Below are 576,716 nucleotides of genomic sequence, written 5' to 3'. Positions count from 1 at the left end.
ATTTATTGTGTTCGAAATCGTATGTAACCTAATTTCACCTTTTTCCCCTTGTTTTATGAAAGAAAAAAAATCAAAATTTTATGAATTTGTATTTAATATATTTGAAAAATTACATAACATTAAATATTTGTGGTGTGATATATTTCGACCAATATGTTTCCTACGCCACAAATGTGTTCGATATATGAACACTACCCAAAAGGTACTATTGTTTTTGTTTTATTTGTTTTATTACATACCTTTTTTAATCAGTCCAAACGTTTTATATATATATAAAGACCCTTCCATAACAACACAATGTACTGATTAATTTTTTATTTATTTTTTAATTATTTAAAACACCATTTACCAGTTAATTATTTTTCTACTGTAAAATTGAAAATGAAAAAAAAAATCTTTTTAGAGAAAAAGAAATTGAAACCCATCTAATTGCTAAGTTTACTTGCAATCATATCTTAATTCCTTAGAAATCACCAAAGAAGTAGGGTATTCCTGTGATGTCCTTTTGACTTTCTTTTGAAATATATTTTAGTTTTGATATTTCCTAAATCATAGCCATATTATTCCCTTTTAAAGCCAAAAAAGAAAAAACTTCTTGCTGTGATAATTTGACTTTACTAAGCTTGATGTTATTCCTGTGCCCCAGCAATAAATCTTGACTACTAAAAAAACGTAGCACAGTAAATACTTGAGTCGGAACTTTATATATTGAAAGCAAATATAATTAGCCAAGACAAAATTTGAAAATGGTTTTTGCTATGTCGATCTGTGATGTCCAAAAATAGGCCTAAAATTTGTTTGGTTCTGGCTGTATTCCAGGTTGCAATCCGTAGTAACTTTACTTTATCAGACTGTTCGTGGTAACGAACTGTAGTAAGAAGCGACCCGGCTCAATAGTAACCGAAACTCTAAAAAATCGAATTTTGATGCCAATAGTTACATCAAAAGAATTGCTTTCTTATGCTGATTTTAAACATTTACGTTTCATCAAGTTTAGTCTTACCCATCAAAGGTTCCGAGCCAGAGAAAATTTGACTTATCTTAGAAAATAAGGGAAATACCCCCTAAGTGTCATAGAATCTTCACCATCAGATTTAGTGTATTACACCGTCAGATTCAGCATATCAGAAAACCCAACTGTAGAAGCTTCAAGCTCTATTCCCTGACAGGTCTGATGCACGAAATGAAAAGTGGCTGAATAGACTCATCAGGAAGAAGACTTTTGCATCTTAGGATAACTCCTCTTCGAGCAAGAGGATGTAATTTTACTGAGATGCTCAGTCCATGAGAGATCCGAAGAGAAACTAACTCCAAACAGGCGCAGCGTATCAACTCGTCTTATTGCCTCTCCTTTGAAGACGACATCAGGATGAGCCCTCATATTGCGCACAATAGAGATTAGGAGCTTTTTTGCTTTCGATACGTTAAAATTTACAAGCCATGAATCTGCCCACGCTTCAACTCTCTCCAGGTCAGCCTGAAGCTTCTTGTTAGGTTCGCTGAGATCTTTGTCTTTTGCGATTGATGTTTTTGTTGCCGTGTCATCAGCAAAGCGGTGAGTTATCTTCACAAGGTTGTCCGCTAGGTCGTTTATGAACACCAAAAAAAGAGTTGGCCCAAAAATGCTTCCTTGGGGTACTCCTGATAAGACTGGTAATACTGGCAACTTGCAATAATTGTTGACAAAGAAGGTCAGCATACACCTCAAATAGTTGACCATCAATTCCATAAACTTTTAGTTTACAAAGAAGTCCCTTGTGCCATACTCGATCAAAGGCTTTTGCGATGTAAAAGGAGAGAAGGTGAATATCGTGCCCCTGAGAAAGGAGTTCAACCCACCCTTGATACTGTGCAAACAAACAGTTTAACGTAGACTGGTTTCTGTGAAAACCGTATCACATGTCTGCCAACAACAGATGTGACTCAAGGTATTGGTAAAGGGTAATACTAATGACGCTTTTATAAGCTTTACTTACTCAGGAAAACAGACTTATTGAAAGATACGATCCTACTTTAGTAGGGCCAGATTCTGCCTTTGGAACAGTGACCACATAAGCAGTTTTTCAGGCTTCCGGAAATGATCCCGCTGCAAAGCATTTTCTATATAGAGAGGCGAGAGGACCAGCAAGTTCAGGGGCACATCTTATAAGGATGAGATTGGGAATCGTGTCTGGTCCTGAAGCTTTGGTGACATCCAGCTGGCTTACCGTTCTGAGCACCTTACTAATAGTTATGTAAAGGCTGGTGATTCTTGCACCGGTTTGGGGCGGAAAGGAGGAAGGGAAAACTCCATCTTCATCAAGTTTGGAGACCCTTGAAAAGGCTTGAGCAAAAGCATCTGCGTTTTCCTGGCCTGACTGGATCATTATCCCTTCAACATGAAACGAAGGAAATGATTTTGATTTAGATGACGGTAGCTTCTTTGAAGACCCTTCAACATCGCTTTTCAGGGGCACTTTTCAGTTTGTCTACAAAACTGTGTTTGTAATCAGCTCTACCTTGACATGTAGCTTTAACAGACTTGTTTCGAGTGCTAATAGAAGCAGCCCGGTCCTCGTCGGATTCACTCGAACGCCATTTCTTGTGATCCTTTTTTCAGGCCTTGGTTGCCTTTCTAAAAGCAGCATTGAACCAAGGCTTATCTCGAGATGAGACTTTTACTGCTTTTGATGGGATGAGTTGCTCAATGGCCTCTGCAATCTCTGTAAAAGAAAATTAATCGGATAAATGACGATTCTTAATGCCCTGCTGTGTGTTGCTTCAGCTGGTTTCAATATCTGGGTCTCGTCTTACCCAGTTAAGGTCAGTCCCACTGCGCACCGTAAGACAAAAAGTACACCTTTGGAATCGCCACAACATTGTTACTACAGTACAAAGAGTCTTAAACTTCGATCCTCGTTCCTATCATAGAGGACCTATCTTTTTAGAAGTTGCATTTCTGGGGTATGATATCATATTTGAGTGATTTCGCCGCCTGACTCCCTGTAGTTTCTTCTTTACTAGATTAATCTTTTTTAAAGTTTTCCACAAAGCAAGTTTTTCAAAGTAAAGTAAGGAGCCTCATTAAGCCAAGAATGAACAGAAATAAAAGCAAATAATCTTCTAAGCGTAAAACTACTACAAATCATTCTCAATAAATAAATAAAACTCAAAACGAACAGAAATTAGAATAAATAGCGTAGTCAAACTCAAAACGAGCAAAAAATAACATGAGTAGGGCTGATAAACTAAATTCCTTCTCAAGACCAACATAATTTGTGCTTTACTGAAAACAAAAGACATTTTAAGTGGTTTCACTTTTCTTACTTTCATAAATAAAAAATTATCAAAACTTTAAGGAATAAGTATCAGTATGTCTCAATTAAACTCACAATCCACAGTCATTTGCTTTTTTTTTTGCTTTTTTTTAGTAAAGCGCAAATTATGTTGCTCTTGTGAAGGCATTGGGGTTATTAGCCCTACCCATGTTAATTTTGATCATTATTAGCCCTCGAAGTATAACTTACAACCCCTGCGCCTAGGGCTTTGGGGGGGGGGGATGGGCAATCCTCAAAGACATAATTTACAGACCTTCCAACAGCGCTGAATAAGATTGCTATCTCAAAGTTTGTATTAGATGTGTTTTAGGAATTGATGTGCGTGGGAGGCCTGTTGTCCTCCAATTACTTTTGACTTTTAAAAAAGGTCCTTTCAGCTTCCAATCGAATGAGCTTTTTTTGGAATTTCTACGACAACAAATGGTCATTCCAAAATTTCTATCAGATACATCTCCGTAAAATAAGAGTTGTGGGGGTATCTGCCCTCTGATTACTCAAAATCTTGAAAAGGGTACTAAAACTTCTGATTGTGCTGCCTATGAATCCAACTAAGAAAAAATTTTCTATCATCACATATACTCGTGGATTTATGTTATTACTAGTGGATAATGTTGCTGCTACAGCTAAGCATGAAATACAAGGGCTAAAATCAGAAATCAGGTGACCTAGTTCTCTAACTTATTTAATTGCTGGTTCATTTGTTTGAGTGAATTAATTTGTTCTTTTATTCCTCAGTTGTTCGTTAGTATCCGCCAATGGCAGTTCAGAATTTTTTGGATTTTGTGCAAATGCAGGTAATGGCGAATGACTCACTTTATGGGTTTTAGGTATTTGATTTTAGTTCTTATAATTTTTGGGTTTTTTATTGGAGTTTTTGCTGAGCTTTTTCATTGGTTTTGTTGACTTTCCGCGTTTTGTTTTGTTTTTTTTTCTTCGGCATTTTTCTTTATTATAATATTTTGTTCTCGTTGAAAAACACAGGCGGTTGTTATCTCGAAACATTCGCTTTGTGTGTTTCTTCAATATTTTCGTTCGGCCTTTGTAAGCCCAATTTTTTATCTTTTCCTTTTTTATGTTTATTAAGACAATTTTTGAAGGAGTAAAAAACGTCTTGAGGAGGAAAATTAAGAACACAGGGAGAGAGGGGGGGGGTGTATAAGAAGTTTCTGAGGCATATACTCTACGGGAATAAAAGTTAAGTAAGGAGTCGAGACAAATTTAAGTTGTGATTTATCTCTAAATAAATGAATCTCAAAACCACCTTGAAAAGTGTGTTATATCAGTTAAATCAATTTACCATCAATCAATGGCTAATTGGAGAAAAACCAAGACGCATATTCTGAGTGAGAGGCACAGCTGGCATAGGTTTTTTTTAAGAATGTATAAAAATGAAGTCATTTTCACTTGTTGATAGATAGATCAACAACCATTTGATTATCCTTTGATATCATGCCCTAATCAATTGATTACGGCGTGTTGAGTCAGCCTCCTAATGCACAATTGATGTATTTCAAGTTTTCTGTCATTTCACTGGATATTTAGTTAGATGTCTTAGGCCTATTAGATATTTAATTTCTTCAAAGTTTCTTTTGAATCCTTTAATCGGATCTTGTCTCTGTTTCATTGTTTCATTATTTTAATCGCTTTTTGAATCTTATTCAGGGCACGAGAGCATTCAAAGCTGCACGAGAGCTCTCCAATTGATCATGTAGTCATAGGCAGCACAATAGCACAACCTAAGTAAAGAGCTATATGGCCACAATGTATTATCTTTTTTTATTTTTTAGATCAGGGGACGTCGTACGGAAAGAGTTGTCGTAAAAATTTCGAAAAGGTTTCATTCGATTGGAAATTGAAGGGATAATGCCCTTTTTAATAGTTGGAGGTGATTGGAGGGCAACCGATCCCCACGCTCATCATTTCTCCAAACACATCCAATGAAATTTTGAGAAAGCCATTTCGTTCAACGTAGTCAAAAGGTCCAGAAGTTATGTCTTGAAGATGACACCCCCCCCCCCGCCACAGCTTTCAGGATAAGGGCTGTAAATTATGCCCCGAAGGTATATAAGATCCTTATAGAAAGGGTGGTCGTATAAACTTTGAGACTGGAAATTGAAAGTTCTTGCTCCCCTTCTAACAGTTGAGTGATTGGAGGGCAGCCAGCCTCCCCCCCCCGTCATACCCATCATTTCTCCAAACACGTCCAAACAAAATTTTGAAGTAGCCATTTTGCTCTGCGTAGCTGAAAGGTCCACTATTATGTCTTCGAGGATGAAACCCCCCCCCTCCGAGACAACCCTCAGGGTAAGGGTTGTAAATTATGTCCCAGGTGCATATAAGGTTTCTATGGAAAAAGGCGGTCGTATAACTTCAAAAGGGCTTATTCAATTGTGAAGTGTAATTTCTAATGTCCTTTTTTACATTTGAAAGTGACTGGAGGGCAACTACCCCCCCCCCAGCGTGCCCATCATTTCACCAAACACATCCAATCAAAATTTTGATATAGCCAAATTGGTTAGTGTAGTTGAAAGGTCCAGTAATTATGTCTTTGAGAATGACAAACCTCCCCTTCCCCCACACATCCGTCAGGGTAAGGGTTGTAAGATATACCCTGTGGAATATAAGGTGTTGTTTTTGGAAAGGGTAGTAGTATAAGCTTCGTAAGGGGTCTCAATGAATCGGAAATCAAAAGCTCTAGTGGTGTTTTTAAGAGTCGAAAGTGATTTTCCAAACTCATCTCATAAAAACTGGGAGATGATCATCTTGTTCGAAATAGTCCAAAGGACATATAAAAATGCCTCGAGAGTTAAGGCAACTCGCCAGATACCTGGGGCAAAAGTTGTAAGTTATGCCCAGTGGGGAAATAAGGTCATTATAGAATGGGTGGTTATATAGACTTTGGGTGGGGCTTTTGAATGGAAATTGGAAGTTACGGTCCCCTTTTTAAGAGTCAAAAGTGATTTGATGGCAACAAGCCCCCCGCCCCCTGCCTGCGTTTCTAATTTTCTAAAAAATATATAATCATAATTTTGAGACATATGTTTTCTTCAGCATTGTTAAATGGTCCAGAAATTATGCATTTGTGGATGTCAAACCGCCACGACCCTCAGGATAAGGGCTCTAAGTTAGGCAAATCATTCGTTGCTTACATATAGCATAAGTTATTGGCTGCCCATAAAGATTGTTATTACTTTCAAAAAGACAAAGGGGATTCAGGTGAGCCTTTCAGATATACTCAGGAATGACTGAGTATATTAATTTGAAACTTTCAGGAAATGATAGTAGAGATGACCAATTGACCAAAAAGGTAATATTTGCATGCTGCTACCACTACTTCAGCTACCACAACTACTATTGCCACCACTACTACAACAACTACCACACTGCTACCATACTGCTATGTGCACGCACATTGTCAAAAAAGTGTATCTCAAGAATGTTTCGGGTATTGAGTCGGAACTGTCAGAGAATACTTAAAGGGGAAGATAATTTGACGAGAAGGCAGTATGTGCACGCAACTACTAATATTGCTACCACTACCACTGCCACATTTATTACCGTTAATACTTCAACTACTACTTCTATAACAACTACTTATAAGGCTAAAAGCATTAAGATAAAGATTTCAAGAATTATATGAATATGCAGGTTATCAAAGGGACGCATCAGCAATGTCATATAAACAGCTAATTGTATTAAGTTAAAACTTCCAGGACTTAACGAGAGGGATGTTCAACTGACCGAAAGGCAAAATATTAATACTACTGCTGCTAGTAGTAATAATATTGTTACTGATACTGATACTAGCACTGTGACTACTATTACAACTATGCCTAAGGATATGAAGGTGAAATTTTGAGAGAATTTTGAGGAGGAGGGTGAACTGAATCATCACACACTGTCTGTATGCAGGGTGCCAAAAGGATTTATCAGTAATATCTTAGGATCAGTTTGGTGGGTGAAGTTGAAACTTACAGGGCTTGCTGTGGGGATGTTGAACTAACCAAAAGAAACAATATTTGTGTCCAATTGCAACTGCTTTTACTCATACTGGTACTGCCACTACTGCCACTAAAGCTAAGGCTACTACTTGTAATTTTATTGCAACTACTACTACTGCTACTAATATTACTGCGACTGCTAAAACTGCTACTAAAACTAATGGTGTTAATGTGAAAATTCTGGGGAGTATTGAAATAGTACTGAACTAAATCGGAATGCACTATGCCCACACAGGTTGTCAAGAGGAGGTATCGACAATGCTTCGGAACTGATTGATGGTATTAAATTGAAACTTTCAGAATGTCTTGAAGGGGATGTAGAAGGAACCAAAGGTGCTATGTGCATACTGCTACTAATGCTACTACTGGTAGTACATCTGTTGCTACTACACAAGCTAAGGGTACTAAGGTGAAGCTTTGAAGGAATTCTTAGCCGAATGTTAAACTAAATCAAAACGACCAATGAGTACGTAGATTTTCAAAAGTTGACAAATAAATATCTCAAGAACGGCTTACATTATTAAGTCAAACCTTTAAGGGTAAGTGGTCATAAATTTTGCCACTAGCCACCAGCCACTAGCCAGAACTAGCCAAAAGGTGATGTGTCTATTCTAGTAATACTTCCAATAAAGTTACTGAAACCGATAACGCTAAGGGCATTAGGTTGACTTCTAAGGAACGCTTAGTTGAGTGTTTCACTTAAACAAAAACACTCTGTGTAGGCAGGTATTCAAAAGGGCATATAGCCAATATCATAGGCAGGGTTATTCTATAGTAGCTAGTAATATCGTTGAAACTTTTAAAGAAGCCAATTTAACTAGAAATTAAAACTTGTAGTGTCCTTTTTACGAGTCAAAAGTGATTGAAGGGCAAGCAGCCTTCGTCCCAAGCGTATTCACTTCCCAAATACATCCAATAAAAATTTTGAGACCTTCATGTTGCTCAGCATAGTAGAACGGTCCGGTAACTATGTCTCTGGCGATATTGATTATATCAACCCCCATAGTTAGGCAATTTGACCATTAGCTTTAAAACTAAATCTCGCTTTAAAACTAAATCAAAAGCGACTGAGTGTTTGGCTGCCAATAAGACACCTCTGCAATATCTCGAGAACGAAAAAGAGGATTAAGTTGAAACTTTTAGGGCTAGTACAATTACTACTTCTGCTCTTACAATTTAAATAAATGAAAAGAGTGTAAGTGTATCCAGGACGTCAAAGAACATGGATATAATTTTTCGGGAGTCGTTCTAAGTTATATTTTTCAGGTCAACCTGAGGAGGTATAAAGCTAAATTAAACAATGCTATTCGTGTCAGGATTATAAATTGGTGAAAGATTTTCTCCAATATACAAATAGCAGTCCAAACTGTGGATTCTTATAAAAAAACAGAAAAGATATAAAATAATTTTGTCCTTGAAAAAGACTATGTCAGTAAAGACGAACAGAAGTTAATTCAAAAAAACTTTTTCCACAAAAAAAGTATTTCAAAGAAAAGTAAAGAGCCCCGTACCAAAAATAAGCAGAAATAGATTTAAATAATTTCCAGGCATAAAAATAACACAAATCACTACTCATAAGTAAATGAAACCTAAAACGAACAGAAATTACAATAAATAACCGAGTCAGACTCAAACGAGCCAAAATTAACATGAGTAGAGCTGAAGACCCCACGCTTTCTTATGACCGGAACATAATTTGCGCTTAAGTAAAAAAAAAAAAAATAATTGTAAGTTTTCGTATATACATAATAAACAAATTGACACATACTTTTTTAATACACATACTGATATTATTTATATTTATTCCTGAAAGTCTTAATATTTTTTTATTTATTAAACTCATAAAAGTGAAAATATTTTTATTTATTTTGTTTTCACTAAAGTGCAAATAATGTTCTGGTCTTGAGAAGGCATGGCGGTTTTCAACCCTAATCGTTTTAACTTTTGCTCGTTTTAGTTTGTCTCAGTTATTTATTGCAATATCTGTTCGTTTTGGGTTTTATTTATATATTGATAGTGATCTGTAGTGGTTTATTTGACTTTTTTATGCTCATTTTTGATATGGAGCTCTTTACTTTTTTGAGAATCTTGTTTAGTGGTAAAAGTTTTTTAATTAGTAAATTTCCTTTTTTTATTGTCATAGTCTTTTTCCTGAAAAAATATTTTATATCTTTTCGGTTTTTTCTATAATCATTTTTTAATTTTGTTTTAGTTTAGTTTTATAATCTTCATCAAGTAGATATTTTGCGTCTATTTCCCCGTTTCTTAGAATAATAGAAAATATCTAGTAAAATTAAGCCTAAAATTGATTTTACATGTTTAGAATTAGGTTAGAAAATAAATTCTTCTTATGTATAAGGAATGGATCACTATTTTAATGGGAGTTTTGCATGATATTGTGACACCATAAAGATAGCAATACGTAAGAGAAATTAAGAAATTATTTTTTTGAAAAATCGTATCTTAGTCCAACCCAATCACTCTTGGTCATTTAAAAAGGCACTAGAATTTGGTTCCATTCAATGGTTCAAAGAACCATCGATTTGATACAATCTCACCTGCGAAAAAAAATTGACAAATAGATACACAGTCAGGATCTTTCTTCTAGAAACAAAAGTAAAATTCCACATTTTCAAACAGTTCGTGGTAACGAACTGTAATAAGGAGCGACCCGGCTCAATAGTAACCAAAACTCTAAAAAATGGAATTTTGATACCAATAGCTACATCACAAAAATTTCATTTTAATGCTGATTTCAAATATATAACTTTCATCAAGATTAGTCTGACCTACCAAAAGTTACGAGCCTGCGAAAATCACACCTGAGAAAATTTGCCTCATTTTAGAAAATAGGGGAAAACACTCCCTAAAAGTCATACAATCTTAACGAAAATCACACCAAGTGGAATTTCGCATTTTTTGCCGGAAGACAAATCACGGATGTTTTTTTGTTTTGTTTTTTTTCCCAGGGGCGATCATATCGACCCAGTCGTCCTAGAATGTCACAGTAGGGCTCATTCTAACGGAAATTAAAAGTTCTAGTGTCCTTTTTAAGTGACCAAAAAATTGGAGGTTACCTAGGCCCCCTCCCACGCTCATTTTTTCCCAAAAGTCCCCGGATCAAAATTCTGAGATAGTCATTTTATTCACCATTGACAAAAAACCTAATAACTAGGTCTTTGGGGACGACTTACTACCCCGCAGTCTCCCTGGGAGGGGTTGCAAGTTGCAAACTTTGACCTGTGTTTACATACAGTAATGGTTACTGGGAAGTGTACGGACGTTTTCAGGGGGATTTTTTTTGTTTGGGAGGGAGAGTTGAGGTGGAGGGGGGGTTACGCGGGAGGATCTTTCCATGGAAAGCTTCTCATAGGGGAAGAGACTTTCAATGAAGGGGGCGCAGGATTTTTTTGCATTATTTAAAAAAACAAGGAAAAAATAAATATGAGAAGTTTTTTCTACTGAAAGTGAGGAGCTGCATTAAAACTTAAGACGAGGAGAAAATATTGCGCATATGAGGGGTTTACCTTTTCGTAATACCTGGCTCTTTACGCGAAAGTATTTTTAGTAATTTCAACTATTTATTCTACGGCCTTTATGATTCAAGGGTCATTCTTAAGGAATTGGGACATAATTTAAGCTTTAGTGTAAAGAGCGAGGTATCGACGAGGGGTGAACTCCCTCGTATACGCAATAAAAATATATGAATATAGAAGTTCATTACGTAAGTTAATTCATAAATTACGTATATTTTTTACTAATGAAAATGTTCGTAAAACAATTAAAAGTTCTAGTTGCCTTTTTAATTAATTAAAAAATTAGAAGGCTGCTAGGTTTCCTCCCTCTCTCCTTTTTTCTAAAAATCTTCCAATTAAAACTATGAGAAAGCCATTTAGCCAAAAAGAAAATTAATATGCAAATTTCGTTTTAATTATTTATGTGCGGAGAGCCAAGATCAAAACATAGTTTTGATCTTGACAAACATAGTTTTGTTTTTGATAAAAAACAAGTTTTTTTAAATGAAAGTAAGGAGCGACATTAAAACTTAAAACGAACAGAAATTACTCCGTATATGAAAGGGGCTTTTCTGCCTCAACGCCCCGCTCTTTACGCTAAAGTTTTTTCCTTTTTTAAAAAGTAGAGCTAAAAGAAAGAGTCAGACTTTAGCGTACAGAGGAAGGCGTTGAGGAAGAAAAGATCAAAACATGCATGAATTAAAACACGTCCAGAAATTAAATAAAAAAAGCAAGTTTTTTTTAAATGAAAGTAAGGAGCGACATTAAACTTAAAACGAACAGAAATTACTCCGTATATGAAAGGGGCTTTTCGTCCTCAACACCTCGCTCTTTACGCTAAACTTTGACTCTTTCTCTTAACTCGACTTCTTAAAAATTTAAAAAACTTTAGCGTAAAGAGTGAGGCGTTGAGGACGAAAAGCCCCTTTCATATACGGAGTAATTCCTGTTCGTTTTAAGTTTTAATGTCGCTCCTTACTTTCATTTTAAAAAAACTTGTTTTTTTTATTTAATTGTAGACAGGAACATGAAACCTGTACATTAAGATTCTCGGATGTTGCATTAAATGCTGCAGTTGTTCAGGTTACCTGAGTTTAAAAAGGTATTCTTTTCATTTTTCGAAATATAGGCAAATTTTCTCAGTCCCGTTGCTTTTGATGGGTAACATTGAACTTAAGGGATTTTATATATTTGGAATCAGCATAAAAAACCCAATTCTTTTGGTATTAAAATTGTTATTTATTTTCTTTTTGAGCTTTAGGTATTATTGGCTTGAGTTGCTCTACATAAGCTCCTTTAATCAATATTAAAACAATTCAAAACACCTGCCAATTATCTGCGGCCCCTGTCCCAAGCCCTTGACCGTGTCATTCCCAATTGCATATTTACTAAACTTTCTGGCCATTTTGACAAACTCGAAATCTCTTAACTTTGATTGAATGGCTAAGGTTGGTACAGGGCCATATAATATAAAGGTATTAGAAAGGTGTTAGCTCCCCTCAGATCACTTAGGCTCTTAAAAGGGTACTAGAATTCTACATTTTAATTCAATGAGCCTCTTCCAAAGTTTCTATGAGTATCTATCCCAAACGAAGTGTCTCTAGGGAAAAAATAATACATTAAAGGCATGTGGCTCTCTAGTATAAGCAAAGCTAGAGCGTTTCCTCTCATATTGTTAAACTAGCTACAGGTTCTAATAAAACTACGATAATAGTAAAAAAGAGGACACAAATCGCCTTTTTTCCATTAATTCGTAAATGTGTAGACGTGGGGTGAGGCGCAAAGGATCGAAAGGGCACTTTCAAAATATATGGTGTATTCCACCAACAGAGGATATTCTGACTGAATTCACTTAAAACTAGAATTATTTTATACCTATAACATTTTGCAAGTATTTTGAGAAATCTGCTTCGACGCATAATAGTTTTTATGGTAGCGCACCCTAAAGCATCTCATATCTTGCGTAATGCAGACACATGTTGACACAACCGACATGTCCTCAAGAAGAACCTGCTGTAATTGCTGTGAAGCAAAGTTTGAAATGGATTGATATCAGCTCTATATTAGTTGGATTATCGAGATGTGGACTTGTCAAGCATGTGGCAAAGCAGTTTATTTTGGTATGAAATCAAAATTTTGAGGTGAAATAGTACATTAGGGGCTTTTGTTGGTCTTGAATAGCCTAGTTGAGTTAGGTGAATGGATCCAGAACCATTTATTCACCTCAAGGGAAGACCTATGGTAAAATTCTACTTAATTGACTTCTCGCTATCTCCGAAAGGGTTTAGGTTAGGAAAATGAAACTTTCAGGGATGGGTCTACAGGCTAAAGTATGTCCCGGGAAGGTATTCTAAAGTACCCACCTCTATTCCTTCTCCCTCTAGAGGATTCTGAAATTTGCCTACATTACAGGTCTATACCTATTGAAATTTTGACAAAACAACATTTTACCTTAATTTTCAGTTACTAGTTTCTTTTTCTCTGCCTTTAGTTCTGAAAATGCAGTTCCTGTTATTTGAGTAGAATTTTGAGCCATATAAATGTTGTTTTTATTCAAAATTAAGGAAATATATTTGTATATCTTTAAAACCTTATAAAATGGAATTGAGCAAAATTATGAAGCTGAAAACAATTTTGTTGTACTTCAATTAAGCAGAAGATCTATTTTGCAAGGTTTCACTTTTATAACACACATATTTTTAAAGTTCATCAAAGGTCAGGGCCCTCAAGAGGGAGAAGGTGTGGAGGTAGTTGCTTCAAAATACCTTCCCAGGACATACTTCAGTCTGTAGATTCATTCCTGAAAGTTTCATTTTCCTAACCTAAACCCTTTCTGAGATAGCAAGAAGTCAATTAAATAGAATTTTACCAAAGATATTTTAAAGGTAAAGGTCTTGATTAGGGACTGTTGAGAAGGAAAAATGTTAAAAAAACAGGGCAAAATTCTAGTTTAGTGACTTCTTGCTATCTCATAAAAGGGTTAGGCTAGGAAATAGAACTTTTAGGGATGAGTCTACAGGCTAAAATTTGTCATGGGAAGGTATTCTGAAGTACCTACCTCCACCTCCTCTTCCTCTAGAGGGTCCTGGCCTTTAAAAATATGTAAGTTATAAAAGTAAAACCTTGCAAAATAGATCTTCTGCTTGAATGAAGTAGGCCTAGCCTACAACAAAATTATTTTCAGCTTCACAACTTTGCTCAATCCCAATTTATAAGGTTTTAAAAATATGCAAATATATGAGTAAAATTCTTGTTGAGTGACTTATTGCTATTTCAGAAAGGGGTTAGATTAGAAAAATAAAACTTTCAGGAATGAGTCTACAGGCTAAAGTATATCCCACGAAGATATTTTAAAGTACCCACCTCCACTCTTTCTCCCTCTAGAGAGCCCTGAAATTTGCCTACATGACAGGTCCCTATACCTGTTGAAATTTTGACAAAACAATGTTTTACCTTAATTTTCAGTTACCAGTTGCCTTTTCTCTGCCTTTAGTTTAAAAATGCAATTCCTGTTATTTGACTAGAATTCTGAACCATATCAATGTTTTTTTCTTTTTTTTCAAAATTTAGGAAATATATTTGCATATCTTTAAAACCTTATAAATTGGGATTCAGTAAAATTGTGAAGCTGAAAACAATTTTGTTGTACTTCATTCAAGCAGATGATCTATTTTGTAAGGTTTCACTTTTACAACACACATATTTTTAAAGGTCATCAAAGGTCAGGGCCCTCTAGAGAGAGAAGGAGTAGAGGTAGTTTTACTTTTACAACACACATATTTTAAAGGTCAGGACCCTCTAGAGAGAGAAGGATTAGAGGTAGGTACTTCAAAATACCTTCCTGGGACATACTTTAGCCCATAGACCCATTCCTGAAAGTTTCATTTTTTGTAACCTAACCCATTTCTGAGATAGCAAGAATAGGCAAATTTCAGGGCCCTCTAGAGGGAGAAGGAGTAGAGGTGGGTACTTTAAAATACTTTCCCAGGATATACTTTAACCTGTAGACCCATCCCTGAAAGATTCATTTTCCTAACCTAACTCCTTTCTGAGATAGCAACAAGTCACTAAACTAGAATTTTACCAAAAACAGTTCTCATTGTGTCATTTGGAGAATAATTATGGCTTACACATTTTGGCTGCAGCACCACTAGGCCTGAAGCTTGAATTTTATTTTCCTCAAGCATTCTGCCACCTGTCACTCTTGTTCTTCTGGTTCTTGTTTTGTCACAGTTTTTTTGTGACAAGGATTTTTTTTTCAGGGGGTGTGTTACATAAAGATTTTTTTTTAGGGGATTTGTACAAAAAAAACACCTTAAATACAAAGAAAATTCTTTATATCAATTTCTGTAATATTTTCATAAGTCAGAAAAACATATTTTTTTTAGAGGAGAGGAGGGGTTCTATCTAAGGTTTTAAAGATCTGTAGGCTAGCATCTCCTCATATTAGAAAAATGAAACTTGATGGCATGTGGCTTATAATTTCTAAGCCACTGAAATAACAGGAAATTGTTTTTTTTTCAAAATTAAAGCCAATGAAAAGGGGATGATAAATATACACACATTCATATAGCCTGACTTAGCTAAGAATATATTGAATACATCATTTGATGCCTTTTTGTACAGTCTGTCCAAATTCAATAATTGATTATAGGGTGAATTCCAGTCAATATATGACTGTTCAAAGCATTGACTTACCAATTAAGTGAACATACTGCATGATGCCTTTTTTTATGCTCTTTACAAATGTAATAATCCCTTCTATCACAAATTCAAATTTTAACACTTTTTGACCTAATCTAACCCAACCTAACTTAAACTAACCTTATTATAAATAATTTTGGCACTGAGAAAATGTAGTATTATTTTCTCAAAAACAGTGCTGAGAAAATGTAGCATTAATTTGTTGGAAAATGACCATTAACTCATTCTTTAATTGAAAACTGTCATCTTTAAGAGCTCAAAAAATTCTTAAATATGAATTTTGCAATAGAAGCAATTATTTTGTTCATAAAGAGCATAAAAAAGGGTATTGAATGGTATGTTCACTGTATTGGTAAGTCAATAATATGAACAGTCATATATTTACCCAAATTCATTTTTGATCTCTTACAGGGGCTAAAAGGGCTCAGAACTGTCTATAGTAACCAAAAGTTTAAAATTATGTTTTGATAAAAGTAGTCTAGTAAAAAAAAATGCTATTTGCTGCTGATCTAGGAATTGTAATTTCTGTTTTCATTAATCTTAACAGTAAAATGTTTTTTTTTTAAAACAAATTTTTAAAAGAGACAGAACCCTCTTGCAAATGACATCATAGCAAAACAGATGTCATTTTCAAGGGGATTCAGCAAATTTGTTCATGAAGGTCCTCTTCAGAAGGAGACATGCTAGAATAAAAGGATACTTCTTTAGATTGCTAATTTTATACTTAATTTTGTTCTTTGTTTTCCATTTTTGACAAATTATCCCTAATCCAGTTGTATAGTTTTATCAAATTCCTGGGAAGGGGGAGAGGGCAAAGTTGGGGCCAATATTCCCAAACCAATTGAAAATAACAGTAAAAAATGAACCATATATCAACATAAAGGTAAAGATATGGCATACTAAAGAAAACTGACCTATTTGTGGATGTTTGAATTGTGCAGGCTGATCTTAGTTTTGACAAGCTCCTTGAAGAAACTAAATTTCAGCTGGGGGGGCAGTTGTCTCCTGCCTTACCCCCTCTAATTGTCTCATTTAGCCTTAGGGTATACAGAAAAAAGTAATGTATTATTTGATTGTAACTGATTCAAAAACAGATAAAATTGAAAAAGAAGAAGAAACATAATTCATTAATGCTTTCTGCATATTTTAAAGTGAGAGTTCCACCAATGTGTTTGCTACTTTCTTTATTTAGGGCTGTAAGAGACTCTTAGGTAGGGGGCTTGGGGTAAAATGTTAAAAACGCAAATCAAACCATGAAAATTAACATAAGATTAGCAATCTAAAAAAGTGTCTCTTTTTGTTCTAGCATGTCTTCTTCCAAACAGACCCAATTTTAAACCTATACCAATTAGTTTTCAGAATAACATTTCACTATTAACCTAATGAAAATAATAATTAACATCCTTGAATCAGCTACAAATGGCAATTTTTTTCACTTGTCAGTTTTTTTGGACACATTTGAAACTTCTGGTTTTCTTGGGGTTTTTTAAGCTGTTTAAGGCCTCAAAATAGAATCATCCCCAGAAGTAATTATTGAATTTTGAAAGAGCATAAAAAGGCATCAGTTGATGTATTCACTTTCTTCCTAGCTAAATTATGTGAATATGTTAGTTGCTCCATCTGCTAGCCTTGTATATAGTGTAAATAGTGACAAAGAGAATAGTAATAAACTTCATGTAGGTCTGTGACTTTGCTGATGTTGGGTTTCCATATTGATGCAGGTTATCTGTTATGGTGTCTTCGTGGGTGTGCGGTGGTTGTACCCGCTCAGCTGGATATTACGTCTTCTCAAGTCATCGTTCAGTCGGAAAGATGAAAATGATTGCAGGACAATGGGTGGCGCTATTTGAGGTGTTACTTGGGTGATAACTGTCTGGTTGAATCAGATGTGTGATTCGGGCATTTTTTCGGCGGTTGATAAATCATGATAGGTGTTTTTCAGTTTTTGACCATGACGTATCGTCGGCCAATGTCAGAGTATACCAAATTCTGTAATAAAAATTTCCAAGCAGAATCATGTAGTTAACACATAAAATAATACTAACAATATGTAACTAAGAAACATTATTATAACATAAAAATTGCATAGCAGCAATATTATTTAAAAATTCATAGGGTAATCGAAGGTATGATAATTCTGTAGGTATATTAGAAGTAACGTGAGGTATATAAGGTTATATAGCAAATAAAAATATTCTTATATGCACTACTCAAACACTATATTGTTATGGTGACATGTAAATATAAAAGCACTGAACAAAGGGGGTGGTTAAATATAAGATTACATAGAGGTCTTTATTTACTCTGGATCATAATTTTCTCCAATTTTCTAAACTTCCAATGCATGATTTGTTGAAAAGTAATACAATTTTGCATCATAGCCTTTCAACCGCCATGCCTTGGAATATTTTTATTTTGGAAATAGAGTATTAAAATTACAAGAGACGGACTCTTAATTCTCTTGTATATCTATAAAAAGGAACGAATTTTCCATACTTGTTGGAGGTCTAAATTTAAATAAGATTTTCTGCCAAAAGTTTAATATTTTTGATGTGTAGGCCAAAAAGAAATACAGGATATTGCATCATAGCCTTTTAGCTGTTATACATCAACAATAGTTCTTACATTAGGGAAAGGATATGTGAACGTACAGGAAAAGACCTCTTAATTTTCCTGTATTCTTATATCCTCCCTGTTAATGGCTTAAATATAGTGATTATAATATTGTACCATGAATTTAGTGAGAACAGTCCGTATTGACTCTCCACGTCTTTTAACCTTTGGTCCTCGTCAGTGAATAAGGGTATTTGCAAATCTAATGCTTCTTTTATTTTTGTTAAATGCATTGTACCTTTACTCTTTTCTATTTTTGGCCATATGGATGTTTTAGATTCCTTGTTGTTTATGTTCGGGATTGTGAAAGACAAATTTATTCCTTGAAAGTTTATTATTTTTGGGCTCATGACATTAGTGCTGGTTGTGATTAGAGGTGTTTGCACTGTTGTTTCTTTAGTTACAAGTCGGCAACCTTGTTTGTTTGTAATAGTTCCAACGTCCTGTAACAATATTTCGGTTCGATAACTGGGGTCGATTTTTTCCGTATTGTTTTAGCAGGATAGAGTTCCTATCGTCTTTCTAGGTACTAAAAATAACCATAAATCGTTCCGTAAATTAATGAACGTTTCTCTTTTGGTGCTTCCTATTAGGGCCTCACATGAGTCAGAAATATTTTGTTGCTGTGTTTCCTTCAGGAACAGATCTAGCATGCATGATCCTATTTTTACATTATATATGGGTAATGTTAGTTGGCAGACCAAATTTTTAAATGACACGCATTCCTTTAAATCCTGGGCATTTGCAAAGTAACATATATTCTGCTTCTGGGATGATGCTCATGAAGGAGTTTGTCTCTTTTATGTTAATGGGAAAGTTAGATATTTTGTATAGGTCATGTATGGATTGTTGATTAATTAATGGAATTGTGACTACTGCAAAAAGCTGTTCATTAATTTTGGTGATATGCACTTTTAGTTTGAAATAATATAAGAATAAATTAGCTACTTCCGGTTCAACTGGTAAGTGGAGACCAAAAGTTAAGTGGGTTTTTATCTCGTTTAGGATGTTCTTTAGGTCTGAGGGATCTACTAAGTCGTAAGAAAGGGATCCTCCTGTTAATTCAAATGATGCGAATTCAAATTTACTGACATCATTAGCTAAGTTCAAATATGACATAATAACAATGTCGAGTGACACCATTGTTAGACTGGAATCAGAGATTACTCTATCTACTTCATTTTTTAAATAATTCATTGTGTTGACCGTTCTTGAGATTTTTTGGATATGGCCTCAATTTTATCTTTTTGATAGTTGGCGATACTTGCTTGTATTTTTTGTACATGTAGTGTTGTATTCATGGCTGTGTTTAGTCTTTTAACATTATCCGTTAATATATTCAAATCTTCTTCGGTGGACAAACCAAACAGGCGAAAAGCAAGTTCCCCAACTATTGGGATTAAACTTGTCGATCTTTTATATTTACTCCTTCGGAAAAATACTTCAAATATACGTGCCGTGCGTTGTTTAAGTTTTTGTATTTCTGTATTGAATAGTTCAAATAACGCTTCCAACCTTTTTCTATATAATATAAGGAATGCCTGATGAGTTGCCTGATCTTATGAGCATTTTCCATGGTTAATTCCAGGAGGAGTTCTTACTTATTCTTTGCTGGCTCGTCAGCCATGGCTAGCCGTGCGCAAGTTTTTTTTACTGTCTATAGTCCAACATTCTCTCCTGTGATAATCATCTTGGCATTTTTTGTCTCCATCCATACATTGCGTTCTACCATAGTCGGTGTCAACAAAAGTTTTTTGCCATCTAACTTTTATTCTTCCTTTTTTTGTAGAAGTCCATATCCAACTAGTGGATCTGAATGGTTGTCTCACTCTTATTAAGATTTTATCGTTGTTATTTGGTATCAATACACTAGGGATAGTTTCTGTAGTAATTTCTGATATCGAGGTGTCTAATTCTATTGGTTGTGTGTCAGTAGTTGTGGAGGTTGATGTGGGGAATATTTCTTCTTCTTCGATTGTTGGGGTATATTCAGTTTCGGATGTAGTTTCCTCGTTTTGAGTATTGTACTCCCAGGAGGTAGTTGTTTCATATTTCTTTGAGGTACTTTTTGAGGTTTCCGTCAATTTGTTGGTAATTATTTTGGTATTAGTAGTAAGATGTGGAATACGGGAGGTCGTGTTGATTTTGGTTGCTTCCGTTGTAACGTTTATTATTCTACAGGAGTATTGACATTTGAATTTATATTTTGGTTTGGTTGTACCGTTGGTAGAATTTGATGTTACTTCTATATTTTCTATACCCTTTATTATTTCTGGGATTTTTTTTGTTCGTGTAGCAAGGCCAGATTCAAATTTGTTTTTTTGGGTTTCAGTCGGAGGGGTTTCTTATGTGTTTAGAGGGATATCTGTTACATTTCTTGTTTGGACTTCTGTTGGTTTTATTTTAGAGAAATTTATTTTTTCTTTCATTGTTTTCTTCTCAGCTGTGTTAGCTGATTTTGATCTACTCCATAATTTTTTGAAGAAATTCCATACTGTAGGCAATTCATTTAATAATGCATATTGTCCATCATAGAATTTCCTCTGCCTAAGCTGGGTTTCTTTATTAGTATCTGGGTTTTGGTTTTCATTCATTGATCTTTGTTTTCTCTTATCTATGGCTTTTCCGTGTCCTATAGCTTTATCAATTTCGGCCATTTTTGCATTTTGAGTTTGTTTTGAGTTTGGGGTAAGTAGGGGATGGTGTATTTTTTTCCTTGTGGTTGCTTTTGCTTGCTTGTAACCCCTTGTCCGATCTTAGAATTGAAAAATTGATTCTTTCAGGTCATATGTATTATCCGGTCTTATTAATTGTTGGAATAGCGTTTCAAATGGTTTAGGGTCTGGCTTCTTAAATATTTTCCAATCGTTGTTACTAGTTAGAAGTGAATTCTCGTGTCGAATATTATTCCATGTTTTATGACGTCTTGTGTATAGGTATGTATACACATGGTCATCAAAAATGTTAAGATCATCATTGTTTATCTGTAGTTAATGTTTATTAAATAACATCTTTTGAACAATTAATTATTAACATCTTTTTTTTTTCTTTTTTTTTAGTTTAAAATTTCCATACCAGTTCTTTGATTGTTGGTTTAATCTTTCACTATGTAATATATCAGATGTTTTATATAGATCAAAATAAAAATTTTGGAGCTAATCGAAAATATGTTATATTCCAAGGTTAATTGAACGTTCATTAAGTCAACATTAATAAATTTTTTATAAAGAAAGCAACGGGAAATTTATTATGTCTTAATTGCGAATCTAAAGAGTTCAAAGATCTGAATACAAGTACATGTTCAGGCAAATAATATCTGAAGGGTATACGTTGTATAACTCATCTTTATGATCAACATGAAACATGAGCCCTTGTAATAGGCCTGCCCTTCATAGGGCAACTCTAGGACTAGTAACCCTATATTTGGTTGTGGGTCAGTAGTTGTGGAGGTTGATGTGGGGAATATTTGCGGTGGTTGTACCTTTAATCTATGGTGGTTGTCATTTAATCTTTAAGTATTGACGGATACTAACACTATAAATACAGGTGATTCCTAAGAACATCGATTAAAGCTAAAAGGAGGTGACAGTCGTTTCAGCAATTTCAAGTAAAAAAAATTAAATTTTGTCAAACAAAGTTAATTTCGAAAAATCAAAAAGAAAACGAACATACTTTAATGTTGTAGCACTCATTATCTATCTTAATAGGTATATTATCAACAAATTAAAGGATCAACTTAAGATTTAATAATAATTTATTAGTGACTTTCTTGAAATTTTGTTTTAGGTCTGGTATAAAATTACTTCAAGACCTATTATTTCTTCATTACTCGCTAATACAGGAGGGCTTAGTGCGAGATGAATAGACATTAGCAATTTTTACGGGAAAATTATTTTATTGTTTAATAAAATAATTAACAGAAAAAAATATGGGGTAGGGCAGTGGTAATTGCCATTAGTGGCATACTATTCAAAAAAAAATTATTTTAGTTTAAAATAGTATTTTTTTTTACATTACTCTTCTTAAAGGTGCTTGATTAAAATTATGAAACATAATTATTTAGTATAGCCTAGAACTCAAAATGAAATCGTTTTTGTGGATGAGTAAGAGAAAGGTTTGCCACTAATCTTCATTAGTGCTTGGTTAAGTTAAGTTTGGTTAAGTTAGGTTAAGTAGTTTATTAGGCTTCCTTGAATATGTTCAAAATTCAATTATAGGTTACGTGCATACACATACATACACGTATGTATACATGCACATACATACATATGTATATATAAATTTTTTTCCTAGCACTTAAGTCAACACTTAAATATCTGGATTACTGACCCCTTGTCTTTTGGTTATATTGAAAATAGGTCCTTCCCCGGTAATTTTATCAAGTTCTGATTTTAACAAATTGCGAGTTTTAAACTTTAGTTCTAATATATGGTCGTTTTCCTCGATGTTGTCTTTAGTATACATTATATAGTTCACCAGACATTTTGGTAGCTGAGTCTCTAGGGTGTAGTTAATGTTTAATCTTTGCATAACCGTACGTATTGTTTTCATGCATATACTTTTTAAGCTCGTTTGATTAGTTTTATTACGAATTATATTATATTTCAGTATCTTATAATAATATGAAGTATTGACCAATTCTACTATGGCTTCGGATACGATAATGTCTTTTTCTGGAAAGACCTCTGACCAAAAGTTTTGTTTATTTTTGTATAAGTTGACTGTCATTTTTTTTAGCGCATCGTAATCTTCTTTATGTAGAACGGGACACCCTTCTAACATATCGTTTTCTAAATTATTACTAATATATTTTTCGTAAAGTGGAAGGAGTAAGTTTGATTTTATTGACAATTTGAAGTCTTTTTCTGCTAGTATTAATAGAAGATGTAGAGGCCAGATAATTGTAAAGCCATCTATATCACACATAAAATTAAGACTTTCGCTAATGAGGTCTGCTATCAGGGGGTAAAACCTCTTGGTGACCTTATTAAGTAATATTTCAAAAATGATTGATGAAAATTTTCGTATGTACTCAAAACCCTCCCTGATAACTTTTTGTGAAAATCGACAGTATATTAGTATATTTATTAACTCTCCTTTTAAATTACTTTTAATAATGACGGGGATCGACAAGTATTTGTAGTCCAGATCTCTCACTGCGTTTCTGACCAAGTTTTCCAAAATTAGTTTATTAAATTCATAATTGAATATCCACAAATTGGGCAAGCTCAGGTATTCTTCAGCAGACCCAGGTTTTAAGCGATCTAGGAGGTTGAATTCTGGTTCATCATCTTTAAAATTTGGATTACTGACCGTTTTCCTTAAATGCATTTTGTTAGTTTTTTTATTCAAAGTGTGGAATTTGCTCGAGTGTTATCTAGAAACATTATGGTATTAATTCCTTTAGGTAAAAAAAAAAAATTAGATTATTCTATTCTTATATGCACAGGTTTATTCAGCGCAAGGTGAAGTGTGGTAAGTAAAAAAAAAATTATTTTTTATTATGTGGTGCAATTTTTTTTTTAACAGCGGATTGAGTATTTTCATGCAGCGCATTGAGTTTCATTGTGCAGCGCATAGAACGGCTCAACGCGGCGCACGGGATAGCACATTGAATGTTTTCCCATGCAGCACACGAGGCAGTATGTTAAGTACTTCTTGCACAGCACCGTAACCAATTTTTTTGTTACTTTAATAGCGCGGTCAGGAGATTGTTTATGAATTGCAAGATTAATTTGAAATTTTAAGTGTTATTTTCGATTCTATGGACTAACGAAAAGAAATCATTTGTCTTTAGGTAAAAATGCATTTTTAATGCAATTACCTAGCTGGTTGAGGCCGTTCTTTATAAGGACGGTTGCTCCGATAGATGTCTTTCTTGAAGTGCCTTTCTTTAGGTATAATCTGAACATTATTTATGTTTATTTTGCGTAAACTTAACGACACTGTCATTTTAACTCTTAATTAACGTTGCATTGACTTGCCAGATTCTTATAACTGGAAGGTTTATTTGAATATATTACAGGGAGCGTACGAAAAAGTCACCCTTATGGTTTTTTGCTCTGATTATTATGCTGATTTTATACAATGTATTACATTGTAAGCTAATATATTCATTTTTCTTTCGAAATGTACGGCTATTTGTGAATTAACTTTTAGGGTTCAACTTTTTTGAATTTATACGTATTTTTGCAAGTTTTTTTATCAATCATTGTTTGGTTGTTAAGCTGGAAGCACCATATTTTTTTTACGAGTTAAGCGTGATATATAAAAAAAATTTTGTGACTAAGATGCTTACCAATTGTAGCCTTTGTTTTTGGAGGGTGTTTAAAGTAAGGACTTTTGTTGTGAATCGAGGTGGAGTTTGGACAAGGTAAGAAATTGTATTTTGTTAAATATATTTGGTACTTTCAAAATTAATGATTAAATTTTTTTTACTTTTATAATGCGCAATAGTTATACCGCCAGAGCTCCGCCTTCCTTTTTACTAAGCCAATCAAATCTTATCGATAATTAGGTGTACTGTTGACAAATTTTTTTTTTGATCCGATTGGAGGGAATCTAAGAATTGAATTACTATTTATTTTTTTATATGCATTCGGAACATAACTAAATATCCCAAAATTTTTTAGCCAAGTGTTTTCTTATTTTGGCTAGAATTTCAATCAAATGTCCCAAAAAATAAATAGTTTAGTGGGCTAAAAAAAAATTTTGTTACAAATTTTTTTTATCTGTTCTACTGTATATGAGCAGGCATAGATTTGTTGAGAGTAGGCCTAGCCCGACCCTTTATTTGTTGGTTTTTTATCCTAAGGGTTCACTAGGCTAAGTTTCGAGTTGTCTATTTTTCTATAAGGGGAACACTTGAGACAAAACATTATCATCACAGATTATTGCATTTCTGTTGGGGTATACACATATTTCATTTATTTATAATGGCCATCACAATTCTGACAAGTTCAGCGGTTTTAGCAATTTTAGACATACTAAAACGATTGTAGGCATATACATAAAGACTTCTTCCTGGTTGCTTTGAATTTCTTTTTGAAAGCTAACACATTTTGTAACAGTTAGCGCTATGTCGTCTACTTTTAAGAAGCGATTAATTTTAGTAGTGTTAGTATCGGCAAGCGTATTTCTTTTCAAAATTATTACCTTAAAAATATTTTTTTTTCTGTCTTATTCTCTTTTCCTTTTCCTGAAATGTTCATTTGTTTTCCAAATTTAGATTCTTTTAGGGTTTTTTTTTGTTCGAATCTAACCTCTGATATTATTTCATAATAATTCTCTCTGCTTTTTGGTCTATTCATAGAACATAGCTGTACCCCTTGTACTAACTCACCTCCAAATCTCATATTTTTAAAATCAGATGTTAAGGAGGGGTGAACTTTTCTCGCCTCTTTCCTTAGCTTGGGGACTTTTCTTAGGTTTACTAACGTTAAATGTGGCTTCCAACTTTCCTGATTTGCGAACTGTATGCCGCTTTTGCTGATTTCCTTAGTAATTTCTTCTAAAACTGGGCCTAAGCGAGCTTTAACTATATTCTCATTATTCAAATTCGCGTATAGAATTTGTTCATAAAATTTTCCGATGCCTTGAAAATCAAGATGTAGTTGGTTACTTGTAAATTCTTGTTGAAAATTTTCCATGGCCCTCAAAAAAGCATTCTTTGTGAGTTCAACTTCGCCATTATTTTTTAGGTGTAAGACTTCTAATGTAATATGGAAGGAACTCTGTTTGATTATGGCCTTTGTCAGGCTGAGATCTTTTTCAATTATATTATTTTGTCATTCTGAAGCTTTAGTCCTTATTTGAGCGTTCTTTATTTGGGTGGCGAGAAAATAATTTGGTGGAGGTTCTTTCGTTATCCCAGATTTTTTTAATAAGTCCAATGAAAAAAAAATTAAGTTGGATTATTTTAATGATAATTAGGTGGAATTAAGCATTTTTTGATAACGTTTTCACAGGGTTAGCGGTGTGATTAATAATTGATTTAAATCAAGTATATCAAGTATTCTGGGGCCTAAAAGTTTGTATTACAGTCGATTTTATAATTATTTGGAATAGTAAGAATTGGTCCATTTGGTGGTGTTGAGAATTCTTTTGACTTAGGTATGCGAGTGGTCCAAAAGTTTAATTGGAATATTTGATTATTTTCATCGAGGTTATCCTCAACGAACATTAAATATCGTTGTAGATATTTAGGGAGCCGAAGGTTATTCAAGGTATGATTTATATTTGCCTTCCGCATAAGAAGTTTATTAATAAACTTTACAGTTTATTAATTTTTCATATATGACAAAATCTATTCCTGATGCTATCTTCGACGCAACATTTTCGTCGCATTTACTACAATTAATAATTATTTTCTTTAATTCGTCATAGTCCTCTTCATATAGATAGAATTCTTGACCGTTTTTTATCAGATTACTTGCTAAATGATAGGTTTTATAATCCTTGTAAATGTCGTGTAGTATGTTTGGTCTTTCTAGTATGATCTTATTAAATTTTTTTTATGAGTATTGATAAAAATCTTAAGGGCCAAATGATTGTGAAGCCTCCGTCGTTATATATTCTCCAAAAGTTTTCGCGAATCAAGGTTGCTATTAGAGGGCTTTTTTTGGGGGGGGGTATTGTTGAGAAGAGTGGTAAAAGTCAAAGATGCCAGTCGTTGTTTATATTGGAAGTCTTCTCTCCTTATCTTAGGTGAAAAGGAACAATACAGCAAGATGAATAAAATTTTTGTTATTAAGTTATTACTAAGGACAATAGGAACTTGTAGTAGGAGGTACAGGGTTTTGTAACGTAGATTCCTTGTTGCTTCCTTAACGGTAATTTCTAGATCTTTGTCAATTAAATTGTGGTTAATATTGGACCAGTTTGGCAAACTTTGGGGTTTATCCGGAATCCAGGAGGTTTGGTTTTTGGGGTATCTTTTGGGAGTTTTCGCTGTCCTGTATGTTACGTCAAAACTTCCAAAACTCTCCAAGCTGGTAAGGCTCGGATTACTCAGGGCTCTTTTTAATGACATTGTTTTTATCAATATTTGTTATTTATAAAAGCAGGTTAACTAGTTCATGAGCGATTACCTGGTTGACACCGGGTTCTTCTAGGAGTGGGGTATGATGTTGTTTATTTTAGGGTATTGACTCTCCTGTCTCGCGGCCAGCCAAATTTTCTTTTAATTTATTCAGTTCTTCTTTGTCTATAAATTAGAGAAATTACATAAAAGGGGTGGAAATAGCTTACCAAAATGCTGTTTCAGGATCGTCAATGTCATAATCTTCCGTGATTCTTAATATTGGTCGGTAGATTACTTTCCAATTTTAATAGGTAGGGGGTTGTGAATGTTAATTGGAAATCTTGGTTGCCTATTTCGGGACCATTTTCTATGTACATTAAATATTTCTTTAGAATAGTAGGGATTTGAAGGCTATGTATGGAGCTATTAATGTCCCCTTTTCTCAAGATTTGACGTATTTATTTCCTGCATTGTTCTTTTAGAGTTGATTTGGGGCTGTGTGAATTATTTTGTAAATCAATTGCTTACGAAAACATAATGGGCTGGCACAGTCCAGTAATTTTTCATATACGACAATGTCCTTATCCGGTAAAATTTTTAATCCAAAATTCTCATCATTCATGTAGAATTTAATTGTTATATTTTTTAATTATACATATTGGTTCAGCATCTCTTTTCTTTGGTTTTGCTAGCGATATTAAATCGAATTTTCTATATTGTTTCTTTAGGAACTTTTGACCTTTTAGTTGTGCCTTTTTGGCTTGGGCAGTAGCACTATGTGGCTTTACTCCTTGTGAGCTCTTGAGTTTGCCCGTGTCTGATTCCTATCTGTTTCTGAGGAACTGGTACTCGTAGATTTAGTACTCATTTCTTTGGCAGATGTATGAGATTTTGGAGTTGACCCTGCTTAACCTTCAAATATTTCTTCTCCTCGTGAAGTAGAGGGTTCACTAATTGATTCCATATTGTTGTATTCTTTACTCGGGGGAGTTGAAGGATTCTTGGGAACTTCGGGAGGATTCAAACATTTTCTTAGGATGCCTCCATTGTTTAAAAGCCATATATTCAGGAGGATGGTGAATTGATTGCATCATGGTTTCCTTCCAAAACACCCTTTGGTTTTGCTTTTGACACTGTTATATTGTGATACTGGTGTTCGCTGGTAATGGGGTTTGCTTCAAATGTACTTAGTCTGGTTTTTATCGGACAATTAATAAAATCCATTGCTTCACGCAACGTTTGTCTTTGGGGCTGGTTAACCTGTTCTTGCTCTACGTCCCCGGGAGTCTGTATAGCCATATTTAATTCATTGTATAACGTAAAAGGTCTGTCTATTGGTATAACGGGGTTTACCACATCATCGGGGAAACACTGCGGGGGGGGGGTAAGGAGTTGAGATTCTATCTGGGAAGAATTGTGTTTAAGGAGAAATTGTATATTCCAATTCTTCCGAATCTTCGCTTGAGGATGAATCGCCTTCATCGTGTTTTCGCATATTGGGTGTGCTACCCTTGGGAGTAACCATATTGGTCATTTTTAGATATTCATGAAACTCTTCCTCGTCGCTAATATTTTCAAAATATCCCTGTTTAAAATTGAAAGGTTTAAGCTCGCTTAGTCTAGATTGAGGTGGCTCATTTTCGCCTTCCGAGGTATTCAATTTTGACGGTTGCGGGGTCCATGTTTCTGTGAATTTTGACCTTTTTATACGACTAATATGCGTTTATAGATTTTTCCCGTTTTTGGTTTTAATAGTTTAAATGTAACGTTATTATCACATTTTTTAATTACTCTGTAGGGTCCTGAATATCGATCAGAGAGCTTTTTACCGTCCGCTTTGTTTTCAATTTTTAAGTAAACGCAATCTCCTACCCGAAAATCGAGTTCACCTTTGACATTTTGCATATTTTTGGCCTCTTGTTTTCTTTTTGATTTTTCTATTTCTTGTTTCACAAGTTTAGAAGTTTTTCTCATTCTATTGATAAATTCTTGTTTATAATCTTCAGAATCATTATAGTATTGTCTTGACTCTATAATTTCATTATACGGGATTCTAAAGTCTCGTCCAAATAATATATAAAATGGGTAATCACGTATAACTGGGGAGTAAGATGTATTAATTACATTTGTTAAATATGGTAAAGTTTCGTGCCAATCTCTCGATTGTCTTTTGTGTAAATGCTTAAAATATTAGAGAATAGCTTATGCCTGCTTTCAATTTTGCCGTTCGCTTGGGGGTGATATGGGGTTGTCACCAATTTATTTATTTGAAGGAAAGACATTAAATCTTTGGTTACTTTTGTTACGAAATTAGGACCATTGTCGCTTAATACTGAATTAGGGATACCGAAATTAAGGAATATTTTAGCAAGGGCTTTGCTTGTGGCATAAGCGCCCTGGTTTTTCAAAGGTTTAGCAAACGTAAAACCAGAAAAATGATTGATTACTGAAAATACGCAGTTGTGTCCTTTGTTAGACGTGGGTAATCCTCCGTTAGTACCATATAAATCAAAAGAAACTATATCAAATGGAAACCTGGCCGTAGGCGTTCTTCCTATTGTTGGATTAGGGTAGATTTGAGGATTTTTTCTTAAATTACATGTTTCACAAGTATTAACATAATTCTTCAACTTTGTTAAGGCTGAAATGACGAAAAAGTATTGTTTTAATCTATGTAAGGTTTTATCTACACCAAATGTCCATTTACTTCAGAATGAAAAAATTCAAAAGCGGATTTTTCTAGAATTTGGGGTAAAACTGGTACGATGGAAGTTTGATTTCTATTATTGTTATCGGTCATTATTCTACATAATATTTTTTTCATCTAAATCATAATAGAAATTATCAATTTCTTTTTTGAAAGATTTCATGGCATCAGGTAGTTCTTTATTGCACAAAAAATAGTCTATTAGAGCAGCGCAAGTATTGTCTTTCTTTTGGCGTATCTTTATATTATTTAAGGATATAAAGGTTCTTTCTTAACCGGGTTATTGGTTTTTATTTTTAAATTTTGTGTTTTTTGGATCATGTTTTGCTTTTATTGTGTCAACTTCTTCGTTTTCATTTTCTTCGGGAGTATTATCTGGAAATCTACTCAAATAATCGCATGGGGCGTTTTGTTTCCCTTAAGATATTCAAATTCATAGTCCAAATCTTGGATTTTTAGTTTCCACCCCGCGAGTATACCCGTCGGCTTTTTGAAAGTTTCTAAGTATTGCAGGCTTTTATGGTCCGAACGTAGTTTAAATTTTCTTCCTACCAAATAATGTCTAAATTTGTCCAAATGGTGTATAATTGATAATAATTCAAGCTGTGTAGCAGAGTAATTACTTTCTCCGCGTGTGAGAGTTCGAGAAGCGTATGCTATGACTTTTTCTTCCCCTTTTATTATTTGGGAGAGAATCGCCCCAATTCCCTTGGTTGAGGCATCCGTTGTAACAACGAATTGTCCTGTTTGGAAATCTGGTAATGATAATATAGGCTCTGAAATGAGAGCCTTTTTTAAGTGATCTAACGAATCCTGAGCTATTCTAGACCAAGTAATTTTTTGTGGATTTCCTCTAGTAAGGTCAGTTAGTGGTTTCGCTACCTGTGGGTAATTTTTTATAAATTTTCTAAAATAACTCATTAACCCTAAGATTCCTCGTAATTGTTCGATAGTTTGGGGGGTTTTATATTTTTAACAGATTTTACTTTCTCTGGGTCTGGAGAAGATTTACTTTTTCTGGTCTACATTTTAAGTTACCTTCTCTTAATTTCTCAAATACTTTGGCTAGGGTTACTAAATGGTCTTCAGGATCTTTGTCCATTGCTATGACGTCATCTACAAAGTGAATTATATTATTTAGACCTTTTAATAAGTGGAGTAAGGGTCTACACAGTGCACTTGAACTAGTTTTTAGTCCAAAAGGTACTCTTAAATATTCATAAGAGCCACATTCTGATGTAGAAAAAGCCATTTTGTAAACATCCCCCTCTGCTATTTTTACTTGATGATAGCCTTGTGTCAAATCTAGGGAAGTAAATATTTTATTTTTATTTGATATGGAATCTAGAATTTCATGTATTCTAGGTAGGGGAAAATTGTCACTGACTACCTGTTTATTTAGGGCCCTATAATCTACTACTAACCTAAGATCATTATTTTTCTTTGGCACAAGTATAACGGGCGCAGAGTATGGACTTATGCTTGGTTTTTTGATTTCGTTTCTTTCGAGTTCCTGGATTTTATTTATTAGCCATTCTTTATGCTTATATGGGATACGGTAGGGCTGTTTCGCCACTGGTTGTCCCGTAGTTTGGATTGCGTGTTCATAAAATGGGACAAGTCCTATGTCGTCTTCAGATGTCGAGAAAACATCTTTATATTCCCATAATAAGTTGCATAATTTTTGTTTCAATGGAATGTCAGTTATGTGACTTAGTTCGATTTTTTCAAGAAACTGAATTCTTGTCAGGGGATATTCTTTGTCAACTTCAATGTTTATATTATTCACCAAGTTTTTTTCCGAATTTTTCCAATTATTTATATCCGTTACAGATACTACTTGTATCTCTACTAAGCATGTTCCTTTGCTTAGGGTAATCAGGTCATTTGCGTGAGTGTTCGTTACCCAAATGTAACCTTCACCCTTTTCGTAATTTATAATTTGTTCTTCACAGGCTATATTTTTTGGGATATCTTCCAACGGTGAGGCTACCCAGATTTTATCTTTATCATTAATGGGTTCTAACATTTGCGATATTTGGACTCTTTCAATTGATTTTGGGGGAATTTTAGTCTTCCGTACTACAAATCTATAATATTTTTCGTTATGATTTTCTTCTATTAAATTTAGAATATTATCTGCTGGTTTTTTCCTGGGAGTCTATATTTGCCAGTTTTTTCCATAAATAAGAAATTTCTTGAATTTGTTTCTTCCTATACTCTTTCATATTGCCTATGTTCTCCTTTACCTTATTTGATCGTATGTTATTTACTGTCGATTTGGTACCCGTCGGGTAAATAAATTTTGAGTTTGCTACATCTAATAATATTTTATTGGTTTTTAAAAAATTAGCGCCTATTACGGCTTCGTATGGAAAATTTTCACAAATTATAAATCGAGTATGGAAATTTCTGTTGTCCTTGTGCAAGGCCAGGTACACTGTTCCCTTTACGTCCAGATCATGTTCGGTCACGCTTGATAAATTGGGGCATATATTGCTCATTCATCGTTTAATATAATTGGACAATTTGTTAAATACACATGTATTTATCACATTTACTGTCGCTCCTGAATCTATGAGGGCTGAAAAATTGATATTCCCTACATAAAAATTTTTAAATATTGGTAACATGATATTATTATTTGCATTCAAAAATGGTATAATCACTGGTGGGGACCTATAAATTATTCTGCCACCAAATTTTGGTCCTACGAATTTTGGAGGCTTGTATCGTTACCCTGGGGTTCCCAGATGTCAGGTGTTGAACTTTTATTTGTTCTACTTTGGTTGTTTTGATTATTATCTGACGTGGAGTTGTTATATTGGTGCTGTCGGCTGATATAACTACCTCTTGTATTTCTATTCCAACCGTTACTAGGTTGACTTGTCCTTCCACGATACCCTCCGCGATACTGATACGTATTGCGTTCGAAATTCTCATTTTGTGTTTGGTAATTACCTCTTGTCAAAAAGGTATTCCCTCGATTACCTCTGGGGGCGTACCCACTGTAGTTTGTCCCCTTGGACAAACGGTTGCTCGTTCCCCTAAAATTAAGGCGATAATTGTTGGTTATAAAAAAAATTCTTGCTATATGGCCTAATTGGTTACAGTCGTAGCACCTTAGTGGTTTATTATTGGTTTGTGCTCTCAATTTATTATTGGGGGCAAAACGTGCTTGTCTTGGAGGTGTGGTAGTTCGAATTTGATTTCGAACTGGTTTAGGTGATGATTCTTGGGAGAAAAATCGTGGAGAAGAATCTCTTGATTTTATAGCGGTTTTGTTTTCCACTGCATTTATTGATAATTTTTGATGCTGCAGGACAATTGAATCTATTTCTACTGCTCTTTCTACTTCCTGAACTGATAGTTTCAAGTTATCAATATTTTTGGCTATTGATAGGCGATATAATTTTGGGTTGAGTCCTTGTTTAAACGCATTCAGTATTATTTTTTCATATAAATCTCCTTCACCCGGACCGTATCGCACTTCTGTTGCGATTCTAATCTTGTGCAAATATTCTCTTACGTTTTGAGTCTGTTAAAATGTTACTAGACCATGTTTCAGTTTATTCAGTGAACTAGTGTCAATGAATCTTTTCTGGAAGGCCTGTTGCAATAACTCTTTTGAGTTGATTGTTGAGGTGGCTTCTTTGCCTATTGTGTTTTCAATTTGTTTTAAAAATGTTAGCGCCTGCCCTTTTAGCCTTAAGAGTAGCATGTATTTTAATACTTTTAAGTCAATTTTTGTCATTACCGCAAATTGTCATAAATGGATGTTGAATTGATCCACATCCGTATCCCCTTCATATTCTGGTAAGGATTTTGCAATTTCTACCGAAGTTGCAATAATTTGTTGCGCTTTTGATAGTTCCTCTTGTTCCTGGGCCATATTTACTTTAGTTTGGTTCCTTTTTTAAGAACTGTTGAAGGTATGCTGTATAGAATAATTTTTTAATAGTTTTTAAATTTTATTGATATTTCATTTTAATTGTTAATGATTTTGATTATTTTTAAATGGAGTTTACGTATATAAAAAAACACAAAAATAGAAATAAAACTAGCTGTTGGGGTGGCGCTTCGCGCCACCCCAACACCTAGTTGGTGGGGGAGCTTCGCGCCCCCCAAGCCCCCCGCGCGCGCAAGTCGGTACGCGCCATATTAGTTACGCGCCAATATATTTGCGTCAGCGCATGTTTCACTAATAGGAAGAAATACCTTTACCCATCCAGATTTGCTATAGCGCCAATTCTTAGAATTTAAAATCATTGTCCACTTTGTGGCATACGCTACTATTAAACAATATGTGACGTGATGGACTTGACAGCCATAGCCACAGCTCTTATTTAGATTACAAATTAGCTTTTTAGTTTTATTACAATCCTTAGGGTTCTGCAGGTAGTGAATTCGTCTTCTTACTAAATCTCTCAACTTCCGGCTCTCTTCTTCCCGTCATTTTTCATAGCCGTCACGGATTTTGAATTCTTGAAGATCATGTTTTAAGTATTTATATTGTTCTTTCGCTCTTTGTAACAGCTTTTCTACAAGATTATGAGCAGCTCTAGGGTTCTTTTCTATTGGTTCACTCAGTTTCTTCAGCTGACCTATCATAAAGAAGTTCATTTCCTGGATGTCTACCAAAAGTTTCCGTAATCGAAGTTCGTACGAATCATCAGGTACATCTTTTCCAAGAAGTTTCTGTTCATCATATTCTGGTAAACCTTCATTTCCTTCATTTCTGATATTCTTGATAAGCAGCTGCAGATGCTCATTCTGTTTTCTCATATCATCTATTTCTTTTATTGCATTTTCAAGTCTTTCCATTGTCTTCAGGTGATCATATTTATCTTCTGATCTCAGCGAGTGAGAATCATCTGAACTGCTCAACAGAGGTTTCATAAAACAAAAAGACGAAGGCCAAACCAAGCAGCAGTACAACAACAAGTCGAAAAAATAAAGGGCCGTGAAAGCCTAAAAATTTGGCCATTCTCTTATCACATAAGAATTTGCTAACGATTCAGAATTTATTACTTATAAATGAGCTGGGTTAAATTTCTGGGTTAAGATGAACTAGTCCAAAATACATTCCACTACCAAAAAGAAGTATCCAACACAAAAAAAGAAGGAAGTAAATCAAGATTTTTCTGCTCTAATCTCAAATTTAGACCAACTTCCAAACAAAATTCTACGAGCTAAAATCTATTATTTATGTAAATAACTGATGTTATAATCAATACTGAGGTCTGCCCTAAGAACCCCAAGAAACCAGCTCCTAGACTCACATGTTAATCTGCAAGGCTACCAAACTATATCCAATTTGTCATCCAATAATTGCTGCCCTAGAACACTTGCATTAGCCAAATCCTTGTATATTATCACTCCTATTGATCATTCTAGTGGATGATTCTTCAAAACTATATTCTTCGATATTTCAGTTCCAGAGAGTAAAAACCATCCCACTGTCAGAATTTGCTGTGTGTACAGAAGCCCATTGTCACCTTCACCCAAGCAAACAGATGCAAAGCTATCTGAGCTTATTTGAGAGATTGGAGACATCCATAAGGGTGACCTATTGATGGCAGCCAACTTTAACCTACCAAGCATCACCTGGAAAGACCAATTCCCCTATGTCACCTCTGGTACTGTGAATCCAATCATAGATATGATTCATGATGCTTGCCTGCACCATTGTCGACCAACCAACCCATTTCATGAGTGGGTAGCTTCCAAGCCTCCTAGACCTAATATTTCTTAGGAGACCATAATCCCTTCTTCATACTAAATACATGCCCCCAATAAGGAAAAGTGACCATGTTGCAATAGAAATAAAAACAACATTCCTCAAAGTAACTAACAGCTACATAAAAAAGACCTTCATAGACTATGAGAAGGTTTGAATAGATCTCAGCAACATATCCTGGGATGATGTCCTAATTAGTTCCTCAGAACAGCAATGGGAATGCTTCAAAGGAATACTGCTAAGCCATGCTGAATAGTACACTTTGAGCAAGCTCATTCCAAAACCATGAACATTACCAATTAAGAAGGAAATCAACAGAAAACACAGAAAATGGAAGAAGTACAAGAAGCATCCATCCCCATAAAACAAAGAAAAATTCTCAAAGAGCAGGAACAAACTTAAAGGCTTGACACTTGATTTGTATATGAGCTTTGAATCTAAGCTTGCAGATGAAGCTAAGACAAACCCAAAGAAATTCTGGCAATATGTCTCTAGCCAAGACCATAATAGATGAGGCATCAGGAAACTGGTAACAGAGGAAGGTGAAGAGATAACTGACATCAACAAGCTTGCAAAATCACTAAATCAGCAATTTGTTTCTGTTTTTACTACTGAACCCAATGGTCCTTTACCTCCTTCACCAGAATACATTGTAAAAACACGAATGGATAGCATCACTCTATTGCTCAAAGAGCTTCTCAGACGTTTACATATGTTAGTTAGTAATAAGTTGCCAGGACCTGATAACCTACATCCCAGGCTATTAAAAGAAACTACAGCGATCCTAGCAGAACCACTTATGAAAATTTTCCAGCAATCACTTACTTCTAGAGAGCTGCCAGCAGACTGGAAAATAGCCAACATTACACCGGTTTCCAAGAAAGGTAACCATTCAAAGCCTGAAAACTGTTGGCCTATTAGACTGACTTCAGTTGTCAAAATACTTGAGCACATAGTCAATGATTCAGTCCTTTGGCATTTGACCACCAACAAGATCTTAGTCACCCAAGCAGCATGGCTTCCAGTCAGGGAAATCAATTGAAACAAACCTTTTGGAACCATACAAGGAAATCACAGATCTAATTGACCACAGACATCCAGTTAACCTGCTGTTGCTAGACTTTGCCAAGGTGTTTCACAAGGTTCCTCAGAGTTGACTTTGGACCTAATAACCCAAGAGATAACTACATTATCTATAACCCCACCACAAAAGTAAGAGAGCAATTAAAGAGTAAAGCAGAAGAAAGGGATCTTGGTGTCATCATTGATGTTTGATGATAAGTTTAAATTTCATAGTCATGTTCAGCATGTTGTTTCCTGTGCAAGCTCCAGTCTTGAATTGCTAATACAGACTATTAATAGCAGACAGGGATCTATATTTATAAAACTATATAGAGCTCTTGTCAGATCCCATCTCAATTTTGGCATATGTCTTGCTGATCCTTCTTATTAATAAGATGTGAGGCTCATCAAAAATGTACAGAGACGAGCAACAAAATGTGCAAGAAGTCTTGCATCAACTTCATATGAGGACTGCCTCAGGTGCCTCAAACTACCTGCTTTAGTTTACAGACGCTTTCACGGCAATATGATGCTTACTTACAAGCTGCAGAATGAAAAGTCAGCAATTTTTGGCAGCAATCTCAGTTCCAGCCAGACTAACACGAGAGGACACTCCAAGAAGCTACCAAAGTCAAGCTCTTGATCAAGAACTCGCCAATCATTCTTTTCAAGAAGAATCATAAACCACTGGAATCAACTGAAAGATTTAGCTGCCAGTGCTCCCTCCCTCCAGTCCTTCAAAAACCAACTTGACAAGGGATGGGAGAAGAAACAGTGGAGATTCGACGGGCAGTCATCAACCCAAGAGTACTACAGGTTAGGAAGACCTTAAAGCTCTCAGATGGATTAAGAGGATGTATATCATGGTTGCAGCAGTAGCTGCAATCTAGTAAAGGATGAACCTCAGCCAATAGGAATCCAAAACTAATTATTTTGAAGGTACTTATGTCTTATAACCAGTACACCTAAGAAGTGAAGTTTGGTTTATTCTAATAAAACAAATCTTACTTCATAATATGCAGAATAACTGTAGCTAACACATTTTGCATGCAGATCCACTACACTCTCCCCCTAATGTGCAGATATGTAGCCCAAAATGTATATTTTTCAAATGTGTTTTCCACATATAACTGGTTTTTCTAAAAAAAAAAAAAAAAGTTGTCACAGTTGATTCAATTCAGGTACACAAGTTGAAACACATTGCAAGAATAGCTATAAAATATATAATTTGGGCTGCATATTTGCACTTTAGGGGTGGGGTGGGGGGTAAAGTATAGAATGTCTACATACAAAATGTGTTAGCTACAACTATTCTGCATATTATGAAGTTAGAAGTGTTTCATTAGGATTGACCTAACTTTACTTCTTGGGTGTGGTGGCTATAAGAGACAAGTACCATTTTGAAAACAAAAGAGTATACAATTGGAATCAAAACTTTATAAATTGAACTTAAGGTCTCCTGGCCTGAACAACATCAAAAACGACTTTTTATTTGCATGAGTAGCCTTGATGTTTCTGATTTTTTTTTTTGTTCTTTTTTTCTCACTGTTGCTAGCAGGGTAATAGAACATCATACAGAGCTGTTTAAGGCCTCGTTTTAAAGGAAATCACTCATCTACTTGCTTTTGTAATTAACAAAACACAATATTTAAAATAATTTTTTTTTTTGACAAAATATATACCCAAGAGGTCTCTAGTGTAGTTGCTTGCCCCTGCAAAAGGAGATAAAATATGGTATCAGCACATAGTTGGGGCAGTTGAGAAGGAACCATGAAATTCTGAAAACAACTTTAAGAAATCCTAAAATACTTACTAATATTATTCCTAAAAGCACTTTGCTTCTTTTTACTCTAATTTTCTTCCCCCTAATATTCAAATATACATCCTTAATTATATATCCCCCTTGCATTTTTTTATTTCTTGGTTTTGTCAATGTTGCTTTTCTTTTCTGTTAGCTCAATTTGAACAAAAGAATAACACAATCAAGTAACAAAAATGTATTGGAAATATAAAATTTGGGTCATATGTGTATATTAGGAGGGGCAGTAAAGTAAAGTTATGTGCTTCTAGAAATGATATTAGTCAGTATTTTATGATTTTTAAAGTTGTTCTTAGAATTTTAATGTGTTTGCTTCTCAATAGCCCCAACTATACACTGATACCTAAAATTTTGAAAACTACTTTAACAAATTCTGAAATACTTCTATTTTGGCTGTATTATTCCTAAAGGCAGATGATATTCATAAGTCCCCTTCTAGACTACTGTGCAAATATATAACCTGAATCATATATACTCTATGCATTTCCTGCTCCCCATTACCATTGATGCTGCTTGTTTGCTGTTAAATCAATTGGAAAGAAAGAGTCTGTCTATGAAAGTTCATGGAGTGGACTATATTTGCACATTAGCGGTATGACAATGAAGTAATGTGCTTTTATGAAGTATCTACAAAAATTTAAAGTAGTGTTTCACAGTCTCATAATGTTCTGCTCTGAGGGGGCTAAATACTAAATTAGTACCAAAAAAGATCAAAACTAAAAATTAAGATGAAATATTTTTGTCAGAATTTAGATATGTTTAGACTATAATAGTGCTGTCATATATATGTAGTCTTCTAAACTTTGGAAATAAGAAACGGGTAAAGATTTGCTTCCTAGTTTCCAGGGTATTTTTTAGGCCTTTGATTCATTCCAGAAAGTATCATTCACCTAGTTCAACTACTTTCCACTAGGTTTGTGAGAAGTAGAAAAGGTGGAAGATGTATTTTTTGTGTGAACTAGAAAAGTGGTAAAATTATGGATTAGAAGCTTTTTTTTCAAGAGAAATTTTTGAAGATTGTTGAGATAGGAGAACAAAACTTTGAACAATGAATTTAGATCCTTGATTATGAGTAACAGTGCTTACAAATTCTCCCTGTACCCTAAAGGAAACACCAATAGCCTAGGCTAACAAAAGAAAAGCCTAGTTGGACTAACAAGTTTAATTTCCCATCTCAGCACTCTTTCTGGTAACATTGCAGAGTTTCGTCTTTTGTCAAGGAAACATAGAACAAAAAGAGTTGGAGGATAAGGTACGCAGTAGGCTTGCTTAATAGCTTATCATTGCTTCAATAGTTAAATCACTATAAAATTTCTATTACACCACCTAGAATTTTTATTTTTATTTTTTTTTTTGTAGTAGAACAATTTTATTAGAAATAAACATTTCTTAAGTAACAGCACAACATAAGCGAAGCTTGCGAGGCTGTGCTAAATTCAAGGAAAATAAAGAAAGAAAATGGAGAACGAGAAAAATGGAGAATGAGACCATATACTGAAATCAACAACAATAAAAAAACATAAACAATACAATACCTTGCATGACCCTAAGACAACAAAAATAACAAAAAAAAATGCATAAATATTACCAATGAAAAACCTATGGAAAATTTATTTTAGTTAATCTGTTTCAAAAGTATACCTACCAAGCAACTCCACACGTAAATCAGACTTAAACTGGCCAAAGCTACCTATTTCCTTGATATCTATACTCAGTTTATTCCAAAGTTTTGAAGCTCTGTAAATAAGTGAAAAAGAAGACCTACTTGAACTAATCAAGGAACCTCAGTATTACCTCGTATCCGAGTAATGTGGTGGTGAACATCAGACCTCTCACAAAATATTCCCGTAAAACAATCAGGAAGGCTCTCACTGTAATACTTGTATATAAAAATCAACGTATAAAAATCACGTAACCCAGCTGTAGGCATTATATTTCAATCTCTATACACAGACCTCAAAGACTCCTGGTTCCAAACACCACAAAAAGCTCGGATAGCATTATTCTGGATCACACGGATTGGACGAACTATCGAAGGGAAAATACCAAGCCAAATCGACGAACAAAACAAAATGTAAGGGTGAATCAGGGAGAAATATAACAATCATAGAACATTTGGGGAATAATATGTTTTAATTTGCGCATGATACCTAAGTTACGTGATAATATTTTCGAAACTGACTTCACATAATCTTTAAATGATAGGGTTTCATCAACATTGATTCCGAGGTATTTGGTGAACTTTGTTCGTTTAATAATTCCCCGCTCCGAAATCATTTCCGTAAGCCAAGGGTAAAAATTCGGAGATCAAGGGAAAATAACAAAATTTTACTTATCTATATTCAGGTCTAGGAGGTTTATTTTAAGCCATGTAAATATCCTGCTCATTGCTGCATTTATTGTTGACATGAGCAGTTGTTCTGTAGGGCCAACACACACCAAGGTTGTATCATCAGCAAATAAGGGCATAGTAACCTGGGTCTTACTCGGACCGTTGTCCACAAAGTCGTCAATTCTGGGCAAAGCTTTCACAACATGCAGCAGATCATTAATAAAAATTAAACAAATCCTTATAAATTTACATACTGGCGTCTATTTTGAAGATAACTGCAAAGCAAACCCAATGTAGCACCCCTTAATCCATTCACATTTTTTAATGATATTCGATGGTCCACAGTGTCAAACGCCTTAATTAAGTCCAAAAATATACCAGCTACCCTAAGCTTTTTATCAAGAGTATATTAATTATAATAGTAATAAATGAAATCGTCATTTCTGTTGTTCTACCCTTCCTGAAACCAAACTGATTTGGATGTAGAAGTTTATGACGCTCCAAATGCTCATAAATTCTAACATTAATACATTTTTCTAAAACTCGTAAAACAACAGGTAATAATGAAATTGGCTTATAATTCCCCAAGTCATTCTTGTTACCACCCTTAAACACAGGAGTTATCCTTGCGATTTTAAGACAATTGGGGAACTTCCCTTGCTTAAAACAAGCATTAATAAGGGACGTAAATACATGTGAAATGCTTGGAAACGCGGTTTTTAAAACAAGAAGGTTAATGGAATCACTCCCAGCCGAAGAACTTTTCATCTCAAAGATAATCTTACGAATTTCATCATGAGTGACAGGTCTTAGATACATCGATACATCGACAGAAGTACCCATACAAATCTCAAGCGGAGGATCATTATCAGAAGCTACTATAGTACGAGAAAATCGAGCCCCAACAGTTGCGAAATGTTCCGAAAGGGCATTACATATTACATCAGGCTCATTCGATTTTAACCCATCACTTGTAGTAACTTCATCAGGCAAAACCGGATGTGTTGAATATATAACACTTTTAATAATTTTCCATGTTTTAGCTGGGTTACCACAAGCATCTTTAAATTTACACTCAAAATATTTTTTCTTTGCGTTTCTCAAAAGTTTATTAAGAGCATTTCTATAATTTTTATAAATTCTAGTGCAAACTTTCCTTCAAATTTTCATTCCTTATTGAATCCCTATATAACTGGTCTTTCTTATTTATGCACCGCAGAAGACTAGGTGACAACCATGGCTTTTTGGGTATCTTCTTCCTTGACCTTGTCCAATTCATTATATAAGTTTTTCTCAAAATAGAGATCAGTGTATCATAAAATCTCTGAAAATTTATATTTATATCATTTTTGATATCCAACTACATTATTCCAATCACCATTAGAAATGTCTTGTTTAAACTTTTCTAGGTTACCCTGGTTGAGCACAAGTAACATACTCATTTTCAGTCTAGGGCCTTGCTGCCTGGGGAAACATATTTGAAAACTTGCCGAAATCCCAAAATGGTCAGAAATATCAGTAACAATAACCCCTAATTCTTTTTCTAAGAATTAGACAAAATATTATCAAGTAGCTTTGCCGTTTAAGTGGTAACACGCGTACAAATATTAATGGTGGGAAAGAAACTATATGACATGCAAAGCTGTAGGAAGTCAATAGGAGCATTCAAATTCAAATCGTTAAGGTCAATATTAAAGTCCCAAAGCACGAAGAATTGGTGCGAACCAGTAGGTAGTTTATCCAGCTGTTCCCCCAAAATATCCATAAAGGCCGGTATAGACCCAGATGGTGGCTATATAGTACAACAGCATAAACATCTTTTGGCTTAAGCCTGAGCTGAAGGATATGTGGCTCAAATAGCCTCTCGTGATACAGCACTAGATCACTTTTTATCAAAACCTTGATATCGCTCCGTATATAAGCTCCAATTCCTCCATGTTGTCGAAATTGATGATTCCTATGATAAAATGTATACCCTGGAATATCCAAGAGGAGTTATGCTCATTTAGCCATATTTCTGTGAGACCAATAACCTGAAAAATGGAAAGGTTACATATCTCGCTTAAAAAAATTAAAAGATGAATTCAAACCATGGCAGTTAAGACGGAAAGTTCTGAAATCTTCAGAATCACCACCGCTATACCCGGACCTCAAACATCTTTAAATAGGTACTTTGAATTACAAGAAACATATTGACCAGCAATCCCAATATCATAATTCCGGTGGAGCTGCTCCATAAACATACTACCAAAATCCACAAATGAAACTACCAAATTTTTAAGACGGCTGTTGCCCGGGGTGCCACGATCATCATCAACCATATTCATACAGTTTTACAACAAAGTAATATGGCCTCATCTCCACAACAATACAAAAAAAAAGAACAAAAAAACGACTAAACAAGAATAAAATAGAATATAACAAACAACAAAAGAATAACACTTTCCATCTCGGAAATAAAAACAAACAAAAAAATATGAATCCATATACAAGTCACCAAATACAACGGCTACTAATTCCCATAATCACACAACCATAATTATCGCGACAAAATAGCAAGTTTTATTTTTTATTTATTTTATTATTATTATTTTTTTAACTGATTTTTCAATAACAAATAAACACTCACTAGTTTTAACAGCAGCAAACGAAATTTAAGAATCCAACAAACTCTTAGCATTGTACCAAGGCACTTTAATAACACGGTTTGTCCTTTTTAACAGAGATGCTGGGTGGTTGGGTAGGAGGTACCCAGCATTCCTCACATTTATTCACCAAACACTTACGTAACCCAAGTAATTCTCTACGCAAAACCCGTACACGCGGTGAGACATCATCACTAATAAAAACAGACTTATAAACACCGAACTCTTTCCCTTTGAATTTTATCGCATTGCTTCGAATCAAGAAATGCACCTGGACACTGTCCACCCTAATTTTAACAAAATTCTTGGAATAGTGAACCACAGTGAATGGTGGCAACTTGTCAGTCGGGAGTGACAAACCAGCTACAATCACCTCGGAAACCCGAGATGCAGCCTCGTTCAAGGAGACATCATAAGGCCCCAAAACAGCAAATTTTGCAACTTGTCCCGATTTTCAAACAGTTCGTGGTAACGAACTGTGAGCGACTCGGCTCAATAGTAACCAAAACTCTAAAAAAATGGAAATTTGATGCCAATAGTTGCATCAAAAGAATCGCATTTTAATGCTGATTTTAAATATATAAGTTTCATCAAGATTAGTCTTACCCGTCAAAATTAAGAGCCTGAGAAAATTTGCCTCATTTTAGAAAATAGGGGGAAATACCCCTAAAAGTCATACGATCTTAACGAGAATCACACCATCAGATTCAGCGTATCAGAGAACCTTATTGTAGAAGTTTCAAGCCCCTATCTACAAAAATGTGGAATTTTCCATTTTTTGCCAGAAGACAAATCACGGATGCGTGTTTGTTTGTTTTTTTTTCCCAGGGGTGATCGTATCGACTCAGTGGTCCTATAATGTCGCAAAAGGGCTCATTCTAACGGAAATTAAAAGTTCTAGTGCCCTCTTTAAGCGACCAAAAAAATTCCACGCTGGGTGGGAAAAATTCCCCTGATCGTGGGAAAAATTCCCCTTCCCACGCTCATTGTTTCCCCAAAGTCACCGGATCAAAATTCTGAGATAACCATTTTATTCACCATAGTCGTAAAACCTAATAACTATGTCTTTGAGGACGACTTACTCCCCCGCAGTCCCCGTGGGAGGGGCTGCAAGATACAAACTTTGACCTGTGTTTACATATAGTAATGGTTACTGGGAAGTGTACAGACGTTTTCAGGGGTATTTTTTTGGTTTGGGGGAGAATTGAGGGGGTGTTGGAGGATCTTTCCATGGGGGAAGAGACTTTCAATGGAGGGGGCGCAGGATTTTCTAGCATTATTTAAAAAAACAATAAAAAAATAAAACAATGAAATGTTTTGATTGAAAAACAATGAATAGTTTTTTTTTACTGAAAGTGAGGAGCAGCATTAAAACTTAAAACGAACAAAAATTATTACGCATATGAGGGGTTTACCTCCTCGTAGTACCTCGCTCTTTACGCTAAAGTATTTTTAGTAATTTGAACTATTTATTTTACGGCCTTTGTGATTCAGGGGTCATTCTTAAGGAATTGGGACAAAATTTAAGCTTTAGTGTAAAGAGCGAGGTATGGACGAGGGGTGAGCCCCCTCATATACGCCATAAAAACATACGAATATAGAAGTTCGCTACGTAAGTTAATTCATAAGTTCAGTATATTTTTTACTTATGAAAACGTTCGTAAAAAATTGAAATTTTATAGTTGCCTTTTTAAGTTATCAAAAAATTGGAGGGCAACTAGGCCTCCTCTCTCGCCCCTTTTTTTCAAAATCTTCCGATTAAAACTATGAAAAAGCCATTTAGCCCCAAAAAATTAATATGCAAATTTCGTCTTAATTATTTATGCGCGGAGAGCCAAGATAAAAAAAAATGCATTAATTCAAAAACGTCCAGAAATTAAAAAAAATAGTTTTTTTAAATGGAAGTAAGGAGCGACATTAAAACGAACAGAAATTACTCCGTATATGAAAGGGGCTTTTCCTCCTCAACGCCCCGCTCTGTACACCAAAGCTTTTTACTGTTTTAAAATGTAGAGTTAAGAGGAGTCAAACTTTAGCGTAAAAAGCAGGGCGTTGAGGAGGAAAAGCCCCTTTCATATACGGAGTAATTTCTGTTCGTTTTAAGTTTTAATGTCGCTCCTTACTTTCATTTAAAAAAACTTGTTTTTTTTGTTGTTTAATCATCAACAAGAGACTGGGACACAACCACATTCGTTTCCTCATTGCATTTCTTAATCAGCTGTGACTGGGCTTTTAAAAAACTTTGCAGAGCTAGAAGTTCCGATTCCACTGTTGCAATTTCATTGTCCGTTGCATTACTTTTATTTTCTAGCACCATAACACGACTGTTAATTGTACCCAAATCATTCTGAATTTCAAGTACACTCTGCTTTAGGGCTTTCACGTCCACAATAATAGATTCGACCATTTCCAAAATTTTAATGATATTCTCTGCATTCGTTTTCTGACAGTCCGCATTGACACTCGGATCCGAATTACTAGTAGAATTCATAACCGGATCTGATAACTCAGCTTCTGTCCGGTTGCGTTTGGGTCTGGCTTTCTTTCCCATTCTGACTTTATCAAAATAATATAAGTCACCTACCTGTGCAAGAACTTATTTTTTATCCACGCTAGTTTACAGCGTGCAATTTGCATAAACCGTTAAAAGGGCACGGCTAACACCCACATCCGGATTTCTCAGGAACTAGCTCGAACGTAGAACTCACTCCTTTGTACCCAATATTATATTGTAACAATTAATTCAAGTAGTTATCACGATATTCTTCACATAAGTCTACAACATAGCATAGGAACCGTTGTATTAGGGCAAAATTAGTCAGACAAGTTTATCCATTGACTGCTAAATGTGAACTGAACTGTTTTACTATCCAACTGTATTTTAGTCCTTGATTCTGGTCTCATTCCTGATCCTATACTTTTGAGTGTCCTTAAAGCTTCTAATTCCTTGACCCACTAAATTCTGCTTTTTAAATTATCTCATTAGCCTATAACAGTATAATACCTTATAACAGTATAAGAAGGAATGTTAGTGCTTGGTTAGATTCTTATTTATCTGGAAGGTTTGTTTCCGTGGATCCTCTTTTATATTACTCTCCATTTCAGGCTGAGTTTGGGATCCTCCCAAGGTTTAGTTCTAGGGCCAGTCCTGTTTTAACCTAAGTTAATGTTTTTATTCTTGTAGTTATGTACTAAAAACAAACTTTATGTTGTCTATATCACCAAGAACCTTTCTGTGCCCACAAATTTAGATCTCCATTAACTGGTGATGAAATTCTAGTTGGCTTCACTGATGGCAGTGCTCTTGGTATGACTGTAACAATAGAGCCTCAGATCCATAATAAGTTGACTTTTTTTTATTTTTTTTTTTTTTTTTTTTTTTTTTTTTTTTTTTTTTTTTTTTTTTTTTTTTTTAGAGAGAGAGAGAGAGAGTAATTCTTCAAGTTTGGTGTTAATTGCCTGACATTGTCGTTAAGTCAAGCTTCCTGATTTTCTCATAAAATTCTCAGACTTGCCTCCAACTTATGGAAATTTATTCCACAAGGAATTCCCTGTAGACCTAGCAGTCATTATATTTGGTTCCTGGGTATTCTTTTTGATAGGGATCTCTTTTCCAGGCATTATTAGTGAAATTAAATTGAAGATATAGAGAGATCTCAAAATCTAAAAAAAACTCGATTATATTTTTCTTGTGCCACTGGTCGCCCCACTCTATAGATAATATGAAAAAAACTTCGTTTTCTTAAAGAGTTAAAGAGGCTGCGTCCCAAAGTCGAACCTTAAAACGTACAGGAATTAGAAGAGGCAGTTGGGGGGCTGCCTCCCCCCAAATCCCCAGCTTTTAAAGACTTTTGTACAGGTTTTTTTTGTGGGGGGACTTCATTGTTACTAATTACTAGTTTCGGCGCAATGGTTCTCCTGTCCTCTTGTGTTTAACATTTTTCGAAATTATTCCATTATTCATTCATTTCAATTTTTTGTTAATTAAAAGAGGGCCTTTCCGAAGCCAAGAGCGGGGGGTTAGCAAAAAAACAAAAAACCTGTACAAAAGAGTCTTTAAAAGCTGGGGGTTTGGGTGGCGGCAGCCCCCCAACTGCCTCTTCTAATTCCTGTACGTTTTAAGGTTCGACTTTGGGACGCAGCCTCTTTAACTCTTTAAGAAAACGAAGTTTTTTTCATATTATTTCTGTACGTTTTTCTACAATCCATGGTGGATGTAATTTAATAATTCCTGTACTCCTCGTACAGGAATTAGGAGAGGAACTTGGGGGGCTGCCGCCCCCCTCCCGCTTTTAAATCATTGTATAAAATAGAAAAAAAATAGATAGAATGACCGAAATGTTTCTTTCGCTCATAAGAAGCTAATATTCTGTTATCTCTCAATTGATAAGCTGCCCAGGTGTTATCAAAATTATACACTTTTATTTTGATGTTGTCAGGGACTTGAACCCTTGACCAGAGGATTAAAAGTCCCACGCTCTACCGACTGAGCTAATCACTTGCATGTGTGTAAATATAATTTCTCAATATTTTTTAAAAATTTCAAATTAAGATGGGCTCTTATGGAGAGAAATGCGTTGATTAAATAGCTAATGCGTGGTTTCTGGAAAACAGGGAAGGAGTTATCGGATCGACCTGAAATTTCGCGGATAAGCTCCTGGGCCGTAGGGGACCTTAACTTGTGAATTTCAGCCCGATCAGACAACGTTAAAAGGGGGGGTGGGGCTGGGGGGTCGAAACTTTCGGGGGGTTAAGATTTTCCTACGAAACTTTCCAGGAAAATTACTCGGAGAATTCCGCATCGAATGAGTCCTCGTACACCCAGATCCGATGTCGGCTGTGATCTGTAGGCGTCGAGAAAAAAAAAAGAAAATGAAATTTAAGTGCCTATGCGTAGTTTCTGGAAAACAGGGAAGGAGTTATCGGATCGAGCTGAAATTTCGCGGATAAGCTCCTGGGCCCTAGGGGACCTTAACTTGTGAATTTCAGCCTGATCGGACAACGTTAAAGGGGGGCTGGGGTTGACGGGTCGAAACTTTCGGCCAGATTTTCCCCATGAAGGAAAAGTTGGAGGGGGATGAAATTTGGCAGGTTTCTTAGTTGGAGCTCGGGCTACGAAATGCATCCCTCCCCATCCCTCTGCAACCACTGGAACCGAAGATCGCTTAACATTGTCGTCTGTCGCCTCTTTATAGAGGCACGAGTGTGCCTCCTTGATGTCAATGTTTTCTTTCCTTCTGATACCACTTTTTGGGGTATATGACAAAGCTAGGAACATTATCCTTGAAACAAATAGTTATGTGAATATGCCATTGTCTGATTTAGATTCACTTTAAATTCTTTCGTGTATGTCTTATGTTTTCCTTCAACCAAACAGCTGCAACCCTTAAAACTACACCATTTCTTGTGTCGGATTGCTCTACTTATTATCTTTGTAATTATAATAATATTTGGATTCCATTCAGTCTATTAGTCAAATCAGACTTCAACCCCCCTAAACTGCTTGTCATTCCAACTGGAAAACTTCTTCTGAGTTTGGCTAGAAACTATCACTCTTTTGGTGTCTTTAAAAGAAATTTAAAATATTTTTAATCTTTTTGGTTTTATTTTTATTTATTTATTTAATGTCCACATGTTGTTGATGTCTCTGGCCCAAGTTGGATTTGCTTGCTGTTTTGTTTACTAGGGCAAGACATTTTGCTCCTGCTTGATTTTCAGTGAGAAGTCAGTTAGTGGCTGATTTATATTTTCCTTCTAAGTGAGTGTGTGTTTTTTTTCAGTTTTCTGCTTTTGTTTCCTTTTTCTTTCTGCCTGCATTCCTTGTTTTAGATCCTTCATATTTGATGTTTTATTTTTTTTGTGGGATTAATAATTCTTATTAAATTTGTCTAAATTTTCTTAATAAGAATGTGATGACCTTGAATAATTTTGCTGTAAACAATACTGACTATTTGATAGTCAGTATTATCACCAAAATGATAAAAAATCCACAAAATTAGCAATTTTGTATATGACTTAGGGCTATTTCAGGTCCCATTAGGGGAGGGGTGTAATTGTGGTGAAAGAATTGCTGTATTTTGAAATTAAATTCAGGGGAGATTTTAATGGTACACTTTATTTTTCTTCCTAATTTCAATTCAACTATAGTCCTTAACCCAAAGCTATGCCCTGGAAACTTGTTTTCAAGGTATTTTCTTTATACTTTTTTTTTGTCTTGGGCAAGCAAGGTTGCAGATAGGTTATTTTTAGGACTAATAAGGTCGCATAGATGATGTGTCTACAGTACCCGTCTGTTCTTTGGTTAAAAAAAAAAACATCTTAGTTTGGTGTTTTATTCATTTTCTGGTGTTTTATTTCCCTGTGAATTTGAAATGTTACAAAATATGGTTGTAGCTTTGATTGTTATTGAGTATGTAATTTCAGCTGAAAGAAAGCAGTCCATTGGTTTTGACTGGCATCCAAAATGTCTGCAGTGTGCAGAATGTAGAAAGATTTTGACTCCTGGACAGCATGCAGAGGTGAGAAAACTTTTTTCAAGATTTTTTTCATTATGTTTATCAATAGTTCTACCACATCATTATCTCCAAACTGAGGAGTGAATATGTCATTTACATAACGTTGTACCTAAGTAAAAGAAGGATTTCGGTGTTTTGTGGAAATCATCTTTTTCGGTAAAATCACCTTGTCTGACAAATCTTTCCATACAAACCAGGCCTAGGGGAAAAAAGATAACAAAAAGTAGCCTAAATAATACATGAATGCTTTATTGGTCTTTATTTAGAAAATTCTATTACACTCCCTGTGATAGGTGTTAAGAACTCAAATCCAAATGTAAATAGACCCAGTTAGGTGTTTGTGTCTCTTATTATTATTTTTATGGATAAACTCACAAAATTGAGTTGCGACTCAGGCATTTTGGGCCAATGATGTCCAGACCAAAATAGCTGCTTGGCTATTGTTGCCCCATTGGTGTAGTATTTTGAGACAGGGCTTGCCTCTTGTAAAAGAAATTTCCTTTGTAGTGTCAATGCATCCAATATTGTTCTCTTTGATCCTAAGAATACCACCTGTCAGCTTCAAACCAGCTTGGGTCAGGGGTAAATCTTGTCTCTCAAAAGAGAGGAGGGAGTCACCCACCAATCAATGATAAACAACACCAAGCAATGCTTGATCCCTCAGAACCTTCTTTCTCGCCACCGTGGATTGTTTCTTAAGGGATTGTTTTTTGCATGAAGGTCAATGCTTCAGCTGTCCAGCAGGATTTACCCTCAACGCATGTTTTTGGATACCATTCATTGCTTCAATCCATCTAACCGTGGCTTTCTTTTCAACAAAATACCCTGCCTAATGGTCAGATACTGACCAGGATGGTCAGTGACTGGAATTAGAAGTAGCAGGCCTCTATCTGTGCTTACTAGTCTTGAGGGTACTGCGTGTAGATTGACACCGCAAGCCCCAGGTTTTTCTCTTGGCAAAACATCTTTGGGATTCCTCTTTTTGTTCTCCTTTAAAACAACACTACACGAAGCAATAATTTTCTGAAAAACTTACCAGACCAGTAAAATGGTATTCACCTTTTTCAGAACAAGTATTGATGTCTTTGATGACCACACTACAATTCTTAATATTCAGTTGAAATCCTTGATTACTTTTTTTTATTTATATTACAGGTTGCAGCAGGCCAGTGCCTAAGTATTCCATGGTCCCTTACTGACCTTTCATCTCCAGCATTACATAATTGCAATTGAAAAATTTTAACTTTTTTGGAAAAATTTAGCTGCCTAAGTAATTAGTATGTTTCTTTTGTTTTCTAAATTTTGAAGACTTATATGCTGATTACTAGAGACAGAGAGAGAGTGGGCGCTAGTTTTAATTTTCTGTTCCGTAATTCTTTTAAACGGAGTACTATTCAGTAAGCACTTGCCAGTGTCCAAGTTTAATTTACCTACCTATTTTATGCTGAAGAGGTAAAAATATTGAAGAAATAGGGCAAGTTCTCAGAACCAGCAACAGACAAATATTAATATTGGACTAAAGCGTGAATATTTTAATAGTGCAATCAATGATTTTGTGAGCTTTTTCTGGAAGGCTTTTAGCCAATGATGGAGATTTGTGATTTTTTCTCAATATATATGTTGTGTCTAACAGTCATCTGTGAGTATGATTTAGGATTGGAATAGCACAGAAAGTAATAAGACAGATTAACGGCAATGTGAGTTTGCAGCATCATATATAGTAGCTCTATATTGGCAGAGCATAGAAGAAAAGTATAATGGTAGATTAGCTCAAACCCTACCAGGATTTTGTTAAATAAATGTGTATTCGATTAGCGGATGTTCCTGTCTACGTATTCGTTTTAGTCTGGAATATCTAAATTTTATAAGCAGGGTATACTACTGTAGTAGCGTACAAACACGACCACTAAAACTCCATAGTATGGCATAGTATTGAGTTTTTTTTCGTTATCGAGTAAAAGCATGTAGTGATAGATTACCTAAAGATGAAGGGTAAGAACTCAATTGCTAAGCACGTCAAGCTTTTATCAAGTAGCTACGGAAGATTGGGGCATTGCCAACCCAATGAAAGGAAGAGGTGCAAATGTTTTGGGGATAGATTGAACTCAGATTAACCGTTCAAACTCAGATTAACTAATAGAGTAAGATGCTATGTATATTATACATATCCTAGAAACTAAATATGGTACATATCTGTCATTAATACCTACTATATCAGTTTATAGGTGCATACAGATGCAATCTCTGGGAGGGGGTCTGAGGAATCCTGTCCAAGAAACGGGTCAAAGTTAGAAAAAGGGCATTCTAGGTTATCATTTTCAATATTTCAAGGGTCCTATAGATAAAACGTTGGAGGGACTCTCCTGCATGTGAACTGCTGCAGTTATATGGCCTAACAGTGATAAGTAGAAAGACCAGGTCTCTCTTTAAGTATTACTCTTTCCTTTCCAAAACTATTTTTCTATCAGTTGAAAAAAAAGAAGATGCAAATAATCTCAAACGAAATGTTATGAAAGAAAAACAAATAAAAGTATGTATTTTATGTATATTTCTTGTGTAAGGTTGTAAAAAGTTGCTTGTTTCTTCTTAGAGAAATACCATCAGTATTTGTGAAGAAAAGAGAAAGGGGTCTGGCACCCTTTCAAAGATCCTCTATTTGCTAGAATACTGTTATTTGAGCACATTAAAATATTGGATCATAAAAAGTATTTTAGTGTTGAAATGACCTTGTAGCCACTCCGTCCTCCACCTCCTGAAAAACTACCTGGTGTTTCTAATATTTTGAGTATGTGCCAGAAGCTTTAGATAGTGCAACTAAAATACTTTTAGTATCTGTTCGCTAACAATATCTATTTTCTTTTCAGCATAAGGGGCTACCATTCTGTCATATTCCCTGTTATGCTGCTCTTTTTGGTCCACAGTTATTTGGACATGGAACCCGTGTTGAGTCACACTCATCCTTTGGGAAAGGGGAAGGAAAAACTTATGGAGGTGTTTCAAGGTAAGTGAAACCAAAAACTTGAATTCAGATGAGTGACAGGAATAGCTCCCAATAGGTTAATTGCTCATTTATCAGTGTTTTACTGCTACTACACTTTTTCAATGCTCTGCTGCCTGAACTAATTGATGAACTCTCCTTCTCCATCACACTATAAACTCAAAGGTTTTGCCTCAGTCATACATCCAATAGGTTAGTTAAGAAACAAATTGCAATCGGTTAAGTATTTATCTATGTTCTACTGCTATGACAATGTAATCAGAGGGTTAGGCCGTTTTAGGTTGACATACTGGTGAATTCTCTTCCAACATTCTACTTGAAATTCAAAGCGGCTATTTAAACGTTGTACCAAAAGCACTTTTTTTATCGCATTGCAGTTACATGCTCACTTCATGTCTCAGTTTCTGGACTTTTGTTTATTGCAATTGTATTTTATTCAATCTTCCACTAAAATTCGCCAAAGACCCTGTAGATGGAAATGTCAGTCCCCTATTGTAATATGAGCACTTCTATAAGAAAAGTGTATGCATCTTGCTTGTATGGCTCAATTGCAGTACTGCTAAATGGGGATATTCACCTCATTTGGGCACTTTTTTAGTTTCTGTTCATCAATTTTTTTAATTCAGCACATTTGTTGATGTGAATTTCTTTGATAAATCGCTCACTTGCCGCATTTTCGCACGAGAAATGGTACTTTGGCATATTCTCGTTTTTTTATGGTAGGCCTATTCAAAAGTGTATTTCTGATTACCCTGTACCCATGTATAACTGTGCAAAAAAAAAAATTCCGCATTGTTCAATCAAAAAATTTTCTTCCTTTGCACCGAGTAAAATTTGAAGGATGGAAGAATAAAAGATGTACAGAAATAAAAAGAATGTACAGAAATAAATAAGGAAGGATGTACAGAAATAAAAGATGTAGAAATACTTGCAAAATGTAATGAAAACCTGAAACTAAGTATTCGGTCAATGGATAGGGAGTTATCTCTGTGATATCAGTAAAAAGAAAAATCAAACTTGAAAATCAACTTTTTTTGCATTTTAATTCCTCTTTTTTCCAAATAAAAAAAGTGGTTGCAGTGCACATGGAGACCTATGGAGAATAACTGTTTTTATTTCTTTTTCATACCAGAAGATTTTTCAGGCAATAGTTTCTGCGTAGCTTAAAATTGATTTTTGTTGGTAAAAAAAAAATGATAAAATTCAAATCAGTTTTTTTTCTTTTGGTTAACATTTTAAATAATATTTTTTTTCACTTTCTCGTATTTTATAAGTATTACACCTTGTTGCATATAAAGTTCAGTTCAGTTTATTAACATCAAAATAAATGGACAACAACAACTTTCTACCTTTCCAAGGCTCCAAGTCAAGATTTCATTTGGTTTATTTTTCTTAAAAATCGTAAATTGTTCCTTATGAGGGGATTTTTGTTTAGTTTTATTTATTTTTAATGATAAAAAGCACATATAAAGGTCAAAAGTACAACAAATTTTCAAACTAGACAATGAAAAAAAGATCAAATAATATCACAGAAAAAAAAATGACTGGGCAGAAAAAATTACCAAAACTAATGGTAAACCACTAGAAACGTAGCACCGCATATTTTTTTCATCTTCTACGTTTTTGTATTGTCTTTAAGGGAAATTTCCAGGATATATAGTGTTTTCTCTTTTTAGGAGTGAGCTGGAATCAAAGCTGAAGATCTACAATAAGTTTTTTGAAAAGAAAAATGGTGGCCTCAAATCCAGAGAGGTAACCAAACTTAATATTACGTAAATAGGGATAACATAGCTGTACACAGATTATTATGTCTCTAAATAATGGGAGGGGTGATTAATTTTCTTAAGAAAAAGAGTTGGGGTCTGGTACCTTCTTAAGTTTTTTTTAATGGAATTAGACCTGTTGAACTAGAGTATAAGGGGCTGGCTAGACTTAAAAAATGTCTATGTTATATTTGTTTCTAAAACATGCATGTATGGTATATCCCCTTATTGATAATTCAATCTTTCTTGTAACTCATTTAATTCTCAATATCTATAGAAGGTTCTGTTCATGTTGATTTTTTCCCAAAATGTATATGTTCCCTTTTTACTAACAAAAATTGTTGGAATATTGAGCTTTTTATATCAGAATCTTTGCCGTTTCTTGTATTCCCAAGAAAAGTCCTTTTCGTATAAACAAATGGTCTTTAAGACTTACGTCCCCTGTGCAAGCTTGAGATGTTATTTTTCTGCATTTTCAAGAAGTCTTTTTTTCAAGAAGGGAAAGGGATATGTCAGTCCTTTTTAGAGGCGAAGTGGAATAGGTTCAAACAGGCTCTCGCAGCTCAGGATAGATATATTATGACAGGAAGCTTGCTTGAGTCTTTAAATCATCAAGGCGTTTCGATATTGATTTGAAACAGAGCAATGTATGGATTCTATGATTGGCGGTCCTAGGATGAGGATTAGCACTAGGACGGGATTCTAGGATTACCATCCTATTCCTGATACAGATGGTGGAAAGCACAGTTGAAATAGTTTAAATTTAATCTTGATTGTGAGTGGTACCGTCTTTCGTTAATGAGGATAGTCGATGGAACACCAGGTTTTACAATCGAAATTATGAATTTCAAATCCCAGTTGCTATTGCATAGCCTACACCTTAAGTCTTGTCCTTGGAAGAGTTGATAAAATATGCCTATAAAAGTAAGAACCAAAACTAATCTAACTAAATATTTGTCATAGGGTAAACAGTCACTTTCTGGATAAGGCCCATTTCGATATTTCGAAGAATGAAGCCGAGGTGAATAAAACTCTGAGGAATGTACTCGTGATATCGATTTTTGAAAACCTTTGAAAGTTTCCCTCGCCTTGCTCTATTGTTTTCTTTAAAATTAAAGCAAGAGTTTCTGCGAAAAGCAATTGTTGCTCCTATTCGGAATTGACATTCCAAAGTACAGGTTCAGAAGACGGTATCTCAATACAGTCCTATTCTGACTTTTTGGAATAAGAATTAGAGATGATTGAAGCTTTCATGAATTTGCTCAAATATCAGTTTTTGAAAGTTTTGAAAGTGAAATTTTGAAACCTTGCTCAACAATTTTCTTTAAAATTAAAACAAAAAGTTTTTATGGAAAGTAATTGTGAACCCTGTGTGAAGTGCGGTGGCTGAACTATTTTCCTTTATAAAACTTGTCCGGATAGCCATGGTTAGCCATGATGGTCAAGTTTTGTTATTCTTTAAAATAAACGGACAAATGTGTTCAGATTGTATACCCTATAATGATCAGTGATGTTCATGGTCGTTACAATTTTTGTAGGTGAATGGACGTATGGTGCTAGAAGGTGTTCTAAAAGTTTATTGGGGTGTACAGCATACAATATATCTGAAAGAGCAAGATGATCAAAGGCTGCCAAAAGCAGTTCAAAGGAAAACTTACAGGAGAGCTGTTTCTGCTGCTTTAGACGTAGATGTAAGATTTTTATTGATTTTTTTTTATATATTTTCTTTTTAATTTGGCAGAAAATAAATCAATTTTAGATCAATTATTGCTGGTAAAGGTATAAAATTATGAAATAAAGACTACAAAAACATTCTGAGGGATGAGGGGCCAAATTGCTGCGTCTTCTCTCACTTACGTGTTCAATTTAAACAATAATTTTGGTCATTTTTGAAGGACAATACGGGGAGGAAAATATATATTTTTTTTTCAATTTATCTCATGACCTTTAAAACAGTAGCAGAAGAATGACGCATACAAGTTGTAGAAGATTTCACTTTTTAAGTATTTGGAAGCCAAATCTAAAGCCCTACATTTTAAATTGTACCGTTTTCGATCATGCAGGTCTGGATTTTAGTATCTGGAATCAAATCCAAAGCCGTGCAAATGAAACTGTACCTTTTTTTAGTTTTGCCGGTCCTCTTTTTAAGCATTTAAAGCCAATTCTAAAGTACTAAAGCTAAAAAAGCGCCCTTTGAAATTCTAACGTCTTTGGAGCCAAATAAACAAACCTGTAATTTGAACTATGCCTTTTTCAATTCTGTAAATTCCCATTTTAAATGTTAAAAGACAACCCAAAGCCATACAAACTAAATTATGCGCCTTTTAATCCCGCAAGTCCAATCTTTTAGTGCTCAGAGCTAAATCTCGATGCCCTGCGGTTTAACAGTACCCTTTTCAATTATTCGGTTCACCTTGCAATTTGGAGTCTTTTTTGTTTGTTTTCCTTTCACTCACTTAATGCATGAACATCTTCTTTGCTAATTTGAACTAAAACTAAGTCATCTATGTTTGAAATATGAAGAATATTCTTTAAGAATATAAAGAATATATTTATTACTCTTTTGACTGATAATACTATCGCAGATTAGTTAAAGTAAGAACAGTGCTGACTTTCACTGGCTGACGAAATGATTAGATATTTAAATTTCTTTAGCTCATTCTCAACTCAACGGGTGAATGTGCAATTAATGGCTCATTTTAAGTTCTTTTCATTTATGTTAAAGCTGGTTGAGATAAATGTTTTCCTGGATGATGCTCGCTCATGTTAAATTTGTGAAAATGTGTAGTAATACTAAATGTCAATCCGAAGTTTTCCTTGTCAAAAGATTTCTGTGGTTGCTAGTCTTGTTACTAACAATGATCTATCCCAAAAAAAAAACCTTAAACGTAGCTTTTGAGGAATTTGTCGGTGCAATCTTACTGATATACACAGTTTTTTTTGGCCCGAACGTTTCTAATTGTGAAGTACTTAGTTTTTACAAGGCATCCTAACAAACTTTTATGGGGGAGAGGTGGCCAACCATTAAGGTTTTTTTCCGTAAATTGTCATATTTTTGGGATATGTAACCTTTATATTTTTTGTTGAAGCGAAAATTATCTTTTCAGAGCTTGATGTGAGACCTAATTTTTGAGAATGTGGGAGAAAATTTTTAGTGTGTAGGTTTTTCTTTTATTGATTGTAATTTGTATGCTAAATTTAAATCACAATTAAAATTCTCCATCACATAGCTTAGATAAATTAACTAATACCAAAAAGTAATCAGTTTACCGTACCGGTTACTAATTGGTTGCGAAAAATTCAGCGAGAAAAAACCGGTTTTAGTTTCGACAAAGCAGTGAACAAAAAATGAAAACAAAACAAGACTTTGATTAAAAAAAAGACTCTGATTAAAAACAATTCCGAATATTTCGGCCCCATGCCCGGGAGCCTTTCTCAGCGGAAAAAAAGTTTAAGTAAGGGGGAAAAACAGTTTTTTTTAAATAACAAAAAACATCTAAACACACGAAAATAAAAAAATAAGTAAGAGCAACTCGCATTATAAACAATCTTCCACAGCACCGGTGTTAGCCTACTGCATAAGAATAAAACCGAAGCGAATGTCTATAGTGAAAACAATGGGTCACTCTCCTTTCAACATTCAGTGGATGAATGAGAATATATTAAAAGTGAATACCATATTTAATTGAACAAACAAAAAAGGTCGCAAAACCCCAGGTCCATCACCCCTGACTAAATCTCCCAAGTCAATAAACAAACGCATAAATTATAATTTAATGGATTTTGTTGTTTGCTAGTTTAGCTGCTGTCTTTTGACTTTTTTCAGCTTTGACCTCATTGTGACTTTTGTTTGCAAGGTTATCACTTGTTCCAGGACAATTATGTAAATCATTACCGGCTGACGATTTTACCTGTTCCTTGATTAAACCATTATAAATTGTGTTTATACTAAACTTAAAAATACTAATACTCCCATAGATAATATTTTTATTTCTACAATTTTCTTTAAACTTTGTAATAGCCCTATAGAAGTATCTCAATTTTTGTTTGATCAAATAAAATATTGTGATGAGGAAAGTCAAATACGTGTTCTCATACAGCTGATTCAAACATTTCTGGTTTTTGATTGTGTTTTAGCGGACAATCTTATGACATTTTTGTGTTGCTGTAACCTGTTTTCTAAATTCTTTTGTGTTCTTCCTACATAAAATTTACCACAAGAGCATGGAATTTTCTATACTCCCCTTTCTATGTTTCTTGGAACCTCGTCTTTTCTATCATTTAGCAAAGACCTTATAGATTGTCCTGGTTTAAATACTGTTTTTATATTATGTTTGCTTAAATCTCTTCTTAATTTCTATGACAACATTGGGATATGAGGCAAAGCTATGTAATTCGTTTTTTCATTTGACCTATCTTCTTCTAATATTACAGGTCCCGTTAACTTTTTTTTTCTTTTTTCGATTATTTGAGAAATTATTTTTTTGGGATATCCGTTACCTATTAGACTATCCTTAATAAAAATTAGATCACTGCTCACGTGTTCTGATGATGCTAATTTTAATACCATATGAACTAAAGAAATAACTACCACCCCCCTCCCCTTTTTACTTGGATCGGGTGATTTGATGCGAAAGGTGAATAACGGTTGTTGTGAGTCGGCCTACGGTAAATTGAAAAAGCTAGTTCATTATTATTTCTATGGGTCCAAATATCCAGAAACTGCAACTTATTATCTGTTTTTTTTTTCTTTCAATTGTAAAAACTGATTCCCCTCCCAAATTATTTAAATTTTCCAAAATTATTTGGTATTATGGGAAATCACAAATTAAAGGTTTTCTGGAACATTTAAATAATAAAATATGAATCCCAAATTATTTTGGACCATTCAGAGATATTAAATTTTGAAAGTGAAGCCGTAAAAATGCGTTTGGAAATAGAAAGGGAACCGTAACTTAATGAAATTGGGAAATTTTTGAGTTCTCTAATGGTTGGAAAAAGGGCTTAGTTTTGTCTGAATCTGTTATTATTATTATTATTATTTATAATGATAACGATATTTTTGCACTCTACTAACCATTTCCTGTCTTTTGGTTCTTAAATCTAGTTGGTTGAGACACTTTTATTCATGGTTGATTACTTGGCCCACTCAAGTAATGCTTTTTTGTTCTTTTCTAGCCAGCCGACTATTGGTATTTTCAAAATTCAGACAGTGACAATGAACCTGACCAATCATCCACGCCATCTACAAAGAGCTTTGAAGACAGTAATAATTCCAATTCAATATCCACTGAGTCTAGTCTATTTTCGCCCAAGTCTCGGAAGTCATTAAGTTCTTCTAGTGATATACCTAGTGAGCCATCTTCACCATTAACGCCATCTTCTTCTACCCCTTTAACAGAACGGAGACTAAGTAATGGTCAGTCTCGAGGTAGTACTGCCATTCGCCGTCAGCATGGACGACGATTTGATAAATCCAAACTGAAACGAAGATGTTCTATAAATGGACATTATTATAATAGAGACACTTCTGTTTTTACACCTCCTCATGGCAGTGTGATGAGTGTCTGGATAACGTCGCTAGTCTCAAGTCAAGAAGTGATGAATATGGTGCTTGAAAAGTATAAGATTGAAAGTCAGTCGTCGTCCTTTGCGTTGTACCTAATTCGCGAAAATGGAGGTAAAATAAACGAAATTTATTCATAATAACAATTTGAAAAGTATAAAACGACATATTTACAAAAGAGACCAAAATCTATCCGAAACTGCAGGTGGCAGTTTGCATATGGGTATTAAAAGGTAGTAAATTATATTTTCTCTACTGAATACGTCTTAAAGGAAAGGATGATAATGCCATAAGTAATAAGACATTTTAGTGACTAGTTTGAAGCTTGGCAAGATACGTGATGGAAAAAATTGAAAATATGATGGGCCCTCCCATGTTAACCCCCACCCTATTGCCTCATTGCAATTGCATACAATCCACTTGTCTTTTCTTTGGTGAATTTACCTCCCCCCCATTCCTTGAATAAGCTCGTGGGAACCATGGGAATAGCTCCTTCAACCATGGGAGTAATTGTAATCCTAGTTGGAAACCTCAAAATATAAAAATGCCTGCCTTTGCGATCCCAATTTAAAATTGTCCAGTTCGTCTTCCGCGGTCCCAGATAGCAGGCAAGTAAGCTATGCTTCTGTTATATTCTTCCTAGTATTTCTTTTACGTACCAGTCGCCCAAGTGTAAAATAAAAATTTGTTATAAGCAGGGCGTAAATTGCTATGGAGCAGGGGGGGGGCGACTGTTCCTCCCAGAACTCGGTTTGCCCCCCCCCCCCCCGGCTGAAACCTAGTTTTCTCAAATATTTTGCAAAAAGTAAGATAAGCCTGTATAATTCAAGCATCCACAGAAACAGTTGAGTTGTCTTCAGTATATGTCGGCTTCTTGGCCTCTTTGATTTGGGAAAATTTGTTCTAGCTTTGCCCCCCTCCCCCCGGGATTTAGAGGAAATTACGCCACTGGCTATAAGCAATGACTTTGTCACTTCATTCCTTTTGGACTTCTTATTTTAAATCCCTATTACGAAATAAATACTCTAAAGTGAATTGGCCAACCTTGATAAAACTCTGAAAATGAGAAGGAATGAAACAAAGAAATTATCCTTCATTAAAGTAAACAAAAATACTTGAAAAAATTCGAAATTTTTGGTGATTTCAGTTTAAAGTGTGTTATGTGCTATTGATTAGCTTTGGGGGTTTATTTATAACTTGCACGGAGGCATGTAACGTCCAGTCGGTGCCTGAATAAATAGCTGTAACTACTGGAAAATTTAGTCTTTGCTCTTACGTCCTAAGTTGCTGAAACCTTAAAAGAACTTCCTTTAATATTTTTTGGTCTTACTTAAACCAGTGATAAATCAGATATTAAAAAAAAAAATTTATTTGGGTGTTTTATTAGTTGGAATTGGCTTGGCCTATTCAATTCACATCACGCTTTCTCTGCATTTCTAATGGTTTTGAGTTATAATACAATTTATGGATTTTAAAATGACTGGGGATGACCGTGAAATGATTAGATATGCCTTTATTGACTTAGCCCTAAGCTCTAACACGTTTTATGTTGGCCATTTTTACTCTAATCTTTTGAATTCAAGATGATTTCCAAAAGCTTTACTTATAAATGCCAGACAATGAAAAGGCTCGTAGAAGATTATATAATTTGGATTAAAGCATAGTGGTTCATTTTATGCATAAATCATTTAGAGATAAAAATTTGTTAAGCTCAAAGCTGTCACTGCAGGGAATGGCCTTGACTTTTGCTGTTATTAATCTGTTACAAATTTTGCCTTTTCCAACTTCCTGTACATTCCAGATCCCCATTGTAAATTTGCTCCTCTATAAGGAAAAGGTAGAGTCTGTTGCAATAAGACAATATCAAATTGTGCTGTAATTTTTGGGTGCTAAATATTTCTTTCTTAGAGGCGCGTAAGCTACGAGACGACGAGAATCCCTTAATTTTGCGAGTGTTGTTGGGTCCTAACGAAGACGTTGCAAAACTCTACCTCATGGACAGTACAGCAACAACAGAGATTAGCTCAGCCGTAGCACAATATTTGAATCTCAGCCAAGTTGAATGCAGATCAATTCTGGCAAAATTTGCTGAAGAAGAAGAAAAAGAAATTGAACAAACTAGACTAAGGTAATATTAGGTTCTTTGTGGTCAGAATCATATCGGAGAGCCTATGTCTATGCAAATCAGCGTTGCCAACGTGGTAAAATGCAAATTTTTCTGTAAATTTTGATTTTGCTGTCTATGTCTTGCTCCTTTCTGATTTATAAATCTACTGAAGTTTTAGTTTATCAGAAATTTTCTTATCGTTCCGGCAATTTTTTGACCTGCTGTACAGATGGTACAGATTAACCTCTTGTGGTACAATTTTAGCCGGAAAACTGGTACAGTTTATTTCAAAGTGTTGGCAACGCTGTGATAATATGAAATATGTATTTTTAGCTGTCGATTTTGCTTTTTTCATAAAGAATAAAACGTGTTTTGATCAATCATACGAGGTCCTCCCCTATTTCTGCCCATACCTACAGCCATTAGATAGATTTACTTTTGTTTCAACTTCCAGTTGATCGAAAGTGAGGTGGAGTAAATTTCTCTGGCGTTGTAACAGCTGGAAGCACTTCCAGCTAAATTAGTACTTCCTTAGCTAAGTACTTCCTTAGCTTAGTACTTCCCTAGTCCTCCAGCAAACTTAGTACTTAGTTAACTTAGTATAATATATATATATATATATATATATATATATATATATATATATATATATATATATATATATATATATATATATATATATATATATATATATATATATATATATATATATATATATATATATATATATATATATATATATATATATATATATATATATAGCAAGTTAATTCCGAAGTAAAATTTTTATTAAATTTGTTGATTTTAAAAATTGTCTACCTTATTTGTTGAAGTAATATTTTTAATTAACGAATCAGAAATAATAGTTTCTCATGAGCTAAGTAGTTTTTTTCAATCTGGCTTACATAGGTGTACGAATTTTTTCGTGACTAGGGGATTATTTCTGGCTAGCCTGCCATTGACCATTTTTCATGCTTAAGCTCCCAAAATAAGTTCTTAGCACTGTTGAAGGTCTGTAAGCCTTTATATTGGTGGAACTGAATTCGGTGTCCATTACATCCGTAGCCTGTTTAATCGAACGTATAGTAGGCCTTAGAAACAAATCGGATTAAATTCTTTTTTAATCTTTCACTGCTTGCGAGGATGGTCTAAATCACTATCTGATTTAATGGCTATACATGGGGACTTTGCTCTTCGGAATACTCAGAGTGGGATGTGACCGAAAATTGGTTTGGAACCACTTCACCAGGCTGTCCGATAATGCTAAAAGCAAGTAATTTTTGAAGTTATCTGTTCAGAAAATCTAGAAAGTACCAAATGGTTTTTGTTCAGACATTTAATTTATAATAAACAAAACTACAAAGCTCCTATTCCTCTCCCCCCCCCCCCCCCAAAAAAAAGAACTATGGAAAATTCTTGTTTTTTTTTCTCAATAATGAAGTTTTGTTATGATACTGCCATCTTTTATTCATTACGGTTTTTTGTTATGTTAAAGAAAAACAATGATATCTACTTCAGTCCTACTACTGAAGGTTCTGCTTCTGTTCTTTAGAATTGACTTAATGGCTTAGTTTATGCTGAATCAAATATGCACTCCATTGTTGTTGTTTCGTTTTTTTTTTTCTTCTTAGGATTGTGCTGAGTTATAAGAGTAGGTTCTGGTTCTCTTTTATTGAACAAGTATAAAGATTGGGTAGAATTTCCAAACTCAAACAATTCTGTACATTTTTTACGATTTCGGGGCAAATGCAAACAACAAGCTTGTATCATATACTCCGGTACTCCTTGGCTAGGAGCGCAATTTCACTTACTTATTCTCATTTGAGGAAAGAATTGTTGAAGGCGACTCGTACCCAAGAGCTCTTAATACTGTTGAAATTTGTGAAGCCAATAGGTGGCTCTTTTTTGGTTTGAGCTGATTCTGAAGTCAACATGTGCGATGAAATTCCATACGACTTTGTAATTTATAATTACAATTTATCACAGCTTGTTTTGTTTTACCATTGTGTCTAGATTTTAGACAGCGAAAGATATCTCTCATCGAGATCCTAACTATAATTACGATTTGAGTCTCAATCACAAAAAATCAGTTCCAACCTCAGTTTGCTGGTTCAGGTTTCACAGTTTAAACAATATACAGCGTGATGTGTCACTGCATATTTATGAGCACAAATGTTTGCGCATGCTTCAAAGGATTGTTGTAACAAAATGAGCTGAAGAAAAATGTCTTCTCCATGCACAGCCAAGGCAGTCTCTCCCTGCCTGAAACATGGATATATATTTATATATATATATATATATATATATATATATATATATATATATATATATATATATATATATATATATGTTTAGAGTTTTAAATTTTTCAAGTTGCTTCTTACTGATTAGATCTCATATTTGGTAGGGCTTTTTGCTTCTAGAAATATTTTTTTTCAAGTGTTTTTTATGTTTCCAAGTGTTTGAAATATTTTTTTAAACCAGTTATTTGTTTAAACCAGAAAAAAAATGCGTATTTCAGTTTTCAGTTGTAAAATTGATTAACCAATAATAGCAGAGGACCTTAACATGTGTCTTTGTAGAGGGGAAGAAGTTTGTGTAGAAGAACCTGGCTTTTAAAACACTGTATATTTCATTTTATTTTATTGTCACCTTTAAAAATTATTTTTACATCGTGTTTAATCTGTTTCAGATATGCTGAACTTCGTAGGCGTATGGAACTGCGATTGCAGCAACTTAAAGTGAAATTGTAATTCCTCATGACTCAAGCTAATTCAAGTGCCATTATTCATAGGCGACATTTTTTGGTAGCCAATTTGAACTTTGTCTCTCTTTTTTACTTGATTTATACTCTTAAACAACCAGAGCTATGGCAGCTCTGTTCTCTCTTTTTGTGTTATTTTACCATTATTACTACTCGATTTTTTGAATAAAGACGTGAAGGACCTTGATCATATATTTGATTATAGGTACAAAAATATATTGTACATGTGGCTTATCCCACAAACAAGAGCTTATCTTCGTCCCTATAAAAAAGGTTGAACCTTTTTTTATCTGTACTCTTTGAAGGTGATCCCAGTATCAATAGCAATTTCGTATTTTGAAGGACTTGAGTTTACATCGTTGGACGGCAATGATATCGCAAACGAAGCATAGGACCAATCATAAGTAGCGCAATAGCGCTGACTAAGTAAAGAGCGATGTGGGCACAATTTTTTTTTTTTTTTGGTTTTAGACCAGGGTACTTCGAGCAGTTGTCGTAGAAGCTTGGAAAAGGGCTTATTCGATTGGAAATTGAAAGGGCGAGTGCCTTTTTATTGGTCGAAATGATTGGAGGGCAACTAACCCCCCTTCCATGCCCACCATTTCCCAGACACATCCAATCAAACTTTTAAGATAGCCATTTTGTTCAACGTAATGAAGGTCCGGAAATTATGTCTGAGGATGACACCCCCCCCCCCCCACAGTCCTCAGTGCAAGGGCTGTAAGTTATGCCCTGGGGGGCATATAAGGTATATATAGAAACGGTTATTTATGAAATTTGGAGGGGGCTTATTGGATTAGCGATCAAAAGTTCTAGTGCCCTTTTTAAGATTCAGAGTAATCGCAGGGTGGATAACCCCCTCACATCTCATATTTTCCCGAAATGCAGCAGATAGGAATTTTGAGATGGCCATTTGTTGTCTTAGAAACTTCGATTACAAATTTAAAGGGCTAGTGCCAACTTTAATAGTTCGAAGTGATTGGAGGGCAACTAACATCCTCCCACGCCCACCATTACCTCAGACACGTCCAATCAATATTTTGAGGTAGCCATTTTGTTCAAGACAATTTCCAGAAATTATGTCTTTGAGGATGACACCCCCCTACCCCATAACCCTCAGGACAAGGGTTGAAAGTTGTGCCCAGGGGCATATAAGGTTTATATTGAAATAGTGATGGTATAAACTTCGGAAGGGGCTTATTGGATTGGTAATCAGAAAGTCCACCCCCCCCACCTCGTATTTTTTTGAAATGCACCTGATAGAAATTTTGAGATGGCCGTTTGTTGTCGTAGAAACTTCAAAAAAGCTCATTCGATTGTAAATTTAAAGGGCTAGTGGCAATTTTAATAGTTCGAAGTGATTGGAGGGCAACTAACACCCTCCCACGCCCACCATTACCTCAAACACATCTAATCATAGTTTTGAGGTAGAGATTTTGTTCAACATAATCGAAAGATCCTAAAATTATGTCTTGGAGGATGGTACCCGTCCACGACCCTCAGGGCGAGGGTTGTAAATTGTGTATTGGGGGTATATAAGGTTTATATAGAAACAGTGATCGTATAAACTTTGGAAGTGGCTCATTGGATTGGTAATTAGAAGTTCTAGTGTCTTTTAAGATTCAGAGTGATCTGAGGGTACATACCCCTCCCCCCCACACACACACACACACTTCGTATTTTCCCGAAATGCATCTGACAGAAATTTTGAGATGGTCATTTGTTGTCGTAGAAACTTCGAAAAAGGCTCAATCGACTGGAAATTGAGAGGGCTAGTGGCCTTTCCATGATTCGAAAGTGATTGGAGGGCAACAGCCCCCCTCCATGTCCATCAATTCCCAAAACACATCTAATCCAAATTTTGAGATAGCCATTTTGTTCAGCGTAGTTGAAAGGTCTGAAAATACCTTCTCAAGACCAGAACATAACTTGTACTTTACTGAGAAAAAGGCTGTGCATTTTCATTTTACTATACATATACTTTTATATATATAACTTAAAGTTTTAATTTTTTTTATTCATCAAAGTAAAAAGTTTAAAACATTTTAAACGTTTTTTATTGTATTTAATCATACAATAAATAATCAAGTCAAACTCGAAATGATCAAAATTTAACATGAGTAAGGCTGACTACCCCCATGCCTTCTCAGGACCAGAACATAATTTGCACTTTACTGAGAATAAAATACGTTTAAAATGTTTTCACATTGTTTTTTTAGATATATGAAAGTGGAAGTCCTCCCCCTTGCACTCCAATTACAGCGCGAGTGTCTGGTGCCCTTTTTATGAGTAACGAGAGATTGGAGGGTAGGCAGCCCTTCTCTCAATCCCTTTAATTTTCCAAACGCATCCAGTCAAAATTTTGACACATCCATTAGTAGAACTAAAAATGCTTTAAAACTAAATGTTCCTTCAAACTAAATCAAATGGCATTGTGTTCATGGTTGCCAAAAAGACACCTCAGTAATATGTCGAGAATGACTGGGGGTATTAAGTTGAAACTTTTGGGGATACTACTATTGCTACTTCTGCTCTTACAATTTAAATAAATAAAAAGAGTGTAATTGTATCCAGGTTGTCAAAGAGCATAGATAGAATCTATTGGGAACGATGTTAAGTTTTATTTTTCAGGTCAACTTCAGAAACTATAAAATTAAATAAAAAACGTTGTTTGTCTCAGGATTAAAAATTTTTGAAAAAGTTTCTCCAGCATACAAATAGCAACCCACTCTGTGGATTCTTATAGAAATCATTTGCAGGGTCGCAAACAGTTCGTTACCACGAACTGTTTGAAAAAAAAACTGAAAAGATGTCCAATATTATTTTTTCCACGAAAAAAAACTTTGTCCGTAAAAAACAACCAGAAATTAATTTAAAAACATTTTTCACAAAACAAGTTGTTCAAAGAAAAGTAAAGAGCTCCGTTAAGCCAAGAATGAGCAAAAATAAAGTCAAGTAATCTTCAAACCGTAAAAATTCCCCAAATCGCTATCAATAAATAAACGAAACTCAAAATGAACAGAAATTGGAATAAATAGCCGAGTCAAACTCAAAACGAACAAAAATTAACATGAGTAGGGCTGATACCCCATGCCTTTTTAAGACCAGAACACAATTTTGGCTTTATTGAAAAAAAAAGACCGTGTATTTTCAGTTGAATTGACATATACTGATATTTCTTCCTTTTCGATAAGTTTTTATTTATGTATAAACATTTTTTAATTAGGTAAAAATATTTCAAACATATTTTTTTTTACAGGAGAAATTCTCCATGGGGGACTTTCGGGGGAAAGGGAAATTCCAGGAAAAATTTAACAAAGAAAAAACATTCCAGAGAATTTTTCTGGAATGTTTGGAGAAATGATTAGAAATTAAAGTTTATTTCAAATGAAATAACGCTAAGGAAGATTTTCCACGTGAAATTGTCTGCAAGGGATTTCAAGGGGGATTTTCAGCGAGAATGGAATAATCCAGAGGGAATTCTACAGGGGGAGGTATTTTACGTAAGAAAAACATTCTACCGGAGGAGTTTCCCGTAAGAGGAGGGAATTTTTTCATCGAGATGGAGCAAGATTTACCAGCATTTTTCTCGAAAAACGATCAGAATTTAAATAAAAAAAAACTACTAACTGAAAGTAAGCAGCAACATTAAAACTTAAAACATACAGAAATTATTACTAATATGAGGGGAGGGGGGTATCCCCCTTCTTAATACCTTGCTCTTTACGCCAAAGTTTTTTAGAACTCTAAAAAAGCTTTTTATTCTAATTGAACGGCCTTAGTATTTAAGGATTGGAACAAAAAGTTAAACTTTAGCGTAAAGAGCGAGATATTAAGAAGGGGGCAGCCCCCTAATATAGGTAATAATTTCTGTTCGTTTTAAGTTTTAATGCTGTTGCTTACTTTGAGTTGAAAAAGCTTTTTTTTTATTTAATTTTTTAACAGGGCAACAATCGAAATAGAGCAACACAAAAAAACGCTTGAACGGACATACCCGCTGAGGTAATAGGTTTCGGTTCATTTCAAGTTTTAATGCTCATTTGAACTTATTTTTTATCATCTTAGGTAAAATACACCTCTATACGCCCCTTTGAAAAACTCATTTTTAGTGGTCATTTTTTAATTGATAAAATAAACATCTACAACATAAAAAATATGAAGCTTGCATTGTGGTAAGTAGGAGCTTTGGGAGGATTCTTGTCTGGAAGAACGCTTAAAGAGCTATTCTTGGGTGCCCCAAAAATGATTGTACAAATTTCATCTAGATCAGATCGCTTTTTGATTGTGCCCCATCCCCTTCTTACTAAAATGATGAAATTTTCGTATGCTAATAGCTTTTGATAGGCACCTTTAAACTTAGTAAGCTCTATATATTGGAATCAATATAAAGTGGACATTCTTTTGATACACACATTGTTCCCAAATTAGATTATTTTTTAGATATCCGGTTACTATTGACATGGGTTACTTTTTACTTACAGCATCTTTTCCGTGAACTCATTGGTGACAAAAGTAAATCCAAGCGTTGCACAAGGGGCATTCTTCTATCGAACCAGAAAAGATACTTTTGGTTTGGGTTGGGGGCTGCAGATTTTTTTGCACAATACAAAAGAAAAAATTTGCAGAATTTAGTGTAAAATTTTCACTTGTTAATGATTTTTTAGCCTTCGGGGTTGGCATTCCACTGAATGAAAGAATGATCTCTGATTTAAATGATGTCTAGACAAACATAATATAATTATTTAACGAACCGCAGAAAAAAAAAAAATAAAAGAGAAAACTAATAAATCTGTGCTGCTTAATCCAGACTAATTTATATCTCCACACAAATTAAATCTGACAAAATTTTATTACTGTCAAAACTATTTCTTAAATAGCAGTTTTGGCACAGTTAACAAGCGTTCAGCGAAACAATGATTCTCTGTACAATATATACATAAAATAAATGGCATTAATAATCGTAATCTTCATCTTCTTCCTCATTGCGAATATGTTGCACTGAATCTTTTTTCACTTGAGTATGTGATGGCGCAGAGAACATCTAGAAAGAATTCTGTTTTATTTTCTTAATGTTGTTAAAAATACCTCAGAAACAATTATGAAGAACACAAAGCTTTTAAGATTTTCTAACTTTCTCCAAAATGCAATATTGGTTAATTTTTTTTAATGTATTATTGTTTAGCATCGCCCAAGGAGCAAGCAAAAAAGAAAAGAATAAGAAAAAGGACCTAATTTACAAAAACATCCCTGTAAAACAAAAGAATTTTCATTATCTATAGATAATGAAAGATATCTAGATAATGAAATATATATAATATAATAATAATATTATTATTAATAATATAATATAAAATATTAATTATATTAATATTATATTAATATCAATTAATATATTAATTATATATATATATTAATATTAATAATATAATATAATAATATAAAATATTATTTTATTATTATTAATATATTAATAATATTATATTATAATATAAATATAGATAATGAAATGGTCATTTCCAATTAAACAAATATTATGTTTTATCTTGATTCGATTTTTACTATTTCTTAGTTTTCCCAGGATTATTTTTAACAACATGACATTTTTTTTTTAAGAATTCGGGCTGTCAATTAATTTCCATCTTAATATCCAAATCGTTTTTTTCTCTTGTCGTTTCCTCTAAAACATTCTTTTCTGTTGTAATTCCTAAGTCCCTAGGTTCATCATAAAAGAACCTGAGCGTCTTTGTCCCACATAGTGCGGTGATGGCAAGCGAAAAAAAAAACGATTAAGCAATATTGAACTCCTAAGCAAGGGAAAATAGTAGGAAAGATTTACAAAACTATTTCTTATGGAAAACAAGTAACTAGGAAGTACGGATTACGGAAATAATATCGACTTTCCTTAGTTTTTCCACGCGCCTTTCTGTAAATAATCTAAAAAAGAGATACCATGATTTATCTCTAAGTTAAAGGACTCACAATATGTATATTCAAAGTGGAATAATGTCCCTCGAAAAGGGTTTCCCTTGGGTTTTGGGTGAATTTCGTGCATATTAATTGATTTCAATCAGTAATTGAAATGATAGCTGATTGAATTACAATTTGACTCAAATTGTAAATAAAGCTAAAAGAAAAAAGAGCTAGTTGGTTAAAATACAAAGGAAAACATACATTAGTTGTTGGAAAAAATTGGAAAAAATCCTACGTTAGGATTTTTTAATCGTTACGTTAAGAAAAAGGAAAAAAAATGAAGACTAGAATTGACTAAATCAAGTTGTAGTAGTAGAAAAAAACTTTAATAGTAAAAAAAAAGAGGGTTATTAATAATGAAAAAAATCTATTATATCTTATAAAAGACTGATAGGTCCTCATTATTTAGTGCTTCGTAGTATTATAGTTTCTCTTTGAACTTGTACTAAACTGTTTTTTTAAGACTTTTATTCAAATCCAACTGTTTAGGGCATTAAATCTTCAAAGAATAATTCTAAACAATACTTACACACCTGTTTCCAGATATGGTATTTTTCATACGCAAGTAATTCTGGACTATCTGTTCTTCGAAATAGTAGTAGGCGTGATCTCAATATGAGGTTAGTTTTACAAATGAGAATTTGTTGGTACTAAGCATGAATCCATTACTTTAGGGTAGTGGCTCCTAAAAAAATTGGGGTCAAGTCCCACCTAAGCATTTCTAAAATCCTGATAACCCCCCTCCCCCTCATGATAATTAATTTTTTTATTCAATTTTTTTTTCAATTATAGCGTTTCTAAAATCACTAGGTACTTCCCCTTGTTCAAAAATCGTACTCATATTCTCCTTAGACTTAAAGGTAAATACTGCCCCACTCCTCCCTCACGATCAAAATTAAAACTGATGACCTAAAAAATTTTCTTTTTATATTTTGAACACTTCCCGGAATATCCCCTAAACAACCACAGCCCTAATCACACCCTTTAAAGATTTTAATTATATATGTTTATGTAAGACCAAATTAATACTGACTTATCGTGAGTAAAAGCCAGTGATATTAGACATTATCCTTTTCTCTGAAATTTTCGACCTTCTATCGCTTCGAAAAGTGCCTCTGTGCTACTCCTAGTGATCAGGGACCTTAAGTCAACATACTTATGGACTCTTGACTCCCTTGTACATTAAGAACATTCTCGAAACTGAAGCTGCTTTACTTTAGCCGTATTAAGCGTTACTATAATGCGAATCAGCAAATTTTATACAAAGTTAAGAACTTTTTGGGTGCCATACACTTCAGTTATATTAGTAACAATGTGATGTTTTTTCACTTTGACTTCAGTTACATCAGTAACGGTGTTTCTTAATTTTGTACAAAATTAGGGACATTTTGGGTGTCATACACTTCAATTACATGGGTAATAGTAACGGTATTTTTCAATTTTGATTTTAATTTTGTATAAGGCTAAGGACTTTTTGGGTGCCGAATACTTCAGTTACATCAGTAACGGTGTTTTTTAATTTTGATTTTAATTTTGTACAAAGTTAAGGACTTTTTAGGCGCCATCTACTTCAGTTAAATTAGTAACAATGTGATGCTTTAACAACTTTTTAACTTGTAACAACGGTGATAAGGTTTTTTTTACCAGTTTGCGAAAGGTTTTATGCAAAAAAGTTAGAACTATGGATTGGGCATTTCTAAAGTCGAGAGAAGACTGAGCTACTCATCCTTATGATAGTCCAAGCAAATATTGATAATGACTAATCCAGACTAATTAGGTACCCTCCACTAATAGCTAATATAAATCTGATACCCTCTAGATATGGTAATTTCTCCTTAAACACTAGGGAACATGCACGATATTGTTTTATTTTTCGTTTAGATGAATGAAATTAAATAGTCAATGTATTGCTTATGCACACAGACTAACCACCAGCCCTTGCCAGAAAGAAACATTGGTAAGACCCTCTTGTAGATTACCAAAATTTTTGAAAATACATCTTATTGAAACTTTAGATTGATATTCATTAAATTTTATCAAAAGCAATCTCCTATTCATCCAGCAAAACTTTCTGAATTTTCATTCACGTTAAAAATTCTATTTTTTACTTTACTAGGTATACTTTACTACATTATATACTATGCTATACTATATACTATACTATAAAATACTTTCTAGGGTATACTCTGGGGCATTCTTCTATTTCTTTATTTCTGATTATTTATTTCAGACATCTCAATTTTGGTGATAGCTTATTTGAGAGTAAAAGACCCGAGGTGATTTAAGTAATTTTCTCTTTAAAAGTTCCGTAAAAGATCAACGCAAATGATCATTGATATCAACGTGACAACAGTAACTTCAAAATTATGAAAAACTATTAGAATTTGAGTATCCCCCTCCTATGTAATACTGGATCATATAGAAGGGAAACACATAAAAATATGTTTGTTTATTTTATTGTTTGTAAAGTGGTCACGGCATTTTCTGAATTTGAAAAGCTCCTAAATCAGCAACTCTACCAAACGATACTAAATCACATTAGAGGCCTTAAAAAGAATTATTTTACATGTATATTTCCCTGTTACAACCAGAACTGTGACCAATAAGTTTTCCTGGGAACAATTAGCCTACCATCAGAATTTTTGTTTTTAGAGAGGGAGTATTTAAGGAGTTATTAGAGAGGGAGTATTTATCATTTCCCTCCTTTCGTATATTTTCCAAATATCTCCTTTTTTCTTTGGGTGGGTTATCACTCTTGGTGGCACTCATGACCAAAGCTATCCTAAGTCCATAGTAGCTGTATACAGAATTAGTTGGCTAATGGTATATGTGAGTATAAATTGTGATAAGTATAAATGGTATATGTGAGTAAAATATTTATTATGTAGGTTGTTTCACGTTTATACCTATTTATATTTATATCCTTTTAGTTTTAGATTTTAGGTGCTTTTGTTTTGTTTTAATCTCCCTTTTTTTATCCAACGCTGAAGATACCTTGTTGTATATAGGAGAAACATTCGTATGATTATTTCTCTTCTTTTCCTTCACACTGGTTATAGACCCGTTTGGCGTTTCCGGATTTATTTATTTATTTTGTGATGGCTGGCCAACTTGGCTTTATATCTTCTAAAGATTTAATATTAAGGTTTATAAATAATATACTTCGTCATCTTGTTTTTCGCTATTAAAACAGATAAAAATAAATTTTTCACTTTATTAATATCTCAATTTGAGCATACCTGTGTCTGAGGTCTCCATCCACAACCAGGCACAGGTAAACCATCTGGCCCTATCGGACATGGCGCATCTAAGCCAGGTTGTCCTTGTTCTCCTTTAATCCCACGATCACCTTTCCGTCCCCTTTTACCTTGTGGGCCCTACAAAAAGAGAAAGTCCTAAAAATAATGAAACAGTAGACATCAAAGAGAATTGAAAACTTGTAACATTTGTATCTTCGGCGATTTAACATCGGAAGAACAAATTAATAAGAACTAGCGCCAATCACTATGAGAAGTTTGGTGATTTCATCAAAAGAGCATATAATTTCCGAGAAAGTGGATATTTGATATGATTAATCTGAAATGCATTAGTATTAAAAGTGACTTTTCTTGGTAAGTTATCAGCAACTTTTTATTTTCAAAATTTATTTAAAGTCCAGTCTGCCCAAAAGTAAGTCTAGGCTAGTAGATTGGTTGACTTAAAAGATTTTAGACCTCTGAGGACAAAATTTCCTTTTTTCATCTTCTCTCCTGCATTTAAAATGCCTGAAAAGACAGGTATTCAGCAGTTTTGGATCGAACAAAGTCACCAAAGTCTATATAGCCTTTTTAAGTTTTTTTTTTTATATTGATGCCAGTATATTCTCTTAGAATTTTGCCTTAATCTTTGGTAGGCATATAAAAACCAGAGTGGAAAAAAAAAATGTAAATTACACTTTTTTGCTGCTTCATCTTTCCTATACCATCACCGCTTTTTATAATAAACTCATTCATGTTTGTGCTGTGTTGATCCTTATTCTTCTTTTCTTCTCAGAGCAGCATCTTGTACTGTCGTGTTCGATAAGCTATCTTTATAAATGTTACTCAAGTTATTTTTATGTTGCAATCTATTATTGCGAAGATTTCTGGATAGAAAATTGTTATCCTCTATGTACTTTAACAAAATTTATTTTCATTCATTTTTCGGGTCATTGAGTGTCCACATTTAAACAAACCTTGAAAAGGGCAAATGAAACAAATGTGTGTGTTTAACTCTTAATATAATGATATGAACATATTAAGAAGAACATGAAACATATTTAATATGTTAGCATAAACATATTTAGAGATTTCTTTTCTGTTACAATCCAATTTTCTTATGAATTTGGTCACAAGTTTTTTGCTATTCTTAATTTTGACCGTTTTAGCCATTCCTCCTAATCAGTTACCTGCTTCCACATCATTTTTACTGCTTTTCTTCCTCTGATTAAACTGTAGTTATGCCCTCAGAAGGACTGTGAATTTTTTGTGTTGACCAGTTTCACAATTTAGATTAATTGATATGTAAGAATGGAGATGCTCAGCATAGTCAATAGTCGACAATAGTATACCTTAGCGGTAAGGAAATATCACATGAGAGCATGCATACATACATAATTTCATAAATGTATTGAATACTTTTCTACGTTTTGCTGTCTAGTCACAGATTTTGTTCTGTACTTTCTTCTTATGTTTGTTGTCGCAATGTCATACTATCCAAAAAAATTTCGAATTTTGAAAAGTTTTTTTTTTCAATAAACTTTTTTGAATTTTTGGTTAATGTGGGTTTAACCTTGCTCTGTATTTGATTGTAGCGAATATTACAAACGTGATTCCAAGCTGATTTACGCTGGTCGAGTGTATAACACGGTGAGCAAATGTAAAATCTATTCTCGTTATGCGAGCAATAATTGTGCATTTATTTATGCATTTTTTCTCAAAAACGGCTCCGTATTGTCATTTTTTTCAATTGAGACACTGAGATTTTGTGGCCTAAGGAAACGATCTAGATAGGTCACGAGTTTTGGAAATTTGTTTAGAGCCTCATTTTGGAAAAAAAACTTCAGGTGATTGGTGTCACATTACAATGCAATTACAGAGCAAATTACATCATCTGCGGTTGGATAACAAGTCAAAATTTCATTAAAATGAAGGAACATTTTAATTTAGCATCTGCGGAGGATAAACAGGAAGGAGGAATTGAGTTCATGTTAGAATTTCTTAATTCAAGTGGAATTGCGGATTCGCCACCTAATGACTTAAAATAAAAGAGTAACATGATAATTATGCTAATACACCTTGTGAAAGCGCAGTGGATGGCGCACCGCCTTGATATATTCGGGCTGACGTTTGATCCCGACTGTCGCAAGGATATGATGCATTATGCTAATGCGTAATTTAGATTTTTCACAGAGTATTTGCAATGAAACTTTGAGATAATGATGAACGAAGAGGAAGCACAACCAAATCAGTGGTTAGAAGACATGCAACAGCAAGCATGACAGGGAATCACAAACGAAAATTATGGACAACGAAATCGGCCATTAGAAAACAAGTAACCGCGAGGATGACATCAAATCGTAAACAAAATCTGCGGTTAAAAATGAAGCAATAGCAAGAATCTCAACGAATCCCAGGAGGATAGAAATCCTAAGAAATATTTAACAATATCAAGGATAAATAAGTAGAAGAAACTGAAAATGCGCCAGAATTTCTTAATTCAATTATAATTGCTGATTTGCCACCTCATGACTTAAAACTAAAGAATAACACGATAATGTTCTAATGTTTAATTTGAGAATCACATACGTACAAGCCTGGCGCATGCAGAGTGGCAGGGCCCGAGTGAAGGTTGGGTTCATGGTGTTTCTTTTTATCCATAATAAGAACCTTTGCAATAAAATTACTCGATCAAACCATTCGTAACAACGAATTGTAAAGAGCGACGTGGCTCAATAGGAAACAAAACTTTAAAAAACAGAATTATGATACCAATAGATAGATCAAAAGAATCGGCTCATTATTCTGATTTCAAATGTATAAATTTGTTAAGTTTAGTAGTACCCATCAAAGGCTATGAGCCTCAGAAAATTTACCTGACTTTCGAACAATGGGGGAAACACCCCTAAAATTCAATGAATCTTAATGAAAATCGTACCATCAGATTCAGCGTATCAGAGAACCCTAATATAGAGGATTCCAGTTCTAATCTGCAAAATTGAGTGTTTTTTTCCAGGGGTGATCGTATCCACCCTGTGATCCTAGAATATCAGGAGATGGCTCGTTCGAACGTAAATTTAAGGTTCTAGTTCCCTTTTTAAGTAACCAAAAAGATTGGAGGCCCACTAAGCCCTCCCACGCCCCTTTTTTCCGAAATCGTCCAACCAGTTGTTGAAAGGCCCAACAAGCATACCTATTGAGATAACATGACGCCCCACTGCCCCTGGGGAAAGGTCTTCAGAATTTTTCATGGGGAGGGAAGTTTCCTGGTGGTGAACTTTTCAAGAAAATTTTACACCTGGGAAATCCGTCACAGCTCCTACACGAATTGATTGTTACATATCTTGTTTTCTCTTTACCCACTTGATTTTACGCGTGGAGATGTTAAGCCTAATGGTTCGGAGTAGGTTTCCAACGGGACTGAATTGTCTAGAAGATATTTCCATGGGGAAGGGAAGTTTTCCATAGAGACGGAACCAGATTTCCTGGCATTACTTAAAAAAACATCAGAAATAAAATTAAAAACGAAAATAAGTTCTTTCAACTGAAACTTTCAACTTTCAACGTTATAATTTAAGTTTTTTTAAGTTTTAATGTTACTCCTTATTTTCAGTTGAAAAAAAACTTGTTTCTTTTTTAGCTCTTTTTTATTACAGCGTCGGCTAAAGAGACTAAGGATCTTACAAGAGTTAGATCTTCGGCGATTTAACATATGAAGATAAGAATTAAAAACTACTAGAGCCACTTATATATTAGCATCTGGTTAGGCTTCATCGAAAAGATTGAAAATTTCAAAGAAAATTGAATATTTTGTTTGGTTAACATAGAATGCAAAAGAAAAAGGCGAAATATTCCGGTACGTGATGATTAAGGCAGGACGGACTCGCAAAGAATCTTCCTATACCTCCCATGTTAAACATTTGGAGCTTGCCTGATGTTCCTGATTTAGTGATTTCGGCGGTTTTTATGTCAATAGAAGTAAAAAAAAATCTGGTGAATATTTTGATCTAATCAAATCTTAAAGCCGACAATTATTTTTTTATAATTCCAAAATAATTATAAATCCTGTTTCGGGTTTGCATTCTAGATTACTATGCTTGATATTGTTGCAGTTTTGCAGTTTTTATTTTCAAAGCGTAATGTAATCCTAGGTTAGCTTAGAAAAAATACCATCCTCTAAATTTAAAAGCTACCTGGAAAGACAGATTTTTCAACATTTTCAGATTCAATAAATTCCCTTGCTAGATGGCTTTTAGTTTTCGTTTTAACACTATCACCAGTTTCCACTTATAAATTTTTGATGCTCTTCGAATACAGTGTAAAAATTAAATTAAAGACTCGGTGAAGGCATTTTGGGTCTCTGTATATTGGGATACTACGTATAATTAGTTAATGATTTTTTCCGATGCATAGTAGAAATTTTGCTAAATGATTCCTTAGACATCCCAACTAGAACATTTTCTGTGGAGTCTCTAGCAGCTCATTAACATGTATTGTATTATCGTATACCTTATAGCATACTAAACGTGTGTCTAAACGCACTAGAATGACTGGAATGGATTATTGGGATTAATAGCACATGTAGAAATAAGAATAGCACTTTAGGTTTGTTGAGAAAGTTTTACTGTTCTATTTTATTACTTGAAACTTTTTATAGTCCGAAAAACATGCATTTTCACTGTTTTGATTTCAGCCGATTATATTTTTAAATGTGGTTACTTTATAAAGGGTTACTGCCCTTTTAGAGAAAAGTTTTGCCAAAAGCTTAACAACTTCGTCATTTCCGAAGTATCAAAATATATATATATATATATATATATATATATATATATATATATATATATATATGTACATTTATCTATAAACTTTTCGTGAAAATGGCTCCACATTTTTGTTTTAATTGACACCCTAGGATTTTCTGGCCTGAAAAACGATAAATATTTTTGAAAGTTTCATCTTTGCCAATACTTATAGTTTCACATTCGCTCTTTTTGAATTGGATCATAATTATTTTTTAGATAATAGCTCATTCTTTTTCAATTCAAAAAGATCTTTTTTCGCTGCAATAAAAGCCTTAGTTCATACTACTGAGAAAACAAGGCAATAAACATGCCAAGCACCTCAATAAGAACGTAAAAGAAAAGTTCCACTTCGTTTCATTCTTTGTTAACTGTTATTTTGAAAAGGTTCAAGGTTTCTCTTCATCGAATGCTTTGATTCCGATTTTGACTTTTAATCAGGACCATATTCAAATAATTTTTTGTAGAAGGATAACTTTTTTCTTTTTATTTGAATTTTACCTTTTGAAGGTGGCATGAGCTAAACATGGATTAGCATATATTGGATGGAGCTTTTTTTTTAAACGAATTTATATCTAAATCTTAAAAAGTGGTCAAACTCTTTTCAGATTCAATAAACAGGAAAACTTTTATTGTAAATCTTCAATATTGCTCAAGATCCACAAGAAGCTTTATTTGCAATAAACTATAAATCATAAGCCAATTTATTAGCTTATTGACAACCTTGTTGAAAAAAGCTTTACTCAGTTGCTCTTTTACTTTGCTCATTTTACTTATTTACTAAACAGTTCTATTTAGTTTCTTAGAACAATATGAAACAAATTATATTCAAAATTATACTACGCTATATTATAAATTATATTAGGAATTATATTATATAAAATTATATGCACAAATTATAAAACAGACAAGAATTATTCGTATAAATTATACGATATTATAAATTATATTAGAAAATTGTATTCGTGTAATGTTTCAGTGGTGGATTATAATCCCACGAGCTCAATTCCAGTAGCAAATCAAGGTTCTTGTAAATTGGGCAATTGGCCGGGGTACCCTGAGCTAAAGCTTGACTGGGCGCTGAGGTTCCCGGCTTGTGTGCTACCTAATAAGTTTAGTATTATTAGATATTATTGGTAGGAGATATTCTGAAAGGTTGCTTAAGACTTTATTTGGTCAGAATAGAGACAAGCGGAGTTTAATCATTCCCTCAAATGTAAAATTTTCAGCTAGATAGAAAATCATTGAAAAAATTTTGATTCTCTTTCAATCATTTTCACGTCGTGATAAAAATCAAAATACACTGTTCCTCCTGCAATATCCGTCGGGAATTAATCCTATTAGGTTATTACCCTGAATTAGAATGTAAAAAAAGTAGAATAGCTTCTCTAATTAGTCCATCTTCCTCTTTTCTCATCACAGTTGCAGCGACAGCTGCAACCATGCAATTAACGGCCCATACTAACCGGAAGTTTAAAAACGTGAAAAAAACACTGTCTAGAGAGAAAGAATTTTAATTTAAAGTTGATTCAGGAAAGATAACTATTATTTCGGTTAATTTTAATAGTAAAAATGTATTGCTTTTATTATTTATTAAAGTTGGTAAGGAGAAAGCTGCTAAGGGGTAGACAGAGGGCTCACTAAGACGATTACAAAGGAGGAGTCAAACATTCAAACGATGTCATTGGCTGGGCGAGAACACTGGTGGTAAGTCGTTAAGTGGAAAAACAAAGAAGTGTCCTTGGGTTGAATTTAAAGACTGCAATAGAGAGATGACAACTCCTTTCAATTTACCCCAAAAAATTGTTATTAGGCAAAAATCAGATAGAATCAAATTTAAAACAACAAGTTTAAATCAAAATATGTTAAACTTTAATAGTGTAGAATAGGAGCTGCCGGCCCTATAAAAAACAATCTTTTCCTCAATCTTTTCATAAACAGAGGCAGTCAGCGAGGCACAATTTTCAAATGTGTTGGTACCAGAATTTTAATACAAGGACATGATGCGAACTGAGGAAAAGTAAAGGAAAATAGCTTCAGCATCGGGCAAAACCCCTACTAACCCTGTGAAAGCTTGAATCATTCTAGCACTTGGCGGCAGGGACCAGGTTGACAATTTCTGGTGTAGAGACTCCCAATTTATCTTTTTAATTCTCGAAACGAGCTGAAATATTTAGTGGAGAGGTGGCAACTCCTTAAAACTTTTTGCAGATATTTAGGATGTGCTTTAGTAGAAACATTGAGCGACAGCAGGGCCTTTTTTTTTAGTAAATTGATTTCTTCTTATGTCAAACCACTCATGACACTTAACGGTAACCCCCCACAACCGTTCAGGTTGTCAGTACTTTCATCCAGGATTACTCTAGGCAACCCCTGTGAGCCGTAAACATATTATTATCTTATCAGACACAAATTCATCTCACCTGAAGGTCAAAATAAATTTCAATAATAAAGTACCTGGATATGATATAGCTGTTAATGTGCAAAAAGAGTATTTAAATGTATATTTAATATTGCAAAAATATTTTAAAATTTATTTTAACGTATTTAGTGTTTTAGTACACAACTTATTCTAGTGTTCAAAATTATAGTTAAATACTCACATGTTTCATCATTAAACATGTGCTTGCTTAGAAACGAAATTGTGCTTACCGAATCACCTTTTGATCCTTTTTCTCCTTTTTCACCCTGAAAAGAAATATAATAATAACTTAAACTGTTTTATTAGTCAGGAATAAATTAATAAAAGTGAAATGGTAGCAAAAATTGGCCCTGAACTCAGCTGCCTATAGAACCTACATTCAACAAGTAATAAAAAAAAAACAACAAAAAACACTAGTGTTCGATTCCTTTGTTTTTGGTCTCAATACTTTTAATATGATTTTGATAGTAATCACAAAAACAATAATCACTCTCTCTCTCTCTCTCTTTTCTCCAAACTGTTCGATATGTATCCTCCTTCAGTGACTACATACGCACTCAATTTAACTTTTATTATTTATTATTCTTCTTTTTTTTCTTTGCTTCAACCCGTTTTCATTCTGCAAGGGGATTTGTGAATGATAAGTTTGGAAACAGAAGCCATCCATGGGAAAGAAACATTTTTCGTTTGATTTTGGTTTCATAATTCCACGGACTGAAAATTATTGAGGGGAGTGTAGAGCTAAAAAAAAAGAGAGAGGACAAAGCTTTGAAAAAAAAATTCAGGAGTGTAGTATTTTTCTTAACATTATACAGTTTTCACATTTGATATATTTGTGACTTTTCAGATTGAATACTCCACGACCCTCTCCTGTAGGATTCTAAACTATGATTTTGGGATCCGAGTCACTCCATCTCTTAACACACCGCTCAAAGGCACACGCAGATGGGGGAAGGGGGTCGGAGCCCACCCCAGCCAATTCTATTTTTTATACGCCCTTCTTATTAAGATTCTCAAGTAATAGTGATTTTTATTATTCCTCCCCCCCCCTCGAAAATGAATTCCTGTCTACGTGACACATCACCACTGTGTAATTAAATAAAAAAAAAAACAAATCGCTTAGCAAAGATATTTCATGGCTGATGTAAGAGTCTAATTCAAAGTTATATCCTTCAGCCGGATTCACCATGTTCGAAAACAGACGACAAGAGTCTTTACTGAGCAGCCGTAATTTTCCCATGTATTGATACTGGTATCAATAAACTTAAGGGTACTTTGACAAACCGACAAATGCTATAAATGTTCAGAAGTCGCATGGAATTAGATAGCTCTAAAAACAAATTGACCATTTAAAACCTTTTTGACGAGATCAAGTTGCACTCTACACGTAATGCAAATTTTTTCTACTCATTTGGTTGAGTTGGCATAGACAGTTTTTATTTTAAGGAAAGACCTGCAGGAATACCTGCACATGGAGGGGATACACCTGACATTGGCCTTAGGACCCGCAGGAGAAATTAAAACAATAGGGCATAAAAGTGTACTCTCTCATATCACAGCCTTTTGAAAACATCTTCCAATTAAAAACCCTCCCGCCCCTAATATTTTAATGTGCAAGTACAGTAAACCAAAAAGCAGCTGTGAGGTACACGTGAAGTTTAAAGTTACGTATTTTCTCGACTAAATTAGATCCGAAACATGTTAATTTGGTCCAAATAGGCTAACAAAATGAAATAAGTTTTTAGAGGTTTAGACATCTATCTGTTAATGCTTCTTGTCTATTTGAGACAAACTTTGCGACTATTAGTAGAGTTGGTATTCCATGTGTTTTAGAAAACAAAATTTGTCTGAATGGAGTATTTTTAAACTAAATTTTAAGGGTTAAATATTTAAGATTTTAGCTTGATTTTGATTTGAGTCAGAAACTACATTGTAATTCTGCATCAGTAAATATGGTGAGAGGTTTGGGTCTTCTAAGAAGGCAAAGGAATGGGCTTCTACCAAAGATTCCAGTGGTTGTGTATCATTCTTTTATTGGCGCGTATTTTTCTTATGGATGTTGGCTATGGACTAGTTCTTTTGTGTCAAGTTTTCAGATTTTGACAAAATAAAGTTGCTCTTTGTAAAATGGGGATTTTACACCTTTGTAAAATGCTGAAAAATGGTTGCTCTTTGTAAACTGGTGATTTTACGAATCTTTGTAAAAAATGGTGACTTTTACAAAATACAATAAAACAAAAAATACTCACTGACGGACCAGGATCTCCCCTTTCACCTTTCCGACCAGGATCTCCTCTTACTCCCTATAAAATAATTGAAGAATGAACACAACGAAATGAATCAGCTATCACACTACGTACGTAATTTTCTATACAAGGTGGTTGAGGTGTATTACATTAAGTATAGCCTTTCACACTTAAATAAGTCACTGTCCACTAAGCTAACGCAAAAATTCGCAAAACCTTTATCATCATTGTCTAAACTCATGACAATCATTGTCAGCTGATCAAGTGTGAAAGGCTTTCTAAGAAAAGTCTATTAACTTATTTTTAACATTTATTAATTGCTGATCAAGAAATTCAATTTTATTGCTACTTTGTTAACTTTTTCAAAACGTAACATAAACTTCCGCAATGTAAATATTTAGTCCTCGAGTCTGCTTGGCACTACCTAGATTACGGGAAAAAAAGTTTGATCAGTAAGATTACATAGCGTAACGTAAACTAGCTTGAAAGGTCCTACAGCGTAGTGTGAAAGCATGATAAGGATCGCTTTTCTTTTTAATTGCCATATTTATTATTCATGAAATGATATAGCCTACTGCTGTCATAGGTATCTTAGGAGATTTTTCAAGGGAGGAGGCGGAAGTGAAAACAAAAAATAGTGTATTAGTTCCCTGCTTTTCAATTATTCTAGTGGGTCTTCGGAACACATCCTAACAGAGCATTTTCAAGATAAATTTTTATTTATATATATTTTATAAATTTATTTATTTTTATAATATCAACTGTTGAGAATCATCAAGATGAAAAAAAAAATACAGTTTCGAATGGTTTTGAAGAAAATAAATAAAAAAGTTCCAACACAGAATGGAGTATACTATGGGTGGTGCGTCCACGCCTCATTTGGGATGATTTGATTTGGGATTTGGATGATTTGAACACCGCTGATTTTTTTTTGTGGTAACGATTACATACAAGTGTTTCTGGAAATTCACTTAGAATTCTGACGTAATAATCATATTCATAACCAGCAAGAAAATTACTCTCGTACTTTTTTACGAGAATTCTTATCTTTAAACGATCAAAGTGTGCAGGCAACGAATACAACAAATACATTCTTTCCAATAAGAAAGTGAAATTAAAAGTGAAAAAAAGGGAGAAAAAGAAAAAAGATCACAAGAAAAAGAAAAACGAACACTGCCTTCAAACTTATTTAGAAAAAAAGGTTAGGAATTACAAAAGCCAGCGCCAAATACCTTCTGTTTACTTTTATTCCTACGTTATAAATTCCACCTGTATTCCGTATTGCTCCGCCGTTTTATGGAAACTACTGCAGACTATGTCCAGAATTTGTTCCGTCTTTTTTCAATTAGAATTTTTCCATTTTTTTTCTTTCGAGAATAAAATAAGCCTTCATAGGATTAAGCAATTCATAAAAAAAATCAAGTCAAGGAAATCTCGTCATCCCCACATGCAAGGAGATTAAGATTCAAATTATACTATCAGTCAGAGAGCTCCATTAAATTTTGTGCAGACATCCGCGGGAAAGCAAATATTCACTTCAATTTTGAGTGGCAAAGGAAAATTCAGTGCTAAAACTTACGACAGCAAGAATAAAAATCTTTTGGATATGAACTCGGAAATTTAAAAAAACTATTATGATATCATTGAATAATAATTCAATAATAATTGATAATTGAATAATGTCAATTATCACCAGAAGTATTTCTCTTACCCTATTCATTGGCTTTGGCCTTAAACTCTGAAATTTTATTTTTGCGAATTGGTATTATGGAAAATAATTTAAAAAAATGACTGTTGAGAAGAAGTTTTGGATTCAGAATTGCTTGTAGCAAAGATTGAATTCGGTTCACTGACCTATAAAAACAGGCGCATACATCGATAGTATACATCCGTGTCCTTCTACCAAAATACCCTGTTTTTTACGATCTTATGTTTTCTTAGTACCTAATTCTTTTGAATCCACAAATTTACCCCTTCCCCCAAATAATAAACTTTTTCGCTCGTGGAATTCTCAAATCTACAAAAATTCATGGATTTTAAATAGATCCCTTCTTTCAAAACTATGCATAATAAACTGTTCATTATTCACATCAAGCTTCTTCCCCAAAAAGAATCAAGTTCTTCCAACATTTCAAAAGATCGAATGCGGAGCTTCAAAGACGAGCTGGCGAAGTAATCACGTACTAAAGGGGGCTTAAAATAATTCTCTAAAAGCCAAGTTGGGACTTAGAAAACAAGGGATTATAGTCTAGGAAATCACCTTAAACCGCGGAAAATTGGGGAGAACGAGTAACTGTATTCTCAAATAAACTGGGATTACTCTGTAATCCTTTGTCATGCTTAAATAACATCGTTATCATCTTCTGAGTGTGTCTCAAATGAGGGGAAAGTAGAATGAGAAGTTTATTCTTCTGTAGCATCAGGTCTGAACCAAGCCAAATTTGGAAGAAGGTGGCTTAAATAGTTTTGTCACAAATAATTGGAAGAAGCTCAATTGTAACACATTTTACTATGACCTTATTCGCATAACTTGTTTTGGAAGGTGTTTATATGGTTTTAAAATAAAATTGCAGAACGTCTTATAGAAAGTGTTCAGTGGAAGCGGAGCGCTTTTATGGATCATTTACTGGAGATTGGCCAAAGCGAGCAGAAATTTATTTGAAAGGCTGCGGGTCTCGTCACTTCTGATTTTTTTTTTTTTTTTTTTTTTTTAATCGGATTTAGGCTTTAAGAAATAAAGTTAAAAGTGCATTTGAAGGGAGGGGCCGGCTCGATGGCTATAGTTTTAGCAGAGAAATTCCGTAATTGTTGTTGGAGAGTCTTCTTGTATTTTTCCCTGGATTTCTTTGGGTTCATGTTGAAAAGCTGTTCTAATACAGCTTTTTTCTTTATTCCTCAACACATTTCACAAGAAAAAAAGAAAAAAAAAAGAATGAATTTCATATTGACAAGCGTTTCGTCTCCTGGAATATGGTAGTCTTAGTACCAAAATTACCGTGCTTGAATAGCTCTGCCTCACTGAAGAAACTATTTGTCTCCAAGAACACTTTCTGTCTAACGACAGTAGAAATATATTCGATGGCTTACCCTCACACATGGTCCATTTTGTATCAGAGAAAAAACCTAAGAAATGAGGGCGCCCTTCAGGTGGACTTGCTACGCTAATAAGTGGGCATATCAGCTCCGAATTGTTAGCTAGTTCCGACCATTTCTTAGGATTTAGAGTTGGTGAGACTGTTATAATAAATGTGTACCTGCCCACCGACTGCAGAGACGATTGCTCCGAAATGAAGTTTGCTCTAGCCTGCAAAGAACCGGGGAAATGCATGAATAAAATTAGTGTTTCTCGTCTCCATTGAATTTTATTGGGTGACTTTAATCGTGATATATCCAAAAATGAAGGCTCGCGCTCAGCTCTTCTGCTTAGTCTGATTCCAAATGAAAGTGCTCTTGTACCAAAATCGGGAGACTTCACGTACATTCACCCTACCAGATCAGTGTCTAACCTTGACCATGTCCTTGTATGTAGTAGTATTTTTAGTATCACATTGGCAGTAGATGTGCTCGGTGAATTTTTTGTTTCTGACCATTTACCGCTATCGGTCCGAATCAGTGCACCATTTTATCGAATGCGCGCAAATCGACCTTTAAAATGGAGAACTATCATTGAATGGAGTAAGGCCGATTTGGCTTAGTATCAGTATTGTCTTGATAATCTAATTTCAAAGATAAAAATACCTTTTGACTTGCTCCAAACATCAGTACTTATTCCCACGTCTGAAATTTGTCTAAAACTAAATATGTACTCGTCACTTATTTCGCATGCGCTACAACAAGCGGAATCACAATTTGTCCCTCGATCCAGAGTCCGTGTTGGGTCACGAGTTAAGGGCTGGTCCGGGAACCGAAACCCTTGTTGAAGCCTGCCAGAAGGCCAAACTTTGGCTAGACATGTGGATAGAATGCGGGAGACCCAAGAACGGCATAGTAAACCGAATATGGATTTCCACAAAGCAGCATTTTCCCAAAGAACAGCAAAAGCTTAGAGCCGCTGTTCGTTCTGATTTTTCAGAAGAGATCATGAGTAATCCGACACTTCTGTGGAAAAGCCTGACCCGCAACCAGAGTGAAACAAACGCTCCGTCAGCTCATATCTCTGCTTAGGCTTGGCAACAGTAATTTTTTAAGGAGTTTTCAGAACCTGGTTTTAAAGCAGAATATCCCCTTAAATGTGATCTTAATCGGATACTGTCAAAAAAGGCTGCACCCACGTTTATTGTTTCAGTATCTGATATTAGGAATTCCGCGCAAAAAATTAAGAAACCTTTTTCGGGGGGTACAGATAATATTTGTGCTAAACACGTTCTTCTTGGAAGTCCCCCTACTATTTTGTCACATTGAGCTCATGTTCCAAATGGTGTTCACAACTGGAATAGTTCCGACCTCGTTCTCTTCTGGTCGTCTTACTCCTGTTCCAAAAAAGAATAAAAACTGAATGAGTGTTCTTCATATCGGCCTATTGCAGTTGCTACTACTTTCTGCAAGATTTTTGAAACACTTGTAATGCCAGAACTTACAGATAAATGCTACTTGCTGTCATATCAGTTTGGCTTCCAGAAAGGCCTGGGGTGTGCCCACGCGCTTACTGCACTATCGTCAATACTTATAGATGTTGATAAGTCTGGTGATTCGCTCGTCCTAGGGAGTCATGATGTAAACCGTTCTTTCAACTCTCTAATTCACACGCAAATTCTCCTTGAGCTATGTAAACGTGGAGTTGACACGTCTGCTATTCGTGCCTACACGAATAGAACATATCATACATATGTATGATATGTATCACCATCTTGCTGTTGTAATCAGGCTACCCGATGGGACCATAACACGTTTCGTTATTCCAGTCCGTTGAGGCGTGAGACACGGTGCCCTTACTTCTCCAGCTGCCTTCAATAACTGTATCCTGAACGCCCAGCGCAGTTCAGCCCAGCAACGCCCAGCAACGCCCAGCAACTGCAGATGGAAGCTTGGTAGCAAACAAACTTCGACTCAATCAGAAACTGCTAGCTAAACTTTAAAATGCTTCTGCACTCCGGAATTTCCTATACCTTACACCTTTTTGGCGTACGTTTACGATAACTGAGACGAAGGAGCTTCGGCGAATCTATTTCCCGTATGCCAAATACCTGCTTGCCCTTCCACTATGGTCAAGCAGCTCCTGGGTCATTAAAAGATACGGCATCATAGACCCGAATGCTTCTATCAGAAAAAGCACAGAAGCTTATAATAGTAGAATTGATCGGCACCCATGGAGCGCTATTTTGATACAATGAATGTTTTGCTTTTGCTTTTGTATGTTTTAATTGTTTTTAAGTAAGATAAAGTGTTGTCTAGTTTTTTTAGGTCATTTTCTTTTTCCTCTTTTCTTTTATTCACATTATACTCCGTTTTTCATGTGTATTATAACGGGTTTAAAATAAATTCAATTCAACTCAATTTCCTTTCAATCCAAACATTTTTCCTTTCATTCCTGAAGATAATAAATTACTGGAAAAGTGAAAAGAAAGCCAAAGAAGAAAACTAACTAATGAAATATGTAAAAAGCAAAAAAGCCCCGTACCTTAGCTCCATCATTTCCAGCTGGCCCCTGAAAGCAAATAAAAATAAACAATCAGAACTCAAGAACAGACAAATACAAAATACAGTACACATGTTAATACACGACTAAAACAACAAAGCAGGTTAGGAGCCACCACCTACATAGCTTGTCTGTCTTACCACAGGTCCCGGTCTCCCTGTATCTCCTGTCCTTCCAGACTCTCCACGAAGCCCCATTGGACCCTGAAACGAAAAAAGAAGTCGTTAAGATAAGCCACATCATTACACACTGTCTCCCTCAAATTCTTTAGTATTATCCTGGGACGATAAGCGGACTTTTTCTTTTGGAATTTATTACTGTCATTTTTCATCACTACAAGGAGATCTCCAAGGAGAACTCCATTTGGAAATAATATTTATAAAGTTGTTAGAGAAAAGATTTTACTCACCGGCAAGCCTATTGGTCCAGATTCTCCTTTGTCACCTTTCAGGCCCTAAAAAGGAAAAGTAACAAGATAAGATTACTAAGACGTTTTGAGGAAGCCAAAAAAGCTTTCAAAAGTTTAATCAGATTTTCATAGAGATGGAAAGTCTGAAGTAAAGTTTATTAAGCTGTATATTACCATACAAAGTGGAACTTGACTTTTAAAATTTGCATTCGAGTTAGAACAAATAAAATTACCACGAAGCTGGAGCAGCAAGTCTCAAACTATTTTCTTTAAAGCAAATTTTTTCTCTTTGATTTCGAGACAGCACTTCTTCCGAGTAGTTTATTTTAAATTCAATGAAAACTCATTGAAATCAATGAAAAGTTTATTTTTTTTAAAGTCATTTAGAGTCATTTAAAAGTCATTAAATGTCACTAAAAGTCATTAAAGTCATTTAAAATCAATGAAAAGTTTTTTACTGTTTAATAAAGTAGAATTGAGAGAAAGAGTCAAATTTTAGCGTAAAGAGCGGTGTGTTGAGAAGGGAACAGCCCCTTTCTTACACGTAGTAATTTCTGTTCGTTTTAAGTTTGAACTTTCAGTTAAAAAAACTAGTTTTTTTTATTGAATTTACAAAACGGGAATCACTGATTGCCAAAGAATATACTTTGTGGCCATCTATTTATAGCTAAACAAAACACTGATCATGCCAGATTGGGTTGGAAAAGATCATAAGGAAGTATCTAAAAGAAATTAGAACTTCAAGGGAGGTGTGAAGAGGGAAGCTTTGATTAGATTGGGGTGGAGAGTGAGTGTGCGTAGCTATGGTGTCCTCAGGCGAATTAGTTCTGCAGCAAAGTGCTAGTTGGTACTACTACAATGTTATGAATATATTATAAATGTAGATGTTCTGAATAAGTATAAACATTATTAATAACATCAAGAATTAACATATATAATTCGTGTTAATTTCATTATCATAAATTTGTTTTCATAAAATCAAGTAATTATTAAATATTAATTAAGTTAAAGGCTAATATAAAAATTAATTTAACGTGTTAATTAGAACTTGAGATTATTTTAGTTATAATATTAACACTAATATTACTGTACTAACGAATAATATATTACGTGAATATGAGGTTACTAATATAAATGAATATATTATTAGAACTGCGTAAAAAAATACTCTCAACTTCAAATTAAAATCACTGAAATGTAACAGTAACTGATTTAATATTTTGGTTTTGTCAATTTAGCGATTCCTTTGAATTTCAAGATCACTATTGATTCAAGTCAGAGTGGTTTTCATTCCAGAAACTGTCGATGAAGTGTTCTCACACGAAGTTTTAAGTAGGACTTACTGGCTCTCCTTTAGTTCCATCGGATCCCCTATCTCCTTTGATGCCAGGAGGTCCTTGTGGTCCAGGTAAGCCAGGGGGGCCTGGAGGCCCAGGAGGGCCCATCACCTAAGAAGAAAAAATAGTTAACCGTACAATTGAAAAAGAATGCACGACATAAAGAAATAAATTTTTATGTTTCACTGAGAAAAGAAAACTTTCAATATAACGTTAATGTAAATCCAATTTTTTGGTCTATAATTATCCAACATAGTTAAGTTAACATGAAAATGTAAGTAAGGAGATTACGAAATGAAATGAGAATAAAATTAAGGCAAAACTTTTTTTTAAGAAGAACACTAGTTGCAAACACTCCTCCCCTACTCCACTTCGCTCAGAGCCCTATCCTTCACCCCTCCCATGAAACTCATGCTTTTGTCAATACTTTTTATGAACTTTTTTCATCTCTGGATTGTACTTTTTATTTTTCTGTTCGGTCAATCTAGAATAGCTTTGAATACTTTAATCCAAAAATGGGCTATATATATATATATATATATATATATATATATATATATATATATATATATATATATATATATATATATATATATATATATATATGCATATAATATCAGATTGTTAAGTGCGCTAATTGTCGAGGGAATCATCGTAACAATATCTTCGTGTGTCTGGAGCTTAAGAAGCACCCCCCCATTCAAAGGGCCTCAGGAAGATTTAATTAGTCTGCCCGTGTTTAATCTTTGAGTGATGAGAATTTCTAACTCAACCGTGTCATTATTTTATTAAAATGTTTATGGTGCTATTGACAAACTTCTAACTCTCGAAAGGCTTTTCAGTAGTTACGAAATTGTGCGCTTCACTGAACACCTTCTAAGTGCTTATAAATCTCACAGCTAGAGCTCTCGCGTGACCACATGTTCTTTCTTTGGCCCGCCAAACTGACATCTGGTCGTCCTTCCGGCGGCCTAACAATTGCAGTAAATAAGAAGTTTTCTTGTCCTCTTTTTGAATCCTCCGATGTATAAATCTCAGTTGATTTTGGTTCTTTTGTTTTGACGTGTATATACATGCCAACGAACTACCGAAGTGAGTCCTTCTATCGTAAATTTGCCACAGCTTGTGCTTCGCATTCAAAATCCATTCATAGGGTTCGGTCAGCAAATAAGTCAATGTTTATTTGCGGTGATTTTAACAGGGATCTAAACAATGAGAATGCGCCGCTGACTCAAATATTAGTTTCTTCCCTTCCTAGTCGCGTTTTTCTGCAACCAAAATCGAAGCTGTTTTCTTATGTGCACAACCCGGGGTTCACTTCTAATTTGGATTTATTCTAACAGACGCCAAACAGATGCAGGATACCATGGTTGACGTTTCAAGCGACATCCTAGCAAGCGGTCACTTAAGTTTGCAGTTTAAAATTACCTATTCTCTACCTCTTCATGGGCAAAAGCCTAAGTATTTTTTTAAACCTTGCTGAGTCGTCTTGATCCCTCTCTATATCAGAGAACATTAAATTGTATGTTGTCGAAATTCCAGATTCCATTTCAACTTTTATGTTCGTCCATAAACGAGAACATTCGCGATTTGGATTTTTATTTGGTGGAATTAGTTTATTCAATCAAGGTCTTCCTTTATCCAAAGTTCGAGTTGGGACACCAAAAAAAGGGTGAAGTGAAGACGTTGAACTTCAGAGTGCTAAAGATCGAAACAAGTTCCGGTTTCATATTTGGGCCGACTGTTGTTATCCAAGGTCAGGTAGTTTATTTCAAATCGTCAAATATACGAAGCGTGCATATAGAAATGCTGTGCGGCAATGGAAACAGCGTCAAATCTACAATCTTTCACGGGATATTAAATATAACCCCAAGCTATTGTGGCGTCATGTGTTAAAACTTACCTTAACTTCTTCATCTGAGGACAATCCGATTGACTTGGGCTCTTGGGACAATCATTTTCCTCATTATTTTTTGACGATCCACCTCCTCTTGGCACAACATTTAGATTTATATTTTTGGGTCATTTTGTAAAGTTAGACCATTCTAAAAACTATATCACTATCACGTCAGCATCTATTCAGGCGCATATTCGTCGTCTTAAACCAGGTAAAGCATCGGGTTGAGACAGCCTGCAACACGAACATCTGATATACGGGGCAGTAAAATTGTTTAAATATCTTGCTATTTTATTTTAGGCTTGTATCGTCCAGCAGCATATTCCTGATGCGCTATGTGAAGGTCTAGTAACGTACATTTTAAGAAAAATAAAGACCAGAAATCCTGTGACACATATAGACCGATTACAATATGTTCGATGATTGGAAAGCTTCTTGAGAAGCTTATCTTTAATGAAATTAGCATGAAATGCGATCATGGTGACAACCAACTTGGTTTTCGAGAAGGTATTGGCGTGCAGAACGCCCATGCAACTCTTCTAGCGATTCTTGAAAGGCATAAAAAGGCAAAAAGTAGCCTCTGCGTTTGTGCCATTGATGTTTTAAAGGCTTTTGACTCCATTCTTCACTCCCAAGATATTCTGTCTCTCTTTAGATGTGGAGTTAATCCATTTGTTTGCACCTGCTTATGGCAGTAGTATCAGAACTCCTCAATACGTTTGCAAGGTACTGTTAGTAATCGTATTCGTGTGCGCCGTGGTGTTAAGCAAGGTTCTGTTCTTAGTCTGGCAATATTTAATAACTCTGTTAGAGTAGTCACTCGACAGATTCCACCATACTTAATTTGGCCATATATCGACACAAGTCAACATTCTTCTCTTGGCTGACAACCTTGGGGCACGCCAGAACCATGTTGATGTTGTTTGCTCCGAACTGAAAGAAATCGGTGTATTTTTGGCTACTTCCAAAATAGAGTTTCCCGTCTTTGGACTGGAGATCGCCTCCAATGATACAATCCAAGTTGGTCCGCCACAATCTCATCTTCCAGTTCACTTAGGTATTTAGGCCTTCCATTTGGAATTCAATTAGATCCACTAGTCAGCTTATAATTGTTTCTTTGAAATAAAAACTAGGAAAATCTTACGGTCTTCTCGCTAGGGTAAAGGGCTAGTTTGATAAGAGAACCCTTGGTTGGCTATATAACACATTTTTTGTGCCGCATGTGTTGTTTTTGACACCTATTTGGAGATTTTTCTCTGCATCTGATAAAAGGCAAATCTAATCGCTGCTCTTTCGGTTCTGCAAGTATTTTCTTAGTATCCCCATTTGGACTCGTAATAGTTACATTTCACAACGGTACGGTGTTTTTCAGATTTGTCAAAAATAGACGAACTGTCACGTAGACTTGCTGACCACTGCAACAGAATTATCGATTTTCCACTGACTTGTCTTCTATCAAATGCCTATCGTCGCTAGTTGTGAAATCTCATAATCTTTGACCCATTTAATAGACCATGAAGAAGACAATGGAAAAAGTGTTGACTCAGTAATATTTATGAAATGTGCAGAAGAGAGCAGGAGCGAGCGGGAAGAGCCGTACAGGTACCAACCGGCCTATAGGCCTTAAACTGCTGGGGACAGGCAGCTCAAGTACCCGCACTTTTCCCACGACAAATCATTGGATTTGAGTAAATTTCACAAGGAGAACCCATTGTTAGCTGATTGGAGGATATTTTATTTTTATCTGAAGGTATTTTTGTGGAGTCAACGAGATGAATGGACTAATTTGATAGTCATATACCCTTGCACAAAATTTTGGAACTGGAACTGGATGCTGAAAAGTGTTTGAAAGTTAAAGTTGTCAAGAATAGTGCATTTTTTTTTTTTTGTCTGTGCCTTTTTGTTTTTCATTTCATTTATTCTTTCCTGAAATGCTTAGTACATTCCCAGTGGAAATTTCTACTTTTTTCAATATTTTTTATGAATTTCTTGAGATTTGAAAAAAAGTATTTTTTGCGATAACTAATTTTTAGACATTGTTTTTAAGTCATAACTTAGGTGATTTAGACAGTTAACTATAATCTCAAATATTTCTAATGATTAAAACACTTTTAAAAACAGCTTAAAAAGCGAATTTTAAAATTAGAAAAGGATTTTTAAAAGAGCAATAAAAAAGCACTGACTAGTAGTAAATCGTAATGGTTGAGGAGTAAAATGAAAACAAGAAAAAAAATTAATTACATATAACCTACACACATTTTTAAATAAAAAAAGAACTCAAAAATGGAATGAATTGCTTCATTAATCGATGACGGTGATTACGATTTTTATCAAAGAAGCGCATGCTCGTTGAGTTTTACCAAGGACCAGTTTACTAAAAGCAAATTCTGGTGGTACTTGTAAAGCCTTTGGAGCATTTTATGAGGACAAATCCCTCAAAAAGCACCTCTGGTGAGTTTATGACTTCGAATCTACCCCTCTCTCCACGAAGTTCGTGCTTATCTAAGTATCAAAAGCATGTAAAAAGGATGGTTTGGGTTTTTACTCTCAAAAAACGAAATTTTCAAAATAATAATAATGACAGAGGTGTGTGTTTATGTAAGAATCAATAATATTTGAAAAGTCGAAAATAATTTTATGTTTATTTATTTTTATTATTATCTATTCATTTTTATTTAATTTTATTACAAGTTTCCGCTTAAAATTTACTATGTAGCAAATTTGTTTTATTTAATTTGCATGGCAAGTTGTCCTGTCCTGACTGTCCTGAGGTAAATTCAATTCCCCCCCCCCCTCCAAAATATACGTTTGTGTCACAGGACTATTTCATTAGATACTTTAAATTATAACTATTATATAATTATGAATTTAAATATTTTTAGAATTAATTGATAATTGTATAAATATTATAAATAAAAAATAATATATATAATTATCTACAAATATTGCTATTGTATTTACTGTTCCACTTGTTACCACAAGATGTTTAATTTTTATACATTTCTCTAAATCAATTTAAACTTTATATAATGTTCAATTGATTCCAACTAAACTGTAAAAAAATAACTTACCACGAAATCTATTCACTTGTCAACAGATTCTCCGTTGGTAATTGAAACTATCATTAAACCGAAAAAAGAAAGAAAAGGGATTTAACTCTTAAAACCATCATCTCGAATAAATTTAATAAACTTACTACTTCTCCAAATGCGTCAGCTGTTCCAACGCCGTCACCCTGGAAAGTAAATTGATTAATTTCCTCCTCAGATAGCTTTTCATTGGAGTCCAATTACTGAAAAGTGATGTTCTCCAAGGATACAAGCGACAATTCATACAACAATAACTGCTCATTATATAGGTAAAGACATTTAGACAGTGTTGCCAAATATTAGGCACTAATTTTGGTTAGCCATAATAAAAAAAGGGGGAGCAATTTTTTGTTAAATTTAATTGTAAAACGTAAAAGAAATATCTTCAGTGACATTTAGAGACAAACAAAAGGTGAAACAAAAGAGGTGATTAAATTCCAAACAGGATATAGCAAAAAACTGAACAAAATGGATATTTGAATTTCATATGCAGGACCTTGTTCAATGGAAACAATAGAATTACAAACAAAACTATCATTTGGAAAGAAATTAAACCATAAAAACAAAGCTAAATTTAAAAATCTGCTATTAAAACAAAACAAAATAAGCCATTTACAACAACGATGTATTCTCAGTGGCATGGCCATATTCTGGAGGGAAGGTTACCAGGTTTACCCCCCCCCCCCCCCAAATTAAAAATGTATACAAACAAATTTGTGATCTGTTTTATGAAATTTTTCTTGTAAACCCCCCTCTTCGAACAAAATGCTCGATGCGCCCTTACTCAGCGGTGAATTACGAGAATATTCCCAGAGGTTATTTCATAAATCTTTCTAATTAATTTTTGGCAAAAAAGTAAATAACAAAAGAAAATAGTCCTAGGCCAGCTTAAACGATTTTCATGATTTGGAGGTGATTTAAACTACAAAATTTTACCCAATTGTTTTCCCTTTGAATCCTTCTAATTGTAAGTCTAAATTCATATTTCTTCATTTTCTTCATTTTTTGGTTGCTTAGTTTGTGAAGTTATCATTGGTATTATTATAAGAAACGTATTCGTTTTCCAGTGGGGAAATAACTATTCAAGGGGGCGGAGCAGAAAATATTTTTGGCAGGCAATACTCTAAAAATTTTGAAATTTTGGTGGGAGGGGCACCGGCCTCAATAGGGCTTTCTGCGTACATGCTTAGATATGATATAATTAAAGAACTTCGCAAACGAAATTGTTTTAGCTAGTTTACCAAAAGAGGTCAGCCAAAAACTGACCGGAAATATGGTTCTATATCTCAGCGAACTTGAAAAATCTTTCTAAAAAGTATATTTTTATGTCGGTTTACCCGATAAATGCCGTAGACCAACTTTTGTCAAATGGTGAGAAACACTGACCCAGCAAGATTCGAATTTTACTGTCAGCAAAAATGTCTCGAAGATTCTGCTCTTCAATTGAAAAGTCAAAAATCAAAATATAAAACACATTTTGTAAAGATGTAGAAGCAAATGAAAAAATTCGACACAACGGAGATCGTTGACCAATTCTTAATTTAGCTAGGATGTACACTAAACAAACAATGTATCTGTTTAAATTAAACTCTTCGTAGAAGTTATAAAACATGTAAATTTACAGAAAAGCAAAACCCTGTTGAATTATTTCAACATCAAAAGAAATTGTAGAAGAATATGTGAAAAACCTTAAAAATGTTTTCTAGCGATGGATGTGAAGCCCCACTGCACATACGGCAGTTCCAGACACCAAATGAACGTCTGCTGGATGCTATAAAATCCTCATTTTCTTTCCTCAATTAAAACAACGAATTTATTATAGTTTTTGGTGGAGTATTCTTTCGATCTTCATTTTTCGTTTTTAAGTAAAATACAAAATAATTTTATAATCTTCTGCTTTTCTTTGAGGGACAATATCGATTTCAACAAGAAACTTGAATTTCTAGAAAAATCTTTCGTCGGGAAAGTTATGCTTAAGGCTCATTCAGAACGAGATTTTGCTAATACAATACTGAGATTTAGCAAGCGCCAATTTGAGCCACTCAGAAGGCTTCTAAAAATTTTCAACCAATCAAAAAGTTCTTTGTAAAATGTGCTTGGCACAAACTAACACCAGCTAGATTTCAGCATTACAAAAATCTCTTTGCGAATAAGTCTTTACTCGCCCAAAGTTGCAATTTTGCTAGAACTGCTTCCTAACCCTCTCTTTGGGTAATTTATCACTAGTTTGTTGGGTCATGACTTATTTTCCGGATCATCTATTCCTGATATGACTACCAGTGATCTCTGTACAAAATAAAATGCTTTTCTATTCCCCGTCTTGAATTAAAAGTTTTAAAAATTGACTTGCGTTGCTTGAACTTTAAAAGATTATACTATTTCCTTCACTAAAAAAAGAAAAAAGGAAAAAAAAGAAATCCTCTATCCTAAACTTTTTAAAAAACTAAAAATTAGTTTGATCGTTTTCACGGAATAAAAGAAATGATTAATTAGTAGTTAGCGTTTTTAGGCATTTTTTTCGCTCGCCAAATGATTTTGAGGATTGACTAGCACGTTTCTTGTCTTCAACAAATACCAACCTTGTTCATTAGTACCGGTACTATAAGATGTATTTACTATCTCAGACTACATTTTCTTTCTAAAAAGTGAAAATACACAAATGCTTAAATAACGAGTTTAATTTTTAATTCATGCCGTCAAAAAAAAAAAAAAAAAAAAAAAAAAAAAAGTCTCGGCTACACATCCAGAACATTCATCAACAGAATCAAAAAATGTAAAGAGAAACTAGACTAGACAGGTTGTTTTCGCCTGACAAATGTGTTTGGATGTGAAACCGAAGCAATCGGCCTTCTTCTTGGCTTGTATTTATTGTTTTACCACAAAACAAGCAAAATTATGTTTTTAATATTATAAAAACCGTGTAAATAAGTTGCAAAAATATATAACTAGGTTGCAGGAAGTAGAAATATAGAAATATATTGGTAATGAGCCAAACTTTTAATCAAGATTTTAATCAAGTATTCCGTATTTTAATCAAGGTGAAAAATTACCTAAAAATATATATTCCAGCTTCATATCCAGAAACATTTATCAACAGAAACAAAAGAAAAAGGGAAGTAGGACTAGATAAAACAACTTGTTTATTAAAGGTTTCTATATGTGAAACCGAAATCATTGGGCTCATCCTTGGCTTTTTTTCTTTTCAATTAAATAAAAAACGAGTTTTTTTTTTAACTGCAAGCAAGGAGCGACATTAAAACTTAAATCGAGCAGAAATTATTCCGTATATGAAAGGAGTTGTCCCCTCCCCAACGCCTCGCTCTTTACGCTAAATTTTGACTCTTTGTCAAAACTCTACTTTTTAAAACAATAAAAAAAACTTTAGCATAAAGAGCGAGGCGTTGAGGAGGGGACAATGCCTTTCATATACGGAATAATTTCTGTTCGTTTTAAGGTTTAATGTCGCTCCTTACTTGCAGTTCAAAAAACTTGTTTTTTTAATTTAATTTCTGAAAGTTTTTAAATTAATGCATGTTTTGATTTTGGCTCACTGCACATGAATAATTAAAACAAAATTCGCATATTATTTTTTTTTTGCTAAATGGCTTTCTCATATTTCTGATCGGACGATTTTGATATGAAGAAGGGGTGGGGGAGGAGGCCTAGTTGCCCTCCAATTTTTGGTTGCTTAAAAATGCAACTCGATTCTTTACTTTTTTTACGAACAATTTTGTTAGTAATAATCATACGTACCTTACGAATTAACTTCCGTAGCGAACTTCTATATTTGTGTATTTTTATTACGTATACGAGGGGATTCGCACCCCTCGTTAATACCTGGTTCTTTACACTAAAGCTTGAATTTTGTTCCAAATCTTTAAGAATGACCCCTGAATCACAAAGGCCATAGAATAAATGGTTGAACTTACTAAAAATACTTTAGCGCAAAGAGCAAGGTATTGTGGGGAGACAAATCCCCTTATATACGTAAATATTTTATGTTTGTTTTAAGTTTTAATGCTGCTCATTACTTCCAGCTGAAAAATTTATTTATTTATTTTCTCATTGTTTTTTTTTTTTTAATAATGCTAGAAAACCCTGCGCCACCTTCGTGGAAATTCTATTCCCTCATGATAAATTCCTCCATGGAAAGATCCTCCCACGTAACCCCCCCCCCCCGACCCACCCCCACCCAAAAGCGAAAAAGTCCCCCTGAAAACGTCTGTACATTTCATAATAACCATTACTATATGTAAGCAATGGTCAAAGTTTGTAACTTGCAACCCCTCCCCCGGGTAATTTGGGGGATAAAGTCGTCCCCAAAGACATATTTATTAGTTTTCAGACTAAGTTGGACAGAATGGCTATCTCAAAATTTTGATCCAGTGACTTTGGGGAAAGAACGTGCGTGGGAGGGGGATGATGCCCTCCAATTTTTTTGGTCACTCAAAAAGGACACTAGAACTTTTAATTTTCGTTACAATAAGCCCTCTCACGACATTCTAGGACCAATAGGTCTATACGATTACCCCTGAAAAAAAAAACAAACAAACAAATAAACATGCATCCGTGATCTGTCTTCTGCCAAAAAAAAACAAAAAATACAAAATCCCACATTTTTGTAGACAGGAGCTTGAAACTTCTAAAGTAGAGTTGTCTCATACGCTGAATCTGATGGTGTGATTTTCGCTAATATTATATGGCTTTTAGGGGGTATTTCCCCCTATTTTCTAAAATGAGACAAATTTTCTCAGGCTTGTAACTTTTGATCGGTAAGATTAAACTTGATGAAACTTGTATATTTAAAGTCAGCATAAAAATGCAATTCTTTTGATGAACTATTGGTATCAAAATTCTGTTTTTTTAGAGTTTCGGTTACTATTGAGTCGAGTCGCTCCTTACAACGAACTGTTTGATAAATAAAATAAGGGTGATGTTTTTAACATAATAAAAAATACAATGCATCTTTCGGGCGTTTAGACACAGTAAATTATAGTTAGTTGAAAATGCAGAATTTACATTACAGTTATTACATAAAAATACAGATATACAGATATTAGAAATACAGATATTAGAAATACAGATATTAGGAAATACATCTTTTGTGCGTATTTTCTTCTTTTTTCGCTCTTTTTATAATTATACGCACGTCTATCTATCACCTTACAGGGTTTCAACGACCAATAAGTCACAAGTAGATGGTTTAATATAGGCAATGAAAATTCAATAAACAGCATGCTACCCAGCTCTAAGCATCAAAGCTTTAAAGCGTTATAAACAAAAGCCAAAACCATTTGAGAAGCGGAAAATTCGATTATACGCATGCCTTTAAAAAAGAAATAGAAAATAAGGCGGAAGAGATCAAAGGTGTTTTACAAGCATATTTGCTATGTATATGGGTGGTAGGAAATTGAACACTGGGAAGGTACCCACGTTTTTCAAAAGTAGAAGAAATAAAAAAATTACAGGAAAGCAGGAAAACAATTTTAGACATAAAACTGTTTATTCATCAACATGAATAATTATCGAGGCATTCGTATGGTCCCTGTAGATAGCAAATTACTTAGTAATATGATACTTTTTAGACTGAGAGATGCTGTAGATAAAGTTTTAAGAGAAGAACAGTGCGGTTTTACGTAGCAAGTTTTGTCCATAGCATAGGTAGTGCCAATAGAATTCGAGCTCTACATAGAATTTTCCGTTACGTAAGAACATGTTATGTTATGGAAAAATCAACATAGTTCAAACATCACGGACTTTCTGGATGAGCAATTAATAGATTTTTAGAATAAATCAATGAACTTTCCCCAGCAAATCTTTTTGCTTGTTCAGAGCTTCAATCTACATTTCACAGTTTTGGTTTTTAAATAATTTACGTATGATGATTGTGATGATTTTGGATAATGATTATGGTTTTCTGGATTTTTGAGTAACTCTTATGTGAAAGATCTCCTTTTAAAGTGTGACACTATAATTAACTTCATAGAACTTATCCACTTAGCATAGAAAATTACGTAAATAGAAGATGGAAAATTGTTTTCCTAAAATTTTTCAGTTATTTTATCTAATCATGACTCTATTGAAAAACGTATATTGAATTGAATTTATTTATAACCCGTTATAATACACATGAAAAACGGAGTATAATGTGAATAAAAGAAAAGAGGAAAAAGAAATTAAATATAAAATTAAGAAAGCTGAACATCCCATTACATGCTTGTGTGAATAAATTAAGCCAAAGTAAAATTACCTGTCTTCTTCGAAGCTTTTTGTACTTCTGCGCACGGCCCAAAGCGAACGCCGGCAAAAAAGGAAAAAAGAATATAAATCTCAAGGCATGCAAAAGTGAATAAAACAAGCAACTACCTTTAAATGGAAGTAGAACACATTATAAATGTTACAGAACTTTATAGATATCTCAAAAAAGGAAAGCTTTATGTGTCAGTGTTAATGTTTTGGCCATTTTTTATAAACGATAGGCCATGTGGCTTTTGTATTTGAAATGTACTTTATGATGCTATAAAGTTTTATGGCCTTACAAATATATCAAACGGACTTGGGCTGGTATTACTTAAAGAAGGAGCCATTTGGGATGGAACAAAGAGGGAGGAGAGGCTGGATGACAAAAGTTCTGACGGGTTATTTCCCCAATATATTTGAACTATTGGCATGCATATATCAAGAAAAGTTAAGAAGTTAAGAAGTTAAGATTCGATGCTCGGTCAAATGATGAAATTTAAAACACACTTTAGCAGGATAAAAAAGGAACTTGACAGATGTAAAACAAAACGAAATTATAAAGTTGAGAAGCCAAGCTTCACTAACATCACAGATTACTCAAGTGACCCTTACACTAGCAATGCTCTGGCTCATTATAAACTTCCTTAAACTATAAATACTGAAATTTGCTTTCAGGCACATTGTTTAAGTTTTGGGCAAAGATCCCTTTTAAAATCCTGGCAGAAAATTTTCTATGGAATCACTACTGGCTTATTAACGTGCACCATGGTTTTTTATACTATAAGGCATTGACGCCTACTAAAGTTATGGGAATGAATTATTTAGGGAGAAAATCCTTTTCAGAACCTGGAACTGCGCTTTTTTCTTTTCTTTTTTTTTATCAAGCTTTCATTGTTATATCTTTTTCCCTAAAATTGTTTGTATTCTCATCATTTTTATATCATTAAATGTGGTTGCTTAAATATGGCACTTCCCATGTAGAGAAGTTTTCGCCCAAATGCGTATTGGTGTGTTTATTCTTGATATGCGAAAAGGTTTAAGAGATATGTACATAAACATAGCATCGCATAGAATCTTACTGCAATAAGACCAAAAATGCCTTTAATATTCTTGTAATATTTTTGGCAGTTTACCATAGGCAGTAATATTGCTAGCGTATGATAAGTAGCCTAACAACTTGAATGTCTTCAACTTTAAGTAGCGAAGAAAAAGACACTAGCTACTTTATATGGCCCCATCTATTTAGAGCTGCGGTTATTGCTTATGGCACTAATTTTTAAAAGAGCCAACGCGCTTCTATAATTCACAAATATATCCCTTTAATCTGCCCTTTTGTCCAACATTTTTTGGTAATAGGCCTTCATCTTACTTCCAAGATCTGTTTCCTGAGGAAGTAAAAGAATATTATACGGTATTAGAGCCCGGACCCCATAGGTTTATAGGAAAATTTATTAATATAAGGATTTTAAAAATTCAGAGTTTGCCGAAAGATTAGAGCAGTGAAAGCCTGAGGCGCACACGGAAGTATTTTTTTTTACATTCTACATATATGTATACCATATATAAATAATGAGCTATATAAACTTCTAAAGAAATTCCTAAAAAAAAGTATAAAGATGGGCTGAGCACCAAGGACCTATCTTTAGCCCCTCCACTTATTGCAGTAACAATAAAAACAACTTATTATGTTCAATTAATCACAAGGTATGTTCCATTAGAGACTAAAAAATTCTCTACCTCTATGTCTTCCCCCCTATAAATTTTGCTTCTTAACTTTTTTTAATTTTGCTTTCTATTTGTATCCCTCCATCTCACGCTTCTCACACTCTATTCACATTTGTCTAAAAGGTTGTATATTTACGTGGTAATATCTTAAAAAGCAGCATTTTTTTTCTTTTATTCAACTGTCATATACTCTACCTGGTTTTTGTGGCTTTGGCATATTTACACTAGCACCTCCCCTTAATTTTTTTTTTGTAGGCATGGGAGAGGGGTTGAACTATTCTTCACCTACTAAATTCACCTACTAAAATCAAAAGCCACCTTCATTAGTATGACTAGATTTTGCTCTGAGAAACAAGAACCTCAAATAATCGAAGATACATACGCTAACGATTGACAACATTTTACAGACATTAGTGCGGGGGGGGGGATTGATCTTTATTGCTATTTCTTTCCTCTTTCATTAACTATAATTAAAAAAGGTTATTCGTTGCCCTTCAACATGTCCTTTATGCAGTCACTTGTGTGCAGGTTAGTAATAATGGTGAATTGAGTTGAAGGACTTTTGTAACGAAATGAAACATGTTACATCTGTTGATAAATAAAAGATACAATTTTACTGCAAAAGGAATGATAGACTTTCTACTTGTGCGTTATGATTGCGTGTGAAATCTATAATGAACACCTAGAAACACCTCTATATTTTCACAGACAAACGAAAGGAGGTTCTACTTCCAAATATAGGTGGATATCTTGAATTTTGCATCATCAATAAACACTTACTCGCTTGATTATAATGGGGCGAAGGCCATTCCCAATCTAGAAATATAGCTATATCAGTCTGTGCATTAACGCGCTGATCTAATATGGTGATGATGGTTTGGTTTGTAACTATAAAATATGAATGATCAGCCGAGTGTAAAATCCTCTCACGTTTTCTGTTTTACAGTCCAGTGGGCTTTTGAATAGCAAATGTTGGAAATGTCATAATATGCGGGGCGGAATTCTATACTGTTAACTGTAAACACGCCCTGAATTCAAAGCGTAAATGGAAGATATCATCTAAAAGAACAACCATTACAAATTGTGATTCAAACTTATTTGTTCTTATTTTATACAAACAATGGCAAAGCGAGGGAAAATATTGATGTTTTTACTTTCCCATCAAAGATTTAATGTAATCTCCCTTTTTTAAGTCCATACTTTACATAATAAGAAACTAAACACCACAGTTCAGATGGCTTTTGGTATTCAATATTTGCATTATTAATCCTTTTCAAATGGGATGTTGAAGATGATGGTTTTTGATGGTCAGGCACTAAGATACAGGTTTTGAAGTTTGTCTTCCAAATAGCTTGTATTTGTCAGCTATTTTTATATTAGTGCCCGAGCATTAAACGAGCCAAATTGACAAATTGGTTAATTCAAATAAACGGTGGAGAACAAGACAAAGAAGTTACCTCGCCTGTTTGATAATATCGCATTGTCTGACTAAAAACAATCTGGAATTTGGATAGATGTTTCTTCTATATGTCTCTTGAGTAGTATCTAGCATACTATGGGGTCAGGCTATTATAAAATTAGTCAGGGTGCATATGAGTTGATCAAGGCCTTATCCAGAGGCGTTGGTTTGACCCATCTCCCCTCAAAATGTTTGCCCAACTCGTAGAAACGTACCAAGAATGCATAACAGAAAACTGTTGATGCGTTTTTCAAAGTTTTTTTGTATCCTCCCCCCCGAAAAAAATCTCCAAAAAAAAATCCATGATACGGCCTTGGAGTTGGCCCTTGATTTCAGAACATTAACTCCATCTAAATTGAAATATAATTATACAACATTAAGAGTCAATAAACTTTTTTTTACTAAAACTTCTTCAGAAAAAAAGTTTACAGCTTCAATTTATAAGCCGAACACGATTTCAATAAATCCTGGACATTCCTAGGGAAATGCCAAAGGACCTTGGGACTCCAGGACACATTGGATCTTGAAAAGAATAAAAAAAAATCGAAACGTTTTGTTCACCTTTTTTTTTAAGTTGAGCTGTGACACTGTATTTACTTTTGAGAGAGGGTCAGTGGAACAGTGGACATATATCGACTGGAGACGACAAAAATCATGAAGGGACATACGGCTCCAAGCCACCGAGAAGATGACATGGGAGATAAATTTATTAAAATAAAAATACGTCGCTACTAGACAGAAGCAATCAGAAGGGGAATACGACTCCAAACCACTAATAATGGTATTTCACACAAGGCATTTTATGCCGATCAGCACAAACTGGTCGGCATTATTAAACCAATCGGCCGTCTTAGAATTTCCGATTGAGATTTTGGCTATGTTTTGGCAAATTATTGTCTTGTTCGACAAGATGATCGAAAATGTTTGTGGATTCAGTTTGAATGAACAAATTCCCAGTCCTTACGATCTTATAAAATAGAACTTTTTCATAAAGCTGGACTCGTCAAAAAGCCAATTAAAGTATCTTTTTATATCGATTAATAGATAGATTCTAATCAATCAGATATAAATAAGATGATTTGATAAAATCTCCTTTTTAAACTCTTTTATTATAAATTATGTGTTTGCTCTACATGTAATTTTAGTTCCGATAAAAATCCTCAGCTTATTTTATCATAAAGGGTACCGGGCATGAAATCCCTACCCAGTAACCTTAAAATTTAATCTTTTCAAAATAGTATCAAAATTAAGTTTCGACGAAGCCTTCGTAAGATTTAGTTAGTTTAAATCGTCTTATAACAAAAAGGAAACACAAAATTATTCAAAATTTTCCCGGCGTATTCTTTAAGGTCCCCAAAATGGTTGAAATGCCCAATTCTAAGGGCTTGGAAACATTAAACTACAGACTGGATGCGGAGCAGTAGCAGTTCTAGTCTCTCTTGCACCTGGGAAAAAACATGGTTTAGCCCCCCCTCCGACTCTCAAAAAACTTCATTTAAAACACGATTCTTATTTGTTGAAAAAATGTCGTTTATTTAAATCTGACTTTTCTTATTTTATACGGAAAAGGATAGGGAATAAATGAACGTTTCAGATTCAATTTGCTTATACTTACTGTCAACTGTGCCCTCTACTTTATTTTAATAAAACAAAATTTTAAGAATCACCAAATGATTATAACTGTTAAATTATTTATATGAAATTTTGCGCCCCTAAAATTGCTGCGCTCGGGAAGGCTTCCCCCTGAAACCGCCTTTGATACGGAGTCAAAAACTATCAAGGTATAGTGTTCGAAAGATAAAAATAAAATTGACGTAGATTACAGATAAAATCATTTTTTTTTAATACGGAACGAACAGAAGAGTCAGGGTTTAACCTGTTTTATCCCCTTCCATATGTTCTAGTTGTTATTCCTTTGAAGTCTGAGAACTAAAAAGTTGCTCTGAAGTTTGAGAGTTGGCGTACCTTCAGAATTACTCGTTGAAGTAGAGACTTTGATAATTCGAGATCGATAATCCTGTGCGTTGAGGATCTAATGCTAGAGGGAGAGAGAGGGAGGGGGGTAATTAAGCCACACAAAGTACATTTATTGGCCAACATTTTACTATTTAGACCAAGGAGAAGGTACTAATAGACCAAGGAGGATCGGTGATATGTTCGACTACCCATGGGAAAGATAAGAATTACTTTACATATTGTTTTTGCATGAGCTAATCCACATAATATGAGCCAGGCTGATTAACTTGTTAGATGCATGACCTTATCTATCCTTTTTATTATGGATAAACTTTTCAAAAACATAAAAGTCAGTGATAGTCCCCTGAATTCTAAGATTACCTGGAATGCACTGTGTAATGTTTGTTGCTTTTATAGTGTGTACCAACTAAATAAAAATAGATTTCTTTCAAATGAAATTATGGGGTGACATCAAAACTTGAAACGAACATGAATTGTCTTGTATATGAAAGGCTGTAATTCTCTGAAACACCATTCTTTATATTGAAGTGTGACTTTTTTCACAATTAGTGCCCTAGAGATGTTGTACCTTTCAAAAATGAATGGACATAATATAAGAGCAATCTGATAAAAAGTATCTAAAAATATTTAACACTAGTTCTAGAATGAAATAGTATGTTTACTAGCATTCGCTTAGAATAATACAATTTTCAGTTCACTGATCTGAAAGTCAATCGGTTAGTACAACAATTCCGGTTACCAATTGACTGTATTTGTTGCCCTCATAAATGCTTTCAGAGAAGCCCGAGTCAAACTTTGCCGGGAAGAGTGGGGCGTCAAGAAATATTGAGCAGGCAGCCACATCATTCACAGATAATTTATATTAGTTTCTAAGCTTCAATATCGCCCTTTAATTTTATTTGATTTTTTTTTTTATCTTCAATCTCCTTTAAAAAAGGCAAATATTAGTATACGAAGAGGAAGGCGTGCCCCAAAATCAGGAGAACCTCTCAAATGCCGGTGAATCAGTTACCTTGGGGCATAGGCTTTCTGAAATAGTAAAGAAAAGTACTAGGTTCATTTTAATACTTAACCTTCAAATACAACTGAAGTTTAATTTTTTCGGAAACAAGTTTTGAGCCAAATCTGTCACATCCTTTGTAGATTTACTTTTTTTCTATTAAGTGTTAATTCTCTTGTTCTAGGCATGAACGCATTGTTTATAATGAATTTCTGAATTTAGCGAAGAGTAGGTAAAGCTTTCAATTTTTTGTACGTGGAGCAACTCAATTCATAGCATCCTTGTATCTCTTTTGTGACATGTTACTTGAAGAAACATATCTAAGAGGGAAGGTGATTGTTGAAATTACATTATCTCCTTATACAGTAAATCAATTTATCGTCACCAAAGTTCCAAATGCCAAAACTGGGGATCATTTACAAAATGAATTAAAAATCATGACATACCACTTAATCAGAGACAATATTAAGTACAAGGAGAAAAATAAAAAATCACGGCATCTCAATTGTTTTTTTTATTACTTCAGACTCCTAACTCAGCAAATTTTATAATTAGATTGATCAAAAAATCGTTGACAGACTACCACAGAATTTAAGGTTGTATAAAAAAAGACCTCACAACAAGAACATTCAACAATATGATTGAACATGTAAATGTTGACTATTCACAGCAGTTCAGGACTTGAAGTTATACAAAAAAAAGTTAACAAGACAAAAAGAAGAGATTCGTTCCACTGTATCTTGTTCGAATTTATAGCCTCATTTCAAGTATCCTAAGATTACTTCTTATAGCTACTACGTAACTTGGTTTGTGTGTAAATTTGCCGAATTAAGTGTATCGTAAAACTAGCAAAAAAGCACTGCCTAAGTATAAATAGGGGAAATAGTATGCAAATTACAATGTAAAAGTAACGTACAATCCTGCTACAGAGAAACAACAGCAATAAAAAGTTAAGTAATGATAGCGATGTAACAAACAACACGAAATTCAAGTTATATTTCTAACGAATAGTAACTCCCCCTCCCATTGTAATTTTCAATCTTTCTTTGTTATAGTATCTCCAATAACAGAAATGTGGCCAATAATAGACCTGCTTGGCACAAACACATGGTAGAGGCCTAAGTTTCCCAGTAACCTGAAATGAATTAAACCCACTCTTGAAATGAAATGGTGGTTACATCCAGTTCGTTACGGTTTGTAGTAAATATTTTAATGATGCGCATATCAAATTTCGAATTCAAAGTATATTAGTTTTAATCAATCCAATTAAGGGGGAAATTAGCTCCCCTCATAGTTAGAAGTTAGCCTAGAGATTATCATAAAGCCATTGGATTAAGACTGGAAGTGTTGTAAATATGTTCATATGTAACTAGTTGAAATTAATCTAAGATGCATTTATGTTTAGCTATGATAGTGTCATTCTGTATACCAAAGAAGAATACAGTAAAGCTTAAGTAGCTGCAGACAACAAATATTCATCAAACTGATTGTATCGTACAGGTTTACCGCTAAGAAAACATAAAGAAACCGCATCAATTTTGATTTATTATATATGCCACATCAATTAATCTTGGTGACAGCTATGGTTCTTAAAATAAAATTTTTTTTTTTTTCTGAAACTCGTATTTCTTTAGCAAAAGAATGAACCAAGATTAATATATTTGCACGACTAATTTTCTGAAAGACAATTAAGTTAGCAAAAGAAAAGAATGCGACAGTTTACTTAAGCAGGGCGTAGGCGGGGTTTGGAAACTCAAAAAAAAGATAAAACAGTTGTTGTTTCCCCTTATTTCCTCATGCTGTTTCTTAGGATTGTTGAGTGTATTAGACTTGTTTTGCAATCAAACTGTTCATGGCATTAAACAATAATTATATAGCTTTCTAATTCGAAAGATTTCTTATTAGAAACCTTGTTAATAGTAGCTAAAATTATAAAATCAGAAATCCCAAAATAAAATGTCGAAAGAATCCACTTTTTGCAGTGATTCTAAAAAGTAAGAAAATCTTTATATTCAAAGTCATTTAACAAAAAATACAAACCTAAGAAAATTCACATAAGAAATTTTGGAAATATTGAAAAACGTACCAACTAGCGATACAATCTTTATGAGAATCAAGCCCAATATGTCTAAGATTCCCAAAGCGGATATTTCAGCCTTGTATTTAAAAATATGAAACATGTGTTTTAACTTAGAAGCATAGTCAAGGATGGGTCCTTTTTCGGCGGGGTAAACATATCGAGTTATAGATTGTAAAGGTTGAAAAAGTTCCCATTCAAACTTGAACCCGCAAAAAAATTACCATTTCTAGCCATTTTGTTGAACGAGCAATAATTTTGGTCGACACAAAGCCAAAATCCCATACAGCGAAAATTCTGAGATGATCGATCAGTTTAAATGCTATGAAGATTGCATTGGGTATATAAATACCCAACTCCTGAGAACGCAATGTCTTCGGATGGTACAAAAAAAAAACTCCAGTTCAGATTAGTTTATGGGAACATATAAAAATAAAATAAAAGTAAAAAATCGACCTTATTAGTTAAAACGAACAGAACCTATCCTACATAATGATGGGGGAGGGATGTTGGCTCCTCAATCCCCCTCCCTTTAAGCTAAAGCTGCACAGCTACTTTAATGAGACTATTCAATATTTCAACAAACATGGCAAACTGGTTCCTATAAGTGTTTAATTACCAATTATCTGTCAAAGAATTTGAGTTAAAAATTCAGTCATTCAGAGCAAACGAGAATAAATAAGCTCAAAAGCTCGAAATAAATAAAAAGCTCGAAATAAAAAAGCTCGTAATATAACTCTCGAAGCTGTGTGAATATATATTGAATATAAGGATTTTCTTACTTTTTAAAATCACCGCAAAAAGTGGATTCTTTCGACATTTTATTTTGGGTTTTCTGATTTTATGGTTTTAGCTACTATTAACAAGGTTTCTAATAAGAAAGCTTTCTATATTTCTCTTGTATAAGAGCATTCATAGTTGAATTACTGTGAAAAAAGCCACTTTATCGTAAAAGTATCAGTCCCTCTATTATACAGGACATTTTCTGTTAGTTTTAATTTTTTTTTGCTTTCATTTGAAAACTAGTTTTGTTTTCAATTTATCTTTTTTACTTTCATTTGAAAACTAGTTTTGTTTTATGTAATTTCTGTTCGGCTTTAATATCATGTTCAATATAATGTAGGTATGAGGAGTGCACCTGCCCAAACTACTCCAGGACTTTACGTTAAAGTTTACATTTTGTATAAAAATGTGTCCAAAATACAAATAGTCCATGAAAAATGGTCAAAAGGGAACTTAAATCCCGAATCGGGACTCGCAACCGAATCCTCGGTTGCGATGTGTATATATTTTAGTGGAGGATTCATTAGAAAAACATTTCTCCTTGCAAGCATACGGTATGGTATTTATAACAAAGATTCAAGTACAATCTGTTACAATGGTATATGTGTAACCCACTATGTTACAGGATATGAAGCCGTTTATGGCTTCATATCCATAAACATATGTTATAACCATTTATTCATATCGATAAATCATATATACATATCCATAAACATATGGCTTCATATCCATAAATTCTTTGGGAAATCAAAGAGTTTTTTCTGTTGAAATGAAGAACATTGAATCTCGATTATTTCAGTTAAGAATCTGAAATCTTCATCTGAAAGTTGATTCAACTTGAAGTTCCTTAATTCATGTACAGAAGTAGATAGCTTTATTGAATCTTTCTGCTAAAGTGAGAGGGAAGCGGTACCCAAACTTAAAAGGGGCTTTTCCAGGACCAAATTTTTTAAATCATGGCAAGAGATCCTTTAGATGAATTTGCAGCAGACGGGCAGGGTTTACCCCTTAACCTCCCTTTCTTTGAAGTGAATTAAAATTCCTTCAAACAAAAGGAGAAGGAAGGAGCAAATATCCGGGTATTGCAGAAAAATTTTGACCCGAAGAAGGAAGATTAAACCCATTTGCTTACCTTCACAAGGAGACAAGGCAGTGGGCATCTCACTAACTTTCAGAATTGTCCAAAGAGCCTCCTTAATAATTGCAACCTAGAGCTCTATTTTTGAATTTCATCCCCCCTTCCTCCCCAAAAAAAAGTTTATGAACTTTCCAGGGGCAATCATATTTAGCCAATAGGCACGATAAACAGTGAGAAGGCCCATTTGAATTATTTTTTTAGTTTGTATGGTCTTTTAAGTAGGAGACTATTAGTACTCCATGATTACTAAGTAGTAGTCAATGAACTGTTATTTTCATATATTTATGTGGAAAAGCGACGATTTTGGCTCAAACCGGGCCAGAATTACAAAATACCAAAATTTACTAGACAGACCTTTGATTTTAGGTATCAGACATAATTTGAAAATTTACCATTTCTCCAGGGGACACATCCATTCAGCGTTGTATTTTGTTCTTTAGCAAATCCGCGTGCATACACACTATAGTCTACAAAATACAGTCTATAATTTTCCCTTTATGAGCAAATTATAGACGAGCCTAAAACACATTTCGCACTTTTAGAATGAAATTAAAACTAAAAAAATTAGATGTTCAAAAATAAAGGAGATGTCTACCCCCTTAGTCCAAGATTTTTATTTGAAATTTTAGTTTACACTATACTGAAGGCTTGCTAGAAGGCAATAAATATAACACGTTAATAAATACCAGTGTTTTATTTACTTACTGTCTTGCCCAACCTTTGGAGTGAAAGCTTTACAGCTTTCCGTATTTTTGCAACCGGAAGATACCTTAAAGCAAACAGGCCTACACCTAAATAAGCAAATTCATTATTGAACCACCGTAAAAAAAATTTAACTTTCTGGATTGGCTATTACTTTCATCAAAGCAAAGTTATAATTTAGCTAAAACTTCGGGATGGTAGTTTCCTCGCATTTAGAATAAAACTTACTAGTATTAATTAATTGCTCTTTATGTTAAAGTTAGTGTAATTTATGTTCGTAATAAATTTTCACGCATCTTTTTACTTTTAAATGTATCAATAATCAGGAATCCAAATAGCTGCAAATTCAAATCTGGAATGTAGGAGCATTTGTCAAAATTAGTACTATGTGACAAATATACTTCAAAATATAGTTTTTGGGACATGTACCTACACAGAGGATAGAAATTTTTATATCTACCCCTACTCTTTATTCTTTTTGTTATGATTTCCTTTATTTTTCATAAATTTCAACATTTTTTTTTTTACATACTTTCAAATTTAATCCCCTGTCCCTTCTCCTGATACCGGACTCTTTTTTTTTCGTCCTTTCACAACACCGATTCTTTTTATTTCACCACCAATTTCAATTTTTTCATGAAATGATATTCCGACCACCAACACACGCAGTGATTTATCTCAAGTGCGACATCTAAGGAGGAGGAGGTAGCTCACAGTAGAAACATAAGCAAAAAGCAGTTGTAATATATGAAAAATATGAGATATTAGAGGAAAAATCTAAAAATTTCGAGGCATCAATACTTCTCCATCTTCCTTTTAAGTTTTTCGGCAATTTTGTAAACTATTTTATGAAGTTTAGTCGTTGTATAAATATTTCTCATCATTTCTCACAGCTCATTTTTAATCTTATAATTTTTATTTTCTTTTCTTTTACTTTTTATTTAATATCCTTATACCTAAGAACGTTGGAAATTCACTTACCGACTCTCCTTTATCCCCTTTGTCACCTTTGACTCCAGGGTATCCCTGAAAAAAAAAAGGTTATTTTAGGAAAAGAAATCCCAAAAATCACTACGATGCAATAAATACATTCCATTTCTTGGAACAATGCGTTAAGACTCAAATTCTCCTTTTCTTCTTATTCTCGCATTTCGACAACATTCTTTTGAAGGAATTCTTTCAACGGAAACAGCACGTAAAGATCATCATATCTCTTAAAGCCAAAGCAAAAAATGAAAAAAGGTTAAATACTTTTGAAAAACGGACTATAGTTTAGGAAGAAATTACAAAAGGCGCGTAGGCAGGAGTCAATTTTAGGATCGGGGGGATGAAATTAAGAAAAGAAACAGACCAAATTATAGCGGACACATAACAAATATTTATTATGTAGTATTCTTGTTATGGTTGCAGTGTTATGTGATTATTTGTTTATAATAATTGTTTCAATAAAAAATTTGAAATCTTGACATTTTGGAGGAACACCAATGGGGAAAAGACCCCTACCTAATTTGGATGATTTAACAGTCTTTTTTGGATCAATAAACCATCTGTATATCAATATATCTATCGAACCGTGCATTGTCATTAACATTTGTAAATAGAAATCAAAACTATAAAACGAGAATTTGTGAACAGTGTGTGCGTGATATCAGAATAATTCAGCTTTCATGTTTATTCCATATATGCATTAAATAAAAAAAAAAAAACAAGTGTTTTTTAACTGAAAGCAAGAAGCGACATTAAAACTTAAAACGAGCAAAAATTACTCCGTATATGAAAGGACTGTTCCCTCCTCAACGCCCCGCTCTTTGCGCTAAAGACTCTTTCTCTCAACTCTACTTTTTAAAACAGTAAAGAACGGGGCGTTGAGGAGGGAACAGCCCCTTTCATATATGGAGTAATTTCTGTTCGTTTTAAGTTTTAATGCCACTTCTTATTTTCAGTTAAAAAACTTTTTTTTATTTAATTTCTGGACGTTTTTGAATTAATGCATGTTTTGATTTTTTTCTCTCCGCAGATAGATAATTAAAACAAAATTTGCATATTTATTTTTTTGGCTAAATAACTTTCTCATAGTTTTGATCGAATGATTTTGAGAAAAAAGGAGCGGGGGAGGAGCTCTAGCTGACCTCCAATTTTTGGTTACTTAAAAAGGCAACTAGAACTTTTAATTTTTTACGAACGTTTTTATTAGTAAAAGATATACGTAACTTACGAAATAGCTTACGTAACGAACATCTATATTCGTATCTTTTTATTACGTATATGAGGGGGTTCGCCCCCTCGTCAGTGCTTCGCTCTTTACACTAAAGCTTAAATTTTATCCCAATTGCTTAAGAATGACCCCTGAATCACAAAGGCCGTAGAATAAATAGTTGAAATTACTAAAAATACTTAAGCGTAAAGAGCGAGGTATTGGGAGGAGGTGAACCCGTCATACGCGTAATAATTTCTTTTGGTTTTAAATTTAATGATGTTCCTTACTTTCAGTTGAAAAAAACTTTTTCATATTCATTTCTTCATTTTTTTTTTAAATGCTAGAAAATCCTGCGCCCCCTTCATGGAAATTTTCTTCTCCCATGACAAATACCTCCATGGAAAGTTCCTCTCACATAACCCCCTTCCCTCAATCCCTCCCCCACCAACCAAAAAAATCCCCCTGAAAACGTCTGTACACTTCCCAATAACCATAACTATATGTGAGCACTGGTCAAAATTTGTAACTTGTAGCCCCTCCCACGGGGACTGTGGGGGAGCAAGTCGTCCCCAAAGACATAATTTTAAAGTTTTTCCACTACGCTGAATAGAATGGCTATCTCAGAATTTTCATCCGTGACTTTGGGAAAAGAATTAGCGTAGGAGGGGGCCTAGGTGCCCTCCAATTCTTTTGGTCACTTAAAAGGGGCACTAGAACTTTCATTCCCGTTAGAATGAGCCCTGTCGCAATATTCTAGGACCACTGGGTCGATACGATCATCCGTGATCTGTCTTCTGGCAAAAAATACAAATTAAAAAATACAAAATACAATTTTTGTAGATAGGAGCTTGAAACTTCTACAGTAGGGTTCTCCAATACGGTGAATCTAGTGATGTGATTTTCGTTAAGATTCTATACATTTTAGGGGGTGTTTTCCCCTATTTTCTAGAATAAGGCAAATTTTCTCAGTTCCGTAACTTTTGATGGGTAAGACCAAACTTGATGAAACTTGTATATTTAAAATCAGCCTTAAAATACGATTCTTTTGATGTAACTATTGGTATCGAAATTCCGTTTTTTAGAGTTTTGGTTACTATTGAGCCGGGTAGCTCCTTACTACATACAGTTCGTTACCACGAATTGTTTGATAAATCATTAGATTTAGAATTATCTATAAATCTACTGTTTGAAGATTTGCGAAATTTTATAAAAGAGTGAAAACACCCCTGAATATGAGATGATGCTATTAATAAAAATTGCACCATCAAATTAAAACTGTCCAACAGATTTAAACCGACAGCATGACATTCCTATGTGAAAAAATACAAAATTTATGTGTTTTCCGAGAAGGATGGTTAAGAATTCAGTTTAGTTGCTTTTTTTAACCAGATGGCATTGTAGTAAACCAGTGGCTGCGAAATTTTGTAGTCTACCAAAAATTGTGGATCGTTCACCATTTTGTACCACAAAATGACAAGTTTGACTCAACTAAGACCAAAATGCCATCGAACGGAAATCTGAAATGACTAATCGGTTAAAAGCCATCAAAAAATTTACATGGTATCAAATTTTCAGAGGTCATATTGCCATTCAGTGGCGTACTTGTCAGTAAGTATAAATGAAGTCCGTAGAAATGACCGGTTATTGTTGACCGTTCATACAGTGACACTAACAATCACACAGTATTACATAGTTGTACACGAGCTATTAGACGGATGTCAATTCATCTTTTATCTTTTGGGGGGAGGGGGAGGGGGCTGTCTGAAGCCACCAGAAGTATATTTTAGGTAAAAGGTTCCAAAATTTTTTGAAAGGTCCTCTAGACAGGTACTTAGAGGGATTTACCTCCAACTTCGCCTAAGTTAGATGAGTGTATTTGGAATAAGCGTGCAATATGGACGTTGAGACCCTGAACTTACTCTCACTAAGGTCTAAGTTAAACTTTGAGGCTTATGGGAGAGGGCGGAAGTCCCCATTATACAGGATCATTTTTGTTAATTTTAAGTTCTAACTTTCAATCTTTACTTTCATTTTATTACTTTGCCAGAAAAAAAACTTATGGAAAGGTGAACAGAGAGAGCAATCAAAAGACTTGATATCTTTCTATTTAGAGTGATTGATGTGATATTTGTTTTCATTTATTTTTATCGGTAATAAATCAAACCCTCTTCCATTTAGTTGCCGTGAAAACATCGAAGAAGTAGTTGTTTTCATTAGAAGAAATAATTATTCAGTCAATTAAAAAAGTCAAAACAAAACCAAATCCTTCGGCAAGCTTCTTCACCTAGCCGTATTCACACAAAATTAACACTTCCCCTTAACTTATATCCCCTTGAAATGCGACCAATGGACACAGTCGCAAAAAGCATTACCTAAAAATGTAATTTTTGTTTTGCTCCCCCCCCCCGGCAAATTTCGGACCCCAAACGCTAAGGGTTATACCTGTGCACACATATGTCCAAAATATATAGACACGTAATAATAACTAATATAAGACCATAATTTTAAAAGCAAAAAACCTTCTTTGTTGATTACCTTTGAAAGGCAAATCTAATTTACTTTTTATAATTTAATTCATAATTTGATCAGCTAATTTATTATGATCACGAGAAACGGGGAATGCAGAAGATTTATTGCTTGTCTGGAAAACAATTAATAGAAAATAAAATGTGAGAAACCGGAACGCTTGAACTTCATTTCTATTTAGTGATTGATATTTTTATATCCCTACGTATTTATTCTTCTCGTAACGAAAGCAAAAAACAGGAAAAGATCTTTACCCAGGTATCTTCAGTGCAGAAAAACAGAAAAAAAAACAACAAAAACAGCAAACAATATTGAAAAAAGAGACAACTTGAAAAAAAAATCACATTACAAAGAAAAATGTTAAATTAAATAACAAATGAAAAAAAAATAAATAGCTCGGTGTCGTTTTTGTTTAGAGTGATAGATGCGTGTATTATATTTTCTAATACACTGTGATAGTTTTGTAATGTTTCTTATAATAAGCTTGATTTTTTGAATAGTGGTACAATTTTATGGAAATAAAGTATTATTTCTGTCTTGTCTTAACTTAAAAACAAAATTTTTTCAGGATAGCTCAACAACATATTAACATAAATATTCACTTTGAAATGAATAAGGGTGCTTACTGGTGGTCCTGGAAGGCCAGGGGGGCCCATGAGTCCTGGGGGGCCAATATCACCGTATTCACCTTTTTCTCCTTTAGTACCTGGTTGACCCTAGAATTAAAAAAGGAAAATAAATTATTGAAATAAGAGCTCATTAAAATGTATTTTAAAATTGTGTATTAACAAATAGACAATTACAATTATCTGTAACTAGTTGTAAATCTGTGCGGTTGTAAGCACAAAGTAGGTCCTTGGATTTGTCCTCACAAATGGCTAATTAGATAAAATATTGCATAGATAAAATTTGTTCAAAAAAATTGTTAAAAATTCTTTGGCTTCTTAGAAGTTATTTTATCTGTTTATTTATTTTTATTTATATATGTATATATATTTATTATTTCTTCATTGGAGTCTATTTAATCTACTTATCTACTTAATTAATTTAGTCTATTCAGTCTATTTACTTATTTTCTATAGTCTTTATTTTATTTATATTTTCGTTTCTTCTCTGAGTAAGTGACTCGTTTGTCTTCCTCCTTCTTTACAGGCCAAAGAGCCTTTGGGGAAATAGTTAAAATGTAATATTGTATGCGTATTTCATGATGAATAAATCTTATCTTATCTTCAGGGTTTTGTTTAACGTATTAACAACAATCTAGGATGCATTAAATAATCATTAAAGGGTTCAATATTTGAACTCTCTAATGATTATAGTTGCATAAAATCATGACTGTGAGGCACGTACACATGAACGTTTTTTCGAGCCCTTTTGTTTAAATATTAAAAATAATCGATGGTTCGAGTAAGAAGTGCCCCGAAGTTTGGAAATACTTAGGATTTCTGGTGGGAGAGACAGTCAGGCCTTGGGTCCCCCTCCCTGTGCATACACTCCCGAGGACCTTGTCTACGAATGCACTCGAGGGAAACTAGTTGAACGATGGACAAATAAGAAAAATATGAGCTCATTAAGATACATTTAAAAGCTTGTAATTAAGCTTGTAATTAAGGTACATAGAAGGTTTATGTTATCATGCAAGTACATCTCGCCTACGAGGATACACAAAATGTAGCACATGTATTTTACATATCCGAAATTGCTACAAATGATTGTCTTAACTTTAAGTTGATCTGTGAACTTCTGAGACGGGTAACCAAAATCTTTGACGGATCCAAGCTTTGCGTGTACCATGAACGCCATATATGAATCACGTAATATAAGACCCATCCCATCTAATACGATGCTCACAAATTTCTTACAGGTCTAATAACAAAACTAATTATTCAAGCGCATATCAGATCACTTTGATTTAGTAAAAAATATCTGCGGGAGTTTGGTTGCAAACTTCACTAGCTTATTAAGATCACACCTTGCAAGTAATAACGTTGATGAATGGCTCCATCTACGGCTAAATCTTAGTGATAAATGAAGGTAATTAAGAAAGACGCTTTGATTAAGGTTTAAATAACTTACCGGTAAGCCTGGTGGCCCTTGTGGACCCGGTTCCCCATTCAGTCCATCTGCTCCTGGTGCCCCACGAAGACCAAAATCACCCTGAATGCCTATATCAGTAAAAGAAAAGAATAGTTAATACCTAACTATATTATTACAGTTCGGAAAGCGCCCTCAAATAAAAATAAAGCCAGGCTGGGTTTTAAACCTGAACAATAAACAGAAACACACGAATATACTAATTGTTATCTTTTAGTAAAAGAAGTTCCTCTATCATCGGCCGGAACATACCAACAAAATGAAGAAAAAAGACAAAATTACAACTAATATTTCTATTTACATTTTTACAATTAACTTTATAGTTTGCGGCATAATTCTAGATGACATTGGGATTAAGTCAGAGGGAACTATGGAACTAAGGAGGAATTTTGGTATGGAAACTGCAAAATTTAGCTTTCATATATTTAAAAATTGATAAAGCAGGTTATTATTTTGATCTATATTTATCAAATATACGAATTTGAATGGTTTGAAAAAAAAGGTGTTTTCTTCACTAATTAGACTATTTTTACGTATTAGAAATGAGGTCATAAATGAGGTCACCCAATCTTATTCTTGGAAACGTATTATCTTGGACTGCATGAAGTATTTCAGTGACATTTTTGATTTTGTGGGTTCTTCACCAGAAATACATTTTAAAAGAAGTAGCCTAATACCTTCTTTTCGTGCCTAGTTTTAAAGGGCTATCTTTCGTTTCCCCCTTTTTGATAAGACATAACCCCCCACCTTATACTTTTGTATATTTGAGCATATTTGCTTGATAAATCTGCCTTTCCTCCAATTTATATTTATACTTTTATCTGATATAAATTATATAGTTAATAATTTTTACTTTTAAAGGCAAAAAACTATATTAACTGGCAATCTCCTTGATCAAATTCATTTATACAAGGACGTCGTACCACTTTTGAAAAAGTAAATTTCTGTTCCTGAATTTCATAGAATATGTCTCATCAAAATAAATCGTGATAAAAAATTGCAACAGATACTTTTATTTTCAGCTGTAGTTTGTCTAAGGATACGACTTGCATCTTTTTTTTTTAATAAACTAAGGAAAATTTGATTTACTAGCTCCCCATCTGGTCTCCCTGCACCGTCCAAAAAGAGGATTTCTTTAAAGAAATTGTTAAAAATTGTGGAACTGGCAACACCTTTTGGTAGTTCTTTGGGCATTAAAGTAATTCGGGCAGCTAAAGCACGGTACATTTCCCTCGTTGCTGACTCCCCTCTAGGCTCAACCGAGTTCATTACTTTTTGGGCAAATGTTAGCGTGTGCAAGACAGGATTGCCAACCCTAGTGATTCATCACTATTTATAGTGATTTTTTTTTATATTGCGTAAACAAAAAACCACTAAATTTGCACATAAATTACTAGATTATCGAAGAAAATCACTAAATCAACCAGAAAAATCACTAAAATGCAGTGGTTTTTTGTCACTGGATGGCAGCTCTGGTGCAAGATTATGATGCCGGTTGAGCCTGCTTTGCCTGTTCGGATCTTGTTATAATAGTTTGATCTCGACTATCATCAATGGGCACCTACGAGGAACGGAGGGCGGAAATTCGACAGTTAAAAAGGTCTTCGTTAAAATGCCTTTTTTTAAAATGCCTTTGTGAATATTTTCTGGGCAATTGCATAAGCGCCCCCTTCTTCCCCTGAGAAGAATCATCCGGTAGACTGGATCAATTCTGATTTGTTGCAAGTCATAGAAAGATTCAACAACACTGGAAAGGTGGGCAAAAAATGAACCGTCTTATGGACTTTCCCCCGTCATTTCTTATTCTATCCCCAAATTGTCGATTCTAGATTTTTTTTTTTTTTTTTTTTTTTTTTTTTTTTTTTTTTTTTTTTTTTTTTTTTTTTTTTTTTTTTTTTTTTTTAATTTATGGCACCGACATATTTTTCCATAAAACTTGAAATTCAGTCTTTCATTATTTGCCACATAGTTTAAAATTGAATTGAAAAACTCATAATTATTGACGCCAGTAGAGAAATAGGGGAGGGAATTATCATTGATGCCAATAGAGAAATAGGGCAGGGGATTATCAGGTTAAAGTTGTTAGGTTGAAAGGCAGAGATCAGGATCACATTGTCAAACTAAACAATTCTGGGCGATTGCATTCTCACAATATTTTACAAAAGTATAAAATTACCATAAATAAACCGGACAAAACTGATTTTAATTTGCCAATACTAAATCAAACAGTTCGTGCTAACGAACTGTGGTAAGGAGCGACCCGGCTCAATAGTAACCAAAACTATAAAAAATGGAATTTTACCAATAGCTGCATCAAAAGAATCGTATTTTAATGCTGATTTTAGATACATAAGTTTCATCAAGTTTAGTCGTACCCATCAAAAGTTACAAGCCTGAGAAAATTTACTTTATTTTAGAAAATAGGGGGAAATACCCCCTAAAATTCATAGAATCTTAACGAATCACACCATCAGATTCAGCGTATCAGAGAACCCTACTGTAGAAGTTTCAAGCTCCTATCTACAAAAATGTGGAATTTTGTTTTTTTTTTTTTTTTTTCCCAGAAGGCAGAACACGGATGCGTGTTTATTTGTTTGTTTGTTTGTTTTTTTCCCCAGGGGTGATCGTATCGACCAAGTAGAATGTTGCGAAAGGGCTCATTCTAACGGAAATGAAAAGTTCTAGTGCCCTTTTTAAGTTACCAAAAATTTAGAGGGCACCTAGGCCCCCTCCCACGCTATTTATATTCCCAAAGTCAACGAATAAAAATTCTGAGATAGCCATTTTATTCAGCGTAGTCGAAAAACCTTATAACTATGTCTTTGGAGATTACTTACTCCCCCACAGTCCCCGTGGGAGGAGCTACAAGTTACAAACTTTGACCAGTGCTTACATATAGTAATGGTTATTGGGAAGTGTACATACGTTTTCAGGAGGATTTTTTGGTTGGGGGAGGGGTTGAGAAGAGAGGGATATGTTGGGGGAACTTTCCATAGAGGAATTTGTCATGGAGGAAGAAAATTTCCATGAAGGGAGCGCAGGATTTTCTAGCATTATTAAAAAAAAACAATGAAAAAATAAATATGAAAAAGTTTTTTATACTGGAAGTAAGGAGCAGCATTAAAACATATAACGAACAGAAATTATTACGCATATGAGGGGCTCACCTTCTCCTAATACCTCGCTCTTTACGCTAAAGTATTTTTAGTAATTTCAACTATTTATTCTACGGTTTTGTGATTCAGGGGTTATTCTTAATGAATTGGGACAAAATTAAAGCTTTAGTGTAAAGAGCGAGGTACTGACGAGGGGGTGAACTCCCTCATATATGTATTGAAAACATGAGAACACAAAATTTCGTTACGTAAGCTAATGTATAAGTTATGTATATCTTTTACTATTAAAAACATTCGTAAAAAATTAAAAGTTCCAGTTGCCTTTTTAAGTAGCCAAAAAATCGAAGGGCAATTAGGTTTCCTCCCCCGCTCCTTTTTTCTCAAAATCATTCGATCAAAACTATGAGAAAGCCATTTAACCAAAAAAAAAAAAAAATACAAATTTCGTTTTAATTATTCCTCTGCGGAGAGCCAAATTCAAAACATGCATTAATTCAAAAACGTTCAAAAATTAAATATAAAAAACAAGTTTTTTAACTGAAAGTAAGGGGCTGCTTCCTCACCAATGCCCCGCTCTTTACGCTAAAATGTTTTACTTTTTTAGAATTAGGAGTTGAGAGAAAGAGTCAAACTTTAGTGTAAAGAGCGGAGCGTTGATGAGGAAGCAGCCCCCTTCATATACGAAGTAATTTCTGTTCGTTTTAAGTTTTAATGTCGCTCCTTACTATCAGTTAAAAAAACTTGTTTTTTTCATTTAATAGTTTTAAAGGACGGAGAGAACCGCCGAAATTTTTGTCCAGTCATCCAAACATACACTTTTCTACCTTTTTAAAAGAATTGGAACTACCTCTGTTATGGGGTACGGGTCCCATGTTTCACTTATGAAAATACAATTTTCAGTAGCTAGAATGTCTTTGTACTGCCTTGAAAAATTTTGTTTCATTTCATTTACTTTACTTTCATTTCATTGACTTCTTGTAAAATAATCCCTTTCTCAATTAAATTATGTCCAGCCGATTGACCACTTTTATCACATATATAGAATAATAGTAAGAGATTGATTGCCATTGGGTGATGTAGATATTGACTGTTTTAGGGAAGAAGTTTCCAGAAATTCGAAAACGTTATTTAAATCGTTAGTACATTTTTGGATTATTGAAACTTAATGAAGGTTTTTTTCCTGATTCAAGCAGCTTAATGTCAATAATGATTTTGCCATTCGTGTAACCACAAGATGGTGCTTTTAATTATATAATGACACAATTTCATCAATTAGTAAAAGCACTAATATACCAAAATGTCCTTTTATTTGTCAAATTTTATAAAATAACTAAATCTTATTATTTTGCTTTCGCAAAATAAGATATTGGCTGTTGTAGGGAGGAGAATTTCATAAATTAGAAAACGAGTTCTTTAATCATTAGTAAATGTTTTTCTTCCTAAAACTTAATGAGTGGTTTTTCAGATTAATGTAGCCTAGTGTCAATAACATTGCTATTAGTCTAATCATGAGAGAGTGCTCTTAATTAAATAATAGCACAATTTCTCCAAGTAGTGTAAGCATTAATTTATCAAAAGTTCTCCTATTTATGAACTGTGAAGCAATTTTAGACGATTCATCAAGTTTATGTAGCAAATAAGGTCATCAGAAGCAGTCAATTCCTAGTTAACGGCCTTTCTTCTATTAATCTTCGGGATAGTTGTTTGAGCTGTCATCATAATGATAAATGGGTTTAATGTTGACTATCTGAGAGGCAAATCCGTAATTGCAGGTCAAAGGTATAGACTGCATAGCCAAGACGTTTCAATTCTAGCTATAGACTGGGAAATTATGTGGGAAACAAATGAAACTGATGAAAAAATAAGCGGCGAAAGTAATACCCAAATATGAATTAATGATTATATCGGTTAATGATTATAACAATATGGATTAATGATTATAAAGATCTACTTGTATGGAATCAGCTGATGGAATTTAGCATCTACAATTGATGCAGAAGAAGTATTCTTGTTCGTGTCCCCTCAAATCTCGATAAATTAAACCCCCTTTTAATCCAAAATCTTACACCTATGCCTGACATTGACGTCGGTTAGGTTTTTTTTTATGCTGTTGGAAATTGAAATTGTGAATTCATACCCGGAAAATTTTTTTGATATATTACATACCTAACACGTTTAAATTGTAGTTGTATATTCAAGGAATGCTATGTTGCAAATTGATGAAACAGAAAATAATAAGACCAAAACTGTGCCTAAATCTCTGACAATATTTAAGTGTAGATTAAGGATTATAGAAACGGCAAACAGCGGTTGCCTAGTTTCGTGGTCTCTCATTGGCAACGAGTAGTTTCATTCATTTTCAAAATAATCAAGACATGCCAAACCAGGTATATCTATTTTCGGGTACATCTATTTTCTACCAAACGTAGTAAATCTAGGACATAATACGATACTTCCTGAGCAAGAGAAATCAGATGCTACTAAACACAGCTGCACTGTTTTTTGAACAGATTATTTTTTTTTTTAGCTGCCAAAGTCGTGCAAGTCGTGTAAAAATAATACTCGACAGCATCATCCTTCTGCTCTAGGAAGCCTCACTTGCGCCAAGCAAAATAAAGGTAGAATATGTTTTCCTGAACAGAGGTAACACACAAAAGCCTTCAAGAAGTGTTGAGTTTTTTTTTGTGAAATGAAAAAAATAGGACACAATACGACGTTTCCTGAGCCAAAGGGACGGCAGCACTTTTTTTCAACATATTTTTTTTTTCGGCTAATAGATCTACGCTTAATCGTTCAAAAATATTACTTGGTAGCATCTGATTAATTTCAGTCAAATGTTTTATCTGACCAGGGTAACTCATGGATGATATAAACTAGGCATTATGAACACCACGTAAAGAGGAAGTTGCTCTTTAAAAATGTAGTAATCATTGATTTAATCTTTTCTTTTTTTGGGTACATCTATTTTCTACCAAACGTAGTAAATCTATGACACAATACTCTGCTTCCTGAGCAAGAGAAATGACCGCACTGTTTTTTGAACACATTTTTCTTTTAATTTTTTATATTTTATTTTAGCTGCCGAAGTCGTGCAAAAATAATACTCGACATCATCACCCTTCTGCTCTAGGAAGCCTCACTTGCGCTAAGCAAAAAAAAAAGTAGAATATGTTGTCCTGAAAAAGGCTAACGCACAAAAGCCTTCAAGAAGTGCTGAGTTTTTTTGTGATATGAAAAAATTGGATTGAAAAATAGTCACTGAAAGAGTATCTCATTTCACTGAAATTGAAAGCAAATGTTGTTAATAGTAGGCTATACCTTCTCATTTCGATTACATGATATTTTTTATGTTAATTATATAGTGATATATAAAAGCCAAGCGTTCGTGGTCTTTGACAAAGGTTGGACGTAGAATAGCTACCCCTTCTGAATGAAAAGTAAAATTATACATCCATAGAAAAACTACTCACTAAGATTTGATATTAGACTTGAAATGTTGCATAATTTTCGTGCAAAAAACACTATTTGAAACACGGAAAATAAATCTGCATAGCTTATCAAATCTAGATGATTGCACCAATCGCAAATGCTTTGTGTGTTGTGGACAAAAGCCAAAAATCAGTATTTAAAAACAGAATCAAATTGAAATTCCACATTCCAAAACAAACAAAAAACAACGCCTTCAAGACAGGTCTATAAAACATATAATGTATGTGTTCAAACCTCTACCCTTTTTATAAGGTTTTTTGATCGACCGTATATACCACAATTCGATAGAAATACATGAACAATCGTCTCAAACACTATTAAATAAAAAAACATGTTTTTTTAATGAAAGTAAGGAGCAACATTAAAACTCAAAACGAACAGAAATTATTTCATATATAAAGGGTTGTCCCCTTCTCAATACCTAACTCTCTACACTAAAGCTGTTAGCACTTTTAAAAGGCAATTATTATAATTGAACGAAACCTGTGTATCAGTAGCCGTTCTTAATAATTGGGACAAATAGTCAAACTTTAAAGCAAAGAGCAAGGTATTGAGGAGGGGGAAACCCTTCATATACGGAATAAACTCCGTTCGTTTTGAGTTTGAATGTTGCTCCTTACTATCAGTTCAAAAAAGATTTTTTTTTAAATTTAATTTCTGTTCGTTTTTCAAATAATTCAGGTAAATCTCGCTCAGCCTCTATGAAATATACCCCACCCCCTCACAGGAATCTGATTAATGAAAATTTCATCCAAAGTAAAGTACACCCCCCGTCAAGTTCCCTCTAGACAGTTTCATCCACGCCAAAAATCTCCCCTCCCCGTAAAATTTCTTGCGGGCGATTCAGCCTCAGAAATTATTCTTAGCTTTCTTTCATTTGAAAAAGAGTTTAATCTCTAATCGATTTCTCGGTCACTTTGGAAATTCCCCTTCCGTAAAAACTTTTTCTGGAAATCAACACACACGGAACACAGCCCCCGGATAATTCCCCCAGAAAATCTCCACATGCAAAATTGAGTTGGCAAAGATAATGTAAGACAATTGACAAGAATTTTGTATGGAAATTCTGTCAAATCCCCCCAATGTAAAACTTTCTCTTGAATTTTCACACCCCTCTCCCCCGGAAATTTCCCTCCCCAAGAAAAATTATACCAGTGGAAATTCAACCCAATCACAAATCCCCCTCCAAAAAAATGTCTGTATAATTCCCAATAATAAATACTATAATCAACGGTCATATTTCATACCTTACAGGCCTCTCCCGACGGACAGTGTTGGTAATTTTACCCTAAAGACATAGTTATTTGATCTTTCAACTCTACTGGACAAAATGGCAATCTCAAAATTTTGATCAGATAAATTTGGGAAATAAATGGACGTGGGAAAGGGGCCAGTTGCCCTCCAATCTCTTTTGTCACTTAGAAAAGATACTAGAACGTTTGATATGTGATCGAATGCGCCCTCTCCCAATCTTCTAGGACCATTATTTCAACACGATCACCCAGGGAACAGGAAAAAAAAGAAACAAATAAACACACATCCGTGATCTATTTTCTGGCAAAAATAGCAAAATTCCGCATTTTTGTATATAGGAGCTTAAAACGTATACAGTAGCGTTCTCGGGTATGCTGAATCCGATGGAGTGATTTTCATCAAGATTCCTTGAATTTTGGGGAGGGGGGGAGTTTTGCCGCTATTTAAAAAATCAGGAAAACTTTCTTAGGCTTGTAACTTTTGATGGGTAACACTGAAGTTGATGAGTGTTATATACTTAAAATAAGCATAATTCCGTTTTTAGAGTTTCGGTGACTATTGAGCCGAGTCGCTCCATACTTACAGTTCGTTACCGCGAACTGTTTGAAAAGTTTATCATTCATAATCTGCACTAAGAAAGTGTATTTATTTAAGCTTTTACAGTTATTAAATAAACAAAACAAGTTTGTTCAACTGAAAGTAATGAGCAATATAAAAACTTAAAACAAACAGAAATTGTTTTATATATTGGGGACGTTGCTCCTCCTCAACGCCACGCTTTTAACGCTAAAGTATTTTAGTACTTTTGAAAAAATCTTCTTAAGGTTCTAATTAAACGAACCTTGTGTTTTAGGAGTCGTTCTTAAAGAATGGGGACAAAATTCAAACCTTAGCGTAAGGAGTGAGGTGCTGAAGAGGAGCAACCCTCCTCTCATATACGCAATAATTTTTGCTCGTTTCAAGTTTTAATATTGCTCCTTGCTTTCAGTCGAAAAAAACTTTTTTTTTATCTAATTTCTGATAATTTTTTTAAATAATGCCAGGAAATCTTGCTCCACCTCCACGCAAAATTCCTTCTCCCCAGGGATATATTCTCTAGACAGTTGAATTCTGGTGAAAATTTACCCTGGGCAATTACCTTTAACATCTCCACGTGTAAAATTGAGTCGGCAAAGAGAAAGCAAGACATAAGACGAATCTCGTATAAGATTTCTGGCAAACTCCCCCAGTTTAAAATTTCCCAGTTAAAAAAAAATTCAACAGAAGGTAAGAAGTTACATTAAAACTTACAATGAACAAAAATCATTATGTATATTAGGGGGTCGCCCTCATATAATATATTCCTTAAGGCCACAGACCTAGAAATGCCTTACTGGTTCAATAAAATTGCCGGTAAAAATATTTAACTGTTAGCTTCTGGTAGTAAAATAATGAGCAAAACATATGATTTCTCATAGGTAGCGTCAGCGCGCAAAGTTCAAAAAAACTATATGTTACACAACCCGACCATGAGAGCAGAAAAACTATAAATGTGTCTTGAGTTAATAAAAAATAATAATAATAATAGATCCGAAAAATCGAATTTCCAACTATTTGTGTGAGTTATACAAGATGACAAAACGACATAGCACATTTGGAAAGATTTTTAACTTTTTGATGTCCTGTAAACCAAATAAGATAGGAAAACGGATTAGACTTGTAAACAGGTTAGACTAAACAATGAAACTTATTTAGTTGGAGGGGGTGATTTCAACTTCAAGTTTCCAATTAAAGGCACACAACGTCCTTTGAATTACCAAACTGGAAGTTCCTACCTCATTCCTGTCGACAGGATCTTTACAAAACAGTGGGTGACTAATTATCGTTCTGTAGTAGCTTCAAACTAAATTGCTGAATTTAACTATCCTTAATGAACTGTTATTGTGGCAAAAGTCGGATGTGAATTGCGCTTTAATTGTGTTTTGTGTTTCAGAGTCCACTTTTAAATAGTGTATATCACTTCTATGTGTTGATTTGTTTGAACTTCGAAGGACGGCAAGCAATATTATGACAGAGATCATGCAGTGTGTGTATCAATGGATAGGTATTGTGCAACAGTGTAACATTTATTCCAGTCCCAATAACAATTTATTCCTAATTTATTCCTAACAATTTATTTAATTAATTTAAACCTAACAATTTAACAGTTTATTCCTAACAATTTGGCTCTTATATAGTAAAGTTGTCGCAAAAAATTCAGCAGAACCTATGAGTACGAAAAATAATTATTTTTTTCTTACAAATTACTTTAAAATAAAAGAGTCATCAAAAGAGCAAAATAAAGTGAATTACCTGAACTTTATGGGGAAAAAAACAAAACATTATTATTAGGCACGTCTCATAAGAGCACTTCCATACGCGCTTGATAGTGTACTCAATATAAATGCCTACACTAAAAAACCTGTTAAAGAATTTGTCCAAACAAAACTTACCCGGCAGCCCCATGTCACCTTTCTCGCCCTTTTCTCCACGGTACCCTCTTTCTCCAATTTCACCTTTTGGCCCTTGTGGTCCTGGAAGCCCACGTTCAGCAACTTCACCATTTATACCCTACATAAATATTTCACAAGAGTTAAGTTAATTATAAAGACTGAATTAAGATGAAAAAATATACAAAAAAATAATGTAGAAACCATTGTTAAGCTCAAAATAAAATGAAGGCTTAATTAATTAGCGGGAAACAAAAAGATACTTAATTTTTGGATATTAATTTTTTCCAAATAATTTCAGCTGCAAGTGTATATGCAATCTGCAGCCTTTCATAGCAAATTTGTAACTAACAAACTAAAATCAAATAAAAAAAAGGTAGCTGATGCCCATGTACACACAAAAAAAAGGCGAAAAATCGTATAATATGTTTTTTTTCTGCTACGCATTAGAGGTTCACCACAAATATCGCGTCCCCGTCATCACATTCCTATTCAAATTTTGACTACATTTCCTCTCGTTGAAGAAGAGGACATAATTGTTTCTTGCATATTATATTTGTAAAGCTAGTGAAGCTAAAATAAATATATAATCGATTTTAACTTTTCCCACAATTATGTGTTCTTGCATAGTACTCCAAGCACCGTGATTTGACTGCCACTTGGCCGAATCTGGCCTGCCAGCTATTTTCTTTTGGGTCAGCTCTATAAGAAATTTTTCCGAATTAGATTGTAATATTACATCCACTAACGAACAGGAATACGAAATATTTGTTAATTTATATTCTTCAATTTTTCATTTTATAAAATAAAATTTAACATTTTAAGAGTCCTTTAAAAAAAACTTGAATGCTGAGACGATTTTTCAGTTAAGAAAACTGCAAACTCACAAGTTATAAGCAAGCAAACAGAAAAAGGAATCAGCTTAAACCACTGTCATGCCATGCAAAAAAATAAAAGAAAATAACTAAAAAATTGAGTTGCATTAAGGGAATAGCGAATTAATAGAAGACCGAATATCTAAATACCCGACTGTTAGAATTTGCATAATGGCAACTATTTAAAAGTATCTAATTAAAAAGTGTTCTTTATATGTAATCTAGCTTGTAAGCGAACATTTTCTTCGCTTGATCAAAATCTCTAGAGCAAGATATTGAAATTATTACATCTAAAAAAAATAATAAAAAAATAATTTCGTTAAAAAGGAATAGCTGAGAGTTGGGGATAGAACTTGTTGGAGAGGTGGAAATTTGGAGAGTTGAAATTCTAAGAAATGTCATAGAGGTATAATGTAACAGTTTAAACAACACTGCTCTTCAAAAGTTCAGTTTTCTAGTGGCACCGGTAAGGGTGCTGACAGAATATTTTTCGGGGGAGGGTTAGACTACCAAAATTTTGTCGGCGAGGGTGTAATCAATTTTTTTGAGATAATTGTCAACCTATACCTACCTCCCCCCACTTTTTTAAAAAAAATTCAACCTTTCCATATATTTTGTCAACCAGGGTTGAAGAGGACGCCCAGTCCATCCTATTCCACTCTCCGTCCTCACCCACGGACACCTATTAATAATTGTTTGCTTCATCATTCATGAGAATTTCACAGAACAAAAGAAGAGGACAACTACAAATAAAATAGCATTTTGTGGTTATGTGTTAAGATTTAAATAGAATTGGATACTGTTTTTACTGCGTGTCACCTGACGATGATGAAGGGCCTTATTAGAACCCTCAGAGAATCTGTCAGATTATTGTCCTGGTACTTGTTATTTGAAATGGATGTCTCAACCACCTCTGTCAATCATCCAACTAATTTATTTCAACAGCGCAAGAATTAATCAGTGATTTGTCAACAGAACGAAAAGAAAATTTCCACGCCCATAAGCAACTGAGGAAACATCCAGAATTTATCGGTTCCAAGCTTCAAGAAAGAAAAAATTGTTGTAAGACACTGTAAGTCCTATCTTTGTTATCAAGGGCACATCAAGGGGGGAGCTTAGGGATTTGAACCCTCGTTCCAAAATGTTTATGCAACTCGTAAAAAATTACTAAAAAAGCATATAAACACATTTTTGAGGCTTTTTTTAAAGTTTTTCATACCCCTCCCCTCGCCCCGAAAGATATTAACCCCCCCCCCTCCAAAAAAATCCTGTATATGGTCCTCTGTGTTATGCTTTGGTTTTTGAGGGAAAGTATAACTGGCATTCCAAAGATTAATAGTTTTTCCATTCTACTAAAAAGTTGACACTTTTGCAATGTGAGATGTAGCCTAGGCGATGGCTACGAAACACATTTTTATGCATGCGGTAATATTCTATAAGTAAACTGATCTCTACTTGACAGTATGGAACCTGGGGTTCGATCCCAGTAACCGCAACGAGGATAAGGCCCGTCGGCTAAATAAATTCCTACGAAACATCTATAGATGCCCTGTGCGCCAAAAATGGTCCAGAAGGAACCATCTAGTTAAACTATCCTACTTCCATTTGGCAGCACTAGCACAGTTTTCGACACTTCGACGAAAGTGCATTTTCGTGCATCGTAATAAATCCGTAGCTTTTGCTAATAGGGTTGCTTTTCAAAAAATTAAGGTACTTATCGGTTATATAATAGACACTCGGGAAGTGAAGTTCGATTAATGCTAATGAAATGAAACAAAATATGATGAATATAAAATAGTTTAGAGACAAATTTGGGCTATATATTTGCACATTAGGGGTGGGGGTTTGGGGTAAAGCATAGCATATATTAAATACGTAAACTAAACCATTGCTGTATTTAATATATGCTATGCTCTACCCCCCCCCTAATGTGCAAATATATAGCCCAAATTCGTTTGCATAAACCAAACCAATCCAAAATACAAACTAAATACTTAAATAAAATATAGCTACAATTTATTTTGCAACCAAACCAAAGCTAATTGTGTTGGTATAAAGAACTTGCTTGATTAGTTTCTTGTGTCATGCTCGCATCATTCGCGATCGAAATTATACAATGTCTATTATATAACCGATAGGTACAAAATTTACTGCTGAAGGATGAAAAGCTGACATCATCAAAGATCTTTAATAGTTGAACAATATTTTTACTACCAGTCAGTTTTTCTCTCACTAACATAGAAAACTGCTGAACAGTTGTATTCACTTCCATTAACTTCAGCTTTCGTTGTATTAGCAAAATAAGAAATAAAAAAAAAAAAACATTGTTGCAGTTTATAAGGAACAACAAAAACATTCAGAATAATGAAAAAAACATCTATCTTATAGAATCAGACTGACGGATCAGTTGTAGTCACCATTGAATTCAACAAAAACAAAAATACAATGTTAAAGTTTACAAGGAACAACAAAAAATTAAGTCAGTAGAATGAAAAAATACCAGAAGAATGAAAAAGATATATCTGCTATATATCAAAAACATATGATAAATATTATGAGGAAGGAAAAATCTTAGAAGCTAGATTGGTCTCGGCTACTTTTTTACTCGTAAATTAATTTCAAAAATGTTTAATACTTTTTACTATTTAATATAGCAAAAAATAAACAAGACATTCTTTTTATTGTCAACATGAAGAATTTACTTCTACTATAATAAAATATAGTCTACTAAGGCGTAAAGAACCTATTTCAATAGTTCGATGTAATTTATTACCAATTGGTTTGTGCGATCAGAATCAGACCGATGGATCAGTTAAAATCACCATTGAATTCAACAAAAACAAAAATACAATGTTAAAGTTTACAAGGAACACCAAAAAAAAAAATAAGAAGAAAAAAAATTTATTTGTTTTATATCAAAAACATATGACAATATGGAGAAGGAAAAATAATAGAAGCTAGATTGGTCTCGGCTACCTTTTACTTTTTTCCTCATAAATTACTTTCAAAAATGCTTACTACTTTTTACTATTTAGCATGGCAAAATATAACCAAGACATTCTTTTTTACTGTCACCATTAACAATTTACTGCTACTCTAGTAAAAAAGGATTAACTAAGGCGTGAAGAACCTACTTTAATAGTTCGATGTAATTTTACTGCCAATTCGTTTGTGTGCTCACTATTACCGGTAACTGATGAATCAGCTGAAGTCACTATTTAATTAACTCCAACTTACGATTTATTAGCAAAAACAAAAATAGAATGTTGAAGTTTGCAAGAAACAACAAAAAACAAACAGAAGAATGGAATAAATATCAGAAGAACGACAAATATTGCGAATAAGAAAAAATCATAAAAGTTAGATTGGTCTCGGCTACTTTTTTCTTTTTGCTCGTAAATTACTTGCGAAAATGCTTAATACTTTTTACTATTTAGTATGGCAAAAAATAGCCACGACATTCTTTTTTACTATCACCATTAAAAGTTTACTTCTACTCTAGTAAAAAAAAATAATTCACTAGGGCGTGAAGAACTTATCTTAATAGTTGGATGTAATTTTTACTGCCAATTGTTTTGTGTGCTCACCATTATCGGTAACTACTGAATCGGCTGAAGTTACTATTGAATTAGCCTCAGCTTACGCTATATTAGCAAAAACAAAATAGAATGTTGGAGTTTGCAAGAAACAACAAAAACAAACAGAAGAATGGAATAAATATAAGAAGAACGACAAATATTGCCAGGAAGAAAAAAACATAAAAGATAGATTAGTCTCGGCTACTTTTTTTTATTGTAAATTACTTGCAAAATGTTTAATACTTTTTACTATTTAGTATGGCAAAAATAGCCAATCCATTTTTTTTTTTCACTATCACCATTGAAAAATTTACTTCCACTCTAGTAAAAAAAGGATTCACTAAGGCGTGAAGGACCTATTTTAATAGTTCAATGTAATTTTTACTACCAATGGGTTTTTTTGCCATCGGCACCATCGGTAACTGGCAATCTTTTACAGTCATCATCAAGTTTCATATTATTGCCCGCATATTTTATATCAGCAAAAACAATGCAAAGTTGAAGACTATTAAAAAATAGATAACTGCATTCAGGGCAATAAAAACTATATCTCAAATTATGGGGCCTCCAAAATTATCACGATAAAAAATCAAAAAACCTAGATTTATCTCAGTAGCTACTGTTTAACGACCAGGGTCTTAAATCACTAAGTGGCCAAGTCCAGATCTACTTGAGATAATAGCACTTGACTAAGAGGAGTTTGCCACATATGGTAAATTAAATGTTGACAAAGAGTACCGATAAGGTAGTCAGAAAAACGCTCGGATGAGGTTGACCTCTTTAAGCTTAGTATTTAGAAGGAATTATGGACAAAACTGACAATTAGTGTCTTCTTTCAGGATAATAAAATAGATAGAAATGAGACCAATTTGTTCCTAATTTCAAAGCAAGCTTACAGTGAAGAGGTTGCAGGTATGCATCATTACCCTAATGACTTCTTATGTACAGCATACCCATTGAGGGTCGCATAAATTGTCCAAAAAGAAGAGTGGGGGTGAAATTAACAAAAAAATATCACAGACTATTTCGGTATATTTTTGGTGTCGCAGGGGGGGGGGGGGTTGGCCCTTCTCCTCCTTCTTGTAGCTGCCTATGAGGACGTCAAAGATCAGAAGAGAAAATCCTTTTGGGCTTTTTAACAATTAATAGAATCAGTACTATTATTACAGTCCATTAATATATATTTACTCGTCAGTTTCGTCAATTGGGGGAGGGGGGATTTGGACAAACTAGTTTTAAAAATACCTTTTTTTGGGAGCTTTTCCATTGGAAAATGCCTATTTTGTATTTTCATTAATAGATTGAAACCACGACAAATTCACCTCCACCCTACACTTCTGAAAATGGACTTTTCCCTCTTCCCTAGATTTTTGCTAATTCAGACCACTGGTACTGGAAACCATTTTTCCAGACCATCCTCTTAAGTAGTGCTACTTTCTTAATGCTGAAAAATTTCAAGAGCTTTCAGGGTCAAATCCCACGTTTTCTACAGTACTCAGCCTTTCTCTCACTTCCTTGTATGAAGGCCAGTAACTGACACTTTGCTTTCATTCTTGATAGATATTTACAGGGAAAACGGGTCACTTTGGTCCTCCAATCATACAGATTATAAATTCTTGCATGATCTCTAGTGTTCAGGGGTCATAGATTCATCTCGTCCCCATAATAATACCTCTAGGTTGAAAATACTTACATGATTCTTCTTCAAACAATGTGCCATCTACCTATATTTCTCCCAAAAACCTTATGACGGGGAAGGACTAAGCACAGGTTTGAGTTCGCTCATTTTTGCACCAATTTAAGACTTAAACCATTGATGCATCGATTCAGGACATGGCTCGTTTTACATACCGACATTATAAGTTTTTTTCCAATATGCGCCTTGAAGATGAAGTTGCCAACCTCCTTAAGACTTTCAAAATGGTTATTCTCATGAACTGGTTTTAGTAGGAAAAAATGCAGTCACATACTCTGATTAAGCTTATTAAAAATTATTGAACATAGTTGAAACAAAAAAAAGCTGTCCGAAAGTCGGTTTAAAAGTCGAACTACCAAAGTAGTTCTTGATGGTAGCCCTTTCTGAACCGTGGAAAGCTTGCTCCGTTCGAGCTTGACTACTTGAGACAAGTTTTCAATTGGAAGCAAAAGCATGGCTCGAAGAAATGAAAGCTTAGCGAAACACTTCAGGTAATCCTCTTCGACACATACTATCAAAATTCAAATCAAGTTACATACTGAAGGCTTTAGACAAGGAGAAGCGAAACTATCCTTTTTGACCCTGGGTATAAATTTTGTGCAGCTTCCAAAACGCAATGTCATACTGATACCTCCGGTTTGAGGTTTACACTTACTTTGCGGCATCGGAAAAAAAAGAAACGGGGAATGGAAATGGTGTCCGTGCAACGCAATTCAAGCAAGTTACATTATATCCATGAAACCTCGAAATATTTTTTTTTTTCAAGCAAAATATGATCAGTCGACCCTGGAGGCACACTTAAGAGACCTTTCATCTTGAACCAAATGGTTATTTCAAAATTTTGATTCGACACCAATGAGGGCTATAGGGCTACCCAGAGGCAACATAGGACACAGAAGAATGACTGGTTGCCCACCAATCACTTTTAGCCATGATAAAGAGTACTAGAAAATTAATTTCCGATTAGATTTACTTCCCCTCTGCAAGGGTCTATGATCACGGCTTCTTTAAGAAATAGTTGGGGAGGATGCGTGTGAGGTGCATGGCTCTTTGCTAAGTCAACGCTAATGCCTTACCTTCGATTATACTATTTTTGTAAGCGAAAGAAATAAAAGCAGGCATTCACAATCAACGTTCAAAATGGCAGACATAACTTCTGACCGATATTATATTACTTTTTCCTGATTTGTTCTAATCTGCAGGTATTTCCAAAACCATACAAAACCGCGGAGATTTGATTCTGTACTCACTACTTGAATCAAACAGTGCTATGAAAGACAAAATAAATAGAACAAGATTAGAGAATTCTTCATTGCATTAGCCCCCCCACAATCTCTTCAGATTTGTTCTACAAGGTTAGCACAGAATTTTGAATCCACATGTCCAGTCACTAGAGCAGTAGAATCTGAGAGATGAGGAAAACAAACCTAAGAAAATATAAAAGAAAAACCAAATTGTGATACAAGGGACATGTCTGTCTTAAGATTTTTCCAGATACCATCCCCCCCAGAAAATTTAAAAGTGTTCTAAAAATGTTTTTTTCCGGTGTGTGCCCCCTTTTCCTTGGGAAAGTCCTCTGAAACAACAACATGCGTGTCAATAGCCGTGCAGGAATTAAAGAAGATACTTACAGGTTATAGTTACTAAAATGATGAAGCAAACTAAAAATGTTATGCTACATTGCAACTGTCAACAGAACTGAAACCAATATAGTTAATTAGTATAAACATGGGAAATTTTTCATGCTTAAAATACATATGAGAAAAAAATATCTAATATAGCGCCATCAGGTTCTTTGGCAGGACAAATTATACCCACCTTTATAACGATAACACGGCAGGTGTGTTATAACAATGACATATCCGAAGCCACACACTAACTATACTGTCAAAACAGAGAAGGTAACATTTCCTAACCATAAATTAAAGATTCGGTCCAACTTTTACTATCTGACTAATGATAGTATCATAAAACAGGAAAGTTTGACATATAACTCATTCCATGCGACAGAAAAGAATACACCCAATTGGCTTTACATGGCCACCAGTAGTGGCATCTTATTTATAGTGGGAATTCATAGTTTTGCTGGTTTGAAACCGCATAATAAATATATTAAAAAAGATAAAATTCAGATCGAATTGGCAGCATCAGTTTCTAGATTCTACTCGATATTCTGAAGATTAGCGAGCACCTTAGTTGTGCTGTTACTAATGTCATCATAGTCATTGTCTACAAGATGAGCGTTTTATAATAAGCATTTTATCTGACAATAATTGATAATTTTAATAAAATGTTATTTACTTGAAGATATTGATATTAGCATAACATGATTACCACCTTAAAACTTAAGTATAGCTACCCACGCCCGATCAATATACCAAACTAAATCCTCGGTTAAACACATGATGGAAACTGGAAAAGAAAATGGCTAAGAGCAGCTTTGAGCACTTCATAAAATTTTCCAAAGATAGCCTTTTCCATATTTTTATTTTACCTGAACTTCCGAGAAGGTATCACCACATCCACCAAAAGAAAATATTGAAATCGTAATCCCTATTAAAAATGGTGAGTTCAAAAACAGTTGTTAAAATCTACCCAAATGTATTGATGGCGAACAGAAAATGGTGACTCAAATCCTGCTTTGTTGTTAAAAAAAAACTACTATCAACCTATTCAATATTATCGTTAAAACAAGAGTTTTAATAAAATACTTGCCCGTTTTCCCCTTTTTCCTTTCATTCCTCTATCACCTTTTTCTCCGTCTATTCCCTTGTCTCCTTTGTCTCCCTTCTGACCTTGAAGACCTAAAATGAAACATATGACTAAAATACCTTTAAAGGGTGTTGAAAAACAACAAATGAAGCAAAACAATATAAAAAATTCTAATCATAATTCTTAAACAAATAGAGTGGGATTTTTAAGAAATATATTTCGCTCTGTTAGATACGTCGATTAAAGTGCGCAATGTTAGTGCTTAACTCACTTTCATCACTTGGCTTTATAAATTTGAAGACCTTCACATGGATAAATAACAGATGGTGTTAAAGGAATAACCCCTCATAGTGGCACTTGAGAGAGATGAGACGCACCGAATAAAGGTGTTTTTCAACTGATAATTCCTAAAAATTTCCTCCTAATCAGATCAATCTACGCATATACGTCCGAATTCATTATGCTTTCAGTAAAGTTTAAACTGCAGAGTAGAGTTAAGACTATAATTCAAAAGGGAGCGGTGGAGGCAGCAATACAATCTTATGTCGTATTTTTTGTTCCCATTGCTATTGTACAAACAGTTCTTATTTTATTCTTGTTGGTTCTTTACGGATTTATATTCAATAATAGAAGGTGTTGTCGTCCGGCGACAAATCTTATGGGACCAAAAACTAGCGCATAACATAGCCTTTGCATGCATGCCTCGTATAAGACATTTTTGGTAAACTTTATGCAATGTTTCTTGCAAAGACAATTTTTAAGCTGGATCAAATGGAATATCCCCTCCCCCAAAAAATAAATTGAAAGAGAATGAAAAAGAATGAATTTAAAAGATATGGTCACATGGAAATTTTTGTTTCTATTAGCCTTTAAATAGAAGAACAAATCTGAAATATCCCCACCTCTCGTCTGTTTAAAACTTTGGCGCTTGAAAACCTTATTTGCCCATTATATTTGATTTTAAATTAGCTTCTTATGATTTTTGACCCCAAAAACATCTTTAAGATCTAGCTACACAGTAAATAAAGATTTTTCAGTCACAATTACCTAGAAGAAGGCCCCTCCCTCCCAAATTCAAGACCTTTTATTTTCAAAGAAAAAAAAAATAAAAGCACTGGCACTAACGATAAGATTCTACAGGTAACAACTGTGAAGGAGTACTGCGGCACTAGGAGTGTATGCAGGCGAGAACCCCAACATCGGAAGATAGATGACCAAAAGGCCATGGATATTTCTTTCTATGCATTATTCACAGCCAATTGAAAAATCTTCAATTTTTTTCCTTTTCCTGAAAGATTGACATGTTTCTGCACACGAGGTATGCGCACAAGAACCGCGATAAAAAAAAAATTGTTTGTCAATCGTATTTCAATAAACTACACAACTGTTAGAATTATTGCCTAATGTCATCTTAGGGTGTTTTTTTTTTTCATATACTTCAAGGAGTTAATTTTAGATTTAATAGGCTCTTTACACGACTTGCTGTAAATGAGTTGCTTAAATCTTGGAAAATCTACATATTTGTGATAAGTACGAAATAAAGATAATTTTTACAATGTTTAAATTTTATTTATAATCAAATCATTCTTTACAAGCTGTAATTCTTTACTACCTTAAATGCCCATGCTTTTTGGTCTCCCCCCGCTCCTAGGGACAAAATAATTTCATCACTAAGAAGAGAAATAGGCAGAAACATATTCTTTTGAGGGACTAGTTTAATTAATAGAGCATCAATATTGGTAAATTATTACAAAGAAATACTTTTAAATTTCAACTTTCTGGCTTAAAGCCCCCCTTGCTCAATAGGTACCTGCTAGAAAAGGCTTACCAGGAGGGCCAGGTGGGCCAGGCGGACCTTCAAGAAATCCTGTTGGAATTTGCTTGCCATCGACTGTAGTTGCAACACCTCTTTCTCCTTTCTCTCCCTAAAAAAAATATAGAAGACTAAAATTAGATCTGCAACTTCAGATTATTGCTTTTTATGGAAACAATAGTAACTTCTGTTCGAATATAAATTTGATTAGTTGCCGCCGTGTAAAAACACTTGAACACGGATTTCGGCTTTAGGTCAGAAGAAGCAAGGAGGTAAGATTCCCAAATATAGAGGTTTTTAAATTAACAGTGTATTTCTAATTAATAGCTAGAATGAAGTAAATGCAGTTGATTTATCTAAACAAGAATCTAAAGCAATTTTGGCAATACGCTTGTGCAGATTTCACATATGCGTTTTGTTGTAAAATCGAAAAAATCTGAGTAGCTTAGAATTCAGGTATTTACGCAGGATTTTATTCTAAACAGGCCTGACATTTCAGTCAGTGTTGCAGGAACGCAACTTTGATAAAAATGCCAAAATAAGTGGACAAGATAGAAAATATAAAAAAAATAGCTGGAAAAATCGTTAAAGCCTCTAAATTTCAAGGGATGAATGGGCTTGAAGACCCAAACCCTCGATGCAGGCAAGCCTGCTTGAATTAGATAGTTATCTTATTATCTCTTTTTGAAAGGATTGCACTGCTCTCATAAAGATAGCCAGGGATAAGGCCAGTCACCAAGAACAAGGGCGTATCTCTATTTCTACGTTTCATCGATGGTTCGATTTAGCAATAATATCTTCTTTTAAAAATTATTATTTATTCGGGAATTTATAGATCAGCCAATTTAATGTTTACACTTAATGTGGTTGTTTTATCTGGCTAAAATATGTCAAATTTCTAGATGCCGTTATCCAAAACTTAGCGAAACGAAATCATGAATAGAAGCAATTATTTAAGCCGTAAAGTAATTTCAGTTACAAGGAGCCTGAACAAGACACTGGTAACATTTTAGATACGAATAGCACTATGGTTTAAAGGTGCTCTCACACTACATCGTAGAACCTTTCCCACTAGTATAACTTTAGACTTTATCTCAAAGCTATATAATCTTAGGAGGAAATTTTTCCGTAACGTAAACAGGACCATGTAGACTTGAGCTTTACATAGAATCTTTACATCACGTAAGCTTATGTTACGTTATAGGAGAGTCAACAGCAGCAAAATGGAATTCCTGGATGAGAAATTAATAAACTTGAAAAAGAAATTTCATAAAAAATTTCTTAAAAAGCCTTTCAGAATTGATCAGAATCTTCGTCTTCACTCCACATTTTAATTTTTGAATATTTTGCTTATGATGATTGTGATAATTTAAGACGATGATCCTGGTGGTCTTATGGAGTTTTACGTTCGCCTAGTTAAAAAGGACTTCTTTGAGATTAAAAGGTTATAATGTAACGTAATTTAATCACCTACAGAGTGAAAACCCCTTAAGATTGCAAGCATTATCCATACTGATCCAAGGCATTGCATTCAGACAACCTTTATCATGGGTAACATGTACAGTGCTATCTGAAAATAAACTGCAGCACTCTCAAAGACTTTAACCATGTGTCATGGCCTTTGCAAGTCATATCATGGGTTGTTTGGAGACCAGAGCATGAAAGAACGACCAAAACGTTATACTGCCTTGTGCTTTACAGTGTCCTGGGATTTTATTTTTATTCATCTGAAGACAGAGGCACAAACAGGAGGGTGCGGAACACCCTCGGGCAGCACTTTCTAGGAGGTACCACGGAGAAAAGAGAAAAAAAGAACGGAGGGTGACTTCTAAGGTATGTTAAAACCAAGTAAGATCAAGCTCCTAGTCGTGGATACATTAAAACGGCCGTATGAAACATTGTGATAGAGCGTGGTCTGGATATTGTGGAAAAATCCCCACTAAGAAATCAAAACTGCCCGTTAATCCCAAGACAATGCCATAGTCTGAAGTTGAAGGGAGCGAACGACTGTCACATTTTGAGGACCTGGAGGATGTTGGACAATGGCCCATTAAATTCTCAGCAGTGATAGCTGCAACCTAGTAAAGAGTGAGTCACGAGCCATAGTAACAAAAAATTTAAACAGGCATAAGAAACTGTCTAGTGAGAAAAATTTCAAACTGAAGCTAATTCAGAAAGGGTAGCTTTTATTTCAGTCAATGTTAATAGTGAAAGCTTTTTTGTGAAAATAGATTTATGAGAGTTTTGAAAAGGAGCCTGAAACCTGTCGAAAATAGAGTAAGTTCGAAAGAAAATTTCACAATTGGGATTCATATGGTCAAAATCCTGCATGAGAAAATTACAGCACACACCTTGAATAACAAGGAATATCCCTTTTTGCATGCGAGGCATTAGATTCGTCTCCTTTTTAACTCGTTTGTTTTCCTGAGGGGGTGGTACCGACTGAACAGCCTCTTGTTTTCGTTTAAATTCAAATCAGGGATCAGCTTTCCAGATATGGGGTATTGACCAGATATTGGTCATTTCAGCAACTGAGATTGGTTCTTAACTGAAATTGCAATATGATTCTTAATATAATTGCAGTTGAATCGTAGTTTGATTGCATCGCTTTGCAGGGTAATTTGTTTAATTTAGTTTGTTTATACCGACTGATCTAGAACATCTAAGGGAGGGAGTCATCTTTCTCTTTTCCCTTTATCAATAACAGCTCTGCTGTGCAAACTAATTTTGGCTTTTTAAGATTCGTTGGCAAAAAATAACATTCATGACTTAAAAGGCCACAGTGGTTCCAATTAGGGTAGGGGGCATGCCCACTAGATTTGGAAAAGCCCTTGTTACTTCAATTTAATAGCTGTTTTGCAGTTTATCAGCAATTTTTGCTATATAGAAAAAATCCTCTCCCCCCTCTCCTACGTCTTCTTGATTTGGTGCCGCTAAAAGACCATCAGCTTGGTGTCTTTTTGGGTGGAGGAGGGATCTTCCTCTAGGTATATTTTATTCTAATGAAAAACCTTGCCTAAATACAACACCTTTCACACAATGCATAACGTCATTACAGTACGGTCATGTATCTTTTCGCTCTTTAAATGTATTTGAGTCCGACGTCATTCACGTGAAAAAGTTTTTTTTAATTAAGGCTCTTTTTTGAGGATAATGCTCATAAATACATTCTCTTCAAGATCCCTAGTTCAGAACTGAGAACTTACGATCTCAGGAAAATCGCATGGAGCGGAAGCCCTGTTCCGGAACAATTTTTATTTTTTCCCACTGGGAACTACTTTAACAGATATTCTTGCTTTTTAATTGATGCTCTGATCAGGACCGCTTTAAACAGTCATTTTCTTGATAATTCCAATTCTGACAGTTTTTTGGGAGGTTCCCGTACTTTGAAAAATCAATCAGTTTCTTGTAGAAAAAATTTGATTTTCGAGTTATTTCAGTCCCACTCTTGTTCCTAGGTTAAACTATATTTCTCCGTTTTGACTGGTCTAGAACCCAAAACGTCTAGAGCCAATGCTCCCTTTATTCCATACGCTTTTAGTCAGTCGATGCACACCAGAACGCTTCCAGAACAGAGAATCGAAAGTTTCGGGTATGTGAGGACCAACTCTTACCCAACAAAGCTCGGTCTGGCGAAGAAAGAAACTGTAGCGATGAGTAGACAAAATCTATATTAATAATTGTGATAATAATAATAGAACTTCAATTCTGATACACCTTAGTCTGTTGATTTGTGAATTATCAACTTGGTGGAAGTGATGAAAGACTTGAGAGCCATGGCTAATTATAGTAAAGCCAAGACAGATTGTCTCTGTGAAAGGCAAAGCTTGCATTACTTGTTATGATTCTTTTCAATTCTTGATGATCACGTCTATCATCTATTCTAGGGCAGAAATGAGGTACATATGCACGCAGCAGGACAATTCAAATACTCTGTCAGTTCTTTGAGCCATTTGAAAGCAATTGGAGACCCAAAAATGATTCAAAGATGTCCACAACCATGCCCACAGGAATTGCAGGCAGGTGGGTGACTGAAATTGTTCATGTTATAAGAGCTTTGGCTACTTTGATCCCATTTTGTTTCATTCTCACGCTCAGTCTGTCATAGTAACTCAAAATAGAACTTTGATTCTAGAAATATCTCATTTCTCTTTTGCAGGAAGTTTTTGGTCGGCCTAATATGTGCAACTTTGGTACGTCGCTTATCTTTTTCTTTTCTTTTTTTCTACAAGATTGTGCAGAAAATATTTTACATTGCTATTTGCCTGATCACTTTTGTGCAGTTTTGTGCACTCTTTTGTGCAGTTTTAATGCACAGCTATCATTCTCAGTCAAAACACATAGCTACTAAGCAAGCAAAATAGGTTCATATTTTAGTAGGTTTCACTCTTTCCCTACAAATAAAGGAGAAATGTTTTGCGCATTTTGAGCAGCATCGGATTACTTTCCTCGCACCTTAAAATTTTCAATATTTGCAAAATCCTTAGACCAGTGGTTCCCAACCAATTTTGGGCCATGCCCCACCTAGGTATTTCTATAATCCTCGTGCCCCCTCGTGATTTTAAATCTTATTATTCATAACAACGTGTATTCATCCGAAATAACCTTAAAAGGCCACAGTGGTTCCCATTAGGGTAGGGGGCATGCCAACTAGATTTGGAAAAGCCCTTGTTACTTCAATTTAATAGCTGTTTTGCAGTTTATCACCAATTTTTGCTATATAGAAAAAATCCTCTCCCCCCTCTCCTACGTCTTCTTGATTTGGTGCCTCTAAAAGACCATCAGCTTGGTGTCTTTTTGGGTGGAGGAGGGATCTTCCTCTAGGTATATTTTATTCTAATGAAAAACCTTGCCTAAATACAACACCTTTCACACAATGCATAACGTCATTACAGTACGGTCATGTATCTTTTCGCTCTTTAAATGTATTTGAGTCCGACGTCATTCACGTGAAAAAGTTTTTTTTTAATTAAGGCTCTAATGTATAGTCAGGTGAGGGGTGCACGTCCTGCCCATGACCCACCACCATACCCCACCGGTGGGGTGTGAACCCCATTTTTGGAATCATGGCCTCAGACTAAAGAAATACTTCATTGTATTTGTGCAACGTTTGTATTGAAATTTTTTCAGTCTCTCTTTTCTCTTTCTAAGAAATAATTTCTAATAAATAATTCATAAATAAAAAATAATTTCTAATAAATAATTTCTAATATATAATTTCTTTTCTCTTTCTAATTGTGCAACATGTGTGTTGAAAATTTTTCAGTATAAATAAATATGTACTGATTTTCAGTTTGAGTTTCAGTTTAAAATAAATAAAGAAACTCCTATTACACAAAATAATAAACCGCGAGTAATCACAGTAAAACAAAGACTTTCAAATTTTGATTAAATTGTGGCTACTATTATCAAATTGTGGTTATGATTAGTGCTTATAAGCTTATGTATGACTTATGTATTATCAAAATAACAACATGTATGTGAGAGCAACTCAAGACGTTAGACTCAAAAAAAAATTCAGTTTTAAAGCACTATAGTCTTGCTTGAACGCTAAATTCTCTGTTTCAAATTAGTGTTTAAAAAGTGAAGTCCTACTTTAGTGCTATAGCTAAGTATTTTACTTGATTTAGTACTTAATTATTTTGGGCATGGAAGTTTGAATTGAGAGCAAGCGTGCTCTTATAAATAAGTTTTTTGAGACTGGAAGAAAATTACTCTAAAGACTAAGAACATTGGTTAGCAAAAAAAAAAAAATTAAAAAACTGCATGGATAAAATGAAAAAGTAATTTGCTTGGTAAAAGAGACTCTTTTAGTGTCGGGGCAAAAAAAAAACTGTCACATTCCCTGTTTAGTTACTGATCTCGGGATCCCTCTTTTGTTATTATTTCCTATTTGCTCTTTCTTTTCTCCTTCTTTATATTAAATGCAAAGATGTTGGATACTAGACATATTAAAAATTTTTTCGAGAAATTGTAAAAATTGGCAAGGGGCTCAAATTTCACCTCCTTTGCAAACCTGGCAGCTTGTAGTATACTCTGAAGAGTGCTTTTATGAGCAGTATTTACGTAGGAGCAGTTTGTAACAACAAAATTCAATGGCATATCGTCTCAGCCACAACCTGTGATATGTCAAAAGCACTGCGCGCTGTTTTTGTATAATTTTATTAATTTGCTTTTATGTAACATACTTTTAAGTCAGGTCATCAATAAAGGTAGATAAAGAGTGGATCTTGTCAATAGAAACCAAAACCCCAAGAAACAGACTTTTAACCAAAATATAGATATTTCCAGCCGATACCAAGATATATAACATTAATTGACTTTAGATCCATAAAAATAATTAGCATATAAGAATATGCCGCATTTGTAGACATTTGTAAAACAACCCTGAATGTGGAACAATCTTGGTGAAAAGTCTACCAGAAAATGGATGTATCCGAGAACCACAAAGTGGAGATTTAAAGCTGATATGCGTAACAATATAGAATTTTTAATTTTTACAAAGAAAGCTGGATAAGGATTTGCGTTTATTTATTTATTCATTTTTTGTTTTAGTAGCGTTCGTACCGAAATAGTGGTTATGGAATATGTGGGGAGTATTCAGCAAACGGACATTTAAATTTCTAATGCCCTTTTCCAGTCACAAAAAATACCACTGTTACAGAAAATTACAAATTTCTTACAGTTTGTGACGCAAATCAACGATTTTGGCCTGAATGGGAAAAAACACAATCGAGTTAAAGTTCCCAAACCAGGCAATACTCAAAAAGCCTCCTAGTTCCAGACATTCTACCAAGTTGTGGCGCATTCGTCCCCAAACATACCATTCGGGGGAGTCATCACATCTTCTTGGAATGAAGACGGGTGTCTAAAGCCTTACAAAGCGCATTAGCTCCCTAATTTCAAACTGTCTGTAAGGCATTCTTCAGAAAAATGTGAAGGAGAGATTTCACCCCTCTCTTCATTTGGAGGAACATATTTGAACTAAGCACTCCCATTTCAAACAGTTCGTGGTAACGAACTGTAGTAAGGAGCGACCCGGCTCAATAGTAACCAAAACTCTAAAAAATGGAATTTTGATACCAATCGCTACATCAAAAAATAGCATTTTAATGGTGATTTCAAATATATAACTTTCAGCAAGATTAGTCTGACCTATCAAAAGTTACGAGCCTGAGAAAATTTGCCTTATTTTAGAAAATAGGGAAAAACACCCCCTGAAAGTCTTACAATCTTAACGAAAATCACACCATCAGATTCAGCATATCAGAGAACCTTATTGTAGAAGTTTCAAGCTCCTATCTACAAAAATGTGGAATATCGCATTTTTTGCCAGAAGACAAATCACGGATGCGATTTTATTTATTTTTTTATTATTTTTTTTTTTCCCAGGGGTGATCGTATCGACCCAGAATGTCCTAGAATGTCGCGGGAGGGCTCATTCTAACGGAAATTATAAAAGTTCTAGTGCCCTTTTTAAGTGACCAAAAAAATTGGAGGGCACCTAGGCCCCCTCCCACGCTCATTGTTTCCCAAAAGTTACCGGATCAAAATTCTGAGATAGCCATTTTATTCACCATTGTCAAAACACCTAATAACTATGTCTTTGGGGACGTCTTACTACCCTGCAGTATCCCTGGGAGGGGTTGCAAGTTACAAACTTTGACCTGTGCTTACATATAGTAATGGTTACTGGGAAGTGTACGGACGTTTTCAGGGGGATTTTTTTTTGTTTGGGAGGGAGATTTGAGGTGGGGGGGGGTTACGCGGGAGGATCTTTCCATGGAAAAACAAGGAAAAAATAAATATGAGAAGTTTTTTCTACTGAAAGTGAGGAGCAGCATTAAAACTTAAAACGAGGAGAAATTATTACGCATGAGGGGTTCACCTACTCCTAATACCTCGCTCTTTACGCGAAAATATTTTTAGTAATTTCAACTATTTATTCTACGGCCTTTGTGATTCAAGGGTCATTCTTAAGGAATTGGGACAGAATTTAAGCTTTAGTGTAAAGAGCGAGGTATCGACGAGGGGTGAACTCCCTCATATACGCAATAAAAATATACGAATATAGAAGTTTGTTACGTAAGTTAATTCGTAAATTACGTAAATTTTTTACTAATGAAAATGTTATTAAAACAATTAAAAGTTCTAGTTGCCTTTTTAAGTAATCAAAAAATTAGAGGGCAGCTAGGCTTCCTCCCTCTCTCCTTTTTTCTCAAAATCTTCCGATTAAAACTATGAGAAAGCCATTTAGCCAAAAAGAAAATTAATATGCAAATTTCGTTTTAATTATTTATGTGCGGAGAGCCAAGATCAAAACATGCATGAATTAAAAAACGTCCAGAAATTAAATAAAAAAAAACAAGTTTTTTTAAATGAAAGTAAGGAGCGGCATTAAAACTTAAAACGAACAGATATTACTCCGTATATGAAATGGGCTTTTCTTCCTCAACACCCCGCTCTTTACGCTAAAGTTTTTTCCTTTTTTAAAAAGTAGAGCTAAGTGAAAGAGTCAAACTTTAGCGTACAGAGCGGGGCGTTGAAGAAGAAAAGCCCCTTTCATATACGGAGTAATTTCTGTTCGTTTTATGTTTTAATGTCGCTCCTTACTTTCATTTAAAAAAACTTGTTTTTTTTTATTTAATTATTTCATAGGCGGCAGTTTTCCTTTGTTAATTGTCAGTTTTTATACAGATGCATTGGGGTAGTTGAAATTAGAAGTTGAAAGTAAGGAGCGACATTAAAACTTAAAACGAGCAGAAATTACCCCGTATATGAAAGGGGCTGTTCCCTCTTCAACGCCCAGCTTTTTACGCTAAAGTTTGACTCTTTCTCTCAACTCTCCTTTTTAAAACAGTAAAAACTTTGCACTATATTAGCTAGTGGTTTCACAATTTTTTGCACCATATTAGTTTAAAAATTATACTACTTTTTTATTTAAATTTGCTGTAAGTAATAAAATTTTCGTTGAAATGCCTTTAAAGGCAATCTCTACAAAGAAAAATGTGCAACCACCAGCTGATTACAGTTGTTTTTCTCTAAAATGCTTTTAGAAAAGTATTTATTAGACCATATCACCAAAACCGGGGGATTTTGGGGTGCAGAATGTTCACTTATATATAAAGTTATTCCTGCTTTTTTTTAAGTTTTACTATTTTTTACTTTTATTTTGAAGACATTTTTTTACATTTACTCTTGGAATTACACCCGTAAGGGTACAAAGGGTCTCATAAATTTATAGAATAAAAAAAATAAGACAATGCGTGCCGAAACCTAATTATATTTTTCGTGAAAATTAATGGCTAGAGGAAAATCCACAGGGGGAGTTCATACAAATTTGACGGTATCTGAGAAATGTGTTTTGTGTTGATATATTTTCTGCACATTAAAAAAAAAATTCCTTTTTGTCATATTTTTACTTTTGATCTTATTGTACGTACAGGGGTCTTAACTGTCTAAGCAGAGTTTTGTCTCAACACATGAGGTTTGTTTATTATTGTGAGTATTTAATAAAGTCAGCTTTATCTAAACCTTTAAAAAAAACTCACCTTTGAGCCAGGAATTCCTGGCATTCCAGCATCTCCTTTAGGTCCAACCTTAAAAAAATACAAGCCATTAGATATCGAATACGGCAGCGATCAAGTTTTATTATTAAAAAAATAGTAAAAAACAAAAGAAGATCAAACACGCACACAAAAAGGGTTAAAAACGACCTTGCCCTGATCTACTGAAGAAGGTCATAGGATAGTCGGGAACATTGCTCTACGCAGTGCATATGATAGATACGGTTATTTAGGCTGAACTAAAATTCGAGACCGGGTAAAGCTGAGGGAGGAAACAAATTCAAGAAAACTAAAAACCAGGCAAATTAAGTGAAGAATATAGGAAATCAAGGGATATCTTTATATATCCCTCATTATCTTTTTTATTTGTATTTTTGTACATATCCAATTTAAATCAAAATAAAAAATATCAAAAACTGATTTAAAACTTATAACTGAACCCGCGTTTACACGCGTTAACCTCCTCTAGAACAACATGCTTGTCCTTCAGCCGAAAGTTTTTAGTCATTTAATTTGAGTGAAAGTTTGCGACAAAATTTCGCATTGAAATTTGATTTAGCTTTATTATTTCATAGACACAATCTATATTTTCTTAGTATGAGATAGCCGAAAGACGATTTAAGTCATACGCTCAAACTAATTTATGCATTTTCATAAAAATGTTAAAAACTAGATGAGACAGCAAGCTTTTTTCTGTCAAGTCAAATTGTCAAATAAATGGATTTTCCCACAAATATAAACATTATTACCAGGAAGAAGAACACAGTTATCGTCCATTGCCAAATAATTTTTAGAGCTCACTTCGGTTACATGAACTCGCATTAACCCAATGGAAATTGTTGGTATGTTGTTTCCCTTTTTCTTCTTAGTCCTCCTTAATGCGGTCAGGTAACAGCAGTACTTATAACCCTTTATAGTTTGTCTACCTTCTTTTTCCAAAACGCCGTTGTTTAAAATTTAAAGTAAGTGTCCATTCCTGGTAAACCGAAGGTCCATTCTCACAAAGGCCGAGTAAAATTTGAACCGAATACCATAGATACGAACTTTGCTTTATTCACAAATTATTCAAAACAAAGTCCACACGTGACTTTTTGAGCAAACTTGGTCCAAGCCTTCAGTCGATTCAAACCGAACTTGCTATGTCAATTTACGAATGCGAATTAATTTTGGGTTTGGCATTACAACTGACTTCGTACAAACCGATCCATGCAGTAGTCCAACCTTTTCCTTTGACACTGATGCACAAAGTACATATCAGAATATGCTCAAGCAAAATCCTAAAAGTAAAAATTTCAATTTTGCTTCGCTAATAATTTACTATCTATGATCTAATTCGACTCCAGGATAGAATTGAAGCTCTTGTTAAAAACAGTTACGTTTAAATTGTTTCTTTGTGTTCTTCTAAGAAGTAACAGATGAAGCCAGAGACAAAACTCATATCAGTTTCCAAAATGAGAAAGTTAGGAAAATGTGAGCTTACACCAAAGTACTGCCTAGAAATTAGAGCCCCACAAAGAAATGCGAATATATTTTACTTTTGTGTGTTGTCAACTGTTCTTTGGCTACCCAGCTATGGGGTAATTTGATATTTTGCCACCTCTGGTTAAGTGTGACTAATTAGATATAATCTATTGTAGCGTGCAGACTATCAAACAAAATAATGACTAGAAAGCTAAGAAACTTACTTCTCCAGGGGCACCAGTTCTTCCATCAAAACCTGGCAGACCACTAGGTCCTGTCGGTCCTGACGGGCCAGGGGGACCTGGCTCACCTTTTTCGCCCTGTAAAAAATATTATAATGTTTTGATGGCTGCTCAAAGTGGTTACGATGCCTATATTAAATAATGCAATGCAATAAACAGAGACAGAGACGAGGCATAAATATAGGATTTTATTTCTCAGTGCAGGGGGGGGGGGGAAGCGAAAAAACGGGTAAATTCTATGAAAAATGCAGGAGGAACCATAGAAATTTTGAAATCAGAGGGGGCGTTAGATAATTCTACCATTTAATATATACATGGCAAAAATATGGACAAGCAACAATCGCCACTGACGGCCATTGCTGTGTTCAGCGTATGAGGTAGTGGTAGTTACTTTCAGTAATTAGGTAAAGGGACACAACATATTGAATATTGGTGGGGGGGGGATAAAACCACTCTCTGAAAAACTCTTACGATGACCTCTTAATCAGTAGGCTATAATAGCAATGAACAATATTTTCCATGTAAGGTCTTCCATCGCTATGTTTAATTCAGGTTACACTTTTCTTCAAGGTGCTCTGTTTTTAAGAATGTTAAAAAAAAACGTAAACGATGTTAGTTTGTTTTTTGTTTTTTTTTAGTAGTAGGCAGACAGTTCCATAACAATGTCAAGCAAAAGGACTCTTAGGATTCGGCAACTTGGAGGGAAAAGTAGCATAATAAAGAAAGAAAAACTACCAAAATGTTCAAGATGTGTCCTTGAATCTTTATAGAGACGTTACGACACAGAAATTCCTGTGTAAATTAAACTACTTATTACGTTTTCTACTACTTCCTGTACAATTAAAATACTTATTTATATTTTATTTGATTCTAACACACATGGAGTATATAAAATAAAGCGTTTTTTACATTATGAACGACTTCTATAACCACCTTAATTTAAGGCTGAACAAGGTATGTAGATGCTTAGATTGTTTCGTCAAGATGATTGTGTTCACTTATTATTAGCTTACCCTTATTTTAAAATATGTTTCACTTTCTGAATAAACCGACTAAATTTCGATTTTCAGTAATCAAGAGTTTTAAGTCTGAGAAAAAGCAATTTTAGACGTCTATCAGATTCCTTTTTTCATAATCGAGCTCTATCCTTAATTGTTTATGACGTCTGAAAAATTCAATTACTCCTTCTGAATGCCCTCTGATTTATCTCAAGTTTACTTGACGAAAATCGTAAATCAACTTGATTTCCCATTGGAATAACGTTCCAGAGACTTTGGTGATATTGAAATTTTTTTAAAGATGCTTCTCTAGAACAGTAGCAGCGAAGATGGAAACCTTTTCGGACTTTTTTTCAAATGATATAGATCTTTTTCCAATTATTTTCCTCATAATCCTAAAAAACTTTTTAAGACATGTCTCGTATGTAGATATGAGCTTTTTCTATTGGTTAGTCAAGAACAGCGTTGCTAGAATAAGACATTTTTAATTTATACAGTTTATTCACGCGTATCAATTCTGTAAAAAAAGATAGATTTTTCCACAGTAGCTACTTCACTAAGAAAATGTCCAATTAAATGTCTTTTTAACATTCTTTAAAATGGAATCACAAAGAATACAGAAGATCCTAGCTTGGTGAATGTATTATCACATGAACATTAGGGCAGAACACTGACCTCAGTTTAAAGGTAAATTGAGAAATTAAATGATAAGCTTTTTTTTTTTTTTTGCAGATGTAAATATTGTTAGTGAAAGATCTAAACAGATTCATATTTTTTTCTATTTTTGAATTGGTTTTCATTTATGTTTTTTTATTTTAGCTCTTGTCTTCAATTTGTAGATTTTTAAGTTTATGTCTTAATCTCGAGCATCATTCCCCTTTTCTCTTTTTTTTTTGTTTCATGTAATTATCTAGTGTAAAGTAAAGCTTAGAATGTCAGTTGCTTCGCGCCAGGAGGCTCAAGTAGGTTTCCCTAGTGCAATAATTTATATTAAGAGATGGTGGACAGGTTATGAGTTTTCGTTATAAATCAGTTAAACTAAAAAAAACGTAATGAAAAGTTTATTGAGCTAAAAATATGAAAATGAAAAGTTTAAAATATGTAAGAAAATCCCTTATACTTAACACCCTTCAAAATATATATTGTTTTATTAGAACAAAACTATTGTAAGGTCATGGCTTGTGGCATATCAAAAATAAAACGACCTGAAATTACTATGAATGAGCAGATGAAACTTAATACTAGCGGAAATTACAATTAATATGAGTAGTAAAGTTTTCAGGAAAGCTCGAACGACACTCTATCTTTTGAGAAATTTATTTTATTTAATCATTTTTCCAGAGGCGCCATTTGGGCCAAATCTTGGGGTGGGTCTGAACTCCATCTGCCCCCCCCCCGCCCCGATTCACTTTGTGTCGCGCAAGAAAAATCCGGGTTTTGGCAGCACATTGACCGAATGTTCTAAGTAAAAATGCATTTTCAGCACCCGTGTGTTGCTTGGAAATGTACTGTAACCAAATGTGGAACTCAGCCACACTAACCTCTAAGATTAATTATGAAAAACGAAGAATACAATCAACGAGGTTAAGTGATTAAACTGAAAGTGGAAAATTCAACCAGACTACAGGCTGGCATTCCTCAGGGAGAAACTTTCTTATTTAAGTAAACAATACGTCGGTGAAAGTAACCTTCATTGTTATGCTGAGGGTTGTAACCAAAATCTCAGTGTCCCTTCAGCGGAAATCTTCCAGATCAAATATATTTACAAAAAGGAAAAACATAACAAGAAAAAAAATATAACAACATTCAAGGTAACAAGGGGAACCGCCGAGCTTTCATCTTTGCAAAATCGTCAACAAGCTGGTTGTAGTCCAAAGCTTTTACTAAATCCTTCTCTGCAAATATCAAAAGGAGGTGACTGAGACGATCATCTCCTGTTGTAGACCGCAGGTAGTTTTTCACTATTTCTAGGCTAGAAAACAAACGCTCATTGCTCGCTGTTGTCTCAGGAAGTGTGGCAGCAATACGAAGTACTTTAATTACTTCTGAGTAGGCCACTGGTAATGCCTGAAGATGGTCGACAATGTCTAGGAAGTTTTCCGGCTTTTTCTTCTCATTGAGCAAGAAACGCTGGGCAATACCAGCTTGAGATTCGAGAAGAATGCTGTCGATATCCAGCTCGCCGTAAAGAGAAGAGAAAAGCTTGAGCAGCTCTGTGTCCATAAACTTGGTTGAGCTTGGATCCAAGGCTTCGAGCGTACTCAGCACTGGCAAGTTATCTGTGAACCTTCTGCCCAATTCGGCTAGTAGACGGTCAAAAGTTTTGAAGTATTCTTGCTTCATTTCATCCGCCAAAGTAGTAGTCCAATTTCCAGATTCGATGAAATTCTTTCCTAGCGTCAAAGTTGTCACAAATTGTTTCCAATGCTTGGTGATCTTTTGAATTCTTCAAGGTCGTCCTTTCTGACCAACAGAGGAGGGTCTAGTCGCGGGTCCATTCACAGCAGGTACTTCAATTTCGAGTTCTGTTGCAAACTCTTTAGCCTTCTTGAAAAGCGATACAAATGAAGCATCTGAACGCAGGTCGGTGAGTTTGCTTCTTCTGGCCTGAATCAGGGTGCGCGATCGAGAAATAACCAAGTCGATGGCGACGGCATGGAGTTGCTGAGACAGCGATTTCGTCGCTCGCGTAATTGCTTCTATGTAGTGCAATTGGAAGATGACAAGGAACGATTCCATCAAGAAATGATAGGCCAGGAACTGACCTATTTTTATCTATCAACTTAGAGGAATTACTGCAAATATTCAGAATTTATAATATTAATATAATCATCGAGGAAACGGGCATTTGACAGAACTTGAGAATTAGATTATGTATCTAACCTGCTTTCAAAGTTTACAATGGTTAACAGCAAATAGTGTTATTATTATGGCCGGCAAAGGACCCTTTTTGGTGGAAGCTTGGGCCCCCTGGAAAATCTGGGGTGGGCATTTGCCCACCCCTGCCCCCCCCCCCCCAAATGGCGCCTCTGCCTTTTTCTATGTGTTTTTAGAGTTTGGCTTCATTTTTATGGTACACTCTGTTTGTTCCAGATTTCATTCTTCATTCATGGTTATGGTCTGCTCCTTTTAGGTTTGACATCTTATATAAGCTAGCTTTGACCTTTGAAAATCAAAACAGATCCCTTCCAAGATACTAGGTACGTACGATGGCCATTTTGAATATTGTTGGCTTATTGTTGGAGATTTTGTTGAAAGTAAAACCCTGCTTTGATTTACGAATATAAAGTGTTTCAAATAAATATGTTATTTAATATGTTGTTTGATGTTATTAAATATGAGAATTATGAATGACTAACGTTTGATCATTTAGTATCATTTAGAGTAATTTTCTCTATGCTTAGATTTGTAATCAGTAGACTTAAGAGTGATTACATAAATCAATTTGGCCGAAATCGAACACTACGGGCGAAACATGTACTCTGTTAGTTGCGATTCATAACAGACATGCTATAATCTTAAAGAGCTTAAGGGATTTAATTCTTAAAAAAGGACACTATAATTCGAGCAGTAAGATCGAATGAGCCTTTCCTTGATTCTCTGCAACCATCTCTTCTAAGATTTACGCTTATTGCGGGGATATATTGCAGGGGTAACACAATCGTATTGCCCTCGGTAAGCTTGTCTCAACTTTGGCCTTAGCCCTAAATTCGAGAAGAAAACCAAAATCACAGATATTCAATAGTCCTTTTCCGTTGCCCTAAATTCCTCCTCTATCTTCCTCTTAGACAAAGGAATAGAAAAATAGCGAAATAATTTCGTTTGCCAAGAATTATTGAGAAGCTGACCGATCTATACAACTGGCTGTCAGAAGGACACATCGGCACTTGTCACCTGATCACGGTTTGATCTGTTAGTTTTATTATTATTTTTGTTGATTTTTTCTTGTTTACGATGCCTTTTGCGATGTTTATGGGTAGTAAGTAAACATTTTCTCCGCTTTTTCGTCAAAATATTAATCGATGTAACAGTATCAATTTCTAACTGTTGGAACATATAGCACTGAAAACTATTTCCTCGTTAAATATTTTAACACTGAAAAGATGAAAATAAACGTAAAAAATGTACTTGAGCAATGAATCTTTGGAAATACTTTTCTGAAAAAAAGTTGGTTCTACATAGTTTTTCAACACAGTTAATAAAAAGATATAAACAGCGTTGAAAAGTTTTTGACGTTGTTCGCTTGCAAAAAAAAACTAAATTTAAGGCATTAATGCACAACTGGACATTACTGCACAACTGGAACAGCCTTAGGGAGGGGGTGGAGCACTTGCCCCGGGCGCAGAAATTTTTTGAGGCGCAAACATTTATAGTCATTTCGTAATTTTCGAAATTTTATTTTTATAAGAGTAAAGTAGAGGAAAATTTTTGGTAGACGGGGGGGGGGGCAAATCAAGATATTACACTGGGTGCAAGAGAGGTCAGAGCCGCCACTAGGGCCCAAGTGTGCATTGATACCAAAAAGGTTGATCTGTTTGCTTTATTTTTGTTTTTGTTGATAGTTTCTTCTATAAATCCTTTTCTACTTTTCATTTTTTTTCGTGTTTCACCTTACTACTCAACCCTTGATATATGTGGTTAATAAATAAATGTTATTAAAGTTATATTATGACCCTTGGAGTCAAAGGGGGAGGGGAGACGTGGGAGAACCGCGACTTTTTACTAAGTTGGCACTATTTTGTTAGCTGTGATAAATTATTTCACCTAAGGAACGTTTTCAATTTTAATAAAAAAATTTTACATGCTAATTACAAAAGAAAGAAAGAATATCTAAATTACCTTAAGCATAATTATTGATTCTGGATCCAAGTTAAATCCCATACTTTTGAGACCCTGGAAGAAATTATTTAACTTTACTTTTACAGTCCTTTGGTTGACCATTGTCTACATGTTAAATCGTCTCAATTGTCTTTAAAAAAAATTGTGTGAAATTGCATAGAATTTCACTTATACTACAATTAAATGATTATTCAACTGTGCAGTCGTGTAGTTATCATCCAATTATGGTGTACCTCACCTAGTTGTTTTTTTTCATAAAATACGAAAATCTTAAATTTAAAATTTTTGCATTTCCACATCAAAGCTTGTAAATTGTTCTAGTAATTCAATACATTGAAATCACGAAGAATGTTGAACAGGTATACATAGTTATATTTTGTAACGCAATGGAGTACATAGGGCCGTATCCAGGACTTTGCCCAAGGGGTGTTTTTTTTTGGGGGGGGGGGGTACAAATAATTAAACATGTATCAAAAATTCTTTATATGTATTTTTGTTACGTTTTTACTAGTCGGGCAAACATGTCAGGAGGGGAAGGGGGTTCAAATCCCCCCCCCAAACCTCCTCGGACGTGGCCCTTGGCGTACAGCCAGCATGCGACTGTGAACCAGTAATTGTACCTAAGAAATACAGCAAATACGTAACAAAAAGAGTATTGCAAACAGCATACAACTTAGCTTATTTACCAATCATTTACTGTGCAGTTAACTCCATGATTCTTTGAAGTTATATCATGAAAAGAGAAATCACCAATGCAACAGCACAAACACACACACACAAAAAAAAAAAAAAAAAAAAAAAAAAAAAAAAAAAAAAAAAAAAAAAAAAAAAAAAAAAAAAAAAAGAGACAGAAGGAGAAAAGGAAGACTGTTTTCCTAAATTAGTGATTAATATAGACCAGCGCTTGAATGAGGCCTTAACCCTACTCATCCATACAATCACATAGGTCAAACAGCATAGCCATACACAATCAACCATAAAGAATAATCCATGGACAGGCAGTCATGTCGTCAATAAGTATAAGTCGTCATTTACCAAACAATAGAAAAAATAATAAAGACAAATAATTCAGAGGCAACAACCCAACACAAGGGCTCATCAGGAGAATACACTGGCCTATAGGGTTTCGCCACTTTAAATTCTCTACCCAGCCAATTGTTGTGAAAAAAATATATTTACAATAATATAATTTTATTATTTAATATTATAGATATTTTATTAATAAATTATAAAAAATTTAGAATCTAGCTGAAGATTTCAAGCTGTAGGACAATTTTGATGTCAGGTCACGTACTATAAGACTGCTTTCAAACTATAGGTATGAAATTTATCCAAGAACCTCTCAGAAAATCCTAAGAAAGGCTGAACTAGGCCGTGAGACAGGCCAATTTATCACCGCAATTCTACTATGAGTAAACCACTTTATAGTAAGCTAATGCACCTATTTTTACTTTATTTTATTGTGTCACAATGTATAGTATATTGAGACTTCCCCATTCAACCTGGGTCACAAATGCATACATATCTCATAAGACCATCAATAGAAAGGCCGAATTAGGCCGTAAGACAGGCCATTTATCACCTTAATTTCACTATCAGTAAACTACTGCACATTAAGCTACTGTATCCATTTGTATCATATTTGAATGTGTCACAATGTAAAGTATATTTTAGAGACTTTACACTAAAGTATATGATTATCATGCGCTGAATGTGTTATATTTTTTTGCATTTGAATTAAATTCATTACATTTTTATTTCCGACAAAAATAACATTCAAATAGAAGAGATGAAACGTAATTTAAAATATATCTATATATTTCCTGAGAAGCTTCTTGGAAAAGTTTCAAAAAGCTTTTCAAGATCGTAATAAAACTTTTGATGTCAATGCATGTAAGCAGGCCTACTTATTGAGATTTTCACTCACGGTAGTGCCGGCAAAAAAATCGCATACTTGGAGTCCTATATATTATATTTCATAAAGCATAAGCACTGTAAATATTTAATCTTCCAAAAAGCAGTGGAAAAAGACATGGGTATCCAAACTCAAAGGACTTCAATTGAAATAGAACTAAACTCAGTTTCGCCGTTTTAACTATCTCTTACCTTCCCCTGGCGGTAAGAGATAGATATTATCTTTCAAAAGGAGCATTATTTCCGCTCTTGAAAGTAAAAAACTTTAATTACAGGATATTTGCTCCAGAAAAAAGGACCCCTTCCCAGAATCATACGATCTATAATGTTTCTGCTTTGGTTGGACTTTATGTCTTTTCATTTAGGAAAGGGATGCTCAGCTTCGAAAATTGTGTACATCAGGTGGCGAGTGCTATGCACTATAGAGGTCTGGCATGTGAGGTGCGAAATATGCTGCGTATGATGCAAAAAGGCAAAGTGTGACTGAAGCACATCATTTTTACCATGAAGTGTGCTATGCGCAATTCGAAGGAGGGGGCAGCGCAGTGTCCCACGTCAGGCAAAACAAGTGGCACTTGAAGGTTTCCATCTGGTGAAGAGGGACTAGCCCCTTAGATTTTGGTCTTTGCTAGACAATATAAATCTCATATGTCATAATTCATCGGCTGCTTAATAAACAAGCTTGATAGCGGTCAAAACGACATTGAATCCAGCGTGACCTCTTTTGGCCTATTTCATGTGCTAGGCCACTAGTTAAGAAAAAATTGGGTCTTTATATTCCTGACAGTTGATTTGATAAATATTACTCCCTTTTTGGAGTTTCCAATCGTAGCTAGACCAAGAATTACCCCAAAACAAAAGTCTTTACATTCTTAGCTCTATCTATTCTAGGGAGTAATTAAACGGATAATATCACTAGAATCCTTCTGGCAAAAAGCACCAATATTGGTGGAGGTATAGATTAAAGCACGGAAAGTACAATGGTGATGGGAAGCATGTCGAGCGGACACTCGAAAACGCCTTTACGATTACCCGAAGCGCAAGAAAGAGCAAGTTTACCAGTCTCTATAGACGCATCAAAACTTCTGACAATACGTTTTAAGATATTGAGATTCCAACGGTGGCTAAATAAAAAGCAAAGGATTGCTCTGAAGCGCGCAATAGAGCTCTAATGAACACGCGTAAAGCGCAAAATGGAAGCACAAATTCTAGGGAATACAAAAACTGGCGAAAACACAGTTTAGAGTAACAGAAGTCCGGCAATGACAAATAGCAGCTCGAGTATGCGTGTCAAAGCGCGTCAATGATGATGGGTAGGAAGTCGGGCAATTGCTCTATAGCGCCCTATAAAGCAACCGAAGCACAAAAAAAGCGCAAGTGAGGTATGACTGTTACAGTGACGACTTCACTCAGATTTAGCGGATAACAATGCCAAAAATCTCCCCGTAAATTAATTACCTCACCGTAGTAGTCAGAACTAAGATTCGTGTCATTCTTCGTATTGTTTCCTAGACTTAGCAGCCCATAAGGTGAAAAGTGCCACCTGGGGAAAATTCCCACTCCCGTGCTATCAGTAGTTACCACAGTCTGGAAATTATTGGCAAATCCCAGTATGATACTTTTGCGGAAGAGCGTTTTGTAAAACGTACAAAACCTATTGATTCACCGATAACACAAAACAAGATGCCATTATCTTTAAATCCCATTCCATCATCGATACCGAAGTCGTATTCGATCCTTCAGATGGCCAGTCAGATTCGGCCCTATTTTTCAAACTCTATATTGGCTGCACCACAGGAGGCGCTGACTTGGCAGAGATTTTCAAACACAAGAACTAGCCTTTCCCTCTTTCAATCTCTCATAAGTGTAATCTGAGACACGGTACGAAGTCTGATATTGTAACTCTGCTAATAGCTTATTCTTCTGAAGTTGCGACCGAGAAACCTCATGCCGATTCCATGGTTTTTGATGCTGCTGTCTTAGTCCACCTTATAAAGCGAAAAAGCAAAACGTTTGGCAAACATGTTACAGAAGAAACCTGCCAATACTTTCGTAAGCAGTTCACAAGTGAAACATAGCGAGTTGACGTCATCTTTGACGTTTATAAGTCTGACAGCTTGAAAACGTCTACACGAGAAAAGCAGGGCAAGGCTATGTATTGGACAAAGGTTGAAGATAGAACGCCAATTCCAAAAAACTGTACAAGTGTCCTTCAGTGTTCAGACAACAAGCAGAGCCTATTCGAGTTCATGGCAAAAAAAATATATGCGAAACTGTTACCAATCATTTGGTTGTCGTGACTTCTGGTGACAGTGCAAGAAGTACTATTCCAGTTGACTTGGCTGAAATTTATACTATCAGCCACGAGGGGAGATAGCAGGATAGTCCTGCACTGCCTTCATCAAGCGGGATACAACATGAAATTCATCACTGTCAGAACGATTGACTCATGCGTAGTTGTACTGCTCATCGCAAAGTACTTTATTATTGGGGTTGATCAACTGTACGTACCCTACGGCAAAGGGAAGAGTTTCCACTACATTCCTTTCACGACATCACAACTGCACTTGGCGAAGAGAAGGCGCAGTCACTTTTTTTCGTGCTCTAAGTGGTTGAGACATTGTGTCCACATTCCTATGGTATGGCAAAGGAGGGTTTTAGAAAGCATGGGAAGTGCATAGTGCCAAAACACCAGTCTTCAACTGCCTGCCTTCTCCTCTTCAAGAGCTCACTGAAAATAGCTTCGCATAGACTGAGAAGTCCATTGTGCCTGTATATGACCGATCCAGTGAGAAGAATCGGTAAACAAGTTGAGGAAGTACCTGTTCCAAGAAAAGAGATTATCCATGGACAGACTTCTGTCAACCCAGGATGTGCAAACGGAAATGGCTTTTTTAGGTGCGTATCTCTGAAAAAGTGCCATGTAGGTCTCTATGTGTGTTCGAGATCCTTCATTCTCTTCGTGTCATGCCGTGGGCTCTGCTGGATTTAGAGGCTCTGCTCTAAATCGCGCTTCGTATTGCCTCTTCGATGTCATTTCAATTATCGCTTGTCCTAAGAAACTAATGTTTTGTAAATTTTTCTATTTTCGTGCTTGAAGCGGGCATTAAGACATGTCAGGACCAGATTCTGGCTTACAGATTCACTTTCTTTTCAACGCCACTCGACTCTCGGTATTTCAAACCGTGTTTCTACCAAATCTTGAAGTGCTTTAGAGCGCCCGCTAGACGTGCTTCACGTCACCATTAGATTCCCCGTGCTTTAGTCTATATTTCCACTAATTTTGGTTCTTTTTGCTAGAAATGCAAGATTCTATGTTTAACGGGCCCCACTATTCTACTGTAATTTTTTTTCTTAAGTACTAGCTATTTTTGAAATTTTTAACTTTGATTTCATGTCTTCGAGTTTGGGCAACCGTCTTTCGTTTATTATTCAAACTGGGTCAAAGGACATTTAACCCAGCCAGATTTTTTTTTTTATTTCTCATGCTGTCAGACAAAGAAAAGAAAAAAAGTCAATGTTTTCCTTTCACATAGTTTCGCCTATGCCTTTTTTTCCCCTTTTTACGTACTAGGAATTTCCGGGTCTTAAACTTTAGGCACCATTTCTATAAAATAATAGTTATGGATTTAGTGTCCTCTGATTTTGGACAGCTGCATCATAATTTTGACACTCGGTGTTAAACGTTGCTTGGCCTTATAAGACTTAGGTCTCGCATGACTGGATATTCAGTGCTGTACACAAGGTCGCATCACAAAGACCAAAAGGGTCTACTTGTAAAAACATCGTGCGACTATTTTTTTTGCTCTTGGTGGCTTAACTTATCAAGGTAAACAAATAAGGTTGAATTTAAGTTTTAGTGCTTCTGATTGATTTAAAATATTCAATAAGATGTTAAGCATATAGTACCATAAAGGTAAAGATATACTAAAGGAAACTGAGCCGTTTCTGCGGATGCTTGAATTGTGCGGGCTTATCTTAGTTTCGACAAGCTTTTAGAAGAAAGTAAACTCCAGCGGGGGGGAGGGTAAACTGGAGTTTGGCCTTCAGTACGTAACGATGTAAATTGTAAAACGCTTGACATAGCATGTAGATCTAGTTAATACCCAATCAGAATGGAAATACGAAACTAGTATGATAACATCATATACGTAGACCACCTTCTGAGTAAGGCTCCTCTCTCGGACATGTAGGCGTAGTCCTACATCTCCAAGAGGGGCCTATTGAGAAGTCAGGGCTACGTATGCCTATAATATATTATTTATATATACCGTTCTGTATAGAATTTCATCGCTTTTTTATTAATATAATAAAATAGCGGTGAATGTACGTTACTGATATAGTCTGACAGGGGCAGTTGTCCCCCCTTACCCCATAGCAAATTACACCTCTGATTATCTGTCGGTCTTAAAAAAAATATGATTGACGCTACGGAAATACGTCATAGATGTAAACTGGTGCAGCTAAGGACACTTTTTGCCACGAAATAAAAAAAAAAATCAGTCTTTTTCTCTTTGGTCTTATCCTAGCACAGACAATCATTTTTCATATTTTTCATGCGTTGTGAGCAATATGCACATTAATCACTTGGCCAACAACAAATGCAATAAAACAAAATGATTAATGCAGTATAAGAGAATAACTCAGAGTTGAGAAATCACCAAAGGAAGAGAAACCATACCTTAGAAGCATGATGGAAGAAATCATACCCAGCTGTTGCTGATTCTCCTTTTTGTCCTTTCTCACCAGGTCTACCCTAAAACGAAAAACAAAGTCCACAAATTTTTAAACAATAGTGACGTAATCCAATGACAGATGGATGGTTTCCTAATACTTCAACAACGTTTTTGTGCTTATGATGACAAGCGAACAGAAATCGAAGATTGATCTGTAAAAAACGAGGCCGAAATAAACAGCCAGTGTCAAAAAACTTAAAGCAATTTGTCGCTCCTATATATTAAGCTGGGGACTTTCGCGGTGAAGATATGGGTGACATATTTATGGCCTAATGGAAAGGCATAAATGTATCACAGCTGATAAAAACAGGAAAGAAAAATATGGGAGTGGATTATAGAAAGAAAATTTATAATAACCAATAAATGAGCCATTCAGAGGCCAAGTTGATCGATTTAACTTATTTATTTAGTTATTTTATTTTAGTGTCATGACGACTGATTGAGTATTATTTTTGCGTAGTCCTACTCTTCCCAAAAGGGGATTTTGACAAAAAACGAGAAATTAATGTCCTAAGGGGAAAAAAACATTTTGTCATTGAGCAGGCCTACTAATTTAGTTTCTAGTAGGTCAATTAAAGCAACTCTTCTGAAGGGCACTTGAATGCGTTCGAAATTATCCAAACACATAAATCTCGAAAACTCCTTCTACCAGATAATCGATACACTATAATCCGAGTCATAGCTTCTCTTTGTCAATTTTATTTTACGGTGTTACGGTGTTATTTTACGGCCTCTGAGGCACTCGGTTTCCAAATTTTTGATTATGTACCTATACACAAAGATTGTTGTATGGTCCTGGCCAGGGTAACGGTGACCAGGACATACAAGGCAACTGTGATGAATGTCATTATGTACGACCCATAACAATGGGCGGTAAAGAAAGAAAATGAAGATATAACAATAATTTTATGTCTATATGTTAATGCAGAGTTGTCAAACACAACTCCCTGAGCGAAGGGGTTATCATCCGACTCATTGATATATTTTGGAAGTTCAGGGATGCAAGAAAGAGAATAGGTAGGACATATTTATCGTAACTTGAAAGGAAAATTTACTTAAAAATTTGCGATTTTGAATTTATTTTAATAGCTGATTGACCTTATTTAATAGCTCCCAGACAAGCTTCATCTTGGTGTACGTATGGATTAGTTAAATTGTTTTATTTCATTTTATAAGCCTTAAACAGTACATTTTACACATATCGCTCTTTACTTAGGAAAAGCTAAAAGTTGATCAAACCCTTTGACACTAAAACCTAGAAAAAAAAAGTTATTTGATCAGATTATTTTCTGAAATGGCTCATTTAATCCGCAACATATACGCAAAATTCTGATAACAATTGTACAGTTGCTGATTGAGTCAATAGTTGTTGCTAAAGCTATCAGGCAGTTAAAAGCTTTTAAAGCCATCATTAAGCAAAATTTTATGTGAGACTTCAGTCAAAACATTCCTCGAAATGTATATTGAGCCTGGGTTGCGTGTTTCATTTTCAGGTATCTTTTGGTGGGAGGAACATAATTTTGATCCGTCTAGAGATGTGAACAAAACTATCATTTGAAGGGTTGAAACATCAGGGGATTCAGGTTGTAGCTGGCTTTTTAATTAAACTACTATTATTCTATTGTTAAGATGTTTCGTAGACTTGTTAAATTAAAAAGAGCTGCATATTAGGCGGCATAATCCAACAAAACGTTTTACTTTCAAAGCTAACGCCTAATGTACGGCTATTAAATGTTCTGCTCACAATTTTAAGTTTTTTTTTAGGATTAGTAAGTCTACTCCCGCCAAAAATTTATAAAAAAAAGGGAATGTAAATACATATTGGATCATTAAATAAATTAAGAAGGTAAAAGGCATATTCTTTTATGTGGTATGAAGGCCATATTCTTATATGTCCTTTTTACTATTTTGCAAAATTGTAAAAAAAAGAAGAATATTAAACATCTTCTGACACATCTAAAGTATATAGAAAGAGAGGCACAGCAGAAAATCATGCAGATCTATGTCAGAGATTACATAAAAAAAAACTAGTTTTTTTAACTGAAAGTAAGGAGCGACATTAAAACTTAAAACGAACAGAAATTACTCCGTATATGAAATGGGTTGTCCCCTCCGCAATCCCTCGCTCTTTACGCTAAAGCTTTTAATTGTATTAAAAAGCAGAATTGTGGCAAAGAGTCAAACTTTAGCGTAAAGAGCGAGGGATTGCGGAGGGGACAACCCATTTCATATACGGAGTAATTTCTGTTCGTTTTAAGTTTTAATGTCGCTCCTTACTTTCAGTTAAAAAAACTAGTTTTTTTTATGTAATTTCTGAACGTTTTTGAATTAATGCATGTTTGATTTTGGCTCTCCACACATAAATTATTAAAATGAAATTTGCATATTAATTCCTTTTTTGGCTAAATGGCTTTCTCTTAGTTTTGATCAGACGATTTTGAGAAATAAGGGATGGGAAAGGAGGCCTAGTTGCCATGCAATTTTTCGGTTACATAAAAAGGCAACTATAAATTTTTATTTTTAACGAATTTTTCTATTAGTAAAAAATATACGTAACTTAAGAATTATCTTACGTAACAAACTTTTATATTCTTTAATTTTTATTATGTATATGAGAGGGTTTGTACCCTCGTTAATACCTCGTTCTTTACACTAAATCGCAAGTTTTGTCCCAATTCTTTAAGAATGACCCCTGAATCAGAAAGGCCGTAGAATGAATAGTTGAAATTACTAAAAATACTATAGCATAAAGAGCGAGGTATTTATCTCCTCCTAAATACCTCGCTCTTTATTCATAAGTATTCTGGGGACGGTTAATTATTTAAAAGTCAAAAAAGGAATATTAATATTAAGGTCTTTTATTTCAATTCTTTTATTTTACAAATTAATAGGATATGAACAAGAAACAATTCATACTGGTTAAGTACTGACTCTCCTCAAAGACCTATTAAGTGCAGAGGAAGGGGAACACAACAGAAGAATATTAGATCTATATCGAGAGGTTCAGAAGCAGGCTTATTCTAACAAATTTACTTCGGCTTTTCTTAAATTTCAGGGTCAGGGACAAATAATTCCAAAGAAGAAAAAGAACCGCTATGCATGAGAATTAAGAGAACATGTAGAATAATTATGATATAACTAAAGTAGGACTTCCCTACCTGCAGGTATGCCTACTCAGGATCCTGAGTCACGTAAACCCGCAAAAGACAGCGATTACTGTCTTGTTAACGCCTTGTTAACTTACCAAGAAGTTAACTATTTGAAATGTTTTTTTTTTTTCGAAAGAGTAACTGATTTTTAACAACACCTCAACAACATCTGTCATATTGAATATCCAATTATACTTTCAAGCCCGGAACGACTTTTTAAAGTGAACTTGACAAGCGAGTTGAATGCTTTAATATTATTCACAGATTGATAGTTAAAAGTTAAGAGGATGCCAAATAAAAGTGGCTTTAACAGACTATTTGAATATTTAAGGGCTATAGACAACTCTATGTCTAAGTGCAGCGAAAATAGATAATACAATTTTGACAAGGAACAGTTACTTGTTGAGATATATTTCAATAACCGACATTTTTGTACATGAATATAAACGAAGTTAAAAGATTTGTGGTTCGGTATGAAGTATATTTTCATTGTATAATTTAGCAAGAGTCGACAAGCTAAGACTTTTTCAATTATTCGTCTGGTGTATCTGACATGCTTATTGGGGATATGGCAAAAATAGTTACTAATATTAATGGCAGCTCCTCACTTCACCAAGGCAGCTGTTGGCAGCAATTTTGATAAACAGCCGTTTGAATGAATTGCTAAAACTAGCCTTGAAATTTCCCACTAGAAACCATCAAGCATATCTTCCTCAACTTTTCAAAGACCACGTGGTTCAGGGCATTGCTTGATCACTATTGTTTCCATGGCATGTAATGCCCCAATCTTAGCTGTAACACTTACCGTCCTATTCTTCCCAACCCTAATTTCAGCTACTGAAAAACAGACTAAACCCTGGCTATTTCACTTTTCACACCTGTACTGCTTGCATTGTCATTATTAATAAACCTAGGTAGGTAAAGTAACCTACTCAGTCAATCTTTGGGCTATCTAACAATGCCTCTTTATTCTCATTAATTGCAATTTAAGTGGCTGCATCCAAGCAGAACAAATCTAAATGATTCACTAATTACCAGATTCATTCAAATGTCCTTTCTTACTAAGGGGCTTAGTAAATTTTTTCCAAAAACTCCTAGGTACTTTCCTTTTCTCAAAAATCATAATCCCAATTTTTGAATGTTCTTATCTCTAATTTAGATCAAAATCTGTTTATTATACGATTAAAATTTTAAGCCTAATCATACTTTCATCCTTTTAATATATTCTCTAGAACCCCTTCATTAAATAAATATTCTCTCATTAGTAAATTAAATAAAATTTTCTCATTATTTTCAATTTTAACACTGTTGCAATTTTAACAAATTTAACACAGGCTATGAAAACTATCTGACCGTCCCTCCCTAACACTTTCCTTGTCTCTAATTCAAGCCCCGTTTCCATAACTAGTTTGAAAATAAAATTCTGATAAGAGTAAAGAGCGAAGTTGAAGCTTAAAATGTAGAAGACCTATTGCCTCGTGCTTATACAACAAATCTGTGTAAAAATTCTGTAGATGAACTGACGGATGATATTTTCCTTTGTTTGTATGATTATGCAAAACTAACGTTTTACTGAAAACACGAAACCCTTTCAAAAGAAACAAGAATAGTGTTATTTTTTAATGCCGTAAGAATATCCTAAAGCGCTATAGGTTTCTAGTCTAGAAAACCATTACTATTTTTATTTCCCCACATGGCCTAAACTAAGATACTACCTACTCTTACTAGTACCAGCCTGGACTTTAAACTACTCTGATAAAAATGCCGTATTTCTATCTGTAATCTTGCCATTACAGTCTGAGTCAGTTGGCTGGTTAGCCAACTGACAGGTTGGCATATACCACTACGAGTCATAGTCTATGACATATACCTTGCACTTTTTGAGTCATAAACTGTGCAACTAGATTTTTATTATTAACATGCTCTCAACCAAAACTAGCCTTAGAAGCTTTCTTATTCATCGTGAGCTCTACTCCCTGCCTTTGTACCTGATCTAAACTACCTTAAGAAATAAATTCTGCATTATCTAATTTCATGTCCCCCTAACGATAAGTTTTGAAACTCCTAACAAAGCCAGTTCAAACTTCTAAATCAAACAGTATGTGGTAACGAACTATAAGGAGCGATGCGGCTCAATAATAATTGAAAATCTAAGAAAGAGTCTTGATAACAATGGATACATCAAAAGAAATGAGTTTTTATTCTTATTTAAAATTATAAAATTCATCAAGTTTAATGTTATCCAACAAAAGTTACGAGCCTAAGAAAATTTGCCTAATTTTACAAAAATGGGGGAAACACCTCAAAACATCAAGTAATCTTAATGAAAATTACTCTATCGAATTCAGCACATAAGAGAACCCTACTATATAGGTTTCAAGCTGTATGTACAAAAATGTGGAAATTTGCATTTTTTACAAAAAGAAAAATTACCAAAATAAACCAAATAAACGGCTTATTACCGGGTTTTACCTTATTACCTTATAAACGGGTTTATTACCAAATAAACGGCTGCGTGTTTATTTGTATTTTTTTTTTCAGGGGTAATTGTATCGAACCATTGATCCTAAAGGATCGAGAGGTGGTTCGCTTGATCAGAAATAAGAAATTCTAGTGCGCTTTTTAAGAGACCAAAATATTGGAGGGCAGCTATCCCCCCTCCCACCATCCTTTTCCGATTGTCATCCGAAAAAAAACTTTGAGATAGCCATTTTGTTCAACACATTCTAAGAATCACATAATTATGTCTTTGAGGATGACTTGACCCCCACAGCCCCTTGGGGAAGGGCTGCAAGCTATGAACTCGACCCATTATTTATATATAGTACTAGCTATTGGGAAACAAAGAGATATTTTTTTCAGAATTGGGGGATTTTCATGGAGGAGGGCTACGTGGAAGGATCTTTCCATGGAGGAATTTTTCGTGGAGGAGGGGAATTTCCCATGGAGCGGAGCTAGATTTCCTGATATTACATAAAAAAGATGAGAAATTAAACAAAAAAAAAAAGTTTTTTCAACTGAATGTGAGGAGCAATATTAAATTTCAAAACTAACAGAAATTATTACGTATATTAAGAGGTTGCCCCCTCCTTAATACCTCTTTACGTTAATTTTTTGCGAGAACTTTTAAAAAGGCTTATGATCCTAATTAAACCGCGCTTGTATTTCAAGATTTTTAAATAATTGGAACAAAAAGTCAAACTTTAGCGTAAAGAGCGAAGTATTGAGGATGAGGAAATCCCCCTAATATATGAAATAATTTCTGTTCGTTTTGAATTTAAATTTGCTCCTGAATTTTAGTTGAAAAAACTTGTTTTTGATTTAATTCATTAGTCAAAATGCCCAATCCAATAAGTTAGTTATCTTCCAGCGTCAAATGATCCAAGTTGTAATTTTTATTTTACTTAATTCGTTGAAGCCATCATTGCTTCATGAAGGCTCCAAGGCCCACTTAATTCGTTGAAGCCATCATGCTTCATGAAGGCTCCATGCTTCATGAAGGCTCCATGAAGGTCGTCATGAAAAGCAAACGGCTCCACTATTTCAAATCAGGGACTTAGTCAGAATGTATGAACTCCTCAGGACCTTCAGTCCAATGGATAATTTGTGAAAGTCTTGGCCCATCTTGGTCACTACATGGGAAGACAGTCCATAATAAACAGTAGCAAGAATGAAAGTGCATAAAACCCACCAAAACAAACAAAGCCCAAAAGAACTATCCATTTCGAAGAGTCCAGTGCAACACTATGACGTTCACTATGTTACAATTGCCTCGAAGAGCACCAGTCCTCAAGGTCACTCTACAATGCTATTCACAGTCAGGGTTCTGATTAGGCATAGATGAGAGAGGTCCATTCCGACGGCGCCATGACGGGATATCTCATCTGCAGGTAGTAACGTGAGAAGGAGCTTGGTAGAGTAAAGTTCTACCATCAACAGATGATACCGGAGTAGGTCCAGCCTTTTATGCTCCAGGCCTATCGTTCGTTGAAGAATTTTGGCGGGGACTTTAGCCAGCCTGCTTGAACCTATCAGACTAGATCGATTTTTTTATGCTTTTAATTGGTTTTCTTAGAATCTAAAAATTCTAAGTTTTCTGGAATTGTTCACATCCTCCTAGAATTGAAGAATTGTGGCGGGGACTTTAGCCAGCCTGCTTGAACAATAGCTGAAAAATTGAACTTTCGATCGAGCTTCTCCAAACAGTTTACTGTAGGCCATATGATAAAAAAGTTAATTCACTCTCTTGCCTGAATTCTTTTTGTCATTTGAGGTGTTTTGAATCGCAATAAGGTTGTAGCTGTTCCGGTGTTGTGAAACAGTTTGGGTCTCCACTCTGTCCTAAGCTCTTCCCTCCTTATCCTCAAAAAAGGAACCCTGCTTGCATGACCTCGTAGTGGCCTCAGGGTCCACCATTCATGGGTTTGTCTAGCCAGAACCGTGACTGCAAACGGCACTGCAGGATTACTCTGAGGTGTGGTAACCCTCAAGGAAGTTGAAGCCTATTAAACGACAGATATATTGGAATGGAGAAGGAACACGCATGGCTGTGTTGACCTCAGGCGGCTTGGTGCTGCGGTGAGTTGTTAGTGTTGCGCAGAGTCGACTTGCTTCAGCAAAGATCCACGAAAAGAAATATAATTATGTCACTTGTAGGTCTATCCTCCTCTCTCTCTCCTCCTCTAACCTAATCTCATCTCTCTGTGCTCATCTCATCTTTTCTAACATAGTCATAGCCCAGTTGAATTAAAAATATTATTGTCAAATATTAAAATAATTGGTGTTGAAACAAAAACTAAACAAACAAATAATAAAAGGATTACCCTTAACGGGAAGTGAAATTATCTCTCATTCTCTTGTTACCAATCTCTCTCTCTCTCTCTCTCTCTCTCACTCTCTCTCTCTCTCTCTCTCTCTCTCTTTCTGTCTCTCTCTCTCTCTCTCTCTCTCTCTCTCTCTCTCTCTCTCTCTCTCTCTCTCTCTCTCTCTCTCTCTCTCTCTCTCTCGCAGACAGTTCAAAACAACAGTTATTATTAAAAAAGAACGCATTTAAATCGAGTTGAAATAAACTTAAGGACATATTAGATTCAGTTTCAAATTCTATTAACGTCGGTTTAAGTTTTCAATATCCATGTGTGATGCTGACTTGAATATTTTATCTTCTTGATTCTGCCACCTTTTGTTATTTCTTTATTATTGGTATTATAAGTATCCTGAGAAGTTTTCACTCAAAAATATTACTTTTATAGCTAGTAAGTATAGCTCAGGCAATTATCACTTAAATAATAAACTCTATTAGGAAATTAAGAAGAAAGTCTATAAAATAAAACTAAAAATTATAATAAATATTAACTTACCGCATCCCCTTTGGGCCCATCCAGACCTATAGGTCCCTGAAAACACAAAGGACACTGTCAAGCATTGTTAATACAGTAAATAATATAATAAATGTAAAGGGTGTTATTTACAAAAAGCCATCACCTTCTGCTAGCATAGGCGTAACTAGGATTGAACTACATGAGCTAGGGACTACCCTCAATTGGAAGTATATATGCTAGTCGATTCAATTGGCAATATTACGCAGTATTTGCCTACAGAAATCTAAGATATGTGAAAAAGTTCGGTATCCGTCGTGACGTTTGGGGAGTTTATGGTTAAACTAACTCCCACTTAACATCTGAATTTTCAGATGCCAGGTGAGGAGGAAATGCCTAGTCCCTGTAAGTTCAGGAAGATCATTCTTCTTAGAACATTCGGCATTAAATTAGTTTTCAACCATTGCCCCGTCACTAGTTACGCCCATGTGGGTCAGCGCTGCTACAGTTTCGGTGGATTTTAAGAAAGCAGACATTAGGCTAGTGCAAAACAAAAGGCAATAAATTGACAATCTACGCCGTAAAGAAATAACAGGAAAATGTGGCGACAATCTCATACAGAAAAATGGATTTACAGTTGGTTTGTTCAACTTGTTCACAAAAAATAAGTTTTTCTCAAGCGACAGTAAAAAGCAGCCTTGAAAAGTGACAAGCCGGAAATCTTTAACAGTATAAATAGGGGTACATTGTTAGAGTCTACGAGGCCTAGTGATTTTTTTGTTATTATTATTACTCTCTTTCTTGCGCCAAACTGTAATTTTCAGCTGGAATTTTTTTTTTAATTTTTCAATGTATCTATATAATTAGAAAAACGAAAAGAAAATTGGCGTCAGAGTCACCCAGAAAAAAGAATTTACAGTTCGTTTTTATATTGCTCGTTCTCAAAATAAACTCTTTTCGTAGCCAAGATAAAAACAGACCTTGAAAAGTGATACGCTAGAAATCCTTGGCAATAAGGGCAAGGGTTGTATTCACAGACACTAAGGGGTCCAGTTATTTTTGTCATTTTTTTTCAGTTCATTCTCTGATGCCGGAAATTGTTAACCATGGTTAGAAATGTTTATTGGTTTAATGTAAACATATAAATATAGAACCCCAAAGACCCAATATCAAATAGTCATAATGTGTTGCGCGTTCCATATCAAACAGTCTCTTGGGTCAGACATGTATTCAAGGGCCTATTGGTTTGTTCCCCCTCCCTCCAAATCTTACTACATTTTTCTTATTTTCAGTGTTTTTATTCATGCTTCTATCTTTTTCTTAATTTTGGACATTGGCCCTCTCTTTCGAAATAAATTCCATCGTACTTGTCTGTCTTAAATACCTCTGTATCCAATAACTTTTTATGTGGGATCTGTTACTTCGGGAGATTTTTTTGCATATTTATACATGTTTTGCTAATTTATTATTACAAGCATGAAAAACTGAAGCAAATATGCATACTTTTTTTCTGTTTCTAAGCCACTATAGTTTTAGTTTTAACAGTTTTGAGAAAAAGAAAAGTGGTTGAACAAAGCCAATTTATGATAGTTCACAGTCAGATACTTGTTTGATAAATGATCGAGGAAGGTTGACAGAAAAGATTCTTCTAGAGCCATTTTCCGTTCTGAAAACAGCGAAATTAAAAAAAAAAATACCTTGAAGATGTAACTTAATTTTAAAAATATTTATTATAATAGACACAAGAAAATTGTAAAAATGCTTTTAGATTTTGCTATTTTAGTCGGTTCTAGGCGTTTACCCTCGCGGAAAATACCCCCCGTGGAAAATAGCCCCGCGCAGAAAATACCCCTCGTGAAAAATACCCTCCCGTGGTAAATCCCCCCCCGTGGAAAATAATGCTTTCCAAATTTGAGAATTGTATTTTAGCTTTTTTTTCCATAGGGGAAGGAATTTTGGTACTTGTGTATTATACGCCAGTCACTCAAGTTAACGCTGTGTAAAACTCGAGAAATAACCGGTTTCTTCGTTAATTTCTCTCAGCTTAGCGTGAGACAAGACAAATATGAGTGACAGAATAGATGAGAAATATTTAATTTGGGCTTACAAATTTGCACATAAGGGGGGTGGGGTTAAATTATTTGGACAGTTTGAAGTCGGAAAACAATTCTTAGTTCATAATATGCAGAATAATTTTTCCTAACACATTTTACATGCAGACCCGCCATACTTCACTCCCCCCTAATGTGCAAATATATAGCCCAAATTTATTTGAGTGTGTGGTGTATAAAACACAAGTGGCGGAATTTTTCATTGAGAGAGAGCCGGATTTTCTGATATTATTTAAAAACAATCAGAAATTAGATTAAAAAAAAAACAAGTTCTTTTCAACTGAAAGTAAAGAGCAACATCAAAACTTAAAACAAAAAGAAATTATTAAGTATATAAAAGAGGTTGCTCCCTCCTCAAGACCTCGCTCTTTACGTTAAAGTTTTTTTTAGATTTTTAAAACAGAGCTTATTGTTCTAATTAAACTGACCTTGTGTTTCAGGATTCGTCGTTAAAGAATTAGTACTAAAAGTCAAAACTTTAGCATAAGAACAAGGTCTTGTGGAAGGGGAAAATCCTTTCATATACAGGTAGTTAATAATTTCTGTTCGTTTTAAGTTTTTATGTTTCTCCTTACCTTAAGTTGAAAAACTTGTTTTTTTCAATTTAATTTCTGATCGTTTTTAAATATTACCGACAAATCCAGCTATCTCCATAAAAAATTCTGGTACTTGCGTATTATACGCCCCTCACTCAAGTTTACGAGGTGTAAAACTAGAGGACAAACCAGTTTCTTTGTTAGTTTCTTCGTTACTTTAGAAATAAATTCGGGCTATAGGCTATATTTGCACATTAGGGGGGGGGGAGTGAAGTGTAGTGGGTCTGCACACAAAATATGTTAGGTACAATTATTCTGCACATTATTAACTAAGACTTGTTTTCTTACTTCAAACTGTCAAAATATTTTGCCCCCTCCCCTTATGTGCAAATATGTAGCCCAAACTGTATATTTTTCATCTATTCTGTCACTTCTCTTTGTCTTATCTCAAGTTAAGCCGAAAGAAACAAACGAAGAAACCGATTTGCTGTCGAGTTTTACACAGTGTGAACTTGAGTGAGTGGCGTATAACACACAAGTACTAAAATTCTTTCCCCCTACGGAAAAAAACTCAAATAAAATTTTCAAATTTGGAAAGCCATATTTTCCGCGGGGGGGATATTTTCCGCAGGGGTGAGTTTCCACGGGGTTCCGGGAGGGAGGAGGGTATTTTCTGGAGAAGGGGGCTTTATCCTTCAGGAGTATTTTCCAGGGGCGCCAGGGGGAACGCCAGCCACCGTTTTAGTCTTTCAATGAATGGATTTACTTATTTATTACACTTCTAAATATTTAACAATGAATTTAACATTATCTACTTCCCTAAATTAAAAATTTAATTACATCAATGTTTCATTTATTATATTTTAATCATTATTTAACGTTTTATTTAGTCATTTAATTGCTATCTAATTGAAGTATATTATATATCTTGGTTCATAATATTTGTTATATTAAATACTTGTTATATCATGTCTTATATTATATCTCATGCTAAATTATATTTACAATTTGATGTTTTACTGTGAATTTCCCAATTAGCTATTCTGCCCCCCTACTTTTCGTGTAATATAGAGGGCAATCAGCGATGCCAGCGGCGTAAAGTCAAAGGGAGTCACGTTACAAAACAGGCCATTTTACAGAAAATTAGAATGGCAGAAAAAATAGTTTCAGCATGTTGACTATATTTAAGGAGCAGCTGTTTGTGAAATGAAATTTAACCTTAGGCATAGTCTCTCTTGTCCTTCAGTGGCACATATGGTTATGGTCCCCTTTTCGTTACTGATGATGAGTATCAGGTCGTTGGCTGTTTCTTATAAAGCAATGGTGTCTTGAAAGAAATGTATGTTGTTTTGGCTAACCAATTACCGATTAATTTGGATGATTACATTCATTTCCTCACCATTATCATTTTTATAATTTACTTTACAGTAAACAAAATACGTCAAACAAGATTGTAATGTCAAAAGCATCATGTCCCAGTTATTTTTTTTAAAGAGGGGGGGGTGAGAATCCTATGCTTTTGTAAAAAATAGAACCGTCTATATGTCTATGTGTGATTCAAATACGGTAGGAGCAAGTGATTGCATCAATTGAAAGAACTTGCTGATTTTGAGGGGTTGGTTACAAATTTAAGTTTAATAATAATACAAAAGAAGTCAAATACCGCCTTTTGAAATAATTCTACATTCCTTCCCCATCGATAATAGTGCTGAAATTGACTACTTGAACTCATTTCATCATCAGACAGCCCCCCCTCCTCCAAGCACAAACACAGAAATATGTGGAGCTCACCCTATATTTTTGACTGAATTGATGCTATGTACAACCGCGCTGCTAAGAAAATGTTAAAGGCCGATTCCGTCAATTAAAAAGAAAAAAGAAATACACAAGACAAATCTAAGGTTATGAAATCACAAGAAAAGGGAACGGACCCTGAATAACGACAGCTTAAGGTTTTTATATCGGCATATATGGGAGACGTATATCAGCGTATACCAGGTTAACACGTTTCATGGTTATTCAAAAGTATAAACCCTCAGTATAGCTATATTAGACCAGTGCGCTTGTGCACTGTCAATGCGCATGCGCATGTATGACGGATGTTAAAGACAGAACCAGTAGTCCCAAATTCAAACCAGAAGGATCGTGAACCGGTCTTTTTATTGGATGACAGTAATCAGATGACAAATCTTACAAATAATCTGGACCGTATTCCAATGACGGAAAATTTTTAATAGGAGAAGTGGTATTTTACGTCTTTAGTCAAGGCATCATTGAAAGCCAATGAAAATCACTCTTTCTTAAATAAAATCACAGTTGCACGCTACTGTCGGTTTAAATTTGAGAAAGATGGTCTGGATTTTGGGACAGATGGTTTATAATTGACACAGATCACCAAAATAGCAATACTTGAGGCTATTTAAAATATGACTGGTGAATCACGGTCACGTTCACCACCCAGCATATTTTGAACAAAAGCTAAAATTCCGGCTTCAATGCCAACAAAAGATTTGGGCTATTTGCAAATAAGTAAGATTATTTAGTTCCTTTTCCTTTTGGCTGTCTAGAAGTTACTTGTTTGTAAATTTATTCCATTAGGGAGATACTGAACTAAACATTTTCCTTATCTTTTGTTTTCGTTAGCTAATTTTTTAGGTTTTGTCTTCATTTTTTTTTAAGTCGCTAGTTATTTACCTTGTTTTTCTTGTAGTTTTATATCGGTACTTTAAAACTGCTGGCCATTTTTCTTTTTTCCAATCGAATGTATCTGCACTTCACCGCTCTATTATCGGCCTTATCCTTCTTTCTTAGACACGTCTTATTTGGCATAATATTACCAGTCCTTCATTTACTACAGCTATTTTTAGGCTAGAGAAACACCATAGCCAACTTGGCGTTAATTAAATATGCATCTGATAATTGGTATTCTAGCAAGCTGTTAGTCACTAATTACTTTCTGTCATTCAACTAAACCAGCAACAGTTTTCTGAGTAAATTTATATCTGAATTCTGATAAAGGCTATCTTAATGGTTGTGAGCAAGTGACACCAACTGAACATTTTGAAACAAATAACACAGACATTCTCAACTGGGAATTTCTACATTTGATTAAGTGTTTATTAGGGGTTAGTTCCAAACATTACAACATCAACTACTACTTAGAATAAAAAGCCCATTACCGGAAAGCCTGGGTAGCCTCGGGTGCCATGTAATCCCTGGAATTAAATCATTAGTACAGCATTTTAAAAATGATATGTCATTTTTATAACACAGTTTAACAATAAATAGGCAACTTAACTAGGTTTCATTTTACCTCAACACCGAACCAGACCCACTTAACTCAGCACACTGTCAATAAAACTTACGTTTTGATTATAATCAATATTAAGACGGGATAAATAATAAGTATAATTAAATGCAGTAGCCATAGCAAGCATTCCGAATCAAGTGGGTTTCAATTTTTTTTTAGATGGGGTGTCCATCGGTGGGAAAGGTTATTTTAACAACACTACAACTTACTTTATTTTTCAAATTTCATTGTGGTCCCTAAGCCCCCCCACTGACCATCCAAACAGACTCACATTCCAGATGGCATTCAGGTTCGTGCCCCTTTCCCTGCCTGGGGCGGATTCAGGGGTCAGGGGACCCTAGGCCCTCCAATATTTTTTCTGGCACCCTCATTCCTTTTCTTCTTTTTTAAATAAACTTGTCAAGTTGGTCAATTATGGCACCCTTTTTACATTGCCCCCTCCCAATATTTTGCTCTAGATCCGCCTTTGTTCCCTGGAATATCACGATTTTCCAAATGATTTACGTCTTTTGAGATCCCTACCGCCTGAAATATATTCCTACGTAGAACTCTGCCCCAAAAACTACCCAATGCCATAGCCAACCTACTGGCTAGGCCAATGATTTAGTCCTAATAAGAGTAGGGGTGTAGCTGAAATGTTCAGATTGATCCTAGAATATATGACATATTAGACAGGAAAATAATTTTTCAATAGTTCGAGTTACTCCTCCTAAATAAGTTGGACCCCACTCAATGAAATCCTGGCTGTGTTATTTCAATCAGCATAATGTAAGACTCACCACTGGTAACTTATACTGAGAAATAGCCGTTGTGTAGGCAATGTTCTTATAACACCATTTTGGGGGAAAAATGGGAAAAAATAGATTACATTGAGTGTATCCCAATTATGTTTACACAGTGAATTCTAACGAAAACTTTTCAGATTTCTTTTTCCTCTTTTTTAGAATTGACCTGGTAATAAACAGAGAAGAGAGAGTTCCCTTGTCAACACTGACCGTACTCTTAAGGCCGTTCAATACCATAAAGGATCACCCTGCCTCGTCCATTATAAACTTTTTTTTTAGTTTGTGTGGCCAAGCTATTTAGAATTATCTGGGCGGTCTTGCCATGACTTGTATAGCTTTGATAAGAGATCCAAATAAACTAATAAACGACAGAAAACTGGAAGATGATTCCTGCTTTCCTGGGAATGTTAGAAGAAAATCCAATAACCTTTCCCGTTTTGTACCGGATATAAAGATATTCAGGTTTAATTAAAATTACATCAGTAGGAGGCGTGAATTTTGTTTTTTGATTGATGTTGACTTTTCTTTCTAAAGTTAAGGAAAGGACAGTCCCTAAGAATATCCTAGTATACCTGTTGGTTTTCTTTCTTAAGGTTTTTGAATTGTTGGAATATCTTGTTAAAATACCTACAAATATGGGGGGGTTCGGCCCCTCGTCAATACCTCCCTTTTTCCACTAAAGCTTAAATTTTGACCCAATTCCTTAAGAATGACCCTGAATCACAAAGGCAGTAGTATAAGTAGTTGAAGTTAATAAAATTACTTTAGTTTAAAGAGCGAGGTATTAGGAGGAGGTGAACCCCTCATATGCATAAAAATTTCTGTTCGTTTTAAGTTTTAATGCTGCTCCTTACTTTCAGTTGAAGAATTTTTTCATATTTATTTTTTCATTGCTCTTTAAAAAAATGCTTAAAAATCCTAGGCCACCTTCATGGAAATTCTCTTCCCCCATGAAAAATTCCTCCATGGAAAGTGCTCCCCCGCACAACCCCTTCCCCTCAATCCCTCCCCCCAACCAAAAAAATCCTCCTGAAAGTGTCTGTTCACTTCCTAATAACCATTACTATGTGTAAACACTGGTCAAACTTTGTGACTTGCAGCCCCCCCCCACGGGGACTGTGGGGGAGTAAGTCGTCTCCAAAGACATAGCTTTTAGATTTTTTGACTATGCTGAATAAAATGACTATCTCAGAATTTTGATCCGGTGACTTTGGGAAAAAAAGGAGCGTGAGAGGGAGCCTAGGTGCCCTCCAATTTTTTGGTCACTTAAAAAGGACACTATAACTTTTAATTTCCTTTAGAATGAGCACTCTCACGGCATTCTAGGACCACTGGGTCGATCGATCACCCCTGGGAAAAAAAACAAAAAAACCAAAAATAAATAAACACGCATCCGTGATCTGTCTTGTGGCAAAAAATACCAAATCCCATATTTTTGTAGATAGGAGCTTGAGATTTCTACTGTAGGGTTCTCTAATACGCTGAACCTGATGGCGTGATTTTTGTTAAGATTCTATGACTTTTAAGGGGTGTTTCCCCCTATTTTCTAAAACAATGCAAATTTTCTCAGGCTCGTAACTTTTGATGAGTAAGACTAAACTTGATGAAACTTAAATATTTAAAATCAGTATTAAAATTCGATTCTTTTGATGTAACTATTGGTATCAAAATTCCGATGTTTAGAGTTTCGATTACCACTGAGCCGGGTCGCTCCTTACTACAGTTCGTTACAACGAACTGTTTGATTCGTTACAACGAACTATTTGATATTTGATTATTGAAGCTAGTCTGATTTCTAACAGTAATATGTACTAAGCTTGAAACTTTTGGTTTTCTTTTGTAAGGTTTTTGAATTGTTGTAATTCCTTGTCAAAATAGAGAACCATCATTTGTAGTAACTGCAAAATTTCGTTTTTTGGGCCTTCCTACTGACATAATATAACTGGTTGCGTTCAAAAATGTTTTCTTTTTTAAGGTTTTTGAATTGTTGGAATATCTTGTTAAAATATACGAATATTTTTGCAACTACCAGTTTTTTTGCTCTTTAAGCAATTTAATATCTTTTCATACTGTATCTTTTCAAAGATATTTGATTATTGAAGCTAGTTTGATCTTTAACAGCAACATTTACTAAGCTTGCAACTTTTTGTTTTCTTTTGTAAGGTTTTTGAATTGTTGTATTTCCTTGTCTAAGTAGAGAATCACCATTTGTAATAATTGAAATTTTTTTTTTGCCTTCCTACTGACATTATATAACTGATTGCGTTCAAACCTGTAAGCTTAATTACGAGGCGAGTTGATTTTATCAAACAAAAAACAAACTAATTTAAAAATCTTTTGGTATTTTTCTAGTTTGAATTCAAACATTAAAATTATTGCTCAAGCACCGTAAATATTTTTGTGGTTTATTTAATATCTTTAGCGATTTTGAAAATAACTTCAAAATTTTTGCAACTTTTTTTCATGTCTTAAAAAGACATTACTTTGACTTATAAGAAAAGAAAATCGGTAATGAAGTTTTTTTCCAAAATTTTGGTTTTCTTTTATAAGGCTTTTGAATTGTTGTAATCCCTTGTTAAAATATTTACAAATATTTTTGCAATTACCCTTTTTTGCTCTTTACGCAATTTAATGTCTTTCTATACTGTGTCTATTCAAAGGTATTTGATTAGTACAGCAAGTCCAATTGCAGCATTTACCAGTTTTTGCTGTTTAAGCAATTTATGTTTTTTTTTTGCCTGTGCATTTTTTTTTCAAAGATAATCATAAAAATTGACCTTTTTCAACCGTCATAAGAAAACAGTGTCATTTTATTCAAATGAAAACATTAATCCTAGTAACCAGAGTGCTACTTTCTACCATTTTGTACTGCAGAGTAATAAACATAGCTCAAACTGGGCCAAAACGTGACCAAAACAAAAACTAATAGCTAGTCATCCGTCATAAGGTATCAAAAAGTCTCCAAAATCTACCAGCTTCCAAGAGCACAATTTTCACATGCTGTTTCATGCAGCTCTTAAGTACATGACTGTATAATCTTTACTTTACTCATTATTCGGCCGTCCTGGCCGAGTGGGTTGGTGCGCTGGATTCGGGATCCTTTGTCTGAGAGAACGCGGGTTCGAATCCCAGTGTACCCAATTCTTCAGTTTGGGACGGGGGTCAGTGAAGTGACTCTGTAAGCTTAGCCAGAGTCGACCCAGCTCTAAATGGGTACCTGGAGAAATCTGGGGAAGGTAAACAGGAAGGGTGTGCGAAAGCACAGGATGGCTGGCCCCCAACCCCCTATTGCACTTCCTGGCTGAAGGGCCAAGAAACGGAGATCAGCACCGCCGGTACGGACTGTAAAGTCTAATTCCGTATCCTTTACCTTTTTACCATTACTTTACTCATTATAAAATACAAATAAATAAATAAAACGGAAAGAAACTTCAACTAATTTTGTTCCTTGAATGTAAAAACAAATATAAAAGCTAGGAACAAGCAATATTAACTCTAATACTGTATAATACTGTATAATACTCTAAATACTGTATAAGGATACTGCATCTGCCTATCAACTGCCTAAAAGTCCCCATGTTGCTTTTTGTAAAAATATTTATCTTGCGCAATGTAACAAAATCATGTTAGAGTGATTAAATATAGTCGACTGGTAATTACCAGTCCACATATCAGTCTTAGAGCATTGTCATGGAAAAATCAAAGTTCAAAATAAAGAGCAGAGGCAATATATGTTTTGCTCTAGTTTCTATATTTAACTTTACTGACTGTCTTCTGTATGTTAGAACACAAATTTTCAGATGAAAATATATTTATTTAATGTTTAAGGTAAAAACTGTGGTTTTGCGCTCTGAATTTTATACAAGATTTTGCTATAATCACGTTCCCATGGCCGTTAGCGAAGGAGCGTTTAATGCGATAGTATTCTTTTAGGTAGTTTCATATAGGATGTGGAAACAAGCCCATAAGAATTCTGTAAGTCTTAAAACTTTTCTTTCTTTTTAGTGGCTATATAATTTCACACAGAAGAACCACTTAGATGGAATCTGGCTAAAACTTATTTTTATTCGCTTAAATTTTACATAGGAAGTTCTAAGCTAATCAAGGTTTAAAAATACAGTGTCATCTGTTTTTACAGAAATAAAGAACAATTTGATTGGCTTTCAACGATACATCAGTGATGTAAACCAACAAAATTTAAGAATTTTCTATATTCTTATTGGAAATTAATCTTTCTTTTTCTCTTCCAAGATTATTTTGGTTGACTATAAATGTTTTTCTACAAACATTATGTGCAGACCTCTGGTTTCTGGCTTCTGGCTTCAATAACAACTCTGGCTTCTGGAACATGAGTTGTTATTTCATCCTTATATCAACATTTACTAGCGACTAGCTTAAAACACCGAGCTAAAGACTAAGTGAAGTGCGCTGTTGTTTTAAACAGTTTTTGGCAACAAATTGTGAGTAAGAAGCGATTTGCCACAATAGTAACCGAAACTGTACAAGTCGGAATTATAATAACAATAGATACATCAAAAGAATCGCTCCTAACGCTAAGTGATCCTACCTCACTGTTTACGCTAGAGTTTGATTTGTTGTTCCGATTCCTTAAAAACCACTCCTGAAACACAAGGGCTATTTAACTAGAATAAGAAGTTCTTTTAAAGTGTTAAAAAACTTCAGCTTGAAGAGGGAGAGAATGATGAAGGGGCAGCCTCCCTCATAGGCGGAATAATTTGTGTTCGTTTCAAGAGATTTAATGTTGCTCCTTACTTTCAGTTTAAAAAAACATGTGGATACCTTAAACACCATTTTAGGAGCTTCAATGCCGTCTGACTGCATTAAAGGCAAAGGGCCCATTAGCAAATTTTCCGAGGGGAGTACTTTTCATTGAAACATATCGAGAATTTGTGATTTGATTATGAAACTTGATTGAAAAGACAATGGAATTGCGTCGGCGAAGTTTTCATTCAAAGCGGGTTGCATTACATAAAATTCGAAGAGCTTTTAAATTGATCAAATGACAATTTTTGTTAGGTGATTTTTGGCCTTTTCCTAGGTATACTAGAACGTGTTTAGGGACATCCCTTTCCTGATTTTTAAAATGAAAATTCTGCTCTGTTTAATCGAACAAAAATTACTCTTCCTAAAAGTTACAATATTTTTCTAAGATTTCAGGGAAGTTAGATCCTGGCTTTTAGTTACCTACCGTAAATATGGATCACTTATCCAACCTCTACAAGTTACCGTAAGACCGTCAAATCAATTCTAAATAGTTTGGCCACACAAAGTAAAAAAAAAGTTTAGAATGGCAGAGATAAGCTGATCCTTTGTGGTATCGAATCTCTTACTTTTCTAGAAGAAAAGGTTAAGTGGCTTTTCACCATTGATTTGTCAGCGTAGTCAACGAAATGGCTTCAAATGATCTTTATGCTATGATCGACGTTTTAATGATTACACAATGACGCATGAGAACAAAGTTTAATTCTGGGCTAAAGGGCACAAAGTAACTTTGTATCCAAATCAAACTGATTTTGTATCTAAATTAAACTGAAAATCAGTACATGTATGATATCGCGCTGACCACTGAAGTTGTTCATCCATTGACGCACTGTAAACCGGTTTCTTTCGCCAGTTTCTTTCAGCTTAGCGACAAAGCAAGACAAAAACAAAGCGACAAAATAGATGGGAAAAATATAATTTGGGATATACATTTGCATATAAGGAGGATGGGGTAACGTAATTGGACAGTATGAAGTCAGAAAAAGATTCTTACTTCATAATATGTATAATAACGGCAGCTAGCACACTGTGCATGCAGACTCGCTATACTTTAACCCCCCCCCCCCTAATGTGCAAATATATAACCCAAATTTGTTACTAAAGTAATAAATTTTTATCATATTTTGGTAGTTTTCATTAGGATTAACCTAACTTCACTTATTGAGTGGTAGGCGCTATATCACACAAGTATCAAAGAATCTGTAAACTAAAATTATAACCCATCCAACACAATAGTGCGTCATCAAAATCAACTTTGTAATGAAAAGCATCTCGATACCGTCATGATTACTACCACATACTGCGTAAAACGATATTGAAAAAGATGGACTCCTAGATAGAAATCAACTTGCATACTATGTCACTTTTAGATAAAAAGAAATATATCATTGTCATATCTAATAGGGCTATCATTTTCTCGCTTGATTGGAGCCAAACATCCTCAAACTGATAATAATAAGATTCGCCACAGGGTTTTGGGACAATCTCGCCATAACGCTCATTCACTTTCAATATTATAAAATGACCCTAAGCGTTAGCAGAAACTACGACAAACAATAAACTTAAACATAAACTCATAAAACTTTTTGTAAATTTACCTGACAGACGGGACAAAAATTTTTTTTGATGCATACTCCCCTAATCAATTCTATTACTTGTCTTCCTGCTTTTGGTTTTCGATGTACCTTTTGTGTACTAAACTCTTTTCCAAGTTTTTTTCTTCATTGTTGCGAGGGGTTCGACCAGTTTTATGGAAATTCAGAAAAATTGCTGAATATGATATATTCTGCAGTTTTCTACCACAGGAATCATTACGCGCTAGAACCCGTGTATTATAATACTGGTACCCAGCCTTCTTGAAGCCATCCCTTTATTTGTGCCCTTAGTTAACCCAGCTTTATGGGGCTTAAAAATTCTTAAATATTTGGGCGTTAACAAATCTATCGATGAACCTATACAGTGTTTGCCGAAATTCCCATTCAAATTTTGGATACAATTTAGCTATAGTCCATTTTATTTTGTTTGATTGGTGACTCTGGTGGGTGGATACAGTCCAAAGGAAGCCCAAAGGTTAAAGAAAATATACATTAACATCTAGTTCCGATAGAATCAATAAGTGGAAAGGACCAAATATAAAGTAAGTAGTTCATACATATTGTCAAGGCTATATCCAGGGGAGTTAGAGGGTTTGGACCCCCCCCCCCATTTTTGTCCGACTCTTGAAAACGTAACAAAAATGATTATAAAGAAATTTTTTATGCGTTTTGTATTTTTACCCCCTCCCCCAAAAAATCTTTTGGTAACCCCTACACCCTTCGAAACAATTTCTGGATAAGGCTCTGAAACAAATTTATGCGTACGTGCCTGACCCTGTATATTGTAATAGTTGAAAAAAACCTTTGGTCTATTAACGTGTATTTTCTTTCTTATCAAACAGTTCGTGGTAACGAACTGTAGTAAGGAGCCGGCGAGCCTGAGAAAATTTGCATTATTTAACAAAATAGGGGGAAACACCCCCTAAAAGTCGTAGAACCTTAACGAAAATGACACCATCAGATTCAGCGTATCAGAGAACCCTATTGTAGAATAGGGTTCTATTCAAGCTCCTATCTACAAAAATGTGGAATTTCGTATTTTTTGCCAGAAGACAAATCACGGGTGCGTGTTTATTTGTTTGTTTTTTTTTCCCAGGGGTCATCGTATCGACCAAGTGGTCCTAGAATGTTCCAAGAGGGCTAATTCTAACGGAAATGAAAAGTTCTAGTGCCCTTTTTAAGTGACCAAAAATATTGGAGGGCATCTAGGCCCCCTCCCACGCTCATTTTTTTCCCAAAGTCAACGGATCAAAATTTTGAAATAGCCATTTTGTTCAGCATAGTCGAAAACCATAATAACTATGTCTTTGGGGATGACTTACTCCCACAATCCCTGAGGGAGGGGCTGCAAATTACAAACTTTGACCAGTGTTTACATATAGTAATGGTTATTGGGAAGTGTACAGACGTTTTCAGGGGATTTTATTTTGTTTGGGGTGGGGCTGAGGGGAGGGGGCTATGTTGGAGGATCTTTCCTTGGAGGAATCTGTCATGGGGGAAGAAAAATTCAATGAAAAGGGCGCAGGATTTTCTAGCATTACTTTAAGAAAACAATAAAAAATAAACATGAAAACGTTTTTTCAAATGAAAGGAAGGAGAAGCATTGAAACTTAAAACGAACAGAGATTATTACGCATATGAGGGGTTCTAAAAATACTTTAGCATAAAGAGCGAGGTATTTAGGAGGAGATAAATACCTCGCTCTTTATGCTAAAGTATTTTTAGTAATTTCAACTATTTATTCTATGGCCTTTCTGATTCAGGGGTCATTCTTAAAGAATTGGGACAAAACTTACGATTTAGTGTAAAGAGCGAGGTATTAACGAGGGTACAAACCCCCTCGTATACATAATAAAAATATAAGATTATGAAAGTTTGTTACGTAAGTTAATTCTTAAGTTACGTATATTTTTTACTAATAAATCGTTAAAAATTAAGAGTTCTAGTTGCCTTTTTAAGTAACGGAAAAATTGGAGGGCAACTAGACCTCCTTCTCCACCCCTTATTTCTCAAAATCATCTGATCAAAACTAAGAGAAAGCCATTTAGCCAAAAAAAGAATTAATAATACAAATTTCATTTTAATAATTTATGTGCGGAGAGCCAAAACCAAACATGCATAAATTCAAAAACGTTCAGAAATTAAATAAAAAAAACTAATTTCTTTAGCTGAAAGTAAGGAGCGACATTAAACCTTAAAACGAACAGAAATTACTCCGTATATGAAATGTGTTGTCCCTCCGCAATCCCTCGCTCTTTACGCTAAAGTTTGACCATTTGCCACAATTCTACTTTTTAAAACAATTAAAAACTTTAGCGCAAAGAGCGAGGGATTGTGGAGGGGACAACCCATTTCATATACGGAGTATCTGTTCGTTTTAAGTTTTAATGTCGCTCCTTACTTTCAGCTAAAAAAATTAGTTTTTTTTTTTTATTTAATAATGTATAGGTTCTGCCCATCAAATCAAAAAAATGTAGAAGGGGAAGGATTTTCTTACATTCTTTTTATGAAGATCTAAAACATGGTATTTTTTAAAATCCAAAGTGTGGTTATGCCCTTGTCTGCCCAAGATGAAGCTAATAGATTTGACCCTGTATCATAGTAATATAATCATTCTGTTATGGCCAGGATCTATAAAGCATCTCAGGATAAAAATAAGCTATAAATCACGTACGTACACACGGATTTAAAAAAATAAAATAAAAAATTAGACGGATCAGTTGGAAAATTTAGGAAAAATCGTAAAAAAAATACACACACACAAAAAAGAAATGTGAGATTTGTGTGACTTCTGCTTAAATATTTCTTAGGGTCGATCTAACTGGCCATTTATGTCCGTATTTTTGATCCTCCCTCTGAAAAAAACCTGTATGAGTGTTTGATGACGGATTCCTCTAGGGCAATGAGGATATCAAGTATTAGGTGGAGAAAGATGTACAAAAAGTGATAATTTTTCAAATAGAGGAAAGAAATATTCGCTATATACTCTTTCGAATCTATAGGCCCAGGATAGATTTCCGTAGCATCGACTTTAGAGAACAATTTCCACTTATTTTCGTCGTGGTTACTTGACAAAAAATAAATAAAAAAAACAAATTTATTTTAACTGAAAGTAAGGAGCAACATTAAAACTTAAAACGAACAGAAATTACTCCGGATCTAAAAGGGGCTTTTCCTCCTCAATGCCCTGCTCTTTACGCTAAAGTTTGGCTCTTTCTCTTAACTCTACTTTTTAAAACAGTAAAAAACTTTAGCGTAAAGAGCGGGGCATTGAGGAGGAAAAGCCCTTTCATATACGGAGTAATTTCTGTTCGTTTTAAGTTTTAATATCGCTCCTTACTTTCAGTTAATTTTTTTTTTATTTTATTTCTGAACATTTTAGAATTAATGCATGTTTTGATTTTGGCTCTCCGCACAGAAATAATAAAAAAAAATTACATTAATTTTTTTTGGTTAAATGGCTTTCTCATAGTTTTAATCGGAAGATTTTGAGAAAAAAAGGAGCGGGAGAGGAGGCCTAGTTGCCCTCCAATTTTTTGATTACTTAAAAAAACAAATAGAACTTTTAATTTTTTACAAACGTTTTCATTAGTAAAAAATACACGTAACTTACGAATTAACTTACGTAACGAACTTCTATATTCGTATGTTTTTATTACGTATATGAGGGGGTTCACCCCCTCGTCAATACCTCACTCTTTACACTAAAACTTAGATTTTGTCCCAATTCCTTAAGAATGACCCCTGAATCACAAAGGCCGTAGAATAAATAGTAGAAATTACTAAAAATACTTTAGCGTAAAGAGCGAGGTATTAGGAAGAGGTGGACCCCTCATATGCGTAATAATTCCTGTTCGTTTTAAGTTTTAATGCTGCTCCTTAATTTCAGTTGAAAAAACTTTTCATATTTATTTTTTCATTTTTTTAAACAATGCTAGTAAATCCTGCGCTCCCTTCATTGTTATTCTCTTCCCCCATGACAAATTCCTCCATGAAAAAATCTTCCCACGTGACCCCCCCCTCCCCCTCAACTTTTCTCCTCCCCCCCAAACCAGAAAAATCCCCCTGAAGTCGTCTGTACAGTTCCCAATAGCCATTAGTATATGTAAACAACGGCCAAAGTTTCTAACTTGTAGCCCCTCCCACGGGGACTGTGGGGAAGCAAGTCGTCCCCAAAGACATAGTTATTAGGTTTTTAGACTATGGTGAATAAAATGGCTATCTCAGAATTTTGGTCCGGTGACTTTGGGGAAACAATGAACATGGGAGGAGGCCTAGGTGCCCTCCAATTTTTTTGTTACTTAAAAAAGGCACTAGGACTCTTAATTTCCGTTAGAATGAGCCCTCTCGGGACATTCTAGGACCACTGAGTCGATACGATCACCCCTGGGAAAAAAAAAATTAAATAAACACGCATCCGTGATCTGTCTTGTGGCAAAAAATGCGAAATTCCACATTTTTATAGATATGAGCTTGAAATTTCTACAATAGGATTCTCTGATACGCTGAATTTGATGGAGTGATTTTCGTTAATATTGTATTACTTTTAGGGGGTGTTCCCCCTATTTTCTAAAATCAGCTAATTTTTTTTTAGGCTCGTAACTTTTTATGGGTAAGACCAAACTTGATGAAACTTATATATGTAAAATCAGCATTAAAATGCAATTTTTTTTATGTAACTATTGGCATAAAAAATTCCGTTTTTTAGAGTTTCGATTACTATTGAGCCGGGTTGCTCCTTACTACTACTGTTCGTTACCACGAACTGTTTGATTAAATCAATTATGGTATCAGTAAATTTTTACTAATCTTGAGTGTATCTCGCCAAGACAAAAAGGTATACATTTGGAAATAGTTTTTTTTTTATATCCCCTCTTTCCTGGGAGACGTATTGGCAAAAACCAAACAACAACAAAGGAATAAAAAGTATAAATTGAGGTACTCTTACCGGAAAACCAGCTCTTCCGTGAGGTCCAGGAGGGCCCTACAAGAATAAAAAAAACTCATATGATAAAAGAAGTGTAATTCTCTGGAATGTGTTACAATATCCTACTGATTTCCTTTGTTTTCGCTTGAGTAAACAGAATCTTTCTTTTTATTTGTTTATCGTACTCCAACATAAGGCCGCTCCGCAGGAAACGGAAAACATGCCATTAGCTGAGTTGTTGAAATGAACAAAGAAAGTTGCTGAAGCAACTGAATGAATTTAATCGTACGGAAGGAAAAGATCAACAAGATATAATAGATTGTTTGAAAGTGGAAATGAAATCTAAGTGCTCTAAAATACTTGAGCTTCAAATTCCGACTATATGCATTGGGGCGATCTCTCTTAAAGATTAAATGAAGGAATGAATAAAACATGTTACCAAACACAAACAATTCGTGGCAGTGGCGTCATTGAGGAATGGGGAGGGCAAGGGGATAGTTTCCCCCCAATAATTTGAGAAAAACTATAATTTATTGAGCAGTTTTAAAACTGTTACTCGTTTTAAGTGTAAAGTTCGTTCTTTACTTTGAGCATATAATTTTTTTTATTTAATCCGTGCTCGTTTTACAACATAAGGGAAAAAAAAAAGAAAAACAGTGGTCCGTTACACTTCACAATATGTTCCACATTAATATTTTTCTAAATATTAAAATTTTTAATATTGAAACCTTATGAAACCTTATCATCAAGTAAAAATGTGAGCCTCGTTAATTGGAAAATGTTTTATGTTTCTTGTTTCACCACATTTGCTCAAATCAATTATTTTCCCTCATATTTAAGGTGTGTTTACTTCCTAAAATCCATAAGATAAAATTAGATTCTCTTGTTTTAAAAATGTTCAAAAGTGGAAATGAATGCACCCTCTACATCTGGAAACCGGACAGAAACAGAATCATTAAAAAAAAATCAATGCTTTTTATAATGATATTCGTGCCATAACTTGATAGGTCAAATCAGTTGTAGTTTGGACATGGAATTTAGTAGTTTTTTTAGGGGATCTAGTCCAGGACTCATTTAATTGTTTTAATTTTTATTTCCGGTACTGATATAAAACTACGATTCTCTTAATTGTCATTTAAATGCCTAATAAGCGCTGGTAAAGTCCTACTCCTTACGTTTCGGATTCACATGCTAACCCAAAAATGTAGGACTGCTTCTATGTACAATACTATTATATGCTGACTTCTCGCTATTTTCGCTTGTCAAAATATTTCTTTTAACCAGCTCCAAAAAAAAATAATTGGGATAAATGTGGTAAGAATTATGACTAATAATTATGACTAATGTGCTAAGATTATAATTATGACTAATGTGTCCACACACTTTATAAACTAATAAACTAAACTTTATAACTATATTATACTTAATATTATATTTATAACTATATAAACTTTATAAACTAAGAATAAGGATTAGTCGCATTTTACACAACGCCAGCGCTACTTGTGGGATAATTTTTTTTATTAATTTTCGACCTGTTTTTCATTTTCGACCAGATTCTCAAATTCGACCTGTTTTTCATTTTTGACCTGTTTCTGCATCAGCATACTCTACAAAATGTCCGTTGAGAATAGAATAAACTGAACTTAAACAAAATATGTATATTTTTCTCACAATTTAGAAATTTTGTGTGCACATATAAACGGTGCCAATCCATTCTCTGTTTCATTATTATTAATTGCAGCACTACGAGACCGAGCTTTGCTCATGAAGAGAATTAAAGACATAAAAACGATGCTCAGTGTAACCCCTTCCACCAAAAATGTACATCCCCACACCCTTATTTAAACAAGAAAACTTTTCCGTAACTTTTATAAAGTTCGTTTTCTTTTTTACAAAAATACAAAGGGGAAGGTAATTTTTAAACTCTATGAGTCAATTTTCCCTTCCAATTGGCATCTCTGGCACTTTTTGGTTAATTTAAGGTTTCTGCGGAAATGATTCCAAGCATTATTTAGATTTTCTGGATATGTTTTGTCAAACAATTCCCAACGGATAAGTTATTAATTCTAACCTTAACATTTTCGTATATTTTCAAGTTTGAAATACGGTCGCTATTTAAATGTGGGAAATATGTCACTAAATAATGTTACACAATCAGTGGTAATACTCTGACTTATCCTATATCTTTACTTAGACAGCGCTATTGCGCTGCCTATGATTTTTGTTTTGGCTTCATTTGGCCCGTTGACATCAATACTATTTATTAATATACATCGGTGAACCCACAAACAAATCAATTTAATAAATATCATAAATAATATCTCAATATGTCGTGTATATTAAAAGTTTAGTACAACAAATTAAATCTTATAGAGTCATAATTCATTCAAAATTACGAGCAAATGAATAGCGTGATACTCAGGGCTTTCAGAATAGAGCTCGGTTCAGTTATGAGATTGACTATCCTGTGCTGAGCCTGGGAGTTGGGGAAAAGGGATGGGGGGTATTTACTGCAGCATTAGTTGTGACTCTGGCTGAAAAGAGTCGAGCGTGCACGACATTCACCTTCGCCCACCCGAAAGCTTGTTTACACTATACTAATGTCATCTGTAGCAGCTCATTGCTGACAGTTTAGTAAAAGCAGAGCACCAGCACTTATATTTGTGACTGTTTAGTGAGTTTTTATTGTTTATAATGTATTATGTAATGTTTTTAAATTCACGAAGTAGCGTGATTGTTAAAAAAATGCTTTCTTTCACTAACGCTTGGATAAAACCTACTTCAACAGTACCCACTCTCGCCCCCCTGAAATACTGTAGCTACGCCCATGGTTCGTAATAAAGAGCTGCCAGCTCGAGCGACAAGGCTCAATAGTGACCAAAACTCTAAGAAACAGAGTCTCGATAACAATGAATACATCAAAAGAATCCGATTTTGATGTTTATTCAAAATGTATCAAATTTATCAAGTTTAATATTACCCATCAAAAGTTACGAGCCTGAGAAAATTGGTCCAATTTTTGAATCAAAGGACAACACCCGCAAAACATCAAGTGATCTTAATGAAAATCATATCTTTTAACATATTAGAAAACTCTACTGTAGAGATTCTAAGCTAATATATACAAAAATGAAAAATTTTTCTTTTTTTTGTTAGAAGCAAGATTACGGATTTATGTTTTTTTGTTTGCTTGTTTTTTTTTTCCAGTGGTGATCGTAACGAACCAGTCATCCTAGAAGAGCAGGAGAGGGCTTATTTTATTACAAAATCAAAAGTTTTAGTGTCCCTTTAAAGTGATTAAAAACATTGGAGGGTAACAGGCCCCCTCCCGTGCCCCTTTTCCATGAATTCGTGCAATCGAAATTTCGACATAGCCATGTTCAACATAGTCGAAGGATCTAATAACTATATCTTTGAGGATGACTTGATGTACTGCAGCCCTGGGGGAATGACTGCAAGCTATGAACTTTGCCCATTGCTTACATATAGTATTGGTTATTAGGAAGTGTACAGATATTTTTGGGTGGGGGCGAGTTCTGGTGGTAGGGGGGATTACGTTGTAGTGTATTTCACTGGAGGAATTTTTCGTTGGGTAAGGGAATTTTCCATGGAGGGAGAGCTGGATTTCCCGGCATTATTTAAAAACCGATCAGAAATTCAATTAAAAACAAGTTTTTTTCAACTGAAACTAAGGGGCAATATTAAAAATTAAACGAATATAGATTTTTACGTGTATGAGGGGGGTTACCCCTTCTAATCACCTCATTCCTTACGCTAAAGTTCTTTAGAACTTAAAAAAGCCTATTATTCTAACTAAACGGCCCTTGTATTTCAGGAGTCATTCTTAAATAATTAGAACAAAAGTCAAACGTTAGCGTAAATACTGAGGAGGGGGCTATCCCCCTCTTATGCGTACTAATTTCTGTTCGTTTCAAATTTTAATGTTACTTTTTACTTTCAGTTGAAAAAGCTTTTTTTTTTCATTTAATCTTTCAAAGCTGAGTGTGATCAGTCCCAATTTATAATGTTTTTTTCAGGTTTTAGTGTAAAATAAAAACGTGTTACAACAAAAAAATGGTTTATTTTAGCTATTTGGTGATTTTTTTTTTTACCAAACGCCGGAAATCATAACTTCTGGACGCATTAAGGTCAGGCGATAGGTTTGTTAATAACAAGAGCAGTAATAAATCTTTTTGTTGACTTATCTTTGTTTTATAAATTTAGTGAAGTGTGTATCTGAACGATACATGCAATGAAAAAAAAGAAAAAAAAGGGGAAAAACTACACACCAGTAAAAAACAAAGAAGCAACATTTAGCACTGGAATGACAGTAGTGACGAGCCTAAAGTTGTTACTGACAAAGAAAAATAGAATCATTGAAACAATCTGTCCAAAAATTACTAAATTAGGACAAAAATCACAGACACTGGTAATATAATGAAGGGTTTTCTTTGCTTTTCTAAGGAGGGGAGGGGGATAGTGAGTTCTGGGCCCCCTTCTGTGGGGACCCATGTTTGCTAGTGATTTCCCCTCTTTACATTTGGAACTATTACTTTTGTATATTTTTTCTTTTATAAAGACGAAAGACTTGTACTTCGTTGAAGTGTTGTTTTTTAATGGAGGTGTAGCCCAAGTTGATTAATTATGCCATTTTGGCGTGTGCCAAGTTTGCTCTTTGGCATTTAAAAGTTACTACTGCTACTATCACTAAAGGATGGGAAACTGTCCGGTGATCGTTGGCAGATACCCAATTTCGATTAGCTTTAGAAATTATTATAGACGTTTTTGGGTTTGAGGAACCAGTAATATTGACATAATATTAACGAATGGCAGCATAACATTAAACTTTCAAAATTTTGGAGCAAGTTCAACAGGACAAGGACTAAAACAAACACAAAAATTATTGTAATTAGATTTGTGTTACCTTAAGCCAAAGAGAAAATACTTTCCAATAATTTTTTGGAATTATGATAATATTAATACAGTTGTTAAGATTTCCCAAAAGGGCCTAATTCAGTGGCCTATGGTAGAGATTGGCGATGCGAAGAAATCAGTGAGTTTAATATCATTTTGTGAAGTTTGTGGAAGCAGAGAGGTAACAGTAGAAGCGATTCATGAAGATATAAGAGGGGGCATAAATTTGAAAATGTTTTATTGAAAAACTGATAAAACACATTTTTAAAATTAAGAAAAACCCCAAAATGTTTTTTTTGGAATAGTTGGGGACGGAGGTAGAGCCCCCTGCCCCCCAATTGACACCACTGTCTTCTAGTTTCTTAGCAAAGATTTCTCAGGTAGTTGGATTCCAACATCCTAGAGCATTGTCAGAGTCAATCATTTGAAGGGCCAAGGAAAAACGTTTACTTGAAAGTAGTGACGCTATAATGACGTTTGACGATGCCTATAGGGAGTATACTATAGGAGTTCCTAATTCCTCAAGATATTATTACGCACACCTGATTGTTACGCAATAGGAGATGCTTCTTTACCCATACAAATGTTTTCTTTAAGCCACTAGTATTGATTATGTACACCTTTTATGCAAAATTCTATACTTTTAGCGAAACATTTGACCTATTTCAATATCTTTTCTTTTTTAATTTTATATTTCCTTATTGTTTAAAAAGGAAATTGAACTTCAAACATTTTCTTGTATGAGCCTCCTCTTATTTCCAGTGATTTTGTAACCGTCCTCATCATTTAAACTTTTTCTGACATTGGAATATCCCGATCGATAATTTCTTATTAGAACAGTGGGAACATACCATTTCGTTATTATATCGTGAAGCTTCATAGCATGTCACGCCAGCTTGCTACTCTGTGACCGGCCCGTGGTACCCTCTGATACCCCTAATCATTCTTAAAGCATTTTCAAACATTTTCTTGATAAAAACAATGTTTCAACTCTATTGGTTTGTGGAATCGTTGATTTGCATATTTTCTTAAATTTCAAGCATCAACAAATTTCACACCAAAACTTCTGGCTGGCTCGTGCCCGATTCCACCGGATCCACTTCCAGTTGTGACCGCTCCGGTCCTGGTTCCGATTCCAGCTCAGGTTTTGTTAGTTCAGGATCCCAACTTCTTTCCGATTCCACATTTGCGATTCCAACAATTCCGCTCTGAGTTCCACTGGATACAAGATTTTTATGCGGTAGCCCCCGAGGTAGTCTATGGCTGGTCGTCGACACTAGCTAGTTTATGGTACATTTTCGAACAGAATTATTTGTACACTGGGAAGATAAAAACTTACAGTGAAGATTATACATTTCAAGAAAATGTGTGAACATGATGAAGTTATCGTAGCATTGAGTTTTACAAAGACAAATATTTGAACTATGAAACAAGCATTAGTGAGGATCTTATTGGAATTGTTTGCGTCCGTTGTCATGACATAAAGGTGTTAAATCCCTGTGGAATACCTAGAAAATTCATCATAGGTGATGGCGGATATTTGAAAGTGACATCTCCAGATAATGGCACGCAAAGAGAATGTGAACCTAAGACTCTTAGTTGATGACGAAGGCCATCTTCTTGCTAGTACTTGTGGTAACACGTTATTCATTGATAAATCCTATCACCGTCTGTCTGGTATAAGCATACAAAAGAAAGATCAAGAAGACAAGCCTACTCCAGCACCACTGTCATACACCATATATTATCTATTTGACGGAACTAAAATCTATATAAAATAATGTCGTAATAGACAATGAAACCGCAAGTAAAACAAAAAGGGCTTTGACAAACAATATCACCAAGGAATGTAAGGATGGATTGATGAAAAACGATGCACCGACAAACGTTACTTGTACTATCAAAACTTCGCCAACAAATACAGTCAATGAACCCAATAATACCGGTGACGAAATGTATGGCAAGGTTGTTAAGAGTTATGTATGACCTAAAACTTGGATTAAGTACCATGCCAAGAGAGAATATAATCAAGTATCTTACGGATTGGATTCAAAGCATTCATTTTTTTTATGATGATATTCTGCATGTCAATATCTCAATAAAAATATTTCATTACATTGCTTTGTTATGTTTCCATTATTATTAGGGTACGCTAACAGCTCCAACATTTAGAATGTTTATCCGAAAGTTGGAGATGTAAGATAAGGAGGCACTACTACCGGGCTCAGAGGGAATCTGCTAGAGTCTGAGATGAGTTAACAGAGTTTTCACCGAAGTCTGAGAGAGATTGGCAGGATTTTTTCAAAAGTCCACACGCAGAGACAGGCAAATAGACGCCTAAACCAACGCACAGAGAGAGAGAGAGAGAGAGAGAGAGAGAGAGAGAGAGAGAGAGAGAGAGAGAGAGAGAGAGAGAGAGAGAGAGAGAGGGAGAGGGGAGGGAGAGAGTGTAGAATGCGCTAAGCGTACCAGTTGCGACAAGATGGCAGCAGAATGCTGGGGGAAGCTCAAAGTAGGTGGTACCTGGAGGACTGGAAGCTTGGCTGCAAGTACCCGGAGTGTGGCAGTTTGAGTGCATGTATCCGGAAATAGTCACAGATTGGCTGCAGGTGGTATTTTTACTGGAAAGTTGATTTAGGTAGTCATATCAATGTCTTTGATGATGGCACTTTATTGGTCATATTGATTCGTCTAATTTCATTTTCTGCTTCTGTGCGTTTGGCCGTGGGTTTGCCCGTCACTGTGTCTGTATTTTTCTATTTGTGTGTCTGACTCTGTGTATTTGCGTGTTTTTGCGTGTGTCTCCCTCTCTTTGCTTGTCTGTCTGACTGTGTGTTTGCCTGTCTCTTTTTTCTGTCTTAGTGTGTTTTGTGTGTATTTGCATCTCCCTCTGTGCCTGTGTCTCTGAATTTGTGTGTTTGCATCTGTGTATTTTGTCTCTGTGTTATTCTTTGTGTGTTCACGTTTCTGACTCTGTATGTTTGTGTTTTTTTGTGTCTCTCTATGCCTTTTTGTCTATGTGTGTTTGTGTATTTTTGTCTCTGTATGTGTGTTCGTGGTCTTACTCTGTGTTTTCTCTCTGTGTGCGTGTCTGTGTGTGTGTGTGTGTATTTTTTCTCATCTCTTTGTGTCTGTATGTCTCAATCTGTGTTTTTGTACGTGTTTTTGTCTTTGTGTGTGTCTTTATGTGTTCCTGTGTCTGAGTCTGTGTGTTTGTAAGTGTATTTCTCTCTCTCTCTCCCTCTCTCTCTCTCTTTATGTATCTGTGTCTGTCTCCGTGTGTTTGTTTGTGTTTTTGTTTCTGTTTCTGTCTATTTGTGTCTGATTCTGTGTGTTTGTGTAAGTTTTTGTCTCTCTCTTTCTCTCTCTGTGCCTGTGTGTCTTGCTCTGTGTTTGAGTGTATGTTTTTCTCCGTGATTGTGGGTTCTTTTGTTTTTGTATCTCTCTCTGTGCCTTTTTGTCTGCCTCTGTGTCTGTTGGCAGGCCTGTATGTTTGACTCTGTGTGCTTGTGAGTGTGTTTTCTCTCTCTCTCTCTCTCCTCTCTCTCTCTCTCTCTCTCTCTCTCTCTCTTCTTCTCTCTTTCTGCCTGTGTGTCTGAGCGTCTTTTAGCCTGTCTCTGTGTCTTCTTGCATGCCTTTGCGTTTAACTTTGTATGTTTGTGTGTTTTTTTGTCTCTCTGTGCCTGTGTGTCTGTATGGTTGCCTGTCTCTGTGTGCCTGTGCGTCTAACATTGTGACCTTGTGTGTGTGTGTGTTTTTGTCTCTCCGTGCATGTGTGTCTGAGCGTCTGTTTGCCTGTATCTGTTTGCCTGTATGTCTGACTTCGGGTGTTTATCTCTATCTTTAGGACTGTGTGTCTTAGTGTCTGTTCACTTGTCTCTGTGTTCCTGTATGTCTGACTTTGTATGCTTCTGTGTGTTTTCGTCTCTCCCTTTACATGTGTAACTCGGCCTCTTTTTGCAAGTCTACGCGTCTGTTTCCACGCCTGTATGTCTTGGTTTGTGCGCTTAAGTGTGTTTTTTTTCTCGCTCTCTCTGCCTGTATGTTTAAGCGTCTGTTAGCCTATCTCTGTGTTTTTTTGCATGTTTCTCTGTTTGGATTTGTATGTTTTTGTGTGTGTGTGTGTGTTTTTTTGTCTCACTGTGCCTGTGTGTCTGTCTATTTGTCTGTGTGCCTGTGTGTGTAACATTGTGTCCTTGTGATTGTGGTTTTGTCTTTCTGTGTATGTGTGTCTGAGCGTCTGTTTCCCTGTCTGTAAGACTTCGTGTGTTTGTCTCTCTCTTTATGACTGTGTGTCTTAGTGTCTGTTTGCTTGTCTCTGTGTGCCTGTGTGTCTGTTTTTGTGTGTGTTTTTGTCTCTCCGTGCATGTGAGTCTGAGCGTCTGTTTGCCTGTCTGTCTGACCTCGTGTGTTTGTCTCTCTCTTTATGACTGTGTGTCTTAGCGTATGTTTGCTTGTCTTTGTGTGCCTGTGTCTCTGTCTTTGTGTTTTTTTGTCTCTCAGTGTGCATGTGTAACTCAACCTCGTTTTGCATGTCTCTGCGTCTGTTTGCACGCCGTGTGTCTGGGTTCGACCATCTGTCTCTGTGCCTTTGTGTTCGACCATCTGTCTGCCTGTATCTGTGTGCCTGTGTGTCTAGCTTTGTGTGGTTGGATGTGTTTTTATCTCTCTCTGTTCTGGTATGTCTCAGTGACTGTTTGCCTTTCTCCGTTTCTAGACTTTGTGTACTTATGTGTGTGTTTGTGTTTACGTCTTTCTCTGTGATTTGTGTCTCAGTGTCTGTTTGCCTGTCTCTGTGTGCCTGTGTGTCTAACTTTGTGTGTTTTATCTCTTTCTCTCTCTGCCCGTGGTTGTAACCATCTGTAGGCCTGTCTCTGTGTACTTGTGTACCTTACATTGCGTGGGTTGGTGCGCTGGATTCGAGATCCCTTGTCTGAGAGGACGCGGGTTCGAATCCCGGTGTACCCAATTCTTCAGTTTGGGACGGGGGTCAGTGGCGTGACTCTGTAAGCTTAGCCAGAGTCAACCCAGCTCTAAATGGGTACCTGGAGAAATCTGGGGAAGGTAAACAGGAAGGGTGTGCGAAAGCACAGGATGGCTGGCCCCCAGCCCCCCATTGCACTTCCTGGCTGAAGGGCCAAGAAACGGAGATCAGCACCGCTGGTAAGGACTGCAAAGTCTTATGCCGTATCCTTTATCTTTACCTTTTTTACATTGCGTGCCTGAGTGTATGTTTACTCTCTCTCTCTTTCTTTGGATGTGTTTTTATCTCTCTCTGTGCCAGTATGTCTCAGCGACCGTTTGCCTTTCTCTGTTTCTAGACTTTGTGTACTTGTGTGTGTGTTTGTGTTTATGTCTTTCTCTGTGCCTTTGTTTCTCAGTGTCTGTTTGCCTGTCTCTGTGTGCCTGTGTGTCTAATTTTGTGTGCCTGAGTGTATGTTTACTCTCTATCTTTCTATCTCTTTCTCTCTCTCTCTGCGCCTTTGTGTTCGACCGTCTTTCTGCCTGTATCTGTGTGCCTGTGTGTCTGGCTTTGTGTGTTTGGATGTGTTTTTATCTCTCTCTGTGCCAGTATGTCTCAGTAACTGTTTGCCTTTCTCTGTTTCTAGACTTTGTGTGTGTGTTTTTGTCTCTCTCTGTGCCTGTGTGTCTATGCGTTTGTTTTTCAGTCCCTGTGCTCCTGTGTGTCTAACTTTGTGCGTTTGTGTGTGTTTATGTCTCTCTTTATGCGTCTGTTTGCATGCCTGTGTGTCTGACTTCGTGTGCCTGTGGGTGCTTTTATCTCTCTGTGCCTGTGCGTCCGTTTACATGCCTGTGCGTCTGACTTTCTGTGTTTGTGTGTTTTTTCCTTTCTTTCTCTCTCTGTGTCGTTTTGTCTGACCGTCTGTTGGCATGTCTCTATGTGCCTATGTGTCTGACCGCCTGTTTGCCTGTCTCTGCGTCGGTTTGCACGTATATGTGTCTGACTTCATGTGTCTTTGTGTGTTTTTTTCTCTCTCTCTCTCTCTCTTTGCCTGTGTGTTTGACCGTCTATCTGCGTGACTCTGTGTCCCTGTGTTTCTGCCTTTCTGTGTTTGTGCGTGTTTTACCTCTCTCTATGACAGTTTATCTCTGTGTGCCTATGTGTCTGACTTTGTGTACTTGTGTGTGTGTGTTTGTGTCTTTCTCTGTGCCTTTGTGTCTCAATGTCTATTTTTCTGCGTGTCAAATTTTGTGTGTTTGTGTGTTTTATTTTTCACCTTCTCTCTCTCTGCCGTGGTTGTGACCGTCTATTGGCCTGTTTTTGTGTGCTTGTGTGTCTTACTTTGCGCGCCTGAGTGTATGTATTTCTCTCTCTCTCTCTCTCTCTCTCTCTCTCTCTCTCTCTCTCTCTCTCTCTCTCTCTCTCTCTCTCTCTCTCTCTCTCTCTCTCCTCTCTCTCTCTCTCTCTCTCTCTCTCTCTCTCTCTCTCTCTCTCTCTCTCTCTCTGCCCCTGTGTGTTCGACCACCTGTTTACCTGTCTATGTGTGCTTGTGTGTCTGACCTTGTGTGTTTGGGTGTGTTTTCATCTCTTTCTTTGCCAGTGTGTCTCAGCGTCTGTTTGCCTTTCTCTGTTTCTAGACTTTGTGTTTGTGTGTTTGTCTCTCTCTGTGCCTGTGTGTCTAAGCGTGTGTTTTTCAGTCTCTGTGTGCCTATGTGTCTGACTTTGTGTGTTTGTGTTTGTCTATGTCTCTCTTTGTGCGTCTGTTTGCATGCCTATGTGTCTGACGTCGTGTCCATGTGTGTTTTTATCTCTCTCTCTTTCTCTGTCTGTGCGTCTGTGCGTCCGTTTGCATGCCTGTGTGTCTGACTTTGTGTGTTTGTGTGTTTTTTATCTTTCTCTCTCTCTCTCTCTCTGTGCTCTTTTGTCAGGCCGTCAGTTGCCATGTATCTATGTACCTATGCGTCTGACCTTCTGTTTGCCTGTCTTTGCGTCTATTTGTACGTCTATGTGTCTGACTTCATGTGTTTGTGTTTGTTTTTCCTCTCTCTCTCTCTCTCTCTCTCCCTCTCTCTCTGTACCCACGGGTCTGATTGTATGTTTGCCTGTCTCTGTGTGTGGACTCTGGGAAAAAATCCTGACTATCTCTCTTAGACTTTGGTAATAACCTTGATCACCTATCTCAGACTATAGTAGATCCCTTATGAGCCCGGTAGTAGTGCTTTTGTCTCTGAAAATTCCTTTCTTACATATCCACCTTTTGGATAAACATTTAAATGTTGGAGTTGTTAGTGTACCCTGGAAATAATGGAAACAAATGGCAAAGTCATGGAATGAAACACTTTAATTGAAATAAAGGCAAGTAGAATATCATCATAAAAAATGAATGCTTTGAATCCAATAAAATATTTCAATATATTCTCTCTTGACATGGCACATATTTCCATTTTGGGGTGATACACTACTTTTAACAACCTCGCCACACACTTTATCGATAATAGTATTGGGTTCATTGACTGTATCTGTTGGTAAACTATCAATTATGCAGTAACGTTTGCTGGTGCTTTGTTTTTCATTTTTATATCCCTTGAGGATATTGTCTGTCAAAGCCCTTTTTATTTTACTTAGATATACATTGTCTATTACGACATTTTTTACATAAACTTGCAGTTTCAGCACACAGCTAAGATGTGGCATATGGCACTGGTAGTGGAATAGGCTTGTCTTCTTTTTTCTTTTTTTGAACACTAATACTAGTGCTAATGACATCTTAGTACAAGCACCAGTAAGAAGTTGGCCTTAATCATCAACTAAAAGTTTTAGGTTTGCATTCTCTTTGCTTGCTGTCATCTCTTGATATCTCACTCTCGCATATCCACCCTAACCTATGATTTTTTCGGTATTCCAAAGGAATATAATATCACCCTGTCACGACAACGCACACACACATTTCAGATAAGATCCCCATTAGTTCCTGTTTCATAGTTCAAATATTCCTCTTTGTCGGCATTCAATGCTGCGATAACTTTATCATGTGCGCACACTTTCTTGAAACATTTCATCTGTACTTTACAAAACAAGATGTAAGTGTTTATCCTTCCAATGTACAAATGAAAGTGCTCGAAAACGTGTAATAAACTAGGTAGTGTCGATGACCAGCCATAAAGAACGACGGGGGCAGCCGAATAATAAATCCTGGAATCGGCAGAACTTGGAGTGGTATTGGAGGAATCTGAACTGTGGAATCGGGGAAGGGGGGGAGAAGCGGGGGATACAGAGCTAACGAGACCAGAGTCGGAATCGGAACCAGGACTGGAGTAGGCATAGCCGAAACTGAAACCGATTGAACCGGGCACGAGCCTATCAGAGTACCACAGTGAGACATGAAGTGTGTTGATGCATGAAAATCAAATACAATATGCAAATCAACACTTCCACAAACTAATAGAGTTAAAACATTATATTTATCCAGAAAATGTCTGAAAATGCTTTATAAATGACGAGGAGGGTCAGAGGGTGACACGGGCCAATTACAGAGAGACTCACTGGCTTTCATCGCGATCTAATAATGAAATGGTATGTTCCCACTCTACAAATAAAAATATCTATCAGGATATTCAAACTCAGAAAACATTTAAGTGATGATGACGGGTGTGGTAGGGCACCGCCACACAACCAATTTTTTTTACAAAATCACTGAAAATAAGAAAAAGGCTCGTCTAAGAAAATGTTGTAAATTCTATGTCTCAATATTAAAAATATAAATTAAAGACGAAAATATATTGAAATAGGTGAAATATTTTGGTAAAAGTAAGGAGCGATTTTAAAACTTAAGAGCCATATCTAAAATGGAACAAGGGAATTACTCTGTTTTTAGAAGGTAATTTCTGTATGTTTTAGAAGACTATAATTTTACAGGATAAAATTTATAAAACCACTGGTCACAGGGAATAAGGAAAAGGTTTATTCAAGAAAATGTTGAATACATTATATGGTTTATACTCGTTCTCATCGGATTAGAAAGGTTATCAGACCAAATTGGCAAGTGAGTACTCGATTTATCGATTAAAAGCTATGGTTTACGTGCGTTATTATTTTTTCATGTTGTGGGTATACTTACGGCGAATTTCTGAGCATTTATGGACACCGAAGACAAAACCAGCATTTTGATAGATGTTATTGCTTGAAGTTGCTTTCTTTAAGGGTTTTATTTTACTGCAATAAAGAAATAAAATTACGAGGGTTTGCGTTATATAGGCCTTTTGGTTTGAGAACAATGTAATGTTCACCACGAATGAGTATGATTTGAAATTTAAATAACTTTATGGTATAAGAAAGGAAACTATATTTTCCCCCATTTTTTGCAATATTTTATCCGCATGTATATTCAAATGTTACCGGTGGTTAAAATCAAAAATACTTCGAGAAAATATTATATGAAATTTAAAATCAATGATATAATTAACCAAGGGTGTCTTAAATATGAGGGAGTGAGAAGTCCCTCTGTAATTTTCCTGGCCAGTTGGTAAAATAGTAGCGCGAATCACCACTATTGTTCTGGCTCAATTTTTTTGTTAGGTGAATTAGCTAATGGGAATAATTGACGTAAAATCAATCGAAGAAGATGAGTTTATGTCGGTAATTAAGAAGAGTAATTTAGTAGCGAGATAATTTGCCAATAAAAATAAAACTCTACAAAATCCCTTGCCCCCCTTCCACCTAAAAAAATTGGTAGTGACGCTTCTGGCTATAAGCAATGTAAACAAAAGGGCGGAAATTTTCTTAAGCTACTATTCAATATCTTATTTAACTAGTTATCACTTAGTTAAAGTGAAGCAAAAGACTTACATTGGCTCCAGGTTCTCCGGGTTCTCCTTTTAACCCCCTTCGCCCCCGTCTGCCAGGTGGGCCCATTGGACCTGAAATAATAAAATCTGCTATAAAACAAAAAAACAAAACAAAAATGTCCTGGTCGAATTACACCTGTTCCTAAGACAGATAAGCAAGGTTGTGAAATCCGGAATTATTTATTAATACTTATTTGTAGGCCTCTAGTAACTTTTTAAAAGTAGGGAAGTGCCTTCCTGCACTTCTCGTATAGCAACCTCCCTGTTTTGTCGCATTTCCAATTTCAGTCTCTTTTAAAACTTGAGTCAGCAGGAGAATATTTCTCAGGGAAGATGGCTGATGAAACAAAATTTGCTGGTTTTATCGAACCCAAACTAAAACTGGTTGGTCCTTTTTTTCTGTTTTTTGTTTTTATTTTCATTGTCAAACAGAGGAGGGGAAGTTCCCATGTCTTTAAGGATGGCTTTGATAACCTGGATTAGCGAAGAGCACTATACCCTTGATCACAGTCGCAGCAGTAGCTGCTACCTTATAAAGAGCGAACCACAGCCCGTAATACTCGATGGTTCAAATACGCGTTTTCTAAGAAACTGCCGTGTGGGAAATATGTCCAATGGATGTTTATCCAGGAATATTAACCATTGTTAAAATTTAGGAGAACGACGATTTGTAATTTTTAAACAAATTCTTGAGAATTTTGAATAAGAGCAGGAAATCCCTAAACATGACGTCAAATCAAAATAACAATTAGACAGCTGAAATTACCAGAATCGAACAAAAAAGATCATACCACAGCAAAGCGCATAATTTACATATTACCATCCATAAAATGGATGGTAATATGGTAAATTATTAGATGGTAAATTATTTTCCATAATTTATTATCCTATAAAAGATCCAGAAAACATTTTCAAATCCACTCGCTTTCGGGAATATATCTTTTCGTCGTGGAGTTGGCCAGGAAGGGGTGCTAAACCCATGTGTTTTCAGTGCGCGTTTATCGAGTGTACTTTCTTGAAAATGTTTTACTTGTTTTTCTCAGTGTCTGGATTTGTCTTCTCTTTGATACACCGATTACCTGCTGCTTATTAGCCAGTTAAAGTTTGGTCTAGCAGAGAGTATTAATAAGGTCCTTCCAATCTTGGAAAGATTGGTTTGTCGCTAAATGTTACTAAGTGTGAGTATTTGTCGGACGCTATAATGATAAGTTAGGTACATATGATCGTACATATGACATATGATTGTACTTTTTATTATTTCTAGTGTTCCTAGTGTCAGGTGGCTAGGAATCTATGCGATTCAGTTACAGGCTTTGCTACACGAAACTGTCTCTGACACTCAACACAAATTGAAAACCGATTATGCTAAGATTGTCACAATCGTGGTTTGTTATATCGGGTGTGGTTTCGCAATATTTAATTCGACATTTTATTATTGTGCTATTTTTGCGTATGTTTTATACCCTTTTATTGGGAAAAACCGTCGTAAATTAATTTATATTTCTTATAACTTATTTTAATATTCTTAAAAACGTAATTGATCAAGGCGAAAAAAGTTTCAAAGAGATTCAGGAATTGATATTTGGGCTAATTCCTGAAATTTTTCTTCACCTGGCTCAACTACTTTCTTTGAAATACAGAAGAAAAATTTACACGGAAATCAATTGTTTAAATATAGGACAGATTCTCTACGTTCGAGACAGGAATATTTTTTCTCTTTTGCTGTTTTTACAAACAGGCTGTTCAGGCTGTTTTTCGCTAGTTTGCCACTTCGATAGATCCCCCCTTATGTCTATGTCTCTAAAAAAGGAATTATGTCGCACAGTCCTAAAGAGCAACATTCGACATTTTTTTTTTGGAAGAAATGGGAAACATGGTTTAAATGAAAGTGTAACCCACATAAGGAATTTTAGAGTGCATATTTAGGAAAACTAAATACAAACGAGATTGATTTTAAAAACGAAGTTTTTAGTCTGATGGAAAAAAAGAGCAAAGTAGCCATTTAAAACAAAACAATATTGTTTCACATATTATGCAATATATATACACGGTCTGAGTCATATTTCTGTATTTGTAAAAATCTGAAAAACTGGTGCTTTACTCAAAACTGAGCTTTTACAGAGAATATAGATTACATACTAAAAGTTATTGATACCATTACCGGTTAAAGACTATTGAGAGCCTCGTAAATTAGTTTATTTGCTTTCTGCAGACTACTTACGGATTTTACTTCTCCTAAGAGAATATCCTATTTTGCTTCAGTTTCGTACTTTCAGCGAACCACTATCTCTCAAAAATTCTACAAATTTTTTGGAGAAACATCACGAGGCAGTGTATGTGAGCCAGTAATATACTACAAAGCAATGATTTTTGTTTGTTCTAAGTTTCAATTTTGCTATTTACTCCCATCAGCTGAGCTTTGTCTCTTTTAACCTTATTTTCCTCTTATCCGAAAGAGTTAATAAAAGGGTGAAACTACATACCCATTTTCAATAATTTTTCAAAATGAAGATAAATCCTCTTGATTATTATCTAGAAGGGCTTGACCAGGATTTGTGAATAATTGTCGGTTACGAATTCGTTTGGTAAGGAGGTGTGTACAATTCAGTGACTTATCGAGACATCATTCGAAAAGAGAGCCATCGCCCATTCATTGAATATGCCAAGAATTTGTCAATTTGACAGAATCGAATTTAAGCATATTAGAATACACAGACCCCATAATTAATCGCCACATTATAGAGAAATTTCACATGGTAGTCTGTGGCAGTTACTATTATTAAATTTGATCTTGAGATCTATTCAAAGTAAGCAATTTCACATGACTTTAAAACCTTAAAATATTGTAAGCCTTACAAACACCCTTACAAATGTACGAGCATGCATGTTTAAAAGGGGCAGAGGTGCAATTAAACAAGATGTAATACAGTTCAAATCCTTGAGCATTAAATTATTTTTATTTATTTTGATTTACCGTCAATAACATGTAATGCTGACTACAGGCCAATTCGTTAAATGTGAAATTAAACTCTGACAGTGACAGCAGGTTTGCACATCAAAAAATCGTTTCTGCGATAGAGATGTTTGCATATAGGAGGAGGAGTGAGAGTTTATCAGTCATCCCTCCAAAAAAAACAACAGGTTAATTATCGTAGAAAAGTAAAAAATCTGGACGTTTCAGGGGAAAATGCTGGCTCCAAGCCTGACTTTCAGTTACTGTCGACTTTATTAGAAGTACTCTTCATGCTTCGTAATTTGTAAATACTGCTGCATGTGTTAAGTCTTTCTTTTGTATTTATAAGCTTGGCATCGAATTTGGTAAAAATCACAACTTTTAATCCATTGTCAACTACGCCAGACTGTATTTTCCTTAAAGAGAGCAAAGTTAATTTGTAAAATCTGCAAAAATTAGGTTGAATTTATAGAAATTATAGGAAAAGTCCATGACTGCCATGATAATTCTGGATGCTGGACTCGAAACCGCCCCGGTATGCGTGATTGACATATGTGTACAAACATTCTGATAGGGTAGACTCAGCTTCACTTTCTCTTGGCTTTCACTTTGTTTTTTTGTTTTTTTCGCTTTCTGAAAAATTTATGGTTTTTATGAATCCAGCCGACATAGAACCAAGAAAATTTACAGAAGAAAAAGAATAAGATATATAAATTAGAGATCATCATTTGGGATACTTATACTAAAACTTCAAGCAACACGCAGTTCATTTTCAATATACTTTAAAAGCGTGGAAATAGGGAGTAGCCGCAAATATTCCCACCCCTCGAAAAGGTATTAAATTTATAGGGATGACCATATCGACGAAAATTAATGGACCTTGACTTCGTCTATCCTGACACAAAAGAATTGTGACAACTAATAAGGATGAGGTCCATACTATTTTTTTTTTCTTTTCAAGACTTCAGAGTCCCGAGTTCCACTAATGAGCAATAGCGAGATATAGTAAATACAAATTTAATGTATCTGAGGTTTTTTATACGTTGATGTTGTGTTGTGCAAAATTTAATACATTTTCACACAAGTTGTGCAATAGAGCTTTGCTTTGCACTGACTAAAGAAAAAAAAATAATAATAATCAAACCTATGCCCAAAAAACCTTGAATAGCCAGATATCAATGATAGAGAGGAGTGAGCAAAAGTAAGAAAACATATTTCAGTCAAGAGTAACTCCAAATTCCGACGATTTTTCAGTCCTATTTTTCTTATACCTAAAAATTTATTCTGAGATTAAGATAACACACCTAACCGGTGGTGTCAATTCACGAAATTTAGGAGGGGGGCAAATATATTTTTCAATATATAGGGGGGGAAGTTGTTACTTTTTCAATTTTGTCAATAAAATACCATCTAAAAAAGGTATTTTTCAAAACCTGGGGGAATCTATGGAGACATACCCCCCCACCCCTCAGTCGACACCGTTGTACCTAACTCATATATTTCATTTATGGGTTTAGACACACCTTTAATGATTGCGTGAGCTTAAGAAAGATATCAAATCTTTTCATTGCCTCCTTAAAGAATTCAGTTTACAAACATTCAGACGAAGAAAAAACGAGTGGTACCACATTATCATGTAAGATGATAGTTTTGTAAAACCTTGTTATTTGAGTGTGATTTCCATCAGTAAATAAACCTTTTCCATATTCAACGATCATCCGATACAAAAAATGAAGTGATTAAAATCCCCAGCCAATCGCTTGAGCAATTAGAGAGAGGTTCATTTTCACCCCCATTCATTGAAATGGAATTTAAGGCTTGGATTGATTGGTGACTGACGTTAATGAAGGTCTAAAGTGAGCGGGAGCGGAAGATCAAGGGATTGAAAAGGGGATTCTTGGCATTCATTTGGCTTTAACATAACTCTCATGACAAGTGGATTAATAGCTGGTTCTTATTTGAATTGAAAATATGTCTGTCTGGACTTGGAAGTTCTATTTTGATGACATGGTTTAAGCACTAGATTCATGTCAGAGCAGGTTGATCCAAGCGAATCTTTGCTTCGCATAAAAAACTCTATGTTTACCCAGCTACTGCTCTATTTGTACCCAGCAGTACATAATTATTAAATAAGAACTGCTTCAGAATTCTTTTCAATTTAAAGCACCCGCGCCCATCTCCTCTGACTCAATCCCTATTTTTCTCCCCAAATTGTTTTGCACTACAGGGTAGGTATATACCACTTTTTTCGTCATACGATGAATCTACCATTAATTAAAGACCTAAGTAACTTAGAGTAAAGGTTAAAAACAAGATCAAACAGTTCGTGGTAACGAACTGTAGTAAGGAGCGACCCGGCTCAATAGTAACCGAAACTCTAAAAAAGGAAATTTTGATACCAATAGTTACATCAAAAGAATCGCATTTTAATGCTCATTTTAGATATATAGGTTTCATCCAGATCAGTTATACCCATCAAAAGTCATGAGCCTGAGAAAATTTGCCTCATTTCAGAAAATAGGGGGAAACACCCCCTAAAAGTCATACAATCTTAACGAAAATCACACCATCAGATTCAGCGTATCTTTTTGTAGACGTTTCAAGCTCATATCTACAAAAATGTGGAATTTCGCATTTTTTGCCAGAAGACAGATCACGGATGCGTGTTTATTTGTTTTTTTTGTTTTGTTTTTTTCTCCCAGGGATGATCGTATCGACTGAGTGGTCCCAGAATGTCGCGATAGGGCTCATATTAACGGAAATTAAAAGTTCTAGTGCCCTTTTTAAGTGACCAAAAAAATTGGAGGGCACCTAAGCCCCCTCCCACACTCATTTTTTCCCAAAAGTCACCAGATCAAAATTCTGAGATGGCCATTTTATTCACCATAGACGAAAAACCTAATAACTATGTCTTTAGGGACGACTTACTCCCCTGCAGTCCCCGTGGGAGGGGCTGCAAGTTACAAACTTTGACCTGTGTTTACATATAGTAATGGTTAATGGGAAGTGTACAGACGTTTTCAGGGGGATTTTTTTTGTTTAGGGGGGAGATTTGAAGGGGAGTTACGTGGGAGGATATTTCCATGGAGAAACTTGTAATGGGGGAAGAGAATGTTAATGAAGGGGGCGCAGGATTTTCTAGCATTATTTGAAAAAACAATGAAAAAATAAATATGAAAAGTTTTTTTCTACTGAAAGTAAGGAGCACCATTAAAACTTAAAACGAACAAAAATTATTACGCATAAGAGGGGTTTACCTCCTCGTTATACCTCACTCTTTACGCTAAAGTATTTTTAGTCATTTCAACTTTTTATTCTACGGCCTTTGTGATTCAGAGCTCATTCTTAAGGAATTGGGAAAAAATTTAAGCTTTAGGGTAAAGAGCGAGGTATCGACGAGGGCTGAAGCCCCTCATACACGCAATAAAAACATACGAATATAGAAGTTCGTTATGTAAATTAATTCGTTAGTTACGTATATATTTTTACCAATGAAAACGTTTGTAAAAAATTAGAAGTTCTAGTTGCTTTTTTAAGTAATCAAAAAATTGGAGGGCAACTAGGCCTCCTCCCTCGCTCCTTTTTTCTCAAAATCTTCCGATTAATTGCAATTAATTGATATGCAAATTTCGTTTTAATTATTTATGTGCGGAGAGCCAAGATCAAAACATGCATCAATTCAAAAACGTCCAGAAACTAAAAAAAAAACAAGTTTTTTTTTTAAATGAAAGTAAGGAGCAACATTAAAAATGAAAATGAACAGAAGTTACTCCGTATATGAAAGGGGCTTTTCCTCCTCAACGCCCCGCTCTTTACGCTACTGTTTTTTAAAACAGTAAGTTTCTTACTGTTTTAAAAATAGAGTTAAGAGAAAGAGTCAAACTTTAGCGTAAAGAGCGAGGCGTTGAGGAGGAAGCAGTCCCTTTCATATATGGAGTAATTTCTGTTCGCTTTAAGTTTTAATGTTGCTCCTTACTTTCATTTAAAAAACTTGTTTTTTTTTATTTAATAAAGTAAAAGATCCGGCTATAGATTTTATAGTTCAAACCGGTAGTGTCGATCTCCGCTTCATTGGCCTTTGGCCAGGAAGTACAAATGAGCATTTTGGGACTATCCATCTTATGCTTTCACATACCCTTCCAGTTTACCTTCCCCAGACTTCTCAAGGTACCCATTTAGAGCTGGGTCAGCTCTGGCTGAGCTTACAAAGTGGCTCTACTAACCCCATTTCAAACCAAATAATAATTAACACTAGGACGAGCTTACAATGGCACAAATTAACCATATCTAGGGGGGGGCAAGGAAAATGTTTAAATCTTTGTATGAAGATACAAAAAAGAGTATATATAAAAATCAAGAAGATGGATTTTTGCTTTTGTTCGATTTTTTAAAGAAAGTACAAAAGCAATATACTCTTGAAATCAAGGGGGGGAGAATTGAGAAAACTACCCTTAATCCCGATTGGCACCTCTGGTAGCTTACCTGGTTAGCTATTTTTATTTTTATCGATGTTGCATGGCACTAGAGCCTTGACTGACCTTAAGAAATATGCTAGTTGAGTTATTCGATGCATCAAATATTCATTTGGAGATAGTCTAATGAGAATAGCTAGGATCATATGAACCCTAGACATGGCTATCCCATTACACAATACCTCCATAATGGGAGGTACTATCCGTTTAGGTGACTAAGGTCCAAAGTAGGCCTACATAAAACGCGATCTGCACGGTGATTAATTTGAGATACCATCTCTTCTATTTACTAATAGAACCAATTTTTTGATGAGATCTAATTTATAGTTCATTATTTGTAAGAGCAATCTTTCACTATTTTCTCCCAACACTAGGCCTAAGTAAATTAGTGTGTTCCATGCCCAAATGTTTTTCTTTTTTTAATTTTGCACACAACAAACTAATCAACTTTGCACCGGGGCTAATCAACCTTTTTGAAATACCAGTGAGGATAAGATGCATCCCAATTTCTTTCATTTAATCAAATGAAAAAACAGGTTTTTTCAACTGAAAGTAAGGAGGAACATTAAAAATTCAAACAAACAGAAATTATCACGTATATGAGGGGGGGTCACCCCCTCGTCAATACCACGCCCTTTACGTTCAAGTTCGAATTTTGTCCCAATTCCTTAAGACTGACTCCTGAATCACAAAGGTCGTTAATGAAATAGCCCTTTTAAAAGTACCAAAAAACACTTCAGCGTAAAGAGCGAGGTATTGAAGAGGGGACAAACGCCCTCATATACGTAATAATTTCTGTTCGCTTATAAATATTTTAAATATTTGTGATCAGTTTTTAAATATTGCTGGGAAATCCGGCTCCCCCTTCATCGAAAATTTCCTTCCCCTATGAAAAATTCCTCCATGGAAAGATCCTCCTATATACCCCCCTAACACCACCGCCACCACAAGAATCCCTCCTGATAACGTCTGTATACTTCCCAACAACCAACACTGTATTTGAACAATGGACAAAGTTTATAGCTTGCAGCCCTTCTCCCAGGGTCTGTGGGGGTTACGTCATCCTCGAAGACATAGTTATTAGATTTTTCGACTATGGTGAACACATTGGTTATCTCAAAATTTTGATCTTGTGACTGTTGAGGAGGGGAAAGAGCGTGGAAGGGGGATATCTGCTCTCCAATATTTTTGGTCACTTAAAAAGGGCACTAAACTTTTGATTTCTAGTCAAATGAGCCATCTCACGGTCTTCTACGATTGCTGGTTCGATATGATCACCCCTGGATTTTTTTTTTAAGCATAAAATAAACACGCATCCGTGATCTTTCTTCTGGCAAAAAAAACAAAATTGTATAAGCATCAAAGTTCAATTCTTTTGATTTATCTATTATTATCAAAACTCTGGTTCTTAGAGTTTAGTTTACTATTGAGCCGCATCGCTCCTTACTTACAGTTTGTTATCACGAACTGTTTAATTTTCTTAGTGGACCGATGCTTAACAATCCATCTGTTTTTGTTACATGAAAATGAAGCTCACAGGCTTTCTGAGGTCCCGAAGTAAATAACAAACAAAACAAAAAGGGAGGAATCTTTAGAGCATTTGGCGGCAAAATGATATGCCTGCAGTCTTACTGCTCTGAGGTTTAGTCAAAATCATCTTCCCTAAATGCGTCAGCAATACTCATCACTTAATTTGAGGTGCCTTCAACTTCAGAACTGCTCCATCTAGATCTTCCTTAATAATAAATAAAAAAAAACAAGTTTTAAGTTTTTTTTAGCTGAAAGTAAGGAGCGACATTAAAACTTAAAACGAACAGAAATTACCCCGCATATGAAAGGGGCTGTTCCCTCCTCAACGCCTCGCTCTTTGCGCTAAAGTTTGACTCTTTCTCTCAACTCTACTTTTTAAAACAGTAAAAACTTTAGCGTAAAGAGCAGGGCGTTGAAGAGGGAACAGCCCCTTTCATATACGGGGTAATTTCTGTTCGTTTTAAGTTTAAATATCGCTCCTTACTTTCGGTTAAAAAGAACTTGTTTTTCTTATTTAATTTCTGAATTTTTTTTTTAGTTAATCCATGTTTTGATTTCGGCTCTCCGCAGATGAATAATTAAAACGCAATTTGCATATTTATTTATTTGGCCAAATGGCTTTCCCATAGTTTTGATCGAACGATTTGGAAAAAAGAGGGAGGAAGAGGCCCAGTTGCCCTCCAATTTTTTGGGTGCTTAAAAAGGCAACTAGAACTTTTATTTTTTTACGAACGTTTTCATTAGCAAAGATATACGTAACTTACGAATTAGCTTAAGTAACAAACTTCAATATTCGTATGGTTTTATTATGTATATGAGAGGGTTCGCCCACTCGTCAATATCTCGTTTTTTACACTAAAGCTTAAGTTTTGTTCTAATTCCTTAAGAATGACCCCTGAATTACAAAGGCCATAGAATAATAATACTAAAAATACTTTAGCGTAAAGAGTGAGGTATTAGGAGGAGGTGAACCCCTTATATGCGTAATATTTTCTGTTCGTTTTAAGTTTTAATGATGCTCCTTACTTTCAGTTGAAAAACTTTTTCATATTTATTTTTTCATGGTTTTTTGAATAAGGCTAGAAAATGTTGCGCCCCCTCCATTGAAATTCTCTTCCCCCATGACAAGTTTCTCCATGGAAATATCCTCCCGCGTAACCCCCCCTCAAATCTCCCCCCTAAACAAAACAAAATCCCCCTGAAAACGTCCGTATACTTCCCAGTAACCATTACTATATGTAAACACAGGTCAAAGTTTGTAACTTGCAGCCCCTCCCACGGGGACTGCGGGGGAGTAAGTCGTCCCCAAAGACATAGTTATAAGGTTTTTCGACTATGCTGAATAAAATGGCTATCTCAGAATTTGGATCCGATGACTTTGGGAAAAAATGAGCGTGGGAGGGGGCCTAGATGCCCTCCAGTTTTCTTATTCACTTAAAAAGTGCATTAGAACTTTTCATTTTCGTTCAAATGAGCCCTCTCCCATTTCCATCTCCTACCTTTCATCAGCTACAAAGTTCTGATCACGACAAAAAAAAAAAAAAAAAAAAAAAAAAAAAAAAAAAAAAAAAAACGAAAGCAGTGTTCCTCCACGTCACAATTTTAAAGACAAGTAATTCAATACTTTAGAGGGGCTACATGCTTCTCTACATCTATATCCTTTTCCGCTAGTTCTGTCAGACCCTTAAATGGTTTTGCCCTCACTTCTCTTTGACTGGATTTTGGATTTTATTAAAATAAATGTCTTAACTAAAATGAGTATAGAATAACACATTTTGCATATCACGGTATTCAAACACAATTTCTCTTTGAATAAGCAATTGAGAATTGTTTATTGATCTTACTAGTCTACCTTAAGGGAAATCTAAGCTCCTGCTTATCCTAAATCCCTAATTCAATCCTACGCTTTTTTCTAATCAGTGCCCTGGGAACATTCTGTTGTAATTTCTTATCTGATGTTTCTAACTGTCAAGCCAAAACAGGTAACATTTTTGTAACCATCGAATTATAAACAAAGAAAAATTAAAAGAGGATAGCAGCTCTTTTCTGTCTGGTAATCTGAATTATCTAAGTCTAATATCTATTTTTCCCGAGATAACGTGGTTGGAAGACTAAGACAAAAAGAAAAAACGTGTACCACTAAGAATCGACCGCCAAACACCCGACGGCTATAAGAAAGTGTCGACACATTGGCGGTTCTTGCCTCTCTTGCACCCGGATCAGAATCCTGATTAGCACCCCACCCCTATCTCCCAAAAATTTTCAGGCCAAATTTCAACGTATTTTGCATTTATTAACACAATTTTTCATTTATTTAAATCCGACTTCTCTTACTTTAGCCTCAGCTAAATTGTTAAATATCTCACTCCAACTGATAAAAATTTCAGATTCAATTTGCTTAAAGAATAATTACTGCCAAATTCACCCTCTTGTTTATTTTAATAAAAATAAAATGTCAAAAATTACGAAGTGATTATAACCGTTAGATTATTTATTTAAAATTCTCACCTAAAATTTCCACGCCAGGGGCGCCTCTGTCACCCTAAAACCACCTCTGGTTGACCACCAGACGTCAAGTTCCTAACACATTGAGGCTTACAGTTAAAAATGTACAGGAAAATTAAGCTTACTGACTCATCAAGTCAGCAGATAATGTCTAATTTGTACTCGCTGAATCAAATAGGACCAAAAAATCTTTACGACTAATTTTGAAACATAAATGTCATTATAAAGTGTTTTACGGAAGCTTAGCTATTTTTACAAGGGAAAACCATGGTTCAGACTGATATTAATTTTAATGCAGATTTCTGAAATCCTATTCTGAATATGTATATAAGTGACTACGTCTCACTGTAAATGATGCATGTAGTCATTGGGTTGTATTCCTTGTTTTGTCTCACGGCTCAGAGACTATTTTTTTTCTTAGAGGGAAGGAGAGAAAGAAAACTTCGAATTTTAAGGGGAGGGACAAACTTTTTTTTGTTCCAGTCCTCAAAAAATATTATACCGTACGCTACAGTTTATTTTAATTTTGATGCCTTTCGTCCGACAAGCCCTTGGGTTAGTGTGAACATACTGATTATTATTTATTGAATAACTATTATGGGCTGGGGTTAGTAGCGGTTCTGGTCTCCCTTGCGCCCAGGGCAAAATCTTGATTAGCATCCCCCCTGTCTCCTAAAACATTTTCAGGCCCAATTTTAACAAAATTTTAATTTATTAACAAAGTTTTACCGACTGTGCCCTCTACTTTATTTTCATAAAAATAAAATTTCAAAAATTAGATTATTCATTTAGAACTTCGCGCCCGGGTAAAGTGGCTCCTCTGCTCCCTAAAACCCCCTGACTAGAGTTAGCTCTTTACTAGGTTGCGTGTGATGCCGCATCCAGGATATACTCGTATATACCTTTTTTGAGTAACTATAGTACAAGAAATATTGTTCAAAGCAAAAGAACTATTGTTTTCAGCTATCTCACTGGTCTTAATGTCAAACAAAATTTCTTTACCAAACAAAGTTGATTTTCGTTGGCTTTATTTTTACGAAGCACTTTAAGTGGCAAGCTTTGCTTTCACAATAACAATTCCCAAACAATATTTACATGAGCAAAATAGCAAAGGAAGTTTAACGCTAGAGAAGCCAGATAAGAAAATAACTGAGCAGAATTTTCAAGAACTTTTCTATGTTCGATCTTTATGTATATAGTAAATATAATCCTAGGTGGCCGTGAATGGGACAAAAGGTTGACTAATAGTATCACTTAGAAAATATTTATAATTATCTTATAATTAGATCATTCTATTATCAGTTGCATATATGTCACATTACATGGAGAATATAAAAACTTTTTGTCAAACCCTCCTGCAACCAGTGAGTGTTGTAGATAAAAGATTAGCGTGCAATACCGAATTTTCGTTTACCGACTCAACCTCCTAAAAGTCCACCTCTTCTAGGCAAGCGCCTCTGCCAAACTCAAATTTGTCGAACTTCCCCCCCCCCAAATGTAGGCTTCTTTAAATCTTCCAGAAAACTGGTGCAAGCAGCAATTGAAGATTGTGCTTCATGCTGGTGTTTATGTATTTACTAACGTTGATTTTGGGGGATATTGGAAAGTCCGATTATGTTTCGGGGAAAACTGGGGAAAATCAACAGCTTCAGAGATGTTGGAAGTACTGTTCTGAACACAAGCTGAGAATTTCAACTGTGTGCATCTATACCCTGGATGACACTTTCGATTTGAGACGAATCTTATCCATGGATGTACATATGTATAGTTTCGTTACCCTTAATTGGCACACAGCCAAATAACTGATGAGAAAGAAAAAAGGAAAGAAAGCAGTAGTCACAAGTCAGCACTTAGGCTAAACAACATGACTAGTCTACCGAACGGCATTTCGAAAAATACTTTCAAAATTTAGTCGGTTCTGAAACACTTCTAAAACAATAATCACTTCGTAACTTTAAGTAACTTCGTAATTGGTTGATAAGGTGGCGTTACTTCAGGAGGGGGCAAAATTTTGGGAGATAATTTTGAAATTGCTAATTTTATTCCTTCAACGTGAACGAACAAGAGTTCACTTTTTGAGAGATATAGGTTATGTACTATATGGGAGGGGGGTGATCATTAGGTTTTAGAAATTGTTGGGACCTAGTGAAAATTGGTATATAATCACTGTTACAGCAAAAGAAATACCTCTGTTTCGATAGAAGCTAATTACCAGTTTAACGAGTACTGCATTGAACATTTATGCGATAGTTCATATCGATATCGATAATAATAATATCGATATCTATAATAATAATATCGATAATATCGAATTTATGCGATAGTTAATTACCATCAAGGGATGCAATCTTCTCATCCATGTAATCTGACCTGTCGATATTACCTGTAGGAATTGACCTTTAGGATTTGTTGCCACATCTAAATGTTCCAGAATTCGTTTTATATTCAGCAAGGAATGCAACCTTTACCAATTAAGGTAGTAAATTCCGTAATTAATTGGCTATCAACTGTATTAGGAGAAAATATTAAAGGCTGCCCTTGCTTGTGAATGAAAGCTTTCTATTCAATCTAATGTTCTAGCAGTGCTGTCATTTCCAGGGGAAGTTATGAGAGGTCATTTTCTATACCCTCACTAGGGGGGCAAAGCAATTTGCCAGGAAATAGGCTCTGTCCAAAGTTTATAATGAGTTGGCTACTTCTCTGATAAAGCTACATTGTCAAATGCAGATGGTTGATTAAATTGTCATTCTAGTCAAAAGAGCGTTTTCCATATCGGAGACACAAATCAATGAAAACGTCTTCATGTACTGTATTACGTCCCAGCAAGGGGGCCAACAAGGGTTGTGATTTCATGTAGTGACTACTATTGATAACAGTACGTATTTGGCACGAAAGGTTAAAAGTATTGTAATTTATTTTAAAAGGGTGTTACAGTCGCAAGTCAACTGCTTTCGGAATTCGTTTAACAATTCTAATAGAAATACCAACAGCTACTTTGTAAGTATAATGTCTTTTTTTAGTCTGGGTGGTAATCCACCAGGTGAAAAAATTGGCGAAATCCTAATAGTACTGCATCAAAGAGGATCTTAGCAGAAAGAAGTGATGATGTAGGGAGGAGTCTAGACATGCACGTACGCATGGGAGGGGCTTGGTGGCCTGTGTCTGGGCTTCCCATAAATGTAAAAAAAATTCAAATTTCTTGGCACTTATTTTTCAAATTATCAGTTTTCTATTGTTGGCACCCCCTCCCTAAGAAATACATGTACACGTGCCTAGGTCCAAGACCCGGGCTTCATGAAATCTCAATATTGTAGAATTTCTACTAAAATTTTAGGTGGTTTACATGTCGTTTTGGTTGCTTTATTCAAATTTTCACGGCTTCCCTTCCTAAATATTCAATTCTGGCGTATTTGTCTGTAAATGTTTTAATCCAGTTGCGTTAACTCAAGAATTTAAGCGATAATTATTTTTTAACATCTAAGGGGCAATTTTTGGTTTTTTTAATTTTTTTTTCTATGAAAATACCAAATAAACTTCTTTTTCGATTGAAATTCCAAGAGATGTATTTTTCAGAATCTAGGGGAGGGGGGGTTTGTAGGCGTAACTTTCCCATCCCTAATTGACACCACTTGCTTAATCTACGGCTTATGCCATTTTGAAACATTTACAAAGTTATCTTGATATAAATTTGATATTTTTTTGTGCTAATTTATCAGATTAGCAATGAGGAAAAACTAATGATACAAACATTGCTATAGATATTAGATTTTGAAAGATATGCTGTTGCAAGGCGGTTGCACAAAGATAGCTAAGATACTTATTTTTCGTAGCGGTGCCTACTCCTCTTGTGTTGATAAGATATAAAAAAAAGATGACTCAGGAAATAGAGCTGATTACATGACTAAGCTAAGAGATACACGGTAGATATACGGTTTCAAATTTACATATTTTAACAGTTATAGACGATAATTATATCCTACAGAAAATTTACTTGAAATCTTATTTACAAAGGATCAAAAATACTCTTGCATGTGAAACGACTCCAATTATTATTGTATTTTAATTGTCCGAAAAACCACAATTCTAGTTTTTTTCAGTTAAACTATATTTAAATATTCATTCTTCTTTGCACATGGGCTGAAGGCTGGATATCATTCCTACTGATGAAATATGGTCATTTTTAGGTGCAATTTTCGGACTGATGGCGTAAAGTAATGCCGTACTGTCAAAGTATGGCCATATTTCAGCCAGAAAATTGTTACATCTATCCAGACCAAAGAGTCTAGGAGACTTAAAAGAGGGAAAACTGATGATTGTATTTACGAAAAAAGTCACGAGCGCCATAGTGCTTTAAGACATTTTTTTTACCCCAAACTACTGCATCATTGTCTTCTCGGAAAAATTTTAAATCCAAGGGAGGGTAAAGAAAGCAGATATCTGTCCCCAGTAGGCCCTACAGCTTAACCTCAACTAGCTTAATTAACCTTCCAAAATTTCCGCAGTCTAACCTAGCCTTACTTTGAGCAAACACGATTTTAGCTTAAAATAATTCTTAAAAAATGAAAAATACTGATTAACTATAGCCTATAGAGAAATTCTACCTTTAGTCCAATTGCATTGTAGACTATATATAATTTTATTATTATTTTTTTTTTTAATATCCTACTTTCTTTTAATGAAGTCTTCTATTACTACACTATAAGTGACGCTGTAATATTTTTTAATGTCTATCTTCACACGTTAATTCACCGGTGATCTAACCCTTAAAAGCAAGGCCGTATCCAGGATTTTTTCAGTTAAGGTGGGGGGGTCTATAAAAAAAACTTTGTAAAACGCGTCAAAAACAATTTTTGAATTCTTGATCATTTTTTTGTATGAAAACGACCAAAACTTGGGAGGCAGGTAAAACATGGTAGCCCCCTGCACTTACTTATAAGTGTCCCACTTTCTGTGGTCCAGTCGTTGAAGTATTTGTAATAGTTAAATGAAAAGCGTAAAATTCGGCACGTCAAGTACCTGTTCGGCAAATCAAACAGTTTTTGTAACGAACTGTAAGTATGGAGCGATGCGGCTCAATAGTAACCGAAACTCTAGAAAACGGAATTTTGATATCAATAAATTTATCAAAAGACTTTGCTTATTATGCTGATTCCAAATATATAAGATTCATTAAGTTTAGCGTTATTCATCAAAAGCTACGAGCCCGAGAGAATGTGGCTGATTTTCGAAAAAAGGTAGAAGAAAACCCCCTAAAAGTCAAGGAATATTAATAAAAATCCCACCATCAGATTCAGCGTACCCGAGGACCCATTTGTAGAAGTTTCCAGCTACCATCTGCAAAAATGTGGAATTTTGTATTTTTTGCCAGAGGAAAGATCAGGAATACGTGCTTATTTGTTTGTGTGTTCTTTTTTGTTTGTTTTCCCCAGGGGTGACGGCATCGAAGCAACAGTCTTAGAATATAGGGAAAGGGCCCATTTGAGCAAAAATTAAAAGTTCTAGTACCCTTTTTAAGCGACCCAAAAAATTGGAGGGCAACTAGCCCCTCTCCGACCACCTTTTTCTTCAAAATCGTACAATTAAAATTTTGAGATAGCCATTTTGTTTCACATTGTTGAAATGCCTAGTAACTATGCCTTACAGGATAACATGACCCTCCCCACAGCCCCTGGGATAAGATCTGCGAGTCATGGGATTTCCCCTTTGTTTATGTATTGTACTTGCTATTGGTAAGTATACAGACAGTTTTCGGGAGGGGGTGAATTTTCTGCAGGGGAGATTTTCCACTGGGATAATTTTCCATAGGGAGGGAAATTTCCGGGGGTAGGCTTTCCAGGGGAAATTTTACATTGGGGGATTTCACAGAATTTCTTTACGAAATTCCTTTTATTCGTCTTACTTTCACTTTGCCGACTCAATTTTGTATTTAGAAACGTCCTGGGGAATTATCGGGGGGGGGGGTATTTTCAGCGTGTTCGGATTTCCAGGAAAAAATTTTCACGGAAGAAGCTGTTTCCAGAGTGATCGAGACAACGATAAGGAATCAAAGTCTTTTTCAAATGAAAGTATGCCAAGGATATTTTTTGAGGCTGAATAGTCAGTAAGAGATTTTAGGCGGAGGGAGATTTTCAGCGAGGATGGAATTATTTAAAGAGAATTTTGAGGGGAGAGGCGTATTTTACGTGGGAGAAAATTCCACAAAGAAGCTTCTCGTAAGTGGAGGATATTTTTCATACAGGGTGAGCCAGATTTACTGGCATTATTTGCAAAACGATCAGAAACTAAATGAAAAAATAAGGTTTTTTTTAACTGAAAGAAAAGGAGCAACATTAAAACTCAAAATGAAAAGAAATTATTCCGTTTTCGAAGGGATTACCCCCTCCTCAATACCTTGCTATTTTCGCTAAATTTGACTGTTTGTCCCATTTTTTTAAGAACGGCTCCTGAAACACAAGGGCTGTTTAGGAAGCTTTTTTTTAAAGTGCTAAAGGCTTTAGCGTTAAGAGAGGGCGATCTCCTCATACAAGGAATAATTTCTGTTCGTTTTGAGTTTTAATGTTGCTCCTTACTTTCAGTTAAGCAAAACTTCTCTTTTTTATTCATTCAAAGACACCCAATGAGTGTTTTGTGACAGGATTTCCAGTTCTCTTGATAAGTAGCGTCTTAACATTTCTTTTTAAATTACCAAATCCGGATATGTTACTAAATAAGCAGGCAATTTTTTACGGTTCAACTTCTCCAGTGATGATATTCCGGAAGACACCACTTAGTGTTGAAAGGAGGAAACTAGCAATGATGGAACTAGTGATCAATCTATTAACATAGGCGAACATGGCTTCGTGTTTCCTTAATTTTCCAAGCAACCGCATGGACAGATAAATGAACTTGTTAATTATCTTTGCTGACAGTACAATACTGAAAGAAGAGTTGCATTCTGCCATTTAGACGTGACACCTTGTGGAACTACTTTACCTATTTAGACCTTTACAGATGTAAGGATCGTATCCGAGAACTGTATTTCCTTGGGACTTACTTAGACTTAGGTCCTCCCACGCCTGAGGGCGCATAAGGCAGCAACAGTGGTTCGCCACGGTGACCTTCCTGAGCCCTCAACCAAAGCTCCTCCATCGAAGACCTCGCCAGCTTCGCCTCCTTCTCTAACATCCTGCCAATGGTCATTTTGGGTCTCCCTGACTTGCTGAGGCCATGGGGTGTAAAAAGCAGCCAGAAACAGCAGCAGATTTCCTTGGGGTTGTCGTTTTTCCAAACAAATTGCCTTTTATTATTATTCTTTAGGATAAATAGAAATTTTTTAGATAGAGAATTTTTTCAGATACAAATTCTAGAGACAGCGGTTAACACTCCCATCTATACAAACTGCTTGAGGCAATGGCCCATTGTGGCCTAAGTTTCGACTTGAGTTTTAAGTCTGTCCTCTGTATAAATAATGCGCAAATTACTGATTGAACAGAACCTTAATGCGAGAATTATTGCACATTTAAACTAATTCTAACGATCAGCCATTTATTGACCAAGCTGAACATTGCACTCTGGAATATTAAACCCATACATAATAAAATAAGATTCCAGCCCGTGAAAAATGTGCCCGAAAAAAATTGCCGCTTTCCCCACTGGAGGCATGCAAATCACACTAATGGAACAATACTCCCACTATTTTTCTTAGAACAAATATTATGTAGTCTATAGCATAAGGGTCTAAAAAAAGAGGTTTTAACATTTGATTTACTCCCAGTTTCCCCATGATGATCAAGGCTTCATTAACTAACGAGACGTTCTTGATGCAACGTCATTAAATGATCCCTATATAGTATATTTCTCAGTGGTTAGAACCAACATTTCCTTACAAAACATTACGTATATTCTAAATATTTTACCAACAGAGATAATTTTGACCTAAAATTAATTTGATGCAAGAGGGGTTGTAACATGGTATATCTAAAAAATTATCTATACTTCAAGCCAGGGCCATGTCCAGAATTTTTTTTTTGGTTAGAAAGGTCTTACCAAAGAATTTTGTTGGGGGGGGGGAATATTACCAAAAGAATTCTTGCTTTGGGGCTGTTTTTCTTTTGCTTGCAAATGTAAGACTAATTTCCGAGTCGGAAAATTTCGTTATTTAAGATAAATTGTTTGTTCTTTTTAGCTTCATTTTAACGGTAAATTTACGAGCCAAAGAGTTTTTTCTGGTGGTTGGGTCAAGCCCGGTAACTTTCAGGTAGGTAGTTCACTTCACTAAGGCCTTAGATGTAGGGGCTATGAAAACAGAGACACATAAGGTAGAATAAAATATGCATGAAGTGTAGTGTGAAACAGAGAGTCGTGAGTCGAAAACAGAAACTCGAAGTAGAGAGTCGTGGACAGGTAGATAAACAGTGTGCAGCCTCATGGTTTAAACTATACTATAGCAGATTCCTCGATCTGTACAAGAATTTGCTTTATTTGACAGTCGCATTTCTCCTGCTTCCCCTTGAAGCATCTGCCGTTTTTCTTTAAAATCCTTACCACGACACGTCAGCCAATATTCTAAAGTTTATACTTTTATCCCTTAGGCAAAAGTCCCATCAAATTCCCGAAAGCTCAAGAAATTTTATTTCAGCACATAGGTTTACTTTTTTCAGGGGAGGGGATAAATGCAAAAACATGCTAAGTGTAAAATAATAGAGAGTCTTGTAAAAAAATTTGACATTTTTGCCACGGATTCAGCCTCTAACGCCCTCCTTAGCGAAATTGTATATCTATATGTATTTGCCATATCTATTTTATCGACTTTTTATCTATTTTATCTAATTTTTTATGTATTTAGGCACATACGAAGAATTTTAGGGAAAACGGACCTCGAAAGAAAAACAACAAGTAGGCAAATTAATTTATACATGAACATATAGAAGACATAATAAAATTTTGAAAGAAATAGAATTTAAGTTTCAATTGCAAAATGGACTTGACTTGGCTGTCCCCCTCTCCACATTCAAGTTTCCTTTTGGGTTTTCTTTCCTTGAATCTTTTAACGAGATTCCTGACATGCTTTAGACAAAAACAGCTTAATGATTTTTTTCGTAAGCTCATTTAGTTTTCATATTAGTTTTTTGTTATTACAGAAGAAAGAAAATGGAAAAAGATCAACGGTACCGTGCTAGAGATTTAATTTCTGAATTAAGACTTTTATGGAAGTCATTTTAATCACAAAAACTTTTTGTCTCTTTTTAAGAATTCCAAAATACGCCGTCTTGTGAATAAGCCTTAACAATAATGCATAGTAAATTTTTTCGTGTCTCATGACCGAAGAAACAAAAACGAAACGAAACTTAATTCATTTTGGACGAATATCTCTACGGGCGATCCATAATATGATGACTTAATTTGAATTCCGTCTTAAGATCCTATTCATCCTGCAGCAGGTGATACAATGAACGAAGATGTCCGTTTAAGATCTCTAAATGAGATATCTATAGTGACATCAATTGGGATAGGGCATGTCCTCCCGCTAGATTTTGATAAATGCTTTGTCTGGTATTTTTATTGAAAAACATCTTTGTTTGGTATTTCCATTGAAAAAAATGACCCCCTTTAGATCCCGAAAATACACATTTTGATTCCCCCTTCTAATTTCTATGGATTGACCCTACTAGATATCTAAACTCATTGAGTTCGAAATATCATACATTTTATATAGATCCAGGTACAAAATCAAAATTTCTATATTTATAGATAATTTTATTGGAAATAGACCACACTTTTGGGGTGAGGCCTCTAAAGAAGAAAAATGCCTTACCATACTGGGTACCATTTTACCATACTGGGGTACAGGCACGTATACAAAGGGGGGTGCAAAACATGTACTCTTTTAAATGTCTGTGAGCAACACAAACTATTTCATGGCTAATTAACAGAAAGAGAACCCAAATGATTTTGAAGGAATATCACTACAGGTGATCCATGTTATGATGATTTAATTTGAATTCCATCTTAAGGCCCTATTCATCCTTCAGCATGTAATATAATGAACGAAGCTGTAGTTTCAAGACTCTGAGTGAGATACCTATACTTATTAGGCTTAAGATACCATTTATTTTTAATAGATCCGGATACATTTCAAAATTGTTATATTGTACATATCATTTTGATTAGGCAAAGACACTACCATTGGATTCTGAAGCCTCAAACGAAGATAAAAAGTGTCTTACATAATTCATAATTTCTTCTTCAACAACATTGGGATACAGGCACGTATGTGAGAGGACACTCAGGGTCGTGCCAGAGGTGAACTGTAGATTTATAGGCTCTAAAGAAAAGTTATCAAACAGTTCGTGGTAACGAACTAGGCTCAATAGGAGCGACCCGGCTCAATAGTAACCAAAACTCTAAAAAATGGAATTTTGGTACCAATAGCTACATCAAAAGAATCGCATTTTAATGCTGATTTTGAATATATAAGTTTCATCATGTTTAGTCTTACCCATCAAAAGTTACGAGCCTGAGAAAATTTGCGTTATTTTAGAAAATAGGGGGAAACACCCCCTAAAAGTCACAGAATCTTACACCATCAGATTCAGCGTATCAGAGAACCCTACTGTAGCAGTTTCAAGCTCCTATCTATAAAAATGTGGAATTTTATATTTTTTGCCAGAAGGCAGATCACGGATGTGTGTTTATTTGTTTTTTTGTTTTTTGTTTATTTTTCCCAGGAGTGATCGTGTCGACCCAGTTGTCCTAGAATGTTGCGAGAGGGCTCATTCTAACGGAAATGAGAAGTTCTAGCGCCCTTTTTAAGTGACCAAAAAAAATTGGAGGGTACCTAGGCCCCCTCCCACGCTAATTGTTTTCAAAAAGTCAACGGATCACAATTCTGAGATAGCCATTTTATTCAGCGTAGTCGAAAAACCTTATATAACTATGTCTTTGGGGACGACTTACTCCCCCACAGTCCCCGTGGGAAGGGTTACAAGTTCAAAACTTTGACCAGTGCTTACATATAGTAAATGGTTATTGGGAAGTGTACAGGCATTTTCAGGAGGATTTTTTGGTTGGAGGCAGGGGTTGAGAAGAAGGGGATATGCTGGGGGAATGTTCCATCGAGGAATTTGTCATAGTGGAAGAAAATTTCCATGAAGGGAGCGCAAGATTTACTAGCATTACTTAAAAAAAAACAATGAAAAAATAAATATGAAAAAGCTTTTTTTTCAGCTGGAAGTAAGCAGCAGCATTAAAACTTAAAACGAACAGAATTAATTACCCATATGAGGGGCTCACCTCCTCCTAATACCTCGCTCTTTACGCGAAAGTATTTTTAGTAATTTCAACTATTTATTCTGCGGCTTTTGTGATTCAGGGGTCATTCTTAATGAATTGGGACAAAATTTAAGCTTTAGTGTAAAGAGCGAGATACTGACAAGGGGGCGAACCCCCTCATATATGTAATAAAAACATGAGAATACAAAAGTTCGTTACGTAAGCTAATTTATAAGTTACGTATATCTTTTACTTATAAAAAGATTCGTAAAAAATTAAAAGTTCTAGTTGCCTTTTTAATTAACCGAAAATCGGAGGGCAACTAGGCTTCCTCCCCCGCTCTTTTTTTCTCAAAATCATTCGATCAAAATTATGAGAAAGCCATTTAGCCAAAACAAATAAATATACAAATTTCGTTTTAATTATTCCTCTGCGGAGAGCCAAAATCAAAACATGCATTGATTCAAAAATGTTCAGAAATTAAATTAAAAAAAAAACAAGTTTTTTAAATGAAAGTAGGGAGCGACATTAAAACTTTAAACGAACAGAAATTACTCCGTATATGAAAGGGGCTTTTCCTTCTCAACGCCCCGCTCTTTACGCTAAATTTTTTTGCTGTTTTAAAATGTAGAGTTAAGAGAAAGAGTCAAACTTTAGCGTAAAGAGCAGGGCGTTGAGAAGGAAAAGCCCCTTTCATATACGGAGTAATTTCTGTTCGTTTTAAGTTTTAATGTCGCTCCTTATTTTCATTTAAAAAACTTGTTTTTTTTAGTTTCTTATGCAGGGGCGAATCTAGAGCAAAATCTTCGGTGAGGCCCAATGTGACAACGGCACCAATGAGTAAAATCTTAGGGAGGGAATGTGACAAAGTTGCCAATAATTGACCAAACTGAGAAGTTTATTCTAAAAGACAGAATAAAAAAAAACGAAAGAAAAGCAGGATAAGAGGGAACCACGGGGCTCGGGTAATCCAGCGTCCCCTGGATCCACCAGTGATCTTATATTAATTCTTTAGTCAGACAAGCAGTGTCTCAGAGTAAGCACCACAGCATAAATATTATGCTGCAAATATAACAGCATCCCAAAATATATAACATCTATGCTGTGGTGGGTACTACCTCTCCCTAAAGTCAGTGTATATGTATGGTCACGAGTCTCGTTATTTCCCATTGTGACAAACGAACCTGTAAGAATATCGATAGGAACCATTGTTCTAATGCACAATATTTTAAATATTGTAAGTTTAGAGTCTCGGGGACTTGTGATCTGAAGCCAGAAGCTTAGGGTCTGTTGGACGACCTGCCTTAGGGTCCAATCTGCCCTGTAATTTTGTCGTTTAAATAACAACATGAATTTACGCCATTTTGGGCAATTCACTGCCTGAAGCCTGGCTTCTCTGCAAATTATTTGGATGAAAATTTTTTATTTACTTAACTTCTTTATTTCTTGCCACCTAGACTAGGATGCCCAAGGAGGGTGTTCACGCTCCCAGATTAAAAGTACTTATATGATACCTGTTCAAACTAATCAGCATGCCGTCCTTGCATACCAAAACCTATCTGTGAAAAACGGGCAGTTTGAATAATTAAGAACCCTTCCCCTTGGGGCTGTGTGGGTCACGCCTATTCAAAGGTCCATTATACTATTCTAAGCAAAATGACTATCTCAAAATTTTGATCCAGTACCTTCATAGGTAAACAGGGACGGCTCAGGTCTGCCATAGGTGGTTTGGTTAATCACAGGAGTAGTGTAGGAGATCCAGCTACGGAGAATACACCCTTATTTGGGCACTAAGGCTTGCCTATACTAAACTAGAGCATTTACCTACTTACATAGCCAGCAGTTCAGACAGGTATCCGATACTTTTGGGTAAATAACTTACATATTCCTCTCAGGACATGATTAGCAATTATTCGATCTTCACTGAATAAAAGCAAATTCCAGTTATTATAATACTTAATATTCAAGTCATGACAATTATATGAATAATTTTTTGCTTTTTTGAAAATATTGCTTAGCTTTGGGGTATGCATAAAGTTGAAATTAATAAAGCCGTGTATATTTTAAGCGATGATACGACAGCCCTTGGTCATCCACGACCCAAACTCTAAGGAGCCAAATGTCCCCTCCCCCAATCTCTGTCCCTCTTTTTTCGCACTTATTTTTTTAACTAATATTTTTTTTTTCGAGCTTTAAATTTTGTTAGTTATTTTTTACTTAGAAATTTTTGTAACTATTTTCCATGCCTTAAAATGACATAAAATGTACTCAAAACAAAAAAATTGCTTGTGATATATTCCAAAAATGAAATGAAGATGATATAGGTATGTTAGTCTTGATTTTTACTATATTTTTTATTTAGAATTTTTAGGACTTCAAATTTGGCTCGTTATTGGCAGTACCTAGTTTAATGTATGTTTTCAAACAGTATTGTTTATAAATTGGAAGGATAAACACTTACATCATATTAAAAATTGAAGATGTAGCATTTCAAGAAAGTGTGTGCACATGATAAATTGATCGTTTCGTTGAATGCTGACAAATAAAAATATTTAAAAAATGAAACAACTACTAGTGGTAACACTATTGAAAGCGTATGCGTATGTTGTCATGAAAGTGAGAGATTAGAATCCTTTGGAGTACCGAAAAGATACAACTTTTATGATTGTGGGTATGTGAGAGTAACTTTTCCAGAGATGTTAGTACTCAAAGAGAAAGCAAGCACTAGACTATTAGTTGACGACGAAGGACAGTTCCTTGCTATTGCTGGTGGTAACACATTACCTGTAGATAGATAATTTCGCCATCTTTCTGTTATTAGCTTTCAAGTGAAAGCAAGTGGATAAAGAAATGCCTACTACTGCACTAATGTCGAAATGCATATGTTTTCTGTGTGGCAAAACTGCAAACTATTTAAAAAAATATGATAATAGACAGTGAAATCGAAAGCAAAATAAAAATGGCATTTGCAGACGACATAACAACGGGGTACAAAAATAAATTGATGAAAAAAAGCTCATATGATCATTATTACTACCAATGCTTGTATACCAAAAGATATAGTCAATGAACCCGATAATACCAATGATGAAATTTTTAATACAATTGTCACTAAAACCATGTTAGAACTAATGAATGACACAAAATGGAATAAGCGTCATGTCTAGAGGAAAGACAATGAAGTATTTTATAGAGTGGATTCAAAACAATATTTTTAATTTTTATGATGATATTCTGCATGTCGTTTTTTCAACAGAAATATTTTCTGCATTATTTTGTTATGTTTCCATTATTTTCCAGTGTATCTTACAAAGTCAAACGTTTAGAATGTTTATTAAAAAGTCAGAGATGTAAGAAAGGCAATTTTCAGCAACACTACTGCTAGCGGATATTACTGGATACTACTACTACTAGCAGAAAGAGACACTACTACTATAGGATAATACTAGATACTATTAGCAGGCTCATAGGGTGTATATTAGAATCTGAGATAGCTTGACAAGGCTTTTACAAAAGCCTGAGAGAGATGACCTTTTTTTCAAAATCCACAAAGAGAAGCAAAACACCGCTCATACACACAAGCACAGAGAGAGAAACAGACAAAACACCTACAAACAAAGACAGTCAGAAACACAAACACATAAAGAAAGACACGGGGACAAGCAAATATCCAATCAGACACACAGGCAAAGAAAAAGAGACACGCAAAAAGGTAGTAATAACCCACAAACACACTTAGACATATAGAGAGACAAGCAAACGGCCACTCAGACACATAGGCATAGAGAGATAGAGAGACAAAACACATACAATTACACAGATTCAGAAACACATACACACAAAAACAAACAGTGGGAACAAGCAAACACCCGATCAGACACATAGGCAGAGAGAGAGAGAGAGAGAGAGAGAGAGAGAGAGAGAGAGAGAGAGAGAGAGAGAGAGAGAGAGAGAGAGAGAGAGAGAGAGAGAGAGAGGGAGCGACAAAGAAGCAGAGAGAGAGAGAGAGAGAGAAAAAACACCTAGAAACAAACAGATTCATACACAAAGACAGACAGAGAAACGAGCAAACACCTTCTCAAACACACAGGCACAGTAAGAGAGACAGGCAAACATCTGCTCAGTCACAGAGGCAGAGAGAGAGAGAGAGAGAAAGAGAGAAAGAGAGAAAGAGAGAGAGAGAGAAACACAAACAAACACACACAGTCAGACGCACTAACATATAGACAGAAATGGGGACAAGCAAAAAAACTCAGACACACATGCAAAGAGACAGAGAGACAAGTAAACACGTGAAAACACACAGAGTTAGTCAAAACAGACAGACAGAGAAAAAAGCACACACCCGCTCGAACACACAGACACAGCGAGAGAGAAACAAGAAAACACGTGCTCAGACATAAAGGGACAGATAAAGAAACAAAAAACATACAAAGACACAGCCAGACACACCAACACACACAAAGACAGACACGCCATGACAACTTTATCATGTGCACACACTTTCTTGGAGTGTTTCATCTTCACTTTTTTTTAATATGATGCAGGTGTTTATCCTTTCAATGTATAAACCATACTCTTTGAAAACACACAATGAACTCGGTACTGCCAATAACCAGCCAAATAAGTCCCAAAAAAATATAAGTAAAAAAAAGTGTCACTAAAAACATTAATTTTCTAATAGGAAAAACCACGACAAACAAATCTGTATCATCTTCATTTTGTATTTCAAAAATATCACAAGTTATTTTTTTTCTTTCCATGTATATTTCTGTCATTTTAAGATATGATAAAAAGTCGAAAAATTTCTAAATACCAAAAAATTCCAAGTAAAAAAGAAAAGTGCTACTGCAAATATATTTTTTAATAGTAAAAATCACGACTAACATATCAATAGCATGTTCATTTCGTATTTCGAAAACATCACAAGTGAATCTTTTTTGTTTAAAATATATTTCATGTCATTTTGAGACATGAAAAAAATTGAAAAATCTCTAAATAAAAAAAATTGAAAAGCTCAAAATAAAAAAATTGAAAATCTCTTGATAAAAAACTAAAAGTTCAAAAATATAAGCACACAAAAAAGGGGGGGGACAAAAGTTAGATGCGGGAACACTGGGCTCCTTCAAGGTTGGGTCATTGATGACCAGGGGCTGTGGTATCATTACTCAAAATATATACGTGTTTATTCAACTTTATGCATACCTCAATGCTGAACAATATTTTCAAAAGACAAAAAAAAATTATTCATATAATTGTCATGACTTGAATATTAAGTGTTATAATACTGAACATTGCTTTTATTGAGTGAGGATCGAATATTTGCTAATCATATCCTGACAGGAATATATAGGTCATTTACCCAAAAGTGTTGGTAACCTGTCTGGGCGGCTGGTTGAGTAGGTAGGTCAATACTCTAGTTTATTATAGGCAAGCTTTAGTGCCCAAATAAGGGTGCATCCTCCTTAGCTGGATCCCCTACTCTACTCGCCGGGAGAATTTGTACCTTCAATATACGTGTTTAAATTCCTTGCAAGATTTTGGCTCTGATTTGGTCAATCAATTTGATTCGGCATAATTCCTTTATTCTGAGTGAAATGGCCCTCAAAACAGTGATCGAATGCCAGAGGGGATTACAAAGGGGCTGTTGGGCAGGATGAGCATGAAACTTGGGCTGGCTGCTTTAAAACACTCCCGTAACTTTGACCCCCCTACCAATGTTTTACTCTGATATTTATCTACACCGCGTCTGTTCTATATGGTACATCCGTATAGTTTGGGACCCTTACCTTTACACTACATTAATAATCTTCCCTTCAGTCACATTTGCTTTTCTTTCAGCTGTTCTGGTAAACATTTGTTATTTATTTCTGTATCAAAACAAATGGGTATCTTAAAATTTTATTAGAGGTCTTTCTGAGCTATTCGGTACATAGGCTATTGAAGGTGTGGCGGGTTTCCCCCAGAATTTACGTTTGTGTGAACTCTTCCAAAGAGCTCTTTGCTAAGAAGACACTATGGCGGTAATGATGAAAAACATTATGCTGTGAATTCTGATCCCTTGTATTGATTAAATAATATATTCTTTGAGTTGGGTCAATATCGTCACCTAACAACTGTGTTTTCCAAGGCTTTTAGGACTGGCAACTAGCAGAGGTAATTTTTTACACTAAAATTTAACTAAAGCAAGCAATATTATTAAGAGGCATGAAGAGAAAGTTAGAGAAGTTACGAGTAAAGAGAACTTTACTCATAATTTTATGAAAAGGATTTCCTACTTCCCATCCCTGAGAATTTCACAGTTCAAAAGACATCCCCTCCCCACATAAGAAAAACATATAAGATGACATCCCTGTTCCTTTTTGAGTTTCTTTCTTTCAAGCATCTCTTAAAACCAAATTTGGCAACAATCTTGCACGTTGGGAAAGAAGATGCAGCATTCAAACACAATATTTATAAACTTCAGTTACCTTCTTAAGATTAATTCTAGCTAAAATTGATAGCTCAGATAGCACCAAGACACACAGACACGCAAATAAACACATATGCACAGAAGATGAATAAACAGGGGGTGAGGGTAATATTGAAGAGAGATAAAACTTAAAATGGCACTTCAGATGAAACAAGTAATCTTGGATAATTTACATTTTCAAGTGAAATTTTATTTAGGATTGCAAGTGTACAGACAAAAATGTTTGAAGAAAAGCTAAAACCCATGGCAACTTTTGAGCCTAACGTCTCTGCCAAATGATAATAGTTTCGAGCTGAAAAACGATTAATGGCTTGCCTATTGTTAACTAACGGACGAAATAGAGATGAAACTGACAGCTGAGCCAATTCCGTTTGCTTGAGCTCAGCCACGGACTCTCATCTAACCACTCAATCATCATTAAGAATTTAGAGGCTGACAGACTTTATCACTTCGATGAAATTTTTGATACCGTCGCTCATTTTAACAATAAATCCATCAAGCAAATTGTTATCTAATACACATATGCTTAGAAGTTCAATCTTTCTGTCGCTTTTAAATTTGAACCTATTCAGTTAAAGAAAATAGACGAAACTTGGGCACGATCTAGCGAAATCGAACCGAACCAAAAAGAAATTCGAATTAAAATAACACATGCTAAGGATGTTTGTTAGGTTTTTGGGTACAAATACGCTTAACTAGATAAGTCTAATTCACTTTTAAATTTGAACCTATTCAGTTAAAGAAAATAGACGAAACTTGGGCACGATCTAGCGAAATCGAACCGAACCAAAAAGAAATTCGAATTAAAATAACACATGCTAAGGATGTTTGTTAGGTTTTTGGGTACAAATACGCTTAACTATGGGGTTTCAATTCGGTTAACATCAATACTGTAATCCCTGAAGTAGCCATATTGTGTTGATTGCTCGAACATACAAACATACTGCAGTCCAGTATGTTGCTTAGCTTAGTTCTCTCTGCCAAAGCTAGTAGAATCTCCATTGTTCAAATTTTCAACAAATTCGCAAAACAGTAACTTTTTTTAAGTTTAAAACGGGATAAATAGATGAAGATGCAGAAATTCAAAAAAAGGTTCCCCAAAGTCCGCTCTCCTCCCAACTTTCCAACTCAGTTTTCTGCTGGACGTAGATACTAGGTTTGGTAATTCCAGCATTTCCACACTAAAGTTTGGCTATGGAAAAAAATAATTTTTTTCCAAGTGTAGATACTAGATGGTATCGCAAAAAGTATAGGATATAGAAAAATTCTAACAAGATTAGAAGAGGTCCATTATTAGCTCAATTTATCTTTTGGAGATACTGGATTTCAGCAAAAGGCAGTCAAGCCCTTAATGCTTCCAATGTTTCGAAAATAAGTAGTTATAATTATCTTTTCTTAAAATACTCATAGTATAGCAAACGAAATAAACTTCAGGTATCAAGGACAGTGAAAATGAAATCTTATTATTAGAGTTGGTCAAATGAAACTTACATAACCTTAGATGTCTTTAAGAAATTGGGAAAAATCACGAGATAAAAATCTCCATTGCAGTTATACTGTTTTTGTTAGTAGTAGGCACCAAATAACAATAATAATAATAAAAGAATCCTGGGTAGAAAACCAGCAAAAAATCAGGTACAACATATTGCACCACACACATGGAGAAGTTGTAAATTTTATTAGAAGGTATTGTTGTCTTTGGAGTCAACAGATGTTTAATGTTTTAATTCATAAAAGTTATTTCACGGTTCGACGTGGCAACCCTGGCAAAATGTGTTACTCCCCTAGAAGCCCATAATATTGAAACAACAAAAAAAGTGAAGGAAAATCGTTGTTTCAGGTATGAATAGATTCTCTTATTGTGATGTCTTTGTTGCCAAAACAAAAAAAAATCCTACTTCAATCCTGTTTTGGTTTAGAATTTGCCTTATAACGAAAGTTTATTTTTAGTCTGCGACCCAGTGTTTAGTGATCTCTTGATATCCAAGGCAAACGCTTTTAATAGTACCATGGAATGCACGGAGGAATTTTACCCATCTTAATATCGAAAGAGCTCATACTAATATCTGTCAGCGGATAAGTACATCCACCGGTTGAAAGTTATTAACTTGTTATTATTCAGAAAGAATCCCCCAGTTGTCACCATTCCTTTAGTATCGATCATAGAGACAATACTTACCACTCAAGTGTGCTAGAAGACTATTATTCACCTGTAAACACCGAGAAATCTTCGTGACACCCCACTAGAGGGCTAAGAGCTGATAAAAGATGATGTCAACTTTCGCGCATTGTAGGGAATCAAAAAGTTGATAAATAAATTGGGGAAAAGGACATGTGAAACGTCAACAGAATATATGATGGATGTTAAAAATATTTTGCGGTGAAATGATCAAATAGTAATTAGAAAACTATTAGAAAAACTAATAGTAATTAGAAAAAGGTAATAGTAATTAGAAATTAGAAATAGTAATAGTAATAGAAAACTGTGGGTGATCAGGTGATTATGACCGGGCTTGTTTCTTTTTTAAGTGCATATTTAGTTCCTGAATGTTCCTCAAGTAGAGATTTACAAGAGATTTACAATTCCATCTCTGACACAGAAATCATTGCGTATATGAAAGGGGTTGCATCATCCTCAAGACTTCGCTCTTTACAGGTAAAGTGTTTTTTAAGAAGTTTAATTTTAATTAAACTTAATTAAAAGTTTAATTCTTTTAATTCTTTTTGTTCTAATTGAACAACCATTGTGTTTCAGGAATTGTTCTTAAAGAAATAGAACAAAAAGTCAAAAATCTAGCGAAAAGAGCAAGGTCTTGTGGAAGAGACAGCTCCTTTCATATACGTAATAATTTCGGTTCGTTTTAAGTTTTGATGTTGCTCCTTACTTTCAGTTGAAAAAAAACCTTTTTTTTTTAATTTAACTTCTGATTTTTAAATAATAACTCCGTTTTTAAATAATACCGAGAAATCCGGCTATCTCCAAGGAAAATTCTGGTACTTGTGTTTTATATTCCAATCAATCAAGTCACTGTGTAAAACTCGAGAACAGACCGGTTTTTTTGTTAGTTTCTTCGTTACTTTAGAAAAAAATTTGGCCTATCTATTTACACATAGGGGGGGGGGGGGTAGAGTACAGCGGGTCTGCATGCAAAATGTGTTAGGTACAATTATTCTGCATATTATAAAGTAAGACTTGTTTTCTGACTTCGAACTGTCCAAATCTTACGCCCCTTGCCCCCTTATGTGCAAATATACACCCCAAATTGCATATTTCCCATCTATTATGTCACTTGTCTTTGTGTTGTCTCACGCTATGCTGAAAGAAACTAGCGAAGAATCCGATTTGTTCTCGAGTTTTACACAGCGTAAACTGAGTGAGTGGCGTATAATACACAAGTACCCAGATTCCTTCCCCCAACAAAAAATGAAAAGACAAAACTCTAATAAAATTCTCAAATTTGGCAAGCCTTATTTTCCAGGGAGTATTTACCGGGGGGGGGGGGGGTCCACGGATGGGTATTTTCCAGGGGGGTATTTTCCGCGGGTAAGGATATATTTTAGGGGGTATTTTCCGTGGGGGGGTGTTTTCCAGGGGTATTAGTCGGGGGTAAACGCCGGCCACCATTACCAAGAATTACATAACTGCCCACCGAGTTCTTTTTAGTTGAATTGAAACATTAAGACATCTATGGTTGTTCCTAAGTTTCCACTTAGCTAGTTAAAACATTCAGATTCATTTTCATTGTCCTTACTACATTAATATACTCCCTGGTAGCAAGTATGATTGTAATTGTAACATTTTTGTTCGACGTTTTTACATGAAATTTAATTATTATTTTGAACGGCTGAAGCGTCGCTTTTCGAACTGTCAAAATCAAAAGGATATTAGTATATTTCCCAAAATTGTGCCAATATGGGCTCAATACCTGTTTCATTCTGGGGCAACCAATAGTGCTTTCGTAGATAATACCGGTTCTAAGTAGCGAGGAAACAGATAGAAATATGAAACTTTTTTTCAGTATTGCGATCGCGAAAAGAAAGGATAGACGTCAAATATCCGTAATTTTCAAGTAAAAGTAAAAGGCCATGTTTTTCTAGCCTGCTAAGAAGTATAAAAAAAAGAAACGAAACTGTTTTAGCTCCAAGTTAGACACACTATGGAGCAAGCAATGTGTAGAGCATGGAATTATCTATTCGAGAAGGTAAAATTTAAATCCTGTATATCTCGTTCATATAACAGAAACAATTATAGACAAATCGATATTGAATTGTCAATCAATCAATCTATCAATCATTTTATTAATTAAAAAAAAAACTATTACAAACATAAAGCGGTTACAGACTGTAGTCAAACTGTATTCTGTTGTTGCTTTTTTATTAAATTTTCTATCCAGATCAAATTTTCTGAAATTATGAATGCTCACATATACCACGTTATCTCAGAATAATATGAGAAGAGTTCATCTACAATTCAACTCGTCAATGGAGGGATGTTTTCTGAAATCTTAAAATCAGCCGATATAACTGAAGAAGTTTTCCCCTCGTAGCTCTGTTGTGGTGCCCGTAGCTCCTAATGTTCTTGGTGTAGACATAAAAACTGGTGAGCTAAACTCTTGGTTAAATCTCAACCATAGTTCTATTTACAAACACTTCTTCTTACCAAGAAATTCTGAACAAATATTTTTCAAAATATTCTTCAGACTCCTTTGCAAATACATCATATAAGAGTTGTTTAAGGTACAGTAAGTACTTCTCATTTCCCCCACAGGGCATTTCTTGAGTATTTGACAAATCACTTTATATTCTGAGCTGGATGTTAATCAGTATATTTGAATAAAAGTTTTCTAGTAGCCAATATTTCTGAAACTCCAACGAAGAAACGAAGCAAAACCAGAAACTAGTAGATAAATCATATTGAGACGGCTTCAGAAACTACTAAAATTTACAACCAGATTTCTATTGATTGTTTTAACCGCTTTAGACAAAAACAAGTCCAATCATCTGATATTTCAAGATATTGTTATTTCCGTGAGATTGTACCATAAATTCTTTTGTTAATAAAACTAACATATATCAGCGATAAGATGTTATATCTTCAAAATAGTAAAAGATGATTCAACCTATTCACATAGGTGGTCTACAAAATGACAAAGCTTTTTCATCCACATGAGCCTATAGTCATGATCTGAATATTAAGCACTATAAAAAATCAAATAAGTGTTAAATAGTATGATGAGTTTCAAATTCCTCTGTATCTACATACTCTTGCATGGCAGCAGAGAAATTTATCATTCACAGAATTCCCTACTGTCTGTTTATATGCATTCTAGCAGAAAGTCAGACTTAAAAAAAAGTGCTACTTTGGATTCAAACCTTGAAGCTTGGATGAGCGGCCATAAAAATTCCAGGGTTGTTAAACAATATTTCTTAAAGAACCTATACTGTGGACCTATTTTTTGGCTATTTCTTCCGATAAGATATTACATATTTAAAAAAAATGAGATGTTGTAGGAAATCCGAGGACTCTGATTTTCCTGTTCAGACGGGTTTAGAAAACCTTAGTTTTTACTGTTATAACCAATGATCTTAAGAATTGGATGAGAATATCATCAAAGTTCTTCATTCAATGTTCTTTTGGGCAGAATAAAAAATATTAAAGCATTTTTGACTGGTATCAGCGAGCTCTAGGTCTTAGCACTTTGATTAAGCAAGAAACGAAAATCCGTTCAGAATGATGCAGAATCAGAAAAGCATAATGCAAAATCATCAGAATCAGCAGATTGATTAGCGAAAAAACATGGCATACAATGTATGCCACTGCACCTGATACAATGCATCAGGTGCCTTGATACAATGTATCTCTCTGCCAAAGCTGCATAATGTGTGTATTTCTTCTTGGCGACAAATTCGATGAGTAAGATGAGCTCCTAGTATATATTCTATTGCCAAGAGCACCCAATCATGGCTTTCTACAAGGGAACGAGATCGATCAGACCCTTGTCCTGTATAATAATGCTACACTAATTATTATTAAGATGACTCTGCCACCTTTTACAACATTTCAGGAGTCGCTCTAGTCCTATTCTCTCGCGCAAAGGCAGAAAACTGTGAATGAAATTTAGTGTTTTACTTTGAAATTTCAATATTGTCAGGATATCTCTTAATTTTGTTTAAACCTAAAATAAACAACCATTTTGTTTCCAGTTTTATTCTTCCGATATAAAATCATAAAACGAGCAGGTGATTTTTTTTTATTTCTCAAAGCAACTACTAATAGTGTTATAGTTTGAAAAATTGTCCAAAGTTCGGCGAATGGAATAAAACAATGGGGCTTATTAAACAAGGACTTGTTAGTCACGTGTCAGTCCTATGACACGATATTCCACCTTTAGACTACAAGCGGTCAAGCTTATTAGGCTTATATTTCACTTGTTCGCCTGTGAGTCCAAGCAAATTCAGTCCAAGATTTTGCATACAAGTCCAGTAAACATTGTCCCTCACGCATACACCCAAAATCAATCCAATTCTTTAATTTCTTAGTTCTATGACTACCTACCTTAGTTTTGCCCTAGGAATGACGAATGGAAGGATGATAGACTTCTCCATCAACAAACGAACTGACACCATTTTATACAATCCTAACAAGGGCTTATGGCAGATTCGCCTATCACTCAATCGGACTAGCTGTCTTGGCTTTTTCTACATTTGACCATGACTTAATGCCCACAACTACTTGATTTTAATTCATGTTTAATCGATTATGTCTTGAACTGATATCATTTTTACACAATACTAACAAGGGCTTATGCCAGCTTTGCCTCTCACTCACTCGGACTATCTGTCTCGGCTTTTTCTACAATTAGCTATGGCTTGATGCCCACAACTACTTGATTTTAATCCAAAATCAACCGAGTCCGTCACGAATTAACCAAAATCAATTCAATCAGGACATCTTTTCTGGTCTGGTGCAAAATTTGGGTCCGTTGATTTTGAATTAAAATCAAGCCGTTGTGGGCATCAAGCCATGGCTATTTGTAGAAAAAGCCAAGACAGATAGTCCAAATGAGTGAGAGGCAAATCTGGCATAAGCCCTTATTAGGATTGTATAAAATGATGTCAGTTCATTTATTCATAGGTAATATATCTTCATCCGTCCATGCGTCATTCCTAGGGCAGAACTAAGGTAGATAGTCATAGAACTAAGGGATGAAAGAATTGGATTGATTTTGGGTTGATGCGTGACGGACAATGTCCACTGGACTTGTATGCAAAATCTGGGACTGAATTTGCTTGGACTCACAGGCGAACAAGTGAAACATAAGCCTAATAATCTTGACCGCTTGTAGTCTAAAGGTGGAATATCGTGTCATAGGATTGATACATGACCAACAAGTCCTCTAGACCTTCAGGCGAACGGTGAAACCTATAGTTTTCCAGGTGTTGGTTAAATGGCACGGGTGAACTGCGGAAGTAAGTATGAATTGAACTGAACTAAAAAGTTCAGACTCAAAGACATAATCTGAACGTAAGAGTCAAGTTTAACAAGAGGTAAAACAATAAAGAATTATTTTAAAACAGTGATTTTTTTATAAATGAATATTTCGGCTCTATATCTATAGCCGACATCAGCAACAAAATACGACTTACAATATAAAGCATGACCATTAAAACTAAAAAACTAAATTAAAACAGTTGTAACATCACCAATTCATGGAAGTTCAACCAGAACTGAAAAACAACACGAAACAAGGCAACTCATTCAGGTAAAAACAAAACAAAAATCAGGAGCATATCTTTCATGTAATCCTTGCTTTTTTGGCAATTAGCTTTAAAGGTTTTTTGACACAAGTTCCTTGGTATTAACTGGTTTTGCAATATCTTTTTAATCCTGGTTGAACTTCCATGAACAATACAGCGAGGACTGTCTTAATTTCGTTTCTTAGTTTTAGTGGCCACGCATTTTATTGCAGATCTTGTTTCGTATTTATCTGTGATTACATAAAAAAAACTAATTTTTTTAACTGAAAGTAAGGAGCGACATTAAAACTTAAAACGAACAGAAATCACTCCGTATATGAAATGGGTTGTCCCCTCCGCAATCCCTCGCTCTTTACGATAAAGCTTTTAATTGTTTTAAAAAGCAGAATTGTGGCAAAGAGTCAAACTTTAGCTGCTGTTACTGTATATAGGCTACAAGCGATTTACTGGTTATGCTCAGAGTACGAAGAACAGACTTGATCATTATTTTGTAGGCACCTAGAACAAACATAAAGACATTTTCACCTGTTTTAAACTAGCATTTAATAATCAAGACAAAAATGTGGTCACCACGGTCATTTATTTGATCTGGAACAGATTTCGTTACTTTTTTATATCAATTTGGCACAGTTTATGTCTTTTTTTTCTTTTTCTTTTTTACAAATATTCACAATAAATGTCAGCACTCTAACAGCCAACGAATTTATGGACTCACTTTGTTTATTGAATGGTGTCGTTTAAATCCTGGTACTCTGGAGCTGAGTCCAGAAACTATAAGTGTTTTTAATTTTGCCCAAGAATCATATCTGGAAATCATAAGGCCCTGGTTCACTTTGGCATGTTTCCTTTGCTTATTGCTCCCTTCATAAGTTGTCACTACTAAGGATTTGAAGTAAGTTGTGACGGCTTCTTTGAGCTCCTTGTCAATTAGCAACCCCTGCCTAATCAATCCACCTTCTTCAACTAAAGGAAACTGACAGGAGATGAGACCTGGCTTCGATACGACAATCAAAATAATAGATTCATAAAAAGTCCCCGATTAAGCAAAAAGAATTCTAATAACATTCAACAACTGCAAGGTTGTGGCAATTGTTTTTGGACCAGAAGGTGTATTGCTTGTAGAATTAGCGCAAACTAGAAGAACAATTACTGTGTATTCTTCTTGTAAAACTTTGTGACACCTACTCAAAATAGAAGAAGAGGTAATACATGACAATTTTCATCCTCACGTGCTCGTGAAACCTGACAACTCTTTGCGCAATCTAAATGGGACATTTTCGAACACCCCCCCCATGTAGTCCCTAATTAGCATCGAGTGATTTCCATCTTTCCCTGAATTTGAAAAGTGACGTGAAGGCAGCCTTTCTAACTGGTGAGGAACTCATGAAAACCGTAACAACCCATCGTATGAGAGAAATAGGATTTATTTGAAAAGGTAACTACCACAAGCCCGACTGGGCCAAATTTTTATTTTGGAGTCAAACAAAAAAAAAAGAATAACATCAAAAAGGTTTAAAAACCATCATACACATAAATTTGACAAAAGAACGCACTGTCATTTTATCAAATAAAAAAAAATATTTAATTAAATATTAAAAAAATTAATATAAATATTAAATGTTAAAATTAAATATTAAAAAACAACAAACGTTTATAAAAAAAAAAAATGAAAAAACATGTACAAACATATACGGAAAATATTCTGTCAAAAAATTAAAGCAAACAAAACCGTTTTTAAAAAGTAATTAAAACTAGTAACTAAGGATTTTAGTAATTTAAAATCCTTAAATCATTGGTAGCAACAATTTAAGAAGAGGATATTACAAAGCTTATTCACAGGTATGACAAATGCGAGGTATGACAATCGAGGTCATAATATAGAGATATAACCTTCATTGTCCACTACTTTCGGTATTAAGGTCATTTTTTCTATTAACTCGTCTTTTTCCTATAGCCAGGTGGAAAAAAAATCTGTAATTAAAATCATGCTTAGTTTAGAATTAATTTAGGTAAGCTCCAGTTCCAATCCATCTCCACTGACATTTAGAAAACCTCTAATAATTTTCTAGACAAAGGAGCATGATTTTTTAATTTTTTTTTGGCACTCCCGTACAATCCAGAACACACTCGAGAAAAGACGTTGGGTTAATCATAATGAAATATACCTAAACACGGCAAAAATATAGTAATTTACTTGTATAATAATATAATTTGGGCTATATACTTGCATATTAGGGTGGGGGTGTGGAGTAAAATAACCAAACCTGACGTAAACTTACCCCCATCCCCCTAATATGCAAATATATAGCCCAAATTATACAAATTCAATGAATTCTGTCACCCGTTACTTATCTTTGCCGCTATGAAACCGATTATCTTAGATTTTACAAACCTTTCGAGTGTTTTCTGGATTGTACGGGAGTGGCCTTTTTCCCTGCTAAATGCAACACATACAAAAAGCAAAACGAAACTGTCATAGCTACCACACTAAACTTCTTAGATTATCATATGGTGGATTCTTTTCCTAGTTTTGCCTCTGGTATATGAGGGCAGTCTCATTTCCTTGGTGGGGAGGGGAACTTAAAATTCTTGTCAACAGGCCATCACTTAGAATATGCAGCCAGAGATTAATTTTGTATTCTGGGGAGTCCGTACCTGACCCAACCTTTGCACGGAGAAGGGGTCGCTCCATTCGTTTCATAATAACATATACCAGAACTGACTCAGAAATATAGCCAGGTTACTGAGTTTCAGCACAATTTGGTGGAAACTGATGGTTGATTTCCACCTTACGCCTTTTTGGGTTTCTAATGAGACCTACTAAAACAGATTTTGAAATTTCAATGAAAGAGGAAGAAGGGAAGAAGAATGGGATGCCATACTCCAAACAAACGCGATGGGGAGTGTGGGTTACAGGCGAACAGTAGTGCTAGTAACGGTGGGGGGGGGGGAGAATTATGATATATCAATCTATAAAATTTCAAAAAGTATAAGACTATACAGGTTAAAAAAGAGCAAATCGACAATATCACATCAATGGCTAATTGTATAAAGTTGAGTAGTTATACTACTGCTGTGACTACTATTACAACTACGCATAAGGGTATGGAGGTGAAATTTTCAGAGAATATTTCTGAAAATTCCTGTTGCACGGATGAGGAACTGACATCCGTAAGCAGGTTGTCAAAAGGGCATATCAGCAATATATTCGGGACAGTTTCGTAAGTGAAATTAAAACTTACAACGCTTGTTGTGGGGAATGTTGAATCAACCAAAAGACAATATTTGCATCATAATACTACTGCTTCTACTCCTACAACTACTCCTATTGTTATTATTATTATTATTATTACTACTACTACAAAAGCTAAGACTAATACTAATAACTTTACTCCTATTGCTACTACTATAACTACTGGTGCTACTAATATACTAATAATTCCAAGGGTATTAGGGCTAAAGTTTTGGCAATATTGTAACTGTATTGAGATAAATCGAAACACACTTGGCTCACATAGGTGTCAAGGGGACGTATCAACAATACTTCAAGACCGGTTGATGGTGTTAAGTTAAAAATTCTATCGTGCATTGAAAGGTAATAATTGCTAATTGTCCTAATTGCTCATTTTGTGACTACAAAATTCAAGGTATCAGTTATAGTAGTATATGCCTGTTGAACCGACTGAGGGAGATACTAGTGACTCAGACGAATTATACTTACAGTTACAGGAGCAAATGGGTCCCAGGTAGAAAAATGGTGTTTTTACTAGTCAGTCCGGACTTGTCCCAGTTAAAGATTGGAACGGGCCACAATTAGTGATAAGGAAAGAGTTAAAGAGAGATGGGCGGAACACTTTGAGAATGTGCTAAGCCGAGATACAGTTGCAGGAAAAGATATAGAGGAAAATAAAAAAGTGTGGATACCTTGGATGTGAAGCAAGATGTGTTTTGTGGGGAAGAATTAGCGACAGTACTAAAAGGATTAAAAAAAATAAGGCACCAGGTGCTGATAGTGTGGTAAATGAGTTTCTTAAATATGGTTGCTCCGAGGTAAGAAATAAGTTACTGAAGATTATGAATATGATTTTCGAAAAAGGACAACTACCTAACGATTTTAGGAAAACCTTAATTAAACCACTGTATAAGAAAGGTGATAAGAGTGAGTGTCGTAATTATCGAGGCATTAGTCTGGTGCCTGTAGGTAGCAAATTACCTAATAATATAATACTTCTTAGACTGAGAGATGCTGTAAACAAAGGTTTAAGAGAAAAACAGAGCGGTTTTAGAAAAGGTAGAGGATGTGTCGATCAAATATTTACTTTTAGGATAATAATTTAGAAGTGCCTTAGTTGTCAAACACCTTTGGTACTTAGTTTTATAGATTATGAGCAAGCATTCGATTCTGTTGATAGAAGAGTTTTAGCAAAGGTCTTATCCTTATATGGTAAAGAGAAAAAATCTCCTGGACTTGGATTATACTGATAATTTAAGCATCCTAGATGAAAGTGGGAGCAAAATGAATGAACTGTTAGAGGTTTTGCGGTTCAGGATGCTAGAACATGTTTGAAAATATATGTTAAGAAGACTAAGTCACTAAGGCAAGGAATAAGGGAAGATGAAAAGGTGACGTTGGGTAACGAAAAGATTGATCAGGTGGGCATGTTCATTTACCTTGGCAGTATCATTAGTAAAGACGATGAGAGCAGTGAAGATGTTAAAAGTAGAATAGTCAAGGCTCAGGGCGTTTTTTCACAATTAAAAGAATTTTGGAAGAATAGGATGATAAGTCTGCAAACCAAGATTAGAATATTGGAAGTTAAAGTGATGACAGTGGTAAAATATGGCTCTAAAGCATAGGCGCTCCGAAAAGCGGAAATTAATTGAAAAAACTTTTTCAAGAAAAAAAGTTTTTCAAAGAAAATTAAAGAACTCCATTAAACCAAAAATGAGCAAAAATCAAATCAGTAATCTACCAAGCGTAAAACTACCACAAGTCAGCATCGATGAATAAATGAAATCCAAAACAAACAGAAATTACAATAAATAACCGAGTGAAACTCAAAACGAACAAAAATTAACATGTGTAGGGCTCAAGACCCCCTATGTCTTCCCGAGGCCAGAACATAATCTGCACTTTACTGAAAAAATTTAAATGGTTTTACTTGATTGAAACTGACAATGCACATTCATTTGTATTTTTTAGATTCACTATTCGTTTGGAATCATTATTAAAAGCTCCTTAGATTATTCCAAAAAGAAAAAAAGGGTGAAACACAGGCTACACCTTTTAACCTTTAAGTGACGTTAAATTGTTGGGGCAGGGGTGGGCATTAGCCCCTAAGATTTTAAAATATACATTTTCTCGGTATTTCCATTTTAAAAAAGGACATTTTTTGGCCCTTTTATTGAAAAACCAAAAAAAAAAAACAATAAAACAGCCGACATAGCAGATACACCGTTGGGAGGAGGGGGAAAGGAGGGCAGCTGCCCCCAATAATGTGGAGGAAAAAATTATTGTATATCCCATGCCCCTTGACTATCCAAATATGAACTCATCTTGCTGCCTCCAAATAAAATGCTGTAGATTCGCCCCTGCCACAAAGATTTCAAAAAATATATTTTTGCCTCTCCTCCTGATTTCCAAGATTTGATGCCGCTGCAAACTACATCATTACTCGGCCGCGTATTTGACACATTGAATTAGTTTAGGTTACCACAAAATCGTACATTCTAGTCACGAAAAAACGCAAAATCATTGAAGCTGATGTTGCATAAAGTAAGTTTTTCGTCCTAAATCAGCTGATGAGAAGCTATAAATTATCTACTCTCTAAACGTTATTTAGGTTTGAGCATGCGATCTGGCAATATATATTTTTCATATCCGTTGATGGCTCGACTTTTCACTAAGCTGGGATGAAGTCTTGTATCCTAATGAAAAGCAATTACTGGAATGGATGTTGTTAATCACCTCGTCTTTGATTATACGCTTTTGTGCGCGCCAAACCGAGAGAACCCGCCTTGATGAAAATCTGTCGTGCAACACAAGACTGTGCACTTAAATGCTTTTTGGAATTAGGAAGAACTACTTTAAATTGATCGACAAGAAAACCGCATTTAACATTTAAACGTAATGCAATGAAAATAATCTTAGACTTGGGTTTTATAGCAAAAGGTCGGTATTTTACAGCTCAATTTTCGATCTGTGAGTAATTTCCTGGTCGTCCCTCCAAAATCAAAACTAATTGGCACAGTTTCTGCGTCAAAAGTACGGGATATGGCAATTGTCCCTGTAGAATTGATTGTTAGTATTTGTAAAATATATATAAGTCCCCTAGATATTGACCCTGGTTTGAAACAGAACATTTTTGCTATTATCTAACTACTGAGTACCATAGACTGGTTTCACAATCTCTACCAGGGGATTTCCCAAGGGAGGGGACAAATGCAACCAGGGGCTTTGTTTTACCAAGATTAAAAAGGAAATTATGAATTTCCAATGTCTTTGTTTATCCCAGAAGGAACATTACACCCTGCCCCCATCCCCCACCTACCGGCTTTCATGACCAAAATACTATAAACAGTATTGTAATTATTGTCAAACAGAATAAATAAGTTCGGACAAAAACTATGTAATATTCCTGGAATGAGGGAGTAATGAAACTCTCACCAAAGAAAATAAGAATGCATAATAAACAAGACAAGTAAAAAATATATTGTGACATTCGGGAAGTCGAAACGATTCTGAATCACAAAATCAACCTTTTACATTTCCCCTTAAAATGACATAAAACAACAGAATTTTTTTTTAAGGATAAAAAAAACAGAGAATTTTCCGTTAAATGACAATAATGAAATTATTGTCATTTAACAATAACTTCATTACTGTTAAATGAAATAAAACAATAGAAACAACAAATTTATTTGAAATAAATTTCAACTGACTGAAGAAAAAATAAAAGAAAATTGTATTTATTAATACTTTTTGTAATTTTTTTTGTGTATTGGCTTGCTTCTCTCCTTAGGTATACTAAGTCTAGAAGGATCTTCAATATTTGGCTTTTGGCTTCCTGATTTCAGAATTAAGCTTCTGTTTTAAATCAAATTAAATAGAAAAACAAGTTTCTTTAACTGAAAGGAAGGAGCGACATTAAGACTTAAAACAAACATAAATTATAGCGGATACGAAAGGGGCTGTCCCCTCCTCAAAGGTCTGCTCTTTACGCTAAAGGTTGACTCTTTGTCACAACACTACTTTTTAAAACAATAAAAACTTTAGTAAATAGAGCGGGGCGTTGACGGAGAGAATAAAATAAAAAACTAGTATTCTCTTTCATATACGGAATAATTTCTGTTTGTTTTAAGTTTTAATGTCGCTCCTTACTTTCAGTTAAAAAAACTGTTTTTTAATTTAATTTCTGAACGTTATGAATTAATGCAGGTTTCGAATTTGGTTCACCGTACATGAATAATTAAAACGAAATTTGCATATTAATTTACTTTTTTTAAACTAATTATGACCTTATAATAACCTGAGTTTGATTTTTGTTTCAGTTGTTTAAGAATGACTCCTGAATCACAAAGGCTATTTAATTAGAATAATAGCCTCTTTTATAGGTTAAAAAAGAAACTTTAGCGCAAGAATGAGCTACTGAGGAGAGGCAACCCATCTCATATACCTAATATTTTCTGTTCGTTTTAAGTTTTAATGATGCTTCTTAGTTTCAGTTGAAAAATCTTGTTTTTTATCTAATTGCTGATTGTTTTTTAAATAAGGCCAGGAAATCCAGCTCTCCCTCCATGGAAAATTCCCTTCCGCCACGAGAAATTTCTCAATGGAAAGATTCTCCCATGTAACTTAAATTAGCGATATGTGCGGAACTAAATTTGTAAGGAATAGTAACAAAACGGCCAAGGAGATCGAAAATATTTTTATGAAAATGAGAGTCAAAAGATGAGCAATCCTCAAATGAATGAAAGAAAAGATCTTTAAAGATATGCGTAATAATTTATGTTCGTATTAAGTTTTAACGTTATTCCTTACTTTCAGCTGAAAAAAACTTGTTTTTTTATTTAATAACAGCCACAAACCGAACATATACAATATCTTTGGTTTATTATCACATAAAAATCATAGTTATGGAGCTGCTTAAGGTAAAATTAAATGCGAAGATTGGCCGGAAATGCTTATATCGGCTATTATTTTAGAAAATTCGAGTTTTAGCGTAAAGAGCGAGGTATTTACGAGGGGGTGTGAACTCCCTCATATACGTACTATGAGTGAATTTGCCCCTTCGTCAATACCTCACTCTTTACGTTAAATTTCGAATTGTGTTCCAATTCTTTAAGAATGACCCCTAGATCACAAAGCCCGTTTAATTAGAATAAATAGCTCTTTTGAAGTTATTAAAAATATTAGGCATTTCCCCTCCCCCCCCGCCAACGTCCATGAAGAAATTCATTATAAAAAGATTTGTTCAGAGAACTCACCATGAAAATCGTGGAAATGATGACACTATAATTCATTTTTGATATTTCAGGCCCTAGAGAAATACTTGGAGGCACACTTTCGATGATTACCATTCTCAAAGCATCATTATTCGAATATTAAACTTGAATTTAAAAATGTATTTTCGTATTTAAGTGATAGCCTTTCTCCTATTTAAAAGAGCATTGGTTGAAAGAATTCGTAGGAACAAAGTATAAGAAAAGAGTGGTTCTTGTCAATGGAAAATGAACTTTAAAAGACAAAGTTTTTGTTACAACTATAATGCAGCAACAAAATATATTGTTGATGCTGATTCCAACTACGCGAAATTCATCATCATTGAAGTTACTCATCAACAGCTGCTATTAGCAAAGGAATATTTGCGTAATTTTATAAAAAGGGCTTAAACTCTCCCAAAAAGGGTGGGATCTTGCTGAAATTATAGGACAAATTTAACATGTATGAACCCTAAAGCCCATATCTACAAAGTGTGAAAAGTCTTAATTTTTCAGAGGAGGGAACACTTAGTTGTTTTTATTTTCCCCCAGGGATGACCATATCGCACCATTAGTCGTAGGTTATTGAAAAAAGAGTTCATTCAGCGGACATTAAAGGATCTAGTGTCCTTTTCAAGTAACAAAAGAGGTTACGCCCCGGGAAAACGTCAAATTCTAGCATTTTCACCTGAATTAGGTCAAAATGTTATCGAACAAAATTTAGGAAATTCACGCAGGTCACAAAAGAGATAAAGAAGTAAATACATTAGACGAGTTCTTTTTTTTTCATTCTGTTTTTGTTTCTTCGAATCGTGTCGTGAAAACCCTATCAAAAATAAATATTTTTTGAAAATGAGCAGTTCGTCATCCATTTTATGGCCATAAATGGATGAATATATTTTAATTTTATGGCCATAAATGAATGGCCATAATTTTATGGCCATATTGTATACTAAACTATACATGCTAATGGTTTTGATACCGTAGTTTTTTTTTCAATTTTCTAAAGAAAATTGCAGAGCTATGAAGCTAGAATTCTGGATAATGTTCGACTGCTATAACCAATTGTAAATTTCAAGTGCATACTGGTTATACAGCAGCTTGAAACATGTATCATCTTTAAGTATGCATTAGAGACGCGTAAATATATGCATATAATCTACATGTTCATGAACATGCACAGATACAAAACGACTAGAAATGGAATTGAGGCAGTAAAAGAGAAGTTCGCATGTTCGAAAATCTTACATATCAGGAGCATACAAATTATTGTTCATACAAGGAAGCATATTATCTTTTGTTAGAAAACGCAAGTACGATTGGATATAGTTGTGAAAAAGGTATTAAACCCACCAATTAAAAAGTATTGGACTGGCATGATCTTCATTAAACAAGCAGGGACGTACGTGGGAATTTATTCTGTGAGGGGGCACAAGCTAGAGAGGTGTGAAAATGGACGAAACAAATCGAAACTATAAGCAAATAAAGGGAACATTATGAACACATCTATTTTCAATAGAGACACGGGCTGAACCCCTGCTTTTTGACCTCTTCAGGCTTAATATTTAAGCTTATGGTAAACACCCAGGTCTAATCAGTTTCATCAAGACATTCGGTAGATCACATTTTATTGAATTTCCTAGTCTTCATATCTTTTTAATATTTAGCTGTTGCAAGACAAACCGAAATATACTCATTGATATAGATATCTGTGCATTCATTAGTCTCGGTTCTTTCCATTCACCGAGCCAGAATTATTAAATTATTTAGACTTTTTCTTAGAGAAGGATCTAAATTAGGTTAGAAGGGAAGAGGAGGTTAAAAAATAGAAAATTTTTCCTTTTCCAAGGAATTTCAGCAAATTTTCAACATATTTTCAGTCCAAAAAACTCTGTATATTGAAGTTCAAAGGATCCAGCCCCCCCCTCAACGAAAAATTGCCCCAAGCGCAAAATTGAGCAGTCAGAGAGATAGTACCGTACCTCGAAAGGTTGATCAGGCGTACTAAGAGGTAACAAAAGGGCCATATATCAAAAACAGTTTTAGGACAGGGGCTGGTTGCTTTCCAATCACTTATGACTTATAAAAAACGGCTAGAACTCTTAATTTTGATCGAATGAGAATCCTCCGCAGTTTATATGACCACGAGGGGGAGGTTCGGGATGAAAAAGAGGCAGCCTCCCTTCTATATGGAATAAATTCTGTTAATTTTGGGGTTTAATGTTACTCTTTACTTTTGTAATAACAGCGTAGACAAGAAACATTCCCAGAAAGCAAGAGGCACTGAATATCAATTTCTATCCCTAGGGGCTAGAAGGAGGGTTGTCAAATCCAAAGAGTGACTTGTTCCCTCCAATCATTTACGACTCTTGAGACGGGCACTGGAACTTTTAATTTGCAATTGAATGAGCCCCTTCCAAAGTTCATACAACCACTCTTTCCATATGAAGTGCCTCTGGGAAAAAAAAATATAATACATTGAACCCTTATCGTTCTACTATAGGCGACGCTATAGCATTGCCTCTGACTTAAACATGTGATTTAAAAATTTAATTTTCCTTCTAATGAAAATCCAATATTATCCAGGGGGACCTGGGGGATACTTTCCACTGGGGGGGTTGTCTCACGGGGAGAATACTCCGGGGGTACGCCTACACCTGAATTTCAAAAATGTAATTCGGTGGCTGGATTAGAACTGAATCTCAGCTATGGAGCAATAATTTTTTTTTTCTTTTCCGCTGATTTGTTGCAACCGCAGGAAAGCAGAAAAATAACGTACTGAAATTATTACCGGGATTATAAACATTAAAGTACCTCTAATACGCATAGCCAACAAAATAAAAAAGTGACAAGATTGCCACCAATCCAATAAAGGGTTTCTGTTTATAAGTCAGTTCAGATATATTTTTCAAAATTGTTTGTACACGTATACCTTAAAAAAGTCGGTTAAATGAAGTTTTTTTTTCGTGTGCCTGACTGAACCCAACAACAGTCTACACTAACTAAATTAGGGGGATAAGCCTTGTGAAAAATATACAATCAAAAGTAAAAATCTAGCACCGTCAAAGATAGTTGCGGCATCCTTTTAGACCTGTCCAAAGATAAGAGGACAGATACCGCATATTAGTGCCGACACTCGTGTGGCCGCAACAGTGTTTTGATTGTATCGAAAAGTTGGACGAAAGGCAATATTAAATTTAATTTCTTCTTTCTGTTTTACTAAGTAGACTACTCATATAAGACTACCAAGGCTACCTATAAGCTAAGCTATGCGAACTAGGCTACCTATGTGAAGGTACGAAATACTCAGATTCTTTCTATACGACAAACTGAATAAAGGAATATATCAGGCACTTACACAGTGAGGGGGGGGGGAATCCTTGACCAAGCCTTCCAAAATTTCACAGCTCCCACGTTTTGTTCCCCGATGATCAATAACTTTCGCCTTTTTTCAGTATTTTAGGAAAATTGACCCCCCTGAGAATCGAAAGTAGGTCCCCATAAAACAAATCCCCTGCGTGTGCCTAGTACATCCTGCATAATACAATCCAACGGCGTGTGAAAGTTTGCGAAACAAAACAAAGCTATACTTCGGTGTGTCAAAACGTAAATTAAAATCTTTGAAACGTCACAAGATTATGCATTCCATCTTTAGCAGATTTGAATATCACTCAAAAGCAGTCAAATAACATCTCACACATATTTGTTTTGTTAATTTGTTTTTTGAGTACAAATAAATGCCAGGTATAGTGTCTGCAAGTTTCTGCTGCGATGAAGAACTATTATTAGTTGTTACATATTTGCTTTGGACAGTAGTGTTTACCTTCAGCAGCAATTCTGGCAGTGTCTTTGCAATGAGATTTCACTTGTCATTGTCTTCAAAATAATGCTTTTCGAAAAGAGACAAATATGTGAACCACAGTTCCGCGACTGCAGGGGGGGGGGGAATCAATTTAATAATACGGCTCAGTACTATGTTGATGCTACAAATCAAATGGTAATTGGAAGCCAGTAGGCCTAACCAAAATGTTCTAGCAGGAGAATGTGTATTAGATCGCAGCTCGACATTCAAGGAATTGCTACATACACTGTAAAATTGGGCAAAAAAATACATAAATTCTGACTATTGTTAAAGAATATGTCAAATCGGGTGCGTGTTTGGTTTCATTAATCTTAAAATACGATACCAAAAAATAGTACTTTCCCGACAGTTATTAAAGTTTTATTCCATAGATATTATGGCTGGAACCAAGGCCATATAGGGAGGAAGTAACCGGGTTAGAACCATCCCCCCTTAAATTTTTTCCTCGACTCACAAAAATGTAACAAATGCATATAAACATATTTTTGATGGGCTTTTAAAGTTTCTTTGTAAACCCTCCCCCCCCCCAAAAAATAAAATCCTGGATAAACCATTGGACAAAGGAATGCACGGTTTAGGGACGGTTCGTCAGCTTTCAGAGATCAGGTACACTCGGTGGCCTGTACCAAGCGTGGCTAAAGTGTACAAAGCGTTACGCGACCCTTCGTAGCAAAGAACAATAAAATGAAACCTTTGAAAGGAGTAAGAGCAAAAAATGTACTTGCTACTCGCTGATCCTCTTGCTATGACGCAAAAAAGTAGGCTTAGTTATTGAATTACAATTTTGGTTTTCATGTGGATCCAGAGAAATACCTAAGGGGAATTTTCCCCGGCCCAAGGACCTCTCTCAAATTATTTTGAATATCGAGGCATATCTTATTCAAACAACCAAATATTGTTTCTTTTTATTATTTCCCCTCCCCAAAAAAAAGAAAAATTGTTTAGCATTGTTGCCCTATCCAGAAAAATCTGCTGGGTAGGTGCCTGTATGGATCTACTGTGTCTTGTGTAATTGTGTTGCGAGAGCAACACTTTGGTTTTGTCCCGTTTTTTTTTTTTTTTCCTATGCCGCCGATCTCAGCTTATTCCTGGAAATTGGTAAGGGTCTAACCTGTGCGGTTTTTACGGAAAGTGTGGACCTCAGGCCGGATTGATGAATATGACATTACATTTTGGAAAGCTCCGTAGAACTCTTGCCTGGGGCCAAAAAGGATGGTTTTTGCTTGTCCTCGAGCCAGAGCCTATGGTGTGCGAAGTGAAGTGGAGTTATATAGCCTATGTCAGAGATGAGTATCTGAAGTTGTGCAGCCAAGCTTTCGTTTCATCAAACCATGTTTCTGCTTTCGAGTGGAAAGCTCCGTTCTAGCAGGCAAGCAGGCAGGCACCAGTTTCAAATTGAAGATGGACTAAAATCTATAAGTGTTAAATATATGCGGTAGTTCCCCGGCCCCACAGCCAATATATCTTCTTTGAGTGATAAATAGAAAAATTTACAGAAACAAAAAAGTGCGATTTTCCCACGGGTCCGAAAGTGCTGCCATCTATTGTTTCTAGCCATTTCTGTTCGTGATTTCAGCTGACTTTACCATTCTTTTTTTTTCTACTTGGGATTGCAATAGAGAAATGGTATCAGATTTACCTCTTAAACTTTAAAAGTTCTCTCATTGCTAAAGAAATTAGAGCTTATCCTTTGCTCCTTTCTAAGTGGTGGTGTTAGAAAGTTGGCCTCCGGCAAAAAAGTCAACTTTTGAACTAAGACAGATAGAATTTTTTTTCAATGACAATCGATAGACCTTGATGAGCTGATCAAAGTATATGTCATCCATTTTTTGTTACAAAAATTCCTTCATGACATACACCCGTTTGAAAGTTTCAAGGGGTTGACAACTTCAGTGGTAAGGTACACACTTGAACCAAAAATAGGCCGATACCAATTGTGAGATATGTAGAAGACTTCCAAGCAACAGTCGATTATTAGCTTATAATCATCTTTGGCAATGAGGGGTTTGCAACTTTTGCTGATTGGTGTACCTATTATCTGTTTCTGGTGTAATTGATGGTAAGAACAACTTGGTTCCCGATTGTAAGACATGTAGGGGAGTTGTAAGTAATAATCGGCTGTTAGGCTACAATGACTTCAGCGACAAGGGGTTTGCAACTTTTGCTAGTTGGTGTACCCATTATTTGTTTCCGGTGAACTTGGATGTATATCACGGGAGAGGGACTTGTAAGTAAGAATCGGTTGCTAGAGGAGGTTCATCAGAGGCTAAAAATTTGTGCAAATTGGTGCACATCTATGGTATTTGATCCTGAAAAGTCACGAATAGCTTTATAATACCAACTAGATTATATAAGATAATGTTCCAAGTTTCCATCGGTCACGATGTCTACGATTGAAAAGGATAAAGTTCAACTGGCTGCAAACTCAATTTAGTCCCTTCTTCCGATATTCTTTTGCTGTTGTTTTTTCAACGCTGAAGAACTTGATCATGTGATTACTGATTGTGTTCTGCTTTGAATATGCCGTTTTGAATGCTTTGATAGTTTTGACAACTTCAGAATTTAACCGATAGCGAAGAAACAAAACCAAAGTGTTGCTCTCGCAACACTTTTATCGGCGAAGCCGGACAAAGGTTGCCGCAACACTTCACGTTGCCCAGGCAACGTAGGCCTAGTTCAAATTGTCATTGAATAATGAATTTAGCAATAGCTACTTATATTTTGAGTATTAATTACCCTAATGAATCCACATTTTTGAAAAAGGCGCGGAAAGTTTTTCAGCAACGGCGACTTTTTATATTGAGGAGCAGAATAAGAGTAAGAATAACGTTGAGGTAAATATCCTATTTAAAAATACGAGTAACCAGAAGCTTCTGACTACCCCACAGAGGGAACACTAATTGGAGGAGGGTAATTGCCCTCCCTTGGATTTTGACAAAGCTTTTTTTCGGTACTTCATTTAAAAATCTAAAACGAAAAAAAAAAATCCCCGGCCCTTCCTTTTAAAAATACTTATTGTGTATCTTTGTTAAAAAGAAATCCAAAAAATGCTTGCCATCCTCCTAAAACATTTGGTGAATTGGATCCACAGCCCTGACAAATGATGCAATGTGACATACTACTTGTATATGGTGATTGCAAATTGACCTTCATCTACTGGGCCATTATAATGGCGATAGTATTTAAATAATGAAGTATGTACTTATACCAAATGAGGCAGCATAGAAAACAGAATGTCGTAAATTGTTATCATTTAAGCATAACCTTGCGATTACAATTACGTTTTGATGACCATTGCAGAGCCCATGCTGTGCAAAAGATCACTTAGAAAAAAAAGACAAGGCTCAATTAACCTTCGTTCCTCCCTTGGGGTTCAATACACATTTATCTTGCAGACGTCACAATTTTGGTCAGTTCATTAACTAACAGAACTATCTTTAGTAGAGCTATAGATTGCCGATACCCAGCTGGATGCCTTTGTCAATCAAACAGCTAAGGAGACTTCATCCAGGCTGGACTGTCAGACCACCAGACAAGGGTCTACTCCCGCAATATCCAATTGAATCCTATTCTTTACTTTGAATAATTTGTCTTTTAATTGCAATAGTTTGGTAAAGAAACTGGGTTCAGAGCCAATATATTGAAAAAAGTGACCAGTTATTTTATTGCAAATCGGATTCCCCCTCCCTCCAGCAATTAAAAGAAACATCTTTAATGGAGCTATATACTGCCGATACTCAGCAGGATATCTTTGTCAATCAAGCATCTATATAGACTTCATCCAGGCTGCACTGTCAGACCACCAAACAAGAGTCTACTACCCCAATATCCAATTGAGTCCTATTCTTTACTTCGAGTGCGTCGTAAATCGAAGAGTTATTGAGCAGCTTACTTGAATGAGATCACGCAGCGGAACAGAAAGGGAATACCTATTCCAATCCTTTTAAGCTAAAAACTGAGCCATATGTATTAATAAATGTGGTCAATGCGTTTTTGTTTGGCATAACTAGATGAAACTAGAAAGTTGTAGCCCTCCTACAGCAAAAAGTATTGTTTGTCCCTGCTTAAAGAGTTGTTCATAATGATAATTTTCTAGAGCCAGGATTAAGTGAATTCCTCAAAATTACCTAATCCTACTGACAAAATTCAAAGTTCGATAACAATTCAAAGTTGACAATGTCAGACAAGGCCACATCAAGGAGGGAGGGGGCTGTTACGGGAATTGACCCCCCTCCTCCCGGAATTTTTGTTGGACTCGTAAAACCGTAACAAAAATGCATATAAACAAACTTTTTGTGCGTTTTTTATTTGCCCCCCCCCCCAGAACAAAAATTCCAGTATACGCCCTTGATGTCAGGGTTACCTTCTGTGCATTGTCTGCTCAGCACTTCTTTTCTTGCCCAGTCTTTCCTTCTCTAAGTTTTTTTTTTGTTTTTATGAATTTAGTTACTTTTTTTGTTCGTGTTGAAGAATTAATTTTTTACGTTCGTTCCACCCAACAATTTCAAACTCAGCTCTTTGCTGGGGGCGTGTCGTTTCATTGCAATGTTTATTGAGTTGAGTAAAAAAATACTTTTATTTATTCATTCTTTAAATGTTGACGCCAGTGGCATGATTTCTAATCTAAATTCGAAAATGGGAGCTAAGTTAGATTTTTCATATAAGGCTTGGACTGCCCGGCCTTAGCTTAGATCTACTACTGCTACTGACAACTTACCGCGGCACCAAGCCGCTTAACGCCAGCATAGCTACGCACTCTCCATATCCATCCCAATATATCATAGCCTCCCTTTTTACACCCTCCACGGAAGTTCCCATTTCCTTTAAATCTCCCACCCAAGGCGAAGACGACCTGCTTTCTGTTTAGCCCTAGACGGTTGGCCGAAAAGGACAATTCTAGCACCCTGAACTTGCAAAACCTCTAAAAGTTCATTCATTTTGCTCACACTTTCATCAAGGATGCAGTATTCAATCCGGACGTGTCCCAGTCAAAGATAGGAACGGGGTCACAATTAGGAATAAGGAAAGATTTAAAGAGGGATGGGCAGAACATTGTGAGGATGTGCTAAACAGAGATAGATTTGCAGGAAAAGATATAGAGGAAAATGAAAAAGTTTGATGATACCTTGGATGTGAAGGAAGATTTGTTTTGTGAGGAAGAATTAGCGACAGTACTAAAAAGATTAAAAAAAAATTAATAAGACTCCAGGTGCTGATAGTGTGGTAAATGAGTTTTTCGAATATGGTGGCTCTGAGGTTAGAGATAAGTTACTGAAGATCATGAATATGATTTTTGAAAAAGGGGAAGTACCTAATGATTTTAGGAAAACTTTAATTAAACCAGTGTTTAAGAAAGGTGATAAAAGTGAGTGTGGTAATTATCGAGGTGTTAGTCTGGTCTCTGTAGGTAGCAAATATTTAGTGATATAATACCTTTAGACTGAGATGTTGTTGTAGACAAAGTTTTAAGAGAAGAACAGTGCGGTTTTTGAAAAGGTAGAGGATATGTTGACCAAGTTTTCACTCTTAGTTTAATAATTAAATAAAAAAAAAACAAGTTTCTTTGAATGAAAGTAAGGAGCAACATTAAAACTTAAAACGAACAGAAATTACTCCGTATATGAAAGGGGCTGTTCCCTTCTCAACACCCCGATCTTTATGCTAAAGTTTTTTACTGCTTTACAAAGTAGAGTTAAGACAAAGAGTCAAACTTTAGTGTAAAGAGCGAGGCCTTGAGGAGGCCTCGCTCCTTTACATCATGTCTATGTAAGATATCATTTATGTCACCGACAAATGCTTCTGTGGTTAATGTCATTAATAGTCTAAAGGGGGCAAATTGCTCACCTGCCCCATGGCAAATTACGCCCCTTTAGGAAAGTAATCTCTCTTTTTTCTCTTTGCATCAGCTTGATATTATGTTTACTTACGATCTTAAATGAAAGCTTAGAAGGCACTTTACTCTCCTTAAGAAATAGATATATTATCCAAAGCCTTTTGAAATCTAATCAGCCTTGCTCAATAGACGAAACTTGGGGAAGGAGCCCCACCCCTATCTTAAAGATTTCTGGAAATTCCTATTTTACTGTACATCGTATTCTAAACATTTTTACTCGTTTAAAAAAAAAAAAATCCCCAAGAGTCCAAAAACATTCCCAGAATTCAAAAAAGATTATATTTGTGGTATTTTACAAAAACAGAAGTAATACAGATTTTCCGTATACAAAAAAAGCCTGCATAATCTTTAATTTAACCTGTGAAGAAACATGTCTGCCTGATTGAGTACTAGTTTACGAACGAAGCTTATCTGGCTCTACGAAACTAGAATAAGGGTAACAAAATAGATAATCAAACATTAAATTTGTTTTTATTCACGATTTGTGATTCAATTTTTTTTAAATACTCAAAGAACGTGCCTCAAAGAACAAAATACTCAAAGAACGTGCCGAATAGTAAAAAAAATATATATATTCATACTAAACACCAGTTTATATAAACAACGCAGTGAAAGTTTGAAAAAAAGTTATTATAATAATAGACAAGGATCCGTAAGCATGCAGGTTGAATGTACCTTGAAATTGTACTAACAGGAAATTATTTTGTTTTTCAATCAAGTGACGGAAAATGGTAATTGGCACATGTGTGTACTGAATCTACCATCTGATCATAATTAAAGACTAACTGCTCTTGAATTCTAAACAGTAATCATATCAATGTGGCTCCTGCACGCAAGCCAAATCGTATTCAATGGAGGGGTTATGGAGTTTGAACCCCTCACCCCTGAATTTTGTTTGACTCGTCAGAAGTAATATGAATGCATGAAAACTGGTTTTTGATGCACTTTCAAAGTTATTTTTTTGTAAACCCACCCCTTTCAAAAAAATAACACCCAAGAAAAAAACCTGGATACAGCCCTTACGCAAGCAAACATAATTTTATGGGAGTGATACAAATAAAAAGAGGTGATTGTAACACGCAATACAAAATTACAAAATACCAAATTATGAGAGGAACCGTAAAAATTATGCGACTTCAAAGTTAATTAGCAGGGGGAGAGGATAATTCCCACCTAGAGTTTTAAAAATGCCTTTTCTTTAACATTATTCTTTAAAAATTAACCCCTTCCTTTTATGAATCTTAACAAATACCTAGTTTAATAAAAAAAAAAGGAACAAGAACATCCCTGCCTCCTCCTATATATTTTTGGGAATTTGCGCAAACGAGTTTGGGGGAAACGGCATCAAAGCTCTCCCTGCATATAAGACGTGACTGCCTTATCTCAAGATTATATCTCGGGCATAAGTAATGAACACTAAATTTTATGACGAAAAGAGAAATCACCAAAGCAACAGCACAAACACATTAAAAAAAAAAGACAGAAGGAGAAAAGGAAGACTGTTTTCCTAAATTAGTGATTAATATAGACCAGCACTTGAATGAGGCCTTAACCCTACTCATCCATACAATCACATAGGTCAAACAGCACGAGTTATGTAACTCATGTTTTGTAGTAGTCTTTTTTTTTTCCCTGATTGTTCGAAATGATCCCAAAGTCTATGGCGATATTTTAAAGCAGTCACTATGATTATGTGCGTACTCAGAAACTTTGGGAGGGAGGAAGAGGAATGAAGACCCCTGGGGAATCTATTTACTGTCGGTTAGTTTCAGCTACTTGTTTTTACAAAGTAAGGGCACAAAAGTCACAGTAATTGCACATAAGTGAAATTAAGCCATGAAAACATTTTCTGTACTATTTAGCATATTTTTCTGTAAAATTAGAATTCACTGAGGAAGCATGTCACGTACACAGGAGTACGTGGTTGAACTTTGACAAGGTGACAACTGGAGATCGTTATGATTTTCCTTGCAACTTCTCACAATTCCCATATAATCAAATAATTTTGAGCAATTTTTACGAATTTTCCCTTTCCTCCAAATGAAGACATACTTGACTGCTTCTGAGGATATTTAGCCTCATGGGCCTGACCTCAATGCAAGTCGTAGCGGCAATTATTCACCTTTACTTCAAGCAGAAGGTCTAATATGAGCGGGAGTGGAAGATCAAGGGATTGGAAAAGGGGAAGCTCGGCATTCATTTGGCTTCAATATAGTTTTTTATAGGAACGGAGTTTGTTTTTCTGTTTTGGTGGTTTATTTATTACCTTGCAAAAGTTGATATATGTTTAGGCCTAGCGGGGTGATTATTTACCTTAACAAGCTTAGGTTCAGGTTTTTGTTATATTTAGTGTTCATGAATAAGCCCCTTTCATTATAAAAATAAATAAAAAGATGATGTAATTTAAGCACTAGATTCATGTCAGAGTATGATAGCTGGTAGTTTTATGCCTCTACGGCTACCAGTGCACCGCTAGTGGTAGAAGTAATTATAAACCTTTTTACTTGAAGCAGTCCTCTTAGTAAGGAATATTTTTCAGGCTTCGATATACTGAACGATAAAGTAAGCAATAACGATAAGTCGACATTTTGGTGTCTCAGAAACATCGCAATTCTATACTTAACTATGATTATCATGTGTGGAAGAAATTGTATTTTCTAGGCAACAGCAGTCATATTTCTATAGAAACATTTTACTGAAAAATATATGCTTTCTGTAAAATTTTGCATTACAGTTACTAAGCTTCATGCTGTCACAACAGTATCAATTTCATATAGACACCAATATATATCAGACCATAAAAAATGAAATTACATTATTTAACAATGGTAAAACTTATCACTACTAAACTATTAAGGCTGATACCGTGATATGTCGAGTCTCTGTGTTATTGTCTTTCTAAATTCAGTAACTGTTTCTGCCTTGTTAGCTAATCAACTTTGACAACCAGCATAATTTCTTAAACCATTTAGAACATGGAAATACAAGCTTCGTGGGTTGATTAATCAACATGGCATTACTCAAAATTATGGACACATTCGAAAATGTGGTTCGGGATGAAATCTAGAATCCAGATTATTTTATTGACCTTGAATCATTGCTACATTTCAGGGTCCATGAATATGTAAAGCAGGAAACAGGCAATAAAGCTAAAAATACTCTGGGCAGTCTAAAGTACCAATTCACAAACTTGGAACATTTCTTATGTCAGAATGCAAAATAAAATATTAAAGCTAGTAAATTATTTGTGTAATACTTCAGGAATTTTATAAATTGTAAGTTCTTTCGGAAGAGTACGTTCAGCTCACAATCTCCTTCCCTTATGTGTACGTTTCTGTTCCTTTGACTAACCAATGTAGAAAAGGCCCAAACGATAATTTGATATTTAATTTTTTCTATATTTTGGTTTTTTTTAAAGGAAAATAGGGATGTCTTGACTTTCGTCAAAAATAAAATCTATAAGATTCGAAAGAAGAGCAATAAAAAAAAGTACAGAAGGTTTACCCCGTTTCATTCACTCGGCTATTTTCCCAATGGCTTAAAATTTATAAGAATATTTACAATGATACATTTGTGTTTCGTTAAAAGAGGTGTTATCAAGAACATATCCAGGGGGTAGGCAGTTTGAACCTCTCCCACCCGAACTATTTACCTAATTGGTAAAAACGTGAAAAAAAAGCATATAAACAAATCTTTTATGATTGTTTTTTTTGTAAACCCTCAAACGATAATCCTGGATACGGTCCTGGATATAATCTTCAAATAAACACGTGTAAGTTTAAGACTAAGCGTTGGAAATGACAGAGTACATAAGGTCCATCGCGTTTCACTGTTTTCGCAAGTTTTCACTGTTTTCAGCTGTTTTCACAAGTCCTAAGAATGTGTAAGAATATTTGCAATGCTACATCAAACAGTTCGAGGTAACGAATTGTAGTAAGGAGCGACCCGGCTCAATAGTAACCGAAACTCTAAAAAATGGAATTTTGATACCAAGAGTTATATCAAAAGAATTGCATTGTAATGATGATTTTAAATATATAAGTTTCATCAAGATCAGTTATACCCATTGCAAATTACGAGCCTGAGTTGCCTCATTTTAGAAAATAGGCGGAAACACCCCCTAAAAGTCATACAATCTTAACAAAATCACACCATCAGATTCAGCGTATCAGAGAACCTTACTGTAGAGGTTTCAAGCTCCTATTTACAAAAATGTGGTATTTCGCATTTTTTGCCAGAAGACAGATCACGGATGCGTGTTTATTTGTTTGTTGTTTTTTTTTCCCAGGGGTGATCGTATCGACTGAGCGGTCCTAGAATTTCGCGAGAGGGCTCATTCTAACGGAAATGAAAAGTTATAGTGCCCTTTTTAAGTGACAAAAAATTGAAGGACACCTAGGCCCTCTCCCACGCTCATTTTTTCCTAAAATTCACCGGAACAAAATTCTGAGATAGCCGTTTTATTCACCATAGTCGAAAAACCTAATAACTATTTCTTTAGGGACGACTTACTCCCCTGCAGTCCCCATGGGAGGGGCTGCAAGTTACGAACTTTGACCTATGTTTACATATAGTAATGATTACTGGGAAGTGTACAGACTTTTTCAGGGGGATTTTTTTGGTTCAGGGGGGGAGAGTTGAGGGGGGGGGGTGCGTGGGAGGATATCTCCATGGAGAAACTACTCATGGGGGAAGGGAATTTCAATGAAGGGGGCGCACGATTTTCTAGCATTATTTGAAAAAACAATGAAAAAATAAATATGAAAAGATTTTTCTACTGAAAGTAAGGAGCAGCATTAAAACTTAAAACGAATAAAAATTATTACCCATATGAGGAGTTTACCTCCTCATTATATCTCATCCTTTACGCTAAAGTATTTTTAGTAATTTCAACTATTTATTCTACGGCCTTTGTGATTCAGATGTCATTCTTAAGGAACTGGGACAAAATTTAAGCTTTAGTGTAAAGAGCGAGGTATCGACGAGGGTTGAACCCCCTCATATATGCAATAAAAACATACGAATATAGAAGTTCGTTACGTAAGTTAATTCGTAAGTTATGTATATTTTTTACCAATGAAAACGTTTGCAAAAAATTAAAAGTTCTAGTTGCTCTTTTAAGTAATAAAAAAATTGGAGGGCAACTTGGCCTCCTCCCTTGCTACTTTTTCTCGAAATCTTCCTCAAATTTTCAAAATTGCAATTAATTAATATGCCAATTTCGTTTCAATTTTTTATGTGCGGAGAGCCAAGATCAAAACATGCATTAATTCAAAAACGCCCAGAACTGAACTAGAGTCAACCCTCTCATGCTAATTCACGGTGGGTTGGGTTCAACCTGTTGGAGATTCTCTCTCAGGTTAATTCACGGTCGGTTTCTTACTGTTTTAAAAATAGAGTTAAGACAAAGAGTCAAACTTTAGTGTAAAGAGCGAGGGCTTGAGGAGGAAAAGCCCCTTTCATATGTGGAGTAATTTCTGTTCGTTTTAAGTTTTAATGTTGCTCCTTACTTTCATTTAAAAAAACTTTTTTTTATATTTAATTTGTTCTCTATTGAACGAAGTACAACTTACAAATAAAAACGTTTATGTGTAGGCCTAAGTCTTTTTCGGTTGAAATTAAGCAGTAATCGTTTCAGTAACCCGTCTGTTGGGCAACTAATCTTTAGGTTCAACAGAAAAATAAGTTTTTTACTAAAATTAATAATATCTCTCGCAATAACATACGTCTTGATCATTATGACTCTGTAAGATATCATTTATGACACCGACATAACTTCTGTGGTTAATGTCATTAATAGTCTAAATATTTTGTAGGTTATCGGATCGACTAATCCCAGAAAATTAGCTATATTTCTCTTTTTTCCAAAGAATCTTTGGAAAAAGATCCAAGGGAAAGACGAGCAATATTGTAGCCAGAACTTTATTATGGTAAAATTACCGTCTGACAGCCTTTTTTAAATTGAAAAGCTGTTGAATTAGGAGAAATCAAACTTCCAGAGATGGATCTAGCCTAAAGTACAAATCAGTGGCAGCAATGCATTTCGGATCTCCTGTCTCCAACCCTTCCCAACTTATGAAGATCCAATGAAAACATGTCCTAAACCAGTCTTAAATAAAAAAAATAATGATAATGTGCTATTTTCAAGATTGTTTCGAGTCGGCTTCTAATCACATAAAGGCTAAGCCAAAGCGGTTCCCGTGATTTTAGCTGTGCTCTGAGCCACATTTAAATGATTTGTTCATAGTCGGGTCAATTTTCTTATGCTTTCAAACCTTACGGGCAGAAAAGGACTAGCATGCGGTTTAAAAGACCTGTCCATATCCTTATTTGGGCTTTAGATCCATTTCTGAAAGTTTCATTCACCTTTTACAACATTTTCCTCAGCTCATTAAAGTTCAGTGTCCTCAACGGGGGATAGGTAGAGATGGATATTTGAAAACAGGTTCGGGACCTTGATTTGGTCTATGGATCCGTTTCATTCACCTAGCTCAACAGATTCCAAGTTGGCGGAAGGCCTTTGAGCTGCAATTTTATCCTCATTTTTCATAAGATTCCGACTAATTTTTAGATGGAGGGGGAGGGTCCAACATATAACTAATAAGTAAAAATTATGGTAACATTGGTGCAAGCAGTATTACTGGCTTCCTCCTGCTGTTGCACTGGTAATTTCTCTTCTAATTAAAATTCGATGTGCACAAACACATAAAAAAAAATAATACAGCAATGGTTAGTTTACGTATTTAATATATGCTATGCTTTACCCCCACCCCCTGATGTGCAAATATATAGCCCAAATTTGTTTCTAAACTATTACAGATTTTTTATACCCCATATTTAGGTCATTTTTAAGAGGTCAAAAAGTGCTTAAATCTGAATTTGCGGTAGAAGCGGTAGAATAGTTTGCGGTAGATTATTATATTTGTAAACAGCATTAAAAAAGGCATCGAGTGGTATATTCACTTTATAAGAAAGCCAGTAATACTGTTTGCACCAATTTTACCGAAATTATCCCTAAACAAATGATACGAGCGCGAAGTACATTGTTTTACCTTTTTTTTATTTCAGATATGTGACTTTGGACCTCACCCACCATCTAGCTATACCAGTCTGTGGAGTATTTTAGCCCTAAGTTGATATAATGACAGTAGCCTATTGAATACTTTATGATTAAACCCTTTAACATCCATTAGTTTACTTATGCCAAAATGATTCAACTAACCTGGAGGACACAGGCAATGATCTTCCAAGTCTCTTTTCACTCTTACAATTTGATTTAACTGGACTAGTTTATCATTGAATAAGCTTTCTAATGCTAATATTCTTTGAGTCAAATTTTGTACAAGGTCCTCTCCTTCTAAAACATCAGGGATGAGGGCAGACTGCAATTGCAGCGATAACACTTTCGACTCCAATAAAACTATCCTATTATCCAATGAAAATCCTCGATAAAATGCAACACAACTTATTCCAGTACTTATAATTGTAACTGCTGCAAGCAGTAACACGACACAGGTCTGCCACCGGAAAGTTTCCATAGGTTCCTCATTGATATTATTATATACAATGTTCGATGACACCTCATCTTCCTTCTTCTTTTTTGCCATTCCTTTTTCTTCTTTCTTTCAATCTTTGTTTTATCCTACATCCATTTCAGCTGTTTCTACACGGCTGCTTTAGAAGCTACTGAAACATCTCTTCGTGAGAGACGAGCCATCAACAAACGAGACAGAGGAATCGCTCAGTGGTAAAAAGGAATCAAATGCCGCGGCGATCCTCAGGTAATACACATGGTAATGAATTGAGTACGTACATACAAAGGCTCCCATAGAAGGGTGCTTAAGGAACCATGACAAGACTGAAATTGTTAGGGGGTTTAAAGAGTATTGTTGTCATACTCCAGAATAGAGAATTTACGATTGACTGACAAAAGTCAAGAGAATTTGAAACTGCTTGCTTACTACCAGATGGAAATAGATTTGACACTTTATAGCCCTTCCAAAACACACAGTTCAAGGTAGAAAAAGGAGAAAAAAAATGAAAGAACCCAGGGGATATATTGAACAAAGTAGGTCGTTCCAATCACTTCAGTTTTAGCTAAAGCAGATACTCGGTCAATCACAATTTACTTTTCCATAATTCTAACCGGGGATTGAATTGAAAGAAATTCATTATAATATCAAAACAAAAACTCAGGGCATACCTATTCAAAAATTTATTCCACGTGTTTAGGAATTACGGCTTAATCAGATATATTTAAGGCATAAAAGGCTTTGTAAAGAAAAAGAAAAAAGTAGAATTTTTGTGTGGGAATCACCTGATGATAAAGTTTTGAATTTCCTGCTAGAATACGAATATAATTATTGATTTTACTTTTCGATGTGGTGCAAAAGATATGACAGCTGAACTTCAAGTAGAATGAATTTCAACAATAGTGTTTCATCAACAGAAAATAATTTTACATAAGCTTAGGAATAATGTAAATATTAATAATGGTATTGGGTATGAAGGAGGCGCGTTCGCTAAAGTTTATTCTAGGGATTAAGGCCAATTTCTTCAAACAACAAAACTGTGAGCTATATGAATTTCTCTAAAGTTTTTAGGAAACACTGTCTAAATCAGGAGATAGTTTAATGTACACTTTAAAACCTGTTTTTTTTTAGCAAGGGCGTATCTACAGGATTTTTATTGGGGGGGGGGGGGGGTAAGAGACAGTGCAATTGAAGTAGGTGATATTCAAGCGGCAGGGAAGAAAAATAACTATTTGACAAACACTGTACTTAATGAATTTAAAAACATTACGCAATATATTATAAATAATAAACGCACATTAAATTATCGTAAATAATAGTACTCGTGCTTGGCTTTTACTGAAATTAAATAAAAAAACAAGTTTTTTAAATGAAAGTAAAGAGCAACATTAAAAATTAAAACGAACAGAAATTACTCCGTATACGAAAGGGGCTTTTCCTCCTCAACACCTCGCTCTTTACGCTAAAGTTTGACTGTTTCTCTTAACTCTATTTTTAAAACAGTAAGAAACTTTAGCACAAAGAGCGGGGCGTTGAGGAGGAAAAGCCCCTTTCATATACAGAATACGGGCACATACGCAGTTGGGAGGGGCTTTCGGCCCCCCCCCCGAAATTTTGGATTTCTGGCAAAAGTAGGACATTTATTCAGAATCTAGATACATGTGTGAAACCTTTTTTGGGGGATTTTACAGCATGCAATTATCCGGTCAAGTCGCTGCCCAATTATTAAACCATTTTCAGTCAAACTTTTTACCCTCTTAGAAGTAATTAGCAATTGTACTGTTAAGTTTTTTTTGTAAAGAGAGTTTGCTTTCCACAGCAAAATAGAATTATCCATGATATAGGGCGTTTATCTCTCCTTTTCAGGATAAACTACAGCTTTTAATGGATCAATTTTGGAAACTATCATTTTCATTAAAATCTACGTTTTTGCAATAGAAGAACTACCCCCCACAGCACTGTTAACCCTAAAATTTCCCTTTCAGTGGGATATAATAGATTAATCACTGGTTCTAAATCGCTATGAACATAACCTGAGCCTAAAATGTACTTTTGAGGCTTCAGTCTTCGTCCACCCCCCCATCCGCTACAATACTACAGATTAAAGTTAATGTGTATTTTCCGATATATGTGCTTTTTGTATTACTAAATAAAAAAAGTGCTACTTTATATCTGCTGTTTCGAAGGTTTTGCCCCCCCCCCGAAAAAAATTCCTGCGTACGTGCCTGACGGAGTAATTTCTGTTCGTTTTAAGTTTTAATGTTGCTCCTTACTTTCATTTAAAAAAAACTTGTTTTTTTATTTAATTTCTGGACATTTTTGAATTAATGCATGTTTTGATCTTGGCTCTCCGCACATAAATAATTAAAACGAAATTTGCATATTAAATAATTGCAATTAATCGGAAGATTTTAAGAAAAGGAGCGAGGGAGGAGGCCTAGTTGCCCTCCAAGTTTTTGATTACTTAAAAAAGCAACTAGAACTTTTAATTTTTTACAAACGTTTTCATTGGTAAAAAATATACGCAACTTACGAAATAACTTGAGTGACGAACTTCTATATTCGTATGTTTTTATTGCGTATATGAGGGGGTTCCACCTTCGTCGATACCTCGCTCTCTACACTAAAGCTTAAATTTTGTCGCAATTCCTTAAGAATGACCTCTGGATCACAAAGGCCGTAGAATAAATAGTTGAAATTACTAAAAATATATTAGGGTAAAGAGTGAGGTATAACGAGGAGGTAAGCCCCTCATATGCCTAATAATTTTTGTTCGGTTTAAGTTTTAATGCTGCTCCTTACTTTCAGTATAAAAAACTTTTTATATTTATTTTTTCATTGTTTTTTCAAATAATGCTAGAAAATCCTGCGCCCCACTTCATTGAAGCTCTCTTCCCCTATGAGAATCTTCTCCATGGAAATATCCTCCCACGTAACCCCCCTTCAACTCTCCCCCTAAACCAAAAAATCCCCCTGAAAACGCCTGTACACTTCCCAGTAACCATTACTATATGTAAACACGGGTCAAAGTTGGTAATTTGCAGCCCTTCCCACGGGGACTGCGGGGGAGTAAATCGTCCCTAAAGACATAGTTATTAGTTTTTTCGACTATGGTGAACAAAATGGCTATCTCAGATTTTGATCCGGTGACTTTTGGGAAAAATGAGCGTGGGAGGGGGCCTAGGTGCCCTCTAATTTTTTTGGTCACTTAAAAAGGGCACTATAACTTTTAATTTTCGTTAGAATGAGCCCTCTCGCGACATTCTAAGACCACTCAGTCGATACGATCACCCTTGGGAAAAAAACCAACAAAAAAACAAACAAATGAACACGCATCCGTGATCTGTCTTCTGGCAAAAAATTCGAAAATTCCAAATTTTTGTAGATAGGAGCTTGAAACTTCTACAATTAGGTTCTCTGATACGCTGAATCTGATGGTGTGATTTTCGTTAAGATTCCATGACTTTTAGGGGGTGTTTCCCCCTATTTTCTTAAATGAGGCAAATTCTCTCAGGCTCGTAACTTTTGATGGGTATGACTGATCTTGATGAAACTTATATATTAAAAATCAGCGTTAAAATGCGATTCTTTTGAGGTAACTATTGGTATCAAAATTCCATTTTTTAAGTTTTGGTTACTATTGAGCCGGGTCGCTCCTTACTACAGTTCCTTACCACGAACTTATTGTCAAAAATGAATTGCTGCAGACGACGGTAATATAGCGTAATTAAGCTTTCATGGGGGCGAAGGGGAATGTCGTAAACATTCATTTTTTTTCAGCCAAATTCACCACTAATGCTGCAGTACATGTCCACCCTCCATTTCCCCCAACCCCGACACCCACAATTGAACCAAGCTCTACTCTAATAGCCCTAGGTGTCGCGCTATTCATTTTCTCGTATTTTTGAATGGATTTTGACTCTGTAAGATTTTAATTTGTTATACTAAACTTATGCGTGACTTATTGAAATATTGACTTATTGAGAAATTTCACGCTGAGAAAAAGAATTTTCCATGTAGGGGGAGCTGGATTTCCCAACACTATTCAAAAACATCAGCAATTAAATAAAACACAAGTTTTTTCAACTGAAAGTAAGAAGCAACATTAAAACTTTAAACGAACAGAAAATATTACGCATATGAGATGGGTTGCCTCTCCTCAGTAGCTCACTCTTACGCTAAAGTTTCTTTTTTAACTTTTAAAAGAGGCTATTATTCTAATTAAATTAATTTTGTGATTCAGGAATCATTGCTAAACAACTGAAACAAAAATCAAACTTAGGTTATTATAAGGTTATTATTGGAAATATATGCGTATAAGGTTATTATTAGTTTCAAAAAAGTAAAATTAATATGCAAATTTCGTTTCAATTATTCATGTACGGTGAGCCAAATTCAAAACCTGTATTAATTCAAAAACGTTCAGAAATTCAATAAAAAAAAACAATTTTTTTAACTGAAAGTAAGGTGCGACATTATTACTTGAAACGAACAGAAATTTTCTGTCCCCTCCACAACACACCGCTCTTTACGCTAAAGTTTTTATTGTTTTAAAAAGTAGTGCTGTGACAGAGAGTCAAACTTTAACGTAAAGAGCGGGGCATTGAGGAGGGGACAGCCCCTTTTATATACGGAATAATTTCTGTCCGTTTTAAGTTTTAACGTCGCTTCTTACTTTCAGTTAAAAAAAAACTTGTTTTTTTTTTATTTAATAAGGTTTCAAAGGCAGTATATTTAGAAAAATATTAATGTGAATCGTATTATGAAGTGTCGCTACTTTTCTCGTTTACCTTATAGTAAAAATGAGCATGGATTCATTTAAAAAAATCATATTATTAAAAAACAAAATATTTTGGGGCAAATGCCCCCCCCCCCTCAATGATGCCACGCCACTGTTCTTTAGTGAGAAAGGTAAAGGCAAATGCAAAAATGTAAAAGCCAAGCCATGCACAAACAGCAAGCATAATTGAATCAAGATTGTGTAGAAAACACATAATTTGCCCAGCATCTCATTTCAAATTTCGCTGTTCGTACAGCGTTTTATTTCTATTTTTTTAATCTAGCACACTCGCATTTCACAAATTTGCGCAACTTCAATTTGGCAAGAGCTAGTTAGGCAATTGACAGCCATACAGTCATTCCACAAAGTGGTATTCAAAGGATTCTGAAACTACCACTCAATGGATCTGAGCTGATAAATTGCGGCTCCGTTTAAAAACACCTTTTGTGTTTGATAAGGCAATGGTGTTACGGTTTAACGACAATCAAATTTTTGAAAGATTCTTTGGCAGATTGACCTGCAATTACACGGCCTGTTAGCGGCAGTTTAGGGGTTGATGGAATCGAATGTGTGCAATATTTGCTTCTAACGGTGCAGGTTAGGATTCACCTAAGAGTGCATGGCTAGCAACTCTTTAAGGCCGTTGATGGTCTTAATGATAACTTACTTGACTTACTTTGACTTATGTCTCCGGCCGGGCGTGGCTCAGCGTAGAGAGTATCATCATCGACATGCACGACATTCAAATTCATGTAGCGGTGCCAAAGACGAAAAGGGAGTAGGGGCGTATATTCATGATAATTTAATTTAGAAGGGAGCAAAGCGTATTTTTCAAATCTGTTTTTCAAATTTTGATTTTTTAACAAAAATGTAAAAAAAACTATTTTTCAAAATCTCCGGGACAATTGGCACTCATCCGTAATATTACACCCATACTACAGTATAACGATCCCGATGACGGAAAGGGAACGGCAAGTATGTCAAAATATAACTCTGAATCGACGTCGAGTCAGAGTAATAATAACTATAATAAAATAGCCTGAAATTACACGACTCATCGATGGTGTAAAATACTGTAATGGCGTAAGTGATGGATAGAGAGATTGGAAAAATCATCAAAATAAATGTAAGGTTGAACTAGTGCAGTGGACTGAAAAAATAGATTTGACCCGAAGCTATATAAACTACTTCAGATGTCAATGAACTCCATGTTCTACAGTATTGAAATATAGGGCTATCTGTGACTAAAAAAATGAAATAAACGTATTTCTGAACAAAATCTGTAGAAGGCTTAATGTGAAGTTAGATTCACATTTAAGGTCATTGTCTGAAAAATTTGTTCTGATTTCGTAAGAGATGAGTGCTTCCAATCTCATAACCTCGACTAGTTACTCCGTAGAGGACCAAATCTATTGGAATATCACTACCATGCACGTTGGACTGCCGGAAGAAAAGATGCCCCAATACAAACCATAAAGATCGGACGGGACTTAAGTCCTGAGAGACACAGCAATATATACCATCAAGTCAAAAGATGTAATTGAAGACTTGAACTAGTTTTTAGAAGGTTGATTACAAAGGGACCAGGGGTCCACAAAAAAATTAAGGGGGGAGATATTTACGTATATTCAGATCCATCTTTCAACTTGATAAGGCTTCACATAGCATAATCTTGGGACGAGAACAGGGTCGTTCCTATGGTTGGTGGTACCCAGCGCATGATTAGCCCCCCCCCCCCCCCGCAGAAAGTTTATGTGAACTAGCAAATGATCAATACGATTGTATTTCTTTCTTATGAATCTTAGTCAAAGTGCCTGGAGTAGCTGGATCACTCCCCCCCCCCTGTAGGTGAGAAAAAGGACAGATCTGAAAGCTCAACTCTTAATGTTCTTTCTCTATCGAATCTATAAATACTGAATCTTCATGCAAACATCTATTTAGCCTTGATGTTAGAAAATTGTCACAGAGTTCTCTCCCGAGTACTAGATTTCCCATTTTACCCACTGCGGTTTTATACCGGGATTAAATAAAAAAAAAACTAATTTTTTTAGCTGAAAGTAAGGAGCGACATTAAAACTTAAAACGAACAGAAATTACTCCGTATATGAAATGGGTTGTCCCCTCCGCAATCCCTCGCTCTTTACGTTAAAGCGTTTAATTGTTTTAAAAAGTAGAATTGTGGCAAAGAGTCAAACTTTAGCGTAAAGAGCGAGGGATTGTGGAGGGGACAACCCATTTCATATACGGAGTAATTTCTGTTTGTTTCAAGTTTTAATGTCGCTCCTTACTTTCAGCTAAAAAAATTAGTTTTTTTTTTATTTAATTTCTGAACGTTTTTGAATTAATGCATGTTTGGTTTTGGCTCTCCTCACATAAATTATTAAAATGAAATTTGTATATTAATTCTTTTTTTGGCTAAATGGCTTTCTCTTAGTTTCGATGAGACGATTTTGAGAAATAAAGGGTGGAGAAGGAGGTCTAGTTGCCCTCCAATTTTTCGGTTACTTAAGAATGAAACTAGAACTTTTAATTTTTAACGAATGTTTTTATTAGTAAAAAATATACGTAACTTAAGAATTAACTTACGTAACAAACTTTCATAATCTTATATTTTTATTATGTATACGAGGGGGTTCGTACCCTTGTTAATACCTCGCTCTTTACACTAAATCGTAAGTTTTGTCCCAATTCTTTAAGAATGACCCCTGAATCAGAAAGGCCGTAGAATAAATAGTTTAAATTACTAAAAATACTTTAGCATAAAGAGCGAGGTATTTATCTCCTCCTAAATACCTCGCTCTTTATGCTAAAGTATTTTTAGAACCCCTCATTTGCGTAATAATCTCTGTTCGCTGGAAGTTTCAATGCTACCCCTTCCTTTCATTTGAAAAAACGTTTTCATATTTATTTTTCATTGTTTTCTTATAGGAATGCTAGAAAATCCTGCGCCCTTTTCATTGAATTTTTCTTCCCCCATGACAGATTCCTCCAAGGGAAGATCCTCCAACATAGCCCCCTCCCCTCAGCCCCGCCCCCAAACAAAATAAAATCCCCCTGAAAACGTCTGTACACTTCCCAATAACCATTACTATATGTAAACACTGGTCAAAGTTTGTAACTTGTAGCCCCTCCCCCAGGGATTGTGGGGGAGTAAGTCATCTCCAAAGACATAGTTATTATGGTTTTCGACTATGCTGAACAAAATGGCTATCTCAAAATTTTGATTTGTTGACTTTGGAAAAAAATGAGCGTGGGAGGGGGCCTAGATGCCCTCAAATTTTTTGGTCACTTAAAAAGGGCACTAGAACTTTTCATTTCCGTTAGAATGAGCCCTATTGCGAAATTCTAGGACCACTTGGTCGATACGATGACCCCTGGGAAAAAGAAAAAAAAAAAAAAAAAAAAAAAAAAAACAAATAAACACGCACCCGTGATTTGTCTTCTGGCAAAAAATACGAAATTCCACATTTTTGTAGATAGGAGCTTCAAACTTCTACTGTAGGGTTTTCTGATACGCTGAATCTGATGGTGTGATTTTCTTTAAGATTCTACGACTTTTTGGGGGTGTTTCCCCCTATTTTCTTAAATAAGGCAAATTTTCTCAGGCTCGTAACCTTTGATAGGTAAAACTAAACTTGATTAAACTTATATATTTAAAATCAGCATTAAAATGCGATTCTTTTGATGTAGCTATTGTTATCAAAATTCAATTTTTTAGAGGTTTGGTTACTATTGAGCCTTGGTCGCTCCTTACTACAGTTTGTTACCACGAACTGTTTGAAAAGGGGATAGAGGAGGGTCCTTAGACCACCTTAAGTATGGCAAGCTTTACTAAAAATTCACTCTATGTAGTTATAGAGGCTGGATCTCCCTTTCCAAATGAACAATTTCCCTTCATACATCTGGATCCCCCTTTGCAAATGAGCTATTTCCCTTCACACGCCTGTGAAGCTGAAGCTGAAGTTCTTTTATTGATCAGTAAACATAGGCAGCACAATAGCGCTGCCTAAGTAAAAAGCGATGTGGCCACAATGTACATTTTTTTTTTTTTTTGGTCTTAGACCAGGGCACTTCGTATCGAAGGAGTTGTCGTAGAAACTTTAGAAAAAGGCTCATTCAATTGGAAATTGAAAGGGCTTCTGCCCTTTCTAATAGTCGAAAGTGATTGGAAGGCAACTAATCCCCCTCCCACGCCCACCATTTCCGCAAACACATCCAATCAAAATTTTGAGACTGCTATTTTGTTCAACGTAGTTGAAAGGTCTGGAAATTATGTCTTTGAGGATGACAACCCCCCATAGCCCTCAGGGCAAGGTCTTTAAGATATGCCCTGGGGGCATATAAGGTTTACACAGAAAATAAAAAAACTTCAGAGGGGACTAATTGGATTGGTAATAAGAAATTCTAGTTCCTTTTTTAAGATTCAGAGTGATCGAAGGGTGGATGTCCCCCCTCACACCTCGTATTTTCCCAAAATGCACCTTATAGAAATTTTGAGATGGCCATTTGTTGTCGTAGAAACTTTGAAAAAGGCTTATTTGATTGGAAATTGAAAGGGCTAGTGCCCTTTTTAATAGTCAAAACTGAATGGAGGGCAACAAGCCCCCTCCTCCACGAAAATCGATTTCCAAAACACATCTAATCAAAATTCTGAGATAGCTGTTTTGTTCAGCTTAGTTGAAAGGTCTGGAAATTATGTCTTTGGGTATGACACCCTCCCCCCCCACAGCCCTCAGCGTAAGGGTTGTAAGTTGTGCCTTGAGGGCATATAACATTTATATGAAAAGCGTGGTCTCCAGAGGGGGTTCACTTGATTTTAAATCAGATGTTTCAGTGCCCTTTTTATGAGTCAAAGGGATCGGGGCTAGCTCCCCCTAGTCGTATTTTCCACAAATGCATCAGAAAGAAATCTGGAGATAGCCATTTGTTCTGATCTTCCTATCAATTAAAACAAGTAAATGTATAGAAGGAAGAAGATGGTCTGATAACTGAATTGATTTTTTGCCATGTTTTCCAAATGAATAGCAGGCATATCAAGGTACATAAAGCTTTGGGTTTTGTCATCCCCCAGAGTCTAGGGGTAAGGGTTGTAAGTTATGATCCAGGGGCACATAAGGTTTTTATGAAAGTGGTGGTCGGGTGAACTTTAGAAGAGGCTCATTTGAAAGAAAATGTATAGTTCTAGTTAACTTTTAAGATTCACATATGATGGAGAGCAGCTAGCCCCCCCCATCCTCCCTGACATCCTGTTTTCCTGAAGCGCATTCAATTGAAATGGTGAGATAGCCATTTTGTTACCATAGTCTAAAAATCATATAACAATATCTTTGGGGCGGACACAATCCCTCAGAGCCCATGGGCAAGGGTTGTAAGTTATGCCCGGGGCATTCAAGGTTTTTATGGAACGGGTAGTCGCATAAACTTTGAACAGGATGTAGCTAATTTGATTGGAAGTTGGAAGTTTTAGTGCCCTTTTAAGAGTTCAAAATGAATGGAGGGTAATGACCCTCCCTCCAAGCCTATCCTTCCCCAAAACAAATCCGATCGAAACTTTTAGAGATTTGTTCAGCCTTTTTGAAAGGTCCAATAATTATGTCTATGGGAATGTCAACCTCCACAAAGTCCTCGGGATAAGGGCTGTAAGTTAGGGAATTCGTTTATTGTTTACACATAGTATATTGTATAGAGAAAGGCATGAATGTTTGAACTTTACTTTCCAAAAAGACGAAGGGCATTCAGGTGAGCCATTCAGAGAATGTCGAGGAAAGTGTTGTACTAAATCAAAACATCTTATGTGTATACGGATAGTCAAAAGGGTGTAACACAAGAATGAATGAGTATATTAATTTGGAAAATTCAGGAAACGATGCGGGATATGATCAAAAAGGTAATATTTGCACGCTACATATAATACTACAACTTCCGCCAATGCTACTACCAAACTGGTCCAATTACAATATTGAGGGAAAATTCGAACTAAATCAAAATATGTTATGTGCATGCACACTGTCAAAATGGCGTATCTCGAGAACTGATTTGGGTATTAAATTGGAACTTTCAGAGATTGCTTAAAGGGGAAGATCATCTGACCAACATGTAATATGTACTCACTACTGCTAATGCTGGTGTTAATGCTAAATTTAGGCTACTTTTACTACTACTATTTCCGTTGCAACTGCTTGTAAGGTTAAGAGCATTGAGGTGAAAATTTCAAGAAGTATATGAAGGTACAGGTTATCAAAAGGACATATCAGGAATTTAATAGCAACGGCTAATTGTATTAAGTTGAAACTTCCAGGACTTGATGAAAGAGATGTTCTACTGAACAAAAGGCAATACGTTAATACTATTAATGCTAGTAGTACTACCGATATTCAATACTATTTCTAGTAACACCAATACTACTATTGTGACTACTATTACATCTATGCATAAGGCTACGAAGGTGAAATTTTCAAGGACTTTTTAGGGGGGAAAGCAAACTGAATCACAATATGCCGTCTGTATGCAGATTGTCAAAAGGGTATAACAGCAATATCTTTGAACAGCTTGGTGTGTAAAGTTGAAAATAACAGGGCTTTTTGTGAGGGATGTTGAACTAATCAAAAGAAAATATTTGCATCCTACTGCTATTGCTTCTACTTATATTACGACTACTGTTACTATTATTACTACTTCTATTACCACTACTGCCACTAGAGCTTAGGCTACAACAAATAATTTTACCGCTACTACTACTACTGCTATTAACAACATTAAGGCAAAAAATGTGGAATATATAAAAGCTGTATGGAAATAACTTCGAAACACACAAGGCCCACACAGGTTGTCAAGTAGACGCATTAAAAATGCTTCATATATGGTTGACGGTATGAAGGTGAAATTTTCAACGTATGTTGAAGGGGATGTTGAAGAAACCAAAGGTGCAATGCCCATGCTGGTACTAATGCTGCTACAACTATTGCAACTGCGCAAGTTAAGGGCATTAAGGTGAAGCTTTTAAGGAATATTTAGGCGGATGTTGAAATAAATCAAAACGAGCTATGAGCTTGTGGGCTTTCAAAAAGGTGACAAAGTAATATCCGAATAACAAATTATATTATTAGGTTTGACCTTTAACGGTATGTTTCGGGGATCTTGAACTAGCCAAAATGCACTATGTGTATACTTTTAATATTACCACTACAGTTACCGTAACTAATGACACTAAGGGTATTGAGGCGAAACTTTTAGGAAACGTTTAGGAGGAGTTTCAATTAAATGAAAAAATTGCATTATGCAGGTTTTCAAAAGAGCATATAAGCAATATCGTAGGCTGCACCACTCTATAATTACTAGAAATATAATTGAAAATTATAAAGGAGACAATTCAATCGAATTCAAAAGTTCTAGCGTCCATTTTAAGAATAAAAAAGAGATAGGGGGACAAGAAGCCTTTCTCTCAAGCCCATTCATTTTCCAAACGCATCTAGTCAAACTTTTGAGAGAACTATTTTGTTCAGCATAGTAGAACGGTCCAGCAGCTATGTATTTAGGGATATTCGGCTTGTTAACCCCACCCCCACAATTATGCAATTTGCCCATTATATTTTAGAGCTAATTTTTGCTTTAAACTAAATCAAAAGGCATTGTATTTATGGTTGCCAATAAGACACCTCAGCAAAATATCGAGAACGACAGGGTGCATTAAGTTGAAACTTTCGGGGCTACTACTATTACTATATCTGCTCTTACAATTTAAATCAATCAAAAGAGTGGAAATGTATTCAGGTTGTCACAGAGCATAGATAAAATCATTTGGGAATGATATTAAGGTTTATTTTTCGGGTAAACCTCAGAAGCTATAAAATTAAATTAAAAAATTATGTTTGTGTCAGGATTCAAAATTGTAGAAAAAGTCTCTCCAACATTTAAATAGTAACCCAAACTATGGATTCTTGTAGAAAAAAGCTAAAAAGACATAAAATATCATTTTATTCCGAGACACAGACTATGTCAATAGTAAATGAACAGGAATCAATTTAAAAAACTTTTTCCACAAAACAAGTTTTTCAAAGAAAAGTAAAGAGCTCCATTTAGCTAAAAATTAGCAAAAATAAAGTCAAATAATCTTCCAAGCGTAAAACTACCAAAGCCGCCATCAATAATTAAACGAAACCGCAAAACGAGCAGAAATTAACATCATTAACGCTGATAAACCCAATGCCTTCTCAAGACCATAAAATAATTTGCGTTTTAATGAAAACAAAATAAATTTTGAATGTTTTCACTTTTTTTACTTTCATAAATAGAAAATTATCAAAACTTTAAGGAATAAGTATCAGTATATGGCAATTAAACTGACAATCCACAGTTGCCTACCATGGGGTTATCAGTCCTACTCATGTTGATTTCTGCTTGTTTCGAATTTGACTCGGCTATTTATTGTAATTTCTGTTCTTTTTTAGTTTCATCTATTCATTGATAGTGGACTATGGTAGTTTTACGCTTAGAAGATTATTTGACTTTTTATTTCTGCTCATTTTTGGCTAAGTGGAGCTCTTTACTTTTCTTTGATAAAACTTGTTTGCGGAGAAAGTTTTTTAATTAATTAAGGTTTAGAAGCAAAAGGAAAGCCCCCCCCCCCCCAAAAAAAAGGATCAAAGACCAAATCAACGGGAGATAACACATGCAATTAAACTCTAATTACAGATATAAAAAATTAATAGAAATGATCTACACAGTAACTGTATATCCAAGAGGCTTCTTCGGGTCAATACCTTTCCCTTAAATCTCAACACTTCTACGATTTCCCACATAATTTCCTATATTTTTTCGTATTTTTTGCCTGTTTTTCTTTTTTTTTTGAAAAATAGGATGTTCATTCCCCTATTCTGAAATGAATACCCGTGTGTGCCCAGAAAAACAACAACAAACAAACCAAAAAAAAAAACTATTTAAAAGCCAATTTAACGGCGAGACAAAGTACACAGACAAAAAAAAATACAATAACAACAGAACAAAAGAGAATAAAAATATTTTAGAGAGATAAAAATATTGAGGCGTAATCGGATGGTGACAGCTTTTGCTGATGCCCTGAGAAATGAGTTAGCTCATCATTTAGAAGAATGACAACAAACTTGCTGATTTATACTTAATGCCTAAGGGTGTAATTTGCTCAAGGGGAAAGGGGGAAAAATTTCCCGCAACCAAAATTCCCCCTGAGCTGAAATTTAGCGTTTTCAGAAATCTTGTCAAAACTAATATAAACCTCCATAATTCAACCATCCACAAAAATGGGTCAGTTTACTTAGTATATATTTGCCCTTATGGTACTATGTGGCTCATTTTTAAGTATTCACTGTAGTTTTTACTTGACTTGGGAAAATTGGATCAAATCCCCCCAGTATTTTTACAAAATTGTGCCTTTTTTAATGGCTTCTACTATTACGGCAACAAGCCTGTTTTACCCCCCTCCCCCAACCCTTATTTTCTCTCTCAACTCTACTCACGTGTTGTTTTAGCCATTTGCTTTTGATTGAAGGGAATAGCTGTTTTTCTCCGAAGCCCGTAAAAGATTGGTAATACACTTTATAACAACTGTTAAGCATGATGCATGTATGATGCAGCAGCTGGTAACGCAAAATTGCAATCACTTGAGTGATATCGGAAGTACAAATGTGCAAATAGAAATGCCTTCGCGGGGTTTTAAGTGCTTTAGGTTTCAAACCAATCAATTAAAAAAAAGAAAAAAAGAAAAATCTGCCAATCTTTCTAGTGAAAGTTTGATGAAGGAAAACGGTGTGGCAGAGGTTGCAGTTTCACTTCCCGCCAGAATCCTTGCGGAAAATTCCACTTAAAACATGGCGCAAAACCCTACCTTTCTGCTACAGGGGGCGGGTGTTGGAGGGGCCATGGATCCACTTTCACCACTAATCGTAATGATTGAAAATCTTATATGATTCAGACTCAAACACATTGCAAATGTCGATTGATCGATTTGTCGATAATGTAGATTTATCTACTAAGAAGTTGATGGTGATGGAGTTAATGAAGTTGATGAACTTAGTCACACGAAGGTCCTGGAATCATACAGATTAAAAATCCTTGCATGATTCTGGTTGAAAAAAAGCAACATGCCCACCTTCCAGCTAAAAAGGTAATATTGGGGGGGACATTAGAGAGGCTTCTTTCAGGAAAGCTTTTTATAATTTAGCAAAAAGAGCAAGGACGATCATTTCTGATCATTTTATATTTCGATGTCAGTTTTTCTTTTAACTTGAAAAAAACTTCTTTTTTTCAACAGCCTATAAAAGCTACAAATAAACAAACATATTTTTTTATGTTAATTTTTTTTAACATAATGGTGTGTAGTTTGCTATATGACTTTAAAAAATATAAACTGAGGGTTTCCTCGTTCAGGCAAACGCAACGTGGCCATGCTAGAAACAAGATAAAGGAAAAAGATAATACTTGAATTATATTTATTTTCGATTGTTCATGGTAGTATGGTTTATTGTAAATTACAAGAAATTGTTGTATAATTAGCCTTGCTGAACCAAAGTACTGCAAGCTTTGAATCTGGAATTAACTAAAGCTTTATTTTGTTATTTCAAGTGCTACATTTAACTAAGCTCTGCACTATGTAATAGCAATAGAAGTGAGAAAAAACTTAACCACTTACTTTGATCTAATGCTTTATTTAAACTCAGTCACTAAGAAAAAAAGCTATTTCGGAACATCATACTGCGGTATTTTCACTGTACCAGAATAAAATCTGCATGAAAAGTAAATTTACACACATAGGGAACAGGAGGTGTTTAGAAAATTGTCCGTGGGCCGTTTCTTTAGGGTTCATGGGCTAAATATGGCAAATTGACCGATATTATAAATTGAGTATAGATATCAAGGAAATAGGTAGCCTTGGCCAATTTAAGTCTGATTTACGTGTGGGGTTGCTCGGTAGGTATGCTTTAGAAACAGAATAAATAAAATAAATTTTACATAGGTTATTCATTTGTAATATTATGTATTTTTTGTTGTTGTCTTGGGGTCACACAAGGTAGTGTATTGTTTACGTTTTGTTTTTTTCTTGTTGATTTCGGAATATGGTCTCATTCTCCAAATTTTCTTATTCTCCATATTGTCTCTTTATTTTCTTTGAATTTAGCACAGCCTCGCAAGCTTCGCTTATGTTGTGCTTTTAATTAAGAAAGGTTTATTTCTAATAAAATTGTTCTACTACTACTACTACTACTACTACTACTACTACTACTACTACTACTACTACTACTACTACTACTACTATTTAGCCCTCACATAAGTAAATCTAAAACACTATTATGCCACAGAAGAGAGCCGTTAGTGGATACTTTCACATTTTTAACCGCGCATCATTTCTAACTTTCTTTTTTACTAAGAGCAATCCTATTGCATAATAGCAAATGCCGGATTCATGGTGAGACATATGGATCGGGGGGGGGGGACTTTCATTCTCTCGCTTCCCTGATGTTTCAGGATTTTTACGAGTACCTCTAGAATTTCTTGTATTTTTTATGTAATCTGCTTATTTTGAGATTTTCTTAAAGTTTTGTGAAGCCCCCCCCCCCCCAAAAAAAATGTATGTGTCGGTTTGCAACCATTGTTAATATAGAGATGACATTATTTTCTGCGTGTACGGTCACCACGGTAAATTTTCTAGACAGAATCTCACGCTTGAGAGGTTTTCTTGAAGTTGTGTGAAGCCTCCCCCCCCCCAAAAAAAAATTGTATGTGTCGGTTTGCAACCATTGTTAATATAGAGATTTAGCACGCTTCCCTGATGTTTCAGGATTTTTACGAGTACCTCTAGAATTTCTCGTATTTTCTATGTAATCTGCTTATTTTGAGATTTTCTTAAAGTTGTGTGAAGCCCCCCCCCCCCAAAAAAAAAATTGTATGTGTCGGTTTGCAACCATTGTTAATATAGAGATGACATTATTTTCTGCGTGTACGGTCACCACGGTAAATTTTCTAGACAGAATCTCACGCTTGAAATCAAAATTAGATTTTTTTTCTATTGATGTGCAAGTAAGCAAAAACTTTACCAAAATGACTTTACAGACGAATGGAGCGAATAAAACTTATTTCATGGAGCAAATAAAAACAAGTTGCTAAATCTGAGTAAATAAATTTTGGAGACATTTGTCTATTTCAGAATTTTTCCTTGAATGACCAAACTGACTTAGTACAATTGTTGGAAGGGGGAAATTTCAAAAAGAGATTGGAAGAATTATCCACATAAAAATCTAGGCTCTTTAGAATGCTGACTGTGACTCATTGAACTCAGCAGTGTAAATTCACTTTCCTTTTTTTGTTCTTTATCAAATAAAGCATTATTTTCACAAGATCTTGTTCATTGGAGGTATCCGCAATTCTTTTTGTTGACCCAAACATGTCTCTGATTTCCTGTTGCCATATACAAAAAAATGGCTCAAGTTCTACGCTACCTGAAGTGTAGGGTTTCAAACTCAGGAAGAAAATACGTGAGAAATTAAAAAGGAATGTACTAATTAAGATATCAAATTGCCATGGCCATATATCACAGAATCGCAAAGAAATAGAAACAGCCAGTACGGATAGTCCAGCCTTATTGGGGGAAATTTACTCATGAATAAAAAAAAGACAGCTAAGGACATCTGAAACAATGTTCTCAATGATTTTATACTAGCCAAAGAGTCTTTCCGACAATGGGTATTAAAAAAAGCACAACACATATTCTTTTTCGAAGGTCAGAGAAAAATGTTTTTCCTCCTTCTCCCAAGCGCAAAATCTTAAATTCCCTTCAGCCCTCCCCTAAAAAACTTCTTGAAAGTTATAGCTCGATACCCCAGTTGTAAGACACAACAGGCATACTTACCAATCCACGCACAAAAATTACTAACTTTTTAATAAAACCTAGCGACTGTATGCAATCTATTTAATGAGGTTACATAAAAAAAACAAGTTTTTTTTAACTGAAAGTAAGGAGCGACATTAAAACTTAAAACGAACAGAAATTACTCCGTATCTAAAATGGGTTGTCCCCTCCGCAATCCCTCGCTCTTTACGCTAAAGCTTTTAATTGTTTTAAAAAGCAGAATTGTGGCAAAGAGTCAAACTTTAGCGTAAAGAGCAACGGATTGCGGAGGGGCCAACCCATTTCATATACGGAGTAATTTCTGTTCGTTTTAAGTTTTAATGTCGCTCCTTACTTTCAGTTAAAAAAACTTGTTTTTTTATGTAATTTCTGAACGTTTTTGAATTAATGCATGTTTGATTTTGGCTCTCCACACATAAAGTATTAAAATGAAATTTGCATATTAATTCCTTTTTTGGCTAAATGGCTTTCTCTTAGTTTTGATCAGACGATTTTGAGAAATAAGGGATGGGGAAGGAGGCTTAGTTGCCATGCAATTTTTCGGTTATATAAAAAGGCAACTATAAATTTTAATTTTTAACGAATTTTTTTATCAGTAAAAAATATACGTAACTTAAGAATTAACTTACGTAACAAACTTTTATATTCTTTAATTTTTATTATATATATGAGGGGGTTTGTATCCTCGTTAATACCTCGTTCTTTACACTAAATCGTAAGTTTTGTCCCAACTCTTTAAGAATGACCCCTGAATCAGAAAGGCCGTAGAATAAATAGTTGAAATTACTAAAAATACTATAGCATAAAGAGCGAGGTATTTATCTCCTCCTAAATACCTCGCTCTTTATGCGAAAGTATTTTTAGGACCGCTCATGTGCGTAATATTCTCTGTTCGTTTTAAGTTTCAATGCTGCTCTTTACTTTCAATTGAAAAAGCTTTTCCATGTTTATTTTTTCATTGTTTTTTTTTATAGTAATTTTAGAAAATCCTGCGCCCTTTTCATTGAATTTTTGTTCCCCCATGACATATATCTCCAAGGAAAGATCCACCCACATAGCCCCCTCCCCTCAACCCCACCCCCAAAACCAAAAAAAACCTAAAAACGACTGTACACTTCCCAAAAACCTTTATTATATGTAAACACTGGTCGAAGTTTGTAACTTGCAGCCCCTCCCCCAGGGAATGTGGGGGAGTAAGTCATTCTCAAAGACATAGTTATTATGATTTTTGACTATGCGGAAGAAAATGGCTATCTCAAAATTTCGATCTGTTGACTTTGGAGAAAAAATGAGCGTGGGAGGGGGCCTAGGTGCCCTCCAATTTTTTTGGTCACTTAAAAAGGACACTAGAACTTTTCATTTCCGTTAGAATGAGCCCTCTTGCGACATATTGGGACCACTTGGTCGATACGATGACCCCTGGGGAAAAAAAGAAACAAAACAAATAAACACGCACCCGTGATTTGTCTTCTGGCAAAAAATACCAAGTTCCACATTTTTGTAGATAGGAGCTTGAAAATTTCGCTATGGGGTTCTCTGATACGCCGAATGCGATGGTGTAATTTACGTTAAGATTCTATGACTTTTAGGGGGTGTTTTCCCCTATTTTCTAAAATAAGGCAAATTTTTTCAGGCTCCTAACTTTTGATGACAAAGACTAAATTTGATGAAACTTATATATTTAAAATCAGTATGAAACTCTGATTCTTTTGATGTATATTTTAGCATCAAAACTCCATTTTTTAGAGTTTCGTTTACTATTGAGCCGGGTCGCTCCTTACTACAGTTCGTTACCACGAACTGTTTGATAAACTCACTTGTCCTTAAGATTTGGGCATAGAAAACGCACACTCTCCTGTGATCATCTAAAAGCCAGCCAACTCTAATTGTAAAAGTATCTTGGGTAAACCATTACCCGTTGCATAGCATCAAGTGATTGATTTCAGAATAGTGATTGACTGGGTGTTTACAGGCACTTGTAAAGCATACAAAGCGTAATAAAAGAGGTTTACAAAATATCCTTAACTTCTGCAACTCAATTACATTATTAAATCACTATAAACATTTTAGCTACGTTCAATGATAATCACGGCCAATAACATTGTAGACTTTTTTACTGTCCCTTTCTGGTGATAACTGGGTTTACATTGATGAACATCTAATATTGGTATTCGTGTACTGGTAAGCGTGTAGCCCAATCTTTCAGAGCTAAGGGTGTACGTGGAAGAAGATAGAAGAAGAGTCTCTTTACTATAGACTATTCATTTATTCTACAATGTCTATATACATGGTTTGAAAACAAACACAAGAGAAGAACTTTCAAGAGGTACCGTACGAGAGGAACTACTTTAAACACTTCGGAAATCCGTAATATGAAAAGACTTCCAATGTTCTTAGAAACACGTTCTACAATATTACAATTGTCCGAGTTACACTTTCTGGTATTTTAAACCTAGTTTTAGTGATTCCCATTTCCGAAGGACAAAGCATCATAAATTCCACAAACCCATGTCCTACTTAGGGTTCTAGAATCTAATATACATTGCAAGATAACATTGGATCAAAATTAGGTGGCATGTTTCTTGTTCCAAGACTTACATTCAAAAGTTTACAGATCCTTCCCCCATTTTTCCAAAATTATTTTTACAAAGAGTAATTTTCTAAATTCAACAAAATTTTCTATTTAAGGTACTTTATACCGACATGAAACCAGTTTTGCGGGATTGATCCAAATTGTAGATTTCTTCAGATAGTTTCTTAAAGTTATTTTATGGTTCCAAATGGAAGTTTGGGTTCACTCATCTACAGTGCTTGATTATGTATTTTCCCATGTTTTCCCATGTTTTAAATTTCTCTCCGTTTTTTTCTCTTTTTTTTCTTTTCTTTTTATTTTTTTTTCATTGTACTCCGTTTTCTTCCATGTGAAAAATACGGGTAATAAATATTTTACTTACTTACTTACTTAATGCTTTCATAAAAATTTTAATAGAATACTCAAATTGAAATTTCACTGCCTGTATTCTTGTTCGAAGAGAATTCGCAGTCCCTAAGCCTAAGTAACAAATACACTCTTTTAAAAGAAATTATGGAAAGATAGCCCAGTGGAACGCTTTTTGTGCTGTTTTTTTTCGAGTTTTCTGTAGTGGTGCTGTAAGTGACGAAAACTTAGTGTTCCTGACCTCGCTTAGTAATATTTTTCTACAAATTAAATACGAGAAGATCCCTTTATTTGAGCTTTATTCACCTGCTAGGTGGTGGCGCCATCTATATACAACATGCATATATTAACCTAGATGGGGCTTGCACCGTTGAGGCTCTATACCATCTATCGATTATATGGTTATTTGATCTCCCTATGGACTTTTACTGAAAATATTTCTATAATCAGAACTTGAATTATTTGACAACTAATTATCAATTGGATAAGAACATTGTGAAAACATCTAAGTGATTTTCACTGCTTCAATGTTGCCACTGCTCGACTTTCCCCGTCCAGTGTTGCTACTGCTTGACTCGAGTCCCAAAGCAACTATTGTGATATGTCGAAACCAAAAATCTATTGTCCCAAGTGCCGACTGCTTATAACCACAAATTCTGTCCAATGTGTGTCAGGATGCGGCCGCTGGTACCACGCAGGCGTTAATAAATGCACCCAAATCGGGCTAAAGGACCATTCTGGCAAATGGTTATGCATGGACTGTCTTGCAAAAACAATCTTCGAGACTCCGAAGTCGCAAGTATCTCAACCCCCACAAAAGCCTAGTGCGAAGAGACCTGTAAGAGGAAGCGGAATCGGCACCTCGTTACCACGAATTACTACGGGACCTAAAACCAACTCTGAACTACTGAAAGGGACTAAGCCGTCTGCGGTAAGTGTAGACATTCCCAACTATGAATCCGAAATAATAAGTCTAAGTGAGAAAATTAAGACCCTGGAAGCAAGTTTATCGGCATGTCAAGCAGAAAATCTAGAAATCCGGACAAGTCACTCAACATTTCTGTCAGAAATGGAGGAAAAGAACAATCAAATTAAAGTATTGACAGGTCATTTGGAGGTTAAAGACTTTCTTATAGCACAGCTGAAACAAGAACTCTCGGTGGCTATCGAAACCCGCCCTTGTAACTCTTCGCTAACCTTCCGTGACCAAGTTACCCAGTCAACGCAAACGGACAAAGATATCGCTGTTGCTAACCGAAATGTACCCCTTGATAATGAAGTGCAAAACATAACATCTAGCCCAAGCGTAGCCCACGGCTGTGCAATCTTATCAGACAAAATGAATCCTGGTGATACGTCATCAGCTAGTGCAAATGCACCCCGTCCGACGCTCGTAGAGGAAAGTGACGTAAGAACACACGACGGTAAAACAGACAGTACACCTCGTAAATACAACACACTTTGCCGGTTCTTTGAACGAGGGTTTTGCAGACTGAAGAAAAAGTGTCGGTTTTTGCACATATGCTTAAATTTTGGATCAAAATGTTGCAACAAAAATGATTGCAGTTTTGACCACGTAGATTTGTGCAGTGTTTTAACTTGTACCAACTGAGAATGCGTTTTTGCTCATGTCAATCCTGACTTTCGGACAACAAGTGGGCGTGTGCCAACGAGCCCGCCATTATCGCTCCCTGGTGGACACGCTTACCGGTGCCAGCGACAACTTTGCGAATATCAGGCAAAAAATAGTTTCCAATCCCTGCCAAGCTTTCAATCACCAGAATTCAATCCCCAAAGCCCCCTCCCTGAATACCCCAACTTCAGTATCTCCTTTTTGTTTCCCTCCCCCTCCCATACGCACTTTTCCCCCACCTTTTCCCACCATGCCGTGGTATAAACGTTTTCGAAATTTCTAGATAGCAAGAAGAATGATCCATGCGTATTAGCTCCATGCAGAGTTTCCAAAACTTCAAATAGTGAGACGAACGTTAATATATTTTCTGTTCCTCTATCACCGTTTCCGTCTCATAACCGCTTTGAAGCTCTTCATGATGAATCAGATAGCCTAGTTATTGCAACAAATGAGCCTGAGTTGGGAAAGTCCCAACTTTCCGCATTTTGATCACTCATCATAAAATGGGTGAACTTGAGGGTTATTTTCAAGTAACCGGAGCTGATATTATTACAGTTACGGAAGTACACAAACAAAGTCCTGAACATCTTACAATACAAGGTTACAAACAATTTATTAAACTAAGACATCAGAATCATCTGTTAGGTAAGAAAGGTGGCGGCGTAGCGTGCTACTACAGATTCCCCATATTGATGATGATGATGAAATGATTTGGATTATGATTCGACCAAAAAAGCTTCCGAGATCTGTAACTGGTATTGTTATTGGAGTGTTTTATTGCTCACCCAGTATGGAACCTTTCCAAAAAAAGGTCTTTGCTGAAAAGTTAGATTTGTGTGTTGATTTTATTACTTTTAAGTACCCGAATGTTGGAATTTGCGTTACTGGTGATAAGAACGATCTAAGAATTGAAAGCTTCCTCAGAGGTCAAGGACTCAAGCAGATAGTAAAGTTTCCGACTACTAAAGGTAATACTAAACTCGACGTAATTTGCACAAATTTGTCAGAATATTATAATGAACCTCAAGACCTACCTCCCCTTGGTGGTAGCTACCACTACATGATAAACTGGGCCCCATTACCTTCGTATATAGTAAAATATGTAGTTGAGGAAGTTTCCTACCAATCACTTTCGGACAGGGGTCTCTTGGAATTTGGAAATTGGATTACATCCGAGTCCTGGGATGAGGTAGCAATTTTAAAGTCTTCCGATGAAAAAGCTAAATTTCTGCAAGATAAATTAAGAAACAAATATGAAGAATGCTTTCCAGAGAAAACTTCCTAGCGGTGCAACACAGATCGTCCTTACATAACCCAATAAATTAAAGATTTGATTAGATATAAAATTCAACTAAGAAAAGAAGGGAAAATAGGAAATGCTAATATGCTCCGTAACAAAATACGTAAAATGACAAGAAAAACTGCAGCTGGGTATTACCACAAAAAAATTGGTAATCTTTTTGAATCAAAGCCTAGCATGTGGTATAATGAAATAAAATGAATTTGTGGAAAATCCCCTAGTGGTGTTGCTTTTTGTTCAGATTCTAATGATGAAAAAGTTGCTAACCAGTTAAATGGTCAATTGGCCAGAATAATCCAATCTTTGCCACTCTTGATGTAAATAAAACGACCCAAGAGTATCAGAAAATACCACATGATGACATACCTTAACCTACTATTTCTGAGGGTCAAGTTTTTAGTAAAATAAAGAAACTTAAACGAACAAGTATAATTCCCATTGATATTCCGACTGAACTTATAAAAGCATTTCCTGACAAATTGACTAAGCCACTAACGCAAATTTTTAATTGCATTTCAACTTCTTCAGTTTACCCACTGATATGGACAACGGGGTATGTTGCTCCAATCCCTAAAAAAGATACTGAACTTAATTTCGACGGCGTGAGACCAATCACTTTGACCCCCTTGTTCAGCAAAATGTACGGAAGCTTTGTAGCAAATTGGCTACAAGCTGAACCCCTCCTTGATCTTCATCAGTACGGTAACAGAAAGAATACATCAACATCCCATTATCTAGTCAGTCTTTTACATTTTATTTAGCATGTTGATGAGCCTGGTAAATGGCTAAACTTAATAACAATTGATTTTAAAAAGGGTTTCGATCTGATTGATCATAACATTTTAATTTCTAAGCTTTTAATTGATTTTAGAGTGAACCCTGTTGTTGTGAAAATCATTCAGAGTTTTTTAATAAATAAGTTCCAAATTTTAAAATATAAGTAGTCTTTCTCTGAACCTGAGCCTGTTTTTTGTGATGTACCTCAAGGTACCATTCTGGGTCCTATTCTGTTTCTAGTTATATTAATAATATTGCTAATGATTGTGAAGTCCGTTGGAAATATGTTGATGACCTTACCCTTGGAGAAATTTGTGAAGCAAATGAATGTAGCAAAGCCCAAATTTTAATTGATAATGTGAAGACTAAAGCTTCCGATTCAAATATGACAGTAAATCTTCTATTGTAACTATTTCATTTTTAAATTCTTCTGAACCTAATTTCCGACCAACTATCTCTGATTCTCTTAAAGTCAGTAAGATTAAACTCTTGGGAGTTATTATAACCAGTGATCTAAAATAGGAAGCAAACACAACTAGTCTAGTAAAAAGGGGTAATGCTGGGCTGCAGATGCTCAAGCTTATATCGAAACATAGCGCCCCTCCAGATCACCTCCTCCAAATATTTACATCTTTTATTCGACCAATTCTGGAATATGCAGCTCCTATATGGTATTTTGGACTGACGGCTGAGCAAAGCGCCAGGCTCGAAAGAGTTCAGAAAATAGCTCTAATGATAGTTTCTAAGCAGACAGAAATGTTGTATGAAGAGCTGCTGACAAAGTTTAAAATACAAACTCTGGAAAAAAGAAGAGAGAAACTCTGCATGAATTTCGGACAAAAATCTTTGATCCCCCCAATCCACAAAACCCTTTCCCCCCCTCAATCCACAACAAAACGACTCCCACGCAGGGTGGCAGTGTCTGTTGACAAACTTCAGCCAGTACGCTGTGTCCACCAGCGGTTAGCGAAGAGTTTAATACCTAGCTTTGTAAAAATGTATAACGAAAGTCAGGAGGATTGATGTGTTTTGTTTTCTTTGTTTTTATTTTGCGTCGCTTTTTAATGTGACTATACCATAAGAAATTTGGCATTGCCATGAAAATTCTGGTGAAAATAAAATCTTATCTATCTAAAAAAATTGCAGGACAAGGTACACCTTTATAATTATATTCCAATGCCACTGAATTAAAGCGAAAGTTTGTTCAAATAACTCGTAAAAAATTGACGATTTTCACAAATGGAAATAAATATTGTGTGGTCCAGAGGCACCATTTGGACCAAATCTTGGGATGGGCATAAACTCCATCTTGCCCCCCCCCCCGACTCACTTCGTGTCGCGTAATCACCTAGGAAATGGGCATTTGGCAGAACTCAAGAATTTTATTATGTATCTTACCTACTTTCAAAGTTTACAATAATTAATAGCAAATAGCGTAATTACCCCAAGGGTCGTCAAGTAATTACGCTCTTTGGTTTATAGGCGTACAGTAATTTCAAATCAATTGGACAGAATGGATTATTATGGCCGGCAAAGGGCCCTATGTGGTGGAAGCTTGGGCCCCCTGGAAAATCTGGGGTGGGCATTTGCCCACCCCTGACCCCCCCAAATGGCACCTCTGGTGTGGTCACCAGTGTTGACGCTTGCGACGGGAGAACTGCCCCTCTCCTGCTTGCAAATTAGGTTTACATTAATGTCCGCTTTACGCCTACACTCTTTGAATGCTCAAAGATAATAATATTTCTTAATCTCTTACTGTACTCAATGTCACTAGTTGCGCAATCCAATTTCGCAGTTCGAAGACCAAATCAATACTGTCAAATATCTTTGGACAGAAAACAGTATGAAAAGACATGAAATTGCGTAAACAGCAAAAAACTGGTAACTGCAAAAACATTTTTATAAATTTTAACAAGGGATTACAACAATTCAAAAACCTTGAAAAAGAAAACCAAAAGTTTGAAGCTTAGTAGAAATCGTTGTTAGGAAAACATCATTACCGAATTTCTTTTCTTCTAAGTATAAGCAATGTCATTTTAAGACATGAAAAAAAGTTGAAAAATATTTTTAACAAGGGATTCCAACGATTCAAAAACCATAAAAAAGAAAGCGAAAAGTTTGTAGCTTAGTTGAAATTGTTGTTAGAAATTGGACTGGCTTTAATAATCAATTATCTTTGAAAATACTCAGCATGAAGACATTAAATTGAATAAAGAGTAAAAAGCTGGTAGTTGCAAAAATATTTATATATATATTTTAACAAGGGATTACAGCAATTCAAAAACCTTAAAAACGAAAACTAAAAGCTTGAAGATTAGTAGATATCGTTCTTAGAAATCGGAATACTTTTAAAATCAGATATCTTTGAAAAGAGCTTAATATAAAAAGACAGCAAATTGTCCGCGGGTAGAAGACAAGCGATAATGAGAATCCATATATAGAAACCTGCCACGTGCCAAGTCCTTGGGCCCGGCGGCTAGTAATTGTAAAAATATTTGTATATATTTCAACAAGGGATTGCAACAATTCCAAAACAATAAAAAAGAAAACCAGAATTTTGAAGCTTAGTAGAAATCGCTGTTAGAAATCGGACTTGCAGTAATAATTAATTATATTTGAATAGACTACAGTATAAAAAGACATTAAGTTAGTGACAGAGCAAAAAACGGGTAATTGTGAAAATATTTGTATATATTTTAAAAAGAGAATACAACAATTTTAAAACATACAAAAGAAAACTTAAAAATTGAAGAATTGTATCTTTCTAGACCCCTCCCCCAAACAATAAGAGCGAATGTACCGTTTTTATTTCTATGACACATATATGGAAATTGTTATACATAAATGGAAATGTTATGAGAAATTTCTCTATACTGGTTAAGTCTCAAGTGGGTGTGAAACAAAGACGTACTTCGTCTCCCAAACTTTTTTCCTTGTTTGTCAATGATTTAGATAGTTTTATGAAAAATAATGGTGCCTCTTATGTATCATTGGATTGGTTTAGCCTATCATGTATGTTATTCGCGGATGACATAGCTCTAGTGGTGGATAGTAGAAATAATCTCCAGAAGCAATTAGATATAATAAAAAATTATTTTGAAATGATGAATTTAGAGTTGAACGTCAAGAAGTCAGTAGTATTAGTATTTAGGAGCAAAGGAACTGTTGATTATGAGGTTCATTTTAATTTTGGAGGAATGAGGTTAGCGATTAAACAAGAATTTGTTGATTTGGGTGTTAAGTTTAGTGCATTAAGGGGGGTATCTAGGTATATAGATGATTGTAAGAGGTAATAGGCTAATAAATATGAGTTTGAGAAGTAATTTCGGTCAGCTTTCTGACACGAGGATCCAGAAAAGTTTTCCAGCCAAAAGTAGCTTCTAGTCTACATTGGGGTTCTGAGTTTTAAAGTTCTGCAAAAAGAGCTAAGCTAGAAGTAGTTCAGCTTAGATATTTTAAGAGAATCGTTGGTTTGAAAATCGTGACATTCAATTGGAGCAAACGTTTTATACCATCCGTTGTGATCAGATTTATAGATCCTTTGATCTCCTACGATTTATGGTGTCAGTATTTATATTTTGAAGTCAAGCAGATCGTGGTAACAAAGTGTCAGTAAGGAGAGACTCAGCTTAACAGTAACCGGAACTCTAAAAACCAGAATTTCGATATCAATAGATACACCAAAAGAATTGATAGAATCCATATTCCAAATATATAAGACTCATCGAGTTTAGTATTACTCGCCAAAAGCTACAAGACTGAGAAAATTTGCCTGATTTTCACATCTTAACGAAAATCACACCATCAGATTTTGCATATTAGAGAACCCTGATGTAGAAGTTTCAAGATCCTATATAAAAACATGTGGAATTTAGAATTTTTTGTCAGAAGAAAGATCATAGATCAGTATGGATTCAGAGTTCAAAGTGAACACACCTGACTTAAATTGGACATTTTATGAACTTATTAATTCATTAAGCCCTATTTAGCTCAAGAATTGTGAATTATTTCAACACTCGGCTATAAGCCTTATCCAATGAAAACTAGTTCATTATTATTTAAGATTTCGCAATAATTGGTTAAGGTGACGCGTAATCCTGACTTCCATGAGAGAATTATCAAAAGAACGATTTGTACATTAAGAACTTTTAAAAGGAATTATTGAGTTATTATTACTGAATCATTTGAATCGTTTATTTTACCAAAAAGCGAGCAGAAGAGGGGAATTTTCTGCCGCAAGGGCTGTAGTACCTGCTGAGAGTGGTGTCTCCCTTAAACTGCAGGGAATAGGTGGCAGAGAGATATAATTCTAACGTAACTGATATATAAAACCGGCGTATTTCAGGCGTGATGCCTGTTACCAGTAGTGACAATAATCCTGTCTTTGTTTATTTGCCGGCACTGAATTTTGTACAGAGCAATTTGCTAATTGGCGCAGAGGATGACATGTTTAAAAGCCAGAGAGTGGAATTTTCGACATTAATTCGGTCAAGGTGGCAAAGACGTTATTGTGGCAGCTATATGCGGCCCATGAAGATTGCATTATCCGGAAGGGGAATAATGCACTAGTTAGCCATTTCAGCGACATAATTACTCAATTGAAATCTCTTGACGAGACTGACACTGATGTTCCGACTTTCGTCATAAAGCGTCCTACGGAAGCACCCTGCCTCCCTGCCACTGCCTATACATCGCTAGTCTCAAAATTTAACGAGCTCCATCCAGTTGTTTTGAGAATGTCTTCAAAACTTGACAATTATAAAGTGAGCTTAAGCTAGCAATTAAAAACCAACTGCTTGCAAAAAATCGAAGCGGTTTGAAAAAAAATTTGCATGTGGAGATGTTCCGGGTATAATTTTCAGCGGGGTTGGATTTCTGTGAAAAAATTTCCATGGAAAGGGATGTTTCCGGAGTGATCGGAAAAACAATTAGAAATTAAAGGGTTTTCCAAATGAAGGTATAGCAAGGAAAATTTTTCAGGCCGTATTGTCCAAAAGAAATTTTACTGAGGGGAGGGGGAATTTTCATCGAGGACGGAATTGTTTGGAGGGAAGTTCGCGGTGTGTGTGTGTACTGTACGCGGTGAGGGGGAACTTTCAACGGAAGTGTTTCCCGTGAGGGAAGAGAATTTTTCATGAAGAGTGAGCAAGATTTACCGACAGTACTTGAAAAACGATCAGAAATTAAATACAAAAAGAAGAAAAATTTTCTCAGCTAAAGGTAAGGAGCAACATTAAAACACAAAACAAACAGAAATTATTCTGTACATAAAATGATTGCCAATCCCCTCTTCAATATCTTGATTTTTACTCCTGCAACACAAGGACCATTTAATTAGAATAGGAAGATTTTTCAAAAGTGCTAAAAAATTTAGAATGAAGAGCAAGACACCTTCATCTACGTAATAAATCTGTTCCTTTTAAGTTTTAATGTTGCTCCTTATTTTATGTTGAGAAAACTTATTTATTTTTATTTAATTAGATTCAAACAAAATTGTAGGCACTGAAATTCTTGAATAAGCCCCTGTAGGCACAAAGTCCCATTGGCTCAAGACACACACAAATAAAAAAAAAACTAGAAGAGACATTGGGACCATAGCTATTTCTTTGTTCTCCTCTTGAAGAAGAACTTCCCTTGGTAGAATCAAATAGCCCATCACTTTTTCCCACCATCCTGAATGCCCCTCTCCCAGCTTGGACCCTCAACACTCGTCTTCAAAAGAGGGGGGAGAGTCACTCACCATCCACCACTTGATCCTGAGAACTAGTGCAAGCAAGGGAGCTTCCTTCTCTGTCCTTATTATTGTTTGTAAGAGGATCTTTTCTTGCTCCATATTCAGTACTATACTTCATGAGTCCAGGGAGATTAACCCCCCCCCCCCTCAGGCATGATTTTGCAGCCATTACTTGCTTCAGTCTATCAAATCTTAGAAGCATATTCTTCAAAATACCCTAATGCATGGTCAGCCACTGTTTAGAATGGCTGGAGAGTGGATGGTACATTAACTTAGCATTAGTAGGGCTAAATAGGGGTCTAGTGTCATGGGCACCATGAGAAGGTGCCCAGCCTATATGAGAAAGTACCCACATTACCCATTCACTTATTGTGTATTCAATCACGAAAAATGTTGCTAAAAATTCGACAGTCGGCTTTCTCACCATTATTTGAACAGATTTCTTAATATTTATGCCCTTGTGTTAAATATGTCACAACTCTCTATTTTGGCCAATAATTATGTGTCTTTCAAAGGGTAAAAAAAAGAACAAAACAAAAAGAAACAAATATTGTCAGTAAAATTTAATGAGCCAGAATAAGATGCAGCATTTTTTATACATATGCTATTGAACTTTTAAAATTTTTATCTTTAGCTAATTTAACATCTGCTTTAAAACTCAAACTAAATATCACAAATACATACACAAATTCACTTCTGCCTTATTTCATAGCCATAATTGGACAGGGTAAAATCTTAAATTACAATTTCGTAAATAGTCAACTAGTTTACCCCCGATTGTGCTGAAAAATTGGTAGATTTTGAAACTTCTCCGTGTCTTTGGCCTCAAAAAACGTATATGACAATACAATGGAGTCAACATTTTCCAATTTTGGATCATCAACAAATTCAGGATCTATATAAAAGAATACTGGCAAATCAACTTGTTCATGAGGATTCAACCTCTGTTCTTCAAAACAAAAACACTGTATTTTATTAAAATATAATCCTGCTTCAAAGGGAATCACATTGTAAGTACTGATGCCATCAATGGGATGCTCTGTTGGATTCTTAGCAGTATAGAAGGCCAGTGCAGTCTCTCCAACAGGCACTACCAACTCTGTCTGCTGAGGTCTAAAATTCCAAGTTAAACTTGAAGCAGTGTCAGCATTGAACTTTACAGTAATTAACCGATCTTTCTTGGCTTCTTTTGGATTTTCTAAAATTTTAGAAACATCATGACCAGTTGAAATTGTGCCACCATAAGATGTAGCTTGACAGTATAGTCTGTACAAAGGTACGGCAGCATAGCTTAGCCCAGTGACAAACACTAGCACAGCAATTACATAGTACACTGTTGACCTTTTCTGTTTTTCTTGTTGTGTATGTGCACACCGCTGGATAATGTGGCAATTGTTAAATTTTTGAATTGAAGCAGAAGGAAAACTGGACTTTGGCAGTATAATGTATGCTTTTACCCATTGAGATTTTAAATGATTACTTATAGGATGCTGTAAAATCTTAGCTTGATGTGCAAACAGTCGACACTGTTTTTGAAGAAATGATGATAATCGATTCATCTTTCAACTGTCCCAGGATGCCTGAAATATTAAGATACATGTAAATATTGTTGGCTACTTCGGCTAATACATTTGCAATAGTTGTAAACTATTTAACTATAAACGTTTTCTTTTATTATTATGGAATATTTTGGAAAATGAAATGAAGAAGCTAGAAATTTTTAGTCATTTTAAAGGAAAACTGAAAAAGGAATTATCAAGTAAGTATGAATTTTAGTTTTGTTTATTTTGGAGATTTGATCTAAGTTACATTGTAAATGTCTGTTGGTTGGTGAGTGTGACTCCACAGTAAGGACATGGTATGTAGTTGCTACCCCCATGGTATTATTATTATTACTACATATATATATATATATATATATATATATATATATATATATATATATATATATATATATATATGTGTGTGTAATATATATACATGTAATATATATATGTGATGTTATATAAATGATGTTATATGTATGTGTTTTTTATATAGCTCCCACCACGTCAACGGTTTGGTTTTAGGGTGAATCATGTTGATTTTTGTATGTAAATCAGTGTTAAGATTAAAGAAAATATCATATCATATCATATCACTAAAAAAAGTCATGTCTAAAGAGGGCAGGAGGTTTCTGAGACAGTCTCTTCTCCTAGTCTAATGATCTTTCTGAATTCTCCCCTATTCTTTAAGTCTAATGGTTTTTCTGAATTCTCCCCTATTTTTTTAATAATTTGTCTTGCTTTTGTTTATTTACTAATCCTCACTCTCATGCAGATACAAGGAAGTGAACTTCAAATTTCTTTTTTAATCATACAAAATGATTTTTTTAAACATTTTCATACAATTTACCTTTTTTAAAACTTCACCACCTCACAAACAAATTTATGAGTTTGCCAATTTTTAAATAGAATCTGTTATAAAATTTGATGAGTAATTTTATAAATTTTGCAGGTAATATTTAAAGCTAAAAGACCTTGGCACATTCTATACTTGATTTCATAAAAGCAATTTGCCAAGGTAAATCTATTTTTTCATCTATAACATACTTTTTCTTTAGTCTATGTCATGGCTCACCAAACAATTCATTCTAGTGACAAAAAGCCAACCCCAAAATTATCAACCAAGCCAATTGGCTATTTCTTAAGTGTTTTGATTGGAGACAAATTATACTAGAAGGTATCATTACATTGGTCTATTCTTTGTTTTTTTTTTAAATGAAGGTCTTTTTGTCAAGGTCTTTCAAATTTCCTCCCCTGAAGCTCTGTAAAACATCATTTACAAAAGATTAAAGTGACAAATCTTGCCATGTGTAATGGAGCAGAAACTTTAACCAGTGTTTTGGCCTGTAATGGCTTAACCGCAGGAATAAAGTGGTTGTAGCAGTAATAGCCTTATAATAATAATGTTTTCTTCCTTTGCTTAGGTATCAACTATAATGATATGACCTTCAAGACTATTCATTAGGCTTTATTAATCAATAATGGGGTAAACAATTTTCAAAGGAAAAATCACGAACTGTTAGGAATAACTTTCATTTTAAAAACCTATACTTTAGAAATTATATTGTCTGGCATACTCCTACATTTCTGAGTCAGTCGTGACATCAGGCCCCTTAAGAGTAGGCTATCTATGGTTATGTAGAATAACAAGAAGCATACAAAACATTTATAAAAAAAAAAAAAAAAAAAAAAAAAAATACATGCATACTGATGCACAGCCACATACCTGTATACAAGAGGGGGAGGGGGAATTACTACTCAAGATATTTAAAATAGTAGCTGAAACAAATCACTTTTCTAATTTAATCCCCCCCCCAAACAAAATAATTAAGATATCCCAACCTGGATATCATAAAAGCAAATTTTTTGGAACAAAATCATTTCAGCAAGGATTTATTTTCCAGGAGATATTTTCCACATGGGGGGGGGGGGGGTAAAAGCCTCGATACAGTCGGAATATCTAATTATTTTGTTGAAAGGGGGAGGAGTCAAACGGGAAAAGCGATTTTTTTCAATCACTATTTCAAATGTCTTAAGGTTCAAGGCATTTATCCCCCCCTCCCCCATGGAAAACATCCCCTGGAAAATATATCCTTGCTGAAACGAAATTATTCCCAAAAACTTACTTCCCACTGAAAATTCCCCCAGATAATCCCCCCCCCCTGCAGAAAAATCCCCAGCTAAAAAGGTCTGTATGCTTCCCAATAAGAAATATTATCTGTAAGCAATGAACAAATTATAAGACATAAAAGGGAACTTAGATTTCTACAATGGAGTTCTCTGATTGTTTTGTAGTTTGGAGGGAGGAATATACCTCAAAGGGTGCATTTTAATGCCAAAGCATCCCAGCTGTCATTGAGCAATCAGATAAATACAGAATTGGTTATAAGGGAGAGACATGGGTGGAGGTAGAAATTGACATATGATACCCAAGGCTGTAAACACAATTTTTGTTGGGGGGGGGGTAAATGTTGGCCACCGTCCCAACCAACCAGTCAGAATGTACCTAATTTACATGATTTCACAAAAATCAAAGAGTCTCTGAAAGAAGAAATCAGAATTCAATTGCAATTATACCACAAAATTTGCAGTTTATAGAACCACATGGTTGACTGTTCAATACTTTTTTACAAATTTCCCTGATACAGAATTTTTCAACAAACTTCAAGACTTAAAAGGTAAAAAAAGCTACCAAATTTTGTCTTGTCACATGATAAGGCCAAAACCTTGCTTTTGGAGATACAATCTCTTCCTTGATATAAACAGATACTATAATTACACATCAAAACACGGTTCCTTCAACTTAGTATCACCACAAAACCTGTCCAATCACTCCACTAGAACAGAAAAACAAATTAAAACTATTAAAATAAAAACAAATCATGGTCAAAATTTTAGAACAGTTCTCACTTGCATGAAAAGCTATTGGAGCATTCTGTGTCAGTTCAACACAGTGACCCTGCATCATTGTCTTCGATTTTGATGAAAATTTGGCACAGTGATAGACCCCTATGAGAAACTCACAAAACCAAAATTTTTGGTTTTTTGCTTGACCAGTGTCCGAGATATGAATCATTGAACATCAACCCAAACTGCCCAATTTATGCCAACCAGCCAATGGTTAAACTGTTGTATCTCAGCTCCTATTGCACCTAGAAACAAAAGTAAAATACCAAATAAAAGCTATGGAATCTAGTAACCATCACCTGGGTCAGTTTGTCCCAACAAAATCTTATGGGCTTTTATCCATACACAGATCTCATTGTTCTAAACAACTGGTGGAAATTTCAAAGTGGGATCTCCAAGGGTTTTCTGTTATGATTTTTTTGAATGACCATCCATGGTACTGGGATATGTCCCACTACATACCACTTGTGGTATATAGTCGGGCATTTCCCAGTACCATGGGTGGGCATTCAAAAAAATCTTAACAAAAAAAAACTTGGAGATCCCACTCTGAAATTTTCACCAGTTGTTTAGAACAGTGAGAGCTTTGTATGGAAAAAAAAAGCACATAAAATTCTGTTTGGACAAACTAACCAAGGTGAGGGTTACTAGATTACATTTGCTCATATTTTGCTGGTTAATAAAAATAACTATTTCTAGATGCTTTACTCAGAAAGAACTTTCAAATAGCTTTTATTTGGTATTTTACCTTTGTCTCTAGATGCAATAGGAGCTGAGACACAGCAGTTTAATCATTGGCTGGTCAGAGTAAATTGGGCAGTTTGGGTTGATGTTCAATGACCCATATCTCAGACACCAGTCAAGTGAAAAACCTAAAATTTAGGTTTTGGGAGTTTCTCATAGGGGTCTATCACTGTGCCAAATTTCATCAAAATCGAAGACGATGATGCACTATTTTATTCTAAAGTGTTTTGATTTGATACAGAATACCCCTATTGTATTTGTTTAATGTATGCAAAACTTACCATGACTATTAGTCTTTACCTGCAAAGTACTAAAATAAATATAAAATTCAAATTGAAAGATCAATTACATAGGGAAAACACAGAAATAATTCCAAGCAGGCTATCTTTTACCTCCTTTAATTTCAACCATTTTACATTGGAAAAAATATAATTGCTCAGACTAGCAGCATATTTCTTTTAGTGGCAGTGTTGTAGGTGTATGTTAGCATCAATATTGATTTGCATGGTCCAACTAAATATAATATTTATAATCAGTGAGAGTGAGGCAGAATTTTCATTTGTATTTATTTCTATACTGCATTATATAATACAAAAGACCCATATGATTTTTATAACCTTATTAACCTAGTAGGATACAGCTAGAAACATGGGCATCATTACAGTTAGGCCTGGGGTAATGTCTCCATATAGTTCAATACTGCATAAAATATGTACAAGACTTAATAATAGTTTCTGAAATGGCTTTTAAAAGCCTCCTTCCTGTTTAAAGATTATCTTTTATGAAAATGTTTCTTTACAAAAACTCTCCCAAGGTTAGCAAAAAGATTGCTTGCCACTTTTCCCCAATAGAGCAGTTTCCAAAGAGTTTAGTTTTTAGAACAATTTCTCTGTTTTAAGAGGTATCTGAAGACAATTTTATGGATTATGGTATTGGTGGCCCTGGACCTAAATTAAAAAGGGGAAACATCAATGCTGGACATTATACATTATAGATTCCTGGAGTGTCAACAATCATGCCATTTTTGATAACAGGATTGTGAAAGAAATTTTGGTGCTACCATATTTTGCCCCCCTTACCTATATGAACTTATATACCCCTTGTACATTAATTACATTTGTGTTACTAGTGGTACTGCTAGGATTTCTTTTAGCTTTTACAAAAAAAAATATTCATAATAATTATTTTTTAGTAACAGATTACAGACAGCTCATTGGTCATGCTATGGGAGCAAGCTCTTTGACATTTCATATAAATTAATATAAGCATTGCAAGGATAAAAGGGGAATCAGAAACCATGAAAAAAGGGATTCCTTTTTACTCATAGCACAATAACACTATATTATCAAAATTACTTTTTGAACTTTATTCATCTATAACATTTCTCTTAATAGCTACTCATCAGCTTTACAAAATCTTAATTTTTTTTAGCCTAAGCCAATAGCTGTGAGGAGTCTCAAGAAACAATAGAAAAATATTAACCATTTTACTTTGTTTTGAGTGACAACAAGCCTTTTGTTCAAGGTCTCTGATTCCTACTGTCCTGATTCCACTGGAGAGGGCAGGGTATTCTAAGATTCTAAGAAGAGTAACTATAATATTTTTAAAATAACATTAAATAAGGAACCTAATGGTAGTACTTCTATTTCATTAGCATTTTTCTTTTAAAAGAAACCAGTTTCAGGAAATCCAGAAGAATTCAGTTTGGCCTTAGTGAATAGGCTATAATGGAATTGTGCATAAAAAAAAAAATTTGAAATGATTTAATAATGTGGGTAATAGTCAAAGGAAATATGATAATCCAATCTATAGAAACATGCTGCATTTTATAAAGTAGGAATCTCACTTTTTTCCCTTTAGCTTAGTATATTATGTATAGTAGGGCTGTATGTCAGAAATGTAAATATAATATTTGAAAAGATTGTAACTTTAAAAACCCTAAAAATACAAAATTATATAATTCCTAAAAGCCTTCCACTTTACTCCCCCTCCCTAATGTGTAAATACATAACCCAAATTCTATAGGCTTAGCCTATTTCTCATTAATTTTCTGTTTCTTGGTGGCTCTTAAACCTATTTGACAAAGTAACATAATTAAGATACAGAAAATGCATGGGAAATATATAATTTGTGCAGTAAATTTTTCATAGTTCATATAATTGACTTACCAATAAAGTGAAAATACCACTTGATGCCTTTTCTTATGTTCTTTATGAATATTATAATCACTTCTACTGCAAATTTTTGAGCTCTTAAAAATGACAAATTTTCAATTAAAGTATGAGTTATTGGTCTTTTCTGACAAAATAATCCTACATTTTCTCAGTGCTGTTTTCTTGGTTGTTTTCAACAAAATAATATTACATTTTTTCAGTGCAAAAATTATTTATAATAAGGTTAGTTTAGGTCTAGTCAAAAAGTGCTTAAATTGGAAATTGTGGTAGAAGTGATGATTATATTTATAAAGAACATAAAAAAGGCATCAAACAGTATGTTCACTTTATTGGTAAGTCAATTATATGAACAGTAAAAAATTTACCATTTGTGCTATATAATTATGCATTAGGTGTGGGGGGGGGGGGGGGGGGTTAAAAAAGCTAAAGGCTTTAGGGAATGAAAAAAGCCTAAGTAACCTAGGCCTATGTATTTTAAGATTTTTAAAGGTTTTCAAAAATTTTTAGGATTTCCTTTTGGTAAAATTCTAGTTAATTGACTTCTTGCTATCTTTGAAAGGGTTAAGGTTAGGAAAATGAAACTTTCAGGGATGGACCTACAGGCTAAAGTATGTCCCAGGAAGATATTATAAAACACCCACCTCCACTCCTTCTCCCTCTAGAGGGCCCTGAAATTTGCCTACATGACAGGTCTATAGGCTACCTATTGAAATTTTGACAAAACAACATTTTACCTTAATTTTCAGTTACTAGTTGCTTTTTCTCTGCCTTTAGTTCTGAAAATGCAATTCCTGTTATTTGAGTAGAATTTTGAGCCATACCAATGTTGTTGTTTTTTTTTTAATTAAGGAAATGTATTTGTATATCTTTAAAACCTTATAAAATGGAATTGAGCAAAGTTATGAAGCTGAAAACAATTTTGTTGTACTTCAATTAAGCAGAAGATCTATTTTGCAAGGTTTCACTTTTATAACACACATATTTTTAAAGGCCAGGGCCCTCTAGATGGAGAAGGAGAGGAGGTAGTTGCTTCAAAATACCTTCCCTGAACATACTTTAGTCTGTAGATTCATTCCTGAAAGTTTCATTTTCCTAACCTAAACCCTTACTGAGATAAAAAGAAGTCAATTAACTAGAATTTTACCTTTCCTTTCAACTGGGCATAACAGTAGCCTACACTAAATTCCACACTTTCTACAGGCCTTATTTCTGCTGGATCTCTTTCTGAATGGTTCATTTTTAACAAATGGCAAAGACCAGATGTTAAAAAGATGCTCATCTAGAACATTATAAGAAGATCAATTAGGGATAGGACAACTGCACAGAACAAGCAAAGTCCTAGTGTCAAAGTCTAGGACTCCAAGAAGAGCCAGCTTGTAGCCTAGGAACATTTTGTCTTTAGACTAAATTACAGACTATCTGCATCAAAAATAGGAAGGTAACAAAACGTTTTATTGGACATTATCCTTTTTTTGTATTTACTTATGAATCAGTCATGTAACATTTGAATTTTTAAGAAAATAGTGAAGAAAACGGATGAATTTCTAGCCTAAGGGGTTATTCAGACTAATATTTAAAGGCTTGCATCAGGGTTTTCGATGTTATTATGTGTTAGTCTACCTTATTACTAATGAAGCAAGGTTTAAAGTTGACACTAGCCCTTTTGAAGCCTGATATTTGCTGTATGCCACTGAAAAGCGCTGTAAGCTGACATTTTTGGTTTTCTCATAATATATTTTGGGTATTCCGTTTTAGATTAATTTTGACTAATTCAAAGCTCAAAGCATTTTCAAGTAGATGGCGAACATGTGCTTTCCACATTCAACCTGGTTTTCAAGGTTTTAGGGAGTATGCTTGAATTTATAATATTACGTCAATACGTATTAATAATAATATTCCTCAAGTGTGCTTGAGCCTTGGACTTTTGTTTGACTTTACTTGACCTATAGTACACTTTGATCGTATAACTTACCATCTAGTCATGACAACTCTGACTGTTTTACCCCCGAACTCCAGTTGACTTCTACAACTCCTGTCACTGAGTAGGGCCTGTGCGCAGTCACTGTAGGAAATTGGGAATTTCACAATTGGATTTTGCAATTTTTTAAAAAGTGTCCCTAAGTATTTGATTAAATTAAAAAACGAGTTTTTTGAACTGAAAGTGAGAAGCAACATTAAAACTTAAAAAGAACAGAAATTATTAATTAAATGAGGGGGGTTGCCCCCTCGTCAATACCTTGCTCTTTCTGCTAAAGTTCGAATTTTGTTCCAACTCTTTAATAATGACTCCTGAATAACAAGGACTATTTAGTTAGAATAAATAGCTCTTTTAAAAGTACTAAAAAAACTTTACCGTGAAGGGCGAGGTTGTGACAACAAACATTTTTGTTGTCGCGGATCTTCTTACCAAATTAAATAAAAAAAACTAGTTTTTTTAACTGAAAGTAAGGAGCGACATTAAAACTTAAAACGAACAGAAATTACTCCGTATATGAAATGGGTTGTCCCCTCTGCAATCCCTCGCTCTTTACGATAAAGCTTTTAATTGTTTTAAAAAGTAGAATTGTGGCAAAGAGTCAAACTTTAGCGTAAAGAGCGAAGGATTGCGGAGGGGACAACCCATTTCATATACGGAGTAATTTCTATTCGTTTTAAGTTTTAATGTCGCTCCTTACTTTCAGTTAAAAAAACTAGTTTTTTTATTTAATTTCTGAACGTCTTTGAATTAATGCATGTTTGATTTTGGCTCTCCGCACATAGATTATTGAAATGAAATTTGTATATTAATTTTTTTTGGCTAAATGACTTTCTCTTACTTTTGATCAGACGATTTTGAGAAATAAGGCTTGGGGAAGGAGGCCTAGCTGCCCTCCAATTTTTCGGTTTCTTAAAAAGGCTACTAGAACTTTTAATTTTTAACGAACGTTTTTATTAGTAAAAAATATGCGTAACTTAAGAATTAACTTACGTAACAAACTTTTATAATTCTTATATTTTTATTATGCGTACGAAGGGGTTTGTACCCTCGTTAATACCTCGTTCTTTACACTAAATCGTAAGTACTGTCCCAATTCTTTAAGAATGACCCCTGAATCAAAAAGACCGTAGAATAAATAGTTGAAATTACTAAAAATACTTTAGAATAAAGAGCGAGGTATTTATCTCCTCCTAAATACCTCGCTCTTTATGCTAAAGTATTTTTAGAACCCCTCATATGCGTAATAATCTCTGTTCGTTTTAAATTTCAATGCTATTCCTTACTTTCAATTGAAAAAATGTTTTCATGTTTATTTTTTCATTGTTTTTTTATAGTAATGCTAGAAAATCCTGCGCCCTTTTCATTGAATTTTTCTTCCCCCTTGACATATTCCTCCAAGGAAAGATCCTCCCACATAGCCCCCTCCCATCAACCCCACCCCCAAAACCAAAAAATCCCCCTGAAAACGTCTGTACACTTCCCAATAACCATTACTATATGTAAACACTGGTCAAAGTTTGTAACTTGCAGCCCCTCCCCCAGGGATTGTGGGGGAGTAAGTCATTCCCAAAGACATAGTTATTATGGTTTTCGACTATGCGGAACAAAATGGCTATCTCAAAATTTTAATCCGTTGACTTTTGGAAAAAAATGAGCGTGGGAGGGGGCCTAGGTGCCCTCCAATTTTTTTGATCACTTAAAAAGGGCACTAGAACTTTTCATTTCCGTAATAATGAGCCCTCTTGCGACACTCTAGGACCACTTGGTCGATACGATGACCCCCGGGGAAAAGAAAAGAAAAAAAAAACAAAAACAAACAAACAAATAAACACGCACCCGTGATTTGTCTTCTGGCAAAAAATAAGAAATTCCACATTTTTTTTAGATAGGAGCTTGAAATTTTTGCTACAGGGTTTTCTGATACGCTGAATGCGATGGTGTGATTTTCGTTAAGATTCTATGGCTTTTAGGGGATGTTTCCCCTTATTTTCCAAAATAAGGCAAATTTTCTCAGTCTCGTAAGTTTTGATGACAAAGACTAAATTACTTGAAACTTATATATTTAGAATCAGCGTGAAAATTCGATTCTTTTGATGTATCTTCTAGCATCAAAATTCCGTTTTTTAGAGTTTCGTTTACTATTGAGCCGGGTCGCTCCTTACTACAGTTCGTTACCACGAACTGTTTGATAGGTTTTGTATATAGATATCAACAACGGAACGTTTCAAACAGCTTCTTAATATAGGAATATTAATGCTTTGATGTACTAACAGATTTTGTATCAACACTATCTATAAATTTTCACTGAGGAATTTAGTGCTAACTTGGAAATGTATTGCTTTCACTTGGAAGTATAATACTCAGTTAAACTAAGTATTCTGAGCCCAACCTCATCAAAAAATGAACTTTGCTAACATATTAAAATGTTATCAATGTCTTTTGATTTTTGAAGGCGATGTTGACTGATTACAGCTGATGTTTTTTTTCTAGGAGCTTAAATCACAAATTCTTTCAAACTCGTTTTTGGTGGTTCGTTCCAGCAAGTTAAGACTATCTTTGCAAGAGGCCTCAGAATTTTATAAGGACCATCAAGGAAAGTTTTTCTACAACCGTCTAGTAACATTTATGTCAAGGTATGTGCCGTTGTTTTTAAGTATAATTTGCAGTGGAAGACACATTAGTGATCTCAATGTGCAGCGAGTCTCTTGGCCAGTTTTATCACTATGTCTTATGTAAGTGTTGAATCGTCACTTGAAGAAATAACATTTAGCTATGATAGAATAACCCATAGCAACAGATCATGTATTTGTATCTAGTTTAGAACAAAGCAGTTTTTGAAAAACTCTTTCCAAGGTGCCTCCTTCATTTAATCACAGCGAATTGTTCCCCTCCCCCAAAATTTCAAAGATTTTATTATGATCTCCAATACTTCTTATGCAATCTGTCTCTTCTGCACACATTAATCCCCCCCCCCTTATCGGCTTGTAGTTTTACCCAAAAATAAATTCCTTTATGCGTTCATATGCATTTTTTGTTGCACCGGTAAACCTCAATACAAGTAGGGAAAAGTCTGTAAGTAGATGTATTTGTTGAAGCCTGTCATAGACTCTCTATAGAACCTTTTCTTGAAAGGTAAACTTTCCAGTGCTAGAGTTTTTCATTTTTGAGGGTTCTAGCATTAGGGAGACAACCCTGTTTAATATAGACCTTTAAAAGGGGTTTAAAATGAAGTACTAATTATTTTTTTGGTGTTTCCCTAATCTGAAGCCTTTTTTATGCAAGGGTATGCTAAGCAGTATGCTAAGTAGTATTCTACTTATCAATATTTGTGCAAAAAAAAAATTAAAAGAAAAAAATAGAATCCAAGCATGGAACTGGGGTTTCCATGCCTATAAAGAAGGGATAGGAAAGTCTGACGGGTCAGTTTTTCAAACTTGAGTTGAAACTCATTATATTCCTCACTACGCTTGATTTAGTGGTGGCTCTTACTGGACCAAGAACCAGTGGTATTTTAAATTGGTAAAAAAAACGTAAGAAAGAAAAAGAATTATTACCTTAAGTTCCAAAATTACAATTTAGAAATATGGGTTCGATAATTTAAATGATATGTAGATGGATTAATTTTTGAAATTAGTAGAGAAATTCGTTAGTAACACCGCTAAAACTGGTGTAAAAATATTTCTGTAGTAATTGCTGTAAAAACAAAAACAAAAAAAACCTTACTTGAATATATCAGGTTATGGTGCATGTTTACTGATTACGGTTGTAGGATTATTAATTACGATGAGTAGTAATATTCTAATATAGCTATAAAAGGCAAATACAGGATTTTTTTTCGGGGCGGGGGTGGGGAGGACAAAAATACTTTTAAAAATGCATAGAAAATTTGTTTATTTTGGTACATTTTTGTGAGTCTGACAAAAATCTGAAGGGGGTGGGTTTTAACCCTGTAACAACTCCTCTTGATACAGCCTTCAGGTAGTTTGTTCCATAAGTAAATTAGTATCAAACATTACTTGATTGAACCTACTTATGTGGATAAAAATTGTGAGTTGAATTTCCACTTAAAATGTCCTAAAATGTTGCAAGTTACGAAAGGGTGTTTACTAATTTAATGAATGACACCCATCTCCTTCCACTGGTAGATCCGGGGGGGGGGGGTACCCACAAGATTTTTCTGACTCTCTTTTATCCTGTTTTATCCTTCTTTTTTTTTCTCTTTTTTTAGTATAAATTTGTCAATTTGGTCAATTATCGGCACATTTATTACGTTGGTCCCCCAAGATTCCGCTCATTTACCCCCTTGTCACATTGGACCTCCCCCAAAATTTTTCTCTAGATACGCCCTTGACTTTTTCTCTATTATTAGTCCTACTAAATTAGTGATAATTAAACACGGTCCTACCGCCATCTTGGTTTCCAACACCTATATTATTTTCCACCAAAAAACCCTGGTAAATATTTTAAATTGATGTTTTATGATTCTTTTTGAAAATACTTATTGAGATCTTAAATTCAATTTGAAAGAAAAATGAAAATTTTCGGTCATACGTAAAATTTGCATCTTTTAACTGAAAAAAAATTGTTACAGTCTTTTAGCAAACAATATATAGACGTTCGACACTATAGTGACGCTAAAATTATATTGCGATATATCTAGTTAACACACCTCCTTTTTAAATATGAGCGAGTTAGACCAGTCAGGTAGCTTGAATTCACTCCAGATGCCTTTACTCACATCTGCCTTCAAGGCTCTTTCAAAAAATTTATCAAAATATAAACTTAAACCAAGAATAAAACGTGAAAGAATTTTTCTGTTAGTTTTTTAATGGTAACTGCCTGAACTCGATGTGCGACTTTTGTATGTAAAATTAAAATCCTGTTCATATTGTAAACCTAGATATTTTTTTTTTTTTTTTTTTATTTTTGTCTTGTTCTTAAATATTAGCACGTCAGCATTAATTTACAGCATCATAGCATAGTGTACTTTTACTGAAATTTATAGTCCAGATGAGCTGTTTTTTGTCTATTACTGCACGTTCTTTTAATGGTGTTTGCCTATTAATTGGGCTAGATGTTCGGTTTAACTTGTAGTGTTTTTCTTAGTGGGCCAACGATAGCATTTATACTCGCCCATCCTGATGCCATAAATGCTTGGAGGAAACTGATTGGTCCTACTAAGGTTTATAAAACGCAATATGAACAACCTGATTCTTTACGAGGTCAATTTGGACTCACTGATACTAGGAATGCCACACATGGCTCAGGTATGACTTTTCTGGTTGAATTAAAATTCGAATGCAAATTTTTATTTATGGAAATTTACTCACTTAAGAAAAGTTAAGTAAAGATTCTTTTAAATATTAAAGTAAAGATTAAGAAGATATCAATAAGGTAAAAATAAAAATAAAATAAATAAAATGGAATAAATAAAAATAAAGTAAAAATCAAAACAGAAGAGCAAAGATAAAGGAAACTTAAGTAAAATTCATTTTAACCTTAACTTAAGTAAGTGCATGATTGTGTTTAGTATATTAGATTAAAAATTATATGTACTTTTTCTTCACTTACATCAAACATAACTTCTTGCACTATTTCAGTCACGGTAATTGTACAACAAAATTTAATTATGTAGCATCCATACAGATGGCGGTATGTTAATCAGTCGACATTATGTCATCTCAACTCCCCTCAAGAGTAAATCTTGACTTTCCCACTGGTTCTAAAAATGCCTGAATACTATAAAATTATTCTATTGAATATGTTGTTGGTGTCGTTAATGGTTTGTAGTCCCAAGAAGGAAAAATGTGAACATATAGCCTTGAGAATATTAAAAAAAATTTATTGACGGAAGTCTGTTGTTGTAATTCCAAAGGCTTTTAGTTAAGAAACGTACATTTTTTTAGGAGAGTGAATCACTCCACTAAAACAACTCTCCTAAACTATCTTTATGAACGAGCAATAACTGTATATTTATTTATTTATGTATGTATGTATTTTTTCTCAAAAACGGCTCCCTATTTTTTGGAAAAATTGGCATCCTGATATATTCGGGCCTAAAGAAAACGATTTAGTTTGGTTGGAAGTTAGAGAAAATTTGTTTAGAGCCTAAATATTGGAAAAAACTATTTGTGTGAGTGATGCCATTTTTTGTATACATCTGTAGTACGATGAAGTTGTCATACTTTACACTTCTGTGGAAAATTGAAGATTTTCATTTATGGAGAAGTTTATATTGGATAGCTTAAAGAGGAAAAAATTGGTAATTGGAAAAATTTTGTATATATTTTGACAAGGGATTACAACAACTCAAAAACCTTAAAAATAGAAACCAAAGGGGCTTGCTTGAATAATCAAATAATATCTTTGAAAAGACAATAGTATGAAAAGACATTAAATTCCTTAAAGAGCAAGAAACTGGCAATCGCAAAATCATTTGTATATATTTTGACATGGGATTACAACAATTCAAAAACTTTAAAACCAAAGCTAAAAGTTTGAAGCTTAGTAGAAATCGTTGTTAGAAATCGGACATGCTTGAACAATCAAATAACTGCGGTTAGAAGACAAGCAACAATGAAAATCGACACTCGAGTGCCTCGGCACCCGATATATATATATATATATATATATATATATATATATATATATATATATATATATATATATATATATATATATATATATATATATATATATATATATATATATATATATATATATATATATATATATATATATATATATATATATATATATATATATATATATATATATATATATATATATATATAAATATATATAATATATTTAATATTAAAGCTAGTCCAATTTCTAGCAACAATTTCTACTAAGGTTCAAACTTTTGGTTTTATATTTTAAGGTTTTAGAATTGTTACGTTTGAACGCTAAAGTTTTTAGTACTTCAAAAAAGTTACTTATTGTTCTAATTAAACGACCCTTGTGTTTCAGGAGTTGTTTTTTTTAAAGAAATAGGACAAAATTTAAATTTAGCGTGGAGAGCAAGGTGCTGAAGAAGGGACAACCCCCTAATATACGTAATAGCTTCTGTTCGTTTTAAGTTTTAATGTTGCTCCTTATTTTTAGTAGAAAAAAAAACTTGTTTTTTAATTTAATTTCTGATCGTTTCTTAAATAATGCCAGGATATCTGGCTCCACTTCCACGGAAAAATCCACCTCCCCATGGAAATATCCTCTGGACAATTCAATCCTGGTGAAAATTTACTCCGGACATTTACCCTTAACATCTCCACACGTAAAATTGAATCGGTAGAGAGTAAGCAAGACACTAAGAAATTTTGTACAGGAATTCTGGCAAATTACCCTAGTGTAAAGTTTCCCCTGAAACGTTCACCCCCCTGGAAACTTCCCTTTCCATGGAAAATTCGCCTCGTGCAAAATCCCCAAAATAAGGTCACCTAAAAAGGGCACTAGAACTTTAAATTTTCATTATAATGAGCCCTCTCCTGACGCACTAGGTCCACTGGGTCGATAAGATCACCCCTGGGGAAAAAACAAACAAATAAACACGCATTTGGGATTTTTCTTCTGGCAAATTATGAAGTTCCACATTTTTAAATCCAAAATGTGGTAATTGGAAATAGAACCAGTCTGGGTTCTTTGATACGCTGAATCTGATGGTGTGACTTTCACTAAAATTCTATGACTTCTAGGGGGTCTTTCCCCCTTTTCGAAAATGAGACAAATTTTCTCAAACTCGTAGCCTTTGATTAGTCAGACTAAACATAATGAAAACGTATATACTTGGAATCAGCGTAATAGGGCAATTCTTTTGATGTATCTATTGGTATCAAAATTCCATTTTTTAGAGTCTCAGTCAATACTGAGCCGGGTTGCTCCTTACTTACAGTTTTTTACCATTAACTCTTTGGTATCCACTTGATCGATTTTATTACCTCTTTACCCTTTTTTTTACCACATTACCTCTTCACCTTCATTCATTCCTAGTGTAAGTGACTTAGTCTTCTTAAAAGTAATTTTCAAACCTTCTCACGCAGCTTTAACTCTTAAAATCTCTTAAAATTCATTCATTGTAATAAATTGTGTATCTAGGATACTCAAATAATCTGCGTAATCCTAGTCTACGAGATTTTCATCGTCCTGTTTGATTTCATGCTCTTCCATAGCCTTTGTCGTGCTTCGTAGGACAAAGTCCTTTACAAATAATCCATATGAAAATGAGTTGGAAACAGCCAAAGGGTCTGTCCAAGGGTGGGTGGGTTTCACCCCCCCCCCCTGCCAAAATTTTGTCCGACTCGTAAAGACGTAACAAAGATCAATATAAACAAAGTATTTTGCGTTACAAGGTTTTTGCCCCTCCCTCCTCTCCTGAAGAAAAATCCTAGATGCACCCTTGGACACAACCCTGCTTAATTCCTGATTTAATACCAAACAAGTTACTAACCTCACTTCCTACTTTAAACGCAGCAGCATTGCCTTCGCGCGCAGAACTAATCACTTTAATTTACTTATATGATATACCATGCAAGGATAGTATCTTTGCCAAAGCTTTTCTATCTGGTGAATCAAATGCTTGTTCATCATCTAAAAAACTAAGAACTAAAGGGGTGTGATGTTTCAGACGATGACCCATTATCTAAGAAGTTTAAACTTGGACGAGACGTCCTATCCTCTACCTAAAACCATGCTGTACTTCTTTTAAAAATTCTTCTACACCATATTTTAGGCCTATAATGAGAGACAGGTTGAGATGGCTAGGACAAGTTCTGCAGATGAAGCATGACAGATTGCAAAGAGAGATATTGTCGGCTAGCCTTCTATGTCCCAACGAATACAGGTAGTCGCCGAATGGGTGGGGGGATATCGCGGGTAAAGGGTCTGGGAAAATTGGAAATTCTTGGGAAGGTGTAAAGAGCAAGGCCTTAAGTAGATTGGGATTGAGAAGGTAAGTGCATAGCTGTGTTGGCCTCAGGTGGCTTGGTGCTGATGTGAGTTGTTAGCAATAGCATTTTAGTCTAGTAAGTATCGCAATGTGGATTAGTTTGTTTCCAACAAAAAATCTAGCTAATGCCTCTATAATGACCACACTCACTCTAACCACCTTTCTTGTGAAGGGGTATCACTACAGTTTTCTGAAAATCACTAGGTACTTCTCCTTTTCAAAAATTATATTCATGATATTCAATTATGAAGCGTTGCAAATGAATATTTGCTATGTAAATCCGAAGATCCAAAATTACAAAAAAGAAAAAGAACAGAAGTGTTACGTCATGCTTAGAAGCATGTGAAGGCCAAAGGCCCGAACGGCTTCTAAGCAAAGCTAGAGTTGAGGACCCTATCTGCCGACTGTAAAAGAGTTTTTCTTCTAGACTCTTTTTTTAGGGAGCGCGAAGTGTTTTAAGGTGTAGCTGTGTTCAGACTGGCTTATAATTCTTTCATATATATATATATATATATATATATATATATATATATATATATATATATATATATATATATATATATATATATATATATATATATATATATATATATATATATATATATATATATATATATATTTATATATGTTTTTCAGATTCCGAAGAAACTGCAAGAAAAGAAATATCCTTTTTCTTTAAAGATTTTCATTGGGACCAATGGTTTCGTGAAGAGGAGCCCTTGTTCAGAGAAAATCGAATCAATTTTGACCCAGATAAATTTTTACATTATGTTAAACGGTAATTAATGTACTTTGTGATTGGAGATTGCTTTCGTACAATTTTGCCTCTTTTTAGTTACTTTTAATTTATCGAAATATACGAGATAAACATTGCTCAGGCATTTTAAAGCAACAAAGACATTAAAATCTGATTTATTTTTGAATTCGTTATGTGAGTTCTTGTGCAACTCTATATGTCTTAAGAAATAAGGAAACCTTGTCTAAAATTATTGATAAAAAGACCTCTGTTTACACTTAGGAATTATTTGATTCTAGCGGGTGACAAACTAAAAAACAGGAAACTTAGGTGGATTGTGTAGTTTTTCAAAGACGTCAAAAACTAAACATGGGTGTAGTTTTTCTTTGAAGGTGTAGTTCACAGGTATGGATTGACCTAAGATGGATCGAGGGGGAAAATGTTTCATTTTCATGTCCTTGGTACTTTACTACTAATGCGAGCCCTTCTTTGAGCAACGTTAGAAAAGAGACTGAATGTGCAACGGAGAAAGATGTTAAGAACAGTAGAGGAGGGATTTTAACAGCAAGGTCAACAGGTCACTTATCAGAAACACTTTCTGGAAAAGTCCAAAAATATTTCCGTAGACAATCCCTTTCTATGCTCAACTTTGGATAAAACTGAGTCAAGGTCTTGGTTTTTATTTAGTTTTATTTTGTTGTGTCGCAGTAATACTTTTATCTATATTAGAAATTAAAAAAAATGTATAGGAAAGGGAAACTAGCACTGGTTTTCCGTGTTTTGCTTCTCCATTAGCTACTTTCAAGATTCTAAATTTTACACTAAGCTATTTTATGTTGGAGGATTTTACATCTAAAGTGCTCTTGAAACACCATGGAATTGTCAACTATGGGTATTGGCTCTAAAACTTCTACTGTCAAAGAGTCTCGGACCCCTGGCCTCCGGCACTAGGCAACATCAAGCGCGTGCTTATCTTTTTATCCGTCTTTCCTCTCAGCAAATTTGTAGCTCAAATTCGGGCCAACGCGTGGAGGGAGCAGAGCAAGCCTAGCCAAGACAGGTAGTGCAAGGGAGTGAGAGGGGTTAAAACGTGGAATTTTTCAAAGTAGTTTTAGAACCATAAAAATAAAACCAAACCATATGATTTAGAATAAAAAAAAATTGGTAATGTGACATCATTATAAAAATAGTATACTGCCGAGCAAGTGGAGGAGGAGACAAAAAGCTATCTCTAGAATAGCTAAAGAGCCGGTTCCCGTCCCCCGATTCCACGCTAACCCTCCCTCATATACTTAAAAAACTGTCCTAAATACTACAGAAGATTTGGTTTTTCGAAAATTCCAATTGCTTATTTTGATTTTTACATATAAATGCTGACAGAATTATGCATTCGCTACTTTAAGATACTAATTTGAGTGATTTGTGTGATTTTAATGAGCTTTTTATTTGACATGAATTCTTGCATGAAAAATCCCACCCCCCTTCCTGGACTCAGAAAGACAGTTCTAAGAATCATTCCAGACATCTATTTACGACTTCTCAAAGACATTACTACAATTCTTATTCTACTGGGCTTAAAATCAGTCTTTAGTAAGACATAATAAAGGCATAGACATGCTAAAGATCAGAAAACGTGCCTAAAAAGATTGTATTCTATCGTTTTAGGTTCCCATACCGTTTCCCGTAAAAAAAAAAACAAAAAAAAACAATCTTATTGAACACCTTCTAACACGACAAAGAAGATGATTATTTTTTCCCTAGAAAAGTGTTCCTATTTTCAGAATGCAAGGTCACGAAACTTTTATTTATTTGAAGGAGCTATAACAAAAAAATCAATAAGCAACAAGTCCTATTCATCCATAAAGCTTACTTGCATAAGCTGGATGAATCTAAAAGAGGCCAAGTAGATGAATAGATTAAAAATTTTAAAGTTTAAGCCAAAGCCATATATTTCGCACTAAATAAGACACTAAAAATGGAAGAAATATTCAAAATAACTTTAAGCGATTGTTTATGCGAACAATAAAGAAAAGCAATAAATAAATACATGCCCAGAATAGGCTATTCAGCTGGAACAAAAACTTTTTTTCTTTGGAATTCTTTGATATTGCTCTCGACAACATCAAGCTTCTTTTCCAGTCCTTGTCGTAGTTGTCGTACACGTAGCGTTGTAGAGGTAACGGGGAGTCTGTTGATTTCATTCAAGACAAGATCACGACCTAAAAGGTAATAGTTGCAAGTTCGCAAAATACTATTTGTCTGTTTCATCTTACTTAGTTTACAGGAATGTAGTTATCTTACGACTGCTTAGTAAAAGTGGGAAGTAAGGTTAATACTACGCACATAAGAATTAAAACAAATTATATCCTATACTTAATGGCAATGAATGTTTAATCGATACCTATAATGACCTTTTTTTGGCTTGAGGAGAGAGGTAAAGGCTTTTAGGCGATCATTTTGAGATGAAAGCAACGTTGTTTCAAACATTAGAACAATTTTTCAAGTTGTATATTTTTTTTTCTTTCAGGAGAGTGGCTGTTACTCCTATTTTCCATTACTGGTACTCAAATATGCGTTAATAATGAACTATAATATAATATACTTTTATATACTTAAATAAATATAATAAATATAATATATTTATATAATGTACTAATATAATATAATATATATAAACATAATATATAATTTATATGATATATATACAAATAATATATAACATATAATATATAAATATATATACTATAATATAATATATAAATAAATATAATATACTTTTATATACTTTAAGTTAATAATATACTTTTATGAAGCGACGTTATCCAAAATTTTCAGGAAAGGAAAAGAAAAACTTCAGTGATTGCAGTATTCCGTTGATATGAGTACTACCAGCAACATAATTAGTTTAAATGAATCTACCTTTAAAAATAATTGGCTCTATTAAGACAATGTATTTTTTTTGTATAGTTGAAACGAAAATTGACTGAAATAAAAATCAAGGGATGTAATTCACACAAAATTACACACTTGTCATGACAGATAGGGTTACATACCCCACTTGTCTAGCTTTATACCTCAGATCCTCCCTGGGTAGCCTCAAAGTGGCGTCGAGGAGCACCTTCACGTGCTCACCTACCCAGAACCGTGAACACAAACAATTTTGGATAGTGGCCTTTAAGAGTGTCACCCCTCTTAAGACAATGTAACTTATTGAATGACACGGCCATGCTCTGAATTTCGAGGAATAGACTATTCTTATGGGCTTCAACGGGATTTTTGGTGTATTTCACCTCTTCCTGGCTATAATATTTTATCAATTCCTCCTTGCCATGGTATTTTATAGCCTCTAAAGTTGAAGCATTAAACCAACATCGATCCACGCTTTGACAAAGTCTCCGTTTAATTAATTTAAAAAAAAACAGCTTAATCGTTTTTTATTGACTTGAAATGGAGCTATAGGTCCTTGAGATGCATTAGTGGGGGTTTTTGCTTTTCTCGAATCCCTAATGCTTGGAGACCCAAGAGTGGAAATAATATGGAAATTGTGACATGGAACGTTATGACGTTGAAAGACTACCAGTGTACTGTCATTTAGACTGACGAGCAATGAGGTGACCAAGATGATTCCATGTTTTTACTTATTTTTCATTCAACTGGAGGTCCTGGGGACTTCTTGCAATCGAATTCTGGTAGGAAGCAAAGTGCTTTGTGTCATGATACTTATTAGACCAAGGAATGATGTAAAAAAAAATGAGAAAAGAAATTTGTGATGTTAGAAAAGGGAGAGGATTTGTTGGGATAATTGTCGCACTTGGATTAATAATTGAGACATATTTGTTTTATCAGACCTTTGTTGGTTATCATTTTGATAGATTATGATCATGCATTTAATCTGACTGATAGGAAAGCTGTGATTAGTGATACGTACGAGACTAATATTGCTGCGATTAAGGTGACGCTAATTGTTGGTTCTGTTTGGAGCCAGAAATTAAGAGACGTTGTGTCTTATCCACGTTTATATGTGTTTTCATATGCTCTGTCCTAACTAAAATTGCAAAGGCTATAATAGGTCATGATATTAAATAGGAAGGTATCACAATTCTAGATTTGGATTATGCAATTGATCTGAGTGCCCTAGGTAAGATATATTAAGCAATGAAATGAATTTTCGGAGGTTGTGAGAATTCTGGTTTGAGAAAAGTTCCAAAATTAATGTTAATTAGACTAAGTCATTTGCATTAGAAATGAATGGGGACGAAAAGGGGCGCTAGGCTGTGAAAAGACCCACCAAACAGATTTGCTTATCTAAATGGTAGTGTTATCCTAGGATAGAGGATGCAGTGTAGAAGTGGAATATCCAAGCCACGGAATTTTTTTTTTGCAACAAAAGAAAAATTGAAAAAATTGAGAGATGTAAATTGGAACAATATAAGTAATGGCAATGAAAGTGGATGGGTATGACTGTGACATATGAGCACTCCAAAAGACCAAGGAAGATATACTATACATTTTCCACACAATAATCTATGGACAATTTTAACAACCTTTTAACTGTTTTTAGCAATTTTAACTGCCTTAACGACCGTATAATAAACATTGAGCTAGATGATTAGGTCACATTTTACGGATGAAGGATGGCACGCTGCCAAAAATATTGTTTTGGTGAGCCAGCTCGGGCCAGATGAAAAATGGGACCTTCTAGAATGCTATGGGAAAAATTAAAAGAAAAGATATAAAAGAAGCAGCAGCCTCATGGGAAGAAGCAAATCGGGAGTCCCTGAACGTATTGGGATGGAAGAGAAGTGTGTGCAGCAATGTTCACCCAAGGTGGGTTGTTTCTTCGATGAGCAATCAGGGGATTTAGTAGTAATAATGGGAAAATTAATTTGCATTGTTGTATGAATATAAGAATTCTGTGCAACGACTCAACCTTATAAAACGAACAGAAATTAATATTAATTAATAAATATGACCCATAACGAACAGAAGTCACAATGAATAATCAAATCAAACTTAAAAGGAACACAAATTTTTACAAACAGGAGCAGGGCTAGCCATTCCTATTCTTTCTGAGGGGCTACACCAGAGGCGCCATTTGGGGGGTCAGGGGTGGGCAAATGCCCACCCCAGATTTTTCAGGGGGGCCCAAGCTTCCACCACAAAGGGCCCTTTGCCGGCCATAATAATCCATTATGTCCAACATAATCCATTCTGTCCAATTGATTTGAAATTACTGCACGCCTATTACTTTCACTGACGTATTGTTTACTTAAATAAGAAAGTTTCTCGCTGTAGAGGGCCAGCCTTTAGTCTGGTTGAATTTTCCACTTTCAGTTTAATCACTTAACCTTGTTGATTATGATCTTTGATGTTATAATTAATCTTAGATGTCAGTGTGGCTGAGTTCCACATTGGGCTACAGTACATTTCCATGCAACACACGGGTGCTGAAAATGAGTTTTTACTTAGAGTATTCAATCAATGTGCTGCTAAAACTCGCATTTTTTCTTACGTGAAAGTTGGGGGGAGGGGGCCTAAAATGGTGTTCATGCCCACCCCAAGATTTGGCCCAAATGGCGGGTCTGGGCTACACCTTCCTCAACCCACTTCTGTTTACGATAAAGTTTTATCGTTGTTTTGAAATACTTCTCATTCCAATTCAATGGCTCCAAAGAATGGGGGACTGAAGAAGGGGCAGCCCTTCCCATACAAACAATAATTTCTTCTAGATTTTAGTTTTAAGGTCACTTTTACTTTTAAGAAAATGTATTTATTTTGTTTGATTCAGTAAAGCTCCTGTTGGCTATCTCAAAGTTTTTCCTCATTAGCACTTTGGCCCCATTTGGGCCAAGATTTTTTTTTGCAGCATAAAATCGCAGAAATTTGCAACTTGCTGATGTAGTATTTGAAACTTTTAGGCTATGTGTACACCTTGTTTTAAACCATTTTAAACCGTTAGGTCATCTCAGAATTTTAATTTGAAAGTATTTTGGCCTTGTTTGGGCCAAAAGAATATATTTGGGGCACAAAATGGCAGAAATTTACATTTCACTGTGGTATGATATCTTTCTTTACATGAAAGGGATGCTAAGGTTTTTAATCTCTCATTTAATGAGTCCTTTTCCGATATTCTACGACCAATGCTTTGACACGATTACCCTTGGGAAAACAAGAATCAAATCATTCTCCAAAATTCTCAGAAACGATGAAATTTCTCATGCAGGTGTCAATAGGAGTTAGTAATCTCCCCAGCCGGGTTTTTATAAATGCCAAATATGATATCGCAATTTTCCTCAAGATCACGCCCATTTGCTTCCTCTTTTTTCTTATATTATGTAGTTTTTTCAGGCACATCTTTTTTTATGAACAACTTTAAGTTTTGTATATTTGGATTCACCAAAAACAAAAATGGTTTTGAAATGCTGATCGTTATCAAAATTAGGCTTTCTATAGTTTTTGTTACTATCGGCACATGTCACTATATACATTTTGTTAGCGCAAACTAGTTGAATAATGCTACGGCGTAAAGATTTTGCTTTTATTTGACAGCGACGACCCATATTTAAGGTCCCCTGCTTTCTAAACAGCTTGGTTTACTCACTCTTTTCGAATTCCTTCAGTCGGTGTAATTTCTCTTTTTCTTCCAATAGACGACATCCAGGGGGGCAGTAATCTTCCTGCTTTATGGTTGGCTTAGCATCTTCTTTTGTAACATTCTTTGTATGAAGTTGTTCGTCTCTGTGAAGGAAATTAGAAAATTAATAGATAGATAGATAGATAGATAAGTGTATTTCAAAAACCCGTGGGCCATATACACACAAAATATAAATAAATAACAGACAAGCAAGGAAATTAACAACAGTACGAACACGCACAAAAAAAAAAACAGAATTCAACGCAAAAAGTACCTAATCTAACTACAAAAGAAATTAATCATATAAAACTTTTTCTTCTTATTAAAGATTTTTCTATATATACTCCCACTCGAAATATTGTGGTTGGGTTACTATTTTGTAGAATACCCGGAAGCATCAAATTAATCCCATGCAAATAAATTTCCCGTAAATCCAAGAGCACCGGGCATTTCCGGAGAAAATGCCCGGTGCAAATGAACGATTAATATGTAATCGTTCATCGACTAAAGTTGTGATACTGCTTGATTTCAAAAGAATAAACAAAGAAGATAAAGTGCTTTCTCCAATCTGAATGACCTGCCACGGGTCCATAAATCAGTGACTAAGTAAATGAAGCAATAATATTGAATGAGCCATTGAAGACTGAATTTAATTTTTTATTGAATAAACGGTGCAAGTAAAATAGCCATCCGTAGAGTTCTATCAGATGCAACGCTTTGGCGTTCCCTATAGTAAAGGCCATAAGGCTTCAATGTTTTATTATTTATTCATTCATTATCTATCCCCAGAGACATTTCATATGGAAGGGGTGGTTGTATAAACTTCGGAGGGGACAATTCTATTGAAAATCGTAAGCTTTAGTGCCTTTTTAAGAGTTAAAATTGATGGGCGGGCAACTAGCTCCCCCCACTATTTTTACCCCAAAAGCATAAAAATTTTAAGATAGCCATTTTGTTTAAAATAGTTAAAAAATAAGACAACAAAACTCCGCGGTCGACACCCCTCCTCAAGGCCCGGGGCAAGCGTTGTTATGCCCAGGAGTTATATAACAATATTTATAAAATGAATTATATAACAAATATTTTCTTTGGTACTTATTACAACATTGAAAATAACCCGAACTCTTGAGTTTGATAGAAGAGTTTGGCAGGCAAAACCCAAACTCTTGTTTGTAGTGATTTTTGTTGGTTTTAAGCTTTATTTGAATATTCAATTTAAGCTTTCCTCGTTTTAAGATTTATTTATTCATTTATACTTTACATGTTGTATGTTTTTTTCGCTATGATTGTTTATTCAATTTCTGTTCGTTTTGGGTTTCATTTATATTTTAATAGTAATTTCTAGTCGTTTTGAGTTTGAGTTATTGTAGGTTTCTGTTTCTTCTGATCTTAAGTTTAATATTTCCTTTACTTTCAAACAGTTCGTGGTAACGAACTGTATTTAAGGAGCGACCCGGCTCAATGGCAACCAAAACTCTTAAAAATGGGATTTTTATAACAATAGCTACATCAAAGGAATAACCTTTTAATGCTGATTTTAAATATATAAGTTTCATCAAGTTTAGTCCTACCCGTCAAAAGTTAAGAGCCTGAGAAAATTTGCCTTATTTTAAAAAATAGGGGGACACAACCCCTAAAAGTCATAGAATCTTAACGAAAATCACACCATCAGATTCAACGTATAAGAAAACCCTATTGTAGAAGTTTCAAGCTACTATATACAAAAATGTGGAATTTTCTGTTTTTTGCCAGAAGTCAGATCACGGAAGCGTGTTCATTTTTTATTTATTTTTTTTTCCCAGGGGTGATCGTATCGACCCAGTGGTCCTAGAATCTTGCGAAAGGGCTCATTCGAACGGAAATGAAAAGTTCTAGTGCCCTTTTTAAGCGACCATAAAATTGGAGGGCGCCAAGGCCCCCTCCCACGCTAAATATTTTCCCAAAGTCACCGGATCAAAACTCTGCAACAACCATTTTATTCAGTGTTGTCGAAAAAATTTATAACCATGTCTTTGGGGACAACTTAGTCCCCCACAGTCTCCGTGGGAGGGGTTACAAGTTACAAACTTTGACCAGTGCTTACATATAGTAATGGTGATTGGGAAGTGTAAAGACATTTTCAGGGGGATTTTATGGCTGGGGGAGGGGTTGAAAAGAGGGGGATATGTTGGGGGAACTTTCTATGGAGGAATTTGTCATGGGGGAAGAAAATTTCCATGAAGGGAGCGTAGGATTTTCTAGCATTATTAAAAAAAATTAATTATTACACACATAAGGGGCTCACCTCCTCCTAATACCTCGCTCTTTACGCTAAAGTATTTTTAGTAATTTCAACTATTTATTCTACGGCTTTTGTGATTCAGGGGTCATTCTTAAGAAATTGGGACAACATTTAAGCTTTAGTGTAAAGAGCGAGGTACTGACGAGGGGGTGAACCCCCCATATACGTGATAAAAACATGAGAATACAGAAGTTCGCTACGTAAGCTAATTTGTAAGTTATTTATATCTTTTACTAATAAAACATTCGTAAAACAATCAAAAGTTCTAGTTGGCTTTTTAAGTAACCAAAAAATCGGAGGGCAACTAGGCCTCCACCCCCGCTCCTTTTTTTTCAAATCATTCGATCAAAACTATGAGAAAGCCATTAAGCCAAAAAAAAAATAAATGTGCAAATTTTGTTTTAATTATTCATCTGCGGAGAGCCAAAATCCAACATGCATTGATTCAAAAACGTCCGAAAATTAAATAAAAAAAAACAATTTTTTTTACATAAAGTAAGGAGCGACACTAAAACTTAAAACGAACAGAAATTACTTCGTATATGAAAGGGGCTGCCTCCTTATCAACACCCCGCTCTTTATGCTAATTTTTTTTCTGTTTTAAAAAGTAGAGTTAAGAGAAAGAGTCAAACTTTAGCGTAAAGAGCGGGGCGTTTATGAGGAGTCAGCCCCTTCCATATACGAAGTAATTTCTGTTCGTTTTAAGTTTTAATGTCGCTCCTTGCTTTCACTTAAAAAAACTTGTTTTTTTTTAATTCTTTAAAAAACATCTTTTTCAGAAAATGTTTTTTTAAAATTAATTGTCAGAAAAGAGGACGAAATAAAGAAGAGTTAACAATGTGTTGCAATTCGCATGATCTGTTATGCATCTGTATGTCAACGACAAATAAATAAAATAATAAGACTGAATGAGCTATTAAAGATTTCGAATGGATTTTGGAACGGAATGATTTCGGAACGGAATGGAATGGATTTTGAATGGATTATTATTAAACCAGACACAAGCGAAAAACAGTGCACCATAGGACTCCTTAGGGCTCCATAGCACGGAAATACAGCAGAGAATGAGAAACAGAAGAAGGATCGCATGATTGCACTAAAGCGGCACTATAAAAGAGAGGAGAAAGAATTAAAGCGAAAAGGAAAAATTGAAAATTAAGTTAATAAAGAGAAAAATGGACAATCAAAACCTGACTGAGAAATGAAGATGTTTAGCTGTTTTTGAGGCTAATAAACAAATATTACATTGAGCTGTCTATGGCATTATATATATCACGGCTTTTGAGATCAAGTTGAAAATCCAAGGAGTGTTTGGGGGGGGGGGTATGTTGGTCCTCTTTATTCCAATGAGGGAGGGGTCCAGGTTTAAAAATCGTTGTATCCAATCTGCCTCATAGTTTATGTACTATAAGGATCTGTGGGGCTTGAATCTATTAATGGTGAATTAGAGACAAAAATTGAAAGTGCACTCAGGCTATCAAAATAGCATATCTGTCAGATTTTAAAGAAAGGTTTGTGAGATCGATTAGGAGCTTTCAGGTTTATTGGCTATAGGGGGAAGTCGATTTCAAACTTTAACTTCAGCAAAGGAAGTGGAGGCAACTCAAAAATTACTATATTCCAACAAGAAGGTTTAAAGGTATTAACGGTCTCTTTACCTGTACTTGATTTCAATTATATTAACCTAGTGTATGTGTAAAAATTTAGTTTTAGGCTCACGGTCCTGATTTCGCCAGATTAGAATGTCAGAGGAAAATTAAAATAGCGGAAGTATTGCTTTGTCTTGCATTGTGTCTTGTGCATTGTGCTATAGTAATTGAATAGCTCCATTGTATTTATTTGCATATGAGTTTTATTTTATTTTCATTTTTTTGCACAGCATTTGTGTTTTGATTTTTCTTTTTATCACTTTGCTGTATAGTGTTCTATTAAGCTATGTATTTTAGTTTTATTTTGGTTTTTCCCGTTGATAAAGACTTTCGGAGGTAAAGCCAAAATATTCGGAATTTTGTTATTTTTAGAACAAAAAACATGTAGGATTGAGCTGAAACTTCGAAAGTGTTGGGGGGAGGGGGATTTCAAACGTAATATTTAGTGGGTAGAGGGTGAGAGGCCAAAGTATTATTGTTCACTGATACTCCTACGAAATTTCGTACTTTTGGTCCCAGTTTAAATTGGAATCTATCCGCAATATAGTAGTAAGGCAAATTAAAAGACAGTATATGTGCCTAGGCTATCAAAATAGTTTATCAGCAATTTGTCAGGAACGGCTTGGAGGATCAAAAAACTTTCAAAGTGTCGAGGGCCGTTTGAACTATATATATATATATATATATATATATATATATATATATATATATATATATATATATATATATATATATATATATATATATATATATATATATATATATATATATATATATATATATATATATATATATATATATATATATATATATACATATGAACCAATCCATTATTCTTATTTTTGTTTGTTTTCCTCAGATATCAGCCTTTCAGACTGTAATAACCTTTTTAGACCTGGTTAGACAAGAATTGAACTTACCTGGCGATTGCTAATTTCTCTTCGAACGCCGTTTCAAAGCTGTCATTTGATTTAATTGATTGAGTGGCGTAGTCATCTGATGGGCAAGAAGGCGACAGACAAGGATCAGATGCAACAGAGTCATTTATTCTATAGATTTCTTCGTTTGAACCATGAGAAGAGTTCTAAAAAGTGATTACTTTATTGATTTAAAACCTTTAAGCATACATGAAATAGGTCATCATTCCTCTTAAATACTGCAAGGAGGTTCGATAATAAATTGGCCAGCTCCATAGAAAAAAGTGAATAAGTATGAAAATGATTTTAGTCAAAACTGAACGACCACAGCATTCAATCAAACTCAGCCTGTCGAAAGTGGATTTGACTGAGTTTGCTGTTGCCAAACAAAACTTTGGATATCGTAGGCAGCGTAACAGCTCTGCCTGAGTAAAGAGCGAAGTGGGCACAATGTATTGTTTTTGTAATTTTTTTTTACGAAGGGACTTCTTATAGAAAGAGGGGTTATAAAAACTTCAAAAGGAGCTTATCCCATAAATTATCCAGAAATTAAAAGTTATAGTACCCTTTTTAAGTTTCAAAAGTGATTGTAGGGCAACCATCCCCCCTGCCAAGCCCATTAATTCTCAAACTCCATCCAATCAAAATTTCGGGATTGCCTTTTTGTTCAACACAGTTGACAAGTCCAGTAATTATGTTTTTGGGGATTTCAACCCCCTAGAGCCTTCAGGGCAAGGACTGGAAGTTATACAATTCTCCCATTGTTTACATAAAATATTTGTTGTTGGGAAAGAGGGCATATTTGATCCTTTGTGCCCAAAAAGATCAAGGGTGTTCAGATGAAGTTTTTCAGAGAATGTTGAAGGGAGTGTAGAACTAAATTCAAACACAAAATGTCCATACAGACCATCGAAAAAGCGTAACTCGGATATGACTGAGGGCATAAAGTTGGAACTATGGGGAAATGATGAGGGGGATGATCATTGACCAAAAAGGCCCATATTTGCACGCTACTACTACTAGTGCTACTATTTCTGCTTCCATCACTACTACTACTCCTACTACCTACTACAACAACTGCATTTGTAGCGACTGTTATTAAGGCTGAGGATATTAAGATGACAACTTGAGGGAATGTTGCGGGGAAAGTTAAACTACATCAGTATCATGCTATATCCATATAATTGTAAAAAGAGCGTATCAGCAATATCTTTGGAACAGCCTAGTGTTTCAAACTGAGACTTCCAGGGCATGATCAGGAGGATGTTTAATAGATCAAAAGGCAACCTATGAAAATGCCAATGCCACCACTGTTACTACTACTACCAATACAACTTCTACCAATATAAGTAGTAATACAACTACTACTGCTACTAAAACTACTATGATATTAGTACTATTAAGGTGAAGCATACGAAACTGAAAATTTAAGAGGATACTGAGGGGAAGGTTGATTTAAATCAAAACGCCTTGCGTGTGTGTAGGTCGTTAAAAGTGTCTTTTCAGGAATAGTCGAAGGTATTAAATTGGCTTAGGGAGAAGATTAATTGACCAAAAGGCAATAGGTGCACAATACTTCTAATGCTACTACTACTTCTACTGGTGCATCTCAATCTACAATTCCTGTATCAACTAATACTAAAGCTAAGGTTAGAAGGTAGCAGTTTTAGGGAATGCTGAGGGAAAAGTCAAACTAAATTAAAACGCACTATGGGCATATAGGTTATCAAAAGGGCATATCGACAATATTGTAAGAAAAACTTATAATATTAAGTTAAAACTTCATGTACTTGATGGAGGGGGGGGGTGCTTACATAACCGAAAGGCAATATGTGCATGTTACTAGTACTACTGCTGCGTTGGTACTACTGCTACTATTTGTGATACTCTTACTACTACTGCTCTGACTATTGCCACAACTAAGTCCAAGGGTATTAAAGAGAACATTTTGAGGAATATTGGAGGGGAAGTTGAACTAAGTTCCTGGATACGGCCCTGACAATGTGTCTATGCAGGCTGTTAAATGGGTGTATCCGCCGCAATATCTTAGGAACGGCTGGAAGAATTAAGTTCAAGTTTTCGGGGTATTTTGATGGGGATACTGAACTAACAAAAAAGTACTACATACATGTTACCACAATTGGTATTGTTACGACTGTTACAACTATTACTTATACTGAGGCTGAGGAAATTAAAGTAAAACTTTCAAGGAATATTTAGTAGAATATTGAAGTAAATCAAAACACACTGTATGTGTTTAAGTTGCTAAAAGGATGTATGAACAATTTCTCATTAAGAGCTTGGATTATTAAGTTAAAAAACGAAAAAGAGTAGAGGGGGTGGGGTATCCCTCTAACTTCTATTAATTTAAAATTTTTCTCATCAGGATCACAATTAAAGAGCCAGAAGAATATGGATGCTTCCCTTACCTCCTTTTCTTTCCCTACTTTCCTTGGGGAAACTTATTCTTCTTATTCTACTTACTCTCATACATTCTTATTCTAAGAATGAGAATAAGAATTTGAGGGACATTTCACATATCCCTCAAAAGCTTGTAAACCGTATTAATTTATATGTAACATTACCTGCATGATTGAACTACAGTCCCAATCAAGGCCATATCTCGGTGAGGGGGGGACTTATTACCGGGTTTGAACCCTCCCCCCAAATTTTGTCCAACTTGCAAATAGGTAACACAAATACGCATAAACAAATTTTTGATTCGTTTTGTAAAGTTTCTTTTGAACCCCCACCCCCTAAAAAAACATAATCCCATCCCCCAATAAAAATCTTGGACGTGACCTCTGTCCCAGTTGCTTAGGGGCCATAGTTTAATTCACTACGCTGTTAAAAAGTAATTATTTTAGCATATGATATGAAAATGGAAACGGTGACAATTAGTTTGTAATTGAAAAAAAAAAAAAAACTACTGATGTTGTCTTATATTAGTAAGCATAATCACAGAACTAAAAGTATAGCCCATATACCTAAACAGTTTGTTTCTTAATTTACCGCAAATATCAAAATTTTGCTAAAAGAAAATTATAACTATATATTTCCAACTCATGAAGTCCTTGCAACACTTTCTTGGAATTGAACCTTGACTCAAGAATATAGTATTTAAACAGTTCGTGTCTGAGAAAAAAACTACTGATGTTGCATAATATTACCAAGCAAAATCATAGAGCTAAATGTAGCCTACACGCCTAAACAAAAATTTGGCCTTTTTTTAAAATTTACTTTAATTTTCGATATTAAAAAAATATTCCAGTCTATATATGCGAAATAGTTTCTTGTAACATTGGAGATTGAACCTGAGTCCCGTTAGTTCCTGGGCCTAGTACTAACTACTCCGCTGTCATGAAGTAACTATTTTGGACATTAAGGTGATGTTTGAAATGGATGCAAAAAATAATAGTTCATCTCTGGACAAAGAATGAAAATTTATTATGCAGGAAAAAGCGTTCGGCTTTTTCCTTGTAAAAATCCAACTAAAAGTAAAGAGCAACATTAAAATTTGAAACGAACTGTAAATTAGACTTTTATGTAAATAAAAGAGCTGTAAGTACATTCTTAAGTCTTTAAGTCCCTACAATACGTGGAATTGAACCTTAGGTCATGGATAAAGGATTTAAGTAGTTCGTATCTGAGAAAAAAACTATTGATGCTGTATAATACTACCAAGCAAAATCATAACGCTGAAGTAGCCTGTACACCTAAACGCCAATTTTGCCTTATTTCTTTAATTTAATGCAATTTTCGATATTTGAAAATAAATAAATATTCTATATATTTATTGTGGGATATTGTCAATATCCTAATCTACATAGGATATTGTTGGGACATGGGGGATAGATATCCATAACATTTATCCATTCCTAATACCCATAAACATCAGCATGAATCCAATCCTCATAGCATCGAAACACAGTCAGTATCAACCCTATCAATTAAAGACAAGCCGTTACCAGGGTTGATGATACCCAGGAGGAAATTAGTCTTAACCCCCCTCGAAACCTGAAATTTTTTATGTTAACTAGCAATGACGATAATGATTTTTGGATGATCTTTAATAAGGACTATTCAAAGGAGGGGGAAGTCACAGGGGCTCCAATCCACGAAAGTCTAATGGGTAGGTGAAAAAACTTTTTAAAATCAAATATTTATTGAAGATACAAAGAAATATATATTCTTCAAAATCTATGGAGGGGCAATATCGTTGATTTTTTTCGTTTTCTTTTCAAAAGTAAAATACTATTATAGGTGGTTTTCAAATTTCAAAGGAAGTGGGGAAGTACCCCCCCACCTCAATTGATACTACTCTCTTTTGACTAGCTTTGTTTAAAGATCATAACGTATGTAATGTGGAATCGCTAATTAAGTAAACACGAGTATGATAACAAACCAGAATTTACCATTTTTGCTAAAACCTGTGAGCAGGTGTCAAAAGCTAGCTATTTGGTCACCCAAAGGGCAAGAAAAGGGCATGGCCCAGGGTCTCCCCAGCCAGACCTTTTGTCCTTCTAAGGAATTTTAAGCCATTATTATTAGTGATACCAATCCACGAAAAAATTGATGGGGGGATGAAATGTTACGAAATCTGTGGAGGGGCAATTTTTTTACAATTTTTTTAATGAAGATACTAAAAAAGGGTATTTTTCAAGAAGAAAAAAATCCAAAAAAGGGCATTTTTTTAATCTAGGGGGGTATCTAGGAGGGTTGTCATCTATCCCTTCCCAAATTGATGTCACTGTTTCATATCCCCTTGAAAAATTGTTTACATGTGTTCTTGGCTAGATAATAAGCAAAATTTGTTCTGAGCAAAATTTGAGCAAAATTTGCTCAAAATAACTGCCTTGAAGGTGTCTTCTGAAAAAAAATGTGTCTTTCAGAAAATTGTTGGCAAAGTGAAGAGGTCATATGAAAAAGAAACGCTTAATCCTTTGCGGATCGCTAGTAAGATCCTACAAGAACGTCTGGAGGAGGTGGACTTGCTCTCCACCGAAGTCTCCAAATGTTGACTATTTTGTCCAATGATTTTTTATATTGCTTACATGTATCAGCTATTTTCATGAAAAGATTACACTTACACTAAATTCTAGCTGCAAATGCGGTGAGTGTACTTTTAAGATGCATCATGGAATTGAGAACAGCAATGTGAGCGGAAACAGAAAGATAGGAAATTGTGTAAATTATTCGCTACCCCAAGATGATTGAAGTATAAATGAACTAAAGCAGACGGACTTCCAGTTTTGTATGTATTGACCATAAGAAGTTTGTGGTCAAATAATTAAATAATAAGAAATCTGACAGATGAATATGTTCCTGTTTACCATCAACAAAACCAGGCTTGTGAAGCGTGAAGGGTGTCCTCTACCTTTGAAAGAAAGTAGGGTTAATTTGGCACGCAATAGTGAACTAACCACTTCCTGAATATGGATGATAGGACTGTTAACTTTTAGTATACCTTTACCCTCAGCTGTCACACTTTGCCCAAATAATATTCTAGGTTTCAAGGACTCTTAAAAAGATAATATGAAAAAAACTTCGTTTTCTTAAAGAGTTAAAGAGGCTGCGTCCCAAAGTCGAACCTTAAAACGTACAGGAATTAGAAGAGGCAGTTGGGGGGCTGCCGCCCCCCAAACCCCCAGCTTTTAAAGACTCTTTTGTACAGGTTTTTTGTTTTTTTGCTAACCCCCAGCTCTTGGCTTCGGAAAGGCCCTCTTTTAATTAACAAAAAATTGAAATGAATGAATAATGGAATAACTTCGAAAAATGTTAAACACAAGAGGACAGGAGAACCATTGCGCCGAAACTAGTAATTAGTAACAATGAAGTCCCCCCCCAAAAAAAAACCTGTACAAAAGAGTCTTTAAAAGCTGGGGGTTTGGGGGGCGGCAGCCCCCCAACTGCCTCTTCTAATTCCTGTACGTTTTAAGGTTCGACTTTGGGACGCAGCCTCTTTAACTCTTTAAGAAAACGAAGTTTTTTTTAATATTATTTCTGTACGTTTTTCTACAATCCATGGTGGATGTAATTTAATATTTCCTGTACTCCTCGTACAGGAATTAGGAGAGGAACTTGGGTGGCTGCCGCCCCCCCCCCCCGCTTTTAAATCATTGTATAAAAAAGAAAAAAAATAGATGGAATGACCGAAATGTTTCTTTTGCTCATAAGAAGCTAATATTCTGTTATCTCTCAAATGATAAGTCTCACACTCTACCAACTGAGCTAATAACTTGCATGTGTGTAAATATAACTTCTCAATAGCTTTTAAAAATTTCAAATTAACATGGGCTCTTATGGAGAGAAATCCGTTAATTAAATAGCTAATGGGTGGTTTCTGGAAAACAGGGAAGGAGTTATCGGATCGAGCTGAAATTTCGCGGATAAGCTCCTGGGCCGTAGGGGACCTTAACTTGTGAATTTCAGCCCGATCGGACAACGTTAAAAGGGGTGGGGGGGGGGAGGTTGGAGGGTCGAAACTTTCGGGGGGTTAAGATTTTCCTACGAAACTTTCCAGGAAAATTACTCGGAGAATTCCACATCGAAATTCCACAAGTCTTCGTACACCCAGATCCTATGTCGGATGTGACCTGTAGGCGTCTAGGAAAAAAAAGTAAATGAATTTTAAGTGGCTATGCGTGGTTTCTGGAAAACAGGGAAGAAGTTATCGGATCAAGCTGAAATTTCGCGGATAAGCTCTTGGGCCCTAGGGGACCTTAACTTGTGAATTTCAGCCCGATCGGACAACGTTAAAGGGGGGCTTGGGTTGACAGGTCGAAACTTTCGGCCATATTTTCCCCATGAAGGAAAAGTTGGAGGGGGATGAAATTTTGCAGGTTTCTTAGTTGGAGCTTGGGCTACAAAATGCATCCCTCCCCATCCGTCTGCGACCACTGGAACCGAAGATCGCTTAACATTGTCGTGTGTCGCCTCTTTATAGAGGCACGAGTGTGCCTCCTTGACAGATTGTTTAAACCTTAAATATTCGTATAGAGGAAGACCACTGCTTACGCAAGGGTCTCAGGGCTATGAGCCCCCTAAAATGTTAGGCCATCTGAGACTATTTCTTAAGACATCCCGTCTTTTTAATATTTTGGTAATTATGCCACCTCAACCATAGAAAAATATATGTGTATGTGCCTATCGGAATTGTTCTCCAAATTCCAGATGTATATTTCATTTCCTAATTTTTATGCTCTTGGCGCAAGAACAAACTAAGTATTTCTGCACTATACAACTACGTATACACCCAGTCGAGGTAGTCAGGAATAAGAGGTAGGGTCAGATACACGAACTCTCGGAGAACAAACTCTTGGATGAAGTTCTCAACTAGGGACCAAGTTCGTGTCGAGAGGAGAGGTACCTGGTTTGAACCCCCCCCCCTAATGTTTTTCGACTCGTAAAATTGTAACAAAAATTGTACAACCAAATTTTTGATACATTTTTGGAAGTGTTTTGTATAAAACGTCCCCGAATAAATATCCCCCCCCTTGCAACAAAACTCTGGATACGCCTATTCTGGTAACAGTAATTTCCAAAACGATATATCTTTCTTTATTCTTATCATTTGATACTTTTTTTTTATCTCAGTCTTAATGGTAAGTGATTACTTGTAGTTCAGATACAACTGTTCAACTTTTAAATAGAAATAACATACAAGATCCGAAATAAGGAAACGCTAGAGCACTGGCAATTTTCTAAATCAATTTTCAATACATGAATATTACGGTGCAATTTTTGCCTTTTTGCCATTTTTCCAAAAAAGTGCTAGAAATATAACTAAAAATGGAGTAAGCAAATAGATATTGAAGCCTATTTATTTTGGAAATTAGAGTTTTTTTTAAACTGATTATTTTGGAAACTGAGTTCAGGCTAGCTGACTCAGACTAAAGGATACTAAAATTATTAAACTGAATACAATGATTTTCAATTGATTTATAAAACTTCTTTGGGCAAAAATTTCCGTTTTAAAAATTTTAAAAGTGTAGAAAATAAATTAATGTGGTACAATCAATTTTAAACTTTAAAGATTCGAAAGATCTATATAGATGTATATCTCATATATTTTACTTATAGTTTGCCTTTTTGTATAGTTTTTTTTTTTAATTAAACTTTCCCCTCTAAAATACTTTCCTATTTACATGCCTGACAGAGGGGTCTAGCTGACAGAGAGCTTGTTTCATTGCATTAAATGCGTGATTCCCAACATGGGGCAAAAGCCCTATCGGTGGGGCATGGAAATATTTTGGTAGTTCATGTGGAGGATGCGCACCCTTCGGCTGAATATACGCTGGGGTAGTGGCTCCCAACTCATTTTCGGCCATGCTCCTCCTAGGCAAATTTGTTTTATTAGTATAAAATATATCCAGAGGATGACTCGAAAAAAGTTCTGAAGTTAATGGACTGTTAAGCTTCCTTCATGTCAATACGCGTAAAATTTTTGGTAACAAAATCTAAATATCACTAAAACATCAAGGTCTTAGAAAAACCTAGATGATGTATGGCCCAACTTTGGTCAAGAACCACTGCATTTGGTCTACGGAGCGCAAGATCGCAGCACAAGCCAGTTGGGGCCATACTCCAACCGGTTGGACCATGTTTGTCGTTCCTTTACAGGGTTCTTCAACAGGCGTGTTCGTGAATGCATCCTCATAAGTTCTTTATTTCATAAGTTTGCTCTTGGTTACAGTAGCTCTAACAATTTTATAGAATCTTGACGACTGGCTTCAAGGACCAGAGTCCAAAAAAGGAAAAAAAAAACATTAGGAAATGGTTCAACATGCAATCAAGGGAAAATCACTGGGCAGACTGAAAATTCTTAGAATAGTTTTGATGGTTATCACATGCAAACAGGGTAAAATCTAAATTACAAGACCCGAATATCGCTCCACGTATCTTTCAACTGGTTTTATTGGAAAAAATCTTGTCAGTATTATTTCAGAAATCAGCAAAATGTTGCCCTCAGTAGGAAACCCCTTGAGAAAAAGGAATAAGTTGGAGGTCCATAAATTTGTATTGAACATTTTGGGTTTAGACAACCTCTAGCATATTTTATTGATCAAAAACCATAGAAGACGAATAAACATGTTTTTGAATCTTGGAATAAATTATAAGAAACTGTAGAAACATCAGGATTAATTAGCCACTAAGTGTTATGAATTCTATAATAACAGCAGTTCAATAAATCAGAATAAATTTCTTAGAGATTCCCCTGATTATAAATACTACCAAGTTTCTCCAACTACTTGTACAACATGATTTTTTTTTTCAACATTGCTTCTGATGGTAGAACTTTAATTCTTCTTAATAATGTTTTGGGATACAAGGGCAGCTTAAAATTAAACCGTCAATGTGGCTCTTGTTGATCTGGTAGGTGAGTTGGATAGGCAAAAATAATAAATTGGACAAACTAAACCTCTGACTAGGGAACACGTTCTTACTATGAATTTAAAAGCTTGGATATAAAAACCTGCACAACTTACCTCTGATGAAATAGTTGTGTCGGAATACATGTGTATTCCACTTTCTGCCCTCCAATCATCAATTCCTTTTTCACCATTTCCGGTGCAAGCCAGGCTATCAACTGGCGACTTTGATACAGTGGTAGATTCAATGTTTACTAGAGATGAAGTCGAACCCATTGATTTTTGCTGATCGAGCTTTTGAGATTCAGTTCCTCTTATTCTAGATCTAATCTTCTTATTGTTTGTCCTGTCAACTGACTGCGAGCGAGTAGACAACACTGAATTTCGACCGTCTGGACTGTCTCCATTCTGAAAATGATCAAATAATTACTAATTTCTGTTATGGAAATATTCAGTAAAGACGGATATTTGGCTGCCATGATTATAATGACATATTTCAAAAAGAAACTTTCAATTTTTAGCTAAGCCCTTAGCTGTAAAAACCTCTGCTGAAAAGACTTTTGAAGAGTTTTATGCGGGAGTACGTAATTTAAAAGAGCAAAAAGGAGAGGGAGAGAGTGTGAGAGAGAGAGAGAAGGAAGGAAGAGATATAGGAGGGAGTTGAAGAGAGAAAACGGAAATTAGTAAGGGCCTTTTTCAGGTTTTTTATTATATTACATATAGCTGTGGAAACAGAAAGACACCTTTAGTTAAATGTGGGATTCGATATAATTAAAAGAAAAGAGAACTAAGAAAAGAACTAAGAAAAGAAAAGAACTAAGTTGACAAGTAAACAAGAGCTATCGGAACTTATCCTTTCGAAAACATTCAATCTTCAAAATAACATGAACATATGTTTGCGAGGTGATTGTTGAAAAGTCGTTATAGATCCAATAGAATTAATCATTGTTTTGTTTTTCGTTACACTCAGGTAGACTTTTCGCACTGTTTGTTCCATATATTATGTCAACTTCAAGAAAAAGCCGAGATTGATGATTTGCGACCACAAATAACTGCTGCAACAGTTCAGTTAAGATTGGAAACACTTAGGTAAATAAAACGCTTCAAATCATACTGAAAGATAATTTCAGTCTAAAGAAATTGGTTTTCTGAGGAGTAGTTGAAGTCATTTACAGAGTCAAACATTTGCATTTCATGAACCAGAAAAATAGAGGTAACCGTTTTTAATTATTTTTTAAATAATAATGCTCATTTAATGTGTTGGAAATAGGATTTGTTCACTGCACAGTTATGCAGATTGGAAAGGTAACAGTTCAGTAACATAAGTTAGCTTAAGCTTTTGGCTACTCTACAATGTACTCGCTCAATTGGACGTATTGGTAGAAAAAGCGCCCCTCCCCACCAAAAAAATCCATTAAATTATAAGGATCGTATAATGCACATTATTTGGCAGGGGCAGTTCCGTGATTTCCTTTAGGGGGACCGCATAATAGGTTACTTCGATAAACTTGCACAAACTTTCTTTCGAACAAAGAAATACCTACGATTTAAAGGGAATCTCGACAATTATGTGTCGTAGGTAGGTAGTGGAAATGGTCTTAAATTTAATCTAAAATCTGGTGAGGATCAAAGTTCTAATAAATCTGTTGATGGTATAAAAATATTGATAGAAAAAATAGTAAGTTACAAAAACCACTCCACCATAAAAAAATAAATAAAAAGCTGTTCATCGTCTATACAAAAATATGATATTTTATATTTTCTGCATAATTTTTGGCCTTTGCACTTCTGACCGCTATAGCGAGTAAGCTAAGCTTTTATTGTAAAAAAAAAAAATTGGTCTTGACTCATTCACTCTTTGTGACAATTTGTATAGGTGCCATTCAGCAGTTCGCCCAACGTTGTGGGATCGCTTAGTAACTATGATGGTAATGAAGAGTAGGAAATGAGGATAAAATACAACTTGTATATTCGTAAAAGATATATTAAACATTAAATACTAGTTCTTTTAGGGGCGTAACAAGAAAAACGCTTATAATGGCTATTGCTGTCAGGCTAGAGTTCTGTCTGTTAATAGCTCTTCGTTAGTATTTCCTCTTCTATTCATCCTAAAATATTTGAAAAAGACCAAAATCGCCAGAAAAATACGAACTCTAATAAAGATGCATGTAGGTATGTGCTTCAAACTAAGTACATGAGTCGAAATACTCCTTAAAACAAATAATTATGTGTTTGTTGCTTTTATATTTGATAGGTGTAGATTGGGGATTTAAATTCTCAGGGTTTCAAGCTGTGATCGATTTCTATTTTTTTTTTTAATCTTGAGATTTTCAGATATTCAGTTCAAAGTTTAAATCTCGATATGGCTGTCAAACGCAAAAAATAGAAAAAAAAAATGAAATTTGACTCAGATTTAGCATTAAGTAAGAGAATTGTCCTGTAAAAATTTTGATTTATAAACAACTAGTCGTGGAAATATAATTGGATGGTATGAATCAAAATAAGTATAAAAATCCTCAACGTTATATGTAGCAGCTTAGACAAATTTATCGACAAATATATGCAACCCTTATACAAAAACATAACTACATTTTGTGACCGGTTGGTAATGAGAAGGTGAAAAATTCTGAAGCAATATTGTAGTTGCATTCCGTTTCCGTGGTTTTAAATCAAGTTGTTTGAACTTCCGCTTTTTATCAAAATTTTATTAGTAAATGTTGGGAAAAAAAATCGATATCATTCCAATGATTCAAACTGAGAATTCAGAGACCCACTTATACCAGCTAGATAAAAATAAGCACATAATTTTTGCCTTCTTTTATAAACAATTGTTCACAAATTTGTTCTTTGTAAATAATTAATCCGACCTTTGAAGGATTATTTCAACTCATCAAACAGTTCGTTAGCACGAGCTGTAGTAAGGAGCGACCCGGCTCAATAGTAAACGAAGCCCTAAAAAACAGAATTTTGATACTAATAGATGCATCAAAAGAATCAGATTTTTATGCTGAATTTAAATATATCAGTCTTACCAATCAAAAATTACGAGCCTGAGAAAATTTGTCTCATTTTGGAAAATAGGAGGAAACAACCCCTAAAAGTCATAGAACCTTAACGATTCCACACCATGGCATTGAGCGCATCAGAAAATCCTACTGTAGAAATTTCAAGCTCCTATCTGCAAAAATGCGGAAGTTCGTATTTTTTTGCTACAAGACATCACGGGTGCGTTTTTTTTTACAGGCGTGATCGCATTGACCCAGTGGTCCTAGAATGTCGCCCGATGGCTCATTCTAACGGATATTGAAAGTTATAGTGCCCTTTTTGAGTGACCAAATAATTGGAGGGCACCCAGGGCCCTTCCCACGCTCATTTTTTCCCAAAGTCAACGGATAGAAATTTGAGATAGCCCGTTTGCTCAGCATAGTCGAAAAACCTAATAACTATGTCTTTGGGGATGACTTAATCCCTCACAGTCCCCGGGGAGGGGCTGTGAGTTACAAACTTTGACCTTTGTTTACATATTGTAATGGTTATTGGGTAGTGTACAGACGTTTTCATAGGTATTTTATTTTGGTTGAGGGGAGGGTTAAGGGGAGGGGGTTACGTAGGAGGATATTTCTATGGAGGAATTTGTTATAGGTGAAGAGAATTTCGATGAATGGGGCGCAGGATTTTCTAGTATTATTTAAAACAAAACAAAACAATGAAAAAATAAATATGAAAAAGTTTTTTCAACTGAAAGTAGGGAACAGCATTAAAATTTAAAACAAACATAAATTATTACACATATGTGGGTTACATCTCCACCTAAACACCTCGCTCTATACGCTAAATTATTTTTAGTAATTTCAAATATTTATTCTACGGTCTTTGTGATTCAGGGGTCATTCTTAAAGAATTGGGACAACATTTAAGCTTTAGTGTAAAAGCGAGGTATTAACGAGGGGACAAACCCCCTCATACACGTAATAGAGATATACGAATATAGAAGTTTGTTACGTAAGTTACCTATATTTTTTACTCATAAAAACGTTCGTAAAAAAGTAAAAGTTCTACTTGCCTTTTTCAAAAGATTGGAGGGCAACTAGGCCTCCTCTCCCTTTTCTTTTTTCTCAAAATCATCCGATCAAAACTAAGAGAAAGCCATTTAGCAAAAAAAATAATATGCAAATTTTGTTCTAATTATTCATGTGCGGAGAACCAAAATCAAAACCTGCATTAATTCAAAAACATTCAGAAATTATATAAAAAATCAAGTTTTTTTGAACTGAAAGTAAGGAGCGATATTAAAGCTTAAAACGAACAGAAATTACTCCGTTTATAAAAGGGGCTGTTCCCTCCTCAACGCCCCACTCTTGACGCTAAAGTGTTTTACTGTTTTAAAAAGTGCAGTTGAGAGAAAAAGTCAAACCTTAGCGTAAAGAACGGGGCGTTAAGGAGGGAACAGCCCCTTTCAGATGCGGAGTAATTTCTGTTCGTTTTAAGTTTCAATGTCGCTCCTTACTTTCAGTTAAAAAACTGTTTTTTTTTTATTTAATATACTTATTTTTAAGTATATACTTATATGAACCTTTATTAAAGTTCTAAAAAGTTTGGCCTTTATTTTAATGTTTTAGGATGAATAATTCGATAAAATTGGACACTGAAGTGGCCGCTATCTGCTCACCAAAATCCAAAACTTAAATTAATAATTTTTACACTTCTCATACATTTACTTTCTATAATACAAATCCCCTAAAAAACAAAAATATTATAAAAACCACCCCACTTTGCAAAAAAAGCAAACCAGAAAAAACCAAAACAGATAGCCAAGAAAATTAACGATATCAATTTCTTCGCCTAAGTGCCATAGCAAGATTCGAAAACAAATTGTGACTGTAAAAAGAAGCAAATATTTTGCTTTTCAGCCCCGTTGTGACAGCACAATCCTGAAATATCATTTCGACAGTCTAAAGAAGTTAGGGTTTTAAATTTTCCCTCCTTGTTATTAAGAAATGAAGATTTTTCGCTTCCCAGTTGGCTTTTGTGGTAATACGGACAAATTCCCTTGATACACCTACATTTAATAAAATACTTTTTGGCGGTATGTTTCATCAGTAAAATCTAACAGAGATCACAAAAAGTAACTGAAACCTTGTTACAAACTCGTTTCCAAAAAGAAAAAGTCTTAATAATCAAAAACTTATTAAAAACTCAACTATTAAAATCCAATTACAAAAAAATAACTTTCGTCCCAACCCCAATCAGAACAAGCGGTCCCAACCAAAAATACACCACTACGTCAGGGGAGGGGTGCTCCCCGTGGCCCCCTGGATTTGCCATTGTTGGGGGGGGGGGTAGAAGAATTGAAGTACCACCCATTGCCTCAGAAATTCACTGTTTCAGCCATATTATTTACATACAGTATTTACCTATTTTAGAGTATTTTATGGACATAGATCATATGCTAATCATTGAATAAAAACTTTCCTTTTAGTTTCCCTTCTGTTAATTAGTAGCTTTAGTGGTGCGTTCCCCTTCTTTCTCTCCAATAGGTAAATCCTGGGTATACCACTTGACGGTTTTACCAGGAGAACAAAAACAAAACGTCGAATATTTTAAATCATAATGTCCTAGTCATTCGAGGAAGGAGAGGGGAAGTAAATTCATGGTAAGAGGATTTTTCCCCTCTTAGAGGGCTACTAATACAAATAAAGTAGATTGGAAAAGAATGTTATGCTTTTTTTTTGCAAAATAATCATTTTCCACGCCCGATTGAAAACGACGTTTACTTAACCACTTCTACCATTTCAACGTTTGCATATCCACTAATTCTACCTCACAAATCCCCATGATAACTGTAGTTCAACTAGTTTTAGTCTGATGATTTATTTATAAATCATCCAGCTTACCGCTCCGGCAAAAAATCCTTCGAGGAATTCGTGTTGTTGTCATTTAAATGTGTTCTGAAAGGCGAATTGTTGACATTTTTTCATCGCGCTAATTCACTGCCATTAATTTCTATTGTCTTGTTAGTTTAATGTCCGGGCCACATTATAGTTACACTTGTCAAAAAACCAAAATTTTATCAGGACCATAGCGCTAATTACGTGTGCCATCACTAATTTCTCGAGTTGAGCATTGTTCAACTTCCAGGCATAAGATTTGTTATTGAGCGATCAAAGGCTAAATTTAAGGCATAATTTTTTGAACTAGCAAAGGCACAGCAGTTGTTCTATCTACAGGACTTCAGGAAAAAATAATAAGGTATAATATTAGTAGATAATAGTTGGGAAGTTTTGACATAAGCTTTTTAAAGCAATTTCTGCCCATTTTCCACTTCTAAATCTTCTGCTTTTGAAATACAAGTTTGACGTTAAAATCACCTATGGCACTTAACATTTTATTTTTTGTCATCGTGTGTGACTGTGGTGTGGATCGGTCATAATTGTCGTTTCTAATAAGGAATAGTGTTGATTTCCATTTTTTGGGTTCAGAAGAAATCTATTTTTACTGACCCCTGTTTTTAAAGAAAAATCAATGTAACCTGTTAAGAAGAAGAAATTTGTTGAACTCTTCTTGGTTTTGTTTCCCGTAATATTAGAAATGTATTGACGTTTCCCGATTTCAAGATTAATGTATAAATAAAATATATATCATGAAAAGAGAAATCACCAATGCAACAGCACAAACACATAAAAAAAAGAGACAAAAGGAGAAAAGGAAGACTGTTTTCCTAAATTAGTGATTAATATAGACCAGCACTTGAATGAGGCCTTAACCCTACTCATCGATACAATCACATAGGTCAAACAGCATAGCCAAACACCATCAACCATAACCCAGCAAATGTAAAACAACCAAGTAACACCAAAACAAGCTTATCCTGTTAATATATCCCTCTTTTTAGCAACAATAGGTAAACTAAATATGATAAATTTACCAAATCACAAGTATTAACACATTGCAAAAAAAAAAAAAAATTAATGAACTAAACAATTATAGAATTCATCTTTACCATGTGGCTATTTTTTAAAAAAATCCACTCTATTAGAAACACAATTCAAAAGAAATGGCGCTGCATCATCATTTGTCGAACCTCCGAAATTAGTTGAAAATTTCTGTAAGTATTTCCAGATAATTCTTTTGATATTTATTTAAAAGTTCTTTATAATGAAAACTAAATTTTTTATATTGCCAAGTTAATTTATTTGCAGAAAAACCTCTTGATATCAATTTTTGGCTTAAGATTTTACATTTATTTTTAAAATCAATATAATTATTACAAATCCTTGCATAACGAAGTAACTGTGAGAAAAACGCAGAATATGTGATATTTGAGTGTATAATAGTTTCAGGGAATGGGAAACTAATCACTTCAAAATCAAAATCATCCGTTTTATTATACATTTTAAAACTTAATTTATTATTACCACAAATATTAACATTTAAATCTAAGAAATGATCTTCATTACCAGCGCCATGACTAGGTTCAAGAGTAAGCTCTGATGGATATATATTTTTAGAAATATCAATGAAATCCTTACAATTTAAGACCAAAATATCATCTAAATATCTTTTATTATTTGACAAAACATGTTTTAAATTATTTGGATTATTCTTATCCATCATATATTTATATTCTAGTTGACTTAAAAACAAGTCAGCTATAAATGGGCTGGCATTCCCTCCCATGGGAATTCCCACGATTTGCTTGTACAAATCACCACCAAATCTTATATAAGTATTGTATAAAACAAATTCTAATAACTCAAAAATCATATCCAAGCTGTAACATCTCAAGTTAACTGTGGTATTAAAGCAATTTGTCCATATAGCTTTTTTATTATAAGTGTCTATTTTTAAGAACCTTTTACTAGATAAGAGGACAGATTTCTTGATAATAGTTTTTAAATTATCTAACACTACATTAAGTGTTAATGTAGTATACATTGTCGCAAAATCGAAAGACTCAATTCTTTTAGCTGAAACCATTGTTAAAGACTCTATCACCTGCAGTGAATTATTGACACTCCAATATGGATTAAAATTCGAAAACTTTTTAATACCAGAACAATAGGTTTTAAGTTTATTTACATTTTCCTTTAAAATTAAAGAGAGGTCAGTAGCAGCAATGCAGGTTGGACATTTGCTGCTCCAGCAATAAACCTTGGTTTATATATATATATATATATATATATATATATATATATATATATATATATACATTAATGTCCCATTGACAAATGTTAGTTTTAGCAAAATATAGTTTTATATCTCTTGGATTTTACTTCAGCAAGTCACCCAGTTCTGGGTAAAAATACTCCTTGTCGTTTGTCTTAATGAACAAATGAGTTTCCTTAGCTAGGTAATTAATTATCATTTCCATTTGAGGAAAATGACCTGAGAACTAAATCTATAAAGAGATACACAGCTCGAGAAAAGTATCATTTTCTCCTAAAACATTAAACTTGGCTGAGGTTAAAGGATTCAATTAACTTTTTCATGTTCCCTTTTCATCAATAAAAAAAGTGAATCTAGATATTTAAACTGACTGCAAATTAATAAATAAGCTGCTTGAAAAATGTGATACGGTATCACATTCCAGGGTTATATTGAAACAAAGGTCTAGATAGCTAGACCACGTTTTACGGATGAAGGATGACTGATTGCTAGAAATTGGGCTTTTTGGGACCAAATAAAAAGTAGGCCGTCTGTAAATGCGGTGGAAAGAGGACAAAAAGAAGGGTTTCGAGGAAACTTGATCTTCACAGGAGGGCAAAGAGCGAATCTTTGAAGAGATTAAGATATATGAGGAGTGTGCAATTCTGTGGCTTCTGGCGACTTCCTGCTGCAGTGAGTTGTTAGTAGTGTTGGTGGAATTTTTAACCTAAATGATTAAATTTAAATATTTAACTAAATATTTAAAATTATTTTAAGTAAGTATGTTTAAAGTTGTAATGTTGGGACTTATATACAAGGCTGTATCCAGGATCTTTGGAGGAGAGGTGTTATTCAGGTTCGGAGGAGAGGTGTTTTCTTCTTGGAGGGGAGGGGGGTGGAAAAAACCGTAAAGACGCATCAAAAATGTCTTTTTTTTTCTTTCTTTTTTTTTCATTTTGGTACGTTTTTACAAGCGGTATAACATTTTGGAGGGGTTGGAAACTCCATAAGGGTTTCCAACTTTAGCAATTTTGCAAATTTTGAACTTTGGCAATTTCGCCGAAGTTCAGCATGCCCTGTATCTGCATTTTTGAAAACTGCTCACGACAACAGAAACACGCAAGGTACTAAGCTTTGAATTTTTGCAGCGAGGTTTTCAGAGACCTCACAAGGTTCAAACCTATGATTGAATTGGTCATAGTTAATACTAGACGAAGATGCACATAGCAACGATAGATGCATTGAAAAGGAATCCATCAAATTGACTTTAGCGGCTAAGCCCAGTTTGACAGATTTGGCTGAACCAATCATTTCTTTGGATAAACTTTAGCCAAAGAAAAAGTGCAGATAAAGTGCGTTTGAACTCCACCGTGGTTGCATCTTCAACGCTTTGGCTTGAATACATATTCAGTGGAAAAAGGATAATATTTCAGAGCTTTAAAATACTTGCAATTAAATAAATGGATTAGGATCTAAGGTTGGAGGAATGTTCGTTGTGACAATTATAAAGAATTAATATTTTTTGCTAATCAACTACTTTAATTGTTGAATAGTTTGTTTGTTCGCTTAGCATTCTGAACAGCGTCATGTTATACAATATTATCCTTCTTCAGTAAATGTGTTCAACTACTATCTCTTACCTTTATATAGTTGCCGATAACTGAAGTTACATGTTTATAGTTTTTGGAACTCAATGCCTTAAGAGGCTCCTTTCTGGGACTCTGCTTAGTGGCGTTGACTTTCTCACTTTGAAGTTTTCGGAGCCTCTTGATGTTCTCCTTAATAAATTTGTCTTTATTGCAAGCATCAATTGCTAAAATTAAAATGCATCTTAAAAATTGACATGGCACGAAAGATTTATGGCATGATACGAATAGGCCTTTTGATATAAGCAGTAACCTACTAAAGAAAGCGAATAGACCAATGGACAAAATTTGGTACAGAAGGAAGCAGTCTAAATGCTTACAAGCCAATTTATCTTAAATGTAATAGATCTTGCAATCGTCTTAAAGTGACAAATGTCATAAATTCTGCTAAGAGGAGGGGGGGGGGAGAAGCAAGAAGCAAACTATTCTTCATTGAATAGTGTCATGAAGGAATCTTCATTGACTTCTTAAAACAGATTTTTACGATTGTTTATCCTTAAGGCGAGAGGGACATAGCCCAATTAGTGAATAAGGAAATGCAAGACAGGAAGAAAGAAGAAAAATAAAACACCTATTTAATCTGATTTATTAAAAAAATATTATTGGTCTAAAACTTGTAGTTGAGGACTAATAAATTAGATACAAGATATAAATTCTATTGTATTATTATCCTATTTACTATTCCAGGCACGAACTAAATGATTTTTGGCGGACTGTTTTAGAGGGTGAACGCAAAATTTTATGCCCCCCCCCAAGAATAAACGGAACAAAATCCAGGACGTGAACCGGGTGAGGGAGCCCAACGTCATGATACAATATCAAAATAGGTTAAACACATTGAAAGTGTTGGGACGAAAGTGGGTATGGGCATGAGATTCCCTGCTTATGTGCCTGTTTCTGTTTCATCATAGCACTTTTTTGCTAGTTAAGAAATTTAGCCGCTTAAAGCTGAAAAAAAATGGGTGTAAAGCTAACATTATTGGGAAGAAACTCTTTCTTTTGTACACGGTGCATTCCAAATATTATGCCTTATATTTGTCAGTCATAAAAATGTCCGTATCAGTGCGTAAAGATATCTGATTTTAGTAGCTATTATTTGTATTGACTAAGGATTAGTAAGGTCTAATATATTAATCACTTGATCCTTAACACATAAACAACATTAAATACATTTTATTCCGATATAGTCTTTGAAATAAGTTAGACTGAATATAACAAAGAAGAAGCTAAACTCACGCTTAGGAAAAATCCCAGAGAGCGTTGGCTTCTTGTACATCCTCCAAAGGCTTTGTCAAGACTGATAGCTCAAGACTAAACTCTATTCAGCTTTAACAAGATTTGTACAGTCCAATAGCTTCACTGCCAGGAGGTACCATACGGTAGCCCATTGAGGAAATGCTCAATTACCCTCCAAACTTCTTGTATCGAATAGCAAGAACATTCGCTTCCGATGTTTATTTCTCCTAATTAATAATATATGGCTTTATTGTTCTTATGGTAGTTTCCATGGCGATAAGAAATTCTTGGCCAAGTGTTCAATTCAACAAGATGTGGAAATTTGGAATGTTTAAATAAATATTTGGGATGGTTAAGGCAGGCTTTGATCCCGTGTCCTTCGAAAACTTTTACAGTTTTGCGCCCAATAATTTTTAGGTTTCATAATTATTTTATAATATCCAACAGTTTCGCCACAGAGCATAACCACTGCTTTCTTGCCCCTCCTCCTGCGATCAGCGGTTCGTAAGTCAGAGACATGAACCAACAAAAATTCGAAAATTTAGACAAGATGGAAATCGTGAAAAGAAAATAAAGTTTTTTATGGGGTTTGAAAATTTTTCTAGAGTTAAAAGCATTTTTTTGCGTAGCCTACTAAATAGCCTAGGCATGAACAGACTGGAGCTTTTCTAGTTCTAAAAGCCTGCTTCTCAAGGTTCCTGTAATGCCAGATTCCTGTAGAACATAAAATGAAATAAAAAACAAGTTTTTTTCAACTGAACGTAAGAAGCAACATTAAAACTTACGAACAAAAACTATTGCGTATATGTGGGGGGTTGCTCCTTCCTCAATACTTCCATCTTTACGTTATAGTTTTCGGAACTCGTAACAAAGTTACTATTTGTTCTAATTAAACGGCTTGTGTTTCAGGAGTCGTTTATAAAAAAAAAATTAGGACAAAATTTAAACTTTAACGTAAAGAGTGAGGTGTTGAAGAGGTGCCGGGGTCTGTCTGCTGGCAAAAATATCTGTATATATTTTAGTAAGAAGCAGGCTTTTGTATTTGGATGAGGGTTGTTACCCTGGGGGTGTTTGAGAGAAGATGATTGTCTTTTTTATTTTAATTATTATTTTAATTAGTGTAGGATACTTCTAGGAACATTTATGTAGTTTTTTTATTATTATTTTTAATTTAGGATGCCTTTAGGAATGTTTATGTAGTTAATCGCTACGCGATAACAAAATTTAAATTTTTCCCTAGCGTAGTGATTTATATCTGTAATAGTTTATATTTTTGTTTATTGTGTAAATAAAAATCAAAAGTCAAAGTCAAGGGATTTAGAAATAGGACTTGCTTTAATGATTAAACTCAAAATGAGCAGAAACTAAGAGTAATAGGGCTGACGAACCTCTTGGCTTCTAAAGACCATAATATAATCTGTACTTTACCAAAAAAATAACACATTTCAATTTTTTTTCTAACGTTAACAAGGAAAAAGTTAGTAAGGCTTTTGAAATGAACAGCAGCATATAAATTAAACTGTTAATCCATATTCATTTTTCTTTCATTTGATCAAAATTTGAAGTTATGTGAGGTTTCTTGCACTACACTTTGATGGCCTTGTTTTCTAGTGATGCCGTCAGCCCCTCTCCCCTTCTCCCCATCTTCTCCTCCAGTCTGATACGTAAGATTGTCAATATCAGTCAAATTATTGTAGTTACTTCGCCAACGATAATGGAGATCTTACAACCTGACGGTTGATTTTATAATCATTCATAACAAACAAGTTATAGTAGCAAAATATAAACAGAGTTAAGTGCTAATAGTCGTCAAAAATATAAAACGGGATTTTTAGGCAATATATACACAACAAGAATCTCCTTCTATCCTTCTCTCAATGCAGGAAAATTTTCAGTTCGTTTCAACTTTTAGAATTACCCTTTACTTTTAGTTAATAGGTTTTTAGTAAGAAAAAGCCGCACGCTTTTTCTGCGTAATATATGTTCATTTTCAAACAGTTCAAACAGTACAAAGGAACTGTAAGTAAGGAGTGACCCGACTCAATAATAGCCGAACCTCTAAAAAACAAAATTTTAATACCAATAGATTCATCAAAAGAATCGGATTTTTATGCTGGTTTCAAAAATATAAGTTTTACCAAGTTTAATCTTATTTCTCAAAAGTTACAAGCCTGAGAATATTTGCCTTATTTTCAAAAAATGGGAAAACACCCCCTACAAGTCATGGAATATTAATGAAAATCACACCATCGTATGCAGGGTATCAGAGAACCCCACTGTAGATGTTTCAAGCTCCTATCTGCAAAAATGTTGAATTTTCTATGTTTTGCCAGAAGAAAGATCTCGGATGCGTGTTTATTTGTACGTTCGTTTTTTCTTTCCAGGGGTGATCATATCAACCCAGTGATCCTAGAATATCGTCAGAGGCACATTCAAACGGAAATTAAAAGTTCTAGTGTCCTTTGTAAGTGACCGAAAAAATTGGAGGGTAACTAGGCCCCTTCTCCCGTTCATTTTTTCCCAAAGTTACCCGATAAAAATTTTAGATAGCCATTTTGTTGAACATAGTCGAAAAATCTATTAACTATGTCTTCGAGTATGACTTAATCCCCCACAGTCCCCGGGAGAAGGGCTGCAAGTTGTGAACTTAGCCCATTTTTTACATATAGTATTGGTAATTGCGAAGCATACAGACGTTTTCAGGAGGGATTTTTTCTGGTGGGAAGGACTCGACGGGAGAGGGGTTACGTTGGAGGATCTTTCCATGGAGGGATTTTTCATGGGAGAAGGAAATTTTCTAGGAAGGAGGTGCCAGATTTTCCAGCATTATTTAAAGCGATCAGAAATTAAATAAAAAAACAAGTTTTTTCAACTGAAAGTAATTAGTAACATTAAAACTCAAAACGAATAGAAATTAATACGTAAATAAGGGGGTTCATCCCCTCGTCAATACCCCGCTCTTTACGCTTAAGTTTTTTTTTGCACTTCATTCTCAAAGAATTGGAACATAATTCGAACTTTAACGCAGAGAGTGAGGTATTGACGAGGGGGTGAACACCCTCTTATGCGTAATAATTTCTATTTGTTTTTAAGTTTTAATGTTACTCCTTACTTTAAGTTGAATTTTTTTTTTTTTGCTCAGAGATGAGCTGCTTAATGTCTGTATCGATTTAACTTACTACCTTAATATCCAGTGCAATTACACTGTAACGGCAGAACGGTTGATGCAGGGCACGGTAACCTCTGGGACCGAGGTTCAATCCTCCAGGGCACAAGGAAGATGTTCTTAGGATATACAATCACCAATTTTTTTCAAAATATAGAAAATTGCAGTTGATTGAAAAATAGAGTGAAATTTGCGCTAAAGTGTATAGGCTACACTTAGCTTTATGATTTTACTTGGTACTATTATACAACATCAGTAGTTTTGTTTCTCAGAGACCAACTACTTAAATCCCGTATCTACGACCCAAGGTTCAATTCCATGTGCTGCAAGGACTTAACGACTTGAAAATGTATAATCATAATTTTTTTTACGAAATGCATCAAAAATTTGTCTTTACGTATTTTTGCTACTTCTTCGCGTATCGGACGCAATTTCAGATACATGGATGTCCCCCCGTAAATGCGGCCTTGACTGAAATTAAATAAAAAAAACAAGTTTTTTCAACTGAAAGTAAGGAGTGACATCAAAACTTAAAACGCACAGAAATTACTTCGTATATGAAAGAGGCTGCTTCCTCATCAACGCCCCGCTCTTTACGCTAAAGTTTGACTCTTTCTCTCAATTCTTCTTTCTAAAACAGTAAAAAACTTTAGCGTAAAGAGCGGGGCGTTGATGAGGAAGCAGCCTCTTTCATATACGAAGTAATTTCTGTGCGTTTTAAGTTTTGATGTTACTCCTTACTTTCAGTTGAAAAAACTTGTTTTTTTTATTTAATTTCTGAACGTTTTTGAATCAATGCATGTTTTGATTTTGGCTCTCCGCAGAGGAATAATCAAAACGAAATTTGCATATTTTTTTTTTGGCTCAATGGCTTTCTCATAATTTTGATCGAATGATTTTGAGAAAAAAAGAGCGGGGGACGAAGCCTAGTTGCCCCCCGATTTTTTGGTTAATTAAAAAGGCAACTAGAACTTTTAATTTTTTACGAATCTTTTTATTGGTAAAAGATTTACGTAACTTATAAATTAGCTTACGTAAAGAACTTTTGTATTCTCATGTTTTTATTACATATATGAGGGGATTCGCCCCATCGTCAGTACCTCGCTCTTTACACTAAAGCTTAAATTTTATCCCAATTCATTAAGAATGACCCCCTGAATCACAAAAGCCGTAGAATAAGAAGTTGAAATTACCGAAAATACTTTAGCGTAAAGAGCGAGGTATTAGAAGGAGGTGAGCCCCTCATATGGGTAATAATTTCTGTTTGTTTTAAGTTTTATTGCTGTTCCTTACTTCCAGCTGAAAAAGCTTTTTCACTTTTATTTTTTAATTGTTTTTTTTTAAATAATGCTAGTAAATCCTGCTCTCCCTTCATGGAAATTTTCTTCTCCCATTACAAATTCTCGAAGGAAAGTTCCCCCAGCATATCCCCCTCTTCTCAACCCCTCCCCCAAACCAAAAAAATCCTCCTGAAAACGCCTGTATACTTCCCAATAACCATTACTATATGTAAGCACAGGTCAAAGTTTGTAACTTGTTGCCCCTCCCACGGGGACTGTGGGGGAGTAAGTCGTCCCCTAAGACATAGTTATAAGGTTTTTCGACTACGCTGAATAAAATGGCCTTCTCAGAATTTTGATCCGTTGACTTTGGGAAAATAATTAGCGTGGGAGGGGGCCTAGGTGCCCTCCAATATTTTTGGTCACTTAAAAAGGGCACTAGAACTTTTCATTTCCGTTAGAATGAGCCCTCTTGCAACATTCTAGGACAACTGGGTCGATACGATCACCCCTGGGAAAAAAAAACAAAAAAAACAAAACAAAAAAACAAATAAACACGCATCCGTGATCTGCCTTCTGGCAAAAAATGCAAAATTCCACATTTTTGTAGATAGGAGCTCGAAACTTCTACAGTAGGGTTCTCTTATACGCTGAATCTGATGGTGTGATTTTCGTTAAGATTCTATGACTTTTAGGGGGTGTTTCCCCCTATTTTCTAAAATAACGCAAATTTTCTCAGGCTCGTAACTTTTGATGGGTAACACTAAACTTGATGAAACTTATATATTTAAAACCAGCATTAAAATGCGATTCTTTTGATGTAGCTATTGGTATCAAAATTCCATTTTTTAGAGTTTTGGTTACTATTGAGCCGGGTCGCTCCTTACTACAGTTCGTTACCACGAACTGTTTGACTGTAGTTCAATCATGCAAGGGTTTTAATAAAACACCTTTTCTTGAAGGGATACATATTATGAGAATAACGGGCAAGTAAACGAACTAGAGAAGGTGTCAAATTATTAATTAAGGACGTGTGAAGTAGGGGGCCACTATATTGAAACTGCTAAAGATCTGGGAGTTGCTGTCAGACGCCCTAATAATACAATACTGTATTGGCATGAAGGACTGCTCAGCCCGAATTTGTCTCAGTTAAAGATATTCATTAACACCATCGTTTTCTTCCAGCACTACCGATTTCCTTCTTATTACATGAAAACATGCCTGTAAAATAAGAACAGGTTTGAATAGAAAATATTACAAAAAAATTAAAATCTATTAAATTCGGTCAAACTTCCTTCTATATCAGATATGGTGATGAAGATATGAGAAAAAAGAATTTTTTTTGATTCAATCAGCTTATGCTTAGAGCCATTTGTGCCCACTACTTTATTTAATAAAAATAACATTTAAAAAATTAAAAAAAGGTTAGACTTTTCGTTAAGAAGTAATGATGCCTAGGTTATTTAAAAAAAAAAAACAACTTGTAACCAAGAGCTTTCATTGTAAGTGTGTTATTGTTTATTATTTTCTTTGCTGAAGACGGCCCTTAGATATAGGGCCGAAATATTCAAATAGGTTTTGTTCATTCACTGTCTTGGGGGAAAAAAAGCCCTCATTATTCTCTCTTCTGTATTTGTAAATAACCTCTGTTTTCAAAACCGTTTGAAAACCAAAAAAGGGCACTGTGTATCATCATTAGACTTGTAGACTACACTTCTTGGTCAACTTTTTTTTTTGGCTCGGCGAATTCCAATTATGAAATTAAATTATGATCAAAATTCAAGAATAGTTATGCTAGGGGGTTATCCTTTTTTCCCCTCTCCGGATCTGCCACTGGGGAAGACCATGACCTTCTTGTCACCTTTTAGTATACCTAAAACTGAAGTCTAAGTTGAGCTTGTAAACTCAAGTCTTCAATTACAAATTTCTTTAGTAATTAAAAATAGGAAAAAATTAGTAATTAACCCCAAAGGTTAAAAGGACAAAATAATTGCAAATTTCCTTCCGAAATTAAGCACGCGCTGTTGCTCCACATCTGTTGTTTATTGCCAGGAAATGGCGGCTAATCATAAGGAATTATTGAAGTCAACATATTTCAAGAACCATTATTGCTGACCATCTGAAGGAAGCTATCAGTTCCACATCGGGTTCTGCGTATTCGTGGCACAATTAGCCCATCACTGGAAAATACAACCGTTCTCTTAAATCCGTGAAAATCTGGGCTTTGTGTTAAAGGAGGTAAATATTGGTATACTTGAGGTTTTCTAATTGCTTTGAATGTCAAGCTTTGATTGATTGCTGTTTGTCAGATTTATAGCGGTTATGATACCAGATTTGCCCTTAAACACCGGTATTTCTTCATCTGAAGGTCACTTTTAGCCTGTATTTACTATAACTTCAACATAAATAATACAATTACAAAATATAAACATTGCAAAAAAGTTTCTTCACCTTAAATTACATTGTTGTTGAACATTTTGAGAAGATCATTGTTTAAATATTGGGGTCCCCCTAGAAGATATTATGAGACGGTCAAGCTCAAGGCACAAACATTTCTGTAAAATTGTTTTCATGGTTCTTCGTGAAGATTTTTCGCCTGATGAAGGGTAAAAAGACATGGAAATACTAGTTGGCAGAGTCTAAGGGACAAAAACTGATAAATTATAAAAATCAAATGATATTAAGCGTCAATATTAACTATCCCAGGAAAGGCTGGAACTATTGGGTTGAAACTATCACTGAGTATCAGTAGGAGGGGGTCAAGGAGATTTGGGGTTATAAGTTGGGGGAGGGTTGGGGGGTTAAAAGATGTTTTTGGTGTCCATTTAGGGTGGATACATTGGTACATGCAAAGTTTTAGGAGGATTACTCACCAAGTAGGCTTTCGAGCGAAACCAGACTCTTCCTTTTTTACTTCAAGCTTAAAAGAGTCAACAACACCAGGGTAATTTCCTATTATTTTTTTCATATTAATAATAAAATGAATTTGAGTGTATATTCACCAAGCTATCTAATTGATGCCAAAGTAGTAAAAAAAGAAAAAAAAAGATGGACAAAACCTGAGAAAGATATTAAAACATTATTGTTCTCCTTATGGATGACTTGTTCTCCAAGAAGAACAAGTCATCCATCCTAAGCGTCCAATATGTAACTACAAACATAAAACTCTCTTCGCCCCATCTAAGAACTATGAAGTGCTACGCAACAGAATTTAAAGTTGGCTTCAGATTTGGGGTCAAATTTAGTAATTTCGTTTGAAGTCTCACTCCTTCTAGTAAAAGGTAAATTATAGTGGCAAATTTATGTTCGTTATTTTGAATCTTTTTAAAATCTCTGTTTTCTCCATATAGAATTCACAATCAAGGATTTTAAAGTAATTTCGACCTAGGTACAACTTCTACAGAAGGTTGGTCCATATCCAGAGGGGCATTACTTACAAAATGATTTTCATATTCTTATTTCAAATGCTTAGCGTAAGGATAACTGATAGTATATGTTGTCACTGAGTTTTTTCAATGTTTTTTTTCGTACGTTTTTTTTTTTTTACCGATGTAGCACAGCACACAAAAATACAGAAAGAGAGGGAGAGTATCTAAATTAACAGCACCACACCCTCAATGATGTAGCGCTACTAAAATCATTTTTTTTTAATTTTTTATAAATCTGGTGTATCGGATAACCATTACCAGGATAATTTACTGCGGAATCGTTTCGATTCTGTCGAACAATCAGGATTTCTAAGAATTAAGACGAGTCTCTGAGACTAGCAATAGGACTTGAGCAGGTATAGTAATGGAGTTCGAATTAAGTGAATACGAAAGAACTGTGCCGTTTCCTTTATCGCTGATAATTACAAATAATAGAGTTTGGACTATTGTAAACAGATTTTTATCCCGCACGAAGAGACTTGACTTTTAGTTAGTGTTTATGTTTTGTTTTCGATAGTGGGTATTCTTTTTTTGTAGTGTGTATGTGTTTTTGTTTTCTGTGAAATACCTGTTTTTGGTTTAATAATAAATAAAGTATCTGGCAATAGGACTTGTCGGCAAGTTGACTATAAGAAATAAAGAAACCGATAAATAAAATAATGTTTAATTACAATCGCTTATGCAACAAGTTACAGTTCTGTTCTAGTTTTAAAAGAAAAATTAGATTTGACAACATGCTCATCATCTGAAAGGTCTTCCGCGTCGAAACCAGTGTCGGTATCAAATGCAGGGTTATTTCCGTACATTGGGTTCATTGGTTGAATATTCCCAGTGTAACCGTTGTTAATATTGCCATAATTTCTGAATTCTGGGTTATCTTCAACTCCAATAAACACAGAATCGCCACTGCTTAAACTAAAAAGAATAGGAAGAATTATCTTTTGTTTAAAAGGGCATGGAGTGCTTTGAGGCAGGTCTATAGCTGGGATTTACACTTTTTAGGGGGAGGGCTCCTTCTGTGTAAAAGTTTATGCATCCCTTGCTTAACGATACAACAAGTATTTTGTATGATTTTGATGTTTTGGAGTGAAAGAGGAGGCCAGAACCTAAGCCTTTTTTCTTGGTTCAAAAATATTTTATTAAATTCTGTTTTTTTTTTGCATTTCTATTAATGATTGAAATTTATCTTTAGTTTGACTTACAAACTACTCATTTTAAGTAGTAGTCATAATATATAGCATTCGTTCCTCTTCTTTTATTGTTCGTTCCTCTACTTTGAATTACAAAATAAAACCACATTTTATGATCTTGTTATAAGCTAACAAATAAAACATTGTTAAATATGAAAGTAAAAAGCAAAATCAAAACTTAAAAGAAACAAAAACAAACCTTAATATGGGAGCGAGGGTATGCTTCACTCAGCTCCCCTCTATACGCTGAAATTTAATTTGGTCTTTCATGAAAGCAGTATACATTATCACATAATGCTTTGATAAAATATGTCTAAACAATTACTTTTGAGCTAAAATTGGAGAAAAACATTTGAGCCAAGAATGCAGAAAATATCATCTACACTCTTGTAAATGAGTTTGTAATGAGATCGTGTAAAATCGTTCGAGATTACTTCTTTTGTCAGTCAGATTTTTTCTGTGGACCTCAGATTCCAATAATCGAGTCGAGAAAAACAGCTTTGCTGCTGATATTTTTTTTTTAGGAACAAGACACACGGAGGTACTTGGTCAATGCCAAAAATTTTCACCTGAGATTGAATAAATTGGAGTCAGTATTGCAGGAAATATCACCAATAATTCCGAGAAATGTCGTCGGGAATGCAAAAAATTAAGCCAAGAAAGCTGTTTGGTCATATAATGGTACAGGGAGGATACCATGGATTTTAAGTTCAAACGGACTAATACCAACAAGGATTCAAACACTTGGAAATCCCCACCCCCACTCTAAGGATATAAGTTTACGTCCATACTATACCATTCTGACCTCGTGCATCTATTTTTGTTTCAATCAATTTCTTGCTTTTTTTTTCTCCCTTTGTATGCATTAAATAAAAAAAAACTAATTTTTTTTAGCTGAAAGTAAGGAGCGACATTAAAACTTAAAACGAACAGAAATTAATCCGTATATGAAATGAGTTGTCCCCTCCGCAATCCCTCGCTCTTTACGCTAAAGCTTTTAACTGTTTTAAAAAGTAGAATTGTGCCAAAGAGTCAAACTTTAGCGTAAAGAGCGAGGGATTGCTGAGGGGACAACTCATTTCATATACGGATTAATTTCTGTTCGTTTTAAGTTTTAATGTCGCTCCTTTACTTTCAGCTAAAAAAATTAGTTTTTTTTTTATTTAATTTCTGAACGTTTTTGAATTAATGCATGTTTGGTTTTGGCTCTCCGTACATAAATTATTAAAATGAAATTTGTATATTAATTCTTTTTTTGGCTAAATGGCTTTCTCTTAGTTTTGATCTGACAATATTGAGAAATAAGGGGTGGAGAAGGAGGCCTAGTTGCCCTCCAATTTTTCGGTTACTTAAAAAGGCAACTAGAACTTTTAATTTTTAACGAACGTTTTTATTAGTAAAACATATACGTAACTTAAGAATTAACTTACGTAACAAACTTTCATAACCTTATATTTTTATTATGTATACGAGGGGGTTTGTACTCTCGTTAATACCTTGCTCTTTACACTAAATCCTAAGTTTTGTCCCAATTCTTTAAGAATGACCCCTGAATCAGAAATGCCGTAGAATAAATAGTTGAAATTACTAAAAATACTTTAGCATAAAGAGCAAGGTATTTATCTCCTCCTAAATACCTCGCTCTTTATGCCAAAGTATTTTTAGAACCCCTCATATGCGTAATAATCTCTGTTCGTTTTAAGTTTCAATGCTACTTCTTCCTTTCATTTGAAAAAACGTTTTCATGTTTATTTTTCATTGTTTTCTTATAGTAATGCTAGAGAATCCTGCGCCCTTGTCATTGAATTTTTCTTCCCCCATGACAGATTCCTCCAAGGAAAGATCCTCCAACATAGCCCCCTCTCCTCAGCCCCACCCTCAAACAAAATAAAATCCCCCTGAAAACGTCTGTACACTTCCCAATAACCATTACTATAAACACTGGTCAAAGTTTGTAACTTGCAGCCCCTCCCCCAGGGATTGTGGGGGAGTAATTCATCCCCAAAGACATAGTTATTATGGTTTTCGACTATGTTGAACAAAATGGCTATCTCAAAATTTTGATCCGTTGACTTTGGGAAAAAAATGAGCGTGGGAGGGGGCCTAGATGGCCTTAAATTTTTTTGGTCACTTAAAAAGGGCACTAGAACTTTTCATTTCCGTTAGAATGAGCCCTCTTGCGACATTCTAGGACCACTTGGTCAATACGATGACCCCTGGGAAAAAAAATAAAACAAACAAATAAACACGCACCCGTGATTTGTCTTCTGGCAAAAAATACAAAATTCCACATTTTTGTAGATAGGAGCTTGAAACTTCTACAGTGGGGTTCTCTGATACGCTGAATCTGATGGTGTCATTTTCGTTAAGATCCTACGACTTTTAGGGGGTGTTTCCCCCTATTTTCCTAAATAAGGCAAATTTTCTCAGGCTCGTAACTTTTGATGGGTAATACTATACTTGATGAAACTTATATATTTAAAATCAACATTAAAATGTGATTCTTTTGATGTAGCTATTGATATCAAAATTCAATTTTTTAGAGTTTTGGTTACTATTGAGCCGGGTCGCTCCTTACTACAGTTCGTTACCACGAACTGTTTGATAAAATACGCCGGTCTTATTTTAAAACAAAATTCAAGAGAAAAGATGAAGCGCTGGATATGTATCTTCGATAAGGGAGGCTTTACATTAAAATCATGATTTCAACTGCCAGAGTAATTCAAATAAATCTAACCAATGTTTATCGTTTCTATCATATTGTCCGATAGAAACGTGATATGCCCATAAAACTCGAAATGCCACATTTTTGGATCTAAATCAGGGAGATAGTTTTTAATTTCTTCTTCTAAGCAAAATTTTGATGAGTAAAGTTCTCAATATACTTATATAAGGGTTAAGGTCAAGCTCTCAATAAATTGAAAGCGATAACACATATTCTAACTTTAGATTAATGTGTGCAGCTTGTGCACGTATGCAGCGGTGAGGGGTTTAGAACTCGGGCCCTCTGAAATCTGATAACTGTGCAAGTTTTCCGTAGTTTATTAGGGTCACTGATTTGGGCACAAATTTGTCCCTCTCACCCAGAAAACAAAAGTTGTTGAGTACAGAATCTTTTTGAAGATTTTTAAAGCAATGTGCAGCATGAAAAGAAGTAATTTTTCTGACTCATGTGTGCAAATTTTCATGGTTTCTTAATGTGTTTTAGCTTGAAATTCCCTGAAACCTTCCTGTCAATAAATATGACCCAATAGTTATCAAGAATAAATTTTGAAAGGGCATTTCACATTTTCAAATGTTATATTTTAGATTTTTTTTTACTGGTTTTTGTAAAAATCTCTGCTACTTTTCTTTAAGTCTCAGCTACATTTAGTTCATTTATACTAATATTTCTTGGAATTCTGTAAGAAATTTTCCCTCATTCCTGGCTTTTCGTAATTCTCGGTACAGTATATATTTTTTATTGGAGATATCGGCTACTTTTCTTGCAATTTCGGCTGCAATTTGTGTAATCTTTCGAACCAGACTTTTGGCATCAGCAGCATTTCAGTATTTCTTGGTGACTTTTTTTTTTTTAACGAAAATCTTGGTTCCAAATAGGCGAGTCTTTAGAGCAAAAAAAAAAATCTGGGCGACAAATACAATGAAGATTGACCAATGCGAGGTCCCGAGTTTTCAGTACAAATGACATTCTTCTTGAAGCAGGGGAGTTCTAAATTCCAATGTAATCTGCAGGTTTCTACAGAAACATAAATCGTGGTGCTTAAAATGCCAAAAAAAAAAATTGTAAATGTTAACGCAATACGTTGACAAGAATTGTAACTACTGATCAAAGCACTAGGTTATTAATAAGTAAAAATCAAAACTAAATGTCAAACCTAAAATGGCTACAATAATAGAAAAGCATATTCGTTTTTGAATTTTCAAATGTTTCATGACCATCGCATGCTTTAATTTCTAGTTTTTTAAATTTTAATTTCTACGAATGACAGGATTTTCTTTTCCTTTTTAATGTATTCGAATATAAAAAAGTTTTAAGTTTTGTTTTGATATTTTCAATTAAATTTATTTTAATCAATGACTAAGTTCTTTGGTGACACTGTAATACCAAGTGGGACAGATACATGATAGAATGGGGTTATTGAGGAAGTGTAAACATGTATGATTGTGGATTTAAGGCGCTAAATATTTTAAATTCACTTAGGTAGTGGCTATAATAGTTTTTCTGATTAGTAAGGTAGTCAACATGCTAGTCCCATTTGAGATGAAATGAAAACTATAGTATTTTCAAATACAGTAAATATAAACGTTTGATGAAATTCTTTTTTTTAATTGAAATTTATCCTTCATCCAAACCTGGTCAGATTCTTCAATTTGTTTCCCATTATGTCAATTGGTGCGTCAGAAATTTTGAGACTTCTGATCTTGAAAAATATTTCGTTTATCATTTGCCCTTCTTCTTCTACAACTCATCACAGCAAAAAACCACCAGAGACAGAGAACACAAAGCCGTGTCATTTTCTTAACTATATTTACCTTAATGGTCGTCACTTCTTTAGGTCGAAGGCCTTACAACACGCTGGTTTGACCACAGTCTCCAGAATTACCAGGCGGGCGAAACAGGTGCTTATGGTAACAAAAGGGGCGTAACCAGGTCTTTCGAATTACAACGACAAACCAGCTTATGCTGATATTAAACACAATATATGGCACAGATCTTGAACCATTTGTGCTATAAATAAATCAGTCTAAGCATATCTAATAGTTCTTGAATTGTTCAATCACCCAGGTAATAGTTAATTGAAAAGTCTCGGAATAACTTACCTTGCATTGTCTGGCTGTACTTTTCGTTCGTCCACATTCCAAACTGGATTTGCCCCTTCTGCAAACTTGTTTGTATTGGGCAATGCCAAGCCAGCTCTGTTTAGCCCCGAATCTTGGGATCCAAACTGTGTTGTCGTTAAAGCTCTCACTTGTCTTTTCAAACTGAAATGATTAATACAAATTGCTATAGGAATGTTACAAACTTTGGGTACTTGTATGATACATCCCCTACCGCTCAAGAAGTGAAGTTAGGTTCATCCTAATAAAATATGTCTAGGGATGATAAAACATAATACTTTAGAAACAAATTTGGGATATATATTTGCACGCAAGGGGGGGGTAAAGCACAGTGGGTCTACATGCAAGGTGTGTTAGCTACAATTATTCTTATATTATGAGGTAAGAATTTTTTTTTACTTCAAACTGTTCAAATAATTTGACCCCCCCCCCTAATGTGCAAATAAGTAGCCCAAATTATATATCTTCCATCTATTCTGTCACTTGTCTTTGTCTTTTCTCACGCTAAGTTGAAAGAAACTAGCGAAAGTAACCGGTTTACAATGTATCAATGCATGAACAACTTGAACGGTAGGGGGCATATCATACAAGTACCGGAGTTTGTTATACAATATAATGCGCATTTTGACCTTTCTTGTTTTTAACTATAAAATCGATCTCTCCTTAAACTTTGATAATTGTCACGTATATCACTCGTTTTTCATTTTTGAAAATTTTCAAAAGAAAATTCTAACAAGACTTTACAAAAAACTTTTCAGAACAGTACTAATTAAGACTTTGAGTACTGAAAGATTAAGCGTGTTGGACAATTAGAAGAATCTGTCAAGAGAAGTTTGCCCTAAAACAACGCTGTTTCAGGTATGTACCAAGGAGGTGGGACAGTTGTAGTGGGATTTCTTTAGCCAATAGCTCAAAGAAGCCAATTCGAAGATCACCTTAACTTACCACTAAAAGCTATAATGATTTTTCCGTATAATTGTATTATTTTTGTTTCAAATTTCTTATGACTTCTTTTCTACCCCCAATAAACTAATTACCATACAAATGAAAAATAGAAAAACTTGTTCGAAATCTCGTGTGTCCTTTGCATAATAAAGACATGTACTTATCGGTTATATAATAGACACTATTAAATTTCGACACAAAAAACTGGTCAAGTAACTTCTTTATACTTTCGATCAAAAGGATGGCAAAGATCAGATGGGATAATAACCGGTTAGTTTGCTTTGATTAGTGATAGAAAATAGTGTCTCACATTTCTGCGTTCTGGGTACATAATTCTAAGTTATAATTATACAATTTTCCTAATAATATTGATCACATTTTGTTTCATTTCATTAGCATTAATTGAACTTCACTTCCCGAGTGTCTATTATGTAACCGATAAGTACCTAGAACCCCCTTCCCCCCCAAAAAAGAAAAAAAACAATTAGTTAATCATGGATTAATATAGATTACCTTAAATGAGTTTGCAAGTCAGTTCGTAAGTATAAGGTTCTCACTAATATCGAACATTCAATACTTGGATCGCTGCTTCTTTGGATATTTAATTTTACCGATTATTTGAAAGCACAAATAACTACGCAATGATCTAAGTATGGAACTAGTCAATGCGGATTTTGCAAGATAAATTGTAACAGTCAAACGGTTTGTGGTAACAAACTGTAAGTAAAGAGTTTCTCAGCCCAAAAGTAACTGAAACTCTAAAAAATGAAATTTTGATAACAGTAGATACATCTTAAAAATTGAGTTTTTGTGCTGATTCCAAATATGTAAAATTTTAATGTTTAATGCTACCCATCAGAAGCTAAGAGCCTGAAAAATTTGTGCGATTTTTGAAAAAGGCAGAATACCCAAAAAAGTTAAGAAATCTTAATAAAAATAGCACCATTAAATACAAGTAGCATACCCTATCTGCTTTTAACAACGCCCAAAGGGGATATACTATTGGAGCTACTAGCGCCTCAAGACGTCATTACACTCACCTGGTTGTTAAGCAATACTAAAACACATCTTTAACGGTATAGTACACCTGTAAGTTACGTAATGGTTAGTAGTGCGTAGTAATAGTTACGTAATATTTACGTAGGGGTGTAAAACCGGGTACTAGAATGGAAATTTCACCAGTTTTGTGTTAGATTTTGAAGATACAACTTGATTTTAAAAAATGAATATGTCTCAAAGATACCAACAGGTGAGTCTCTATCTACATATCTCCCCCACCAAAAAACTAAGGACATTATGCTCCAATTTAACCTACTATACCTCTCTATATTGGATTAACAGCTAAAAGTCCACCCCCTCCCACATAAAAATTTTCTATCGGAGGTACTTTCTTCCGTCATAAGGATTTGCTTTAAAATGTATCTCCTATTCAAAAGGTACTTTATGGCTAACTTAACAGACGGGTAAACACGACTTAATAAAAAGCCACCAACTATTTTGATGCTTAAAACGAACAACCAATGTTATGCTATTTGAGAAAAAGGGTGCATTCTTGTTAGCTGCTAAATTTGAACGCTCTAATATCATTTAAACTGGACATAGTTCCATTTTAAGTGATCAACATTTATTCAATGAGGGGGGACAAACATAAAATATAACATACTAGTTAATAGCTAAAAAGGGTCACCTATGACATCTGCTTTGTACGGTAAATTCCAACTCAAAAGTAAATATTTAAAGAGGAGCGACATTTCAACGGATAAAGTGTATTATTTTCACTAAAATTAAGAGACGATGGTTAAACTGATTGAAGTTTTAGTGAGGATTCCATCTAAGGAATAGGACATGTTTCTTTTTGACTATAATAATGAATTATTATTTGAGTCTCCTTAAAAAGGTCAGATATAATCCTAGGCTAAAGACCAAAAGTTTACTGATTGTGTGGCTTTTTCCTCTGGAGTGCGCTATTTATTATACATATTTCTCATGAAATGTTTCTTATTATAAAAAAATGTAACCTAACCTCCCCCCCCCCAAAAAAAATTCTGTTTGATATCAAGTTTGTAATTTTGTGATTCGTCTTTTAAAATGTTCTCATTTAGATAAACTTACTAGACTGTACAAAAATTTTTTTCTAAATGGTGAAATTGTAATTCAAATAATTGTCACCATTAATAAATAAAAAAAATTCTTATTGTGGTGTTGGCAATTGTTAGGTATTTTCACTTGATACTGTAAATCACTCTAAACTGTACAACAACGTTTAAAGTGGAATATGGAATGAAACTGATTGGGTTCCAGTCTCCTCGTAAAACAATTTCGATGTTCACACTGTTTTTCTTACCATACAATTGCCATTTTTTGTGTGTTTTTAATTGATTATTTTATTTCGCATAAATGCACTTGGTGTAATTTTCCCCAAGTGAGGTAAAAATTCTTAGCTGGGTATTAAAAATTCGGGAAGGTTTTGCACCATATTAGGCATCAGAAGTACGCAAGAGACCTTAGCTCAACTTTAAATAATACTTTTTACTTCCATAACAAGATCGTTTTAGTGTCTTGATATTTCTTCTCTCAAAAATAAATTCTAAAGCCCCCATGCTTTTACAATCTCATACAATCAAGCAAAAAATATATTCAGGGTAGCGAGAATAAACTTAAAATCAATAAATTCCAATTAGGCTTAAACTTACCCCAACATTTAATTTTTAAATTAATCCAAGCTAACTAAAGATTAAAGACTTAATTGATCCAGTTAAAAATTGATTCTTTAAAAGTTGAATACCTTGTGACTTTCATAATGTACATAGTTGTAATGGTTACAACAAGAATGCCCAGAATAATAGCCGTGACATAAAATAGGACCATATATAGCTGTTCACTTTGATTTTGTGGCAATAGCTCCTTAGGACCAAGCTGGGTCAGTAGAAGACCAAGAGAATCTCTAAGTGTAGTTTGAAGCTCTCTAGTCAAATTTCCAACGGATAAAAGCCTAAAAGAAAAATATATAAATCAAACATTTAAAAAATAAAAAAAAAGGCTGAACTTACTTTGATATTTGTTTGACTGATAATATGCCAAAGAATAAGCTATATAAGAAATCTTGCTTGATTTCCCTTTCTAGAGCCATAATGGAAGAAAGGTTAAGTATGAAACAGTGATAAAGTTGCAGGAAGTTGCACAGGAAAAGACAAAAAACCGACAAAAGGAGAATTTGTTTTGCATGGTGAAATTGGAGACGTTACTTGAAGGATTCAAAAATAGTTAGACTGCAGGCATTGCTAATTCAGTAAATGAGTTTTGTATAATGTTGTTTGCGAAGTTAGAGGTCGGAAAATAAAGAGTATGGTTTTTCGATAAGGCTAAAAGAGTGACTTTGGGAAAACTTTAATTAGGTCCTTTCATAACAGAGGTAAAACGACTGAATGAAGCAACTAACAGAGACCTTAGCTTTATATCTGTAGGAATCTAGTTGGGGATAAGGATGATAGCTGTTCGACTAAAATACGCAACAAATAAAGCTTTGCCAGAAGAACATTATAATTTAGGGAAATATCGCGTTGATCAAGCCTTCAGTCGTAGATAAATGATTAAAAAACGTCTGAATCATCTGAATTATCTGAAATGCCTGAATCATCTAAAATACTCATTCTAACGGAAATTAAAAGTTCTAGTGCCCTTTTTAAGTGACCAAAAAAATTGGATGGTACCTAGGCCCCCTCCCACGCTCATTTTTTCCCCAAGGTCACCAGATCAAAATTCTGAGATAGCCATTTTATTCACCATAGTCGAAAAACCTAATAACTATGTCTTTAGGGGCGACTTACTCCCCCGCAGTCCCCGTGGGAGGGGCTGCAAGTTGAAAACTTTGACCTGTGTTTAGATATAGTAATGGTTACTGGGAAGTGTACAGACGTTTTCAGGGGTTTTTTTGGTTTAGGGGGAGACCTGAGGGGGGGGGGGGTACGTGGGAGGATATTTCCATGGAGAGACGTCTCATGGTAAAAGAGAATTTCAATGAAGGGGGTGCAGGATTTTGTAGCTTTATTTGAAAAAATAATGAAAAAATAAATATGAAAAGTTTTTTCTACTGAAAGTAAGGAGCGGCATTAAAACTTAAAACGAAGAAAAATTATTACGCATATGAGGGGTTTACCTCCTCCTTATACCTCACTCTTTCCGCTAAAGTATTTTCAGTAATTTCAACTATTTATTCTACGGCCTTTGTGATTCAGAGGTCATTCTTAAGGAATTGGGACACAATCTAAGCTTTAGTGTAAAGAGCGAGGTATTGACGAGGGTTGAACCCCTCATATACGCAATAAAAACATACGAATATAGAAGTTCGTTACGTAAGTTAATTCGTAAGTTACGTATATTTTTTACCAATGAAAACGTTTGTAAAAAGTTAAAAGTTCTAGTTGCTTTTTTAAGTAATCAAAAACTTGGAGGGCAACTGGGCCTCCTCCTTCGCTTCTTTTTTCTCAAAATCTTCCGATTAATTACAATTAATTAATATACAAATTTTGGTTTAATTATTTATGTGCGGAGAGCCAAGATCAAAACATGCATAAATTCAAAAACGTCCAGAAATTAAATAAAAAAAAGTCTTTTAGGTGAAAGTAAGGAGCGACATTAAAACTTAAAACGAACAGAAATTACTTCGTATAAGAAAGGGGCTGCTTCCTCATCAACGCCCCGCTCTTTATGCTAAAGTTTTTTACTCTTTTAAAAAGCAGAGTTAAGAGAAAGAGTCAAACTTTAGCGTAAAGAGCGAGGCATTGAGGAGGAAGCAGTCCCTTTCATATACGAAGTAATTTCTGCTCGTTTTAAGTTTTAATGTCGCTCCTTACTTTCAGATAAAAAACCTGTTTTTTTTTATTTAATAGTTTAAGAAGACGTGATTGCTTGCACTAGGAATAAATAAGGCTAGAAAGGTGATATTAGGTAATGAAAAGATCAATGAAGGATATAGCTTCAACTACTTGGGTAGCATTATTAGGGAAGATGGGGGACGCACTGCAGCTGTAAAAAAGAGAATAGTCAAACCATGGAGCTTTTTTTTTTTTACAACTGAGCAAAGCTTAAAATAGTATAAAATAAATCTTCGGACTGATATTAGAACATAATGACAGCAATCAAGTAAAGCTCTGTGATCAAGTGGCCAGGATCAAGTAGAGCCACGGTAACGACAGTGATCAAGTAAGATATTTAAAGAGGAATAGCCTGAGAATAGATCAAGGTCCTCGTCGGACTAACCGTATATCAAGCAATAAGCTGTGTGAAGATTAGATTATTATTAGTATTTTTATTATTTTTTATTTTTACTTAGATTATTATTTTTTTGTATTTTTTTTTTACATTGAAAAAAAGTGCACTCCCAAATTTTGAATATACATTTATATGCATCTTTATTTAAAAAACGAAAGATCCTCATATACTGTACATTTTCGTATATTAGCACGGCTAATCACGATTGTTTCTTGTTTCTTACTGTTATACCCTTCGACAAAAGAGGAAATTAATAGCCCCACCCATATCTTATTTCTGTGAAATATGAAATTTTTCATACCTTTGAACCTCATATTTGCTTATTGGTTCATTTATTACTTCGTCAACGAAGTGTGACGTAACCTCTGATGAATTGCCTATTCCCACACTGGGACCAGGTAGCACCTTTTGAATGTTGCAACGTTTTTTTAAGAAATCACTGAAAATCGCTTGAACCTAAAAATGCAAGAAAAATCATGATAGCTCTCTATCCAGCTCTCTATCCAGAACGAGCATTGATATTCGCATTGAAAAGTATTTGCATAACATACACTAACACGTCTAAAATCTTATTTGGTTTCACTTTTTTTTTTTAAATTGGATTAAAATTATTGTATTCAATCGATTCACATATTTGAAGGTATATGCTTAAAATACAACATCCTATTTATAACTGCATGCTGGATAACCCTAACAAAGACAACGACAAAAAAAGAGAGAGAAAAACAACCCTCACTTTTGTGGGAGCTTAGACGACCTATAAAAGTATATTCTTTTAGGATTTATTCGGGATACATGGTTTTGCTATGGTTCTAGCACAGTGGTACCAGTTTATGAAAATTTTGTGGGGAGGGAGGTAATCCATTTTCAAAATCAAGGGGAGCTAGCTTCTAGTGTGAAAGTAGTCAGGCGCGATAATTATTTAGATTTTAAAGGACCGAATTCACTGCTTATCCCTGAGCTACAAATGAAAGACTGAAGGGGACTTTACCTGGGTAACTATTGCTCATTTCTTATATCAAAAACCTGGACAATATTATCTTGTTCCCAGCAGGGGTGTACGTAAGAAGTGGGGCTAGGGGTCCATCCTTCCGATATATTAAATTCACCAAATTTGTTCGCACTTCTTATCCAAATTATCAAATAAATCTAGTTTTCTTGTTATTGCCCTTCCTCTCCCAAAAAAATTCATTTCTTTGCCCACATGCCCAATTCCAGGTACAAATAAACTTTGGAGATGTATAATATATGTAGTTTTTAGCCCACTCCAGGCTGATTTCTTGCACTTCCAAAGGAGCAATCCGATCACAATGTGAAATATCTTGCTAATCCAAATTTTCAAATTTTGAACATCCTCAGATCAAATTTTGAAAAGTTTTCAAAAGTAAGTTGCTTTATTGAAGACTTTAACTGTGTTTGTAATATAGAATTTGGATCTTATTTACAAGAATAGTACTATTTTGTAAAGCCACATCTTATGCAAAAAAAGATCTTCGTAGGTAAATTGCATTAACAGTTTCACTTATAAAATCTTACTTTTAGGTAAATCATGGAAGTAGTGTATGAAAATGCACTAATCTAATAATAAAAACTAGGTTTTTTTTTAATCAGATTCCAATATTACCAAACCAAATATTTCTGATTTGTTTTTTCCCCCACATCCTCATATTTGTAACTAGTGATTTTAAAAACTATTATTTACCAGCTTCGGGGAAAATCAAGCAACATTTATGAAGCGTACATATACTGTGTTTGGTTTTTGATTTCTATATTACAGTACTAGATTAGTTTATTAACAAGCTCAAAAGCTTTAAAATAAAAATCCCGTGTATATCGGATGCACAATTATAAACAATATATACAATAATATAGCATATAATATAGCAATAATATAATAATATAATATAGAACAATATAAACATTTCAGGCTACAGATCAAGTTTTGTTTTGAGATGCTAATATTGCAATAATAGCCTCATGCCCATAAAAACTGATCATTTGAACTTAAATACAAATTATTGCTTTGATGGATTAACAATTTTGCATAAAGAAAACTCAAAAATGGAGAACTCATCCAGATATAGGATCAAAAAAAGTTTTCTACATTGTCCATCGTACACGGAATGGAAAGACCCGGAGGTTAGGTATTTTTTTTTCATATTTTTCTGAGGAGGAATAGGATTGTATGATACTGGTAGAGAGATTTCAGGAGCTAAATTCCCGGAACACCGCTTTTACAGATAAATTGCCTTAGGCTATATATTTCAGAGAAAATTGCTATATTGTCAATTTAACAGTTTGATTTGACCTTCGACGAGGAAATTGGTAAGACAAAAGTCCAAGCTTGCTTGTTTAAATATTGGGATGGTTGATTGGTTGATGGTAGATGGTTGATTTCTTGCTTGTTGATTGGGATGGAGCGTATGCAGCTGTGTTGGCCTCAGGTGGTTTGGTGCTGCACTGACTTATTACTAGTAGTAGTAATGAGATCGATGAATAAAATCTGTGTAATAATTTAGCTGCGTCTAGATTGGGGATTTCCCTTGTTTTGGAGAGGCTAAATCATGGAGATCGTTAGATTGGGCCATTAAAAGTAGTTGTTATGTAAGTGAGTTGGAATTTGGAAAGACTATTGAAAAATGGATTGTTTTCTAAATATAATTTTAATAATGAAACTACCAGGATATATAATTGATAGATTAAACTGTTATTAAGTCAAGTCATTAGCATTATAAGTTTTGATTGATGTATGTTAAGGAAGGAGTTGAATGTTGAACATTAAGTTAGTGGTTGCAGTGCAAATGATGTTGCGGTTATGTTTTTTTTTAAACTCCTTCTGAGGTAGAAGTAAATTTAGTTTTCTTTTTATCTTGTGGATTTATTGATTATTCCTCCTCCATATCATGCTGTAGCATTTGGAGGGGATGTTGTTATGTTAAGTTTTTGTTTATAATTGGTATTCAATAAAAAAAGTAGTTTGCAATGATTTTGGTCTTTTTTGCTTAGCTAAATTCTCCGAAGTACGACGAATTCAAATTTTAGCCTGCTTCCCTCAATTTTGGGAACTAATTTCTGAACTTTGCTCACAGTAGAGGAATAAGATGAGAAAGTACACTGTTTCACACATTTCTGAAAATATGCTCATTTTAGACAAATATTTAATGAGTTTTTCTATTTTTTTATGCCACTAGCCCCCCATACTCAATCCTATGCGTAATTTCGTTCTTGAATTTGATTATCCATTAGAGTGAATATTCCATGGGAGAAGCCCAACTCTTTTCAAGAGCCATAAATAATTCAGGGAATAATATTTGTGAGAGATGAAACAGATTGAGTGAGTAACACTAGTCTCGAATCTAATATATACTCCAAAGCACTGAATATAACTTTAATGATAATCTGTGCCCTGTAAAAGATAATCTAAAAGACTTGCTGATAAATTTAATTTTAGAAAACTTACTTCATTTCTAAGGGGCTCCACTTCTTTCACATCGTTGTCAAAAACCATCAGATATTCATTCTCTGAGCCAACCATATATATCTTTGCATTAGTTGTGCCTACATGGCCAACTAAAAACAGAATAATTTTAGGTCTTAATCATGTCGTGTCTCACAGTGCTAAGTTTCAAAAGCTTAAATATTTAGAAAGCAGCCAACACTATGCTGGAACACGAAACGAGGGATATGGGAGCAGCCTAGATGGAAAGTAGGATAGAGTGGTAATAGGTAGTTATTCCATCTTTTGTAAAGCTAAAAGAAATAAAAATTATGTGAAACTTTTTTTTTACCAGTATTCCTTTTTTTCTTTTGTTCTCTGTTTTATTTAATTTACTTATTTTCCTTCAGTATGGCCATAGGCTCCTCAGCCAAGCTTAAAATTCTAGAGTTATTTTGGAGCCTCTCTTCAGAGCTACTTTCGTCGGAAGTAAAGTGGGTAGCTTAAAATTAGTAAACGAATCAATCGGTGACCCAGGGCACATAGTCTACCTATTCTTGTTCGAGAACCAATTGAATATCTTATTTTTGTTGTTGTATGTCTTTGTATAATAATATCCACTCCGTTTCAAAAAATTCAATCTAGTTGAAAAACAAAGCATTTCGTCGAAATGTAGCGTAATTGATGGCTTACCAAAATCTGAGGCAAATCTAAGTAAAATCACGCCCCCCCCCATTGTACAAAAAAGATTTCATACTAAACCCAAGAGATTGAATGCACTATTTAATCTGGAGCTGACACAAATGCTGCAACTTTCTTCTGGTGGAATTACATATTGGCCAAAATATTTGCAAATTTTAGCCGGCTAAAAATCTTCCTTTCTGAAAGCTTTTGGTTCAGTCCATCGTGGCGCAATGCAGAAAATTTTTTGTTTTTATGGAATCCCCGCAAGCCGATTACCGACTGAAGATGATTGAAGCCGATTACCGACTGAAAAGAGACAGACGGAATAGTTTGCTGGTGAATCTGGTGTGAGGGAAGAATTTCTCCTATCCCTAATGTTATTTGCCATACTTGCAACTTCTGTGGCGGGGTACAGTTGAACCCTAAGAGACAGCCTGACGGCTGCAACTTCACTGACGACATAGTTCTTGCTATTCATTTCACAAAAAATGTGCAGCGGAACATTAAGGAGCTAGTTTCAAAAGCCTCCGAAATAGGTCTGTAAATTAACGTAAACAAGACCAAGTCAATGTCAAATGGTGTTGTCACTTCGCTAGCTGGAGGTCTTAAGCTTTGGGAACGGACATCAAAGAAGTCAGCGAATTCAAGTTTTTAGGTAGTGCACCAACTTAAAACGACAGGTGCAAGTGGAAGATCATCCTTTCGAATTGCACATGCAGCTGCAGGATTCTCCCCATTAAATAGTGCTAGGAGATTTAGCAGGTATTCTCTCAAGCTAAAACTGTGCCTAATTAATAGTAGCGTAATCTCCATATTCATCTGTGGATGTGAATCCTGGAGCCTGTTTAGAGCTGTACAGAAAAAATTACTTGGATCTGAGAATAATTGCTTGCGAAGAATTCTTGATATTTGTTTGGCTGATAGAGTACCCAAAACCAGGATCAAGTTTCTCACCAGCTAACCTCAAATAATAGATAAAGTTCGACTTAAAATTTGCGATAATGGTGCACAGGCCTCAAATGAGGCAAGGATGGCTTCTCAATAATGTTTGGCGCTGGACTCCTCTGGATCTCCTAAAAATCATATTATGGATAAAGATATGAGGCAAGGATGGCTTCTCAATAAAGTTAGGCGCTGGACTCCTCTGGATCTCCTAAAAATCATATTATGGATAAAGATATGAGGCAAGGATGGCTTCTCAATAAAGTTAGGCGCTGGACTCCTCTGGATCTCCTAAAAATCATATTATGGATAAAGATATGAGGCAAGGATGGCTTCTCAATAAAGTTAGGCGCTGGACTCCTCTGGATCTCCTAAAAATCATATTACGGATAAAGATATTAACTAGTTTGGTTAATGTCAGCTCAGGTGACATTCTGCTTTAATATTATCCAACGTTAGGTTTCTGTTTTATGGTAAAAAGATTTTCAGAAGCAAAGCAAAGTAAAAAAGACGAGGATAAAATTCCTTGTTTGAAAAGAAATCGAATTAACCGAAAGCTTACTTTATAATCGTTTATCAAAAGTACAGGACTAGAGAACATTAGAAAGTAAATCTGAAACATAAGTAGTTAGGATCGCTCTAATTTGGAAACCACGTTTTGTATTTGAGTTATCAATGTTAGTACATCTCTTTGCTCTAATGTAGCTTGCTCAAATTTGTCCAGTTACATTTACAAAGAAATTATACTTATCAATAATTTTTCCTAAAAGGTTTATGGTAATACTTTTTTCAATAAGTTACGACCAGTCTATTATTTTCTGTCGATTTAGAGCCCGTTAAGAAGTGATAATAACATGAGAGTCACAAGATTTTTGTTTTCCTGCTATTGTTAATGTCCGTTATTAAATCCCTTATGCAACTATTATGCTTTAGCTCCCCTCATAAATGTAAAATTGAGGAGTAATAATTCGAAAAGGGGAAACATTCGAACTATATAAATATAGAAAAACAGACTCAAAATAACAAGTGTAGCAAAATCACGTCAAAAAGAAAAAAAAGTAATAACGTATACAATTTTAAAACTATTTCAAAAAAGAAATATATTTCTGTCAGTTGAATAGTTTTTGGTCTTTTGTTTTTATTAAGAGATCACGCATGTTCTGTGTTACCTCGAGCAGGTCTTCAAATCTATACATATTTCTCAAGTATACATTACAAAAGCATAGGGGCAGACCAAGTAAAAATTTAAGATATTTGACATATGCCACTTTAATTTGAGAAGAATAAAAACAAAAACTAACCAAAGGGAGAACAATCGACTCATAATTTGAAGCCAATGTACCTTTTCTGACAAAACAACGCAGATGAATAAATGAAACAAAAGGTTTTGGATCTTAGCTTTTAAATGACCTGTTAATAAACGAGGTGAAACTATTTTAATGGAAGAATACGGAACACCACGGTACGTCGTAGAATCCAAAGCATAGAAAACCCAACCATTACCATAATCAAGAGGGGCAGAAACAAAGGGGATCATTTATTAAAAAATACTAACATTTTAGAACGTTATCTACCAGAACTTTTTCCTTTTTCTTATTCACGAAAATCATAAAAATGTCAATTGATCCTGCATTAGCCGACTAAGTAAAATAATATCATTAACATATGCCTAATAACTAATTTCAATTGTCTATTAAATAGGCGAAGTTTTTAAAGAAGCAATTTTTTTTTCAAAAATTCTAACCCCTCTTTTGACTGATATTTTTTCAGAAGAAATTCGAGATCTGAAATTTATTACTCTAAAGAGACTGGAAAATCATTTTTGCAAGTTCGGTGTAAGAGATATATTGACTTTGTATCAAAAGCTGCATCCGAAGATGAAGGAGGAAGCTTACCTAAGATTTAGTTCACTGCACCCTGTTTAACGATTTTTCTTGCTAGGCTTTGTCATGCTAGAATCAAGTTCTGCTGTAGAATAAGTATCAGAGCCTTCTGTTAATAGCTCTCGTGGTATTTTATCTAAACAAGGATATATTTCATGTGTATTTACCTAAATCCGTCGCAGAAACACTGAAACTAAAATACCCAGTCATAGATGCAGTTGGTGTGAACAGAACTTTCAAAACACCAGTATTTGGATTCAGATCAAATGGATTTGCATAATCAGAAATAGATGGATCTGACGCCTCAACTTCACTGGTAATTGCATAAGTTATTCGGTCATTTAAATCTGGATCGTATGCTAGTAATGTTGTAACTTCGTCACCATTTTTATAATCTGGTGTCAACCCAGCTGTAACTGATCCACGGAAGTCAGGAGTTTCATCGTTTTCATCGTCGACCTAAAAAAACAAATATCTCAAGATAAAATATGTCCTATGCAAGTGCTTGAAGCACATAGATAAATTTCATTTTCTTTTATGATTTTTATATTTTGGTTAATGTGCTATAATCATAAAGAGATTTTTTTTTTAAAGATGCTTAAACTAAATAATTTATGCTTGATGCAACTGCCTGATCTTCGGCAGACCACTAAAGGAACGTCTCCAATGCTCTGAATGAGTCTCACCTTTGAAAAATGTTTATGTTCAATCTTCTTGATCTTATTCTTTCATGTATTTACGTAAAAGGTATATTTTATCCTCGCCCCCGCCCTACAGAGAGGTAAAAATTCTTAAGATAATCATTCCTGATGAAACCCTGACTGATTTTCGGTTAAAGGCAAATAGAGATCTTCAAATCTTAATCAACCTTCCCTTCAAATGTCTTTTCTAACCAATATTTTTTTTCCCTTTATTTCATATAAAATATACAATAACCTCGTCACCGCAACATAGAAAAGCTCTTATATATGTTACTGTGATTGTCCAAAATCTGGTTAATGTCCACATTCACTGGTGAATGTCCGAAATCCGAAATTCGCTTTCCTTTGCTTCGATTCACTTAACTTTGCGAATCAGCTTTTTCAGGCTTATACAAGCTTTGATGGTAAAAGTTAAGCTAGGTCAAAATTAGGTTATAAATATAAGAAATGAGTTAAAAGCCTAATCTAACCTAGCCCAACCTATTTTAATCTAACCTGTCACTATTAAACCTTGCATAAAACTGAAAAAGTAGACTGGCAACTTTTACTAAATCAAAGGAGAAAAAAGGTATTTTGGACCAGTGAATGTCGACATTCACCAATTTTGGAAATTCACGGTAAAATATAATTTATGAAAAAAAAAATTTATGAGACAATCATTGATATAAACAATTGACGGTCCTAATCAGTCTGCCCTTGAAAAAAGTTTGTCATTATTTTTATTCCTGGCAATTATAAATAAGATATATAGGATTATTGTCCCACAAATATGAGACAATTTTTCTAATAACTATCAAAAACCTTTGCACCATACAATCATCGCTAGGAAAACTAGAACTAATTTCCAGATAACCACTGAATGAGCATCCTCGACTTCCCAGATAGTTTTGCCCTTAAAAAAAAAAAAGCTAATTTTGAATTATTACTTCAAAATTTAGAGGTGGAAATTCTATGAGAGTGCCAAAGCAAGATGGTTTATGTATTCCAATTGCCTGGCAACCAAGTAGTAGCTTCAAAGAACTGGAGAGTGGGTTGAAGTAATGGCATAACTAAGAGATTACAAGGGTGGAAACTTCCTTCGGCGACACTTTTCAGCGGGCAGCACGTATAGCCAAGAGGAAGAGGAACAACGACGGTTTAGGGTCACTTCTAAAGTATATTACGACCACGAAAAATCCAGCCCTGTTTTGTAAATACATCAAAACAACCGTTGGAAATATTGTGGTGGAGCGTGTTCTGGATTTAGAAGTGGAAAAAATTGTCATCAAAAATAAATATACTGCTGTGGAGTCCTCAAGCTCTTCTGACCAAAATTTGTTGCAAAAAATCTCCAGTAACATATTAAAACCACCTGCTGATCCTAAACAAATCCAAAGTTCGAAGTTGAAGGAAGTGAAGGACGATATAATCTTGAAGGACTGAAGGACACATTTGCCCGTAAACACCTCAGCAAAGACAGCTGGAATTTAGTAAAGAGTGAACTATGGCCCATTGTAACAGGAAGCTAAAATGGCGATATGAAAAAAAGTTTCTAGATAAATAGGATTACAAATTCAAGCTATTTTAGAATGGTAACTTTTATTCGTATTTCAGTTAGCCAACCACCTTCAATTCAAATCCCACATTATTCAGAATATTAATTCACATTCATTCATGCACTTATAACCCAACTATACGCATCTTCACACATCCCACACACTCCGCTTCGTATTACATTGCTTTTCCAATCCTCTAACAACCAGGGTTGCCACCCAGTGAAAAAAATAACTAAATCGGCACATAAATCACTATATTCTTGAATAGAAATCACTAGAAATCACTAGAATTATGATACTCATTATCATTGTAATTAACATTTTTGTTTCTTTACCATGTTCGATGCAGGCACACAAAACGTTAAAAACATTGACGCTTTGTTTTTTCTCCAGCGAAAATTACCCTTGAAATTTGAAAAATGCCTTTTTGCATCTTTATGCAGAGAATAGGACAAAATCATTGCTTCGTCCCTGTATTTTCTGGACTTGATACTATTGCCTAATGCCCCGATCACCGAAAATTGGTTATCTGTGATCTAATCAAAATATTTACTTTTCTTTTTCATTCGACTCAGAACCCCAGTTTTTTCCCAAAAAATACAGAAACTATTTTCTTTTTACTTTAGTTGGTTGTGTAATTACTGGGACACCAGCGACAATTTTGAAAATGACATCTTTAAATTTTCATGGAAAAAATTTGTTCCTTCCAGCACAAATTTCGATAAGCACTGGTCTTACTTCTTCTTTAATAAAAAAAAGATGTACTTTTTAATTATACGGAACAAACCCAAGAAGTAAAATTATGTTAATCCTAATGAAATGTGCCAAAATATGATGAAAAATATAACACTTTAGTTTATATAACAATATAATTTGGGCCATATATATGCACATTAGAGAGGGGTGGTGCAAATATATAGCCCAAGTTATACAAGTCCAATGCATTCTGTCACCCATTATTTGTCATTTTGGCTACGAAACTGGTTTTCATAGACCTGACAGTATTCGTACCAAATTATCCTGAGCAAACTTTCAATCCCAAACCTATCCTCAGGGGTTTCGTTGGTCATGTTAAATCTTAAGGTATAGTTTTGGAACCTTTCAACTATGCTAAACAAAATGGCTATCTCAAAATTTGAATCAAACAATTTATAAGGAAAAAAGGAAGTGGAAGGGGGGCTAGCACCCGCCCAATCTTTTTGTTCAAATGAAAGAGACATCAGAAATTCCAATTTCCATTCCAATGAGCCCTCTCCTGTTGTTCGAGGACCGTTGGTTTGGTTCGATCACCCCTGGGAGAAAACAAACAGATTTACACGCATCTTTAATTTTTCTTGAGGCAAATAATACAAAGTCCAACACTTGCAAATAAGGGCTTGAAACCTCTACAGCAGGGTTCTCTGATACGACGAATCTAATGGTTTGATTTTAATTAAAATTCTTTGATTTTTAATGAGTGGTTCTTCCCTCTTTCGAAAATCAGGCAAATTTTCGAAGTTTCTTAGCTTTTTATGGGTAAAACTAATCTTCTTGAGTCTTATCTATTTGTAATCAACATAATAAAACGATTATATATCGAATAATATCAAAGCTCCATTTCTAGAGTTTCGGTTACCGTTGTCACTTCATTCTTACAGTTCGTTACCACAAACTGTTTGAAATGTTAGCACAAAAATCCAAAAACTTGAAGAGTAGGACGTTAACTGCGCTTTTAAGGTGTTTCCGTTACAATTAAGCAAACTTGACGAGTTATTGGAGTTTCGATAAGATATTAGAAGTAAAGATTAAAACCTTTAGATAAAGCTCAGAGTAGATCTCCCCTGACTCCCAACTGACTTCAATCATCAAATTACAATCGATTTAAACTATCTAATTATATCAAAAATCTTATTATAAAAAAGCACTAAGCCCTATTTTCTTTTTCAACGACTTCTTTTTTTTCATTTAGAAAATTGTATTTAATGTATACTACACCTACCTTCTCATTTCTCAATGACTCCATTTCTCTTTTGTTTGCAGATGTAGAGAGTGAAATCATTTTCACCGTTCAAACCACTATCAAAAGTTTTAACAGAAGAAAATCTAATTTGGAACTGATAGACTATAGAGGGAAAAATCATAAATATGAAGACAACCTGAGCAAATGTTGTGAAATAGAAAGTATAGAACAATTTTACAATTTTTACGATAAATTAGGTTCGCCTATTATCTTGATGATAATGCTCTGAGGTCTATATCTGATATGGACATATGGTGGGAAATCAGACGTTTCAAAGGGGGTATATTTGCATAAATGCTAATCTAGAACACATTGGGCACTGTAGTGAATCACTGTTTTGCGTGTTTTTTTTTATTAATAAACTTGTGTGATTTATTTGGTTGAATCATGAATGTACACGCTGTATTGCAAAAATCACTAGATTTAGGAATACTTAACTAATTTTAGAACATGAATTACTATGTATCACTACCTGGAAGAAAATCACTAGGCAACAAAATCACTAGTAATGGGGATAAATCACTTGGGGTGGCAACCCTGCTCCGAACTATTAAGAGCAGAGAACGCACCAGTAGCAGCCAAGACTGCCGACTGACGACGAAGAATATGCCTCCAAGCCACAGTCTGACACACCGTGAGTCACAAACCTATATAATAATAATAATAATTTGTTCAAGAAAAAGCCCGTGGGCCATAGGGAATTTATAAACAAACAACAAATTAACTAAAAAAAATTAATACTATTTCAAGAAAATACTCGCGATGTGCCGCTGCAATCCTGACAAACCTTGCTATCCTTTTAATACTGAGGAAATTTGTCTCTTTCATCCTATCTACCATCCATATCTCATTCAATTTTCTTTACCATACATCACTTGCCTCCATTCTTTCTATTTGACAAAATCACACAAAAAAGTATCAAACTTTCATCCTGAGATCCACACATAGGACAAGCAATAGATTCTACATTCTCCCCTTTTCTCCCTTGATACTTTATTTTTTTCACCAATCAAAAATCCATTTCCCCTCCAATCCAAATAAGTCTTCAAGTCCTCTCTACTTAACCCAAACTTCCAAAATACCTCCACCCCCAAACTACCCTTTATCTGTCTATAAAATTTTAATGACCCTGAACGATCCAGCTTGCCCACCATATCTGGCTTTCTTGGTTCTTCAACCTCTCTTGTACCTCCCTTGTTACTATTTCCTCCATAACCATAATCCTCTTTCCTTAATTCCACCATTCCCCTCGTCCACACGTATCTAAGATATCCTTAATCTTCACCGGCCACCCTACTTTACTTTTCTGTCTCAACGCCTCTAGGTATGCTTCCTTTGCTACCGTAAATCTCTGCATACCCAGTATCCTAACCCAATATCTCACCATGGTCACTAGTCTCATAGATTGCAGCGATGCTAACCCTAAATCCCCTGTATTACCAAATTACTAAAGGATCCCCTAGTCTCAACATCCTCTTATAATATTTCATCATAACCACCTCAATTTTCGGACCTTTCCGATAGCCCCAGACCTCTGCTCCATAATAAATCGTCGGTGTTGTCTTAGTTGTCCAAATCCTCTTATGCACTCTAATATCTCTAAGCCGTCTAAGACTTATTCATCGTTATTTCACCGCTAATATACCTTCCCCTTGCATTCGCTAGATAGTTCACAGGACTAATGTATTTTCACCCCTGAACATCATGGACGTAATCTAATCATTTATTATGTTTTATTATTTGTATAGAAATTATTCCACTGCTTTGTAAGTGCCATGTTAAAAAATCAATACTGTTGGATAGTGTCAATGTTATCTCCATCATTTTCTAAAATAGTACATTTTAAGGCATTTAAGGGGGCTGGCTGTTAATTAGACTCAGAAAGCGGTGGCACTTTTTGAGTCCAGCCGGAGTGGCACCATTTCTAGTTCTGTCATTGGTTGAAGGGTTTACCATCTAATAACCCGTCATCCAAGGCAACCTTTCCGAGATCCAGAACCTGGGAGGAGGAGGGGGGGGTCTGGTAGAAAAATTCGAAACAGACAGGCTAGCTCCAACTACTCTGGAAAAATTCCTAGACTATTCCTTTACAGTCTCTAAGCCCAGAATCGTATCTAATAACAGTGGATAACATCTAAAAGCCTTTCAACTTCAAGGCTTCTCGTTTAACCCTATGCTAAGCATACAACTTAGGAGACCAAATTTTTATCAAGCTCTGATTGCACTTATTTGTCCGCAGCTATCAAACAATTATTGATGATGAACCTTAAGCAAAAAGCGACTCAAACCAATAGTAATGAAACTCTAGAAAACAGAATTTTGATTGAAAAAGATCAAACAGTTATTGATAACGAAATGTAAGTAAGGAGCGACCCGGCTCAATAGTAACCGAAACTCTAAAAGACAGAATTTTGATACGAATAAATGTTTATTTCAAATATAAAAGGCTCATCAAGTTTAGTCTCATCCATCAAAAGTTACAAGCCCGAGAATATTTGACTTGTTTTAAAAAAAGGGGAAAACACCCCCTAAAATTCATAGAATTCCAATAAAAATCACACCGTCAAATTTAGCGTATCAGAAAACCCTGCGGAAAAAGTTTCAAGATTCTATAAAAAGAAAATTGAATTTGGTTATTTTTGCCAGAAAATAAATCATAAATGCATGTTTTTTTTCTTTTTCTTTTCCTCCCAGGGGCAAAGAAAGTTACAATCCATCAAAAGTTAAAAGCCTGAGAATCTTTGACTTGTTTTTGAAAAAAGGGTGAAACACCCGCTAAAAGTCATAGAATTCCAGTAAGAATCACACCATCAGATTTAGTGCATCAGATAAACCTGCAGAAGAAGTTTCAAGATCCTATAAAAAAAAAAAAAAATGAATTTTGTATTTTTTGCCAGAAGATAGATCATAAATGCGTGTTTTTTTCTTTTTTTCCCAGGGGTGATCGCTTTGACCCTGTGCTCCTAGAGTATCGTGAGAGGGCTCATTCGAACGGAAATTATAAGTTCTAGTGTCATTTTTAGTGACAAAAAAACTGAAGGGTAACTAGGCCCCCTCCCACGATCATTTTTCCAAAAGGTACCTGATCAAAATTTGGGGATAGCCATTTTGTCCAGCATAGTCGAAAAGTCTAATAGCTATGTCTTTGAGGATGAATTAAGCTCCCACATTCCCCGGGGGAAGGGCTGCAGGTTTTGAACTTTGCCCATTTTTCCACATATAGTATTGGTTATTGGAAACTATACAGACGTTTTCAGGGGGAATTGTTCCTTGTGGAGGGATCGGGGGGAGAAGGTTACGTGGGAGGATCATTCAATGGAGAAATTGTTCACTTTGTTTTCATAAAAAGGGAAAAATACCCCTTTAAAAGTTATAGATTCTTAATGAAAATCACACCATCAGACTTGGAGAACCCTACCGTAGACGTTTCAAGGTCCTATCGCCAAAAATGTGGAATTTTGTTTTTTTTTGCCAGAAGAAAATGATCACGGATAAATGATTTTATTTCTTTCCAGGAGTATCGTATTGGCCCTATGATTCTAGAATATCACGAGAGAGCTCATTCGAGTGCAAATTAAAAGTTCTACTGCCCTTTTTAAGTTACCAAAAAACTGGAGGTCAACTAGACCCCTCCCGCACTCATTTTCTCAAAGTCACTCGATCAGAATTTTCAGATATCCATTCTGTTCAGCATAATTGAAAAATCCAATAACTATGTCTTTGAGAATGACTTCTTCCCTCACAGTCCCCGGAGGAAGGGCGTTAAGTTCTGAACTTTGCTCATTGTCTACATCAGTTATGGTCAGAACCCCAGCAATGTTTTGCACCTTATTTGTATAATTTACATCACATTCTTCCCTTGCATGGCTGATTATCACTACGTTGACAAAGGTGATGCAGAGGCAATCTAGCTGCCTATAGGTAACTAGGTCATGCATCCAAAGCGAACTGCTGGTTTGCTTCAAGTCTGTTATTAGATAAGTTTTACGAAGAAAGTCTCGCTTTAAATTGAATGTGTTGGGCAATGATTTGATTGAAAAATGTATCGATGTTTCACTTTATGTGTTTGTTACAATGATTTTGATATCTCTGATCGTTTTTTGCTCAAATAAATTAAAAATCTAATAACTATGTCTTTGAGGATGACATAAACCCCAACAGTCTCCGGGGGAAGAGCTGCAAGTTTTGAACTTTAACCATTTCTTACATAAAGCATTGGTTATTGAAAAGTATACAGACGTTTTCAGGGCTGATTTTTTCTGGTGGGGGGATTGGGGGAGAAGGTTACATCGGAGGATCATTCCATGGAAAGCCCCCAAAATTAATAGATTCTTAATGAAAATCCCACCATCAAATTCAGAGAACCCTACTGTAAAGGTTTCAAGCTCCTATCGCCAAATATGCTGAATTTTGTTAATTTTGTTTGCCAGAAGACAAAAATCACGGATGTGTTTTTTTTTATTATTTCTTTCCAAGAGTGATCGTACTGGATCTGTGGTCTTAGGATATATTAGGATGTGGTCTCAAGACTCGTTAGAGGGCTTATTCCAACGGAAATTAAAATTTCCAGTGCCCTTTTTACGTGACCAAGAAATTGGAGGGCAACTAGGCCCCCTCCCCCAATCACTTTTTCCCAAAGTTACCCGATCAAAATTTTCAGATAGCCATTTTGTTCAATATAGTCGAAAAATCTAATAACTTTGTCTTTGAGGATGACTTAATCCCCCACAGCCACCGGGGGAAGGGCTGCAAACTGTGAACTTTGCTCATTGTCTTCATCAGTTATGGTGAAACCCCAGGAAAGTTTTGTACCTTATTCACATAGTTTACGTCACATTCTCCCCTTGCATGGCTGATTAACGCTACGTTGACAAAGGCAATGCAGAGGCCATATAACTGCCTATAGGCAATTAGTTCATGCATCCTAAGTTAACTACTGCTTACTTTAAGACTGATATTAGATACAATTTACGATGAGATGTTCCACTTTAAATTGTTGGATGTGTTGGGCGAAAATTTGATGGAACGATATATCGATATCTTCACTTTCTATATTTGTTATAATGATTACGATAGTTTTCTCGAATTAACTAACTCTTTGCTTTGCCAAAGTTCAACAAGAAAATATTTAATTAAAGGGTAAGTTCCACAGTTTTTTTCAAACATTCAATAATAGAAAAACAAGCTTCGATGACATAAATGCTAACTCTAAAAATTTAGGTTTGAAATTACAAGTTCTCTGCCTCCGGATAAAGAAAAATAAACTACTGGCTATTTTTGGCTTCTCAAAATTTGTGCCATTTCAATGTTATTTCCTGAGAATCGTTTGTGCCTTTTCGTGATTAAACAAAAAAAAAACATAAAAAAAGTTTTTTCAACTGAAATTAAGACGAATAAAAATATTACAATATGGGGAGAACACCCCTACCCATTACCTCACTCTTCACGATAACGTTAGTTAGAATGTTCAAAAAGCTATTTTATTCTAATTTAATGACCTTATGTTTTACTTTTGGTTCGTAAAGGATTAGGATACAAAGTCCTATTTTAGCGTATCGAAGCGTATTTTAAAAAGCAAAGTATTTAAGATGGGGCATCCCCCATATCCCACCTCTGAAAATCCTCCAGAGAAAATTCACCTCCCGAATGATTTCTGTTTACTTCCGAATAACAAATGCAATGTGTAAATAAGAGGCAATAGGCTTTCTTTTTTTCATTAATTGAAAAATAAGTTTTTTAACTGAAAGGAAGGAACGACACTAAAACTTAAAACGAACAGAGATTATTCTGTATATGAAAGGTGCTGTTCCCTCCTATACGCCTCACTCTTAACACTAAAGTTTAACTCTGTCACAACTCTAATTTTTTTTAACAATAAAACTTTAACGTAAAGAGTGAGGCGTTAGGAGGGGACAACCCTTTTTCATATACGGAATAATTTCCGTTCGTTTTAAGTTTTAATGTTGCTCCTTAGTTTCAGTTAAAAAACCAGTTTTTTATATTTAATTTCTGGATGTTTTTCAACTAACGCAGGCTCGAATATGGGTCACCATATATGAAAAGTAAAAAAAGTTACTGCTTACATAAAGGGTTGCCCCTTCCTCATTACATAACTCTTAACACTAAAGCTGTTAGTGCTTTTAAAAAAGCTCCCTATTCTAATTAAAAATTCCCCATGTTTCAGTAAACGTTCTTAAGAAATTGGGTCAAACAGCCAAACTTTAGTGTAAAGAGCAAGGTAGTAAGGAGGGGGACACCCTTCATATATAGAGGGGGCGAACCTCCCCCTTGAAGCAATCTCCTTCGGTTAAATTTCGTCCGACGTAAAGTAAACCATCCCCCGTCAAATTCCCTCCAGAAAGTTCTATCCGTTCTGAGAATCTCCCTCCCTCTAAAAATGCTTGCGGATGATTCAGCCTGAAAAATTCACCTTGACATTCTTTCATTTGAATAAGACTTTAATCTCTAATTGATTTCTCGGTCACTCCAGAATCAAAATCCTTCCGGTCCTTCCGTGGAAATTATTTTCCAGAAATCAAAACAGGCGTAAAATAGCTCCCAAATAATTCCACCGGTACATCCCCACAAAAAATGGCAGAAACCGTAGTACTTCCGGGCCGGCACTGATGTTTTCAATAATAGCCCAAGAAGGTTGGCCGAAATGAACAATCTTTGGCAATCTGTCATCCTTCATCCACAGAACGTGCCCTAACTATCTCAACCTTTCTCTTATTATAGCCCTAGAACGCGGGATTGAACCACGCTTTATATACAGCCTACTGTTTGAAATACAATCAGTAAGCCGGGTACCCAAAACAATCCGTAAGCAATCTCTCTGTAAAACATCTTCTTCTGCTTTTCTCTCTGCTAATCTTCTTCTGCTTTTGCGAGCGCCCATGCTTCCGAGCCATATTTGACAACTGTCATCATTGTAGCTTCCGATATTCTAATCTTGGTTTGCAGACTTATCTTCCTATTCTTACATTTTTTTTAAACTCTGAGCCTTTAAGGCTAGCTTTCAAAAAAGCAAGATTAGCTTTGAAATTTTGTATTTAATTATTTAATTTTATTTCGTTGGAATGAATTATCATCTCACATTATTTTATTTATCAGTCCTGGTTGAACTTCGTTAAAGTAATGATGCTATGGCTGTTTTAAAAAGTTTGAAAAAAACATTTTTATTTTCAAAGTTCGCATATGTATAGGCCCTTTGGACATTGAGCCGAAATATTCACTCAACTGAAGTCCACTTTCTTGAGAAAATTTCCCTATTGTTTCTAAGTTGTTTTTGTTTGTAATATTATTTAGCCTGTATTTAAACAAATAACCTGATAATTTTTTTTTGATCAAATATGTGAAGATTCGGAAAAAGACATGCAAATCAAATTCATTTTGATATGGAAATCTCCCTCTCCCACTGCTGAATTTTTTTTTATTTAAGATGACGATAGTATTATTCTAAATTTGTAAAGTATAAAGAAGGCCATTGGAGGAGGGGGGATCACATGCCTAAAATCTTTGCAAGTGCGTATTCCACAACTTCTTAAAGTTTCTTGACGATCGGGTGATAAATGTAGTGATGCATACAGGACACACAGACAAACATAAAATTCGATTTTTTTTTTATATTTTTAAATGAAAAAAACAAGTTTTTTTCAATTGAAAGTAAAGAGCAGCATTAAAACTTGAGACGAACTGAAAATTTTCTGTATATTTGGGGGGCTGCCCCTTCCTCAACGCCCGTTCTTTACGCCAGGTCTTAAAGCTCCTTAAACATATTTCTCATTTAGCATCAAGGGTTCTTGTGTTCGCAACAAGGAAAACACAAACTCACAGAAAAAAGATTACGAGTCATCATCCACAACTTAGTACCAGCTACCACCCAGGAACTAAGCCAGAGAAAAGTGCCATACATAGTAAACATTTCGAGCACACAATTTGTAGCAGGGGGGAGTGGCGTAGTTTCGTCGAAATCCTTGGAGGGTTAAAGTGAGAGCCACTTTTCCCAAATTGAGTGAAAATGACAGTGAAAAATGAAAAAGATAAAGACTGATCTCCGTTTTTTAGCCCTTCAGCCAGGAAGTTCAATGGGGGGTTGGGGGCTAAGCATCCTGTGTTTTCGCACACTCTTCCTGTTTACCTTCTCCGGATTTCTCCAGGTACCCATTTAGAGGTGGGTCGACTCTGGCTGAGGTTCCAGAGACACGCCACTGACCCCCGTCCCAAACTAAACAATTAGGTACACTAGGATTCGAACTATCGCCCTGTCTGATAAAGGATCCTGAATCCAGCACACCAACCCAATCGGCCAGGAAGGCTTAAAAATGAGACATATAGTACCATAAAGGCAAAAAAATTAAAGAAAACTGACCCGTTTCAGTGGATGCTTGAATTATGCAGGCTTATCTATGTTTTGACAAGATTTTTAAAGAAACTAAATTTCAACTGGGGGAGGGCAAACTGTGGTCTTGAAGAGAATGGTATCTAAAAAGACTTTGTACCCCCCCCCCATATGTAATTACACCTTTGAAGTGAGAGGGGATAAAAATCAATGAAGAAGAAAGAATAAGAAAGTACTTAGAAACCATTTTTTACTTTTACAAATTTTCTGTATGTACCAAACAATTGACACTTTTGAGCTGACTCAGCTGATAAAAACCCAATTATGAACTGATTTTCTTCAAAAAATTACTTTCATCAGATCTAAATTTGGTCATGATAAAGAACTAGAATTGATTAGCTTAGAGCCTTTTATCCGAAATTCTTCTTTCATTTAAAATGATCATCTTAGATATATTACAAATCCCGCAAACTATTTTATTTGCCAGGTATTGTTACTCACTTTTTGTTGGGACTTAAAAAACTTACACCACTCCAGAGGATCCACAATAGGGTTAGTAAGGCAGACTGTAGTAAACTCAGAGATCAATTGCTACTTTTAAAGGAAAAGTTTGATATAACACTAGTTATCGTCTTCTACAAATATATGCACCCACCTCCGTCTATGGAGCTTTCTCTTCTTGGGCTGCCGTTTTAAAAGGGGAAAAGTCAAAGGTTTAAGTTATATATCGCTTTGATTACTCGACTTAGAAACACGCGAGAAAGACTAATCAAAAATGACTATGTTCAGCACTCCATATCTGTCTATAACCATTTCCATGAGGGATATTTCCCTCAAAACTAATTGTTGATTCCTTAAACTATAGACTCAATTCACAAAAGTTTGAGATAAAAAGGAAAAAATGAATAAAAATGACATCATTGTAAAAAAGTAGTATTTTGGCGATAATGAGATGAGGAGGAGAGTGTGTAGTTGTGTTGGTCTCAGGCGGCTTGGTAATCCAGTAAGTTGTTGGTAGTAGTAGTAGTGTTTTAGAGATAGATTAATTTATACTTACAATAATGTTTATTCTTACGATGTCAAGTCTATCTTCTTCATCTGTAACTGGACCTGGTTCAATATCACAGCCAGTATCAACCGCAAGAACAAGAACGTACAAGCCTTGATGCTCAGGACTTTCACGATCAAGCGCCTGGGTATTATAAATAATTGGCTTGGTTTTATCTCGTATTTCAAAAAGGGTCTCAGCACCACCTGGAATAAATATATTCGTTGTCTCTTTATTTTGTTTTCAGCTGAAAAACCTCCGACCTGTGCAGAGCTTTCTGAGTTCGAAAATATTTGGTTATTCCAGGTTTTGGCCCTAGTAAACTATTTTGACAGGATTTTATAGAAAATTTAATTTGATTAATCCGAATACAAATTCTATAGCTTTTCCACACTTTGTCACTTATAATTATATGGAAAAGGCGAATCTATTATTTTAATTAGTTTGAACTAATAAATAATTTTTGTTTCATTGGCCTTGCTAGAAGAAAAAAAAAATCCAAATGATGTAGCTAAATTAAATCTGTGAAACCATCAGATACATAAATTTTGCAATAAACCTTATATCTATTTATTTATAATTATTGTTATTGTAGAATTTATTCCCTTTATTATTTTACTAATATTTACCTAATCATTATCATCACTCACTGCTACCCTCACTACTGTTTAGAGGGTTTATCAAACAGTTCATTGTAACGAATCGGAGTAAGGAGCGACCCGGCTCAATAGTAACCGAAACTCTAAAAAACGGAATTTTGATACAAATAGTTACATCAAAAGAATCGAATTTTTATGCTGATTTTAAATATATAAGTTTCATCAAGATTAGTTATACCCATCAAAAGTTAAGAGCCTGAGAAAATTTGCCTCATTTTACAAAATAGGGAGAAACACCCCCTTAAAGTCATACAATCTTAACGAAAATCACATCATCAGATTCAGTGTATCAGAGAACCTATTTGTAGAAGTTTCAAGCTCCTATCTACAAAAATGTGGAATTTCGCATTTTTTGGATTCACGGATTTTTGGATTTGGATTTTTTGGATTCACGGACGCGTGTTTATTTTTTTTATTTTTTTCCCAGGGGTGATAGTATTGACTCAGTGGTCCTAGAATGTCGCGAGAGGGCTCATTCTAAAGGAAATCAAAAGTTCTAGTGCCCTTTTTAAGTGACCAAAAAATTGGAGGGTACCTAGGCCCTATCCCACGCTCATTTTTTCCCAAACGTCACCGGGTCAAAATTCTGAGATAGCCATTTTACTCACCATAGTCGAAAAACCTAACAACTATGTCTTTAGGGACGACTTACTCCCCCGCAGTCCCCGTGGGAGGGGCTGGAAGTTACAAACTTTGACCTGTGTTTACATATAGTAATGGTTACTGGGAAGTGTACAGACGTTTTCAGGGGGATTTTTTGGTTTAGGGGGGAGAACTGAGAGGGGGGGTGTACGTGGGAGGATATTGCCATGGAGAAACTTCTAATGGGGGAAGAGAATTTCAATGAAGGGGGCGCAGGATTTTCTAGCATTATTTGAAAAAAACAATGAAAAAATAAATATAAAAAGTTTTTTTTACTGAAAGTAAGGAACAACGTTAAAACTTAAAACGAACAAAAATTATTACGCATATGAGAGGTTTACCTCCTCGTTAAACCTCACTCTTTACGCTAAAGTATTCTTAATAGTTTCAACTATTTATTCTACGGCCTTTGTGATTCAGAGGTCATTCCCAAGGAATTGGGACACAATTTAAGCTTTAGTGTAAAGAGCGAGGTATCAAAGAGGGTTGAACCCCCTCGTATATGCAATAAAAGCATACGAATATAGAAGTTCGTTACGTAAGTTAATTTATAAGTTACGTATTTTTTTACCAATGAAAACGTTTGTAAGAAATTAAAAGTTCTAGTTGCTTTTTTAAGTAATCAAAAAATTGGAGGGCAACTAGGCCTTCTCCCTTGCTCCTTTTTTCTCAAAATCTTCCAATTAATTGCAATTAATTAATATGCAAATTTCGTTTTAATTATTTATGTGCGGAGAGCCAAGATCAAAACATGCATTAATTCAAAAAAGTCCAGAAATTAAACAAAAAAAACAAGTTTTTTAAATGAAAGTAAGGAGCAACATTAAAACTTAAAATGAACAGAAATTACCCCGTATATGAAAGGGGCTTTTCCTCCTCAACGCCCCGCTCTTTACGCTAAAGTTTCTTACTGTTTTAAAAATAGAGTTAAGAGAAAGAGTCAAACTTTATCGTAAAGAGCGAGGGGTTGAAGAGGAAAAGTCCCTTTCATATACGGGGTAATTTCTGTTCGTTCTAAGTTTTAATTTTGCTCCTTAATTTCATTTAAAAAACTTTTTTTTTTATTTAGTCACCTTTAGGACCATTGTCAGGTCAGGTCAAATGTTTAAGCCAGGTTTCTAAGTATTGTGGCTGGCATAGATACTGACTTCACATCTTATTTGGCATCTAAAGCTAGCCTATATCACAGAGAGCACACCTTATTTGGACACTATAGTTTGTCTATACTAAAAACAGGATACATGAAGCTTGTCCTAGTTAAATGTTAGCTTACAAAAGCTGAAAAATAAGAAATTTGGGAGTGGTTCAATGATATATTTTTGTCATATATAATGGTAATTTATAAGGTAACAGTATCGGTTTTGAAGCAGCTTCAAAATATGCAAGCAATTTTCAAATGTAAATAATCAAGAAATATATTTGCCTTACCTATTTTTCCTTTAAGTAGTATAAAAATCCAAGTTTTTCATTGATCAAATTTACATTAAAAAGAATTCGTTTATCCAATGTGTTTCCATTAAATGTGCACTTTGAACTAAACTAGTTTACGATTTTGAATTTTTGCATCTAATTTAGCCAATCTGAATACCTTAAGTAGTTCACACGTTTAAACCAGGTTAATTATTGTTAAAGGTTATTGTTAAAGTCCGTTGAAGCGTCCTATTGGGATTGAAAAGATTTTTAACTTTTTGATGAAAGTCCTAGTACGTATAGCCACGACATTGGAAAGCAAAATATAACAGTGCATGAAAATCACAGCTTTTAGCCATTAAATCCTTCACTCTCTTCTGGTTTTGGATAACAATTTTCTCACTGCTTTAAATAAAGTTGTTGATATGTGGAGTGTAGAATGCATGTAGTAGGCTAACAGGATAAAATAAATTCTATATTCTTCGCTGTTTGAAAGATGCATAGCCAATGACCTGTGTTTACACTCGATGGACTGCTATTAACAATGATTAGAGTATTGTTGACACTCTGAGTTTTTTCCAGGAAATCTGATGACACAAAATAGGATTTGTATTTTGACATGCATGGATTCATATTAAATACGCTGATTATTTGATTTGTTTTCACGGTGCAAGGTCTAGTAGAACACTGTCTTCGGCAGTGATCTCCAAGTAATTTTTAAATTGGTTTAACGAGATTAACGCAATTCTCTTAGCTAATGGCTCGGCAAACGTGTACTCTAAACCTAAACTCCCCGTTCGTACAACGCTCATATCTTGGGTGCAAGACAAGTCCAATGAAACAAAACCTGAGTTTTTGCAAATATTGTATCAGTTATACTATTTTAAAATAGTCATGAATGTCGATCTAGGGATTGCATTTTCAACTCATACAGTGTCATATAGGACTTATCAAAGGATAAATTATAGAGTGGGATTGCGTTTACTTTATATAAAAGAGATAAGAGTCTAAAAATTTCAAATTTGTCTTGGAAGCCTGTCGACGATCCTATAGCCATAGCACTTTTTACAAATGTCAATGCCAGTTTTGAAGGAATTTTGTAATTGATAAATGAAGGGTCAGTGAAGGTGCGTAAACCTGAGGCAATATATCACTGATTTATGATTGTTTGAGGAATAAGCAAGTTGATATTATTTCCACTAACTCTCAGTTTTTCCCCTGCCAAAGGTGCAGAACTTATAACCTTGTTGCTTTGGTACATGAAGTATTGCCGGAATGGGAGAGACTGTTACATCGGATGATGTTAAAAGTTCCTTTTAAGAAAGAAATTGGATGAAGCAAGCGTTAATTTTATATCCACTTTAATACTCGGTGGTAGCAATTGGGATATATTAAATAGCTCATGATCTATTTCCCTCAATAAATGTAATTCACTAGTCGTCTTTTTTTAAGTGCGTCTGTCATGTCAGTGTCTGTCTTATATTCATATCCGTTGCTGAACCCCTCAATTCCTTATATGACTTTGGTGTCATCAACATGAACTGTATGTACCTCGTATAACTTGAGAGATTGTTGCTAGTTCTCCCAATATTACATTTATGTAGACACTGATTTATCGGAAATAAATTATACAATATACAATTTTCATTGGATATTCCATCACTAAGGCTTAGCATTTCATTGTCGAATTTCTCAACAAATACATGTGAAAGGCATGTCCACGAAATAGTCTCCATCGGAACAAATTTGAAAAGGGATGTTTTCAGAGAGCGTTTGCTGCAGATAGAATTGTTCACAGTGACCATGTTTTACACTCAAATCAACATTATCTGCATTGAATAGATTTAAAAATGAACACTTTATGGATGAGAATCCATGTGTGGTAGATATGCCATTTCAGTTAAGGAAAAGAAATCCTTTTTTGACCTAACAATTTCCTTCCTTAGTTTCTTCTTCTGCTTCTTTTTCAAAAGTGAGTCTTTGTTTCTGACCTGAGTAGAGACTGATGAGTGATTCAGTGATTCTCGACATTTATAAAATTTTTCCATTTTGTCAGTATTTTGATCGCTCACCAAGAAATCGTGCACCAGACCTGATATTTTCTGAAAACTTTTTTTTAAATCCTCGCCAGAGCCCCAATCGTGCAATGTAGAGATTCAAAATCCGCGGCAGCCGACTCAATATATTTTTTAGCCAAGGGTAGGGCAGATTGAATCAACTCAGCAAACCAACTGCCAAGATCATAACCTGACATTTATGAAAGACTTCTAATGGTTCATTCCATGACCGATTTGTCTTGTACCAAGAGTCTTGTATTAGACATCTTGCTATTGAACGGGTCAAAACTTGGATACAGTCACAGCCAAAACTTTTGTTATTGCTAAAGGCTCACCTAATTCAGTTCTTAGTGGTAACTGTCAGAGCTCCAAATGGGAAGTGTCAACGGAGATCTAATAAAGATACTTTAAATTGCAATGATGAATGTGATCTTGAATGGTTTTTCGTTCAAGAACACGTAGGAGGGGAACGTTGCTGCTACAAACTCTCGATTTTGCAGCGAATGAAGCGTAAAGAATTATCCAACTGTCTGTCGGCGAAAATGACACAATCCATGCCACTAGTACTTCCAGCAGAAAATGACACAATCCATGCCACTAGTACTTCCAGCACTTCTACCATTGATTATATTCTGTTTAAAACCAAGAACCTGTATCAGATTATCATTGAGAATAACCTTTTCATTGTCAATAGGTGAACTAATGTAGATCTTGCCCTGTTTCATTGAATAGTTAAATTGAAAGGGACCATTTTTACGAGTGAAGATTCTTCTATTGATAGCACGACACAAATCATTCATACTACCCAATTCCTTGCATAGTAATTGGACGGAGGAATTTTCACCCAAATTCAGTGTTTGTATCCAATGCTCGCTAATGAGTGGCCAATTACGTGGTCTAACTTCTACGTCCTATGTACCGTCTATTCCCAGAATATCTAATGTTTTTTTGAGAATCCAATTGACAAGAGCAATGTCATTCTCAAAATCGAATTTGATGGAGAGATAGCCTTGTCCAAAAAGCACTTGTTTTATTCAAAGTACTGTAGAGTGGACCAGAAACATTGGATATGAATGTCACATAGAAAACATTGGGTCCTGCTTATGTCTTCAACAGCTACCCATGAATTGAAATCAGAGTTGTATCACAGCCAACGAACAGGCAACTGTCTCTTGTACGACTTGTCAACTGTCGTGCGCACAACTCTTTAATATCTTTCCATTTTGATAGATTTTACTATTATTTTTAACCTTTTGATGTTCACATTCAAACTAACCATCGATAAGCTCTTCATCTTTGGTGTCTCGTGGATGATATGTTATAGATTTAGAATCTAGGATTTTTGACACTTTAAAAAGTTCAGTGGACCATAAGTAATTCCACTTTTCAAAAATATTAGTTGTTCTTTTATTTCGAACAGTATCACAGGTATGGAATTTTTCTTCTCAACCCTTTCACAGGAATAATGTTTCAGAAAAGTGTTAAGTGCATCATGATCTTCTCGATGAACTTTCTGAGGCCTAATGTTGGACAGAGATCGATGAGCGATTAATGATTGATTCTAAATTTGCATGATTTTATCTAAATCTTGGACAAAAGCAGCAGTATTTTTCACTGTACAATATCTTTAAATTAGAAATCGAGTAGCTCGTATCAATCGTTCGGCCAATGCTGCCATTATAGGACTATGACTATCATAGAGCATTGTATTATAATTAAACATTACCATCTCTAAATGGGGATTAACAAAATCCCTATCTCGATTCGTTTGAATTTTTCGATAACAGTCTTGCCGAAGAATACTTTCTATATCTTTAGCACTTCATCACTTCATTTTGTTCGCAATGGAATAGCATATACATAGCGACTAAAGACAATGATTACAAGTAGAATATATTTGTAGGGTGTGTTGTGACACTTTTGAATCTCTTCTAAAGTTAAAAGATCTGCTTACATTATATGCAACGGAAAAAAAGGCTTTAGTTTTTTAATAGTGATTACCATGATCCCTATGATTTCCATGTGGTTTATTTTGTAGACAATCTCTCGCTAACATTTTTTGAAGTCCAGTAACTTAAGAAGGTGTGGTGGGGGAACTTGGACTTTACACTTCACCAATATTTGCACAAAGATGTTTCAAAACTTCAACCATTTAGAACTCAAAGACGTAGTGTAATGTCCGCTACCCTTTTGCATACTAGTGGATGGTGATGGTGAAGATGAGTTGATATCAATGCGTGTCCACTTTTGTCTCACCATCACTGGTGCCACTAAATCACTGTTTCTGCTACTAGTATTACCGGTAGGTGCGCTAGTATTTTTCAAGATTCATCTTTTTCTTTAATATTAGGCTACTAAGTTTCTGCAATCTCTTTAGGATTTGCTTATTGGTAATAAAACTTTTAGGGCAGTTTAATGCATTTAAAAAGTTGTATAGATAATTTTCAAATAATAAAAGACCTTTACGACTTGTAACCGTACCATATATTAAATAAAGTAGACTATAATTTTCCCTTAAATTATAATTGGTTATCATTTACTATCAACTTGAAAGTGTTCACATTCCATCAGATACGTTAAGTTCCAAGCTCTTGTAATTTGTTCACGATATGAGTGTGGTAGTATGGCTCCAATACTTGACAATATTGAATGTTCCTCCTTTGGTTGTGTTGTTGTTCTAGAATCTTGAACAGATGTTTCCTTTTTATTAATGACACTTACATTGACCCGTCCTAGGGAAAGTGTTAATGTTTTTCCACTCGCTGAAGTGCATCTTGAAGCGGAATTAGTTTGTTTATCAAAGGCAACATTCCCATCATCAGTGAGTCTACTGATATTATCCTGAAAGTGTTCAATTGGTGAAAGGGCAAATTCTATTGGCGTCAATTTGTAGGGTTTAGCCATTTTTCTAGAGACATTGTTGTCAAGTCCAGCAATTATCGGCAGTAAAAGTGTAAAAAAGCTACCACCCGATTGGAGAAGACGTTTTCTCAAAAAATATTTTTCTTCATTTTTGCAAGCCGGGGTACAAGCAATGGAATGGTGTTGCTTTGTCTCTTGTTTAACCACTTTTGGTAATTGAACAATGCCTTTGGTTAAAATTAAACACTGTTCACATATGAGATTAATCAACTCTTAGTTAATACCATATTAAAGCATGGCTTTCCTAAGTGACAGTGTTGAACTTCTTAGAACAGAAAATAAATATCTTTTTTCATGTAGTTTCTTCAGTATCATGATGACAACTAATGACCTTTTTTACTGTTCACTGTAATATATACGGTAATTTCATCGTCAAAAATATTTCTGTAACTACACGCAAATCCTCGGGTGTATTCTGATTGACATCCGATAGAATGTAAACATAGGGTTTAGTTGTTACCTTGACCATTTATTGAGAGTTAGAAGAGAATTTGAATCACGAACAACTCCGTAAATGATATAGTAGGCACAATTAAAAGCAAGTGAACTCAGATATTTGCTCTGATGAAAGAGACTGTGTAGAACTAGGATTATGGAAATCCGCTCATGATGTGAGAGGACATTAAACAATTATAGCATTTCCTGAGACCATTGTTCAGTGGATTCAGCTAAATCATCAATACTCAACTAACAGTTTTGCTCAATAATGTTGAGCATACTAAGGCCCGGTATGGATTTTGTGTCTGGTGGAATACCTTTTATTTTATCATATACCACATGCCAAAGAGTGTAGCAGTAGTAGCTTGCTTTCGGGTTTTTCAAAACATTTTATCACGATTTCTGATTATTTTTGTTAAAAGCATTACTTTGCCCGACATTGATGGACCACAAAGAAATGATATGAACGATGTTTAAAATTGAAGCATATTGTTGTTTTCAACAGCTGGACTACAACTAACTGTAAACTATAGTTGTCCAACGAATAAATAATTTCCCTATCAGTCCTAGTACTATGGTCAAGAATAGCAACAACAACAACAACAATTTAGGATCATGTATCCGTTCAATTTTACAGTAAATGCACAATATTTTTAACCAACAAAAAAATCACAGTTTAAAAAACTCTTGTTTTATTTTACAATTAATATAAAAAAATTTTAATCAATGCAATAATATCACAGTTTATAAAAACACTTGTCTTTATTTTTGCGATAAATATACACATATTTTTAGTCTAAAAATACCACATATACACTTAGAAAAGTGCCCTCTCGATCTGAAATACTATAGTTCCCATTGGATAGTACTTTCACACCACCCTCACGTACATAAACTTTGTCCGACGTGGCTGGCATGGCGTTTTTCTCTACTCTAGCTGTGTAGTTTTTAAATTTTAAAGAACAAATCTCCATGACTGTTTCAGAAACATCAAAAAGAGCCCATTCAATTGTCAAACATTTGAGATATCCCCCGAAGCCCATCCAGGGCTTGGGGGGATATCATCCTCGAAGACCTATTTTCCAAACCTGGCAATTACTTTGAACAAAATGGCTATCTAAAAATTTTTGTTGGATGTGTTTGGGGAAATTGTGGGCTTGGGAGAGGGTTAGTTGTCCTTTGATCAGTTTTGACTATTAAAAAGGGCACTAGCCCTTTCAATCTACAATTGAATGGGCTCTTTTTGATGTTTCTGAAGCAACAAATGGCCATCTCAAAATTTGTATCAGAGGCATTTCGGGAATATGAATTGTGTGGAGGTTTATCCACCCTCTGATAGCTCTGAATATTAAAAAGAGCACTAGAACTTCTGATTACCAATCCAATAAGCCTCCTCCGAAGTTTATACTATTAGTCTTTCTATATATACCTTGTTTTCCCCCAGGGCAGAACTTCTAACCCTTGCCCTAAGGGCTGAACTTACAACCCTTGCCCTGTGTGTCATCCTCAAACACGTAGTTTTCGGACCTTTCAACTGCGCTGAACAAAATGACTATCTAAAAATTTTGGTTGGATGTGTTTGGGAAAATGGTGGACGTGGGAGGAGGGCTAGTTGCCTTCCGATCCCTTTCGACTATAAAAAGGGCATTAGATCCTTCAATTTCTAATCACACTAGCTTTTTTCGAAGTTTTTTCGAAGAAAAAAACGAAGTTTTTTTCGAAGAAATTACCTTTGTCTAAACAAACAAATAATATTAATACATCGTGCCTACATCGCTCTTTACGTAGGCAGTGCTGTTGTGCTGCCTATGATAACATAGAACTGGAAAAAAATTAGCAGGAACTTTCCTCAAAATATTGTAAAGCACCAAACTTAGAAATTTTATTTTGAAGCACCTAGTATACTCAAGCATCAAAATAACAACAAAATTGAAAAGGATATCTTATTTTTGTAAAAACTCCAAATTTTTTTTATTTTTTATTTTTACTGTTGCACAGATTAACGAAGGCTCACTTTGGACACTAGCATGGCAAGATGACTGTCATCGTATGCTATGCCCCGACCAACGATTCTGATGATGCGACTAAGGAGGATTTCTAATCGGATTTAATCCAAGCCTTGTGGTCGTCCTCGCCTTAACGCGGTCCATGATGAGGTTGAACAGTTCGAGCGCCACGGCACAACCTTGCCAAACCCCTGTACAGTTTCAAAGGAACGGATTTTGTCAATTGTTGACTGGGACACAGCTCTCTGTTTCGTGATGGAGTGCTTCAAAGAGTCTACAGTGCTTATCTGGAAGGCCGATGGACTTAAAGATGCTCCACAGGGCATCTCGGTAGATTGAATCAAAAGCAGCTCGAAAGTCGACAAAGGCGATGAATGCCTCCTGTCGAAAATCCCTGGTTTTCTCGACTACTTGATGGACTGTGAATATTTTCTCTAAGGTCGGTCACTCTGACATAAACCTGGCTTTTTTTGGTGGTTGGAACCGGTGGAAAATGCTTCAGCAACGATCCAGAAGTACCATTGAGAAGAATTTGCCAGGTACTGAGAGAAGGGTTATTCTCCAGTAATTGGCACTGTCACTTCACCTGCCTTTTCTACTCCAAAAGGGGATGATGATTCCTCTCCGCCAGTCTTCCGGAATGACCTCCGTTTCCAACACAACAGAAAAGAGAGTCTGCTAAAGAATGAACAGAAATACGTATTTCAGCAACTCTGAAATTATAAATCCTATACCAGAGGCTTAATTGTTCTTCAACCTGTTCATCGCGTTTCTTATTTCTGAGGTGTTAAATGGATTAGTCGGAAGATCACCGACTTCGATGGCTCGACTGGGAGACTTACAGAGTATTTCGTCGGCTACTACAGAGGGAGTAGTTCTGTTTAGGTGCAAAGCGAAATGTTCCTTACAGAAATCAAGGCACGAGCTTCCATTCGAAAAAAGCGTCCTGTCTCTTGAAACGATGGATTCCCCTGTAGGAGCCTTGCTTTCAGTGCGATCTCTAAGATGCTTGAACAGACTACCCATGTCTCTCTTCCTCACCGCTTTCTCAATTTTGTCAGCTTTCTTTTGGACAAATTCATTTCGGTCTCGGTGCTTGAGCTTGTTGCTTGTTGCAAGAGGAAGCTTGTAGCTTCCTCTTGGACGCCATATCACTATGTAGTCTAGCCTATCGCCTCTGTTCTACGACATACGAAGTTTTTTCTGAAATCCAAGCTTTTTGGGGGTGCCTCTTCTTGCCTAGTAGCAGTTACACAGCTTCATACATTTGAGTCTTGAAGTACTTCCAGGTATCTTTGCTGTTCGTGAGAGTGTGAAGTAACTCTAATCGGTTCGATACCTCGACGGCATACTTTTGCTTGGCGTCAAACTCCTTCAGTTTCAAGACATCAATAACTGTTTCCCTGGTTTTGGACCGCTGGGCATTCAGGCGATATTGAACTTCAGCACAGAGAAATCTATGTTCACCATTTCCAATCTCGGCTGATCTGTACGTTCTACAATTCCTCAGCGCTTCGAGAGGATAACATAGTCGATCATTTTTTCATGTGGCTGTCGTTGCTGTACCTTGTATATTGGTGAGTGTTTTTGAGCTGAAAGTACGTGTTTGCAACAACAAGGTCGTGAGATCTGCAGAGCTCAAGTAAAGATCATTGCCATTATGGGGATCAGGCCTTACGCGTCTTATGGTGCCTCTCTATACGCCTGTGTCGTCTCTTAATGCTACGTTGAAGCCTCCAAGGAGGACGCTGATGTCATGGGGGGATACGGTTGCGAGGGTTCTGGGGAGTTCAGGATGAACGGGCCACCCTATACGGCACGATTAGTTTTTAACGGAGGTAGTGAGTCCTCCTATCCGATGGGGCGTGGCTACTTACTGGTAACCAATTCCAAGAGCCGAGCGAGTACCATGCCCCTACCAAAGAATGATCAAATCTTTTTTTAATCATATTTTGTGAAAATTCTTTGTTTTTTATGTGACTTACTTGACTTGACTTAAGTCTCCTGTCGGGCACTGCTCGGCGTAGAGAGTGACGTCTGCCTCCTCCATCTACAACGGTCCATGGCGAGTATTTGCTCTTCGCCCTGTCTGATGTTTGCCATCGTCATGAACTCGGACAGGCTGTCGGACCAACGTTTCTTCGGTCGGTCGCGAGGTCGCTTCCAACCAACTTTGATTAGGTTGAAGTCGTAGATCATCTTTGCGGGTAGATGTGGTGGCATTCGAAGCAGATGCCCGAACCATCGTAAGGTTCGCTCGGCTGCTTGAGTCGAAAACCAAGACTGCTTTGTGAGCTGCAGAAGCTTCTCATTGCTGACGAAGTTGGACCATCGTAGGCCCTCAATCCTCCTCAGACTCTTTGCATGAAATACGTGTATTTTCTTGAGGGTTGCAGCTGATGCTTGCCATTTCTCAGCTCCGTAAAGCATCACAGGACCGACTAGAGCGTTGAAGATCCGCAGTTTCGTTGTGCGACTGTTGTTTTTTTTTCGCTAGAGGTGACGATTCAGTCTACCCATGAGAGAAGACACTTTAGATAATCTCGCCTGCAGCTCGGGGAGAAGTGAGCCATTTGAAGAAATTTTGGAGCCCAAGTAGGTGAAGTCTTTAACAACCTCGATGCTAGTGGTGCTGTCCTGGCTAACTGGAGAGTTAACAGCAGGAGGAGACGGGTCTATGGCCATAATTTTAGTTTTGTTCCAGTTTATATCCAGTCCTACTTTGGCAGCCTCTTCTCGCAGAATTCAGAGCGCTTCCAGCAGCTGCTCCATGGAGTCCGCCAGAATGGCCAAGTCATCGGCAAAATCAACATCTATGATGCTATGATCTCTGATTTTGATCCCAAAGCTGAGACTTGAAGTGGTTTTTGTCATAACGTAATCTATGGTGACATTGAAGAGCTCTGGGGCCACTGCACATCCTTGGCGCACCCCTGTAGTGATTTGAAAGAAGGGGCTGCGCCGACTATTTACTTGTACACAGCTCTCCGTCCCATTGTGCAGCGCCTTGAGAAGTCTGCAATATTTCTCGGGTAGGCCAGTAAACTCTAGAATCCACCAAAGAGCTTTTCGATCGACTGAGTCAAATGCAGCACGGAAGTCAACGAAGGCAATAAATGCTTTCTGTCGGAACTCGGTGGACATCTCTACTATTTGTCGAATCGTGAAAATCTGCTCGATGGTTGAACGATCCGACATAAAACCTGCTTGCTCCGGTCGCCGGATTTTTCAAATGATACTCCGACATCGATCCAGCAGTACCATTGAAAACAGTTTGCCAGGGACTGACAATAGGGTTATTCCCCGGTAGATGGAGCAGTCGCTTCTTGAGCCTTTTCTCTTCCATAAGGGGATGATGACACCCTTCCGCCAATCCTCGGGATATATTTCTGTTTGCCAGATTGTAGAGAACAGGGTGTGTAGAAACAGGAGCATTGCAGGACCTCCATATTTTAGCAACTCTGAGTTTAAGCCGCAGATACCAGCAGCTTTATTATTCTTGAGTCTTTTTACTGCATCTCCAATTTCTGAGGGGCTGAAAGGCTCATCTGGAGGAACATCTGTTCCAGGTCTTTGACTGCAAGGTTGGCTGGGACAATCACTAGGAGGCGCAGACGGACCAGCATTGTTTTGGAGCGAACAGAAGTGGTCCTTCCACCGCTCGAGACAAGAACCTTCGTCAGAAAGAAGTGCACTATCCCTGGACAGGACGGGACCCAAGGTGGGAGTTTTATTTTCAGTGAGATCTCGGAGATGCTTGAATGGGCTGCCCATGTCTTTCTTTTTTGCAGCTAGCTCAATTTCATGGGCCTTGCAACAAACTAGGTTCTATCCCGGTGAATGGGTCTATTCCGCACTCCATTGAGCCTTCGACATGTGGTCATGTCCCCAAGAAGTCTTGCCTTCCGTCTTTGCTCAGTGACTTGAAGTGTTACATTAGTTAGCCACAATTTCTTTGGGTAACTCCTCTTACCAAGCACTAGTTGTGCTGCTTCGCTGGTTTGCAATTTAAAATGCTTCCAGACATCTTCGCTGCTATTAAGTGAGCCAAGGGCCTCGAAGCGATTCGATATCTCGATACTGTACTTCTGGCAAGTATCTGTTTCTTTTAGTTTCCCGATATCTGCAGCGAATTGTTTTCTTTCCGATCGTTGTGCATGGAGGCGAAGCCAAAGAAAACAAGCAAACAACAGTCGCACAACGAAACTGCGGATCTTCAACGCTCTAGTCGGTCCTGTGATGCTTTACGGAGCTGAGAAATGGCAAGCATCAGCTGCAACCCTCAAGAAAATACACGTATTTCATGCAAAGAGTCTGAGGAGGATTGAGGGCCTACGATGGTCCAACTTCGTCAGCAATGAGAAGCTTCTGCAGCTCACAAAGCAGTCTTGGTTTTCGACTCAAGCAGCTGAGCGAACCTTACGATGGTTCGGGCATCTGCTTCGAATGCCACCACATCTACCCGCAAAGATGATCTACGACTTCAACCTAATCAAAGTTGGTTGGAAGCGACCTCGCGACCGACCGAAGAAACGTTGGTCCGACAGCCTGTCCGAGTTCATGACGATGGCAAACATCAGACAGGGAGAAGAGCAAATACTCGCCATGGACCGTTGTAGATGGAGGAGGCAGACGTCACTCTCTACGCCGAGCAGTGCCCGACAGGAGACTTAAGTCAAGTCAAGTAAGTCACACAAAAAACAAAGAATTTTCACAAAATATGATTAAAAAAAGATTTGATCATTCTTTGGTGGGGGCATGGCACTCGCTCGGCTCTTGGAATTGGTTACCAGTAAGTAGCCACGCCCCATCGGATAGGAGGACTCACTACCTCCGTTAAAAACTAATCGTGCCGTATAGGGTGGCCCGTTCATCCTGAACTCTCCAGAACCCTCGCAAGCGTATCCCCCCATGACATCAGCGTCCTGCTTGGAGGCTTCAACGTAGCATTAAGAGACGACACAGGCGTATAGAGAGGCACCATAAGACGCGTAAGGCCTGATCCCCATAATGGCAATGGTCTCTACTTGAGCTCTGCAGATCTCACGACCTTGTTGTTGCAAACACGTACTTTCAGCTCAAAAACACTCACCAATATACAAGGTACAGCAACGACAGCCACATGAAAAAATGATCGACTATGTTATCCTCTCGAAGCGCTGAGGAATTGTAGAACGTACAGATCAGCCGAGATTGGAAATGGTGAACATAGATTTCTCTGCGCTGAAGTTCAGCATCGCCTGAATGCCCAGCGGTCCAAAACCAGGGAAACAGCTATTGATGTCTTGAAACTGAAGGAGTTTGACGCCAAGCAAAAGTATGCCGTCGAGGTATCGAACCGATTAGAGTTACTTCACACTGTCACGAATAGCAAAGATGCCTGGAAGTACTTCAAGACTCAAATGTATGAAGCTGTGTAACTGCTACTAGGCAAGAAGAGGCACCCCCAAAAAGCTTGGATTTCAGAAAAAACTTCGTATGTCGTAGAACAGAGGCGATAGGCTAGACTACATAGTGATATGGCGTCCAAGAGGAAGCTACAAGCTTCCTCTTGCAACAAGCAACAAGCTCAAGCACCGAGACCGAAATGAATTTGTCCAAAAGAAAGCTGACAAAATTGAGAAAGCGGTGAGGAAGAGAGACATGGGTAGTCTGTTCAAGCATCTTAGAGATCGCACTGAAAGCAAGGCTCCTACAGGGGAATCCATCGTTTCAAGAGACAGGACGCTTTTTTCGAATGGAAGCTCGTGCCTTGATTTCTGTAAGGAACATTTCGCTTTGCACCTAAACAGAACTACTCCCTCTGTAGTAGCCGACGAAATACTCTGTAAGTCTCCCCGTCGAGCCATCGAAGTCGGTGATCTTCCGAATAATCCATTTAACACCTCAGAAATAAGAAACGCGATGAACAGGTTGAAGAACAATTAAGCCTCTGGTATAGGATTTATAATTTCAGAGTTGCTGAAATACGTATTTCTGTTCATTCTTTAGCAGACTCTCTTTTCTGTTGTGTTGGAAACGGAGGTCATTCCGGAAGACTGGCGGAGAGGAATCATCATCCCCTTTTGGAGTAGAAAAGGCAGGTGAAGTGACAGTGCCAATTACTGGAGAATAACCCTTCTCTCAGTACCTGGCAAATTCTTCTCAATGGTACTTCTGGATCGTTGCTGAAGCATTTTCCACCGGTTCCAACCACCAAAAAAAGCCAGGTTTATGTCAGAGTGACCGACCTTAGAGAAAATATTCACAGTCCATCAAGTAGTCGAGAAAACCAGGGATTTTTGACAGGAGGCATTCATCGCCTTTGTCGACTTCCGAGCTGCTTTTGATTCAATCTACCGGGATGCCCTGTGGAGCATCTTGAAGTCCATCGGCCTTCCAGATAAGCACTGTAGACTCTTTGAAGCACTCCATCACGAAACAGAGAGCTGTGTCCCAGTCAACAATTGACAAAATCTGTTCCTTTGAAACTGTACAGGGGTTTGGCAAGGTTGTGCCGTCGCGCTCGAACTGTTCAACCTCATCATGGACCACGTTAAGGCGAGGACGACCACAAGGCTTGGATTTAGCCTTAAACTTGGCGATCGCATCCTCTTGGACGCTGACTTTGCCGACAACCTGGTGCTTATGGCGGAATCCATGGACAAAACTGGTGGAAGCACTTTACATCCTACAAGAATAAACTGCAAAAGTACGACTACAGGTCAACTGAGACAAAAGCAAGATTATGGTCCTTGATCCATGACCATTGCCAATCCCATCTGTCACCCTGGATCGAACAACTGCTGTCGACGTGCCTCAGCAGTTCGAGTACTTTCCGTGTCATTGCTACTGATGGCTCGCTTCCACCTGAACTACAAGAAAGAATAACCAAGGCATCTGCTGTCAAGGGCAGGTTAAGTCGTCACCTATGGCGAAGACCAAGTATTAGTCTAAATATGAAGCTGCAAATTTTCAACGCCCTGGTCGGGTCTGTAATTCTCTATGGAACAGAAGCCAGGTCGGCCACAATCACAGCTCTCAAGACCGTAAACGTTTTCGAGACGAAAAGCCTTAGGAGGATAGGAGGCCTGAGATGGTTCGACTTCAACAGCAACGAGAAGATGCTAGAGACAACGCACCGGACACTATTTTCCATCACAATTGCTGAGTAAAATCTACGATGATACGGTCATCTCCTTAGAATGCCATCACACCTACCTGCGAAAATCGTGCCGAACTTTAACCCCGCAGAAGCCGGCTTGAAACAATCTCAAGGCAGACTGAAACATCGATGGTCCGATACGCGTCCAAATATTGGAAGTTGGCAAGCATCGATGTCCACGGTGCACCAGCGTTAGCTGCTGATCGTACTAGTTGGAGGAGACTGATATCGCTCTCTACGCTGAACTATGTCCGGCAGGGGACATAAGTCAAGTAAATCAAAATAAAAGGTGGCGCCTCAATCTGATTTCAACTATGTGAATACTGGGCTCTCATCCTTATATAACTGTAACATGCTGTATATATTCTTATTTACTATTTTTTCTTGTTTCAGGTTTTGACATGGGTGCATTTTTTGCTAATGGCAAATCATTGCACAGGATTTTATGCAGTAAAGCAGGACAGTAACACAGGGCTTTGTGTAGAAAAGCATAAAACCTACAAAATTGTTTGACATGGTCTGCTTTTAGGCTCTTAATTGAGTAAAGAAACGGTAACTATCGCTCACCAGAACTATTACCAGAGACCACAAACCCTTTCGACTGGTGAACTAAGAATTATGGAAACTATTCACAAGTCAAAACTCTCTAAGTAATTTAGCCTACGGTGACTCAAATTGGGTAAATAAATGACTATCACCACATGAGCAACTATTATATTTGAAAAAAGTTCTGAATGGAAAATAAAATAATGTTGCACTTTTGTTGTTATTGTAGCTTGTCCAAAAAAGGAATGTTTCACCGAGATTACCATACACTGGGTGCCAAAAGGTGGCTCATTAAGAACATTTTGTGTTTTGATACTAGAACTACTCTCACAGTCTCAAAAATTGCAAATTTATGAGACTAGAGGTAGTCTCACTAGTCTAATAGATGGCAAACTTTTATAAGTCAAAAGCTGCATCAATTATATTAAAAATATGTTTTAGAAAATACAAATTTTTCAAAGTTAACTCATCGTTTACAGCCCTTTGAAGGCGCCTCCGTAAGAGGGCCATTAATTTACCAATTAAATTTAAATCGGGTAGGCCCAAAAATAAATGGGTCTTTTCCAGTTCTTTTGCATCGATCCGGACATTTTAGAGCATTTTTATCATTTTACAAAATGTCTAGGAGACTTAAGGCTTAAATTTTTTAAGAATATTGAAGTTGTATTGCCTAGCATATCCCAGAATAGTTATCAATTCTGTTTACAGAAAATAGTCATTATACCGAGAGGTTTTAAAGGGAGAAAATAATGAAATGTTCGGAAAAGGAGGAAAGGTGAAATTCCTTCTTCCAAGATGCCAAGACAAAACAGCACAGAAGGTCACACCTTTGGGTTAGATAATTGTTAAAAAGGCCTTTTCCGTAGTTAATCCATCCCCTTCTCCAAAATATCAAAAGCTTCGTTGTTACTCTATAGTCATAATATCGATGAAATCTATTTTATTATAAAAAAACTTACCGACTATAAAATAGCAAATCTGCTGATAAAATTCATCTCCAGGATCCAAACCATTATTGTCGATATCTTCCGCAGGTTTGAATGTTTGTGTTAAATTCTCGTGATTTTCTGAAAAAAAAATCATACTGCATGACCAAAGCCCTCTGTGGTTTATAGCACTGTGAAAAAAACAAACACTATTTGAAATTATTTTGAGTAATATCTTAAGAGATTATTGTAATTCCAACGCACAAAAGTAAGAACCAGTTGAAATTGCAAATTGCAAAAGAACAAAAGTGTTAGATGTGTGCATAAGTTAAGAAATATACGAAGATAATTCCACAGACATTAAGAGTCTAGAGGTGAAAGTCCTTGTTTTTAAGAAAATGTAAACCAACTGGAAATAATTGTATAGCTACAATTTCTACAAGGTTTAAAATAGTAGTGTCTCTACTCTGTAAATCTGTTAAACTTGAGTGTGGCTATTTAGCACCATTCCTTGAATTAGTATGATCTAAAAGAGATGTATCAAGTTATATCATGAAAAGAAAAATCACCAATGCAACAGCACAAACACAAAAAAAAGAAAAAAAAGGAGAGATAGAAGGAGAAAAGGAAGACTGTTTTCCTAAATTAGTGATTAATATAGACCAGCACTTGAGTGAGGCCTTAACCCTACTCATCCATACAATCACAAAGGTCAAACAGCATAGCCACACACAATCAACCATAAAGAATAATCCATGAACAGGCAGTCATGTCGTCAATAAGTATAAGTCGTCATTTACCAAACAATAGAAAAAATAATATAGACAAATATCTCAGGGGCAGCACCCAACATAAGGGCTCATCAGGAGAATACACTGGCCTATATAGGGTTTCGCCAATCTAAATTCTCTACCCAGCACAGTGTTGTGGCTACCACAGAATATCCATGGCATCCCTGCGTCAGGTATCACCCCCAAAATACATGCCTATGAAAGAAAAAAAAACAGCAAATGTAAAACAACCAAGTAAAACCAAAACAAGCTTATCCTGTTAATATATCCCTCCCTTTAGCAACAATAGGTAAACTAAATATTATAAATTTTACCAAATCACAAATATTAACACATTGCAAAAAACCTGAATGAACTAAACAATTATGGAATTCATCTTTACCATGTGGCTAATTTTTAAGAAAATCCGCTCAATTAGAAACACAATTCAAAATAAATGGCGCTGCGACAACATTTCTCGAACCTCCGAAATTAGTTGAAAATTTCTTTAAGTATTTCTAGATAATTCTTTTGATATTTATTTAAAAGTTCGTTATAATGAAAACTAAATTTTTTAAATTGCCAAGTTAATTTATTTGCAGAAAAACCTCTTGATATCAATTTTTGGCTTAAGGTTTTACATCTATTTTTGAAATCAATATAATTACTACAAATCCTTCCATAACGAAGTAACTGTGAGAAAAACGCTGAATATGTGATATTTGAGTGTATATTACTTTGAAGGAATGGGAGACTAATCACTTCAAAACCAAAATCAGCCGTTTTATTATACATTTTAAAACTTAATTTATTATTATCACAAATATTAATATTTAAATCTAAAAAATGATCTTCATGACCAGCGCCATGACTAGGCTCAAGAATAAGCTCTGATGGATATATATTTTTAGAAATATCAATGAAATCCTTACAATTTAAGACCAAAATATCATCTAAGTATCTTTTATTATTTGACAAAGCATGTTTTAAATTAATTGGATTATTCTTATCCATCATTTATTTATATTCTAGGTGACTTAAAAACAAGTCAGCTATAAATGGGCTGGCATTCCCCCCAATGGGAATTCCCACAATTTGCTTGTACAAATCACCCCCAAATCTTATATAAGTATTGTATAAAACAAATTCCAATAACTCAAAAATCATATCCAAGCTGTAACATCTCAAGTTAACTGTAGTATTAAAGCAATTTGTCCATATAGCTTTTTTATTATAAATGTCTATTTATAAGAACCTTTTACTAGATAAGAGGAAAGATTTCTTGATAACAGTTTTTAAATTATCAAACACTACATTAAGTGATAAATTAGTATACATTGTCGCAAAATCGAAAGACTCAATTCTTTTAGCTTAAACCATTGTTAAAGAATCTATCACCTGCAGTGAATTATTAACACTCCAATATGGATTAAAATTCGAAAAATTTTTAATACCAGAACAATAGGTTTTAAGTTTATTTACAATTTCTTTTAAAATTAAAGAAAGGTCAGTAGCAGCAATGCGGGTTGGACATTTAGCTGCTCCAGCAATAAACCGTGGTTTAGGGGGATTCTTATGAAATTTTACAGTCCAATACAGGAAAGGGAACTTTTTATCATTGTCATTTATTTTAATATTAAAATTTTTAAAAAGTATTTCTTCAGTCTTTTCAATTAAATTCTCATCCTCTATATTTACCTTTTCTTAAACATTAGTTGTGCATAACTCCCTTTTTAAGATATCACAATACAGCTTCTGACAAATTATGGCAAAATTATTATTAGCTTTATCCACTGGCACAATTACAAATTCATTCTTTAGATTAGCGATTGCTTGTTTAATCTTCGCATTACAAAATAATGATTTGGTGTTACTATTTTTTAAGTTAGAATATATTTTATTTCTTATTCTACTAATAATTAAATTCTTCCAACTTTGAAAACTCTCTTTATTTTTATTCTCTTTCTTACACCACTTATCAATAAATAAATCAAAATCATTTTCCAAGCCATCAAGAACACTCGATGGTTTCAGATGATGAGATAGACGGAAATTAGCCCCTTTATTCATTATAATTTGAAGATCATCTTGCTTTATTATTGACAAGTCCCCTGTTATAACATGTTTGTAAGTAGGATTTACAAATGGGCCAAGTTGCTTACAATTACAAACCGGTTTCCAATTTATATCACTATCTAGTCTTTTTAGTATTAAATTATAATTAAAAATAATTTGCCCAATAGTTTTTGAAAATTTATAAGTTAAAACTGGACTATCATTATAAATCAAATTACTAGGAAGGGCCTGTTTCACATGCCGCTGATTTAAAATTTATACAATATATACAGACAATCTTGGGGAAAATTTCTTAGGACACGGTGTGAGGCTGGAGATTCAGCGACCATTTCCTAAATCTTTCATAAGCCATCTTAATTTAACAAATTCATATTCCCGGGCACTTCTGCTTCCTTGTAGCCTTATAGTTACGCTTATAAAAAAAAGTTGATTTTTATGCCGAATCGAAATGAATTGTCTGATAAAAATTTGCCTGATTTCAAAGAAAAGGGGAAACATTATCTAGAGGTCAATGTATTGAAAATTGCACCATCAGATTTAGCAATCTGAGAACCCTACTGTAGAGTTCTCAAGCTCTCGTCTTCAAAAATATGGAATTTTGTATTTTTGCCAGTTTTGATTTTTTGTGATCAGGGATGCGTGTTTATTTGCATTTTTTTTTGTCTTTGTTCTTCCCAAGGGTGATTGTATTAAAGCTATAGCTTTAGAAGAATGGGAGATGGCTCATTTAAACAGAAATTAAAAGCTCTAGTGCCCTTCTTAAGTGACCTGAAAAATTGGAGGGCAACTAGCCCCCCCCACACCATTTTTCTCCTTGACTGATCATAATTTTTGCGATAGCGGTTTTATTCAGTATAGTTTGAAAGTCCAATAACTATATCTTTGGGGATGAATTGACCCCGTAGACCCTTCAGAGGAAGGGGTGCAGGTCATGAAATTTGCTTACACATAGTTTTTTCGTTATTGGAAAGTATACCAGCACTTTTCACGGAGGGGTTTTGAGGATTAGTTTTCTACGGAGAGAATTTCCCATTGGAATGGGGGTCTCTGTTGCAAACTTTCCAGGGAAAATTTTCCACGGCGGGAATGAGCCAGAGTTCATATACGAAGTTCCTTTATTAGTCCCACTTTCCTGTAGTTGACCCCGTTTTACATATGGAGGTGGTATGGGAAATTGTCAAAGGGAAATTGTTAAAATCCTCTGGGGAATCCTTAGGTGGAGCAATTTCTCATGGGAAAAATTCTTTTTGGGGGAATTATCCCGAAGAGAAATTCTCCGAAGGGAAGTTTTCCACAGGAGAAACTTTCCATGTGGGGGAAGATATCTTCTACCCTAAAGATTCCACCATGATCTGAAAAACAATAAGAACTTAAATATAACAATTTATTCTTCAAATAAAAGTATGCAAAGGAGTACTTTCCAAGCGGAATCGTAAGTAAGAAATTTTCTAGGGGAATTCGCATCGAGGATGGAATTGTCTAGAGGTAATTTCGCGGAGAAGAATTTTATGTGGGAGGAGATTTCTATGAAGGAAATTTTTGTGGAGGGATTTTCCACTGAGGGGGACGGATTTCTTAGGATTATTTGAAAAACGATCAAATATGATTAGCAGCCCAATAGCATTGCCTAAGTAAAGAACGATGTTGGCGCAATGTGTAATTTTTTTTAGACCTGGGCACTTCACATAGAAGCAGTTATCGTAAATCACTTCAAAAGGGCTAATTCGATCGAAAATCGGGAGAGCCCATGCCTTTTTTAATAGTTGAAAGTGATTGGAGGGCAAACACTCATTTCCCCAAGCATATCTGATCAAAATTTTGAGATACCTATTTTGTTCAACGTAATTAGAAGGTCCAGGAATTATGTCGTCGAGGATAACAAACCTCTCCCTCCCTCACAGCCCTCAGGCACGTGTTGTAAGTTATGCCCTGGGGGCATATATGGTTCTCATAGAAAGCGTGGTAGAATAAAATTTCGAAGGGGCTGATTGGATTGTTTATCAGAAACTCTAGTGTCTTTTTTGAGATTCTAAGTGATCAAAGGGCAGCTACCCCCCCCCTACGCACACGTAGAATTTTCATTAAATACATCTAATAGAAATTTGGAGATATCCATTTTATTCAAAATGCTCCAAATAACCCCAAAGCCAGGGGGCAATGGTTGTAAGTTATGCCCTGGGTATTTAAGATTTTTATTGACGGGATGACTCCGTAAACTTTAGAGGAGACTCACTTGGTTGAAAATTGGAAGTACCAGTTCCTTTTTAAGAGTCAAAAGTGATGGAGGGCAGCTACATCTCCCCCCACTCACACGTCGTTTTTTCCCAAAATGTATCCGATAGAAATTTTGAGACAGTTATTTTATTTAAATCAGTCCAAAGATCGTATAACAAGGCTTATGGGGTTGATACAAACCACCGAAGCCTGGGGGTGAGAGTTGTAAGCTGTACCCCGTGGCTTAAGGTTCTTATAGAAGGGATGGTTGTTTCAGTTCTGAAGAGAATTATTTGGTTAAAAATTGGAAGCTCTAGTTCCCTTTTAAGAGATAAAAGGGATGGAGGACAACTGGCCCCCCTCTAACAACCCCTTGTTTCACCAAACGCATCTGATTGAAATTGTGAGACAGCGTTTTTTTCACAATAGTCCAAACAATATACAACAATGACTTTACGGTTGACACAACCCCCCAGCGCCCTATGGATAGGGCTAACTAAACATATATAATTAATGTGTAATAACTCATGTGTATTTGGGTTGTTCAAAGGGTTTGACTTAGAACTGACTGAGTATATTAATTTTGAATTTTCAGGACATGATAAAGGACATGATCAGTTGACCAAAAAGACAATATTTGGATACTACTTTTGCTACAACTCTTGCTGCTTCTTCTGCTACCACAACTACTATTACTACTACCACTACTACCACTAACACTCCTTCTTCTGTAGTGAGTAGGCTACCACTAAGGCTGCGGGTATTGAAAAAAATATTTGAGGGAACGTTGAGGGGTAAGTTGAAATAAATCAGAACATACTATGTACATACAGATTAATGATACGGGCTTATCAGCAATACTTTTTGAACAGCTTATCGCATCAAAAGGCAACTTCAAGAACATCATGAGTAGGATGCTCAGTTGACCTAAAAGCAAAGTGAGCCTGCTGCTAATGCCATTAACACTGCTGTTACTACTGTTGCTACTAATAATAATACACTATCACTACTACTTCTGTTTCTACTACTACTACCCCTACTACTATGGTAGAAGCACAATTAAGGCTACATGTATAAAGGAAAAAATTCTACAGAATACTGAAGGGTAATTTAAGCTAAGTCAAAACGCACTATGTGGATGCAGATTTTAAAAAGGGCGTATCTCAAGAATGAATTTGTGTATTAAGTTGGAACTTTCAAAAGACACCTAAATGGGAAGACCAATTGCACTGCCACTGCTACTACTCTACTCCAACAACTATTTCAATTGCAACAACTTGTAAGACTTAAAGTATTAAGGTGAAAAAGGCGTCAAAAGGGTGTCAAAAGTGCACATCAACAATGTTTTTGGAACGGCTTATCGTGTCAATGTGAAACTTCTGGGGCAACATGAATGTGACGTTCAACTGACCAAAAGGCAATATGGAAATGCTACAATCACTCTTAATACTGCTGTTACTACTGATATAACACTAACACTGCAACTACGTCTACTACCACCAAAACTAATGTAATAAAAGTCCTTGTAAGGATAAGTCTATGAAAGTAAAATTTGAGAGAAAATTGATGGCAAATTCAAACTAAACAAAAGACACTATGTGCATTTAGCTTGTCAAAATAGCGTATCTTAAGAATTGATTCGTTTATTAAGTTGGAACTCTCAGAAAATGCTTAAATGAGAGGATTAATTGACCAAAAGGCAATATGTGCAGACTACAACTAATACTGCTACCACTGAAACATTTATTAGTTCTACTACTACAATTACTATTGCTCCAACTACTCATTCTATCGCAACTACTTGCAAGGTTAAGAGCATTAAGATAAAAATTTCAAGAAGTATATGAATATACAGGCTATCAAAATTCCATATTGACAATGGCATAGCAATGGCTAATTATATTAGTTGGGCAGTAATACTACTGTTGTGATTAAAATTACAGCTATTCCTATGGGTATGACGGTAAAATTTTCAGAGAATATTTCTGAAGATTTCTGTTGTACAGATGACAACCTGACATCCATTTGCAGGTTGTCAAAAGGGTATATCAGTAGTATCTTAGAAACAGTTTCGTGTGCGAAATTGAAACTTATAAAGTTTGATGTTGGGAATGTTGAACTAACCAAAAGACAATATTTGCATCATAATACTATTGTTTCTACTCCTACAACTACTACTACTACTCCTCCTATTGTTGTTACTGCTACTACTACTACTGCTGCTAAAGCTAAGACTGCTAATATTAACTCTACTCCTACAGCTATTACTATAACTGCTGGTTGTACTACTACTGCTAATAAGCCTAAGAGTTTTAAGGCGAAAATTTTGGGCAATATTGGAACCCTCTTGGAATAAATTGAAGCACACTATGCCTACATAGGTTGCCAAGAGAACGTATCAGCAATGCTTCCGGACCAGTCAATGGTATTAAGTTGAAAATTTCATCGTTTGTTGGAGGGGATATTGAAGAAAAAAAAAGCAAAGGTGCTATGCGCCTACTAATGCTACTATTGCTACTACAACTATTGCTATTAAACAAGCTAAGGATATCAAGGTGGAGCTTTCAAGGAATGTTTAGGCGGATGTTAAACTAAATAAAAACGAACGATGATCATGTAGATCGTCAAAAGGGTGACAAAGCAATATCAGGATAACGTCTTACATTATTAAGTTAGACCTTTCAGGGTAAGTTGTGAAGGATTTTGAACTTGCCAGAAGACCCTATGTGTATACTTTAAATACTACTTCTACGGGTACTATAACTAATGACAGTAAGGGTTTTTAATTGGGAGTTTCAATTAAACGATAAAACCTTGCTCATACAACTATAAAAACGGCATATAAGCAATATCATAGACAGGGCTGTCCTATCATAAATAGTATTATCATTAATATTTCAAAAGAGCTAATTTGATTTGAAATTCAAAGTTCTTGTACCCTTTTCAAGAGCCAAAAGTGATTAGAGGGCAATTAGCCCTCCTCTTTAGCTCATAGCTTTCCAAACCCTTCTAATCGAAATTTTAAGATAGCCATTTTGTTCAGCATAGCTGAACTGTCTTGTAACTGTACCTCTAGGGCTATTACGTAGGTCAACCCCTATAGTTATGTAATTTGCCTATTACGTTTTAAAACTAAATGTTACCTTAAAATTAAATGAACACGCACTTTGTGTATGCTGGTTGACAATAAGACATCTCAGCAATATCCCAAGAACGGCTTTGGGTGCTAAGTTCAAACTTTCAGGGTTACATCTAATACTATTTCTGCTTTTAAAGTTTAACTAAATCAAAAGAGTATAAGTGTATACAAGCTGTCAAAGAGCATAGATTGAATTTTTGCGAACGGTATTAAGTTTTATTTTTCAGGTCAACTAGAGGAGGTATACAACTAAGCTAAACATTACTATTTGAGTCCTGATTTTGAAAAGGCTGTATATTGTTGAAAATCGTTGAAAAAGTTTCTCCAGCATACAAATAGGAGGTCGCACTATACATTCTTTAAGAATAACTCAAAATATTTAAAGTATTATTTTATTTTTTTCCTGAAAAAGACTATGTCAATATAAAACAAACAGAAATTAATTTAAAAAAAAAAACGTTTCCCACAATATAAATTTCTCAGAGGAAAGTAAAGCATTCCTTTAAACCAAGAATGAGCAAAAATAGAGACAAATAATTTCCTAAGCACAAAACTATCACAAATTAGCATCGATAAATAAATGAAACCCAAAACGAACAGAAATTAAAATAAATAACTAAATCAAACTCAAAACCAGCAGAAATTAATATGAGTAGGGCTCAAAAATCCTATGCCTTCCCACGGCCAGAACATAATTTGCACTTTACTCAGAAAAAAAGAATTTAAATGTGTTCGCTTTTATAACTTTAATAAATATTATTAACATTTTAAGGAATAAATATTAGCATATTTATATTAAACTGACAATGCACATTCATTTCTATTTATTTTCAGTAAAGTGCAAATTATGTTCTGCCCATGGGAAGGGATAGTGTTTTTGAGCCTTAATCATGTTAATTTTGCTTGTTTTGAGTTTGACTCTGTTATTTACTGTAATTCCTGTCCCTTTTGGCTTTCATTTATTTATATATGCTGATTTGTCGTAGTTTTTATGCTTGGTAGACTATTTGATTCTGTTTTTGCTCATTGTTGGTTTAAAAAAGTTCATTAATTTTCTCCGAAAGAATTATTTTGTGGAAAAAGTTTATTTAATTAATTAAATATAAATTTTTTTTATTTCTACTGAAAGTGAGGAGCAGCCTTAAAACTTAAAACAAACAGACATCATTCCGTACATGAGGGGAGCTGCTCACTTCTCAATACCCCACTATTTACGCTAAAGTTTGACCTTTTCTCCTAGTTCCTTAAGAACGTTTTTAAAAAGTACTTAAAAACTTTAATGTAAAGAAAGAGATAATGAGAAGGGGGGGGCAGCCTTTCTCATATACGGAATAATTTCTGTTGTCTTAAGTTTTAATGTTTGATCCTTGCTTTCGGTAGAAAGAAACATACCGAAAACAGTTTTTTTTTCAATGAGGTATTACATGTCCAGCTTAATAAATATAAATACACAAACTGAGTATAAGTGTTAGAGACCCCACAAACTCTAAGAATGATTATTATTTAAAGGTGATTTAAATAAATTCTGCGCTGTTTGATTTTACTTCATGAAATTACCCCATTTTTGCGGCTGAAGATGGCTTGACGGACCTCTTGCCGAAATATTTGCTTTTGTCCTTTTTGTTTCTTTTCTATGCACTGCAAATATTATCCTTATTTTCTCGGTTATATTATTACATTATTTTCTATGGTTTTTCATAGGAGATTTAAAATATTTATATAGACTAAGTTGCCGCATTGTACCAGACACTATAGCTTTATTTGGATTCCTCCATTCATAAAATTATCAAACCAACACAATTTCTATTTGAACCATGTGCACTATATTCATCTATCTACAAAATATGTATATGAAGAGCAAGTGTGGAAGTTAGACACTACTTCCTAAGTCGTCCATGAAAGTGCCTGATTCAAAAGTGACCCTGCTCAATTGTGACCGAAACTCTAAAAAACAGAATTTTGATACCAATACATACATCAAAAGATTCAAATTTTTATGCTGATTTCAAATATCAGTTTCATCAAGTTTAATCTTACCGATCAAAATTTAAACGCCTGAGAAAATTTCACTTACTTTCAAAAAAAGGAGAAAAAACACCCCTAAAGTCATAGAATCTTGTAAAAATCACACCATCAGATTCAGAGACCCTTGCTGCAGAGGTATCGAGCTCCTATCTGCGAAAATGTAGAATTTTGTATTTTTTGGCAGAAGAAAGATCACGAATGCATGTTTATTTGTTTCTATCCAGTGGTCCTAGAATATCGCGAGAGGACTCATTCGAACGGAAATTATAAGTTCTATTCCCCTTTTTAAGTGACAAAAAAATTGGAGGGCAACTAGGCCCCCTCTCACGGTAATTTTTTCCCAAAAATCACCCGATCAAATTTTTGAGATAGAATTTTCGTTCAACAACTCGAAAAATGTAATAACTTTGTCTTTAGGTTTAAAGTAACCCCCCACAGTCCCCGGGAGAAGGGCTGCAATTTGTGTACTTTGCAAATTCTTTACATATGGTATTCGTTATTGGGAAGTATACTGTCATTTTTTTTTGGGGGGGGGGGGGGTTGTACTTGGAGTGGATTACTATGGGGAGAATCTTCCTTGGGGAGGGAAATTTCTGGGAAGTGAATATTTCAGGGGAAATGTTACACTTTGGGGTTTTGACAGAATTACTATACGAAATTCTTTTTAATTGTCTTACATTCTCTTTGGCAAATTTTATATGGAGATGTTTTAGGGGAATATCTTTTCCCCTTTTTTCCGAAATCTTTTTTCCTCGTGTTTAGTTTTCTGGGAAATAATTTTCACGGAAGGGGGAATTTCTGGGGTGATCGAGAAACAGATTAAAGTCTTGTTCAAATGAAAGAATTCTAAGGGGAATTTTTCACGGTGAATCGTCCACAAGCAATTTTAAAGGGAGGGGGGATTCTCAGTGAAGATGAAACTATCTGGAGGGGGCCTGACAGGGGGAAGGAACTTTACGTTGGATGAAATTTCCAAGTAGGAGTTTTTCGTGAAGGGGAGGGGTATATTTCATAGAGGGTGAGGTGAGCCAGATAAATGGCATTATTTGAAAAACAAACAGAAATTATGCCATATATAAAAAGGGTTGCCCCCTCTTCAATACCTTACTCTTTACGGTAAAGTTTGACTGTTAAATTGGAATTGACTGCTTAAATTGAAACACGGTGGCCTTTTTATTAGAATAGGAAGGATTTTTAAAAGTGCTAACAACTTTAGCCTAAAGAACAAGGTATTGAGGAGGGGGCAACCCTTCGTATCCGGAGTAAATCTGCCAAGATTAATGTGCAAATTTTGTTTTAATTTTTCATGCACAGTGAGCCAAATTTGAACCTGCATTAGCTGAAAAGCATTCAGAAATAAAATAAAAATTTTTTTTTTAAACTGAAATTAAGGAGCAACATGAAAGTAAAGAGCGCCTCACTGTTTGCACTAAAATTTTATTGTTTTAAAAAGCAGAGTTGTGACAGAGTTTAACTTTAGCGTAAAGAGCAAGGTGTTGACGGGGAGGGGCAGTCCCTTTCATATACAGAATAGTTTCTGTTCGTTTTAAGTTCTAATGTCACTCCTTACTTTCAGTTAAAAAACTTTTTTTTTATTTTTCAATCTAGAGAAAAGAAAATTGTATAGTCTAATTCTCACACTGTATAGACGATGCAAATGGACTATTTCTGATATTATGACTCTACTTGGAGTCCTCTAGTAATGCAGATTGCCAATCTTCAGGCTACATGATTCTACTATTCTCAAAATGGAACATTTCTATCAATTTATTGAACAAATTTGTAAAGTACCGATTCGTAAAGGGATAACCCTTATAATTGCGTCTCCTTGTCCTTAGGGCGGTACAAAACATGTCAACCGTGGTGGCAAATCTGTGAAATAATCAAATGTTTCATTTAGTAACCTACCGTAAAGTTCTAAACCTTAAAAACGAAGAACTGAAAAGGATGTCTAGATTATCTCGATCTGTTAGCTGCTGAAATAGGGTACTTAACCTTAGAATTTGAAAATTTGAAAAAAAAACGCATTAGGAAGTTAGTCATGATGATTAAAATGTTGTAAAAATTTTAATCTATTCAATCTACTTGAACCAAAAACTTGTTCTTACTTTCTAGGCCTGAATAATTTAAAATTCTGAAATCTCAGGTTTCTGGCTATTCATCAGTTCTTTCACAGGTTAGAAATAAATAATAAGTTTAAAAATCACCTAAGCTGCGGAAAAATCTACCAATCCTATCCAGACAAATTTCAACAAAGAATACTAAAGGCTGTAGCTTTATTGCAGTTCTTTTTTTTACTTTCCAAGTACAATTCGTTTAAAAGAATTATTCTCGATTCCCTATTAATTATTGTTATGTCTGTACTCACCAAGAAAATTTGCTGTTTCAGTTTTGCTCGGGAAAGATGGTGGATGATTAGTTTCTCCGAGTATTACAATTTCAATTTCAACAGTGGAAGATAATATGACTGGTACACCATTGTCTCGAGCCTGAATTACTAGCTGAAATACAAGAAATTATTTCATTTCTGAGTCTAATCAATGAAAAACAACAATTATTATAATAAAAGGTCAGTTAATTTTATTTACTTACTTTTAATAAGTATTTACTTAATGCTTTTTTTTATAATGAATTCAAACATTCTACCGAGGGTGCAATTTCTGTTAAAAAATATTTTTGATTTCATATTTTGATGAAATTTGGGTGTTGAATTTATTTTTAAGTTGAAATTCCTCACTACAGAGTTAAATGACAGACTAGTAAAATTCAGTCATGTTTTTATATTATCCATTATTTTTGAATACATCATCTTCATTATTTGAATAATCAGGGAAGTTCTTATTACATAAAAGGATAGAGGACAAAGATCATTCTCAGCCATTGCTGGTGCATAAGGTATTGAATCAACATTTCAATTACTCGGTCTTTTTTACAAGCCATGTTTGATCTTAAGTATCTGATTATCTAAAAACATTCAGTGTCTGTGCTCTGCAACAATAATAACATACGCTACGTTTTGTTGGCATCCAGGGAGGGGGGATGGGCCAAATAGTTTTTGCTCCTGATTAGTTAAATTTCGAATGAGCCCATACAGATCTCTCGCTATGCCAACATTTCCAGCGTTTCCCATTGTTATACTCATGTAAACGAGATGCATATCCGACCGAATCGAAGATACTCTTTGTACCTGATTTTTCAAATTATTTACAATATTTCAGTAATGGGTTAAAGGGATCGATTCAAAACTTTGAGGAGGTCTTAGAAGAGAAGGAGGGTTGAGAATGGGCTTTAATTTTGACTCAGGGAGGGCGGCAGAGGTAAATCATAAGATAGGATGTGAATCTATTTCATCGAACTATCGTGTCTTAAATATATTGACAGCAGCTTGGAGAATCAATATAAGATTTTCAAGTATTTTTAAGTAAGAGAAGGGAAGGGTGGGTCAAGGGATGTTCAAATTTAGTGCTGGAGGAAAGGAAAGGGTTAAATAATTGTGTCCCAAATCCAGACACAAAAAAAAACTTTTTTTCACCACAAGCTAATATAAGACTTGTAATTTATGCATCGATAGGCAGGGATATAAATCCATTGCCACTCTCTTTTCTAGGATGTAAGAATGGCGCATCTATAGTATCTTAGGAACCTCTAAGGATATTAAGTTGAAATAGTCAGAAAATGTTGAGTGGACTTTAAATGAAATGAAAAGACACCAAGTGCGTCCATGTTGTCAAAATGATGTGCATGCAGTTTCTCAGGAATAACTACGGGTGTCCTATGCAAAGGTTGATTTAAATATTAAATTTGAGATAATTATGTACATTACATCGTCCTGTGGTTGTACAATGGGTTGGATCTCAGCTTGGTAAAAAGGGACCCAGAGTTTGAGCTCAGCTGCAGCAACACACTGTCAACACAAGAACTTTATGTGTCAAGTTGCCTTGTCAATCGAGTGCATGCATGCATACATCTAAACCAAATCAGAATGGCATATGTATTCAAAAGGTAGTCAAATAATGTGTCTGAAATATCTCAAGAACAGCTAAGGGTAAAATGGTGTATCTGCAATATCTTGAGAAGGGTTAAATGTATTAAGTTGAATCTTTCAAGATATAATTACGCATATGCTGAAAAAATCAAAAGATATTATTCATATCCATTTTATCAAAATGACACATCTGCAATATCCCAGGAAAGCCTTAAAGTATCGAGCTGAACGTTTCATAGAGTTTTGACCGGGATGATGAACTAAATTAAAAGATACTATGAGCATAAAATTCGTCAGAACGAAAGGAACAGCTAAGGGAATAAAATTGAAGCTTTTCTTCCTTCATGAAGAGTAGGCTAAGTCTTAATAAGCGTGTTAGATATGATTTTAAAGATAACCAGAACAAATTTTATAAAAAAGCTTTTCAACTGAAAATGAACAGCAAGAGTAAAACGTAAAACGGATAGAAATCATTAAATATATGAGAGAAACTACCTTTTTCTGAGCCCCCCACTCTTTACAATAAAGTTTTATCTTGCATTAGAAAACACTTTTTATTCCAGCTAAATGCCCTTATGTTTGAGCGGTCGTACTTAAGAAATCGGGACACAAAATCGAATTTTAGTGTAAATAGAGAGGAGTTGAGTCAGCACCCAGGACTACCCCTCAGCCCAAGAGATAGTCCCCTAGCTACAAAATAATTTCTCTTCGTCTTAAGTTTTATTCTTACTCTTTACTTTCTGTTGGAAAAACAAGATTTTTCATTTATTGCGTAATCAGAAGGTGCGTGTAAATGCATTGTTGATCCCTTTCTGAAATCTTGGGAGAGGGAATACAACTAAAGGCTAAGTGTAATAGCAGACGTATCATACTAAAAAAAACAAAAAAACAAATATCTGAAGAATCAAATGGTCACAAAATTTCTAGGTGCAAGTCTTGTGTCAATTAGCCATTAAAAACGTATCTCAGTTACTTGTGCTCTTTGCAAGCAATTACTTGTTCTTTGAGGTAATTTCAAGCCAATCTGGAAAATTTTAATACTTTGAACGTATTTCAAGGCCCTGAACGCATTTTGGTCCGGGTCGTGAACCTCAGCGGGCGTTTCAGGATCATCAAAAATATTCTGGAGGCTTCTTCGGTCCACAAGTCCAGAAAATTCTGTCGGTCTTGGGGCTATCATAAATATTGCATAAATCACATAATCCACCGGACTCATTAAGTACGATAACTTCTTTTGATCTCAGGTGAGTGAAAATATTCCTAGCTTGGAACCAAAATACTATTTTTTCTAGGTTGAAAAAAACTATACCATACACAATAAGTCCTTTTGATCTGGGTCTATAAGAAAATATTCCATTTCCCGCTAATCTTTTTGGTCTGGGCTGATCAAAGCTTAAAGGGTCTGATAGCTCCTTCAATATGGGCTAATGGTTCGAACCATATAATTTTCAAGCCGATTGGAGAGCATAAGTTTGTTCATAAATATGTAAATCTGAACTAATTCAAGGCCTTGGATGAGTAAGGCCAATAAAACAATTTTCTAGGACCGAAAAATTTACACCGTCACCACGTGAGCTGGGACGTACAGACAGAGGATTCCCATTCTCATATAAAAGCTCTTTGTAATGTTCCTATTCAAACAATCTGCAACCTATACACATTTTTTACTAGAACCTTTCAGTGGAAAGAGCGTTTTCATAATTTTGTTACTTGCCCCTGTAGCTGCTTTCTCCAGAGATATATTTACTCGACATTCTAAAGAGGTCATCTCAAATTTTTACCTTGATGCCAATAGAGACACGAATTTAAGGCCAGTTGGTGCCTCCAACAACTTATATTCACATTACATACCAAATTCCGGCTTTGACTTGCAGTGACATCTTGCCCTGCTAAAGTTTATGTGTGAATAATGAACCAATGACATAACTTGTGACCCTTTCCCTTGGATATTGCGTATAGGATCCCAGACGAGCATAATTACTTAGTTATTCTGAATGAATTGTCTATCTTAAATGTGATACCATGTGGGTTTTGGAAGTGTCCAGGGGATTAAACGGGGTAGAGGAAAGGTGCTTTTTACAACACATTTTATGGAAGTGGCAAGAAGAAAAGAGATAATCTGTGGAGTACAGAGCTAGTTGATCCTATAGACTAGTAGGCTTTGAATCGTTACTTCAAAACTTACAAAATAACAATGTACTTTGAATGAATACATCGTTTTTGGATAAGAATGCTCCGATTTCAAACTGTAAATTTTTTTTTGGTCACTCTTGGAGATTAAACAGAGACTGTTCTAAGACAATACTTACAGCGTATTTGCGTTCTACCGTAGGATCCAATTCTCTATTTAGAATGATGTTTCCATCCTTTTGTTCAATCTCAAAAGTAGAAGCCCAGGATCCTTGAAAAAAAATATAAAATGATAAAATAGATTAACATTAAGCTAAAGCCACGATATGTAAATTCTTATATAAGCAATAGTTTTCATTAAATCGCGTTAATAACTTTAATACTTACGACTATTTGAGGTACGGCAGACTTGTTGGCAACTAACAAAAATAATTCTGAATAATTTTTATTGCCCAAAAGTGATACGTTGAATTACAATCCTGCCTTTTACGAAACTTCAAAAAGATAATCGAAGAAAATGTTTGTATGAATTATTTTGTGAGTCCAATGAGTTGGTGAAGTAACCCATTGAAGTAGTGAGACGATGTAACGAGATATTTTAAATGTTTTGAATTGTTTTAGGAAAATAAATTTTCTTCTGTTTAGATTTTTAATATTTTAATTCGTATGATGGGATGTACAAGCTTTGAGATTTTTTAAAAGACTGTCAAATATTTTCCTCAGAATGTACTTGCGCATTAATAGCTTTTTAGTTCGAAGAATTTAGTTTTGAGTAATCATTATTAAAGTAACCTCTACGGTGACGAATTTATAAAATAAATGCCGAATGTAACTCACAAACACACTTTTTTTTTTTTTTTTTTTTAGTGTGATAATGCAAAATCAGAATCAAATTTTATTTAGTTTTGTTTTATAGAGGATTTCATGGTGAATTGAGAAAAAATTGTTATAATACTTAGTAAGAATAAGGAAGTAAGAATAACTGGAGATTAGTAACTACAGTAATAATTAATTTGTTTTTAATTTTTTTTCTCTCTCTCTCTCTCACATACATATACTCTTTGTCTTTCTATCTCATACATTTAATAACTCACGCAATTACTTACCGACTTAAATATACAGTCACTCATTCTGTCTCCTTTTACTTCTCTTACTCCTTCCTTCCCTATTTCGTTTTCTCTCATTTGATACTTATAATTTAGGATTCATTACTGATCTTCAGTTAATTCATTCGTAGGATTTAATGTAAATTAATAATTTTGACGTTACTGTATCGCTGTTTAGGCTCAACACTGGACAAAATTCCTGTTTTTAGGCACTAACAGCATCTGCACTAAACGTGCACACGTCTTCCATGGGTTTCTGTGAGGATTTTTTCTTCTTGCGCTGCCCATTCAAAACAAGTTGGACTGCTAGGTGTTAGCAGTTATAAGAATAGTTATACACATTAAAATATGTATATTTTTAATTCGATACCGAAAAGTTAGTATTACCTGCCAGATTCCATTTTCTCCGATGTTTTTATGTTAGGTTCCATTTTTGTAAAGTAACAAAGTAAAAGTTAGTAAACCATTTTCGTAAAGTTACAAAGCAAAAGTTAGCAAAATAATAAATGTTATCAAACAGCTTTGACAATTGTATACTGTTCCCATTAAAAACTATTCTAGGAGCAAATTACCAATTCTCAGTGACGTATATTCACAAAAATCTAAGGGAGTGAGGGGTAAAACGTACTTTCAAAATATATGGTGGGCAAATTTTTGACTCTTTCAATAATACAACCAAAAACATTTTCCAAAAAATCCCCTCCAAACGGTGTTTCGAAGTTGTAGGGGGTGGGAGCGAAGAATTAACATGCCAGATGATGCTTACTACTCATTTTAAGAATAATTATGCATATCTTTAGAAAAAAGAACTGTCAAATATTATTCGAATTGTTCCTTTCCCAGTAGCACACAAACTGATATTTATCTTCTCAATTTTAACTTTTGGGTTCATTTTATCACTCAGAAGACATTTTTAGTTTGACTCATATTTTTACAATTACATTTTCTATAATCATCAAATAATTATCAAATGTTTTGATCCTAAATACAAATTTTCCCTAAAGTTTTATGTTTCATAAAGCAAAGTGAACTATTATGATAACAAGTAAGGGGTCATACCACACAAAGCCGTTTCGAGCCAATACAGATGTGCACACTTCTTTTCCTCTCCCCTATCTATGAAAAGTGTCAGTTTTAACCTCTTCCCATGAAGTTTTAATTTCCTTCAAATCTTTCCTTCTGACCGCTTCATACCCATTTCGGGACGACCTGCTAATTGTTTTGCCACAGATGGATCACAAAAAGAACTTTTAGCAATCTGTCATCATTTTTTCGTAAACATTGGCCGAGTCATCTTAACTTTTTTTTTCATTTTAGACAATGAAAGTGAATAATTAATCCAAGAGAGAAGTTTTGGTCAATGTATCGTCTCTCCTTTTTAATACCACACTAATCATCTGAACAGAAGATAAATATAAGCGAATAAATCAAAATGAATCCAAGACTTTCAGTTGAGCAAGGCCGTTATTTGTGTATTAATCGTAAATACTTTGTTCAAACTATATTGGTTAAACTCGTTAAACAAATATGGGCTGGTATATGAAAAGAGTCACATAGCTAGACTTACTCTTAATTAAAACTGGTCATAAAAATAGTGATCATAAAAAAAAAACAAAAAACGGATCATTATACAACAGAAACGGTATATCTGGCCAAGCACTTCTTTTACCTGATCCTCCTATTAGACTAAAGAATATATTGGCATTCTCTCCAGCATCGTCATCATGGGCAACAACAACTAGTGGCCGAGAGCTCGTGCCAGTTTCAATCATCACATTCTGTCCTACCGGGTTTCCCTGCAAAAAATGGAATCCTGTTAGCTCACTTAGCTTACCATCACTCTGTACATACAAGAAGAAATTGAAAGAGATAGTTCTTTCTGCCTATAGTAGTGGGGCCTGAATGTAAAGTGATTTATTTATAAATTAGTTTATAAGTCCCATCCGTGTCTACGAGTCGATTTTTTTTCCGCTTCTTCTCTCTCTCTCTCTCTCTCTCTCTCTATCTCTCTCTCTCTCTCTTTCTCTCTTTTTTATGTACTCCGTGTGAGCTATTGAGGTGTAATTCCTTCTTCTTTTTTCTCTCTCTGTTGTTAAAGGAGACAAAACGAGTTGTCTCCCTGTCTCCTTTGTATAAGATTTATGTATATCGTTTCTTGTTTAATAAAGTCAAGTCTTTCAAGTCCTTTAGCAAAATTTGGGTTCAGAAACACAAACGAGCATTTCAGCAACTTTGAGTCATTTTATGGCCCAATGTAGAAAGAGGAGCCGTTTTATAGCTATATCCTTGAGGAGGAAAAGACAAAATAAAAAGTAGCAAAATTTAGTTGATACATCTGATAAGACAGGTAGCCTACAGTTGGTCTATACAAGCAGATAGTTCCCCCGAAATTTGAGATTTTGCCTAGAAGAATTGCACTCTTGAGGTTATATTCAAGGAGATTAGACAGTTTATGTTTGGTTTTCTTCACCAGGAAGATCACAGAGAGATAATTATTTCTACCTGCATTTTTATTTCCCTATCCATTCCATCCTCTCTGGTCGTTTGTGATGCAATTTTCAAGCTTAGTCGATTCTTCTTGAGATTGAAAAGCCTCTCAAATTTAAATTTTATTCTTATAAGAAGTAAACTAGTAATCGAGAATATATCGTGTCTTTGGAAAATGACAGATTACCGGAAAAAGTTTCAACTGTATTGATTACAACGAGCTGCCACATATGACTTTGAGTTTCAAAAAAGGGAGGCCAGTTAAATTTGTAGTGGCATAGAATGACCTACATGAGATGACGCCAGCCCTTGTATTAACTTAAACATAAAAAAAAGCAACCAAACTTACTGCTACTTTTTCAGTGTTAATAAGAAATGTTGGGTTTTACTAATGGAGAACACTGAGACGGTACACAAAAAACTTAAAAAATCGAGTATATTTCAAACCAAAAATAAGAACCTCTGATGTTTTCTTCTTTTGATAAGAAGATTTTTACTTTTGTTAGGAGTTAACACTGGTACTCTATTAAAAATAATCAAAGTAAAAAATGACCAGATGCACACATTAGAAAATAGAACACAAACATAAGATTTTAAGTATATACAGAAGTTAAAAATTTAGATTAATACAGAAACGATTGTACCATCGTATGATGTAAAAATGAAAGACAATGAATATGTATAAGAATACACAATAAATGCTGCTAACCTCTTTAACGCTAAAGCTTGCACCCTGCATAGGAAACGTTATATTGGGCTCGTTGTCATTCACATCTTGAACACATATCAAAAACTGACCCTCTCCTGATAGTGAATCTCGGTTTTTGCCCTGAAAAAAAAAGAAAGAAAAACAACAAAATTGTAAGTGTTGCACTCCAACCATTCTTTAGAAGACTTTTTAGCTGAATCTCTGTACATGGAATTTGCTGTAGTTTTCATATAGTTAATTATCATCGGATTCGAATTCCTGCACCAAATTTGACGTCAACTAGACAGTAAGTGGTGGATAAAAATTTACAAAAATCGGGACAAACAAACAAAAACAATATTATTTCAATGATAGCACAGCACAACCACAAAAAAACAATAGACTACAACTGCTATGCTTTACAAGAAAGAACTACAAAAAAAATACTATTCCAGCATTGGGACACACAAGGCGAAGCATTTAGGGACCATAGCCACCGATATGTGACGCAAATGAGAAAATACCCCAAAAATGTTTTTAAATAAAATACAAATGGAGTTAAGTCCTTTGGAGGGGAGCCAAGGGCCATTGCCACCATTCAGCTATTCAAAAAGGGGGAAAGCTCTGATTAAGTTTTTCGTAAAATGAAATCACCGTAGTCTAGAGTCTATCTTAAACCAAGGTATTCATTCATTTATAGCCATGCTTCAGAACAGACAGACACGTTTAATTAACAAACAAAAACAGCTTCACTGATATAAAGAGTTTGTTCATCTTCCACCAAATTATTCCATAGAATACAACCAAAAAATATAACTTTTAGCCCGTATCCCGTTTAAGTTTCATTTCGTTTAGTGCATTTCCCTCCACATTCCATAAAAAGTCTATGGACTAGCATTTGAATCTTTTACACATTCTCAATATTCGTAAAAAACAAAATGCAAACTGGAAACGTCGGAGAAAGTGTTCTCAAGAATCTTGATTCAGTTTATCAATTTCTAATGGGTATTTTTAAACTATGCTTTCGAAAGAATTTAATAGAAAATACATGATAGATAACTTTAACTACAATTATGATTAATTAAGTTGGATCGTCACAAGAATATGTAATCTAGGTTTAAAACTGTATTATTCAGCTCACAGAGCTAGAAAACTGACTTCCATGCTTACCTCCACAGTCAGGATATAGTTTCCGTAATAACCATAAAGCTCAGAAATATCTGGGGCAACTAAAATTCTTCCAACGCGATTGCCCTCATTTTCACCAGTTTCTACGTTGAAAAGAGGCTTTCCAGGATTTGCAGTGGGACTAACTGCTGTCAAATCTTTGAAGTAATATGTTACTTCAGTATTTTCTGGAAGAGTGTCAGCATCGGTAGCGATAACAAATCCAATTTGTTGACCCTGTAAAATAAAATGTATAGAATGGGCTCAAAACTAAAAATCTTAATTCAACAGATTAATATAATTAGCAGAAAATTGATATTACTTTCTAATTATTCAAGCTAAGAAAATTGTGCATTTTCATTGTTTTACATCTTCGGCAAATTTTTTGTGAGCCAATCAAATCATTCCTTATTCCTAGAGAGACAAATAACCCCGCCTTTTAAAAACCTGATTGGTTTTTATTTGTGAAATGTTTAAGCCAGTAAAAAGGACGAAAAGTGTTCTAATCACAAGAATATTTGCAAGTAGTCCTTCTGTTTCTCTGTGGTTAAACTTTGAAAGAAAGCGCAGGTAGTAAGTGTTCTCCAGTTCCTTTTCTTGAAACTTGGTTACACAAGAGCGCTTGGCCAATTTCAGGAAGGAACTAGACGATCCTCACCTCAAAGTAGGAGACTAGATTTACTTTACATAAGAGGGATTATTAGTAGTGATAAACAGAAGAAACTCACATAATTCCGTACTGGGAAGAAGAGGATGAGGTTGTTAAAGCTGTGTGAATTTGTCTTCTTAGTCAAACTTCCTTAATTGACGAAAAGAAATTAGTTTGAATAGTTCTGTGAACAAGTTAAATAATAGAACGCCATCGGACACAAAAATTTACCAATAAAAACATAGGCATCAATATGCAAGAGATGTATTTTATGAAAGTAGAGACTTTTTAGCTACGTATTTCTAAAAGCTAGGATTCTATATGCCCAGCTACAATTCTAGCGATAAAGCCTCTGGTGCATTGTTAAAGATATATCTTACAATATATCATTATGTCGTTAGTCAGAATATATCATTCAAGTCATTAGTTGCAAAGCAGTGCTGGGCCTGGTTGAAGTTTGCTGCATAAGGTTTATCACAGTTGCTTAGAGAACCTGAGTGTTGTTGACTCCGCAAGGAACCATCTACAGGCTAATTGGTATTGCTAAAGTCAATCATTAGGTAACCAAATACTGCGTAGTTAATGTATCAGCGCTGTATCTTGAAAATACATGTCTGATTTGTTTACCAAATCATATTTTCTTTTCTATAGCTAAACAAAAACACGTTGTACATATTCAGTTGCCAGCGGACGTCAATAGATGATCTCTCAAAAAGGTGTGTATGTCTGAAACTATGTACTGTACATTTAGAACAAGTGCATAAATTGCCATAGTACTTTCCTATAAAAGATCCATAAAGACTGAAGATCATATTCACTGCAGACTCATACAACACTAAATATTTATGACGCAATATTTTCGAGTTTGCAAAATCCAGCTCTAAGGAGATAAAATTTTTCACATCCTCTAAGTGCCTGTATAGTGTCTTTATGATGTAACTGTCTTAATGTTCTGACATAATAATTCCTTCCCTGTTGGATAGGATGTTCCAATGTTGATCAGACAGCTCATCGTGATGAGCTGTAAGAAAGAGTTTATTGTGCCGAAGCCCAATAAGAAAAAGAATTTGGTTGACAATTTATAGCCAAAGTTTGTTGGTGATATCAAATATGTAATTTTCAGCTTAAAGTCGTCCATCAAAAAGACCCCAAACAATTACCTGATGGGAATTTAAGACATGAAATGGGGAGAACTTAAGCCCATATTTGTAAAACTGCGAATTTTCACATGTTTTCGAGGTGGTTAGCCACGAATGCGTAATTCTTGGATATTTCTCCTAGCGACGATCGTATTGAAACAGTGGTCTTGACATCGAACAAGGAATCCTTCAAAGGAAAAATGAAAGTTCTAGTGCTGTTTCCAAGTAGAGAAAGAGAAACCACACCACAACAAAGTACGGTTTTCTGCCATTCTATGGAGTCAAATATAAATTTTGATCCAGATAGTGCCAAAAGCCTAGTGAGTGAATATTCGTATATAGCGATGCATTTCGTCCACTCAGCTTCGAAGATCATAATGCAAAGTGACGATGCACTATTTTCAAGAGACGGGAGTCCTTACAAAAAATTGTTGAAGCTTTTATGTATTTAAGCTTTATTTAACCGAGTTGAAGCCCATTTTCAAACTGTCAGAAGAAATTTGCTCATATAAACATAGAATGAGGGGGGGGGGGAGTGGGATGGAACAATTCATCATTAGACTTATAATGTATATCGAGAGGTGGCCAGTTTTAATACCAAAAAGGTGCCATCTGGATTGAAATTATGTGACGAAACTAAACAAGTATGGGAATCCTAAAGCTAACGTCTATACAAGTTTAAAATCTCTCATTTTCCCGAAGAACAACAGTCAAAAATTCACAATTGTTTTTTTTATTCATCTTTTACCCTTGGGGCTAGTGTAGGCCTACCTGATCAGCAGTCTTACAATATCGAAAGAGGGGTCACTCGAAGAAAAAATTGAAGATCTAGTGCTGTCTGAAAGAAACGAAAAGATCATACTCTAGTAAAGTGGCGATGCTATTTTGTCTTGCAAAACAACAATTTTTGCCCAAACAAACCCTCAGTATAGGATAATTTCCATTTTTTTTTTAGTTTTAACTTCCCCCTTTACTACAACCCAGAGAAAAAAATGTTTGTTTAATTTTGGAAAAAATATTTGCGCCCAGCAAAAGAAATCTACATGAGATCACCTTCCATGGAATATTTGAACCTTTTAATATAGGGAAAGAAAAATCATTGCGATGGCAGTCCCAAGTTTCATTTAAAACAGATAAACACAAAAGAGATAAAGAAAAATAACTACTTACCCCAGTTACAGACTCCAAAGGTGAAAATGCGCATGTCTTATTCTGCGAAGAAAATACTGGTGGATTGTCGTTAACATCTTCCAACTCGACCACAATTACCGTAGTGTTAATATTGCTGCCAACTGATAAAAAAAAGAAGACAAATTAGATGCAGCCGCAAATACTGTGTTATAAGTAAGGTACTATCTTGTTACTTATTTTGGTTTCTTAAAAAAAATTTAAATTTTTTTTAATGTACATAATATTTGTTCAAAATTAAAAAGCAAATTATTAAAAGTAATACAATATAAAGAATTTTTGAACAATTATAGTCTTGACCTGTGGCTGTATGGGATCTATTTTTATCAACGTTTGTGAGGCGTTTCACTTAACAGCGTGTGTTGATGTGTATACTAATTTTTGTAAGCCTTTGATATATTTTAAACTCATTTACTATTGCCCAATGAATTTAAAAATTCTCAAAGAAAATCAAAGCAGGTGCTGGAACGTATTAAACAAAATCTCAATTTAACAAAAACTAACTATACTCTGAATAACGGATAATCCAAACTTTTGTGTATAGAGTAAAGACATTGGGAGTGTAGCGGCCGTCTTTATAAATCCGGTAATTGCCTGTGTGACTGAGCGTCTGTTTGCATACCTCTGTCTCTGTGTTTGTGTTTTTGTGTCTCTGAATCTGTGTGTTTTTGTGTCTGAATTTGTATTTTTACGTGCATTTTGTCTCTCTCCCACCATGCTTGTGTGACTGAGCGTCTGTTTGCATGTCTCTGTGTCTGTCTTTGTGTGTTGTGCGTGTCTTTGCATGTCTGACTTTGTGTTTTGTGTGTGTGTTGTTTGTCTCTCTCCCACCGTGCTTGTGTGACTGAGCTTCTGTTTGTATGTCTCTGTGTCTGTCTTTGCGCTTTTCTTTGTCTAACTCTTTGTTTGTGTGTCTGGTTTTGTGTTTTTGTGTGTATTTTTGTCTCTTTCCCACCGTGCCTGTTTGACTGTTTGTCTGTTTACATTCCTCTGTATCTGTCTTTGTGTTTTTGTGTGTCTGTCTCTATGGCTTTGTGTGCCTGATTTTTTGTTTTTTGTGTGTGTTTTATCTCATTTACTATCAAGACACCATTTTTTTGTTCCTTGTTACTCTCCTTATATTAAGAAATTTAACATTTTATTTATGACCCATACTGAAAGGAAACCAAAATTGTTCGACTTTTATTTCGTTAATGCATTTTATTTACTAGCGAGAAAACGTTCATTGTTTCTGGTTGCTCTCCTTGTAGTAAGAATAAAAAAATATGACTCTTCATGACATTTTTCATTATTATTACCATTGTAAGTATTGAGGCTTCTGCTGCATAAAGCGTATTAACTATGGGTCATTGGAAATGTGATTTTGAAGATACCAATGATTTAATGAAATTATTTAAATTATTACAATGTAACATGCAGGTGCGTCTAATAAAGCAATATAAACGTTTCATTTTCATTAAGACATCTTAGAAATATCTCGTAATATGGCTTAAACTTACATATAATAACAACCCTCTCCCTCCCCCTGAAACTGGTTGCTTGTGGGCCAGTCACATATTGTCACGGTGGCGTGAATATGCATAGTCTTGGCTCAAAGAAAAGTGGCATTTTCATTAAAACAATCGAATGCAAAAATTGTCCCTTGTTTATTCGTTTATGTGTTTCATTTACTAGCAAGAAAATGTATTGTGAAGTTGACATTTGTTCTTATTATTACTGTTATAAGTAATGAAGCTTCTGCTGCATAAAGCATAATAGTAACGGCTTATTCAAAATGGGATTTAGCTAGTATCAAGATTTAAATTGATACAGTGTAACAGGCAAGTGTGCTTGATAGATTAAAAATCAATAGCATTGGTGTGTACTGTTTGCTCTCATGTGGATAGGGTTGGAAACATGCAGTCCATTAAATTGTTCTAGGAAACGGGCAAGGAATTCTCCGTACGTGGAATAGGTTATCACGTAAAAGGTATTCCCTGAATCAATAACACCAATTGCTTCTTGGTCCAACTGTCCGATGAACCATTCCGTTTAGGGGAAATCTGGAAAATCTCTTTCGAAGAAATTTCATTCGAATCCTAAAGCAGACGAAAATCTTTAGATTATAAAGGTTCCCTGAGGAAAAAAACTCCTTGAAAGAAAATAAAATCTCAAAGAAAAAAACACATTGAAGTAAAATGAAATCACTTAATGCATTACGTAATATCCCACATATACACCGTCATTACGTAACAGCCAGGCGTGTGCCACCATTACGTAACACCAATGTATGTGCTGCCATTGCGTAACAATCACATGTCCACCGTCATTACGTAACACCCCATGTGTATGCCGTGCTCAGTTACAACCGGGGATTCCCCACAGGCCCTGAAGAAGCAAGCCACGCGAGAATCCGTCATTCTCAATAAGTCCACCATGTCACGCAAGACTGCATCATCCTCAACATATGCGAAAATTCCCTATTACGTAACAACCAAGGAAATCTTGATGAAAAACATCTTGAAGAAAATTGTCTTAAAAACGTCTTGCAATGTCTTGAGACGTCTGCTCGAAAAAATGAGACGAAAAATCTGCTCTTTGTTATGACACGATCTCTTTTATTATTTCAGAAAAGTCCTACAACTTTTAAATTTTACTTGAATGATTTTTTCACAATCATCGGTTTATCATAGACACCCCTGGAAGAGAAAATAGCCAAACATGCATCCAAAAAAATCCCAACTCTGTCGGGAAAAAAAAAATACAAAGTGACAGCTTATTTTTGCATAGAGGAACTTGAAACCTCGAGCATACTTTACTTGGACTTACAAGGTATAATTTTAGTCAAGATCGTTTCACCCTTACCAAAAATGTCGCATGTTTCCATACACCAATAGATTTTGATTTATAAATTTAAAGTTCAAGTATTTTACATATTCAGAATCACTATGAAAGACACGTTCCTTATTCATAATTATCAACATAAATTTTTCTTAGAAGCTTTGTCACTTTTCAGACTGATCGCTTCTTGCTTATAATTTTGTTTACCACGAACTGATGGCTTTGTAATCCTAGAAACTTTTAATTTTGCTCATACTGGTCAGATAGATTCTGCACAAAAAGCGTATTTTCCTGGGATAAACCAGAACAGCTTTCTTCTGGGTTTGACTCCTTTCAAAAAAGTTTCTGTCAATGGCTTTGCTGTAATTCCCTACTTGTCAATTCAAATAAGAATTCTACATAATCATCCCAAACAGTAGCAAACAATTTTGGATTAAAATCAGAAATAAATCTTACACAGAGTTCCTTCTCTATAATTGTCAATAGCGTTGATAGTCAACTGATATGAAGTTTTTGTCTCGTAGTCAAGAATTGCGTCACCATTCAACTCAACGAAAATTTCACCACTGCTCTGATCAATTATAAACCTGTCTAATGCACCATCAATATTAGACTGTAATGGTAGGACGTAAGTTACTTCACCAAATTTGCCTGAAAGATATGAGATATCGTTTAATGAGATAAACAAGTGTTTCCTGAGACTACACTGTAAATATATGACAGTAAGAGAAAACTTCGGATAATAAAAAATCAAAGAAATATCACAGCTAGTAAAAAAAGCTCTTTAAAACAAAAGAAAAGACAGAAGTATTTCAATCTCAGGTGAAATATGTGTATTTTTTTCTTGTTCTTACTGGCTGTTATTTACGCTCGATTTTTTTTGCTGTCCCTTATAAAGAATTGTTCAAGCCAGGGGGCTATACATTCTCTATGTAAGGTCTTCGGCAATGGCAAGTCCAAGTGTGTAATTTTTGTTTCCGATCCAAAGTCGTTTTTGACTGACGGGTTTCAGCCTGTTTTTTAAATTCCCATAGATTTGTTTTTAAAACAAACTTTTACAAACCATTCCTGAATCAGCTACAAATGGCAATTTTTTCTCATAACACAGTTTTTTAACGTATTTTATTCTCGGGTTATGGGTCTTGGTTTGTTCTATACTCGGTTACAGCAATCGCTACAACCATGAAAAATACAAATAAAACGATAGAGGTTGACCAAAATCTTTAAAATTGTAAAACTTAACATATTTTGATGATACTCTTGTAAACACAAAACATAATAACAATACTTAATATGTTATTTGATAGCATATACCACTTCAAGATTTCTTAAATTCATAATGGTAAAAAAAAACTGAGTCAACTGCATTCATAAGAACAACCTAATTTATCAAGATTATCAAACAATTTGTGGTAACGAACTGCAGTAAGGAGCAACCCGGCTCAATAGTAACCGAAACTCTAAAAAATAGAATTTTGATACCAAATGTTACATCACATGACTCGTATTTTAATGCTGATTTTAAATATATAAGTATCATCAAGTTTAGTATTACCTGTCAAAAGACACGAGCCTGAGAAAATTTGCCTTATTTTTGAAAATAGGGGAAAACCACCCCCTAAAAGTCATAGAATCTTAACCAAAATCACACCGTCAGATTCAGCGTATCGGGCAACTCGGTTGTAGAAGTTTCAAGCTCATATCTACAAAAATATGGAATTTCGTGTTTTTTACCAGAATGGATGTGTGTTAATTTATTTCTTTTTCCCCAGGGATGATCGTATCGACCCAGTGGTCCTAGAATATCGCAAGAGGGCTCATTCTAATGGAAATTAAAAGTTCTAGTGCCCTTTCTAAGTGACTGAAAAATCGGAGGGCACCTAAGCCCCCTCCCACGCTCATTTTTTTCCAAAGTCACCGGATCAAATTTTGAGATAACTATTCTGTTCAGCATAGACGAAAAATCTAATAACTATGTCTTTGGGGACGAATTAATCCCCCACAGTCCCCGGGGGAGGGGCTGCAAGTTACAAACTTTGACCATTGTTTACATACAGTAATGGTTATTATGAAGCGTACAGACGTTTTCAGGGGGACTTTTTCGCGTTGGGGTGGGGTTGGGCCGGGGTTTGCTCGGGAGGATCTTTCCATGTAGGAATTTATCGTGAGGGAAGAGAATATCCTTGAAGGAGGCGCAAGATTTTCTAGCATTATTTAAAAAACAATGAGAAAATATTTTTTTTTTCAACTGGAAGTAATGAGCAGCATTAAAGCTTAAAACGAACATAAAATATTACGTATATAAGGGGGTTTGTCTTCTCCACAATACCTTGCTCTTTACGCTAAAGCATTTTTAGTAATTTCAACTATTTGTTCTACGGCTTTTGTGATTCAGGGGTCATTCTTAAGGATTTGGGACAGAATTCAAGCTTTAATGTAAAGAGCGAGGTATTGACGAGGGGGCGAAACCCCTCGTATACGTAATAAAAACACACAAATTTAGAAGTTCGTTGCATAAGTTAATTCGTAAGGTGCGTATGTTTATTACTAACAAAAACGTTCGTAAAAAAATCTAGTTGCACTTTGAAGTAACTAAAAATTGGATGGCAGCTAGGCCTCCTCCCCCAACCTTATTTTTTTTATCAAAATCGTTTAATCCAAGCTATGAGAAAGCCATTTAGCCAAAAAAAGTTAATATGCAAATTGAGTTTTAAACATTCATGTGCTGTGAGCCAAAATCAAAACATGCATTAATTCAAAAACGTTCAGGAATTAAATAAAAAAAAGTTGCACTTTGAAGTAACTAAAAATTGGATGGCAGCTAGGCCTCCTCCCCCAACCTTATTTTTTTTTATCAAAATCGTTTAATCCAAGCTATGAGAAAGCCATTTAGCCAAAAAAAAGTTGATATGCAAATTGAGTTTTAAGCATTCATGTGCTGTGAGCCAAAATCAAAACATGCATTAATTCAAAAACGTTCAGGAATTAAATAAAAAAACAAGTTTTTTTAACTGCAAGTAAGGAGCGACATTAAAAACTAAAAGGAACAGAAATTATTCCGTATATGAAAGGGATTGTCCCGACCTCAACACCTCGCTCTTTACGCTATTTTTTTTATTTTTAAAAAAGCAGAGTTATGAGAAAGAGTCAAACTTTAGCGTAAAGAGCGAGGCGTTCAGGTGGGGACAATCCCTTTCATATACGGAATAATATCTGTTTGTTTTAAGTTTTAATGTCGCTCCTTACTTGCAGTTAAAAAAAAACTTTTTTATTTATTTAATCTATCGAAAGACCTTTGTCAAGACCTGTGTTTGGCTAACCTTCCCAAACAATTCCTGAAAGGTATGAAATGACGCAAAATTTATTTTGGCAAGATGAACATTAAATGAGGAAATTTGACCGAAAGCTTGAGAGAGTTCTAAGACGTGACATCATAACTAAGAGTTCATATTGATAAAACTTTGTTTACATACTTTTTTTTATTGTAAATGTCACTTCGCCGTGACATATTGACATCGTTGCGATAAAAGTAATGAATTAGATCAACGCTATTACTTAAGAAGACTCTAATTTGACGGAAACATCTATCGAAATTATTCCAAAAATCAATATTTGGCCAAAATAAGCTCTAATAAACACCCGTGGTTTCTGAGAAATAACCAAATATATTGACAAAAATTATCCCATAGCGAGGTACACGTGCCCCAATGGTACGGGAATATCTCCGCAGGGGATATTCACTGTGGTTGGGATATTCACTGTGAACGAACCTACTATTGTAAATGGAACCACAACAAAAGCAAAATTGACAACCAGAGAACCAAATTATGACGACTGTCATCTCAGACAAATAAATTTCATCCTTCTCATTAATCCGAATAAATGTTATTTATAATGCAAGTTTGTGTAGAGTTTATTACGAATAATTTTATTTTCATTAGTTTATTATTTTTCACATGTGCTAAAAAATGAATAGAACCTATTTTGACTGCCAATAAAAAACACAATTTTTTCCACAAGAGATGCTCAGCGTTAAGAAGATTGTAAAAAGGGATACAAATGTCTCAAAAGTTTGTGAAACAGTGTCCTAAACAATGAAACAAACGGAGGGACATTCACCTTAATTATATCAACTGTGTGATCTATTTAATAAATTTTCAGAACTTAATTGTTCAAGTTACAGACTTTTAAGTTTAGTTTTGTGAATGACGAACAAGTACATAATGTTATTGTGACAGCTAAACAATACTAAATCTTCGAATGTTAATTAACAGTCACAGGGCAAAAAAATATTCGGTACGTCATCCAATAATCACGGATTAGGTATAAGATCTTGGTGTTCGGCGCGTTTTGAGTATTCTATATTAAGTATAGAGTTAGACCCATATACCACATTTTGTATGGATATGATTTCTTGAATCGTTAATTTCAACTTTCCATGTCAATCCTACCGTTGCTTACCGAAAAACAAAGTAAAGTAAGAGTCGTGACTTTTGTGAGCAAATGAGCAACCAAAAAACGTTTTTAAAACGTCAATTTTGGGAAGTAATAATTATTTCATAAGCAAAAACTGTGATTTGTCTTTATTTGCCCAAACAGCAAAAATTTGGTTTACTTGGAATTAAAACGAGTCCTTAGAAATTAGTCCATAGTAAATGTTTTGCGGTTACATCTTGTTTGCTGTTGTTGATCTTGACATTGGATGTGACGGGGAAAAAGTAATTGTTCCCAGCTTTGCGGATGACACTCGTATAACTGTGGCTGCACAAACAGGAATTGAGCTGTTGAGTCGTATTAGTTCTTGTCTGGAGTTTGTACAAAATTGGATGAAGCTTAATAAGTTATTGAATTATAGTAAATCTTACTTTTTATTGTATGGTAGGAGCTCAAATTATTACCCTTGGATAGACAGACTTAATATTGCTGATATGAGTATTTTAAGAATAAATTGTACAAAATATCTAGGAGTTTTAATTGATGAATGTCTCAGCTTTAGAGAACATATAGATAATATTAGTCTTAAACTCGCTAGGAATGTTGGCATTTCAAGAAAGTTGCAGTATATATTTCTCAAGAGATATTTTAAGAACACTGTATTATTCCTTAATTCATCCTTATCTGCTATATTGTTGTAATGTTTGGGGTAGTACATTTCCTTCGCATCTTCATCATATTCGAGTTTTGCAGAATAAAGCGCTTCGAGTGTTATGTGGTGTAGGTTTTAAAGACTCGGTACAAAAGAGGTATATAGAATGCAAAATCTTGCTTTTAGCAGGACTTATTACTTTTTATCGAAGCCTGTTTATATATAAATATTTTCAAAATTGTTTACCAATATGTTTTAAAAGTATGTTTGAATTAGGAAGTGATATTCATACACATTCTACGAGACAGTCCGATATAATTCGTCGTCCGCTTGCTATTACCCGTAGATCTCAATTTTCTATTCGGCATCTAGGACCCCATGCATGGCATTGTTTACCTACGACTTTGAGAAACATGTACAATTTTCTTGAATTTCGGCGGGAATTAAAGCTATTTTGCCTTAATATTTATGGTTTTGATAATAGAGTGGACCTCAAGTGGAGCCAAGATGTAGGTTTTGTTTTTGGCGATACTGGTCAAGTGGTTTTAGTTTCTTTTTGTTTTGTCTCTTTTGAAGTGTAATTCCGTTTCCGTTGAAACGCAGGGTAATTGAATTTTTTTCTTATTCTTTTCTTTTTTCTTTTCCTTTTCTTTTCTTTTTTATTTTCTTCTCCTTTTTCATATTGTTTTTATTTGTATGTGTATTGAAGTTGTAAGCCCAAACAAGCTTTGCTTCGGGCCATTTGCTTGTTTTGTTTTTTTATTTGTATTAATAAACCCATCTTTCTCTCTTTCTCTCTCTACAAGACTTGCTGTTTTCAAAAGTTCTAGACTTGCTCTACTTATGAATGCATAGAGTTTTTATATTTTCAAAACGTACATAAATTTTCTTTTCAGGTTCATGGGCTAAAAGAGCAAAGAGGGAGCTTTCTTGGAGTGGGTGGTCGTGAGCCCCTTCTTGGAACTTTGAAGTCGACGTCGAAAGCCAAAATAGTAGCAGTGGGGAATTTTGTCCGGAAGGGTCTTATTATTCGAAAGTCGGGTGATACATGATTCAGTCTGTTTGTTGTTGTATGTGTATGTATACGGCCTGAAAATGGCTTTAAATACATTCATTTATTCATTCATTCATTCATACGTGACAAAAAATTCCGAATAAATTTTAACTGCCAATTTGTGAACATAGCTGATACAAGTTTGCAAACACAGATAAGTAAATACCAATAAGCATAGAAATGAACAATCCTAACGTCATTCAGAGGCTATCAATATGAAATTAGAAACATAATAAAATATTAATTTTCAAAGATGGAGCCATTTTCTAGATATTGAAAATTTTTTTTTTTTGATATATTAACAAGGGCAGGAAAGAACTTGACACATCATTCAGGCAAGCAATGACGGAAATGGGGGAGCTAATGGAGCTGAAGCCCCAACACCTCAAGAAAAAACTGCATTCTGTTTTTAAATATTATTGAATCTGCTCGGTTTTATCATTCATTCCTAGATTCCTACTCAAAACTTGCATTCAAAGAGTTAAAATAAACTTAAAGTTATGCCTTTAAATATCATTTTTCTAAGGAATTTTCAAAGTTTTCCACTGGTTGGCCCAGGGACCCCCGGTCAACCCCCCATAATCATTTTCTGAGTGTGCGACTGCCTGTATTCTGGCATGTCAAAACTGAAAAAAAAATCACAAAATTTCTTTTAAGAAATTCCCTTTCTTGTAAAAACAATCATAATATGTAAAAATCATAATGTAAAAATAGTAGATTTTCGGCGAATATTACAAATTATTTACTAAAGCCTAGTTTTTTTTTGTTCTTTTTTTTAATGAAAGAGTAGACAAGCAAATTTTAATTTTCAATAAATGTCCGAGACATGTGCCTGGGGGCGTGCTTATGGGCTGGAAGTATTAAAAAAGCCAAAAACCAAAGAGACTTCTCGTTTTAATTTTATAAATAAATTATATATGAAGAGATTTTGCTTGTAAGGTAGCTTTACAGTTCTCTAGAAGTTTAGGGATCTTAAGTTTTGATTTCTTTTTTCTTCTTTGTAAAAACGGTTAGCCACGCCATCTGTTGTGAGAATATGGTTATTTTTTAGAATATTAAGAACTATTCATTGGAAAATATTATTTGGTAAAGGCCTAGAATAGCTGTTCTTAAGAAGGAGACATGCTACAACAAAAAGAGAGACCCTTTTAGATTATTAATCTATGTTCATTTTTATGGTTTTGTTCGTGTTTTTTTACAATTCATCCCCAGCCCCCCTGTAAAATTCTCAAACAGCCTATAGCTGTAATTAATGAAAACTCATTCTAAACCGATACAAATGGGGGAAAACAAGGAAATATGATTCATAGAATCTTGCTGCATATTATAAAGTAATAATTTCATCATTTTTCTCGGTTAGTTTCTTTATATAGGATTATAGCAGACCATTAAAGGGGGGCAGGATGAATTGTCAACGAAGTAAATAAGCATAAAATTAAAATCTAATAGTGTCTCTCCTTTTGTTCTAGTATATCCAGAGGCGCCGCTTGGGCCAAATTTTGGGGTGGGCATGAACTCCATCTGGTCCCCACTCCGATTCACTTCGTGTCGCGTAAGAAAAAATGCGGGTTTTAGCAGCACATCGATCGAATATTCTAAGTGAAAACGAATTTCCTGCACCCGTGTGTTGCTTGGAAATGTACTGTAACCGAATATAGAACTCAGCCACACTGACCTCTAAGATTAATTATAACAACGAAGATTACAATCAACGAGGTTAAGTGATTAAACTTAAAATGGAAAATTCAACCAGACTATAGGCTGACCTTCCTCAGCAAGAATTTTGCTTATTTAAGTAAACAATACGTTGGTGAAAGTAATCTACGTTGTTATGCTGAGGGTTGTAACCTAAATCTTGGTTTTCCTTCAGCAGAAATCTTTCAGATCAAATATATTTACAAAAAGGAAAAACATAACAAGAGAAAAAAAATACTACAGCACTCAAGGTAACAAGGGAAACCGTTGAGGTTTCATCCTTGCAAAATAGTCAACAACCTGGTCGTAGTCCAAATTATTACCAAATCCTTCTCCGTAAATATCAAAAGGAGGTGACTGAGACGATCATCTCATGTTGTAGACTGCAGGTAGTTTTTCACTATTTATAGGCTAGAAAACAAACACTCATTGCTCGCTGTTGTCACAGGAAGTGTGGCAGCAATCCGAAGTACTTTAATTACTTCTGAGTAAGCCACTGGTAATGCCTGAAGATGGTCGACAATGTCTAGAAAGTTTTACAGCTTCTTCTCCTTATACAGTAAGAAACGCTTGGCAATATTAGCTTGAGATTCAAGAAGAATGTCGTCGACATCCAACTCGCTGTAAAGAGCAGAGAAACTGTTGTGCAACTCTCTGTCCATAAACGTGGTCGAGCTTGAATCGAAGGCTTCAAGTGTGCTCAGCACTGGCAAGTTATCTGTGAACTTTCTGCCAAATTCGGCTAGTAGACAGTCGAAAGTCTCAAAGTACTCTCGCTTCATTTCATCCACCACAGTTTCGCCACCGCCACAGCCAGATTCGATGAAGTTCTTTCCTAGCGTCGAAGTTGTCACAAATTGTTTCAGATGATTGGTGATCTTTTGAGTTCTTCGAGGTCATCCTTTCTGACCAACAGAGGAGGGTGTAGTCGCGGGTTCATTCACAGCAGGTACTTCGATTTTGAGTTCTGTCACAAACTCTTTAGCCTTCTTGAAAAGCGATACAAATGAAGCGTCTGAACGCAGGTCGGTGAATTCGCTTCTTGTGGCCTGAATCAGGGTGTGCGATCGGGAAATAACCAAGTCGACGGCCTGGAGCTGCTGAGACAACGAGTTCGTCGCTCGCATAATTGCTTGTATGTAGTGCAATTGGAAGATAACAAGAAACGATTCCATCTTCTTCTGGAGCCCAGGTGCCTCTGAATGTGCTTCGCCGTCGACTCCCTCGCTTACAGCAGACAGTACAGCTAAAATTCGTTCATATCGGAGTTAATCCTTCGATATAGATCGATACCAGTAAGACCATCGTGTGGCAGCACTTCTTTCCAGCTCCTGAGCTGGCAGTTAGGCAGCTTTCTGGGCCTCAAAATACAACTGACAGAGTCTGGACCAGTGAGAAAAAAAGAACCAACAGTGCCGACAGATTCAACCCAGCTCGCAATGACCCAATTTAGCTTATGTGCATCGCAATGAATGTAGATTGCCTGTGGTGATTTTGCTCTCAAACGAGCTTGAAGACCGGAGAATGGTCCACTCGTTATTCTTGATTTGTCATAGCACTGTGTGACACAGTAGTTCCAATCGAGTCTAATTCTTGTCACTGTGTCATGAATGAAATTCGCTAGACGTTCAGTATCTAGGCTCTTCATGTGATAGCATCCGATCGGTCTTTCTTTTATTTTTCCTTCGTCGAAGTACCTAAGAAGAATGGCGAGCTGCTTTTTCTTCAAGTTGTCCTTCGCTGCGTCGACCAGAACGGCGAAGTATTTGGCGCCTTTTAATTCTTGCACTATTGTGCGCTGAAGCCTGGAATCGATCACCAAAATAAGATCGTTCTGGTATTCATGGGATGTATAGTGACCGTACCGTCTAAATAGCTTGTTGAAGAGCGTAGGAGAGTACTCAGCGAGAAGATTGCATGTCTCGACGAAATTTATATTGTTTGTCGAGGAGTCTGTTTCGACCCCAAGAGTCGTCAGGTAATTACGCTCTTTGGTTAATAGGTTAATGGTTAATAGGCGTACAGTAATTTCTAATCAATTGGACAGAATAGATTATGTTGGACATAATGGATTATTATGGCAGGCAAAGGGCCCTTTGTGGTGGAAGCTTGGACCCCCTGGAAAATCTGGGGTGGGTATTTGCCCACACCTGCCCCCCCCCAAATGGCGCCTCCTAGTACATCTCCACCTGACGAAACGCTATTATATACCTTTATCGGTTATTTTTCGAAAGTTCAATACTTTTACTTTATATAACTAGTAATGTCGGTAACTTTCACCCAACCAACCCCAGTGATGTTATACAATGGTTAGCGTCTCTGAATCTGAGGATACAGCATCAATCTAGGGAGAAAGAAGCTTCTGTCAGTAAGTTTCCGACAGGGTTGCCTGATTTATTACCAAATTTAGTGATTTTTCAATCTCTTAGTTATTTTCTTTAATTTGGCTACTCTGATGACTTTTGACTAAAATGATTGTCATTCTTTGTATTATTAAATAAAAAAACAAGTTTTTTCAACTGAAAGTTAGGAGCAACAACAAAACTTAAAACGAACAGAAATTACTCCGTATATGAAAGGGGCTGTTCCCTCCTCAATGCCCCGCTCTTTACGCTAAAGCTTGACCCTTTATCACAACTCTTCTTTTTACAACAATAAAAAAAAACTTTAGCGTAAAGAGCGGGGCGTTGAGGAGGGAACAGCCCCTTTAATATACGGAGTAATGTCTGTTCGTTTTAAGTTTTATTGTCGCTTCTTACTTTCAGTTGAAAAAACTTGTTTTTTTATTAAATTTCTGAACGTTTTTGAATTAATGCATGCTTTGATTTTGGCTCTCCGTACATGAATAATTAAAACAAAATTTGCATATTTTTTTTTTTTTTGGCTAAATGGCTTTCTCATAGTTTTGATAGAACGATTTTGAGAAAAAAGGGGTGGGTAGGAGGCCTAGTTGCCCTCAAATTTTTTGGTTACTTAAAAAGGCAACTAGGACTTGCAATTTTTAGGAACGTTTTTGTTGATAATAAATATGTGCAGCTTACGAATTAACTTACTTAGCGAGCTTCTATATTCGTATATTTTTACTACGTATATGAGAAGGTTCTACCCCTCGTCAATACCTTGCTCTTTAAACTAAAGCTTAAATTTTATCTCAACTCTTTAAGAATGACCCCTGAATCACAAGGGTCGTAGAATAAATAGTTGAAATTACAAAAATACTTTAGCGTAAAGATACAGGTATGAACCTCCTCATATGCGTAATAATTTTTGTTCGTTTTAAGTTTTAATGCTCCTTACATCCAGTTGAAAAAACTTTTTCATATTTTTTTTTGCATTGTTCTTTTTTAAAGAATGCTAGAAATCCTGCACCCCCTTCATGGAAATTTTCTTCCCCCATGAAAAATTCTCCATGGAAATATCATCCCACGTAACTCCCTCCCCTTGACCCCCCTCCGCCCCAACCAGAAAAATACCCCTGAAAACGTCTGTACACTTCAGAATAACAATTACTATATTTAAACGATGGTCAAAGTTTGTAACATGCAGCCCCTCCCCCGGGGACTTTTTTGGAGTAAGTAACCCCCAAAGACATAGTTATTCGTTTTTTCGACTATGCTGAACTAAATGGCTATCTCAAATTTTGATCAGGTGACTTTGGGGAAAATTTAGCGTAGGAGGGGGCCTGGGTAACCTCCAATTTTGTCGGTCATTTAAAAAGTGCACCAGAGCTTTTAATTTCCGTTATAATGAGCCCTTTCGCAACATTCTAGGAGCACTGGGTCGGTACGATCACCCCTGGCAAAAAAAAAATAAATAAACAAGCACCCGTGATCAGTCTTGTGGCAAAAATTACATATTCCACATTTTTGTAGATAGAAGCTTGAAACTTCTACAGTAGGGTATACTATGACGTTTAGGGGGTGTTTCCCCCTATTTCCAAAATAAGGCAAATTTTCCCAGGCTCATAAATTTTGATAGATATGAAACTTCTATATTTAAAATCAGTATAAAAATCTGGTTCTTTTGATGTATCTATTAGTATCAAAATTCCGTTTTTTAGAGTTTTGGTTACTATTGAGCCGGGTCGCTCCTTACTACAGTTTGTTGCCACAAACTGTTTGATTGGCTTATTTGGCTTACTGATTTAAAATAGTCGGTGACTTTCATATATTGTTTCTTTTTTTTATTATGTATTACAGAGAAATGGCGTTATTTTGGACTTGACTGTGTCTGTTTGGCGCTGAAGCTATAAATTCGAAATAGAATAAATACCATATCTCATATGTGCTAGCAATAGATTGAGTCTCGGAAACGATACAAAAATAATTTCTCAGATAAAGCAGTCATAGGCCCACATGAACATAATCTGAGAGTTTCTTTTTTCTTTTCTTGTTTTTAATGAATAAATTACACCAACAAAAGTTTATCTCACCAGAGTCAGCGTCAGTTGCAGAAACTTGATGGAAGGGTGAATTGCTGGTGTTAGTGTTTTCCTTGACTTTTACACGCAGCGAAAAGTCGTCCCAGATGGGGGTATTGTCGTTGATGTCTACTACTTCAACTGTGATTTCTAAAGTGCTACTTAGGGAAGGTACTCCATTATCAGTGGCTGTGATATTGCAAGTAATACTTGTGACTGTTTCATAGTCAACTTTTGTCGCAGATAAGAGGTTGAAGTTGTTGATTTCTAGAAGTCCAGGTTCGTTGCAATCACTTGAAAGGTAAGAGAGAAAAGAATTAAACCCTTTTCAAAACTAAAACTGATTTTGAAAGACGTAAAATGCGCTATTACAAATATATAGCGAAACCATTTCAGAATTAATTATACTTCTTTTAATACCAGTAAAGAGATTTAAGTGGGAACATTTAGAATTACTTAAGTTGAATTAAGATACTTATTTGCATAAAATATTAACCACAAACAACTAAATGACAACTAGAGTATAAATGAAGAACCACCGTGATGTTGACTGTTGAGAGGCGTGTTTTTAAAAACTTAAGGGGGGGGTGTATTATTCAATAAAATCCATGAAAAGGGGTATTATTTAATCGGAGTACGGAATAGGAAATTGTCGAAATCAAGAGGGAACTCTACTTTTAGAGACATCCAAATGACATAACTAGTACAGATAGCACAGAAAAGATGTGGCAGCAGAGCAAAAGAGACTTCATCAGAGGAAATATATCAAAACTAATCCTTATAAATACGGTGGCTGGATGAAAATTTACTATATTTGGGTTAGCCAGTTTTCTGACAAAAAAATAGCCATAGTAAAATTTATTCATCTTTTTTAATAGTTGGCCATGACGAAATGATCACTGTTTTTTTGCAGGAGAGTGAAAATCCGCTGAACAGCTAATATAGCTTTGGGTGGCATATTTAATAGTCCTCGTCAGTGAGCATTAAACACAGTAAACACAAAATCTATACTTAAATATGACGAGGCAAGAACACACAAAAGTAAGGAGCCTTACTCAGCCTGATTCCAAGGAAGTTCCGCTAAAATTTTAGCCTAGAAACTCAATTAATCCATGGGCTTCAAACCAGGGGCACACACATCCCTGGTGTTGCAATAGAATATTTTTTGAAGACAAACTTAAAAAATTGTTTAAACAAATTAAATGCTTAAAATAATGTTTGCCTAAAAATAGTGCAGCTTATTCTCAATAGGGGAAAGATAATATTACAAGATTCAGACTCGTGGATCAGACGGTTTGCGCTAATATTTCAGGCTTTGTTTACAATTTATTATAGTTTACTTTAATGATACATCATTCAAATAATCACCCATATATCTCCTATGGCTATCTCATTTGGAACAGCAATTTTTAGAGTAGTTTCCAAATAGTTTAATCCTGCAAAACAAAGGAGAAAGGTAAAACAGATAATTATGTTAACGAAATGAAGTGCTTGCTTTAGGTCTTTGGGTTTGCTTAAAGTTGGTAAACTAAGGGATTATCGAGCTGCGGCTTTTTTTAACAGGTTACAAATAATTTAGCCCTAAGTAATTTTTTTTGGTACTATTAAGGATATTCTTGAGTATGAGACTAGGTTTGGTGATAATTTGGTGGTTGTGTATAGGTACAGCACACAGTTCATACTTGGATTGCATTTTCTTAGAAATTTTGTGTGGAATTTGTTGCCGTTGAGCATCAAGGCAGCTGAATATCTTTTAGTTTTTCAGATAAAAGTAAATGAGTATTTATTAATTGATAGGTATCTTGATTTTTTGTTGGTAGAGAGCAGGAAGAGGGATCTTCTGAATTTTGGTGTGGATAGTTTGTTGTGATTAAGGGCAGAAGGAAGTAAGAGTGATCAAAAGGTGAGGTGGTACGGAGGAAGGTAGGTAGGGTGGTAGAGGGGTTTTTGGTATGGGTGTCTTGTGGAAATTATATTATTTAATGTTTTGATTTGTTGTTTGACTGTTTCTCCCTTATTGCATCTTTCTCTTTTTTCAGTTCTTTTTCAGATAATCAGGTATTATCTTATTAGAGTTGATGAAACTGGTTAGTATCTTAAGCTGCACGCTATCAAAAACTGCAGTTTTTCATTTGTGCAACGTTTGTATTTTGTAAAATTTATTTTTTGTTTGTGAATAACGAAACCTAGACATTTATCAATTCCAAACTAGTTGGAAAGTGAAAAGATTGAGCTGGTGTTTCATTGCAAAGACTTAATACTTCTTACAACTAGCCTATTGCTTGCCACAAAAATGGAACTTGCATTTAGTTTTCATGTTCTGGCTACAAAAGTTTAGCAGTTTTAAACAACAGACTTTAATTCTAATATGTTTTAGTTCAAGTAATAGGAAGGTTCTTACTTTATCTCCAAGGTCACTATTTGTTGAAAATCCTTATCTTCAACTCTAAATTGAGCTATTTGTTGTCCCTTTTCCTGTTCTTCGATTAAACTTAAGTTCAAATTAGGGTTAATAAACTCTGGAGCGTTGTCGTTAAGATCTGATATTCTAAGCTGAAGAATTCCTGTAAAACCAAATGCTCCATCAAAACTAAATTATCACTCTTATTAGATCTAAAATATAAGAATTCTTTCAATTTATGTTCAAAGCAGCGGTATATAGTCTAATATAACATAATCTAGCTAACCTTTCGACAGGACTGACCCTAAGGTTGGTGGCACCCGGGATAAAATTAGTTGAAGCACCCTCGACCCTAAAATAAGAAAAAAACCTGCCGTGGCATCCCTCCAGCCAAGTCCCCCCCAGACACCTTACCCGGGACATCTTGCCCCGGTCACCCCCTTCCCTTTGAACAGCTCTGCCTTTAGATACCTTTGCTTTGATTCATGGTGAACACTGCAACTGCTGGCGCCTTTTTTTAATCGATATGAAAGTATAACATTTAGCCATAATAATCGTTAGACTATAATTTAGAGAATAATTTTGTAGCCCAGGCGTCACTATAGGTCACCAGGTCGCCAAAAAAGATCAATTACAGCCTGAGCTTGGCAAACACAGAAAGTTCCGTATTGAAAATATATATAATCGTTTGACCAGAATTCAGAGAATTAAAGTGTAATCCAGGCGTTCAGAAGTTCAACAAAACTCAACATCAATTTTGACTCTTACCAAAAAAGTTACTTTTACTTCTTTACATAATATACCCCCTTCTTTCCTTGTGGTAAAATCCTATGCATGTATCCTTCAAAAGCCAAGAATTAGGTCTGAAAGATGTATTTATTTTATCTAAAAGAGGGATTGGGCTCAAATTCTTGAAACAGTCATTTTGTAGATCGGTATTCTTAGAGCGAAGTTTAACATTTAAAACGATTAAGAATCATTGCTTCGTAATTTATACAGTATTATCTACAAAACAAGATGAAATAAACAGGCTCACGATATCTTATAAATTTGTAGAATTCTGAAAAACTAGTGTCTTGCTGAAAACTTAGCTCAATTGAGCTTCTTAGAGGGTTTAAGCTGTATGCAAGAAGCCATTAATATCATGACTGGTGAAAGACTATGAGAGCCTTATTTTTATACTTATCATTTGTTCCATGGGGGACTAAATATCTCCTTGAAATAATAATGTCTACTTCGTAGAAGAGTTTGCCATGTACTTCAATACACTGTTTGTATTATTATCATCAAGGCATATTCTCTGTGAAAACTACATAAATATTGACTACGCTAAACACTTTCGAGCATCTTACCTGAATTATTCTTTTTATCTAGGTAGCGTTGGTCTGTATTACGGTCCTCTACCACAAGAACAAATTCCACTGAATCGAAGAGCTCTCTGTCTGCTTTGTATTTACCAACTCTGATTTTCCCGTCGATACGATTTACTCCCTGTTTAGATGTCTCGATTGTGAAGAAACTGAATAATCAAAATAGAAAATCATGTCAAATTTTCCTTGGAAGATCAAAATGATATTTGTTTCAAAAAATATATCAAAGGTTCCAAATAGAGCCAAATTCATTTTTTATGTCACGTAAAGAAAAAACACAAAAAAGCACAAAAATTAGAAGAATTAAACAAATCTTAAGAACTTGCTTAAAAAATGTCATACAATAAAATGATTAGTAAAAAGGGAGAGGAAGAGAGAAGAGAAAGCAATTATTTGAAATATCAAATATGTAGAGGATTAAATTCTTTTATATCTTTCTATCGAAAATTTTGTTTAAGATATTTTTTTCTGCTGAAACAGAGCGAGGGAGGTGAGGTCTAAGAGGGAGAGGGTATTGCCCAGGGAAAAGAAAACCTGTCAATAAGGGAATAGGCTAAATGCACAAAAATAAGCTAAAAAAGGAACAAGTCAAATTAAGGGGGATAAGGTAAACAATCACAGCAACTACGATATTTGTTTTTCACTTTGGACTTCCAGTTAATTTTGAGGTTTACAGCTAAATTTTACCACGTTTTACTCAAGTCGCCATGAAATCTGTCGCCAATCAGAACTTCAGATGCTTATTTTGACCTTTTTTTCTCATTTAATTTGACTCAAAATATATATAGAGCTTTGCTTTACCTAACACTTTAGTATTCTAATATACTTGAATCTCAGAAATACCTAATTATCCTACAATTTAGCCACAACTTAACGATAAAAACTAACTCACGATAAACTGGTCAAGTATTCTTGCCTTTAAGCTATTTTTACGTAGGAGTAGAGACGGCAGAGAAAACAAAGATTTCATCATAAGAACAAATGTAAATTCTTTATCTCTCCACTAGATGTATCTGCGTTGTTTCATAAAGGAATCAAGGCTTCAGAAACGAGAAGTGATGTTTTTGAACTTATTTAGTAATTTTACAGGTAAGAAAATTTTGTAGTTTTACATGTAGTAATTTCTGTAAAGAAACTTTTTGCAGGTTTGAGTAAAGAGTTCACAACATTTAAAATATTCAGAAAATTTTGAAGTGTGTAAACCAAAAGTGTTCTTTAGAACTAAAAAAAACTATTTTCTCCTTTTTAGTCAATTTGTAAAATGTGTTTTTAATTTTTGTGTAGCCTATTTTTATGCTACTGTACACATAGCTAGAAATCATGAAACCCCGCTCTTTGAGCTATAATTTTTGCTGCTTAAAAATTTGAGATCTAATAGGATGGAGGAAGCTAAATGGGAATTCGTTTGAGCTAGAAAATCTTAGAGCAAAGTTTAAAACAGGTTTATGAGATATGTAAACTTTATAAATGGGGTTTCAACAAATTTTAAGTTGGGAATAAATTTAATATTTTTTCACATACAGATTGGCTTTAAAATGAGTTCCTACACATATCAATGGTTATCTAGAACTTTTAGAAGAATCACCTGAAGTTAAAATTGCAGTATCTGCAAAAAAAATTGATTTGGAATAATATTGACTTTGAAAGTTAAATCGTTTTTGTATCGTTAAGAGAACAGAGACATCTGTTTTTATTTTATCACAGCTCGTAAGACTAAGTAAAATTCTAAGAAACGTAAACAAATTTGGCATTTTGAATTATCATAAACTACACCTTTCACTTGTTTTTGACTTGAAAAGGTCTATATAACAATTTTTTACCTCGCGTAGTTTCTTTTTTATGTCATCATCAGTAAAAGACACAAATATAAGTTAAAAAGACTTGCTCACTCTTGCGGGCTGAAGTCTACATCAGACAAAACTATTCCATTTTTGTAGAACTTGGTATCCAACCAGTCAATAAACATATTCAAATCTGGTTCTTCGTCAGGATCAGTTGCAAAAATTTCTTGTACGACTATTGAGTTGTCCCCAGGAGGCAATTCACCGAAACCTTCGAGTAAAGATTCGACGGTAGAAGGCTAAAATAGAAAAGATGTTATTTTGTATCTAGTAAACAAGGTTCAACTTTTATAAATAATTTAGGCAGAGCCGAGTTCATTAATATACTGTCTATGTGATATGCATAGATTTGGTATACAAGTCTAGTTTTGATATTTTTTTTTTACTACTATCACTACTGACAGCTCATCACAGTACCAAACCACATGGAGATCAGCACCAAGCCTAAGTATCAAACATTTGTTCCAACTCCTTCTCCATCCCACTCTTTTCAGAACTTAATTTTTAATTTCCTCCTAGAATGTTCTAACTACCTTTGAATATTTATTATTACCTCTTCTTACTCTGTTTCATGACTTCGTGCCTCGTTTGACAAAAGATAGATTGTCAAATAGTGCAATATTTAGCAATAATTTACTCGTAAATGATCATGTAACAATCTTTACCTTTCTTAACATCTTAGCTCTATTCCCCTGGCCTAAATAGTGGAATCGAACCCTATTTGTGACGCAGTGTATTACTAGGCATACAGTTGCATGATAAAGCGCTAAACTTACCTGACTTGAGTTCGTAACTTAGAATTAATTTTCTGTCGTTGTTATGGTAATTATTGTTAAGGAATATAAGAGAAGCAATGAAAACTATAAATAAGAAGTGTTTTTTGTTCAGACGAAGCAAAAATAAGATGAAAATTCAGCTAAAGGATTTAGAAAAAAATTTAATTTTTTCTAACCAAACGTTTTTGGCATAGATCTTTCCAAGAAACATTAAATATATAATACTATGTAGATGGGGCTGCTTATGCAAATCATTCGAGATAACGGTATATGGTTGTATGTAATAAGGGGCCATAAACCTTCAATGTATCATTTAGTATTATCATTCATTTAGTTAATACTTTCCAGACTCTATTCACACGGATATGGGGGTCGTAAAAAATTTAAGGGGGCTCAATCGATATAAATAGAAAGTTCCAGTGTAATTATAAGAGTAAACGTTAATTAGAGGGCATCAAGACCCCCTCGTTTGCTGTTATTTACTACCCCTGTAATCTCCAAAGACATTCGATCATAATTAGAGATCTTCATTTTGCTCAATAAGTTTTTATGCATCATTTAGTATTATCACTCATTTAATGTATCTTTTCCAGACCCTATTCACATGGATATGTGGGTCGTAGAAACTTTAAGGGGGCTCAATCGATTTAAATAGAAACTTTCAGTGTGACTATAAGAGTAAACGTTCATTAGAGGGCATCCAGACATTCGATCAAAATTTGAGATCGCCATTTTGCTCAATAAGTTTAAAATTGTTTAAAATGATTTGTGTTCCACGTGGTGTGTTTTTATTTGTCATACCATTAAGAACAGCAGAGCAAAAGGACAAGATCACAGGGATAATTATAAATAATAAATAAGTAATAAATAAAATAAGTAATAAATAAAAAAGTAACAAATAAAAATTAATAAATAAAAAGTAATAAATAAATAGAAATAATAATAAATAAATTATAGAAGTTTATAAATTAGAATGGTGCTAATAGCCCTCCCTTCTATGCCACCTAAATACATAGAGTTTCATTTGAGTTTTATTAAAAATGTTAAGTATTTTACGGTTTTTATAAATCAAAACAATAAATAAAAGAAATTACCCTAATTAGAAGGCTAATAAATACACACTGACTTTAATTCCCTGTAACCTCAGCAATTTTGTTTTTGAGTTATAATTGTAAAAGAGAATATATTGAAACATACTATTTTTCAGTAAAGTACCAATAACGCCTTTAGGAGGTAAAGCAGAAGGTAAAGCAAAATTGTGTTGGTTTTAGGATTCAATTGTTCATCTTTTACAATATCTTTTACCTTGATGTTTAACGGTACTATTGATTTTAATTCTGTTTGGCCTGGCTATCGTTTATTCATTTAGTTTTCGTTTATTTCTCAGTTTATGATAGTCCTAAGATTAGCTTATTATAGGACTTTCTGCTTGGCTTTGGTTTTAAATTGGCTCTCTAATTCTCTCTGAAATACTTCTTTTTTAGAAATGAATTCTATTGTAAAAAATTGAAAACTATGACAATTACGAAATTTGAATGAATAGAGAAAAGTTAATCTATGGTTTAGGATCTATATAACAACACAAACTCTCTAATCCTGAATTTATAGATAGACTATGCACCAATTATTATGTTACAAGATAGTTAGTATTATTGTATCCAATATTTACTCGAGATCACATTACCCAGTAGGCTTCAAGCTGGTAGTCAGTAATATCAGACAATAGAGCCAAGGGTGCCGACAGAAAATTTTCCAAGGGGGGGAGGGCAACCAAACAAAATATTAGTGGTTGTTGGGTGACAGGTAATATATTTCAGGATATGTTTTCGTAGGACTAAGTTTATTCTTAAATGCTTTTTGGAAAAAACTCTCTAATAAAAAAAAAATTAAGTTGCATCCAAAATGAAACAAAATACACTAAATCTTAAACGACAAGGATTGCCGACAAAGGGACCAATTTATTTAATCAGTAATATATTTCATTATTATGCATTTAATCTTAAAAGAAAATCAAACTCAAACCAAAATTACACAGATCTAGACTTGTCTTTATACAATTTCCTACGCCTTAGAATAGTTTACAGAAGGAGTAGAGATACTGAAAATCAACCTGCTTTCATAGATGCCATGTCTTGATTTTATAACGTCCATCCAAAATGTACCTGTTTTATAACAGGACAATTTTCGCCATCGAACTTAAATACCTTATATGTTCTGACTTTAAAACAAATACAATAGCGAAAGAAAAAGAAAATTTAAACTTAACCATCCTGTTGTCAAAACGACTCTCTCTCTTTTATTCAAGTAAATAAAATAAAAAAGTTCAAAAAAATTTTCGTCATAAGAGAATCTTATCAAATAGTTTGTGATAAAAAAAAACTAGAATTAAAAAGTGTCTTGGGCAAATATTCATCAAAACTAAAAATAGAATTCTCATGAAAATTACTACACTGGCAGTATTGGTTTTTTACTTTCAATTGAATTTTTTTGTTTAATGTGGCTTAGAGACAAAAATTTTTCTAAGGGCAGTGGAAAAAGTATGTCAATCAAAGTAAAAGCACATAGAAATGAAAAAAGTAAATAATTAAAAGAAATACGCAAAACAATAGCCTACTTGCAAAAACTAAGATATAAACTCCCAGCATTCAGTTGTGTTGAGCAATGCTGAAGCGTTTGACGGATTTTTATCTTTTTTTTTTCTTAGCAATATTGACAATATTAAACTTGGTTATCAAATACCAAAATATTTAATGCCTTTAGACTCAGTGTTTGTAAAAAGTGACATATGATCAAAGTAGTTTGTTCAAAGTAAAATATTAAAACAAATATTATGAAAATAAAACATTTTTTCTAAAAACTTTTAGTTCAATTGTAAATGCAAAAAAACAACATATTTGACACCTTTATACTTCATAACTGTAAAAAATTAAATCTTTCTCAAAGTGAAAACTAGATAAATACAATCAAGCCTGGAAAAAAATAATAAATGGTAATGAAACACGAAAATGTATCCGTTCAGGCGGAAAATAGAGAAACTCTCAGCTTTGCGTTCAGGGAAAACATTTTTCATATTAGTGGCTTCATATATCAGCTGATGGGTGCTCTTCCAATGCAAGGAAAAGTTGATGGCATATTTTTTTTACCGAAATTGCCCCGTTTTAAGTTGTTTTCCTTGTGTTTTCTATAATTATACGAACTTTCTTGTGTATTAATCTTGACCAGTACTTGACCTTACTTGACCAGTACCGTTTAAATGATTTTGAAAATGGTTGTAGATTTTGATAGATTGCGTCCACTTGAGAATAGTCCACTTAATTTGGCTCATTTGGAGTTAATAGATGAAAGTAGTGGGATTGATGATTTTGTTGTAGAGGAAAGTAAAATGATAGTACGCTATATTAGCCCGTCTGATATTTCTGAATCGATGCCTAATGACTCTCTTACGGTTTTCCATTTGAATTGTCGGGGACTGCAAAGCAGTGTAACATATTTAAATGAACTATGTATGTTTTCTGGAATTCAAATATTAGCTATAACTGAAACTTGGTTACAGAATCATAATTCTAGTTTATTAGAAATAGGTAATTATCGATTGTGTCTTAAGAATAGGGAGACTCGTCAGCATGGTGGACTGGGTGCTTACATTAGAAAAGACTTGCTAGTTATAGAAAGAGATGATTTAAGGGTTAATAGAGAAATGGTATTTGAGAGTCTGGTATTAGAGGTTAGCAAGAAATCCAAGGTGTTTTATTTGGTTGTTGTTTACAGACCTCCGTCGAGTGATATTAATGAATTTTTTATGTTACTAGAAAAACAGTTGGACATGATTAGGAGTAGAAACTTACCTATATTTGTGTGTGGTGATTTCAATATTGACCTAATGAATTTGTTTATTAATACAGAAGTTAGCCAGTTTTTAAATATTATGCTGAGTTATGGGTTGAAGCCTACGATTACAGTCCCAACTAGGGTTACTATGAATTCAGCATCGTTGATTGATAATATTTTTGCTAATGTCAGTTACTATAATGCAAGTGTGATAATAAATGAAGTATCTGACCATTTTAGGATATTTTTGAGTGTTCAAAATTTTTTTAGTAAAGGTACTAGGCTTAACTCAAATTCACAAAATAGATACAAAAAAGTGACCATTGATAATAAAGAGCTCGGGTGATCATGGTTTCTTTGGAGTTTCAACAAACTATTAAAAAAACTATTATAACAATCAATAAACTATTTATAATTGAATACCAATTTTGAAAATTAGCATTGATATCTAGTTCATTACTAATTAAAAATTCAAAATTACATTTTTCTAACATTACTTTATAAAGAATGAGCACATTATTATCAATGGTCACTTTTTTGTATCTATTTTGTGAATTTGAGTTAAGCCTAGTACCTTTACTAAAAAAATTTTGAACACTCAAAAATATCCTAAAATGGTCAGATACTTCATTTATTATCACACTTGCATTATAGTAACTGACATTAGCAAAAATATTATCAATCAACGATGCTGAATTCATAGTAACCCTAGTTGGGACTGTAATCGTAGGCTTCAACCCATAACTCAGCATAATATTTAAAAACTGGCTAACTTCTGTATTAATAAACAAATTCATTAGGTCAATATTGAAATCACCACACACAAATATAGGTAAGTTTCTACTCCTAATCATGTCCAACTGTTTTTCTAGTAACATAAAAAATTCATTAATATCACTCGACGGAGGTCTGTAAACAACAACCAAATAAAACACCTTGGATTTCTTGCTAACCTCTAATACCAAACTCTCAAATACCATTTCTCTATTAACCCTTAAAGGCTCTTTTAAAGCTCTTTTAAAGGCTATTATTAAAGGCTTAGCTCTTTTAAAGGCTATTATTAGAAGAAGATATTTGTTCAAAATGTGTGCGGCTAGTAATAGTGTAAGTGATAAAACAGAATACAAGATTTATAGTAACCAGTTAAATGCACTACTTCGTAAAGCCAGAGCTGATTACTATCGTAATAAATTTAAATCTTGTGAAGGTAACCCTAGAAAAACATGGCAAATTATAAAATCCGTCGTAAGTCCTAATAATGATGGTATATTTCCTGACGGTATACATAATGATAGTACAACTGCTGATAGAATATGCCGTCATTTCGCTAATGTTGGAAAGGATTTGGTCCAAAGTATAGTTATTTCTGAGCATGAAGGTAGTTTTAAGAAATATTTATCGAATGCAAGTGATGTTTCAGCATATTTGAATCCAATCAACGCTTCTGAGATTTCTGAAACATTGAAAAAATTAAAAATTGGAGCTTCAGGCTCTGATTTTGTAACAGTTAATACTTTAAAGTATATTTATCCCGTTATTTCCGGTCATTTAGTGTATTTATTTAATGAATGTTTAAGGACTAGAGTTTTTCCAAGTTGTTTTAAAATTGCAAAAGTTATTCCTGTCTATAAAGGTGGAGATAAAAATGTACTAGGAAATTATAGGCCCATTTCTTTATTACCAGTAGTATCTAGATTGTTTGAGAAATTGATAGTTAAAAGAATGGTTGAATTTTTGGAGAGTAAATCATTTTTTAATCCAAATCAATTTGGTTTTCGGAAGGGTTTATCTACTGAGCATGCTGTTTTATTTTTGACAACTTTTGTGAATGATGCGTTGGATAATGGTATAAAAGTCGCTCCTGTTTTTCTTGATATTGTAAAAGCTTTTGACTGCGTTGACCATTTTATACTCATTGCCAAATTAGAAAATTACGATTTTAGAGGACCATTTCTTGAATTACTGTCCTCGTTTTTAAAAGAAAGAACTCAATATGTACAACTAGGAGATAATGTTTCTTCAGTCAGTAGTGTTAAATTTGGAGTACCTCAAGGATCTGTTCTTGGTCCCCTGTTATTCCTAATTTTTATAAATGACTTATGTAGAGGTTTTAATATGATTTCGTATGATCTTGACATTGGATGTGACGGGGAAAAAGTAATTGTTCCCAGCTTTACGGATGACACTCATATAACTGTGGCTGCACAAACAGGAATTCAGCTGTTGAGTCGTATTAGTTCTTGTCCGGAGTTTGTACAAAATTGGATGAAGCTTAATAAGTTAAATTTGGATTATAGTAAATCTTGCTTTTTATTGTATGGTAGGAGCTCAAATTATTACCCTTGGATAGACTGACTTAATATTGCTGAATGAGTATTTTAAGAATAAATTGTACAAAATATCTAGGAGTTTTAATTGATGAATGTCTCAGCTTTAGAGAACATATAGATTATATTAGTCTTAAACTCGCTAGGAATGTTGGCATTTTAAGAAAGTTGCAGTATATTTTCCCAAGAGATATTTTAAGAACACTATGTTGTTCCTTAATTCATCCTTATCTGCTATATTGTTGTAATGTTTGGGGTAGTACATTTCCTTCTCATCTCCATCGTGTTCGAGTTTTGCAGAATAAAGCGCTTCGAGTGTTATGTGGTGTAAGTTTTAAAGACTCGGTACAAAAGAGGTAATAGAATGCAAAATCTTGCCTTTAGCAGGACTTATTACTTTTTATCGAAGCCTGTTTATACATAAATATTTTCACAATTGTTTACCAATATGTTTTAAAAGTATGTTTGAATTAAGGAGTGATATTCATACACATTCTACGAGACAGTCTGATATAATTCGTCGTCCGCTTGCTATTACCCGTAGATCTCAATTTTCTATTCGGCATCTAGGACCCCATGCATGGAATTGTTTACCTACGACTTTGAGAAACATGGATAGTTTTCTTGAATTTCGGCGGGAATTAAAGCTATTTTGCCTTAATATTTATGGTTTTGATAGTTGAGTGGACCTCAAGTGGAGCCAAGATGTTGGTTTTGATTTTGGCGATACTGGTAAAGTGGTTTTAATTTCTTTTTGTTTTGTCTCTTTTGAAGTGTAATTCCGTTTCGATTGAAATGCAGGGTAATTAATTTTTTTCTTCTTCTTTTCTTTTCTTTTTTCTTTTCCTTTTCTTTTTTATTTTTTTCTTCTTTTTCGTATTGTTTTATTTGTATGTGTATTGGGGTTGTAAGCCCAAACAAGCTTTGCTTCGGGCCATTTGCTTGTTTTGTTTTGTTATTTATATTAATAAACCCATCTTTCTCTAAATCACTGCACTAATGACTAGTAAACAGTTACATATTTAGGATATCCATAAAAAGCTGATTCTTTGATTTAAAGTTATCAATAGTGAGGCTCTTATACACTTTCATTATTATACGTTATTGATTAGGATCATTATTTACATACCATTCCTTACTAAGAAAAATTCAATTTTTTTTGGTTACTCCAACCAAATCATACACAGAAAATGTTTGTGGAAAACTGGAAAGGGGTCACTCAGTCACAAACAAACTTATTTTTTCTTTCTTAAGGGTCAAAATCTATAGGCAGGCGGCCAACAATTGGGCATTACACATTTTTTTCATGGTTTTTCCCTATTCTATCTCTAAGGGGTCACTCAGTCACAAAAAAACTTACGTTTTCTTTCTTCAGGGTCAAAATCTATTGGTAGGCAGCCAACAATGGGACAATACACATTTTTTTCATGGTTTTTCCCTATTCTATCTCTTTCCTTTGGCTTCGTTATAATTACTTTATAGTCCGAATTTTTCAGTTGGGCCATGCCCCCCTGCCCTGCCGGCGCCCATGAATATAGCTGAGCCTTGCTTTATCTTTACCAATGGGTATTGTTACCAGATTCTAATGGCTCTAAAATACATGAGTTTGGTAGTTTTTTTTAGATTATAGACAAATTAAGCCATGTTTCTTTCAGTCATGTTCAAAAACAGTAAAAGCGGAAATGCTGAGTTTGGTCTAAAATGGCACACACTCAGAAGGCTTTATTTTCCATCTACTATACCAAAATTCTGAGCAATATTGCCAAGTTACCTTAACTTGTACAACTGTTTGTAAGACGTTTTGTAAAAAAAAGCCCTGGTTCACGCTAAGTTTTTTGCCTTTAAGCATGCCTGTTTTGTCTACTATAGATGGAGAAAAATTAGCGTAGGAAGCGACTTCTTTAATTAGCTTTCAAACGTTGTGTGCAACAAAAATTTAGAAATACGATTTGTGAAAAGGAACAAGTAAGATGAATAATTTTATTAGAAACAAAATAATAAGCTTACATATAATTTGATGTAATGCTCTACAAATTACTGTCTTTGGCGCTAGTAGTGCATCCCAAATTTAAATCTCATGACCAGAGTTATTGCTTATTTGCAGGTCTAATGTTTACCTGTTTTGGGTTAAACATAAAATTTCAATTAATCAGCTAAATTCGATAAAAAACTTCCCAGTTTAAGAGGACTTATCTTGCTGTAGCAGTAGAACCAATCCACAAAAACACGGAGGGGGGGGGGCAAAATGTATTTTTCATCATCTACGGGCACAATTTTCTTAATTTTTTTCAAGGAAAATACCAAGAAGGGTATTTTTCAATAAAAATTCTCACAAACAAGTTTTTTTCAAAATCTAGGGGTAGGACAGAAAAAAAACTAAAGGGGAGACAAATGGAAGCAGAGTTAGTCTCTTGGCATACACAACGAGGTTACAGGAGAGAACTAGTAAATGGTCCTTATAATTAAGCTCTTGTTTCATAAAGTTGAAGCAGGCTCTTCTAATTCAAGCTTGTTTTGATATTAGCTTAAAGTGAACTTTGGAGGCTATTTGACTGGTTTTAAGACTTATTTCATGTGAGCACCTAACATAGTCGCCTCGCGTTTTTGTTCTTTTATCCTAATTTAGGGACATAATCGACTTAGGAAGCTTGAAGACCCGTGTTAAGCTAAACAAAGCCATTATAGAGGAAGCTTTTGCCATCCCTTGGTCGTCCGGTAAGAACATTATTGACAAATTGGTGTTTTGCCTCAGGAAATGCACGGAGTTTCTGGGCTTCTCAGCAGCGGAAATGCCGGTCTTCTCAAAATTCTACTGCGAATTTAAGACGAAAAGTGAGACAAATCCATAATTTGTCACTGATGAAGCAAGGAAATGAGCTACACCTGGCCAAATGTTTCTCAATTCTGACTCATACTAAGAAATAAGGTTTGAATAATAATTATTCTTTTTTACCTGTCCAAAAAATAAAACTAAACTGAGTGCAAACCCAAAGTCAAGGACACCTATTTTTGGGTGAATAGGGTACAAGAGGTCCTATCCCCCAACCAACCCCCTTCCTATAATTTATTCTCGTGGGTGATCCATGGATAGATCTTCACATACATTTAGGATCCTTTTTATATTTTCTGAATGTTTAAATAGGATAAAATCATTTTACAGAATTTGAATAGCCTTTTATAAAATGGAACTATCTTGTCGAATAGGAGTATTTCAACAGTACTGCAAGCAGTAGTTCCACAAAATAAATAGTGGTACGAAAACGAAAACAAGAATATAAATAAGAAAGAATTCCTCACCAGAGTCAGTACTGGCTGTTCATCATTGACATCAGTAATTGTTATGGCGACTGTGGCTTCAGTGGAGAGTGATCCATTTTTTCCTTCCATATCATACAGACTTACAATAACATTGACGACTACAAGGATTTGCTCGCGATCAACAGTTTGAATAAGAGCCATCTTGCCCGTTATTTGATTGATATTTATTTTGCCTTCCAAAACGCCAGCAAAAATTAATTCAAACCTGTAAACAAATGTTTGACCCGATTATTCATATTTTTCCGACTTGGAGATTCTCTGTATGAAAATTTTAGGAAACAAATTAAACAAAAATTTTCAATACAATGAAAGAACTGGTTCTTTCCGCGTTTCAAGGCTACAAACGATAAGTGTACAGTGGACAGGAAGATGTAGGTTACAATGTTTATTGTTTTCTATAAGACCAATTTAATATTTCTTTTATCATTAGTTTCAATAGAAGTTGTCTGTTATTTTTACCAAAATGTAATTAAAATATAAAGCAACCATATGAAAAATGATTCATGGATTAAGTTTATTTCATAATAGGTTTCTGCCTATGAGTTTCCGTGTGGTGGCAATTGGCACGTGGGCTGGATGGTGTTTTGTTATCAAAATTGAACTTTCAACTTATTTGTTACAAACTACCCTATTATGGATGTGATTCCAATATCTAGGTTTGTGAGCTCATATTGACTAAATTTGGTCCAAATTTAAATTAAGAGAGACTCACATTCAGACATCCTTATCATTTAGAGAGCAAAACAGATAATTATTTTAAATTCATGCATATCCCATATCAGGTTACAAACCTATTGGCTTATTCTCTCAGGTATGTTTACACACAGGCTTTGATCTAATTATAATTAGGAAGTTTCAATAATTTGAAATATTTTTCTGTTAAATCCGTATATTATTTTGAAAACTCTGTAGAAATTTGTGGAAACAGAAGGACATTAAAAAACATGGGAATTAAAATAATACTCGTTTTATACTTCCCAATCTCTCTACTCCAAAAATGGCAAAAAAAGTAAAAGAAAAAAAAATTGGATCGGTACACTGTGTCAGTAGCCCCAATTGGAGAATGGTCTCAAGGTAAATGCGTTTTAGAGGACTTTCAGGCTCTTTTTTAAGATTCTTTCAAGTTTCTTTTCATAGATAAACTTTTATGAGTTTTTAGACGAAATATGAAAATTATTCGAAATAAATAATAGTTACTATTTCTAAAATCAGCTTAAAAAGGTAATTTCTATCCCTAGACGTTTTTAAACGTGTTTTGAACCTTCGGTTATTATGGGACATAGTTTGCTCCTTACTGGACTTGTAAAGGGACTCAGAGGGGTACTACTGTAGATGAGGGGTGTAAATCTTTGGCTAGCGGTTCTCGACCATGTATATTTTATGGTATCCTTGTCATGATTCCTTGCATTTCTACTCCGAAAATTGCATCAAAATGCCCTTCTTTGTCTGGTTGACAAGAAGTGCTGAATTGCTCGCATGAATTGCCCGTCTGAATTGCCCGTCCTGGTAGCCTTTCTTTATATTTGCTTTATATAGCTTTTTATACTTGCTTTTATATTGGCTGCAACTCTGCAACTCTAGCAACTGCAACTCTAGCCTTTTCCATATTTGCCGTTCATGCTGCTGTTTCATAACTCATTTTACTCCCCTACTATCCTGCAATTTAACATTTAATGATGAGATGGTCCTAGAATTAAAGTTCGTAGTCCTAGCTTACATGGGCTCAGAGGGGTACCACTGTAGATGAGGGGTGTAAATCTTTGGCTAGTGGTTCTCGACCATGTAGATTTTATGGTATCCTTGTCATGCTTCCTTGCATTTCTACTCCGGAAATTGCATCAAAAATGCCAAACTTCAATGCCATATGGCTGTTCAATATGCAGTTATTGAGAAAAATCTACAAAAAGCACATAGATATATGGTCAAAAGTTTAAAAATAAGTCATCAAAGACCTCTCTACGATTTTGTAGTAGCCTGCTTCTTGTTGTTCTCGACGGAGGTTATGACGGTACTCTTTTCATGCTTTCTAGCCTTTCCACTCCCAGATCTGGCCCTAAAAAGTGCCATTTTTACTGCCACTTGGCACTTTTTGATGGCGTCATCAAGTCTAATTTATAAGAAGCATGTAGATATTAAATGAACCATTGACTGACACCTAAAGTAACTTTCCATGGTTTCGCAGTAGCGTATTAGTTCTGCTAGTCAGTAGATGATTTATGAAAAATATCAAGGGCGCTAGGAGTTGCGTAAAAGAGGGCGAATTGTAAGTCTCTGGTTTAAGGCTTAATAATCAAGGGGATTATTGTGGTACGTTTTTTTTTCTTTCTAGGTGCCATGAGACAGTTTTGATTGTGTTATCTAGACAAATATATAAGAAACAATCATCAGTAAAATTAGTTTCCAAATAATCCCCTAAACAACCCTCTATGATGTTGAAGTGCCCAGTTTGCGGGGAAGAAAAAAAAAGAAAGAAAAAGAAAACACTTCAGTGCTACCCATGCACAAAAGTGATTTTTTCTGTTGTTGTAGAGGGGGGGGGGAGGACTGTAATTTTCTTGAATAGTGTTTCCGACAATTGCAACTCTACTAGGTTACTTTTATTTCGATTCAATCCTTTCTCAAGGGCTTTCAGGCAAATTTTCAATATTCCTATAAATCTGTTCTCAAAGTAGCATTGTATTGTTCAGATTAATCAAAACTATAGTTACTATTCCTGTATCAACTGCAAATTGCAACTTTTTCTCAGTTTGTGTTTTTTTTTCAAAAGCGCGTTTTTAAACTTTTGGCTTCTATGGGCCATGATTCACTTTTTACTTGGCAGTAGCTAGTGCTCAACCATGAGTGGTGTTTAAAAAAACTTCTTGTAAAATAAATTATCATTAATAAGACTTAGCAGGTACTGACTTTTGGAAATCACGTATACCAGATGTCGTTCTGCCAAATGTGGCGTAACTGTTTCCAAACAATGTGAGAACTGTGCCATGCGTGCCAAAATATGTCGCACATGTGGTGCCCAAATATTTACAGCAAGTGGAGGAAATCGGACCATCTTTCGAACATTCACAAATTTAAAACCCATTGAAATTAAGACGAAGCATGTGAAGCAGCATTGCTTAAGTACAAGCCTCATATTAGAAGCACAAATTTTAGATAAACACTTTCAATGGCGTCAATTCATGATAAATTAAGGGGAGACAGAATGTTACTCTAACAATTGAGGAAGGACAAACTTGTCGGTTTTCAATTTTTGTATGAAAATACCCCCAAAAAGTGTTTTTCAAATTTTAGGGAGGGGAGGGTTTAAGTAAATATAGGGAAAATATACCCCTCCCCCCAATTAATGCCACTGAGCACTATACATATCCTACAGGTTACACCAGAGATTTGAGACATGGTGGCATACAGCAAACGTTTTTGATGGTAACATAGGACTTCTTGTGGCGAGAAGAAAACTAATTTTTGTGCCATAAATTTAATTGGATTCTGAAGATGATTAAGTTAACCGTTCTATCTTTTCTGGATTCTTCACTGTGTTTATGCATAATTATGATTCTTTGTTACCAGAGAAAGTTTTAATTCAAAGTGTTACGTTTCTGTTTCGAGTTTAAGGGTGGCAAAAGGATATATATATATATATATATATATATATATATATATATATATATATATATATATATATATATATATATATATATAAAGGATATATATATATATATGTATATATATATATATGTATATATCTATCTATATATATAAAAATAAGTTGTCTGTCTGTGGATGTGTGGATGGATGTGTCAGGTGACGTCACCTGAAAAAACTGGATTAGGTGACGTCAAAACTGAAAAAACTAAAAAAAGGCAAAAACTACAAAAAAAACTAAAAACTAATAAAAAAAATAAAAAAGCTAAAAAACTAAAAAAACTATAAAGGTAAAAACCAATAAAAAACTAAAAAAAAAAAACTGAAAAAACTAAAAAAAGGCAAAAACTACAAAAAAAAACTAAAAACTAATAAAAAAAGTAAAAAAGCTAAAAAACTAAAAAAACTAAAAAAACTAAAAAAAGGTAAAAAACTAAAAAAAAATAAAAAATAAAAAAAAACTAAAAAAAAGGAAAAAACTGAAAAATAAGCTAAAATAAAGGTAAAAACCAATAAAAAACTAAAAAGAAAAAAAGGAAAAAACTAATAAATGACGACACTCAAAGAGAAAGCGACCAGGACAAAAGGAATGTTCGATTAGCAATCAACAAAGCACCGGGACACAGGGAGTATAAATGACGACCAGGACATAAGTAAAAAAAAAAAACTATCTATATATATAAAAATAAGTTGTCAAACTAAAAAAAGGCAAAAACTACAAAAAAACTAAAAACTAATAAAAAAGCTAAAAAACTAAAAAAACTAAAAAAAAGGCAAAAACTACAAAAAAAACTAAAAGCTAATAAAAAAATAAAAAAGCTAAAAAACTAAAAAAACTAAAAAAACTAAAAAAAGGTAAAAAACTAAAAAAACTAAAAACTAAAAAAAACTAAAAAAAAGGAAAAAACTGAAAAATAAGCTAAAATAAAGGTAAAAACCAATAAAAAACTAAAAAAAAACTGAAAAAACTAAAAAAAGGCAAAAACTACAAAAAAACTAAAAACTAATAAAAAAAGTAAAAAAGCTAAAAAACTAAAAAAACTAAAAAAACTAAAAAAACTAAAAAAAGGTAAAAAACTAAAAAAAATAAAAAATAAAAAAAACTAAAAAAAAGGAAAAAACTGAAAAATAAGCTAACATAAAGGTAAAAACCAATAAAAACTAAAAAGAAAAAAAGGAAAAAACTAAAAAAAATTTTCATCTAAAAAACTAAAAAAAACTAAAAAAGGTAAAAACTAAAAGAACTAAAAAAGAAAAAAATAAATGACGACACTCAAAGAGAAAGCGACCAGGACAAAAGGAATGTTCGATTAGCAATCAACAAAGCACCGGGACATAGGGAGTATAAATGACGACCAGGACATAAGTAAAAAAAAAATTAACAAAACTAAAAAGAAGGTAAAAACTACAAAAAAACTAAAAAGAAAAAAAACTAAAAACTAATAAAAAAACTAAAAAATCTAAAAATCTAAATAAACTAAAAAAGAAAAAAAGGAAAAAAATAAAGGAGAAAAACAAAACTAAAAAACGAATGTATATACAGACCGGTACACCGGGATACAAATGACGACCGGGACACAGGGAATATAAATGACGACCGGGACACAGGGACACAACTACAACGGGGACACCGGGGGAAACAGGGGGATATAAATGACGACCGGGACAAAAAAACTAAAAAGAAAAAAAAACTAAAAACTAATAAAAAAACTAAAAAATCTAAAAATCTAAATAAGCTAAAAAAGAAAAAAAAGGAAAAAAATAAAGGAGAAAAACAAAACTAAAAAACGAATGTATATACAGACCGGGACACCGGGATACAAATGACGACCGGGACACAGGGAATATAAATGACGACCGGGACACAGGGACACAACTACAACGGGGACACCGGAGGAAACAGGGGGATGTAAATGACGACCGGGACACCGGGACAGGGAATGGTCGATTAGCAATCACCATCAACAAAGCTCAAGGGCAATCATTAGAATCATGAGGTATAGATCTGAATACAGATTGTTTTCCCATGGACCATTATATGTTGCATGTTCAAGAGTCGGTAAACCTGACAATCTATTTATATGCAAAGACAATGGGACAGCAAAGAATGTTGTATATTCGCAAGTTTTACGTAGTTAAAACCATATATATATATATCTATCTATATTCACAGGTGGGACATAGGGACACAACTACAATGGCGCGTAACTATTATGGCGCGTAACGACTTACGCGCGCGGGGGGGCTTGGGGGGGGCGCGAAGCGCCCCCACCAACTAGGTGTTGGGGTGGCGCGAAGCGCCACCCCAACAGCTAGTATATATATATATATATATATATATATATATATATATATATATATATATATATATATATATATATATATAATATATACTTTTCTTAGATTACCTAAGACTTTCTTTTCCAAATTCAGGGCTAACATCAGCATCCTCTACAATGAAATCTATATCAAATTCTGTACCAACTTCAGCTGCTTCAGACATTGCCACTTTGTAGCCGTCAGGTGGTTTGTTAACAAACACTGGATAATTATCATTTATGTCTTCCAGCATTATCGTGAAATCAGCTTCACTGACGTGGGTAGTATCAGCATCCTCTGTTACTTTGACCTGAATAAAACATAAACAAAGATGAAACAAGACATCCTCAAAAGTACTATTAATGGTTTCAAACGAAGGACATATGTCGTGCGCGTGGTCATTTAAGGTTCCTCCGAGTGTAAAAATTCGCTTTAGGGATAGACTACCTAATTTTCCACCAGAACCTTCTATTTTGTCTCTTTTTCATCATCAGTTATCAATAAATTAACCTCAGTTGTAGTTATTTTTACGCAGATTTTTAGCAGCAAACGGTAGAGTAGCCACTTAGACCATTTATTCTGGGTAGACATCTATTTGAAGAAATTTGAAATTTGACGCCAATATTTTTATGCAGTAACTGCTAAATTACAAAAATTACAGGGTCTGAACTATACAATTATATAGCTTTCCAGAATTTTAGTGGATAACAAATGAAACCTATTTAGATGGAAAAGCAAGGTTAATGAGCCGGTAACTGGTAATATTTTTATGCAGAAAACTGTAAATTACAAAAATCTTCAGTTTCTTGACTTTACAATTATACATCTTTCCAGAATATTAGTATATCGAAAAAAAACTTAATTAAATCAAAAAGCAAGGTTTAATGTGCCGGTAGCTGGTACATTGCTTCTTATATCGTGCTTGGAGCCTTTTTTTTCTTGTTTTTCGAGCCAATGAATTTTCCTTGTTATTCAAGCCAAGGGACAGTTATTTTCCTATATAAGGGTGTTCGATAAGGCAGTTCTAATAGTTTACTTTTTTTTATTTGACTCTTAGTTTTAGGAGTTGTGGGCTAAATAACTTATTTACTAAGTAACTTAAATAAATAAATAATTTAATAACTTATTATTGTTATTTTTGAACAAGACCAAAAACAAGCTAAGAACCAGCGATTCGTGTTCTTTGTCTAGTTGAGAAGAAGTGCTGAATTGCTCGCATTACCCATCCTGGTAGCACTTTTTTTATATTTGCTTTATATAGCTTTTTATACTTGCTTTTATATTGGCTGCAACTCTAGCCTTTTCCATATTTGCCGTTCATGCTGCTGTTTCATAACTCATTTTATTTCCAAGATACTTCCCTACTATCCTGCAATTTAACATTTAATGATGAGATGGTCCTAGAATTAAAGTTCGTAGTCCTAGCTTACATGGGCGCAAAAGTTTGTAGTCATCATGCCAAAAGTCCATACATTGCACTATAATATATTCATTCGCTTTTATATTCCCTCTACTAAATTTCATTCCACTCCTCTCCCTCCTCAATACCTTGCTCTTTATGCTGAATGTTTGACTTTTTTTGTCCCAATTCTTTAAGAAAGACTCTTGAAAAACAAAGACCATTTAATTAGTATGAGAAGTTTTTTGTTTAAACTACTAAAAATTTTCCCGTGAAGGACAAGGGATTAAGGAGGGGGAAGACCCCCTCATGTACAGAATAATTTCCACCTGTTTCAAGTTTCAATGTTGTCCTTACTTTCTGTGGAAAAAAAAACTATTTTATTTTATTTAATATGACACTAAAGTGTTAAAGTGGAAAATGAGTGCTATGTGGTAGTAAAAGTGATTAGTACACTGGTTCTATAATCCACATAATGAAAAAATAAAACAACACTCACAAATCAATGATCAGAATCAATATCAATCAAAAAATCAAAAACACCAGTAAATCACTAAAATTGGCTCTATTTCATGTTCAGTAAAAAATAAGCAATTCTGCGTAATGTCTTCCAGCAATGTCGTTCATAATGTGGAATATAGGTCTCCTTCATACCTATTGATTCCTATATTTTAAACAAGACTTTCTGCAGTGATTCTTTTCCAAGTCTTTGATGTTATAATACATGCTTCTTTTAATAAATGCTGGTGGAAAACAAAACATTTAGTTCAAATGTTACATCAACTAACACCTGCTTAACTCAAAAACACTGTCAGATTTCAACAGTTGTCTACTGAATTTTCTTCAAGGTTAAATTGTCATAGGGTTGCTCTTCTGAAGGAAACATGCTAATATACTAAAAACTGTACTTTTATGATTCCTTATTTTATGCTCTTTCTAAATATCACGGTGAATTTTCTGACAATGCACCTCCTTCCCCTGATGATCCAATATATGCCTGTGGAGGGTGCTAGATGCTCCCCTGACTGTGAAGTAATTTTCGCACTATTACGTGAAATTATTTTATTTTTGTTGAGCTACATAAGATATAACTTTTTGAACGTCGTTTTAGTAACAGGGTACTTACAAAATGGTGTCTGAGCTGGAAACAACCATAATTTTTTAATATTGGGATTTCAATTATAGGGTAGTTTATTTGGATTGATGATTGTTGCAGGGATTCTGGATTAAGAGAGAGGAATCATTTAGTATTTAGTGCATGTATGTGGATGAATGAAACTGTATATATATACATATATATATATATCATATATATATATATATATATATATCATGAAAAGAGAAATCACCAATGCTACAGCACAAACACAAAAAAAAAAAAAAAAAAAAAAAAAAAAAAAAAGAGACAGAAGGAGAAAAGGAAGACTGTTTTCCTAAATTAGTGATTAATATAGACCAGCACTTGAATGAGGCCTTAACCCTACTCATCCATACAATCACATAGGTCAAACAGCATAGCCACACACAATCAACCATAAAGAATAATCCATGGACAGGCAGTCATGTCGTCAATAAGTATAAGTCGTCATTTACCGAACAATAGAAAAAATAATATAGACAAATAATTCAGAGGCAACACCCAACATAAGGGCTCATCAGGAGAATACACTGGCCTATATAGGGTTTCGCCACTCTAAATTCTCTACCCAGCACAGTGTTGTGGCTACCACAGAATATCCATGGCATCCCCGCGTCATGTATCACCCCCAAAATACATGCCTATGAAAAAAAAAACAGCAAATGTAAAACAACCAAGTAAAACCAAAACAAGCTTATCTTGTTAATATATCCCTCCCTTTAGCAACAATAGGTAAACTAAATATTATAAATTTTACCAAATCACAAATAGTAACACATTGCAAAAAACCTGAATGAACTAAACAATTATAGAATTCATCTTTACCATGTGGCTAATTTTAAAAAAAAATCCGCTCAATTAGAAACACAATTTAAAATAAATGGCGCTGTGACAACATTTCTCGAACCTCCGAAATTAGTTAAAAATTTCTTTAAGTATTTCTAGATAATTCTTTTGATATTTATTTAAAAGTTCGTTATAATGAAAACTAAATTTTTTAAATTGCCAAGTTAATTTATTTGCAGAAAAACCTCTTGATATAAATTTTTGGCTTAAGATTCTACATCTATTTTTAAAATCAATATAATTACTACAAATCCTTGCATAACGAAGTAACTGTGAGAAAAACGCTGAATATGTGATATTTGAGTGTATATTACTTTCAGGGAATGGGAAACTAATCACTTCAAAATCAAAATCATCCGTTTTATTATACATTTTAAAACTTAATTTATTATTATCACAAATATGGCAGTTTTCTAGAACAGAACCCTGATAGTCTGGGGTAATATTTTTTTAAAAATCATATTATCAACCCTTCTATAAAAAAAAACAACAAAAACAACAACAAGGCGGTTAACTAAATAAATAAATTCCTGCCATTTAATCAAAGCATGGAATTCACTCAACTGGTACTCAGATAATTAAAATGAAACAAAAGCATAAAACATTGTAAAACTTCTAATCCAGTCAGTAAACAGTAAACTAAAACAGGCAAACCAATAATCCTATTCATTTGGTATTTATTCTATTACAATAAATCTTCATAGATAAAATATTAAATTATTCTTTGGCAGTCAAACACCCTTCAGCTTGGATCAATAAGAAAAAGCTGTACTTGCCTTAAAGTTAATCTCTGTCCTAAATTCGTAGTCCAGAAAATTTGTGTCGATACATGTTATTGAGTAATTGGTTACCTGGGAACCTTTAGCGGTACCAGTAAAAGGGTTGAGTATTTGCAGCTTCCCAGTTGCAACTTCAGGATCTTCAAGTAATATTTCTGCGCTATAAGAGCCATTGATCCCCTACAAAAGACAATAAAGAATTTCGTTTTCTTTTAAATCTGTAGTTCAGTCGTGGTCATACTGGAATGAACCATACGGTATTATCCTTTTTATAGAATATTTTCTCTCAAGTTTTAACACTGCTCTTTACATTAATTAAGTAAAAAAAAACAAGTTTTTTCAACTGAAAGTAAGGAGCAACATTAAAACTTAAAACGAACAGAAATTATTACGTATATGAGGAGGTTGTTCTTCCTCAACAACTCAATCTTTATGCTAAAGTTGTTTAGTACATTAAAAAAAAGCTTTTTGTTGTTATGATAAAACGAAAACAGTGTTTCAGGAGTCGTTCTTCAGGAAGTGGGACAGAATTCGAACTTCAGCGTAAAGAGCGATGTGTTGAGGATGATTTCAGTTAGTTTTAAGTTTTAAAGTTGATCCTTTCTTTCAGTTGAAAAAACCTGTGTTTTTTATTCAATTTGTGATCTTTTTTAAATAATGCCAGGAAATCCAGCTACACCTGCATGAAAAATCTCTCCTCCCTACAAATATATTCAATAAACAGTTTAATCCTGGTGAAAATCTACCCTAGACAATTACACTTAACATTAGTAGTGAGAGAGTTATGGATTAAAGGGGCCAGGTATCCCTTCGAATCACGATCCGGACACTTTTTTTAAACTTCCTCAAGATGCAGGTGTATGTTGCGTAATAGTGTTTATTTACATATGCAAACTATTTCTTTGGTTGTTACGTAAAAGGACTTGTTAGAGTTCAGGATCCGTTAGTCAAGATGCAAACGTAGACGGTAGATCATAGTTTTTTCTTTGATTGTTTAAAAACCTACAAGGGCGAGGAAAATACCTTCAGGGGGCCACTAGTCAAGAAGCAAACGTAGGAGTTACATAATAGTTTCTTTTATTGTTTGGAAACCTTGGATTGTATGGGGAAAAATCTTTAGGGCCTGCCAGATCAAGATGCAAACATAGATATTTCATCATAGTTTTTCTTTGATTGTTTAAAAACACCCGAGGGCGAGAAAAGACCCTTCAGGGGCTCCGTGGGGAATCCCCGGTTGTAACTGAGAGCGGCACAGACATGAGTGCTAGGTAATGGCGGCCCATACCTGGGATATTACATAATGACGATGTACACGTGGGAAGTTACATGATACTTTAAGAGATTTTTTCATCAATGCGTTTTTTCTTCGAGATTTTATTTTCTTTCAAGGCGTTTTTTTCTCAGAGAATCTTAATAATCCAAAGATTTTTGTTCGCTCTAGGGTTCCAAAGATATTTCCCTCCAATGGAACTGTGCGATTGACAGCTGGACCGAGAAAGCCTTCCTAATAATTTGATTCGGTAGATATATTCAACAAAATTAACTATTCCTAGCATGGAGAATTCCCTAAATCTAAATCTATAACTCCATTTAATCTATAACGATTAAATGGATCGCGTGTTTCCTATGTCTGGAATAATTAACATATGGGAGAAAAAATAATTAATGGAAATTGATTACATGTGACGTGCACATGCTTGTTACAATGTTATTACTTAAAAGCTTGGTATTAGCAAAATCAAATTTTGAATGGCCTTAAGTATTACACTTTACGCAGAAGAAGTCCAATTACTTACAAAAAGAATAACAAGAAAAAAATGTCAACTTCACAATAAGTTTTCTCGCTAGTAAAGGAAACACGCTAACGAAGAAAAAAGAGACGTTTTTCCTGGCCAGCTTAAGTTAGGTATTGAATCACTGAGATATTATATAGTATTAGTTTTAGGTATTTCACTGCGTAAATGATTACGCATTGAAGATTCATTCTGGAACAAGAAATCTAAAAGACACAGACATTTTTGTACATACAAGTTTTATTAATAAAAAACATTATAGAATCATGAAATCACAGAAAAAATCAATTAAAACTCAACAAATAAATAAAATAAAACGTGAAAAAATCTCATATAGAATAAAATATAAGCAAAAACTGAAATAAAGAAAGATGGGGACCCTAGCAGCCAAGTGTAGGGGGGAGGGGGGAAGTTTGTTAATAGAGTTGACTTTTAAGTCATATTAAGATATATTTCTGAGATGTTTTAATGAAAATCCCCTGTATCTTTGAGCTAAGACTATACATTCCTGGTTGACAAATACACATTTGGATAATATTTTACTTCATTTCACAGAATCTTATTAGAGGTAAATTTAAGCCACATTAAGAGATATTTTTTTCAGCTTTTAATGAATATGCCCTAATTTCCCGACTGGGTGTTAGATATCAGTCCCACTTATCCGATAAAATTCTTTAACACTTTCCACCTTAACTTTAAGCTGTAGAACGTGGTGGATCGAGCCAATCCATGTCACCTTAGTGAACTGTGGATGGCACATTGCATACTCTGGCACCCTTCATCGTTCCAAAGGCTTTTTTATGATAATTTCATGATGAAAAAACATGACTTAAATCTATTGACTTGTGTTTAAGCTATCCCTCCCCAACTTGATGCCCTCATGGCAATTCACGACACCGTGACAAACTATACATTGCACACAGCACCCCCTGGCACCCTTATCATTCCTGAGACATTTTTCTGGTATTGTTTTGTTAAAAGTGTGTTTTAAATCCATTGGCCCGTGTTTTCGCAAGTCATCCTAAACGTGATACAACATGCCAATTCACACTACCGTGCCAAACTATGACTGCCTCTGGAACTCTTTGGCACCCCTCGTCATTTCTAAGACATTTTTGAGATATTTTCTTGTTAAAATCATGCTTTAAATACATTGGTTCATGTTTTCGCAAGCCAACCCTCTCTGATATACTATGTCAATTCACGCCACTGTGCCACTATGACTGGCTCTCTGGTACACTATTGCATCCCTCATCATTCTTAAGACTTTTTTTAATAAAGTGATGTTCAATTCCACTTTCCCCGCTTTTGCCCCCCGCTTAGAGCAATTCCAGTTCTGATTCCGCTGGCTCCGACCCCGATTACAGTCCCAGTCCCGGTTCCACCGATTCTGGTTCCATCAGTTTCAGTTCGACCGCTTTTGCACCTCCAATTCTATGGTTCCGGCTCCACCAATTCTGCTCCAAGTGCCTTAAGTTCCAGTCCAAGCCCCAGTTCCGCCAATTCTGGTTCCGTCAGTTTCAGTTCCATCACTTTTGCCCCGATTCTACAGTTCCGATTCCACCAATTCCACTCCAATTTCTGCCAATTTCAGAATTTGGTATACGGCTGCCTCCATTGCTATCTGTGGCTTTTCATCGACAATTGTTAATTTATTGTACTTTTTGATCAGTATAATTTGTACATTGGAAGGATAAGCTCTCATATCTTATTTTAAAAGGTGAAGAAGAAATATTCCAAGAAAGTGCTGGTTCATGATAAAGTCATCATAGCATTGAATGCTGACAAAGATAAATATTTGAACTATGAAACAAGCATTAATAGGGATCTTAATAGAAATGTATGTGTGTGGCGTCATGACAGTAGGATGTCAACATGACAGTTGGTATTCCTTTGGAATGCAGAAAAAAAAAATCAAAATTACTTGTGGTTGTGAATATGCGAGAGTAACATTTCCAGAGATGATAGTGCTCAAAGAGACCGCGAACCTAAAACTTTTAATTGATTAGGAAGGCCAACTTCTTGCTACTGCTGCTGGTAACATGTTACCCGTTGATAGATCCTATCATCATCTTTCTGGTATTAGCATTCAAAAGAAGACAAGAACAAGGCAAGCCCACTACTGCATGAACGTCATAATGCATATCTTATCAAGGTGCCGAAACTGCAACCTATGTAAAATTAATGTCGTAATAGACGACAAAATCGCAAGTAAAATAAAAAGGGTATTGACAGACAATATCACCAAGAAATATGAATCGATGAAAAACAAAGCACCGGACGATGTTACTAGCACCATCGATAGTTAACCAACAGATACACTCATTTAAAAGAATATTAGCAATGATGAAATGTATGGTGAGGTTGTTAAAAGTTGTGTATGACCCCAAAATGGAATATGTGACAACTCAAGAGAAAACATGATGAAGTATTTTTTGAGATGGAGTTAAAGCATTCGTTTTTTTATGATGATATTCTACATGCCATTATTTCAATAAAAATATTTTATTGCATTACTTTGCTATGCTTCTATTGTAAATGTCACTTCAGCCCATTTTCGTATTAATAGTATCAGTATGTTTTGTTTTTAAATACCAGCATTAGGGCATTCTGAAGTTTTGAAGAGGGGTCTGAGTTATATTAATATATATTTAATTCAAATAATAAGCTAGGAGATACAAATTTCGACTCTTTAGACCATAATGATATGAACGTAAATGATAAGTTTACAAGTTGGTATTCAATGATTAAGAATACGATAGTCGAGTTTAGTCAAATTAAGAAGAAAGAGTTATTATTATACACCGAAGGAGCCCTGTATTACGAAAAGTATTCTGGTTTCCCTAGCAAGTAGAATTCAATTATTTAAAAAGTTGGTATTAAATATTGATGTTAGTGATATAAATATTTATGAAGCATATAGTAAGAAGTTGAATAGTTTGCTCCGCAAAGCAAGGGTTAAAAAACCCCAGTTAGATCTAAATATGCAGAGTTAAATATTAACTCTCTATCAGGTCTAGGAAAACTTCATCATGCATTATTCAAGTATAAGTATTATTCCAAATTAGTTCCCAAGCGTTTCCTAATTTTATTTACTTTTGGTGATAAAATACACAATTATCCTACACGATATGCTAATAAAGTGAGGACACCTCAAGTCGTCAGAACTAAATATTTATTTTCAATACATCATATTGGGCCAATGTTTGGAATGGTGCGCTGAATTCGGGATCCTTTGTCTGAGAGGACGAGGGTTTGAATCCCAGTGTACCCAATTCTTCAGTTGGGACGGGGGTCAGTGGCGTGACTCTGTAAGCTTAGCCAGAGTCGACCCAGCTCTAAATGGGTACCTGGAGAAATCTGGGGAAGGTAAACAGGAAGGGTGTGCGAAAGCACAGGATGGCTGGCCCCCAACCCCCCATTGCACTTCCTGGCTGAAGGGCCATGAAACGGAGATCAGCACCGCCGGTAGGGACTGTAAAGTCTAATGCCGTATCCTTTACCTTTTACCTTTTATTGCTGGATGGAGACAAGGGTTTTTTGAGTATGTTGTTTAGTGGAATGTATTTTTGTTTGGAAGGGTTGTGCGCCTGGAGTAGGGCAAATTCAGATTTTTTTCTCCTTCTTTTTTCTTCTTCTTTCTTTTCTCTTCTCCTCTTTTTAAAATATAATTCCTATGTTTAAGTGGTTACTTCAAGCAAGCTTTAGCTTTCTTTTTAGTTTTTTTCTTTATGTATGTAGATGTTTATTTTCTTGAATAAACCCGCTATCAATCATGAAAAACTATTCCCGTGTAAAATCCCACCAGCGAAAAATTTACCCCCCTCTACTCGAAGAATATACGCATAGTTCCCAATAAGAAATACTGTAGACACAAAGACACAAAGAAAAAGCCAGGGACAGGTGAATATACACTCGGACACACACAGAGACAGACAAACACACAACCAAACACACAGGGACGGTGAAAAACAGACAAAAAACAAACGTAAACAATGGGCAAACTTTGTAATTTAAAGACATTTCCCCAAAGGCTACAGGGGGTCATGATATCTCCAAAGGTATGGTTACTAGGCCTTTCAACTATTTTGAACAAAATAGTTATCTCGAAACTTTGATCGGACGATTTTGAGAAAAAAGGTGTGGGAGGGGGCCTAGCTGCCCTCCATATTTTTTTGGTCACTTAAAAGTTATTCTAGGACCACTAGGTCGGTACGATCACCCCTGGGGAAAAAAAGCAAATAAATACACATCAGTGATCTTTCTTCTGGCAAAAATTTACAAATTCCTCATTTTTACAGCCGAGAGCTTGAAACCACCATAGTAGGGCTCTCAGATACGTGATGGAGTGATTTTCATTAAGATTCTTTGACTTTTAGTATATATTTATCCCTCTTTTCGAAAATAAGGCAAATTTTCTCTTGCTCATAACCTTTGAGGGGAAGACAAAACCTAATAAAACTTATATATATGAAATCAACATAAAATCGTTTTTTTAAAGTTTTGGTTACTATTGACCTGGGTTACTTTTTACCATATTCGAGGACCCGGCTTGTGGTAACGAATATTCTTTTTTTTCATTCTTTTATTCGAATATTTATTTTATTTTATGTACATTGGTGTATAATAGCATTTAAAAATTTTAAGAGATGTACAATAGCTATAGGTGAATGCCCCTCCCCTCAATATTGATCTGAAACATGTTTCAAGGGAAGTTTGAAAACATGCAATTTTTTAAGCTTCAAAAGCATCAAACAGTTCGTGTTAACGAACTTTAGTAAGGTGTGACCCGGCTCAATAATAGCCAAAACTCTACATTTTAATATCAATAGTTACATCAAAAGAATAGTATTTTATGCTGATTTTACATATAAGTTTCACCAAGTTTAGTCTTACCCATCAAAAGTTACGAGCCTGATAAGATTTGCCTTATTTTAGAAAATAGGAGGAAACACCCCGTAAAAGTCATTGAATCAGAGAGCCCTACTGTAGAAGTTTCAAGCTCCTATCTACACAAAAATGTGGAATTTTGTATTTTTTGCCAGAAGACAGATCACGGATGCGTGTTTATTTTTTTTCCAGGGGTGATCGTATCGATCCAGTGATCCTACAAAGTTGCGAGAGAGCTCATTCTAACGGAAATTAAAAGTTTTAGTGCCCTTTTTAAGATACCGAAAAAATTGGAGAGCACCTAGGCCCCCTCCCATGCTAATTTTTTTCCCAAAGTCACCAAATCAAAATTCTGAGATCTGAGTCATTTTGTCCAACATAGTCGAAAAACCTAATAATTATGTCTTTCAGGACGAATTAATCCCCCACATTCCCTGGGGGAGGGGCTGCAAATTACAAACTTTGACCATTGTTTACATATAGTAAGGGTTATTGGGAAGTGTACAGACGATTTCAGGGGGACTTTTTCGTGTTGAAGGGGGGGGGAGCCTCCCACGGGTTTTGTGGAAGGATCTTTCCATGGAGGAATTTATCATGAGGGAAGAGAATTTCCATGAAGGGGCTGCAGGATTTTGTAGCATTATTAAAAAAAAAGAGAAAAAAAAATCAGCTGGAAGTAAGGAGCAGCATTAAAACCTAAAAAGAATAGAAATTATTACGTAAATAAGGGGGTTCATCTCCTCCACAATACCTCGCTCTTGACGCTAAAGTATTTTTAAGTAATTTCAACTATTTATTCTACCGCCTTTGTGATTCAAGGGTCATTCTTAAAGAAGTAGGACAAAATTCAAGCTTTAGTGTAAAGGGCGAGGTATTGACGAGGGGGCAAACCCCCTCATTTGCGTAGCAAAAACACACAAATATAGAAGTTCTTTACGTAAGTTAATTCGTAAGTTACGTATATTTATTACTAATAAAAACGTTCGTAAAAAAATAAAAAGTTCTAGTTGCCTTTTTAAGTAGCCAGAAATTGGAGGGCATTTAGGCCTCCTCCCTCACCCCCTTTTTTATCAAAATCGTAGCTATTTATCCGAAAAAAACAAATTAATATGCGAATTTTGTTTAAATTGTTTATGCGCAGTGACCCAAAATCAAAACATACATTAATTCAACAACATACATTAATTATAATAAAAAAACAAGTTTTTTTTAACTGCAAGTAAGGATCAACATTAAAACTTAAAAAACTTAAAACAAACAGAAATTATTCCATATATGAAAGGGGTTGTCCCCTCCTCAATGCCACGCTCTTTACGCTAAAGTTTTTTTTATTGTTTTAAAAAGTAGAGTTGTGAAAAAGAGTCAAACTTTAACGCAAAGAGCCGGGCGTCGAGGAGGGAACAAACCCTTTCATATGAAGAATAGTTTCTGTTCGTTTTAAGTTTTAATGTCGCTCCTTGGTTGCATTTAAAAAAACTTTTTTTTTTATTTAATATCTAGATAAGACGAAATATGAACCATGCAAAAACAAGGAAAAAAGACAAAGGTTGTGATGTATCTGCTAAATGTTTTGGAGGTTATGATTTAAACTTGTTTACTTTCCTCTTTTACCAGGTTGTTGCCACATAAGAGGCATTCTTGGGCAACCAAAACATGAGAAAAAATTGTTGTCAAAGGCTCTATTTTCTGACTGTGCCTGTGAGGAAGAAAATGAGTACATACATATTTAAAAAAAATTTACGCGTCTTAAGAGCGAAAAAAGATATGGGAAAGTGCACTGAGTACATGGAGAGAATGTTTGAGCTTGAAGGAATGGGTATTAGATATCTCTTTGACAATAAATGTGTCATGACGCCAAATTTTTTCACCTAATCCCAAACACTGTTTTCTATGCTTTGTCGAATGCACAAACAACTTTTTGATATTTTTGTGTCGTAGAAGCAACTCTTCAGTTCTGTTCTTTATTTTCTCTTTTTTATTCTTATGCCCCCAATTTCAGCTAATTAAGGAAAACTTGTAAGGGTCTAACCTCCGCAGCTTCTACAGAAAGTTTTGATCTCTTGCAAGATTGATTGGCATAACATTTTGGAGTACTACGCATAATTCTTGCCTGGGTTGTTTTTGCTTACCCTTGAGCCAAATCCTATGGTATGAGGGCTGAAGTGGAGCTTTTTATTCAACAGAACTCCAATTATATTCTAGCTGAAGTTGTTCCGGCAAGCTACAACAAATTCGAGTTGAACTAAGATTGCCTGCAAATGCTTAAGATGCGATTCTATGGCCCTGCTATCTACTTGGACCAGCCGTTTCTATTTGCGATTTTTGTTTAATTCGTAATTTCATTTTCTTGGTTTGAAACTGAGATGAAAAAATGGCATAACACGTGCCTCCTGAAATTTCACATTTATTTAGATTTAGTTAAATTTCAATGTTTGAAATTTAACAAATATTTAAATTTTGTTAAATTTCAATGATGGAAAGTTAACATTTCAATCATTACTAAAGAAGCTGTAGGTTTTTATCTTCTCTTTTCCTACTTGAGGTATTAAACAGTTGGTTCAAGGTAAGAAAACCTACTTCTTGATGAAATGACGAATGTTAAATTCTGTAGTTTATCACGAAAAATTATTAATGAAGGACACCATTTGTAAGCTACAGTGATGAAAGTGGTCTAATATGTTTCTATAGCATGGGCACTCTGAAAAATGAAGAAAGATTTTCTAGAAGGATCTCCCAGAGAAAGGGCCTACTGGGTTTGTTTTTGGTACCCGACTGACTGACTGTATTTCAAACAGTAGGCTGTGCGACAAATGTGGTTCGATCCTACTTTTCAGGGCTATAATGAGAAAAAACGTGAGATGACTAGGGCATGTTGTGTGGATGAATATTAATATATCACCAGAGAACGTTTCTTTTCGGCTAACCGTCTAGGGCTAAACGGAAAGCAGGTCGTCCTCGCTGAAATTAAGAGGATGTCATAAGGAAATAATTAAGTAAATTGGAACTTCCTGGCAGGGTTTAAGAAGATTGAGATGGAGAAGATAGCTGTGTTGCGAGAAGAGCGGGGAGCTGTGTTAGCCTCAGGCGGCTTGGTGCTGTGGTGAGTTGTTAATAGCAGCAGTAGTAGTATTTAGAAAAATTTTATGAGTCGACAACCTCTTTGTAACGGTACACACCGGAAAAAATAGATAATTACCGGCTCAAAAATGGACTAAAAGTTGTACTTGACCCACACAACTCCATTACCAGTCGTCTCATCTTAACTTTTTTCAAAGAAGTAGACATGTTGCACATTTATCAACCACAATCGCACAAGGAATATTAGATTCAATGATTGAATAGACAAAGTGGTCCATAACCCATCTAACGCCCTCTCCATGCTATCTTCCAGCCATTTTTCTTTTGAAAAAAGACAGACATGTAGCACCTTGTCAGGACCGGGACTCTTTTACTATTAGAAGCGGGACTGGAAGAATATCCATATAATTGGAGGCATAAACAAGCTTACTGCCCAATCAGACATCCCATCTAGCTCTCTTCATCAATTTCTCAACAGGAAGTTAGGCATATTGTAACTTAATTGGGCCAAAATTAAGCAAGAAATTTTGATCTGTGTGTCGGTATGACAAGTTGGACCAAGAGAACTCAAAACCTCCATGGGCGTTACATCTTTGACATTGTTGCAGAAAATTAGACCTGTTACACCTTCTTTGAATAAAAAAACAATGATTACCAATCTATATAATATAAGATGCCAAGTGAACTCCTGGCCAACATTGCACCTCCCTCCTGGCAAATTTTGTTAGCATTTAGGTAAAAGTATTCCACCTTGTTTGAAGTGGAAACACGTAAAGATCTTAAAGATATTATGACGGACCAATACAGTCCCTTCATCTACTGAGTATTTTCTGTTCATTTAAAGTTTAAACGTTCCCCTTTACTTTCTCTTGAAAATTCTAACTTTTATTTAGCAATAGACAAAGACACTTACAAAATCCCTGTCTGCAACTTCAATAAACTGATCGAATATAATGTTCCCCACCGTTCCTTCTGGAACCAATACAGCATATGGGCCTGGAGAAGAAAATGTGGGTATGTTATCGTTGACATCTGTAACAGTCATCAAAACATCGCCAGTAATGCCTTCTGATGAATCGTCGTCTTCAATGGCAAAAATTTCAAATTCCAATACGTAAGATTCGGCACCATTAACATCGCGATCTATTTGCTTCACCAACGTCAGATCTCCCGTCTCTGGGTTTAGCTCTATATTTTCGTTTCCTAAAAATAATATTGTGAAAAAAATAATTAATTTTTCATGAAAGATCATCAAAACCCTTTTATTTTGCGTAGCGAAAGAAGCTTTTAAAAACTTTATTTAACGTTGCCTGCGTTTGTGATTTGGAGATAAATCCTTAGAATTTTACAGATAAATTCCAAAAAGTTCATACCTTTGAAATAAATGTCAAAAACTTGCTTTACGTATGAAAACAAGAAATGAAATATAAATGAAAAGAAAAAAAAAATCAAATCTGTGAAAAACAAGGATTTTGTCAGCCAGACGAAAAATATGAAAATGAAAATCAAGCAAATATTTCAACAAGTACCTCCACCAAGTCGTCCTCAGTGCTAAAAAAAAGAAAGAGGGAAAAAAACACAAAGAAAAAACAACATCAAAATCTAACCTTCTTAAGTAAACTCTACGAGAGGAGAAAAGACACTGAATCAAACAACAAAAACCAGCTTGAAATCAATGAAAGAGAAGTTACCAATTAGATTGAATAAGTATCCTTTGCCTTGCAACAGATTTAGCGTGTCTTCAATTTCATTTTTCATTAGATATGCGGACAGGCTGTCTTAAATTAGACTGGGTGAGAATATTCATAGCGTATTTTGATATTAAGTTGTTATAAATTGGGCTTAAGGAAATATCTCCCGTGTCTCTATTTATAGCCAAGCTTCTATTTATATTTTTTTTTATCTCAATTGCCTCTTTAAGAGATTGCAGAGTGAGCTCAAGGCCAATCTATCCTCCAATCCTCCAAGGTTTTCACACCCAAGGAGCTGAATATTCTATCAAAAGGACCTAAATTTGCGATGGCTCAGACACACATAAATATATCAGAAATTGTTACGATTGTAATGTCTGGTATTTTTAGCTCTCATTGTGAAATTGAAAATCCAGACCTACTAAGAGGAGAAACAGTAAAGAGTATTCTTGATCATAAGCCGTCATGTCACTTACAACTCAATCAAAGGAAGAAATTAAAGTCCTCCAAAATTTGAAAAAAGAAAAAATACAGTAATTGCAAGAACGGACAAAGGAAACACAGTTGCGATTATGGATTCTGCAGATTATACAAATAAAATAAATACCCTTTTATTGGATAAAAATACTTTCAAAGAAATAAAAACTGATCCCACAGATAAATACACCAAGTTGTTGAGAAAAGAACTAGAAATTTTAAAAGACAATAGACTAATCACCCCTGAGGATTCTTAGCTGCAATTTTGAAGCCTCTTCTAACAACACAGAAATATTATATACAAAAATTCCGTAGATCTTGTTGAGAACCTGAAAAATTGCAGTATAACAGAAAAAACTAACTTATCTAGTTTTGATGCAGTTTCCATGTACACTTCATGCGATGTCCAAAAATGTGAACAGACCTTACAAAGAAAATTAGAGGAAAATTCTGTTTGGTCAGATTATAGTGACGATTGTACGTCTTTGCAACAAGTTCTCTTTTTAATTTATGTTTCGAAAAAAAATTTCCTTCAGGCCAAGGGCCTACCCATGGGCACTATTTTGTCTCCTTTTTTGGCAAATTTTTATATGGATTTCATAGAACAATCTGCTTTGAAAAGTTTCCCCTTAAAACACTCTTTCTGGTTTCACTTCGTTTATGAAATCCTTGCTGTTTGGGAATATGGTCAGGACTCTACAAAAAATTTCGGCACACTTGAACTCTTTTGATTCGAATTTTCAATTCTAAATAGAACTGGAAGATTCAGGAAAGTTCCCTCTCTTGGATGTTTTAAGTATAATAAATGCTTCTAGCCTTGAATTCTCTATATATAGAAAGCTGACCCTTAATGGTCGGTATTTACATTTCTAGTCAAATCATCTTCCTTGTGTAAAAAGAGGAGTAGTAATTTCTTTAGTCGATAGGGTTCTAAAAATATGTTCACGTAATCATGTAAAATCCGAGTTAGATTACGTTAAAGATATTACATTCTGCAAGGGCTACCCAATCAATCTCATTGAAAGCATAATAGATAGACGATTAAAAAGGGTAAAACAGGAAAATAGGGACCCCGACCCCCTTTGATTCAGTTACACTGGCAATTGAGAAAAAAAACTTTCACTACATTACCATACGTCTCGAAACTCAGCGACAAACTTGGAAAAGTTTTAAAAAAACATAATCTCTCTATTTCTTTAAAAACTGAACAAAAAGTTGAACATTTTTTCAACTCGGGAAAGGATAAAACGGATCCTAAACTAGGTAGTGGTGTGTACAGAGTCCCGTGTTCATGTGGAAAATTTTACACTGGTAAGAGACATCAACAACTAGGGGAACGATTGCATGAACACAAAATTTCAATAGATAAGTCCCTGAGATTTGAAAATAAAAGTGACAATTTTGATTCAGCTCTTACCCAGCATATATATGAAAATCCTGACCATCTAGTTTTGAAGAGGCAACTTTAATATCTACCGTAAATGGCCTATCGCAATCTTTTAAAGAGGCAATTGAGATAAAAAAACCCATATAAATAGAAATTGGCTATAAATAAAGACACGGGAGATATTTCCTCAAGCCCAATTTATAACTGCTTAATATTAAAAGACTCTTTTTAATATTAGATATCTTAAAAGCATATCTAATGAAAACCGAAATTGTAGACAGGCGAAATCTGTTGCAAGGCAAATGATACATATTCAATCTAATTGGTAACTTCTCTTTCATTGATTTCAAGCTGATTTTTGTTGTTTAATTCAGCGTCTTTTCTCCTCTCGTAGAGTTCACTTAAGAAGGTTAGATTTTGTTGTGGTTTTTTCTTTGTTTTTTTCCTCTTTCTTCTTTTTTTTTTAGCATTGAGGACGACTTGGCGGAGGTCCTTGTCGAAATATTTGCTTGATTTTCCTTTTCATATTTTGCTACTGGCTGACAAAATCCTCGTTTTTCACCTATTTGATTGTTTTTTTTTTCATTTATATTTCCTTTCTTGTTTTCATACGTCATGCATAGCCAGTATGGTCTCAGAACGTAAAAACTTGCTTAAAGGTATTCATCATATTTAAGTAGCCAATAAATTTTGTAACCATAAATAATTATGGTTGATAGAAACTCCCAGAGCCCAGAGCAAGGGTTTTGAGTTATGCCCCAGAAACATGTATTGTTTTTATTGAATGGGTGATCGTATAAACCTTAAATACCGATCAAAATTTTGAGAAGGCTAATTTGCTCAGCATTGTTGAAAAGTTCAGTAACTATACTTTTGGGGAGTTCAATCCCCCCATTGCCCTCAGGGGAAGGGATATATCTTAGGCAATTCTCTCATTGTTTACATAGAGTAGATGTTATTAAGAAAATTGGGCATGTGTGACCTCTACTTTCCAAAAAGACGTACGACATCCAGGTGAGCCTTTCAGAGAATGTTGAGGGGACTGTTGAACTAAATCAAAACACTTTATGTCCATAAGGGCAGTCAAAAGGGCGTTATTTAAGAATGACCGGGTATATTATTTTGAAACTGCCAGAAACTGATAAGGGAGATGATCAATTGACCAAAAGGACATTATTTGCTCGCTACTACTACTACTACTACCATTACTACTACTACTACCACTACTACTATTACTACTATCATTACTACTACTACGGCTACTACTGCTGCTACTACTACTACTACTACTACTACTACTACTACTACTACTACTACTGCTTCTACTACTACTACCACTACTACCATCACAGCAATTACTTTTGTAGCAAGTACTTCAAGGCTGAGGATATTAAAATGAGTATATGAGTATACATTGAGAGGAAGTTGAACTAAATCAAAACATACTATGCGCATACAGATTGCTGATATAGGCGTATCTGTAGTATTTTTGGAACGGCTTACCGTATCAAGGTGAAACTTTTGGGGTGTAATTAGTGGGATGTTCAACCGGCCAAACGGCAACATGTACTTGCTATTGCTGCTATTATTACTGCTGCTACTTCTGGTAATACTAGCACTAAACAACACGGTTGCTGCTACTGCCACTCCTACTACTACTACCACTATTATGATACTAGTGCCATTAAGGCTAGGCGTATGAAGGTAAAAATTTGACAGAATATTGAGGGAAATTTTGAACAAAATCAAGATAAACTATGTGCATGCAGATTGTCAAAAAGAGATTTGTCGAGAATGGATTTGGATATTAAGTTAGAGATTTCCGAGATTGCTTAAAAGGGAACGTCAATTAACCAAAAGGTAATAAATGCATGCTACTACTAACACTACTACCCTTGCTACCTTTTCTGATACTGCTACTACTATTATCACTACTACTACTAGTACTACTACTACTACTACTACTACTACTACTACTACTACTACTACTACTACTACTACTACTACTACTACTACTACTACTACTACTACTACTACTACTACTGCTAAGCTATTATAATTACTATATTAATTGCATCTACTTGTTAGGCTAAGAGTATTAAGATGAAAAGGGCGTCAAAAGCGGGTCAAAAAGGCAACTCAGCAATATCTTTGGAACCGCTAGCAATATCAACGTTAAAATTCCAGGGTATCATGAGGGGGGCGCACAACAGACCGAAAGGCAACATGTATTTGCTACTATTGTTATTAATACTGCTGCTATTACTGTTACTGCTACTACTACTAAAGCAACACTAATACTGCTGCTATCAGTTGCTTGTCAGCATTCATTCCGTTCGGAGCTAGTGCGTGCTGGTGGATGCTATTGCGTATTTAGGATATTTGTTCTGTTTGAATTGTTTGAACACTTGCCAGTAAGTCTCTGTTTAATGGATTTTTGATTTGGTTATTAGCCAATCTAGGGGAGATTATTGAATAATGTTATGATGTCTCTCACGAACTCGTACTTTGATCAAAAACACACTGAGCTTATGACGAAGATTCTTAGCCTGGAAAAGGGGATTGAGGCTTTGCGAAATGAGGATTTGGAACTTAAAGAAGAAAATACGGTTCTCAAAACCGAAGTAGTAAATCTAAAAAAGTCTTGTCTTCAAGTTGAACTTGTTTCAAAAAGACAGAATATTCTACTTCACGGTATACCAGCTGTTCAAGGTGGCAACTCCGAAAATGCTGCTCGTGAGTTTCTCGCTGAATTAGGAGTCAGTAACGCAAATTCAATGCCCTTCGTCAAGTGCTATCGTTTAAATGGAAATAAACCACCAGACTCTAATACTAGGGCAACGTCTAGGACTACGCTAAAAGCTGGGCCAGTATTCGTGACTATGGCTAATTTAGCAGATAAAGACGCTATTATGAAAAATTGTGGTAAGCTGAAGGGATCTGGAAAAAGTATCACTTCAGATCTCCCGCGTGAATTGGCACGTCGTAGAAAAGAACTGCTATCTTTCGGCTATAATCTGCGTACATCATCTGACACTTCAACAAGAGTTGCTGAAACCCGAGTAATAACGAAAGGGATTAGCGTATGGATTGAAGCGAAAAAGTCTTCAAAGAGTAAGACTTGGTTGCGAATTGAGGACTCATGTTTTGCTCCCTTTAAACTATCTAGTAATGCGACCTCTGTGGCTCCCTCTCCCGCTGTGATAGTCGGAGGTGATGAGTAATATGTGTGATTTGTTCATTTTTTAGTGATTTGTTTGATGTTGGTTAGTTGTTGTTTTTTTTCGTAAGTTATGATATATAAATTTTTCTCCTGATTGGGAGATTTAGTTATGTTTTTGTTGTTTTTCATTTTGTATACAAGTTTTTCTCTTAAAGTTTTCTGTTTTTGGCCATTATTTTTTCTGTTTCAGTTTCTTTTTTCTCATAAAGTGAGTTCATCGTTCTGTTTGCCTTGTTGCTGTCCACATGTCATTGTTATGAAGATGCCAAGCTGGGTGGTGAGTGGCGTATGATGGATCATAGTTTGTATGTTTTTTGAATTTGTCTTACTCTAGTTTGGGTGACATCTCCTCCTTGGGTGAGCGACTATTTCATCTTCCAAATAAACCAATTGATGTTCTTAGTTTGATAAATAATTCAATAGGCCAGTCTAACAAATCACCATCAAATCCCCATTTTTCAGTTAGTAGTAAATACGTATCAGATTTAGATCGAGTATCCAAACGAGATGATAGATTCTCTATGCTTCAGCTTAATGTTCAGGGTCTTTGTTCTTCGTTTGATGAGTTGAAAAAAAATAGTGTGTAGTGGCCACCCAGACTTCATTGGTCTTTGTGAGACTTTCCTTGATTCAAAAACCGAATCTCCATTCCATCTCCCTGGGTACAAGATGGAATATTCGAATCGAAGTAGGATGGCTAAAGGTGTGGCCTTGCTGTTTATGTTTCGGAATATCTTCCGTACTGTGTTAGACATGGCCTGTCAAGAAATGAAGAAGGAATTTTTGAATCCATATTTATTGACATTAAAACCCAAGCTAAAACTTTGATTGTTGGTAATATATACCGGTCTCCTAGTGGGCCTGTTCCCTCTTTCCTTCAGATTCTTGATGAGGTCTTGGAAATAATCCAACTTCATTCATGTGAACTTGTAATTATGGGCGACTTCAACCTTAGTTTGTGTGACCGGAGGTCATCCTCGTCCTTGGATTTTCTTTCGACAATGCTCGCTTGTGGAACACTACTTTCTGCATGCATTCCAACTCGCATAACTAACACTACTGCTTCTTTGCTTGATAATATTTTTTCATCTTTGACCTTGGTGCGAAATTCTATATTGATGAGTTATAACTCAGACCATTTTGCTGTTTTTTCCATGTATGATTTTTCCGATTCGTTGCCAAGGAGGAGGCAAGAAGCTGGTTTTTCCTCATTGAAATTTAATGATTAGGGCTTGCATATTCTTAGGTCACGGTTGGCAGTTCGTTCGTAGAGTATTTCTGAAAATGGATCTGACATAGATTCTTTGTTTAATTCGTTTCATGATTCTTTGAAGAAGTTATCTTTGATACATGTGATGCACCCCAGTCAAATCCAGCATCGAAAAGAACAACCCCTTTGAATCCTTGGATGACCCCTGGACTCCTTAAAAGTTGGAGGAAGAAAAATTATCTTTGGAAGGCTTACAGGTGCTCTAAGCCATTTTCGCGTGACTCTCAGCTTCAACTTTTCAAAGCTTATAGAAGAGTTTACAATTCGCTTTGCCGAAGGGCTAGATCGTTATTTTATCACAGAAAATTCTCTGCGTGCGGTAAAGACATTAGGAAGACATGGCAAGTAATCAATTCTGTTATCAGGCCATCTTTTCTGCCTCCTTCTGTCCCTTCAAGTGTTGTGATTGACGGCAAAAATGTAATGGATGAGCTTAAAGTTCAAGATGCGTTTACTTCCTATTTTGCTAATATTGGTAAAACTACAGCCTCTTCTGTAAGTCCTTCTTCTTTTCTACCTGATTTTAGGTCCTATCTAGGACCGCCTTGTCCTAAATAATGGCATTGGAACCTGTTTCTGAAGCTGAAATAGCCAGAATTGTCAATCGTTTGAGGGTCTCTTCATCCTCTGGCCCAGACCGTATTCCGACTAAGGTTGTCAAGTTCATTCTTCCTGTCATTGTGTGTGCCCTCACGAGAATTGTCAATCTTTCTTTTGAAAATGGTGTTTTCCCAAGTGCTCTAAAGCGTGCTCGTGTTATCATCCTTTTTAAAGGTGGATCAAGGAATGATCCTGCAAATTATCGTCCCATATCTCTTTTATCAGTGTTTAGTAAAATTTTTGAAAAAGCTTTGCTTTCTCGACTTCTTGATTTTATTAATTCTAAACACTTTTTTCATGATGATCAGTTTGATTTTAGGGCAAAACACTCAACTGAGCATGCATGTGCAACTCTCTTGAATTATTTAAATTCAGGTCTTGACTCTGGTTTGATACCTGCTGCTCTTTTTCTTGATGTTCAAAAAGCGTTTGACACATTGACACACAAGATTCTTCTTTTGAAAATGTCCCATATTTGTATAAGAGGGAATGCTTATTCATGGTTATTCATCGTATTTATCTAGTCGAGTCATCTCGGTTCATCCGGACTTTCCTAATCCTTCTGGAATAGAGTTTGGCATTCCACAAGGATCTGTCATTGGGCCGATACTCTTTTTAATCTACGTCAATGACCTTATTAATGCGGTTAAAAATTTAAAACCTACCATTTGCTGTCGTCTTTGTCAACCAGTATCCGTCACTAGCTGTGACAAGAGTTAGACCTAACCGGATACACTTATTGCTTTTGCTGATGACAGTACTCTTGGCACAACTGGTAGAACTGAGTCTGATCTTCGTTCAAGGATGATAGCCCTTTATGAAAGTTATCCAGGGGTTTAATGTACATTACCTTGCCTTAAATGTCGAAAGGTCATGTTTTCTCATTTTTTCCAGAGTCTCAAAGGCTTGCCCTGATTTAAATGAAATAAAAGTATCAAGAGGTTCTCTAAGTAGACCTAAGGATCGTTAAGTTTGATTCCTAGGTATCTTGCTGGACAAAATCTTTCGTTCAAGCATCATATTGACCTGATTAAAATGAAAGTCTCCAGGAGTCTCGGAATCCTTAGAAAGCTCAAATATATATTTCCAGGGTCGATTCTTAGACTCTTGTTCTGCAGCCTAGTTCAGTCTAACGTTTCATATTGTTCTGCTATTTGGATACCAACTTTTCCCTCGTCTCTGAAGCCACTTTCAAAACTTTATGATGAAGCGAGGACTCTTATTCAGGAAACTAACCGATTTTCACTTAAACCCTTGCTTGATTTGAAATCTCTCTATTTTCTTTCTTGTTCTTCTTTCATTTTTTTACAGTTGCACGGCCATCTTCCTGCTGTCATATGTAATAATATATCTTTTGCTTCTGATCAATCGACTTATCATCTCCGCACTTCCAAAAATTTACTGGTTCTTCACACACCGTCAGTGAGGTCTGACTTCAACTCTCTGACAGCTTGCAACAGGATCTGGAACACACTCCCAGAGTTCGTACGAAGCTGCCACTCGTTTGGTATGTTCAAAATTATGTTAGAGATTTTCTAGCTAGTAAATAATTTTGTTTGTTTGTTGTTTTTTTGTCTCTTTATTTTTTATTCCGGTTTCCCTTGGAGTTTTTGTCTCTGGATTGAGTTGGATATTTAATTGAGTTGGTGAAATCATATGCTACCTCCTGCCTAGCTTGTCATTTTTTGGATATTATTAAGGTGGGAGACTCAATTTTGTTTTTTGAATTTTGTTTATATTTTTTGTTGTTGGTGCTTTTTTCTCCCCTGTTCTTTCCCGGCCATGGAGCCTTATGGGGGAGATTGTCTTGAAGCAGTATTTTGTTTATGGATTTTATTGTTAAATAAAGAACTCAGAACTCAGAACTACTTTTCCTACTCCAAAATCTATGAAGATGAAAATTGGAGAGAATAATGAAGGAAAATTTTAAATAAATTAAAAGATACTATGGGCATGTAAATTGACAAAAGGGTATTTCTTGAAAATGGGTTTGGGTATTAAGTGGAAACCTTCAGCGAATGCTTAAAGGGGAAGACCAGTTGAACAAACGGCAATATGTGCAAGCCACTGCTAATATTACCACCGCTGCTACGTTTGCTGCCACTGCTATTGCTACTACTGCTACCACTACTGCTACTAAAACTCCACTATACTACTTCTATTTTATCTACTTGTAAAGCTAGGAGCATCAAGATGAAAACTCCAAAAAGTATACGAGTATACAGGTTGTCAAAAGGACATATCGGAGATGTTATAGAAAGGGCTAATTGTATTAAGTTGAAACATCCAGAAATGAATGAGAAGAATGTTCAACTGATCAAAAGGCAATATACTAATACTACTGCTGGTACTAGTTCTAGTTCTATGGCTTTTAGTGCTAATACTAGTCCTAATAACACTAATAATACTACTTTGACTGCTATTATAACTGTGCCTAAGACTACGAAGGTGAAACTTTTAGAGAACCTTGAGAGGGGAAGGTGAACTGAATCACAACCACATTCTGTAAGCAGGTTACCAAAAGGGCGTATCAGTATACCCTAGGAACAGTTTGGTGCGTGAAGTTGAAACTTACAGGGCTTGTTGTGGGGGATGTTGAACAAGCCAAAAGACAGTATTTGTATCTTAATGCTGCTGCTTCTATTTATGCTACTACTACTACTACTACTACTACTACTACTACGACTACTACTACTACTACTACTACTACTACTACTACTACTACTATTACTACTACTGCTGCTGCTATTATTATTACTACCACAACTATTGCTACTACTGCTGCTACTATTATTATTACTACTACTACTACTGCTACTAAAGCTAAAGCTACTTATACTACTACTATTACCACTGGGACTACTTCTACTGTTACTAAAGATAAGGGTACAAATGTGAAAGATTTGGAGAATATTGAGAGTGTATTGAACCAAATCGAAATGCGACAAGCCCATACATGTTGTCAAGTGAACGTAACAGTAGTCCTTCAGGAGCAGTTGATGGTTTTAAGTTAAAATTTTAAGCGTGTGTTGACGGGGATGTTAAAGGAAAGTAAAGGTGCTGGATTGAAAAATGAAAGCTCCAGTGCCCTTTTTAAGAGTCAAATATAATTGAAGGGCAAGCAGCACTTCTCCCAAGCCCATTAATTTCTCATATACATCTAATCAAAATTCTGAGACCAGCATAGTTCAACGGTCCAGTAACCAAATCTTGAGGTATATTGAGTATGTCAAACCCCCACAGTTATTCAATTTGTTCATTATGCTTTAAGACTAAACATTGCTATAAAAGTAAATTAAAAGACACTGTTTGTATGCTAGTTGTCAATAAGACATCTCAGCAATATCCCAAGAAAAACTGAAGGCATCAAGTGAAAACTTTTAAGGCTAATACTATTAGGGCTACTTCTGCTCTTAAAATTTAAATAAATCAACAGAGTATAAGTACATTCAGGTTGTCAAAGAACATAGATATAATTATTTGGGAATGGCATTAAGTTTTATTTTTAATGTCAACTTGAGAAGGGATAAAACTCAGTTAATTTATGCTCTTTGGGTTAAGATTTTCTAAAGATTTTCACATTTTGTTAAAAACTATTGAAAAAGTTTCTCTAACATAAAAATAGCAAGCCAAAGAAAGGATTTTTATAGGAAAAATCGAAAAAATATAAATATTATTTGAGTTTTTCATGAAATAGACTATCTCAATAAAAAAAAGGAACAGAAATTAATTGAAGAAAATTAAACACAATAAGTTTTTCAAAGAAAAGTAAAGAGCTTCATTAAACCAAGAATGAGTAAAAGTAAAGCCAAATAATCTTCCAAGCGTAGAACTGCCACAAACCAATATCAATAAGTAATTGAAATCAAAGACAAACATAAATTAGAATAAATAACCGAGTCGAACTAAAAACAAGCAGAAATTAACATGAGTAGGGCTGACAACCCCTAAGGCGTCTCAAGATCAAAGCATAATTTGCACTTTACTGAAAAAAATCCAATAGAACATGGATTATCAGTTTAAAATACATGCACTGATATTTATTCCTTAAATTCATAAGTTTTGATTTATCAAATTTTAAAAAGGGAAAAGCTTTAAATTTTGTTTCATTTCAGTAAAGTGCAAATCATGTTCTGGTCTTCAGAAAGCAGGTTCAGAAGACGAATGCGCCATTATGTATCGTTAATGCCTCTGAAACTGGGATGCTTCATATGTAAATTCTGGATAATTTGAAATCGACTGACTATCTCAGAATTTTCCCTCGATTGCTTTTCCATCCCTTTTACGAACAAAATTGTTGTATTTGTTGGAATATTGCAGACAAGCAACTTTATTACGACACAATAGCTGTTGCAACTTAAAAACAGCACTTGAACGTTTATTTTTCCATCCAAATGAGCCTTCTCCTGAGGATCTAGGACCTTTGGTTCAATACGATCACCCGTAATAAAGAAAAAGAAACGAAAATCAAATCGAATCGTTTCCGTGATCATCCGTCTCGAGAACAATACAACATCTTGTATTTTCTTAGACAGAAGTTTGAAACATTTGCAATAGAATTCTTTGATGCAATAAAATTCAAAGTGCAATATTCATCATAATTACTCACCCTTTTGAGTATGTTTTTCCCTTGCTTGTATTTTCTCAGGGAAGTTGCTATTAATGGGTAACATTAAGTTCAACGCGTTTCAAGCATTTAACATCACCATTAAAACTCATATCTTTGGATACACATATTTTTATTAAAACTTTTCTTTAGAGTTTCTATTGCTAGTAGCTCAATTCGCTCCTTCTAAGGAGTGACAAGTGAAAGCAGTAAGATTACTCACGGTTTGTTATCACGAACTGTCTGACTAAATATAAAAAACAGAAAATAAAATAATACAGTCTATAGTAGCACAGATTAGAAAAGGTACGGGTGAGCGCAATCAATTAATTTTACAACAAAACTTGTAATTAAACACTGTTGTGCATCTTGGACCCTGTCCATCTTGGACCCAAGGTGGAGCCAGGATATCTGGCTCCACCTCCACGGAAAATTCTCCATAGAAGTATACTCTGGACAATTCAATCCTAGCACAATTTACACAGGACATTTAACATCTCCACGCGTATAATTGAATTGGTAAAGAGAAAGTGAGACATATAAAGAAATTTCGTATAGACATTCTGGAAAATTCATCCAGTGCAAAACTTCCCCTGAAAAGTTCATCCCCTGGAAAATCAACCAAAAACTTTAGTGTACTTCAAAACATTAAGTAAGGAACTGAAAAGATTTCTATAGGTTGATGGTATCATGTTAATAATAAGCATATTTATTGAAGGATTCTCTGGAAAGGTTGATTGAAGGATTTTCTGGAGGTTGATGGTATCATGTTAATAATAAGCATATTTATTGAAGGATTCTCTGGAAAGGTTGATTGAAGGATTTTCTGGAGGTTGATGGTATCATGTTAATAATAAGCATATTTATTGAAGGATTCTCTGGAAAGGTTGATTGAAGGATTTTCTGGAGGTTGATGGTATCATGTTAATAATAAGCATATTTATTGAAGGATTCTCTGGAAAGGTTGATTGAAGGATTTTCTGGAGGTTGATGGTATCATGTTAATAATAAGCATATTTATTGAAGGATTCTCTGGAAAGGTTGATTGAAGGATTTTCTGGAGGTTGATGGTATCATGTTAATAATAAGCATATTTATTGAAGGATTCTCTGGAAAGGTTGATTGAAGGATTTTCTGGAGGTTGATGGTATCATGTTAATAATAAGCATATTTATTGAAGGATTCTCTGGAAAGGTTGATTGAAGGATTTTTTGGAGGTTGATGGTATCATGTTAATAATAAGCATATCAAACAGTTCGTGGTAACGAACTGTAGTAAGGAGCGACCCGGCTCAATAGTAAACGAAACTCTAAAAAATGGAATTTCGATGCTAAAAGATATATCAAAAGAATTGGATTTTTATGCTGATTTTAAATATATAAGTTTCATCAAATTTAGTCTTTGTCATCAAAAGTTACGAGCCTGAGAAAATTTGCAGTATTTTAGAAAATAGAGGGTAACACCCCCTAAAAGTCATAGGATCTTAACGAATCGCACCATCAGATTCAGCGTATCAGAGAACCCTATAGAAAAAATTTCAAGGTCCACATTTCAAATTTCAATCTACAAAAATGTGGAATTTCGTATTTTTTGCCAGAAGACAAATCACGGGTGCGTGTTTATTTGTTTTTTTTTTCCCCAGGGGTCATCGTATCGACCAAGTGGTCCTAGAGTACTGCAAGAGGGCTCATTCTAACGGAAATGAGAAGTTCTAGTGCCCTTTTTAAGTGACCAAAAAAATTGGAGGGCACCTAGGCCCCCTCCCACGCTCATTTTTTTACCAAAGTCAACGGATCAAAATTTTGAGATAGCCATTTTGTTCCACATAGTCTAAAATCATAATAACTATGTCTTTGGGGATGACTTATCCCCCACAGTCTCTGGGGGAGGGGCTGCAAGTTACAAACTTTGCCCAATGTTTACATACAGTAATGGTTATTGGGAAGTGTACCGACGATATCAGGGGGATTTTTTTGGTTTGGGTGTGGGGTTCGGGGGAGGGGGCTATATGGGAGGATCTTTCCTTGGAGGAATATTTCATGGGGGAAGAGAAATTCAATGAAAAGGGCGCAGGACTTTCTAACATTATTATAAAAAAAAAACAATGAAAATATAAACATGAAAAAAAATTTTCAATTGAAAGTAACGAGAAGCATTAAAACTGAAAACGAACAGAGATTATTACGCATATAAGGGGTTCTAAATTACTTTAGCATAAAGAGCGAGGTATTTAGGAGGAGATAAATACTTCACTCTTTATGCTAAAAATTTTTTAAGTAATTTCAACTATTTATTCTACGGCCTTTCTGATTCAGGGGTCATTCTTAAAGAATTGGGACAAAACAAGATTTAGTGTGAAGAGCGAGGTATTAACGAAGGGACCAACCCCCTCATATTTATAATAAAAATATAAGAATATAAAAGTTTGTTACGTAAGTTAATTTTTAAGTTGCGTATTTTTTTTTTTACTAATAAAAACGTTCGTTAAAAAGTAAAATATCTAGTTGCCTTTTTAAGTAACCGAAAAATTGGAAGACAACTAGGCCTCCTTCCCCACCCCTTATTTCTCAGAATCGTCTGATCAAAACTAAGAGAAAGCCATTTAGCAAAAAAAGAATTAATATGCAAATTTCTATTTAATAATTTATGTACGGAGAGCCAAAATCAGACACATATTAATTCAAAAACTTTCAGAAATTAAATAAAAAAAACAAGTTTTTTGAAATGAAAAGTAAGGAGGGACATTAAAACTTAAAACGAACAGAAATTACTCTGTATATGAAAGGGGTTTTTCCTCCTCGACGCCCCGCTCCTTGCGCTAAAGTTTGATTCTTTCTCGCAACTCTACTTTTTAAAACAATAAAAAATTTTAGCGTAAGGAGCGGGGCGTCGAGGAGGAAAAACCCCTTTCATATACGGAGTAATTTCTGTTCGTTTTAAGTTTTAATGTCGCTCCTTACTTTTCATTTCAAAAAACTTGTTTTTTTATTTAATTTATTGAAGGATTCTCTGGAAACTCAGTGGTTACGAATTTAAATATAATCACTTCTATGGATTGGTGTTCAAAATATTTTTTTTTCAAAAATGTGTAAGGCTATAGATACATTTTACTAGAAGAGAGCAAATTTGGAAGTTTAAAAAAAAGAGCTTTCTTTTTTCCGAGCATTACAACACAAGAGGCAGAACCTATTAGGTGATTAGATAAAAAAAAAACAAGTTTTTTAAATTGACTGTAAATAGCGTCATTAAAACTTAAAACATACAGAAATTACTCTATATATGAAAGCAGCTGTTCCCTCCTCAACGCCCCGCTCTTTTCGCTAAAGTTTCACTCTTTCTCTCAATTTAAACAGTAAAAAACTTTAGCGTAAAGAGGGGGGCGTCGAGGAGGGAAGAGCCACTTTCATATACGGAGTAATTTATGTCCGTTTTAAGTTTTAAGGCTGCTCCTTTGTTTCACTTAAAAAACTTGTTCACTTAAAAAGAGATGAACCCCTCATATGCGTAAAAATTTTTGGTCGTTTTAAGTTTTAATGCTGTTCCTTACTTTCAATTGAAAAATGTTTTCATATTTATTTTTTCTTTGTTTTTTGTTTTAAATAATGCTAGAAAATCCTGCACCCCCTTCATGGAAATTTTCTTCTCCCGTGACACATTCCTCCATGGAAAGATCCTTCCACGTAACCCCCTCTTCTAAACCCCTCCTCAACAAAGAAAAAAAAACCCTGAAAACGTTTGTATACTTCCCAATAACCATTACAATGTGTAAACACTGGTCAAACTTTGTAACTTGTAGCCCCTCCCCTTGAGACTGTGAGGGAGTAAGCCATTCCTAGAAGACATAGTTATTAGGTTTTCTGCTGAACAAAATGGCTATCTCAAAATTTTGATCCGTTGACTTTGGAAACAAATGAGCGTGGGAGGGGGCCTAGGTGCCCTCCAATTTTTTGGTCACTAATAAAAGGCACTATTTAAATTTCCCTTAGAATGAGACCTCTCACGACATTATAGGATCACTGGGTCGATACGATCAAATACGATTGATACGATCGTATCGATCGTATTTGTATTTATTTTTTGATCGTATTTGATACGACCAAAAAATATAAAATAAACACGCACCCGTGATCTGTCTTTTGATAAAAAATACAAAATTCCCCATTTTTGTAGATAGGAGCTTGAAACCTCTGTAGTAGGAGTCTATGATACGCTGAATGCGATGGTGTGATTTTCCTTAAGATTCTATGACTTAAATTGGTATTTCCTCCTAATTTCCAAAATACGGAGAATTTTGTCAGGCTCATAACTTGTGATGGGTAAAACTAAATTTGATGAAACTTAAACATTTAAAATCAGCATACAAATCGAATTCTTTTGATATATCTATTATTATATTATCAAAATTCCATTTTCTGGAGTTTTGTTTACTATTGAGCCGGGTTGCTCCTTACTACAGTTTGTTACCACGAACTGTTTGATACTCTCAAACAGAAAGAGAAAAAAATATATTATTTACTATTTTATGAGGGTCAGAGGAAATATGATTTGCCCCCTTTTCCCCAACAACAATTTTAAGTTTTGGTGTAGTCTGATATTATTTAATTTATATAGAGTTTGTATGCTCAAGATATCCAATTTTTCTCCAATTCCTCAAAAATTCTTCAATTTTTATCCACTTATATAAAGTCCAATTTTTCAAATATCATTCCACATTAAAGTCTACACGGTCTTTCTTAAGTGTTAAATATAAAATTTGGTTACACAAAAAAAAATAATAGTCGACTAACATTTTACTTGCTTTATGCAAAATGGGAATGTTCCTAAAATTTAATAAACAGATGCTTAATGTCTAAGGAACCGTTAAAATAGTTTCCGTCATAAAAAGGATTTAGGAGGTAACACAGTTTGTTTACTTGTTCAGTTGATGAAGCAAACAAACTTTACAAGGAACTTCATAGAAAATTGAGTAAAATTTACCTTCTCGGAGCTCATAACGAATCGGTTGATTGATTCCAAGGTCTCCATCTCTCGCTACAAAAACAGCTATTACATGTCCCTGAAACACATCAACTTTTAATACAATTTTTGGTCATAGGAGAAAGTAAGGTTTTTGACTTAACGGTTAAGGGAAATTTTTCTCTTTTATTTAGTAAGTTGAAAGTTCTAGTTGTAGATTGTTTGCAAATCTAATAGCTATGCAAAATGCAAATGTATAAATAATTTTTATCTACAACTTCTCAAAGATATCTATCAAGATATATCCCTTGGGTTCTTTATGTGACAAGCTTGCACTTTTTCGTAGGAAAGTTTAAGAGACATAGGAAGTAAAAATTATAGTTCTTACTAATTTCATCCTAGTTTAACGAAAACTCACGGTGACATCTTTAGTTTCATCCCCTTATATGACAAAAATCGTACAATGAGTTTTTTGCGGACATTTAAAAAACCTAAAAACAATAAAAATTAATTTAGAAAACAAAATTTTACTGATGGAAGTAAAGAACGAAGTTGAAACTTTGAACGAGCAAAAGTTATTGATTCGCAGGTTATACAACCTGCTAGCTAGCTTTAAAACTAGCTGAAACAGCCAGACTTATGACAATTTTCTGTACATGTAGAATTCTGAAGGAATAGCTCTTTACTGAAAACCGAGCTTGCTTGTGCTTTTTGGAAGCTGAATTGTACGCTAATGTTTGCCTGCATTATCACCGGTGAAATATTATTGAGAGTATTATAGACTATCTTTTTTTTGCATACTACAGTAATTTTCTATTCTTAAAAGAACAGTTTTTTTTGGCGTTGATTTTGAGTTTTTATTGAAGCGTTAATTTTCAGAATTCTACAAAGTTAGGAAATATCACGAATCAGCTTTATTCACCTAATTATTCTGGTTATATATATATATATATATACATATATATATATATATATATATATATATATATATATATATATATATATATATATATATATATATATATATATATATATATATATATAAAATTACAACCACTGTTCAATAGAAAAAGACGCTTTTCAAAATATTTTGTGTTTTCAGCGAAGCGTAAAAAGATACTCTAGCCTTTAGGGGACTTTTCAGGAGGTGGAAACACCGCTCTTTTTATCATAAATTTTGTTCGTCTTAAGTTTGACTAAATTGCCAAGTGTTTTTTTTTTTTTTTTTCGTGTCAAAAAAGAAGAAAAAATAAATGAAGATTGAACAAGCATAATTAAGAAAAAGATAAAACCCGACAACGGGAGATTTTCAGCCAGTGAGTAAAACGAAAAGATAAGGGAAAGATTTCCATTAAGCCATCCTCAGTTCAAAAGAGAAAACTATTCTTTTGAAGTAACCTCAACATAAGGAATGGAAAGACTGAAGAAAACAAGACAAAACTGAAAGATTAGTATTTCTCCACCAATTTCGCTCTAATTATTGAATCATGGTATTTTAATGATATAACTTACGACTTGAGTGTCCTCTGGAAATGAAATTATAGAAGGAAACCTACTCCATTGTGGGGGCTGATCTGGGCGGTCTTCAACAATTAAAGGAACATAAGTAGAAGCATTGAACAAACCATCCTGTAAAAGAAGAAAAAGATATGTTTATAGAATGTAAGAACATTAAGTTCGACTACCTCGTCAAAACATGTGTCGGTTCAATAGAAATAGCTCTCTCGCAATAAAGAAAAGCTAATTAAAAAGTTTAACGATTTACTGATCTGAACCAATTGCTTTTTCATAGGATTACATTTTAAAAAAAAGACAAATGACTAGCTATTTTTGCAGTTTTCCCATATTAGGGAATTAGGGAACCATATTTGGGAAGAGCGTGGTTAACTTCCTTTCTATTTTTTTTCTGCTGCTCCTGTCTCCAAAAAAGGCTTTGTGTGTGAGCAGTTCAAGTCACGGCACATATGAATTTTATGAATAATCAGAAAAACCGGTTACAGCCTCTTTTGGTTTTACAATGGCATAGCAACAGTTAGCCATTCCTTCACTTAAGAAATCATATTTCCTGCATTAACTGTAACCTAGTAAAGAGTAAGTCACGGCAAATAGTAGGCAAAGTTTCAAAACACGTTGAACAAAACTGTCTAATCAAAAACAATTGCATTTATTTTTGACTTATGAATAGTATTTTCTTTCCACGGAAACGACTGATTGGTCTCGTTTTTCCCAGGGGTAATCTTACCGTACCAGTCGTCTTGGAGCATTGGGATAAAGCTCATTTGAAAGGATATCACCATATCTAATGCACTTTTCATATAGCAAAGGAAATTATATTCAGGCAAATTGGCGATTTTTTGGCCATTTTGCGTCAGAAAATATGAATTTTCACCTTAAGAGGGGCAAAATACCATATAATGGGAATTTTAAGATGGTCAATCAATTTTTAATTGTCTAAAATAAAGTTTAACAATAGATCAATGGTCCCATATCTTGGAACTGAGGAAAAAGGAGTTTTACACTGTAGCCTGTTACTATAAATTGGAAATCAGCATGGCTTTTAAGCCATGCTATGGCCAACCATGGCTAAGCAAAGTCTAAGTTTGAAAACGCATGACTCTGGGTGTTACCGTTGGATTTTGATAAGTAAGACGGTGATTAAGCGTGAGTGAAAAACACTATTTTTGCTACAGATTTTTAGCACTGTACAGTTTGATAGGTTATTTTTTTTAAGGATTAGCAGAATACCACATGATCTCAGAGAGATTTTTAATGACCTGATTAACTGCTCCTTCTTCTTATAAATGTGTCTTCATAATTTCTTTGTAAATAGCTACGCTACCAATGACACTTAATGGTGCAATCTCTAAAGTGGAAAGGCTGGAAAGCATAATGAGGGGATTATTGTAATCATCATGATTAAAGATTTTTAACCAGATGTTTCCTATACCCCCTGTTGAATACTTCCTCTACCACCTCCCTAAATAAGATAGACTAAAAAACACGTCTTGGCCAACAGACTACCCAGAGAATAAAATGGCGATTATTTATTTTCATTATTAACAAAAAAAATTGAATTCCTATTTACAAATTCCTAAAGACTGCGATAATGACAAACTTCTCAGACTTTTATTTACATATCTTTTGCAAAAGTCTAAGCAATGTTTGGTGTAAAACCTACATTCAATGCCATTGAAAAAATCATGTTTTTCTCTTTAGTCTCATCACCCAAGTTTCACAAATATCTTTTAGTGAAGTTTATTTTGCATATCTAAAAAAAGCGAAAGATGATTTATATATAAAAGTTGGTTTAATAAGGGGTTGAATTTAGAGAGAATGCAGTTGAGGTTTTTCAAGCGTATGTTAGGCCTTGATAATAAGTTTAATGGGTTAGTACTAAGAGGGGATATAGGAATAAAGTGTATGAGACAGAGTAGGTTAATTAGTATGGTTAAATATTGGGAAAGGGTATCATCTATAGAAGATAATAGGCTAGTTAAACAAGCATTTTTAATGATGCTTCAAGATAGGAGGAAGGATTCGTGGCCAAATCAGGTGAAGAATATATTAGACCGCGCAGGGCTTGGTAATTGCGGGAATGAGGGAAAGGGGATAGGAGATGTGGTAGGTACTGTATATAGGTTAGTTACTACTAGGCTAGAATCTCAGGAAGTTCAGGTTTGGCAAGCTGAGAAGGCCACCTCGCCGTCCCTTGGGATATATGCGGAGGTCAAGGAGAACTGGGGCGAAGAAATTTACCTAAAAATGGGATTGGCTCCGGATGATTTGAAATGGGTAATGTATGTAAGGGGAAATTTTATGCCTCTTGGAGAACGTAGGAAATATTTAGGGAGAAATAGATTGAGGGATGGTCCTTACAGTTGCCCTATGTGTGGAGAGATGGATGAGTCTTTGCAACATTTTTTAGGGGATTGTAGGGAGTTCAGGGATTTGCGCTTGGAAATATTTGGTAGGGAGGTTGGGGGAGAGATTAGATTTCGGAAATTTTGAGAAGTAGGTGTTACTTAACTATAAATAATATTGGAATGTTCGTTCGGGTAGGTATGAGGTATCGTGATGTTTTCTTAAATAATTAGTTTAATGTCTTTTCAGTCTATGTTTGTTGCTGTATTTTTTTTCACTTGTTTTGTGTATGTCACCATGGCCCAACTGGACATTTCGTGTGAATAAATCTATCTCTCTATCTATACCAAGGTTTTTGTTACGGAAGTAAAAGGCGAAACTAGAACTTATACGCGAACAAAAATTATTGTTTCGCCTATTACTTAAGATATATCTACAAAACCAGCTCAAGTAAACTGACTTGTGACATATATGTAGAGTTAAAAAAAAAACTACTTGCTCGAAACTGAGGTTGCTTGAATTTCTTAGAGAATTACAATACCATTCATTGTTATCGATTTCAAGTTATTCAGTTATTGATTTCATAGTCTCTGAAAGACTGTTAAGAGACTTATAAATCTGTCTTTGTTTTATGGAGGATTTTTTCAGACTTTCTTCCTCTTCCTCCTGGTGCACAGAAAATACAAATTAAGATACATCAAGGATAGGCAGTAGTTGACTTTCTACCTTGATACCCCTCTCAAGATGAGAAGATGTATCGAATACCATATTTTAATGAGACTTTAAACAGTTAAAAATCCAATGATAGTTCCTGGTATCTTTGACAAAGGGCTAATTCTTTCAGCCAAGTCCAATATATCGAAAGAACTTAGTTTTATTGAAAACACAGTTAGGCAATGTAAAGACGTGCACAAGAGTTATTAATGGGGGTGACAACTTTGAAAAAGCGGAAAAATACATTGGATTATGAGAACGATCGGTAAAATTGAGAAATTCCCAGAGGGGGGGGGCTTTGCACTCCCATGTGTGTGCCTGAGATACAAGCAAGATCGTTAACTTCGTCAATTGCTTTCTAACAGCAGTTATTTTCTGTATCTCTTTCTTTCTCTCAGATTGACTAAAAAACAAGTTTTTTTTTCAACTGAAAGTAAGGATCAAACTTAAAACTTAAAACTGGGAGACTCCCAGAAACTCTCCAACCAAAAGATTATTATCCCAGTAGAAAATCCCCCATAGAAAATTTCCAGGTGGAAGTTCGTATCTATCAGTAGTTAGTCTCTGCACTTCTTAGTTTTTCTTAAATACTGGACCTACTTGTCTTCTATGTTTTTTTTCCTTTTATGGTTCATCAGGCAGCATTTTGTCTTTTTTTTGCTACTCTGCAATAAGTATCTCTGCTGATTTAATTTAATCATAAAAAAGCCACTTACGGACAGAACAATCTCCAATAGATATGTTGTCTGCTCCTCAAAGTCTAATGCTTTAAAAACTTCAATTTTAAAGCACTTCTCGTTACCATTACTATTTTGTCCAGGAACCATTTGAAAGTTTTGACTTTGAATCTCATTTATTAGTACTGAACATATTAATTTGGGCACATCTGCTTTATCCAAATCCGAGCCACATATCTGACGTTCTATAATTCCTTCTTCATTCTAAAACATAAAATGGAATGAAATTCAAATAATTAGGCCCTTTACATGCTTGCAAAAATCCTTTTCGCTGTCCTTATATTTTCATTTGTAACTAACCTTGCTGAAACGTGAGATGGCACAAGTAGGAGTAACCATGGACACATAAATTTATTTCAGGGTGAATAAACAATTTAAAATTGCCTAGCCTGAAACCTCAGGTATTTATCATGGATCAGATAAACAAAGAGGAGAACCTTTGAACTTATTCTTTTTCATTATTAAATTTAAAAAAAAATCAAGCTTTTTTTCAAAGCTGAAAATTAAGAGAAATCGTTCCGTATATGAGGAGGGGATGCCTCCTCATCGTTATTGCCCTTTTAATGCTAAATTTTTTACTTCTTTAAAAAGCTTCTCGTTCTTATTAAACGACCATATGTTTCAAAAGTAATTCTTAAAGAATTATAAGTCAAACTGTAATGTAAGGATCGGAGCATTGAGGAGGGGACAGTCTCTTTCATATACATAATAATTTCTGTTCGTGTTCAGTTTTGTTGTTGCTCCTTAATTTATGTGGAGAAAGCTTTTTTTAAACTTTTAATTTCCCATCATTTTTTCAAAAAATTCTTGAAAATCCCCTTCCCCCCATTTAAAGTTTCTGCTGGCTAAGCCTGCAGAAACTGTGTAACTAAGCCGGCTGAAACTTGAGATGTCATAAGTTGAAGCGGACATGGACAAAGAAAATTATTTCCGGGTGAAAACAAATCTGAAATCATCCATCCATAGACCCTAGGCCTTTATCATGGTTCAGATAAATAAAAAGTGGACCCTTAGAACTTATTTTTTTTACCAGGGAAGCTTAGGATTGATTCTTTGAACTTGGATAAAATGTCTAAGCAGGTTCGTATGTCAATATAAATAATATAGAGAAGATATAATTTTTCATCAATTCCCATAATCAGGTTTTGTTCCTCATTTTATAAAATCAATCTTTGCCACATGAAATTATACACCGACACGAAAATTCAAACGAAATAGAAACTACAATAATATAACGGATTAAAACTGTTCAATCCCTTTGCAAAATTTCTACCGCAGATAGTTCCCCCGGACAATTCTCCCTCTATAATTCCCTACAAAATATTTCCCCCTCATAGACTATTACCCTGTGGACAGTTATAAATCTCCCTAACATATAGGATTAAGTAGCCCAAGGAAAAAGTATGAAAAATGAAAATAATAAAGAAAAGAACGGATTTTGGAGATTTTCACCTATATTACATAATAAAAATAGAATATATGGTGTAAATATCCTGGAGTATTTAGTTTTTCTAATTTTTTCTCTAAGATTCGGTTTACATTAGGCTAACTTACATTATACAGGCGCACCAAATGTAAATTAGCCTAACTTAAAAAAATCTAATGTGTCGTTTAATTTTGTCAAAACTTTAACCTGTTTACTTATTTTTAATCCGTCTTACCCATTTTTAAGACTTTTATGCTATGTCCTTAATTGACACTTTTTGAATTCCTTCCACTTTTATTTAGTAAAAGTCTAAGGCCAACTAATTAAAATGCCTTACCAAATTATTGCTCCTTTTTATAATTATAATTTTTTCCTTAGGCTTTTGAGAAAAGTCGAATCCTAATTAAATAAACGAAAATACCAAAAATTTTCTACTTTTTACGATTCCTTATTTTCTTTTAGACTTTTGAGAAAAACCTGTAGCTGATTAATTAGATAACGTTACAAAATATTGCTGCTTTTTATTGTTCCAGTTTCTCCTTTAGACTTTTGAGACAAGTCGGAGCCTAATTAATTAGATTAGGTTACCACAACTTCTTTCTCTTTTTATCTTTTCCGTTTTAGTTTAAGCTTTTGAAAAAATGTCTTAGCCCAAATGATCAAATCTCATTACGTAACTCTTCTGCTTGTTATAATTCCTATTTTTCGTTAAGACTTTTGAGAAAAATCTAAACATAATTAATCAATGTCAATCTCTTTTCAATTTCTATTATTAGGTGGGGGACTCTTTTCTTCGTATCGTCCTTTTCCCATCCTTTAACCAGTCATTTCAGTAGTCAATAAACTGATCTAAGAAACAATTTTGAAAGTCAAAAATTTATTTTTCAATGAAAACTGTAATGCAATAGCACTTTAATCAGTCTTCAAAGTAGCTTATACTTTTTTACTGTTAGAAATTACGGATGATATTCTTCATTTTGTAATTTAGTTTCAAAAAACGAGTTTACTGAATCACAGCATAGAATTATTAATGGCTTGCTCTTGTACTTATCATAATTAATAGGCTGTTCAATAATCTTTAAGGCGAATCTGTTTGTTACATTTATTTTATACTATAACATCAGTCGGTAAATGAGCCGACTTACTTGTTTCTTAGTCATCTGCTTATGGACCTATACCATCTTATTCTCCTCCCCCTAAGAGTCAAATGTACAATCGTTTTTTATAGTAAAATAAATACAAGAATCGAGAGTATGTGAAAAGCAAGAAGTTTTTCGAAATTCACAGGTGGTCTGTTCTCATTTACAATAGAAGTACGAAAATTGAAAATATGTGAAAAGCAAGACGTTTTTCAAATTTCACCAATTGTCTTTACTCATTGGAGGGGAAGGGTGGTGGTAAATACCTGATATATCCAGAGTGAGAGTTGAGGAGTATTGATGGTAGCGAGAATAAAAGGAAAAATAATCGGAAAACTATATGAGATGCATGAGATATCTGGGGGGAAGACTTAGGGGAGTTTCAGATTATATATACAGATTTAAATAATTTTCACTCAATTTACTGTCTTAAAATTTTGAAACTCTGGTATTTTTGCTCTATATGGCCAAAATGGTTGTTCTTTTGAAGAAAATGGTCCTTTGTTGTGGCATGATTTCTTTCTTGAGTTAAAAAGCCCAGAAGACTATTTATTTCTAATGAGCCCCTAGCGATTATATAAGATATTTAATTTACTAATATCACCTCCGTAGCAGAGTCCGCTCCGTTGCAAGTCCACTTTTTAAGTAACAAAAAACCTCACGTCATTGGATGTTGACACAATTTTGCATTTTTCACCCGTAAAACAGCAGTTTCGGCCCGAGAAGGGCCAACAGTTTATCAAGTAAAAATTCTCTGAACCTCTGAAAGGGTTTCTATATAGCCTTCCAGCCTCAGAACCAATACTGGCCTGCATTATATCATTCATCCCTGAGCAAAAATTCACCCTAAGAAATCAACCATTATTCTAGTGCCTTTATCTAATAGAACCAAATGTCATAGAGTGTCAGACATACACATTATTTATTAGGGTACTGGTCAATGAATTCTCTGACGGGAAGGGAGGGGGTGTCTCTAGACCTAAAAATGTGTTTTAGATCCCCATGTCTTCAAAACATCTAAGAGAAGTGATTCACACGCATTAAATAAATATTAACCCTTTCATGCCTGTGGTCACCATACGGATACCGCTCGCCTCCTATTTTTTTTTCTCTCGACTCGACAAAGTCACAACCGTGATTTCTTTTCCACTAGATAGCGCTTGCTTGACTCTGTCGCGTTTGAATTTATTGTCCCTCAAGGCTTTACCCGAGCGGTCGAGCGAGCGTCCAAGTTTAGACAAAACATAAAATGTCGAAAAAGAGGAAAGGTGCAGATTTCGACCTCGATGACCTGGACGTTTCTGGTAAGTTCAGAGCCTGATTATGATCTTATTTTGTAGCTAAGAATGCGTTCTTTCGAATGAGATATCACTAGTCTAATTCTGAGCTGTAGTTTAGCCGCAAACAAGGTTGCTAACGATCGGCTACCAAATAGTCACGTCAGGCATTCAGTGCCAAACCATACCTAGGCAGATTTGTACAACAAACGAGGCAGCAAGTCCTTTTTATGATCGGGAATAGGCACATTTTCTTTCTGTTCCTCCTTTTTACTGAAACAAGGGTAAAAAAGCTATTTTGTGGGATGCCTCAGGCAAGTGTTGAGGCCAATGGCCTATTTTATTGCAATATACTATTATTATTGTTATTATTAAGTGATGCACTTCCCTTGAATTTCTTTTCAGCTGATCCAAGCACGAGCTCTGACTCCATGAGAGGTCATGGTCCCAAGCCCTTGGAAGAGAGACCGATCAAGGAAAGAAGTAGAAGAGTTACCAAGAAAATGACTGCAGAATAAGCAGCAAGGCTTTTATTCATACCTGATTGTGATTCAGATCTCGATATCTCTTCCGACGACGACGACCCAAACTGGGCACCAGACAATCTAGATCAAGAATTTCAGCCTTTACGTTCTCTCAACTGTTATGGCAATGAAGACGGAAGAGATGAAGAGGATATCAACCACACAGACGACATCCCTTTAGCAATGCTTGACATCCCTTTAGCAATGCTTGGCAGGTTCGAGTTAGACAATGGCGATGACACGGATCAATTCAATTTGCCTCTCCTGGGCTTGAATGATACAACAGTGTCAAACAGTTCTTCAAGCACATCATCAGCACCAGTGTCAGTTTCTTCTGCAATACAGTCAGCAACAGTTACTGCACCTGCTGAACCCTTTGTCCTTACAAGAGCTAAAAAAAATGCTCCTTCCCAAGCAGTGGCCGGTCTAGTAACTCCAACTGATGCTCCTCAGGTCACGGCAAAACCAGTAGCAAAAAAGAAGGTAACGAAGGAGGCAAAGCAATACAAGTGGACAAAAACGGAGCCCGAACCTCGAAATATTACATGAAAGGGTTCTATGCCACACTATGACGAGGTACAAACGCCCCTTGATCTCTTCCGAATGCTTATCACAGAAGACATTCTTTCAAACATTGTGGACCAAACGAATCTGAATGCCATGAGAAAGAAGAATCTTGCTCTGAAACTTTCCCTTGAAGAGCTGCGGAGATTTCTTGGAGTTCAAATGCTTATGAGCATTCTCAAACTTCCGGCTATTAGAATGTACTGGGAGAATGGAATACGATATTCCCCGGTGGCTGATACTATGAGCAGAGATAGGTTCATCAGCTTGAGGTCTTTTTTCCACATTTGCGATGACACCTTAATGATACCGAAAGGGGAGGTTGGTCATGATAAACTGTTCAAGATCAGAAGACTATACGACGCATTCAGGGAGAATCTGAAAAAAATAGACCCTGAAGAGATCCAAAGTATTGACGAACAGATGATCCCATTCAAAGGAACAATTGGATTTCGACAGTACTTGAAGGACAAGCCCCACTCGTGGGGTGTAAAGGTTTTCACGAGAGCCGGCATCAGCGGAATAGTGTATGACATAGAGATATATACAGGAAAAGGAGCTGTTGAAATTTCTGAACTTGGCCAAGGTACTGATGTTGTCCTTCGGCTTGTAGAAAATCTGCCAAGGTTCATGAACTTTAAGTTGTTCTTTGATAACTTCTATATTGGCATCGATCTCATTCACAAGCTCCAGGTTGAATATGGCATCGAGTCATGTGGTACGATACGCAGCAACAGAATAAGGGGCGCTGTTCTAGATACCGACGCCAACATGAAGAAGAAAGGACGAGGGTCAGTGGACTTGCGGTTTGAAAGACATTCAGAAGTATCGGTAGTAAAATGGTATGACAACAAACCAGTCCATTTGGCTTCTTCATACTGTGCAGTCACCCCAACTGATAAGTGTCAGAGATGGGATGGCACAACGCGGAAATACGTCGAAGTTGATCGCCCCCGAATCGTCCGTGACTACAACAAATCAATGGGGGGCGTAGATCTTGCTGACATGTTCCTGGAGCTTTACAGGACTGACATTCGCTCTAAGAAATGGTATATGAGGATTGTGTACTACTTCTTTGACATGGCTGTGAACAACACCTGGCTGATACACCGCCGACAGTGTAAGCAGATCAATGTTCAGCACATGTCTCTGCTGTACTTCAAAATGGACATTGCTCGTGGGTTGGTTCTTACTGGCGTATCTCAAAGTCCTCGAGTTGGAAGACCATCCTTATCAGTGACCAAGCGCAATACGACTACCTCGCGAGACGGGATGCCTTCGGAATCAGTGAGGTTTGACCAGACCTCGCATTTTCCGGATACGACTGAAAAGGGAAGGTGTCGCTATGAGAAGTGCGTTAGGGGTGGAACCAGTCGAATCATGTGTTCGAAGTGCAAAGTTCGACTGTGTTTGAACTCAGATCGCAACTGTTTCACAAATTTTCACCTAAAATAGTATCTGTATATACCTGACGTGACCATATGGTAACCATTCACATTTTGGATATGGAATGAAATAAAAATTTAAAAAAAATAAACCTGTTCTAGTTGAACCTCCAGGATCACTCTCTGCTATTTTCAGAATTTTTACGCAACTCCTTCTTGGTTCAGGTCTGAAAGGGTTAAAATAATTAAGGATTTAACTTCCGACTCCCATCACTAGAAGAAATATATACAAGTATAAATATAGATCACCACAAAATAGAAGTTTAGCTATAAAAATAACTTCTCAAGAGCAAGGGCAACTGTAATAGAATATAAAGTGCTTTTCACACTGACTTTAACAAACTTTATCTAAATTATAAAATTCATTTTCTGCAATTTTCTAGCAACGGTTCACTATAATTATTTGACCTAGAAATCCCTACTCAAAAATTATGATTAAAATATTGTCTTTGTGCAAAAAGGCGTCCGTTTTTGTTCGTTTTTTAAATACTTGCTTCTGGGTAATTCATCCTTGAAGGTGAAGATGTGAAGAATGGTTCATTGTCGTTTACATCCTGAAGATCTACTGTAACTGTTACTGATTCAAATTCACAGATTGCGATGACTAATGGTGTCTGGTTTATCTCGAAGTCTAACATTGGCACTGAAATAGCACATATTCCTCCCGAACAACTCCCAGCCTGCATGGAAGTCACGCTGAAACCGGGGCCTATAAGAAAATTAAACAAACATATATATATATATATATATATATATATATATATATATATATATATATATATATATATATATATATATATATATATATATATATATATATATATATATATATATATATATATATATATATATATATATATATATATATATATATATATATTTATATATAAAATACATATATATATATATATATATATATATATATATATATATATATATATATATATATATATATATATATATATATATATATATATATATATATATATATATATATATATATATATATATATATATATATATATATATATATATATATATATATATATATATATATATATATATATATATATATATATATATATAGTCGACTATAAATGACGACTGGGACACAGGGTCACATATATATATATATATATATATATATATATATATATATATATATATATATATATATATAAATGTACATATAATGGTTTATGTACAGTCGTGCGTTTGAAAAACGCAAACTATGAAACAGTATTTATAAATGAAGGACCATAAAAGTTTTATGGACTAATTCAAATTCTTGACATAGAATTTTATTGCTTATCATTATTGCTTACCTACTGAGTACCTACTGAATTACCTTCTCAGTAGGGGCCTCCCACCGGCCTTTCAGCCGGTATATATATATATATATATATTTTATATATATATATATATATATATATATATATATATATATATATATATATATATATATATATATATATATATATATATATATATATATATATATATATATATATAATATATATATATATATATATATATATATATATATATATATATATATATATATATATATATATATATATATATATATATATATATATATATATATATATATATATATATATATATATATATATATATATATATATATATATATATATATATATATATATATATATATATATAGTCGACTATAAATGACGACTGGGACACAGGGACACATATATATATATATATATATATATATATATATATATATATATATATATATATATATATATATATATATATATATATATATATATATATATATATATATATATATATATATAAATGTACATATAATGGTTTATGTACAGTCGTGCGTTTGAAAAACGCAAACTATGAAACAGTATTTATAAATGAAGGACCATAAAAGTTTTATGGACTAATTCAAATTCTTGACATAGAATTTTATTGCTTATCATTATTGCTTACCTACTGAGTACCTACTGAATTACCTTCTCAGTAGAGGCCTCCCACCGGCCTTTCAGCGCATCCCCAGGTGGAGGATAGGGGAACGTCTTACAGATATGTAGGATATCTCCATGGAGATGAGAGGTGCAGACCAAGGGGGGCCTAGCTTCTAGGAGTTTTGAAGTATAACTGGAGCACCCTTAGCTGGGGGACATAAATGCAGGCGGAAGAGGAGGAGATTCCCTTTGATGTGCACTGGGCAGGGCCCACCAGCGTGTTGACACGTCCTGCCAGTCACAATCCAATCCCCCAGCAAAGGGTAAATTGTCGGTGATGCAGGATGCCATAAGGGTGTATTATGCGTGGGATATTTAGTTGGCCCCTGCTAGGGACAGAGAGGAGGGGCTTAACGCTGTCCTTACGTCAGCCAATCAACCCCTTTTATCACTTTTATGATGATTATGAGTTATCATATGAATGTGAGAACTAGTACTACCGCGTCCAGGGAAACCGAGAATGGCCACGCATTCAGATGAGTCGTCTCCGGGGCAACTTTGACAACTCCACCCTTGTAGGCCATTGTATCACCTAAATCGACTTTATCAATTGGTACCCTCAATATTAGAACGCTTTCAAAACAAGGAAAAAAGGGGTTCCTCCTGAAGGAGGTAAACCGTTAAAATTGGGACTAGTCAGCCTATCTGAAACCCACCTCCCAGTCACCGGCAACGAAAAAATTGATGACGGTACTCCTATACTGTCAGGACGCAGTGATTGGAAACACCGGTAGGGAGCTGGCTTCCTACTTTTCAATAATGCTAGAAGATCACTAATCGCAGGAAAACCGTCTGATCTTGATTCGTCTGAAAGGTTCACCAGCGAATCGCACAATCATCCAATCATATGCACCTGACTTTAGCAGAGATTATGAAGAATAGGAAAACTTATGTCTCCAATTTCAATGTTTAGTCGACTTGGTGCCAAAAAAGACATAGCCTTTGTCATCGGGGACTTTAACACCATTGTCAGTGACGACCCATTTGACAACGAGGACTTGAATGGTAAATTTGGCTATGTCCAGCTGAACGATGCTCGGAAAGCCGGAAAACCAAGAAATCCTAACACTCCAGCTCAATGGTGATACCATAGAATGAGTGGAAGGTTTCACCTAACTTGGTAGCATAAAAATGTCCAATAACAAATCATTCGAACTTGTCAGCTCTACTTTTAAGGTCTTGATGAATAAGAATTTGTCGACACTGCTGGAGACAAGACTCTTCAACACACTAATTATCCCCATTACCATTTACGCAGGCGTATCATGGACCCTCAAAACAGATGACCAACGTCGTCTAGCCGTATTCAAAATAAAGTAACTTCGCCATATTGCGGGCATTACGTTCCTGGACAAGATCTCTAATTTATGGCTATTTGAAAGCCTCAAGATCAAACACACCATACTTTGCAAAATAAAACTGCAACAAATTAGGTGGCTAGGCCACATCCAGTGTACGGAAAACTCCCGTCTTCCGAAAATAGTCTTCCATAGCCGTGTACATGGTTCTCGTCCGAGAGGTCGGCCCCCGATAATATGGAAAGACAACTACTCTATCCTCAACTAGCCGCAACTTCTACGCCTGAATGAAGATAGATGCTCACACAGGCACCACATCATTAACATAGTGAATGAAAAGGCCCCAAAATAACCTTCGAAGACGCATGGGACTCAAGTCAAGTAAGTCAAGTCGTTTTTGTTTTGGCTAGACTCTAGCCAACGGAATTTTATTTATTCATGTCTTCCCTTAGATTTTCCCCTCGTTGAATCTGTTTCAAAGCCTTATTAAAAATTTTGGTATTGAAGCTGTTTTACTCCGTGATAATTTTAGTCACGAATTTATGTTAGATCTATAAACAATCAGCCAAAATTATGAAATTATTGTTAAATAATTTATAACATTTGATTATGATATCATATCATAGCCTTCAAATGCTACATAAAATGAAAGGGGAGCTTAAAATTACCGGGGACAGAGACGATTCAAAGGGCGGGGGAGGGGCACTTTTCCGTAGGCACTGGTTTGCAGAGGATAATGGCTTGTTTGCTACTTTTTGACATGATCAGTTAAAATTTGAACCCTAGCCCTTTAAGTTTCTTTTGTAATGAATTATCTCAACTCAATTTATCGTAAGGGTGCTGTCTCGTAGGAAACTTTTTTGATCTAGTCAAATAAAGTTTGAACCATAGCTCTGTAATATTATTTGTCATAAATTAATATGATTCAATTTACCTCTGTCTCCAGCATAATACAAGGTCAGGATAACTCCAGCTTCGTTATTTTCCTGGAATGAAACTACGGCTGCTTTGTTACCCTCTCGAAAGGTAAGATTTAAATCAGAGATGGGGTTAGTATCTGCTACCTCAAGCCAAAGGTCTGGAAATGTGCATTGACAATAACCTGCAAGATGAAAAATCCCGTTGGTATAGATCAAACTAGAAGAAGTGAATTACTGTTTTAAATACCCTTGTGTGACAAAAACTTCAATTAAAGGACACAAATTGCACATCATTTTTTTTGCTTAGTTTAAATGATATTTAAACTAAAGAGAGATAATGGCTAAAGAGAGTTTTTCGTTATGCAGCTAGAGTTGAACAGCCACACATTTGCAGAAGTTTTTAAAATTTGTACAGGCTAATATTTGAATTGATTTAAAACCTTCAAAGACGAGTCGCCCAAATGCTCAAGCACCTAAGAACCTTAAAAATGAAAGGTGGTTGAAAAAAAATCGAACTGAAAGCACTTAATTATTAAAGATAACAAGTTCCATGCTTGAAAATTCCATGTAGTTTCAAACTTCTGTCTTCATTGCTGCCGTCTGTTGTAAATACAACTCATGATCCCTAAAAAAAACTTTCTTTTTTTACTTATTCCCAAAAACCATTCCATTAGATTTTTCACAGCTTTTCTTAAACTTTTTCTGCCTCAGTATTGAGTACGCCTTAACAAAAAACTGAATCCGTCACTCTCATCAAGAAGGTTAAGATTAGATTTGGTAAAGGCTTTACCCTCAATTGTTTCTTCTATCAGTATAGACGATTTAACAGGTTCTTGAAGCTTAAAATTCCAAAAAGGCTTGTAATGCTTTTAATGTACCGCCCTAGCTTCTATTTGTTGATTATTGAGTGGAATGGCTTTTTGCTTCATTTATCTCTCCATTCCATCCCAAGTTAGGGTTTCTATTTTGGTTGAAACCATCATTCCTATGTCTTCTTTTCATTTAGTTTTATCTGTAAAACCCTATGAATGAATTTCTTACCTATATGCATAATGACAAGCGCATGCCATTGTACCAAATTTGGTAAATCAATTATGGCTACCACACATTCACCAACCTTCTTACTTTTCACTATCATTTTGTGTATCATGTGCTGGTTGTCCATTTTGCGAGTCTTTATTTGACCTAACAGCAGAAATATAATTGCAGCTTGAAATAGTCTAATTTCGATAAATATCAAGTAATTGAATTTTAAAAAAAATACGACACTTTCATTACACAAAGTTGAAAATATCCGTGTATGCAATCTACATTACCAATCAAATTACAAAAAAAATTACATCAGAGATGAAAAGCAGATTTTCTATGGATGTAATACCTAATTGCGTTTATAAATTGCCTTTACTGATTACCTGGTTTTGAGTGTCCTTTTTGGTTGTTGAGAAAACGAGAGACGATAAGCACAGATTAATGTAAAACCACACTTGCGTTCACTGATGAAATCCTTTTTTGGATTTCAGAAAAGCATGAAATTTTGCTTTAGATCAACGGAATGATCCGGTCAGGCATGTGAAAACAATGGGAAATTCATGGATCCTCCCTTCTGAAACTAGAAGGGAAGACCTTTGAAATTTGTAAATGTCTTTTTTATATTTTCCATTCTAAAAAAAATTAAAGAAAGATCCTTTTTATTTAGACAATATGCCTTTTATATATTTTCATTGAACTAAAATAGAAAAAAAAAATCGTTGCCTCTCTCCTAATTTCTTGTGAATAATAGCCACTACCTGAAATATTAGATTTCTTACTATTCCCCCTTCTTATAAGTCATATGAGTTGGCATCTCTGATACTATTTTACATGTTTGATCTTAAAGTAGTGAAGCAGGGAAACCCCATGAACAGGTATTTTGCGTCTGAGTATTTATCGATTCATTGCACTCTAATATAAGAAGCCTGAGTATAATTTCGTGAATTACTGTGTATCAAAACAAAAAAACTTACTGTACTCTAGCTTCAGAAAAAGAATAATATAAGATAGAATATTCCAAAGAGTTTTCATTTTCTATTCTTCAAAGTAAGATAACATAATTATGCATTGACCATGAGATAAAAACTGACTAGAACCAAATACGCAGGGCCTTATCTGATTGCTGGCAAGAAGATAATTAATTTGAAGAAAAAAATGTGTTAGTTTATCAAGGAATTTAATAAAACCATTAATGAACCTTTCAATTTTCGGAATGTTTTATTTTGTACTTAGCTCTAAGTTGTACCGAACTTTAATTAGAATGCTACTATTCAATGTTCTTAAAATACTCAAGAGTAGAAATAAACACTGATAATTTAAATCTAGTATAATAATAAATTAATCAATAAGTTAATTTAATAGAAATAAATAAAATAGATAACAAATTTGTAAATGAGAACTTAATAAGGAAAAGACACGAATTTTTAGCTTTTCCCTCTACTTGGCTAGATAGAATGTGAACGCATCACTTGATGGGTCGTTAAGTACTCTTTTCAAATATACTAATCGCTTCTTCCACACTTTTTTTGAGAGCTAAAAGAGACTATTTTAGTGACAACTTGATCCTTATTATTTTTCAGTAAAAAAATTACTATAAAAATTCTGAAAACTACGTTAAAACAACCATAAATACTTACTAGTCTCAAGGGTAAAAGTGCATTGCTTTACTTAACTCGCACCCCCTTCTGGTGGATCCACTATTCACCTTATTTTTTAGAACAACACAGCTATTTTCTTCCTGCCGATTGATAAGCGTTTGCCTTAAAACATTAAAGAAGGAGATTAGTGTTGTTGGAAAATATAGTTTGAGTATATGGTATATATTGATATTTGAAAATATAAATGGACCATATATTGATCCAAGAATGGGAGGGGGTATAGTTAAGCTATTCACTTTAAGATAAGCTAGTGTTTACCATTGTTTTGAGGTACTTATCAGAGTTTATGTTAGCAATCATGTTTGCCCCAGTAGGGCCAACTAAGTAAAGATTGAACCGCGGCTCATAGTAACTACAAATTACAAATATGGTCCAGACAAAAGTCTATAGTGAAAAAAATTACTATTAGTAATTGATTGACGGTAGGAACAATTGTTTTGATTAGTCTTGATAATAAACATTATTTTGGAAACAAATTTATTGGATTTTCTAAAAATGGCCTAAAACCGTCTGAAAGTAGCATTTAATCAAAATGAAAAGAACATCATTATAATCATGATTGCTGAAAACATCAAACCGGAAATTAGCTGTACCCATCTTGAACACCAAGGAAAATTAGTTATTTGTAAGGGTTGGACTGACGTGTCCTCTTACTTTTTCACGTGTTTTCCCTAGATTATTGTGTCTTATTACAATCTATAAAGTCAGTTTTCGCAAGAAAATTCGGGTAATTTTAGAAAAATGGACGAAAATAAATAAATATAAAAAAATAGGAAAAATAAGACTCAAAGTAACACGATCTTGTTTCAATTAACAACATTCAAAAAAAAAAAAAAGTATGCCAAAAAAAGTAAATAGCGATATTAAGACCTAAAAGGAGCAAAAACGATGTATAATAGTAGGTCAAGCTTAAGACAAACAGAAATTACTATGAATGAATAAAAAATCCATAAAATGAACAGAAATGAAAGGCCTAGATAAAGTAAAACTTAAAAACAAAAGACATTAGCATAAGCGAATAAACTTGTAACAAACGTGAAATACCAAAAATAAAATTGGGGTTATCGCTTCTTAGACTCTCTATAAGAAATTGCGTTTCATACACGTTTTATTGAAAATAATATACGATTCGAAAAGCCTGTTTTTGTTTGTTTGCCAAAACAGTAACAAAAAGGAGATAATCACAATACTTTGACGGGCCAGGAAAAATGAAAAAATATATCTTATAATAAATATATTGTGACTTCCAATTAAGTTGCACGTTTTTAACCGATATTTATAGTCATTTTTTTTTATCTTTTTCACTTATATGAAACGGAACAAAAGTTATTCATTATGTAAGAGAAGCTGGAAAAAACTCCTGCTTAATCGCAACTTTAGATTTTTACATTAATTTAAGTTTTACTTGTTTCTTCAAAGCTTCAGAGACAAATTCTCCAACACAAGCGCAATGGGAATATCATACAAATTGCACAAATGCCTCAAGAATGGATATAAGAAACGTTTTTACCTAAATAAAAAACTTAAAAAAATAAGACTTTATAATCAAACGCCTTATAATTTCTTATCAAAAATGATAAGACCGTTTGAGCTTTTTGTAAGTTGATCCTATGTATCTTTTGAGCCAAGAATTTGAAATCATTGCTGAATCATAGCCTTAACCTTAATCTGTTTCTGTATTGACGAAACATTAGGCTAACATAAGACACACAATAAATTGCAGTGAATAAATAGTTGGATTACCAAGCTGATAAAATATCTACATATATATCTAACTTTTGAATGTGTTTTGATAGCAGAAAAAAAGACAAACAACAAGAATATATCTCTTAATCTTCTCACATCTCTCTTCTCGCTTCTTTCTTAGCGTTCGCTCCTAAAATAATAAAGAAGAAAAAGGACATTTCGGTTATAAAATATAATAGTAAGATATACAATGGGCTTTGTGTGGCTCAATTAGGAGGGAAGGGGTAAATAGAAGCAACACAGTCTTATGAATAAGATAAGCAATAATTTTTTAATATTCATCAGTAGTTTCTGGGAATTCAGTCTAAGTGCCATCATCTTATATGCAACCATCTTTTTACTTAAAATAGAGTCCGTCAAGATTACAAAACAATAAATATACGGCCTAAGAGTCTAACACAACATTAAGGCTCCTAGTTTTCTTACTTTCAAGTTATGTGCAGAGAAGTTCCTTTTATATCAGAAGCAATGTTGATGAGTAAAAGGTGTTCACTTATTCAAGGTAGTGCTCTCAGCTTTTTTTTCTCCTCGTTAATTGAATTTTTAGTGTTTGAGTAGTTCAGTATGATTGAACTCATCTATTTTGATAGATTAGTTCCACTTGCTCTTTCAAGTTTCATGGCCTTCCTGGGCAGGCAAAACGTGAATACAGTAGCCCAAAGTTTAACCAGCAAATTTCTGCTCTTATATTCTCAGCAGTAGGACTGCTGAGCGTGTTTACTACGTTTTCCAAGCATGATCTTAGCTTACAAATCAAACAGTCCGTGGTAACGAACTGTAGTAAGGAGCAACCCGGCTCAATAGTGACCGAAACTCGAAAAAAAGGAATTTTTGATACTAATATTTACACCAAAAGAATCGCATTTTAATACTGATTTTAAATATTTTAAATAAAAAAAATAGGTTTTTTTAAATGAAAGCAAGGAGCGACATTAAAACTTAAAACGAACAGAAATTACTCCGTATATGAAAGGGGCTGTTCCCTCATCAGTGCCCCGCTCTTTACGCTAAAGTTTGACTCTTTCTCTCAACTCTACTTCTTAAAACAGTAAAAAAAACTTTAGCGTAAAGAGCGGGGCGTTGAGGAGGAAAAGTCCCTTTCATATACGGAGTAATTTCTGTTCGTTTTAAGTTTTAATGTCGCTCCTTACTTTCATTTAAAAAAACTTGTTTTTTTTATTGAATTTCTGGACGTTTTTTAATTAATGCATGTTTTGATCTTGGCTCTCCGGACATAAATAATTAAAACGAAATTTGCATATTAATTTTTTTTTGCTAAATGGCTTTCTCATTGTTTTAATGAGATGATTTTGAGAAAAAAGAAGAAAGGGAGGAAGCCTAGTTGCCCTCCGAATTTTGATTACTTAAATAGGCAACTAGAACTTTGAATTTTTTACGAACATTTTCATTAGTAAAATATATTTCTAATTTACGAATTAACTTTCGTAACGAACTTCTATATTCGTATGTTTTTATTGCGTATATGAGGGGGGTTCACACCTCGTCGATACCTCGCTCTTTACACTAAAGCTTAAATTGTGTCCCTATCCCATAAGAAGGACCCTTGAATCACAAAGGCCGTAGAATAAATAGGTGAAATTACTAAAAAAAACTTTAGCGTAAAGAGCGAGGTATTACAAGGAGGTAAACCCCTCATATGCGTAATAATTTCTGATCGTTTTAAGTTTTAACGCTGCTCCTCACTTTCAGTAGAAAAAAAACTTTTCATATTTATTTTTTCTTCTTTTTTTTTAAAATAATGCTATAAAATCCTGCACCCCCTTCATTGAAAGTCTCTTCCTCGAGGGAAATTTTCCATGGAAAGATCCTCTCACGTAACCCCCTCCCCATCTCAACTCTCTCTCCCAAACCAAAAAAATCCCCCTGAAAACGTCCGTAAACTACCCAGTAACCATTACTATATGAAAACACAGGTCAAAGTTTGTAACTTGCAACCCCTCCCAAGAGGACTGTGGGGGAGTAAGTCGTCCCCAAGGACATCGTTATTAGGTTTTTGACTATGGTGAATAAAATGACTATCTCAGAATTTTGATCCAGTGACTTTGGGGAAAAACATGATCGTGGGAGGGGGCCTAGGTGCCCTCCAATTTTTTTGGTGACTTAAAAGGGGCACTAGAACTTTTAATTTCCGTTAGAATGAGCCCTCTCACGACATTCTAGGACCACTGGGTCAATACGATCACCCCTGGGAAAAAAAACAAACAAACAAAAAAACAAAACAAAAAAACAAATAAACACGCATCCGTGATTTGTCTTCTGGCAAAAAATGCGAAATTCCACATTTTTGTAGATAGGAGCTTCAAACTTCTACAATAAGGTTCTCTGATACGCTGAATCTGATGATGTGATTTGTGTTACGATTGTATGACTTTTATGGGGTGTTTTCCCCAATGTTCTAAAATGAGGCAAATTTTCTCAGGCTCTCAACTCTTGATAGGTAACACTAATCTTGATGAAAGTTATTTATTTAAAATCAGCATTAAAATGCAATTTTTGTATGTAACTATTGCTATCAAAATTCCATTTTTTAGAGTTTTGGTTACTATTGAGCCGGGTTGCTCCTTACTACAGTTCGTTACCACGAACTGTTTGATAAGTTTCATCAAGATTACTTTACCCATCAAAAATTACGAACCTGAGAAAATTTACCTATTCTTAGAAAATAGGGAAAAACACCCCTTAAAATTAATGTAATCCTAACGAAAATCACACTATCAGATTCAACGTATCAGAAAACCCTACAGTGGAAATTTCAAGCTCCTATCTACAAAATGTGGAATTTTGCATTTTTTGCCACAAGGCAGATTCTAGGTTACAGTGAGTATGGGTAGGCAGCACCAACTAGGAAAAGCTACAAGCCCCTGTTCACTAAAGATGATTGTAGCCTAACAGACGATTATTACTTACAAGTCCCCTGTATGTCTTACCACTGGAACCAACTCGGTCTTATCATCAAATACACTGGAAACAAATAATAGGTACGCCAAATAGCGAAATTTGCAAACCCCTCACTGCCGAAGGTGATTATGAGCTAACAGCTGACCTTTCCTTACAAGTCCCCTACATGTCTCACAATTGGTATCGGCTTATTTTGGTTTCAGTGTACCCTACTACTGAAGTTGTCAACCCCTTGAAACACCCCTTGTAAAAGTGAGGCACCTTTTTTAGTCAGATAGTCAACGTGTTCAATCTTAAATCTTCGTCCAAAAGTACTCTAAGTATTTTAACAATTTTCTTTATCGGTGGTGGGGATATAGAAGAGTGGCCGTCAAACTTTAGGAAGGAAAAAGTCATATAAGAGCTCTTAGTTTCGCTGAACGTTAGTTTTAACTTTCATAATTCAGCTTTTAGGTCATTAAAGATTTTCGTCAAGACAGACTGTTTGGTTAACGAAAGGCTTAGTTGCAGTGATAAAACAGCCAAATCATAAGCAAACTTAAAATGCTCTCGAACTGTTGCTAAAATACGATTAAAAACAATTAGAGAAGCAAGTGGGTCTAATTAAGTCCCTTGTAGGGACTAAATACTTAGGGCATTAGGGAGTTGGACGCACTGAGATCTTTTAAAAAGAAAAATAGCATGCATACGTACAAAAAATGGACGGACACCCATAACCTTAGCTACTTCCACTGCTACATTATGGTCAAGACTATCAAAAGCCTTTACTATATCAGCAAATAATGCATCAACATAAGCCCCATTTTTTTCCAAGTGTTTAAGGACAGTATCCAACAAAGCAACCAAATAATGAACAGTACTATACCCGGGTGTAAATCCAAATTGTTGGGAATCTATGTTATCTTTTATGTCCTCAAATAATTAGTCAAAAATAAAACCTCCAAACACTTTTGAAAGACCCTTTGCTTTTTGAATCAGTCAATATATTTAGGAGCCTTACGTTTGAGGATTGGGGTAACATAAGCCTGTTTAAAAATACTAGGGGGAAGCATCATTAACAAAATACTGGTTAAAATTGCCTTTAAAGGAGTAGATAAAAGATTAGCACACTCAACAATCAATTTATTTGATATCTCACTTGAGTAACTAGATTTATGAGGATCAAGTGCCTTCAACTTCTTAAGGCTGTGATAAAGTAAACTTGAAAACATGGAGGTTCAAAACCGAAGTTATGGTAGTCTTCTGTCTCTCAATTCTCTAGAGACCGTCGATTGTCAAAAATACTTCAAATAGCACCAATTATCAAGTCTTGTGAAAGGTTTTGATAGACAGCTTTCTTTAGCGAGATTCTTGGGTCCTTCAGCCGAGAAATAGTAATATATTCGGCTGCGTGTTGCAAAGATTGGTTACCGACGGGACCGGAGCAAATGAGCATAAGAGCACCATCTCAAGCACAAAATGCCTATGTATATGAAACTGTGACTGCATGCATAGAGTGCATTTAAAAAAAATCACCTTTTTTTTTCTAGGGATAGGCTATTTCAAATATCTCAGTTGATTCATTGGAAACTAAACGCCAAACTTATTTGAAAGTTTTCTTCGAGAATTCTTAGAAAATCGGAGTTTTGTCAAGGAGGCACACTCGTGCCTCTATAAAGAGGCGACACACGACAATGTTAAGCGATCTTTGGTTCCAGTGGTCGCAGAGGAATGGGGAGGGATGCATTTCGTAGCCCGAGCTCCAACTAAGAAACCTGCAAAATTTCATCCCCCTCCAACTTTTCCTTCATGGGGAAAATCTGGCCGAAAGTTTCGACCCGTCAACCCCAGCCCCCCTTTAACGTTGTCCGATCGGGCTGAAATTCACAAGTTAAGGTCCCCTAGGGCCCAGGAGCTTATCCGCGAAATTTCAGCTCGATCCGATAACTTCTTCCCTGTTTTCCAGAAACCACGCATAGCCACTTAAAATTCAAGTTCTTTTTTTTCCTAGACGCCTACAGGTCACATCCGACTTCGGATCTGGGTGTACGAAGACTCATTCGATGCAGAATTCTCCGAGTAATTTTCCTGGAAAGTTTCGTAGGAAAATCTTAACCCCCCGAAAGTTTCGACCCTCCAACCCCACCCCCCCTTTAACGTTGTCCGATCGGGCTGAAATTCACAAGTTAAGGTCCCCTACGGCCCAGGAGCTTATCCGCGAAATTTCAGCTCGATCCGATAACTCCTTCCCTGTTTTCCAGAAACCACGCATTAGCTAATTAATTAACGCATTTCTCTCCATAAGAGCCCATGTTAATTTGAAATTTTTAAAAGTTATTGAGAAGTTATATTTACAAACATGCAAGTGTTTAGCTCGGTCGGTAGAGCGTGGGAATCTTAATCCTCGGGTCAAGGGTTCAAGTCCCTTACGGGTGGTTTTTTTTCACAACATCAAAAAAATTTTGATAACACCTGGACAGCTTATCATTTGAGAGATAACAGAATATTAGCTTCTTATGAGCAAAAGAAACATTTCGGTCATTCTATCTATTTTTTTTTCTATTTTATACAATGATTTGAAAGCGGGGGGGGGGGTATCCTCTCCTAATTCCTGTACGAGGAGTACAGGACTTATTAAATTACATCCACCATGGATTGTAGAAAAACGTACAGAATTAATATGAAAAAAATTAAACCTGTACAAAAGAGTCTTTAAAAGCGGGGAGTTTGCCTCTCCTAATAGTCTTCTTATAGTCCTAAAAATTTCATAACACCTGGACAGCTTATCATTTGAGAGATAACAGAATATTAGCTTCTTATGAGCAAAAGAAACATTTCGGTCATTCTATCTATTTTTTTTCTATTTTATACAATGATTTAAAAGCGGGGGGGGGGGCGGCAGCCACCCAAGTTCCTCTCCTAATTCCTGTACGAGGAGTACGGGAATTATTAAATTACATCCACCATGGATTGTAGAAAAACGTACAGAAATAATATGAAAAAAACTTCGTTTTCTTAAAGAGTTAAAGAGGCTGCGTCCCAAAGTCGAACCTTAAAACGTACAGGAATTAGAAGAGGCAGTTGGGGGGCTGCCACCCCCCAAACCCCCAGCTTTTAAAGACTCTTTTGTACAGGTTTTTTTTGTGGGGGGACTTTATTGTTACTAATTACTAGTTTCGGCGCAATGGTTCTCCTGTCCTCTTGTGTTTAACATTTTTCGAAGTTATTCCATTACTCATTCATTTCAATTTTTTGTTAATTAAAAGAGGGCCTTTCCGAAGCCAAGAGCGGGGGGTTAGCAAAAAAACAAAAAACCTGTACAAAAGAGTCTTTAAAAGCTGGGGGTTTGGGGGGTGGCAGCCCCCCAACTGCCTCTTCTAATTCCTGTACGTTTTAAGGTTCGACTTTGGGACGCAGCCTCTTTAACTCTTTAAGAAAACGAAGTTTTTTTCATATTATTGCGAATAAAGTTGGAGGACAAGCAATATAAGCAAACGTATTTTATTTCAAATGAAAATACAATTAAGCATGTAAATACAAAGAAGGATAGAATGTGAGGAAAATGAATTTTTCTGTTATCGGTACTAGATGATTAATCTTATAAGTACGGCTCTTGTATCGGATGCCCGGCGGAACTCTGGGATCGACAAGCTCTGGGATCAAAGCGTCCATGAAGAATCCTTTTTACTTGGGGCAAATCTGTTCGGTCCAAAAGCCTGAATCGCAGTCTATCTTCTCAAAGTAGAAGTCGTTCTGGGTAAAAATCCTGAAAAAGTAAGTATCTAGCCGATCACATTCAAGCTGACACTGTACTTGGTAAAAGAAGTCGTGGCCCCGTTTGAGATTGAATAGTCTGTACTTTCCAACTTCCATGCAACAGTTCGCCTTAGCCTCTTTTCGGTTCTTTATCCACTCGCCTATGCCCAAATGTTTCGCAGTTTCTGGACACTTTATTTTCAAAAGTGCTCTGTTTCCGCACGGCATAATTAATCTGGACTGACACCAATGAAGCCATGCTCATAGTGCACAAAAAAACTGCATCGCTCCACTTTAAATCCAGTCGATTCTTTAAACTTTTTTGCAGCTACTGGTTCAAATTCATGCCCATAAATCATTGCTTTACTCACTTTTGATGGCGAATAAAGAAGTTTTTGCACCAAGGGGGTTACATTCTTTGTTCTTCGCTTGGATTTAGTTCCAGCCCATGAAGCCGTTATTCTGTCCCTGCATGCCAGCTTCCGTCGTCTTCTCCTTCTAGGCGAGTCACAGCTTCTATTTATTGAATTTGCTCAGTACTGCACTCTAGCTGTTGTAAAAACGGACTCTTCATTATTTTGAAATCAACAGCTGCAAGATCAGGAGTTGCAGCTTTTGGCCCATACTTCCCATCAGGTCCATTTACTTTTTTCTGCTTCAGTATTTCATTGAGACAAGTCATTGACTTTCGAGCCTTCTTCTTTAGAGCTCGTAGCCTAGATTTCCTCATTGAAAGTTTTGTCATCGCCCGAGGTGATATCCTTCATGTGATCTTTCTAGATGTATGAAGCCTTCCTAGCTCTCTTTTACTATATTTAACACCAGTAGCTGCTACTCGAGCATTATACCGATCATTTTGAGTCACGAGGACTTGCTTTCCTCCTATTAATTTTGCAACTATACTCATAAAGTATTCAGCTAAGTTGCTTGTATTATTCCCAATCAGTAGTTGCACTCTTCTTGTTAAACTTTCAAGTGCTTGTAGGACATGGCAGAGGAATATCATAGCGGGACAATCCGTAAGAGGCACTTTGCTACCTGAGTCTTTAAAGAGCCCAGGGCATTTTGTGTGATCACCACTAAAGAAATGGTGAAGAATGGCATTAAGAGCCTCTATTAATTTTTTTGCGCCTCTGCCTTCTTGGCTAAATCAGATGATCGTTGCCCGGGCTTACCCACTTAGCTTTTTAATCATTATTGGAGTTAGCCTTTTCGAGTATTCTTGGCCACAAGTCTTCCTTTTGTTATACAAGCACGATGTAAGACATTTACAGGCACGTTTTACGCATTCCACTTTCTCAATCATCCGTCTGTATTGAACCTTAGCGATCATCTCATTATACAAGTTGGAGTCTCCATCAGCAATGAATCTCTTATATTTTAGCTTGTGTATTATTGGAGCTAAGCGAAATGCCTCTACTATTATGTCCGCTTCCATTCCTGTTGAAGGTCCATCCCAGTTCAAAAACACTTGTGAGGGGGTTTTTCCAAATTTCTGTAACGGAAGTACATAGCACAAAACTGGTTTTGAACTCAAGTGTGGAGCAGCTTCTTAGTGTAGTATCCAATCACCAAATGCAGATGAAGCTTTGTAACGAGTTCTGTAGCTTCACGTGCACCAATTTCCATCAACAATTACAGTTGTCTGCACAAGACCCTTACGGTCAAACCCTTTTCCAGCTCTCAAAGCTGCCTCTCTTTCCGCATTTCCATTTTGTAATAGATATTTGGCAAGGAATTTTTCTGTTTTATCACAGATTTTTGCGCTCGTACTTTGAAAACACCGCAGACGCTGAGATGTGTAGTCTTAATTTACAAGAAAAGCTCTTCAATCTGGGCATGCGTTAGTCCAGCATTTATTGCTCCCAGGGCCATCTCACGATTTAAGTTTTTATGTCATGTGCTTGCGGCACATTTTATTTTTTTTCGTGATGGAGGAGCTTTGGTAAATACCGACTCTTCCTCTTTGCAGGATTCACTCCAAATCTACTTTGGAGTCCTTGTAGATATTATTTTTAAACATCATATTTGGGACGTCCTTAATGTTTTTGCAACTAAAAAAATATATATATATATATATAATAAAATAAAATGAATGAGACTTTCCTAAAACCTTTAGACTGAAGAACTTGCCAACATATAGACTCTTTCCTCTTATTTCTTTCCTGAGACATTAGGTGGTAATACTGTTAGTCGCGGATAGATTTTACAAACTGATGCTTCAAATTACTGAATAATGGAAATACACCACCGATGCAAGGACCTTTGTTGTCTTAAGTGTCATTAATCCCAAGAAAGAAAAGGGTTCACAAATCAAAAATTATAAGCAATTACAAGAAGTTGCCGATGCCGCTCCACTGCGAATTTATTTAGATGCTGTTCATAACGAGTGAAAATTGGAGGGCATAAGCTTCAAAAAAGTTACTGAAAAAACTAAAAAACAAAAACGGAAGGAGTTCGCGGGCGGCAAGCAAACGGCTCAACAAAAGAAAATAAAAACGCACTTACTTACTTGGTATTAATTTTTATCTTCTAAAGACCCTGTTAAAAACAATAAAAAAAAGTGGGAGCCCTGTTGCTTAGGAATTCTGTCTTATAACATCAATCTTGTATGAGGTCAAATAATATAAAGCCAAGTACTAAGTGGTACAAAACTCCAACAAGAAAGAAACAATATAGGACCTAAGCTTGCTGGGATTTCCTCTACTTCATTTACGCCAAAAAAGGAGGTAGATATTAGCCGGTCGAATTAAAAAAAAGGGATTCTACTGAACACAGTAAGGTGTGACAAAATACTTTCATAGTCTATACAGCTATATTTACTACCGTTATATACGGATAAATAAAATATAATATTTGATGTCCTTTATTATTTTAATTTTGTAAAAATCGACCATTATAATTCATACCGCTGTAACTACTACCTTTATAATACAGTACGCCTAAATAGCCCACAAACTTTGATGTCATGTATTATTTTTCACTATTATTTTTCTGCATGGTTTTTACTATTCTAAATCGGCAGTATATCTACTTCCTTCTGCTTATTAAGAACATGCTATGATATATCAAGCAAGGAACTTCTTATCTTTCCTGCAAATACTGTCTCTCGGTCCCGAGTTATTTGACCTAGAAAGTTTATCTAAGCATTTCTTTATAAAAAACCTCTCTCTCTCTTCCTTTTTGGGCTAGAATATTTGTATCCAAACTTGACATGCTGCATCGTCTAAGGCATAGTTTGCATAATTGGTTCAGTATTCTAAAATAATTACAACTAGAAAATTATGGTTAACTATGACTTTACTCACTATAGTGTTTTACCGATAGAATAGCTTCCTTCACTATCAAGTGCAGTAAGACCCGACATTTAAGCAAGAAGTTCAGGAGTGTCCCCCCCCCCCTTCCAGGATCTGCGGTCCAATTTGAGAATAATTGTAAAATATTTTTAAATGAATCCATAAATCATTCCTCCAAGGGGAAAAGACGCCTACAAGAGAAGAAAAATAAAAGGGAATGACAGTTTTCAATCCTTAATTCAAATATTGTTTTTTTTTAAACTCATTTTTGGAGTAATTTACCGGATGCACAAATTTTTGCGAAGGTATCAGCAATGTGAATTGCAGCAATGCAAAGTTTGAATGACGAGCCTGCCACTTCGTCAAGATTAAAAAATAACCTCGAAGATTGTCGCGCTGACAAATTATTATTTTTATGTTTTTAAATATATCAAATAATCTTTTTCAGAGATCGCTAGAGATGGGTTCTGTATGTTTACTTAAATACTGTCTCCAGTTGCATATAAATTATTACGTTAATACTGATAAGGGGAAATGCCGAACTATTCCGTCATCATCGAGCCATGATTCAATAAAGGACTTGCAATTTATTTTTCCGTTTGTTGTTGTACTCTCGATATGGATTTGACTTTTCACTTTCGTGTGCGGCCTAATACTTTTCTTTTTGCCACTGTTCTTTCCAGATTGGCTTCTTTACAGGGGTCACATAAAAGCTCATAAATTATGGATTTTTTCTTTGTTTGAAAAATTTTGAATCTTTGAAAAATTTATCAAGACTCAGAAGAAAAATCTGACTAAAATTTTAAAAAATATCTTACTTGAAAACACATAAGAATTCGGCTTAATAAATACAGTATAAAATAGAAGGTCACCCGTGCTTCCAAATTTTAGTCTCCAGATCGCGCATGAAAAATACAGGATCAGAAATCCGTCAGCAATCCTTTAATTCGCCGCAATCCAAGTTTCTACCACCAGTCACGATCAGGTAGGGCAACGGGGGAGAAGCTACAGGGCTCTGCTCCGCCTCAAGGTTTGTCGTTTGACAGAATCTCTTGACTTATCTACTTCTTCTGCGTAAAGCACTATTAGGTATTTTGGATATTTCCATCGACCAAGCTCCAAATGCTTTTTACAAAGGCACTGTCTATGTGTGGTAGCACTTTTAAGATGTATACCTCGCTTTGATTTAATTTTCACCATGATTTCTGCTTTGTGTGCATAAATTTACTGAAAGCTCCTGACTTTTTTTGCTTCTAGGTTTCTTCATTGCATTGAAATAATTTGTGAAAATTTCACGACCTATAAAGAAGCAGCTGAGGTTAATTATACCAGCTTGTCAATCTGGTCTCTAGGGGTGTTATCAGCGATCTGAAACAATTCTTTCTGGCAACCGACTTGTAAAAATTTCAGGTAGCTGAAGATATTCTATGGGACTGTTCGAAAACAGGAAAATACATAAAACGAAAAAAAAATAATTGAAGAAAAACGGGTTTAATTTCTTATAAAGCAGTGACAACAAAATAAAATAAAAACTACACTTTAGCTAACCAAAAAATAAAAATACTCCGAATATTTCGGCCCCACGTCCGGGAGCCTTTCTCAACGAAAAAAAAAACAACAAAAAAGGAGAAAATTACAACAATTTAAGACTATTTTTAAGACATTATAAAAATGCCACGACAACTAAACCAACATAAAAAATATAAACAATCAAATATATAAGAAACAAAAACTCACATTTTAAAACAAACACTCCCGCAACTGACTGTAACTTTAACAAACTGAAGTAATTGTTTATATTGGCACTTTCCTCTGCCACAATCGATAGCATAATTGTCCTGAAACAAGTAATAGCCTTGTGAACAGAGGTCAAAGCATGGTCAATGCTGTAAGAAGTCAACGGACGGCAGCTAAAATAGCAAATGAAAAAATCCATTCAATTTATAATTCATAATTGCGTCTCATTAACCTGTAAGATTTTGGTTGGATTTGGGGTTGGGTGACCTCTTTTCGTATTGTTGCAAGTATTTATATTTTTCATTTTTAATAGATTCCCATTTATACATCGATTGTGGCAGAGGAAAGTGCCAATATAAACAATTACTTCAGTTTGTTAAAGTTACAGTCAGTTGCGGGAGTGTTTGGTTTAAAATGTGAGTTTTTGTTTCTTATATATTTGATTGTTTATATTTTTTATGTTGGTGTAGTTGTCGTGGCATTTTTATAATGTCTTAAAAATAGTCTTAAATTGTTGTAATTTTCTCCTTTTTTGTTTTTTTTTCCGTTGAGAAAGGCTCCCGGACGTGGGGCCGAAATATTCGGAGTATTTTTATTTTTTGGTTAGCTAAAGTGTAGTTTTTATTTTATTTTGTTGTCACTGCTTTATAAGAAATTAAACCCGTTTTTCTTCAATTATTTTTTTCTCGTAAATGGAAAAGCAGTGTGGTCTAAGAAATTATTTACGTCAAGCCTACGGGTGGCAAAAGACCAATTCAGTTTTAGTATTTTTGAATTTAGCAAAAAAACATGCTAATATAATTACACAACAAAAGTTTTTAGAAAAGTGCAAAATAAACAAAATCATTCCAAAATCATTTCGTTTTAAGTATCATTTAAATACATATAATGAGATTAATCACACGAGAAAGGTAAATTTACTAAATTTAAACCATGTATTGAAGGATAAACGTTTTCAAAGATCACAGATTGTAAAAGAAATAGATTTCTTAAAAAACATACTTTGTGGGTTTCTTAATACGTATGATTTCCAACAAATTATATCAATTTTCAAAAATTCTTTTGAACATGTTTTAAGGTTATCGAGGGAAAGATTAAACCAAAAATTTTTGCAATTAAAAAGGGAACATGAAAAACAAAATATTTCAATGTATAAACCTAAACATTTCCCAGGACCAGGTGTGATTAATCTAAGCAAAAAGGAGTTAACCAAAGAACAAAAGAAAACCCTTGAAAAAGGTATAAAATTTGGACTATCTCCTAAAAAATACCGGTAGAAGAAATAATTTCAAAGATTGAGACAGGGATTCATATGTTTTCAAAAGATGTTAAAAATGTAGATGATTTAAGACTGGGAGTCGTAAAAATTTTAAAAGATTTTGGCAATTTTCAAGAAAACCTTAAAAACAAAGATACAAAAATTTTAAAACAATTAAAAAAAGATGATTCTCTAATCAATAACGAAAGCAGATAAAAGCAATATGGTAGTAATCCTAGAAAAAGATGATTATAATAGTAAAATAGAAACAATTCTAAAGGATATTTCAACATACAAAGAACTAAACTCAGACCCAACCGAATCTTATGTTGCAAAATTAAGAAAGGACTTAGAAGACCTTAAAAATAATCAAAATATCACACCACAGATGTACTATAAGTTCTTTCCAAGGGGATCGGTTTGCCCAAGAATATATGGTTTGCCAAAAATACATAAAACAGACATTCCTCTAAGACCTATAGTGTCAACAAGGAACTCACCAACAGAAAAAATTGAAAAATGGGTAGCAAAGACGCTTAAACCTTTATTATATCTCCAAAAGTCTTTTTTAAAAACTCAGTATTTAAAAAAAATAAACTTAAAAATATTGAAATATCAAGTGATTCTAGACTTTTTAGTTTTGATATAAAGTCAATGTATACGTATATACCTTTCGATAAATCTGTTTTTGTTTTATCAAAAAAAACTTGATGTGCATAAAAGTAAAATGGAAGAATTGTCTGCAGGTATCGAGATTGAAACTATATTAAATCTAATTAAAATAACTAGCAGGTATACTAATTATTTCAAATTTAAAGATAATTTTTACCATCAAGTTAGAGGATTAGCAATGGGAGAACCCTTAAGTCCATTGTTATCTAATATTTATGTGGAGTATGTAGAAAATTTAGCTATTGATACATATTTTTTAAAACCTAAATTTTGGGGCAGATATATGGATGATGTATTAGTTATTTGGAATTATGGGGAATCACAAATTGAAGGTTTTCTGGAACATTTAAATAATTTGGGAGGGGAATTAGTTTTTACAATTGAAAATGAAACAGAGAAAAAATTACCGTTACTGGATATTTGGATCCATAGAAAGAACAATAAACTAGCGTTTTCAATTTACCATAAACCAACTAATAACAACCGCTATTTGTCTTTCACATCAAATCATCCGATCCAAGTAAAAAGGGGGGTAGTTATTTCTTTAGTGGATAGAGTGTTAAATTTAGCTTCACCAGAATATATTAGTAGTGAATTCATTTTTATTAAGGATATTCTAGTAGGAAATGGATATCCCGAAAATAAGATTTCTCAAATAATTGAAAGAAGGAAAAAAAAGTTACTGGAACCTGTAAAATTAAAAGAAAGTGGATCAAATCAAAAACCAAATTACATAACTTTGCCTTATATCCCAAGGTTGTCACAGAAATTAAGGAAAGAATTAAAAACCATAATATAAAAACAGCTTTTAAATCAGGACAAAATATAAGCTCATGGCTAAATAACAGAAAAGATAAAGTTCCAAGAAATATACAACAGGGGGGGGTATACAAAATTCCATGCTCTTGTGGTAAATTTTATGTAGGTAGAACACAGCAGAATTTAAAAAATAGACTACAGCAACACAAAAATGCGATAGATTGCTCGCTAAGACAGAATAAAAAACCTGATACTTTTGAATCCGCTATAGCGGATCACGTGTTTAATTTTCCTCATCATAGTATTTTATTTGATCAGAAAAAAATTGTTGATAAGTCTGTAGGACTTTTACAAAGTTTCAGAGAAATTATAGAAATAAAAAAAATTATCTATGGGGGTATTAGTATCAATAGAGATGAAGGGGAATTTAAAATAAATTCAATTTATAATAGTTTAATTAAAGACCAGTCAAAAACTTCAATGAGTATTGAGTTGCATAATTGTCCTGAAACAAGTAATAGCCTTGCGAACGGAGGTCAAAGCATGGTCAATGCTGTAAGAAGTCAACGGACGGCAGCTAAAATAGCAAATGAAAAAATCCATTCAATTTATAATTCATAATTGCGTCTCATTAACCTGTAAGATTTTGGTTGGATTTGGGGTTGGGTGACCTCTTTTCGTATTGTTGCAAGTATTTATATTTTTCATTTTTAATAGATTCCCATTTATACATCGATTTTGGCAGAGGAAAGTGCCAATATAAACAATTACTTCAGTTTGTTAAAGTTACAGTCAGTTTCGGGAGTGTTTGTTTTAAAATGTGAGTTTTTGTTTCTTATATATTTGATTGTTTATATTTTTTATGTTGGTTTAGTTGTCGTGGCATTTTTATAATGTCTTAAAAATGTCTTAAATTGTTGTAATTTTCTCCTTTTTTGTTGTTTTTTTTTTCCGTTGAGAAAGGCTCCCGGACGTGGGTCGAAATATTCGGAGTATTTTATTTTTTGGTTAGCTAAAGTGTAGTTTTTATTTTATTTTGTTGTCACTGCTTTATAAGAAATTAAACCCGTTTTTCTTCAATTATTTTTTTTTTCGTAAATGGAAAAGCAGTGTGGTCTAAGAAATTATTTAGGAAAATACATCGAAAATGGTTGCAATCATCTTACAAGTTACTGTCTTGTGCTCATGATAGTACCAATTTTGTTATAAAAGCAATATCTTTCATAGAGTACACTTGTGAAAAAGAACAAAATCCTAGCAAACATTTTGTAGCATCTTCAAGAAGCTACGGCCTGATTTTAAAAGTGGTATCTTTCCGCCAATGAATACTTGAGTACTTTCTAAAACTACATTTTCGATTTTAACATTGGATTTTCGAGTTCCATCAGTTCACTTAAACACGACCAAAACAACTGAACTAATCTCTAGGATAGGGATTTTTAAAACCGAGTCATTAGGTAGTAATACTGATAGTCATGGATAGATTTTACAAATTGATGCAAAAAATTCGTTAATCTCATTAGGTTGCAAGGGTTTACCAGCATTATCTCTGACTTCAACTTTGGTCACTTTTTTGCTGACAATATTTTGAAATCCATGATTGAACTTCCTTGGATTGGATTGATATATTTTTCTTATTATTTTTTAACTATATGGCTTACGTGAACATCGTATTTTATAAACAATTATATTTCTTAACCTTTCAAAATCTTCCTCAGGTCCAGTTTAATGCAATTCATTCCTCAATTTTATCAGATCCCGAATATTTTGAGTAATCCATGGTTTTCCATTAAATTTCACATATTTTATTTTGTGGAAAGTTTCAGAGTATTTTTCGAATGGTTCCCTACATTTAGGTGTAAATCAAAATTGTTGGGAATCTATGTTATCTTTCATGTCCTCAAATAAATAATAAAAAAAACACTTTTGAATGACCCGTGTTTTTTTAATCAGCCTATATCCTTAGGGACCTTACATTTGAGGAATGAGGTAACGTAAGCCTGTTTAAAAATTCTGAGGAAACCACCATTAATAAAATATTGTTGAAAAATTGCCATTAAAGGAGTAGAGGATCAAGGAATCAGAGGAATCAAGAGGATCAGAGTAAAAGGAGTAGGAGTAGAGTAGTATTATGAGGATCAAGTGCCTTCAACTTCTTAAAAACTGAACTCATCTCTAGGATAAGGATTTTTAAAACTGAGGCATTAGGTAATACTGTCAGTCACGGATGGATTTTACAAACTGATCCAAAAATATTCATTCATCTCACTAGGTTTCAGGAGTTTACCATCATTATTTCTAACTTCAACTTTGGTCATTTTTTTGCCAGTAGTATTTTGAACTCCCTGATGGAACTTCCTTGGATTGGATTGATATATTTAGCTTATTATTTTTGAACTATTACATCGTATTTTATAAACAATTGTATTGATTCACCTTTCGAAATCTTCCTCAGGTCCAGTTCAATGCAATTCATTCCTCAATACCATCAGATACCGAATATCTTGAGTAATCCATGGTTTTTCGCTAAATTTCACATATTTTTTTGTGGGAAAGTTTCAGAGTATTTTTCGAACAGTTCCCTACAAAATAAACGTGCCATCTTGTCATCATCCGACAATAAGAGGATATCACGCCAGTCACGAATTTTTACCCAATTCTTTTAGAGATTTACTAACTCAGGAGTGTAGGGCCTGTACACCACACTATGGTTTTGTCTATTTGGGATAAAATTATCAGGTACCAAAGCAACACACAGGTGGTTACTCATACCTAGTGGGGCAATGTAACTGGGGTATTTTAATATTCTGTACAGTTGCTAAAGATGCGATCTTACATACAGTTACCTCTTGTTGGCACATTAACATTCTGCTTAAGTGGCAGTGAATCACTTATCCATTTGGGATCCAAGTCATTAAAGTCGCCAGTCATTATGATACCAGCTTTAGGATACAAGTGTCGTACATTGTCAGTGCAATTCAGTAAGTAATTTACAAGGGGTGGATAGTAAACAACACATATCACCAGTGATACCACTTCTATAGATTGCCTCTTAGGCCTGTACCACAGCTATAAGACTTCGAAACCGTGTTTATTTGGTATGTTTTTGAAATTAAGAACTCAATTTTTATAGATGATCGACAAGTAATACCAATACCACCAGCTTATGGTACTGTAGCTTCATCTGGGGTCATTTTTGGTTTAAAATAGGTATCATATCCGTCAAATGCAACATACTCTTCAGTCGCGGACCACGATTCATAGATACAAGCAATATCAATAAGTTCATTTTTCAAGCATAGTTTGACCTCTTCCATTTTGTTCATAAGTGACCTGACATTCGACACTAGTATTTTTGTTAATGAATAGGGATGAATTAAAGGCTTGACACTCCGGTCTCGAATCTCCTTGCCAGCACACTAAATCGGTGGGTTTGGGTGTGTGAAAGGAGATATGGTGAATCAAGCAGTATGAGTTTGGGATTCCCTTAAGTTCTCTGTAAGAAATATATTATCTTTAGAATGCTCATTAATTGTTTAATAAGGGTTGGGGAAGGGAGGGGGAGCCAGATAGTCTTTTTCAGAGGAAGTGTATTAGTAGTTGGTGTCCCTTTTTTCTAGGTCGTTTCAAACACGCTGATATGCGTCAGGACCTCTTTTGATATCGTTAGTTTTATACGCTCTTTTTTGTTAGTATTATACGGAGATTTCCATGTTGTGTTTTTCTTGTGACCTATTTGACAATAATATAGAAAAAAATTACACGATATGAATTATATAGCTCATCTAGAATTTTTCCGTTTGTGAGTACTTCCCTATCATGTAAGGATGCTAGAAGTTTTTACGATCTCCTTTCTGTGAATGACATTCATTACGCGAAACAAAAACATAATTATGGCCTCGAAACGGACGATAAACAGTATATAGATGACCTAGAAAAATCAGCAATGTCAAAAATACTCCTGTATGGCGACTACTCTTCGTTAAGATTCTGGTATTTGGATATCCTTGAGATTCAAAGGACTTTGGTAAAGATTCAAAAATCAGCTGACTGAATATTTTATTCTGCATGCAAGATAAAATAATATATCTGAGGGTATTGCAGTCAAATGAATCAATCCGATTATTGTATCCAAGTCAAATACGATGGCAACAAAAGATTGTAATTTTAGTTTTTGGGTGAAAAACTATGGCATGAATGATACTGAGACTTACATGGATGACCAAAACACGGATTTTGTAAATTTTGATAAATCAGTTGCTACAGAAGAACCTATGTATTGGCTTCTGCAAGGAAAACAGGTTGAAATTTGTGAACAATATTTGACTGGCTGTCAGTGATCCTAATCATATTGGGAAAAAATGTTTCTCATGGATGGACCAGGCAGTACTTATAAGACCTTTATGTATAAGATCATATACCGCATTCCTAGTAGCCAAACTACAATGTAAAATCTATGGTGCTTGCTGGAGTAGCATCAACTCTATTGTATTTTAGACAAACAACATACATGACATCTGGCTTGAAAGTTTCTCTTTCATGAGATCCAATTTTTAGCATAGAACCTTGTTCAAACAAAGCTATTGAATTGGCTCATTTTTTAGCTGATGTTTATCTTATGCTTGAAGTATCGATGTTACAAAAGCATAGTTTGCAAAATATGACTCAGATGTTGCGATCTATTTTCAATCTAAACTTGCCATTTGGAGGAAAAACTCTACTTATTGGAATCTATTTCCGTCAGGTCTTACCTGTTATCTCTGAAGCAGCCTTAGTGGAACAATCCATTTGTCAATACTAAAATAACCTGTGAAATTATTTCAAAACTTTCCCCTTAGAAAGAAGTTTTCTGGTCGATCCTGAACAGGAAGTATTCGTAAAACGAAAATTGTCTATTGCCTCCCAGGAGAATATGAATCCTATTAAAGCTATTATACTTTGAAGGGTAAACAGGAAAGTGGAATTGAATTCACACCAGATGTTGTTCTTTCAATAGAAATTACAGATTTGCCACCCTATGACTTAAAAATAAAGAAAAACACAATTGTTACACTTATGCTTAACTCAGATATGAAAAGTGAGATATGTAAAGGAACATGCGTGGTTGTTTCAGAATTATGTAGTAAAGGAAGTAAAGTAAAAATAATTACTCTGGAAATATCTGGAAAAGAATTTCACCTTCTCGAGGTACGCTCAACTCCAGTAAATTTCAACTTAGATGTATGGTACAATGACAACCATTTTCACTTTAACCAACATTCACGATGACCATATATAAATGACTGCTGGTGAGGGTAAACCTAAGTGACTAAATGAGGGGAAACCTTCGAGTTTGTTGGCGTCGAGCCTGGTACACCTGTCTATAATTTTTATCCGGCGCTGTCTTGTGTTCAACGACAATTTTGCTAGAAAGTTCTGCTATCACCTAAAAAGGAAAGTTGAAAATATACTCCTACTGCTACTATTACTACTACTACAACTGTACAATTGCTTCTATTGCAATTACTACTGACGCTAAGAGTAATAAGAACAAAATTTTAGGATTTGTTAAGGGGGAAGATGAACGAAATTGAATTACACCTTGAATATATAGGTAATCAAAAGGGCAAATTGGCACTATCACCGTAGCGGCTAATTGTGTTAAGTTGGAAATTCCAATGGTATTAATGTGGAACTTTGAATGAATGAATGAACTTTATTACCCGTAAAAGTATAAAAAACACAAAGTCGGAGTATTATAAATAAACAAAAACAAAAACGATAAACAGCGAAGAAAAAAAAATTAAAACTAACAAAAGACAACATCGACCAATTAACCAGTATCAATATGGAAAAAAGGCTGCAGAGGGTCATAAACGTGAATAAAGTTGATAGTATTTTTACATAAATCATCACTGGAAGACCGAATCCGAGAAGGCACATCAATTAAACCAAATCGAGCAATTATTGTTTTGTTTCAGTGCCATCTAGGAAGCCGGAGGAGGAATTTGCAATATCTGAAATAAGCCGTACGTAGAGTATGTCGATCTTTCTTACGAAACAAAATATATACATATTTTTAACAAAAACAAATATAAAACAAAGGATAAAAACAAAAGCTCAGGGGCGCAATAAGCATTATAAATCATGTACAAACCGTTGCGGTTGTAACGGCTTTTGTTTGGGGATATTGTTCCGTAAGCGACGCGTAGGTTTTTCACGGCTTGATTCACTAGGGATGAACAGGTAGTGGAAAGTTTTGGGCTGAAACACAGACCAAGCCAACTAACTAAAGAAGAACATGGTAGAACTGCAGTCCCAGTAACGAATGGAGCGACCGCATAAGGGCTATTAGAAAAAATAAATTCGCATTTAGACGCATTAACAGACAGTCCAATATTAGATAGTTCATAGGTTAATATAGTAAGTTTAGAAATCAATCCACGGCGAGTCTGAGCAACAAGAAGAACGTCATCTGCATATGCAATAGAAGACAAACCAGTATTACCGTAAAAAACAGAACTTCTAAGGGGACGCAGGCACGATGCAAGCACGCATTTAAATATACTAGGAGACAATACGGCACCTTGCCGAACTCCCTTATTAATTCTTACCGGGTCAGATATTTGGCCATTCCAGGTAACTTGAATTTTAGACTTTGAATACCAAGAAGACCATAAACTTAGTACGGAAGGATTAACACATGAAGACGCAAGGGAAAATAGAGCCTAAGAGTGCACAATATTGTCGAAAACTCCAGAAATATCAACAGTAAGACAGTATAAAGACATTTTAGTTTTTACGGCATCTTTCACGAGTTGACTTAAAACATGATGTGCATGGGAGCAACCAAAACTTTTCCGAAAACCAAATTGAAAAGGCGTAAAATCACAATTTGACTCAATTTCTGGTAGTAACAAATGTTTAAGCAACTTACTTAAGAAACACCATACTGTAATGGGACGATAATTCACACATGACGTGGGGTTCTTTCCTCACTTTTGAATAGACGTTACAGAGCCACAAAAGAAACTATCAGGAACAAGCGACTCTGCTAAGCAAGACTGGAAAAATATTTGTAGATGGTTAAGTAGAGTAGGACAATAATAAGGAAAAAATCGGTAAGAAAGGCCGTCACCATCAAGGCTATTTGAACGCTTAATTTTTCTTAAAGCCCGGCGAATTTCAGATAATGCTACAGGCTGGACATGAGCCTGCAGGAGACGGTATGGTAAAAGCGTTTTAAGCAACTTATATTTAAAAGACTGAAGAAAACTATTAAATACAATGAACACACGCTTATAATGATCAACAAAATTAGCTAGCTGGAGTCAAGATAGGGTAGATGGGGAACATTTCTCACTATTAATAACCTTATTCCAGGAGGCCTTGTCGGTGGGGCCTGGCCATGCATTCAAGCGTGCCCTCTTCAAACTGGCCTTGTATTCAAGTTTACACTTTTGTTTCATGGAGAAAACAGCTCCGGAAAATGCTCGGTCACATGATAGTTACATACGTAGTCAAAATTTGACTTTTTGCCTAGCATGTCTTACTTCAGAATCAACGTTCCAATTAGGCTTTCTTGTACCAATCCTAACTTTATCCACAGGCACTGCAGCTTTGGAAGCTGATTTAAGGCAATGGACGATTTGACAATAATAGATATTTAGGTCAACTCTACTTGAAGGCGAGGAAACTGACGTTTGCAGCATGTGATATGGCACTTTTATGGTCAACAGTAAAGCAGTTAGCGTAGCAAGGTACAGTGGGACATTATCACGATCCCAATTCAACTTGGTATGCCACTTCGGCTGAGCCGAAAGTGTTTTTCCAGATAGCTCACAGGACAAATTACAGCTAAGAATAATGTGATTGTCATCAATCTTCTCTTCGTCCACCCTGAAAATCGATTATATTAAGCTGGAACTGGAAGAGATCAGGTGATCGAGGTTCGATTTTGAACAGCCTCTGTTATGAATATACGTGAATGAGAGGCTCTTAACTGCGACGTGATATATGCTAGGAAGTGGTTCTAGCAAGAGGATTGATCTATCGGAGGTACCAAGAATGTCACAGTTAAGGTCACCAGCTAAAACCCAATTTAGGTCTTTCAAGCGTAGACTTTCGAGTAGAGACTTTAAACTAGACCAACATTTAGCGAAAGATGTGAACGATACTACAGAACGTCGATCGCAAGGTAAGTAAACGTTTATAAAGGTGGTATTGTCACATTGAATCGCTAAGATGTTATCATCACAATGAATCATAGAGGGCTTTGATGGGGAATGGAAAAAAATTGCTAGGCCATCGGAAGGGCGGCCTCTAGTTTTCCTAGCCTCTTGCGAAAAAAATGGTGGACAGAAGATCGCTTCAGGCTAGAAACGTTTGATTTGGTCAAAAGATGTTCTTGCAACAACACAATGTCATGGACTAATAATTCATTAATTAACAAGTCTTTGTCTTGTGTTGTTAATATTAAGAGAAGCAAAACTTAAAATAGTGTCTTGGTTCATTTTGGAGCAGAGTTCAGAGCGCGTTTTATTACTGGGCAATTCATACTATAGGGAACATGAGCTTCGCGGCAGTTGGCACATTTCGGAGCCTCTAAGCAAGGATTGTCTTAAGTATTGGAATGGCATCCAGAACATTTAGAGCACTTCATCTCATTCGGGGCACATGGGCAGTGAGCAAACGAATGATGGATACTTTGGCATCTAAGACACCGTCTGGGCAATTCTTTGTATTCCGATATTTTAAAAGACTCGTAACCCAAGCGCAGACCTGTAGCGATGGTAGATTTTAGTGCAGCGGAATCAAGGAACTCTAAACATAATGTATGAGAAGAGCTGATCTGGCTGGCCTCAACAAGACCAGGAATAACGGAGATGAGTATACTGCTAGAAACACTATCGGGGAGTCCCCTAATTACTCCAAGAGGTTTGCGATCAATCACTTTAGCAAGAACATCTGGATAGCTCGCAACAACAGATGCGACAAGATAATTGGCGGAGACTTTATCCCGCGTAACAACAACCCATCTTTTTTTTACCGGATCGGACTTTACCGACACAATACCGTCATGTCCAGCGAAAGAACCAAGCTTTTCCTTGCGAGAAACGGGGTCTCTTAGTTCTGGAGGCGGATATTTAAGAACAACGGCGTACGAGGGTTTGTGATTGGTACCCTTACTTTCTGAGACCAAAGAACTATTTATAGACGTTGTTGGACTATTGAGGTGAGCAAGCGATTTTAACTGATCAAGGCACTGGTTAACTTTGGCGGTAAGGATAGAATAAGCTGACGCCGGAATGTTAGGGACTTCAGAGGGGGATTTCATCACGAACTCTGGAATATCAATATTTTCCGCAGAGCAGCGAGAAAGAGTAGCGATAATGTCCGACAATGAACTATTCTTAGCACTGGGTTCCGAACGACGAGGTATAGGCTCATCTGGGAAGCAATTGCTATATAAAAGTTTCTTAGCTCCAAGAACATCTTCATAGGGAAAAAATCACTAGCGTATTTCACAATAGATTGATGGTCCAACCCTTCATCGAGATTTTGCTGAGCAAAATTCAAAACTGGGCAATAATAAAGCGTACTGGTATTTCAACTGTCCATGAAAAGCAAATTTCACTCATGACTCGGCATCAGTCCAAAAGCAATTAATTGAAAAAGGTATATCCACAGAGAAGTTCTCAATAAGCACAATTATGAAATGATCCACACTGGCTAAATGAATGCAATGAGAATAAATAATAATCCAGTGATAGATTATTAAATTAATAAATAATAAATAATAATTATAAATAATAATAAATAATAAATCCAGTGATTTGCGAGTAATCCGAATATTTCAATGCACGACTCAAATGATAGTAGTGCTGAATACTAACTCACAGCCACAATCTATAAATAATCATTAAGCCGTAATCATATACAAGTTTATAAATGTATCTAACAAGTTTCAATTACAAGTTCAAAAGTATTTCACTCGTTATTTATTCCAAACAGGTACAGAGTTAATCCGGCTTAAATTCAATTAGTTGTTGACTGGTCAAATACCAAAAGAGAACTTTCAGGGGTTTTGAGGGGGATTTTTGGCTAAATCAATACAGATTATGTGATGCAGGCTACCAATAGGACGCATCACAAACATTTCAGAAAGGGCTTAAGGTATTAACTTGAAACTGCCAGGGAATGAAGGGGGTGTTGTACACCATCAAAAAGGTACAATGTGAATACTAGGTACATAAATTGCTATTTGAAAGGGGAAGGGAAACAACCCGATCTATTGCCTAGTCCCCCCCCAAGCTGAAATTTAGTTTCTGAAAAATCTTGTCAAAGCTAAAATACGCCTACATAAGTCAAGTTTCCAGAGAAATCAGTTTTTTTAGTATATCTTTACCTTTATGGTACTATATGGCTTATTTTTATTGAACATGCAACGTACAATTGTCCATGGGAAAAATAATCAGTATTAAGATCTATACGACATATTTCTAATGATTGACCTTCAGCTTTGTTGATGGTGATTGTAAATGCTAATCGAATTGGGAATTGCAATCTTTTAAATTGAATAATATGAAAAAAACTTCGTTTTCTTAAAGAGTTAAAGAGGCTGCGTCCCAAAGTCGAACCTTAAAACGTACAGGAATTAGAAGAGGCAGTTGGGGGGCTGCCACCCCCCAAACCCCCAGCTTTTAAAGACTCTTTTGTACAGGTTTTTTTTGTGGGGGGACTTCATTGTTACTAATTACTAGTTTCGGCACAATGGTTCTCCTGTCCTCTTGTGTTTAACTTTTTTCGAAGTTATTCCATTATTCATTCATTTCAATTTTTTGTTAATTAAAAGAGGGTTTTTCCGAAGCCAAGAGCGGGGGGTTAGCAAAAAAACAAAAAACCTGTACAAAAGATGATGATGAAGAAGATGATGAAACCTTTGTTGATGATGATTGCTAATCAAATTGGGAATTGCAATCTTGTAAATTAAAAACGCAGATCCGTTGGAATCATGGGAATGCGAGGAATAAGAACAGCCTCACCTTCAAAAGGCCCTGTCAAGATTGTGGCCTCTATTACGTTTTCCATTGTTTTTTTCTACGGCAAGTCGCTTGCCATTGCAAAGCTTTGGTGGGTTTATATTACGTAGCAATATTATTGGTAGGCCTATTTTTAGTTGTAGCACGTGTGTTGGAAACCCTGAAAGATCCACGGAATTTAAAAATTCAGATGGATAATTAACCGCTTCATTTGATTCCAGAACTGTGTCGACTAACTTGTAAAGGACTGCCTGGTCTCGAATCTTGGTTAAAACAATATTGTTGATTTCGTGGACGTCTATATTTTTGGGTTCATGAATCGCTCGTTCACTTAGCCATTTATGATTTTTATAATTGGTTAGAATATTTGGAAATATGCGCGCATAAGTCGTTACGCGCCATATTAGTTACGTGCCATTGTAGTTGTGTCCCTGTGTCCCACCTGTGAATATAGATAGATTTATATATGTGTTTCAAACTACGTAAAAATTACAAATATACAACATTTTTGGCTTTCCCACTACTGGGAGCTTTCCGTTTCCAATTGCCAGCAATTGATCTGAAAATGTTTGACCAGAGTCATCGTTTTGCAATCGGACACGCATATTTGTAGTTAATTTTAATATTTTTACGTGTGCCCATAAATTAGAATTTTTCAGGCAAGCATTCATTTCGTCTGCAGGAGTTAAACTACGTAAAAATTGCGAATATACAACATTCTTGGCTTTCCCATTGTCTGTATATATACAAAGCCGTATGTACTAATAATGACGTCATATGCAAACGCTCTTTTTACAAACAAACAAACATGCATACACAAAACTCGTTTTTATATAGATAGATAGATAGATACAATACAAATTAACTGCTTAAAACTTGCGAATATACAACATTCTTCGCTGTCCAATTGTCGCTGCATATAAATTGATTGTCAGGTTTACGGACCCTCGAACATGCAACGTACAATTGTCCATGGGAAAAACAATCAGTATTAAGATCTATACCACATTTTTCTAATGATTGACCTTGAGCTTTGTTAATGGTGATTGCAAATGCTAATCGAATTGGGAATTGCAATCTTTTAAATTGAGAAGGCAGATCAGTTGGAATCATGGGAATGCGAGGAATAAGAACAGCCTCACCCTCAAAAGGCCCTGTCAAGATTTTGGCCTCTATTAGGTTTTCCATTGTTTTTTAACGGCAAGTCGCGTGCCATTGCAAAGCTTTGGTAGATTGATATTTCTTAAAAGTATTATTGGTACGCCTATTTTTAGTTGTAGCACGTGTGGTGGAAACCCTGAAAGATCTATGGAATTTAAAAATTCAGATGGATAATTAACCGCTTCATTTGGTTCCAAAACTGTGTCGACTGACTTGTAAAGGACTGCCTGGTCTCGAATCTTGGTCAAAACAATATTGTTGATTTCGTGGACGTCTATATTTTTGGGTGCGAGAATCGCTCTTTCACTTAGCCATTTATTATTTTTATAATTTTTTAGAATATTCGGAAATACTTTTTCAATCAATTCATTTTTGGACGTCACTAAATTACAAAAATCAGCAGGTAGTTGTATACGTCCTGAAATTGAGTCTATCGTATCATAAATGTCTTTTTGTTCCGACGTTAACTTGGAAATGTTATTTTGTACATACGACAATAGATCACTCGTACTGTAACTTTGTTCACGATCCAATTCTACACATGTCGAAACAGCAGCGATACGGTTAGGTGAAGGCATTCCCAAATCCTGAAGAGGTTTGTTTGCCATACGTACGCACAAATCTTCTATAATAACTAATGTGTAGTTATAAATTTCTGATGTAAAATCAAAATTCATATCTGACGTCTCTAACTGTTTTCAATGGTGTATATCTTCAGAAATTTTTGACTTATATTTCTCCCATAACTCTGTAGGAGCTGATGGAGAGCAAGTTGTTAAAATGATGCCAAACAATGCACGAATTTGACTTGGGGTTGACGTTTCGCACGCGTCATTGATGCAGTTATCCCAGTGTTGGTAATTCTCCAATAAATTCAGAGCTTGGCATGCACTACGGTAAGTGTCATGTATAGTACCGTTTACAGTTCTCAAATACTCAAAGGATGTCGGACCGGGTACATTCACCAAAAGCAGGCGTAGAAAGAAGCCTTCATGTTGATTGGGGTGAACGGTGTAGAGTCTTCCTATCGTGGTATCTTTGAAGATGGTAGGTTGGCCGTCGACTGACTTACCCTGTTTTTGACGTTCAAATACTTTATTTTTAGTATTCCACGTGCTTGAATACATTCGTTTTGAGCAGCTTCCTCGGGTGTTGCCATTGTAGGTTCTTCAGTCATTTTACAATTAGAATTTTTTCTTTCAACGGTCTTCTTACAATTAAAAATTTGTCTTTGAACGATATTCTTAAATACCTGTGTCCTGGTCGTCATTTATATTCCCTGTGTCCCGGTCGTCATTTGTGTCCCAGTATCCCAGTCTGTAATTTCTCTTTGAGTGTCCCGGTCGTTATTTATATTCCCTCTGTCCCGGTCGTCATTTGTGTCCCGGTCTGTAATTTCTCTTTGAGTGTTTTTTCTTTTTAGTATTTTTTAGTTTTTTACATTTTTTCTTTTTTCAGTTTTCTTTTTCTTCTTTATTTTTCAGTTTCACTATGAAATACATATCGCCGAACCTTTGTTTTTTTTAACTAAAATCTGGTAGGCATTGATGACCTTATCCAAGTCAAAATCCCAAACCCAATCATCATCGCTATCATTTTCAGTTTTGATATGTTTTGACTCTCGCTGTCCAGGTGGATCTTCATCTAACTGCGCGGTTTTGCGTTCTTTAGCCTCAAGCCTGTTTCCTTGCTGCTCTTTTGATTCCTCGGCACGCTTTCTTTTCTGACTTTCTCTATCAGCAGCAAGTTTTTTGGCGAAGACTCTTTGAGCATCTTCATCGGCTTTTGCCATTGTAAGTTCATCAGTCATTTTAAACTTAAACATTAATAGATTTCTACGTAAACATATATGTCTTAAACATCTTTAATGACGTCACCGTTATAGCAAAAATGACGACAACTAACTTCATGACGTCAGTCGACACAGAAACATGACGTCACCTGACGGACAGACACACAGACAGACAACTTCTTTTTATATATCTATCTTCTATCTATCTATCTATCTATGTATATAAAAATAAGTTGTCTGTCTGTGGATCAGGTGACGTCATGTGATTTGGACCTTGCGGTGCACTGAACGAAAATTCACCATGCATGGCCAAAGGAAGGTGCACAAAGCAATATCCTCGACTTTTAGTATCAAAGACAATTACTGGCAATGATGGTTACCCACAATATAGAAGAAGATCTACTGAAGATGGCGGTAAAACAGCAATAATAAAGAAGCGTAACGGTACCACCATCGAAGTAGATAACCAGTGAGTTGTTCCATATTCCCCATTATTATCAAAAACATTTAATGCACACATAAACGTTGAATACTGAAACTCCGTAAAGGCAATCAAATACATATGTAAATACGTCAACAAAGGCAGTGACATGGCAGTTTTTGGCTTGCAGCCCGAAATCAAAGATTTCGACGAAATCGTACAATATCAGGCTGGAAGATACATAAGCAGTAATGAAGCTGTTTGCGAATTCTTTCATTTCCGATACATGAACGTAGTCCAGCTGTTGTTCACTTAGTGGTACATTTACAGAATGGTCAACGTGTTTATTTCACGGAAACCAACGTGCAACAAAGAGCCCTGAATCCACCGGATACAACACTAACAGCTTTTTTTTCGCTTTGCAAAAATGATTCTTTTGTAAAAAAACTGCTATATACTGAAGTGCGTTCGTATTACACGTGGAATACTAAAAATAAAGTATTTGAACGTCGAAAACAGGGTAAGTCAGTCGACGGCCAACCTACCATCTTCAAAGATACCACGATAGGAAAACTCTACACCGTTCACCCCAATCAACATGAATGCTTCTTTCTACGCCTGCTTTTGGTGAATGTACCCGGTCCGACATCCTTTGAGTATTTGAGAACTGTAAACGGTACTATACATGACACTTACCGTAGTGCATGCCAAGCTCTGAATTTATTGGAGAATGACCAACACTGGGATAACTGCATCAATGACGCGTACGAAACGTCAACCCCAAGTCAAATTCGTGCATTGTTTGGCATCATTTTAACAACTTGCTCTCCATCAGCTCCTACAGAGTTATGGGAAAAATATAAGTCAAAAATGTCCGAAGATATACTCCATCGAAAACAGTTAGAGACGTCAGATATGAATTTTGATTTTACATCAGAAATTTATAACTACACATTAGTTATTATAGAAGATTTGTGCGTACGTATGGCAAACAAACCTCTTCAGGATTTGGGAATGCCTTCACCTAACCGTATCGCTGCTGTTTCGACATGTGTAGAATTGGATCGTGAACAAAGTTACAGTACGAGTGATCTATTGTCGTATGTACAAAATAACATTTCCAAGTTAACGTCGGAACAAAAAGACATTTATGATACGATAATGCATTGTGTCGATAACAACGTTGGAGAAATTTTCTGTTTGGATGCGCCAGGAGGTACTGGTAAAACGTTTGTGATAAAACTGATTCTGGCATCAATTCGATCAAAAAATGATATAGCGTTGGCAATTGCGTCGTCCGGAATAGCCGCAACATTGCTGCCTGGTGGAAGAACTGCTCATTCCGCTTTGAAATTGCCTCTGAATTTGCATTCTACAGAAACTCCCACGTGCAATATTTCCAAATCATCTGGGATGGGTAAAGTATTGCAGAAATGCAAACTTATTATTGGGATGAGTGCACAATGGCAGACAAAAAATCGCTCGAGGCTCTGGATCAATGCTTGAAAGATTTGAGAGGCAAGTCGAAACCCTTTGGCAGCACATTAATATTGCTTGCGGGAGATTTCAGGCAAACATTACCTATAATACCTAGATCAACTCCTGCAGACGAAATGAATGCTTGCCTGAAAAATTCTAATTTATGGGCACACGTAAAAATATTAAAATTAACTACAAATTTGCGTGTCCGATTGCAAAACGATGACTCTGGTCAAACATTTCAGATCAATTGCTGGCAATTGGAAACGGAAAGCTCCCAGTAGACGCAATTTCAGGACGTATACAACTACCTGCTGATTTCTGTAATTTAGTGACGTCCAAAAATGAATTAATTGAAAAAGTATTTCCGAATATTCTAAAAAATTATAAAAACAATAAATGGCTAAGTGAAAGAGCGATTCGCACCCAAAAATATAGACGTCCACGAAATCAACAATATTGTTTTGACCAAGATTCGAGACCAGGCAGTCCTTTACAAGTCAGTCGACACAGTTTTGGAACCAAATGAAGCGGTATATCTATATTCACAGGTGGGACACAGGGACACAACTAGTAAGTCTTTACAGCGCGTAACGACTTACGCACGCGGGGGGGGGGGGGCTTGGGGGGGGGGCGAAGCACCCCCTCTAACTAGGTGTTGGGGCGGCACGAAGCGCCATCCCAACAGCTATTATATAATAATAGTTACCGCAGCAGATTAGCTTTGATGTTCTCTTACGAATTCGGAGGATGTGAGTTCAAGTCACTCTGCAGTAATCCATCTCATCGTGAAATATCTCAGGATGACTAGGTGTTGGGGTGGCGCGAAGCGCCATCCCAACAGCTAGTATATAATAATAGCTACCGCTGCAGATTAGCCTTTACGTTTTAAGTTTTATGTAGTTAAAAACATATATATATCTATCTATATTCACAGGTGGGACACAGGAACAAAACTACAATGGCGCGTAACTAATATGGCACGTAACGACTTACGCGCTCGGGGAGGCTTGGGGGGGCGCAAAGCGCCACCTGAACAGCTAGTATATATACAAAAATAAGTTGTATGTATTTTTGTGTTGAGGGTTTGCATATGATGTCAAAAAAATAAAGAAGAAAAAGAAAACTGAAACTAAAAATGTAAAAACTGGGAATTGCATAAACATTTTAATATATTTTGACAATAGATTAAGTAATTCGAAAACCTTAAAACAGATACTTAAAATTTTGAGGTTTATTATAGATTGTTGAGCTTTAGCATGCTTGGCACGTCTGTTACACTATGTGACACTATGTCTGTTACGCCAGATTATATCTTCTATATATATAAAACTGAAAAATAAAGAAGAAAAAGAAAACTGAAACTAAGAATGTAAAAACTGGGAATTGCATAAATATTTCAATATATTTTGACAAAAGATTAAAGTAATTCGAAAACCTTAAAACAGATACTTAAATTTTGAACTGATTCTGGCATCAATTCGATCAAAAGATGATATAGCGTTGGCAATCGCGTCGTCCGGAATAGCCGCAACGTTGCTACCTGGTGGAAGAACTGCTCATTCTGCTTTGAAATTGCCTCTGAATTTGCATTCTACAGAAACTCCCACGTGCAATATTTCTAAATCATTTGGGATGGGTAAAGTATTACAGCAATGCTAATTTATTATTTGGGACAAGTGCACAATGGCACACAAAAATCGCTCAAGGCTCTGGAGCAATCATAGCAAGATTTGAGAGGAAATTCGAAACCCTTTGGCAGCACATTAATATTGCTTGCGGAAGATTTCAGGCAAACATTAGCTATAATACCTAGATCAACCCCTGCAGACAAAAAGAATGCTTGCCTGAAAAATTCTAATTTATGGGCACACGTAAAGACATTAAAATTAACTACAAATATGCGTTTCCGATTGCAAAACGATGTCTCTGGTCAAACATTTTCAGATTAATTGCTGGCAATTGGAAATGGAAAGCTCCCAGTAGACTCAATTTCAGGACGTATACAACTACCTGCTGAATTCTGTAATTCAGTGATGTCCAAAAATGAATTGATTGAAAAAGTATTTCCAAATATTCTAACCAATTATAAAAATCATAAATGGCTAAGTGAACGGGCGATTCATGAACCCAAAAATATAGACGTCCACGAAATCAGCAATATTGTTTTGACCAAGATTCGAGACCAGGCAGTCCTTTACAAGTCAGTCGACACAGTTCTGGAATCAAATGAAGCGGTTAATTATCCATCTGAATTTTTAAATTCCGTGGATCATTCAGGGTTTCCACCACACGTGCTACAACTAAAAATAGGCGTACCAATAATATTGTTACGTAACATAAACCCACCAAAGCTTTGCAATGGCACGCGATTTGCCGTAAAAAAAAACAATGGAAAACGTAATAGAGGCCACAATCTTGACCGGGCCTTTTGAGGGTGAGGCTGTTCTTATTCCTCGCATTCCCATGATTCCAACGGATCTGCGTTTCTACGTTTTTACGGATCTGCGTTTGTATTTGCACAGACAATGGGAAATCCAAGAATGTTGTATATTCGCAAGTTTTACGTAATTCAAAACACGTATATAAATCTATCTATATTCATAGGTGGTACACAGGGACACAACTACAATGGCACGTAACTAAAATGGCATGTAACGAATTACGCGCGCGGGGGGCTCGGGAGGGGGGGGTTAGGCGCGAAGCGCCACCCCAACAGCTAGTAGAAGATATAATCTGGAGCAACAGACATAGTGTAACAGACATAGTGTCACATAGTGTAACAGACGTGCCAAGCATCCTAAAGCTCAACAATTTATAATAAACATTAAAATTTTAAGTATCTGTCTTAAGGTTTTCGAATTACTTCGGGATCTGACAAAATTGAGGAATGAATTGCATTGAACTTGGCCTGAGGAAGATTTCGAACGGTTAAAAAATACAATTGCCTATAAAATACGATGTTCACGAAAGCCATATGGCTCAAAAATAATAAGCAAAATATATTAATCCAATTCAAGGAAGTTCCATCATAGAGTTCAAAATTTTATCGGCAAAAAAGTGACCAAAGTTGAAGTCAGAGATAATGATGGTATACTCCTGCAACCTAATGAGATAAATGAATTTTTGCATCAATTTGTAAAATCTATCTACGACTAACACTATTACCCTCTAATGGCTCAGTTTTAAACATCGCTATCCTAGAGATTAGTTCAGTTGTTCAGGACGTGATTAAGTGAACTGATGGAACTCAAAAATCCCATGTTAAAATTGAAAATTTATATTTAAAAAGTAGTCAAGCATTCATTGGCGGAAAAATACTACTTTCAATATCAGGCCGTAGCTTCGTGAAGATGCTACAAAATGCTTGCTAGGATTTTGGTTTTTTTTTACGAGTGTTTTTTGAATCGGCCTATATCCTAAGGGGCCTTACATTTGAGGATTGGGGAAACATAAGTCTGTTTAAAAATTCTGGGGAAAACACCTTTAATAAAATATCGGTTAAAAATTGCCGTTAAAGGAGTAGATAAAGGATTAGCACACTCAACAATCCATTTAATTGATATCTCACTTGGGTAACTTGATTTATGAGGATCAAGTGCCTTCAAATTCTTAACAATTGAACTAATCTCTAGGATGGGTTTATTTAAAACTGAGTCATTAGGTGGTAATACTGTTAGTCACGGATCGATTTTACAGACTGATGCAAAAAATTTGTTAATCTCATTAGGTTGCAGGAGTTTACCATCACTATCTCTAACTTCAACTTTGGTCAGTTATTTGCTGATATTATTTTGAACTCTCTGATGGAACTTCCTTGGATTGGATTGATATAATTTGCTTATTATTTTTGAACTATATTGCTTACGTGAACATCGTATTTTATAGGCAATTGTATTTTTTAACCGTTCGAAATCTTCCTCAGGTCAAGTTCAATGCAATTCATTCCTCAATTTTGTCAGATCCCGAATAACTTGAGTAATCCATGGTTTTTCATTAAATTTCACATCTTTTGGTTTTTTGGGGAAAGTTTCAGAGTTTTTTTCGAACAATTCCCTACAAAATAAACGTGCCATTTTGTCACCATCCGACAATAAGGGGATATCACACCAGTCATGATTTTTTAATCAATTCTTGTAGAGATTTACTAGCTCAGGAGTCTAGGGCCTGTACACCACACTATTGTTTTGTCTATTTGGGATAAAATGATTAGGTACCCAAGCAACACACAGGTGGTTACTCATACGTAGTGGGGGTAATGTAACTGGGGTATTTTAATATTCCGCACAGTTGGTAAAGATGAGATCTAACATACGGCTACCTCTTGTTGGCACATTAACAATCTGCTTAAGTGACATTGAATTGTTTATCCATTTGGGATCCAAGTCATTAAAGTCACCAGTCATTATGATATCAGCTTTAGGATACAAGGGTCGTACATTATCAGTGCATTTTAGTAAGTAATTCACAAGGAGTGGATGGTAAACAACATATATCACCAGTGATACCATTTCCATTGATTGCCTATTAGGCCTGCACCACAACCATAAGACTGCAAAACCGTGTTTATTTGGTATGTTGTTGAAATTGCGAACTTGATTTTTTTTTATAGATGATTGACAAATAATACCAATACCACCACCTTGTGTTACTGTAGTTTCATCTGGTGTCATTCTTGATTTAAAATAGGCATCATAATCTTCAGATGTAACATACTCTTCAGTTGCAGACCACGATTCATAGATACAAGCAATATCAATAAGTTCGTTTTTAAAGAAGAGTTCGACCTCTTCCATTTTGTTCAGAAGTGACCTGACATTCGACGCTATTATTTTTGGAAATGAATAGGGCTGAATTAATGGCTTTAAACTCTGGTCTCAAATTTTCTTGCCAGCAAACTGAATCAGTTCCAAGTGTGGAAACTCGGAAAACATGGTTTTAATGGTGGGTGAATCTTAGATTTCTTTAAATTCCAACTCCGTTGGTTGTTCGGACCGAACGGATTGTTGAAATCCTGGCTAATGTTAATTCTTGCTAGTTTTTCCAGGGTTTCAAGAGGGGGGCTGGTATGACAGAGGAGGGCATTGCATTGGCTGATTTAAGATAGGTGGCATGAGATTCAAACTCATAAGAGGGACCAGATATGGCTGTCTTTGGCAGCCCTGTATCAACAGATGTTCTTTCACTCCCCATCGTTCGGACTTCGCAATTCAGTATTAAAACGTAGCTTTCTTTTTCTCTGGAAAGTATGCACATTAGGACAACAATTCATGAAACAAAATCTATTAGCAACTTTTTAAACTGAAATTCTTGTAAAAGAAGACAACATTTGTCATGGCAGCTATCTTTAAAAAAATCCACACGAATATGACGAAACATGCAATTATTCGCCTTTCTGCAGCCTCCACTTATGTGAAAACTGCAAACATGTCACTCGGGGGTAGGACCAGTTCTATGAATCTTATACTCCTTCTGAATGGACTGAGGATATTTTTGTTAAGTCTGCTTGACTTGGCTGGTAACAATACTAATGCACTAAACAGATACATCAGTACTAGTAAATGTTGACCCACTTTTACGACGCATGTTTAATCACTTTCTTCCACCATGATATTTTCTACAGCAGCCATAAGTTTCGGTGCTACGCCAGGGCCACTGGTGATTTTGTCAACATATTTTCACTCGGTAAAATAATATTTGTTTTAAATTGATCATGGTTCTTTAGTAGACTCAATTTCTGGACCTATACAACTACCTGCTGAATTCTGTAATTCAGTGACGTCCAAAAATGAATTGATTGAAACAGTATTTCCGAATATTCTAACCAATTATAAAAATCATCAATGGCTAAGTAAACGAGCGATTCTTGCACCCAAAAATATAGACGTCCACGAAATCAACAATATTGTTTTGACCAACATTCGAGACCAGGCAGTCCTTCACAGTTCCTGAATACAAGTCAGTCGACACAGCTCTGGAATCAAATGAAGCGGTTAATTATCCATCTGAACTTTTAAATTCCGTGAATCTTTCAGGGTTTCCACCACACGTGCTACAACTAAAAAGAGGCGTACCAATAATATTCTTACTTAACATAAGCCCACCAAAGCTTTGCAATGGCACGCGACTTTCCGTAAAAAAAAAACAATGGAAAACGTAATAGAGGCCACAATCTTGACAGGGCCTTTTGAGGGTGAGGCTGTTCTTATTCCTCGCATTCTCATGATTCCAACGGATCTCCCTTTTCAATTTAAAAGATTGCAATTCCCAATTCGATTAGCATTTGCAATCACCATCAACAATAAAACTTTGATCCCAAAACCTCAATATGTGATGTTAATCACATATTCAATAATACAATGTATAATAATAGTTACCGCAGGCGATTGGCTTTGGCATTCTCTTTCGAATTCGGAAGATGTGAGCTCAAGTCACTCTGTGGTAATCCATCTCATGGTGAAATATTCAAGGATGACTAGGAATTCAGAGGATTCTAAGGGTTGTAACTATATTTGAGATTCGATGAATGGCGAAGCAATTTATTCTTTCATTTTCTCTATCACTCCATGTTAGGATGACTAGGAATCCAGAGGATTCTTATGGTTGTAACTATATTTGAGATTCGATGAATTACGATTTTTTTTTTTCATTTTCTCTATCACTCCATGTTAATCACATATTCAATAATACAATATATATATATAATAATAGTTACCGCAGCAGATTGGATTTGAAGTTCTTATTTGAATTCGGAGGATGCGAGTTCAAGTCACTCTGCGGTAATCCATCCAGAGGATTCTTAGGGTTGTAACTATATCTGAGATTCGATGAATTGTGATTTTTTTTTTTCATTTTCTCTATATCTCTAAATACGATCTGAATACGGATTGTTTTTCCCATGGACAATTATAAACGTAATAGAGGCTAGAATCTTGACAGGGCCTTTTGAGGGTGAGGCTGTTCTTATTCCTTGCATTCCCACGATTCCAACGGATCTGCCTTTTCAATTTAAAAGATTGCAATTCCCAATTCGATTAGCATTTGCAATCACTATCAACAATAAAACCTTGATCCCAAAACCTCAATATGTGATGCTAATCACATATTCAATAATACAATATATAATAACAGTTACCGCAGCAGATTGGCTTTGACGTTCTCTTTCGAATTTGGAGGATGTGAGCTCAAGTCACTCTACGGTAATCCATCTCATGGTGAAATATTCCAGGATGATTAGGAATTCAGAGGGTTCTAAGGGTTGTAACTATATTTGAGATTCGATGAATGGCGAAGAAATTTATTTTTCTTTTTCTCTATCACTCTAAGTTCGGATGACTTGGAATCCAGAGGATTCTTAGTTACCGCAGCAGATTGGCTTTGAAGTTCTCTTTTGAATTCGGAGGATGCGAAATCAGAGGATTTTAAGGGTTGTAACTATATTTGAGATTCGATGAATGGCGAAGCAATTTATTTTTTCATTTTCTCTATCACTCCATGTTAGGATGACTAGGAATCCAGAGGATTCTTATGGTTGTAACTATTATATATTCAATAATACAATGTATATAATAATAGTTACTGCAGCAGATTGGATTTGAAGTTCTCTTTCGAATTCGGAGGATTTGGGTTCAAGTCACTCTGTGGTAATCCATCCAAAGCATTCTTAGCGTTGAAACTATATTTGAGAATCGATGAATTACGATTTTTTTCATTTTCTCTATCACTCCATGTTAATCACATATTCAATAATAGAATATATAATGATAGTTACCGCGGCAGATTAGCTTTGAAGTTCTCTTTCGAATTTGGAGGATGCGAGTTCAAGTCACTCTGCGGTAATCCATCCAAAGGATTCTTAGTATTGTAACTATATTTGAGATTTGATGAATTGCGATTTTTTTTCATTTTCTCTATCACTCCATGTTAATCACATATTCAATAATACAATATATAATAATAGTTCCCGCAGCAGATTGGATTTAAAGTTCTCTTTCGAACTCAGAGGATGCGAGTTCAAGTCACTCTGCGGTAATCCATTCAAAGGATTCTTAGGGTTGTAACTATATTTGAGATTCGATGAATTGCGATTTTTTGTTCATTTTCTCTATCACTCCATGTTAATCACATGTTCAATAATACAATATATAATGATAGTTACCGCAGCAGATTAGCTTTGAAGTTCTCTTTCGAATTAAGAAGCGGCGAGTTCAAGTCATTCTGCGGTAATCCATCCAAAGGATTCTTAGGGTTGTAACTATATTTGAGATTTGATGAATTGCGATTTTTTTTTCATTTTCTCTATCACTCCATGTTAATCACATATTCAATAATACAATATATAATAATAGTTACCGCAGCAGATTGGATTTGAAGTTCTCTTTCGAATTCGGAGGATGCGAGTTCAAGTCACTCTGCGGTAATCCATCCAAAGCATTTTTAGCGTTGAAACTATATTTGAGAATCGATGAATTACGATTTTTTTTCATTTTCTCTATCACTCCATGTTAATCACATATTCAATAATAGAATATATAATGATAGTTACCGCGGCAGATTAGCTTTGAAGTTCTCTTTCGAATTCGGAGGATGCGAGTTCAAGTCACTCTGCGGTAATCCATCCAAAGCATTCTTAGCGTTGAAATTATATTTGAGAATCGATGAATTACGATTTTTTTTCATTTTCTCTATCACTCCATGTTAATCACATATTCAATAATAGAATATATAATGATAGTTACCGCAGCAGATTAGCTTTGAAGTTCTCTTTCGAATTCGGAGGATGCGAGTTCAAGTCACACTGCGGTAATCCATCCAAAGGATTCTTAGGGTTGTAACTATATTTGAGATTTGATGAATTGCGATTTTTTTTCATTTTCTCTATCACTCCATGTTTTTTTTTTGTCACACATACGCAAAAATCTTCTATAATAACTAAAGTGTAGTTATAAATTTCTGATGTAAAATCAAAAGTCTTATCTGACGTCTCTAACCGTTTTCGATGGAGTTTATCTTCGGACATTTTTGATTTATATTTTTCCCATAACTCTGCAGGAGCTGATGGAGAGCATGTTGTTAGTATGATGCCAAATAATGCACGAATTTGACTTGGAGTTGACGTTTCGCACTCGCCATTGATGCAGTTATCCCAGTGTTGGTCATTCTCCAATAAATTCAGAGCTTTGCCTGCACTACGGTAAGTGTCATGTATAGTACCGTTTACAGTTCTCAAATACTCAAAGGACGTCGGACCGGGTACATTCACCAAAAGCAGGCGCAGAAAGAAGCATTCATGTTGATTAGGGTGAACGGTGTAGAGTCTTTTTATCGTGGTATCTTTGAAGATGGTAGGTTGGCCGTCGACTGACTTACCCTTTTTCAGACGTTCAAATACTTTATTTTTAGTATTCCACGTGTAATTCGAAGGCAGTTCAATATACAGCAGTTTTTTGCAAAAGAATCATTTTTGCATAACGAAAAAAAAGCAGTTAACTTTGTATCCGGTGGATTCAGGGCTCTTTGTTGCACGTTGATGTCCGAGAAATAAACACGTTGACCATTCCGTAAATGTACCACTAAGTGAACAACAGCTGGACTACGTTCATGTATCGGAAATGAAAGAATTCGCCAAACAGCTTCATTACTGCTTATGTATCTTCCAGCCTGATATTGTACCATTTCGTCGATATCTTTGATTTTGGACTGCAAGCCAAAAACTGCCATGTCACTGCCTTCGTTGACGTATTTACAAATGTATTTGATTGCCTTTACGGAGTTACAGTATTCAACGTTTATGTGTGCATTAAATGTTTTAGATAATAATGGGGAATATGGAACAACCCACTTGTTATCTACGTCGATGGTGGTACCGTTACGCTTCTTTAATATTGCTGTTTTACCGCCATCTTCAGTAGATCTTCTTCTATATTGTGGGTAACCATCATTGCCAGTAATTGTGTTGGATACTAAAAGTCGAGGTTATTGCTTTGTGCACCTTCCTTTGGCCATGCATGGTGAATTTTCGTTCAATGCACCGCAAGGTCCATGTATCATATTTTTTTCAACAATATCATATAACCCCTTATCGACATTTTCATCAGGTATTTCAGCGGAAATCACATCATCAATTTCGTTAGACGTAATTTTATTATGTAGCCAGATTAGTATATGTGCGTGTGACAAACATCGTTTTTGCCATTCCACTGAGTACATCCAGCATCGCACTGACCCAAACACTTCAAGTTTTACTATGTGCTTTTTCAGTGATTTCAACTTTTGCCGGAAGACACGGGCCGTAATGTCATGTCTATGAACCGCCGATTGTCCTTGATGTAAAAGCTGCTGTATCTCGTCCCAAGATTGATTACATGTAAATGTAATAAATAAATCTGGACGACCATAGAGACGAACATACGCAAAAGCATCTTGAGTATATTCATGCATATGACAGGGACTGCCAGCATATGACGAAGGTAAAATCGTTAATCTTCCAACGTTTGTGGTATTACCGTCATTTACAACTGCATCTCGCAAATGAGTGTATTGTTCAGACCGGAGCTTGGTCTGATTCAGGCGGATATGTAGCAAACGTTTTGATTCAATTTTTGCATACATATCAACGACATATTGTCGAAACAATTGACTGCATTTTAAAATATAATTCTCTTCATCCTGCCGAATCATTAGTCTATAGGAATAATAATGTATTTCACTGCCTTTCTTATTCATTTCTTTGTTAGTGGCTGGATTCATCAATTTAATATTAAAGTGATAGCCGTCGGCTCCTTCCCAAAAAATGATATGATATTGTAGGGCATCGCAGCATCGATGAGTTTCAGCAATTCTCACCAACTGAGCGTTTCGCTTATGAAGAATAATATCTCGAGGTAAAAACTGATCACCGAACATAACGATTGCCACTTCGTCGATAGTTGGAGCATTGTATCTACGCACATGTTGGCAATCAACATGAATGCTTCTTTCTACGCCTGCTTTTGGTGAATGTACCCGGTTCGACGTCCTTTGAGTATTTGAGATCTAAAAACAGTACTATACATGAAACTTACCGTAGTGCATGCCAAGTTCTGAATTGTTTGGAGAATGACCAACACTGGGATAGCTAAATCAAAGACGCGTGCGAAACGTCAACTCCAGGTCAAATTTGTGCATTGTTTGGCATCATACTAACAACTTGCTCTCATCAGCTCCTACCGAGTTATGGTAAAAATATAAATCAAAAATGTCCGAAGATATACTCCATCGAAAACGGTTAGAGACGTCAGATATGACTTTTGATTTTACATCTGAAATTTTTAACTACACTTTAGTTATTATAAAAGATTTGTGCGTATGTATGGCAAACAAACCTCTTCAGGATTTGGGAATGCCTTCACCTAATCGTACCGCTGCTGTTTCAACATGTGTAGAATTGGATTTTCAACAAAGTTACAGTACGAGTGATCTATTATCGTATGTACAAAATAACATTTCCAAGTTAACGTCGGAACAAAAAGACATTTATGATACGATAATGCATGTGTCGATAAAAACGTTGGAGAAATTTTCTTTTTGGATGCGCCAGGAGGTACTGGTAAAACGTTTGTGATAAAACTGATTCTGGCATCAATTCGATCAAAAAATGATATAGCGTTGGCAATTGCGTCGTCCGGAATAGCCGCAACGTTGCTGCCTGGCGGAAGAACTGCTCATTCCGCTTTGAAATTTCCTCTGAATTTGAATTCTACAGAAACTCCCACGTGCAATATTTCCAAATCATCTGGGATGGGTAAAGTATTGCAGCAATGCAAACTTATTATTTGGGACGAGTGCACAATGGCACACAAAAAATCGCTCGAGGCTCTGGATCAATGTTTGAAAGATTTGCGAGGGAATTCGAAACCCTTTGGCAGCACATTAATATTGCTTGCAGGAGATTTCAGGCAAGCATTACCTATAATACCTAGATCAACCTTAGCAGACGAAATGAATGCTTGCCGGAAAAATTCTAATTTATGGGCACACGTAAAAACATTAAAATTAACTACAAATATGCGTGTCCAATTGCAAAACGATGACTCTGGTCAAACATTTTCAGATCAATTGCTGGCAATTGGAAACGGAGAGCTCCCAGCAGACTCAATTTCAGGACTTATACAACTACCTGCTGAATTCTGTAATTTAGTGACGTCTAAAAATAAATTGATTGAAAAATTATTTCCGAATATTCTAAACAATTATAAAAATAATAAATGGCTAAGTGAAAGAGCGGTTCTTGCACCCAAAAATATAGACGTCCACGAAATCAACAATATTGTTTTGACCAAGATTCGAGACCAGGCAGTCCTTTAGAAGTCAGTCGACACAGTTTTGGAACCAAATGAGGCGGTTAATTATCCATCTGAATTTTTAAATTCCGTGGATCTTTCAGGGTTTCCACCACACGTGCTACAACTAAAATAGGCGTTTCAATAATACTGTTAATAAATATCAACCCACCAAAGCTTTGCAATGGCACGTGACTTGCCGTAAAAAAAAACAATGGAAAACGTAATAGAGGCCACAATCTTGACAGGGCCTTTTGAGGGTGAGGCTGTTCTTATTCCTCGCATTCCCATGATTCCAACGGATCTGCCTTTTCAATTTAAAAAGAAGAATTGAGAGAAAGAGTCAAACTATAGCGTAAAGAGCGGGGCGTTGATGAGGAAGCAGCCCCTTTCATATACGAAGTAATCTCTGTTCGTTTTAAGTTTTAATGTCGCTCCTTACTTTCATTCAAAAAAACTTGTTTTTTTTATTTAATCATGTAATGGATGCAAGAAGTTTTTCAATCTCCTTTCTGTGAATGACATTCATTACGCGACACGAAAACATTATTATGGCCTCGAAACGGACGATAAACAATATATAGATGACTTAGAAAAATCAGTAGTTTCAAAAATACTCCTGTATGGCGAGTACTCCTCGTTAAGATTCTGGGGTTTGGATATCCTTCAGATTCAAAGGAAAAGACTCAAAGGAAAGATTCAAAAATCAGCTGACTGAACATTTTATTCTGCATGCAAGATAAAATAATATATCTGAGGATATTGCCGTCAAATGAACCGATTATTGTATCCAAGTCAAATACGATGGCAACAAAAGATTGTAATTTTAGTTTTTGGGTGAAAAATATGGCATGGACGATACTGAGACTTACGATGATGACCAAAACATGGATTTGTAAATTTTGAAGAGTCAGTTGCTACAGAAAAACCTATGTATTGGCTTCTGCAAGGAAAACAGGTTGAAATTTGTGAACAATATTTGACTGGCTGCCAGTGATCCTAATCAAATTGGGGAACAAAATATTTTTTGTGGATGGACCAGGCAGCACTTCTAAAAGCTTTATGTATAAGACCTTGTACCGTATTCCTAGTTGCCAATTTACACAGTAAAATCCGTGGCGCTTGCTGGAATAGCATCAACTCTATTGTATTTTAGACAAACAACATACAGGACATCTGGCTTGAAGGTTTCGCTTTGATGAGATTCCATTTTGAGCATACAACCCTGTTTAAACAAAGCTATTAAATTACCTCATGTTTTAGCTGACGTTTACCTTATGCATGGAGTATCGATGTTAGCAAAGCCTTGCTTACAAAATATGACTCAGGTGTTGCGATCTATTTTAAATCTAAACTTGCCATTTGCAGGAAAAACTCTAGTTATTGGAGGTTATTTCCGCAAGTTTTTACCTGTTATCTCTGAAGCAGCCTTAGTGAAACAATCCATTAGTCAATGCTAATATAACGTCTGGAATTGTTTCAAAACTTGCCCCTTAGAAAGAAGTTTTCTTGTAGATCCTGAACAGGAAGCATTCGTAATACGAAAATTGTCTTTTGCCTCCCAGGAGAATATGAATCCTATGAAAGCTATTATTCTTTGAAGGGTAAACAGGAAAGTGGAATTGAATTCACATCAGATGTTCTTCTTTCAATAGAAATTACAGATTTGCCACCCTATGACTTAAAAATAAAGAAAAACAGAATAGTAACACTTATGCGTAATTCAGATATGAAAAGTGAGATGTGTAAAGGAACACGTGTGGTTGTTTCTGAATTATGCAATAAAGTAAGTACAACAAAAATAATTACTGTGGGAACATCTGGAAAAGAAGTTCACATTTCTTGAGGTACGCTCGACTAAAGTAAAGTTCAACTTGGATGTATAGTACAATGGTATCCATTTTCACTTTTGACCATATATACCAGCATTCACGCATTCACGATGACCATATTCACCAGCATTCACGATGACCATATATAACTGACTGCTGGTGAGGGTAAACCTAAATGACTAAATGAGGGCAAACCATCAGATTTGTTGGCGTCAACCTCGGTACACCTGTCTATAATCACGGTAATTTTTATCCGGCACTGTTTCGTATTCAAAGGCAATTTTACTAGAAAGTTCTGCTACCACCTAAATAAGGACGTTGAAAATATACTGCTACTGGTACTACTACTACTACAACTGCTTCTATTGCAATTACTACCGACGCTAAGAGTAATAAAAACAAAATTTTAGGAATTGTTAATGGGGAAGATGAACAAAATTCAATTACACAATGAATATATAGCTCATCAAAAGGGCAAATCAGCACTATCCCTGTAACGGCTAGTTGTATTAAGATGGAACTTCTAATGGTATTACTTTCGAGCTTTCAGGGATTCACAAGGGGGATGTTGGGCTAAATCGAAACACATTATATGACGCAGGCTATCAATAGGACGCATGACAAATATCTCAGAAAGGGCTTAAAGTATTAACTTGAAACTGCCAGGGAAGGAAGAGGGGGTGCTGTGCACCATCAAAAAGGTACAATGTGAATACCAGGTACATAAATTGCTACTGGACGGGGCAACTACCCAATCAATTCCCTAACCCCCCCCCCCAGCTGAAATTTAGCTTCTGAAAAAAATCTTATCAAAGCTAAAATAAGCCTACGTAATTCAAGCATCCAGAGAAATCAGTTTTCTTTAGTATATCTTTACCTTTATGGTACTATATGGCTTATTTTTATTGACATTTTCAATCGATTTGGGACAATTAGCTTCAACTATATAACCCATCTAAAATTTTGATGAAATTACGCAATTGATGAATGCCATTGCTCCTGACTACTGATACTACTACTGCTATCACTAATACTCTTCCGGTTGTTCCTACTATTTTTTCTCTGTTAGGTTAAAATAATAGGTTATAGGGCAAAAATGGTATAGGGATACCCAACACCCTTGAATAGGGTATAAAGTAGAAACTTTCATTGAAAGTCTATGTTACTGTAAAACCAAATCAAGAGGCATTATGTGTATACTGGTTACCAGTTAGACGTCTCAGTAATTTCTCAACAATCACTGAGGGTATTAAGTTGAAACTTTCACGGCTACTACTTTTACTACTTCTGTTCTTGCAATTAAACTAAACAAAAAGAGTATATTGCATCCAGGTTTTAAAAATAGTATAGATACAATATTTTTGGAATGGTATTAAGTTTTATTTTTCAAAAAAAAAACCGAGGAGGACTAAAACTAAATCAAACAATACAATGTGTCTCCAGACTTTCATAAGGGCATATGTTAAAGATTGTTGAAAAATTCTCTCCGACATATAAATTGTAAGATTCACTATGGATTCTTATTAGGAAAAAACAAAATGATTGGAAACGTCTTGTTTTTCCTATTAAAAAGACTATGTTAATAAAAAAAAATAGAAATGAATTTAAATGGTTTTTCAAAAAAGTAAAGAGCTGCATTGAACAAAACATAAGCAGAAATAGTTAAATTAGTAAAATAGTTAAATAGTTAAGTTAAATTAGTTTACAAGCGTAAAATTATCACAAATCACCAACAATAAAAAATGAATCTAAAACGAACAGAAATTACAATGAATTATAGTCAAACTCAAAACGAGCAGTAACTAAGACCGGAGTATAATTTGCACTTTACTGAATCAAATTATATTTTAAATGTTTTCACTTTTTCAACTTTATTGAATCAAAACTATTAAGATTTTAGGAAATAAATATCAGTATATGTCTATTAAACTGTCGATCCACATTAGTTTTCTTTTTTCAGTTTATCTTGGTTATAAAGTTGATTTTCTTATGAAAATCAGAATGAAGAATGCTGTGCTTGAAATACGAATTGTTTTCAGTAAAGTACAAATTACATCCTGATCTTTAGAAGGGAATGGAGGGCTTAGTGATCCCAGCCTTACTGATCTTAGTTTCCGCTTGTTTTGAGTTTGACTCAAGTTGGAAAATTATCTGACTTTATAAAAACACTTTAATAGAATTTTCAGTGCATACTCTATAGGCTCTTGTTTCTAAATAAAACAATCACTTGGTAAAAAGGCTATATACTATGGAGTCAAAATCCGTGAGTTCAAACTATTAGCTTGTGTTTGATTTATTATGCATTTCTTTATCTCTGAATGTTTTGATAAGAAATCAATTCAAGTTCTGCATTAGGCTAGTCAGGTCTGAAACCTAATACGCAGCAATTACGTCAATTAAAGCCTATTGACGCAGACCATCAATTTTTGGTAATATGGCTGAAATGTCGTAGTAAAATTATTGTTGTCCAATACATTATTGATCTTTTTAGAGTTATAAACCATTTTTTTCTCAATTAGGATTGGAAAAGTGAGCAGACAGATAATACTAATACTACTGCTAATAACTCACCGTAGCACGAAGCCACCAGAGGCCAATACAGCTACGCACGATCCTCCTACAAGTTCCCATATCCTTTAAATCTTTATTTATGACACCCTCCTACCCTAGACGAGAACGACCTGCTTTCCGTTTAGACTCAGACGATTGGCCAAAAAGGACACTCTTCGGTAATATGTCATCCTTCGTCCACAGAACGTGGCCCCGCCATCTCCACCTTTCTTTCATAATAGCCCTAGAAAACGGGATTGAACCACATTTTTGCAAGACAAAATGATATATCCAAATATATTGCAGTCAAACGCTCTTATCTGATTATTGCATCAAGTCAAATACAATGGCAACAAAAGATTGTTATTTTAGTTTTTGGGTGAAAGAATATGGCATGGACAATGCTCAGACTTACCATGATGACCAAAACATGGATTTTGTAAATTTTTATGAGTCAGTTGCTATAGGAGAACGCATGCTTCCATGGAATAAGTGCCAAGCATCAAGTGTTCAAGGGAACAAAGATAAGATTATTATAGCCAGTTATACAGAAACTTCTGCAGCAAACTTCAGAATTTTTAATCTAACAGTTCGTCGTAACGAAATGTAGTAGGGAGCGGCTCAATAGTAACCAAAACTCTAAAAAATGGAATTTTGATACCAATAGCTACATCACAAAAATCGCATTTTAATGCTGATTCTAAATATATAACTTTCATCAAGATTAGTCTGACCTATCGAATGTTACGAGCCTGTGGAAATTTACCTCATTTTAAAAAATAGGAGAAAACACCCCCTAAAAGTCATACAATTTTAACAAAAATTGCAACATCAAATTCAGCGTATCAGAGAACCTTATTGTAGAAGTTTCAAGCTCCTATCTACAAAAATGTGACAAATCACGGATGCGTGTTTATTTTTTTTCCCCAGGGGTGATCGCATCGACAAAGTCGTCCTAGAATGTCCCGGGAGGGCTAATTCTAACGGAAATTAAAAGTTCTAGTGCCTTTTTAAGTGACCAAAAAATTGTTTAAGCGACCAAAAAATGAGTGACCCACACTCATTTTTTCCCAAAAGTCACCGGATCAAAATTCTGAGATAGCCATTTTATTCCTCATAGTCAAAAAACCTAATAACTATGTCTTTGGGGACGACTTACTACCCTACAGTCTCCCTGGGAGGGGTTACAAGTTACAAACTTTGACCTGTGTTTACATATGGTAATGGTTACTGGGAAGTGTACGGACGTTTTCAGGGGGATTGTTTTTGGTTTTGGAGGGAGAGTTGAGGTGGGGGGGGTGTTACGCGGGAGGATCTTTCCATGGAAAAACTTCTCATGGGGGAAGAGACTTTCAATGAAGGCGGCGCAGGACTTTTTTGCCTTATTTAAAAACCAAGGAAAAAATAAATATGAGAAGTTTTTTCTACTGAAAGTGAGGAGCAGCATTAAAACTTAAAACGAGGAGAAATTATTGCGCATATGAGGGGTTTACCTCCTCGAAATACCTCGCTCTTTACGCGAAAGTATTTTTAGTAATTTCAACTATTTATTCTACGGCCTTTGTGATTCAAGGGTCGTTCTTAAGGAATTGGGACAGAATTTAAGCTTTAGTGTAAAGAGCGAGGTATCGACGAGGGGTGAGCTCCCTCATATATGCAATAAAAATATACGAATATAGAAGTTCGTTACGTAAGTTAATTCGTAAATTACGTATATTTTTTACTAATGAAAATGTTCGTAAAACAATTAAAAGTTCTAGTTGCCTTTTTAAGTAATTAAAAAATTAGAGTGTAACTAGGCTTCCTCCCTCTCTCATTTTTTCTCAAAATCTTCCGATTAAAACTATGAGAAAGCCATTTAGCCAAAAAGAAAATTAATATAAAAATTTCGTTTTAATTATTTATGTGCGGAGAGCCAAAATAAAAACATGCATGAATTAAAAAACGTCCAGAAATTAAATAAAAAAACAAGTTTTTTTAAATGAAAGTAAGGAGCGACATTACAACTTAAAACGAACAGAAATTACTCCGTATATGAAAGGGGCTTTTCTTTCTCAACGCCCCGCTCTTTACGCTAAAGTTTTTTCCTTTTTTAAAAAATAGAGCTAATAGAAAGAGTCAAACTTTAGCGTACAGAGGGAGGCGTTGAGGAGCAAAAGCCCCTTTCATATACGGAGTAATTCCTGTTCGTTTTAAGTTTTAATGTCGCTCCTTACTTTCATTTACAAAAACTTGTTTTTTTAACAACTAGAACTTAAAATACATAGTACATTCAGAAAGCCAGTATTTGATTTGACCGCACTCCAACTTTTGATAAAGCAGTTTTTTTTTTGGTTTTAGAGAAAAACTTTATTTTATCAATTTCTATTTAAGTCTGTCTATTTAAATCTTAAATAACAACAGAAGCTTGGAATAAATGGCACGTTCAGAAAACCAACAGAAGTATTTGACCAAATTCCAAAATTTGATAAAAAATATTTTCTTTTTTTTCATCAGTGTTCACTCAGATTTTGGGCAAAAACTTTTTTTTTTTAATGTTCCATTTAAGTTCGTGAATTGCTCTCCTACCATTCTACTAATCTTTCAAAATAATGATTAAGTTAAATTGAAGTTAGTTTTTCTGTTAATTATCTTTAAGTTAGTTTTCTTTTAATGATAACGAAGACGTACCATTCTTTGGTCTATTTTCATCAGCAACCCCAACATGACTTTGATTTTTTGCTTTTGCATGAAGGGAGCTTTCAATACGATTGGTGTTTGATCCTGAGGCTCCATATAGCTGACCAGCAGTCTCAGGAACTGGGCTTGTACTCTGATGGACAGATATGTCAAACCCTTGATGATCATTGCTAGAACAGATTGTTTTTATTGATAATTTCTTTGATAGCAAGTGGAACAAAAAAAAAATATCTTGCAAGTGCAAAAGATAAGAGTACTTACCTCTGATATCATAGGGAATAAGTGGAATAAATTGCAGTAGTTTCATTTCCCTTTATTCCTTCAATTTTTCTTTCTTAATATTCTTTTTTATTTTCATTAAATTTTAAGATTTTCATTTCATTCAAGATTTTCTTATTGTCAATAAGAGAGAGTAGCGTCTGTTGTAACTGTTATTAAAGTTTAAAGGCATAACCAGTGGATAATAAATCCATAAGAATATCTTTCTTGGAGGAATTGAATTGCTAGTAAAAGTATTTGGCAGTTCTGATAAACTTTCACTCAGGACTTTCATATGATTTTTACCAGGCTCAATATTTTTTAGACCGAAAAGATAGTGCATAGCGAAAGATAAACACCGCCAGGGTGATTATTCGTCAACACTTTATCTGCCACCCTGTCTGAAAAACAAATTGTGGCGTTGGATAACACTGAAACATTCAATTTAATTTTGAGGATCCATTTTCATCATCAAATAAGAAATACACCAGTGGTTTGGCAACAACGAAAACGTTTCAGCCACTGCGAAATCTATATATATAAAAATAAGTTGTCTGTGTGTGGATCTGTGGATCAGGTGACGTCATGTTTGTCCGCATTTGACGTCTGAATTATTTCACACTAATACAAAATAAGAAAAAAAAACTAAAAAAGGTAAAAACTACAAAAAAACTAAAAAGAAAAAGAAAACTAAAAAAGCTAAAAAACTAAAAAAAAACTAAAAAAAAGGTAAAAAACTAAAAACTAAAAAAAACTGAAAAAACTAAAAAAAGGCAAAAACTACAAAAAAAACTAAAAACTAATAAAAAAACTAAAAAATCTAAAAAACTAAAATAAACTAAAAAAACTAAAAAAGGTAAAAAACTAAAAAAAAACTAAAAACTAAAAAAGAAAAAAACTAAAAAAAGGAAAAGACTGAAAAATAAAAGAGAAAAAGAAAACTAAAAAAATATGAATAAAAATACAAAAAAATAAAAAAGATAAAAACTACAAAAAAACTAAAAAGAAAAAACGAAAAAAAACTAAAAAAGCTAAAAAAATAAAAGAAGCAAAAATCTAAAGAAGGTAAAAACTACAAAAAAAAAAGAAAACAAAATAAAAAAATCTAAAAAAGCTTAAAAACTAAAAAAAAACTAAAAAAAGATAAAAAACTAAAAAAAAAAACTAAAAAAAGGAAAAAACCATAAAATAAACTAAAAACTAATAAAAAAAAAATAAAAAAAGCTAAAAAACTAAAAAAAACTAAAAAAAACTAAAAAAGGTAAAAACTAAAAGAACTAAAAAAGAAAAAAAACTAAAAAAAGGAAAAAACTGAAAAATAAAGGAGAAAAAGAAAACTAAAAAAATATAAATAAAAATAAAAAAACTAAAAAGATAAAAACTTCAAAAAAAACTAAAAAGAAAAAAGAAAAAAACTAAAAAACCTAAAAAAAGGTAAAAACCAATAAAAAAAAACTAAAAACAAAAAAAGGGAAAAAATTAAAAATTTATTTCATCATAAGTTTTCAACTGACGAAATTACAGACCGGGACATCGGGACACAAATGACGACCGGGACACCGGCACATAGGGAATATGAATGACGACACTCAAAGAGAAAGCGACCGGGACAAAAGGAATGTTCGATTAGCAATCAACAAAGCACCGGGACACAAATGACGACCGGGACACAGGGAGTATAAATGACGACCAGGATATAAGTAAAAAAAACTAAAAAAACTAAAAAAAAGGTAAAAACTACAAAAAAACTAAAAAGAAAAAAAAAGAAAAACTAATAAAAAAACTAAAAAATCTAAAAATCTAAATAAACTAAAAAAGAAAAAAAAGAAAAAAGGAAAAAAATAAAGGAGAAAAACAAAACTAAAAAACGAATGTATATACAGACCGGGACACCGGGATACAAATGACGACCGGGACACAGGGAATATAAATGACGACTGGGACACAGGGACACAACTACAATGGGGACGCCGGGGGGCACAGGGGGATATAAATGACGACCGAGACACCGGGACACATGGAATATAAATGACGCCCGGGACACTCAAAGAGAAATCACAGACTGGGACACCGGGACACAAATGACGACCTGGACACAGGGACAAAACTACAAAGGGGATGCCGGGGGGCACAAGGGGATATATAAATGACGATGGCGACACAGGGAATGGTAGATTAGCAATCACCATCAACAAAGCTCAAGGGCAATCATTAGAATCATGAGATATAGATCTGAATACGGATTGTTTTCCCATGGACCATTATATGTTGCATTTTCAAGAGTCGGTAAACAATCTATTTATATGCACAGACAATGGGACAGCAAAGAATGTTGTATATTCGCAAGTTTTACGTAGTTAAAAACATATATATATATATATATCTATATTCACAGGTGGGACATAGGGACACAACTACAATGGCGCGTAACTAATATGGCGCGTAACGACTTACGCGCGCGGGAGGGCTTGGGGGGGGCGCGAAGCGCCCCCACCAACTAGGTGTTGGGGTGGCGCGAAGCGCCACCCCAACAGCTAGTATTGTATAAAAATCGAGAGTTGTGATTAACAGGTACTTTCATTCCTTTTTCTATGGGTTTCAAATCATTTATTAAGAGAAGTTAATTTTTCCGCTATAATTTAGAAATTTGTTTAGCTGGGGTTTGGTCAATTTGCATATTCTTTTGGACAGTTTCTAAAAATTGACTTTAAATTGCAGTTTCATGTAAATTTGAAATTTTGTCATATGGTAAAAATTGTCATATAGTTTAATGAACATTATTATTTCTTTATCCTTAGTGAAATTGTCTCACCACATTCAACCCAAAGCAAAACGTGCTATAACAGTTTTTGACAGTCAACTATTCAAAACCTTTAAGTTAAAACTATTTGAATTGGTAAGGACTCTTGACTGTTAAAGAAATTATTGAAAAAACCACTTAAGAATAGAAAGTAATGAATAAAAGTATTAGTTGAGTTGTCTCTGATCATTACAAAAAAAACTAAAAACTAAAAGCTAAAAAAGCTAAAAAACTAAAAAAACTAAAAAAAAGGTAAAAAACTAAAAAACTAAAAACTAAAAAAGAAAAAAAACTAAAAAAAGGAAACAACTGAAAAATAAAAGAGAAAAAGAAAACTAAAAAATATGAATAAAAATAAAAAAAATATAAAAGATCCGGGACACAGGGAATATAAATGACGACCGAGACGCAGGGACACAACTACAACGGTGACGCCGGGGGCACAGGGGGATATATAAATGACGACGGGGACACAGGCAATGTTCGATTAGCAATCACCATCAGCAAAGCTCAAGGGCAATCATTAGAATCATGAGGTATAGATTTGAATATGGATTGTTTTTCCCATGGACAATTATATGTTGCATGTTCAAGAGTCGGTAAACCTGACAATCTATTTATATGCACAGACAATGGGGCAGCAAAGAATGTTGTATA

The 576,716-nt window shown here is 35.0% G+C and overlaps 6 protein-coding genes across 27 annotated transcripts; 2 read left to right on the top strand and 4 right to left on the bottom strand.

The window, feature by feature from the left end:
- The first annotated feature begins 12,821 nt into the window (after positions 1-12,821).
- Positions 12,822-65,377, top strand: LOC136031848 (ras association domain-containing protein 4-like). The gene is made up of 8 exons (XM_065711706.1): positions 12,822-12,953; positions 49,901-49,995; positions 52,857-52,993; positions 54,667-54,742; positions 56,292-56,444; positions 59,932-60,433; positions 62,228-62,447; positions 65,119-65,377. Exons 1-8 carry the CDS (start codon positions 12,914-12,916, stop codon positions 65,177-65,179), a joined length of 1,284 nt encoding a protein of 427 aa, XP_065567778.1. The 5' UTR covers positions 12,822-12,913; the 3' UTR covers positions 65,180-65,377.
- Positions 65,378-70,020: 4,643 nt separating this feature from the next.
- On the bottom strand, positions 70,021-269,031 carry LOC136031843 (collagen alpha chain CG42342-like). Of its 16 annotated transcripts, none has more exons than XM_065711681.1 (26): positions 268,538-269,031; positions 206,141-206,211; positions 191,437-191,472; positions 179,196-179,231; positions 173,412-173,447; positions 164,851-164,925; positions 158,256-158,309; positions 152,401-152,496; positions 150,701-150,748; positions 141,165-141,261; positions 139,340-139,428; positions 130,479-130,596; positions 120,131-120,219; positions 118,681-118,770; positions 114,313-114,357; positions 104,976-105,011; positions 102,481-102,531; positions 96,338-96,376; positions 91,251-91,355; positions 89,908-89,952; positions 89,621-89,701; positions 89,481-89,507; positions 83,867-83,920; positions 81,848-81,883; positions 74,400-74,537; positions 70,021-70,231 (listed from the first exon to the last, which is right to left on the bottom strand). In XM_065711681.1, the coding sequence occupies exons 1-26, from the start codon at positions 268,920-268,922 to the stop codon at positions 70,142-70,144; spliced, it is 2,067 nt and encodes a 688-aa protein (XP_065567753.1). In that variant the 5' UTR covers positions 268,923-269,031; the 3' UTR covers positions 70,021-70,141. The 16 variants fall into 16 exon arrangements, with proteins under 16 accessions (XP_065567753.1, XP_065567754.1, XP_065567759.1 ...); XM_065711682.1 differs by having other exon boundaries at positions 89,639-89,701; XM_065711687.1 differs by lacking the exon at positions 102,481-102,531.
- Positions 269,032-299,434: 30,403 nt separating this feature from the next.
- On the bottom strand, positions 299,435-308,027 carry LOC136031846 (cytochrome c oxidase assembly protein ctaG-like). 6 transcript variants are annotated; one of them, XM_065711700.1, is made up of 3 exons: positions 307,876-308,017; positions 303,341-303,582; positions 299,435-300,466 (listed from the first exon to the last, which is right to left on the bottom strand). In XM_065711700.1, the coding sequence occupies exon 3, from the start codon at positions 300,443-300,445 to the stop codon at positions 299,654-299,656; it is 792 nt and encodes a 263-aa protein (XP_065567772.1). In that variant the 5' UTR covers positions 300,446-300,466; positions 303,341-303,582; positions 307,876-308,017; the 3' UTR covers positions 299,435-299,653. The 6 variants fall into 6 exon arrangements, with proteins under 6 accessions (XP_065567772.1, XP_065567770.1, XP_065567774.1 ...); XM_065711698.1 differs by lacking the exons at positions 303,341-303,582; positions 307,876-308,017 and adding exons at positions 303,123-303,267; positions 307,738-307,789; XM_065711702.1 differs by lacking the exon at positions 307,876-308,017 and adding an exon at positions 307,738-307,753.
- LOC136031847 (nucleoside diphosphate kinase 6-like) lies at positions 307,797-318,050 on the top strand. Its single transcript, XM_065711705.1, has 4 exons — positions 307,797-307,957; positions 310,724-310,866; positions 313,340-313,500; positions 317,814-318,050. Exons 1-4 carry the CDS (start codon positions 307,886-307,888, stop codon positions 317,957-317,959), a joined length of 522 nt encoding a protein of 173 aa, XP_065567777.1. The 5' UTR covers positions 307,797-307,885; the 3' UTR covers positions 317,960-318,050.
- A 1,637-nt stretch (positions 318,051-319,687) lies between these two features.
- LOC136031842 (uncharacterized) lies at positions 319,688-349,927 on the bottom strand. 2 transcript variants are annotated; one of them, XM_065711680.1, is made up of 6 exons: positions 349,793-349,927; positions 348,551-348,723; positions 338,883-339,173; positions 329,398-329,561; positions 324,515-324,651; positions 319,688-320,132 (listed from the first exon to the last, which is right to left on the bottom strand). In XM_065711680.1, the coding sequence occupies exons 1-6, from the start codon at positions 349,830-349,832 to the stop codon at positions 319,975-319,977; spliced, it is 963 nt and encodes a 320-aa protein (XP_065567752.1). In that variant the 5' UTR covers positions 349,833-349,927; the 3' UTR covers positions 319,688-319,974. The 2 variants fall into 2 exon arrangements, with proteins under 2 accessions (XP_065567752.1, XP_065567751.1); XM_065711679.1 differs by having other exon boundaries at positions 319,688-320,101.
- Positions 349,928-358,314: 8,387 nt separating this feature from the next.
- Positions 358,315-521,060, bottom strand: LOC136031841 (protocadherin Fat 4-like). Its single transcript, XM_065711677.1, has 29 exons — positions 520,941-521,060; positions 518,952-519,119; positions 515,205-515,419; positions 508,315-508,539; positions 504,536-504,652; positions 503,045-503,123; positions 485,727-486,016; positions 475,050-475,232; positions 470,980-471,200; positions 464,912-465,137; positions 454,732-454,922; positions 452,825-452,991; positions 451,473-451,635; positions 449,084-449,364; positions 437,273-437,467; positions 433,979-434,100; positions 431,024-431,257; positions 429,875-429,994; positions 428,348-428,474; positions 425,752-425,843; positions 421,826-421,958; positions 409,267-409,374; positions 390,493-390,689; positions 377,027-377,318; positions 373,375-373,484; positions 370,216-370,370; positions 367,429-367,635; positions 363,681-363,842; positions 358,315-358,581 (listed from the first exon to the last, which is right to left on the bottom strand). The coding sequence occupies exons 1-29, from the start codon at positions 520,996-520,998 to the stop codon at positions 358,356-358,358; spliced, it is 5,064 nt and encodes a 1,687-aa protein (XP_065567749.1). The 5' UTR covers positions 520,999-521,060; the 3' UTR covers positions 358,315-358,355.
- Positions 521,061-576,716: the final 55,656 nt, after the last annotated feature.

This window comes from Artemia franciscana, chromosome 10, assembly GCF_032884065.1.
Source record: "Artemia franciscana chromosome 10, ASM3288406v1, whole genome shotgun sequence".
Lineage (NCBI taxonomy): Eukaryota > Metazoa > Arthropoda > Branchiopoda > Anostraca > Artemiidae > Artemia > Artemia franciscana.
Note: the sequence above shows the minus strand (reverse complement) of the source record. Positions and strands in the feature narration are given on the sequence as shown.

Excerpts from the sequence above, each read along its gene's own strand:
- LOC136031848 (XM_065711706.1), top strand. The coding sequence starts at position 12,914 with ATGTGGACTTGTCAAGCATGTGGCAAAGCAGTTTATTTTG. Across the intron at positions 12,954-49,900 it reads TGGCAAAGCAGTTTATTTTG|CTGAAAGAAAGCAGTCCATT; the intron begins GTATGAAATCAA and ends ATGTAATTTCAG. Across the intron at positions 52,994-54,666 it reads ACTTATGGAGGTGTTTCAAG|GAGTGAGCTGGAATCAAAGC; the intron begins GTAAGTGAAACC and ends TTCTCTTTTTAG.
- LOC136031843 (XM_065711681.1), bottom strand. The coding sequence starts at position 268,922 with ATGGCAAAAAAGAAGAAGGAAGATGAGGTGTCATCGAACATTGTATAT. Across the intron at positions 139,429-141,164 it reads TGGCCCACCTGGCCCTCCTG|GTCTTCAAGGTCAGAAGGGA; the intron begins GTAAGCCTTTTC and ends GTTTCATTTTAG. Across the intron at positions 130,597-139,339 it reads AAGGAAAAAGGGGAAAACGG|GGTATAAATGGTGAAGTTGC; the intron begins GCAAGTATTTTA and ends ATATTTATGTAG.
- LOC136031846 (XM_065711699.1), bottom strand. The coding sequence starts at position 300,445 with ATGAATCGATTATCATCATTTCTTCAAAAACAGTGTCGACTGTTTGCA.
- LOC136031847 (XM_065711705.1), top strand. The coding sequence starts at position 307,886 with ATGAAGCAAGGTTTAAAGTTGACACTAGCCCTTTTGAAGCCTGATATT. Across the intron at positions 310,867-313,339 it reads CTAGTAACATTTATGTCAAG|TGGGCCAACGATAGCATTTA; the intron begins GTATGTGCCGTT and ends TGTTTTTCTTAG. Across the intron at positions 313,501-317,813 it reads GAATGCCACACATGGCTCAG|ATTCCGAAGAAACTGCAAGA; the intron begins GTATGACTTTTC and ends TATGTTTTTCAG.
- LOC136031842 (XM_065711679.1), bottom strand. The coding sequence starts at position 349,832 with ATGTACAAGAAGCCAACGCTCTCTGGGATTTTTCCTAAGC. Across the intron at positions 339,174-348,550 it reads TTATCGGCAACTATATAAAG|AATGGAGACAGTCCAGACGG; the intron begins GTAAGAGATAGT and ends GATCATTTTCAG. Across the intron at positions 329,562-338,882 it reads ACACAACTATTTCATCAGAG|AACTCTTCTCATGGTTCAAA; the intron begins GTAAGTTGTGCA and ends ATCACTTTTTAG.
- LOC136031841 (XM_065711677.1), bottom strand. The coding sequence starts at position 520,998 with ATGAAAACTCTTTGGAATATTCTATCTTATATTATTCTTTTTCTGAAG. Across the intron at positions 486,017-503,044 it reads TCGTTATGAGCTCCGAGAAG|GAAACGAAAATATAGAGCTA; the intron begins GTAAATTTTACT and ends TATTATTTTTAG. Across the intron at positions 390,690-409,266 it reads GATTTGCTATTTTATAGTCG|GTGGTGCTGAGACCCTTTTT; the intron begins GTAAGTTTTTTT and ends TATTTATTCCAG.